The sequence below is a fragment of the Dendrobates tinctorius genome, unplaced genomic scaffold, assembly GCF_039654945.1.
Source record: "Dendrobates tinctorius isolate UK_male_01 unplaced genomic scaffold, ASM3965494v1 ptg000035l, whole genome shotgun sequence".
In the NCBI taxonomy this organism is placed as follows: domain Eukaryota; kingdom Metazoa; phylum Chordata; class Amphibia; order Anura; family Dendrobatidae; genus Dendrobates; species Dendrobates tinctorius.
Window position 1 is genome coordinate 69,059,595 of NW_027361703.1, and position 576,716 is coordinate 69,636,310.

Here is a 576,716-nt window from a genome sequence, read left to right on the forward strand (position 1 = left end):
ACCAGTTCACTGTTTGGGTCGTTCTCCGTTTTGGACAGTGCTGGTTATACAGCCTAACTACAGCAGGAAGGAAGGACTTTCGATAGCGCTCCCTCTCACATTTAGGATGAAGTAGCCGGTCACTGATAGTACTGCACATCTTTGTCACAGTCTCATGCATGGGATGGGAATCATTCTGCACCATGTAGCTCACCTTGGCCAGTATCCACCTGTCGCCTACTTCCTGAACTGGATCAAGGGGGCATCCCAGGACAGAGCAGGCCCTTCTAATCAGTTTGTCCAGCCTATTCCTGTCCCTGGTTGATATGCCACTACCCCAGCACGCCACACCAAAGAAGATGACTGATGCCACAACAGAGTTGAAGAAGGATGCAAGGAGTGCCCCCCTAACTCTGAAGGCTCTCAGCCTTCTGAGCAGATAAAGTCTACTGTGGCCCTTCCTGTACACTACATCCAAGTGATGGGCCCAGTCAAGCTTATTATTGAGGATCACACCAAGGTACTTATAGGTGTCGACTATCTCAATGTCATTTCCCTGAATGTTCACCACTACTGGTGGATTTTTTCCCTTGCGAAAGTCCACCACCAATTCCTTGGTTTTCCTGGAATTAATCCTAAGGTGGTTCCTCTGACACCACTCCACAAAAGCTTGGTTAGTATCTCTCTACTCTCTTTCATCTCCTCCTGTGATGAGGCCTACTATTGCAGAGTCATCAGAATACTTCTGCAAGTAGCAGCTAGATGAGTTGCACTTAAAATCCGCAGTGTACAGTGTGAAGAGAAAAGGGGCAAGAACTGTACCTTGAGGTGCCCCTGTATTGCAGATCACCATGTCTGACACACTGTCCCGAACCTATTACAAACTGAGGTCGGTTCGTGAGGTAGTTAAGGATCCAGGTGGAGAGTTGGAGGTCCACGCCAACAAGGCCCAGCTTGTCTCTCAGTAGACCTGGCTGTATGGTATTAAAAGCACTAGAGAAATCGAAGAACATTATTCTCACAGTGTTCCCAGGTTTCTCCAGGTGAGAGAGAGTCCTATCTAGAAGGTGGATAATAGCATCATCCAAACCAATGCCCGGCCTGTAGGCAAACTGGAGAGGGTCCATATCCAAGCTCACTAGAGGACGGAGACGTGTGAGAACCAATCTCTCTAGTACCTTCATCTGGTGTGATGTCCATGCTACAGGTCTATAGTCATTAAGGTCTTTCGGATAAGGTTTCTTCGGAACTGGTATGACACACAATTTCCACAGTTGTGGTACTATACCTATTCTCAGGCTCATATTGAACAGATATGTAATGATCTCACTCAGCTGGTGCCCGCAGGTTTTGATTAGCCTTGCACTGATGCCGTCAGGACCTGCAGCCTTCAAAACTTTGATCTTATCCAGTTCTTTTGCAACCTGGGTACTTGTGAAGAACAGACCCTGGCTCAGTTGACAAGTTACAGCAGGGGGTGAGGTTATTGTAGCAGAGAGGTGTGAATGGTATGCAGGGGCAGGAGCAGCCAGTGTGTGATTAAATCTGTTAAAGAATAGATTAAGTTCATTAAGCCCCTCTTTATCTACAACCATCCTGGAGACAGTCTGTCTATGCCCAGATATAGACGTTAGACCCTCCCAGACTTCATGAATCCTTTTCTGTGACAATTTCAGTTCAATCTGTCTCTTATAATTAGCCTTTCCCTGCCTGATTAGATTCTTCAGATCTTTCTGCACTCTCTCAGCCTACCCTTGTCACCTGATCTGAAGGCCAACTTCTTTTCTTTGAGAAGAGCCTTTATTCCGGGGCTGATCCATGGTTTATTGTTAGAGAAGCACCTCACTACTTTTGTGGGTACCGTGTTGTCTACACAGAAATTAATGTAGTCCGTTATACAGTGTGTGAGACCATCCATGTCATCACCATAGGAATCTTGCAGCACATCCCAAGCAGTCTCTCAGAGCATCATCACTCTCCTCAGTCCATATCCTCACTGTGCGAGTGACAGCAGGTTCTCTCTGTACAAGTGGCTTGTACATCCTGATTGGTAGCCAACAGGTCTAACTCTGGGAGACTCAGTGCAGGACATAACATCAGTGATCTGATGTTATACAGGGATGTCCCATCCTGGGACAATATAAAAAAAGTGTAATAATATATTTTTTTAACTTCTAAAGAAAGAAAAATAATTTTCCAATAAATACATTTTATTTATGTAAATAATAAAACATGAAAGCACACCTATTTGATATTGACGCGTCTGTAACGAGACGCTCTATAAATCTGTCCCACTAGTTAACCCCTTCAGTGAACATTGCAAAAAAGGCAAAAAAAAATGCTTTAGCATACTGCCTAACAAAAAGTGCAATAAAACGCAATCAAAAAGACTGATATAAATAAAAGTGGTACCTCTGAAAACACCATCTTGTCCCACAAACAACAAATAGTCATACTACTCCATCAACAGAAAAATAAGTTATAGCTCTCAGAATAAAGCAATGCAAAAATAATTTTTCCTATAAAAGTTTTTTTTTTTGTAAAAGCGCCAAACATAAATAAAGATATAAATGAGGTATCGCTGTAATCGTACTGACTCGAAGAATAACGCTGCCTTACCAATTTTACCACACACAGAACAGTATAAAAAAAAAAATCAGAATAGAAAGCGATACAAAAAAATGCCATGTGCCCGATAATGGTACCAATAAAAACATCAACTCATCCCGCAAAAAACAAGCCCTTAAATGACTGTCGGGCGAAATATGAAAAAATTATAGCTCTCAAATTATGGTGACACAAAAACTAGTTTTCGCAATAAAAAGCGCGTTTTAGTGTGTGACAGCAGACAATCATAATAACCCGATATAAATCTGGTATTGATATAAATCACACCGACCCAAAGAGTAAAGTAGTCTAATCACTTATACTGCACAAGGAATGGCGTAAAAAATAAAACCAATTCATCACATGCTGTTTGATTTTTTTTTTTTTTTCATTCTGGTTCCCAAAGATCACAGTAAGGCTGTGTGCCCACGTAGCGATTTTTAAGCGTTTTTGCCGCGATTTTCAGCGCGAAAACGTTTAAAAATCGTGTACAGAACGCCCCCCATGCATTCCTATGGCATTCCGCACATGCTGTGCTAATGCTGCGCTTTTTTCCGCGGCGGAATCGCATCGCGGAAAAAATCGCAGCATGCTCATTCTTTTGTGCGGAATCGCAAAGAATTGCCGAGATTCCGCACCCATAGGAATGCATGAGAATTGCTTACTTCCCGCATGTGGCTATGCCCACCATGCGGGAAGTTAAGCGTCTCATGTGCGGTTGGTACCCACGGTGTGGAGGAGAGGAGACTGTCCTCCAGGCCCTGGGTACCATACCCCTGTAAAAAAAAGAATAAAAAATAAAAAATCGGGGTATATTTACCGTTCGGCGCTGCATTCCCGGCCTAAGCGTTCACAGTAATGCCTTGCGGCACGGTCCAGTGATGACGCAGTCTCGCGTGACTCTAGCGGTCTCGCGAGATCGCGATAGCAACGCGAGACTACGTCATCACAGGTCTCGCAAGGCATTACTGGGAACGCTGTGGCCCGGGAATGCAGCACGGGACGTCGGAAGGTAAATATACCCCGATTTTTTTATTTTTTTAGCATTTTAACATTCTATCTTTTACTATTGAGGCCGCATAGGCGGCCTCAATAGTAAAAACCTGGTCACACTTGTCAAACACTATGTTTGACGAGTGTGACCAACCTGTCAATCACTTTCCAAGCAATGCTTCAAATCGCTTGGAAAGTGCTTGAATATCGCACACGAAAATCGTGGCAAAATCGCGATCATAATCGCGGTAAAATCGCGCTGAAAAAAACGCGATTTCTGGGAAGGAGTCCGGTTTTTGGTGTGTGTTTTAACACGCACCGTGGGCACATAGCCTAAGGCTTACACCGGGGTTTCCGTGTAAATCTCTGAAATACGTGATTCAAACAGGACCCCCAGCCAAAAGTTCCCTATAATGAGGCAGATGGAGGCACTGTGGACGCCGCCTGACCTGTGATCCGGCAGTGTCCATCTTTTAGGGTTGCATAAAAGTGCTGTCTGCCACAGTTTTGTGTGCTTCTGAAAAGGCCACCACTAAACAGAGTCCAGAGTAAATCTGCTACCTCATTATAGTGAATGGATCCATCGGGGGTTTCATCTGTTGCATCACTCACAGATTTAGTTGGAAACCCCCAAAGTAAGTGCTCAGCGTAGAGCATCAGATAAATGTGATCCCAAACATTATGTAAAATGTTCCCAATAAAAGCTTCAACTCAATCCACAAGAAAGCAAGTCCCCACTCAGGTCTGTCTTCCTTTAATGGAAATATAGGGGGCTTCCATGTTACTGGTAGCACAAAGGCTCTGGAAAAGCTAAATGGCTCTTTGCTTCCCAAAAGAAATTCAGGAAATTCTCCGCTCCCAAATCCATTTGATGCCCACATGTTTGGCATTTCTGTAGTGATGAGTGCCCGCCTAACTTATGGGTACATGTCTCCAGAAGCATGAGCTCAGCATAATGTACTGGTGACTGCAACGTACTGGTCACTACAACTGCAGTTCGCAATTTTTACTGCTGCCTGTTTCTGGAAATCACCCATGGAGTCAAAATCATCACTACATCTGTAGATAAATTCCCAAAGGGTTATAATTTCCAAAATGTGGTCACTTGAGGGGGGGATTCTGCTTTTCTAGCACTTAGGGGCTCTTTATATGGAAACCGCAAACGAGTCCAGGAAAATCTGCGCTCGAGGAGGCAAATAGCATTCCGTCCATCCCAAGTCACTCTGTATGGCTAAGCAGTATTGTACAGCCACATGAGGTATTTCTACATTCAGCAGAAATTGTGGAACAAATTTTGGTGCCATTTTTACCCAGTTCCCAGTAAGAAAATGTAAAACTTGGAACTAACACACAATCTCGGTGGTAATTATTTTTTCTTCACTGCCCAATGGTATAAAATTCTGTGACACACCTGTGGTGTCAATATAATCACTGCACCCCTAGATGAATTCCTAGAAAGGTTTAATTGGTAAAATGGGGTTACTTATGGGGGGTTCTGCTGTTCTGGCACCTCAGGGGCTCTACCAATGTAACATGGCACGCTCAAATAAGTGCAGCAAAATCTGCACTGCAATATGGCGCTACTTCCCTTCTGAGCTTTGCACTCTGCTTCAAAAGTAGTTTTCAACCACATATGGTGTATTGGTGAACTCAGAACAAATTGCACAACAAACTTTGGGGTCCACTTTCTGCTTTTGACCATTCCAAAAATTCCTGTGAAGCACCTAAAGGGTAATAAACTTCTTGAATGTGGTTTTAAGTACCTTGAGGGGTACAGTATTTAGAATGGTGTCACTTTTGGGTATTTTCTGTCATATAGGCCCCTCAAAGTCCCTTCACTTCAAATGTGAGGGAAGGAGCATGTGGTACCTAAACTCCTGACAACAGAATCATTACACATAGACCTTGAAATAAGGCATGAGGAAACTGCTGCTGGTGTCTGTTCTGATGGTCGATAGTAGATTCTGATCCCAGGCTACTTGTCTGCTCAAGTCCTTTCGATTGAGCCACCCTGCAGAGTGAAGTTATTACTTGGCCTGGTAAGCTGATTATTCTGCTTGGGGATCCCGGGGTTCCGTCCCAACAGGATAAGATGTTGGTTTGTAGACTCATTGTATGGCCTGAGCCCAGGCTACCGCCTGGATACACAATGTCATGGAACCTAGGACTGACATTGCGGATCTCAGGGATATATTCCTCAGATCTCACACACCTGTTATTTTGGATTGCATCTGGATCTGTTTTTCTTCCGGTAGCTGAGATATCTGGTACTGTGAATCCTACAGAATCCCGAAAAAGATCTTGGTGGGAGGGACTAGATTGGATTTCTGTTTCAGCCACCCTAGGGATGTTAGAAGCTGAAGGATTTCCTGTATGTGATCTTTGAAAATTTTGCTCTGACTGGCCTATCACTAGAAAGTTGTCAGGGTAAGGAACAATTCAGATGTTTTGTGGTTCCTGATAGATGCTACCACTTTCACCATGATGTTGGTGAAGACTTGGGGTGCCGGTGAAATTCCGAATGGAATGGCGTTGAACTGAGGCAGTACCTGATGTCCTTGGGCAACTGCAAACATTGGGTATTCTTGATGTGCTGGATGAATGAGGATATGATAAGCATCTCAGAGGTCGATGGTTACCATCACACAATCTTATCCTATTCGTGGAGTAGTGGACTTTATTAATTCCATCTTGAACCTTCTGTACTTTTTATGTACAGTCAAGGGTTTTAGGTCTATTATCCTGTGCATCCCACTTGGCTTGTTCCACAAAGAACACACGGGAATAATGTTCTCCGCAGTCTATTTCTGGTACTGGGGAGACCACCCCCGCAGCTAGTAGGTTTTGGAGCCCTGATGTTAAAGTGCTTTGTGATTTCCAAGATCACAGGTAAGTTATTCTCAAAATCTGTGGAGGTTCGGAGGAGAATTTGATAGTCATCCCATTTTGGACAAACTGTGGAACCCATTGATGTGGGGTGAAAATCTGCCACTAGGAGAGGAACCCAGAGATCCAACCCTCTACCATCACTGTCTTTCCCGACGTTGATACTGGGAGAGCAAGAGGTCTACCTCCTTTGGGATAGCTCCAGTGTCCTGTTTTCCCTTTTCCCCCTATACAAAGGGGGCTGACTCGGAAGAACGAAGTGACTGCTTTTAGGCCACCTTGGGTTCTGGCAGTGTTTTCTTTTTATCCAACGCTTTCTCTATTAACTCTCGTGCTGACCCACACATGTATTTCCCATTGAAGGAAATAGTTTAAAAAACTAAGCTCTGCTCTATGTCCCAGCTCCATAATTTTGGCCACTGTGCACGTCTAGTTGAGTTCAACAGGACCGAAGATCTGGTTGCTGCTCTTACTGATTCAGCAGAAGCTTCAGCGAAGAATCCTGTGGCCTTTTGTAGAAGAGGTATGAATCCCAATAGCGCTTCTCTTGATGTTCCCATGCTGAGATGTTCTTCCACCTGATTTAGCCACTGGAACATGGATCTTGTTATACTAATAAATGCAACATTTGCGTTAAACAGAGCGGAAGCTCCCAGGATTTCTTTAGAAGGCTGTCCAATTTGCAATCCACTGGGTGTCTTAGTTGTGAGGAGTCTTCAAAGGGCAATGTTGTGGGTTTTTTTTTTGCCACTTTAGCTACTTGAATATCTACTTTTGTTTTTTCCAACCAAAATTTAGATATTCTTTACTCTAGAGGGAACCGTTCTTTCAGTTCTGCTGGTATCCCCAATCATTTCTCTGGAAGCTCCCACTCTTCAAATATCACTTTGTATGTTCTCATGTACTGGGAATACCATTTTATTTTGTGTTCTGAAACCCCCCAAATATCTTGTCCTGAACAGTGTGGGTAGTTTCTTCCTCCACATTCATAGTAACATAACATAGTTTTGAAGGCTGAAGGAAGACCTTATGTCCATCTAGTTCAGCCTATTTTTAGTGCAGCTGTTCTGCATTGTTGATCCTGGGGAAGGCAAAAAACCCACAGAGTAGAAGCCAATTTTCTCCATAGGGAAAAAAATTCCTTCCCCTAAGCTGGGTCAGCCATCTACCTATAATATTCTGTTATTCATAACCTTCTATACTGTTACAAGAAAAGCATCCATTCCTTTCTTAAATTCATTCAGTGAGTTGGCCATCACCACTTCCTCAGGAAGAGAATTCCAGAGCCTCACTGCTCTTACCGTGAAGAACCCTCTTCTATGCTGGTGCAGAAATTGTCTTTCCTCTAAATGAAGAGAATGCCCCCTTGTTCTCATCACAGTCCTTGGTACAAACAGTTCATTGGAGAGATCTCTGTATTGCCCTCTGATATACTTGTACATATATATTAAGTCTCCCCTAAGTCTTCTCTTTTCTAGAGTAAATAGACCTAATTTTGATAACCTTTCTGGGTATTGTAGTGAACCAACTCCATTTATCATTTTAGTAGCCCGCCTTTGAACCCTTTCAAGTTCAGTAATGTCTTTCTTGAGCACCGGCGTCCAAAATTGCACACAATACTCCCAAGTGTGGTCTGACGAGTGATTTGTACAGAGGGAGAATTATGTTTTCATCTCGTGTCCCCAGACCTCTTCTAATGCATCCCATGACCCAATTTGCTTTGGTGGCAGCTGCCTGACACTGGGCACTCCAATTTAGCTTTTTATTGACTAAGATGCCTAAGTCTTTTTCCATGTCTGATTTTCCCCAGCAGTTTCCCATTTAGTAAGTAATTATAGCATCTGTTTCTCCTTCCCATGTGCATAACCTTACACTTATCTGTGTTAAACCTCATTTGCCATTTTTCAGCCCAATTCTCCAATTTACTCAAATCAGTCTGTAGTTGCAAACTGTCCTCCTTCGTGTTAACTACCTTACATAGTTTTGTATCATCTGCAAATACCGATATTTTACTGTGTAAGCCATCCACTAGATCATTAATAAATATATTAAAAAGTAGGGGGTCCAATACAGAACCCTGTGTTACCCCACTAGTAACCCTGGCCCAATCTGAGTGTGCACCATTAATAACCACTCTTTGTTTTCTATCACTAAGCCAGCTACCTACCCATCTACACACATTTTCCCCGAGCCCAAGCTTTCTCATCTTACTTACCAATCTTTTATGTGGGCAGTGTCAAATGCTTTAGAGAAGTTGAGATAAATGACATCCAATGATTCTCCTTGGTCCATTTGAGAGCTTACATCCTCATAGATCTGATCAGGTTAGTTTGACAGGAGCGATCCTTCATAAATCCATGTTGATATGGAGTTAAACATTTATTAACATTGAGATAATCCTTAATGGTATCCCTTAGAAACCCTTCAAAATTTTTACCCACAACAGATGTTAAGCTTACCGGCCTATAGTTTCCAGGTTCCCTTTTACACCCCTTTTTGAATATTGGTACCACATTTGCTTGCCGCCAATCAAAAGGAACAGACCCTGTTTCTATAGAGTCTTTAAATATAAGGAATAGAGGCCTGTCTATCACATTACTTAAAGGGAATCTGTCACCCCTTTTTTTGAGATATCATATAATGAGATCATTCAATTGTGTGTCACATAAGGATTCTCTTAGTACTTTTGCTTCCCCCTGACTCCGCACCTTTCATGCATAAATACCTTTTTTATATTGGTTCAGATGTATGTAAACTGCTGCTGTCCGGTCCGCTGGGCGGGGCTTATTCACCTGCTCCCCCATCCCTGTCTTGCTCTACGTATTTCTTCTTGTGCAGAGCAAGACAGGGAGGGGGGGAGCAGTTGAATAAGCCCCGCCCAGCAGACCGGACCGTGGCAGTTTACATACATCTGAACCGATATAAAAAAGGTATTTATACATGAAAGGTGCGGGGTCAGGGGGAAGCAAAAGTACTAAGAGAATCCTTATGTGGCACACAATTGAATGATATCATTATATGATATCTCAAAAAAAGAGGTGACAGATTCCTTTTAACTCCCTTAATACCCGAGGGTGAATGCCATCAGGGCCTGGTGATTTGTCAATTTTAATCTTACTAAGGCGGTTCTGCACTTCTTCCTGGGTTAGGCAGGTAATACTTAATGGGGCGTTTACATTATCACTCTGCATTTCCCCTGGCAAATCCTTTTCCTGTGTGAACACTGTTGAGAAAAAAGTATTTAAAACATTTGCTTTTCCCACATCGCTCTCTATGATTTCACCCTCATTGTTCTTTAAAGGGCCGACACCATCAATTTTAATCATTTTACTGTCTATATAATTAAAGAATAGTTTGGGGTTTGTTTTACTTTCCTTAGCAATGAGTCTCTCAGTTTCCACTTTTGCTAAATGTATTTGTTTTTTACACATTTTATTTTTTTCTCTATAACTTTTTAATGCTTCTTCATTGCCTTCTTGTTTTAGCTTCCTAAATGCTTTGTTCTTGTTATTTATTACCCTGTTTACATCCTTATTTAGCCACATTGGTGTTCTCCTGTTCCTAGCCCTTTTATTTCTGTACGGCAGGGGTGGGGAATCTGTTTTCTTCCAAGGGCCATTTAGATATTTATACCATCCTTCGGGGGCCGAGCAAACTCCGCCCACAAAGTACATCCTGGCTCTGGCACTGTTGTCAGGACATAATCTTTTATTGCATGCGCTTCAGTGTTCAGTAGTGAACACTGCGTGTGTGTGCTAACAGAGCAAGAAGAAATTAATGAGTTTGTGGCAATCAAAATACAACTCAATGCCCAAGCACTGCGGTCCCTGAGAATCTGCCCGGGGGCCTGATAAAATGTCATCGAGGGCCGTAAATGGCCCAGGGGCCTGAGGTTCCCCACCCCTGCTGTACGGTATGGCTAGCTCGCAGTGGGTGTGTAAAACTGATTTAAATATTTCCCATTTATTTTCTGTGTTCCTATTTTTGAGGACATTGTCCCAATCAATTCGGCGAAGGTCCTCTCTAAGCTGATCAAACTTTGCTTTCCTGAAATTCAGCATTTTCGTAACCCCCTTCCAGGGCACCTTACTGAAGGACAAGTGGAATTGTATTATATTGTGGTCACTGTTCCCTAGGTGCCCATCGACTCGCACTTGGTAGTTCTTACTGCCGTGAGAAGTTCCTCTATGTCCTCTGATGAGAAGTAGGTATTAATCAGACCCAGGGAAGTAATACTTAGGTAGACTCGCTTTCTTCCCACTACTAGCTAGCAAAGGATCTTTGACCTTCCAGCAAATCCGAATCAGATTGCTCCTCCATACATATTTTCCTCTTTTTGGCCTCTGATGGTGTTAGTGAAAAAGGACTGGAAAAATGAAGATAGGCATGATTGGACCTCCTGGTGGACCATTCTTCTATCCCTCCTTAATAGAATAGCTATGTCTTCTTTAATGATTTTATCTGTGCAACTTTGACACAGGCATTTATAGAAAGATGGCAGTTTTTTTTTAACAGATGGCACATTTACGGAACAACTTTTCTTTGCGTTTTGGAGCAGGATCCTTGTCTCCCTAAAAGAGAAGAGACTGATAAGAATAATTCCTTGAAAAAAAAAAATCCTTCTCCAAAGCTAAAGAGACCTACCAAAGTCAGGTACTTGCTAGGTTCTGCAGATGCAGAGCAGGAAGAACAACCACCCTCCATCATAGAAAGGTCCTACCTTGTGGTGTCTTCAGTCTAGGCTCCATTTATCTAGGTGCTGGGACTCTAGCGCATCATCCTACTGGATAATTCTCCCCCACTCTTGCCTCAGCAAGAGCAAGCAAGGTCCTGCAGACACGTCTTAGAAATTTACTCCTTTTTCTCCATAAAAAAACAAACAAACATGCCTTTACATCATGCATGTTTTAAGTCATACTCCAGCTCAGTTTTCTGTATTGAATACAAAAATACTGAAGAAAAACTTCAGTATTTTTGTATTCAGTAAAAAATAGGGTATGGCCCCCTTGATTCTGTTGATTCTCTGTACTGTTCACACTAGGAACATGAAATTAGTCCAAATATAAAAATTATGGCACTTCAGCATACATAAGCACAATAGATAGGGTACTGGTGTCATGAAACCACAGACCCAATGAGATCCAAAGAAAAATGCATATAATAAAATAGTAGATTTTATTTCTATCACATAAATATGCATTCAAAAAATATGGCACGGAATATAAGCACAGAAAATGCAACCAGAAGGGGGCACTCAAGCAACACTCAATAAATAATCCTGTATACTTCCAATATAAGAAGATATATATTGCAAAGATTCAAATGATCAGGCAAACCAGTTTATATCAAAATAAATGTCCAGAGGTAAAAAATTCCTACAATAGACCAAGTCCATTCTGGCACAACTAAACAGTAAATGATTCCTATAATCAAATAAGATAAGATGATGGCAAATAATGTGGCGTTAAAATTTCTCCAAGAGATTTGACTTGCCCCAAAATGCACATATAAAGAATAAAAATACCCATAATAATGTGACCGCTATCAGGGCTGCCATGTATATTACCTTAAACGGTTGCCGCAAGTACAAAGGGGTGAGCCATCCGTGCCCACTCGCCCCGACGCGCGTTTTGCCCGCAGCTAATTCCGGTGGCGTGTCCAACAGGGGTTTGGGAGGGTTTCTTATACCACACGGTGGCCAATAGAGACAGTGAATGTGATTAGGAGGACGAACTGTAGCAATGACTCACTCAGGACATTTGCGGCGCATGCGCCCGTCAGAATCCCTGCCAATTCACAATAGTACTTCCCAGAATAGCACCAACTGTATTGCAAGATAGCACACAAAGCGGGCCAGAAATAAGCGCTCCAGGAAGTACATGGAGGGATGACGGTATCCGTATGTGCACAGTCCAAAAGGAGGCAGAGAAGGAAAAAGTGAAACCAATTAAAAATGCAGTGAAAACCGGAGTGGAGTGTACCGGGCTATAAGAAAAAAGTGAGCAACCGTCAGCGCATAGAAATAAAGTGAATTTAATCTAAAAGCAACAAGTGTTGATTTTAATGCGCATTCCAAATAGTCATTAAAATCAAAAAAATAAATGTAATGGAGTGACCGTACAACTAATTATGGGGAAGAAAATTAAAGTGACACGAGTACAGCAGTGCCCCATACTTTGTACAAAATATAGCATCATATGTAACAATGATAAAAGGACTCATACAATAGACTCAAATATAAAGTGACATGTGCAATATTAATATTGGGGAAGCTCAAATAATACTATCATTGTTGATAATACATGAGCCAGTATAAAGTGACAAGTGCATGAAAATAAAATCACATACTTATTCATTAAATAGAAGTGAAAACAATGTAGGCATAATATAGAGCGCAAGACTCATTAACATGCAGTTCAACACATGAAGGACCATACATAATTGAAGACACATGCAATAGAACAAGAAGTATATACATAATGTTATAGAAATCAATATGCACAGATATATTTTTATTGCCATTATTATTCATATAAGTCCAATGGTTTCAACATAGAAGAAAGGAAAAGTCCTCCAAAAATCACAAGCAAGAAGGCCACCGTAGATCAGGAAAAAATCCCCAAACAGTATCTAATTAATAAAGGAAAAAAGAGAGGTAATTAAAATCAAATAAAATATAAAAACCGGGAACAACCCTAAAAAACCCCTAAAATAATGCCCCATTATGATAAAAACTAAAGAAAAAATGCAAACTCAAAGTTTTCATTTAGACCACCTGGATTGACAGTGCCAAGACGGTATATCCACAGACTTTCCAACTGAGCAACCGCCCTGGCTCTGTCGCCTCCCCGGGGTCCCAAATCGATCTGATCAATGGCTTTAACTACCAACAATTTTGAATTACATGCATGATGGTGTCACGGGGTCCTTCTCTGGTATCACACAATCAACAGAGCAAGCGAAGAGTGAACAATTCCAAGACCTTTATTCAGGCAAAAATATGAAAAGGTCCATATTCAGTCCACCACACAAAGGATAAGATAGTCCAGAATAAGAATGCAGTTCAGTAACAGTATAACATGTCCAGGGAGATGAGAGTCCAAAATCCAGCTGACAGTGATAACATGTTCCATATATTCTTCTTTCTCTCCAAAGTCCTGTCTTCACACCATGCTCTGCACACAGCAACTGACTTGCCCAGCCCCTGTCCTCCCCAGCCCCCTCATTATGTCCAGGGAGAGTCAAACCGGTTGGGGCGGTTTTCAGGCCTCCCAGACTTGACAAAAGGTGCCTGGGGGATTATGACACTACAGGGGTCATCAAGAGTCATAGATAAAAGTCAGGCTACAGACATACAAGGCATCAAGATTAACACTATGCAAATCAGTGAAATAGTAATATACACAAAATGATATCCATATATCATATCACACCATCACAGATGGGCCTTAAAATGTTTAGGGATAGGCTTTAGTGTGGAATCATCCTCACACGTCATAGCTTTATCAATATCCCTAATGTGCTCTCTTGTCCTTACCTTTAGTTGTCTCGTTGTCATGCCAATGTAGACTTTTCTGCATGGACACCGGGCATGATAGACCGCATCCTGTGAACTACACGTCAGATGCTTCCGTATAGTATATGAGCGGGATCCATCGTAGTTAACAAAAGTCCCTGATTTCGTATGATTAAGGCAGGCCTTACACAGACCACAGGGAAAAAACCTGGCGACCTGGGCTGTCTAATACGATTTGTGGACTCAAAATGGCTATGGACCAACTGGTCTCTCAAATTGGCAGATCTTTTCACTACAAAAGAAGGTTGGGATGGTAACACTTGTCGTAACAATAGGTCCACCTTCAACACCTCCCAATGTTTCCTAAATATAGATTTTAACTCATTCCACTGATTATTATATGTAGAAATGAAATGAAGCCTACCTCATTAGAGGAATCCTGTTTGGATGACGGAGATGGTCCGTAGAGAAGTTGGTTCCGTGAGTTTTTTTCTGCTCTTAGCCTCTCTTGATAGATCTTTTACTATATCCTCTTTCCATCAGTCTTCTTGTCAAGTGTGTGGCCTGCAATTGAGAAGATGTTTCATTAGAGCAAATTCGCTTCATTCGAAGGAATTGGCGTATAGGTATCCCACGAATTGTAGATCGTGGATGCGATGAATCAGCTGACAGGTAAGCATTAGTGGCAGTCGATTTTCTAAATACATCCGTATTTAGACAGCCATCTTCCCCAACTGTTAATTTTATGTCCAAAAAAATCAATGTCTCTACCCACTTTAAGCGTTAATCTAATATTGCGCTCATTAACATTCAGCTGCTGCATGAAAATCTCTAGGTCCGCAAGGGTGCCTTCCCAAAGGAAGATGTCATCGATGTACCTCATCCAGTTGTGGACATTGTCCACACCTTGGACGAGGTCACCTTGGAAGACATCCCTCTCCCATGCCCCCAAAATTAAATTGGCATAAGACGGGGCACAGGAGGCACCCACTGCGGTACCTTGTAGCTGTAAATACGTCTTACCGTTAAAAAACGCATTGTGGGTCAACAAACATTCTAGAAAAATTAAGATGAAATCGGACAGTCCAACATCAAGAGAACTAGAATTTAAAAAGAGTCATACAGCCTCCAGGCCATCCTTATGCCGGATGGAGGTATACAATGATTCAGTGTCAGCCGTGACAATAACCATACCTTCATTCAGACAAAGTTGATCCAGGCACTGAAGTCGTGTTTCTTATTTGTGATGTCTTATTTGTGATGGCAAGTCAAAAACAAGTGGTTTCAAGAAGTAAGGGGGGTCCAGACTGTTCTTATGAATTTTAGGGATCAGATAGAATGTGTGGAGCCTAGGGTGATCTTCACGAACCCGATCCAAAAGTTTCTTTGAAATAATCCCCTTAAAAAATGCTTTCTTCATAATGTCGACCAATAATGCCTGAAATGAAGATATGGGATTATAGGTGAGTTTACGGTAGCAAGTCGGATCATCCAACAACACATTGGCTTGATGTTCATATTGAACCTTCGGCCAAATAACAAGGTTGCCACCTTTGTCGACCGGCTTAAAGACCACATCATCCCATGTTTTTAATTCAGTGTTAGCCAAACGTTCCTTCCTATTGAGGTTGGAATGAAAATTCTGTTTTCTCTCTAATTCCTCTGTCTTGTGAAACAAGTTTGGTAAATACATCTACCGCTGCACAAAGACCCAATGATGGAAACTTCTTTGATTTTGAAAATAAATGTTGAGGAATCATACTCACCTGAGGGGAATTATTTTCCTCCTCCAAATAAATTAAAGCTTCTAAGGCCACCCTTTTTTCATTGGTAGTAAATAATCCAGGATCCAACTTCTGAGCGTGCAATTATTTCAAGACCAATTTCCTGGCAAATAGAGCAGTGTCCTTCACGGACGTGAAAGCATCTAGTTTACATGAGGGAGAAAAAGTTAACCCACATTGTAACACTTTAAACTGATCAGGAGTCAATTCATATGTTGATAAATTAATAACCTGATATTGATCTTTATTCCTTCTTCCCCTCCGAGCATTATTAAAGATTTCAGGAAATTTTTTTTCTCCGGTCTCCACTCCTAAGGTGAAAATCCCAAGAAGATTCGGACTCAGCGGATGTGGTGCTCTCCAATCCTGAAGTGCCCGAAGCCTCAGATGCAGATCTCGATCTGGACACAACTTGCCATCACATATAAGAGACACGACTTAAGCGCTTCAGCGCCTGGATCAACTTTGGATGAAGGTATGGTTATTGTCACGGCTGACATTTAATCATTGTATACCTCCATCTGGCATAAGGATGGCCTGGAGGCTGTACAACTCTTTTTAAATTCTAGTTCTCTTGATGATGCACTGTCCGATTTCATCTTAATTCTTCTAGAATTTTTGTTGACCCACAATGTGTTTATTTTTAACGGTGAGACATATTTACAGCTACAAGGTACCGCAATGGGTGCCTCCTGTGCCCCGTCTTATGCTAATTTATTTTTGGGGGCATGGGAGAGGGATGTCTTCCAAGGTGACCTCGTCCAGGGTGTGGACAGTGTCCACAACTGGATGAGGTACATCGATGACATCTTCCTTTGGTAAGGCACCCTTGCGGACCTAGAGATTTTCATGCAGCAGCTGAATGTTAATGAGCGCAATATAAGATTAATGTTTAAAGTGGGTAGAGACATTGATTTTTTTGGACATAAAATTAACAGTTGGGGAAGATGGCTATCTAAATACGGATGTATTTAGAAAATCGACTGCCACTAATGCTTACCTGTCAGCTGATTCATCGCATCCATAATCTACAATTCGTGGGATACCTATACGCCAATTCCTTCGAATGAAGCGAATTTGCTCTAATGAAAAATCTTTTGAAATGCAGGCCACACACTTGACAAGAAGACTGATGGAAGGAGGCTATAGTAAAAGATCTATCAAGAGAGGCTATCTAAGAGCGGAAAAAACCTAACGGAATCAACTTCTCTACGGACCATCTCGGTCATCCAAACAGGATTCCTCTAATGAGGTACACTTCATTTCTACATATAATCAGTGGGATGAGTTAAAATCTATCGTTAGGAAACATTGGGAGGTGTTGAAGGTGGACCCATTGTTACGACAAGTGTTACCATCCCAACCTTCTTTTGTAGTGAAAAGATCTCTCAGTTTGAGAGACCAGTTGGTCCATAGCCATTTTGAGTCCACAAATCGTATTAGACAGCCCAGGTCGCCAGGTTTATTTCCCTGTGGTCTGTGTAAGGCCTGCCTTAACCATATGAAATCAGGGACTTTTGTTAACTACGATGGATCTCGCTCATATACTATACGGAAACATCTGACGTGTAGTTCACAGGATGTGGTCTATCATGCCCAGTGTCCTTGCAGAAAAGTCTATATTGGCATGACAACGAGACAACTAAAGGTAAGGACAAGAGAGCACATTAGGGATATTGATAAAGCTATGACGTGTGAGGATGATTCCACAGTAAAGCCTATCCCTAAACATTTTAAGGCCCATCATGCATGTAATTCAAAATTGTTGGTAGTTAAAGCCATTGATGAGATCGGTTTGGGATCCTGGGGAGGGGACAGAGCCAGGGCGGTTGCTCAATTGGAAAGTCGGTGGATATACCGTCTTGGCACTGTCAATCCAGGTGGTCTAAATGAAAACTTTGGGTTTGCATCTTTTCTTTAGTTTTTATCATAATGAGGCATTATTTTAGGGTTTTTTTAGGGTTGTTTTGGGTTGTTCCTTGTTTTTATATTTTATTTGATTTTAATTACCTCTTTTTCCTTTATTAATTAGATACTGTTTGGGGATTTTTTCCTGATCTACGGTGGCCTTCCTGCTTGTGATTTTGGGAGGACTTTTCCTTTCTTCTATGTTAAAACCATTGGACTTATATTTTTATTGGCATTATTATTCATATATCTGTGCATATTGATTTCTATAACATTATGTATATACTTCTTGTTCTATTGCATGTGTCTTCAATTATGTATGGTCCTTCATGTGTTGAACTGCATGTTAATGAGTCTTGCGCTCTATATTATGCATACATTGTTTTCACTTCTATTTAATGAATAAGTATGTGATTTTATTTTCATGCACTTGTCACTTTATACTGGCTCATGTATTATCAACAATGATAGTATTATTTGAGCTTCCCCAATATTAATATTGCACATGTCACTTTATATTTGAGTCTATTGTATGAGTCCTTTTATCATTGTTACATATGATGCTATATTTTGTACAAAGTACGGTGCACTGCTGTACTCGTGTCACTTTAATTTTCTTCCCCATAATTAGTTGTACGGTCACTCCATTATATTTATATGTTTTGGATTTTTATGACTATTTGGAATGCGCATTAAAATCAACACTTGTTCCTTTTAGATTAAATTCACTTTATTTCTATGCACTGACGGTTGCTCACTTTTTTCTTATAGCCCGGTACACTCCACTCCGGTTTTCACTGCGTTTTTAATTGGTTTCACTTTTTCCTGCTCTGCCTCCTTTTGGACTGTGCGCATGCGGATACCGTCATCCCTCCATGTATTTCCTGGAGAGCTTATTTCTGGCTCGCTTTGTGTGCTATCTTGCGATACAGTTGGCGCTATTCTGGGAAGTACTATTGTGAATTTGCAGGGATTCTGACGGGCGCATGCGCCGCAAATGTCCTGAGTGAGTCATTGCTACAGTTCGTCCTCCTAATCACATTCACTGTCTCTATTGGCCACCGTGTGGTATAAGAAACCCTCCCAAACCCCTGTTGGACAGGCCCCTGGAAGAAGCTGCGGGCGAAATGCGCGTCGGGGCGAGGGGGCACGGACGGCTCACTCCTTTGTACTTGCGGCAACCGTTTAAGGTAATATACATGGCGGTCCTGATAGCGGTCACATTATTATGGGTATTTTGATTCTTTTTATGTGCATTTTGGGGCAAGTCAAATCTCTTGGAGAAATTTTAGTGCCACATTATTTGCCATCATCTTATCTTATTTGATTATTGGAATCATTTACTGTTTAGTTGTGCCAGAATGGACTTGGTCTATTGTAGGAATTTTTTACCTCTGGACATTTATTTTGATATAAACTGGTTCGCCTGATCATTTGAATCTTCGCAATATATATCTTCTTATATTGGAAGTACAGTCATGGCCAAAAGTATTGACACCCCTGCAATTCTGTCAGATAATATTCAGTTTCTTCCTGAAAATGATTGCAAACACAAATTCTTTGGTATTATTATCTTCATTTAATTTGTCTTAAATGAAAAAACACAAAAGAGAATGAAGCAAAAAGCAAAACATTGATCATTTCACACAAAACTCCAAAAATGGGCCGGACAAAAGTATTGGCACCCTCAGCCTAATACTTGGTTGCACAACCTTTAGCCAAAATAACTGCAACCAACTGCTTCTGGTAACCATCAATGAGTTTCTTACAATGCTCTGCTGGAATTTTAGACCATTCTTCTTTGGCAAACTGCTCCAGGTCCCTGATATTTGAAGGGTGCCTTCTCCAAACTGCCATTTATAGATCTCTCCACAGGTGTTCTATGGGATTCAGGTCTGGACTCATTGCTGGCCACCTTAGAAGTCTCCAGTGCTTTCTCTCAAACCATTTTATAGTGCTTTTTGAAGTGTATTTTGGGTTATTGTCCTGCTGGAAGACCTAAATTATGCTGCAAAATTTGTTGGTAGTCTTCTGACTTCATAACGCCATGCACACGGTCAAGCAGTCCAGTGCCAGAGGCAGCAAAGCAACCTCAAAACATCAGGGAACCTCCGCCATGTTTGACTGTAGGGACCGTGTACTTTTCTTTGAATGCCTCTTTTTTCTCCTGTAAACTCTATGTTGATGCTTTTGCCCTAAAAGCTCTACTTTTGTCTCATCTGACCAGAGAACATTCTTCCAAAATGTTTTAGGCTTTTTCAGGTAAGTTTTGGCAAACTCCAGCCTGGCTTTTTTATGTCTCGGGGTAAGAAGTGGAGTCTTCCTGGGTCTCCTACCATACAGTCCCTTTTCATTCAGATGCCGACGGATAGTACGGGTTGACACCGTTGTACCCTCGGACTGCAGGGCAGCTTGAACTTGTTTGGATGTTAGTGGAGGTTCTTTATCCAACATCCGCACAATCTTGCATTGAAATCTCTTGTCAATTTTTCTTTTCTGGCCACATCTAGAGAGGTTAGCCACAGTGCCATGGGCTTTAAACTTCTTGATGACACTGCGCACGGTAGACACAGGAACATTCAGGTCTTTGGAGATGGACTTGTAGCCTTGATATTGCTCATGCTTCCTCACAATTTGGTTTCTCAAGTCCTCAGACAGTTCTTTGGTCTTCTTTCTTTTCTCCGTGCTCAATGTGGTACACACAAGGACACAGGACAGAGGTTGAGTCAACTTTAATCCATGTCAACTGGCTGCAAGTGTGATTTAGTTATTGCCAACACCTGTTAGGTGCCACAAGTAAGTTATAGGTGCTGTTAATTACACAAATTAGAGAAGCATCACATGATTTTTCGAACAGTGCCAATACTTTTGTCCACCCTCTTTGTTATGTTTGATGTGGAATTATATCCAATTTGGCTTTAGGACAATTCTTTTTGTGTTTTTTCATTTAAGACAAATTAAATGAAGATAATAATACCAAAGAATTTGTGTTTGCAATCATTTTCAGGAAGAAACTGAGTATTATCTGACAGAATTGCAGGGGTGTCAATACTTTTGGCCATGACTGTATACAGGATTATTTATTGAGTGTTGCTTGAGTGCCCCCTTCTGGTTGCATTTTCTGTGCTTATATTCCGTGCCATATTTTTTGTATGCATATTTATGTGATAGAAATAAAATCTACTATTTTATTATATGCATTTTTCTTTGGCTCTATTCATTGGGTCTGTGGTTTCATGACACCAATACCCTATCTTGACTGTTCACACTAGGTAAGTTTTAACATTAGAGAGTGTAGTTACTGTCCCAATTGGGTATACCTTGTCGCAGTGGTACAGCTTTATGCTTTTTATAATCAAAAACAGTGTTTACTAAATACCCTGTGTTAATTATTTAATGCACTTGCTTTTTTGCTTATTTTCATTAAGGAACTGTATATGCACACATTGTCTTTTCTTTGGTTTTCCTTTTTCTCCATCAACACGCTGTAATGCAGCAGCGTGTTTCACTTTCGGTTTGCGCACACTGGAGCATAGTGGGAGGAGGGGAGCTCAGGGTGGCCCCGATTCATACAGCTTTGCTTTACCCAAAAGTACAGGAAGAGCGGTGAGGTCCTGTGTCCCCGGGAGATAGGAGCAGCTATTGGAGGGGAAGGCCGGAATGATTGTCCTCAGCTGCCGGCCTAGAGGTATGTGAAAAAGCAGTGTCTGTCGCCGGCCACAGAGCACTGCAGGAGAACCTCCTCGTGCCCCACAGGGACAGGAAAATACACTAGAGAGAGAGGAAGTGGGGTGGTTTATTTGACGTCTTTTGTGCTTTCTGTCCCTATTAGCATAGTTCCCAACCATTCTGTAATGATGTGGCTGGGCTGTGTGTTCTGTGCGCACAGGACCTGTGAGAGGGGAGGAGTCAGGGATCACATGATCAGGGGCCTCTGTCTGCACTCTGCAGGACTCTGCTGTGCTGGTTGTCATGGTGCTGGATGAGGTAAAGTTTCTGTGTGGGGTCAGGAGGGGTTTACAGTGTGGATGTAGCAGAGCCGCGCGTGTATGAGGTGTACGGAGCGGAGCCGCGTGTGTACTTGGTGTATGGAGCGGAGCCAAGTGTGTACGAGGCATACAAAACGGGCTTTTCCCACGGACACAGGAGTACACGGCGGAGCCCCGAGTAGCACTTTAAAACTCGCACATGACGGTCCACCGGAAGTGATGTGCTGGAAGTTGACCGGGAATTAAGTAATTTCATGAGGATTGTGACGGAACCAGGAATGCTTCAGATCCATTACCATGTCCTCCTCCAAGAGCGCAGACAGCAGGATCGCCTTGGAATCGGGGATGCTGGCCATGTGAGCGGATCATGATATGCCCTGCATCGGGAGGCTCAGGTGGGCATTACAATGGGAGCCAGGCTGCTATAGTATCTTTATAGAATCTTTATTTCTTTCTCTCTTTTCTTTCTCTCTCTGTTCTCTCTTTCTCTCTGTTCTCTCTCTCTCTGTTCTTTCTCTGTTTCTTTCTCTCTCTCTGTTCTTTCTTTTTTTCTTTCTCTTTTCCCTTTTTCTTTCTTTTACTTTCTCTCTCACTGTTCTTTCTCTGTCTCTCTGTTCTTTCTTTCCCCTCTCTTTCTTTCTTTCTTTCTCTGTTCTTTCTTTCTTTTTTCCCTTTTCTTTCTTTCTCTGTTTTTTCTTTCCCCTATTTCTTTCTCTCTATCTCTCTGTTCTTTCTTTCTCTCTCTGTTCTTTCTTTTTTTCCTTTTCTTTCTTTCTTTCTTTCTCTCTCTCTAATCTTTCTTTCTTTCGCCTTTCTTTCTCTGTTCTTTCTTTCGCTCTCCCTCTGTTCTTTTTTTCTGTCCCCTCTTTCTTTCTCTCTGTTCTTTTTCTCTGTTTCTTTCTTTTCCCTCTTTCTCTCTCTCTCTCTGTTCTTTCTCGCTCTAATCTTTTTTTCTCATTCTCTGTTCTTTCTTTGTTCTTTCTTTCTTTCCCCTCTTTCTTTCTCTCTGTTCTTTCCTCTTTCTCTCTGTCTTTTCTTCTCTCGCTGTTCTTCCTCTGTTCTTCCTCTCGCTCTCCTTTCTTTCTCTCTCTCTCCTTTCTTTCTCTCTCGCTCTCCTTTCTTTCTCTCTTGCTCTCCTTTCTTTCTCTCTGTTTTCTTTCTTTTCCTCAGTACCTGTCAGTGTGCTCATAATGCCAGCCACTGTGCCTCAGTACCAGTCAGTGTGATCAGCAGTGCTTAATGGGTGCAGTTGGGCGTGGACATGAGTGTGACTAGTTGTGAAATGGGTGTGGTCGGGTGTGGCCTGAAATTTGCAGCGGTGCGCTGTGCACGTCGCATCCTTTGTTCCTCTTTCCCTTCTTCAAAAGATGGGAGGTATGTATTAGGGCGGGAAGTTTACTCCTGTGGTGTTGTCGTGGAGGGTGACTAGACAAAAGCTTTATACTTGCACAAATTTATATGCTTTAGACTTATTTTATAATTGCTTCATGCGAACGTGAGCAAAGCCTAAATTGTGAATATGTATTCTAAAGTTAGCCAACTGGTAGGTTGCTTAAATTAGAGCATGGACCATTCTGATAAATCTAGTGCATTGCAAGACTGTCTAGTATATATCTGCAGTGTCAAGTTGGACTGCTTTAGCAAACCGGCCTCATTGTCTGCGATGTGGTGCCCAGGGGGGGTGAAATGGACTGTACATGTGAGAATTTAGACAAGTATATGCATTGCTTTATCTTTGCAGTCAGAGATGTTTACAACTTTGTTAAATCTAGCCATGTATTTTTTTTCCTTTCCTCTTGTGCCATCTAGTGCCCTTTCAATAAAATCACATTTTCTTCCTGCAAATTGATTTCTGGTGCCATCTAGTGACTGATCTTCATATTACTTACGTTGTTACATTAATTAATTTATTTTTCTCATTTATATAGCACCAATAATTCCACAGCGCATTACAGACATTATTGGGGCTCACAATCTAAATTCCCTATCAGTATGTCTTTGCAATGTGGGAGGAAACCGGAGTACCCAGAGGAAACCCACGCAAACACAGGGAGAACATACAAACTCCTTGCAGATGTTGTCCTTGGTGGGATTTGAACCCAGGACCCCCAGCACTGCAAGGCTGCAGTGCTAACCGCTGAGCCACCATGCCACAGTATATAGTGTACAGTATGGGTACATAGTATAGCAGTATATAGTGTACAGTATGGGTACATAGTATAGCAGTATATAGTGTACAGTATGGATACATATTGCAGTATATAATGTTCAGTATGGGTACATAGTATAGCAGTATATACTGTATAGTATGAGTACATACTGTAGTATAGCAGTATAGTGTACGGTATGAGTAAATACTGTAGTATAGCAGTATATAAGGTACAGAATGGGTACATAGTATAGCAGTATATAGTGTACATTATGGCTACATAGTATAGCAGTATATAGTGTACAATATGGGTACATACTGTAATATAGCAGTATGTAGTGTACGGTATGAGTACATACTGTAGCATAGCAGTATAGTGTACAGTATGGGTACATAGTATAGCAGTATAGTGTACAGTATGGATACATGCTGTAGTATAGCAGTATACAGTGTACAGTATGGGTATGTAGTATATTTATTTCATATAGCAGTATATAATGTAGCAGTATATAGTGTACACTATGGGTACATAGTATAGCAGTATAGTGTATTGTATGAAGCTTTTCTTGTATATGATAGGGTGTTGCTATATACTATTTTATTCAACATGATCACCTTTAAACTTTATACAGGTAATGTTTCATTCAATTTGTCTTCTAAACAACTAGAATTATTTTTTTGTTATCCTGTTCAGAAAATCATTACTTCACAGCATCAAATAATTTTCTCCTGTTCATTGTTTTATTCAAGATTCATAAAGAGATCATTTCTTCCTTTCTGTTAGTTGGTGCCCATTTTTCAAGCTTATCTAGATCCTTCTGAACCCTTTCTCTGTGTTACAAATAAACTGAAGCATATGCCAAGTAAAAATTCAAGGGTTTTTTATTTAACAGGTATTGACGCACAATTTTTTAAAAAGATTCATTGGATAAATACACACACATATTGACCTGAGAACACAGGAATTAATATACCCACGCCATAAACATATTCAGAAAATGGATAAATATCCAGAGCATATAAAGAAAAATTTATATTTATTTTTTAATAGGGTTCCTCAGAAAAGGCTACCTTATGTATGGAGCAAAGCTATCTTGAATGTTAATTAATATCATACAATTCAATATATTTCTCTTTGCAAACAGTGCTTTTGGACTTGTATGTCAGCCAAAAAAAGTTCTCATGCAGCTCTATTTAGATGCCCATATAGCTTATGGCTCTATATAAAAACCTTTTATGTCTCCTCACAACAAAATTGGTCACTACACCCCCATCAGAAGAAGCTAACGCGAAATGCACGTCGGGCGCACCCTGCTGACCAGGTCATGTATACCCCTTGTATTTAGTTGATTTGCTTCCTCCTTCATGTCTAGTTGACTATTGTAAACCTCTAGTAGCATGCTTGCACTTTAACCACTGCACCGTAACATAACTTTACGTCATCCCTATCTGATTACTGCAATACTTGGTAGCTTATTTTGCACCTTATTATATGGTTTTGTCTCTGCAAGTAATTGAAGTATATTTTTGCACAAGTTTTGAACATTATTTAGCACTATGCACTTGAATGTTATTTATTTATTGCCTTTGGATGCAGAGATAGCAAGCAATTTGAGAGAGAATATATATGTAGACAATTTTGCTGTGAGGAGCCATAAAGGTTTTTATATAGAGCCATAAGCTATATGGGCATCTAAATAGAGCTGCATGAGAACTTTTTTCCTTATTTATGTATCTATGCTTTATGAATGTTATATTGAATACCAAATTTGGCTGACATATAAGTCCAAAAGCACTGTTTGCAAAGAGAAATATATTGAATTGTATGATATTAACCTCTTCAAGACCGCAATACGTATATATACTGACCTGAGATATAAGAGAATATCATCCCCATAAAGGCGACAATCCAGCAGTTTTCGGCTGTCCACTATATCTGACAACTTGCCGTATCACAAATTATCGGTGTTGACACCGTCCATATCTGTTTAACCCCTTAGTTGCTGCTGTCAAAAGTGACTACATCAAATAAATGGTTAAAAGATTGTGGGGGCTTGCACTTTAATCTAATTGACACACCGAGATCATGATTGTGTGGTCCTGATGTTTGCCATAGCTGTTCATGGCCAAATAGCGGCCTTAGAGTCTCCCGGCTATAGCAGTCAGTTCAGAAGTTAGCGACATTTAGGTGGTAAACAAACACTTTTTCATTCCGGCTATACCACTTTGCATTAATTCCTGAAAATCACCTGAAGGGTTAATAAACTACCTTACAGCGGTTTTCAATATGTCAGGGGGTGCTGTTTTTAAAATGGTATCACGTTTGGGGTTTTCCAATATATAGCACCCCTAAAGTCACTTCAAACCTGGATAGGTCCCTCAAAAAAATAAATGTTGTAAATTTCCTTGAAAAAATGAGAAATTGCTGCTACATTTTTAAACCTCCTAAAAGGCTAACAAAATAAATTACAGTTTAAAAAATTGTGCTGATGTAAAGCCGACATGTGGGAAATGTGGTTTATTCATGTTTTTCTGTGGTATGACTATCTGGATTAAAGGGATAATCATTCAAAGTTTGAAAACTGCAATTTTTTTTACATTTTTGTCAAGTTTCCGATACTTTTATAAATAAACACAAAACATATCAATCTAAATTTACTATTATCATAAATTATAATGTGCCACGAAAAAACAGTATCAAAATCACTGGGATTTGATGAAGCATTCCAGAGTTATGACCACATAAAGTGATATTGGTCAGAATGTAAAAAATTGGCCCGGTCCGAGGAACCCTATTAAAAAATAGCTAATTTTTCTTTTTTCTTTATATGCACTGGATATTTATCCATTTTTTTTAATATGTTTATGGCGTGGGTATATTAATTCCTGTGTTCTCAGGTCCATATTATATGTGTGTATTTATCCAATGATTCTTCTTAAAAAATTGTGTCAATACCTGTTAAATAAAAAACCCTTGAATTTTTACTTGTCATATGCTTCAGTTTATTTGTAGGTAGTATGTTATTTTGGAAGCGCCTTTTGTAACTAGGTCATTTTTTTTTTTGGTTACTTTCTCTGTGTTAGCTATCCCTCCTGGCTTCGCATTGTCTGCAAATTTGATAAGTATACCTTCCGTTCCCTTATCTATATAATTTACAAAAGTGTTGAACAATACTGGGGCCAGGACAAAGCATTGTGATACGCCACTTGAAACACTCTTCCAATTGGATGTGCAACCATTTATTACCACTCTTTGAGTACGATCACTGAGTCAGTTATGAATCCACCAAACCGTAGCCTTGTCAATCCCATACTTGGTCATTTTTTTCAAGGCTAGTATGAGATATTTTATCGCATGCTATGCTCAAGTAGAGCTATACTATATCTACTGCATTTCCCTGATCCACCACAAATTATTTTTATCTTCTACAAATATTCAGGGTCAGGATATACAACAGCTAAAATAGGTATTAAACATGTCACCACGTCACGTTTTCTAAGCAAATCTATTTCTAAAGGGGCTATTGATGTGAAATTCTTACCAAATGTCTGTAACAACTCATCCAATCCACACAGGCAAACAAATCAAACATTCAGTATACATATAAGGCGCTGCGGGAGGTGCATTCCCACAAACTGCCGTACATGGCGTGAAGATCATGCAAGCTCTCTCCGAGCACTGGTGCAATCAAAAACTTGTATCGGCTCTAAATGAGAGCTGACACCCTACAGCAACGCCCCCGATCGGCGCTAGCTCTAATTTCTGTGATGCCGCTGTCAATAACTATATCGATCTGGTTGTATAGGAAGGGAGCGCCTTGTCTGCTTTTATCAGCACAATATGATTGCAATCTTGTGCCGATGGTCTCCATGTGGACTCTGTTCAAAAATATGAAAGCTGGGTCACCCAGGTATGGTGGCCTGTAAATTCCTGCTCCGAGCAGTAGCTGACACACCTAAAAGTGTCTTAGTGTGTGAAAGCAGCCAAAGACCCGAATAATAAAGTTGTCTAATCACTTATACCACATGAAGAACCACTTAAAATTGGTTATTTAATTTTTACAAGGGGATATCCATGACTTTTCAATAGTTTCTCTTCCTGTTGACAAAGCGGGACTAGTGGTGTCATGCTCATTGACAGCCGGCTCTCCGCTGCCTAATTGAGGGAAGCCGGCTGTCAATAAGCTTGACACCAGTAGCCCTGCCCTGCCAACAGTTAGAGAAACAGCTGCCCTCTTGACAGGAAGTAGCTGAATCTCTGTCAGGAGCGTTCAATGACATGCGCCAGGTACAACAGACAGGTAGTTTCCTCTGTTAGCAACTACATGACTTTATTTTTTAAGTTCTGGATATCCCTTTTTAACCTACTGCTTTTATTTTCTTTCTGCCTCACAAAGATCACAGCTCAGTTCTCATTTATCCTGCACTCTATGATGAGCGTTTATCCCGCAGCTTCCATTTAAATCTCTGAAATACGTGATTCAGACAACCCCCCGCAGAAGATTCCCTATAATGAAGCAAATGGAAACAGTGTCTGGCCTCTGATCTTGTGGTGTCTGATTTTTTTTTTTAAGTGTGCATAAAAGCATGGCTGACCACAATTTTGTGCACCTCTGAAAAGGACACTGCTGAACAGAGGCCAGACTGAGTTCAGAGTAACTGCTGCTTCATTGTAGCGAATTGATCACTCGCGGGTTTCATCTGAGTCACGTCATTTAGAGATTTAGATGGAACCTCCAACGTAAGTGCTCAGCGTAGAGCACAGGATGAATGTGATCCAAATTTTTTTGTAAAATGTTCCCAATTAAAGATTTATCTCCAACCACAAAAAAAAAAAACAGTCCCCACTCAGGTCCATCATCCGTCAATAGAAATGTAATAGGTTTACACATTACTAGTGGCACAAAGGTTTTGGAAATGCTCTATGGTTCCTTGCTTCCGAAAAGAAAACTAGTGAATTCTGTGCTCTCAAATGCCCCCCTCCCTTCTGAGCCCCAGTGTGTCTAAACCACATTTACCATCCAAATGTTTGGCATCGCTGTAGTGACAAGAACCCGCTTAATTTACAGGGTCCATGTCTCTAAAAGCAGAAGCTGGGCACAATGTATGGGCACTACAAAGGCAGATTTGCAATTTTCACTCAGCAAAATTTACTACTGCTTGTTTCGAGGCCAACACTAATGGAGTTAAAATTGTCATTACGTCTGTAGATTCATTCCCAGAGGAGTGTACCATATTTTGCGGACCATAAGACGCACCTTACACTTTGGGGAGGAAAATAGGAAAAACATTTTTAATGCATTAAATGGGGGTCTATCTTATAGTCTGAATTTACCTCACCAGTGGCAGCAGTAGAGCTGGGTCATAGGAGGCAGATTCGATGCTGCAGGAAGCCAGCGGTGGCAGGAGTGGGGCGATGCTGTGGGCCCTAGGCTGGGAAGAGATGATATCCACGTGGTGCGAAGCTGCGGGCCCAGTGCTTCAAGAAAATGATGACTCTGAGGCAGGAGCGGAGTCTCTGCTCTGCGCATTGATATCCCGGCAGTGGGCTTCAGGAAAATGGCCGCTGGAGTTGGTGCATGCGCAGAATGTGGCAAAAATGTAATTTATTTTTTCTTCGACTCTCAATGTTATAACATTCTTTGACACTTGTGGAGTCAATATGAGCACAGGTTGCCATGAGAGGTGGTGAGTTCTCCTTCAATAGAAGTCTTCAAACAGAGGCTGAACAGACATCTGTCTGGGATGATTTAGTGAATCCTGCTTTGAGCAGGGGGTTGGGCCAGATGGCCCAGGAGGTCCCTTCAAACTCTACCATTCTATGATTCTACTGCAGCTCTAGATGATTTTATTGAGAGGTGTATTTTGTGAAATGATGTCACTTAAGGGGGGCTTCTGCTGTCCTGGGCTCTACCAATGTGGCAGGGTACCCTAAAACCTTTCCAGCAAAATCCGCACTACAATATGGTGCTCCTTCCCTTCTGTAAAATGAGTATTGTTGCACTCAGGAGAAAATGAACAGTACAATTTGTTACGCAATTTCTCCTATTATCCCTTTTGAACATATAAAACTTGGAGCCAAAGCAACATTTTAGTGGTAAAAAGGTTAATTTTCCATTGACTCAGCCCAATGTAATACAATTTTTTGTGAATTGCCTGAGGGTTAAAAATGCTCTCTACACCGCTAGATTAATTCCTCAAGAGGTGTAGTTTCAATATCGGGTTACTTGTGAGGGTTTCTACTGTTTTGGCATGTCAGTTCTTCAAATTTGGCATAGCGTCCGGAATCTGTTTCGGCCAAAATATGTATTCGTACGTGATGAATTCTGTAAAAAACGATTTTGTAAATTTTGTTGTAAAATAAGAAATTTTCTGAGAAACTTTTAACTCTAACTTCCCATAAATTAAAAAAAAAAAATGATAAATGATGCTGATGTAAAGATGTAGACATACGGGAAATGTTTTATAATTACAGTAAGTAACATAGTAACATAGTTATTAAGGTTGAAGGAAGACTTTAAGTCCCTCTAGTTCAACCCATATCCTATCCTAACTTGCCCTAACGTGTTGATCCAGAGGAAGACAAAAAAACCCATGTGGCAAACAGTAAGCTTCACATTGGGGAAAAAAATTCCTTCCCGACTCCACACACGGCAATCAGACTAGCTCCCTGGATCAACGCAATATTAAGGAAACTAGTGTATATACCCTGTAACATTATACTTTTCAAGAAAGGCATCCAGTCCCTTCTTAAATTTTAGTAGGGAATCACTCATTACAACATCATATGGCAGAGAGTTCCATAGTCTCACTGCTCTTACAGTAAAGAATCCGCGTCTGTGAGTATGCTTAAACCTTCTTTCCTCCAGACGTAGAGGATGACCTCTTGTCCCCGTCACAGGTCTAAGAGTAAAAAGATCATTAGAAAGGTCTTTGTACTGTCCCCGCATATATTTATACATTGTAATAAGATCACCCCTAAGCATCCCTTTTATTCTGTACCATATAACTAGTTTAAGGATATCAAAAATTTAAAATTTTCACCAATTCTGGTATTTTGAGAAATGCAAAAAATGTTTCTACCTAAATTTACCACTAACAATAAAGTACAATGTGCCACAAAAAAATCTCAGAATCACTGAGATTTGTTGAAGCGTTCAAGAGATATTACCACATAAAGTGAGAATTTTAAAATTTGCCTTGGTCAGGAACGTGAAAATAGGTTTTGGAGTGAAGGAGGTTACTGAAATCCAGAATTTTACTGGGTAAACAAGACTTTTTTTTTTTTAGAAACCCTGTTCCCTGCAGTTTGTTTCTGTCTTTTTTTTTAATGTTTTATTCACCATCCCCGGATTGAATCTTGACCCAGTGTATTTTATTTTCTGCAGTGCTGATGTCGCATCAACAGCGTTGCAGCCAATACGTGAACTTAGCGGCTTGTGCTGTTAACTCGGGTAGGGCCATTAAGGTTATTTCTTGTCTGCAGTGCTGTTGAATTGACATGACACCACATATGGATTTAATTTAGCTTTTCTGCATTCACTTAGCATTTTGTTATATGATAAAAATAAATTAACACTTCTATTTTTGCATAGTAAGAATGCTTTCAATATTTTTCCACACCTGCCTAAATCTATTGCATTGTGCAATATATCTGTTTTAATTCACGTGCATACAGATCAGGTCTGTCACCAGGAATTTCGGGGCCTCCATACTTACAAAATTTTCAGGCCCCCTTGAGGCTCCGCCTCCACCCCTTGACACTTCTGCAGTCTCACTACCTACTCCACTTCTGCACCATGTCCTCACCAGTCACGCATTAACCCATTTCTGTCATGTGACGTACTATCCCGTCCATGTGCCCTGGGACTTAATTCCCAGGGATGGGATAGTACGTCACAGCGATCAGTGGCGCCCACGTGGTGAGCGCTGTTGATCGCGGCCGGGTGTCAGCTGATTATCACAGCTGACACCCGGCACAATGTGTCAGGGGCGGTCACGGACCGCCCCCGACACGTTAACCCCTTGCACACCCCGATCAAACACGATCGCGGTGTACCGGGGGGTTAAAGGGAAACATCGGCAGGGAGGGGGCTCCCTCCGTGCTTCCCTGAGCCCCCCACAGCAGCGCAATGTGAAGCGCTGCTGCGGGGGGCTCTTTCCCTGCAGGTCCCCGGATCCAAGATGGCGACGGGGACCTTCGGGGGCCTGCAGGGAGCTGGCTTCCTCAGTGCCTGCAAAGCGCAGGCAAGGAGGAAACCTGCACACTGCCTGTGACAGATTGCTGATCGGTCACAGTGATCTGTGATGTGACAGATCAGCGATCTGTCACAGGACAGTGATGTCTCACCTGGGACAGTGTAATAAAGTTAAAAAAGAAAAAAGTGTAAAAATTTTTTTTAAAAAAATCGCTAAATAAATTAAAAAAAAAAAAAATATTCCCTAATAAATTCATTTTTTGGAAATAAAAAAAAAACAATAAAAGTACACATATTTGGTATCGCCGCGTCCGTAACGACCCATCCTATAAAACTGACCCATTAGTTAACCACTTTAGCGAACCCCCTTAAAAAATAAAAAACGAAGCAAAAAATGATTTATTATCATACCGACGAACAAAAAGCGCAATAACGCGCGATCAAAAAGACGCATATAAATATCCATGGTACCGCTGAAAACGTCATCTTGTCCCGCAAAAAACGAGCCACCATACAGTGTCATCAGTGAAAAAATAAAAGTTATAGCTCGCAGAATAAAGTGATGCAAAAATAATTATTTTTTAAATAAAATTGTTTTCATTGCATAAAAGCGCCAAAATATAAAAAAAGACCAAAATGAGGTATCGCTGTAACCGTACTGACCCGAAGAATAAAAGGGCTTTATCAATTTTACCGTACGCGGAACGGTGTAAACTTACCCCCCAAGAGAAATTCATGAAACGCTGGTTTTTGTTAATTCTGCGTCCCAAAAATCGGAATAAAAAGCGATCAAAAGATGTCACGTGCCCGAACATGATACCAATAAAAGCGTCAACTCGTCCCGCAAAAAATAAGACCTCACATGACTCAGTGGGTCAAAATATGGAAAAATTATAGCTCTCAATATGTGGTGATGCAAAAAAGTATTTTTACAATAAAAAGCGTCTTTTAGCGTGCGATAGCTGCCAAAAATAAAAACCTGCCATAAATAGTAAATCAAACCCCCCGTTATCACCCCCTTAGTTAGGGAAAAATAATAAAATAACCAAATGTATTTATTTCCATTTTCCCATTAGGGTTAGGGCTAGGGCTGAGATTATGGTTAGGGGTGTGTTGGGGTTAGGGTTGGAGTTAGAATTGGGGGTTTCCACTGTTTGGGCACATCAGGTGCTCTCCAAATGCAACATGGCACCTGATCTCAATTCCAGCCAATTCTGTGTTGAAAAAGTCAAATGTTGCTCCTTCCCTTCCAAGCTCTGCCATGCGCCCAAACAGTGTTTTACCCCTACATATAGGGTATCAGCGTACTCAGGACAAATTGCAAAACAACTTTTGGGGTCCAATTTCTCCTGTTACCCTTAGGAAAATAAAAAATTGGGGGCAAAAATATCATTTTTGTGGAAAAAAATGTTTTTTTTTATATTTTCACGCCCGGGCGTTATAAACTTGTGTGAATCCCTTGGGGGTTCAAAGTGCTCACCACACATCTAGCTAAGTTCTTTGGGGGGTCTAGTTTCCAAAATGGGGTCACTTGTGGGGAGTTTCAATAGTATAGGTCCATCAGGGGCTCTCCAAACGCACGACACCCGCAGACCATTCCATCAAAGTCTGCATTCCAAAACGTCACTACTTCCCTTCCGAGCCACGACGTGTGCCCATACAGTAGTTTTCTCCCACATATCGGGTATCAGCGTACTCAAGACAAATTGGACAACAACTTTTGGGGTCCAATTTCTCCTGGTACCCTTGGGAAAATACAAAAAAATGGGGACTAAAAGATCATGTTTGTTGAAAAAATACGATTTTTTTATTTTCACGCCCGGGCGTTATAAACTTCTGTGAAGCACTGGGGGGTTCAAAGTGCTTACCACACATCTAGATAAGTTCCTTGGGGGGGCCTAGTTTCCAAAATGGTGTCATTTGTGGGGGGTTTCCACTGTTTTGGTACATCAGGGGTTTTCCAATCGCGACATGGTGTCTGATCTCAATTCCAGCCAAAAACGTCAAATGGCGCTGCTTCCATTATGATCTCTGCCATGCGCCCAAATAGTCGTTTACACCCACATATGGGGTATCAGCATACTCAGGACAAATTGCACAATAACTTTTAGGGTCCTGTTACCCTTGGGAAAATAAAAATTGAGGGTGAAAAGATCATTTTTGTGGAAAAAATATGATTTTTTATTTGTACCGCTGTACGTTATAAACTTCTGTGAAGCCCTTGTTGGTTCAAAGTTCTCACCACATATCTAGATAAGATCCTTGGGGGGGTCTAGTTTCCAAAATGGGGTCACTTGTGGGGGGTTTCCACTGTTTAGGTACATCAGGGGCTCTCCAAACGTGACATGGCGTCCGATCTGAGTTCTAGCCAATTTTGCATTGAAAAAGTCAAATGGCGCTCCTTCCCTTCTGAGCTCTGCCATGCGCCGAAACAGTGGTTCCCCCCACATATCAGGTATCAGCGTACTCAGGACAATAACTTTTGCACTCCAACTTCTCCTGTTACCCTTGATAAATTAAAAAAAATTGAGCTGAAGTTTTTTTGTGTGAAAAAAAGTTAAATGTTCATTTTTTTTTAAATATTCAAAAAATTCCTGTGAAGCACCTGAAGGGTTAATAAACTTCTTGAATGTGGTTTTGAGCACCTTAAGGGGTGCAGTTTTTAGAATGGTGTCACTTTTGGGTATTTTCTATCACTTAGACCCCTCAAAGTGGCTTCAAATGTGATGTGGTCCGTAAAAATAAAATGGTGTTGCAAAAATGAGAAATCGCTGGTCAACTTTTAACCCTTATTACTTCTTAAGTAGAAAAAATTTGGGTTCCAAAATTGTGCTGATGTAAAGTAAACATATGGGAAATGTTACTTATTAAGTTTTTTGTGTGCCGCATAAAAATTCAAAGTTGGAAAATTGCGAAATTTTTGCCAAATTTCCGTTTTTTTCACAATTAAACGCAAGTTATATGAATGAAATTTTACCACTAGCATGAAGTACAATATGTCACGAGAAAACAATGTCCGAATCACCAGGATCCATGGAAGCGTTCCAGAGTTATTATCTCATAAAGGGACAGTGGTCAGAATTGTAAAAATTGGCCCGGTCATGAACGTGCAAACCACTCTTGGGGGTTAAGGGGTTAAAGTTCTCATTGAACATCATATCACATACATAACCATCAGCTTTTGTTTTGGTAAAAAAGATTTTTTTTAAAACTGCCACTACAAAGAGATACTCTTTTGGCAGGGACCTACTCTAACCTATTAAAAATTTCTTAAAATAACCAATACGATTTTTAGGTATATCTTTTGTTTTCTTTAATAGAATGAATCACATACGTTTTTTGAAACTAGATTGTAACAATAAGATCCTTCATGGACAGTCAATTGAAGTCCTGGGAAACAGTCACAGCATTGTTGAGCACAAATTTAGTGTACACCTGTGACACCAGATCTATATTACAGTGGATGGACCAACTTGAGGATTATTTTAAAATGGGCACTCTGAGAGAAGATTTGTTGGCCTCCTTACCCCTTCTCCTGAGAGCACCAGGTTTCTTGCTGTATGCCTTGGTGGAATCAGAGTAGCAGCTGGATCTTCAGTGCTATTGAATACAAAACAAATTTTGTCTAAAGATGTGGCTTTAAATCAAAATTTTGCTTAATTGCCTGTCAGGGAGATTAAATGTAAGGTCCAACTTTTAGACAAATTACTTTCTCTCCCCTTTCTTTCTCTCTCTGTTCTTTCGTTTTGCGCGCCGCATCCTTTGTCCCTTTTTCCCTTCAAAAGTTGGGAGGTATGAAGATCTGCTGATTAGGAAGGAGCCTTCACCTGCCTTGATACTTGCTTGGTGCCTGGCAGAGATTGGCGGTGTCTGGCTGCCCTGCCTGGTTTGGGAGAAGTGTGGAACTCCCTGGGTCCTAGCACCCCTGGCTGTCAAGGTCTGAGGTCTCCTGTGGTCAAGTGGAAGGTAACAAGAGGGAAGGGGGAGATCAGTCAGCCTAGAGTCATCTGAGGCTGGAATCTAACCCTGAGTTATAAAGCAAATCTGATCCAGCAGGGAAATTGCTATTAGCTCCTTTCTCTGTCGCACACAGGATGAGATCTGCGCTGTCTGTGTGAATAATATCACTCCTGACAGCTCCCCCTCCCCTACCTGACTCAGATACAAACAACCTAGCTCATCTCCAGCTTCATTTACAGCCCCATCAAACTCCTAACTGCATCTTCTGTGTGTACATAGTCTGTGCTTCACATAAGCGTTGGCGCGACACCTGGTGGCAGAAGGACATAGCATCTTCCGCTTTGTATTTTTGACTATACCATCAGACATGACTTAGAGCAGGGGTCCCCAATCTGTAGCTCAGGAGCCACATGTGGCTCGCGTTCCCATGAATTGTGGCTCATAACTGTCTGCCAGCTTGGTGCATTAGCTCCAGGTCTAGCAAACAGGTATAAAGAGCACATCTCAAAATGGTGATTTTTGTGAGTAGCCCTGCACAGAAGTGCACATGTGGATGCACATTTACTGGTTTAGTGATATTTTAGGTATGGTACACTGGAGGATGATACTACCTATCAAAGCTGGATGCGACAGTGTGGTGGGAGTCCTTCATGGGAGAATACTGAATGGGGTATTGTGGGAACCCCTGGATCTCAGTGTACTTCTTTGGAGTGATTTCTGTGGAAAAGCTTTGGTTATCATTATACCTGTAATGGGACTTTGGTTGGCATTACTTTGGAGGGGGTGGGAGCAGGAAGTGGCTTGCGACCCTCTTTAAGCTAAATGGGGCTATCAAGGTCAGAAAGGTTGGGGACCACTGAAGGAGTGATAATAAGGTACGAGGTAACGTTTCAACCCTGTTCCGAGTCTTTATCAAACCTCACTGCAAAGGATACAGAAGCAAAAATTAGTGTACAAAGTATAAATACAGAATTTAACACACATAAAAGGTGTTTTTATACTTTGTACGCTACCTCATTAACCTTGTGTTAGGGTTGCAGATAGCACTAAATATAAAATAAGAGAAAGTGTGATCGCAATCCGGGGTCCACCGTGCAGAGATGGTAAACTGCTGCTCAGTAATGACGGTGTACTAACAAAACACCGGCGGGTTAACTGCTGACTCAGTGTGTGCGGAAGTGAACTCTGTTACTTCACAGAGCCGCTGTAACAAATGCCGGAGCCTGTTAACGTCACAGGACTCGGCGGAGTGAGCACTAGTGTACAGTCTCAGGACTCAGCCCCACAGACGCTGGGTTAGAGTCCTTCTATAGTGCATACAGTGCCGTACTGGCAGACGCCACTAACCAGCCCAGACTCAGGACTGGAAAGCTCACTCTAATAGTACGGAAGTGCGCACGGCGCTGCAGTAGATGTGGTACAGTGGTGTCGTATAGCTTGGCGCACACTGGCGCTAACATGTGAGAGGAGCTAGGAGCACTGTGGCGCTAGGCAGTGCCACGACTCGGTGCTGAATCTAAACCCTACTAACATGCGTGTCAAAGGGAAGGGGTTTCATAATGAATCAGCGGTTCACACACACCACTACAAATTACTGTCTATACTAGCGCATGGCCATGCGGCTATGCGACTCTTTTATAGCAGCCTCCCTCCGGGACCTTCCTAGTGGTCCAATGGGAGCAGCAATAGGACCTGAGCATGTGACCTCAGACCTCCAATGAGAGGACTTCACACGGACAAGCTCAGTGGGCCGAGAGGACTTTGTCCAAAGAGCTGCTCGCTGCTGGCTATTGCAGGTTACTATATCTGAACCCTGATTGGCAGCAGTAACTAAGCCAACAGTAGTAGACTGAGCAAGACGCCGGGAATGATGTCTTTGCTGAGCAGGCTCCTCTGCAGCCAGAGAAGAATGGGAGACTGCAGAAGGCAAGGGTCAGGATTCCTCCTGTGCAGAGGCAGGAACCCAACACCTAACACCTCCTACCTTATTATCACTCTATATGTATTACCCTGTGGTGAATTTTGAATAAACTCTAGTAATATCTGCAAGACGAAACGACTTATTTGAGTGCGGCTCTTTCGCCATCGTCACACATAATGTCTAAAAAAATTTGGTCCGTTTTTCACGGCCGAGAATCGCAGAAATGATCCCTGAACAGTGATCCGTATGTCATCCATGTGCAATGCGAGGATGCAATTTTCTCGCATCTAAGCATCCGTGTGACATCCATATGGCAGCCTTGCAAAATGGATATTTAACTGATCCATGGCCTCAAATATTCGTCAAAACATATATACAGTATGTGTGTGTATGTGTAATATATATATATATATATATATATATATATATAAATAATCATTGAGACACACACATATATATACCTTTATATTTCCTACAGGGCTAGATAGCAAAATAGCCGTTAATTAATTTGTCGGCTTCTGTAAAATCATTGCAGAAGCCGACAGGATATGACACATGGTTTACATACATTAAGCCATTGCATGTCAGTTAGATTTATATATGTCCCTCACTAATAATGTTAGTACTATGTGTGTGTTAAATTTTGGAGATGTAGGTGTTAATTTAACAAATTTATTTAGGGAAAAAAAAACTCTAAACCCTACGTGGGCTCCCACGCAATTTTCTTTGCCAGAGAGGGAAAGCCAGTGACTGAGGGCAGCTATTAATGGCCTAGAAAGGGACCATTGTTATTGCCCCCAGCTAATAAGACACCTATCCAATATTTAAGCCAATAGTATGATAGGGTTAAACAAAAACACACATTAAGAGCACAGTCTTTTATTGAAATAATTAAACACACAGGTTTGACATCTTTATTAAACTCCCAATCCAAGGGAAGCCCTTGTTCTCCTGTAAAACATTAAAAATAAAAAGGCAACAATATAACATACCTCTCTGCTGTACAGTCAAGTCCCATGCTGCAATCCATCTCAAGGGGTTAAATAGTTTACAACCGGGAGTGGTGCTAATGCTACCGCCCCCGGCTGTAATCCACTGTGTAATGAATGAAAAATTGCCTGCGCAGCCTCCCCATCTGACCGGACATGAACTCTGGTGTGGAAAAGTTTCTGAACATATGGCAACATGCCAGTTGCCGTGTCACCAACAATTTTATACAGCTGTTTTTATAAATTTACTCACGCCTTTCCCCTACTGTAATATTCCAAATTCCCTCTACATCAGAAGTAAAAAGGGTTGTCCACTTTTGGGGCCGTTTTTTTTTTTTTACTTGAATGCATGTATAAAAGCTCATTTTGTACAATTTGGTTTTTACAGGCTTTTTGTTTCCCTGTACAATCAAATGTCATGTGATTTGTGGTTATGAATTCGCAAAGATGAGCTCAGAAAAAGATGTAAAAAACAATTACAAACTTTTTGGTCATGATGGGCTGACTAATATACTGCTCAAAAAAAATAAAGGGAACACTTAAACAACACAATGTAACTCCAAATCAACCACAATTCCTGGGATATTAATTTTAATTTACAATAATCATTTTTATGTTTTATTGCTCTCAATGCATTACATGTGCAATGAATAAAGATTTGCAACTGGAATTTGTCATTCAGTGATATCTAGGATGTGTTCCCTTTATTTTTTTGAGCAGTATAGATTCTCAGTTAAAGGGAACCTGTCACCTATGAAAGGGGCTTGACCACCTGTGAAAACCCCTTAATACATTTCCTATAATAGTTTGCAAACCCTAGAAAACGTTGAAGACCCTTTAAGTCTCTGGGTTGCCAATTCACAATAGTCCGTACATTCCCAGGGTCCATACAAAACCCTTTGTCAGACAGAATGAACCCCAGAAAAGACAATTCTTTAACAAAAAATGTACACTTTTCAGGTTTTGCAAAAAGCGAATTCTCCCGTAACCTCTGGAGAACCTCCTGTAGATGATCCATGTGAACCTGTTTGCTAGATGAGAACACCATAATACACCACCATAAAGCGCCCAATAAAATCAGAAAATACATGGTCATTGATGAGACCAAAGGGCATAACCAAATTCTCAACAACCCTTCAGAAGTGAGAAATGCTGTTTTCCACTCATCCCCCTCCTGAATACGGATAAGATTATATGACCCCCTGCGGCCAATTTAGAAAACCATTTGGCCCCCGACAATTGGTTGTATAAATCAGGGATGAGCGGGAGGGGGTAGGTAATTCTCACTGTGATCTTATTCAATTATCGAAAATCGAGGCTTAGTCGCAAACCACCATCTTTCTTTTTTTACAAAAAAGAATCCAGCAGCCACAGGAAAGACAGAGGGACGGATGTGGACTTTACGTAGGCTTTCAGAAATATACTCTTTCATAACGGTTTGCTCTGGGCCAGAGAGATTGTACAGACGGGCCTTGGGCAATTTAGCACCAGGAATCAGATTGATAGTACAATCAAAAGAGTGGTGTGGTGGTAAGACCTCGGTCTCCTTTTCAGAAGAAATATCTTCAAAATCCTTCAGGTACACCGGAACACCTTCCAGATTAACGGATGACACAAGTACAGTAGTAAGGCAACTTCTACTACAATTAGTACCCCATTTAACAATGTCCCAAGATTCCCAGTTTTTCACAGGATTATGTAACTGTAATCAGGGGAACATAATAATAATCTTTATATAGCACCAACATATTCCGCAGCGCTTTACAGTTTAACAGTTTCAAAACACAAGTCATAAGTAACAACGTTAACCATACAATAATTAAAGCATAATTGGACGACCCTGCTTGTGAGAGCTTACAATCTACAATGAGGTGGGGGAGACACAAAGTACAGGTGTATATTTACAATGGTGTATTTACAATGATGGTCCAGCCATCTTGAGGGATGGATGGAGATAGTGAATGGGCTGCACACGCACACTTACACAGACTGTAGAATGACTTTGATTAGTGAACGTGATAGGCCGCTCACGAACATTAGTCCCACAGGCATATTGTCCAGAACAAAACATGAAATACATTCCTGGTGCAAGGAACCCACTTAAAGGAGAAACTCCTCTGAGACAAATTTGATGACATTCTTAGCCAGTGGTGTTTTGTCAATGGCAACAACATAAATAGAAGTCTCCAGCCTAACTGTCCGTAACTTACACTTGGTCACCAAGTTAGAGTCAATAAAATTCATGGACGACCCGCAGTCCACAAATGCAGAAGAGGGCGTGCAGCAACTCCCTCAACTAAGTTCCATTTCTAACAATACTTTTGAAAATTAGGAAAAAGGTACCCGAGAGTCTGGGTGACCTCCACGACAATCACCTAGACTCGGCCGCTTTTTAGTCAGTGGGCAGGAGGGGCTGTTCTTTTTCCAATGTCCGGAATCTCTGCAGTAAAAACACAGCTTTCCTTCAAGCCATCTCCTCTCCTCCTTCTTGAGGTTAGTGGCCCCCACCTCCATAGGTTCAGACGGTGGCAAAACAACAGGATTAGCAGGGAGTAATGGAACCTCTCGCTGTGTAACACCTTTCTCCCTTAGTCTCTCATCCATATGGATAGCCTGAGTCATAGCCTCCTCCAATGAGCTGGGTGGTGGATGGACAGCCTACGCGTCCTTCAGGTGATCCGACAGTCCTCTCCTAAACTGGAATCTCAGCGTAGAGTAATCTCAAGACACCTCAGTGGACCATCAGCAGAACTCGGAGCAATACCATTCAGCTGTGGTTTCCCGAGAGAGACTCATGATTGTGTCCTCTGCCACATAGAAACCGTCAGACTCGTCAAAAATAAGTCCCAAGACCTCAAGGAACATATCCACAGACATACGTTCTACTATGTGTAGACTATATACTGTATCTGTCTTGTTAGATGTTACTTGTTGTATCTGTTGTTATATATTATGTTGCCTCTTTGCCACAAAGAATTCCTTGTATATATGTAATATGTACTTGGCGATAATAAATTTGATTTGATTGATTTGATTGAGAAGCCGGTAAAGAGGACGATTGAGGTCCCTCTCCTCTCCAGAGGATCGGGGTCTAAGGCCGGGGTCACACTAATCAACGCAAAATACGGTCAATATTTTACATGCGTAATACAGATCAATGGCCCCTAAACAGTGCTCCGTATGTCATCCGTAATCAAGGTGTGGTCGCGTATTTTGCGCATGTAAGCATCCGTATGCAATCCGTGTGGCATCCGTATGGCGAGATTTTCTCGTCACCTTGCAAAATGGACATATAATGGAGTCCAATGACAGGTTTTATAACACAAACGAAAGAATAGATATATACTCATAGAATGTATATATATATGTATGTATTCTATGTGTATATATCTATTCTTTCGTTTCTTTAATAAAACTGTCAGTGTGAGTTTACTGTATAGCGCACTGAATTGCCGGCTTTGCTAAAAGACACCTGGTGCGTATTTCTCGCAAGTCACATGTGTGGTCCGTGTGTAATGCGTATTTTTTGCGCACCCATAGACTTGCATTGGCGTACTATGGCCGTAGTACGCTGACAATCGCAGCATGCTGCGAGTGGCACGAAGCGTAGGATACGGATGAGAAATATACGCCTGGTGCGAGTGACCCCATAGAAAATCATTTGTCCGTGTCTAATGCGTGCTTTTAGCGCCTCTCACTCTCCCGTATTCCTCGTCAGTGTGACCCCGGCCTAAGAGAAAAAAAACTTGCAATTCTCCTTAAACATACGAAACCTCTCCTTTTCCCCGGAAAAGGTATCTGGGAGCCTGACTGTAGTTTCAGGAGAATGCAATGAGACACCAGTGTTAGAGTACTTACGGACAGACTGGGAAGAAAATCCCTGAGAAGATTTTACCGAGTCAGAAAGTTCCCTTTGCAGGTGGTTATAAGACGAGGCAAAGGCCCTGTTCCACAGACAGATCCTGCATCATTTGTGTCAAACGATCAATTCGATCCACCAAGGTAAGGAGCAGATCCATAGAAAGCAGAGCAGAGAAAAAAAACTAGCTGTTTCTGGTTGGTTATAATGTCAGGGCTGCAGGGGAAACAGAGACACGGGTTCAGACAGCAAATGCAGGAGGACAAATCGGAGCAATCAGTCAGCTACAGCAGCTCTAGGCAAAACTATAACCGACAACCTGCAGGAAGCAGCAGCGATAAATAGCAAACCTGAAACCAGGACTCCAACCCCGTTCTGGATCATGACAACAACTTAGCCATACGTAGAGACTCGAGAGGAATAGAGTGCAGATTTTCCTAGAACAGTTTGTGGACTTCATACACAGAGCCCCTAATTGCTATAAAAGCAGAAATCCCACTCAAGTGACCCCATTTTGGAAATTGTACCCTTTGGGAATTTATCTACAGTTGTAGTGATGATTTTGAATATAGGCTATGTTCCAGAAACAAGCAGTAGTGAATGTTGCCGAGTGAAAATTACCATTGTAGTGACCAGTACTTTACAGTCAACAGTATGTTATGCCCAGCCCATGCTTCTGGAGACATGCACCCGTAAGTTAGGTGGGTTCTCATCGCTTCAGAAATGCCAAACATGAGGACGCTATATGTGGTTTAGGGACTCTTGTGGAACTCAGAAGGGAGGCATTTGGGAGCTAAGAATTTGCTGAATTTCTTTTGGCAGATGAGAAGCCATTTCACTTTTCCAGAGCCTTCGTGCTACCAGTAACTTGGAAGTCCCCTATCTTTCCGTTATCAGATGACAGACCTGAGAAGGGACTTACTTTTTTGTGCTGACTGAGTTGAAGCTTTTGTTCTGAACATTTTACATAACGATTGGGATCACATTTATCAGGTGCTCTACGCTGAGCACTTACTTTGGGGTTTCCATCTAAATTTCTGAGTGACAAGATTCAGATTAAACCCCCCCCGAGAGAGCCATTCAGTATAATCAGGCAGCGTAGTTACTTTGGACTCTGTCTGGCCTCTGTTCAGCGGTGTCCTTCTTTTCAGAAGTGCACTTTAAACTGTGACCGACAACACTTTTATGCAATCCTAAAAAGACGGACACCGCTGGATCATAGGTCAGATGGCGTCCACAGTGCCTCTATCTGCCTTACTAGAGGGAACCTTCCATCGAGGGTTCTGTCTGAATCACATATTTCAGAGATTTACAAGGAAACAACGGTGTAAGCGCTCAGTGCAGAATAAATGTGCGCCGAGCCTAATTGTGATCTTTGGGAGGCAAAATGAAAAAATCAGCAGCAGGTGAAGAATTGGTTTTATTTTTTTATGCTGTCCCTCATGCTGTCTAAGTGATTAGGCAATTTTATTCTTGGGTCGGTGCGATTACAGGGTTACCAGATTTATATTGGGTTTTTATGTTTAGCTGCTGTCACACACTAAAAGACGCTTTTTATTGCAAAAACTATTTTTTGCATTACCATGTTTGGAGAGCTATAATTTTTCCATATTTTGTACCACAGAGTTATGTGAGAGCTTGTGTTTTGCAGGGCGTGTTGACGTTTTTATTGGTACCATTTTCAGACACATGACATTTTTTCATCACTTTTTATTCCGATTATTTTTTTTTAAGCAGAATGAACAAAAAACAGCAATTTAGGAATTTTTTTTCGGAGGGGGAGTTTGTCATTCCGCGTGTGGTAAAATTGATAAGGTAGTCTTATTCTTCAGTCAGTACTATTACAGCGACATCTCATTTATATCTATTTTTATGTTTTGGCACTTTTAAACAATAACAAATATTTTATATAAAAAATAATTTTGTATCACTTTTTTCTGAGAGCTATAACTTTTTTATTTTTCCGCTCATGGAGCTGTATGGCGCTTGTTTTTTGCGGGACAAGATGACGTTTTCAACGGTACCATCTTTTATTCCATTTTTTGTTCCGTGGTATGATGATAAAGCATTGTTTCTTGCCTTCCTTTTTATTAAATTTTTTTATGGTGTTCACTAAAGGGGTTAACTAGTGGAAGTTTTATAGGTCGGGTTGTTCCGAACGCTGCATTACCAAATATGTGTACTTTTATTGTTTATATTTTTATTTTCATACAAATTTTTGTGGATACAATATCTTTTGATTTTTTTATTATTCTTAAAAAAAATATTTTTACAATTATTTTAAATTTTTTTTAAACTTTTTTACTTTGTCCCACTATGGAACTATCATCTTTTGCAGGCTGATCACTTGTATAGCATGGGGATGCAGCAGCATCCCTGTGCTATGCAAACTGTCAACTCTGCACTGTCAGAGAGAGTTGCTGATCATGCATTGCGCATGATCAAGCAACTTTTGTAGCTCTGGTGACCCGGATGTCATCATTACGACATCAGGCCATCATGGCAACGATTGGGACCCCGCGAAGATTCCTCGGGGTCTCCGATCCAAGGGCAGAGGGGCTGTCTTCCCTCTGCTTGCACGCGGAATGCTGCAATCGAGTTTGATCGCAGCATATAGTTGGTTAAATTTCTGGGAGCGGTGTGGGACCGCTCCTGGAACTTAGTACTGGGTGTCAGCTGTCAGAATCATATTATTACAGACCACGTCGGAAAGGAGTTAACAACATGTACTTAAAGGGGTTTTCCCACAAACAAAATTTTATTTTAATCAATAGATCTTGGAAAATAATAACTTGCTCAATTGGATCTGTTTAAATAAAATGTTCCTGTGCTGAGATAATCTTATAAATGTGCCCCTGCTGTGTACTGTGAAATGGCCGTGTCTGACCGTACAGAAACATGGTCTGATCATACCACAGCTCCTATGCAGGAAGTATACAGACATTGCAGCAGGGGATTACAGCTGATTCTTTCTTTGATTTAAAACAATGTTTAATATCAGGCATGGAAACCTCACATAAAGAATCAGCTGTGAACCCATGCTATAATGTCTGTACACTCTTTTGTTTCCTCCCCTGCCCAGAAGCTGTGGTATGATCAGACCATGTCCCTGAACGGTCAGACACAGCCATTAGAGTACATAGATGGGCATATGTATAAGATTATCTCAGCAGAGGAACATTTAATTTAAACACATCCAATTGTGTAAGTTATTATTCCAAGATCTATTGCTTAACCCCTTAATGACAGCCAATTTTGACCTTAATGACCAAGCCAAATATTACAATTCTGACCACTGTCACTTTGAGGTTTTTTTTTTTAAACCAACTTTTTATTGATTTTCTTACATAAAATATACAGATTATAGAATAAAAAGGATAAGTATTAGGATACAAAAATATATCAAACGCCGTAATAGTTATCAAGGAATCTCAATGCATTCACATAATCCTTCCAATTTGCCTTTTTCACCTCCTCCTTATATATTCTTCCTTCCTGTTTTCCTTCTCCCATACTTCAACAGTTTCTTATGTCTTAAATCCAAACTTACTTAACCCTATCCCTTCCCCCCTCCCCCGTTCCCTCCCACTCCCCATGCGACTCGGCCTTGGAATCTCCCCCTATAATTTCAGCTTACCTAGGGATCCTAACAGATCTTCCTTCATATACCATTCAGTAGATACAAATGTTAACATTATTTGCCTTATTTCTTCTCCTGAGCATATACCACTTATGAACTTTCTCCATTTACTGAAAAAAATTGCTGACGATCTTTCCTTGCTCCTCTCCACCACCACTTTCTCCAGCATGAGTGTTTTTTCATCTGGCTTATCACCTCTTCTCTCGAGGGAATTTCTCTCACCAACCATTTCTGGAGAATTGCCCTTTTACTTATCATGACTATATCGTGGAAGAGAGATGGTATTGCACCCCTCCTTTGTCCCCTCCCTCCTGATGATGATAATGAGGTTTTAACTCTGGAACACTTCAATGTATCCCACTGATTCTGAGACTCTTTTTTCATAACATATTGTAATTCATGATGGTGGTAAAATTTCTTCGATATGACTTGCGTTTATTTGTGAAAAAAAATTTGGTACAAAAATGTTAAAATTTTGCAATTTTCAGACTTTAATTTTTATGCTCTTAACTCAGAGTTATGTCACACAAAATAGTTAGTACATAACATTTTCCACACGTATGCTTTACATCACAGTTTTGGAAACAAATTTTTTTTTTTGTTAGGAAGTTATAAGGTTTAAAAGTTGACCAGCGATTTCTCATTTTTCCAACAAAATTTACAAAATCCTTTTTTTAGGGACCACATCACATTTGAAGTGAGTTTGAGGGGTCCCATATGACAGAAAGTACCCAAAACTGACACCATTCTAAAAAACTGCTCTCCTTAAGGTGCTCAAAACCACATTCAATAAGCTTATTCTAACCCTTCAATTGCTTCACAGGAACTGAAGCAATGTGGAAAGAAAAAATAAACATTTAATTTTTTTGTGATCGGGGATGGGAAAATCTGGCCCTGATCATGTTCTCCGAAGAGGGAATAAGTACCCTTAGCGGGCACCATTTTAATGCATATCAGCGGTTGTTAAGGGGTTAAAATGAACTTTTGTTCGTAAGAAAACCCCTTTAAAGCAAGTCTGTCAGCAGGATTTTGCTATGTAAATGACAGACACTGTCATTTTGGTGCTGTAATACTGATTAAAATATTTTGGTTTATGACATCCATCTTGTGGTTGTTGTTTAATCTGCATTTCCAGTTTTCTGTTAATGAGATTCTCGTCCTTCACGCACGTTCATTTCTGGGACACAGAAGCCGTCACCTTCCTGAGCAGTATTATGGCTGGACATTCCCGTCTTGTTTGTACTTGCATAGAGTTGTTTGTACAGATGAACGAAGCACCTTCAGGTATCCTGAAATTGTACCCAAGGTTGAGCCAGAATTGTGCAAGTCCACAATTCTCTTCCTGATATCTTGGCTGATTTCTTGAGACTTTCCCGTGATGCTACTCAAAGAAGCAGTGTGTTTCAGGTGTGCATTAAAATACAAAATACATCCACAGATGTGTCTCTAATTAACTCACATTAGAAGCCTTGAAACACATGATAACATCATATGGGCAGTCCAGAATTGTTTAAAGGCATAATAATCTTAGTTTAAGTAAACTTTTGACTTTGCAGTAAGTAATACAAATGCCTTAAAAACATTCTCTCCCAGTATTCTGGCATTTGGCAAATATTAATAATTATGGTAATCCTAATTGAACTAAAATGGAAAAGGTTTATTCTAATTTCATGTGAGATATTTAGAAAAACATGCATATGTGTCTTTTTATATAGTGTATGTAAACTTCTGGTTTCAACTGTATATGTAGTATGTAAGGCTAGCTTCACACTAGCGCTTTTGAGCGCAGCGACGGCTGCCGCTAAGCCCCGCCCCTGCCGCGCCTCCGCCGGTAGCAGTGATAAAGATAGGGGACGCAGGATGCATGCAGCGTCATGCGCCGGTAGGCGGAGCTACCGGCGGAGGCGCGGCAGGGGGTGGGGCTTAGCGGCGGCCGTGCGCAGGTCGTCGCTGCGCTCAAAAGCGCTAGTGTGAAACTAGCCTAAAACAGGAGGCAAGTCACTGAAATATCAGTGACCTGTCATAAGCCCATAAGGATAAATATTAAAACAGCACAAAATAAAGCCCCGCCCACAGGCCACGCCAAAGCACGAGAATCTCATTAACTGAAAATTGCAAATACAGATTAAGCAACAACCACAAGACGGATTTCATAAACCAAGGTATCATTTTAATCAGTATAACGGCGCCAAACTGACACTGTTTGTAGTTTACTTAAAGCGAACCTGTCAGCAGAATTTTGCTAAGTAATACCTAATGTTGCAGGTTTTTTTCTTTTACATAAATCAAAAGTGTAATTGAATGGGAACCCAAAAATGTGAAGGTTACATAATATATTTCTGTTTGATACATGTATCAGTACACTTTATACATATTTGATTTCAGTAACACAATGCTCTAAGCGACAATAGAAATGAGGAGTCATGGAGACAAAATTAATTTTATTTAAAAGAAAATTTCAGTGAAAGCAACCTTAATATTATTATCAAGATGGCATTTTTAGATATATACACTAATTCAGTAGACCTACCAAACATTGATTGGCACACTTTCTATGTATACATATTAATGCATTCCTCCACTTTATTTCTCAGACTCTAATATGTATTAGTCATTAAAAATGCAGTAACTTTATGCTTTAAAAAAAAAAGTAAGACTGCTGTGGTAAACATATATTAGAGACATCCGCACCCCTGTAAGGTTGGTTTATCCGTTACATTTTGTTAGGACCATAAATCGATCTAGACCATAGACGACTATTATTTTCTTTGTCAAATTTATCCCACACATGGTCAAACCATACATAATACAAGAAATATTCTAGTTTTTAGTTACAAAAATAGAAATCTTTTACTTGCGTAGCCTTTCTATAGGACTTACTATGAAAATGTATCTAATCAATTTTCATTTTTTATTGGCAAAAAAATTTTGATATAATTTGTAATTATTACAGAAATTACCATCATGTACAGTCTTTTCATGATAATAGCAAATTATATTGAATTATTTCCTGTAGCGAATAGTACTACCGTGCAAATGAGATTTTAGTACATGATGCATGCGAATTTAAGTTGCCGTGTACCCCTTGCTTAGATTTTCAGTTAAATTTCTCAGTCCTGCATATTATTATTTAAGATAGTTAACTCCTTCTTTACGTAATAAAACAAGAACAAAATCTGAATCCTAGAAAAATGTGCCAGTCATCAACTCCAAAGTGATATATAATATCCATTAAATGCAGTGGCAAGTAAAAGTTTGAGCACCCTTGGTCAAAATTACTGTTATTGTGAACAGTTAAGTAAGTTGAAGAAATGATCTCGAAAAGGCCTAAAGTTGAAGATGAAACATTTCCTTTGCATTTTAGGCAAAACATTTTTTTCATCCTTTACATTTTAAAAATTACAAAAAGGAAAATGGGCTGATGCAAAAGTTTGAGCACCTTGCTTGGTTTGTACCCAGCAGCATGCCTTTTTAAAAATATCACAGCTTGTAAACACTTTTTGTAGCCAGCAAGAGTATTTTAATTCTTGTTTGAGGGATTTTCATCCATTGTTCCTTGGAAAATTCTTCCAGTCCTGTGAGATTCCTGGGACGTCTTGCATGCACTGCTATTTTGAGACTTAGCCACAGATTTTCAATGATGTTCAGATCAGTGGACTGTGAGGGCAATTGTAAAACATTCAGCTTGCTCCTTTAGAGGTAGTCTGTTGTTGGTTTTAACTTGTGTTTACGATAATTATCTATTTGTAGAAGCCATCTTCTTTTCAACCTCAGCTTTTTTTTTTTTTTACATAGGGTGAGCATCAGGAATTGGTTGAAATGTCATTGAATCTATTCTTCCCTCTACCTGTGAAATGTTCCCCATGCCATTGGTTGCAACACAACTCCAAAGCATGATTGATCCACCCCCAGGCTTAATTGCTGGTGACATGTTCTTTTCCTGAAATTCTGTGCCCTTTTTCTCTACACATACTTTTGATCATTGTTACCAGAGAATTCTATTTTAACATCATCAGTTCACAGGACTTGTTTCCAAAATGCATCAGGCTTGTATAGATGTTCTTTTGCATACTAAACATAACACCATCTGTAAAAAAGCTGAAATTGAAAATAGAGTGGCTTCTACAAATGGATAATAATCCTAAACACAAGTCAAAATTTACAAATAGATTACATCAAAAAGTGCAAGCTGCAGATTTTACAATGGCCCTCACAGTCCCCTGATCTGAACATCATTGAAAATCTGTAGCTAGACCTCAACATAGCAGTGCATGCAAGACGACCCAGGAATCTCACATAACTGGAAGAATTTTCCTACAAAGAATGTATGAAAATCCCTCAAACAAGAACTGAAACATTAGTGGCTGGCTGCAAAAAGCGTTTACAAGCTGTGGTACTTTCAAAAGATGGTGCTACTATATACTAATCATGGAGGGTGCCCAAAATTTTGCATCAGCCCATTTTCCTTTTTGTAATTTTAAAATGTAAAATATGAAAAAAAATATATATTTATTTTTTGCCTAAAATACAAAGGAAATGTGTCATCTCTAATTTTATGCCTTTGAGAAATCATTTCATCTTCAACTTGCTTAACTGTTCATATTAACAGTAATTTTGATCAGGTGTGCCCAAACTTTTACATGTCACTGTATTGAGGGGATGGTAAAATACAAGTTATTTCATTAACCTCTGCTTGTAATAGCATCACTATTCAACGAGTATGACAATATAATTTACAGGCTATTGAAACAGTACAAACTTTACCTCTTTGTTAAAAACTATTTACATTACTACTTTGAGTATCTAAGAACACGGAACATCACCATATACAATCAAGTCTCCTTAAGTGAGAATTCAACAAATGTTAGAATTGGGATATTTAAAAGAGCCTTTTTTCTTAATGTCTGTAAAGTGTCTAAAAAGTATGGTTGCTATTATACAATATATCATTTCAGAAATGTTTATTTCAATGATAAAGCTACAAAAAGGAAGTATGTGTGTGTATATACAATACTGGGCAAAAGTTTTGGGCAGGTGTGAAAAAAATGCTGCAAAGTAAGAATGCTTCCAAAAATAGAATATATAAATATAAATATATATATAGAGTTTAAAGAAGGGAAATGAGAAAAAGTGGGACTATGTAGGCGGAGAGGAAACTCAAAGGTTAATAGGGGTAAGTGAATCCTAACAATGTACAAAATGCAAAGAGAAATTTGGTGTGACCACTGTTAGTGTTAAAGGGAATCTGTCACCCTTTTTCTGGCCTTTCACCTGCCGGCATAGACATCGGGGGCTTATCTACAGCATTCTGTAATGCTGTAGATAAGCCTCCGATGTAACCTGAAAGAGAAGAAAAACACGTTATATTATACTCACGGAGGTGGGCGGTCCGGTCCGATGGGTGTCGCCGTCCCGTTCGGCGCCTCCCTTCTTCATGCGATGACGTCCTCTTCTCCCGTCCTGTAATGGCTCCGGCGCAGGCACACTGCTCTGCCCTGTTGAGGGCAGAGCAGAGTCCTGCAGTGCGCAGGCGTCGGGAGAGGTCTGGCGCCTGCACACTGCAGAATTCTGCTCTGCCCTCAACAGGGCAGAGCAATGCGCCTGCGCCAGAGCCATTTCAGGACGGGAGAAGAGGACGTCATCGCATGAAGAAGGGAGGCGCCGGACCTCAACACCCATCGGACTGGACCGCCCACCTCGGTGAGTATAATATAAAGTGTTTTTCTTCTCTTTCAGGTTACATCGGAGGCTTATCTACAGCATTACAGAATGCTGTAGATAAGCCCCCGATGTCTATGCCGGCAGCTAATAGGGAAAAAAAATGGTTACAGATTCCCTTTAAGGATCATCAATTTTCCTAGGTACACTTTCAGGATTTCAAAGATTTATAATCAGGAGTAACAGTAACAAATTATACCAAACAAGGTGTAATGATCATCACTTTCATATGTAAGTTGAAATACAGTCAACTGGAATCAGTGAAAAAGACTTAAAACAGGGTGAGGAATATCCAAACTCATCTACAAAGGTGAGGCTATGTAAGTTAGCTTCATGTCACAGGTCACAGGTCATACAGCATTGTAAGACTAAGCATAGCAACAAGACACAAGGTAGCCATACTGCATTTGCAAGATCTCTCGCCGGAAAAGACTTCTAAATGTTATGTCACACTTAGCGATGTACCAGCGATCCCGACCAGCGATATGACGCGGTCAGGATCGCTGGTGCATCGCTAAGTGGTCGCTAGTGAGCTGCCACACAGGCAGATCTCACCAGCGACATCGCTGGGGACGGGGGTCGCTACTTACCTGTCACACCAGGCGATCATGCGTCCTCCCGCCCGGCTCCACGCGTCGCTCATCGTCACAGCAGGAAGCGCCGCAGGAAGCTGACGACGAGAAACGGTCCAGGACGTTCTCGCGCGATCAGCGATAACCAGCGGGGGTGCGGGTTGTAGGTAAGTATCAGACATAGCGATATCGCTAGCAATATCGCTATAACGTCACAAGTTATAGCGATATTGCTAGCGATATCGCTTAGTGTGACAGTACCTTAAGACTGAGGTTTCAAGATGAGCTGTTCAAGCTCTTTTGAATAAGCACTGGGAGATGGGCAACATAGTGAACTGCAGAACCCGTGTATGACCTAGTAAATTTAGTGCAGCAAATAAAAAACAAATTATGCTTACCGCTCCTCAAAGTTGGAAAATGTCAGCAGTGTCATCAGCTCAGCACTAGCAACAAGTGGGACCCATCTACACCCATTTACTATTCATAGAAGTCTGGCTCGAAGTGGTCTTCCTTGAAGAATTGTGTCCAAAGGTTATACCTTAGACATAAAAACTAGCCAAAGTGACTCAACTATGCACAACGACATGGGAAATGGGGTGCAGAGAAAAGGCAAAAGTGAGTAAAAATCTGAAATATTTGTATCAGAAGACAGTTTTTTGCTGAAGACCAGGAGAAGAATACAAGAGTGTGTGCAGGAAACAGTGAGACTTGGTGGAGGCTCCTTGCAAATTTGGGGCTGCATTTCAGTAAATAGAGTTGGGGGATTCTGTCAGGGTTAATGGTGTCCTTAATGCTGAGAAATATAAGCAGATACTTATCCATCATGCAATACCATTATAAAGGTGTCTTATTGGCTTCAAATTTATTCAGCAGCAGGGCAACGACCGTACACATACAGTCAATATCATTTAGTAGTATCTTCAGTGTAAATGAGAACAAGAAGTCCTGGAAGTGATGATATGGCCCCCACAGAGTCCTGATCTGAATGGAATTGACCACATGAAGAGAGAGAAGAATTTTTGCAAGGCTATATCCGTAGAGAATCAGTGATTGGTTCGCCAAGATGTTTGGAACAACCTCCCTGCCAACTTCCTATAAGAGTGTGTGCACGTGTACTTAGAAGAATTGATGCTGTTTTTGGGCAAACAGTGATCACACAAAATATTGATTTGACCTAGATTTCTCTTTTGTACGTTCAGTTCAATTTTGTGAATTGAAAATATAAACTATTAAGACTTCTATTTTAGAAAACATTTTATCTTTGCAACCTTTTTTCATCACCTGCCTAAAACTTTTGCACATAGTTATATATATATATATCCTGTATACATTATATATATATATATTATATACATACACACGCACGAGAATATATTGAACACAAACAAAAAACTGTTCAGAATTCGATGGTTAATACTTACATGTAACAATCGTAGAGACTGTGATTTAATATATGCTCCTATCGGTTAATCTTGGTAAATCCATGTCTTCACATTTAGACTAGAGTAACATTCAAATAACCTGACAACTAATGCTCTAACACATACCGTACTGCAAGGTGTTCATTGGTTAAGAACAAGGCAAGTTTCCTTATGAACAGAAACATTCAATCAATGGCCAATGACTAGGTAATAATTAAGGATGCAGGTTTCATAAGTGAAGAGCTACTCACTTGGTCAAATACATTTTATACAACTTTTCCACTTCTGTTGGATAAGCAAAGTGATTTTTGGCTCAAGTACTAAATTGCCTTATAGTCACATGGCTCAAACTTTCCGCTCAGATATTCATGAAGTTCATATGTGCGGAGGGGAACAGCATGTCCCGTGACATGACGCTTGCTGTATGGTATGCTAAATTATCTTTTAAGAACGTAGAACGTTTGGCGAGATATATTGTTCTATACAGTATTATTATTTGGCAGTAGAAAGTGTGTCCATAGTTCTCACATCAGTAATGAGGCTAACTGGTTACAGCTAATACAATCCTTTTAAAATGGTGGCTCAGAACTGATTTTTGGAGATGATGTGATATACTGAGTGCAAACATGTTTTAATTGGCACGTAATGTACTTTATCTAGTAAGTCCTAAAGCATCTGCCACCAAAGGCTTATGTCTCAGGACGTTCTTAAACAGTGTTCACCTGTATATAAAATCTGCACTTTTTACACGTAGTAAATGATACTTCCAGGCCATGATGTGCAATAGATTTTTTTTAGTAGCACATCTATAATCTGGGGTCTACAAATGTAGGCAAAGTTTTCTAGGACTTGCTACCTGGGTATGTTGCACACTGCCTACGCACTGTCATGGAGTCACAGTCACAGATCAGTACTTTTAGGAGAGATGAGAATGACAGACAGGGAAGAATATTCTTCAACTTCTATTTTGGAAAAGTAACTTCTGAAACGTCCTGAAATCTCTTCTTACATAATGATGGCATACGGAATCATTTTCACAGGTTTTCACTTGTGCTTGTCAGTGAACGTATTAACTCAGGAGACCTGCAGAAAGAAAGAAAAGAAAACATTAATAAATGGTGGATGGTATTAGCCATCAAGATAAAATATGTTACACATAGGTAATGTAGAAAGAAAGAATTCTTATTTTGTTTGTCATGGATTAGCCATCCATCTCATGATTCATATTTGATATCTAAAGGGAATCTGTCACTATGATCAACCCACCTAAGCTGTCTATATGGGCATGTAGGTCATAGAAAGCTGAATAAAATGACCTCTTAATATCTGTAATCCGATGTATTGCTCCAGAAAAATCCACCTTTCTCTTAATCTGTAAATGAGCTGATAAGATCTATGGGCCGGATATAGATCTCCCTGAGATTTTGCCTCCGGAGATTATTTTGAATGAAAGTGTGAGATATATAATGAGTGACAGTCTTCTTTCTTGCTCTACATATCTCACACTTCTAACTCCCCCTATGACTTACATGCCCATATAGACTGCTTAGAAGGGTTGATCCTACTCACAGATTCGTTTTCAAAGGAATCTGTCACCAGGTTTTTTTTTTTAAACCTTATTTAAGAACAGCATAATGTAGGGACAGAGACCCTGATTCAAGCGATGTGTAACTTACTGAGCTGCTTACTGTAGTTTTTTAAAAAATAATTGTTTTATCAGCAGAAGATTGTCACTAGGGGACTAGCAAATCTGCTGTCATGTAGTCCAACCCCGCCACCAAAACTTACTGTTCATAATTGCAGAATCCCGTGCCCCATTCCATAGTCAGTGCTATCTCAGTGGAAAACTCCATTGTGTTGTCAATAACCTGTGGTAATTAATGGATGTCCAAGGCACCAGATGTTCTCAAAAATTCCTTTATTGGTTACAGTATGCAAAAAATAGTCAATACGGCCTTTCTCCAGCCATATCAAGTGAAGAAAACAGAGTTGGGGGCCCATTCAAATGTGAACCACTAGCTATGCCTCTGTTGTATACAATTGACTTATATGGTCTCCTTCTCTCAGGGGAATTCACGGTCCATTATGGTTAAGTATGTCAGGCTTAAAAAATGTCTAGATGGCTTGTCTCATATATAGGTATCATACATTTATTATTCCAAATATGTTTTGAACAAGTTCATAAATTGCAGTGCAATTATACATCCATACTTGTCACTGATGCATATATCCCCATAGATAATAAATTACCACGTAAAAGTAGAATTAAAAACATGGTAGATTTAAACACATAATAATAATAAATTTTATTTCTATAGCGCCGACATATTCCGCAGCACTTTACATTTCAGAGGGGAATTGTACAGACGATAGACATTACAGCATAACCGCTGCCACGGAGTAACCTTTGACTCTGCCCTGTCCTTCAAACCGAACATCCAAGCTCTTTCTACCTCCTGTCGCCTCCAGCTCAAAAATATTTCCAGAATCCGTCCTTTCCTCAACCCTCAATCTACTAAAATGCTTGTGCATGCCCTCATCATCTCCCGCCTCGACTACTGCAACATCCTTTTCTGTGGTCTCCCTGCTAACACCCTCGCACCTCTCCAGTCCATCCTTAACTCTGCCGCCCGACTAATTCATCTCTCCTCGCTACTACTTCGCTTCTCCCCTCTGCAAATCTCTTCACTGGCTCCCATTCCCTCAGCGTATCCAGTTCAAATTACTAATACTGACCTACAAGGCCATCTATAACCTGTCTCCCCCATATGTCTCTGAACTAATCTCCCGATACCTTCCCTCACGTAATCTCTGGTCCTTCCAAGACCTCCTTCTCTCCTCCACACTTATTCGCTCCTCACCCAACCGCCTCCAAGACGTCTCCCGAATATCCCCCATCCTCTGGAATTCTTTGCCCCAACATGTCCGGCTATCAACCACATTCGAATCCTTCAGATGGAACCTGAAAACCCACCTCTTCAAGAAAGCTTACAGCCTGCAATGACCCCACTACCTCCTCACCACTACCGGAGGTATCGCCTCAACCAACACTGGAACTGCTGCAACCTACTGTCTCCTTCCCCACCATACTGTAGAATATAAGCCCGAAAGGGCAGGGTCCTCTCCCCTCTGTATCAGTCTGTCATTGTTAGTTTGTTTACTGTAAGTGATATCAGTAATTTGTATGTAACCCCTTCTCATGTACAGCACCATGGAATCAATGGTGCTATATAAATAATAATAAATAATATACTGCAGCTGGAACCTTCTCTAATAAGTAAGGGTCCCGTTTCATTTAACAACGCATCAGCGATCCCGAAAACGATGCGACCTGGTAGGGATCGCTGGTGTGTAGCTAAATGATCGCTAGTAAGCTGCCAAACAGGCAGATCTCTTCAGCGACACAGCAACGATCCAGCGATCAAACACAGCGATGCGCGCTGGCCAGCGGGACGCCGACGCCGAAGAAATGGCCCAGGACATTCCTGCATGATCAGCGATATTCAGCAGGGGGGCCGGTCGCTGCTGCATGTCACATGTAGCGAGATCACGGCGAGATCGCTATTGCGTCACAAAATCGGTGACGCATTAGCGATCTCGCTAGCGACCTCGCTATGTGAGACGGGGCCTTTAGCCATGACCATGGGTATCAGGCTAATATTTTTGTTGTTAATTAGAAGGTAAACATGTTTTCAGTCCTTAATCAAGTCATAATAATATGCAAATACACTAATCTATCTTGGTGTCATACTTGACTCTGAACTTTCATTGACCCCCCACATCCGATCACTGGCTCGCTCTTGTTATCTGCACCTCAAAAACATTTCTAGAATTCGACCTTTTCTTACTTTTGATTCCGCAAAAACGCTTACTGTTTCTCTTATTCATTCTCGTCTAGACTATTGTAAATCTCTTCTAATCGGTCTCCCTCTTACCAAACTCTCCCCCCTCCAATCTGTCTTGAATGCTGCAGCCATGATCATATTCCTCACCAATCGTTACACCGATGCCTCTACCTTGTGCCAGTCATTACTCTGGCTACCCATCCACGCCAGAATCCAGTGCAAACTTATTGCCCTCACCCACAAAGCACTCCATGGCTCAGCACCACCCTACATCTCCCTCATCTCAGTCTACCACCACCCTACCCGCGCCCTCTGTTCTGCTGATGACCTGAGGTTAGAATCCTCAATAATCAGAATCTCCCACTCCCGTCTCCAAGACTATACACGTGCTGCGCCAATTCTTTGGAATGCACTTCCCAGGTCAATACGATTTGTCCCCAATCCCTACAATGTTAAGCGTGCCCTGAAAACGCATTTATTCAGACTGACCTACAATCTCAAAAAATTGTAGGCCTCAGCACACATTAACCTAACTATCCCTGTGTGGTACAGTCAAAAGTTTTACCATAACCAGGTTCCCCGCATCATGTTCCCACATGCTTTATGCTTCTATTAGCTCTCTGAGTGTGTACTCTTACACACTTAGCTTTATGGCTGGTCCAAACAATCAGGGCAATTGTTACCACCCACCTTTCGAGTCTACTTTTTTTCCTCATAGATTGTAAGCTTGCGTGCAGGGCCCTCATTCCTCTTGGTATCTGTTATGATCTATGTGATTATTGTTATTATTATTTATTTATATAGCACCATTGATTCCATGGTGCTGTACATGAGAAGGGGTTACATACAAATTACAGATATCACTTACAGTAAACAAACTAACAATGACAGACTGATACAGAGGGGAGAGAGGACCCTGCCATTTCAGGATTACATGCTACAGGATGGTGGGGAAGGAGAGAGTAGGTTGGTGGGTTGCAGCAGTTCCGGTGTGGGTTGAGGTGATATCACCGGTAGTGGTGAGAGAGAAGGAGGTAGCGGGGTTATTGCAGGCTGTAGGCTTTCTTGAAGAGGTGGGTTTTCTTTGCTCCTACTGGCCAGTTTCCTACTTCACACTGATGAGGGGCAATACCCCAAAACAGCTGTCTGTGGATGGATATCATGTTTTGGCATGAGTGGTTTCCTTCATTGGAGAGTGCCCTTCCCGTGGAAAGACCTGGCTAGTCATTGCTTGCGTTGAGAAACGTGATGGTGTCTCTGCAGCTTGTGTTTTGCATGTTTTTACATATTTCCCCTAAGGGATGGGGGCACTGCTATAGAATCACTGCATTGAGAAACATGTGTTGGTGTCTCCGCAGTGTTGGATGTTGATCTCCATGAGTTCATTCATCCTCACTTTTCACAGTATTAGTAATTTGAACTGGATACGCTGAGGGAATGGGAGCCAGTGAAGAGATTTGCAGAGGGGAGAAGCGGAGGAGTAGTGAGGAAAGTGATGAATTATTCGGGCAGTAGAGTTAAGGATGGACTGGAGAGGTGCGAGGGTGTTAGCAGGGAGGCCACAGAAAAGGATGTTGCAGTAGTCGAGGCGGGAGATGAGGGCATGCACAAGCATTTTAGTAGATTGAGGGTGGAGGAAAGGACGGATTCTGGAAATATTTTTGAGCTGGAGGTGACAGGAGGTAGAAACAGCTTGGATGTGCGGTTTGAAGGACAGGGCAGAGTCGAAGGTTACTCCGAGGCAGCGGACTTCCGGTACGGGGGGAAAGCGTGATATCGTTAATTGTGATAGATACAGTAGGTCAGGTAAGGAAGATCTGTGAGATAGAGGAAAGATGATGAGTTCAGATTTGTCCACATTGAGCTTGAGGAAGCGAGAGAAGGAATATATGGCTGATAGACACTCCGGGATTCTGGACAGCAGAGAGGTGACATCTGGGCCAGAGAGGTAGATTTGAGTGTCATCAGCATAAAGGTGGTACTGGAATCCGTGGGACTTTATGAGTTGCCCCAGGCCACGTGGATAGATTGAGATGAGTAAGGGTCCTAGAACAGGGCCCTGGGGGACTCCAACAGAGAGAGGGTGGGATGAGAAGGTAGTGTAGGAGTGGGAGACGCTGAATGTGCGGTTGGAAAGGTATGAGGCCAATGGAGGAGAGGATCTGTAGTAGGAGGCAGTGGTTAACTGTGTTGAAAGCAGAGGACAGGTCTAGAAGCAGGAGTATAGAATATTGTCTGTTTGGTTTGGCTGTAAGTAGGTCGTTAGTAATTTTGATCAGGGCTGTCTCAGTGGAGTGATGGGGGGCGGAAACCAGATTGTAGATTGTCAAAGAGCAAGTAAGATGAGAGGTGGGAGGAAAGTTCAGCGTGGACGTGCAGCTCCAGGAGTTTGGAAGCGAATGGGAGCAGCGATATTGGGCGATAGCTGGACATAGTGGTTGGGTCGAGGGTTGGCTTTTTAAGGATAGGCGTGATTGTGGCAAGTTTGAAAGCAGAAGGGAAGGTACCGGGAGTTAGTGATAGGTTGAAGAGGTGGGTTAGGGATGGGATAAGTGTGGTGGTGAGGTTGGGGAGGAGGTGGGATGGGGTCGAGTGCACAGGTTATGAGGTGCGATTTGGTGAGGAGACAATTAAGCTCCCCTTCAGTGATGTTGGAGTGGGAGGTTATAGGGTTTGGGCATTGATCTGCTATGCAAAGGGGTTGTTGTGGTTGAACAATGAAGACTTGCCTTGTTTGGTCAATCTTATTTTTTTAGTGTGTGGCAAAGTCCTCAGCAGAGGTAGGAGGAGGCAGTGGTGGGCAGAGAGGGAGTTAAAAGTTTTGAATAACTGTTTGGGGTTGTAGGATAGGGAAGATACGAGGGTTGTGAAGTAGGCCTGTTTAGCAGAGGTGAGGGCAGATTTGAAAGCGAGTGTTGCCTGTTTGAATGCAGTGAAGTCATCTTGAGAATTTGTTTTCTTCCAACGCCGCTCTGCAATCCTGGACACTTGCCAGAGCTTTTTAGTGTTGTTACTGTGCCAGGGTTGGTACGTCACATTCTGCCATGAACGAGAGAGGTGACCGTGTCAATAGCTGATGCGAGAGTGGCATTGAAGAAAGCAGTGGCACTGTCTGTGTCGTGGAGTGAGGTTATGGATGTCAGTTGTAGAAAATAGTCAGAGAGCATGTGGGTGGCAAGGTGTGCAAGGTTTCTGCGGGGGTGCACATGTTGCTGGACATGGGTGACAGGAGAGGAGGACAGGGATGAGAAAGTGGTGGTTGGCTAGAGGGAGAGGGGAGGTGAAGAGCAGAGGTGGGTGAAGAGGTGTCCGTCTGTGTGGGTGGCTGAGGAGGACCACTGAGTAAGTGGACAGGAGTTTGGAGGCTGCTGACTGAAGGGTATCAGTGGGGATGTTAAAGTCACCCATGATGATATTGGGGATGTCAGTTATAATAATAATAATCTTTATATAGCACTAACATATTCCACAGCGCTTTACAGTTTGCACACATTATCATCACTGTCCCCGATGGGGCTCACAATCTAAATTTCCTATCAGTATGTCTTTGGAATGTGGGAGGAAACCCATGCAAACACGGGGAAGAACATACAAACTCCTTGCAGATATTGTCCTTAGTGGGATTCGAACCCAGGACTCCAGCGCTGCAGTGCTATCCACTGAGCCACCGTGCTGCCCAGCTGTCGGTTGAAAGAAAGTGAAGAAGCCAGATAGAGAATTGGTCAATGAAGGCAGTGGTCAGGCCTGGAGGAAACCCACGCAAACACTGGGAGAACATACAAACTCCTTGCAGATGTTGTCCTTAGTGGGATTTGAACCCAGGACTCCAGCGCTGCAAGGCTGCAGTGCTATCCACTGAGCCACCATGCTGCCCAGCTGTCAGTTGAAAGAAAGTGAAGAAGCCAGGTTGAGAATTGGTCAGTGAAGGCAGTGGTCGGGGCTGGAGGTCAGTAAATGACGGCCACTTGGAGATTGGAGGGAGAGTAGATGCGGACAGAGTGGACTTCAAAAGAGGGGAGGGAATGGGTGGAACTGGGTTAAAGGTGCAGTTGGAAGAAAGGAGAAGACCCATTCCTCCACCATGTCTGTTGCCGGGGCGAGGAGTGTGGGTGAAGTGGAGGCCGCCGTAACACAGCGCAGCAGAGGAGGCGGTGTCAGAGGGTGTCAGCCAGGTTTCTGTGAGGCCAAGGAAGGCAAGACTTAGACAGCAATATACACTTCGACTCTTTTACACATTTTATAATCTAATATGGTTATTCCTTTAGAGCAGAGCTACTATTTTTTGGAATTCTAAGTTCTTTAAATGTGCAAATTTGCTGTAAATAATGTGTTAGGACAGACAGAAAGTATATTGTAATATTAAGATATATTTAAAAAAAAAAAACAACACGTCATAAGGATGTTTTTTCTTCATGATATGGTAAATTTTGCCCAATACTCAACAATTCACTTTTCTCTATATTGCTATTAGGGAAATTGGATACCATAGTCTTTATTATACAAAGAGGAGAGGTGCTAACAAAGATTAGCTCATACTGTGGGGGATTTTCCCATAAAGGAATTTTTGAGGAGAACGTCTGGTGTCTTGGACATCCATTACCCTCCACCAATACTGATTGTCAGCATTCTTCTCGTGTACAGTGTATTATTATTCTTTATTTATTATAGTGCCATATATTCTATGGCGCTTTACATGTGAAAAGGGGTGTACATAATAAAAAACAAGAACAATAATCATGAATAATCTGCTAACGGCAGGTGTTCCACCCAATCTGACTGATGCTCAGTGACATAACAATGGAAATACTGCTCAAGAGCTTGGTTGGTGCGCTCCGTTTGACCATTGGTTTCAGGGTGATAGGCAGAGGAGAAGTACAATTCAATTCCAATCCGTTTACAGAATGCCCTCCAAAATTTCGAAACAAACTGGGTACCCCTGTCGGACACAATATTCACAGGAGCACCATGCAGTCGTACAACATGAGAAATGAACAGTTTGCTCAGGGTCTCGGAATTAGGCAATCCAAACAGAGGAACAAAGTGACACTGCTTGCTGAATCTATCCACCACCACCCAGATACACGTCTTCCCTTCTGAGAGCGGTAAGTCAGTAATAAAGTCCATGGAGATATGAGTCCAAGGACCCTCAGGGGTAGGCAAGGACTGGAGCCACCCGGCAGGGCGATTATGGGGACACTTAGCGCGAGCACAGGTTTCACAAGCCAGTACATAGTCCTTACAGTCCTTTACTATAGTTGGCCACCAAAAATTCCTGGTTACAAGTCTGATGGTGTTATTGATACCTGGATGCCCTGCAAGGACAGAATCATGTGATTTCTTCAGAACTTGAAGGCGGACTGAGGCCGGGACAAATAATTTTTGGGGAGGAGTAGTGTCAGGGGCTTGTTCTGGGGATCAATGGATTTCTTCCAGAAGATCCAAAGATACAGCCAAAATAACAATCCCCTTAGCTAATATTGGAGTCGGTTCAGAGTCCTCAACCTGTGAGGGGCTAAAACTTCCGAGAAAGGGCATCAGCCCTTACATTCTTAGTACCTGGTTGGAAAGTGATCACAAAATCAAATCTAGAGAAGAACAAGGCCCACCTTGCCTGTCTAGGATTCAGTCTTTTTGCTGACTCCAAGTAGGTCAGGTTCTTGTGGTCAGTAATTACGGAGATCTTATGTTTGGCACCTTCTAGGAAGTGGCGCCATTCCTCGAAGGCCCATTTGTTTGCCAGTAATTCCCGATTACCTATATCATAATTCCTCTCGGTGGAAGAGAATTTTCGGGAAAATAAGGCACACATGGACGAATTTGAGGGATGCAGTGCCTTGCGATAGCACTGCTCCTACTCCAACTTCAGAGGCATCTGCCTCTACAATAAAGGGGCGGTCCAGATCAGGCTGAACCAATATCGGGTTAGAGGAGAAACATTCCTTTAATACAGAAAATGCATGAAGTGCTTCAGGCTTCCAGTTAACCACATCCGCCCCTTTCTGAGTCAAATCAGTGAGTGGTTTGGCTATCTCAGAAAAACCTTTAATGAATTTACGATAGTAGTTGGTGAAACCTAGAAATCGCTGCAGCGCCTTTAGAGACTTGGGTTGTACCCATTCCTTAATGGGTTGGATCTTGCGAAACCCTTTAGCTGACACAATGTATCCCAGAAACTGTACCTCCTCAGCCATGAAAACACATTCCTCTAGTTTGGCGTATAAATAATGCTCTCTAAGTCTCTGGAGGACAGAACAGACATGTTGGACTTGCGTCATAAGGTCAGCAGAATAAATCAGGATGTCATCCAAATAAACAACTACATATAACCCACAGATGTCTCTGAAGATATCGTTCACAAATTCTGACACACTGCAGGTGCATTACTGAGCCAGAATGGCATTACGAGGTACACAAAGTGGCCGAGGGGTGTGTTAAATGCGGATTTCCACTCATCTCCCTTTCTTATACGAACAAGATTATATGCTCCTCGGAGGTCAAGCTCAGTAAACAAACTAGCTCCCAACAGCTGATTAAAAAGATCAGGTATGAGTGGAAGCGGATACTGGTTTTTCACAGTGATTGCATTTAACTCACGCTAATCAATGCAAGTACTGAGACCACCATCTTTCTTTTCCACAAAAAAGAACCCGGCCCCAACTGGTGAGGTGGATGGTCTAATAAACCCTTTTCGTAAACTGTCTGCTATGTAGTCTTTCATGGCCTGACGCTCTGGACCAGAGAGATTAAATATTCTCCCCTTGGGGAGGCGAGATTTCGATATCAAGTCTATGGTTCAATCGTATTCTCTTTGAGGGGGTAGTTTCTCTGATTCTAATATAGAAAAAACATCCTCATAATTCCTGAATACATAAGGTACAAAGGGAGGCTTGACTTTAACTTGGTTCACTGATAGCGATATACAGTTGTCCTGACACTCTGGGCTCCAGCGCACGATATCAACCAAGTGCCAGTCTATGACTGGATTATGTTTGCGTAACCATGGCATACCCAGAACAACTGCGGATGATAAATTATTGATAACAAAAATGACACATGTTCAGCATGTAATAATCCCACTGACATTGATACTTCCTCAGTGACAAACTCCACTCCACCCCGGATGATAGACGTGCCATTAATTGCAGTGGTTTTAATGGGGGCATTAAGCCTTAGCAGTGGTACGCCAAGATTCCTTGCTACCAGGAAATCTATGAAGTTCCCTTCTGAACCACTATCTACATAAGCCTCCAAACACACAGATTTCTTAAGGTAGGACAAAGAAATAGGTAAAAGGATTTTGGCCGTATTAGCGGGCAATACCTGGGCACCTGGGCAGGCATGACCAGATCTACCCAGGTGCTGTCGTCCCGGGAGTTAAGACTTCTGACGTCCAGCGTTTTCCCAGAGGTCTCTAGACTGTGGTTTGTGCAGCATGTTAGTGCAAGATGATAGGAGTGATCCTCCACAGGCTGAGCAATGAAGCAGGTAACAGGTTCTTTAGCCACAGAATCAGCTCAGAGAAAGAGAAGCAGGAGAAAAAAAAATTCAGGGAAAAGTAAGGTAATGCCTTTGTATATATCCTGGATATATACAAAAACGATTTTGGGCCAGAGATAATGTGACGTCCGTCAGTTGCGAGTCTGAGCTGCACGTAAGACAGCACCCTGAGACCCTTTACCCCCATACGGGGATCTGGAATTACAGCTGAGCCCAAGAGGTAGCTGCCTATGAGAGCAGTGGACCGGAGCCAGACGGTCGCCAGAAGGAGACTAAAAACCGGGACCGAAAGCGTAGTCAGGAATCAAAAGTCAGAAACCGGGCGAGCAGCAGAGGTACAAAAATCGGCAGGCAGTAGCAGAGTCAAAATCCAGGCAAAGGTCAGAGTCAAAAACCGGGCGAGCAGCAGAGGTACAAAATCGGCAGGCTGTAGCAGAGTAAAAATCCAGGCTAAGGTCAGAGTCAAAAAAACGGGAGAGCAGCAGAGGTACAAAATCGGCAGGCTGTAGCAGAGTCAGAAATCCAGGCAAAGGTCAGACTCAAAAGTAGCAATTAAAGGGAATCTGTTCACCTACCTTTGGCGGGCGATGAAAACGAGATCGGTCCGGTCCGATGGGCAGTGTTCCCGATGTGTGCCGCCTCCCCATCCTTGCCCGCCGTCCGCAGGTTATTGCTGAATTGGAGTAGGTGTACGCCATTTTTTGCACGTGCGCTAAGCATTCATAGCTAGCGCACGCGCAGTATGCTTTGCCCAACTGCAGGCAAAGCCGAAAAGCCGGACTGCGCATGCGCCGGTTAACTAAGCCCCAGATAACAGCAAAATACTTCCGGGGCTTAGTTAACCGGCGCATGCGCAGTCTGGCTTTGCCCGCAGTTGGGCAAAGCATACTGTGTGTGCGCTAGCTACGAATGCTTAGCGCACGCGCAAAAAATGGCGTACACCTACTCCAATTCAGCAATAACCTCCGGACGGCGGGCAAGGATGGGGAGGCGGCACACATCGGGAACACCGCCCATCGGACCGGACCGACCTCGTTTTCATCGCCCGCCAAAGGGTAGGTGACAGATTCCCTTAAACACTAGATCACTGGGGAAACCAAGACTATCTCTGGCGGCCTGCAGGACAGGCTCCAAAGTATTTGAAGGATACAGCTATCCCTCACAGGCTCACAGCTTGATGACCTAATCTGGACCGCCCCCAGAACCAGGCCAGATGGCGATGCACCAACCCCTTCACCTCTGACAGAAGAGCGAAGCTTGCGCCCACCAGACGCCTGCGCAGGGGCCCCTTCTCTGTCACCACCATCACCCACAGGAGAAACACGGTGATGCCCAACGACAGAGGCATGCGTTAAAGGAGCGGGACCACATGAGGACATAGCCCTCCTATCGCCGGCACCACCAGTCGAAGGAGTCCGGCGCCTCCCAGCGGCCAAGGAAGGAGCACCAGCCCCCGAGTCCGACGGCAACGTGACAGTCCGGCGCCTCCCTGTGGCCGAGGCAGGAACACCAGCCCTCGAGTCCGACGGCGACATGACAGCCCGGTGCCTCCCAGTGGCCGAGGCAGGAACACCAGCCCCGAGTCCGACGGCGACGTGACAGAACGCTTCAACAAATCCCAGTGATTTTGAGATTGTTTTTTTCGTGACACATTATACTTTATGATAATGGTAAATTTAGGTCGATATATTTTGTGTTTATTTATAAAACAAAATCAGAAATTTGAATTTTTTTTTTAAAAATAGTAATTTTCAAACTTTGAATGATTATCCCATTAATTCAGATAGTCATACCACAGCGAAACATTAATAAATTATATTTCCCACATGTCTGCCTTACATCTGCATCATTTGTAAAATGTTCTTTTATTTTGTTAGCATTTTAGGAGGTTTAAAAATGTAGCATTAATTTTTCGTATTTTCAAGGAAATTTACAAAATTTATTTTTTTATGGACCTATATAGGTTTGAAGTGACTTTGGGGATCCCATATATTGGGAAACCCCCAAAAGTTATACCATTTTAAAAACAGCACCCCCTGACATATTGAAAACTGCAGTCAGGTAGTTTATTAACCCTACAGGTAATTTTCAGAAATTAATGCAAAGTGACATGACAGAAATGAAAATGTGTATTTTTACCACCTAAATGCCGCTAACTTCTGAACAGGTTACAACAGCCATCAGACTCTAATGCCCCTATTTGGTTGTGCATTTCCATGACAAACATCAGGATAACACAATCATGATCTGAGGGCATCAATGGGGATAAAGAGGAAGTTCCTACACTCTGTTAACCATTTATATGAAGTAGTCACTATTGACAGCAGCATCTAAGGGGTTAAACAGATTTGGACGATGCAGACATTGATCGTGGCTGGTGCAGCAAGTTGTCAGCTATAGTGTACAGCCGACAGCTGCTGGACTTTCACCTGTATGAGGCAGCTATTCTCTTATCTCTCAGGTCAGTTAAAAGATGTATTGGCTGTCATTAAGGGGTTAAATTCAAATTGGCCTTCATATATCTTTCAAATTTATTGTAGCCTGCAATTTAAAAAAAAGAAAAATTACTTTAACTATGGGCAGTATGATTCAGTGCAGTTCTACTGATAATTATAGGGCCTTTTTGCTTTTATGGAGAGACCTCAGTATCAGAATGAGCAAAGTGAGGGAAGCTGAAAGGAGGATGACAAGAAGACATTTCTCCAAGAGCATAAAACACTGGGTGCAATGCTGTATTATAGACCCGACATATTACTACAGCATATATTAGGATCCCTGTGTTTGATGCAAGCTGAGTAACTGAGCATGTATCTTTCCCGGCAGATAATGGCTGTGTTACACCCCCATTATCTGCCTCTAACAGCAGCGTGTGGAGCTGAGCTCTTCCCACTGCTGTTAATCACTGTCAATCTCGGACATCCGCATCTAAAGCATGTTAACCAGGAGATGTGGTGTTACATTCACCCATCCCCCTCCCGACCCCCCCCCCCTCGTACGATGAGATTGCAGGGTGCCAATGGGTTGCTATGAAAGTAGGGGGTCTTCTGAAGACCACTGTGCCTGCCATGATGGTGTTCCTATGATGACCAGCCTGTGGCTGCTGTTCATAGGAGACTGTGTTTTTACTATATACTGCAAAACTGCGATAGAAGTATATAATACAAGCAATCAAACAATCATAAGTTCCCTAAGGGGATTACAAAACAAATAAAAAAAAAGTTTTGAAAATAGAAAAACTATAATCACCCCTACATCCCCTCATTAAATATAAGGAAATAAAATATAAAAAATAAACATATTTGGTTATCACTGGCTCTGTAAAAGTCTGGTATATTAAAATATAACATCAATAAATTTGATCGGTAAATGCCTTGACGAGAAACAAAATGAAAATGCCAAAACTGTGTTTTTTCAGTCTCCGCAACTCACAAAAAATGCAATAAGAAGCTATTGAAATATTGTATTTCCCCAAAGATGGTATCAATAAAATATTAGCCTCATGCATACCTAGTGATGGACAAATGAAGATGTTTTGTGCCTCAAAAAGTGGCAATACAACCAACATTTATTTTTTTTAATGAATTTCTGAATTTTTTGCCACCACCGAAAAAAGGAAAGAAAAACTATACAAGTTTGGTATAGCTGTAATCAAAATAACTGAAGAATCATGTTTACAAGTTATTATTACTATATAATTATTACCGCACACCCCCTGAATATCCACCCCACCCCCAAAAAAAAACAAAATAAAAAAAATAGCGGAATTGTGTGGGTTTTTTTGCAATTTCATTGCATTTGGATTTTTTTTTTCCGCTTTACAGTATATCAAACAACAAAATGAATGGTGCCATTAAAAGCTACAATTCGTCTGGCAAAAATAAAAAGTCTGGCTCTCGGAAGGAGGAGGAAATAATGAAGGCGCAAAAACAGAAAATCACCGGGGTAAATAAGACGCAGGAACAATCACTGTAACAAAACAGGCAGCTAACTTTCCCTACTTTAGGATTAGTTTGGGAATACATTTACTACTAAATATAAAGGATACCAAACCCTTTCTTAAAGTCCAAAATTCTACAATGGCTAGTGCTTACTAAAAACAAAACTTGCAGCCTGTTAAACATTAGACGGTAAATTTGCCCCTCTGTGTTTAGTTTTTACTCAATAAGAATAGAAGCGAATAGAGATGGGAGAATCATTTTGCAGGACTCCAGTCCATCAGCCAGGTAAGTAACCCGTGACTGCTGGACAGGAGGCCTGCAAATCTCCTTACCTCCCAACATTCCTGGCTCTTCTTTGGATTAGCCCAACTGGCCCAACGTCGAGTGCGTCATGTCATGATGATGACATCTCACCAGCCCAGCTAATCGAAAAAAAGAGTCAGTTCCCATCCGGCAGTCACAGATTACTGACCTGACTGATGGAACAGTCATGTGAGTCCATTCTCCCATCTCTAGAAGCAAATACTGTATACAGGAGATTTGGTGATGCTGGTCCGACTGTTGGGCATATGTATAGCATTAGGCTACTGTCAGACATAGCAACATTTTTCTGCAGAACATTTAACTGCAAATGTTTTGCATGTGTTTCATGAGGATTATGATATGGAATTTTGTAAATCAATGCACACAAAAGACATGGCACGAATTTTGTAAAACCCCACATGCTTTATGGACAAAAACAAGGAAATTGCGATATATTTGTCTAAATGTGACCATAAATTTTCTGCTCTGAATCCACAATTTGAATAAAAAAGCAAGCTTGTGTTTGACTCTGAGTCACGTAAATTTGGCATTTACTGCCTAATTGTTTACAGAATAGGGTACATCTCGTTCGCGATTTCCTGCTTTTGATTTCCAATGGTGTTCTCTTATTCAACAAATGTAAACATAAATGAATATCTATGATGAATACTGAGATGGTTAGACATCAAGGCATAATATATTAAAAAATCAATAGTTAATGCAATATAATGGAAAGAATGCACCGCTGTGATGTCTTGTATTATGGTAAGTATCCAAACAAAATTTAATATTTAACCCCTTTGCGCCGTACTAGTACTGCTCTGTGTTTGTGCCAGCTGCAGTACTAGCAAGGCGCACATTTTGCGCGGTCTCACGCTGACCGCTGTGGCGATCGCGTGTGGGTGTCAGCTGTATGTGACAGCTGACACACTGCAGCAATGCCTACGATTGGCGCTAGCACCGATCGTGGGCATTTAATCCCTCTAATGCCGCTGTCAGTAGTGACAGCGGCATAGTGAAGCATAATACAGGGAGGGGGCTCCCTGTGAGCTACCATCAGAACAACGCGATGCGACCGTGTTGTTCTGATGGTGCCTGTGGTCTCCATGCAGACTAAGATGGCTGCGGGGTCCTGCAGGGAAAGTGGCTTGTGAGCGCCTGCTGAGAGCATGCCTCCTTCCCTGCCTGTCAGATCAGCGATCTGTTGTCATATAGTAATGTCCCATACTGGGACAATGTAATAAAGTAAAAAAAAAATAAAGTGTAAAAATATATACATTTTTTTAAGTCCCCCCCCCCAAAAAATAAATATTTTTCCAATAAATACAATTATTTATGTAAATAAAAAACAAAACAATAAAAGTACACATATTTGGTATCTCTGTGACCGCAACGACCCGCTCTATAAAACTGTCCCACTAGTTAACCACTTCAGTGAACACCTTAAAAAATAAATAAAAAACGAGGCAAAAAACAATGCTTTATCATCATACCGCCAAACAAAAAGTGCAATAAAACACGATAAAAAAGACGGATGTAAATAAACTTAAAATGTCATCTTCTCACGCAAAAAACAAGCCTCCATAAAACTTCATCAGCAGAAAAATAAAAAAGTTATAGCTCTCAGAATAAAGAGATGCAAAAATAAATATTTTTACCATAAAATAGTTTTTATTGTGTAAAAGCACTAAAACATAAAAAAGATATAAATGAGGCATCGCTGTAATTGTACTGATCTGAAGAATAAAGCTGCCTTTCCAATTTTACCACACGTGGAATTGCTGGATTTTGTTCATTCTGTCTCCCAAAAATCGGAATAGGAAGCGATCAAAATATGTCATGTGCCCGAAAATGGTACCAATAGAAACGTCAGATCGTCCTGCAAAAAACAAGCCATCACGTGACTCTGTGGCTGAAATATGAAAAAAATTATAGCTCTCAAAACATGGTGATGCAAAAACTAGTTTTCACAATAAAAAGCATCCTTTTGTGTGTGACAGCAGCCAAACATAAAAACACAACATAAATCTGGTATCGCTGTAAATCGCACCGACCCAAAGAATAAAGTTGCCTCATCATTTATACCGCACGAGGTATGGCATAAAAATAAATAAACCAATTCTTCACATGCTGTTGATTTTTTCATTCTGCCTCCCAAAGATCACAGTAAGGCTCGGCGTACATTTATCCTGCGCTCTGTGCTGAATGCTTACACTGGGGTTTCCGTGTAAATCTCTGAAATACGATATTCAGACAGAACATCTGGCTGAAGATTCCCTACTATGAGGCAGATGGAGGCACTGTGGACGCCGTCTGACCTATGATTTGGCGGTGTACGTCTTTTTAGGATTGCATAAAAGTGCCGTTGGACACAGTTTTGTGCGCCTCTGAAAAGAAGGACACGGCGGAACAGAGGCCGGACGGAGTCCAGAGTAACTCTGCTGCGTCACTACAGTGAATAGATCCATTGGGTTTCATCTGAATCATGTCACTCAGATTTAAATGGAAACCCCAAAGTAAGTGCTCAGCGTAGAGCGACAGATAAATATGATCCCAAACGTTATGTAAAATGTTCCCAATAAAAGCTTCCACTCAATCCACAAAAAAACAAGTTCCCACTCAGGTCTGTCATCTCTTAAAGGAAATATAGGGAGCTTTCACGTTACTGGGAGCACAAAGGCTCTGGAAAAGTGAAATTGCTCCTCACCCGTCAAAACAAATTCACCAAATTCTCCGCTTCCAAATGCTTCCCTTCCTTCTGAGCCCCAGTGTGCCTAAACCACATATAGTGCCCACATGTTTGGCATTTCTGTAGTGATGAGAGCCCGCCTAATTTACAGGTGCGCGTCTCCAGAAGCATGAGCTGGGCATAACGTACTGGTGACTGCAACGTACCGGTCACTACAGCTTACTTGTCACTACAAAGGCAGATTGCAATTTTCACTTAGCAACATCCACTGCTGCCTGTTTCTGTAAAAAAAAAAACAATGGAGTCAAAATCTTCACTACATTTGTAGATAAATTCCCAAAGGGCTATAATTTCCAAAATGGAGTCACTTGAGGGGGGATTCTGCTTTTCTAGCACTTAGGGGTTCTTTATATGGAATACAGAAACTAGTCTTGGAAAATCTGCACTCCAGGAGGCAAATAGTGCTCTGTCCCTCCCAAGTCACTCCGTATGGCAAAGTAGTACTGTACAGCCACATATGAGGTATTTCTACATTCAGCAGAAATTGTGGGACAAATTCTGGTGACATTTTTACTCATTTCCCAGTGTGAAAATGTAAAACTTGAGGATAACACACAATCTTGGTGGAAAAAATGTAAGTTGTTTTTTCTTCACTCTCCAATGGTATAAAAGTTTGTGATACACCCCTGGTGTCAATATGATCACTGCGCCCCTAGATGAATTCATGAAGAGAGGTTTAAATTGGTAAAATAGGGTCACTTATGGGAGGGTTCGGTTGTTCTGGCACCTCAGGGGCTCTGTCAGGGTAACATGGCACCCTCATACTAGTGCAGCAAAATCTGCACTGTAGTACGGCGCTACTTCCTTTTTGAGCTTTGCACTGTGCCCCAAAAGTGCCGTAGTTTTCAACCACATATGGGGCATTGGTGAACTCCGGACGGAGAAATTGCACAACAAACTTTGGGGTACATTTTCTCCTTTTTCCCTTTCCCTTGTGAAAATACAACATTTTTAGCTAAATAAGATTCTTGTGGGAAAAATGTGATTTTTTTATTTTCACGGCTTAACGTTATAAACTTCTGTGAAGCGCCTGGGTTTTAAAGATGCTCAAAACACATCTAGATAAGTTCCATAAGGGGCCTAGGTTCCAAAATAGTGTATCTTGTGGGGGTTTCCACTGTTTAGGCACATCAGGGGCTCTCCAAATGCGATATGGCGTCCGTTAATTATTCCATCAAATATTGCATTCAAAGAGTCAAATGGCGCTCCTTCCCTTACAAGCCCTGCCGTGCGCCCAAACAGTAGTGTTCCCCCACAAATGGGGTATCGGCGTATTCAGGAGAAATTGCACAACAAATTGTATGGAGCAACATCTCCTGTTACCCTTATGAAAATGCATTTATTTGGGAAAAATTTTATTCTTTTTTTTTTAATTTCCACGGCTCTACGCTATAAACTTCTGTGAAGCACCTGTGGGTTCAATACACATCTATATAAGTGACATAAGGGGTTTAGTTTCCAAAATGGTGTCACTTGTGGGGGGTTTCCACTGTTTAGGCACATCAGGGGCTCTTCAAACGCGATTTTACAGTCAAAGAGTCAAATGGCGCTGCATCCCTTCTGAGCCCTGCCGTGTGCCCAAACTGTAGATTTCTCCCACATATAGGGTATCGGCATGCTCAGGAGAAATTGCATTAGAAAATATATAGTCCACTTTCTCCTCTTACCCTCACAAAAGTAAAAAAAAATAGTTGTAAAGAAAACATTTGTGAAAGAAAAGTAAATGTTTATTTTTTCCTTCCACATTTCAAAAATTCCTGTGAAGCACCTGAAGGGTTAATAAACTTCTTGAATGTGGTTTTGAGTACCTTGAGGGGTGCAGTTTTAAGAATGGTGTCATTTTTGGGTATTTTCTGTCATATAGGCCCCTCAATGTCACTTCAAGTGTGAGGTGGTCCCTAAAAAAATGGTTCTGCAAAATTTTGTTGTAAAAATGAGAAATCGCTGGTCATCTTTTAACCCTAAGGCTGTGTGCACACGATGCAGATTTGCAGCGGTTCCGCAGCGGATTTTACCGCGCAGAAACGTTGCATATCCGCATTGTGACGTACATACAGTACCATTAAAAGCAATTAAAAAAAAAAACGCTGTGCAGACGCTGCGGATTTTTCCACGCGGTTTTCCTGCGGTACAAAATCCGCAGCATGTTACTTCTTTTGTGCGGTTTTCTATCTCCCCTGTCACCAAATCCGCAGGGGGAAAACCGCAATGGAAAACCGCACAAAAACCGCGTGAAAAATGGAAGAAATCCGCAGGAAAAATGCAGGTCATTTGACCTGCGGTTTTCTTCCATTCTGCACGGAAAAATCCGCAGGGCTAAAAAGTACGTCTGCACTCAGTCTTATAACGTCCTAACAAAAAAAATAAGTTTCCAAAATTGTGTTGATGTAAAGTATACATGTGGGAAATGTTATTTCTTAACTATTTTGTGCGATATGACACTCTAATATAAGAGCATAAAAATTAAGTTTGAAAATTGCAAAATTTTTAAATTTTTTGCCTAATTTCCATTTTTTCACCAATAAACGCAAGTCATATCAAATAAATTTTACCACTAACATAAAGTACAATATATCACGAGAAACCCAATCTCAGAATCACCAGGGCCCGTTGAAGCGTTCCAGAGTTATAACCTCATAAAGTGACAGTAGTCAGACTTGTAAAAATTGGCCTGGTCATGAAGGTGAAAACAGGCTCTGACTCAAAGGGGCTAAAGGGGTTTTCACACAAACAAAAGTTCATTTTATTCCATAATCTTGGAATAATAATAATTTCCACAATTGGATGTTTTTAAATAAAATGTTCCTGTGCTGAGATAATCTTATAAATGTGTCTCTGCTGTGTACTGTGTAATGGCTGTGTCTGACCGTAAAGGAACATGGTTGGATCATATCACAGCTCCTGGTCCATGATCAGACCATGTTCCTGTACGGTCAGACACAGCCATTACACAGTACACAGCAGAGACACATTTATAAGATTATCTCAGCACAGGAACATTTTTAATAACATATCCATTTGTGGAAGTTATTATTATTCCAAGATCTATTGATTAAAATGAATTTTTGTTCATGGGAAAACCATTTTAAGAGACAAATAAATAGTGGTAAACTGACAGATGAACTATAGCATTAAACAACAGTCAGAACCATAGCGATTGAGACACTCCTACAGTATGACTTCTTGTGTACTGTGACTCAACTAGGGAAAAGTACGATTTTATTTGCAGAATAAGCCCTAGCATAGAGGAGAAACGTATCATTCTACTGTATGCAATTTTGTAAATTGTCAGAAATTTAGTCAGCGGATTCTTACAAAATCAGTACAGCCATGTCCTGACATTGCCCTGGTTGGCAGATGTCTGGGAAAAACAGGATCGAGCATGTAGGATTTTAACAAGACTAATCCTTTGTTCTCTAGGGAGATAAGCCGCCGCAGCTACCATCTATAATACATATTTATTTCCTGTTTATTAATCAGCATAAATGATCACGCAAAACAAAAATGGAAAAGACAATAGCTGTATAAAAGTCACTATATGACAATATAATAAGTTGAGCATGGTTTTTCACAAGACATTTACTAGCAGCTTTTGCCATAAAGTCATAAAAGGTTAATGCCATCATTAACTGTTATAGCATTTTTACAGCGCTGCTCATTGGGCTCTTTCCATAACTCATAAGCATCAACAATGATTTACATGTCCAATCATTATAACCTCTCCAGTGGCTGATCTATTCTGATGACTACCGTACTTTACATCCCCCTGGTATTCTATCAAGCAGCTGCTTCAATGAGTCACCTGGAATGGCTTTCAATGAACAGGTACACACATGGTCAAAATTGTTGGTATCCCTAGTTTACTGACAGAAAAACCCACAATGGTCACAGAAAAAACTTGAATCTGACAAAAGTAATAATAAATCAAAAATCTATGAAAATGAATAAATGAAAGTCAGACATTGCTTTTCAACCATAAATCCACAGAATTTAAAAAAAATAAAACTCATTATATAGGCCTGGACAGAAATTATGGTACTCTTAACTTAATATTTTGTTGCACAACCTTGTGAGGCAATTTTGACCACGTATCTATGCCAGTCAAGAGTTCATATGTGGAATCATCTGCCTTCAGAAAGTGTTTGCGGCCATCAGGTATGTTTTGCAGAGGCAGTGTTGGAACACAGATCCACAGAATGCTGAGCACTAGTCTACAACTGATCGAAGCCAAAATATGGCAAGAAACATCTAAGAGAAACAATCCAACATTATTTTAAAGGGAACTTGTCACATGAGCCCTGCTGTCAGGAGGAAATGAACTTTTTTTCTTTTTTAACCCATTTATTCTTTATTTTCAATTATGGGGGTGGCACCTACACAGTTACAGTCACCGATGAGTGTATAGAGTGGCGGCTGTAACCGGGCCCCCTTCATTGACTCACAGCTGGCCCCAATGATGAGCCAACTGTCATTCCGTTCTGGGGGGCGCAGTTACAGCCACCACTCTCTGTACACTGAGCTGCAGCATCCGATCTTCAGAGCTGTCTCTTCTTTCCCCCGTCAGACACATTTTCTGGCCTGTTCTCTCTAGGCTAGTACTTCCGGCCATGACATTAATTTTTAATTTTTGCTGATATTCTGCTATTTTACAAAACTCCCATGTAATATTTTCACCCCTACATTATGGTATTTCGGCCTAGAAGGTCACGGTTTGTCACACACTGTGATGACACAGACATTCAATTTGCAGTGACCTCTGAGGGCTGGTCACAGCCAAAAGTCCTGACCTAAGGTGAAATGATCGAAAAAGCAATAGCAGAAAGAAGAGGACCGGATGGCAGGCAGCGCTGTTTGATCTTCAGGCCTCTTCTTTTTGCCATCATAGCTGTGGCCTGTTAAATTTATGCCAGGACTTCCAGTCGAGATCAGGCCTCAGAGGTTACTGCGCATTGTACGTCCATGACATCACGACATGCAACCCGTAAGTACCACCGAGGACTGGTGAATGAGGAAATTCGGGCCTACAGTGAATAGGCCTAGAGATGTGGGTTACATTGGGGGTAAAGAAAAGGCATTTCTGAAGCCTGTATGGCAAGGGGCGGAGGGGCCGGACAAGTGAGATGAGTAAAAGTTTTCTTTTTTTTATGTCTAGATGTTTAGCATCTATTATGTTCTGGGGTCTCTCGAGACCTCAGAGCATAATATGGAATATTTAATTTGCAGAGAATAACTTCAAATTGAATTTGCTGGGAAATTTGATTTAGCAAATTCACATTTTATCAGATCTGTTCATCTCAATTTAACACATATTCAGACTTATTTGACACGTTTTTCTTTACTCCTTTCATATGTGTTCCTCTGTAGTTTTGCTGCCTTGAGTCTGAATCTACAATATGCAGATACCAATAAGAACAAGGAAAAACATTGCATGAACAGGTGTCTAAAATTTTAAATGGTACTGTACCTATCAATCACTTATGACTTATCCTGTGGATATGCAATGATTATAATGGGAATACCCTTTTAGGTTGTCCTTATACATTCAGACGTTCTCCCTCACTAATGTGCACATTAAGCTCAGCTAAGCATACATGTTATTTTAATGAGACACTAAAACAAAATTACAACTTCTCAATTAAAATTGTGTGCAATGAATAGATCTGCTGACTTTATTTAGTTGTGTGATTGGGTCCAACACTGTGTATCAGATAGGGTTGGCAGTTGCTAATCTCTACGTTCTTTTACCTATTAAAAGCCACAAAGGTCCTAAAACACATTATTATAGTTCAGGTGACTGCTATCTTTCATAACACAGGGATGTTCGGCTTGCAAGGTGCTCATGGGTTGCCATCGTTGCCACCTTGGTACTCCTTAGGAACCCAGTCACAGACTTGGCTTCATAGAATACAGTGACTTCTCCTACTGTATATACTGCAATAATGATTGCAGGTTGAAGTCCCTTACAAGGACTAAAAAATAAGGACTAAAGAGAAAAATGTTTAAAAAAAAAAAAACCTGTAAAAAATGGCACAATGTAATTTTTGAAGATGAAACCCAAAAAACAATGGCAGAATTGCTGTTTTCTTTCTTCACCATCTTATCTCACACTTGTTTTCACATTGTCCAGTGCATTTGATGACGTGAAAGGTGTCATTCAAATGTACAACTCATCCTGCAAAGCTGTCATATGACAATGTTGACGGAAAAAATTCAGATTCTTAGAAAAAAGGAGGGTAAAAATGAAAATTGGCTGCGTCCTAAAGCGGTTAGCTTCATCTGTCAGTGGTTTTATTATTTTCACTAATGAGTAATAATAATAGACATCATGTAACATTATTTTAAGAGTTGCTATGTAAATACCAAATACCGTATGTACAAGCGCTTCTCAGTAAATTAGAATATCATCAAAAAGTTCATTCATTTCAGTTCTTCAATACAAAAAGTGAAACTCATATATTATATAGAGTCATTACAAACAGAATGATCTATTTCAAGTGTCCTCCAGACTCTGGGACCTTGATTTCCAAACGAAATGCAAAATTTCTTTTCGTCTGAAAGCAACATGAGTGGCATGACACAAGGAATTCAACACTTGTAGCCCATCTCCTGATACGTCTGTGTGTGGTGGCTCTTGAAGCAATGACTCCAGCAGCAGTCCACTCCTTGTGAATCTCCCCCAAATTTTTGAATGGCCTTTTCTTAACAATCCTTTCAAGGCTGCAGCTATCCTGGTTGCTTGTGTACCTTTTTCTACCACGCTTTTTCCTTCCACTCAACTTTCCATTAATGTGCTTGGATACAGCACTCTGTGAACAGCCAGCTTCTTTAACAATGACCTTTTGTGGCTTACTCTCCTTATGGACATCTGTCAAATCAGCAGTCTTCCCCATGATTGTAGAGCCTACTGAACCAGACGAAGGGACCTTTTTAAACCCTTAGGAAGCCTTTGCAGGTGTTATTTTGCTAATTATTCTAATTTACTGAGATAATGACTTTTGGGTTTTCATTAGCTGTAAGCCATAATCATCAACATAAACAGAAATAAACACTTGAAATAGATCACTCTGTTTGGATTCATTTGTCTAACGCACGCACCACAAGTTACAGCAAAGCTCTGAGGCATTGAATCTGGAAAATGACCTATAATAACAGAATGCAATATCTCTGAGCCTAGCCGAGCACATTCTTGGAACCGGTATTTCTTCCCCCACAAGCTTGTGCCCGGCAGCCACCAGTAGCACTCTGCGTTATGGAGTTGTGAAGTGTACTTACCAGGGATTACTTACGGTAGGCATATTTGGTCTTCCTGCACAGATAAAATCCAGCGGAACCCAGTGGCGGTGCCGCCGACCCATTTGGAGCTACAGGCGGAAAGTTATGGGCCATCTACAGTTCTGCCTGAAAAATCATACTCTCAGAAAGGGGAGAGAGGCTACACCAGCCCAGGGGTGGGCGCAGAGTGTGGGAGGGAATAGACTAGGAGATAAGAGACAGCTCCTCATTTTTGAGCTTAGTTTTCTACTGGCAGGAGGATCCGTTATCTGACATGGCCAAGGGAACCACGTAACTAAGATTTGGACCTGTGATCCATGAGTGCCTCCCTGTGGTCACATGCTGCATAACACGGTAATTGCATCCTATCTATACCCTATCCTTGTACTACACTCTTGACTGTATACCTGTATATTGTTCTGTAAATATATGCCTGTATATTTCTAGTGCGCCTTTCGGTGATTAAATATAAAATCAATCTTGGGCTGCTCTTTTATCTCGATACAAGAATTCCCAAGTCCACACGCTCCGTTGGTTATTTTACGCTGCCCGGGTTGGTTTCTGACCTGATATAAGCCTGCTATCGGACAGGGCTTATTTCGAACGAGGAACTGGTGGCAGCATACGGTACTGTATCAGTGAGGAGCCCTGACAGTGATGGCCGGGAGGTTTATATATATTTATATATATATATATATATATATATATATATATATATATCCCCAGCCTGGACTGGTGATGTATATGTATATCCCCCCTCACTGGGAGAGTCTCGATAACTCGGATGTATAAGGGAAACCTTTCTGGCGACTATTTGCCCTCGGTGCAGTTCCCTGACTGACCTGGGGCAAGTGGTGGCGCCAGAGAGCCGATCCCTGCTGGGTCCTTCTCTCACCTCCACGAGGCAAGTGAAGTCAACACCCCCTTCGCCTGTGCGATTCGTCACAGCTTTATTGACACTGGTCAAAAAAATATAGGGAACACCAAAATACCACATCCTAGATATCACTTAATGAAATATTACAGTTGCAAATCTTTATTCATTACGTAGTGGAATGCGTTGAGAACAATTAAACATAAAAATCATCAATGTACCATATTTTACGCATTATGAGACGCACTTTTCCCCCCAAAATTTGGGAGGGAAATGGGGGTGCGTCTTATAATGCGTATATACCTTACCGGTACCGTTGTTGCAGGCTGGGAAGAGGGGGTGCACGGCGGTGCTGCTGGGGTGTCTGGCAGTGCTGCAGGGATGTCCGGCGCTGTTGCCAGGGTCTCCGTCGGTGCTGCTGGGGTCTCCGATGCTGCAGGGGGAACTCTGCTGACATTTCGTGAAAGGCCAGAGCCCCCCGTAGTTACGTGGTTTCCTGTGCGGTGGACTCCGGGAAAATGGCCGCCCACGCATGCACAGCTGGAGATCTCAGCATCAAATCTTGGGAGATGAGATTTCAGCGCTGAAATCTTATCTCCTGAGGTCTTGATGCCAAGATCTCCATCTGCGCATGCACCGCCCCCGGCAGCCATTTTCCCGGAGTCCACCGCACAGGATACCACGGAACTGTAGGGGGTAATATGGAAAAAAATTCCAGCATCCAGATCAGTAATTAGATTAAAAAAATTTTTTTTATTCCTTTATTCCAAAATTTAAAAAAATCATAAGATTCTCCATCATGATAAGAGACGCATCAGGACGTGTAGTTGGACGCGTTTCGGACAAAAAAACAGTCCTTATTCTAAGACAACACATAATACATCTGAACACATGCTTATAAAGGGAAACAAAGGAAGTCAAGGAACAATCAAGACTAAACATAGCCAGCTGATTAATAGAAGGTAGTAAGTCAAAATCACACTTACAAAACACTCAAAATCTCACTCCTAATATTCATACCCGTTGGAACTCTGCTTTGTAACAATAACATCCATTTTGCCTCTCGGCGTAATAATAAATCATTTAAATTTCCACCTACCCTTTTTGTCTGCACCTTCTCTATGGCATTAACCCTAAAGTTGCTGAGATCTCCTTTATGTATATGCAAAAAATGTCGAGAAGCAGCAGACAAACTGCGTGTGGTAGTGTGACCTACGTCATAAACGTGCTCGGAAATACGACGTCTCAAGGTGCGTGAAGTATTTCCCACATACTGAATATTACAATCCACGCATGTTATGACATAGATCACACCAGTAGAACCACAGTTCAAAAAAGATTTTATTTTAAATTCCTTTCCATTAACAGAAGATACTATTTTTTCTGTGTTCCACATAAACCTACATAGCCCACAGTTTTTCTGAGCACATTTAAAAGATCCACAAGTGGGTAACCAATTAGTTATACTTGCTGAACTGTCTGAAAAAAATTTATTAGCATGTCTATTGACACTAGTATGATCACTTGGAGATACCTTATTAGCAATAGTTTTATTCCTCCTTGAAACAAATCTAATCCCATCCTTCAGTATATTCTTTAATGTATCATCAACATACAAAATAGGGAGGAATTTTTTAATAATATGAACAATCCTGTAGTAGTCAGTACTAAAATTAGTTGAAAAAACAATAGGTGACCGACCCTCCACAGAATTTAATGTTTTTCTGCTTTCTTTCTGCAAATAATCCTCTCTACTTTTTTCATCCGTTCTATGCTTAGCTTTCTGAATGTCTACCTTAGTATAACCCCTCTTTATAAAACGTTTACCAATGATCTCACATTGTTTATCGTATAAATTAGGCGTGGTACATGTTCTTTTTGCTCTTACAAACTCCCCTGTAGGTATATTGGCTATAACATGACGTGGATGGCAGCTAGATGCGTGTAACAGTGAATTACCTGCCGTAGATTTTCTAAAAATATCACAATCAATCTTTTTTTCTTCCAAATTTGCCGACAAAAGAATATCCAAAAACGAAATTGTCTTGGCATCAAATTGATATGTGAAACGTATATTGCATGGATTATTATTAATATAGAACATGAAATTCTCAATATTAAATACATCACCATCCCACACAATTATAACATCATCAATAAATCTCAAAAAAAGAAAAATATCAGAAGAAAAAGGATTTTTTTCAGAAAAAATATACTCCTCCTCCCACCAGGCCATAAAAATATTAGCAAGAGACGGTGAAAACTTGGAACCCATGGAACAGCCTTGCACCTGTAAATAAAGATCATCCAAAAAAGAAAAAAAATTGTTTTTTAACAAAAAATAGGTCACTTCAATCAAATACATCTGTAAATCTTCTGAAAAATTACTGTATTTCTGTAAATAAGTAGTAAGAGCCAAAATAGCCAAATCGTGTGGGATGGAAGTGTACAAACTTTGTACATCACAAGTGAGCCAACAAAAGGAACTTCGCCATTCCACCTGAGAAAAAATACTAAGAACATGCTTGGAATCCTGCACATAGCTAGGTGAAATAGTGGCTAGAGGTTTTAATCTTGCATCCAACCATTCTGACAAATTTTCATTAAGAGATCCTATGCCCGATATGATAGGACGGAACAAAGGTGGAAAAACCTCCTTATGAACTTTTGGAAGTGCATGTAACAAAGGAACTCTGGGATATAAAGGACAGAAAAATTCACATTGTTTTTGATTAATAATTCCCAAACTAAAACCCCTATGTAACAATTCCTGTAATTCCATTCTGATGTTATCTGTAGGGTTATAATTAATTCCCTTGTATACCTCACTATTAAAAAGCATAGCCCTCACCTCTCTTTCATACAGCCCAGTATCTAATATGGTCACAGATCCCCCCTTGTCAGAATTTCTTACCACGATATTGACATTAGCAGATAACAAATCAAGTGCCTGTTTCTCAGTACGAGAAATGTTAGAACGACCATTCTGATTAGCATTATAGATTTTCATAAGTTCATCCTCAACAAGAAATTGAAAATCATCCATAACTTGCAATTTTGACTGCTCAGGATAATATCTAGGATTAGGGACTCTAGAGGAAAAATTAACATCAGTTAAATACATTAACTTAGAACCAGATTCAGACAAGTCCCTCAAATTCTTTAGGGTAACTTGCTCCTGGAAAGAAGTAGGCATAAATTCCTCAGGAACTTTATCAACATATTCATCATTGATATTGGAAGTTTTTTCACGTTCCACATCTTCTGCAAAAAAATGTCTCCTAAGAGTCAATCTTCTCATAAAGTGATTAACATCAAGCATAGTGTTGAATAAGTCCATTTTCGCTGTAGGCACAAAATTAAGACCCCTTTCAAGGATATTAATTTGATCATTCGATAAAATCGATGCAGAAAGGTTCAGGACTGTAAAATTATCAGTTGTATCTAAGCATGCTTGTTCCGCGCTGATCTCCTGAATTCTCTTATGTTGGGAGTGTTTCCTCCCTGATCTCCTCTGACGTTTCTTTTTCCTGAACAGTTTTTTGAAAAACTACTGCTTTGTGAAATCCGCTGCCCCACATCCCGTGCACACATGGAACTGTTAGATGGTAAATTCTCAGTATCGGAAGTGTCAGTATTAACATCCGTATTATCCATATCCGTTGAGGAAAAGCTTACCCTATTATCTCTGCGTTTGAGAATGGAAGGGTGAATGTTATTACGTTTTCTTCTATAATCATGCCAGTCATAAATATGATTATTCTGGTAATCAGTTTTATCTCTTCTGAATTTCTTTTCCTTTATCACTGTAATAGAGTCCTCCATTTTGCTCAGATTGTCATTAATTTTATCTCTAGCCATTATAAAAGAAGAAGAATCTTTATATTTCACCAAATCACTTTCAATCATTTTAATAGATTCCTCCAAAGTTAACATCTTGGCTTCCTCTCTCTTCACAATCAAATTCATCAGCTTAGTAGAACAGTCACTAAGAATATTGTCCCATTCTTTTACAAATTCAGGGTCATATTCCGTAGTAGGGCGCTTCTTAATGCGCAAACCTCTTGGAATCATATTGCTGCTTATATAAGCCTGTAAGGTTTTGTGGTCCCACCACACCCTGAGTCGTGATGACATAAGTTTTTCAAGTTCCCACATAAGTGGTTTCAAATCCTTTCCATCCTCAGGTGTAAAGGCATGGATAGTAGAAAAAATGTTGGCAGCCTTGTCTACGCTTTGCTGCAGAGGGATCCTGTTTCCACATTCCGTGCACCGATCGGACTTATAGCTGTCTTCTTTGGGGTGAGCTGAAAAAATTTTCTTTTTTTACCTTACTGTTTGGATTCCCTATTTTTCGTGCTCCCCTTAATTTGATTTTGACATATCCATTATTATTCATAAATATGAATTTTGAGATAGCTACCAATATTTCTGATGACATTATCAGTGATGATTTTTTCAATGTGAACAGTCGGCAACGACTAGACAAGGCTGCCAACATTTTTTCTACTATCCATGCCTTTACACCTGAGGATGGAAAGGATTTGAAACCACTTATGTGGGAACTTGAAAAACTTATGTCATCACGACTCAGGGTGTGGTGGGACCACAAAACCTTACAGGCTTATATAAGCAGCAATATGATTCCAAGAGGTTTGCGCATTAAGAAGCGCCCTACTACGGAATATGACCCTGAATTTGTAAAAGAATGGGACAATATTCTTAGTGACTGTTCTACTAAGCTGATGAATTTGATTGTGAAGAGAGAGGAAGCCAAGATGTTAACTTTGGAGGAATCTATTAAAATGATTGAAAGTGATTTGGTGAAATATAAAGATTCTTCTTCTTTTATAATGGCTAGAGATAAAATTAATGACAATCTGAGCAAAATGGAGGACTCTATTACAGTGATAAAGGAAAAGAAATTCAGAAGAGATAAAACTGATTACCAGAATAATCATATTTATGACTGGCATGATTATAGAAGAAAACGTAATAACATTCACCCTTCCATTCTCAAACGCAGAGATAATAGGGTAAGCTTTTCCTCAACGGATATGGATAATACGGATGTTAATACTGACACTTCCGATACTGAGAATTTACCATCTAACAGTTCCATGTGTGCACGGGATGTGGGGCAGCGGATTTCACAAAGCAGTAGTTTTTCAAAAAACTGTTCAGGAAAAAGAAACGTCAGAGGAGATCAGGGAGGAAACACTCCCAACATAAGAGAATTCAGGAGATCAGCGCGGAACAAGCATGCTTAGATACAACTGATAATTTTACAGTCCTGAACCTTTCTGCATCGATTTTATCGAATGATCAAATTAATATCCTTGAAAGGGGTCTTAATTTTGTGCCTACAGCGAAAATGGACTTATTCAACACTATGCTTGATGTTAATCACTTTATGAGAAGATTGACTCTTAGGAGACATTTTTTTGCAGAAGATGTGGAACGTGAAAAAACTTCCAATATCAATGATGAATATGTTGATAAAGTTCCTGAGGAATTTATGCCTACTTCTTTCCAGGAGCAAGTTACCCTAAAGAATTTGAGGGACTTGTCTGAATCTGGTTCTAAGTTAATGTATTTAACTGATGTTAATTTTTCCTCTAGAGTCCCTAATCCTAGATATTATCCTGAGCAGTCAAAATTGCAAGTTATGGATGATTTTCAATTTCTTGTTGAGGATGAACTTATGAAAATCTATAATGCTAATCAGAATGGTCGTTCTAACATTTCTCGTACTGAGAAACAGGCACTTGATTTGTTATCTGCTAATGTCAATATCGTGGTAAGAAATTCTGACAAGGGGGGATCTGTGACCATATTAGATACTGGGCTGTATGAAAGAGAGGTGAGGGCTATGCTTTTTAATAGTGAGGTATACAAGGGAATTAATTATAACCCTACAGATAACATCAGAATGGAATTACAGGAATTGTTACATAGGGGTTTTAGTTTGGGAATTATTAATCAAAAACAATGTGAATTTTTCTGTCCTTTATATCCCAGAGTTCCTTTGTTACATGCACTTCCAAAAGTTCATAAGGAGGTTTTTCCACCTTTGTTCCGTCCTATCATATCGGGCATAGGATCTCTTAATGAAAATTTGTCAGAATGGTTGGATGCAAGATTAAAACCTCTAGCCACTATTTCACCTAGCTATGTGCAGGATTCCAAGCATGTTCTTAGTATTTTTTCTCAGGTGGAATGGCGAAGTTCCTTTTGTTGGCTCACTTGTGATGTACAAAGTTTGTACACTTCCATCCCACACGATTTGGCTATTTTGGCTCTTACTACTTATTTACAGAAATACAGTAATTTTTCAGAAGATTTACAGATGTATTTGATTGAAGTGACCTATTTTTTGTTAAAAAACAATTTTTTTTCTTTTTTGGATGATCTTTATTTACAGGTGCAAGGCTGTTCCATGGGTTCCAAGTTTTCACCGTCTCTTGCTAATATTTTTATGGCCTGGTGGGAGGAGGAGTATATTTTTTCTGAAAAAAATCCTTTTTCTTCTGATATTTTTCTTTTTTTGAGATTTATTGATGATGTTATAATTGTGTGGGATGGTGATGTATTTAATATTGAGAATTTCATGTTCTATATTAATAATAATCCATGCAATATACGTTTCACATATCAATTTGATGCCAAGACAATTTCGTTTTTGGATATTCTTTTGTCGGCAAATTTGGAAGAAAAAAAGATTGATTGTGATATTTTTAGAAAATCTACGGCAGGTAATTCACTGTTACACGCATCTAGCTGCCATCCACGTCATGTTATAGCCAATATACCTACAGGGGAGTTTGTAAGAGCAAAAAGAACATGTACCACGCCTAATTTATACGATAAACAATGTGAGATCATTGGTAAACGTTTTATAAAGAGGGGTTATACTAAGGTAGACATTCAGAAAGCTAAGCATAGAACGGATGAAAAAAGTAGAGAGGATTATTTGCAGAAAGAAAGCAGAAAAACATTAAATTCTGTGGAGGGTCGGTCACCTATTGTTTTTTCAACTAATTTTAGTACTGACTACTACAGGATTGTTCATATTATTAAAAAATTCCTCCCTATTTTGTATGTTGATGATACATTAAAGAATATACTGAAGGATGGGATTAGATTTGTTTCAAGGAGGAATAAAACTATTGCTAATAAGGTATCTCCAAGTGATCATACTAGTGTCAATAGACATGCTAATAAATTTTTTTCAGACAGTTCAGCAAGTATAACTAATTGGTTACCCACTTGTGGATCTTTTAAATGTGCTCAGAAAAACTGTGGGCTATGTAGGTTTATGTGGAACACAGAAAAAATAGTATCTTCTGTTAATGGAAAGGAATTTAAAATAAAATCTTTTTTGAACTGTGGTTCTACTGGTGTGATCTATGTCATAACATGCGTGGATTGTAATATTCAGTATGTGGGAAATACTTCACGCACCTTGAGACGTCGTATTTCCGAGCACGTTTATGACGTAGGTCACACTACCACACGCAGTTTGTCTGCTGCTTCTCGACATTTTTTGCATATACATAAAGGAGATCTCAGCAACTTTAGGGTTAATGCCATAGAGAAGGTGCAGACAAAAAGGGTAGGTGGAAATTTAAATGATTTATTATTACGCCGAGAGGCAAAATGGATGTTATTGTTACAAAGCAGAGTTCCAACGGGTATGAATATTAGGAGTGAGATTTTGAGTGTTTTGTAAGTGTGATTTTGACTTACCACCTTCTATTAATCAGCTGGCTATGTTTAGTCTTGATTGTTCCTTGACTTCCTTTGTTTCCCTTTATAAGCATGTGTTCAGATGTATTATGTGTTGTCTTAGAATAAGGACTGTTTTTTTGTCCGAAACGCGTCCAACTACACGTCCTGATGCGTCTCTTATCATGATGGAGAATCTTATGATTTTTTTAAATTTTGGAATAAAGGAATAAAAAAATTTTTTTTAATCTAATTACTGATCTGGATGCTGGAATTTTTTTCCATATTACGCTTTGCTGCAGAGGGATCCTGTTTCCACATTCCGTGCACCGATCGGACTTATAGCTGTCTTCTTTGGGGTGAGCTGAAAAAATTTTCTTTTTTTACCTTACTGTTTGGATTCCCTATTTTTCGTGCTCCCCTTAATTTGATTTTGACATATCCATTATTATTCATAAATATGAATTTTGAGATAGCTACCAATATTTCTGATGACATTATCAGTGATGATTTTTTCAATGTGAACAGTCGGCAACGACTAGACAAGGCTGCCAACATTTTTTCTACTATCCATGCCTTTACACCTGAGGATGGAAAGGATTTGAAACCACTTATGTGGGAACTTGAAAAACTTATGTCATCACGACTCAGGGTGTGGTGGGACCACAAAACCTTACAGGCTTATATAAGCAGCAATATGATTCCAAGAGGTTTGCGCATTAAGAAGCGCCCTACTACGGAATATGACCCTGAATTTGTAAAAGAATGGGACAATATTCTTAGTGACTGTTCTACTAAGCTGATGAATTTGATTGTGAAGAGAGAGGAAGCCAAGATGTTAACTTTGGAGGAATCTATTAAAATGATTGAAAGTGATTTGGTGAAATATAAAGATTCTTCTTCTTTTATAATGGCTAGAGATAAAATTAATGACAATCTGAGCAAAATGGAGGACTCTATTACAGTGATAAAGGAAAAGAAATTCAGAAGAGATAAAACTGATTACCAGAATAATCATATTTATGACTGGCATGATTATAGAAGAAAACGTAATAACATTCACCCTTCCATTCTCAAACGCAGAGATAATAGGGTAAGCTTTTCCTCAACGGATATGGATAATACGGATGTTAATACTGACACTTCCGATACTGAGAATTTACCATCTAACAGTTCCATGTGTGCACGGGATGTGGGGCAGCGGATTTCACAAAGCAGTAGTTTTTCAAAAAACTGTTCAGGAAAAAGAAACGTCAGAGGAGATCAGGGAGGAAACACTCCCAACATAAGAGAATTCAGGAGATCAGCGCGGAACAAGCATGCTTAGATACAACTGATAATTTTACAGTCCTGAACCTTTCTGCATCGATTTTATCGAATGATCAAATTAATATCCTTGAAAGGGGTCTTAATTTTGTGCCTACAGCGAAAATGGACTTATTCAACACTATGCTTGATGTTAATCACTTTATGAGAAGATTGACTCTTAGGAGACATTTTTTTGCAGAAGATGTGGAACGTGAAAAAACTTCCAATATCAATGATGAATATGTTGATAAAGTTCCTGAGGAATTTATGCCTACTTCTTTCCAGGAGCAAGTTACCCTAAAGAATTTGAGGGACTTGTCTGAATCTGGTTCTAAGTTAATGTATTTAACTGATGTTAATTTTTCCTCTAGAGTCCCTAATCCTAGATATTATCCTGAGCAGTCAAAATTGCAAGTTATGGATGATTTTCAATTTCTTGTTGAGGATGAACTTATGAAAATCTATAATGCTAATCAGAATGGTCGTTCTAACATTTCTCGTACTGAGAAACAGGCACTTGATTTGTTATCTGCTAATGTCAATATCGTGGTAAGAAATTCTGACAAGGGGGGATCTGTGACCATATTAGATACTGGGCTGTATGAAAGAGAGGTGAGGGCTATGCTTTTTAATAGTGAGGTATACAAGGGAATTAATTATAACCCTACAGATAACATCAGAATGGAATTACAGGAATTGTTACATAGGGGTTTTAGTTTGGGAATTATTAATCAAAAACAATGTGAATTTTTCTGTCCTTTATATCCCAGAGTTCCTTTGTTACATGCACTTCCAAAAGTTCATAAGGAGGTTTTTCCACCTTTGTTCCGTCCTATCATATCGGGCATAGGATCTCTTAATGAAAATTTGTCAGAATGGTTGGATGCAAGATTAAAACCTCTAGCCACTATTTCACCTAGCTATGTGCAGGATTCCAAGCATGTTCTTAGTATTTTTTCTCAGGTGGAATGGCGAAGTTCCTTTTGTTGGCTCACTTGTGATGTACAAAGTTTGTACACTTCCATCCCACACGATTTGGCTATTTTGGCTCTTACTACTTATTTACAGAAATACAGTAATTTTTCAGAAGATTTACAGATGTATTTGATTGAAGTGACCTATTTTTTGTTAAAAAACAATTTTTTTTCTTTTTTGGATGATCTTTATTTACAGGTGCAAGGCTGTTCCATGGGTTCCAAGTTTTCACCGTCTCTTGCTAATATTTTTATGGCCTGGTGGGAGGAGGAGTATATTTTTTCTGAAAAAAATCCTTTTTCTTCTGATATTTTTCTTTTTTTGAGATTTATTGATGATGTTATAATTGTGTGGGATGGTGATGTATTTAATATTGAGAATTTCATGTTCTATATTAATAATAATCCATGCAATATACGTTTCACATATCAATTTGATGCCAAGACAATTTCGTTTTTGGATATTCTTTTGTCGGCAAATTTGGAAGAAAAAAAGATTGATTGTGATATTTTTAGAAAATCTACGGCAGGTAATTCACTGTTACACGCATCTAGCTGCCATCCACGTCATGTTATAGCCAATATACCTACAGGGGAGTTTGTAAGAGCAAAAAGAACATGTACCACGCCTAATTTATACGATAAACAATGTGAGATCATTGGTAAACGTTTTATAAAGAGGGGTTATACTAAGGTAGACATTCAGAAAGCTAAGCATAGAACGGATGAAAAAAGTAGAGAGGATTATTTGCAGAAAGAAAGCAGAAAAACATTAAATTCTGTGGAGGGTCGGTCACCTATTGTTTTTTCAACTAATTTTAGTACTGACTACTACAGGATTGTTCATATTATTAAAAAATTCCTCCCTATTTTGTATGTTGATGATACATTAAAGAATATACTGAAGGATGGGATTAGATTTGTTTCAAGGAGGAATAAAACTATTGCTAATAAGGTATCTCCAAGTGATCATACTAGTGTCAATAGACATGCTAATAAATTTTTTTCAGACAGTTCAGCAAGTATAACTAATTGGTTACCCACTTGTGGATCTTTTAAATGTGCTCAGAAAAACTGTGGGCTATGTAGGTTTATGTGGAACACAGAAAAAATAGTATCTTCTGTTAATGGAAAGGAATTTAAAATAAAATCTTTTTTGAACTGTGGTTCTACTGGTGTGATCTATGTCATAACATGCGTGGATTGTAATATTCAGTATGTGGGAAATACTTCACGCACCTTGAGACGTCGTATTTCCGAGCACGTTTATGACGTAGGTCACACTACCACACGCAGTTTGTCTGCTGCTTCTCGACATTTTTTGCATATACATAAAGGAGATCTCAGCAACTTTAGGGTTAATGCCATAGAGAAGGTGCAGACAAAAAGGGTAGGTGGAAATTTAAATGATTTATTATTACGCCGAGAGGCAAAATGGATGTTATTGTTACAAAGCAGAGTTCCAACGGGTATGAATATTAGGAGTGAGATTTTGAGTGTTTTGTAAGTGTGATTTTGACTTACTACCTTCTATTAATCAGCTGGCTATGTTTAGTCTTGATTGTTCCTTGACTTCCTTTGTTTCCCTTTATAAGCATGTGTTCAGATGTATTATGTGTTGTCTTAGAATAAGGACTGTTTTTTTGTCCGAAACGCGTCCAACTACACGTCCTGATGCGTCTCTTATCATGATGGAGAATCTTATGATTTTTTTAAATTTTGGAATAAAGGAATAAAAAAAATTTTTTTAATCTAATTACTGATCTGGATGCTGGAATTTTTTTCCATATTACGCTTTGCTGCAGAGGGATCCTGTTTCCACATTCCGTGCACCGATCGGACTTATAGCTGTCTTCTTTGGGGTGAGCTGAAAAAATTTTCTTTTTTTACCTTACTGTTTGGAACTGTAGGGGGCTCTGGCCTTTCACAAAATGTCGGCAGAGCCCCCCTGCAGCATCGGAGACCCCAGCAGCAGCGCCGGAGACCCGGGCAGCAGCGCCGGACACCCCAGCAGCACCACCGGGGACACCCGCAGCCCCGGACACCTTCAGCGGCGCATTGCACATCAGACACCCCCTCATCCCAACCTGCGGCCTGCCGCATCACCCCACTCTTACAATCCGGAGCGTCTTATAATCCGAAAAATAAGGTAAATCAAAATTAATATCCCATGGAGGTATGGATTTGGAAAAATACTAAAAATCAAAGTGGAAAATCAAATTACAGGTTGATCCAACTTCAGTGGATATGCCTCAAGACAAGGAACTGATGCTCAGTAGTGTGTGTGGCCTCCACGTGACTTTATGATCTCCCTATAATGCCTGGGTATGCTCCTGATGAGGTGTCACATGTTATCCTGAGGGATCTCCTCCCAGACCTGAATTAAAGCATCCGACAACTCCTGGACAGTCTGTGTTGGAACATGGCAAAGGTGGATGTCTTTCCGAGACATGATGTCCCAGCTGTACTCGATTGGATTCAGGTATGGGGAACGGGCAGGCCAGTCCACAGCATCAATGCCTTCATCATGCAGAAACTGCTGACACACTTCAGCCACATGAGGCCTAGAAATTGTCATGCATCAGAAGGAACCCAGGGCCCACTGCACCTGCATATCATCTCACAATGGGTCTGAGGATCTTCTCCTGTACCTAATGGAAGTCAGAGCACCTCTGCCTAGCACCTGGAGGGCTGTGCAGCCCTCCAAAGAAATGCCTCCCAGTCATGCTGAAGGGTGTTGTAGGCAGCAGAACGTTCTCCACAGACTCTGTCATGTCTGTCACAAGTGCACAGTGTGTCACGTGCTCCGCAGGCCGGTAACTGATACAACAGGACGCGGCACGTGTAATTGTCCTATGTGACGTTGCCTGCAGGCCGGTAACTAACACAATAAGACAAAGGGAAATGGAAAACCTGGGTAACAATAACAATGGTGGCCCTGCGATAGGGAATAGGGACGTGGAGACCTCCTGCACTCCCCTGAGTCAGTGTCTCTACACTCCTAACGTTCCCTAGGCCGGTTCCGCACCGGGCGCCGATCAGGAACCTCAAAACCCTAACTCGCCCTGCACCTAAACCCTCACTAGGGAATTGGTCAGTGCCGAAACTAATCCCACCACTGGACTAAACACACATAAGGAAAAGTGACAAAACAGGGGAACACCACTTAGCTTTGCTCTGTTGCTTACGCTCCCAGCAACAAAGCCAACCACCTGCGTGCATCTTTTCCTCCACCGTGTCCGACATCTGGGTGCGCTGTCCAGAAACGGACCTTCTCAGCATCATAGTGCAGCCTTGGAGCAAACAGAGTCCACACCTGCGTGCAGCTGTCCAGAAACAGAGTCCCACAAATGAGTCCAGCTTTTCTGCCAAAAAGTCCAGCATGCTTGAGTCCAGCTCTCAGCAACCAAGTCCAGCATTTTGAGTGCAGCTCTACACCATAGCTGCCACTCCACCAATCCATGCACGAACTCCTTGCTGACACCATAACTGCCACTCCACCACGCCATGCCAGCACTCCATGCAGACACCAAAGCTGACACTCCAGGAATCTCACTGAGCCGCCCGTGACTCTCCTTTAGCTCCATCCTTCACTCAAGCTTGCTTGCAAATGAATACTTTATCACCAACAGTGATCAACACACCTGATACTCTCTTATAGAGCTATCACACCTGTTACATGATTACGTGCACAAACTAAGGTAACAAAAGTCCAATGACCCTAATGGCCACCGGGGGAAAACTACAACTGAAATCACCACAGTGCAATGACCCCAATGGCCACGGGGGCAAAACCACCTTTGGCACACAGCCAAGGGAAAAAAAAGGTTACTCTGTGCATTTACTCTGTCAAATCCAACCTGGATCATGACACAGTGTGAACCTGCTCTAAACCATGAAAAGCACAGGGCGCCAATGTCAAATCTGCCAATCTTGGTGTTCTCTGGCAAATGTCAATCTCCCGGCAGGGTGTTGAGCTGTTAGCACAACACCCATTTGTGGACATCGGGCCGTCATACTACCCTCATGGAGTGTGTTTCTGTTAATTTGAGCAGACACATGGATGTTGGAGGTCATTTTGCAGGGTTCTGGCACTGCTCCTCCTTGCACAAAGGAGGTAGCAGTCCTGCTGCTGGGTTTTTGCCCTCCTATGGCCTCATCCACGTCTCCTGGTATACTGGCCTGTCTCCTGGTATCTGCTCCATGCTCTGGACACCATACTAACAGACTCAGCCACCCTTCTTGCCACAGCTCGCATTGATGTGCCATTCTGGATAAGCTGCATTACCTGAGCAAATTCTGTGGGTTGTAGACAACGCCTCATGCTACTGCACTGTACCTCTAGGGGTGAGAGCGATGACCTGATGCAAAAGTGACCAAAACAACAGCCAAAAAGAATGATAACAGAGAAATGGTCTGTGGTCACCACCTGCAGAACCGCTTCTTTATAGGGGATGTCTTGCTAATTCCTTATCATTTCTACCTGTTGTCTGTTCCAAGTGCTCAACAGCAGGAGAAATTGATTCACAATCAGTGTTGCTATAAAACTGGACAGGTTGATTTCACAGAAGTGTGATTGACTTGGAGTTACATTGTGTTGTTTAAGTGTTCCCTTTATTTTTCGAGCAGTGTAATTTTGCCAGTGCAATATATTTTTTTATTTTAACAAAATATAAAGGGGTATTCATATCTTCAAGATCATTTTTCAATACTTATAATAATAATAATAATAAATGTTATTTCTATAGCGCCGACATATTCAGCAGCACTTCACATTTCAGAGGGGATTTGTACAGACAATAGACATTACAGCATAACAATAATCACATAGATTATAACAAATACCAAGAGGAATGAGGGCCCTGCTCGCAAGCTTACAGTCTATGAGGAAAGAGGTACACACGAAAGGTGGGTGGTAACAATTGCCCTGATTGTTTTGACCAGCCATAATGTTAAGTCTGTAACAGTACAGACACAGAGGGCTAATGGATGCATAAAGCATGTGGGAACATGATGCGGGGAACCTGGTTATGGTAAAACTTTTGACTGTGCCACCCAGGGATAGATTAGGTTAATGTGTTGAGGCGGTAGGCCAGTCTGAATAAATGCGTTTTCGGGGCACGCTTAAAATTGTGGGGATTGGGGACTAATCATATTGACCTGGGAAGTGCATTCCAAGGAATTGGCGCAGCACGTGTAAAGTCTTGGAGACGGGAGTGGGAGGTTCTGATTATTGAGGATGCTAACCTCAGGTCATCAGCAGAACGGAGGGCACAGGTAGGGTGGTATACTGAAACAAGGGAGGAGATGTAGGGTGGTGCTGAGCCATGGAGGGTTGAGGGTAATATGTTTATACTGAATTCTGGAGTGGATGGGTAGCCAGTGTAATGACTGGCACAAGGTAGAGGCATCGGTGTAATGATTGGTGAGGAATATGATCCTGGCTGCAGCATTCAAGACAGATTGGAGAGGGGAGAGTTTGGTAAGAGGGAGACCGATTAGAAGAGAGTTACAATAGTCGACAAGAGAATGAATATGAGAAACAGTAAGAGTTTTTGCGGAGTCAAAAGTAAGAAAAGGTCGAATTCTAGAAATGTTTTTGAGGTGCAGATGACAAGAGCGAGCCAGTGATCGAATATGGGGGCAAAGGAAAGCTCGGAGTCAAGTATGACCCCAAGACAGCGGGCATGTAGCTGGGGAGTAATAGTGGAACCACACACAGAAATGGCAATGTCGGGTATAGGTACATTAGTAGAGGGAGGAAACACAAGGAGTTCAGTCTCTGACAGGTTCAGTTTCAGATATAGTGAGGACATGATGTTAGACACAGCGTTTAGACAATCGCTGGTGTTTTCTAGAAAGGCTGACGTGATGTCAGGAGAAGTGTATAATTGGGTGTCATCAGCATAGAGATGGTACTGGAAACCAAATCTACTGATAGTTTGACCAATAGGGGCAGTTTACAAGGAGAAGAGGAGGGGGCCTAGAAACGATCCTTGAGAAACCCCAACAGTAAGGGGAAGGTGAGAGGAGGAGGAACCGGCAAAAGATACAGTAAAGGAGCGGTCAGAGAGATAGGAGGAGAACCAGGAGAGAACGGTGTCCTTGAGGCCAATGGAACGGAGCATAGTGAGGAGGAGCTGATGATCCACAGTGTCGAATGCTGCAGAGAGATCCAAGAGAATTAGCATGGAGTAATGACCATTTGATTTAGCTGTTAGTAGATCATTAGAGACTTTAGTGAGGGCAGTATCAGTAGAGTGTAAAGAGCGGAAACCGGATTGGAGAGGATCGAGAAGTGAGTTATCAAACAGATAGCGGATAAGACGGGAGTGGACCAGGCGTTCCAGGAGTTTAGAGATGAAGGGAAGATACTTAATACACTATGTTGTGAAAAGCACATGGAAACTAATGTTGAGCAAAAAGATTAACAGGACCATTGTGACGCTGTCAAGTCAGTAGTCTGTTACTGCAGGAAAGGGGACCACCTTCTATTAACCTCCTCATTCCTGACCATCATTTATAACAGTTTGTTGGATATCACATTCCAAAAACCATAACTGTAACATGGAGATGGGACCCCATATGAGACTATAATAACTTCTACTTTTCTTGCAACTTGTTTTAATGTGTCTGTGTGAATTGGTGCCAATTCAGTTACAAGCATTTATGATGTCAAACATTGATGTTAAACGACCCCACAGTTTTAAGCAGCCAATCTGGTGCAGAAGAAATATAGTAATACTGAGCATGGTATGTAATAAATATGCTCCTCAACATTGTAATTGCAACACCAAGAAAGAAAAGCCTAAGCGTATGTTTCCACGTTCAGGTAACGGCAGCGCTTTACACGCAGCTCCGCCCAAAGCACTGCCCCCTTTTGAACGTGTGGTGATTCCGCATGTGTTCATTGAACATAGACATGAGCGTATACACAAGTCTGCCACCTGCGTCTTTGAACGCATAGTGGAGATGGGATTTCATAAAATTCCCTCCACTATGCTGTAACATCTGACTGTGGAAACATACCCTTTAAAAGTATGTAAATCAAGGGATTAATAGACATGTTAATGGTATCCACATAATTAAAACATTTTTTCAAAACATCTCAATTTATTCATTAATGCCACAAGCAGAAATACATGCACTCACACGCCTTGGCATGCTATCAATGAGATTATTAATGGTTTTCTGAGGAATGTTTTGTGAAGCTGAATGCACTTGGGAACACAAATCATCAAGATCCTCTGCCTGCAGCTCTCTTTGCAATCGTCGACCAGTGATATCCCAGATGTGTTAGATGTGACAAGTTTGCAAGACAGCAGGATACTCACAGTAACATCAACAATATGCGGCCTCTTTATGGCATTAGTCCATGACTCATTGCTGATGATGACAGCCCTCCATTCCAGCCTTTATTGCTGTTTTGCTCAGAACTATGATAGTCTTTTAAAGGTATGGTGTGAAGTCAAAGGAACACCTATAGCTGGATGTCTGTCTCAAGGTGTTGTGCAAATGCCTTCTGATGGTTTTTGTACACATTGCTTGACACTTTAAGCTTGGTATGTGTCATCTAATTTCACTTTCAGTACAGAATGGATCACCTTGTGTCATTCTTTGAATTTGATTGGACCATTTGGGTAATTCAATGAAGAGACCTTCACAAGAGAACTTAACATTGCTCCATCTGCCTGAATTACTGTGAGGACGGGCCTACTGCATGATAGCTGGTCTCCTATAGTCTTCATTCCAGCTCCACTAATAGCTTGAGATAAGAAGAAAACCAGCTCACCCTGCACCAGTTCCAGTGGATCTGGGAGCTCACGATCAGCACTGATGCAGGCGCTCGATGCAATGCATGGAAAAAATTGATCCAGCTAAAACAAAAAATCCTTTATCCCAGTCAATTAAAATCAGGCAAGTACCCAGACGGTATACATGTAAGGTTCATATAAGGTGCAGTGGGAACATGGGGAGGAACGTATGATCACCAGACATGTTTCCAACAGAGCATGTTCTCAATCTTTGTGTGAATGGCATGACATTACAGTGGTGCAGTCATTTCTTTAAAGCGTACCAGGAGCCATTTTTCAACACAAACACCAGGCTGTGTGTTGCTCATGCTACTGTCAACAGCCTGCGTGGCCTAATCCTTGCTGGCATGGCCATCAGCATCTCTGAACTTGTCTCCCATAGAGCATATCTGGGTTCTTATTGGTCAGCGATTGCAAAATGAACTGCTAGCAGATCTTGATGATTTGTGTGCTCAAGTTCATTGAGCTTGGCAAAACAATCCATAGGCCGGTTTCACATTAGCGCTTTTCAAGCGCACGCACGGCCGGGGGTAGCTCCACCCCCGAGCCGGCTCTCTGCCCGGCGTGCCCGCCCCTTGCTTGTAGCGCCGCCTCCTAGCGCACAGCGGCGCCTGCGATCGGCGCACCCTATCTTTAGCATAGGGTGCGCAGGCCGTGCGCTAGTTGCGCTTTGACCTGCGCTGCGCACTTTTGACGGTGCGCCGTGCGTGCCAAAATCCGAAAAGTTTGATTTTGGCGCGCACAGCGCACCGTCAAAAGTGCGCAGGTCAAAGCGCAACTAGCGCACGGCCTGCGCACGATCTGCACACCCTATGCTAAAGATAGGGTGCGCCGATCGCAGGCGCCGCTGTGCGCTAGGAGGCGGGGCTACAAGCAAGGGGCGGGCACGCCGGGCAGAGAGCCGGCTCGGGGGCGGAGCTACCCCCGGCCGTGCGTGCGCTTAAAAAGCGCTAATGTGAAACCGGCCTATGAACTTCACTAATAAATAGCATCTCAAGGCTTGTAAGTGCCTGTATTTCTCTATGTGGTGCTTGTATTCTATACTGAATATATCGAAATGTTTTGAAAATTCGGTTTCCATTTTTTCATCAATTGTGTATCACTAACATCTTTTTCGATTCTGTGATATTCATTATTGCACAAATTTTGTGTCTTGGTATTGCAGTTTCAATGTTGAGGAGTGTAGTTAAATGAGCATCCTAGCTCTTTCCGAGAGCTTTCTACTGTGGCTGGGCCATTCCCTGGAGGAAGATCTGGCTAGTCCCGTGTTTAAATGAGGCTCCACGGACTTTATTTGCATATACTGTGGCTTATTGGAAGGGGACGGGAGTGCCAAGCCTTCAACTCCATCTCTTCAAAGGGCATATTGAAAGGGGTTGATCAGATAACTTTAAAGTGATTTCCTTTATAATGAATACTATCCACTAGGGTCAGGAGTTTATAAAAGCTGTGACACGTAAAATGCACAAATTGGCCAACACTGTCAAACCACGGGATATCAACAATAAGCCATGCAAATATAAAAGCAGAAGCACATATAAACATTTCACAGCATGTGCCATGCTTGGACATGAAATATCCGTATGTTGTACATACCTCAGATATTTTAGGCATTTCCATCATCTGTGAAGAAGGGAAAATATGCTTGTTAGGGAGTAACTGTTAGAAAAATAAAATGATTGGAAACTATTTGTGTAAGTAGAGATTTTATAGGTGTAGTTACAGTGCAATGATGTATTTGATTCCAAAGAAAGTGCATAAGTCACAAAAATATCTAGATACAAAAATGGGAATGTATTTATTAAATAATGAACCAATATTTTAAGATTCTCTTGAGAATTTCCCAAGTGAATTCACAACTAAAATTATTTTTCAACAGCTCCATTGTACTGCTGGAAGCTTAGATAAAGCAGAATGTCAGCCCTGCACATAGATAAGGCCGTGCATGCATCTCCCCTGTCACTTCCTAGGATCTGGTGGAGGCGGCTGTACTCTATTTTGCAATCTATTCCTGGAGACTGAAATAATCTATTACATTTCTCTATCATATGACTTCTATTCATTTCACCTGCCATAAAAGTATGCATGTACAGTATGTCGAATGTGGCAGCCCCCCAGAAAAGATTTCATAAATGAAAAATAAATAGTTACAGCATAAGCGAAAAAAAATAACACATTATTTCTATTCTACAGCTTTACTTCTAGTTATTAAAACCAAAAATCAAATACATGAAACATTCCGTTTCAATTGCTATTGCAGGTGCAAACAGAACAAATGCTACTTATTTCTCCAGCACTGTTTATTTCACTTTACAGTGGGGGAAAAAAATATTTAGTCAGCCACTAATTGTGCAAGTTCTCCCACTTAAAAAGATGAGAGAGGCCTGTAACTGACATAGCTTGACCACAACTATGAGAGTTAAAATTAGAAAACAAATCCAGAAAATCACCTTGTCTGATTTGGCAAGATTTATTTTTCAAATTATGATGGAAAATAAGTATTTGGTCACCTAAAACATACAAGATTTCTCGCTCTCACAGACCTGTAACTTCTTCTTTAAGAGGCTCCTCTGTCCTCCACTCATTGCACGTAGTAATGGCACCTCTTTGAACTTGTTATCAGTAAAAAAGACACCTGTCCACAACCTCAAACAGTCACACTCCAAACTCCACTATGGTCACCAGAAACAAAATTGTAGCCCTGCACCAGGCTGGGAAGACTGAATCTGCAATAAGCAAGCAGGTTGGTGTAATGAAATCAACTGTGGGAGCAATAATAAGAAAATGGAAGACATACAAGACCACTGATAATCTCCCTCGATCTGGGGCTCCACGCAAGATCTCACCCCATGGGGTCAAAATGATCACACGAACTGTGAGCAAAAATCCCAGGACAAAACGGGGGGACCTAGTGAATGACCTTCATAGAGCTGGTACCACCATAACAAAGGCTACCATCAGAAACACACTACGCCCCCAGGGACTCAGATCTTGCAGTGCCAGATGTGTCCCCCTGCATAAGCCAGTACATGTCCGGGCCCATCTGAAGTTTGCTAGAGAGCATTTGGATGATCCAGAAGAGTATTGGGAGAATGTCATATGATCTGATGAAACCAAAGTAGTTTGGTAGAAACAAAACTCGCTGTGTTTGGAGGAGACAGAATGCTGAGTTGCATCTAAAGAACACCATACCTACTGTGAAGCATGGGGGTGGCCACATAATAATTTGGGGCTGTTGCTCTGCAAAGAGACCAGGACAACTGATCTGTGTACATGAAAGAATGAATGTGGCCATGTATTGTGAGATCTTGAGTACAAACCTTCTTCCATGAGCAAGGGCATTGAAAATGAAACATGGATGGGTCTTTCAGCATGATAATGATCCCAAGCACACTGCCAGGGCAACGAAGGAGTGGCTTCGTAAGAAGTATATGAAGGTCCTGGAGTGGCCTAGCCAGTTTTCAGATCTCAACCCCATAGAAAACCTTTGGAGGGATTTTAAAGTCTGTGTTGCCCAGCGACAGGCCCAAAACATCACTTCTCTAGAGCAGATCTGCATGGAGGAATGGGCCAACATACCACAAACAGTGTGTGCCAACCTTGTGAAGTCTCACAGAAAACGTTTGAAATCTGTCATTACCAACAAAGGATATATAACAAAATATTGATATGAACTTTTGTTAATGAGAAAATACTTATTTTGCACCATAATTTGCATAATAAATCTTGCTAAGGCAGACAAGGTGATTTTCTGGATTTGTTTTCTCATTTTGACTCATAGTTGTGGTCTACCTATGATGCCAATTATATATAGGCCTCTCTCATCTTTTTATATTTGAGAACTTGCACAATTGATAGCTGACTAAATACTTTTTTTCCCCTCTGTATATAGCGCAACATACTCCATAGCAGTTAATAATTCAAAGGATTCAAGTACAGGCAAAAGCACAAGAGATGTTTTTTGATATTATTATGCTTTGCTTATATCCATTCATATTCTGCAGTGCTTTACATACATTATCATTGCTGACCCCACTGGAGCTCACAATCTAAATTCTCTATCAGTATGTCTTTCGCATGTGGCAGGAAACTTGACTACTGGAGGAAACTCACACAAACACGGGGAGAACACACAAACTCCTTGCAGATGTTGTCCTTCATAGGATCTGAACCCAAAGCAACAGTGATAACCACTGAGCTACCATGCTGTCCATATATACTAAACACAGATAAAAGCATAAAGGATGTGGGTAACGTGAGATATATTGCTGGACTAAAGGAAAACATCTGAAGAATAATATATAAATTGGTCATAAAAGAACGGTTGGGGGGCGTAGCGTGGCTATGGAGGAGTAGAGTCACACATCTATCTTATCCCATCCTGAACATGCTCCAAATCCTGTATGACTCATCAAAACTGGTTAAAACATCGCCAATGCCAGCAAAAAGAAAGAAAGAGTCATCGCATACAAATTTCTGCCCCTTTACAGCGAGTATTACCAGCTTTTTCAGGAGTTCAGCTTCTTCTCTTCCTATGCCATAGAGATCCAAAATGGCGTTGGCTCTTCCTATCAAGCACTCGCTCACCCTGACGACCAACAATGGGAGCATTGTGGAAGATCACTTCTTTCCCTCATCTCTGCAGGTCAGGTACTGACTCTGCTGGCGGAGAACAAACACCTAGATGTTGGGGCTCCAGATATCCCAGGTACCTCACTGGCTGCGCAGGAGTCTTCCTCTTCCTAAGATGGTGGACGGAAGACACTTCATCCCCAAAACTTAGATGCGTCTCCTGTGATAAGGATGGGTCCCAGTCCTCTGTTCCTCCGGCTCAGATATCACTCACCATTCCATGTCCCTGCATAGGCTGGGGTTTGTGCCACCTGCAGACACCCTCAGCTCCCCAGAAAGGGATCTTTCTCTGTAGCACTGTGCCCTTCTTGTCCTGGGCACTCAGAGGGGAGTTTACAAAAAGAGCTCTTACAGTGTAAGAAAGTCTAGGTGGATCTCAGAGCCAGCATACAAGCTATCCCAACCAGGGAAGACATGTCTCCAGACTGGAATCCTCATAAAAGGCTAAATCTGCCTCAATAAAAATGGAGATGCAACAATTAACAGAGAGGGTAACTTCTACTGAAACTCACACAGCTGAAAGTGCACATCAATTGAATGCTCATATTTGTTCATGACGTAATAAGCCGTTTTCACAGATACAAACAGAAAATAGGTATTAGACCTACCGGTAATGATGTTTCCAGGAGTCCATCCTGACAGCACCATGGAGGACGTCCTCCTCCTCCTTACAGGGACAGGAAGCACACGAGAGGTTAAAGGTCACGTCCCACCTCCTCTCCCTCAGTGATTTAACAAGTACCGCAAGGTGGATGATGCTAGTAACAGTTTAATGAAACAATCATATTACAGCATATGACATATCAAAATACAACATAGCATAACATAACAGGGAGGGAAGTACCCGTGCTGTCAGGATGGACTCCTGGAAACATCATTACCGGTAGGTCTAATACCTATTTTCCAGGACGTCCACCTGACAGCACCATGGAGAGTACCAAAGCACCTCCTCAGGGTGGGATTACCGCCTGGAGAACTTTTCTTCCGAATGCGGTCTGCTGACCAGCCAACACGTCAAGCTTGTAGTGCTTGCAGAATGTATTCAGATTGGCCCAGGTTGCTGCTCTACAGATTTGGTCAACCGAGGCCCCCGCCCGTTCGGCCCATGAGGCTGATACCGCCCTCGTAGAGTGGGCTTTTATGGACCCTGGCGGGCTAACGCCTTCGGCTTGGTAGGCGTCAGAGATTACTGAGGTAATCCAGCGCGCGATAGACGCCTTAGAGGCCTTCTTCCCCTTATTTTTACCCCCAAAAAGGATGAACAAGTTTGGGTCAATGCGCCAGCTATTGGTGGCTTCTAGATAGTCTAGCACCGCGCGCCTCACATCCAGCGAGTGAAGACGCTGTTCTTTTTTATTACGGGGATTGTCGCAGAACGATGGTAACACTACCTCCTGGTTTAGATTCTTTGAGGAGACTACCTTCGGGGTAAAGGCCGGGTCTAACCTTAGGATTATACTATCCCCTCTTATCTGTAGATATGGGTCCTTAGTGGACAGGGCCTGGATCTCCCCTATCCTTTTGGCCGTGGTAATGGCTACTAGGAAGGCCGTTCTACGGGTGAGGGCAGAGATGGTTATTTTCTCCCCTAGAGCATAGTGGTCTGTACAGAGGGACCTGAGTACCAGACCCAGATCCCACGGCGGGGTGAGCTGCCTAATCGTGGGACGCAGGCGCTGCGTGGCCTTTATAAATCTTATTACCCAGGGATGAGCAGCTAGCTGGTAATCGAAGAAGGCGCTTAAGGCTGAAACCTGGACTTTTAGCGTGCTAGGCTTAAGGCCTTTATTAAAACCTGCCTGCAAAAAACTTAGTATGCTAGGGAGGTCAGGGGTGCCTGCCACGAGATCGGACCTGCCACCCTCCAGACAGAATCTTTTCCATATCTTCCTATAGATTGCGGATGTCACCGGTTTCCTACTGGCCAGTAGGGTGGATATGACCTGGTCCGACAATCCCTTTGTCTTCAGGATGTCCCTCTCAGGATCCAGGCCGATAGATGAAGTCTTGCTGGGTTTGGATGGTAGATCGGGCCCTGGTGGATGATGTCCTTCCACAGGGGTAGCTCGACCGGATTTCCGACTGCCATGGCTCCTAGAAGGGGAAACTAGCTTCTCTTCGGCCAGTATGGAGCGATCAACATCACTCGTGCGTGGTCCTCGCGTATTTTCCTGAGCACTGCCGGTATAAGGGTCAGTGGCGGGAATGCGTAGGAGAGGGATTCTCCCCAGGTCTGACTCAGGGCATCCACGCCTTCTGGGTGGTCCGTCGGATTCAGGGAATAGAATCTGGGGACCTTCGAATTCTTTCGGCTTGCAAAGAGATCTATACTGGGGGTCCCCCAACGCTGACAAAGATGGTTGAAGATCTCTTCGTTCAGTTCCCATTCTGTCGGGCGAATCCGTTGTCTGCTCAAGTAGTCTGCTACTTCGTTCTGGGAACCCTCTAGGTGTACTGCGGTCACTGATCGGACTGTTCTTTCTGCCCAAGCGAATATTTTTCCTGCTAGGTCCTGTAGTGGTTGATGTCTGGGCCCTCCCTGGTGCTTCAGGAATGCCACTGTCGTCATATTGTCGGATAGTATACGGACATGACGATTCTCTAGTATCGACTGGTTCCGCCGTAGCGCTTCCCAGACCGCGTAGAGTTCTCTGAAATTGGAGGATCTGGTCTTGATGTCTACTGGCCATCTCCCCTGGAAGATTTTCCCTTCTATGTGGGCTCCCCAACCCCACACACTGGCGTCCGTGGTGACTACCACGTATGGAGAGGCTGTCCAAAATACGCCCACCTGAAGGTTTCTGGACCGTGTCCACCACCGAAGGGACTCTCTTACTCGTTCTGGCAGCCTTAGGGGTCTGTCTAGCGACTTCTGTCCCACCTTGCAAGGATCTCTTTCTGCAGTGATCTTGAGTAGAATTGGGCCCATCGGACGCACTGGATGCAGGCCGTCATGAGGCCCAGGACCTCCATTGCCTCTCTTATGGAGCACTGACGTCTCAACAGGTCTCTGGTTTTGGTCTGAATAGTCCTCTGCTTCTGTTCGGACAGCCAGGATATTCTGTCGGTTGAGTCTAGGAGGACCCCGAGAAATATTTTCCTGGTTTCTGGCCTGATGTTCGACTTCTCCCAATTGATCACCCATCCAAGGAACTCCATTACCGTAGTTGCTCGGTTTCTGTCGCGAACGAGCGCTTCCCTGGATCTTGCCACCAGTAGGAAGTCGTCTAAATAGGGTATGATCACGATACCCTGATCTCTCAGGTAGGCCACTACTTCTCCCACCAGCTTTGTAAAGATTCTGGGAGCTGAGGCCAACCCGAATGGAAGACACTGGAACTGGAAGTGGCAGGTCCGGGTTGGTAAACTGACCGCAAACCTTAGCAGTCTCTGGGATGAGGGATGGATAGGGACCTGGTAGTAGGCCTTCTTTAGGTCTAGGGTGCACATGACGGCGTCCCGATCTATCAGGAGGGTTGCGGATCGGACCGATTCCATCCGGAATCTCTTGTACTTGACCCAGGCATTTAGTGGTTTCAGGTTTATGATGGTACGGGCCTCGCCAGATGGTTTTGTGATCGAGAACAGGGACGAATAGTACCCTTTCCCTCTTTCTGACGGGGGAACTGGTACTATGACCTTTGATTTTACCATGTCCTGTAGATCCGTCCACATTGCGGAGTCCTCCAGGATGACAGTGGGGGTAATATATCTTTCGGGGGGAGGTGAATAAAGCTCTATATTGTAGCCCTCCGCGATGGTTCTGAGGACCCACTGATTGTGGGTGACTCGGGACCAGTTTGCTGCGAAGTGGCGAAGTCTCCCCCCAATACCTATGGCGTCATTGCCTCCTCGATCTAGAGGTTGATGTGAATGGAGGACCTCTGTCCCTCCCGGTCTGGCTGAAGGAGCCCTTATAGGAGCCTCTACTGGACCTTGCCCGACCCCTGAACTCGGTCTGCCTCCTAGAAAAGGAGCCTCTCCGAAAGGACTGGGGTTGTCTGGGTTTTTCCTCCGGGAATCCCTTCTTTTTATAGGACACCAGCTCTAGAATGTTATCTAGGGCTGGCCCGAATACCCTCAGGCCCGAGAAGGGGATGGCGCATAGCTTAGTTTTTGAAGCGTTGTCCCCCGACCAGGATTTGAGCCAGACTGCTCTTCGGGCCGCGTTGGAGAGGGAGCTGTTTCTGGCTGCAAATCTTACCGATTCGGCCGACGTATCTGATAGGAACGCCGTAGCCGATTTCATGAGCGGAAGGGATGCTAGGATGTCTGATCTAGGGGTCTTGTTGGTTAGGTGTTCTTCCAACTGCCCCATCCACAAAAACATAGACCTGGCCACCGAGGTGGCTGCTATGTTGGCCCTAATAAGAGCCGCCGACGTCTCCCATCCTCTTTTTAATAAGACGTCTAACTTTCTATCCAACGGGTCTCGAAGACCTGATGAGTCCTCGAATGGGATAGCCGTCTTTTTGGTAACTTTAGCGACTGGGACATCTATTTTAGGAATTTCTTCCCATGCCCGGGTTTCCTCAGGATCAAAAGGCAGTCTGCTTCTAAAGTCTCGGGAGAGTGTCAGTCGACGCTCTGCCTCCTTCCACTCCTCCTGGACCATCGTTTTGATGTGTTCACTTACAGGGAACACTACCTGTCTCCGGGCCACCAGTCCTCCGAACATTAAGTCCTGCCTGGACTGTGGTTTAGGGACCTCCTCTATCTGCATAGTATTTCTGACTGCTTGGACCAACTCGTCCGTGTCCTCCAGTCTGAATAGGTATTTCCTGCTCTGATCTTGTCTATCCCCCCGGATCTCGCCTTCTTCTTCCTGATCCGAATCCCGGAATTCGGACTCCTCACTAGGGCTTTCTTCCGACTCTGGGTCCGCTTCCCACCTTGGACGTTTGCGACTCGGCCCTGGGCTGGGGGACTGACGCCGTGCGAGGCTGGATGTAGAGGCCCGAACTTCCTCCCTTATCAGCGATCTCATTTCGGCTAGGAGGGATGGCTGTTCCTCGCCTACGACCCTTGAGGTACAGGGTCCGCATAGGGTCTTGTCAGCTTTACCCTGCATACTGGGCATCTGACCGATTTGGAGGTGGCCTTTGCCGGGTCCTTCGCCCCCGAGGGGGATTCTGTCGGGGCTCCCTTCTCCTAATAATACAGAAGGGGCACCTACTCAGATCTGGGTTGGGGTAATGGGTGGGAGAGGGTGGTCTGCGCTATGCGCACTTACCCCTCCGCCTGCTGGAGCGACCCCTTCCATCCTGGCGCGGTCCGCAGGGCGCTATGGACCTCCGAAACGTGCTCCCTGGATCTCCAGAAGCGCGCTCTGTGCCTTAGGAGCGCGCGCTGTGGACCCCGGAGGCGAGCGCTGTGTGGCTTCAGTGGCGAGCGCTGTGGCTTCCGTAGCGAGCGCTGTCTGGCCTCAGCAGCGAGCGCTATGTGGCTTCAGAAGCGCGCGCTGGGATTCAAAGGCCGGTGTCTGACGTCACCGGATGTGACGCGCGGCCTCTCGCGCTAGGCCGCCTCCTCCACTTCCTGCTCTGCGCGTGACTATGGCGGCCTCCTCCGGCCAGCCGCCGTGGGGAGCCAACCCCCATCCATATGCGGCGGACTGCCACTCCGGCCTCTTCGCCTGCTATGGCGGACTGCGGAGGCCTCATTCCTGCCTCCCAGCGCCGGCTGCGCCAGTCGTCCGTCGGTGCCCGCCCGGCCAGCCGCCTGCGGGGAGCCGACCATCACCTGCCATGGCGGTGAGTTTTTGGAGCCGAGAGCCTCTCATAGGGAGGAACGGCTCCCTCCAGGAGCGTCGTCCTGCTCCTGGCCTTTGGGGCAGAGGGACTCCCCACTGGAGAGTTTCGGCCCCGGGACCTCTTGACAGGGGAAGGCTTGGACTAGCCGTACGATCCCCTGAGCCCCTCCGGTAAGCTTCTCGTGTGTCCCTCCGTGCAGGGATAGGAAAAACACTGAGGGAGAGGAGGTGGGACGTGACCTTTAACCTCTCGTGTGCTTCCTGTCCCTGTAAGGAGGAGGAGGACGTCCTCCATGGTGCTGTCAGGTGGACGTCCTGGAAAGAAAGCATTCTTATTAAGGCTTGTAAGATGGACACTATACTCTACCAGTATTCTCCTGTCCAGCTTATGCCAGCCCTATCGCGTTACACGCTACAAAAATGCAGTACATATACCAATGCAGTACATATACGTCATGGTGCTGTGTGTGGGCGATCGCCGTCGCGTGTCAGCCTATTCTGACAGTTGACACCCAGCTCTCAGTGCCACCAGGTTGGAAGATACGGTGGTATGCACCTAGACTTTCAGTGAAGAAACCAAGATCAAAGTCCTTGCCAAATGCACCCTCATTACAATTGTCCATTTGTCAAATACCTCAGCTATAGTCATAAGTGCAGTGTTTTAGAATGGAAAAGGCATGGAGTCATGGCTGTTATGGCCTTTGATATCAGTGAGAGTTGCACCAAAATCTTGTACATGATCTGTTCTTCCCTTTCCACTAATATACTCCAGCTGTGCACAGTGAATCAAGATGCAAATAGCGGAAGGAGAAAAAAAGGAGCATTCATAGGATTTTAACACTGATATCAATAGTTCAGAGCATGTATCAATGGTTCAGAGCATGTCAATTAAAGTAGATTAAAAAATCCATGTCATGACTCCAGAAATGCTATTTACATGATGCATGTATCAATATATTTTTCTATCAACTGAATGTAAGGACGGTGGGTCATGGCCCGGGCTTACCCTGCAGGGGCGTGATTGACTGCCTGGTTTTCACTAGAGTCTCTGATGGTGAGGATAAGCATGGGGCGCAGGTCGTTACTAGATTTTACACCAGGGCAGTCCCCGGACCTGCAGCAGCTGACCCACGAGTCAAAGCAGGAATGCAGAGCACAAGAGGGCATAGACAAAAGAGTAGTCAGATGGCCTGAAGTCAGGTCAGGCAGCACGCAACAAAGCTGGGGTCAGGAGTGGAGAGGTCAGACAGAACGGGTAAACAAGCCGGATGGTAAGAGGTGTGACAAGACTGATTGCTGGAAACAGACAGGAACCTAGGTTGAGGCATGGAATGGGGGAGGGGGGAATAGGTTAGGGACACCAAACCCTGCAGGACACAGCAGGGTTAAAATCTGGCAGGATCTTGCTGCGCCTCCATGTAGCCAGGAGGAGACAGCAGGAAGATGCAGCAGGGCATTGTATCCCAAGGAACCTTCACAGATGATAAATTATGAACAGAAAGTAATGTAATAGAGCTAGTAATGGAACTAACAAAGTATAATTGGGGGTGGGTATGACTGATAGGCTTTGAGCAAAAGCAACATTTTTCTGTGGTCAATTTGAGTTTCACTATAAAAAACAAACAAAACTTCATTTATTTTCATCAAATACTGTATCTCCCCCATTCCTGGCCTTTTTGGTCCAGTGAAGTGACTTTTTTCTCATAACTGAGAGTACAAAGTATTCACACCTGATACACACTGTGTTTTAAAAAAAAATTGGTTAAACTAAATTTTTACCCATCTAGATTGACTTATAAACTGCACACCGTACCAAATGTCATCCATAGGTCCCATGCAGAAAAAAAGTAAATCAATGAGTAAGGCACAGCAAGTTATGCTTTTTTACATAAAGTAAAATAAATTACCGTATTAAGCAGACAGACAGTATACATAGCTAAAGGTCCTTTATTTGTGTCATATCTTACAAGAGTATATGGACATATTCAAAAGGAGTTTCCTTTGGTACACACACTGTGTACAAATGTAGTGTGATATGCACTTTTCATGCAGGTAGCTTGATAAGGTATGCATATATAACACAAAAACCCATAGGTGAAAAAATGGCACAACTCACTATAGTGATAAACTACAAGAGTAAACATAGTGCACTTTGTCAATCACAGACATAACCAAAAACTAATTAGCATTACCTTAGTATTGGCTGTCAGTACATAATAGGTACTATTGTATTGTCTAAGGATGGCTACTGTGGTGACAAAACTAAGTCTGGGCGCTTACATATAAATGGTGGTCTGCTAATGCGGTCCTCCACAGGCGCCTCAACGCGCGTTTCGCCTCCTGATGAAGGGACGAAATGCACGTACTAAGGGAATGCTAATTAGTTTTGGTTAACTTTACTGGCATGGTATACTTGTTCATGTTCTCTTGTGATAAGGTATGCAGCCTAATAAAGCAATGGGGCCCATTACTCATTTGCCCGATCCTGGCACAGTAGAGGAGAGGGAGTTTAAAAGTTCTGAGAAAGTAGTAGCTAGAGTGGTGACACATATAGGGCTAAGAGCCTCCTGTACGATTTTTGACCTGTCTAGAGACATTCCCTCTTTGTCCCGGCCGACTCTCTGCTTGTAATCTTATAACCGCCAGAGTAACACAAGCAATGCCATTACCATTCAACATTCTAGCACCATGCTCTCACATCCTTGTAGATCGGTGCGTGTTTCTGGTATTTTTGAGAGATATGATCCTAAAAGCATTTTGAAAGAATGTTATGATTCTTTATCTTTCTTGTATTGGTTAATTTATTCAATGTTGTGTTGCTCCCTTTGCAGCAATATCTCCTATTGAGTGATGGTATGATGAAACAAGGTCATCAAGAGCTTGCTATATTACCCAGTTCAACTTAGAGATGCCTGCGTGTTAGTCGGCTTCTAGCTTTCTATTTCCCTACTGGATTGAATGTGGAACATGTAGCTCTGCTCTTGGACTCTGACCGAATGCCTTACCCCTTAAGATTGGTGTAACTAATATCTTAGGGATTCTACAAATACAACCAAAAACGAATCTAACAAAATTTGCATTTCAAAAGCCAAATGTCGCTCATTCCCTTCTGTGCACCCAGTTGACCACAAATACAGTATTATTCTACTTGTCAGAAATTGGGTAACAAATTGTGGGCCGTTTCTTGTGAAATGACAAATTTGGGACTAAAACTACATATTAATGGAAAACATGAAGTTTTTAATTTTTTTATTTTATTTTTCGTGTTGGGTTAGTTTTCGTCAAGCATCAGAGGGGCTAACAATCTAAGGTATGTACTTTTATTTAAAAAAAAAGACCCAATTCATTGAATCTTTTTTTTTCTGGGGGGGGAGGAGTTTGGCATAAAGTGCTTTGAAAAGTTGTAAAAAGTTGCGACTTTTGGCATTTTTACACCAGCTTCTCCCAGCTCTGACAAAATGGGTAGAGTTGGGGTGGCATGGGGGCCGTGGCAGGGGACTTACACCACTGCTCGTCTAAATGATGACGAGTTGTCGCATTCCTTACTCCAGAAATCTTACTCCGGTCATGAACTGGAGTAGGATTTGTAGCAAGGCGTCAGACATTCCTGATTTGGTAAGTGGCATGTGCCTCTTAATGAATCAGGAGCGTCTGATTCCACTACGCCCCCTCATTAAGTCCAGCATGAAAATCAGCGATCTTGATGAATCGGGGTAAAAAATGTAAAAAAAAAATCCCCTAGCAGAGTAAGGATTGACAGTCACAATCCATTTTTATAGACAGATATTGCATGGGTGGAGACGCCCGTGACTGAACAGAAAATGAAGCACACCCCTATGACTAAGCGAGCAGGTACCACATAACTGTATAAAGTGCTTTTTGGACATCATTACGGTGCTGTTTTTAATGAATAAATGTGTTAGTGATGCACACTGCATCACTAACAACACATTGGGTATAGTTTGGATGCTTGAAATGAAGTGACAGGTTCCCTTTAAAGTATTGACATCTAAATATTATATCACTACTTTGAAAAAGTAGAGAAGATTAAATGACAGAATGAGTTCCTGTTTAAGACAGATAGATTGTGTTTATCTAAACAAACACAATAAAACATTTGTAATCCATCACTTGTTATCTGTTTTGGAGAATTCTCCTATTTGGCTAGATAAAAATATTTAGATAGGTGGATAGACTCTTGGCAAACTTGGATTCATGTGGAAAAAGGTTGAGAAAGACGTTGCATAACCTTTGTGTCCCCTTGAGTGCTGTTGGGGCTACTGGATCCTAATATGGAGGGATATTCACGGGTCTACCAGTTTCGGTTTTGAGATGAATCTTCAGCCCTGAAGTGCAGATACATAAGGTTAGGTGAATCCAAGAAGTAATTTATTGAACCAACACGTGAAGAACAGATATGTATTCCAACGTTTTGGCCATATAGCCTTAGTCAAGAATATCTGTGGAGTGTCTGTAGGCATTCGCATTTGTAAGACTTACATGTGACGCTGTGCTGTGAAACGCATTTTGGTCCTGTAGAGGAGTTGGTTGGCGCACCCTCTCATGAATGCCAACCAATGAATCAATTGTTGGTTGATCAATGTTGGTTTAATAAATCACCTCTTGGATTCACCTAACCCTATGCATCTGCACACATATATTTACATTATTAGCTTCGGTTTAAACTTTCTCCCAGTACTTCTTACAGATTATATGACACTGTTGCCCAAACGCACCATGTGGATGACTTATCCATAGGATAGCTCATTAATAAGAGATTGGTGTGGATCTGTTGCCCCCACAAAGTCAAAAATAGAAGAAGTTTTGGAATACCCGTCAGCAGCCCTTAAACATTGAATATCCGGAGCTTTATTCAACGTACTGTATATACATCTGGTGTACACAGGAATACACAGGTGCTTCTCACAAAATTAGAATATCAAACAAAAAGTTAATTTATTTCAGTCCTTCAGTACAAAAAGTGAAACTCATATATTATATAGTCATTAGAAACAGAGTGATCTATTTCAAGAGTTTATTTCTGTTAACGTTGATGATTTTGGCTTACAGCCAATGAAAACCCAAAAGTCACTATATCAGTAAATTAGAATACTTTATAACACCAGCTTGAAAAATTATTTTAAAATCTGAAATATTGGCCTACTGAAATGTATGTACACTAAATGCACTCAATACTTGGTTGGGGCACATTTTGCATCAATTACTGCATCAATGTGGCGTGGCATGGAGGCAATCAGCCAATGACACTGCTGAGGTGTTATGGAAGCACAGGTTGCTTTGATAGCAATCTCCAAAAAGCTTGTCGGCAGAGTGAAGTATGAAGTGCTCTAAAATTTCCTGGTAGATGGCTGCGCTGACTTTGGTCTTGATAAAACACAGTGGACCTACGCCAGCAGATGACATGGCTCCCCAAACCATCAGTGATTGTGGAAACTTCACACTAGACCTCTAGCAGCTTGGATTGTGTGCCTCTCCACTCTTCCTCCAGACTTTGGGACCTTGATTTCCAAATGAAATGCAAAATTTACTTTCATCTGAAAACAACACCTTGGACCACTGATCAACAGTCCAGTTCTTTTTCTCTTTGGCTCAGGTAACACGTTTCCGGCGTTATCTAATGGTCATGGTCTTTTGGAAGTGCATTGAGCAGCAGGGTGGTGTGCTGATAAAAGGGAGAAAAAAAAATCTTTTAAATCTTCTACCTGAGCGAGTGTGAATGAGCTGAGTGTGACCTGAGCGTAAGTGCGAACTGTGGTAAGTGTATGACTTGTGATTCAGTGACTTTTGATTCAGGGAGTTTCCAAGGGAGATATTACTGAATTGCTGTTATATTTTATTAATACTTTTTATTTATTTTTGCTTATCTTTTTGTCTGGTGCAATCCCCATTAATAATAATCTTTATTTTTATATAGCGCTAACATATTCCGCAGCGCTTTACAGTTTGCACACATTATCATCACTGTCCCCGATAGGATGTGCTCCACTATTGCCAATGCCATCCAGTGCAAGTCTTGCCGCATGTATGAAATCCTTGAACAGCCGGTCGAGGGTGCATACTGCTGTGCGAGATGTGAGCACGTTGTGCATTTGGAAGCCCAGATACTGGATCTAAATGTGCAGCTGGCAACACTGAGATCCATAGACAATATGGAAAGGAGTCTTCTGCTCACTGAACAGGCTCTCAATGGGATAGATGAGGGGGGGGATGCTAGGTTGGAGCTGCAGGACAATGAAGCAGCTAGCTGGGTGACAGTTAGAAGGTGGGGTAGAGGGAAGAGCACCAGGGAGGCTAGTCCTGATCTGGCACACCCCAATAAGTTTGCTAAGTTGGCAGATGAGGGGAGTGTTAGTGCAGGAGTAGCACTGCTGCAGCAAGGCATGTCCTCTGAAAGCAGGAGGAGTGTCTGCTCTAGTAAGGGGGGAAATAGGAGAGCAGGGCAGGCCAGACAGGTTCTGGTAGTGGGAGACTTAATTATTAGGGGAACAGATAGGGCAATCTGTCACAAAGACAGGGATCGTCGAACGGTGTGCTGCCTACTTGGCGCTCGAGTCCGACACATCGCTGATCGGGTTGACAGATTACTGGGAGGGGCTGGTGAGGATCCAGCGGTCATGGTGCACATTGGCACAAATGACAAAGTTAGAGGTAGGTGGAAGGTCCTTAAAGATGATTTCAGGGAATTAGGCTGTAAGCTTAAAGCAAGGACCTCCAAGGTGGTATTTTCGGAAATACTTCCTGTACCACGTGCCACGCCAGAGAGGCAACGGGAGATTAGGGAGGTTAATAAGTGGCTCAGGAATTGGTGTAGGAAGGAGGGGTTTGGGTTCCTGCAGAACTGGGCCGACTTCTCAGTTGGCTACAGGTTCTACGCTAGGGACGGGCTGCACCTCAATGGGGAGGGTGCAGCTGTGCTGGGGGAGAAAATGGCTAGGTTGGAGGAGTGTTTAAACTAGGGACGGTGGGGGGGGGGGAGGGTATTCCTTTTATAGGAGGGGAAGACAGTGCAGATAGAGACCTGAGCACAAATAATGAAATTGGGGGTGGGGTGGCATGGGGGGTGGGGTTAGAACAGTTAATAATTTAAGAAAGAATAGAGGTACAGAGAGATACATAAAGTGCATGTATACTAATGCCAGAAGCCTCGCCAACAAGATGGAGGAATTGGAGTTAATGTTGTTGGAACATAATTATGACATGGTGGGGATATCTGAGACATGGCTGGACGAGAGCCATGACTGGGCAGTTAATTTACAGGGCTATAGTCTGTTCAGAAATGACCGAACAAATAAGCGAGGGGGAGGCGTGTGTTTATATGTAAAATCATCCTTAAAACCCATCCTTCGTGATAATATATATGAATCTAATGAAAATGTAGAGTACCTGTGGGTAGAGATAAGGGTAGGGGGGAAAAATGATAAATTACTGATAGGGGTTTGTTATAAGTCTCCTAAAATAATGGAAGCAACAGAGAATATCCTCATAAAGCAAATAGATGAAGCTGCGACTCAAGGAGAAGTCATTATTATGGGGGACTTCAACTACCCTGAAATACATTGGGGAACCGAAAGCTGCATTTCCAGCAAAGGTAATAGGTTTTTGACAACTATGAGAGACAATTACCTTTCACAACTGGTTCAGGACCCAACAAGAGGCAAATTTACAACGGATGAGAGATGATCTTGGTGCAGTTAACTGGGATGATATCCTGAGACATAAAAATACACAAAGAAAATGGGAGACGCTTATTAGCATCCTGAATAGGACCTGTGCACAATATATGCCATATGGGAATAAACATGCAGTGAGGTCGTAGCCATGTGATCACCTGTGGGTGTGGTTATGGACCATATAAGGTACCTGAGGTCTGGTCACATGGGGGAGAGAGCGCATGGATCTGATTGGGCCATGTGGAAGGTCCCGGCAGGCCTAGGTAGAGGAAGGTGGGCTACCTTCCTGAAGACCACGTGCTGAGGCTGCTGACCCGGTGAGGCCTATGCATGCTGGCTGTATGTGAGGGAGGGATAAGCCTCCTGTGTTTTGCTGAGGCTCCAGGACTGAGCCTGAAGTAATGGACATTTTTATGTTCTTTTTTGCCTAAGCTAGAGGCTATTTTTGTGATATGCTGATTTATGGTTTATGACACAAATAAACCGCATGAACTTTAAAGGAACCTGCCTCTAGATTGATTCCTGTGGCTCCTGAGCGAGTGAAATCCCTACAGTAGTGATGAGGCATTAAATAAATACAGAAAATTAAATAAATTCTGTAAAAAGCAAATCAAGAGAGCAAAGATTGAGACACAGAGACTCATTGCCAGTAAAAATAATCCCAAAATATTCTTTAACTACATAAATAGTAAGAAGCTAAAAAATGATAGTGTTGGCCCCCTTAAAAATAGTCTGGGTGAAATGGTGGATGAGGATGAGGAAAAAGCCAATATGCTAAATGACTTTTTTTCAACAGTAAAAAAAGAATACCTGCGCTGGCTAGTTAAATCCAATGGTGATAATATGCAAAAATCCCCTGAGTGAACAAGGTGGTGGGGAACCAGGAAAAACCTAAACTGGGGTGGGAATGCTCAAACCACGTGATGACCTGAATAGGTAGATGGGATGGAAAACAACAATGAAAATGAAGGTTGATAAGTATACCACTTAGTTCATGTTGGTTGCGGGGCAGGAAACAGATCCATCAATTGCCGCGTGAGGAGGTGGCTGTGTCGCGGTGATGATGGCAGAGACGCAGCACCAAGGAGGCGTCCCTCCTATGATATTGGTGCGGAGGCGTCTCTGATGCTAACAGCCGCTGGGTGGATGATCAGTGGCGGCGCACTCCGGCCGAGAGGCGCCGCCGGTGTACAGCGGCTGAAGTGGGGAAGGGAAACCGGGTGACGTCACCGGGACGGAAGGGACGGGAGCGCGTGCAGGCCAAACTAGAAGCCAACACGTTTCTAAGGTCTGCAGACCTTCTTCATCAGGACTGTCAGACCCTGCTGCGCCCATCCCTAAATAGGGCACGGACACACCTCCCGCCACCTGTCAGCATACAAAACATACCACACCGCGGTGAGTGCTCCTCATGTCACCAACTGAAGTGTGGGGCCAAATGCACAAAGAGCATGTATATGTCACGCGGGGCTTAGTTCAACTAAGGCTGAAATACCCGGGGCCCCTGTGATGTCCCTTTAACTAGGGGAAACCCTGTCTGACCCTCAACCCAGGGTTTTTGCTGATGGTGCAAATGCCTGAGCCTCCAACCTTTCCTTATCTCCTGCTCAGCCCTGCACTTAACCCTCCACCCTCCACCCAGTGAGGAGACACACCACTAAAGCCCCCACACAAATTATGACAGACAGGGAGAACTTAAACTGCACTGCGCCGCACGCACACAGGAATATACAGTAATGTGAACAGGGCACAACTAAACACAAATATGGGAAGGAGAAAGGATAACAACGGATCATACGCCACCAGATACGAATCTCTCTCTCTCTCTCTCCAACACCTCCACTCCAGACCGGAACCACTTGGTATGAAACACAAGCTATAATCGGCGACGCCCATAGGCCAGCATGACTATTTAAAGACCGTGGGCGTGACTAAACATCCAACCTGGTCTCCAGCAAGATTAGCCCCCGAGAGCCTGAAGATCAAGCCGGCGCCACTGAGGCTATAGTGGATGGAGGTGGAACTACCTCTGCCTGCCGGACGCTGTGGTGTGAACAGCGTCCGACATGACATTACCCTGTTTTCTACGAGGGACCCCCGGACCCTCAAGACTCATAGGACCCGGCTTGTCCGGATGATGATGGTGAAAGGAACTGACCAGCCGATTCGCATGTATGTCTGAGGCTGGAACCCAAGACCTCTCCTCCGGACCATACCCCCGCCAGTGCACCAAATACTGAAGAGTATGGCATACTACTCGAGAGTCCACTACCTTGGCGACCTCAAACTCTAAATCGCCATCCATCATGACTGGAGGTGACATCGGCGTCGTGTCCACCAAGCCTACCACCTTTTTCAATAAAGCCCTGTGAAACACGTTGTGTATCTTGTACACCGCAGGAAGTTCCAACCGATAAGCCACTGGGTTAATGATGGCAGAAATCCTAAAAGGCCCAATAAACCTTGGACCCAGTTTTAAAGATGGAATTTTGAGTTTTATGTTCTTCGTAGCTAACCACACCCATTCACCCACACACAGGTCCGGACCTGGCACGCGTCTACTGTCAGCCACCCGTTTGTACCTAGCACTCATGCTCAACAAACGCTGTTTCACCCTCCTCCAGACCGATGACAATTGGGCTCCTAGCTGATCCTCCTCCGGGACACCCCCCCCGAGTCACCCTGACGTAAGGTACAAAACTAAGGATGTTGACTGTACACACAAAAGAATGGAGACTCTCCCGATGACTCTCGGCGGTGATTATTTAACGCGAATTCAGCTAGAGGAAGGAAAGTAGACCACTCCTCCTGGTTATCGGACACAAAGCATCGTAAATACTGTTCTAGATTTTGGTTCATGCGCTCAGTTTGTCCATTAGACTGTGGATGAAACGCCGATGAATGTGACAACTTGATCCCCAAACGTGAGCAAAAAGCTTTCCAAAACCTCGCCACAAATTGCGTACCCCTATCAGATACTATGTCCGACGGAACTCCGTGGAGTCTGACCACCTCCTTCACAAATACCTGAGCCAACGTCTTTGCATTGGGCAATGCTACAAAATGCGCCATCTTTGAAAAACGGTCAACCACCACCAGGATGACCGTGTTCCCCGCCGAGGCTGGCAAGTCAGCGATGAAATCCATGGAGATTTCTGTCCATGGCCTATTGGGTACCCCCAGAGGCTGTAGCGTGCCAGCAGGACGGGTTCGGGGTGACTTAGCCCTAGCGCACGTGATGCAAGCTGCCACGTATGAGACCACGTCCTGACGGATTTTGGGCCACCAGAAACGACGCGATACCAGCTCTAAGGTGCCCTTCACCCCTGGATGACCAGCCAGTACCAAGTCGTGGTGTTCCTTCAACACCTTAAGCCGAAGATGCAGGGGTACAAATGATTTGTTGGCGGGAAGTCCTGGCAGTACCTCCTCTTGGGCCTCGGCAATCTCCGCCTCTACCTCCGTCGTGAGAGCCGAGACCACTACCCCTTCCTGGAGGATGGGTACCGGCTCTTCCCGAGGTTCTCCCCCCGGAAAACACCTAGACAAAGCATCCGCCTTGGTGTTTTTAGCCCCGGGACGGTAAGTCACAAGAAAATTGAAACGAGTAAAAAACAATGCCCAGCGGGCCTGCCTAGGAGACAGACGCTTGGCCGACTCCAGATAGAGCAGATTCTTATGGTCGGTGATGACTGTGACCTGGTGAGCCGCCCCCTCCAAGAAGTGTCGCCATTCCTCAAAAGCCAATTTAATGGCCAACAACTCCCTGTTGCCGATATCATAATTCCGTTCGGCCGGCGACAGCTTCTTGGAGAAGTAGGCGCATGGATGCATCTCGCTCAAGGACGAGCCTTGAGACAGTACTGCCCCCACTCCCACCTCCAACGCATCAACCTCCACCACAAAAGGTTTAGACACGTCTGGTTGCACCAGAATGGGGGCTGAAGCAAAACTATTCTTCAGACGCTCAAATGCACGTATAGCCACCTCAGGCCAGCTCGCCAGATCGGCACCTTTTTTTGTCATGTCCGTGAGCGGTTTGGCGATAGTCGAAAAGTGTTTTATAAATTTCCTATAATAATTCGCAAACCCAAGGAACCGCTGGAGTGCTTTCAGACTCTCCGGCCTCTCACATTGCAGCACCGCTTGCACCTTAGCGGTGTCCATTTTAAACCCGGCTGCGGACACAATATATCCCAAAAAGGGCAACTCCTGGACAAAAAATAAACATTTTTCCAGCTTAGCATAGAGCTGGTTCTCCCGGAGCAACTGTAACACCTAATAGAAGAAATCTCCAAACCATAATTTAATTGGTGATAAATGGCAAAATAACCACATTACTAAGAGAAATGATGCATAGCAACAACGACTCGTTAATAGATCATGATAAACCGGAGAGACTAGAGTCTAGGCTAGTTTACAAAAAATTATCAAATTTTTATTAATCATAAAAAATGACATAAAATGTCAGTATTTGCAAAAAGACACTGAACACAATACATGAGTGAGCAGACAGTATGGAAAGGGGTACTTATCTAGTTAGAAGTGACCTCAAAACCCTAGAGAGTGGCATAAATATCCTACGATCACGCTAAGTACATGTGGGATAAAGCAGATATGTATGTGCTGCCACTAGTCACAGTAGTCTTAGTGGACAAAATAGTCCCAAATATAAAGGGCATAATGCTAAACCCCAGGTACCGAGGTTCCCCCTATTATAATCAATGTCATAAATAGACAAATCCAAAAGCACTAAATAATATGGAGGGGCACCGGACACTGCGGCATGTAAAGGGACTAAAGATCCATAGCTAGTAAAGGGTGTATAAGGCAGAACAATTGGGATAAATAAATCAACCGAAATACATCGCTTATATGTAGTTACCCGTCATGCTTCCAAGCGTGAAGGCAGGAGAACAAACCCCGACGCACGTTTCGATGTGTGGATCTTCCTCAGGGGGCGTGGCTTTAATATGCCTAGGTTCCCATTTAAATACCCTACTTGTTTGCAAAGTTACCAATAGGAGTGTAATGAAGCGAGTGGGTGTCAATGTATCCACCCATGAACGTCACACTTAATCCCAGTTAAATTGTGCCAGCCTATCCCCAGAGGCGGAAAGAGCACCTCCACCAATGATATGCTCAGACATCAACGCTGACAAGCAGGAAGTGAGGGCGGTAACCCTAACTCCTGCCAGTAAAGTACACACACGTCATTTCCGCCCTCAATACGGAGCGGTGAGTGGCAGCATGGGGGGCGGGCATTAACCCCGTGCCGCTGGTGAACCCGCATGTCACTACCACTCTGCTGCTGTGTCACGTGGGACGGCCGGCGCCTAGCCGTCACCAGGCGACGCAGTCGTGCAAGAGGTGGAAAGGACGCACTGAGAACATCCGGCAGTGAGATGTTAGGAGCGTCAGATAATGAGGGAGACATATAGGCATGGCAACCATGAATAGATTGCTTACAGGGAAAGTGATGATATAGGGGATATATCATGGAATTTGACCTAAGGACAATTCCATCCAAGCATGTGCAGATATACTTTAAGTGAATATAGTGAGGCAAAGTGATGACAATATTGCCTTGAAATGAAAGCAAAAAATAAAGTAGTGCAATATGTAATAATATATCTGCATCGTTAATAAAATACATGAAAACACGTATATACAAGTATACAGATAAGATATATTAATATATGCACATGCATATGAGACACCAGTAAATTATAAGGATAGAAGCAACTTATCAGACACTTGATGTTCAAAAAGGCCAAGCAATAATATCTATACAGACATAATACTAAATGTTGAAACTTCGCTAAATTACGAATAGTCCATGTAATAGTCAGGCCAAATCAACTTTACATGATATGATGCAAGTCTATCCTTAGTAACGTGTTGTCCGTATGCCTCAAATTAACATCATGTCCACGGCTCTTAGTGACACTGCTATTGCAAAGGCTGTAGGGACATCAATGGGATCACCTGAACAAGGCTAAAGATGTTGGTCACTGAAAAGAACAAAATACAAACAATAAACAACAAACAATGAATATAAAAACCAACAGAAAAAAATATATATAAAAAAGCCAAACTAAAATCGTGGTGGAGGTAGAACTGCAAACCTCATTTAACAAAGAAAAGGATAAAGACCACAACTGTAAACAACAAACAAGAAGGGTTAGTCCAAAGCATTCATAGGAAAGAGGCGAAGCCCTGTGATTCGTTTAAGCCATGAGGGGACATTGTTCCTAAAATGGTAATCCACCTGCACTCTTTTTGTGCTAGTAGGCGTTGTATGTCACCACCTCATATTCCAATATGAATGTGTTGGATGCCCCTAACCATGAATGATTTGGGGTTACATTGGTGGAATTGTTTGTAGTGCTTAAGTATGGTCTTTAGAGTCGAGAGGTCTGTGACGGCAGCTGCTGCCATAATGTCACGAACGTGTTCCCTTGTACGGGTTCGAAGTTGGCGAGAAGTAAGGCCTACATAAATTTTCTGACAGCCACAGGTGGCATAATATATCACCTGTGTTGTAGTACAGGTGATATATTGTTTTATTGAAAATTGCTGAGAACCATCGGCAGATATAAAGGTATTGGTGCTCATAATGTTCTTACAAGCCACGCAATTCCCACACGGGAAGCATCCTTGTGGTGGACCCTTTGAGTTAAAAGGATTTTTTGTCCGTGGGGCATAGTAGTTATGCACAAGGGCATCCGACAGATTATAGCCCCTTCTAGCTGTCATGAGTGGCCTTTCAGGTAGGAGGGGTGCTAAAGATGAGTCAGTTTTTAAAATATTCCAATGCTGTTGTAGGCACTGTCGCATAGTCAACCATTCTCCATTGAATTTGGAAATAAACCTGACTTGATCCTCAGATTGTTTGTTTATCCTATTAGTGGAGTGCAAGAGGGACGTCCGTTGACTCTTCTTTGCCCTCATGTATCCATATTTTACACTTCTATTGCTATAGCCACGCATCTTAAATCTATTTTTAAGATCTCTTGCTTGATTTTCAAATCTTAAGTCAGAGGAGCATACTCTTCTTAATCTTAAAAATTGTCCTGTGGGAATTGCCCTAACAGTGGCCCCTGGATGACAAGAGCTGGCATGCAATAGTGCATTCACCGAGGTGGGCTTTCGATATATGTCAGTTTGCAACTGTAGATGTTCATCTACCAAAATCTTAATATCTAAAAAGTCCACCTCAGTCTTGCTATAAGTGTACGTCAATTTGATGTTATAAGGATTTTGATTTAGCCTTTCCATGAACCCATATAGTTGTTGTTCCGTGCCCTGCCAGATCATGAACACGTCATCTATATATCTTAACCAGCACTGCACATGGTCAGCAGCCTGGGCGCCCTCCCCCCCAAAAACCTCCCTCTCCCAAATACCTAAGAAGAGGTTGGCGAAGGAAGGCGCACAGGCCGCACCCATTGCAGTGCCGCACTGCTGCAGATAAAAGCGTTCTCTGAACACAAAAAAATTGTGAGTCAATATATAGTCTAGAAGTTCTAAGACAAGATTACAAAGTGATCCCTCACAGTTGCTGTTCTGCAGATAAAAACGACAGGCATTGAGGCCGTCCTGATGTCGGATACATGTGTACAGAGATTCTATATCTGCAGTCACCAAGTACATGTCATGGTCAAGGGTCATACCATCAATTCTAGCCAGGACGTCCATTGTGTCCCGAGCATAGGAGGGCAGGGCTTCGACCAATGGTTTTAAGTAATGGTCAATAAATTTACATATCGGTTCACATAACCCCCCTATGCCCGACACAATGGGACGTCCCGGTGGCTCCACAGCATTCTTGTGGATTTTGGGTACAAAATATATCGTGGGTATCTTTGGAAATCTAGTGAATAATCCATCTAGAATTTTCTTGGGGATTATACCATTTTCAAAGGCTTCATTCAAGATCATTTCCAATTCTGCTGAGAAGGCTCTCAATGGGCTGTATTCAAGTCTGAGGTAAATCTTCTTATCCCTCAGCTGTCTATATGCCTCTTTTTCGTACATATCCTGCGGCCAAATTACTATGTTTCCCCCCTTGTCCGCTGGTTTTATGACTACATCTTCAAGGGATTGTAATTCTCTTAGGGCCATGCGTTGTAAAGCTGTTAAATTGTCCCTTCTTCGTTTGTGGGAGATTTGCTAAAAAATCCTCCACAACCATTCTAGTGAAGATGTCAACCACAGGACATAAAGACAAGGGGGGAAACTTAGTGGAACGTGGGTAGAGTGCCACCACGATTTTAGTTTGGCTTTTTTATATATATTTTTTTCTGTTGGTTTTTATATTCATTGTTTGTTGTTTATTGTTTGTATTTTGTTCTTTTCAGTGACCAACATCTTTAGCCTTGTTCAGGTGATCCCATTGATGTCCCTACAGCCTTTCCAATAGCAGTGTCACTAAGAGCCGTGGACATGATGTTAATTTGAGGCATACGGACAACACGTTACTAAGGATAGACTTGCATCATGTAAAGTTGATTTGGCCTGACTATTACATGGACTATTCGTAATTTAGCGAAGTTTCAACATTTAGTATTATGTCTGTATAGATATTATTGCTTGGCCTTTTTGAACATCAAGTGTCTGATAAGTTGCTTCTATCCTTATAATTTACTGGTTTCTCATATGCATGTGCATATATTAATATATCTTATCTGTATACTTGTATATACGTGTTTTCATGTATTTTATTAACGATGCAGATATATTATTACATATTGCACTACTTTATTTTTTGCTTTCATTTCAAGGCAATATTGTCATCACTTTGCCTCACTATATTCACTTAAAGTATATCTGCACATGCTTGGATGGAATTGTCCTTAGGTCAAATTCCATGATATATCCCCTATATCATCACTTTCCCTGTAAGCAATCTATTCATGGTTGCCATGCCTATATGTCTCCCTCATTATCTGACGCTCCTAACATCTCACTGCCGGATGTTCTCAGTGCGTCCTTTCCACCTCTTGCACGACTGCGTCGCCTGGTGACGGCTAGGCGCCGGCCGTCCCACGTGACGCAGCAGCAGAGTGGTAGTGACGTTCGGGTTCACCAGCGGCACGGGGTTAATGCCCGCCCCCCCATGCTGCCACTCACCGCTCCGTATTGAGGGCGGAAATGACGTGTGTGTACTTTACTGGCAGGAGTTAGGGTTACCGCCCTCACTTCCTGCTTGTCAGCGTTGATGTCTGAGCATATCATTGGTGGAAGTGCTCTTTCCGCCTCTGGGGATAGGCTGGCACAATTTAACTGGGATTAAGTGTGACGTTCATGGGTGGATACATTGACACCCACTCGCTTCATTACACTCCTATTGGTAACTTTGCAAACAAGTAGGGTATTTAAATGGGAACCTAGGCATATTAAAGCCACGCCCCCTGAGGAAGATCCACACATCGAAACGTGCGTCGGGGTTTGTTCTCCTGCCTTCACGCTTGGAAGCATGACGGGTAACTACATATAAGCGATGTATTTCGGTTGATTTATTTATCCCAATTGTTCTGCCTAAGGCTACTTTCACACATCAGGTTTTCGGCGTCAGGCGCGATCCGGCGTCGTGCCGGAACGCCGGATCCGGCAAATGTTTCGTAAAACCTGATGTGACGGATCCGGTTTTCTGCCGGATCCGTCTTTTTCTTGACAGACAAAACCGGATCCGTCTCATCCGGTTCATCCATTTTTCTATCCGTTTTTCGACGGATTACGCCGGATCCGGTTTTTAAAATTGACCCTTGTGGCCTTCCGAACGGGATTGGCTACTGGAAAACTATATATAGCATGTTCCTACAGCCCTTCTTTGACAGGTTGTAGAGGAGAAAGTGCAGGTTGGAGAGAAGAGCAAGTTTACTGGCGAAGATGGATGTTGTCATTGGAAATATTTTGAAGAATTTGGCGGATTTTATAGCGGAGGCGAATCGTTTGAGGGTGATTGTTCTGGAGAAGGAGAGAGCGAGACAGCAGCGCATCAGGCATCGTAGACGACGTTTGTGGATCCACCCCATCACAGCCAAGAGAATGACGCGTGGGGTCTATTCTACACTCTGCATGGACCTTCGACGAAACCCGGATACATTTTTTGGATATGTTAGGATGAAAATGGAGAATTTTGATTACTTGGTGGAGCGCATTGCACACCTCATAAGAAAAGCGGACACCTATTGCCGCTTCTCTGTTTCACCCGCAGAGCGTCTGATGGTGACTTTAAGGTAAGCCACATTTATTGGATATGCTCGCATCAGAGCACACTTTCACTGCAATCTTGTTGGTGGTAGTTTGTATCTCCAAGTGTTATAGGTCAGTTTTGGTATGTAATGCTGTGATTTAAAACTAATTTATTGTTTTTTAATTCCCCACAGATTTCTTGCAACTGGAGAATCCCTTTCGTTACTGCATTTCCAGTACAGACTCGGGATTTCCACCATATCTGGAATTGTGAAGTACACATGCCGTGCACTGTGGGACTCCTTAGCTGAAGAGTTTTTACCAGAGCCCACAACAGAGAGGTGGATTGAAATTGCTGACAAGTTTCAACAGATATGTCAGTTTCCAAACTGCTTGGGCGCTGTGGACGGGAAACATATCCGCATTGTAAAGCCAGCTGGATCGGGATCGGAATATTTCAATTACAAGAAATATTTTTCAATTGTCCTCATGGCCATCGCTGACGCGGAATACAAATTTATTGCGGTTGATATTGGGGCCTATGGCCGCTCCAATGACTCTCAAGTTTTCAAACTGTCTGCCATGGGGCGTAAACTGTATGGAAACACCTTCCAGTTCCCACCACCTAGACCGCTGCCGCAAACATCTGGTCCACCTATGCCATTTGTCTGTGTAGGGGATGAAGCCTTCCAGCTGTCAGAACACCTTTTGAAACCGTACTCTAGCAGAGGATTGACAAGACCAAAACGCATTTTTAATTACCGCCTCACAAGAGCAAGAAGAATGGTTGAATGTACCTTTGGTATTCTGACAGCCAAATGGCGGGTCCTATTGACTGCGATCAACCTCAAGACAGAAACTGTGGACGAGGTGATCAAAGCGTGCGTGGTACTCCACAATTTTGTTATCTGCAAGGAACCCATTTCCATTGAGGACACCTCTGAAGAAACCACCTTGCAAGATTACCATGACATTACCAGTAGAAGTTCTGTGACGGTTTCAGTAATGAGGGACAATTTTGCACTATACTTTATGTCACCTCAAGGCAGAGTACACTGGCAGGATGACAGAGTGTGAAAGATTTGTGCCCTAACCAAACTTGTGTACCTTCTGTACCAACAGTATATACCTTTGCCAACCAAAGTTGGCTATCTTGTCATGGTCTCTATTTTTAGCTTTAGGCCACAGGTGTGTACCTGGTTGTGTTTTATGCAAAGTATTTCACCTTTTAACAAAAGTTGTGTACATTGTTAGGAAATCACCAACAATAAACACAACTTTTTAGGTGAAATACTTTGCTTCAAACACAACCAGGAACACAACTGTGGCAAAAAGCTAAAATTTACCCACAGTTATATACCTAGTTTTGAATACCATTTCACCTTTTAAATACCCTGTATTTAACCTTTTTCGCCGCAGAAAGAAATGACAGACAACCAGTGTAAAATAATTTAACTTTTATTGAAAAATGTTTTTTTTAGTAAACTTTTTTAAAATTTTAATAAACTTGTTTAATAAAGCTTTGAAACCATAAAACTGGTCATTTTTATTTAAATACACACATTATAAATCTGTGTAGTGTGTGGTGGAAATACTGCTGGAGGGGCTGCGGGACACTTCGACACTGGGAGTGTGGAGAGAGGACTGGGATCGTGGTGGGGAAGGAACAGTTAGAGGTGAAGGTGTGGAAAAAACTACAGAATGGGTGGACATGTGGGAAGCAGAAGAGGTGGTGGGTGGTGGAGTGGAGGGTTGGGCAGGGACTGTAGGAGCAGATGATGTTGATGGCAAGTTGTATGGGGAAGGAGTTTGGTACGGGGCAGGTTGCTGGAAGTGGGGAGATGTCTGGTACGGGGCAGGTTGCTGGAAGTGGGGAGATGTCTGGTACGGGGCAGGTTGCTGGAAGTGGGGAGATGTCTGGTACGGGGCAGGTTGCTGGAAGTGGGGAGATGTCTGGTACTGGGGAGGTTGCTGGTACTGGGGAGTTTGCAGGTACTGGGGAGGTTGCTGGTACTGGGGAGGTTGCTGGTACTGGGGAGGTTGCTGGTGCTGGGGAGGTTGCTGGTGCTGGGGAGGTGGATGGTGCTGGGGAGGTGGATGGTGCTGGGGAGGTGGATGGTATGTAATAGGAGGGGGAGGATGGAAAGTGGCTGGAGGGGGTGTAGATGTAATAGGAGGGGGAGGATGGAAAGTGGCTGGAGGGGGTGTAGATGTAATAGGAGGGGGAGGATGGAAAGTGGCTGGAGGGGGTGCAGGTGGAGGAACTACTGTGGTGGGAGGAGGAGGTTGGGAGGTAACTTGCTGGAGAGCAGCGTGGCATGAATGCATTACATGCATCTGCTGGGCAGGAGAGAGCGTTTCCATGCGCTCCACAACAGACCTGAAAAAGGTGTGGTTTGGCGAAGATCTTGCTTCTGAATGCATGGTTTGCAGAAGTGTCTTCACCTCCAGAATGCTGGAGTTGATCTGCTGATAGCCTGCAGGGAGATTTGCTCTGACAAGACTTTTAGACAGTTCTGGAAAGATGCATTCAGATGCAAGAACTCTGGCGCATAAGTCTTTTCCTGACCCCTCTGCCGCTGTCGCCCAGTACCCGCAGGTGTACTAGAGGTGGCAGGGGCAGAAGGGTGGGGTAAAGGGAAAGCGATCTCCTCACCAGCAGCTTCATGTAATGTAGGCGGCCACGATGCTCCTGTGCTGGTGGATGGGACAGATGGGTCGAATGTGTGGGAAGGCTGGGAAGGTGCAGATGTACCGGGGCGGTCGAAGTGTCCCTCGGTGCCGGTCTCCTCAGGGATCGCCTCAGAAGGGTCCAATCGTGCAGGCTCCCGAGTGCTGCTCACCGTGCTGTGGAATAAAGAGAAAAAAAAACAATTAAAATACTGACATGGTATGGCCCTGGCTGAAAAAATTTTTTACATCTAACATTTGTTTTCACATGTGGTGTGTAATATTTACCTTCTGGTGACCATTGTTTCCCGGAGGAACGACAGGGCTTCTGCGTACTTGTACTTGCTCCTGCGTCCTCCAGATCCACTCGGGGCCCGCATCTCTTTATTGAACTCCTTCTTGAAACGATCCCTCACAGACCGCCACCGATTCACAATTCTGTTCCCTGAAACGAGAAAGGAGTGGTTAGTATACAACATCAGTGTTTCCCAAACTCCAGTCCTCATGGTCCCCAGGGGTCATGTTTTCAGGATTTCCATAGTAAATAGAAATCCTGAACACATGATCCGTGGGGACCACGAGGACTGGAGTTCGGGAAACACTGGTTTACATCAAGCAACAGGTACTGTATATACTTACGCTCTGTAATCTGGGCCCGAACATCGAGGTCCTCCCAGCGGCCCACAAGGAGCGAACAGATTTCCTCCCAGAGTCGTCGGGTAACGATAAGGTCAGCGTGGCGGCGGTCAGCCATATTCCAGAGCGGCTCCCTTTAACGGAAGAGATTGATGAGGTGGTCCACATCGAGTCCTCCATCCTCACCGTCAGAGTCGGGAGCACGCTGTGAAGGCTGTTAAAGAAAAAGACAAAAATAACGCCTCCACATAAGAAATGTAATAAAAAGTGCAAAAAAACAAAGCAAAAATATTTATACTTACACGCTGGTGACCGCCGCGTTGCTGTCGCCGACGACCCTGGGAGGCACTACGAGGACCTCTTGGCCGAGCACCAGATTGGGAAGACTAGAGAAGAAAACAAAAAATGTTATGTCTTTGGATGTAGGCATTTGTTTGCTGTGTGTGGTCTGCAGAACATTGTTTTCTATGTGTTGTGTGTAGTGTGATGTTGTGTTTCTGCGTTTGATGCAAAAAACTTACCAATTGTGAGCCCACTCCAGGTGTCTGTCCACCCCTTCCTTCTTCTTCTGGGAGCTCCTCTTCATCTTGTGAATCCTGTTTTGAAATAAAAGGCAATGAATAGACATATATTACAGAGAAGATGGATTTTGGAAATAAAAACTTACCGTCAAACGCTGACGATGCGAGGGAGGGCTCCCAGAAGATGATGTGCTGTCTTCCTGGTGGCCACACTCCATGCCTGTGGGTGGTGTTCCAGCTGCTGCCATTGCTGCTGCTGCTGCATCTATTGGGCGGCTGTTGAATAAAGAGAAACAAAGGGCCAATGAATATCTTGATATTCAATAGCCCTAGTTTGGAGGAATGGGGGATTTGATAATTACCGTCTCTCATCTGCTGCTGGCCTCCCCTCCTCAGCATGTTCCATTTGCTGCTCCATTTGGGGTGGTGGTGGTGCTGATGGTGCTGCAGTGGTCTCCTGCCTTCTCCTGCTGCGCTTGGTTGCTTTCTTGGGTGGCATGTTGGGTGTGGCTGTGGGTCCCACTGTCTTGCTTTTATATATGTCTTGTGGGCAGAGCTACTGAGCATGCTCAGACCAAAAAACCGGATCCTGCCGCCGGATCCGGCTTTCGCCGGATCCGGCGCATTGCGGCGCTCATAGGCTTTCATTGTGTGAAAAAGCCGGACGCGCCGGATCCGGCGTGTCCGGCTTTTTCGCCGGAGACAAAAAACGTTACAGTAGCCGTTTTTTCCAGACGCCGGATCGCAACACATTGCCGGATCCGGCGAAAACCGGATGAAACTCATGGCCATCCGGCGCGATCCGGCGCAAATGCAAGTCAATGGGGGGGAAACCGGATCCGGCATTGCATTTCGCCGGATCCGGTTTCTGTCAAAAGCGCCGGATCGCGCCTGACGGCGAAAACCTGATGTGTGAAAGAGGCCTTATACACCCTTTACTAGCTATGGATCTTTAGTCCCTTTACATGCCGCAGTGTCCGGTGCCCCTCCATATTATTTAGTGCTTTTGGATTTGTCTATTTATGACATTGATTATAATAGGGGGAACCTCGGTACCTGGGGTTTAGCATTATGCCTGTTATATTTGTGACTATTTTGTCCACTAAGACTACTGTGACTAGTGGCAGCACATACATATCTGCTTTATCCCACATGTACTTAGCGTGATCGTAGGATATTTATGACACTCTCTAGGGTTTTGAGGTCACTTCTAACTAGATAAGTACCCCTTTCCATACTGTCTGCTCACTCATGTATTGTGTTCAGTGTCTTTTTGCAAATACTGACATTTTATGTCATTTTTTATGATTAATAAAAATTTGATAATTTTTTGTAAACTAGCCTAGACTCTAGTCTCAACTGTAACACCTGCCTGACATGCTCCAAATGAGTGTCCCGATCGCTAGAATAAATGAGGATATCATCCAGGTATACAATCACAAATCTCCCCAGGACATGAGCAAATACATCATTAATAAAATGTTGGAAAACGGCAGGCGCGGTGGTCAACCCAAACGGCATAACCAGACTCTCAAAATGACCCTCAGGAGTGTTAAACGCCGTCTTCCACTCATCCCCCTGACGGACCCTTATGAGGTTATACGCCCCCCTGAGGTCCAGCTTGGAAAACCATTTCGCCCCCGCTACCTGGTTGAACAAATCCGGGATCAACGGCATTGGGTAGGGATCACGGATAGTAATCTGGTTTAACTCTCGGAAATCCAGACACGGGCTTAACCCCCCATCTTTCTTCTTAATGAAGAAAAACCCCGCGGCTACAGGCGAGGACAAAGGCCGGATGTGTCCTTTGCTCAGACTCTCCGCGATGTAGTCTTTCAGAGCTTGTCTCTCAGGACCAGAAATATTAAACATCCTGGCCTTAGGTAATTTGGCCCCAGGTTTTAACCTAATCGCACAGTCATAGGCTCTATGTGGAGGCAGTTCTGAGCAACCCTTCTCAGAGAAAACATCCGCGAAATCCTGCAAAGCCTCAGGCAGGCTGGGCGTCACGGCGGACACACATGTGGCCAAGCAATTGTCTTGGCAGAAACCACTCCATTGTACTATGTCCTGAGTTTTCCAATCAATTACCGGGTTGTGCCTGGACAACCATGGAAAACCCAGGACCATTTGTGCTGGGAGATTACGGAGGACCCTACATGTAACCGACTCAGAATGTAGGACCCCAATGTGGAGTTTCACCTCTGCAACAAACTCCGTAATCTCCCCTTGAGGGAGGGGAAGAGCATTAATGGTAACCACCTGTATGGGGTGAGGAAGTCTTTCGATCTTAAACCCGGCGGTGTGTGCAAACTCCTCATCTATGAGATTGGTGGCGGAACCGCTATCCACAAACACTGATATTGGTAGCTCTCTGCCCGCGATAATAACCTTGGCAGGGAGCATACATTGAGATACCATCATGGAGGATATGCATACGCTCAGGTGGGTCTCCTCCATACCCTCTGAGCTTAAGTTTTCCGCCGGTGTGACCCTCTTAGGTAGTACCGGGCAAACGTTAACATAATGACCTCTTTTACCACAGTAGAAACATGCTCCGGGCTTCCGTAATCCCGGAGCGCGACGCTTAACCTGTGCCACGCCAGCAATCTGCATAGGTTCAGGGGACTCATCTACTTCAACCACACTTGCACCTCTGCTTTCCCCCAGAGGTAGCGTCTCCTGTGTCCCCTGACGAAAACGGCGATCAATACGTATCACCAAACTCATGGCAGACTCCAACGATGCCGGAGTCTCATACATCAGGAGGGCTTGTTTAACCTTCCCTGATACCCCATGAATAAACTGGCTCCGCAGTGCTGGGTCATTCCACTGTGTGTCTACGGCCCAACGGTGAAATTCCGAACAATAGTCCTCTGCCAAGCGCTCCCCCTGGCGGAGGGCGCGGATTTTAGATTCCGCTAGAGCCAGTCGGTCAGGATCATCGTAAATGAGCCCGAGGGCAGAAAAAACATTATCGACAGAATGAAATGTAGCAGAGTCAGCTGGTAAGGAAAATGCCCATGCTTGGTGGTCACCACTCAGTAATGACAACACCAGCCCTACCCGCTGGGCCTCATTACCTGAGGAGGTAGGGCGCATGCGGAAGTATAACTTGCAGGCCTCCCGAAATACGACAAATTTGCTGCGATCCCCTGAAAATCGTTCTGGCAGCGGAAACTTCGGCTCTGCACCGATACCTGCAGATGCCGTTTGCACCTTCGCTACTACCAGGCCTTGCTGCTGAACTGCCCCTTTCAACTCGGAGACCTGTAAGGACAGCGCCGCCAACTGGCGGGTTATGGAATCTAATGGATCCATGGACTCCTGAAAAATGTGGGCTGATTATAATGTCACGCGGGGCTTAGTTCAACTAAGGCTGAAATACCCGGGGCCCCTGTGATGTCGCTTTAACTAGGGGAAACCCTGTCTGACCCTCAACCCAGGGTTTTTGCTGATGGTGCAAATGCCTGAGCCTCCAACCTTTCCTTATCTCCTGCTCAGCCCTGCACTTAACCCTCCACCCTCCACCCAGTGAGGAGACACACCACCAAAGCCCCAACACAAATTATGACAGACAGGGAGAACTTAAACTGCACTGCGCCGCACGCACACAGGAATATACAGTAATGTGAACAGGGCACAACTAAACACAAATATGGGAAGGAGAAAGGATAACAACGGATCATACGCCACCAGATACGAATCTCTCTCTCTCTCCAACACCTCCACTCCAGACCGGAACCACTTGGTATGAAACACAAGCTATAATCGGCGACGCCCATAGGCCAGCATGACTATTTAAAGACCGTGGACGTGACTAAACATCCAACCTGGTCTCCAGCAAGATTAACCCCCGAGAGCCTGAAGATCAAGCCGGCGCCACTGAGGCTATAGTGGATGGAGGTGGAACTACCTCTGCCTGCCGGACGCTGTGGTGTGAACAGCGTCCGACATGACAGTATATGCGAGATGGAAAAAATATGTGAAAGTTAAAAATGTATTAAGAACAGCCTTTAATTATATTAGGTTAAAAGCATATAAAAATAAAAAAGATATATAGAATATATATGTAAACATAGTATAAAGTACAACTAGCCCTTAAAAAAAAATAAATATATATATATATGTTAAAAGGTCATTTCGTGTATACGATACTTGACTATTGGAATAAAATGAAATAAAATAAAATAACGGTAACTGCATCAATAACTGTATGAAGTATGGATTTACATTTAAACCTGATGGTTATAACCTATCATGAGAAAGCATACAATTCAACCTCATGATTGAGGCCCTTAGGGGCCAAACAATCTAAAGTAAAAATCCACTGTGAACTGTGACTCAACCCGAGACATGTGTCCCAAGTAGTCACCGCCTCTTATATTTTTGCGTACTACTTGGATACCACAAAAAGATGTTCCCTTAGTAGATTTTTTATGGTAATCTTTAAAATGTCTAGAAAGGGGGTGACCATTGTAGCCTTTCTCAATGTTATTAAAATGTTCTTTCACCCGATCCATGAGTCTTCGTTTCGTACGACCGACATAAATTTTGTTGCAGGGACACCCGATTAAGTAAATGACACCAGTAGTAAAACAGGTAATAGTGTCCTTAATCTTAAACACTAATTTATTGTGAGAATCGGTAAATGTGGTTTGTGTTATTCTCTTAAAATTAGTACGACTACAACAAGAGCACGAACCACAGGGTGTAAAACCCTTGGTGTGCTCCCCTGATGAATTGTGTACAGACGATTTGATAGTGGGAGCTACTAAATTTCCCACAGTTTGAGCCTTACTGAACACAAATCTCGGATGTTCTGGTAAAAAATCACCAATTACCTTATCACCCCGAAGGATGAACCAATATTTACGGATGATGTTCATAAATTCTTTATCTCCGGAATGATATTGGGTGATAATGGGTAACTTATTGATTTGGTCAGTTATGGTGGGTGGATTGGTATCATTAGAATCAATTTTGTGGATTAGAGCATGCCTAGATAACAGTTCAATTTCTTTTCTGGCTGCATCGAGTCGGTCTTCAGGATAACCCTTGGCGAGGAATTGCTTGGTTAAATTCATGGCTTTGACAGTATATTCCGTTACTTTAGAGCAATTCCATCTAAGTCTCATAAACTGCCCTTTTGGAATATTTAGGAGCCACGTTGGCAAATGACAACTATTTATGTCAATAAACCTATTAGCATCGACTTCTTTGTGGTAACACTTAGTGTATAAATCGTTCTCCTCCACATAAATTTCAAGATCAAGAAAATGAATATTCGCAATGCTAATGGTAGCGGTGAACTCCAATCCAAATACATTATGATTTAGGCCTGAGATAAAGGCCTCTAGGTCCCTAGAAGACCCCTTCCAAATAAACAGAACGTCATCAATGAAGCGACGCCAAATTACTAAATCAGATCGAAGTTGTCCAGATTGAAAAATATAAGTCTCCTCCCATTTGGCTACATACAAATTTGCATAGCTGGGTGCAAAACGAGGACCCATAGCGGTACCCCACATTTGTAAATAAAATTGATCCTCGTACAGGAAATAGTTATGCGTGAGGATAAAAAGAATGCTTTCCACCAGGAAATCTATCTGAATATCAGTGTAGTAATCCAATTTCTCCAAAAAATACCTAGCCGCTTCACATCCTTTTTGGTGATCAATCACCGTATGAAGAGATTTGATATCAAGAGTCCCAAGAATGAATCCATTTTGCCATTGAATGTTTTCAAGTATTTGTAATGTATGGCTAGTATCTTTAAGATAAGCAGGCACCAAGGGCATACATTTCTGGAGGTGCTTATCAACATTACGAGAAAGGTTAGAAGTCAGACAGTTAATCCCAGAGATTATAGGTCTTCCTGGGGGGCGAAGTTTGTCCTTATGGAGTTTCGGAATATGATAAAATATGGATATACTAGGAGATCTATTCGTTATATACTGAAATTCCTTCTTGTTTAATAAACCATGGGTCCTACCCCATTCCGCCAATACACTTAATTTCTTGGTAAATCGGGCAGTGGGGTCCCCATTTAGTTTCTTATAAGTAACCGTGTCCCCCAATAATCTTAGGGATTCTTGATGATACATGTTGTAATCAAATATTACAATGCCCCCCCCCCCCTTTATCAGCAGGCCGTATAATAATGTTCTTTTTTTTTGGGAGATCTATAACAGATTTAGGTTCCTGTGCGTTCAAATTTTGAGATAAAAACCTATAATTCTTTTTCTTAATGCGTCTGATATCTGCTGTAACCATAGTTTCGAAAGTGCAAAATGCACTGGAGTATTCCTGGGTTGGATTAAATTTAGAGGGATTAGCTAAATTTGTATATACATACTGGGATGTACCCAGTTGGTGTACATGGGTAACTGCTGGCCCTTTCTTCAAAAAATATTTTTTAATAGCCAGATTGCGTAAGAATTTCTTGAGGCTGATGTACAAATTAAAGGGCTTAGCTGTAGCCGTGGGGGCAAATTTTAAACCTTTTCTCAGTAGGGATTCTTCGTGGGCCGTTGAGTATGGGAACTCAAATTGAATATCGTTTGGGAATCTGGAGGTGTAGATGTTATTTTCTTTTTGGCGAGTTTCCCACTCCTCTTACCCCTTTTGGTCCTGTTGTTTTTACCCGGAAAAAATCCCGGTTCACTGGGTAGGTGGGACCTTTACCATTTTTAGACGGTTGAATGGGTGGTCCCTTTCTAAGAATGTTACTGGTCGTTTGATTTTTATTTATCCGTGCATATTTGGGTATGGTGGCTTGTATTGGTCTCTTAAATGTATTTTTGTTTGAATTAATTTTTGGTTGTTTGGTTCCTTCTCTAAAATTAGAGGTAGGGACTTCTTCTGTACATATATTTTTAGAGGGTACCCCATCAACCCACTTACCAGAAGTTTCCCCATCAACTTCCATATTCAGTAGGGGGTGAAATCTGTTAGAAATTGGGAGAGGGGTCCCCTCATGAGCATGCCTTATATGCGAAGGACCTGGTTCAGTGTTTGGGGTTATATTGGCCTCAAGTGACACTTCAGGTGAAATAAAGTTCGGTAATGAGGTTGAATTTTGGTTTGCCGAACAATCCCGTTTATTTTGATACATGGAGACCGGAGTATACTGTGTTGAATTGGTATTGTCGTACACTGAAAATACAGTTGAATTATTTGGGGTGGTGCATGGTGGAGTGATATTGTATTCATCAAGCACCAAAAATTGCCCAGATAGAGGTTGAGTACCTGTGTGGGGTAATGAAGTGGTGGGAGGAGAAAAAAATGGAGAATCAGAATAGCTTTCACTAGGTACATTATCTCTTTGAAATTTTTTTATTTTTTAGAGATAATCTCTCTTTCTCTATTCTTTAATCTAGAGAGGATATTTGTGACCAGATTTTGAAGATCAGTTAAGTGGTTATATTTTTCTAGCTGATCTAATAGTTTTTCCACCTGGCAACTTGTTTCATCCAAATTAGATGTCCTTTTGTTAATCAGAAATTCAAGGGTTTTGAGAGAAAAATTAAAAAACATTGTATCCCATTCTTGTTGGATATGTGAATCCCCAAAGTCACCAGCTAGGGACTTATGGACAATCAACACTTTAGGAATGATTTTGGCTTGTACATATTTTTCTAATGTGACTACTTCCCATAGGTCTCTCATTTCAATAAATAAGAGTTTCTCTAGGGATTTAAGTAGCATTCGTGCTTGGTGATCCATGGCTGTGGTATCATGGTTCAGTGGCGGCGCACTCCGGCCAAAAGCCTGTTTTTAATACATTTTTTACTTTCACATATTTTTTCCATCTCGCATATATATGCTCTTTGCGCATTTGGCCCCATACTTCAGTTGGTGACATGAGGAGCACTCACCGTGGTGTGGTATGTTTTGTATGCTGACAGGTGGGGGGAGGTGTGTCTGTGCCCTATTTAGGGATGGGTGCAGCAGGGTCTGACAGCCCTGATGAAGAAGGTCTGCAGACCTTAGAGATGCGTTGGCTTCTAGTTTGGCCTGCACGCGCTCCCGTCCCTTCCCTCCCGGTGACGTCACCCGGTTTCCCCTTCCCCACTTCAGCCGCTGTACACCGGCAGCGCCTCTCGGCCGGAGTGCGCTGCCACTGATCATCCACCCAGCGGCTGTCAGCATCAGAGACACCTCCGCACCAATATCATAGGAGGGACGCCTCCTTGGTGCTGCGTCTCTGCCACCATCACCGCGACACAGCCACCTCCTCATGCGGCAATTGATGGATCTGTTTCCTGCCCCGCAACCAACATGAACTAAGTGGTATACTTATCCACCTTCACTTTCATTATTGTTTTCCATCCCATCTACCTATTCAGATCATCACGTGGTTTGAGCATTCCCACCCCAGTTTAGGTTTTTCCTGGTTCCCCACCACCTTGATCACTCAGGGGATTTTTGCATATCATCACCATTGGATTTAGCTAGCCAGTGCAGGTATTCTTTTTTTCTGATATTTTTTCCTTTCCTGGGTGTGCACAGGCCCTGCACGTATACCAGCAGCGGCTACCTTGCTAATATCCTTTCCTTTCTCTATTTAGAAGCGCCAGTGTGTTTTTGTTATTGTACATCAGTTTCTTTTTCTGTGCTATCACACTTAGGCAGCTCTAATGGCCATTAATGCATTAAAACTAAATAGGAATTATCGTTTTTCTCATGTCAAACAACAATTCACGGTGAATCATGATACCACAGCCATGAAGCACGAATTCTACTTAAATCCCTAGAGAAACTCTTATTTATTGAAATGAGAGACCTATGGGAAGAAGTCACATTAGAAAAATATATACAAGCCAAAATCCATTCCTAAAGGGTTGATAATACATAAGTCCCTAGCTGGTGACTTTGGGGATTCACATATCCAACAAGAATGGGATACAATGTTTTTTAATTTTTCTCTCAAAACCCTTGAATTTGTGATTAACAAAAGGACATCTAATTTGTATAAAACAAGTTGCCAGGTGGAAAAACTATTAGATCAGCTAGAAAAATATAACCACTTAACTGATCTTCAAAATCTGGTCACAAATATCCTCTCTAGATTAAAGAATAGAGAAAGAGAGATTATCTCTAAAAAAATAAAAAAATTTCAAAGAGATAATGTACCTAGTGAAAGCTATTCTGATTCTCCATTTTTTTCTCCTCCCACCACTTCATTACCCCACACAGGTACTCAACCTCTATCTGGGCAATTTTTGGTGCTTGATGAATACAATATCACTCCACCATGCACCACCCCAGATAATTCAACTGTATTTTCAGTGTACGACAATACCAATTCTACACAGTATACTCCGGTCTCCATGTATCAAAATAAACGGGATTGTTCGGCAAACCAAAATTCAACCTCATTACCGAACTTTATTTCACCTGAAGTGTCACTTGAGGCCAATATAACCCCAAACACTGAACCAGGTCCTTCGCATATAAGGCATGCTCATGAGGGGACCCCTCTCCCAATTTCTAACAGATTTCACCCCCTACTGAATATGGAAGTTGATGGGGAAACTTCAGGTAAGTGGGTTGATGGGGTACCCTCTAGCATTCATAAAAATATATGTACAGAAGAAGTCCCTACCTCTAATTTTAGAGAAGGAACCAAACAACCAAAAACGAATTCAAACAAAAATACATTTAAGCGACCAATACAAGCCACCATACCCAAATATGCACGGTTAAATAAAAATCAAACAACCAGTAACATTCTTAGAAAGGGACCACCCATTCAACCGTCTAAAAATGGTAAAGGTCCCACCTACCCAGTGAACAGGGATTTTTTCCGGGTAAAAACTACAGGACCAAAAGGGGTAAGAGGAGTGGGAAACTCGCCAAAAAGAAAATAATATCTACACCTCCAGATTCCCAAGCGATATTCAATTTGAGTTCCCATACTCTAACGGCCCACGAAGAATCCCTACTGAGAAAAGGTTTAAAATTTGCCCCCACGGCTACAGTTAAGGCTACAGTTAAGCCCTTTAATTTGTACATCAGCCTCAAGAAATTGTTACGCAAACTGGCTATTAAAAAATATTTTTTGAAGAAAGGGCCAGCAGTTACCCATGTACACCAACTGGGTACATGCCAGTATGTACATACAAATTTAGCTAATCCCTCTAAATTTAATCCAGCCCAGGAATACTCCAGTGCATTTTGCACTTTCGAAACTATGGTTACAGCAGATATCAGACGCATTAAGAAAAAGAATTATAGGTTTTTATCTCAAAATTTGAACGCACAGGAACGTAAATCTATTATAGATCTCCAAAAGAATAAGAACATTATTATACGGCCTGCTGAGAAAGGGGGGGGCATTGTAATATTTGACTACAACATGTATCATCAAGAATCCCTAAGATTATTGGGGGACACGGTTACTTATAAGAAACTAAATGGGGACCCCATGCCCGATTTACCAAGAAATTAAGTATATTGGCGGAATGGGGTAAGACCCATGGTTTATTAAACAAGAAGGAATTTCAGTAAATAACGAATAGATCTCCTAGTATATCCATATTTTATCATATTCCGAAACTCCATAAGGACAAACTTCGCCTAACCAGGAAGACCTAGAATCTCTGGGATTAACTGTCTGACTTCTAACCTTTCTCGTTATGTTGATATGCACCTCCAGAAATGTATGCCCTTGGTGCCTGCTTATCTTAAAGATACTAGCAATACATTACAAATACTTGAAAACATTCAATGGCAAAATGGATTCATTCTTGGAACTCTTGATATCAAATCTCTGTAATACGGTGATTGATCACCAAAAAGGATGTGAAGCGGCTAGGTATTTTTTTGAGAAATTGGATTACTACACTGATATTCAGATAGATTTCCTGGTGGAAAGCATTCTTTTTATCCTCACGCATAACTATTTCCTGTACGAGGATCAATTTTATTTACAAATGTGGGGTACCGCTATGGGTACTCGTTTTGCACCCAGCTATGCAAATTTGTATGTAGCCAAATGGGAGGAGACTTATATTTTTCAATCTGGACAACTGCGATCTGATTTAGTAATGTGGCGTCGCTTCATTGATGTCGTTCTGTTTATTTGGAATGGGTCTTCTAGGGACCTAGAGGCCTTTATCTCAGGCCTAAATCATAATGTATTTGGATTGGAGTTCACGACTACCATTAGCATTACGAATATTCATTTTCTTGATCTTGAAATTTATGTGGAGGAGAACGATTTATACACTAAGTGTTACCACAAAGAGGTCGATGCTAACAGTTTTATTGACATAAATAGTTGTCATATGCCAACGTGGCTCCTAAATATTCCAAAAGGGCAGTTTATGAGACTTAAGACGGAATTGCTCTAAAGTAACGGAATATACTGTCGAGGCCATGAATTTAACCAAGCAATTCCTCGCCAAGGGTTATCCTGAAGACCGACTCGATGCAGCCAGAAAAGAAATTGAACTGTTATCTAGGCATGCTCTAATCCACAAAATTGATTCTAATGATGCCAATCCACCCACCATAACTGACCAAATCAATAAGTTACCCATTATCACCCAATATCATTCCGGACATAAAGAATTTAAGAACATCATCCGTAAATATTGGTTCATCCTTCGGGGTGATAAGGTAATTGGTGATTTTTTTACCGGAACATCCGAGATTTGTGTTCAGTAAGGCTCAAACTTTGGGAAATTTAGTAGCTCCCACTATCAAATCGTCTGTACACAATTCACCAGGGAAGCACACCAAAGGTTTTACACCCTGTGGTTCATGCTCTTGTTGTAGTCGTACTAATTTTAAGAGAATAACACAAACCACATTTACTGATTCTCACAATAAATTAGTGTTTAAGATTAAGGACACTATTACCTGTTTTACTACTGGTGTCATTTACTTAATCAGGTGTCCCTGTGACAAAATTTATGTCGGTCGTACTAAACGAAGACTCATGGATCGGGTGACAGAACATTTTAATAACATTGAGAAAGGCTACAATGGTCACCCCCTTTCTAGACATTTTAAAGATTACCATAAAAAATCTACTAAGGGAACATCTTTTTGTGGTATCCAAGTAGTACGCAAAAATATAAGAGGCGGTGACTACTTGGGACAAATGTCTCGGGTTGAGTCACAGTGGATTTTTACTTTAGATTGTTTGACCCCTAAGGGCCTCAATCATGAGGTTGAATTGTATGCTTTCTCATGATAGGTTATAACCATCAGGTTTAAATGTAAATCCATACTTCATCATACAGTTATTGATGCAGTTACCGTTATTTTATTTTATTTCATTTTATTCCAATAGTCAAGTATTGTATTCACGAAATGACCTTTTAACATATATATATATTTATTTTTAAGGGCTAGTTGTACTTTATACTATGTTTACATATATTCTATATATCTTTTTTATTTTTATTTGCTTTTAACCTAATATAATTAAAGGCTGTTTTTAATACATTTTTTACTTTCACATATTTTTTCCATCTCGCATATACATGCTCTTTGCGCATTTGGCCCCACACTTCAGTTGGTGACATGAGGAGCACTCACCGTGGTGTGGTATGTTTTGTATGCTGACAGGTGGCGGGAGGTGTGTCCGTGCCCTATTTAGGGATGGGCGCAGCAGGGTGACAGCCCTGATGAAGGTCTGCAGACCTTAGAAACGCGTTGGCTTCTAGTTTGTCCTGCACGCACTCCTGTCCCTTCCCTCCCGGTGACGTCACCCGGTTTCCCCTTCCCCACTTCAGCCGCTGTACAAAGGCAGCGCCTCTCGGCCGGAGTGCGCCGTCACTGATCATCCACCCAGCAGCTGTCAGCATCAGAGACGCCTCCACACCAATATCATAGGAGGGACGCCTCCTTGGTGCTGCGTCTCTGCCACCATCACCGCGAAACAGCCACCTCCTCACGCGGCAATTGATGGATTTGTTTCCTGCCCCGCAACCAACATGAAGTAAGTGGTATACTTATCCACCTTCACTTTCATTATTGTTTTCCATCCCATCTACCTATTCAGGTCATCACGTGGTTTGAGCATTCCCACCCCAGTTTAGGTTTTTCCTGGTTCCCCACCACCTTGTTCACTCAGGGGATTTTTGCATATTATCACCATTGGATTTAGCTAGCCAGCGCAGGTATTATTTTTTTCTGTTATTTTTTTCCTTTCCTGGGTGTGCACAGGCCCATCACGTATACCAGCAGCGGCTACCTTGCTAATATCCTTTCCTTTCTCTATTTAGAAGCGCCAGTGTGTTTTTGTTATTGTACATCAGTTTTTTTCAACAGTATTTACACAAGAAAATCCCATGACAGATAACATGATCAGGGATAAAAATTCTCCATTAAATGTCACCTGCTTAACCCAGCAGGAAGTATGGCGGCGTCTAAAAATCACTAAAACTGACAAATCCCCGGGCCCGGATGGGATACACCCCCGAGTACTGCAGGAATTAAGCACAGTCATAGATAGACCATTATTTTGAATCTTTAAAGATTCCATAATAACTGGGTCTGTACCACAGGAGTGGCGTATAGCAAATGTGGTGCCAATATTCAAAAAGGGGACAAAAACTGAACTTGAAAATTATAGGCCAGTACGTTTAACCTCAACTGTAGGTAAAATCCTGGAGGGTTTTCTAAGAGATACTATACTGGAGTATCTGGAGAAGAATAACCTCATGACCCAATATCAACATGGGTTTACAAGGGACCGTTCCTGTCAGACTAATCTGATAAGCTTTTATGAAGAGGTAAGTTCAGGACTGGACCAAGGGAATGCAGTTGACGTGGTGTACATGGAATTTTCAAAAGCTTTTGATATGGTGCCACACAAAAGGTTGATACATAAAATGAGAACAGTGGGGATAGGGGAAAATATGTGTAGGTGGGTTAAGAGCTGGCTCAGGGATAGGAAACAAAGGGTGGTTATTAATGGAGCACACTCGGACTGGGTCACGGTTAGCAGTGGGGTACCACAGGGGTCAGTTTTGGGCCCGCTTCTTTTTAACATATTTATTAATGACCTTGTAGGGGGCATAGCGAGTAGAATTTCAATATTTGCAGATGACACTAAACTCTGCAGGGTAATCAATACAGAGGAGGACAATTTTATATTACAGGAGGATTTATGTAAACTAAAAGCTTGGGCTGATAAATGGCAAATGAGCTTTAATGGGGATAAATGTAAGGTCATGCACTTGGGTAGAGCAAATAAGATGTATAATTATGTGCTTAATTGTAAAACACTGGGCAAAACTGTCACTGAAAAAGACCTGGGAGTATGGGTGGACGACAAACTCACATTTAGTGGCCAGTGTCAGGCAGCTGCTGCAAAGGCAAATAAAATAATGGGATGCATTAAAAGAGGCATAGATGCTCATTAGGAGAACATAATTTTACCTCTATATAAGTCACTAGTGCGAACACACTTAGAATACTGTGTACAGTTCTGGTCTCCGGTGTATAAGAAAGACATAGCTGAACTGGAGCGGGTGCAGAGAAGAGCGACCAAGGTTATTAGGGAACTAGGGGGTCTGTAATACCAAGACAGGTTATTACACTTGGGGTTATTTAGTTTGGAAAATCGAAGGCTTAGTGGTGATCTTATTACAATGTATAAATATATGCGGGGACAATACAGAGACCTTTCTAATGATCTTTTTACTCTTAGACCTGTGATGGGGACAAGAGGGCATCCTCTACGTCTGGAGGAAAGAAGGTTTAAGCATACTCACAGACGCGGATTCTTTACTGTAAGAGCAGTGAGACTACGGAAATCTCTGCCATATGATGTTGTACTGAGTGATTCCCTACTAAAATTTAAGAAGGGTCTGGATTCCTTTCTTGAAAAGTATAATATTACAGGGTATATACACTAGTTTCCTTAATATTCCGTTGATCCAGGGAGCTAGTCTGATTGCCGTGTGTGGAGTTGGGAAGGAATTTTTTTCCCCAATGTGAAGCTTACTGTTTGCCACATGGGTTTTTTTTGCCTTCCTCTGGATCAACATGTTAGGGCAAGTTAGGACAGGATATGGGTTGAACTAGATGGACTTAAAGTCTTCCTTCAACCTTAATAACTATGTTACTATGAGTGGTTTGACACAAGGAATGCGACACTTGTAGCCCATGTCCTGGCTATGTCTGTGTGTGGTGACTCTTGAAGAAATGACTACAGCAGCAGTCCACTCGTTGTGAATCTCCCCCAAATTTTTGAATGGCTTTTCTTAACAATTCTTTCAAGGCTGCGGTTATCCCGGTTGTTTGTGCACCTTTTTCTACCACACTTTTTCCTTCCACTCAACCTTCCATTAATATTTCTCAATACAGCCAGCTTCTTTAGCAATGACCTTTTGTGTCTTACCCTCCTTGTGGAGTGTGTCAATGACTGACTTCTGGACATCAAGTCAGCAGTCTTCTCCATGAATGTGAAGCCTACTGAAACAGACTAAGGGACCTTTTTAAATGCTTAGGAAGACTTTGCAGGCATTTTTGTTAATTATTCTAATTTACTGAGATAATGACTTTTCGGTTTTTATTGGTTGTAAACCATAATCATCAAAAACTCTGTTTGTAAGGCCTCCCGAAGAAGCAGAGCAAAATGCACGTCGGGGCAGAGGGACGCCAGTGGATTTCGACATGCCCAATATCAGGTATAATATGCCTGTTGCAACCGGTCCCCATCCTGGCTCTGCGCCCTGGTCTGCTGCTGCTTCCCGATCAGGCCACTCACCTCGTGCCTCGCACGCTGTCCCTGTGCAACAGCAGGCTCCCTGTGTGTCCCATGCTGCTTCTCAGCGTTCTGGTCCCCCCCCTTCCCCTTCAGCTCCTGGGGTCCGGCCAGCAGGTCTCTAAGCAAAGCTATTAGAGCGCGCGCGCGAGTTCCCCTGGCTTCTTAAAGGGACAGTGTGCATTTTTCAAAATCTGGTAATTATCCAATGGCAGCACACTGGCTGCTATTTCTGGCCTCTCCTCCATAGGGAGAGCGCCGGAGCAACAAGTATCAACCATTGCTACATCCAGTTCTGTTGCTAACCTGTCTGCAATGCGTTTGCAGTTTCTGTGCATTCTCTCATGCTATCTGTCTCCACAGATTATCTGTATCCTGATAACCCTGGCTCTCTCTGCAATCATCTGTGCAAAAGCCATTCCGTTCCGCCATCTGAGTCTGCGTACTGTGGAAAGGTTACTGGAGCCTGCTATCTACCAACTACCCGGATCCAGGACCCACCTCATTACAGTCTCTGCTATTATTTCTGTTATCCCTTTTCGTCCCGCAGGGACAGCTACCACGTGTCCGGGGTCTAACTGGAGGTAGCACCTGTGTCCTCCAGGTATTCCATTCTGGTCCTGTCAGAGGGACTTTACTATGGTTACCCGGGGCTCACTAGTTACGCCCCCTTCGGAGCCCCCCGGACCGTGGTCCCGAGGTTCCACTTTAAAAATAAAAAACGAATGTGAACTTCACCATCTCTGCCTCCGCTTCCATTCGTTACAATGCCCTTTCTTCATTAGCTATTTTCCATCTTAAAGTCTATCTGGTGCAGTTCTCATTTCATATACAATGACAGTAGACTTATCAAGTGACATGACACCCAGTCCACTGCTATGACATGCATTTCACTGCAGTCTATATTTTGTGTGCTTTTAAGGACTATTCACTGCATTTTTTACTGCCATTGCGCTACTCATCTCTTTTGATGTTTATTAACCTATGAACTGATGTGTATATATTTTACACCTTGCATTAATTTATATAATGTGTTGCATTTATTATTGGTCAATACCTTATTTGTGGCTTTTATATTGTGTCCCTCTTTTTTATGTCTACAACCCTTTCTTTATTAAAATGTTTTTAATTGTCTTATCAATAAAGTAATATTTTTATCTAAAAGTACCATTTTTGTTGGACCAGTTAAAACTATCTATTTCACTACTCTCAAAAAATATTTTTGTCACTGTTAAAGGAATTTAAAAATCAAACTTTTTTGTAAAAAAAAAAAAATCGGGATCTATTGAATATAACACATTTTTGAGAATAGTGGTTTTAGCTCCTTTAAAATTATTCTAAATATTTTTGGCTTGATCATTTATATCCAATTTGTTTTCATTTATATAAGTGCAGCAATTCTGCATATAATAACAAAAAAAAATGACTTTACACCATGTTCTTTGGCTGGGTCATTAAGGTCAAAATTAGCTCAGTCAATAAACGGTTAAGCAGGCCACAGGTTTCAAGCAATATGGTAAAGAAAAAGGATCTCTTGTCTTTACTGCCGTAAAGCGTCAACTAGAGCAATTCCTTGGACAATGTATGAAAACATAAGGGTATGTGCACACGCTGCGGATTCACCTGCGGGTTTTTTCCCGCGGAAACGCAGGTAAAACCGCAGGTAAAGTGACCTGCGGTTTTGCTGCGGTTTGGCCTGCGGTTTTGCCCTGCGGTTTCACACCTCTACTATGTTAAAGGTGTGAAACCGCAGCAGAATCCGCAGAAACAATTGACATGCTGTGGAAAAAAACCCGCAGCTTTTCCGCAGGTAAAAAACCGCAGCGTGAGCACTGCGGTTTTGAAAACCCATAGGCTAACATGGTGAAGTACCTTGTCTGCGGAACTGCTGCAGTTCTGCAGGGCCAAAACTGCAGCAGAACCGCAGCAAAACCGCAGCGTGTGCACATGGCCTTAGATATTTAATGACAATTGAAGCGTAATCATCATACTGTGAAGAGATTTGTGGCTGACACAGCGCATAGAAGGATTTGTGCAGATAAAGGCATAATGAAGAAGGTTTCTGCCAGACAAATTAAACATATTATAGAGCAGCTGCTAAAAATACCATTGCAAAGCAGCAAACAGGTATTTGAAGCTGCTGGGTTTCTGCGAACCTCAAGGTGTAGGATCCTCCAGAGGCTAACAAGTTCACTGTGTGCAAAAATTGTGAAGGTGATATCAAAAAGGGGTCCTATATTACCATGTAACTTCGCCTGTTAAGATTTTTTTTTTAAAAGCTTTTTATTTCAGCAAATGTTACCTCCTAATGCTGCAAATTACACAAATAACGATTTTCAGTTTGTTACAACTTACATGTTTGGAAACACTGTTGTGCATACTGATTTGGAACAGTCTATTTAGGGTTTTTTTTTGTTTTTAAAAAAATAGTTATCATTGGGAGGTTTGTCTAATAAAATGTCTTTATACTGTAACAGTTGATTTGAACATTATACTGACGTACTTGCTTCAACGATTTAGGAAAATCAGAGAAAAATTGCATTTGCATGAAAATTTAGTGTTAATTGCAAGCGCTCTCTACTCAAGTTTGCATGGGGTGCTTGGGTATGCACCGAATATTGCGGTTGCTTGAGTGACATACTTGAGTCCCTGCCATGCATATTTTGAGGTAGTTAGATACTGAAAAAAAAACATGCGGGGATTGCCCGTGTATGGCAGGCAGTATGTTTTTGGCAGTCACAAAACTTGCGGGGTGGAGACTTGAGCATGTCACTCGAGCACCCATGATACTCGGTACATACCCGAGCACCCCGATGTAAGCTTGAACAGGATGCACTTGCACGCAACACTAGTCGTCATATCATCATCATTTTTTTTTTTACTTTTGAAAAAACCCTAACTCCAACCCTAGGCCAAACCCCCAACCCTAACCCCAATCCCAACCCTGACCCTAAAACCAACCATAACCCAATAAGCCCAACCATAACCTTATAACCCCAACTCTAACCCTAATGGCAAAGAATGAAAGAAATACAAAATATAAAATAAAAAAAATAATCTTGCTAAGGGGCTGCCTGGGGGGGTTTACATACTAATTATTGGCTTTTGATCTATGTGATAAGATCTATCACAGTCATCAAAAGGAACCAAGAGGAAAAGTCCCTGCTGTTTCCGGCCAGTAGATCTCGGAAGGCACACTGCATATGCGTCCACAATTTGTTTTCAGGAAGAGAAGGTGGAGGGAAGGAACAGGAGGGACCGAGGGATGGCGGAGGTACCGGGGGGGGGGACGACATCATTTCTCTCCGCTGGCATGTATATCATGTCAGAAGCGGGAGAAAGGATTTTAATAGCTTGCACACTTATTTTTTACATGATCGCTGTTATTCATAGAATAATGGCGATTACGCAATTCGGTACTGAAAAAAACAGGTCTGATTGTGTTACCCAGGGTCTCAGCTATCCCCGGTAGCTGAAACACTGGGTATTTTTGGACTCTGGGGGGCGCTACACCCTCGTTCTCGATTTAAGTTTTAACATGACGATGAGGGTGGTCGTTAAGGGGTTAATAATGTGAAATGATCTTCAGTTTTCCTTTAATTGGGCTCAACTGGTAAACTAATTATCAGAAGTGTTTGAGATTGATTTCAGTCATTCAAAGACTCTGACACACAATACCATCCATGAGTTTATTTGAAAAACCAAAAATTACATCTTTACGACACTTGAATCCAATTTGCATACCAATTTGGAATGCAGTGTGGCTGTGCACCATGGCTGCATATGCATTGGCAGCTATGAAGCAGACACAAAGATTGGCAACACGCAAAAGATCACAAGTCAAATAACCTTTAAACTGCTATATTTTCACTGTATAACAAAAACCGTTCCACCAGAATGTATACTATTACCATGAGGTCGAGCAGTTTTAGACTTATGGAAGAATCATTGACATTTATGTAAATAAATAGCTGTATAACACACACATACATGTATGAAATAGTCAGTAGACTGGAAAGTGCAAACTAGTTTTGCTTATTAATTGCAATTGTAATCTTCCTAGTAAATCAAAATATTTTTGCACACAAATGAACAATGGTTAAAAGGTCAGAAAAAAATTAAATCTAAACATATTAACAGTGAAGATGTAGAAGCTATCACTAAGGACATTTTCGGATTAATATCACATATTTTGCCTGATCCTCACATCAAATTGTCGTTACAACATTCTCATAAAAGACATAAATTTTGTATTATTCAGTATTACGAAAGGGTAACACGATTGCATTTCTTCTCATCCAAGAATGTCATGCCGATTATGATAAAACCATATTAATCGAACTCTGCTCAGAGTTTGAACATCGCGTGATCCGATTTTCTCAGATGCAGAGATGGAAAAAAAAAAAAAATCTCCATCTTCTAAATTCTGTCAGTCCGTGAAAATCAGACAGCATTCAGATTTCATCAAAGTGCGGTCCGATTTTTTTGTATGGCTGTGTGTGATCCGATTTACGGATGCAGATCGTGCATGCTGCAATTTGTTCCTCATAAAGACTCGGTCCGAGGAAAAAAACGGACAAGTGCGCAGCCTCAAGGAATAAAATTGGTCCAACTGCAATCGATGTTTTGTCAGATCACACTCGAACTGAAAATACGGTCATCTGTATGAGCTCTAAAGATGAGTGTAGTGTAGTGGGAACTTTTTGTCATTTAAAAAGAGATAATAAGTAAAGTGGATATAGAAGGAGCGCATTGGTTATCTAGTATCCCCTATACTTTAGAGCTAAGGTTTTGTTTGTTCATAAAAAAATGGGTAGAGTTTTCACAGCTTATGGAAATTTCACAAGTTATGGAACATGTGGGTAAAGGGTCAAATTACCCTTGATGAAGGAAGATGCATTTTGCTTTTTCTCCCATTTTGGGACCTACAATTAGGGAATGTGCACATGTAAAGTATTTGCAGCAGAAATTTCTGCACCAAGCTGAACTTTACAGTAGCAGCAAAATGAATGAGATTTCTGAAATCTCACGTACACGCTGCTTATTTTTTCCTTGCAGATTGTAGCAGCTTCAAATTTGCATCATGTAAATTCTTTCGGGGTTTTTGCAGCGATTTTCACTCATTCAAATGAAGAAGGAGAAAAACTAATAAAAATTGCATGCACAAAAAAAGTCAAAAATTGAGCTTGGTTTAAGTTGGTATACATGCAGCACGTAAACTGCATGTTCACTTTGGCCTTAAAGCATACAAAACCTACAAGAAGCAAAATAAGCTGTAACTAAATAAGTAAAGAGCAAAAGCAAAAGTGCATTTAAATAAAAGAGTTCTTAGTAATACTATTTTTGATCGAAAATAGTATAAAAGCCATCCCACGGTCGACAAGGTGACCCTGATCGGGACGGTCCTATGCTGTCTAATATTAAAAATTTTACAATGTGTCAGAGTTTACCTCAGTGTGGGAATAAGGGCAGACAAAAGGACTGGGTCCCAAACAGTGGACACCAGTCAGGAGAAGCCTTTAAATGTAATTTCCAGCTCAAGGGAGGTAGGTCACACCCCGGCTTTCACAGAATGCAAAAATACATTTACACACTGAGGTCAACTCTGACACATGGTAAGGTTTTTAATATTAAACAGCGTAGGTCCGTCCAGATCAGGGTCGCCTTGTCGACGGTGGGATGGCTTTTATGCTATTTTTGATCAAAAACAGTATTACTAAGAACCCTGTGTTATTTAAATGCACTCTTGCGTTTTACTTATTTAGTTACAGCAGGGTTTATGCTTATTTTGCTTCTTGTTGGTTTTGTATCCCCAAAAAAGTGTCAAATAAGTGCGTATTTTACATAGCATTTTTCCTGCCAACAGATCTGTTTCTGATACAGAAATTTTTGCTGCTAATACTTAAAGTACCATATAGCCATCATTTTTCATGTTTATTTAATAAATCAATAGTACTTGTGAAAATAAATGTTTTAAATAACAACTTAACAACTGCCATCTATCTCTTTTCTCAGTAATTTAAAAATCTATATTCACTGAAGACAGATTTTACCTGGCAATTGAGAATTTTGAGAATAAATGATTAGTTCAGGAGGAGAACTGTCACGACACAGCTGTCGGGTGATCCGGGACCAAGGGCTCCTCCCCTGTCCCTACCACTAGGGGGCGCCCTATTTCGCCCTACTCCCCAGTATACTTCTGAAGGTGAAGATGCCGGGGCCTCCACCCTTGCCTTATCTCCTGAGGTAGCCCTCCGTCTGGTCTCTTTCCCCATCCAGGAAAGAGTGGCGCTACTGTGCACCAACCCGACAAACAAGGGTTAACAGAAAACTCCAGGAATACCAAAATTTTCACTCACATATAACAGAGGAATGCAGTGGGACGTGGAGGTAGGGGAATAAACCAAAATAGAGAAGGATAGGAAATTACCACACATACAAACCAGACAACAGTCACAGATAACTCCTCCAACTCTCCTTCTCATATGATCTCCTCTCCCTCCGTTAGCCATGCATCAAATGCTTGCTCTGACGAGTGGCTAACTGAGTTCAGCTGTGAGCACAGGGATTTTCAACATGGCCGATAAACCCCTGTTCTGCCAGAAGAAATAAACACATTTAAAATGAAGGAGAAGTGCAATCAGATGCTGCAGTCTTTTGGCTCCACACTGCCGCGGAAACCCCGTGACAAGAATGAAGCAGAGTTCTCTGATAAGATAAAGTACAAAATTGCTTATTTTCACATGCACTACTGATTTATGAAATAATAATTAAAACAACAGTTATACTATAAAATGCACATACCCATGAGCAGGATTTGGGAGTTCAATAGTTAAACAATTTTCTTTCTTTGAGATGTTATTCATCACAATGTAGCAACACACTTGCACTTGATATAATCTTAAAAACAATACCTAAAGTACCTATAGGGAGCAGCTCTAAATTTGGGTAGTGCCAATGCGCATATAATTTGGGTAGTGCCAATGCAGCTATTACCCTTCTTAGTAATAATGAATTATGACTAAGAACCCAGGAGCTAGGGATGGAAACCGACTCCAAAAGGTTTTTGATTTTTTTAATTTTGGATTTTAATACTATGGATATTTTTATTTTAAATCTGTCATAGAGTTTCAGAGATATAGGCCTTTTTATTTAGTGCTAATTTATATGGACTTTTCCAAGGGGGGCATTACTCACAGGATAATAATAAAGAGCAGCCTAATAACACAACCAAAAAGAATCTCATCAGCAGCACCCCAATTTTACTAAACAAAAAGGGCCGCATCTCTGGAACTCTGTGGCGGATTTAAAAACAAACAAAAACTACTACACTCAGGGGAGCTGTGGAAATAACTAGGAGCTACAGCTGGCCACTTTTCACCAGGTGACATGTCCTCTTTGATAGCTTAGATTTTGTCCAAGCAAATAAACCCATCTATAATACGTAGAGCAGTCACAGAAAATCTTTCTTGCACTTTTACAATATACTCTGTTCCATTATTGATTCCAAAAATACATCACTTATGCAATTTAGTTCAGCTGAGCTGTACTTAGTGAAATAACTGTAAGGCTATCATAGAATTTCATTCACATTGAAAAAAAATCTATTCTGGTGTGGAAAATAACAGACTGCACTGTGTTGCATTGTCTCGTTACGTGTTGGATATTCCTATTTTGTATAATGAAATGACACTTACCTTTTGTTTCAAGTTTGAGCTGTTCAGCCATTAAGGTGTCCAATCTGTTACCTAGCACAAAGGCCAGAAAAGATAAGATGAGAGCGTCCAAAATTCCAATGATAGCCAAAATGTATGCCCAGCGCACTGAACATGCACCAAGGGAATACTTATCGGTCTTTTCACCACACATACGCCTGACTTCATCTGCATCCCAACCATCAGGAAATATCATACAACCAAGTACAAGGCAAGCAGCTGGGAACAAAAGAAATAATCACATTATTAAGGCATTGCAACAAGTGAAAAAATAATCATGCTCTTAAAATACTACAATTTTGACATTTAGGCCTGGATCACACATGCGAGAAACTCGGATGAGTGTCGCATCTTAATACCCGGCACTGCCGCCAGCACTCGGGAGCGCAGCGTGCGGCTGCATAGAAATAAATGCAGCCACACACTCCGCTCCCGAGTACCGGTGGCAGTGCCGGGTATTGACATGCGAGACTCATCCAAGTTTCTCACAAGTCTGATCCCGGCCTTAAAGGGGTTTTCCCTTGTTCATACTATTGGATCGTATTTGAAAAACAAGCCCTTTTGTAATTTACTGTTTTTTTTCAAAATGTTATCAATTCTCCAAATAATAACACTTTTCTTTCCAGCACATTGTCTAGGACACCGACGGGGACTGAACATGCAAAGTGCTTACAAGCTCTTTTATATTGAACCTGTAAGCACTGTTTTGAAGCTGGTCGAAATCACTGAAGCTCTAAAACTTGGCCATCTTCTAGCTCCTTGGCAACGAGCTTTCAACAAACGAAAAGTGTTAATGAAAATTTTATTAAATGGAACCTGACAGCTGATACATACTGCACGATTAACAGACAGCATGTTTAACAGACACTGGCTGCATGATTTCAGCTATTGATGTTTGACTCTGAAACACTGCTCTGCAGTGCATCAGTCAGAGCTAGCTGTCAGTCATACTGCTGGGGCATGCTTACAGCAGCCGCTTTCAGTGTTGTGAGTGGTGATTGTAGCAACGCTGGCACACCTGTATGGTTGAAAGCTGGAAGCACCAAATTAAGTTAGTTTTTTCCTGAGAGCTGCGCTTTCAGTTTATCGACTATAGTTGATAAACTATATAAACTATAATCTATATCGACTAGGCACTTTTCTAATTAACTTGCAGATTAAAATTATATATATAGGTTCCCTTTAAAAGACATCAAAATAATCTACATAATTAGATGTTGGTAGCAAATTTCTAAATAGGAAACAGTTTAAAAGGTTATTTTTTTTAATCATCTGCTAACAGGAAAAAAAAGTTCATCCTAGGTGCCAAGATATTAAAAAAAAGAAAAAAATGGCTTATAATAAAAGAACATGGTATATTAATTGCACTTTATACATTTTTATCAATAAATGTTTTTTGCTAAGAGTTTCACTTTAAGGGCTCACATCAGTGTAAATAAAATTGGTCTGATGTTGATCCTGAAAAGTAAGAAGAGTATCATGTGAGTATAATGCTATTTTTCTCACCTGGCATCCGTATGGTAATGCATTTTTAACCTCAACTTTTACATATAGTAATTCTCTATGTCATTTCAAGCAGTGCGTGTGTAGCTTACTGTACACATATTTAGCTAATAAAATAAAAAATGGCAAGGGGCCCCCTAATTTTTCTTAACCAGCTGAGGGAAAGCCGAGAGCTGGGGGCTGATGTTTATAGTCTGGGAAGAAGGTAATAAACATGGAACTTCATAGGCTATTAATATCAGCTCACAGCTGTCAACTTAGCCTTTACTGGTTATTAACAGGACGTGAACCCCTCCCAAAAATGACGTATATTATGTATACTGCTCAAGAAAATAAAAGGAACACTAAACAATACATTGCATTCTTTAGTGTTCCCTTTATTTTTTTGAGCAGTATATATTAAACTACATGTGCACTGCATTAATTATGTATGTCACTGACATCTTTCTATCTATTCTATGCATATATCTATTCTATTCTATATTTTAATTTACTGTACTTGGCTGATGAAATGGTGGGTTTCCTATGAGATGGGTGTGTAAAAATCGGATGGCACAAACATGGTCTGTGTACTGTGTGATTTTTTTCCCGCACCCATTGACATGCATTGGCTAGTCTCGTCTGATATATGCTGCCACTCGCAGAATGCTGCAAATTTTTTTCAGTATGAGCCGAGTGGAGAAAAAAACTGCAGATGAACACAGAATCATTGACTAACAATAGTCGAAGTGCAATACGATTTTTTTATTGGATTACACTCGTCCTTTTTAAACGCAGATGAGTATGAGCCCTCAGGCCTCATTCAGACGGTTGTGAATTACGAATGCATTCTCCTCATGTTTTTCACTGTATGTGTGACAGTTATTCTCTATGTGCTGTTCACATCAGGGCTGTGGAGTCGGTAAGCCAATCCCCGACTCCTCAATTTCCCTGACTTCCGACTCCATAGAACTGCCTCACTACTGAGCATGTACATAAAGTGCAGCACAGATTCATCTCAACTAAAACCCGAGATCCTTAGATCAGGAACAGAACAGACATTTATAGGACATTTCATAACTTTCCAAAATTCTTATGAAACAATTTACACAACATACTGCATTGTGCTACAGTACCAATTTATTATTTATTTTAGGAGTCCATTTTATACCGACTTCACCAAAATGGATACCGACTCCGACTCCACAGCCCTGGTTCACATGTCAGTTTTCTTTGTGAGCTGGGAGGTGCACAAAAAAACAAAGAAGACGTGACCATTTTTGATCTGAGACATGGATAAAAAATACCCATTCAAGTATACGGGTCCATGAAAAATTACAGAAAGCACATGTTGCCACCCATGTGCTGTCTGTTTAAAACATTGTAATTGATAGGAGAACCATTGCAATTGATTTATTTTTTCATACTAGAAAATCGCTGAAGGTACAAAATGAAAAACTGACCAAACAGTGATTAAAATTGGATCAAAAATACTAATGAAAATCAGAACATTTTTTGCACTGCGGAAAGTCTCTGAAGTCTTAATGAGGTTTAACCCCTTTCTGCCATGAGACGTACTATCCCGTCCATGTGCCCTGGGACTTAATTCCCAAGGACGGGATAGTACGTCATAGCGATCAGCGGCGCCCACGTGGTGAGCGCCGCTGATCGCGGCCGGGTGTCAGCTGATTATCACAGCTGACACCTGGCACAATGTGTCAGGGCTTTGACGGACCGCCCCCGACACGTTAACCCCTTGAACACCGCGATCAAACACGATCGAGGTGTACCGGGGGTTAAAGGGAAGCATCGGCTGGGAGGGGGATCCCTCCGTGCTTCCCTGAGCCCCCCACGGCAGCGCAATGTGCAGCGCTGCTGCTGGGTGCTCCTTCACTGCAGGCTCCCGAATCCAAGATGGCGACGGGGACCTTCAGGGAGCCGGCTTCCTCAGTGTCTGCAAAGCGCAGGCACGAGGAAGCCTGCTGCATTGCCTGTGACAGATTGCTGATCTGTCACAGTGATCTGTGATGTGACAGATCAGCGATCTGTCACAGGATAGTGATGTCCCACCTGGGACAATGTAATAAAGTAAAAAAAAAAGTGTTAAAATAATTTTAAAAAAAAATCGCCAAATAAATTAGAAAAAAAAAATATTCCCCCAATAAATTCATTTTTTGGAAATAAAAAAAAACCCAAAACAATAAAAGTACACATATTTGGTATCGCCGCGTCCGTAACGACCTGCCCTATAAAACTATCCCATTAGTTAACCCCTTTAGCGAACCCCTTAAAAAATAAAAACGAAGCAAAAAATAATAATTTATTATCATACCGCCGAACAAAAAGTGCAATAACGCGCGACCAAAAAGACGCATATAAATATCCATGGTACCGCTGAAAACGTCATCTTGTCCCGCAAAAAAGGAGCCGCCATACAGCATCATCAGCGAAAAAATAAAAAAGTTATAGCTCGCAGAATAATGCGATGCAAAAATAATTATTCTTTATATATAATAGTTTTCATTGCATAAAACCGACAAAACATAAAAAAACTACCTATGTAACCATACTGACCCGAAGAATAAAGCCGCTTTATCAAATATATCGCACAAGGAACAGTGTAAACGCACCCCCAAAAAGAAATTCATGAAACACTGGTTTTTGTTCATTCTGCGTCCCAAAAATCTGAATAAAAAGCGATCAAAAAATGTCACGTGCCCAAAAATGGTACCAATAAAAACGTCAACTCGTCTCGCAAAAAATAAGACCTCATATGACTCGGTGGGTCAAAATACGGAAAAATTATAGCTCTCAATATGTGGTGATGCAAAAACTATTTTTACAATAAAAAGCGTCTTTTAGCGTTTGACAGCTGCCAAATATAAAAACCGCCAATAAATAGTAAATTAAACCCCCCGTTATCACCCCCTTAGTTAGGGAAAAATAATAAAATTAAAAGAAAATGTATTTATTTCCATTTTCCCATTAGGTTTAGGGTTAGGGCTGAGATTAGGGTTAGGGGTGTGTTGGGGTTAGGGTTGGAGTTAGAATTGGGGGTTTCCACTGTTTGGGCACATCAGGTGCTCTCCAAATGCAACATGGCGTCTGATCTCAATTCCAGCCAATTCTGAGTTGAAAAAGTCAAATGGTGGTCCTTCCCTTCCAAGCTCTGCCATGCGCCCAAACAGTGTTTTACCCCCACATATGGGGTATCAGCATTCTCAGGACAAATTGCAAAACAACTTTTGGGGTCCAATTTATCCTGTTACGCTTAGAAAAATAAAAAATTGGGGGCAAAAATATCATTTTTGTGGAAAAAAATGATCTTTTTATTTTCACGCCCGGGCGTTATAAACTTCTGTGAAGCACTTGGGGGTTCAAAGTTCTCACCACACATCTAGATAAGTTCATTAGGGGGTCTAGTTTCCAAAATGGGGTCACTTGTGGGGAGTTTCAATAGTTTAGGTACATCAGGGGCTCTCCAAACGCACATGACATCCGCAGACCATTCCATCAAAGTCTGCATTCCAAAACGTCACTACTTCCCTTCCGAGACCCGACGTGTGCTTATACAGTAGTTTTCTCCCACATATGGGGTATCAGCGTACTCAGGACAAATTGGACAACAACTTTTGGGGTCCAATTTCTCCTGTTAACCTTGGGAAAATAAAAAAATTGGGGACTAATTGATCATGTTTGTGGAAAAAATACGATTTTTTTATTTTCACGCCCGGGCGTTATAAACTTCTGTGAAGCACTGGAGGGGTAAAAGTGCTCACCACACATCTAGATAAGTTCCTTGGTGGGGTCTAGTTTCCAAAATTGTGTCATTTGCGGGGGATTTCCACTGTTTTGGTACATCAGGGGCTCTCCAAACGCGACATGGTGTCCGATCTCAATTCCAGCCAAAAACCTCAAATGGCGCTGCTTCCCTTCCGAGCTCTGCCATGCGCCCAAATAGTGGTCTACCCCCACATATGGGGTATCAGCGTACTAAGGACAAATTGCACAATAACTTTTAGGGTCCTGTTACCCATGGAAAAATAAGAATTGAGGGTGAAAAGATCATTTTTGTGGAAAAAATGATTTTTTAATTGCACGGCTGTATGTTATAAACTTCTGTGAAGCCCTTGGGGGTTCAAAGTTCTCACCACATATCTAGATAAGTTCCTTGGGGGGTCTAGTTTCCAAAATGGTGTGATTTGTGGGGGGTTTCCACTATTTTGGTACATCAGGGGTTTTCCAGTCGCAACATGGTGTCCGATCTCAATTCCAGCCAAAAACGTCAAAAGGCGCTGCTTCCCTTCCGAGCTCTGCCATGCGCCCAAATAGTGGTTTACCCACACATGTGGGGTATCAGCATACTCAGGACAAATTGCACAATAACTTTTAGGGTCCTGTTACCCTTGGGAAAATAAAAATTGGGGGTGAAAAGATCATTTTTGTGGAAAAAATATGATTTTTTAATTGTACCGCTGTACGTTATAAACTTCTGTGAAGCCCTTGTGGGTTCAAAGTTCTCACCACATATCTAGATAAGTTCCTTGGGGGGTCTAGTTTCCAAAATGGGGTCACTTGTGGGGGGTTTCCACTGTTTAGGTACATCAGGGGCTCCTCTCCAAACGTGACATGGCGTCCGATCAGAATTGCAGCCAATTTTGCATTGAAAAAGTCAAATGGCGCTCCTTCCCTTCTGAGCTCAGCCATGCGTCGAAACAGTCGTTCCCCCCCCACATATCAGGTATCAGCGTACTCAAGACAAATTGCACAATAAATTTTTCTCCTGTTACCCTTGGTAAAATAAAAAAAATTGAACCTGAAGTATTTTTTTTTGTGAAAAAGTTAAATGTTCATTTTTTTAAATATTCAAAAAATACCCGTGACGCACCTAAAGGGTTAATAAACTTTTTGAATGTGGTTTTGAGCACCTTAAGGGGTGCAGTTTTTAGAATGGTGTCACTTTTGGGTATTTTCTATCATATAGACCCCTCAAAGTGGCTTCAAATGTGATGTGGTCCGTCAAAATAAAATGGTGTTGCAAAAATGAGAAATCGCTGGTCAAGTTTTAACCCTTATAACTTCCTAACAAAAAAATTTTGGTTCCAAAATTGTGCTGATGTAAAGTCAACATGTGGGACATGTTACTTATCAAGTTTTTTGTGTGCCGTATCTCTGTGATTTAAGGGCATAAAAATTCAAAGTTGGAAAATTGCAAAATTTTCAAAATTTTCACCAAATTTCTGTCTTTTTCACAAATAAACGCAAGTTATTTGAATTAAATTTTACCACTAACATGAAGTACAATATGTCACGAGAAAACAATGTCAGAATCACCGGGATACATGGAAGCGTTTCAGAGTTATTACCTCATAAAGGGACAGTGGTCAGAATTGTAAAAAATGGCCCGGTCATTAACGTGCAAACCACCCTTGGGGCTTAAGGGGTTAATTATGTGATTTTCGACTGTTTACTTTACAATTTAAGTTAGGTTCACACTGGAAGAAAAAACAAACACTGCATGCTGTTTAAGTGAAGGGCACATTAATGGGAATGATACTGACCCCATTATAGTCAATGGAGACCATTTAGGGCCACTTATTTCCGTCATGGAACATATATGTTTTCTTTCATGTGTTGCTTCTATGTTAAAATAGAAGTCCAAACCACAGTGTAAACGCAGCCCTACTTGTTTGCTAAGAGTCAGCCTCTTCTGGATTGAAAAATTAGATGTAGGATGAAGTAATATGATCTGGATACAGTTAAAATTTATTGGACTATTTTTCAACAATCCTCATCTAACAAAGTCCTTGCTCTCAAATTATCATTCATGGCTTGAATTTGATTGCATTTTAAACCAACAGCTTAACTTTAAAAAGGTAATTGGATTCATTCTGCAAGCCAGTGAAAGATTGAGATTTACCGCCTCATGGAATGTGTGTATTATCAGCATTTTACAGCAAACTCGATTGGAATGATAAACAGAAGAAATGAGGACCTAGCAAATGCAACAAATGTGCTGTTTGTGAAAATGCCTCAAAGAATAAGCTCATGAGTGCTGATTAAACCTCCCGTAATACTGCATTAATGTACAAATATAAAACATTTATAAATTCTTTCATCAGCTGAAAGACACAGAGAACAAACAGCATACCGGTAAAGTCTTTTTCCAGGGATATACAGTGCCTTGCGAAAGTATTCGTCCCTCTGGAACTTTTCAACCTTTTCCCACATATCATGCTTCAAACATAAAGATACCAAACGTAAATTTTTGGTGAAAAATCAACAACAAGTGAGACACAATTGTGAAGTTGAACGAAATTTATTGGTCATTTTAAAATTTTGTGGAAATTCAAAAACTGAAAAGTGGGGCGTGTAATATTATTCGGCCCCTTTAACTTAATACTTTGTTGCGCCACCTTTTGCTGCGATTACAGCTGCAAGTCGATTGGGGTATGTCTCTGTCTCTGTTTTGTACATCGAGAGACTGAAATTCTTGCTCATTCTTCCTTGGCAAACAGCTCAAGCTCAGTGAGGTTGGACAGAGATCGCTTGTGAACAGCAATTTTCAGCTCTTTCCACAGATTCTCGATTGGATTCAGGTCTGGACTTTGACTTGGCCATTCTAACACATGGATACGTTTATTTGTGAACCATTCCACTGTAGATTTTGCTTTATGTTTGGGATCATTGTCTTGTTGTAAGACAAATCTCCGTCCCAGTCTCAGGTCTTTTGCAGACTCCAACAGGTTTTCTTCAAGAATGGTCCTGTATTTGGCTCCATCCATCTTCCCATCAATTTTAACCATCTTCCCTGTCCCTGCTGAAGAAAAGCAGGTCCAAACCATGATGTTGCCACCACCATGTTTGACAGTGAGGATGGTGTGTTCAGGGTGATGAGCTGTGTTGCCTTTACGCCAAACATATCGTTTGGCTTTGTTGCCAAAAAGTTCAATTTTGGTTTCATCTGACCAGAGCACCTTCTTCCACATGTTTGGTGTGTCTCCCAGGTGGCTTGTTGAAAACTTTAAACGACACTTTTTATGGATATCTTTTGAGAAATGGCTTTCTTCTTGCCACTCTTCCATAAAGGCCAGATTTGTGCACTGTACGACTGATTGTTGTCCTATGGACAGACTGTCCCACCTCAGCTGTAGATCTATGCAGTTCATCCAGAGTGATCATGGGCCTCTTGGCTGCATCTCTGATCAGTCTTCTCGTTTGAGATGAAAGTTTAAAGGGACGGCGGGATCTTGTTAGATTTGCAGTGACATGATACTCCTTCCATTTCAATATGATCGCTTGCACAGTGCTCCTTGGGATATTTAAAGTTTTGGAAATAATTTTGTATCCAAATCCAGCTTTAAACTTCTCCACAACAGTATCACGGACCTGCCTGATGTGTTCCTTGGTCTTCATGATGCTCTCTGTGCTTCAAGCAGAACACTGAGACTATCACAGAGCAGGTGCATTTATACGGATAGTTGACTACACACAGGTGGATGATATTTATCATGATTAGTCATTTAGGACAACATTGGATCATTCAGAGATCCACAATGAACTTCTGGAGTGAGTTTGCTGCACTGAAAGTAAAGGGGCCGAATAATATTGCACGCCCCACTTTTCAGTTTTTGAATTTTCATAAAAATTTAAAATAACCAATAAATTTCGTTCAACTTCACAATTGTGTCCCACTTGTTGTTGATTCTTCACCAAAAATTTACATTTGGTATCTTTATGTTTGAAGTATGATATGTGGGAAAAGGTTGAAAAGTTCCAGGGGGCCGAATACTTTCGCAAGGCACTGTAAAAGAAAAAAATATGTTTAAATAAATCTGTTCAAGTTACATGTTGTCTCATGATGTATGATAAAACACATACATTTGAAGATCCTTTTTTCCTCTAGATATGTCCCAGCTAAACAGCTAAATTAATTTTATTTGGACCCAAGTATATTTCTACACAAATATATCAAATGTCTTGTCTCTACTGTCTGTCCAATGTTCTCCTGACAGCAAAGGAAGGACAGATTACATTTTTACCTTCTCAAAAACTTGTAAAGGCCCCTTCACACATAGCGAGATCGCTAGCGATGTTGCTAAAGCGTCACCGATTTTGTGACGCAACAGCAATATCGCTAGCGATCTCGCTACATGTGACACTTACCTCCAACCCGGCTCCCCGCTGGATATCACTGATCGCACGAGATCGTCCTGGTCCATTTCTCGTTGTCGGCTTCCTGCTGGCGCCGACGAGCGACTCCATGGACGCGGGAGGAAGTCGTCATCAGAGCTGCCGTCTGATAGGTAAGTAACGACCGCCGACCGCTGCTACGTTGCTGGTGAGATCTGCCTGCTTGGCAGCTCACTGGCGACCATTTAGAGATGCACCAGCGATCCTGACCGGGTCATATCGTTGTCGGGATCGCTGGTGCATCGCTAAATGTAACGGTACCTTAACTCTTACCAATCTGCATCCGCTTACCCCATGTCTCTGTGGCACAAATAAGCATTAGATAGAAAAATAAACAAGGCTGACAATGGTAAAATATAGCTACTTCCTGTCCGATAAACAGAAAGCAGGACAAGCCTTCAACAGCAACAGGCAAATTACCGTATATACTCGTGTATAAGCCGAGTTTTTCAGCACATTTTTTTGTGCTGAAAATGCCCCCCTCGGCTTATAGACGATTCATTGTCCCAGAAAGCCGGCGGGGAAGTGGTGGAGCAGTGTGTCACAGAGGAAGAAGCCGGCAGCTGTAGCTAAAGCCTGTGCCGCTGCTAAAGAAAAATTAATATTCATTTCTCTTATAGTGCGCACAGTGACAGCCACAGCTGCCGGCTTCCAGAAGACATCCTACTCACCCTCCTCCAGAATGCCCTCGCAGCATCTCATTGGTGCAGGCTTCCAGCAATCATTGGTGCAGGCTTCCAGCAACTCTTCCTTTGCAGAGCAATCACGTGGCCCCGCTCATTAAGGTAATGAATATGCTCACGTCTTCACTCCCATAGGCGTGGAGGGAATATTCATTACCTTAGTAAGTGGGGCCATGTGATCGCTCTGCACAGGAAACCGGCATCAATGAGATGCTGCGAGGGCACGCTGAAGGGTGAGTAGGATGTTTTTGTTTTTTTTTGTAATATGAAGCATGCATACCAGGACGGGAGGTGGGAAGCCATGCATACCAGGACAGAGACAGGGGGAGCCACGCATACCAGGACAGCGACAGGCGGAGCCACGCATACCAGGACAGGACGGGGGAGCCATGCATACCAACACAGCTACGGGGGGAGCCACGCATACCAGGACGGCTACAGGGGGAGCCACACATACCAGGACAGGAGGGGGAAAGCCATGCATACCAGGACAGCTACAGGGGGAGCCATGCATACCAGGACAGGACGGGGGAGCCATGCATACCAGGGCAGCTACGGGGGGAGCCACGCATACCATGATAGCGACAGGGGGAGCCACGCATACCACGACAGCGGGAGCCACGAATACCAGGACAGGACGTGGGAGCCACGCATACCAGGATGGGAGGGGGGGAAGCCACGCATACCAGGACAGTGACAGGGGGAGCCTCGCATACCAGCACAGGACGGGGAGCCACGCATACCAGAACAGGATGGGGGAGCCATGCATACAAGGACAGGGACTAAGGAGCCATGCACACCAGGACAGGGATGAGGGGACAATACCTACCCGACTTATACTCGAGTCAGTAAGCTTACCTAGTTTTCCATGGCAAAATTAGGTGCCTCGGCTTATACTCCAGTCGACTTATACTCAAGTATATACGGTAATAAGAGAAAGTCTATTTACAATTATTAACCCCTTGATGACCCAGGTCTCATAGTATGACACAGAGAGGAGTCAGAGGACCCGTGCCATACTGTTGTGGGGTTCTGATTGCCTCTTCACTGCAAATAAGCCCACACTCCGCAGGAAATGCACAGCTGGGTTCCTGCTCCAATCCATCCAATTCAACCTCTCAGATGTGATCACTAAGATGGTTGTCAGAGGAAGGGGCTTCCTGTTAGACCAACGGGGACCCACAACACATGTGGGGAGCTTATGAGTTGGCTTTGGAAAAGCCCCTAGACCTGCAATCAGCGGGTCTGTTAGGACAATCTTCACCTCCCTTAGGAGGACAATAAAAGGCAGACTATGTTAAATATGATGTTATTAAGGAAATTTTTTGGGATCAGAATATTGACAACCTATCAACATTCACACCATGTTTTTGGTTACAAAGAATGCCAAAAATGTGGTTTAAGCCTAGTCTAATTATTAAACTGGCTTTGTTGCACATGGCAACCAGTCAGAACTCATTTTTCATTTCTTATACTTCACCATTTTATGTTTGCTTCCTGTGTACTTTTACCCCATTCTTTATGATAAATAAGAACAGGGGGAAAAGGTTATAGATTCCAAGCCTGTGGAGTCGAAGTCATGAAGTCGGAGTCCATTTTTATAAAGTCAGAGTTGGTATAAAATGGACTGACTCCTAAAATATATAATAAACTGGGTACAGTAGTACAATGCAGGATGTGCTGTACATTTTTTTGTAAGAATTTGGAAAAGTTATAAAATGCCCTATAAAGGTCTGTTCTGTTCCTGATCTAAGGATCTCGGCTTTTAATTGAGATGAATCGGTGCTGCACTATATGTACATGCTCAGTAGTGAGGCTGGGCTGTGGGGTCAGGGAAATTGAGGAATTGGAGGCTTGGCTTACCCACTTCAAAAGCCCTGATGGATTCATGGACAGACAAACAGGGTTTTGTTTAGTATATGCTACCATATATACATTAGTCTGTCATGAACGTGGTTTGTGGAACCACTGTGCCACGGACCGTGGAAAGCCTGGAGGAGTACTTAGAGTACTGCAAGCAGGATTTGTACTTAGAGTACAGCAGGCAGAATTCGTATTTAGAGTACCGCAGGCAGAATTCGTACTTAAGAGTACCGCAGGCAGAACCTACACTGGTAAGCGACCTTACACAATATAGACAGAATCAGGAAGGTTGCTCAGGCACCTCCCCAGTGGAGTGGAAGCAATATACACATAATGCCTCAAAACCATTGCCTGGGGAGGAAATAACAAGTGAAAGCGCTTGGCCTTTAAGAGGGCGGGAGCGCACGCGCCCTTAGAACATGTCCAGAGGCCCAGCTGGAAGTGCTGCTGGGAGCATGTGGAGCATGAGGGAGAGAGGAGCCAACTGCAGCGCGGGTGAGTCAACTGACATGCCGGGAAGCCGGCGTGGTGGTAACATTGGGAGTGGCATGGGGGAGAGGTTAACAGAGACGTTGCGGGATTAGAGCTATGACTGGGCTGTTAATTTACAGGGCTATAGTCTGTAATTCATCCCTATAAAACACCATACCTGATGATACTGTATAAGTGAGGCACATGAAAATGTAGAGTCCTTGTGGGTGGAGATAATGGGAAGAAGAAATAATAATAAAATACTGATAGGGGTTTGTTATAAATCTCCAAATATAATGGAAGTAACAGAAAATACCCTCATAAAGCAAATATATGAGGCAGCAAAAAAGGGAGAAGCCATTATTATAGGTGACTACAACTAATCTGATATATATTGAGGAGCAGAAATCTGCAGGTCCAGCAGCGAAAACTGGTTTTTGACAACAATAAAAGACAATTACCTTGCACAACTAGTTCAGGATGCAATAAGAGGGCACTTCTAGACCTAATATTGACCAAAGCAGGGACATGTCAGCTTTTTTGAACAGCTGACATGTGCCCACAATAGGCGCATATGGAATTGTGATCCACCCGCACCTATTAACTAGTTAAACGCCGCTGTCAAACGCTGACAGCGGCATTAAACCAGCGCTTCTGGCCGCGCGGCCGGAAGTACGTGCATCGCCGACCCCCGCCATGTGATCGGGGGTCAGTGATGCGTTGCTATCACAACCAGAGGTGTGACCTGGTGGTCGGCGCTCATAGCAATGCTGTAATTCTGCTACATATAGGTAATCTGCTCATCGCCTATATGTAGCAGAGCCGATGAAGTTGTGGATGCTTCTAGCCTCCCATGGAGGCTATTGAAGCATGCCAAAAATTTTTTTTTATAGTTTTAAAAATATGAAAAAAAGAAAAAAAATATAAAAGTTTAAATCACCCCCCTTTCGCCCCATTCAAAATAAAACAATAAAAAAAAAAAAATCACACATACACATATTAGGTTTGGCCGCATTTAGAATCGCCCGATCTATCAATACAAAAAAAGGATTAACCCGATCGCTAAACGGCATAGCGGGAAAAAATAATCAAAACGCCAGAATTACTTTTTTTGGTTGCCGCAACATTGCATTAAAATGCAATAACGGGCGATCAAAAGATTGTATCTGCACATAAATGGTATCCTTAAAAACGCCAGCTTAGCGCGCAAAAATAAGCCCTCACCCAACCCCAGATCACGAAAAATGGAGACACTATGAGATGCAAGCCCCGAGTGGATCGGGAGGACGCAGGAGCACCCTGTATAAACATTACAGAGCCCTGTCGTTCCTCCGGTCAATGATGGTGAGCAGAAGGTAAATATTACACGCACCATTTCTGGAGTACAAATGTTTACATGTTTAACCAATTTTCTTTTTCATCAATGTTAAATGAAATATAAATATATTAATATATTTTTTTTTTCTCTTTTTTTTAGCACCGTCTGCAGCACTCTGGAGCCTGCTTCTCAGTTGCCTCCCTCTGGAGTGATCCCTTCGGAGACCGCCACCGGTGACCACATCGAGGTATCCGACCCCTCTCTACCTTCCCTCTTGTCTCGTCCCTCTATCCCCTCCACCAGCACTGCAGCAGCAGGGCAGACTTCATCACATGAAGCTGCTGGTGACAACTCACAGTACCCTTTACCCCACCTCTCTGACACTGCCGCAACATCTCTACCAACTTTTGGTTCTGGTCGGCAGCGTCTGAGATGTCAGGAAAGGATGACCTTGTCTGACTGTTTGACTCTGAACTCATCCGTCCAGAATGGTTTCCACACTATGGACAACAGTTAGCTTCTGGGTTGAACATGGTCAATCAAAGTATCATGGAACTCAGAAGCTACATGGAACGGATGAATGCAGAGTCAAACCAGACGCCGAGACATATTTTTTTTCAGTCAGTTGTCCGGCAAATGGAAGGTTTAAGTACTCACCAGCAGATGCATGTGATGCAAGCCTGTCACAATGTTCTAGTGGCTGTACTCTTCGAGTCATCCCAATCTACCCATGCACCTATTCCATCGCATCCTCCCTCTGTCCATCCTCCCTCTGTCCATCCTTCCCCCGTCCATCCTTCCACCACCATCCATCATCCTACCACCATCCATCCTCCTACCACTCCCTCTCCTTTCTCTAGTTCCCCATTCCATTCTTCTCAGTACCTTCCTTCCCCATTGCATTATACCCCAATGCCCTCACCATACCCACCCCCACACACACCTTCAATGTTTCCACAAACCTCCTCTGTACATCAACTCCCGTCCCAACCTCATGTTTTCAACCCCCCTTTCACTTCTGATCCTCACCAACTCCCTTCCCAGTCCCCCCCCCCCCCGATGTGGTCAACCCTGCTAACCCCTCCGATGATATCTCCACCCAACAATATCAGCCTATGTAATGTTATATGTAATTTTATAATAGGGAAAAAAAAAAGAAGTTTTCTAAAAAAAAAATAACATTTTATCAAAATTAATAAAAAGTCTATATTTTTCAAAAAAAAAAATTGCAATATAAACATTTTTCTGTTTCAAAAGATTTTTATTGTGTGGTGTACAGAAACAAATACACAACACATGGTAACATTTCAAAGTACACCGGTGGTGTACAGAAACAAATACACAACACATGGTAACATTTCAAAGTACACCGGTGGTGTACAGAAACAAATACACAACACTTGGTAAATTACACTGGTGGTGTACAGGTAATAAAACACAACACTGTTATTACCCACAAATTGTGTAAAGGTATCAAAACTAAAAAAGGAAAAATTACTAAAGTTTTTCTTATCCAAAAAAGGAACCTTGGTAACAAAAAAAAAAAAATTATACCTTGTCATCTTGCCACTCCACTCTTCCTTTTGGTGACAGAAAATAATCCGCAAATGTGTCCCTCATTCTTGACACTGACCCAGTACTCCGAACAGTTGACTGCTGATAATCCCACAAGGTGGTTTCACAAAGATTTTCTTCCATGGAAACAGGTTCCCTTGAAAGTACAAAATTGTGCAGGATCACACACACCTTCACCACCTCATCCACATTCTCAGTTTTCATTTTTATGGCCGTTAAAAGCACTCTCCATTTTGCAGTTAAAATCCCAAAAGCACACTCCACCACTCTGCGCGCTCTGGTCAATCGATAGTTAAATATTTTTTTGCTGTGTGTCAATCCACGACTACCATATGGCTTGAGTAGGTGTTTGGACAGCTGAAATGCGTCGTCACCAATGGCATTGGTGGGCCTGTTGTTCCAGGGAGTGGTCTTGGAGGTGGGAAATCAAAATTGTCTCCATACAAACGACGGCCCATTGCGAACGTCTTGAAGACCTGAGAATCATTTGAACGCCCATACGCATCAATGTCCACGGCAATAAATTTGCATTTTGCATCTGCAATGGCCATAGGTACAATTGAAAAGAATTTCTTGTAGTTGTAAAATTCTGATCCAGATCCAATGGGTTTCACAATCCTGATATGCTTCCCATCTACAGCACCAACGCAATTTGGAAACTGGCAGATTTGTTCAAAGTTGTCCGCAATCTCCAGCCACCTCTCCTGTGTTGGCTCTGGGATGTATTCCTCCTGTAGACAATCCCACAATGCCCGGCAGGTCTGTTGTACAATTCCAGATATTGTTGAAATCCCAAGCAGGAACTGGTAATGGAGGGAGGTGAAAGATTCTCCAGTTGCCAGGAATCTGGGGAAAAAAGTAAAATTAATACAAATTACAAGCCATAAAATAACAATAAAAGTCTGCAGAATCTGAAACCTTTTAAAAAATAGATAACTTACCGAAGGGTCACCACCAAACGCTTCGCCGGTGATACAGAAAACCGCATGTAGGTGTGCATTTTACAGATTTGCGCTCCAACACGCTCCACCAATATCTCGAACAAGTCCTGCCTCATGCGCACATAGTTGAAGAACTTGTCCGGGTTATCCTTCAACTCCAGATACAGTGTAGAAAACACGCGAAGGGTAAACCGCTGTGCATTTATCGGATGAATCCACTGCCGTTGTCTCTTCCTCTGACGCAGGATTCGCAGTCTTATTTTCCCCCTCTGGAGAGCAATAATTGCCAACCGATTGCAGTGAAGATCAAATTCCACACAGAAGCTGTTAATACTCGCAATGACTCCTTCCATCTCTGCCACCACTCAAAAACCTTTCAAAGATTTTGTATTACAACACCCTAGATATAGTTTTCCCTAGTTTCCAGGATCCAATCACATTTGGGAGCATTTTCCAAGAGCCAATCATATTTGGGAGCATCCCATTTTGGAGGTGTGGAAAAACGGATCCGTCAGAAAATGGAACAAACAGACTGCAAAAACGGATGCCAGCGGATGGAACGGATCCGGTTTTTTACGGATCCGTACAAAAATCCATATAATGGATCTGTCAAAAAACGGATCCGTACCATCAGCTGGCATCCGTTTTTACACATTTTTAGCGGATCCGCCATTTTCACTTTTTGGCGGATTTTGACTGATTTTGAAAAAACTGAAGTGTGAAACAGGCCTTAGCAAAAAGTAAGACAAATAGTGATAGGTACTTTTGAGCTTATCTATGTTAGCAAAACAACATTTTTGGGTGAAGTAATTTACAAATTTGATATTTACTGGCTTGGCTTTTATAGAGATATACGTTTACTGAAACAACAGTGACAATTTAACATCATGATCACACCTGAAAAAATAATGGGACAAAACAGTTACAGTAAATAGGCGGTGCTATTTTGTCCTGTAAAATGGTAGACACCCTGATGGAAACCCAAAGGACCTTATTAAAGTCAGTGTGTTCTGTTCATCACAAGTTGAAAGAGAAATTCTATTATACCGTGAGTAACTACGGTAAATTTCAGCCTGGGGAAGCAGGCTGTCACTGTAGTCAAGTGTAACCCATCTCTAGCAGCACAGGCGCCTATATAGATGACAAATCAATATGACAAAAAAGACACGTCACTCCGAGAATTCAGATCTGGGGTGCGCAGAAAAGGATACCAGTCACAATTCAATACAGAAAAAGAAATCCAGCACTCCCAAATGCAGAAAAAATAGTTTCATTTTATTCACAGCTTAATAATCCACACGGTGTACATTCTATTTGTTACGTTTCGGTCACTATCATGGGCCTTCTTCAGACAATGGCAAAACCTGTTAATATTCCAAAAACATGACACTGTGGGTTCAGAATAGCGTGTAGCAACGTAGGCAAGCTGCTCATGTGGAGCTGGGAGGAGAGCAGGAATAAAGCGCTGACAGAGATGTGCTGTATCGCTATGGTACAGTACATATCTCTGTCAGCGCTTTGTTCCTCCTCCTGCTCTCCTCACAGCTCCACATGAGCAGCTTGCCTACATTGCTATAAAGATTACAGGGAGCGGGGACAGGACTGTGTCTTTCTGCTCCTGCTCTCCTGTCTACTATCAAACTGTGACACCATTAGCAATGGCAGAATGAGATAAGTTTCAGAGCATGACAATTTAAGCAGTCCTGGACATATTAGATGGGTATGTGCTCTAAAATCAGTTTTAAATTGTGGTGGATGAGAAGGGATACTATCAGTTTTTAGCAGGACCTTTTTCCGAAAGTGCCAATTATTTAAGGAGCCTCTAAGACACTGATAGCCCATTATTGTTTTGTCAGCACGTTGACTTAAAAACACAGTTGGAATTTTTACAATTGGTTACTGGGATTTTGTCTTGTTTTGTAGACATTTATATACATTATATATTTATAAAAAAAAAATTTTTGTAGAATAATACTTTTCGTATTACTTCAGTCACAAACCTCTTGTGTAAATTTAAAGCACAGCCCACTAATAAAGGCTGGCATCCATGAAACTGGGAAAAACATTCCGAATGATGACAATCTGTTCACAAAGATGAAGGCCAAGAGAAAGCATAAAACTATTAAAAATGAATAGATCTCAAATGTTCATGCTTGTAAAGTAGGCTGCTAGTTCCCTTGTAACAGATGTCTTGCTTTTTTAACATGCTTATCAATTCGAGAATAATTAACTTAAAGGTTAAACCCTCCCAATCAAATAAATAATTTAGCGGGTAGCAAGACACAATAAGTAAAACATGTATTACTTTAAACATTCAATATCTCCCTATGTTCATTACTATCCCCATTTCAAGACAGAATGAAACACAAGCAAATGCTACTACATCATTATCCCTAAATTAACACCATTACCCCCAAGCCTGTCTTCACCTTCACGATCAGACCAAATTTTAAAATTCTGACTAGTGTCACTTTATGAGCTTGTACCCATCACTATGAAAAAAAACATTTAAACATTATGATTTCGGTCCAGAAAAGTAGGACTAGGGTCATGCAAGTGTCATACGATTTTCATGTGAGTACAATCCGATTTTTGACACCTAGCATCCGACTGACATCCGGAATGCCATGCAATTGCTATCCGATTGCAATACGACTTTAAAATGAGCTATTACATAGAGTAATACTCTATGTAATTTACATATATTTTTACAAGGAAATATTCAGCAATAAAAACATATATCTATATCTGTCATGGATCTGTTGTCTGGTGTCCGGGGACTCTTTCCCAGTCCCTAACGCTAGGGGCGCTCTAACTCACCCTGTTCCCTGGATTACTTCTGATGGTGAAGATGCCGGGGCCACATACCTTGCCTCAGCTCCTGAATCCACTGTCAGTCTGTACCTCTTCCCCACCCAGGGAAGAGCGGAGTAGTAGTGTACCATAATACACCAGCCAGACTAACACGGTAAAACAAATAGGGATAAAGGAAAATACCACTCATACAAATATACTCACACAAACAACAGAGGTAAACACCGGGGACTGGAGGATGGGGTAAAACCAAAGTAGGAGAAGGAGGAGAATTTAGAAAACAACTGAAACAACAACAAAAAATCACCATCTCCTAACCTCGCAGCAAGAAGTTAGCTCTGGCAATGAGTGTTTGCCAGGGTTCAGAATATATAGAAGGGAGTGGCCAACATTGAACAGTTGATAGCCATAATGCAGGAAAACTTCCAGGAGCTTTCAACGTAACCTCTGCACTGCTAAAAGAAACCTGCACCGTTTAATATGAAGGTCAAGTGCTTCTAATCAGTGGAAGAGTAGGATAAATCAGATGCTGTGGTCTTCTGGATTCTCTCTGTTGCGGAAAACCTGTGACAGAATAGATACCATATTTTTTGGATTGTAAGACGCACCCCAAATTTTGAGGAGGCACACACCTGTCTGTATAAGACCTCACAGCTCACAGTGCTTGTCAGACGAAATGAGAATCTTGAGGCAAAGGAACTGGCCAAGGAACTCAGAGACAGAATTGTGGCAAGGCACAAATCTGGCCAAGGTTACAAAATAATTTCTCCAGTACTCAAGGTTTCTAAGGGCACAGTGGCCTCTATAATCCTTAAATGGAAGAAGTTTGGGACCACCAGAAGTCTTCCTAGACCTGGCCGTCAAGCCAAACTGGGCAATCAAAGGAGAAGAGCCTTGGTGAGAGAGATAAACAAGAACCCCATGATCACTGTCGGTGAGCTCCACAGATGCAGTAGGGAAATGGGAGGAAGTTCCACAAAGTCAACTATCATTGCTGCCCTCCACCAGTTGGGTCTTTATGGCAGAGTGGCCCAACAGAAGCCTCTCCTCAGTGCCAGACTTATGAAAGCCCGCATAGCGTTTGCTAAAAAAAACATGAAGGACTCCCAGACTATGAGAAATAAGATTCTCTGGTCTGATGAGATGAAGATAGAACTTTTTGGTGACAATTCTAAATGATATATGTGGAGAAAACCAGGCACTGCTCCTCACCTGCCCAATACAAACTCAACAGTGAAACATAGTGGTGGCACCGTCATGCTATGGGGGTATTTTTCAGCTGCAGAAACAGGACGTCTTGTTGCAATTGAAGGAAACATGAATGCGGCCAAGCACAGAGATATCTTGGATGAAAACCTCTTCCAGAGTGCTCTGGATCTCAGACTTGGCTGAAGGTTCATCTTCCGACAAGACAATGACCCTAAGCACACTGCTAAAATAACAAAGGAACTCAGGACAACTCTGTTACCATTCTTGCTTGGCCCAGCCAGAGCCCTGACTTAAACCCAATTGAGCATCTCTGGAGAGACCTCAAAATGGCTGCCCACCAACGTTCACCATCCAACCTGACGGAACTGGAGAGGATCTGCAAGGAAGTATGGCAGAGGATCCCCAAATCCAGGTGTGAAAAACTTGTTGCATCTTTCCCAAGAAGACTCATGACTGTACTAGCTCAAAAGGGTGCTTCTACTCAATACTGAGCAAAGGGTCTTAGTACTTATGACCATGTGATATTTCAGTTTTTCTTTTTTAATAAATTTTCAAAAAAATATAGAGTTGTTTTTTTCAGTCAAGATGGGGTGCAGAGTGTACATTAATGAGAAAAAAAATGACCTTTTTTGAATTTACCAAACGGGTGCAATGAAACAAAGAGTGAAAAATTTAAAGGGGTCTGAATACTTTCCATACTCACTTCATAATTAGTACAGTGTGTATGCAGCTTACTGTACATGTATTTAATAAATGATTATTTTTATGAAAAAAAATGAAGTGGGCTTCTGCGTAATTTTCATAATCAGCAGAGGGAAAGTTGACGGCTTGGGGCTGATGTTTATAGTCTGGGATGGGGATAATACCCATGGAGGTTACTAGGCTATTAATATCAGTTCTCAGCTGTATATTTAGCGTTTATTGGTTATTAAAATGGGGGACCCTAAAAAAAAAAAAATGACATGGTGTTCCCCCTATAATTCATAAACAGCAAAGGCTAGGCAGACAGCTGCAGGCTGATATTAATAGGCTAGGAAGGGGCCATGGATATTGGCCCTATCCCAGACAAAAAACATCAGCTCTCGGTTGCCACAGATAAGAAGCATCCATAAGTTTCACCAAATCTGGCACTTAGCTTCGCTCTTCCCGCTTGCCCTGGTGCGGTGTCAAGTGGGGTGATAGTCGGGGGGGTTGATGTCACCTTTAAATTGTCAGGTGACAACAAGCCCAGAAGTTAGTAATGGAGAGTCGTCTATAAGACGCCCCCATTATTAATTACAGAGATAGTGTATAAAAATCACACACCCAGAATAAAGTCCTTTAATTGAAAGAAAGATACAGACTCTTTTAATGAATCTAAATTAAACGATCACGTCATTGCCCAGTCCACTGAAGCCAATGTCCCCTGTAACAGAATTAAAATAATAAACAATGTTCCTCACCAAGAAGATAATAATCCATTTGTCCCATCATAATGGGTCTACCTCTACTACATCTAGATGGCAGGCTGCATTGTTGCATGATGCGACTATACAGCCTGTCAACCAGCAGAGACATTGAGCTGTGCGTGCTTGCTCAGCGCAGTGTCTCGCGGTGAACTCCTACAACCTGACTGACTTCACCACGAGCGTGAGAAAGTGGGAAGAGCGACGCCATATGCCAGATTTGGAGCATTCTATGGCTTTTTAAAGGATATCAGTGTGTAAAAATCAGAGTGCCGAGAGATTTTTTCTCTCGCACCCACTGACTTGCATTGGCAAGTCTCATCCGAGATACGAGTACAATTACAGCATGCTGCAATTTTTTTCTCAGTCCGATTTCAGCTGAGAAAAAAAATCGCAGATAGCTTGACATTGGTCAGAGTGCAATCTGAGTTTTTATTGGATTGAACTCGTCTATTGGTCCTATCTGCCCATCATTACTGAAGAGTACGTACCACATGACCGCTAAGGCTAGTTTCACACTAGCGTATGGCAGAGCTGCGGAGGGCTACGGACTTCCTCCGTGAAGCTCCGCCCACTGCCGCACCTCCTTCGTACCCTATCTTTAGCATTGGATATGCAGGCCATGCCAATGTATGCGGATGCTTCCATTGCACCGTGAAAACGACGCATGTGAAGGCATCCGTATGGCCTGCGTACCCAATGCTAAATATAGGGTACGCAGGCCGCATGCCGATGTAGGCAGAGCTGAACGGATGAGGCGTGGCAGTGAGCAGAGCTTCACGGAGGAAGTCCACAGCCCTCCGCAGATCCTCCATATGCTAGTGTGAAACTAGCCTAAATGTCACATGACTGAAGACGTCACGTCACGCAGGTTCTGTATGTAGGCATACACACGCTTACAGAAGCATCGTCGGACGTCGAATCCAAGCACTTCTCACCTTCCGGGTTAGCGCTCTGTTAACCTTCATACTAGCATTCATCTACAAATCACCAGCGACTACTTCACGTGATTTATTCAACTTGGATCAATTATCCAGGACTTCTAAGTCATGCACTAAGGCACCTTAATCAGCGAGACTTCGTATCAGGATTACAAGGTAAAAGTCCCCTCTATACAGCATTTTCCTGTTATGCTCTCATATGTGCAAATCAGCAGTATCATATTGTAAAAAGGCTATCACTTCATAAAAGTACGGAGAGCACGCAGTTATACCTGAAACCAGCGCAAATTTCTCATACATATATGCTTCACAGGAATGTTTGGAATGCGGAAGGAAAAAATGAACATTTACTTAACAAAAATTTCACTTTAGAACCAATTATTTTTATTTTCATAAGGGTCACAGAAAAAATGGACCCCAAATTATTGTGCGATTTCTCCTGGGTATACAAATAACCCCATATGTGGAGGAAAACCACAGGGCAGGGCTTGGGAAGGCGCGCCTTTTGACTTTTGAATGCAAAATTTGCGGGATTAATAAGTGGATGCCATGTCACGTTTACAGAGCCCCTGATGTGCCTAAACAGAGGAAACCCCCCACAAGTGACCCCATTTTGGAAACTATAACCCTCAGGGAACTTATCTAGATGTGTGGTGAGCACTTTTAACCCTCAGGGACTTCACAGAAGTTTAGAACATTGAGCAGTGAAAATAAAAAAAAAATCCCACTTTTCCCACAAAAATGTTTAATCCCAAGTTTTTATTTTTTTATTTTTTGCGCTTTCATGTGGTTGCCGCATACGTCAAATTGCCGCATGCGGACGCATCCGCATACAACGCATACGTACCCAATGCTAAAGATAGGTACGCAGGGAAACGAAGGACGCATACAGAAGTAGGTGGAGAATAGGTGGAGCTTCAGGCTGAACCTAGCCTGAGTCCACTGTGGTGAAGTCGGAATAAAATGGACAGACTCTGAAAATCTACTATATAATCGTCTTATTCTGTCTGTAACCGAAATCTCGCGTTGCTGGTTGGTCGCGGCCGCAGCTGTTGGTAATGATAAGCCAGGTGGCCGCGACCTATCAGCGACAGGCGCAGTGCTCAATGTGCGGATGGAACCCAGGGTCCGGAGGAGAGGAGACTCTCCTCCAGGCCCTGGCAGGATAAACCTGTAAAAAGTAGAATTAAAATAAAAAATGGTGATACACTCACCTTCCGACGGCCCCCGGACTCTTTCCCTCCTCTCACCACGCGCCCAGCACCTTCCGGTCCCAGTAATGCTTTGCGCGAAACACCGCTGATGACGTCGCGCTCTCATGAGAGCGTGACGTCATCAGCTGTGTTTTGCGCAAAGCATTACTGGGACCGGAAGATGCCAGGCACGCGGAGTGGAGATTGGGGGCCGTCGGAAGGTGAGAATATATAAAAAATAGTATTAAAATAAAAAATAGTTATATACTCACCTTTCGACGGCCCCTGATCTCCACTCCACGCTCCCGGCACCTTCCGGTCCCAGTAATGCTTTGTGCAAAGGGTCGGAGATGCTGTCACGCTCGCGAGAGCGCGACGTCATCAGCGGTGTTTCGCACAAAGCATTACTGGGACCGGAAGATGCCGGGCGCATGGAGCGTGGAGTGGAGATCGGGGGCCGTCAGAAGATGAGTATATAACTATTTTTTATTTTAACAGAGACTCCAGAATACCTGATGTGATAGAATCAGGCCACCATCTACAGTTAGGTCCATATACAGTATATTTGGACAGAGCCAACATTTTTCTAATCTTGGTTCTAGACATTACCACTATGAATTTTAAACCAAACAATTCAGATGCAGTTGAAGTTCTGACTTTCAGCTTTCATTTGAGTGTATCCACATTAAAATTGGATGAAGGGTTTAGGAGTTTCAGCTCCTTAACATGTGCCACCCTGTTTTTAAAGGGACCAAAAGTAATTGGACAATTGACTCCAAGGCTATCTCATGGACAGATGTGGGCAATCCCTTCGTTGTGTCATTCTCAATTAAGCAGATAAAAGGCCTGGAGTTGATTTGAGCTGTGGTGCTTGCATTTGGAAGGTTTTGCTGTGAAGGAAACATGCAGTCAAAGGAGCTCTCCATGCATGTGAAACAAGCCATCATTAAGCTGCAAAAACAGAAAAAACCCATCCGAGAAATTGCTACAACATTAGGAGTGGAAAAATCTACAGTTTGGTACATCCTGAGAAAGAAAGCACTGGTGAACTCATCAATGCAAAAAGACCTGGGCGCCCACGGAAGACAACAGTGGTGGATGATTGCAGAATAATCTCCATGGTGAAGAGAAACCCCTTCACAACAGCCAACCAAGTGAACAACACTCTCCAGGAGGTAGGCGTATCAATATCTAAATCTACCATAAAGAGAAGACTGCATGAAAGTAAATACAGAGGGTTCACTGCATGGTGCAAGCCACTCATAAGCATCAAGAATCAAAAGGCTAGACTGGACTTTGCTAAAAAACATCTAAAAAAGCCAGCACAGTTCTGGAAGAACATTCTTTGGACAGATGAAACCAAGATCAACCTCTACCAGAATGATAGAAAGAGAAAAGTATGGCGAAGGCGTGGTACAGCTCATGATCCAAAGCATACCACATCATCTGTAAAACACGGCGGAGGCAGTGTGATGGCTTGGGCATGCATGGCTGCCAGTGGCACTGGGTTACTAGTGTTTATTGATGATGTGACACAGGACAGAAGCAGCCGAATGAATTCTGAGGTATTCAGAGCCATACTGTGTGCTCAGATCCATACTGTGTGCTCAGATCCAGCCAAATGCAGCCAAACTGATTGGTCGTCGTTTCATACTACAGATGGACAACAAAGACATACTGATAGGGAATTTAGTTTGTGAGCCCCATCGGCGACAGTGATGAAAATGTGTGCAAACTGTAAAGCGCTGCGGAATATGTTAGCGCTATATAAAAATAAAGATTATTATTATTATGACCCAAAACATAAAGCCAAAGCAACCCAGGAGTATATTAAAGCAAAGAAGTGGAATATTCTTGAATGGCCAAGTCAGTCACCTGATCTCAACCCAATTGAGCATGCATTTCACTTGTTAAAGACTAAACTTCAGACAGAAAGGCCCACAAACAAACAGCAACTGAAAACCACTGCAGTGAAGGCCTGGCAGAGCATCAAAAAGGAGAAAACAGCGTCTGGTGATGTCCATGAGTTCAAGACTTCAGGCAGTCATTGCCAGCAAAGGGTTTTCAACCAAGTACTAGAAATGAACATTTTAATTACAATTATTTAAGCTGTCCAATTACTTTTGGTCCCTTTAAAAACAGGGTGGCACATGTTAAGAAGCTGAAACTCCTAAACCCTTCATCCAGTTTTAATGTGGATACCCTCAAATGAAAGCTGAAAGTCTGAACTTCAACTGCATCTGACTTGTTTTGTTTAAAATTCATTGTGGCAACGTCTAGAACCAAAATTAGAAAAATGTTTTCTCTGTCCATATATGGACCTAACTGTAGTATATAATAAATTGGGTAGAGTAGTACAATGCAGAATGTGCCATAAAGTTATGAAGTGTCCTATAAATGTCTGTTCTGTTCCTGATCTAAGGATCTCGGCTGTTAGTTGAGGTGAATCTGTGCTGCACTTTATGTACATGCTCACTAGTGACCAGTGCTGTGGGGTCGAGAGTCTGGGAAATTGAGGAGTCGGAGGTTTGGCTTTCAGATTCCACAGCCCTGGGTCAAGATCAAAGGGTTGTGGCCACCTTATTTCTGCTTTGCTGGGGATGGAGAACTCCTGAAGATTGACAATTCGGACTAGTGCATGGCCACACCGCTGTTCCAAACTGCCCTCTCTTAAGCTGCGAGCAGACAGCTTGGCCCCTGCAGCAGAAGTGCAGGGCTGAGGCTAGATCTAATGATCCGCTAGCTTCAGAGTGGAGTGAACAGGCCCTAACAGAGGAGTCTGTCTGCCCCACACACTCCATACCTGCAGGGTGGCAGGTTACCTAGGTAACAGCTAGGCCTCACACACTCCATACCTGCAGGGTGGCAGGTAACCTAGGTAACAGCTTGGCCCCACACACTCAGACTGCATGGTGGCTGGTAACCTAGGTAACAGCTTGGCCTCACACACTCCATACCTGCAGGGTGGCAGGTAACCTAGGTAACAGCTTGGCCCCACACACTCAGACTGCATGGTGGCTGGTAACCTAGGTAACAGCTTGGCCTCACACACTCCATACCTGCAGGGTGGCAGGTAACATAGGTAACAGCTTGGCCCCACACACTCAGACTGCAGGGTGGCTGGTAACCTAGGTAACAGCTTGGCCCCACACACTCAGACTGCAGGGTGGCCGGTAACCTAGGTAACAGCTTGGCCCCACACACTCAGACTGCAGGGTGGCCGGTAACCTAGGTAACAGCTTGGCCCCACACACTCAGACTGCAGGGTGGCCGGTAACCTAGGTAACAGCTTGGCCCCACACACTCAGACTGCAGGGTGGCCGGTAACCTAGGTAACAGCTTGGCCCCACACACTCAGACTGCAGGGTGGCCGGTAACCTAGGTAACGAGCTGTACACTATCAAATGAAAAATCTCTTGTTTCTTCTAAACAAGAGATTTCTAGTATGGTGTAAATGACAAGGTTGCTTGTTTCTGCAAGCACTTTTCAATGGTTACCCATTCATGAACTTGAGCCTACACCTGTAAATAGTCTGCTGAGGTCTACAAACAGTACAGTGCCAGTCTGCACATAGGGGGACAGGCAGAGCCCTCCATGTCTGCACTCACCTGATGACAGCTGCATCCAGGCGCAGATCTTGTACACTGTGGCTGTGTTACAGAAGAAGAACAGCACGAAGGACACGATGCAGCCGATGATGAGCGTCATGGACAGGCCGATGAAGAAGGAGGCGGCTTTAAAGGCTCCGGAGGGAATGGAGGAGAAATCTGTGAAGCTGCCAGTGCATGTGAGCTCTTTGGAGAAGCCGCTGCCGATACAATAGTGGAAGAGTCCGAAGTAGCCGGCCTGGGGGGTGTCCACCCCGTCCCCTATCCAGTAGGGCTGGATGAAGCACACGATGTTGACGATGGCGAAGCAGATGGTGAAGATCGCCCACAGCACCCCGATGGCCCGCGAGTTGCGGATGTAATTGGCGTGGTAGATCTTGGCCGCATCCTGCGGGGACAGCATCGCTAAGCTCGGGTCTGGCATCCTGGACACCCGGAGGAGGGAACGCCGCGGAGGGGGACGCTGCTGACCGAGGAGACGAATCACAGCAGCGGCGGCATGGAGGGAGACTGCTGCTCCGAGACACAGCGCGGCATGGAGAGTCCTGTCCTGCACACACCTAAGCCCTGTCTGCAGCCCGAGCACGGTCACTGCGACCTGCTGCAGAGCTGCATCCCAATGTGTCAGGAGCAGACGGTACCACAGGAGCGGGGAGGGGAGCGGCCAGCGCAGTACGTATGCTGGATGTCTCAGCAGAGATGACAGGAGGGTACCAATCACGGGGTGCACATGACATCTCTTCTCATCCCCCCTCATCGGTGCCGCGCGTGAGCGAGTCCAAGGCACGTGCTGGTGACGAGGGGGCGCGGGAAGTGTGAGGTGAGGAGAGGGACTGCCTCTAAATATAGCCGTGTGCCAGCCACATTGTCTGTGGCGAAACATGCAGCCAGTCGTGATGGCACCGTCACAGACCTGCCCGGCCACTCACTCATACAGTCGCTGTCGGGTAGTTGCTCAGGAGGTCACTGTGTGCGCTCAGGAGGTCACTGTGTGCTCAGGAGGTCACTGTGTGCTCAGGAGGTCACTGTGTGCTCAGGAGGTCACTGTGTGCGCTCAGGAGGTCACTGTGTGCTCAGGAGGTCACTGTGTGCTCAGGAGGTCACTGTGCTCAGGAGGTCACTGTGTGCTCAGGAGGTCACTGTGCTCAGGAGGTCACTGTGTGCTCAGGAGGTCACTGTGCTCAGGAGGTCACTGTGCGCGCTCAGGAGGTCACAATGTGCTCAGGAGGTCACTGTGCGCTCAGGAGGTCACAATGTGCTCAGGAGGTCACTGTGCGCTCAGGAGGTCACAATGTGCTCAGGAGGTCACTGCGCTCAGGAGGTCACTGTGTGCGCTCAGGAGGTCACTGTGCTCAGGAGGTCACAATGTGCTCAGGAGGTTACTGTGTGCTCAGGAGGTTACTGTGTGCTCAGGAGGTCACTGTGTGCTCAGGAGGTCACTGTGCTCAGGAGGTCACTGTGCTCAGGAGGTCACAATGTGCTCAGGAGGTCACTGTGTGCGCTCAGGAGTTCACTGTGTGCTCAGGAGTTCACTGTGTGCTCAGGAGGTCACTGTGCTCAGGAGGTCACTGTGTGCTCAGGAGGTCACTGTGCTCAGGAGGTCACTGTGTGCTCAGGAGGTCACTGTGCTCAGGAGGTCACTGTGCGCGCTCAGGAGGTCACTGTGCTCAGGAGGTCACAATGTGCTCAGGAGGTCACTGTGCGCTCAGGAGGTCACAATGTGCTCAGGAGGTCACTGTGCGCTCAGGAGGTCACTGTGTGCGCTCAGGAGGTCACTGTGCTCAGGAGGTCACAATGTGCTCAGGAGGTTACTGTGTGCTCAGGAGGTTACTGTGCTCAGGAGGTCACTGTGCGCTTAGGAGGTCACTGTGTGCTCAGGAGGTCACTGTGCTCAGGAGGTCATTGTGCTCAGGAGGTCACTGCGCTCAGGAGATCACTGTGCGCTCAGGAGGTCACTGTGTGCGCTCAGGAGGTCACTGTGCGCTCAGGAGGTCACTGTGTGCGCTCAGGAGGTTACTGTGTGCTCAGGAGGTCACTGCGCTCAGGAGGTCACTGAGCTCAGGAGGTCACTGCGCTCAGGACGTCACTGTGCGCTCAGGAGGTCACTGTGTGCGCTCAGGAGGTCACTGTGTGCGCTCAGGAGGTTACTGTGTACGCTCAGGAGGTTACTGTGTGCGCTCAGGAGGTCACTGTGCTCAGGAGGTCACTGTGCGCTCAGGAGGTCACTGTGTGCGCTCAGGAGGTCACTGTGCGCTCAGGAGGTTACTGTGTGCTCAGGAGGTCACTGCGCTCAGGAGGTCACTGAGCTCAGGAGGTCACTGCGCTCAGGACGTCACTGTGTGCGCTCAGGAGGTCACTGTGTGCGCTCAGGAGGTTACTGTGTGCGCTCAGGAGGTTACTGTGTGCGCTCAGGAGGTTACTGTGTGCACTCAGGATGTCACTGCTCAGGAGGTTACTGTGCACGCTCAGGAGGTTACTGTGCGCGCTCAGGAGGTTACTGTTTGTGCTCAGGAGGTCACTGTGCGCTCAGGAGGTCACTGTGCGTGCTCAGGAGGTCACAATGTGCTCAGGAGGTCACTGTGTGCTCAGGAGGTCACTGTGTGCGCTCAGGAGGTCACTGTGTGCGCTCAGGAGGTCACTGCGCGCTCAGGAGGTCACAATGTGCTCAGGATGTCACAATGTGCTCAGGAGGTCACTGTGTGCGCTCAGGAGGTCACAATGTGCTCAGGAGGTCACTGTGTGCGCTCAGGAGGTCACTGTGCTCAGGAGGTCACTGTGTGCGCTCAGGAGGTCACTGTGCGCGCTCAGGAGGTCACTGTGCGCTCAGGAGGTCACTGTGTGCGCTCAGGAGGTCACAATGTGCTCAGGAGGTCACAATGTGCTCAGGAGGTCACTGTGTGTGCTCAGGAGGTCACAATGTGCTCAGGAGGTCACTGTGTGCGCTCAGGAGGTCACAATGTGCTCAGGAGGTCACTGCGCTCAGGAGGTCACAATGTGCTCAGGAGGTCACAATGTGCTCAGGAGGTCACTGTGTGCGCTCAGGAGGTCACTGTGTGCGCTCAGGAGGTCACTGTGTGCGCTCAGGAGGTCACTGTGTGCGCTCAGGAGGTCACTGTGTGCGCTCAGGAGGTCACTGTGTGCTCAGGAGGTTACTGTGTGCTCAGGAGGTCACTGTGCTCAGGAGGTCACTGCGCTCAGGAGGTCACTGTGCGCTTAGGAGGTCACTGTGTGCTCAGGAGGTCACTGTGCTCAGGAGGTCACTGTGCTCAGGAGGTCACTGCGCTCAGGAGATCACTGCGCTCAGGAGGTCACTGTGTGCGCTCAGGAGGTCACTGTGTGCGCTCAGGAGGTCACTGTGCTCAGGAGGTCACTGCGCTCAGGAGGTCACTGAGCTCAGGACGTCACTGTGTGCGCTCAGGAGGTCACTGTGTGCGCTCAGGAGGTCACTGTGTGCGCTCAGGAGGTTACTGTGTGCGCTCAGGAGGTCACTGTGCTCAGGAGGTCACTGTGCTCAGGAGGTTACTGTGTGCACTCAGGATGTCACTGTGCTCAGGAGGTTACTGTGCGCGCTCAGGAGGTTACTGTGCGCGCTCAGGAGGTTACTGTGCGCGCTCAGGAGGTTACTGTTTGCGCTCAGGAGGTCACTGCGCTCAGGAGGTTACTGTGTGCGCTCAGGAGGTCACTGTGTGCTCTCACTAGGTCACTGTGTGTGCTCAGGAGGTCACTGTATGTGCTCAGGAGGTCACTGTGCTCAGCAGGGCCGGACTGGGACAAAAATGCAGCCCTGCCTCACAAAATCCACCAGCCCACATAATATAGCACTTCATCAGCCCTAATCAGTGAATTTTTGCTATACTTTGTCATCCCCTCATCACTCTATTAAAGGAGTTATTTGAAGAGCCACATGTTAATGGCTTCACAGTGCGTATGATTGGACCACAGCTCCATTTACATAGTGCTCGTCAAAGCTATGTTACCTAGGATCATGGGGGTCCCAGCGGTCAGATCAACAACAAACAGAAAGTCATCCCCTATCCAAAAGATAGGGGAGAACTTCCAAATTTGGATAAGACTCCATACATTATTATGGGCACCACATAGTCCTCCATACAGTGTTAAGGGCACTACATAGTCCTTCATACAGTATTACGGGCACCACATAGTCCTCTATACAGTATTATGGGCACCACATTGTCCTCCATACAGTATTATGGGCACCACATAGTCCTCCATACAGTATTATGGGCACCACATAGTCCTCCATACAGTATTATGGGCACCACATAGTCCTCCATGCATTGTTATTGGTACCACATAGTCCTCTTTACAGTATTATGGGCACCATATAGTCCTCTTTACAGTATTATGGGCACCATATAGTCCTCTATACAGTATTATGGGCCCCACATAGTCCTCCATATAGTATTATAGGCACCTCATAGTCCTCCATAGAGTATTATGGGCACCACATAGTCCTCCATAGAGTATTATGGGCATCACATAGTCCTCCATACAGTATTATGGGCACAACATAGTCCTTCATACAGTATTATGGGCACAACATAGTCCTACATACAGTATTATGGGCATCACATAGTCCTCCACACAGTATTAGGGGCACCACATAGCCCTCCATACAGTATTATGGGCACCACGTAGTCCTCCATACAGTATTATGGGCAACACATAATGCTCCATACAGTATAATGGCCCCATATATTGCTCCATACAGTACAATGGACCCCACATATTCCTCCATACGGTACAATGAGCCCACATAATGCTCCATACACTATTATGGGCCTCATACTGTCACGTCCTCCACCGGTACTTACCTGCGCGACCCCGTGCGCACCTCCCGGCGTGCACCCGCTCCACGGCGCGCTCCCGCTCCTGACATCCGGCCTCAGCGACGTCGGTCCCGCGCTCCTGTGCCCGACGCTCTGTCTAGTTCCTGTGACGCGGTGGCTCCGCCACCAACATGGCGGCGCCCACCGTCTATTTCTTCCCGGCGTCTCCCCAGGTAAGACGCCTGTGTATCTTTGTGGTGTCGCTGTCCGTATGGTCAGCATTCACTACGCTCCCAGGCCCCTGTCTCTTTCTTGTCTGCCCTGCTTGTGCTTTCGTTGATAGCTGTTGTGAGCAGCTCCTCGCCATCTCCTGTCCCTGTCTCGCCTCTGGCTCCTTCCCTTCTGTCTCTGGTGTCCTACTGTGTACCGGCTGTCCATTGTTCTCCTAGTCCGTTTTTATTTCATGTCCTAATCTCTATTGTTACCTCTCTCTCTCTCACAGTCCCCTGCTTCCTCCAGTCCTGAGTGCTCCACGTCCGTGTCCCTCTGCAGCTCCGTGTTCACTGTCACCCCGCTCTGCTGCTCCTCTGACTCTCCACCCGTAGTCTCCCTGGTGCTCACCCAGTCGCCCCTTTGGCTCCGGCTGTCACGGTTCCATCCCTTGTGGGCCTGCCCCTAACACTCCCTGTATAGGGGGTGGCTCCACCTGGTTCAGCTCGCCCGCAGGGGCTCTGGAGCCATGGCCCAGAGGGTCCACTCCGGGTTGCTGTAACTCTTTCTGCCATCCTAGCACAATCCATAACAGATGCACAGGCCATGGACCCCGCTGGAGTCACGGCTACTCAGAAGGAGTTAATTTTCTTACGAGAGAATCAAACGCTTTATAATGTCCTTCATGAAATCTATGGACGCGCGCCTCTCCGCCCTTCAAACCTCTGATCCTGGTAATGCGGCTCAGCTGGCCGGCTTACAGCAAGAACTAGCGCAGCAGCGTGACGGACAGACTCATATTCTCAGCTACATGGCCTCGGTTGATGGTCGCTTGCTCTCGCTCCAGGCAGCCGCTGCTGCTTCTTCCCCAGTCGCTACTCCTCACCCTCAACCGCGGTTGGCCAAACCACCCCGCTATAACGGTGACACAAAATTATGCCGAGGTTTCCTGAACCAATGTCGCCTCCATTTCGAATTATTGCCGCAGCAATAACCCACAGACCGGTCCAAAGTAGCCTTCATAATCTCCCATCTTGAGGGGGACGCCTTGGCATGGGTGAACCCCCTCTGGGAGTGCGATGACCCCCTGGTTGCCCACTTAACAGATTTTTTGGATACTTTTCGTCGAGTATTCGACGAACCTGGCCGCCTCGCATCCACTACGGAGTCTCTGCTCAGTCTTAGCCAAGGTTCTCTAACTGTGGGCCAATATGCCATTCAATTTCGGACCCTGGCTTCCGATTTGGGTTGGAACAATGAGGCACTGGTTGGGGCCTTTTGGCGGGGTCTTTCGGGTCGTATAAAGGACGAGCTGGCGGGTCGCGACACTCCTACAGAGAGAAGACTCGCGCGCCCGATGCTATCCACTCGCAGACCACCCAGTCCTCGTTCCAGGGCTCTTCCTTCTGCGTCTGTGCCCGAGCCGATGCAAGTGGATCGCCTAAAGCTCTCCGAAGAGCGTCGCAAGGAGAGAAGTTCCCACGGTCTATGTTTTTATTGCGGCAGTGGTTCTCATTTGCTCCGAACCTGTCCGGAACGTCCGGAAAACTTCTCCGCCTAGGTCAGGTAAGAGAGGCCTCCCTAGGTGTGCATGATTCCTCTCAACCCCTTTCTCTGTCTGTCCTCTTGCATGTAGGTGACAAGCGGGTTTCTTTGGCAGCCTACGTGGATTCGGTTGCCGCTGGGAATTTTGTTAGGCTCGATGTAGTCTCCAAATTTTCTGTCCCGGTTAAGACCCTTGAGAGCCCACAGATTCTTGCTTCTGTAGACGGTAATCCTTTGCAAGAGACTGTTAAGCTAGTTACGCATGAGATCGAGCTCCAGATTGGAGCCCTGCACAAGGAGAGAATTACATTTTATGTTTTAGCCGGTATCTCTCATCCTGTTCTCCTTGGTCTTCCCTGGTTGTGACTTCATGAGCCTACTTTGGATTGGCGTAACGGCAATGTTCTGCGCTGGGGGGAGTCCTATCCGTCTCGGTGTCTGCGGCCGGTGCGTCCCGTAGGTGTTCCCCGTCCTCTCCCTGATCCCTCTGGATTACCGCCTGCATATAGAGCCTACTCGGATGTCTTCGAGAAGAGGGAGGCTGAGTTTCTTCCGCCACACCGACCCTATGACTGCCCTATCGAGCTCATTCCTGGTACCACTCCTCCCCGCGGGAGAATCTACCCTCTCTCTTTAGCTGAGACGCAGGCCATGTCTGAGTACATTCAAGAAAATTTAGCCAGAGGCTTTATTCGGAAATCGTCCTCGCCTGCGGGAGCAGGTTTCTTTTTTGTGAAGAAGAAGGACAGGTCTCTTCGTCCGTGTATTGATTATCGGGGCCTCATCCGCATCACGGTGAAGAACAAGTACCCGCTTCCACTAATCCAGGAACTCTTTGACCGCTTGAGAGGAGCACGAATCTTCACCAAGCTAGATCTGCGAGGAGCCTACAACCTTGTTCGCATACGGTCCGGGGATGAATGGAAAACCGCGTTCAACACACGGGACGGTCATTACGAGTATTTAGTCATGCCATTCGGACTCTGCAACGCTCCCGCAGTATTCCAGGAATTTGTCAGTGACATCTTTCGTGATCTCCTCTATGTCTGTGTTGTGGTCTATTTAGACGACATCTTGATCTTCTCCGACTTGTCTACTCACCGCCGAGACGTCCGTCAAGTACTCCACCGTCTCAGGGAGAATCACCTATTTGCCAAATTGGAGAAATGCCTCTTTGAGCAAGCTTCACTACCGTTCCTTGGTTACATCGTTTCAAGTTCCGGCTTGGAGATGGATCCTGAAAAGGTCTCTGCAGTTCTCAAGTGGCCGCGTCCCCAAGGTGTGAAAGCAATTCAGCGTTTTTTGGGCTTCGCCAATTATTACAGGCAATTTATTCCTCATTTTTCTTCATTGACCAAGCCTATCTCGGCTCTCGTTCGCAAAGGGGCCAACCCCAACACGTGGCCTTCGGACGCTGAGGCGGCTTTTGAGGTTTTAAAGCAAGAATTCGCCAAGTCCCCTGTGCTCCACCGTCCAGATGCCAATAGGCCGTTCCTCCTGGAGGTTGATGCATCGTCCATGGGAGCTGGATCTGTCCTTCTGCAAAAGACCTCCTCTGGTCGCGTGGTCACCTGTGGATTCTTCTCTAAAGCTTTTACCGCTCCGGAACGAAACTACTCCATCGGAGACAGAGAACTAACCAGGGGAAGAGTCTTGAGGAGATCATTTGCATATTCCCAGTGCCTTCTAGGATAAGTGAAGAGTCTCCGCGAGCTCAACGATCACTGGGTTTTGGCCGTTGCAGCTGAAAAGAGGAAATCGGAAAACCAGGGGAAGAGTCTTGAGGAGATCATTTGCATATTCCCAGCGCCTTCTGGGATAAGTGAAGAGTCTCCGTGAGCTCAACGATATGGAAGAGGCCAGGAGCCATTTGGTGAGCTGCATTTCTTGCTACATGTTCACAGACTTACCAGTGGAAAAGCCAAACTTCACATGCCACAAATGCAAGCTTGTGTCCCTGTTGGAGGAAAAGTTGCAAAATCTCGAAGAGAGGTTAGCTACGTTGAAGATCATTAAGGAAGGTGAAGAGTTCTTAGACAGAGCAGAATTATCTCTTCATGTTACAGAAAGAGATGAGAAACTGGGTCTGGGCAGAAAAAGTAAATTAATGTGCATGCAAAATGTAATTGCATATGAACACATGACCTTTACACAGAGAAAACCAAAAGCAAAACACAAAACAAATATCCTGGAATAAAAAAGTAAAAAAATATATTGCAAAAATTGCATGAAGGTAGTAATAATAGTAATAATAAGGGTATTTAGTTAACATAATTTTGATCAAAATAATGTAGAAGCCATCCCGCCACGTCACGGCAACCCTTGTGGGACAGTCCTAACTCTTGTATTTAAAACCTTTCCACTTGTCAAGTGACGTAAATGTGAACAAGGACAGAGGGACTGAACCACCAGTAATAGTATAGTATACTACCTTCATGCAATTTTTGCAATATATTTTTTTACTTTTTCATTCAAGGATATTTGTTTTGTGTTTTGCTTTTGGTTTTCTCTGTGTAAAGGTCATGTGCTCATATGCAATTACATTTTGCATGCACATTAATTTACTTTTTCTGCTCAGACCCAGTTTCTCATTTGTTTCATTGTGCATTCTGTGCATATAAGGGTGTGACCGCCCTGTTTCTGAGTTGGAAAATCCATCCTGTCTGGCCTATACTATTACTGGTGGTTCAGTCCCTCTGTCCTTGTTCACATTTACGTCACTTGACAAGTGGAAAGGTTTTAAATACAAGAGTTAGGACTGTCCCACAAGGGTTGCCGTGACGTGGCGGGATGGCTTCTACATTATTTTGATCAAAATTATGTTAACTAAATACCCTTATTATTACTATTATTACTACCTTCATGCAATTTTTGCAATATATTTTTTTACTTTTTTATTCCAGGATATTTGTTTTGTGTTTTGCTTTTGGTTTTCTCTGTGTAAAGGTCATGTGTTCATATGCAATTACATTTTGCATGCACATTAATTTACTTTTTCTGCTCAGACCCAGTTTCTCATATGTTTCATTGTGCATTCTGTGCATATAAGGGTGTGACCACCCTGTTTCTGAGTTGGAAAATCCATCCTGTCTGGCCTATACTATTACTGGTGGTTCAGTCCCTCTGTCCTTGTTCACATTTACGTCACTTGACAAGTGGAAAGGTTTTAAATACAAGAGTTAGGACTGTCCCACAAGGGTTGCCGTGACGTGGCGGGATGGCTTCTACATTATTTTGATCAAAATTATGTTAACTAAATACCCTTATTATTACTATTATTACTACCTTCATGCAATTTTTGCAATATATTTTTTTACTTTTTTATTCCAGGATATTTGTTTTGTGTTTTGCTTTTGGTTTTCTCTATGTTACAGAAAGAGAAGAAATTCAAAGTGCACCTGAAGAAACAGAGGAATGGAGACATGTGACCCAAAGAAGCAGGAGGATCAGGAGGCAGTCAGCACCCATACTTCTCAGGAACCAGTACCAGGTTCTCACGCAGGAAAACAATGAAGAAATACATCAGGATAAGACTTTGCCCACAAACAGCAACCTTGTACGCCTTCAGAGTCCTCCTGGATGGAGAAAGAAAAATGTTGTGAAGAAGAAACGGAGAGTGGTGGTCATGGGGGATTCCCTGTTGAGAGGAACAGAGGCCGCTATCTGCAGACCGGATATAACTTCAAGAGAAATGTGCTGTCTTCCAGGTGCAAAAATTAAAGATGTGTCTGACAGAATATCACAACTATTCAGACCTACAGATGACTACCCATTCCTGCTACTACATGTGGGGACAAATGACACCGCAAGAAACGACCTGGAAACCATCTGCAGAGACTTTGAAGACTTAGGTAAGAAAGTGAAAGAACTGGGAGAGCAGGTGGTCTTCTCTTCCATCCTCCCAGTGGATGGCCATGGAACAAGGAGGTGGAATAAGATTCTGCAGGTGAACAACTGGCTACGTCGATGGTGCCGTCAGCAACAATTTGTATTTCTGGATCACGGAGTGAATTACCTATACGATGGACTACTTGCTAGAGATGGGGTGCACCTTACGAAGACTGGAAAACATGTATTTGGAAGTCGCCTTGCTACACTTGTAAGGAGAGCTTTAAACTAGAACAACATGGGAAGGGAAGCAAAAGACCAGAAAAAGCCATACACCTGACAAATGCTATTGAGAACTCTGCTATTATAAGTGGAAAGGAAGAACAAAGACAAAAGAATCTAATTAATAAAAATATTGGAGAAAGAGAAACCAATCACAAACTAAAATGTTTCTATACTAATGCACAAAGCATGGGCAACAAACAAGGAGAATTGGAACTACTAACGCAAGAAAAGAAATATGATGTCATTAGAATCACTGAAACTTGGTGGGACAATACACATGATTGGAATACAAGACTAGAAGGATACAACTTATTTGCAAGAAACAGACTTGATAAACGAGGAGGAGGTGTCGCATTGTATGTTAGAAATGCGTATATCTGCACAGAGATTGAAGCTTCAGAGACTGGGAGTTCTGTGGAAACTGTTTGGGTAAGAATACAAGGGCAGAACAATGGAAAGGACACCATTGTAGGCATTTACTACAGGCCACCTGTGCAAGCTGAAGTTATGGATGAACTCTTTATGCATCAAATGGCCAAGTTCTCCAAAAAATATGTCATAGTTGTCATGGGAGATTTCAACTATCCAGACATTTGTTGGGAATCTCTCTCAGGCAAAACTAACAGGTCAAGGAAATTCTTATCCTCTCTTGCTGACAACTTTATTTCCAAAAGATAGGGGAGAAAACAAGGGGAACTGCTACCTTGGATCTAATCCTTATAAACAGGGAGGAAATGGTTGAGGAGGTAAAAGTGGCTGGGACCCTAGGAGGTAGCGACCATGCTATTTTAGAATTTTGGATAACTAGAGGAGGAAGACCTGTGAAGACTCAGACGTCAAGGTTAGATTTCAGAAAGGCAGATTTTAAGGGATTCAGAAAGAGAATTGGAGGGATCCAATGGCTGGATATCCTTAAAGACAAAAATGTCCAGGAAGGATGGGAAATCTTGAAAAATGAAATTCTCAAAGCACAAATGTTAACAATTCCGAAAAGAGGGAAGAATAGGAAGCATTTAAGGAAACCTGGATGGATGAACACAGAACTTAAGCACATGCTAAAAAGGAAGAAAAAAATGTTTATAAAATGGAAAGAGGGAGGCATATCTAAAGAAGAATATAATGCTGTCTGCAGAACCTGCAGGGCACAAATCAAATTATCTAAAGCTGACAATGAATTGAGGCTTGCAAGAGATGTCAAAAGCAATAATAAAGGATTTTGGGGATATGTCAAAAGTAAAAGAAAAGTCAAAGATGCTATAGGATTTTTACAGGATGAAAATGATGAAATGGTAAGACAGGATGTTGAGAAGGCCGAACTTTTAAATTCCCATTTTGCATCTGTTTCCTCTCAGAAAGGAAATGTAACATCAACTGTTCTTCACTGTCCTATTAAGGGAATAAAAGAATCCAGGATATCTATAAACAGAAAGATAGTGAGGAAACACTTAGCTAAGCTAAATGAATTCAAGTCTCCAGGTCCAGATGAATTACACCCCAGAGTACTGAAGGAGATAGCAGAAGAAATTTTTGAACCCCTCTCCATAATCTTTGAAAATTCTTGGAGAACAGGAGAAGTCCCAGAAGACTGGAGAAGAGCAAATGTTGTTCCTATCTTCAAAAAGGGGAAGAAGGTGGACCCAGGCAACTATAGGCCGGTGAGTCTGACTTCAATACCAGGAAAGATCTTTGAACAAATTATTAAACAACATGTATGTCAGTACCTGGATAAGAATGAAGTGATTAAACAGAGTCAGCATGGGTTTGCAACTAATAAGTCATGTCAGACTAACTTAATTTCCTTCTATGATGGAATCACTGATTGGGTGGATCAAGGAATGCTGTAGATATAGTATATCTTGACTTGAGCAAAGCATTTGACAAAGTATCTCATACAATCCTTATTGAAAAAATGACTAAGTATGGAATGGACAAGGCAACTGTTAGGTGGATTCATAACTGGCTTAGTGATCGGACCCAAAGAGTGGTCGTAAATGGCTGCACATCCAGTTGGAAGAATGTCTCAAGTGGAGTACCACAGGGCTCTGTCCTAGGCCCTGTATTGTTCAACATCTTTATCAATGATTTAGATGAAGGAATTGAGGGTAAACTGATTAAATTTGCTGATGACACAAAGCTAGGAGGGATAGCTAATACTAGAGAAGAGAGAGAGAGGATTCAAAAAGATATAAATAAACTCGAGAAGTGGGCAGCAACTAACAGAATGGTTTTTAACAGGGAAAAATGCAAAGTACTACATCTGGGCAATAAAAATGAAAAAAGCATATACAGAATGGGAGGAATAGGGCTAAGCAACAGCACATGTGAAAAAGACTTGGGTATACTAATAGATCACAGACTGAATATGAGTCAACAGTGTGATGCAGCAGCAAAAAAGGCAAATGCAATTCTAGGATGTATTAACAGAAGCATACAGTCTAGATCACATGAAGTCATTATTTCCCTCTACTCCTCTTTGGTCAGACCTCATCTGGAATATTGTGTCCAGTTTTGGGCAGCACATTTTAAAAAAGACATCAACAAACTGGAGCAAGTTCAGAAAAGAGGGACCAGAATGGTGACCGGTCTGCAAACCCTGTCTTATGAGGAAAGGTTGCAGGATTTGGGAATGTTTAGTTTGCAAAAGAGAAGGCTGAGAGGAGACTTAATAGCTGTCTACAAATATCTAAAGGGCTGTCACATTGTAGAAGGATCAACTTTATTCTCATTTGCACAAGGAAAGACTAGAAGCAATGGGATGAAACTGAATGGGAGGAGACACAGATTAGATATTAGAAAAAACTTTTTGACAGTTAGAGTGATCAATGAGTGGAACAAGCTGCCACGAGAAGTGGTGAGTTCTCCTTTAATAGAAGTCTTCAAACAGAGGCTGGGCAGACATCTGACTGGGATGATTTAGTGAATCCTGCTTTGAGCAGGGGGTTGGACCAGATGGCCCAGGAGGTCCCTTCCAACTCTACGATTCTATGATTCTAACTACTGGCCATTAAACTTTCCCTTGAAGAGTGGCGCCATCTTCTTGAGGGAGCCGTTCACCCGTTCATCATATTCTCGGATCATAAGAATTTGGCCTATGTTCAGTCCGCCCAAAGACTCAACCCACGTCAAGCCAGATGGTCTTTGTTTTTTGGGCGCTTTGATTTTGAACTCCATTTTCGGCCAGGGAACAAGAACGTCAAGGCGGATGCCCTATCTCGTTAATTTTCGCCTGTGGACAATGAGGATGGTCCTACGCATATCATCAATCCGGCCAAAATCCTTACCGTGGCTCCGCTCAGCGTTCTTTCACCACCACCGGGTAAAACCTTTGTTCAAAGTGGGGACAGGCCAAAGGTCTTATGTTGGGGGCACTCGTCTAAATTTTCTGGACATGCTGGAGTTAAGAAGACTCTCTCTCTCTCGTCTCCCGCCACTATTGGTGGACATCGCTTCGCCAAGACGTCTTGGACTTCATCGCTTCTTGTCCTTCGTGTGCCATGAACAAGGTTCCTCGACACTGCCCTCCTGGGCTCCTGCATCCGTTACCCATACCTACGACTCCATGGATCCACATTGCTATTGACTTTGTCACCGATCTACCGCCGTCCTCGGGATGTACTGTTATCTTGGTGGTCGTCGATCGGTTTTCCAAGATGGCTCACTTTGTCCCATTGTCTGGTCTGCCTTCTGCCCCTGAGTTGGTGAAGATTTTCTTGCTCCATGTTTTCCGACTCCATGGCTTTCCTCAGCATATCGTCTCAGACAGAGGAGTCCAGTTTACCTCCCGATTTTGGCGAGCTCTCTGCGGACTGATGAAGATAACTCTGGATTTCTCTTCAGCCTATCATCCCCAGTCTAACGGGCAGGTGGAGTGAGTCAATCAAGTTCTAACTTCCTACCTCCGGCATTTTTCCATCGCTCACCAGGGTGACTGGGTTTCTCTCCTCCCGTGGGTTGAATTCGCGTACAATAATCATACCAGGGAAGCTTCTTCCAAGTCTCCCTTTTTTGTGGTTTTCGGACAACATCCTGGTATTCCCCTTCCCGTTTCCCCCACCTCGGCTGTACCGGCGGCGGACTCCTTGTCTGTAGATTTCTCCCAGATTTGGAGGGACACCAGGGAGGCCCTAGAGAGAGCCAGTCACAGAATGAAGTGTTATGCGGATAAAAAACGTTTAGACGCGCCTCCGTATAACCCCGGGGAGAAGGTCTGGCTATCTTCTCGGTATATCAGGCTAAAAGTCCGTTCCTATAAGTTGGGTCCACGTTTCATCGGTCCCTTTGAAATCTTGAGACGTGTCAATGACGTAACCTACAAATTAAAATTGCCCGCTTCGCTAAGAATCCCAATGCTTTTCATGTATCCCTCCTCAAACCTGCGGTATTTAACCACTTCCACTCAACATCTTCCCGAAATTTCCAACCCAGCAGTTCTGATAATACCTTTTGAGGTTAAAACAGGGTTCCCAATCCTACTTATTACCCAGTGCAGTCACGTAGCACAGTGATGGAGGAATTTCAAATAGTGGTGGAAAGTGAACTTACTAAATTGGCATTGGAAAATAAAAATCAGAACAATAAAAAAAATTTAACAAAAAAACAAAAAAATGCATTGGAGGAATTGAAGAAAAATTCTAACATTGTTATAAAAAATTCAGATAAAGGTGGATCTACTACTATACTGGACACTGGTCTTTATGAACAAGAAGTGCATAAGTTGCTTCAAGACAGTGTTGTGTACAAGCCGTTATTGAAGGATCCTACAGAGGAGATAAGAGTTCTTTTAATGAAAATTTTGGAAGAAGGACATTTGATGGGTTTTCTTACTAGTCAGCAATTGGAATTTATGAATCCACCTTTCCCCAAAATTCCTCTTTTTCATGCCTTGCCCAAGGTTCATAAGGGGGTATTTCCCCCACCTATGCGGCCTATTGTATCTGGAATAGGGTCATTATTGGAGAATTTGGGGGATTGGTTGGATGCACGACTTCAACCTCTAGTATTGAGATCACCTACCGTGTTTCCCCGAAAGTAGGACCCCCCCGAAAGTAAGACAGGGTGGGGGTTACGGGGGGGTCCTTCAATGTAAGGCCTCCCCCGAATGTAAGGCAGGGTTGGGGGCCGCTGTGAAATGTAAGGCCCTTACCTTTGGGCCGCCGCTGTCCCCCATTGGGTCCCCAGGCTCCAGAGGTGTCCTCAGGTGCAGCTGGGCGGGTCCAGCGCTCATGGGGTTAACTCGCCGTGTTAACCCCGCAATCCGCCCAGCTCAACAGCTCATTGGCCGCCCCTGTTCCCCACGTCACCGCCGGCCCCCGGCTCGAGCACTGATTGGTCCAGCAGCTCGGGCTGTAATTGGCCGCCCCAGCCCCACGTCACCGCTGTTTCCCTGCTGATTGGCACAGCGTTCCCTGCAGCACAGGCCTTCCGCACCGCAGAGGAAAACGTCCAGCATTTAAAAACCAAGTAGGGAAACATGTACTGTATAGGGTATGGGGCTGTGTGCAGTGGGATACGGCACTGTTATGGGGTGTGGGGCTGTGTGCAGTGGGATACGGCACTGTTATGGGGTGTGGGGCTGTGTGCAGTGGGATACGGCACTGTTATGGGGTGTGGGGCTGTGTGCAGTGGGATACGGCACTGTTATGGGGTGTGGGGCTGTGTGCAGTGGGATACGGCACTGTTATGGGGTATAACAGCATGTTAATAAATGTTAATTTATTGGTTAAAAAGAAATTGTCATTTTTTTTCGGTAAGACCTCGCCCGAAAGTAAGACAGGGTGGGACTTTTTGGGGTAAAATTAATGTAAGACAGGGTCTTACTTTCGGGGAAACACGGTAGCTATATCAAGGACAGCAAACATGTGTTACGTGTAATGAAGAACATTAAGTGGAATATTAATTATACATGGGTTACTGCAGATATTGCTACACTGTATTCATCTATACCTCATCATCTAGCTATTCGTGCACTTCAGGATCAGTTGCTTAAATATACTAAATACAGTGTGGAATTGCAGCAATTTATTTTATCTGTAAATGAATTTTTGTTAAAAAACAACTACTTTATGTTTAAAAGGAAAAGCAATTTGTTCCTTCAATTACAAGGATGTGCGATGGGGGCGAAATTTTCCCCATCGCTTGCAAATATATTTGTTACTTGGTGGGAGGAAGAAAAAATTTATGGTCAGGAAAATATTTTTATGGATCATATAGAATTTTTTGGAAGATTCATTGATGATCTGATAATAATATGGAAGGGTGATCCAGATAATATAAAAGAATTCATAAAATTCCTTAATACTAATAATCATAATCTAAAATTTACATATCATATGAATAAAGAACGAATTGCTTTTCTTGACATGATGTTGATTGGAAATGAAGCAGATTTTAGGGTTGAAGTATGTTTATATAGAAAACCGCAATCAGGTAATTCTTTGCTGCATGCTAGCAGCAACCATCCCAAACATGTCATTAATAATCTCCCAGTAGGTGAATTTGTGCGTGCCAAGAGGTGCTGCACAACTGATTCATTTTACAGACAGGAATGTGAAGTAATTGATGAACGATTAAAGACTAGAGGTTATCGCAAGCATCAAATTAATAGGGGTAAAATTGTAGCAGAAAGAAAAACAAGAGATGATTATTTGGAAATAAAATCAAAATTTAGTAATTTTGAGGAGAAACCAGTTTTTATTACTAAATATAGTGATCAATTTAATCAAATAACGGAAATTATTAAATCAAATCTACCTATTTTACGGGTGGATCCAACTTTGAGAACTATAATGGATAAAGGCTGCAATTTTATTCCTAAAAAAGGAACTACAATTGCGAATATTTTGTCCCCCAGTGATCACACTTTGCGTTTTTCATCAGAAAATAATTCAAGCTGGTTATCTGTCTCTGGTAGCTATCGTTGTGGAATAAGATCATGCGGTTTATGTAAATACATGTATAATACGTCTACATTTAAATCCACAGTTACAAAAAATGAATATGTCATAAATATGTTTGCCAACTGTAGTTCCACATATGTTATTTATTTAACCCCTTCATGACCCAGCCTATTTTGACCTTAATGACCTGGCCATTTTTTGCAATTCTGACCAATGTCTCTTTATGAGGTAATAACTCAGGAACGCTTCAACGCATCCTAGCGATTCCGAGATTGTTTTTTCGTGACATATTGGGCTTCATGATAGTGGTATATTTAGGTCAATAATTTTTGCGTTTATTTGTGAAAAAAATGGAAATTTGGCAAAAATTTTGAAAATTTTGCAATTTTCAAATTTTGAATTTTTATTCTGTTAAACCAGAGAGTTATGTGACACAAAATAGTTAATACATAACATTTCCCACATGTCTACTTTACATCAGCACAATTTTGGAAACAACATTTTTTTTCGTTAGGAAGTTATAAGGGTTAAAAGTTGACCAGCAATTTCTCATTTTTACAACAAAATTTACGAAACCATTTTTTTTAGGGACCACCTCACATTTGAAGTCACTTTGAGGGGTCTATATGGCAGAAAATACCCAAAAGTGTCACCATTCTAAAAACTGCACCCCTCAAGCTACTCAAAACTATATTCAAGAAGATTATTAACCCTTCAGGTGCTTCACAGGAACTAAAGCAACATGGAATGAAAAAATGGACATTTTAATTTTTCCAACCAAAATTTTATTTTAGCATCAGTTTTTTCATTTTCACATGGGTAACAGGATAAAATGTATCCTAAAATTTGTTGGGCAATTTCTCCTGAGTACACTGATACCTCATATGTGGTCATAAACCACTGTTTGGGCGCACGGCAGGGCTCAGAAGGCAAGGAGCGCCATTTTACTTTTTGAATGTAAAATATGCTTGAATGTTTAGCGGTTGCCATGTCTTGTTTTAAGAGTACCTGTGTGCCTAAACATTGGAGCTCCCCCACAAGTGAGCCCATTTTGGAAACTAGACCCTCCAAAGAACTTATCTAGATGCATAGTATGCACTTTGAACCCCCAGGTGCTTCACAAATTGATCTGAAAAAAAAAAAGTACTTTTTTTTTCACAAAAATTTTATTTGGCCTCAGTTTTTTCATTTTCACATGGGCAACAGGATAAAATGGATCCTAAAATTTGTTGGGCAATTTCTCCTGAGTACATCAATATCTCATATGTGGTCATAAACCACTGTTTGGGCGCACCGCAAGGCCCGGAAGGGAAGGAGCGCCATGTGACTTTTTGATTGGAAAATTAGCTCCAATCGTTAGCGGACACCATGTCGCATTTGGAGAGCCCCTGTGTGCCTAAACATTGGAGCTCCCCCACAAGTGACCCCATTTTGGAAACTAGACCCCCGAAGGAACTTATCTAGATGTGTAGTGAGCACTTTGAACCCCCAAGTGCTTCACAGAAGTTTATAACGCAGAGCAGTGAAAATAAAAAAATATTTTTTTTTCCTCAAAAATGATTTTTTAGCCCGCTATTTTTTATTTTCCCAAGGGTAACAGGATAAATTGGACCCCAAAAGTTGTTGTCCAGTTTGTCCTGAGTACACTGGTACCCCATATGTGGGGGAAAACCACTGTTTGAGCGCACGGCATGACTCAGAAGGGAAGGAGCGTCATTTGACTTTTTGAATGGAAAATTAGCTCCAATCGTTAGCTGACACCATGTTGTGTTTGCAGAGCCCCTGTGTGCGTAAACTTTGGAGCTCCCCCACAAATGACCCCATTTTGGAAACTAGACCCCCTAAGGAACTTATCTAGATGCATAGTGAGCACTTTGAACCCCCAGGTGCTACACAGAAGTTTATAACGCAGAGCCGTTAAAATAAAAATATTTTTTTTCCCTCAAAAAATAAATTTTTAGCCTGTTATTTTTTATTTTCACAAAGGTAACAGGATAAATTGGACCCCAAAAGTTGTTGGCCAGCTTGTCCTGAGTACGCTGGTACCACATATGTGGGGGGGACCACTGTTTGGGCACACGTTGGGGCTCAGAAGGGAAGTAGTGACGTTTTGAAATGCCGACTTGATGGAATGGTCTGTGGGCGTCATGTTATGTTTGCAGAGCCCCTGATGTACCTAAACAGTGGAAACCCCCCACAAATGACCCCATTTTGGAAACTAGATCACCCAAGAAACTAATATAGATGTGTGGTGAGCACGTTGAACCCCCAAGTGCTTCACAGAAGTTTATAACGCAGAGCTGTGAAAATAAAAAAATATTTTTTTTTCCTCAAAAAATTATTTTTAGTCCACTATTTTTTATTTTCACAAGGGTAACAGGATAAATTGGACCCCAAAAGTTGTTGTCCAGTGTGTCCTGAGTACGCTGGTACCCCATAAGTGGGGGGGACCACTGTTTGGGCACACGTTGGGGCTCGGAAGGGAAGTAGTGACGCTTTGAAATGAAGACTTGATGGAATGGTCTGTGGGCGTCATGCTACATTTGCAGAGCCCCTGATGTACCTAAACAGTGGAAACCCCCCACAAGTGACCCCATTTTGGAAACTATATCACCTAAGGAACTAATCTAGATGTGAGGTCAGCACTTTGAACCCCCAAGTGCTTCACAGAAGTTTATAACGCAGAGCTGTGAAAATAAAAAAATATTTTTTTTTCCTCAAAAAGTGATTTTTAGCCCACTATTTTTTATTTTCACAAGGGAAACAGGATAAATTGGACCCCAAAAGTTGTTGTCCAGGTTGTCCTGAGTACGCTGGTACCCCATATATGGGGGGGACCACTGTTTGGGCACACGTTGGGGCTCGGAAGGGAAGTAGTGACGCTTTGAAATGCCGACTTGATGGAATGGTCTGTGGGCGTCATGTTACGTTTGCAGAGCCCCTGATGTACCTAAACAGTGGAAACCCCCCACAAGTGACCCCATTTTGGAAACTATATCACCTAAGGAACTAATCTAGATGTGAGGTCAGCACTTTGAACCCCCAAGTGCTTCACAGAAGTTTATAACGCAGAGCTGTGAAAATAAAAAAATATTTTTTTTTCCTCAAAAAGTGATTTTTAGCCCACTATTTTTTATTTTCACAAGGGTAACAGGATAAATTGGACCCCAAAAGTTGTTGTCCAGGTTGTCCTGAGTACGCTGGTACCCCATATATGGGGGGGACCACTGTTTGGGCACACGGGGCTCGGAAGGGAAGTAGTGACGCTTTGAAATGCCGACTTGATGGAATGGTCTGTGGGCGTCATGTTACGTTTGCAGAGCCCCTGATGTACCTAAACAGTGGAAACCCCCCACAAGTGACCCCATTTTGGAAACTAGACCCCCCAAGGAACTTATCTAGATGTGTGGTGAGCACGTTGAACCCCCAAGTGCTTCACAGAAGTTTATAACGCAGAGCTGTGAAAATAAAAAAATATTTTTTTTTCCTCAAAAAGTGATTTTTAGCCCACTATTTTTTATTTTCACAAGGGTAACAGGATAAATTGGACCCCAAAAGTTGTTGTCCAGTTTGTCCTGAGTACGCTGGTACCCCATATATGGGGGGACCACTGTTCGGGGACACGTTGGGGCTCGGAATGGAAGTAGTGACGTTTTGAAATGCCGACTTGATGGAATGGTCTGTGGGCGTCATGTTACGTTTGCAGAGCCCCTGATGTACCTAAACAGTGGAAACCCCCCACAAGTGACCCCATTTTGGAAACTAGACCCCCCAAGGAACTTATCTAGATGTGTGGTGAGCACGTTGAACCCCCAAGTGCTTCACAGAAGTTTATAACGCAGAACCGTGAAAATAAAAAATCTTTTTTTTCCACAAAAATAATTATTTTAGCCCCCATTTTTTTATTTTCCCAAGGGTAACAGGAGAAATTAGACCCCTAAAGTTGTTGTGCAATTTTTCCTGAGTACCCTGATACCCCATAAGTGGGGGTACACCACTGTTTGGGCACACGTCGGGGCTCGAAATGGAGGGAGCACCGTTTGACTTTTTGAACGCAAAATTGGCTGGAATAAATGGTGGCTCCATGTCGCGTTTGGAGAGCCCCTGATGTGCCTAAACAGTGGAAACCCCTCAATTCTATCTCCAACCCTAACGCCAACACACCCCTAACCCTAATCCCAACCCTAATCATAACCCTAACCACAACCCTAATCCCAACACACCCCTAACGAAATCCCAACTCTAACCCTAACCACAAGCCTAACCGTAATCCCAACCCTAATCCCAATTCCAACCCTAACCCTAAATTCAACCCTTACCCTAAATTCAACCCTAACCCTAAATTCAACCCTAACCCTTAGTCCAACCCTAACCCTTAGTCCAACCCTAACCCTTAGTCCAACCCTAACCCCTAGTCCAACCCTAACCCCTAGTCCAACCCTAACCCCTAGTCCAACCCTAACCCCTAGTCCAACCCTAACCCTAGCCCTAACCCTAGCCCTAACCCTAGCCCTGGACCTAACCCTAATGGAAAAAAAAAAAAAAAAAAAAATTTATTATTTGTCCCTACCTATGGGGGTGATAAAGGGGGCGGTGATTTACTTTTTATTTATTTTGATCACTATGAAAGTTTATCATAGTGATCAAAATAAATGAATGAATCTGCAGCGTTGCAGATTCGATTCGGCGCACTGCGCATGCGCCCGCCATCTTGCAAGATGGCGGCGCCCATGACGCTGGACGGCAGGACACCGGGACGGATAGCGGGAGATCGCAGGCACAAAGGAGGGTGAGGGGGTGACCGGAGGGTGAGAGGGGATGATCGGAGGGCTGGGGGGGCGGAGAGAAGGCGGGGGGGCAGATCATGACGGCGGCTGCCGATCGGTGCCGTCAGAAGGTGGCGGCAGCCGATCGGTGCCGTCAGTCGGTGTGGGGGGGGTCGGGTCTCGGTGTCCAGCCATGTCCGATGCTATTTCAGCATCGGCCATGGCTGGATTGTAATATTTCACCAATTTTCATTGGTGAAATATTACAATCGCTCTGATTGGCAGTTTCACTTTTAACAGCCAATCAGAGCGATCGTAGGCACGTGGGGGCTAAGCCACACCCCCAGGTGTTAACTCTGAAGGGTCCTTTGTGTGCGGGTCGGGTGACCTTTCAGTGACCCCGGTCACCCGACCCGCAGGGGGGCTATTTATAGCATGACGCCTACGTAGGCGTCATAGGTCGTTTGGGCACTGCTTTTCATGACGCCTACGTAGGCGTCATAGGTCGTGAAGGGGTTAATAACATGTGAAACATGCTGCATTCAATATGTGGGCAACACCACACGTCCTCTTCGCAAAAGGATTTCTGAACATCTTTATGATTCATGTAATAAAACTACAAGGAGTCCCTCGGGAGCCTCTCAGCATTTTATTTCTGTACATGGAGGAGATGTCAGTACTTGTAGGGTTAATATAATAGAAACTGTCCCAAACCCCAAGAGGGGAGGTGATAGAAAAAAGGAATTGCAGCGCAAAGAAGCAATGTGGATTTTTAAGTTAAAAACACGATATCCCGCAGGCATGAATTTAAAATCTGATCTTTTATATATATATATATGATTAAGATGATGTGGTGATTTCCTCCATGTTCAGATACTATGCCTTTTTTTTTTTTGTGGAGAAAATCCTCCCTTCCTGCTATTGTGGACCTCCGCCCATTTTGTTTCCCTCCCACTTTACTTCAGCCAGCAAGTGTATATAGGTATATGCTTATTTGTAAGATGTTAAGCTATGAGTAAGGACCCTCTAGTCCGAAACGCGTAAGCGTCTGTCACATTGGTGAACCATATGTTTTTTATGCATCTATTCTGTTTTTAATCATTTTTTTGGAATAAAGTCTTTTGATTTTAACCATCCTTTGGTCGAAGTTGCTGGAACATCTCCCAAGTATTGTGCCTACAAGATTTTCCGGAATCCAAGTTCCCTGCACCGCCCAGGATTGATTGCATTCCTCCAGACTTCGCATTTGCTACGGTTTGGTGAGCTGACAAAAAACTTTTTCCTTTGAGGTTAAAGGTATACTCGCTATGAAGACTGTTAGGGGTCGAACTTTGTTTTTGGTTGATTGGAGAGGTTTCGGTCCTGAGAAGAGGTCCTGGGAACCCCGAGAAAACATTGATGCTCCTCTAATCATGAAACGATTTTTTGACAACCTTAGGAGGGGAGGGAGTAGAAGGGGGGGTACTGTCACGTCCTCCACCAGTACTTACCTGCGCGACCCCGTGCGCACCTCCTGGCGTGCACCCGCTCCACGGCGCGCTCCTGACATCCGGCCTCAGCGACGTCGGTCCCGTGCTCCTGTGCCCGACGCTCTGTCTAGTTCTTGTGACGCGGTGGCTCCGCCCACAATATGGCGGCACCCACCGTCTATTTCTTCCCGGCGTCTCCCCAGGTAAGACGCCTGTGTATCTTTGTGGTGTCGCTGTCCGTATGGTCAGCATTCACTACGCTCCCAGGCCCCTGTCTCTTTCTTGTCTGCCCTGCTTGTGCTTTCTTTGTTAGCTGTTGTGCGCAGCTCCTCGCCATCTCCTGTCCCTGTCTCGCCTCTGGCTCCTTCCCTTCTGTCTCTGGTGTCCTACTATGTACCGGCTGTCCATTGTTCTCCTAGTCCGTTTTTATTTCATGTCCTAATCTCTATCGTTACCTCTCTCTCTCTCACAGTCCCCTGCTTCCTCCAGTCCTGAGTTCTCCACGTCCGTGTCCCTCTGCAACTCCGTGTTCGCTGTCACCCCGCTCTGCTGCTCCTCTGACTCTCCACCGTAGTCTCCCTGGTGTTCACCCAGTCTCCCCTTTGGCTCCGGCTGTCACGGTTCCATCCCTTGTGGGCCTGCCCCTAACACTCCCTGTATAGGGGGTGGCTCCACCTGGTTCAGCTCGCCCGCAGGGGCTCTGGAGCCATGGCCCAGAGAGTCCACTCCGGGTTGCTGTAACTCTTTCTGCCATCCTAGCACAATCCGTAACACATACATTACTGCATACAATTTTATGGGCCCCATATAATTGTCCATACAGTATAATGGGCCCTCATACTGTATATTACTTCAAACAGTATAATGGGCCCCATATATTACTTTATACAGTATAATGGGCCCCATATATTACTTCATACAGTATACTATATTATGTTACATACTGCTGAATATATATCACATTGAGACTACTGTGTATACATATGTATATACGTGTGCTGGGGCTGATGTATGTACGGGTTCTGGGGCTGATGTATATACGGGTGCTGAGGCTGGTGTATATATGGTCTGGGGGGCTGGTGTATATATGGGTGCTAGGGCTGATGTATATACAGGTGCTGGGGCTGATGTATATATGGTGCGGGGGGCTGATGTATACTGGTGCTGGGGCTGATGTATATACGGGTGCTGGGGCTGATGTATATACAGGTACTGGGGCTGATGTATATATAGGTGCTGACTAGAGGCTGATCAGTGATGTACAGTATATACAAACAGCCCGTATATACATCAGCCTCACGTCAGCACCAGTACATACATCAGCCCCAGCACCTGTGTATTATGCAGGTGCTGGTGTATATACTGGTGCTGAGGCTTACGTATATACTGTTTCTGAGGCTTATGTATAGATAGGTGCTGACTCGAGGTTGATGTATATACAGTGTATATACATCATCCTTGAGTCAGCACCTATCTATACGTAAGCCCCAGCACCTGTATATACATGAGCTCCAGCACCTGTGTATTATACAGGTGCTGGGGCTGGTGTATGTACAGGTGCTGCCGGGGCTGATGTATTTTAATTTAATCGTGTTTGGGCTGGGATTACACTCACCCAGACCCAGATTGAATACAGGCAGAAGATTACAGGTGCAGGTAGGAGCTCTGCAATTCCTGTGCTGTGTCCCAGTACTTGATACTTCAGGCTGCAGCCAGGGGCAGGAGAGCAGAGCGCGCTCTCTCCGCTCACATAGAACATCCTGATGTCAAAGTCAGCACGTTCTTAACCCTTGCAGCAGGGGTCCTGCTACATGCGCTGCAAGCAATGACTGCTGCTTGTGCAAGCGCACCTGTATAACCGGGCATACATCCCATCTTTTAAAGAAGGGAAAGAGGGAAAAAGGGTGCGGCGCGGCAAATTTTAAGCCACGACCTGACCACACCCATTTCAGAATTAGTCACACCCATGCACACGCCCCAACCACACCCATTTAGCACTGCTGATCACACTGACTGGTACTGAGGGCACAGTGGCTGGTACTATGGGCACAGTGGCTGGCATTTTGGGTACAGTGGCTGGTACTGAGGAGAAGAAAGAAAGAACAGAGAGAAAACATAAAACAGAGAGAGAGAAAGAACAAACAGAAAGAAAGAAAGAACAGAGAGAGAAAGAAAGAGGGGACAGAAAAAAAGAACAGAGAGAGAAAAAAGAAAGCGGGGAAAGAAAGAAAGAAAAAGGGGAAGAAAGAAAGAACAGAGAGAGAAAGAAAGATGGGAATGAAAGAACAGAGAGAGAAAGAAAGAACAGAGAGAGGGAAAGAAAGAGAACAGAGAGAAAGAAAGGAATAATAGAGAGAGAAAGAAAGAACAAAGAAAGAAAGATTAGAGAAAGAAGGATTAGAGAGAGAAAGAAAGAATAGAGCGAAAGAAAGAACAGAGAAAGAGGGGAAAGAAAGAAAGAACAGAGAGAGAGAAAGAGGGGAAAGAAAGAAAAGAGAGAGAAAGAGGGGAAAGAAAGAATAGAGAAAGAAAGGGAAAGAAAGAACAAAGAGAGAAAGAAATATTCTTTAAAGATACTATAGCAACCTGGCTCCCATTGTAGTGCCCACCTGAGCCTCCCGGTGCAGGGCATATCATGATCCGCTCCCATGGCCGGCATTCCCGATTCCAAGGCAATCCCGCTGTCCGCGCTGTCGGAGGAGGACACGGTGATGGCTCTGAAGCATTCACTGAAGTTTCTCCATTGTTCCGTCACAATCACCTCCTGAAATTACCTCATTTCCAGTAGAACCTTACGTGCGAGTTTTAAAGTGCTCCTCGGGCTCCGCCGTGTACTCCTGTGTCTGCGGGAAAAGTAAGCTCCCGGCTGGGGCAGTCTCTCTCAAAATCGGGACTGTCCCGCTGGATCCGGGACGGTTGGGATGTATGAATGCTCCCCACTATACACCTCGTACACGCATGGCTCCGCACGCCTCATACACACACGGTTCCGCATTGTATGCCTCATAGACACGGCTCCGCTGAGTACACACATGGCTCTGCTCTGTAAAACTCGTACACATGCAACTCTGCTCCGTACACCTTGTACACACGCAACAACGCTCTGTACACCTTGTACACACAGCACTCCATTTCATACACCTCGTACACACACGGCTCCGCTCCGTACACCTCATACACACATGGCTCCGCTCCGTACACCTCGTACACACGCGGCTCCGCTCCGTACACCTCGTACACATGCGGCTCCGCTCCGTACACCTCGTACACACGCGGCTCCGCTCCGTACACCTCGCGCACATGCGGCTCTGCTCCGTACACCTCATACACACGGCTCCACTCCGTACACCTTGTACTCACATGGCTCCACCCAGTACACCTCGTACGCACACGGCTCTGGTCCGTACACCTCGTACACACACAGCTCCGCTCCGTACACCTCGTACACACACGGCTCCGCTCCATACACCTCGTGCACACACAGCTCTGCTACATCCACTGTAAACCCCTCCTGACCCCACAACTTGGCTCATCCAGCACCATGACAACCGGCACAGCAGACTCCTGCAGACACCAAGAGGCAGGGCTGTGCGCACAGGACCTGTGATGAGGTCACAGAAGGGAGGAGTCAGGGGGTCACATAATCAGGGGTCTGGACAGAGGCCCCTCATCATGTGACCCACCTGACTCCTCCCCTCCTGTGACCTCATCACAGGTCCTGTGCACAGAGAAGAGAGCAGCCAAGCGACGCTGTGAGGGGCTGCAGGGGGGGCTCTCTGCGAGGGTGAGGATGGGGTGCGTAGGGGGGCGTGGCGGCTTATCTCCCTGCTATAACCGCCGTGCCTGCAGAGGCCCGGCGGCAGGAAGAACAGCCAGGCCAGTGGACACATCAGCTGGCAAGGGGCCAGATGAGCGGCGCTGCCAGCCTGCGGCCCACATGACAGCGGCCCAGCGGGAAAATGCCCAGTTGGGCACATTATCAATCCGGGCCTGGTGCTCAGGAGGTTACTGTGTGCGCTCAGGTGGTCACTGCTCAAGAGGCCACTATGTGTGCTCAGGAGATCACTGTGTGCACTCAGGAGGTCACTGCGCTCTGAAGGTCACTGTGTGCGCTCAGGAGGTCACTGCGCTCAGGAGGTCACTATGTGCGCTCAGGTGGTCACTGTGTGGGCTCAGGAGGTCACTGAGTGCGCTCAGGAGGTTACTGTGCAAGCCCAGGAGGTCACTGCGATCAGTGGGTCACTATGTGCTCTCAGTAGGTCACTGTGTGCGCTCAGGAGGTCACTGTGTGCGCTCAGGAGGTCACTGTGCATTTAGTAGGTCACTGTGTGCGCTCAGAAGGTCACTGTCTGCTCAGAAGGTCACTGTGCGCTCAGGAGGTCACTGTGCGCTCAGGGGGTCACTGTGAGCTCAGGAGATCACTGCACTCAGTGATATATATTTGGTGAGGTCATTGAAGAGCATAGCTCGCTACTCTGTAGCACTCATAATGTATGTGAACAAAAGTGCCCCACAAACACTAAGATACCCTTACGGTGAATTTCTCCACACGCACAGTATCATGACCCTACTGTACCCAACCCCACAACTTCCACGGAAAAGTAAGGTTACCCCAACTCAGTGTGAACCCCCAACTGTGACCCCTACACAGCCCTCCATGCAGCATAATGGGCCTACATACAGTATAATGTATGGATACTACAATAGCAAATTTTCACTCGGCAACATCCACTGCTGTTTGTTTCTGGAAAACACCTATTGAGTCAAAATCGTCACTACACCTGTAGATAAATTCCCAAAGGGGTATCATTTCCAAAATGGAGTCATTTGAGGGGGGATTCTGCTCTTCTAGCAATTAGGGGCTCTGTATGTAGGGTCCGCAAACTATTCTAGGAAAATCTGCGCTCCAGGAGGAAAACAGCACTCTGTTCCTCCCGAGTCTCTCCATGTGGCTAAGCAGTACAGTACAGCCACATATGGGGTATTTCTACATTTAGCATAAATTGTGAGACAAATTTTGGTGCCATTTTCACCCATTTCACAGTATGAAAATGTATATAGGGGACAGTGATGATAATGTGTGCAAATTGTAAAGCTCTGAGGAATATGTTAGTGCTATATAAAAATAAACATTATTATAAATAAAGATTATTATAACACAATCTTGGTGGTAAAAATTTACCCATACAGTATAATGCAAAATATGACCTCCAATATGGCACTTCTGAGCTGTGCACTGTGTCTCAAAAGTAGTTTTTGACCACATATAGGGTACCGGTGTACTTAGGAGAAATTGCACAACAAATTTTGGGGTCCATTTTATCCTGTTACCCTTCCAAAAATGCAAAATTTGGGACTAAAAATATTTTTTGTAGGAAAATGTTTTTATTTTTATTTTAAAGGCTCAATATTATAAACATCTATGAAGCACCTGGGGGTTCAACGTGCTCACCTTACATATAGATAAGTTCCCTGAGGGGTCTAGTTTCTAAAATGTTGTCAGTTGTTGGGGGTTTCCACTGTTTAGGCACATTAGTGGCTCACCAAATGCGACGTGGCATCCACTAATTATTCCAGCAAATTTTACATTAAAAAAGTCAAATGGCACTCCTTCCCTTCATGATCACTGCCGTGCACTCAAACGCTAGTTTTCCTCCACATATTGAGTATCGGCATAATCAGGAGAAATTGCACAGCGAATTGCATGGTGAAATTTTCCCTGATACCCTTGTGAAAGTAAAAAAAATTGAGTCTAAAGAAAAATGTTTGTGGAAAAAAATTAAATGTTTATTTTTTTCTTATTCATTTCATTAATTCCTGTGAAGCAACTGAAGGGTTAATATACTTCTTGAATGTGGTTTTCAGCACGTTGAGGGGTGCAGTTTTAGAATGGTGTCACTTTTGGGTATTTTCAGTCATTTAGGCCCTTTAAAGTCGCTTCAAATGTGATGTGGTTCCTAAAAAAATGGTGTTGTAAAAATGAGAAATTGCTGGTCATCTCTTAACCCTTTTAACTTCCTAACATAAAAAAATGTTTAAAACATTGTGCTGATGTTAAGTAGACATGTGGGAAATGTTATTTATTAACTATTTTGTGTGACATGATTTTCTTATTTAAGGACATAAAAATTAAAAGTTTGAAAATTGTAAAATCTTCAAGCTTTTCTCAAAATTTCCAGTTTTTTCACAAATAAACGTTAGTAATATCAAATACATTTTACCACTACCATGAAGTACAATATGTTATGAAAAAAACATTCTCAGAATCAGTGGGATCCATTGAGTTATTACCTCATAAATTGGCAGTGGTCAGGATTTTGAAAATAGGCTGCGGGGGTGAAGTGGTTAAGGGAAAAAGAAATCCAAACCTACAGGGCCCTGTGTGAAAAAGTGATTGTCCCCCCTCCCTTAAAACATAAATTAACTGTGCTTTATCACCTCTTTGGGAAGCTGAGTTCAAGTTCCCTAGCCACAGTTAGGCCTCATTATTGCCACGCCTGTTCTCAATCAATAAGTCACTTAAATAGAATCTGCCTGGCAAAGGGAAGTAGATCAAAAGATTCCTTACAATCATGCCATGATGCAAAGACATTTTGGAACAAATGAGAAACAAAGTAATTGAGATCTATCAGTCTGGAAAAGGTTATAAAGCCATTTCTAAAGTTTTGGGACACTAGCGAACCACAGTGAAAGCCATTTTCCAAAAATGGTAAAAACATGGAACAGTGTGAACCTTCCCAAGAGTGGCTGGTTGACCAAAATTACCCCAAGACTTCAGCGACGACTCATCCAAGATGACTAAAATAAAAACCACAACAACATCCAAAGAATTGCAGGTCTCACTTGCCTCAGTCAAGGTCAGTGTTCATGACTCCACCATAAGAAAGAGACTGGGAAAAAATGGCCTGCATACCAGTGTTCCCAAACAAAAACCACTGCTGAGCAATAAAAACATAAGTTTTACCAGAAAACATCTTGATAATCCCCAAAACTTTTGAGAGAATACTCTGTGGACTGACAAGACAAAAGTTGAACTTTTTGGCAGGTGTATGTCCCATTACATCTGGCGTAGAAGTAACACAGCATTTCAAAAAAGGAGCATCATTCCAACAGTTAAATGTGGTGGTAGCGTGACGGTCTGGGGCTGTTTTTCTGCTTCAGGACCTGGAAGACTTGCTGTGGTAAATGGAACCTTGAATTCTGCTGTCTACAAAAAATCCTGAAGGAGAATGTCCAACCATAAGTTAGTGATTTCAAGCTGAAGTGCACTTAGGTTATGCAGCAGGACACTAATCCAAAACACACCAACAAGTCCACCTCTAAGTGGCTTAATAAAAACAAAATTAAAACTTTGGAGTGGCCTAGTCAAAGTCCTGACTTTATTCCGATTGCGATGCTGTGTCATGACCTTAAAAAGGTGGTTCATGCTCGGAAACCCTCCAGTATGGCTGAATTACAACAATTTGGCAAAGATGAGTGGGCCAAAATTCCTCCAGAGCGTTGTAAAAGACTCATTGCCAGAGATCGCAAATGCTTGATTGCAGTTGTTGCTGCTAAAGGTGGCTCAACCGGTTATTAGGTTTAGAGGGCAATCACTTTTTCACACAGGGCCCTGTAGGTTTGGATTTATTTTTCGCTTAATAATAAAGACCTTAATTTAATAACTATGTTGTGTTTACTTGTATTATCTTTGCTAATATTTAAATTTGATTGGTGATCTGAAATATATAAGTGTGACAAACGTGCAAAAGAATAGGAGATCAGGAAGATACTTTTTCACACAACTGTACTTGGATCACTATGTACAGTGAAGGACAGCATCTTATTCATTTAACAATCTACGCAGGGCATTGTTATGTCAATTTGTGACTGAGGATAATGGAATATTTGCATGTAGGTGGAAAGTGGGGACCTTGAGTTGGTTACTGGTGGGCCCATGGCACACCAGTTCAACACTGGACTGCATATCTCATGTAAGTGACGTCATCACGATCACTGTACTGAGACTTCAGACGCTGAGGAAGAATGATGTAGTAGTGAGCATTGCTTTCAACTGTATCGGCATCCATTAGTATGAGCAAATACGCAGCTGTAAGTAAATAACTAGCAATAGTGCATGAATATAACATAGGGTACTTAGTTAATGTTTTGATCAAAAAAACGTAAAAGCCATCCTACCTCGTCAAGGTAACTCTACTTAGGATGATCCTAGTCTCTAGTATTAAAACCTTGCCATGTATCAAATTTCGTAAAGGTGAATAAGGGCCGAGAAGGATTGGGGCCCTGGATATTGGACAAGCAGCCATGGGGAGCTATATAAATGTATTGTCCAGCTCAAAGAAAATGGAGGCCACACCATTATTTGCACTGAGTGCAAAAACCTAAAGCAAAGCTGAAAGGAATGAACTGGAATATAAGTTGGTATACATGCAATGTGTAGGCACATGTTCACTAGACAGACAAAGCCTAACATGAAATCAAAATGAGCAAATACCCTGCAGTAAGTAAATAAATAGCAATAGCGCATGAAAATAAGATTGGGTACTTAGTTAACATTTTTTTTTATCAAAAAAGTAAAAGCCATCCCACCATGTCAAGGTGACCCTACTCAGGCAGTCCTAAAGGTTTTTCAGTTTTGCTTTAAGTTTTTGTTTTAAGTGCAAATAAGGGCGTGGCCTCCCTTTTCTTTGAGCTGGACATTGAGTTCATACAGGTTCTGATGGATGGATGGTTTTCCATTTTTCTTCTGCTTTTCCTCACCTTCTTCCAAGAGCCATAACTTTTATTTATTTTTCCATCAATATAGCCATATTAGAGTTTGTTTTTTTTGCTGGTGAAATTGCAGTTTTGTGCAGTAAAATTGATTAAAAAAAGTGCAATTCCACAATAGTTTTTTGGTATTTTTATTTTCCATGTTCCCTCTATGGTAAAACTAGCCAGGCTATATGATTCTTCAGGTCAGCACGAGTGTGCAGATACCAATCATGTGTAGTATTTTTTTACTTGAAGTGTTGAAAAAAAATTTGTAAGAAAAAATATAACCTTTTGGCACCATTTTCCAAGACCCATAAGATTTTGATTTTTCAGGATTTCGGGCTGTGTGAGGGCTTATTTTTTGCTCCCTGAGCTGACATTTTTACTGACATGATATTGAGGTAGATATGATGTTTTGATTGCCTCTTAATTGCATTTTACTGAAAACGTAATTCTGTAATTTTTGTTTTTTTTCTCGTTATGCCGTTGACTGATAGGAATAATTTGCTTTATATTTTGATAGAAAAGACTTATATGAATGCAGCAATACCAAATATGTGTATTTTTTGTTTGTTTTATTTTTAATGGGGCAAAAAGAGGGGATTTGAACTTGTGGGTTTTTTTTAGATTTTTTAAAACTTTTTTTTCACTTTTTACTGTATTTAATAGTGCCCTTAGGGTACTTGAAGCTACAATTGTCAATTTGCTTGTGCTATACATAGCAACGCATAAGCACTTCCATGTATAGAGAAAATCATAATATATGAACGCCAGCCACGGGCTGCTTTTCACAGGAGGATCATAATGGCAGGTACAGGGGTCATCAGGAGACCGCCGACTGTCATGACAACCTATCGGCACCCTACATTCACGTCATGGACGTATGGAACGTCGGTCCCCTTGCTGACGTGTGTTAAATTCTTCTGTCAGAGATTGACAGTGGGATTTAAGAGGTTAATAGTCACAGGCGAAGCTCCATTGTTAAAGGCACATCATTATTGATTAAATTGGCAATCATGAAGGAATTAATAAAGGATTTTACATTATTATTACATATGTTTTGAATGTGCACAGCTTTTATTATGTGTGTATTGTTAATGGCTTTCAAGATATTGGAAATGCAGTGTCTGCAGATTTGTTTAGCTTTTGCCACAATAACAGACATGTCACGAAGATCTTGGCAAATCCTGTTCACAATAAGAAGTTGGCTCTGGGAAATCATGGATAAAGGTAGATGAGGCTCCTGACTAAGACCTTTTTCTGAAGCTTCTGACTTCTGACACAGAGTTATGATCATATTCGGTCTAAGTAAATCCAGACAATTATGATGAGTATTAGTAAATATGCAAAGTTGTTTTTAAATGGATTGATTAATGTTTTCGGTTTGATCGATACTTTAAGATTGGAAGCTAGAAGAGAAATTCAAACAGCGAAAGAAGTTTGACAGTTCATTTGTCTTTTGGATGACGAGAAAGGAGTGAAGAGTGTACCCAAGATGAGACTTTTCGGTAGAGGTTCTTGAAGACAAATGATCAGTCATTGGGAAAAACATTAAGAAATGTAGAGATAGCTGACAGAAAAAAATATGTTCAAGTTCAATGTTTTAAAAAGGCATCTAACAGATCAAAGGATCCGTAGAGTGCGTCTGCCATGCAATTCTAATCATGTCCTCACTATATCTGAAACTAAACCTGTCAAAGACTGAACTTGTGTTTCCTCCCTCAACTAATGCACCTATACCCGACACTGCCATTTCCGTGTGTGGTTCCACTATTACTCCCCAGCAACATGCCCGCTGTCTTGGGGTCATACTTGACTCCGAGCTTTCATTCACCCCCCCACATCCAATCACTGGCTCTCTCGTTATCTGCATCTCATAAACATTTATAGAATTCGACCTTTTCTTACTGTTTCTCTTATTCATTCTCGTCTGGACTACTGTAACTCTTCTAATCGGTCTCCCTCTTACCAAACTTTCCCCCCTCCAATCTGTCTTGAATGCTGCAGCCAGGATCATATTCCTCGCCAATCGTTACACCGATGCCTCTACCTTGTGCCAGTCCTTACACTGGCTACCCATCCACTCCAGAATCCAGTACAAACTTATTGCCCTCACCCACAAAGCACTCCATGGCTCAGCACCACCCTACATCTCCCTTGTTTCAGTATACCACCCTACCCGTGCCCTCCGTTCTGCTGATGACCTGAGGTTAGCATCCTCGATAATCAGAACCTCCTACTCCCGTCTCCAAGACTATACACGTGCCGCGCCAGTTCTTTGGAATGCACTTCCCAGGTCAATACGAGTAGTCCCCAATCCCTACAATTTTAAGTGTGCCCTGAAAACTAATTTATTCAGACTGGCCTACCGCCTCAACACATTAACCTAACTATCCCTGTGTGGCACAGTCAAAAGTTTTACCATAACCAGGTTCCCCGTATCATGTTCCCACATGCTTTATGCATCTATTAGCCCTCTGTGTCCGTACTGTTACACACTTAACATTATGGCTGGTCCAAACAATCAGGGCAATTGTTACCACCCACCTTTCGTGTCTCCCCTTTTTCCCTCATAGATTGTAAGCTTGCGAGCAGGGCCCTCATTCCTCTTGTTATCTGTTATGATCTATGTGATTATTGTTATACTGTAATGTCTATCGTCTGTACAAGTCCCCTCTGAAATGTAAAGTGCTGCGGAATATGTCGGCGCTATAGAAATAAAATGTATTATCTAATATATAAAGCTCAAGTGTGTGTATGTATGTGTGTGTATGGCCGGGATAGGCATCCGCATCGTCGCAGCTACAGCCACAGAATTTGGCACAGTCACATGTCTGGACCCCGAGAGCGTCCTAAGCTATGTTGTGAGGCGAAATTTTAACCCCGCGCGGTCCAATTCACCAAACAATTTTGCCCCTGTCTACATACTGGGGAAAAAGTGTGTGCGCGTCAAGCCCCGCCCCTCATTATGATGTCATAATGCACCTCTCTACATACTGGGGAAAAAGTGTGTGCGCATCAAGCCCCGCCCCTCATTATGATGTCATAATGGTTGACCATTGGATGGAGGATGTGTGATGGGTATATGGGCACGGGACTATGGAATGGAGGATATGTTTGACGGGTATATGGGCACTGGACTATGGGATGGAGGATATGTATGACGGGTATATGGGCACGGGACTATGGGATGGCGGATATGTATGATGGGTATATGGGCACAGGACTATGGGATGGAGGATATGTATGATGGGTATATGGGCATGGGACTATGAGATGAAGGATGTGTGATGGGTATATGGGCACTCGACTATGGGATGGCGAATATGTATGATGGGTATATGGGCATGGGACTATGGGATGAAGAATATGTATGATGGGTATATGGGCATGAGACTATGGGATGGTGAATATGTATGATGGGTATATGGGCACGGGACTATGGGATGGAGGATATGTATGATGGGTATATGGGCACGGGCCTATGGGATGGTGGATATGTATGATGGGTATATGGGCACGGGACTATGGGATGGAGGATATGTATGATGGGTATATGGGCATGGGACTATGAGATGAAGGATGTGTGATGGGTATATGGGCACTCGACTATGGGATGGCGAATATGTATGATGGGTATATGGGCATGGGACTATGGGATGAAGAATATGTATGATGGGTATATGGGCATGAGACTATGGGATGGTGAATATGTATGATGGGTATATGGGCACGGGACTATGGGATGGAGGATATGTATGATGGGTATATGGGCACGGGCCTATGGGATGGTGGATATGTATGATGGGTATATGGGCACGGGACTATGGGATGGAGGATATGTATGATGGATGATATATGGGCATGGGACTATGGGATGGCGGATATGTATGATGGGTATATGGGCACGGGACTATGGGATGGAGGATATGTATGATGGTATATGGGCATGGGACTATGAGATGAAGGATGTGTGATGGGTATATGGGCACTCAACTATAGGATGGCGAATATGTATGATGGGTGTTATGATTGAGTCACCGTAGGAGGCAAAAATAGAAATGCTAGCTAAGTCCAGAAAACCAGAGAAGTTGGCAGCTATCGGATTGCAGACCCCTGAACCTATCAACACAACTAGCAGTAGCCGTGGGGGGCTCCTACGATGCCCTAGGCCCCTCGATCACAGCCGGAGGACTACATAGCCTAAAGACAGAAAGGGAAATGTAAACTGCCCCAGAGCAGACCCCAAAGCAAAGGCAGCCCCCCACATATAATGACGGTGAAGCAAGAAGAAAGAACAAAACACAGACAGAAAGATAGACTGAGCAAAGATGGGGCCCACGCTAGCTTAGATAGGAAAGGACAGGAAGGCTGCTGTCTGCAATCAGTGAAAAACCCTATGAAAATAAGAGCCAACAAACTGACAGTAAAAAAGGCCCTGAAGACGCTAGGCTTCAAAAAAGCTATGTCAGTACTCAGGAATATTCTGAAGACAGAGCAACAGGCAAAAGGAGATTCAGCTCACCCCAGCAGGGAATGGCAGAATCCAGAAAAGCAAGGAAAACAAAACAATGCAAAAAGGCAAAGCAGAAATCTTAGCTTTAGATGAGCAGGAATCAGACTGGTTTCCCAGAAGTCCACAGAGAAATCACCCGCAGGCCAGAAGGGCGTCGGCAGCCTTATATCCAGTCATTAACTCCACTCAACCAGTCATCATCATCAGCCCCAGGTGTTTGACAATCAGGCTCACTACCTTTCTTCACCAGAAGAGGGAGTTCATCGGGCCTCAGTAGTGAAGGGGAAAATGAACTCACAACAGATGGGTATGTGGGCATGGGACTATGCGATGAAGAATATGTATGATGGGTATATGGGGCATGGGACTATGGGATGAAGAATATGTATGATGGGTATATGGGCACGGGACTATGGGATGGAGGATATGTATGATGGGTATATGGGCACGGGCCTATGGGATGGTGGATATGTATGATGGGTATATGGGCACGGGACTATGGGATGAGGATAATTATAATTTGTTGTAACTAACCACAGTTAGTTACTATGCCCGGGCAGCGCCGTGCTCTTCAGCTAGTTATTATTATTATTGGTCAGTAGGTGAGTTCAAAGTTAACCTGAGAGAAGTAAAGTGACCATGGTGGCTGAGTGTGATTCAATCTGCCGGTTAAGTTGCAGGTATTCTAGATTTTTAAGGTCTATTAAGATTGTCACTTGATATTTAGCTCCTTACACAAGATGAGACCATTTTTAACCCCTTCATGCCCAGAACTGTTTTCGGTTTTTGCTCCCCTTCTTTCCAGAGCCATAACTTTTCTATTTTTCCGTCAATATGGCCATATGAGGGCTTATTGTTTGCGGGACGAGCTGTGCTTTTGAAAGACATCATTGTCATTGATTTTAGCATGTTGTGTACTCGAACACAGGAAAAAAATCAAAGTGCGGTGAAATTGCAAAAAAAAGTGCAATCCCACACTTGTTTTTTGTTTGGCTTTTTTTGCAAGGTTCACTAAATACTAAAACTGACCTGCCATTATGATTATCCAGGTTATTACGAGTTCATAGACACCAAATATGTCTAAGTTCTGTTTTATCTAAGTGGTGAAAAAAATTAAAGTTTACTAAAAAAAAAAAAATTGTGCAATTTTCAGAGACCCATAGCATCTCCATTTTTCGTGATCTCTGGTTGGGTAGCATCCAGAAGCTGCCACAACTTGATCGGCTCTCCTACATAGAAACGATGCTCAGATCGCCTCTATGTAGCAGAATTACTGCATTGCTATGAGCGCCAACCACAAGGTGGCGCTCATAGCAATCCGGCATCAACAACTATAGAGGTCTCAAGGAGACCTCTGGTTGTTATTCTGACAAACGGATGACCCCCGATCACGTGTCGGGGGTCAGCGCTGTGCATATTTCCGGCCCGATGGCCGGAATCACGCGGTAAATGCCACTGTCAGAGTTTGACAGTGGCATTTAACTAGTTAAATGGCGCGGGTGGATTGCGATTCCACCTGCGCCTATTGCGGGCACATGTCAGCCGTTCAAAACAGCTGACATGTCCTGACTTTGATGCGGGCTCACTGCCGGAGCCCCCATCAAAGCGGGGGTACTGCCATCGGGGAAGTACTATACCATCCGATGGCAGTAAGGGGTTAATGGTTATTTTAATTGCTTAAAATTCCAGATCTCCAAAAGAAACCACAATGATGGCTTGTGGATCAAAAGAGAAGACTGATAGAATGGCTCCTACTACAATGAAAGTTGTATCAACTTTCAAAGAAAAGCATGTTAATGTCAGGATGATGTAGTATAGGAGACGAAGAAAAGTGGGTTTTGAGAAAACTGAAAGATTCAGTTCCAGAATCCAGCCAGTTCCAAGAATTTGTGCTTTTCCGCTTTGGGAAGGGGAGAAACAAATTGATAACAGTTTTTGATAAATATTTCATTCCCATGGGTTGTGGCCTATCAAGAATTACCAGGATGTAAAGAAATATCATGTCTTGACATTCAAACCGATATTTTCCAAGTTTGGCGTTCTAATTGTTTTGAACTGAGTAAAAATGCTGATGGTGAGTATCCAGATCTTGTGAGAAGATTACACTATCATTTAGATGTAATAGAGCATATCAATTCAGGATGTCATGAAAGATCTCATTGATGAAATGTTGGAGCATGGCAAGAGCTTTGCAAAGCCCAATGAATTATTTGTAATGACGACTATGTGTACTGAATTAACTTTTCCACTCATCGCCTTCCTTGAAGTGGATTATATTGTAGGCTGTGTAGAAATCCAGCTTAGAAAAAAGAGTTTAGAAAAAATATGGGTTCCCTAGATCCAGAAATGAGAACCAAAGAATAATTATCTTTTACTGTGATCTTGTTCCAACTAAGACCCATTCTTCAGGTGGAGTTGAATTTTCAAATGAAATCTTTGTAGTTTTCAGTTAATATAGGTGGACATGGCTTCAGTCTCCAGTAATTAGATAGTGGATACACTCTGCCTCTAGGTTGTTCAGTCCATGAAAGTGCTGTCTTAACCACAACCGAACCAAAATTATAGGCGTGTCCATAAGAGGAAGAACCAAAAAAGAAATGTCTTTAAAATGAAAAATTCCCCTTTGGAATCTCATCATCACGATTTGAAAATGAAGACGGCCGTATGGACTATGGGAGCCATTTGCAGAAATGAGTTTCAAAGAAGATTGCAGGAAAAGCAAAGGAATATTCAGCTACCTAGCAAATGACAAATATACATTTTCTGCAGCTCAACAGTCCACAGTTGTTTGAGTAGAAATTTTAGAAGACTTGAAGAAATGAGAAACTTCAATCAGACATTTTTATTCAGTTGAGGATGGCGCAATCACCAATGTCATTTTTCATATACAACAGTATGGATTCGTGAAAAGACACTGACAGCACACATTATCATCTTTGTGCAATTTCTGTTATGTCAGTTTTTAACATTGCAATGGGTAGGAGAAGCTTTGCAATTGTTGATATTTTTTTTTGTATGAGAAAATCACTGATGAAACACTCATGTTAAAAACATAAAAATTGACTAAACACTGATGAAAATCAGATTCAAAATGCTGATGGAAAAATCAGTGACATGTAAATGAGGCCTGATACTGATAAAATGGTGAGTAGAATATTAAACATATTTTGTAAATCTTGACGTTCAGTAATGTTGAATGTTGGGAGACCAAGTTTCAGTGTACAGACCAATTGACTCTGCTCTTGGTCGATAATAAGCTGATTGCTTCTGTGGAGATCCAGGTACTACAGTACAAGTTTTATATACTGTATATTATCCCTATGTTATTTTAAAAAATGATTACAAAAAATGAAAACCCCATTAATTCCTCTATACTTGGTGTAGAAAAATGGCTGAATGCCACCCTTCACTTAGAAAGAATAAAATAATTTCCTATAACAGGCTTTTGCTTGTTAACCTATTATAAAAGAGTTATTTTGGTTCAAGCAAATACATCTTATTTTTCTATAATGTTATACAAACTATATAGAATAGCATTAATTCTTAATAAACTTACCCATAGTTTTTAAGGGAGCTTAACAAAAAAAAATAATAAAATAAATGTTTTATATAGTGTTAGTTGCTCTGTAGCAATAGTGATTGTTAGAGATTAGCATAGCATAGCACTAATTTTTAGATTATAGTTTTCTATATAGAACCTGAAATATATCCCTTTCTCACCACCTATAACCTGCTAAGTACTAAGTACGTTTTAAAAATAAAGAAACCTAAAAGTTGCTTGATATATAGCAATCCTTATATTTACACTATAGCATCATGGAGTATTATCAGAACTAGTGAGGATTAGCCTGAATTTTATGTGGAATTTATATATAAAACTGTTCTTTCTAATATCTACATTCCTCAACATTGAAATTGCAATACAAAGACGAAAAAGTTGTGGAATTATGGCAATAACAAAATCGATAGACGTGTTAATAATATGCAAATGCCAAATTAGAAACACCATTTTAAAAACATCTTGATTTATTTGTGATCAAGTATGACCACCACGCACAGAAATACACACACTTCACCACCATGGCATGCATTCAATGAGGTTATACAGTGCCTTGCGAAAGTATTCGGCCTCCTGGAACTTTTCAACCTTTTCCCACATATCATACTTCAAACATAAAGATACCAAATGTAAATTTTTGGTGAAAAATCAACAAGTGGAACACAATTGTGAAGTTGAACGAAATTTATTAGTTATTTTAAATTTTTGTGGAAATGCAAAAACTGAAAAGTGGGGCGTGCAATAATATTCGGCCCCATTACTTTCAGTGCAGCAAACTCACTCCAGAAGTTCATTGTGGATCTCTGAATGATCCAATGTTGTCCTAAATGACTAATGATGATAAATATAATCCACCTGTGTGTAATCAAGACTCCGTATAAATGCACCTGCTCTGTGATAGACTCAGGGTTCTGTTTGAAGCACAGAGAGCATCATGAAGACCAAGGAACACAACAGGCAGGTCTGTGATACTGTTGTGGAGAAGTTTAAAGCTGGATTTGGATACAAAAAGGTCTCCAAAACTTTAAACATCCCAAGGAGCACTATGCAAGCGATCATATTGAAATGGAAGGAGTATCATACCACTGCAAATCTACCAAGACCCGGCCATCCCTCTAAACTTTCATCTCAAACAAGGAGAAGACTGATCAGAGATGCAGCCAAGAGGCCCATGAGCACTCTGGATGAACTGCAGAAATCTACAGCTGAGGTGGGACAGTCTGTCCATAGGACAACAATCAGTCATACACTGCACAAATCTGGCCTTTATGGAAGAGTGGCAAGAAGAAAGCCATTTATCAAAGATATCCATAAAAAGTGTTGTTTAAAGTTTGCAACAAGCCACCTGGGAGACACCAAACATGTGTAAGAAGGTGCTCTGGTCAGATGAAACCAAAATCGAACTTTTTGGCAACAATGCCAAATGATATGTTTGGCGTAAAGGCAACACAGCTCATCACCCTGAACACACCATCCCCACTGTCAAACATGGTGGTGGCAGCATCATGGTTTGGGCCTGCTTTTCTTCAGCAGGGATAGGGAAGATGGTTAAAATTGATGGGAAGATGGATGGAGCAAAATACAGGACCATTCTTGAAGAAAATCTGTTGGAGTCTGCAAAAGACCTGAGACTGGAACGGAGTTTTCTCTTTCAACCATTCAATGATACCAAACATAAAGCAAAATCTACAATTGAATGATTCACAAATAAACATATCCAGGTGTTAGAATGGCCAAGTCAAAGTCCAGACCTGAATCCAATTGAGAATCTGTGGAAAGAGCTGAAAACTGCTGTTCACAAACGATCTCCATCAAACCTCACTGAGCTCGAGCTGTTTGCCAAGAAAGAATGGGCAAGAATTTCAGTCTCTCGATGTACAAAACTGATAGAGACATACCCTAAGCGACTTGCAGCTGTAATCGCAGCAAAAGGTGGCGCAGCAAAGTATTAAGTTAAAGGGGCTGAATAATATTGCACGCCCCACTTTTCAGATTTTGAATTTCCACAAAAATTTCAAATAACCAATAAATTTCATTCAACTTCACAGTTGTGTCCCACTTGTTGTTGATTCTTCACCAAAAATTTACATTTGGTATCTTTATGTTTGAAGCATGATATGTGGGAAAAGGTTGAAAAGTTCCAGGGGGCCGAATACTTTCGCAAGGCACTGTAAATGGTTGTCTAAGTAATATTCTGAAACACTAAAGGGGGTTTTACACTAAGCGATATCGCTAGCAATATCGCTAAAACGTCACTGGTTTTGTGACGTTATAGCGATATTGCTAGCGATATCGCTATGTGTGATACTTACCAGCGACCGGCTCCCCCGCTGTCCATCGCTGATCGCGCGAGAATGTCCGGCTCCATTTCTCGTCGGGCGCTTCCTGCTGAGACTTCCTGCTGTGACGACGAGCGACGCTGGAGGCGGGCGGGAGGACGCAGGATCGCTGTGTGAATGGTAAGTATCGTGCGCTGCGTCGCTGCTGCATCGCTGTGAGATCTTTCTGTATGAAAGCTCACTAGCGATCATTTAGCGATGCACCAGCGATCCTGACCGGGTCGGATCGCTGGTTGGATCGCTGGTGCATCGCTAAATGTAAAAGGGCCTTATATGTACTTGGTCACAAATCATAAAGATCTGCTGCTGACAGTTCCTTTGGAATTGCAAATTGATGACAGATTTTCTTGATGGGAGATAAGAAACGCTGCAGGCTATGGTATTACATTTAAGCCACACAGACTACTCATAGTAGCACGAGCAACATGCTGCCTTGCATTGTTTTGTTGAAAAAACTCCTAGGACACTTTGAAGAAATGGTTGGACAACTGGTTTCATAACCAATTCACCAAGCTGATAGTTTACTTAGGCCGGTTTCACATTAGCGCTTTTTAAGCGCACGCACGGCCGGGGTAGCTCCGCCCCCGAGCCGACTCTCTGCCCGGCGTGCCCGCCCCTTGCTTGTAGCGCCGCCTACTAGCGGACAGCGGCGCCTGCGATCGGCGCACCCTATCTTTAGCATAGGGTGTACTGCCAAGTTCTGCAACATCTCCTGACTTCTCTCATTGACCACATCTGGCAGGTCATTCACAAGTGCAAATAAGCTGCCAGCAGCAGATCTTCATGATTTGCATAACCAAGTGCATTCAGTGTGACAGCGCATTCCTCAGACAACCAGTAATTGCCTCATTCATAACATGCCAAGTCATGTAAATGCATTTTTTTGTACTTGGTACTTATAGTTGATACTGAATTAATTGTGATGTTTTGAAAATTTTATTTCCATTTTTAATAATTTGCATATCATTACCATGTGTTTTGATCCATAATTTCACAACTTTTCCTTCGTGTTGCAATTTCATTGTTTAAAAATGTGTGTATATTTCTCATCCTCTGTATACTGGGTATGGTTCCCAGTATTGTCTCTTATATTGTATGTATGGACATTGTACAGTACCATTTTTCCTATTCTGTATACCGGGAATAATTTTCTGTGCCTGCTCTTCTAGATGCCTTAGCATTCATGGTAATGTATAGTATCTAAACGTTCTTCAAGAGCAAATTCTTCCAACGATGCAGGAGCAATTTGGTGATGAACATTGCTTTTTTTTCTTCATGATAGAGAATCATGTCACAAGACAAAAGTGATAACTAAGTGGCTTGTTGAACAAAACGTTGAAATTTTGGATCCATTGCCAAGAAAGTCTCTAGATCTCTATCTCATTGAGACCCTGTGGTCAATTCTCAAAAAGCGGGTGGACAAACCAAATCACAGAAATTGTGATAAAATTGCGAAATTTTTAAAATTTTTAAAAAAATTTCCATTTTTTCACAGATTAACGTAAGTCATATCAAAGAAATTTTGCCACTATCATGAAGTACAATATGTCACGAAAAAAACAATGTCAGAATCACCGGGATCCATCGAAGTGTTCCAGAGTTATTACCTCATAAAGGGACAGTGGTCGGAATTGTAAAAATTGGCCCGTCAATAACGTGCAAACCACGCTCGTGGGTAAAGGGGCTAAAATGTAAAAAATGACAATTTTTTTTGCCTAAAATACAAAGGAAATGTGTCATCCTTAAATTTAGGCCTTTTTGAGATCATTTCATCTACAACTGTTCACCATAACAGTAAGTTTGACAAGGGTTGCCCAAACTTTTACATGCCACTGTACTTGCTTAGAGACATGCTGTATACACAGAGCATATACAGAGACATGCATATACTTTGAATTTTCATGCCCTTAAATCACAGAGATATGTCACATAAAATGCTTAATAATTAATTAACATTTCCCACATGTCTACTTTACATCAGCACAATTTTGGAACCAAATTTTTCTTTTTAGTTAGGAAGTTATAAGGGTTAAAAGTTAAACAGAGGTTTATCATTTTTACAACATCATTTTTTTAGGGACCACATCACATTTGAAGTCACTTTGAGGGGTCTATATGATAGAATATACCCAAAAGTGACACCATTCTAAAAACTGCACCACTCAACATGCTCAAAACCACATTCAAGACATTTATTAACCCTTCAGATGCTTCGCAGAAATTTTTAGAATGTTTAAAAAAATGAACATTTAATTTTTTTCCACAAAAAAATTAATTCAGATCCAATTTTTTTTTTATTTTACTTAGGGTAACAGGAGAAATTGGACCCCAAAACTTGTTGTGCAATTTGTCCTGAGTACGCTGATACCCCATATGTGCAGATAAACCACTGTTTGGGCGCATGGCAGAGCTGTGAAGGTAAGGAGCGCCATTTGACTTTTCAATGCAAAATTGGCTGGAATTGAGATCGGACGCGAGCTCCTGATATGCCTAAACAGTGGAAACCCCCACAAGTGACACTATTTGGAAACTAAACCCCCAATGAACTTATCTAGATGTGTGATGAGCACTTTCAACCCCCAAGTGCTTCACAGAAGTTTATAACGTAGCCGTAAAATAATAAATCATATTTTCTCCACAGAAATGATCTTTTCACCCCAATTTTTTTATTTTCCCAATGGTAGCAGAAGAAATTGGACCCCAAAAGTTATTGTGCAATGTGTCCTGAGTACGCTTATACCCCATATGTGGGGGTAAACCACTGTTTGGGCAGATAGCGGAGCTCAAAAGGGAAGGAGCGCTAGATTTTACTGTTATGGTTTGCCGGTGCCATGATCCACTGGGAGAGCCCATGAGGTGCCAAAACAGCAATGAATTCATCGAGGGGTGTAGTGATCATATTGACACCTTGGGTGTGTCACAGAATTTTATACTACTGGGCAGCAAGGACAAAATGACTACATTTTTACCACCAAAATTTTGTTTTAGTCAAAGATGTTACATTTTCATATAAGAAATGGGTAAAAATGGCAACAAAATTTGTCCCACAATTTCTACTAAACATGGCAATACCCCATATGTGGCTGTACAGTGCTATTTAGCCATGCGGAGAGACTCGGGAGGAAAGGAGCACTATTTGACTATTCAAGTGAATGGGTGTTTCCACATGTCAGTATGTTTCAACAGACCATGTGTCCGTGGGCAAAACATGGTGACATGTCCATTTTTTAATGTCAGCACGGGTCATAAAACATCCAGCACACGTGCATACGCATAGCACACATGGATGTCATCCATGTGACACGTATCAGCGCCAGGGAAGTTACAATAAGCACTGTATGCCGGCGCTGGGTGCTGAAAACGGCTCTCATTCTCACCTGCTCTGCCCGTGATCAGCACAAGAAGGGGAGAATGATTCTCCCCTGCTTGTGCCGATCGCTGGCAGAGCAGGGGAGAATGATGAGAGCCGTGTTCAGCACCCGGCGCCGAGAACAGCGCTTACTGTAACGCTTCTTCCCTGGCGCCCGTCCGTGTGGTACTGATGCGCCACACGCATGCCACACGTGTGCCGCAAGTATTACACACACGGACACTGACATCTCCAGTACCACCGGAAATATCAGGATGTGTGAAAGAGGTGTTATAGCGGGTTTTTATGTTTGGCTGCTGTCACACACTAAAAGACACTTTTTATTGAAAAAAAAAAATAGTTTTTGCATCACCATATTTTGAGAGCTATAATTTTTCCATATTTTGGCCCACAGGGTCATGTGAGGTCTTGTTTTTTGCGGGACGATTTGACGTTTTTATTGATACCATTTTCGGCACATGATGTTTTTTGATCGCTTTTTATTCCGATTTTTGGGAGGCAGAATGAAGAAAAACTAGCAATTCAAGAATTTCTTTTGGGGGGGCGTTTATACAGTTCCACGTGTGGTAAAATTAATAAAGCAGTTTTATTCTTCGGGTTAGTGCGATTACAGCAATACCTCATTTATATAATTTTTTTATGTTTTGGCGCTTCTATACAATAAAAACTATTTTATATAAAAAATAATTATTTTTGCATCGCTTTATTCTGAGAGCTATAACTTTTTTATTTTTCTGGTGATGGAGCTGTATGGGGGCTTGTTTTTTGCGGGACAAGATGTTTTCAGCCGTACAATGTTTATTTATATCCGTCTTTTTGATTGTGTGTTATTCCACTTTTTGTTCAGCGGTATGATGATAAAGCATTGTTTTTTGCCCTTTTTTATGGTGTTCACTAAAGGGGTTAACTAGTGGGACAGTTTTATAGGTCAGGTCATTACGGATACAGCAATACTAAATATGTGTACTTTTATTGTTTAGATTTTTTTTTCATTTAAATATTTATTTAGTGATAGAATAAAGTATATTGATTTCTTTATTATTTTTACAATTATTTTAATTTTGTTTTTTACTTTATTCTATCTTTTAAAATCAGTCGGGGAGGCTGCGCAGAGATTAATTCATTCATTTGGCAGTGGTTTACAGCAGTGCCGGTAGCATTAGCACCTGTCCCCGTTGTAAACTAGTTAACCCCTTGTGATGGATTGCAACAGGGGACCTGACTGAACGGTGAAGAGGTATGTATATTGTTGGTTTTTTATTTATTTATTTTTTTCAGGAGAACAAGGGATTCTGTTGGAATAGCAGAATAATAAATTTGGTCAAAAACTTTGTGTGATTATTTCATTAAAAGAATTTTTAATTAATGTGTGTGTCTTTTTTAACCCTTTATTACTATAGGAGTAATGGATAGGTGTCTTATTGACACCTCTCCATTATTAACCCGACTTAATATCACCTTTCAATAGCAAGGTGACATTAACCCATTATTAACCCATGAGCCACCCCTAAAGGCAATGGGAATAGAAAGGCTGTGCCAGAAAAGGCACATCTTATGGATTCGCCTTTTCTGGGATGGCTGGGGGCAGAATTTTTTAGCCGGGGGGGGCAAAAACAATGGTCCCTCTGTAGGCTATTAATATCTGCCCTCGCTCACTGTCTTTTCCTCTCTGGTGGAGAAATTACCGCGGGAGCCCACGCAATTTTTTTCAGCGAATTTACCTTTTAATTTAACACCTACATGTCCAAAATTTTACACACATACCCTAATCTAATTATTAGTCAAAGACATAAAAAACTAAATGAAATGAAATGGTTTACTGTATGTAAACCATGTGTCATTTCATGTCAGGTTTTGTAATGATTTTACAGAAGCCAGGAAATTGATTTAGCAGCTATTATGCTATGTAGAACTCTATGAACTATAAATATATATACATGTGTCTCAATGATATATATATTCTATGTGTCTATATCTATTCTTTCTATTCTTTACTAAATATGTCAGTGTTATTTTACTGTATCGCAAAATGAATTGCCACCTTTTGTTAAAGGACACCGGTGCTAATTTCTCGCAAGTCACACTCGTGGTCCGTGTATAATCCGATTTTTTTCTCGCACCCATAGACTTACATTGGAGAGTCTCGGCCAAGAATTGCTGACAATTGCAGCATGCTGCGATTTTCTCAGCCCATTTGAACGGGCGAGAAAAAAATTGGATGATGGGAGCTGCCCCATAGATTAACATTGGGACGAGTGCAATGCAATTTTTCATCGCATAGCACTCGTCCGTTTTTCTTGCTAGTGTGCCTCCGGCCTAACAAGGTTCCTCTTATCATGTTCTCATACACTTTATTCATTTAATAGTTCATAAATAACATTTCCCACATGTCTACTTTAAATCAGCATAATTTTGGTTCCTTTTTTGTTATGACGTTATAATGGTTAAAAGTTTTCCATCTTGAAGAGACGCGCTGTAAAAGGGGTAATTGTGGTTCAAGCTACTCAGTGGGGCAGCTCCTATTTAATGATTGAGCGATTGCTCGAGCTGAAACCCTTTCTTGTAGATATGGCCAACCCTCAGGTAGCACTACATGAAGGTCAATGGACACAGGTGGCTGAATTGAAGAAATTGCTTCATCACCCATTTACAGTGACTAAAAAGTTACAAGCTGAGGATTTAACTCCTGGCATTTTTATAAAGGAGTGGAAGAACTTGTTCTTTTGCCTGTCTCAAAGAGGAGGTTTAATTGTAGTTGGCATTGCTGCTTCAATGAAACAGAGAGGGACACTGCTATTAGAAAATAAAATTCTTCTGGCAGCTGTTTATGTGGTCCCGAGTCATCATATATTGCTGGATGATCAACAGCTTACTAAAGGAAAAGAAGCTCTGACTGAGGTAGCAGTTAGGATGAGTGGTCTACAGGATGGCCAGGACTTGGGTCCTGCCAGTGCTGCTGCTGCTGCCGTTTCTCCATCCTCATCAGATGAGGAGTTTGATTTCAAAAAGTATTTGGACAACATGGAGCAGCAAAGCGTTGTTGCAGGGAAAAAGATTCCACTCCCATAGGAAACTGACCATATTTCAGCAAAATTTTTCACTTGCTCTCAAAGAAGTAGAAGAGTTCAATCGTTCAAAACTGACTGTGCACGAGGCAATTCCTTTAAACCCTGAAATTGTTAGAGATGTTGCCCATGTGGATACTTGCTTTGCCACCAACCCAAGTTAGTGTAGAGAGGTTGTTCTCTAGTCTTAAAATAATTAGGTCAGATTTGAGGTAATCTATGAAGGAGGATCTAATGGAGGCGATACTATTTCTCAGAACAATTTCATAGACTGCACAAATGTTATTCAGTACGTTTTTGTTGAAAAATGTTTTTTTTTTCACTTACTGCATAGTGTATCATAAATTGTAAATATGCAAAAGTTTTTTATTCTAAAGTTGTATTCCAATAAATATATTTTAAGTTCTATCTAAATGGCTTGATTATTGTATCATTATAATGATTAAAAGCCCAAAGTTACCATTTTACTACAGTAAATTTATCACTTAAACTTAAACATGAGCCATGTATGAGGGAGTCGGAGTCGTGGAGTCAGAGTTGGAGTCTGAGTCAGTGTCAGGGAAGTTGAGGAGTCGTAGTCGGAGGTTTGGCTTACCGACTTCACAGCCTTGCTGAAAAGACGCCTAAAATAATACTGCCGGAACACAGACCAGTCCAAAATGGCTCAATCTGCCTCGTAAGTGAGTTTCCACCTGGGGTCTTGTATGAATCGCAGTTTTGGGGAATTTACACGGAAACGCCGTCGCAAGCACTCAGCGGAGAGCGCAGGATAAATGTGAGCCGAGTCTTATTCCAATTTAGGGAGGCAGAATGAACAAATAGCAATACAAGAATAGTTCTTATTTTTATTGTTTATGCATTTTGAGTGGCGAAACGGATTTTAGTAATTTGTGTATGCTTTTTTTTGCTTTTTTTACCTTTTAACATATTTTATTTTACTTTTTTCATAAAAATGATGAGGCGGATTTATTCTTTGGGTCTTTGCAATTATAGCAACTCCAAATTTATATATATATATATATATATATATATATACACACAGTACAGACCAAAAGTTTGGACACACCTTCTCATTCAAAGAGTTTTCTTTATTTTCATGACTATGAAAATTGTAGATTCACTCTGAAGGCATCAAAACTATGAATTAACACATTTGGAATTATATAATTAACAAAAGAGTGTGTAACAACTGAAAATATGTCTTATATTCTAGGTTCTTCAAAGTAGCCACCTTTTGCATTGATTGCTGCTTTGCACACTCTTGGCATTCTCTTGATGAGCTTGAGGAGGGGTCGCTGAACCCTCATCCACGCCACCAGGCCGATCAGGATGGGCCCGGTGAAAAGCACGAACCAATCTCTCGGCATGAATATCAAGCAGAGACCCAAGAATTATCCTCCTGGCCATAACCCTTCGATTTGACCAAGTACTGGAGTCTCTGTCTAGCCAATCGAGAATCCAATATTTTCTCTACCTCATATTCCACATTGCCTTTAACCAATACAGGGTCAGGAGGCGGCCGCCATAGGAACTAATGGCTCCACAAACCTCTTCAACAGAGATTTATGAAACACATTATGGATCTTAAACGTAACTGGAAGAGCCAATCGAAAAGAAACAGGATTAAGAATCTCCAATATCTTATAAGGTCCAATGAATCTTGGCTTGAACTTTGGAGACGCAACCTTCATAGGAATATTCTTTGATGACAACCAAACCATATAACCCACTTTAAACCGGGGACCAATGGTCCTATGCCAGTTGGAAAACCGTTGGGCTTTTTCCTGAGAGAGGGACAACTTATCCACCACATGGTGCCAAATCTGCTGCATTCTCTCTACCACAGTGTCTACACTTGGGCAGGTTGAAGATTCCACTTGCCCTGAAAAAAATCGATGATGAAACCCAAAATTACAGAAAAAGGGCGACATCAAAGTGGCCGAACTAGCTCTATTGTTTAGTGCGAATTCGGCCAAGGGCAAAAATGAGACCCAGTCATCCTGATCAGCAGACATAAAACATCTCAAATAGGACTCCAAAGTCTAGTTTGTTCTCTCTGTCTGCCCATTGGTCTGAGGATGAAATGCAGAGGAGAAAGATAACTGAATTCCCAGTTTGGAACATAAAGCTCTCCAAAATCTGGAAACAAACTGGACTCCTCTGTCCGACACAATGTTCTCAGGAATCCTGTGCAATCGAACCACCTGTTGTAAAAACAAGGGCTTTCTTAGTGCACGGAAGAAAAGAGACCACAAAATTAAAATGCGTGAAAAACAAGGCCCACCTAGCCTGTCTAGGATTCAAGCATTTGGCTGATTCAAGATAAATAAAATTCTTGTGGTCGGTGAGGACCACAACTTGATGTCTAGCTCCCTCCAACCAATGTCTCCACCCTTCAAATGCCTATTTCATGGCCAACAATTCCCGATTCCCCACGTCATAGTTACATTCAGATGGGGAGAATTTTCGAGAAAAGAAGGCACAGGGATTCATTTTAGAAGTCACTGGATCTTTTTGGGACAAAACGGCTCCTGCACCAATCTCAGAAGCATCTACCTCCACCTGAAATGGGAGTGAGACATCAGGTTGCCGTAGAACCGGAGCAGAAGTGAATCTCCGCTTAAGCTCCTGAAATGCCGAGACTGCCTCTGGAGACCAATTCACCACATCAGCGCCCTTTTTGGTCAGATCAGTCAGTGGTTTGACAATACCAGAAAAATTACTTATAAATTTACGATAGAAGTTAGCAAAACCCAAAAACTTCTGGAGAGCCTTCAAAGAAGTGGGCTGAACCCAATCATAAATGGCCTGTACCTTGGCCGGGTACATTTCAATAGCCGACGGGGACAAAATGAATCCCAAAAATGAAATCCTCTGTACACCAAAGAGGCACTTCGATCCCTTAACATACAGGGAAATTTCCCTCAGAATCCGGAACACAGTCATGTTCCACATGAAAATCCCAATCACTGGAAAAGATCAAAATATCCAGATAAATGATCAAAAACGTATCCACAAAGTCCCGGGAAATATTGTTCATAAAAGATTGGAAGACAGAAGGGGCATTAGTGAGCCCAAAAGGCATCACCAGGTACTCAAAATGTCCCTCCGGAGTATTAAACGCCGTCTTCCATTCATCCCTGTGCTTGATGCGAATAAGATTATATGCCCCCTTGTGTCAAGCTTGGTAAACCAGCAGGCACTTTTAACTCTGGAAAATATATCAGAAATCAGGGGTAATGGGTACTGATATTTAACAGTGATTTTGTTAAGGGAACGATTGTCAATACAAGGCCTTAATGAACCATCTTTCTTGGCCACAAAAAAACCCCAGTACCTAAAGTTGAAGAGGATGGTCTAATATGACCCTTCTCCAACGACTCCTTGATATAAGATCGCATAGCATCATGTTCGGGTACCGATAAGTTGAAAAGCCGACCCTTGGGAAATGTACACCCGGGCATTAACTCAATTGCACAGTCATAACTCCTATGAGGAGGCAAAGATGCAGACTTACTCTCACTAAATACATCAGAAAAATCAGCCAAATAATCAGGAATATTATGAGACTGGGGAGAGGTGGAGAAAACAGGAGTGTCACTAAGAACACACTGACAACCCCAACTCACCACAGACACAGATTTCCAATCCAAAACAGGATTATGAGTTTGCAACCAGGGAAAATCCAGAACAATAGTATCATGCAAATTGTGCAACACCAAAAATTTACAATTTTCTTGGTGGTCCAGGGCGACCCCCATTATCACCTGAGTCCAAAACTGCGGTTTATTCTCCGCCAAAGGAGTAGCATTAATACCCCTCAAAGGGATAGGAGTCCACAGGGGTATCATGGGAAAACCACAACATTTAGCAAAGTCTAAAGCCATCAGATTCAAAGCTGCTCCTGAATTTACAAAAGCCTTAGCGGAAAATGTAGACAAGGAGCAGATCAGGGTAATTGCTAAAAGGAATTTAGGCTGTAAACTGCCCACGGCAAATGTGTGCGAAAAGCGTTTTTCTCGTTTAGGGCAGACAGAAATAGTATGAAAGGCGTCGCCACAGAAAAAACACAGCTTATTACGCCTTCTAAACTCCTGACGTTGCGCCCTAGACAAAACCCTATCACATTGCATGGGTTCAGACGTTCGTTCAAAGGGCGGCAACGCCTCTCGTGTAGTTTTACATTCACGTAAACGCTAAATGGCTAATGACATAGAATCGTCAAGACCAGAGGGAACAGGAAATCCCACCATAACATCTTTTACGGTTTCTGCCAAACTCTTCAAAAGAGAGCTGATAGGGCATCGTCACTCCATTTAGTAAGGTCCGCCCACTTTCAGAATTTTTGACAGTATAACTCTGCAGAATCCTGACCCTGGTTCAATGCCAATAAGGTTTTCTTAGCTTGATCAATAGCATTAGGTTTATCATACAACAACCCCAAGGCTTGAAAAAATGCATCCACATTAGTCAGAATAGGATCTCCAGGTGTCAGAGGAAAAGCCCAATCCTAGGGATCACCGCGCAGCAAGGAGATGACAATTTTAACCTACTGCACAGAGCTCCCCGATGAGTTAGGCTTCAAGGCAAGAAATAGTTTACAATTATTCTTAAAATTCAAAAATTTAGACCGATCCCCAGAAAACACATCAGGAGTAGGGATTTTTGGTTCAACAGCAGATGATTGAGCGAGATAGGTGGAAATTCCCCGCACTTCAGCAGCGAGCTGCTCAACACGATCAGACAATTGCTTAATCTCCATTAAAGAAAATAAAATCCTCCTACGGCCCCAGAGAAAAAAAGGAAAAAATATATATTAAAAAATAAAAATTCTGACACTTTTTTTTTTAACAATTCTTTCCTGCTTTTGAGTACCCTAGAATTTGCGGTTTAGGCTGGTGATTCTGTTATGATTGGGTCACCGAGGAGGAGAGCAAAACCAAGCTAAGCCACAGAAAACCAGAGAGGTTGGTAACTAAGCGGATTGCAGACCCCTGATCCTATCCACACAACTAGCAGTAGCAGTGGAGCGTACCTACAATGATCCTAGACACCTCGACACAGCTGGAGAGCTAAATAAGCCTAAAGCAAGAAAGGGGTAATCTAAACTTCCCCAGAGCAGACCCCAAAGGAATAGATAGCCCCAAAACATATATTGTCGGTGAGACAAGATGAAAACACAAACGCAGGTAGGAAAATAGACTGAGCAAACGATGGGGCCCACACTAACTAGACAGGACAGGAAATTATAGACACTGTCTGCAATCACGCAAAAAACCCTGCAAAAAATATCCAACGCGTCTGATAGAAAAATACTGAAGTCGCACGACTTCGCCCACTATATCAGCACTCTGGTATATTCTGAAAGCATAGCAAAAAGAGGCCAATCTAATAAGGAACAAAAACAAACTGGCACAAGCAGTAACATATGGATGGAGATTCAGCACAGCCCCAGCCGGAGCTGACCACACAAAACTGAAATAGACAAAACCAGATCAAATGTGAACAATAGTAAAAGAACACTTAGCTGAGCATGCAGGGACTGAGCTGGAAACTAAGACCTCAGGAGGCAGGAAAAATCACCAACAGGGATAGAGGGAGTCGGCTGTCTTAAATCCAGTCAGAAACTCCAGATCTCCAATCGTCCTCCTCATTATCAGGTGGCAAGCCTCTATTAATCAGATCAGCTCCATTACCTCCAATAACCACCAGAGGGAGCCCAGAAAGAGAACTCGCGACCCCTCTGTCAATATAACTAGCTCCACTACCTTCACTAGTAACCAGAGGTAGGCCAGAAAGCGAATTCACAACAGACATCACTGCTTATCACTGAGCCTGTGCGCGCTGTTTCCACTGATTCCCCAATAGTTTACAGTCAGAGCGGATGTATTAGCAGCTCTCCGGTTGTAAACTGATTAACCGTCCGAGATGGATTTACGCCATGGGACGTGACTGAGCGTCGAACAGATATGGATATTGTTGGTTTATTATTTTGTAATTTTTTACAGGAGAACAATGGCGTCGATATGGAATTAGGAGTATAATAAAGATTTAAACACTGTGTGAAGAGCGTCAGCTTACGCTGAGTCGTTTTTCTTTAGAGAGTGGACCCTCTGGGCCGTGGCACCCACCCACCTAGGGCGAGCTGACCTTGTGAGAAACCACCCCCTATACAGGGAGTGTCAGGGGCAAGATCAAGGGGGTGAGCCACCACGACAGCTGGGACCAGATGGCTGGCTCACGGAAGCAAGACAAGGCGAGACAAGACGTAAGTTCAAGATAACTTCATTACGGAACAGTTCAGGGTAACAACAGGTGCAAAAACGTAAGCACACAGGGAACACATAGGAAGGTGCGTGCAGGGCACTCCAAGGTCCAAGACGTGGTACTTGCAAGATGGTAGGCAAAGGCACGCTGGCTTCGGACTCCGGACATCTGGCAACGATCGACATGATCAGTGCATCAGGCTGCGGACATCAGCTCCGGACATCAGGCCGCAGTCATTAGGCTTATGATCTCTGGCAGTGATCGGCAGGTTCCGGGCATCCGGCAGGCAAACCAGGGTTCAGGCAAGGAGGCACGACAGATCTCCAGGCATGGTGCGTGTTAGGGAACAGGCCGAGGTCCAAGGCAGGATTCCAGGCAGGATGCGTGCTATGGGCACACCAGGGTCCAGGGCAAGGTGCAAGGCAGGGTGCGCGTGTAGGGGACACGCCAGGGTTCAAAGCAAGGTGCAAGGCAAGGTGCGTGTGTAGGGGACACGCCAGGGTTCAAAATTCAACAAACAATACAGGGTGTGTGTGTAGAGACACGCCAAGGTACAAGGCAGAGTCCTGCGCGTGCAGAGAGATATGCCAGGGACAGGGTTCAAGGCAGAGTCCTGCGTGTGCAGAGAGACACACCAGGGTCAGGTTCAAGGCAGAGTCCTGCGCGTGCAGAGGGCACGCCAGGGTCAAAGTTCAAGACAGATACGTTTAGTAGAAAACACCGTGTGCACTACTGTAGTGGTGCCAAGTTAGGTTCCCAAACCATATATGATAAAATGAAAACCTGGCACTCAACTTAATGCTTGGTGAGGCAGTTTATTGTAGTACCAGAAAACGTTTCGGTCGATATAGACCTTCATCAGTTACGTGCTAGTATGTTTGAAAGTAGCTTGAAGGAGGGCGCTTTTTATGTTATTCACTGCTAACGCCAGTAATCAAATGGTCAGAAAGCTGCTGTAATGCAGGATAATCTTAATAGCTGAAAATATCAGCGCAGCCTGTTCCTCCTGGACGTGGTAAACACTCAACCATTAAGTTGAGTGCCAGGTTTTCATTTTATCATATAAGGTTCAAGACAGAGTCCTGCGCGTGTAGAGAGACACGCCAGGGTCAGGGTTAAAAGCGGAGTCCTGCGCGTGCAGAGGGCACGCCAGGGACAGAGTACAGGCAAGGACCTGTATGTGCAAGCGGGCACGACAGGGTACATGGCAAGACCTGCACGTACTTTTACAGAAGCACGGGGACGTATGCCATGGGGGCAGGCGAGGGCCTGCGCGTGCTAAGAGAAGCACGGAGAGCACAGTGCAGAGACAGCGTGAGTGCAAGGAAGCAGAGAGCACGGCTGGGGCACTGGCTAGCTGGACGGGCTGCAGCACAAACAGGCGGGTAAGACTCCAGCGAACCCGACTGGGGCATAGCAGGCGACACAGCTGTCAGTGACTGACGAGCATGGCTGAGGCACAAGCAGGTGGGCTGAGGTGCAAACAGGAGGCTAGGAAGGGCAGGCGCATGCAAAGGGCACACGAAGCAACAAAGCAAGGCAAGACAAGAAACCAGGCAGAGCTTAGGCAGAGTACAGAACCAGGAACGGAAGCATAGGCAGAAACACGGAGCAGATCAGAGCGAGAACAGAGCTAGCAGCGGAGTGTAGGCCGAAGCCCAGAGCCGGGCCAAGGCAGAGCCTTGGGACTAGCCTAGAAATGTGCAAAAGAGCACAATAGGAAAGAGTCTAGCAGCGGAGCGTATGCCGAAGCCCAGAGCCGGGCCAGGGCAGAGCCTTGGAACTAGACATGGAAAAGAGCACCAAAAGTAAGAGAGGAGAAATGGTGCGTGTGCCAGAGAGCACTACAGAGCACCATAGGGAGGAACAAGGCAGCGCAAAGGCAAGGTAGGGAACAAGGAACTGAAGCTAGACTGAAGCACAGAACGGAATCAGAGCAAGGAAGGACTACAAGGCAGAGCAGAGACAAAACATGGCATGAAGGACAAACACTAGACAAGGCACGGGACAAGAGACGGAGTACAAGCACAGAGCATGTGCAGAGACGCACGACAGAGCAAAGTGCAGGGGCACAGAATAGAGGGAGCGACCCAGCAGACCAAGCAGCCATGAAGGGAAGCAACACAATACTCAGGCCCTGACCATAGGGAGAGGCGGTCTGATATAGGGCATTAGCACCTCCACTTCCGGGTCAGGACCAGGGGAGAACTTCCAGTTCAGATCCTCCAGGATCACAGAGAGCAGTCACATGACATGCAGAGATGATTGCAGAACCAGGCAGTGCTGGAACCTAGCAAAGGTCACATTATAAGGGGTTCCAGACATGCAGAGATGATTGCAGAACCAGACAGTGCTGCAACCTAGGAAGGACACATGATCAGGGGTTCTTGGAACACAGAGATGATCACAGAAGGCAGAGCAGAAATGCAGGCATCTTGCAGCCAAACAGTCATGAGGTGAGTGTGCACACTGCTCTAGGGAACATGCAGGATAGCAAACATGAGATGAACGTGCACACCGCTCCAGGGGTCATGAGGCAAAACAGACATGGCGGACATGACAGACATGGCGAGCATGACAGTGTGGTGTATTCTTTCATTAAAATACTTTGTTCTTATTGTTTGTGTGTTTATTTAACCCCTGAATAACTCTAGGATTAGTAATGGATAGGTGTCTTATTGACACCTCTCCATTACTAACCCGGGCTTAATGTCACCTTACAATAGCAAGGTGACATTTACCCCTTATTAACCCCACTTGCCACCGCTACAGGGCAAGTGGGAAGAACCTGACAAAGCTCCAGAATAGGCGGATCTAATAGGTGCACCTTTTCTGAGCACCTGGGGGCTGCTGTTTTTAGGCTGGGGGGGCAAGATCAATGGCCCCTTACCAGTCTGAGAATAGCAGCCCCCAGCTGTGAGTTTTTCCGGGTTGGTTCACAAACAGAGGGGGACCTCGAGTCGGGTTTTCATTCATTCATTCTTTCTCTCCTGCTCACTATTGCCACAAAAGCAGGAGAGAAGAATGACAGCCGCATTCAGCATCAGCCGCAGGGGAACAGCGCTTACAGTAATGCTTCTTCCCCGGCGACTGTCCGTGAACATGGAGGACAGTGTGAACTGTTCTCCGTGTGCACGTGTTCAGCACGTTTTGCAGACCGTGCACTCCCACGAACACTGACATGTCTCCGTGTTTTGCACACGGACACACGGTCCGTGAAAACACGCTGACATCTGCATAGACCAATTCATTTTAATGGGTCTACGTGTGTCAGTGTCTCCGGTACGTGAAAAAAATGTCACCACATATACCGGAGCCACTCACGTGTGAAACCGGCCTTATAAAGTTTAGAGAATCACCTGTGGGTTAGAAATACAACACCACTAGATGAATTCCTTCAGAGGTCTGTTTTCCAAAATGGGATTTCTGCTGTTTTGGCATGTCAGTGGCTCTGAAAATGTGGTATGGCATTCACAATCTATAGGGGTATATTCACACTGGGTGTTTTTGCTGCTTTTTTTGCTGCGTTTTCAGCTGCTTTTTACAGTACCAGCAAAGCCTATGAGATTTCAGAAATCTCACGCACACACATTGGTTTTTCTGTCATCAGGATTTATTGCTTTTCTGCTTTTTTCGACACACAGTAGAGCATGTCACCTTTCAGCGTTTTTGCAGCAGTTTTTCACTGATTGGCTTGAATGGGTGTTGAAAAAATGCTGCAAAAACGCAGTTAAAACGCGGGTATCATTATTTGCAGCATTATTTCTGCAGAAATGTTATGGACATTAGCATGGACATAGAGACACAAAAAAAAGCACCAAAAATGCACTGAAATAAATCACTAAGTCCTCACCAAAAACGCACATACTATAAACCTGCATTTTTGCCGCAGCTTCCTTCCTGCCAAGAAATCAGGTTTTCCTGCAGAAAAAAGCATCAAAAACGTCCAGTGTGAACTTACGTTTACAGAAAAATTTACACTGCAAAAATGAAATAGCTCTGTTTCTTTTCCGAGCCCTGCAATATGACGACATATGGGGTATCTTCGCGTTCGGGAGAAATTGCGTAACAAAGTATGAGGTCTGTTTTCTCCTATTGTCCACTATGAAAAATTTGCTTTTGGGGCTAAAGCAACATTTGACTGGGAAAAGACAAATTTTTTTTACATCTAAATTTTAAATAGGTCTGTGAAGCATGGGTTCATTTTGGTACCTCAGGGGCTCTGCAAAAGAGACATGATGTCTGCAATCTATTCCAGCCAAATTTAAATTCCAAATACCAAACCATGTCGTGTGTCAATATGACAACCTAATATCAAATTCTGTGTAATACCTGTGAGTTCAAAATATTCTCTATCCCACTGGATAAAATCCATGAGGGGTGTAGTTTCCAAAATGGTGGCATCACTTGTGGGGGTTTCTACTGCTTACCTACCTTAACCCCTTCAATACCAAGGGTGGTTTGCATGTTAACTCCCGGGCCAATTTTTACAATTCTGACCACTGTCCCTTTATGAGGTCATAACTCTGAAACGCTTCCATGGATCCCGGTGATTCTGACATTGTTTTCTCGTGACATATTGTACTTCATGTTAGTGGTAAAATTTCATTCAAATAACTTGCGTTTATTTGTGAAAAAAACGGAAATTTGGTGAAAATTTTGAAAATTTCGCAATTTTCCAACTTTGAATTTTTATGCCCTTAAATCACAGAGATACGGCACACAAAAAACTTAATAAATAACATTTCCCACATGTTTACCTTACATCAGCACAATTTTGGAACCAAAATTTTTTTTTGTTAGGAAGTTATAAGGGTTAAAAATTGACCAGCGATTTCTCATTTTTGCAACACCATTTTATTTTTAGGGACCACATCACATTTGAAGCCACTTTGAGGGGTCTATATGATAGAAAATACCCAAAAGTGACACCATTCTAAAAACTGCACCCCTTAAGGTGCTCAAAACCACATTCAAGAAGTTTATTAACCCTTTAGGTGCGTCACAGGAATTTTTTGAATATTTAAAAAAAAAATGAACATTTAACTTTTTTTTCACAAAAAAAATACTTCAGGTTCAATTTTTTTTATTTTACCAAGGGTAACAGGAGAAATTGGACTGCAAAAGTTAATATGCAATTTGTCCTGAGTACGCTGGGGGGGAACCACTGTTTCGGCGCATGGCAGACCTCAGTAGGGAAGGAGCGCCGTTTGACTTTTTCAATGCAAAATTGGCTGGAATTCAGATCGGACGCCATGTCGCGTTTGGAGAGCCCCTGATGTACCTAAACAGTGGAAACCCCCCAAAGTGACCCCATTTTGGAAACTAGACCCCCCAAGGAACTTATCTAGATAAGTGGCGAGAACTTTGAACCCACAAGGGCTTCACAGAAGTTTATAACGTACAGCGGTACAATTAAAAAATATTTTTCCACAAAAATGATCTTTTCACCCCCAATTTTTATTTTTCCAAGGGTAACAGGACCCTAAAAGTTGTTGTGCAATTTGTCCTGAGTACGCTGATACCCCATATGTGGGTGTAAATGACTATTTGGGCGCATAGCAGAGCTCGGAAGGGAAGCAGCGCCATTTGACGTTTTTGGCTAGAATTGAGATCGGACACCATGTCGCGATTGGAAAACCCCTGATGTACCAAAACAGTGGAAACCCCCCACAAATGACACCATTTTGGAATCTAGACCCCCCAAGGAACTTATCTAGATGTGTGGTGAGAACTTTGAACCCCCAAGGGCTTCACAGAAGTTTATAACATACAGCCGTACAATTAAAAAATCATATTTTTTCCACAAAAATGATCTTTTCACCCTCAATTCTTATTTTTCCAAGAGTAACAGGACCCTAAAAGATATTGTGCAATTTAGCCTGAGTGCGCTGATACCCCATATGTGGGGGTAAACCACTATTTGGGCGCATGGCAGAGCTCGGAAGGGAAGCAGCACCATTTGACGTTTTTGGCTGGAATTGAGATCGGACACCATGTCGCGTTTGGAAAGCCCCTGATGTACTAAAACAGTAGAAACCCCCACAAATGACACCATTTTGGAAACTAGACCCCCCAAGGAACTTATCTAGATGTGTGGTGAGCACTTTGAACCCCCCAGTGCTTCACAGAAGTTTATAACGCCCGGGCGTGAAAATAAAAAAATCGTATTTTTTCCACAAACATCATCTTTTAGTCCCCATTTTTTTTATTTTCCCAAGGGTAACAGGAGAAATTGGACCCCAAAAGTTGTTGTCCAATTTGTCCTGAGTACGCTGACACCCCATATGTGGGAGAAAACTACTGTATGAGCACACGTCGGGGCTCGAAAGGGAAGTAGTGACGTTTTGGAATGCAGACTTTGATGGAATGGTCTGCGGGTGTCATGTTGCCTTTGGAGAGCCCCTAATGTACCTTAACAGTGGAAACCCCCCACAAATGACCCCATTTTGGAAACTAGACCCCCTAAGGAATGTAGCTAGATGTGTGGTGAGCACTTTGAACCCCCAAGGGCTTCACAGAAGTTTATAATGCCCAGGCATGAAAATAAATTTTTTTAATTTTTTTCCACAAACGATCAATTAGTCTCCAATTTTTTTATTTTCCCAAGGGTAACAGGAGAAATTGGACCCCAAAAGTAGTTGTCCAATTTGTCCTGAGTACGCTGATACCTCATATGTGGGAGAAAACTACTGTATGGGCACACGTCGGGGCTCGAAAGGGAAGTAGTGACGTTTTGGAATGCAGACTTTGATGGATTGGTCTGCGGGTGTCATGTGCGTTTGGAGAGCCCCTGATGTACCTAAACTATTGAAACTCCCCACAAGTGACCCCATTTTGGAAACTAGACCCCCCACGGAACTTATCTAGATGTGTGGTGAGCACTTTGAACCCCCAAGTGCTTCACAGAAGTTTATAACGCCTGGGCGTGAAAATAAAAATATCAATTTTTTATTTTCCTAAGGGTAACAGGAGAAATTGGACCCCAAAAGTTGTTTTGTAATTTGTCCTGAGTAGGCTGATACCCCATATGTGGGGGTAAAACACTGTTTGGGCACATGGCAGAGCTTGGAAGGGAAGGAGCACCATTTGACTTTTTCAACGCAGAATTGGCTGGAATTGAGATCAGACGCCATGTTGCATTTGGAGAGCACCTGATGTGCCCAAACAGTGGAAACCCCCCAATTATAACTCCAACCCTAACCCCAACACACCCCTAACCCTAATCTGAGCCCTAGCCCTAACCCTAGCCCTAACCCTAATGGGAAAATGGAAATAAATACATTTTCTTTTAGTTTTATTATTTTTCCCTAACTAAGGGGGTGATAATGGGGGGTTTGGGGGTTTGATTTACTATTTATGGCGGTTTTTATGTTTGGCGGCTGTCACACGCTAAAAGACGCTTTTCATTGTAAAAATAGTTTTTGCATCACCACATATTGAGAGCTATAATTTTTCCGTATTTTGACCCACTGAGTCATGTGAGGTCTTATTTTTTGCGGGACGAGTTGACATTTTCATTGGTACCATTTTTGGGCACGTGACATTTTTTGATCGCTTTTTATTCCGATTTTTGGGACGCAGAATGAACAAAAACCAGCGTTTCAAGAATTTCTTTTGGGGGGTGCGTTTACACCGTTCCGCCTGTGGTAAAATTGATAAAGCGCTTTTATTCTTCGGGTCAGTACGGTTAAAGCGATACCTCATTTAGGTCGTTTTTTTATGTTTTTTAGTTTTTTTGCAATGAAAACAATTTTATATAAAAAATAATTATTTTTGTATCGCTTTATTCTGCGAGCTATAACTTTTTTATTTTTTTGCAGATGATGCTGTATGGCGGCTTATTTTTTGCGGGACAAGATGACGTTTTCAGCGATACCATGGATATTTATATGCGTCTTTTTGATCGCACGTTATTGCACTTTTTGTTTGGTGGTGTGATAATAAATCATTTTTTGCTTCGTTTTTTATTTTTATTTTTTAAGGGGTTCGCTAAAGGGGTTAACTAATGGGACAGTTTTATAGGGTGGGTCGCTACGGACGTGGCGATACCAAATATGTGTACTTTTATTGTTTTTTTCTTTATTTTGAAAAAATGGATTTATTGGGGAATATTTTTTTTTTTTTTACTAATTTATTTAGTGATTTTTTTAAAATTATTTTTAACACTTTTTTTTTTTTTTTTACTTTATTACCTTGTCCCAGGTGGGACATCACTGCCCTGTGACAGATTGCTGATCTGTCACATCACAGATCACTGTGACAGATCAGCAATCTGTCACAGGCAGTTCTGCAGACTTCCTCATGTCTGCGCTTTGCAGGCAGTGAGGAAGTCAGCTCCCTACAGGCCCCCGAAGGACCCCGTCGCCATCTTGGATCCGGGGGCCTGTAGGGAAAGAGACCCCTGCAGCAGCGCTGCACATTGCGCTGCTGTGGGGGGCTCAGGGAAGCACGGAGGGAGCCCCCTCCCTGCCGATGCTTCCCTTTAACCCCCGGTACACAGCGATCGCGTTTGATCGCGGTGTACAAGGGGTTAACGTGTCGGGGCAGTCCGTGACCGCCCCTGACACATTGTGTCGGGTGTCAGCTGTGATAATCAACTGACACCCGGCCGCGATTAGCGGCACTCACCACGTGGGCGCCGCTGATCGCTGTGACGTAATATTCCGTCCATGGTAATTAGGTCCAGGGTCACATGGACGGAATATTACATCCATTGTAGGTAAGGGGTTAAGGTCAATTTTGTCTTATTCCTTGTAAAAGTGAAAAAATTGGGTGTAAAGCAACGTTTTAGAGGATAAATTAAAATGTTTGTTCATTCGACTTTGCATTAATTCTTGTGTAGAACCTAAAGGGTTAAAACATTTCTTGACAACAATTTTGAAATATTTGAGTGGTACGGTTTTTAAGATGGTATCATTTTTTGGAAGTTTCCAATATAAAGGCACCTTAACCCCTTAATGACCGGAGCTTTTTTTCCATTTTTCGTTTTTCACTCCCCTTCTTTCCAGAGCCATAACTTTTTTATTTTTCCGTCAATATGGAAATGTGAGGGCTTATTTTTTGCAGGACGAGTTGTACTTTTGAATGAAACCATTGGTTTTACCATGTCGTGTACTCGAAAAGGGGAAAACAATTCCAAGTGCAATCCCACACTTGTTTTTTGTTTGGCTTTTTTGCTAGGTTCACTAAATGCTAAAACTGACCTGCCATTATGATTATCCAGGTCATTACGAGTTCATAGAAACCAAGCATGTCTATCTTCTCTTTTACCTAAGTGAGGAAAGAAAATTCCAAAGTTTGCTAAGAAAAAATAAATAATGCACAATTTTCCAAGACTCGTAGCGTCTCCATTTTTTGTGATCTGGGGTCGGGTGAGGGCTTATTTTTTGCATGCCAGACTGACGTTTCTAATGATACCACTTTTGTGCAAATATGTTCTTTTGATCGCCCGTTATTGCATTTTAATGCAATGTTGCAGTGACCAAAAAAAGTAATTTTGGCATTTTGAATTTTTTTCTCTCTACGTCGTTTAGCGATCGGGTTAATCCTTTATTTTTATTGATAGATCGGGCGATTCTGAACGTGGCGATACCAAATATGTGTATGTGTGATTTTTTTTTATTGTTTTATAAAAGAGGGGTGATTTAAACTTCTCGTTTTTTTATTTTAATTTTTAAACACTTTTTTTTACTTTTGGCATGCTTCAGTTGTCTCCATGGGAGGCTAGAAGCTCCCAACTTAATCGGCTCTGCTACATATAGGCGATGCGCAGATCGCCTATATGTAGCAGATTTACTGCATTGCTATGAGCGCCGACCACAGGGTGGCGCTCAAAGCAATGTGCCGGCAACAACTTTAAAAGTCTCTGTGAGACCTCTGGTTGTCAAGGCAACTCGTTGCTGACCCCTGATCATGTGACGGGGGTCAGCGATGCCCTCTTTTCCGGCCCCGCGGCCGAAAGTGCTAGTTAAATGCCCGCTGTCAGCGTTTGACAGCAGGATTTCAATAGTTAATCTAAATCTTTTCTGTTAGACACCAACGAGTTTATTAAACTTATAAGACCACTAGGCCCAATTTCTCCATCCTTGTTGGTCACCTGGGACGTACAAAGTCTATACATCTATCACTCATGACAAAGGGATGCGAGCAACTGATAGACTTGTACAACAAGCAGGTATAGATAGTGGCATTAGACAGTTTTGTGCAGATTTATTAGAATTAGTCCTCAAGGACAACTACTTTATGTTTGAGGATACGTTCTACATCCAACAACAGGCGCCCCCCTTTGCCATTGCTTGTATGGCAATCTTTGAGGATGATTTCATCTATGACTACCCCCTCTTCCTTCAACATGCAATCACTTGGCGAAGATATATAGATGATATCTTTTGCATTTGGAATGGGCCCATGGAGTCTTTACTACAGTTCTATGAGCACATCAATAATATTTGGCTTGAGCTAAATTTCACCCTACAGCACAGTTCCGTTCAAATCAATTTCCTAGACACTTTGATCTGCAAGGACCAACATGGCTCCCTCACCATTGACTTATTTACCAAGCCCAAGAATGTCAGAAATGGAGAATAAATTCTATAATAGAGGCTACCCTAAAGGGGTTATAACTGAAGCCAAACGCAATATCATATCAACCAGGACCAATGATACTAGCAAACGTATTCCCTTTGTTAGTACTTGTCATCCTTTTTCACGACTGGCACAATCCTCTATTAGGCGACATTGGAGTCTCGTTTCTAAGAGCTAAACGGGCATTCCAGAATTTCAGGTTCCCTACCTCCCTTGTTTTCGCTGAGCTAAAAATATAAAGGACAAATTAGTCAAAGCCAACGTGGGATCTAGGACCATACTACCAAAACAGACCTTTTTGCAAACACCGAGGCAGGGCACTTTTCCCTGCCTCTGATACCTTCATTGTAATAATGTACAAAAAGGCCCCAAAACACTCCACCCACACATGGGTCAGGGGTTTGCTATTAAGGGTTTTTACATGTGCGAATCCTCATGTGATATACAGTATGTAATCAAATGCCCTTGAGGCTTGGCATTCGTTGGGGAGACCTCCCAGTCCATTAGAGATAGAATCTCACAACATAAATTCAACATTCTGTGTAAGAAACCTCCACCCCCTACCATACCATTTTCAGAATAAAAATCACAATGTTTCGCAACTTAGGTTCCAGGTCCTAGAACAGGTCGATATTAACAGGAGAGGCCAAAATAGGGTTAAAATTCTGAAAAAGAGGGAAGCATATTGGATATTTACCCTGCAGACACTGGAACTTAGGGGGCTCAAAAGGGAATATGTTGAGGCTGCTTTTTTGTGAAATTTATATTTTTGCATTATATCTTGACAGTAAGTTACTGTTCAGGATAATCTCTAACTCTTCTTCTCCTTGTTCCGTAGAACCATTAATACTACCTCTTCTCTATGCACTGGGCATGTCCGGCTTCCTTGATGGTACAGTATGCAGCAATCACCCTGCCCTTATCCATTCTTATCCTTAAAGTTCACACCTAGTAAATCTGGTCTTCCTCATTGCACACCCCTCAGCATAATGATTTATTGCTTCAGATTCTAATTTCCTCTATTTTACTAGCTATGGTTCAACCATATATAAGTGTCACCTCTGCCTATTAGTATATACAACACCCATTCAGGCTAGCATATCTACATTCCACACAAGCAGCCAGCCTCTTTGACTGATTTCATTCAATATACATTGGCCACGTTTGCACTGGCTTAACCTGCACATGCGCGCCTCTTTTTCACTTTAGTACACAGTGCCGATCTGCTCCTTTTCATCTATCAGAACTAAAGGGTTTCAACTACATCAGTGCAGGCGCTCTGCTTCCGCCTCACTACGGTCACGTGCCTGCGATGACGCAGCAGTGACGCAACCCTCTCCTCCATACTGACACTAACTAACTCCACTGCGCATGTGCCCCTTTGCATTCCACTCCGGTCACATGACCGCAGTGATGCGGCGGTGATTGGATCATCCTCCTTTTATAAACTCACAAGCAGACCCCGGGCTGACAGCGTCTCCTCATACGGCTGTACATTCTTCCCTGGACCCAGGCACAGAGGTAAATTACAGGAGACGAGGCAGCATTGCCGTACTCCTACTGACTTTAACAGTTTTTACACAGTATTTCTCTTTCTACAGCGCCATCCCACTGTAATTATTTTGCCCTCTACGCAAGCACTGCTTCTCTGATTGTTGCCCCACGGGGTCCAACCAGCTCCATTTCACATATTTCTCATTATTCAGGTAATTCATTACAACTTAATATATTTCTGTGCCACCATCATTTGTTTCACTCCAACTTTATAAGGAGTATTATTAAAATTACTACACAGTGCCTGACTACCGGTATGGGCCACCTCCAGCCAGATACTTTGCTAGCCAGACACCAAACTTTTACGCATCCAGGTACAATGTGGTTGTTCCATTCGCATCTAGTTTCCTTGTACTCAATTTTTCCATATTTCCCCATTAAGAATCGATAATATGTTGTGTACTGATATAAGATTTATACGTACCCATTTCTTTCAGCACTATAGATATCCAGCCCACCAACAAATGTGCTCATACTTACAGCTTCTTCTCTTAGGTACTCACTTTTCCATAGGACTGTCACTAGTCTCCGTTCGATGCCTGGATATCTTTGAATTTTCTTCACAAAATTGTTTTTTACTATAGCCTTTGCTACCTTTTAATGTGGACACATTATGACTCCTGCAGTCCTAAAGATGTATTTCATTGTGTACACATTATCTTTTCTCCTTCCTTAACCACCATCACTGCACGGACTTCATCTTTTGCCCATGGGATTCTCTGATTCTCACTGATCACACTTGGACCGAATTTCCATATCCTCTAATTTATACGTGATATCCTATCGACTTCTTCGATATCATGTATCCTATGTAACACGATTATGCATCTTGTGGCATTTTATTTTATAGAGATTTCTTGTTTTTGTAACTTTGAAATTTTTTTTTGCTTTATATGTTTTCTAGTTATCATCTAAGGAAATGATGTTCTGATGAAGGTCCAGTGTAGGACCGAAAACGTTCAAGTAATTATTTGTCTGGATGCACAAAATAAAAGGAACTGTTAAAATTCTTCATGAACTGAGTGCCAAGTTGATTTAATTTACTTAATGTTAGGTTGGATACCTGACTTGGGCACCTACTTCTCATTTTTCCTGAGTGTTTATTCCAAACTATAGCAAAATGTAAAGTAGACATATGAGTAATGTTATTTATTAATTTTATACGGCATGTCTAACTGGTCTAAAGGGAACCTGTCACCTGAAAAAGTGCTACTAACCTGCAGATATACGGGTTCATTCATTGTTCTGTGTATAGAGAGCGGCAATTGTAGCCGCGTACCCAGCACTGACTGACGGAGGCTCATCATTAGGACCGGTTGTCAGTCAGTGCTGTGGCATGGTTACAGCTACCGCTGTCTATACACAGAGTGATGACTGAACCCAGGCCAGCCGTGACTCTGTGACTGAAACCTAAACGTTATTTGGAGGAATAAAGATAATTTCCTCCTAAAAGCAGGGGTCTAAGTGCAGGTGCCAGGCACGTTCAGAATGTTAATAATCTGCAGATTAACATCATGTCTGCAGGTTAATAGCATTTTTTTCAGTAACAGATTCCCTTTAAAGATACAAAAAGTTTGAAAATTGTGAATTTTTCATCAAAATTCTAGTATTTTCAAAAATAAACACAAAACATATCAATATAAATTTACCTCTGACATAAAGTACAATGTGTCTCGTTAAAACAATCTCAAAATAACTGGGATCCGTTGAAGCGTTGCAGAATTTTTACCACACTAAGTGACACTGGTCAGATTTAAAACATTTGTTCTGGTCATTTTGGTCAAAATTGGCTTTATCACTAAAGGGTTAATTCACCATACCTTTCTAGAAAAAAAGGGTCTTTTTATTTAGTGCTAATTTTTATCCTTTTTACCAAAGGGATATAACTCTGTGATACTACAGAAAAGCCAAAAGACATGTTTAGTAGGGATTCGACTCGCTCAGGTGCAGCGGGAGACAATCATGAGACAGTTTCTTCCAAAAGTTCATGAGGTTTATTTTCATCATAAACCCACAAAGCAGCGTATAACAAAAATAGCCTTTAGCTTAGGCCTGTTTCACACATCAGTTTTTTTCGTCAGTTAAAATCCGCTAAAATGGCGGACAACGGATCTGTTCCTGTACTGACCACAACGTTTGGCACCGGACCGTTGTATTAACGGATCCGACGAAGGAAGAATTTTAAAGGAACCGCTGCCCGGGGAGGAGTGTGAGAGTGTGAGAAAATTCTTTTCCTGACGCCAGAACTGAGTTTAGGGTTAAATTTCCAACACAGGCATTTCTCCCAGGCATGCACAATAGAAAATGCGGATCCGGCCGGGGAAAAAAAACGTTTCATTGTCCGTCCTGTCCGCTCAGCGGACAGCAAAATCTTGGCGGATCCGTAAAAAAACGGATCGAACGGATGACCATCCGTCAAGATCCGCCGTTAATACAAGTCAATGGGGAAAAAAACGGATCAACCAAGAATAATGGCGGATCTGTTTTTTTTGCAAAACGGCAGATTTTGACTGATGGGGAAAAATGGATGTGTGAAACAGGCCTTAGGCAAAAAGAACACAAACGTCCGTGGCTTCAGACTCAGACCGGGTGTCTCCGCACACATGGGGCTTAGTCCTCCCCACCTACAGCTACCTGGTTCAGGAGCAGGTCACATTATAAGGGTGTAGCCACAACCACGAACCCAGCAGCTGACTGGTCACGTGACTGTGACCTTACCACAGGTCCTTGCAAAGCAATAATAATACAGCAATATCTGTTATGCCTTACATTATGGAGACAAGCCATCTCTGAGACACATATCTCCCATCGATTATACAACCCTTAGCCACGCCACAATATATATATATGAGAAACTAGGTCTGAGCTGAAAAGGAAATTAATGTGTATTCAAAATGTAAATGCATATAAACACATGACCTTTACACAGAGAAAAACAAAAAACAAACATCCTAAAATAAAACAGTGAAAAATAAATTGCAAAAATTGCATGAAGGTAGTAATAATAAGGGTATTTAGTAAGCATAATTTTGTTCAAAAGAATGTACAAGCCATCCCGCCACGCCAAGGCAACCCTTGTGGAACAGTCCTAACTCTTGTATTTAAAACCTTTCCACTTGTCAAGTGACGTAAGTGTGAACAAGGACTGAGGGACTGAACTACTAGTAAAGCTTTGGCCAGACAGGATGGATTTTCCAACTCAGAAGCACGGCGATCAAACCCTTATATACACAGTATGCACATTGAACCAGCAGGCCACAAATGTGCATGTGTTTGCACAAACGGTTAGAAACCGACTCCATGAGGATGGTCTGAGTGCCCGACGTTCACAGATGGGGGTTGTGTTCACAGCCCAACACCGTGCAGGACGCTTGGCATTTGCCACAGAACACCAGGATTGGCAAATTCGCCACTGGCGCTCTGTGCTCTTCACAGATGAAAGCATGCATACATACACACACATATATACTATATACCATGTAATCTAGAATCAAGTGGCAAATAAATAATGGTATGTAATAAAGGACTAAATATAGGGAAACCAAAGAACAAACAGCAAAGCAAAAATGTAACCAATAAACTTTATTGGTTAAATCAGTTCGAGTTCAAGAAATGAATACAGGAATACAAAAGGCATCACTCACATGAAAATTGTAATTTTTAGACAATTTCACTCTCTCACCACTCGATTCAACTCATTTCCATAAAACTACACATTTCCTCATATATTGCTTTTTTCTGTCCTGTATTAAACCTGCAATTGTAGATCTCACGCACTATTTTTTCCTTCACATTATACGTTGAATACAATTCTTTACCACTTTTACTTATCCTTCACTTCCCTACCCTCTTCTCTGCCTTCTCAATTTTCTCCCTTATCCAACTGAAATGTTTCTAACTATCTCGTGGCTCCAGGTTTTTGTGGGCTCCGGGCAAAAGAGTCTCAGTGGGCCCCTTTAACACATACCACGATTCCTGATGCATAGATACCATAGAGAAATATAGGTATACTGTATATAATACCAAAGATTTCACTTAACTGTTACATTATATTACATTCTACAATAGCTCAGAAACCGGACAGTATAGTGCTTCATACAGTATTATGGGCACCACATATTGCTCCATACAGAATAATAGACCCCATATTATGATCCATACAGTATAATGAGCCATATATATTGCTCCCTACAGTATAATGAGCCCCATATATTGCTCCATACAGTATATGGGCCCCATATAATGCTCCATAAAAAATGAGCCCCATATATTGCTCCATGCAGTATAATGAGCCCCATATAATGCTCCATACAGTGTATGATGGGCCTCATATAATATTCCAGTATATGATGGGTATGTATTACTCCATATATAATGGGCCCCATACAGTATAATGAGCCCCATATATTGCTCCATACAGTATAATGAGCCCCATATAATGCTCCATACAATACAGTATATGATGGGCCCCTTATATTGCTCCATACAGAATTAGCCCCATATAATGTTCCATACAGAATAGGCCTCATATAATGCTTCATACAGTATATGATGGGCACCATATAATGCTCCAGTATATGATGGACCAAATATATTGCTCCAAACAGAATGGGCTCCATATAATGTTCCATATAGAAATGGACGCATATGATGCTCTATATATAATGGGCCCCATATGATCCCCATATTTAATAGGACCCATATTATTCTTCAGTATATGATGGGCCCATGTAATGCTCCATTTATAATGGGCCCCATATGATGCTCCATTTATAATGGGCCCCATATGATGCTCCAGTACATGATGATCTCCATATATTGCTCCAAATGTAAAAAAACAATTAAATACCCATCTCTCCATGCTGGCTGATGCTCTCCTCCAGACTCCTCAGCATCTTCGGGCTCTCTGCACTGTGACTGTTCAGGCAGAGGGCACACACTATATCGCACCCTCTGACCTGAAACGTCACAGTCAGAAGACGCCGCAGCGATGGACCAGGGAGAGGTAAGCATGGCAAGTACCTGTGCCTTGAGCAAGTGGGGGGAGTCCCACTCACGGGTGCTGTCACTGGCACCGGGTCCCCACAGCACGCCGGTGTCTCCGACGGCAAGTTGGAACCCCGCCAGCTCAGGGCATTTGATCAGGTGTGCTGTTGCCGGCCTTGTGTGGCTCTACCAGATTATTCCTGTGGTTTTTTTTCTGTTCTTAATTTCTACAACAGTGTTCTTCCCCACTGCAAAGTTTTTTTTTTTCTTTTCTTTTCTCTTCTGATTTCACCACCACTCAATCACCATTTTAAATTTATTTTTTCTATATTCGCCTTTTTGACTATATCTCTCACCACACCTATACTTATTATTCATGACTTTTTCCCCTCCCTTTGACCTTGCTTCCTCTCCCACATTTTCAAATCCTCTGTGGGTGCTTCTTCAGTTTATTTTGGCAGCCATTTCATGTTATTTAACCCCTCTTGCTCCTATGTGCACTATACTGTTGGATTTTACACTTGAGATAGACGCCAGTCCACTGTGGAAACACTTTGTGGAATAAAAACCGCTTCTTTAAATCATTGGGTCAAAGCTCTTTATTTCAATTAGTGCAGCCCAAACCATGAATTGTCTTTATCTTCAAGCATCCTGGTGGAGTTCATCCTCCAGCCATGGGGAAGCAGAAACTGTTATTGAGCTTTCACAGGAGTTGTGCCTACACAACTCGTTCAAATGAGCAGATTACCTGGATCTATTTTATCTTTTTATAAAGGTATCACCTATGGTCTGGTGCACTCTGTTTCCCTACAGTGTTTATCTACTCACAGCAGGACAGGATACTACAATATAATGAAACATACATTGTCTGATGGTGAAACATAAGGGGCAGTGCGTAAGTAATACAAGGTGTAAATTGCATCAACACTTAAGGCCCTTTTACATTTAGCGATGCACCAGCGATCCAACCAGCGATCCGACCCGGTCAGGATCGCTGGTGCATCGCTAAATGATCGCTAGTGAGCTTTCATACAGAAAGATCTCACAGCGATGCAGCAGCGACGCAGCGCACGATACTTACCATTCACACACAGTGATCCTGCGTCCTCCCGCCCGCCTCCACGCGTCGCTGGACGTCACAGCAGGAAGTCTCAGCAGGAAGCGCCCGACGAGAAATGGAGCCGGACATTCTCGCGCGATCAGCGATGGACAGCGGGGGAGCCGGTCGCTGGTAAGTATCACACATAGCGATATCGCTAGCAATATCGCTATAACGTCACAAAACCAGTGACATTTTAGCGATATTGCTAGCGATATCGCTTAGTGTAAAACCCCCTTTATGGCGAGTAGAAGCTCATATCTACCCATGAATGTTCTCTTCTGCTGGAATGTACACCAGCCTTGACATCTATTTCTCTGCAATGCCTTCGTCTGGGGGTGGCATCATCCCAGCAGGGAGCTGTACAAAATAAAACCCCTCCAGCCAGATTGCATTACACTAAGTCATGTGATTAGGTTAGTATCTGCTGTTATTTACTCAATCCCACCCCACAGGGTGCATCACCATGCATTCATTACAGTGACAAAGGGACCGGAACAGGCCACGTGATCCAGTGAAGCATGTTCTATATAGATGCAAGCAGGGAGAGGAAAACTGCAGAAGAGCGCATGAGTACATGAACATATAGGATGGAACTGGATGATGTACAGCAGATAATACTGTTAAAGGGAATCTGTCACCCCCCGGGACATATATGATTTATTAATATGGTGTTATGGTAAAATATTCATACTTTGCTTTGATTATTATTTAGACAATTGAGTATACTTGCATATCTCTGATAATTTGTATTTTAGTATTAGCTTTATATGTGTTATTGATAAAAGCAATAACACAGGGAGTTGTCTCTGTTATAGAGGTGTCTGCGTGTTAAATATTTCTTTGTCTCTGAAAGTATAGTAAGCTGGGTAGAACTGGCTAGAAAGGAATTTTGACAGAATTCATAATTTGCAATTTTGTTTTTCCCAACTTAAATATCTTCTGTCTTAGGTAAAGTAAGAAGTCATTCCTGCTTTTCTTATCTTTGTGCTTTTAATAAAAACTTGTGACTGGGCTTCTGAAATCAGACAAGCCAGTACACCAAGAGACCTCTGCTTGTGTGCTCTTGTCTCCGATCGATTGACTCCCTGATTTGATCAAAACTGGTAAATATGTGAAACCTTTTGAGTTTCTCCTAAAACTTTCCACACAGGTTTCCACTACAATGGGCATACAGGTAATAAAACTGGAAGGTTGTGAGTGGCTGTCTATTTAGTATTTTGCACCTGTGTTTTGCAACATCTTTACTATATGAGTTGGCTGCATCCTGTAGTGCATTTGTTCAGAGACCTGGGCAAGTAAGTGGTGCTGCCCTTTTTCAGCTGTATTTTCAAGTGGGAACCCTGCCAGCTCTGGTACTTGACCAGGTGCGCTGTGTGCTGACGTCGGCCCTGTGTGGCTCTACCAGATTATTCCTGTGTGGTTTTTTTTTTCAGATCTTTTCCTTAGTTTCTATAACAGTGTTCTTCCCCACTAAAATGTTTTTTTTTCTTTTCTGATTTCACCACTCATTTACCATTTTAAATCATTTAATTTTTCTATATTCGCCTTTTTGACTATATGACCGGGGTCAGACTTGCGAGAAACTCGCACGAGTCTTGCATGTCAATGCCCGGCACTGCCGCCGGCACCCGGGACCGGAGCGTTCAGCTGCATTGAAATACATGCAGCCGCACACTCTGGTCCTGAGTGCCGGCGGCAGTGCCGGGTATTGAGACGCGAGACTCGTGCGAGTTTCTCGCATGTGTGACCCCGGCCTATCTCTCACCACACCTATCCTTATTATTCATGAATTTTCCCCTCCCTTTGACCTTCCTTCATCTCCCACATTTTCAAATCCTCTGTGGATGTTTCTTCAGTTTATTTTGGCAGCGATTCCAGATTATTTAACCCCTATAGGCACTATATTGCTGGTTTTTACACTTGAGACACCAGTCCACTGTGAAAGGTAATGTTTTAGGTAATGTAAGAAGCCATTCCCAATTTTCTTATCTCTGTGCTTGTAGTAAAACCTTGTGACTGGGCTTCTGAGATCAGACAAGCCAGTACACCAAGAGACCTCTGCTTGTGTTCGCTTGTCTCCGATCGATTGACTCCCTGATTTGATTAAAAATGGCAATTGTGTGAAACCTTTTGAGTTTCTCTTAAAACTTTCCATATAGGTTTCCACTACACTGGGCATACAGGTAATAGAAATGTTAAGTTAGTCCTATCTGTATGCCTCATATTAGTGGTCTTGTTGCTGAAAAATAATTTATTCTGTCTTTATGTTAATGATGTCTTCCAGGCTTCGGGGCTTGCGGTGCCCGGAAAAGCCAATGCCTCCTGTCTTAATTGTAATACTTACCCCCTCCCATCAGCATCAGTTATGGCCCTGGAATCCTGCACCCTGCACTCCCCCAGAAATGCATACCTCCTCCTCCCTTCTGTGGGCACTGCATTCAAGGTTGTAAAATGATGGCAGCTACAAGTAAAATATGCAAATTTATTTAAGTAAAGAAACATACTAAAATGGCTGAACCAAAATGAAAAAAAAAAATATTGGGTAGACATATTAAGACTTTTTGTAAGCCAACTGACACAATAGTTTATTAGAGTATATTTTGCAAATTTTTATTAAGCCTTTAAGGACCAATTGATTTTTCATTTTTGCTCTTTAATATTTTACTTTCCATGTTTCAAGAGCCATGTTTTTTTTTCTTTTTTCTGTTGACAGAGCCATAAGTTGGGCTTTTTGTTTTACGGGACAAGTTGAAGTTTTGAATAACACTATTGATTTTACCATGCAATGTACTGAAAACTGGAAAACAATTCCAAATGCAGTGATATTGTGAAAAATACACAATGGTTTTTGAATTTTACTTTTTTACAGCATTTACTGTAGAGTAAAAATGACCTAGAAGTATCATTTTCCAGGTCACTATTACAGTGATTCGAATTGTTGTATTTTTTTATATATTTTGAAGCTTTTTTTATTCATTTCTTACTTTAGTTTTTGGTCTTTTTAACCCCTTTCTGACATGAGACGTACTATACCGTCCATGTGCCTTGGGCCCGTATGACCATGGATGGTATAGTGCGTCTCAGCGTTCGGCCGCCACACGGGTGGTGTGCGGCAGATCGCGGCTGGGTGTCACCTGATTCTCACAGCTGACACTCAGCACTTTAACCCCCAGAATAATGCAATCAAACACGATCGCAGCATTCCAGGAGCAGGCAGAGGGCTGACAGCCCCTCTGTCTTTGGATCAGAGACTCCGCGGTGTGACTCGGGGGCCCGATCGCTGCCATGGTAACCCGATATCGTGCATGTCAGGAAGTCTCTCCGGTCAGTGTGCACTGAGTGCAGAGCTGACAGCTTCTGTACCATGCAGATGCTGCTTCATCTGCAAGCTGTAGAAGTGATCAGCCTGCAAAAAATGAGTGTCCCATAGTGGGCCAAAGTGTAAAAATTAGAATGAAGGAAAAAAATGTTTTAAGAAAAATTGTAAAGCTATATAAAAATAATAATAATAAAAAATCAATATTCTATCACTAAATAAATATTTGAATGAAAAAAAATAAAAACAATAAAAGTGCACATATTTGGTATTGCCGCGTTCATAATGACCCGACCTATAAAACTGTCCCACTAAGTTAACCCCTTTAGTGAACACCATAAAAAACAAGGCAAAAAAAATGCTTTATCATCATATCGCCGAACGAAAGTGGAATATCTAAAAGACGGATATAAATAATCATGGTACCGCTGAAAAGGTCATCATCTTGTCCCACGAAAAACGAGCCGCTGTACAGCGTCATCAGCAAAAAAATAAAAAAGTTATAGCTGTCAGAATAAAGTGATGAAGAAACAATTATTTTTTTCTATAAAATAATTTTTATTATATAAAAGCGGCAAAACATTAAAAAAAATTATATAAATGAGATGTCGCTGTAACCGTACTGACTTGAAGAATAAAACTGCCTTATCAATTTTACCACACGCGGAACATTGTAAACGCCCCCCCCCTCCCCAAAAGAAATTCATGAATTGCTGGTTTTTGCTCATTTTGTCTCCCAAAAATCAGAATAGAAAGTGATAAAAAAAAGTCATGTGCCCGAAAATGGTACCAATAAAAGCGTTAACTCGTCCTGCAAACAACAAGACCTCACATGACTCTGTGGCCAAAATATGGAAAAATTATAGCTGTCAAAATGGGGTAATGCAAAAACTATTTTTTGCAATAAAAAGAGTCTTTTAGCGTGTGACAGCTGCGAAACATAAAACTTGCTATAACGCCTCTTTCACAAGTTCTGATGTTTCCCGTACCGGAGATGTCAGTGTCCGTGTGTGTAATACTTGTGGCACACATGTGGCATGTGTGTGCCACATGAGTACCACACTGACGGGCACCAGGGAAGAAGCGTTACAGTAAGCACTGTTCTCCGGCGCCAGGTGCTGAACACGGCTCTCATCATTCTCCCCTGTTCTGCCGGCGATCGACGCAAGCAGGAGAGAATAATTAGAGTTACATTTAATCCCTTAATGACCGCAGTTAAGGGTACTTAAACCACAGCACCGCTTTTTAATGGCGCTGAGGTTTAAGGTTATAGCGCCCCCCAGTGTCGGAATTTCTCTCGGCTGCCGGGGGTAGCCGAAATCCCAGAAAACATGATTCTTGTGATTTTTTAGTGACCCCGAAGTTGCGATCGCAATTATTAACGGTATAATGGCGACCGTAAAAAAAGAGTCAGTTTTTCCATTTAATCTCTCTCTCCCCTCTCCTCTCTCCTGATTGCACATCAGAGGAGAGAAAGATAGGGTCCCCCGATCACCCCCGGTACCTCCGTTGTCACTGCAGGCCCCTCTGAAGTCTCCCGGGCCGCCGGCTTCTGGGAGAAAATGGCGGGCGCATGAGCAGTGCACCCGCCGAGATCTGCCAGCCGGGACCCTGCAACAATATGAGATTTTTTCCTATTGGTTCATTTTAAAATAAAAAATAGTAAATCAAACCCCACTTTATTAGGGAAAAATAATAAAATAAAGTATTTATTTCCATTTTCCCGTTAGGGTTGGGGCTAAAGTTAGGGTTATGGTTGGAGCTAAAGTTAGGGTTAGGCTTAGGGCTGGGGCTAAAGTTAGGGTTAGGGCTATGATTTGGATTATGGTTACGATTAGGGTTAGGGTTGTGATTAGGGTTTTGGTTTGGATTAGGGTTAGGGGTGTGTTAGGGTTAGGATTGTGGTTAAGGTTATGGTTAGGGTTGGGATTAGGGTTAGGGGTGTGTTGGGGTAAGGTTTTGAGTTAGAATTGGGGGGTTTCCACTGTTTAGGCACATCAGGGGCTCTCCAAACGCAACATGGCATCTGATCTTAATTCCAGCCAGTTTTGTGTTGACAAAGGAAAACAACGCTCCTTCTCTTCCGAGCTCTGCCTTGCGCCCAAACAGTGGTTTACCCCCACATATGGAGTATCGGCAAACTCAGGACAAATTGCACAGCAACATTTGGGGTCCAATTTCACCTGTTACGCTTGGGAAAATAAAAAAATGGGGGAGAAAAGATCATTTTTGTGAAAAAAATGATTTTTTTATTTTTACGGCTCTATGTTATAGACTTCTGTGAAGCACTGGGGGGTTCAAAGTGCTCACCGCACATCTATATACAGTGCTGTGCAAATTAATTGGGACAAAGCATTTTTTTAAGTAAAATTGTAAGTTGGTTACCAGTCAGTGATTCAAACCAGTTTTAACTGCTTTGAACAGGTGTGAGTGCCTGTTCAAAGCAGTTAAAACTGGCTTGAATCACTGGCTGGTAACCAACTTATGATTTTATTTAAAAAAATGCCTTGTCCCAATTAATTTGCACATAACTGTAAGTTCCTTAGGGGGTCTACTTTCCAAAATGGTGTCACTTGTGGGGGGTTTCCACTGTTTATGCACATCAGGGGCTCTCCAAACGCGACATGGCATCTGATTTCAATTCCAGCCAAATTTGCATTGAAAAGTCAAACGGTGCTACTTACCTTCTGAGCTCTGCCATGCACCCAAACTGTGGTTTACCTGCATATATGGGGTATCAGCGTACTCAGGACAAATTGTACAACATCTTTTTCGGTCCAATTTTTCCTGTTACCCTTGGTAAAATTAAAAAAACTGGATCTGAATTAAAAAAGTTTTGTGAAAAAAAGTTTAAATTCTAATTTTTTTTAAACATTCAAAAAATTCCTGTGAAGCACCTGAAGGGTTAATAAACTTCTTGAATGTGGTTTTGAGCACCTTTAGGGGTTCAGTTTTTAGAATGGTGTCACATTTGGTTATTTTCTATCATATAGACCAGACCTGGGCAAAGAGCGGCTTGCGGGTCACATCTGGCCCTCTGGCTGTCTCAGTCCGGCCCACAGACCGAGACAGCTGAGGGGCTGGAAACCTGAGGTTTGCAGGCCGCACCGTGCCTGCCTGCTCGCTTGCTGTCTCCCGCAGTCAGCATTGGTGGAGGAGGGGCCTCCAGGCACTTCCTCCATCAATCAGCGTGTGAAACAGCTGACGCAATGACTTCATTTCATCCCGTCAGCTGTGTTGTGCTACGGTGCGGAGAGTCAGCGCCGGAGAAAGGGAGAGAAGCAGAGCGCCAGGGAATGGGACCAAGGTGAGTATGTGGTGTTCATTTTTTTCATGTGTATGGGATGTTTGGATGGGCATGGGGATGCTCTGAGGGTGTTGATCTTTACATGGGGATGCTATGGGAGTATTGATCGTTACAAGGGGAGGCTATGGGGGTGTTGATCTTTACATGGGGATGCTATGGGGGTGTTAAGCTTTACAAGGGGAGGCTATGGGGGTGTTGAGCTTTACAAGGGGAGGCTATGCGGGTGTTGAGCTTTACAAGGGGAGGCTATGGGAGTGTTGAGCTTTACAAGGGGAGGCTATGGGAGTGTTGAGCTTTACAAGGGGAGGCTATGGGGGTGTTGAGCTTTACAAGGGGAGGCTATGGGGGTGTCGTGCTGCTCAAGGGGAGGCTACGGAAGCCTCGTGCGGCACATTGGGAGGCTGTGTGGGGCTTGTGCAGTATATGGGGAGGCTGTGGGGCTCATGCAGTATATATAGGAAGGCTGTGGGGCTCATGCAGTGTATATAGGGAGGCTGTGTGAGGCTCGTGCAGTATATATAGGGAGACTGTGTGGGGCTAATGCTGTGTATAGGGAGGCTGTGTGGGGGGCTCTTACAGTATATAAGGGGGGCTCATACATTATACAGAAGGGGCTGTACTTGGGTTCAAATGATATTTAGGAGGATGTCAGCATTCTTAATTCTGCTCAATATTAAGTGATACAATTAATAATATAATTATCAATAATATAATTATAATATATTAATATTGAGTAGAATTAATTTCGGCATATTGGTTCGGCCCTCCACATCAGTCACGGACTCTCTTGTGGCCCCTCAGGAAAATTAATTGCCCGTCCCTGATATAGACCCTCAAAGTGACTTCAAATGTGATGTGGTCCCTAAAAAAAAAATGGTGTTGTAAAAATGAGAAATCGCTTTTTAACTTTTAATCCTTATAACTTCCTAACGAAAAAAAAAAATTGGTTCCAAAATTGTGCTGATGTAAACTAAACATGTGAGAAATGTTACTTATTAAGTATTTTATTTGACATATCTCTGTAATTTAAGGGCATGAAAATTCAGATTTGGAAAATTGCAAAATTTATGCCAAATTTCCATTTTTTTCACAAATAAACGCAAGTCATAGCAAAGTACAATATGTCATGAGAAAACAATGTCAAAATCACTGGGATCCATGGAAGCGTTCCAGAGTTATTACCTCATAAAGTGAGAGTGGTCAGAATTGTAAAAATTGGCCTGGTCGTTAACATGCAAACTACCCTTGGGAGTAAAGGGGTTAAGGCTCATCATCCTGTGATTGCCTAATCACTTATAATACATACTGCAATGCAACAATTTTTCAGTATGTAGTAAGCATTGCAATCTCCTATGAAGCTCAGTCTGTGGCAGTGCTTCACAGGAGTACCAAGTTGACAAGGATTGGGCTTTCGATAGAATCTTTGTTGCCAATGGGAGCCCGTGCAGACAAGCACGGCCAACTGCGCCACCGTCAGTGATTGATAGCAGCATTCAAATGGTTAACAGCAGCCATCAGAGCACAGTCCCATCTGCTGTTGTATACACATGCTGAATTTATAATACAGCTAGCTTCAGTCACTTATGGAGAGAGCTCAGCTCCTGAGTCCTCTCCACACTCAGGCACCCTCACAATCATGTATCTGTATGTGATGTCAATTAAGGGATTATAAGGCATCGCTACGAGTACCTCTTAATTCATTTGGCTCATTTAAGATTGTTTTTAGCTAAAAATTGAAGTCTATGCCTAAGAGCTAGCATGTATTTGAGCCAAAATTTGTGCTGCACTCTGACTTTAAAATTGTGAAATATTTCATCAATTTGAATGCTACACACTCTCACAGCAAAGTCCACACATTATTAAAAGCACTTTTAAAAACTGATAAAAGTCAAATATTATAGCACAAATTTACAACTTTTCTATTCAAAGAAAGCCCACAAAGCTACTGGTACATTCCCCCCCGTATTGAAAACCTTCAATGTACAACTGTAATTCCCACTATTGTGTCCACATTCCGAAAAACATAAAAAGGTTTTAACTTCTTTCTTTTCACATATTTGACTATTTTAATGGATGTGCCCCACTGAAATTGTAGGCAATTATGCTCTCCTGACATTGCTTGATTAAAGCAGTCTGAAGGAGACTCATCACTATGTATTTTATGTGCAGACACATGTATTTGAAAGTATGATGAAGTCATTAAATTACAAATCAACTAACTTGCTAAATGAAGAAATACCTTACCAAAAATATTTTATTAACACAGATATATGTGAAACTGTTTTTTAGAAGAAGCACTATTTTTATTTCATAGGAAACAAAGACAAATGGGATTATTATGTGACAGCCATCTATAATATAACGCTGTAAGCGTCACTCTGTCCGAAGCCTTTATAGACTGCGCAAGCGCGACGCGCCTGCGCAGTCTGGCTCCAGACAGAATGAGGCAGTCAGCGGTGAGGAGTGTGTATGGCGCCAGAGATGGCGGTACCGTACACACTGCATACCGCCATCTCCGACGCCATACTTACATACTTACGTGACCGGGAGGAGCGTTGCCGCGGCGCTTCTCTTCGGCCGGAGACCGGGGCGGGAGTGCGGCCGGAATCGCGCATGTGCATAGCGCGATCCGGCGCCATTTTACTGAAGACACACTTGCAGTGTGTCTTCAGCAATATGGCGCCGGACAGCGCTATGGGCAAGCGCGTACTCCGGCGCCAGACTCCCCCCAGCCTCCAGCAGAACGTGGTGACAGCGCTGGAGCACAGGAAAGAAGGGTGAGTATAAATGTTTTTTTTTGTATGTGTGTAGTTTTAATAGGAGTGAGGGGACCATGCATACCAGGATAGGGGAGGTGAGAGGACCATGCATACCAGGATAGGGGAGGTGAAAGGAAGGACCATGCTTACCAGGATTGGGGGATGAGGGGTACCATGCATACCAGGATAGGGGGGGTGAGAGGACCATGCATACTAGGATTGGGGGATGAGGGAGTACCATGCATACCAGGATCGGGGGATGAAGGGTACCATGCATACCAGGATAGGGGGTGAGGGGTACCATGCATACCAGGATTGGGGGATGAGGGGTACCATGCATACCAGGATTGGGGGATGAGAGGTACCATGCTTACCAGAATAGGGGGTGAGGGGACCATACATACCAGGATTGGGGGATGAGGGGGACCATACATACCAGGATTGGGGGATGAGGGGTACCATGCATACCAGGATTGGGGGATGAGGGGTACCATGCATACCAGGATAGGGGGGGTGAGAGGACCATGCATACTAGGATTGGGGGATGAGGAAGTACCATGCATACCAGGATTGGGGGGTGAGAGGACCATGTAAACCTGGATAGGGGGTGAGGGGACCATGCATACCAGGATAGGGGAGTGAGAGGACCATGCATGCCAGGATAGGGAGGGGTGAAAGGACCATGCATACCAGGATGGGGGGGGTGAGAGGACAGAGGACCATGCATACCAGGATAGGGGGGTGAGAGGACCATGCATACCAGGATAGGGGATGAGGGGATTATGCATACCACGAAAGGGGGGTGAGGGGACCATGCATACAACAAAAAGGGGGGTGAGGGGACCATGCATACGAGGATGAAGAATGGGGTGCCATGCATACCAGGATTGGGGGTGAGGTGACCATGCATATCAGGATGAAGAATGGGGTGCTATGCATACCAGGATTGGGAGGGTGAGAGGACCATGCATACCAGGATTGGGGGATGAGGGGTACTATGCATAGCAGGATAGGGGGTGAGGGGACCATGTATACCAGGATAGGGATGAGGGAGTACCATGCATACCAGGATTGGGGGGTGAGAGGACCATGCATACCAGGACTGGGGGATGGGGGGTACCATGCATACCAGGATTGGGGGATGAGAGGACTATGCATACCAGGATAGGGGGTGAGGGGACCATACATACCAGGATAGGGGGTGAGGGGTCCATGCATACCAGGATAGGGGGTGAGGGGACCATGCATACTAGGAAAGGGGGGTGAGAGGACCATGCATACCAGGAGTGGGGGGGTGAGAGGACCATGCATACCAGGAAAGGGGGGTGAGAGGACCATGCATACCAGGCAAGGGGGGTGAGGGGACCATGCATACCAGGATAGGGGGTGAGGGGACCATGTATACCAGGATAGGGGGTGAGGGGTACCATGCATACCAGGATTGGGGGATGAGGGGTACCATGCATACCAGGATAGGGGGTGAGGGGACCATGGATACCAGGATAGGGATGAAGGAGTACCATGCATACCAGGATTGAGGGGTGAGGGGACCATGCATACCAGGATGAAGAATGGGGTGCCTTGCAGACCAGGATGGGGGGTGAAATGTACCATTCATACCAGGATAGGAATGAGGGGTGCCATGCCTACCAGGATAGGAGGGTGGCAGCACATACCAGGATGGGAGACCATATACCAATTAAAATGCTTGCCACCCGGGCGTAGAACGGGTTCATAGCTAGTAATACTATGTCATAGAGAAAAATTAAAATCCATAAGCTATCTCCAGAAAGGAGAAGTAGGACTACACATTGAACATGTGTAACTAATTATAGCTAAGGAGAGAAAAACTAATTAAAGCAGGGGAAATGGTGAGAGATATTACGAATGTGCCAAAGTGGCTACCAAGTGGCCAAAGTGGCTACCGAGGTGCTAAATGTGCCAAAGTGGCTACCAAGTGGCCGAAGTGGCTACCAAGGTGCCGAATGTGCCAAAGTGGCTACCAAGTGGCCAAAGTGGCTACCGAGGTGCTAAATGTGCCAAAGTGGCTACCAAGTGGCCGAAGTGGCTACCAAGGTGCCGAATGTGCCAAAGTGGCTACCAAGTGGCCAAAGTGGCTACCGAGGTGCTAAATGTGCCAAAGTGGCTACCAAGTGGCCAAAGTGGCTACTGAGGTGCCGAATGTGCCAAAGTGGCTATACACAACATTCATATTCTAACTTTACTTTCTTACAGTCGACACCTGATACACTGCTGTAAAGCTGGCAGCGCTGTTCAAGCACCATGTATTTCCTTCAGGAAATGCCCATCTAGTCTTATATACAGTGCCTTGCGAAAGTATTCGGCCTCCTGGAACTTTTCAACCTTTTCCCACATAACATGCTTCAAACATAAAGATACCAAATGTAAATTTTTGGTGAAGAATCAACAACAAGTAGAACACAATTGTGAAGTGGAACAAAATTTATTGGTTATTTTAAATTTTTGTGTAAATTCAAAAACTGAAAAGTGGGACGTGCAATATTATTCGGCCCCTTTAACTTAATACTTTGTTGCGCCACCTTTTGCTGCGATTACAGCTGCAAGTCGCTTAGGGTATGTCTCTATCAGTTTTGTACATCGAGAGACTGAAATTCTTGCCCATTCTTCCTTGGAAAACAGCTCGAGCTCAGTGAGGTTTGATGGAGATCGTTTGTGAACAGCAGTTTTCAGCTCTTTCCACAGATTCTCGATTGGATTCAGGTCTGGACTTGTGATCCATTCCATTGTAGATTTTGCTTTATGTTTGTCTTGTTGGAAGACTAATCTCCTTCCCAGTCTCAGGTCTTTTGAGGACTCCAACAGGTATTCTTCAAGAATGGTCCTGTATTTGGCTCCATCCATCTTCCCATCAATTTTAACCATCTTCCCTGTCCCTGTTGAAGAAAAGCAGCCCCAAACCATGATGCTGCCACCACCATGTTTGACAGTGGGAATGGTGTGTTCAGGGTGGTGACCTGTGTTGCCTTTACGCCAAACATATCGTTTGTCATTGTTGCCAAAAAGTTCAATTTTGGTTTCATCTGTCCAGAGCAACTTCTTCCACATGTTTAGTGTGTCTCCTAGGTGGCTCGTTGCAAACTTTAAACAACACTTTTTATTGATATCTTTGAGACTGTCCCACCTCAGCTGTAGATCTCTGAAGTTAATTCAGTGTGATCATGGGCCTCTTGGCTGCATCTCTGATCAGTCTTCTCCTTGTTTGAGATGAAAGTTTAGAGGGACGGCCGGGTCTTGGTAGATTTGCAGAGGTATGATACTCCTTCCATTTCAATTTGATCACTTGCACAGTGCTCCTTGGGATGTTTAAAGTTTTGGAATTCATTTTATATCCAAATCCAGCTTTAAACTTCTCCACAACAGTATCACGGACCAGCCTATTGTGTTCCTTGGTCTTCACGATGCTCTCTGTGCTTCAAACAGAACCCTGAGACTATCACAGAGCAGGTGCATTTATACGCAGACTTGACTACACACAGGCGGATTATATTTATCATCATTAGTCATTTAGGACAACATTGGATCTTTCAGAGATCCACAATGAACTTCTTGAGTGAGTTTGCTGCACTGAAAGTAAAGAGGCTGAATAATATTGCACGCCCCACTTTTCAGTTTTTGAATTTCCACAAAAATTTAAAATAACCAACAAATTTCGTTCAACTTCACAATTGTGTTCCACTTGTTGATTCTTCATCAAAAATTTACATTTGGTATCTTTATGTTTGAAGCATGATATGTGGGAAAATGTTGAAAAGTTCCAGGGGGCCAAATACTTTCGCAATGTACTGTACATATACATATATATATATATATGTATTTGATATTGCAGAGAGAGATATATAGAAAAATAGCCGGTAATTCATTTGCTGGCTTCTGTAAAATCACTGCAGGAGCCGACAAGATAGGAGAGATGGATTACATACAGCAAATCCATATAGAATAGGTAGATATATACATGTCAGTGACAAATACAATTAGTATAGTGTGTGTGCAAAATACTGGACATGTATTTAATTAATAAAAGATTATTTCACGGAAAAAGATGCCGTGTGGTTCCCCTATAATTAATAGCCAGCAACGGCTATGCAGACAGCTAAGGGCTGATGTTAATAGCCTAAGAAGGGGCCATGGATCCTAGCCCCCCTGGGTAAAAACATCAGTTCTCAGCTCTCTAAGATGCGACAATTCTGGTACATAGCCTTGCTCTTCCCACTGCCCTGTAGCGGTGGCATATGGGGTAATAGTTGGGGGGTTGATAACGCCTTTCAGGTGACATCAAGCCCTGAGGTTAGTAATGGAGAGGCGTCAATAAGACGCCCCTATTAGTAACCCCATAATCAAATTGTAAAGAAAATACAGACACTCGTTAAAAAATCCTTTAATTGAAATAAAGACACAGACTCCTTTATTATTCTTAATTAAACCATACTTACAATTACACCTAATCCATGCGAAGCCCTCATTCTCCTGTAATAAAAATAAAATAAAAAAGCAACAATATATACCATACCTGTCCGTCGTTGTGTCCCACGCCTTAATCCATGTCTGGGGGATGTACATTTTTCAACCTGGACAATGCTAAGATGCGACCGTCCCGACTGAAAAACATTGGTGAATGAGGAGATGCTTTCAGCACAGACTCAGTGACTAGCAGTGACGTCACTGAGTCTGCGCTCCCTCACAGCCTGAACTGCAATGACCTCTGTACCATGGGAAAATGCCAGTGAAGAGGTCACTATGAGAAATTGGAAACGGTCTAAGGAGCGCAGGGAAGAGACTCAGACAAGAGATGGGGTTAAACCCCATCTCTTGTCTGAGTCTCTTCCCTGCACTCCTAAGACCGTTTCCAATTTCTCATTGCTCCTATCCTCTATTGGAGGTTTTCGTCTGGAGCTGCGGTCGGTGGAGACCTGACATCCTTGTCTGCCCCTGGGTTGCTTCCTAAGCGCTCCTGTATGACCGCTTATCACTGACTCTTAGTGAAGAGGTCACGGCAGTTCATGCTCAGTGTATTCACAGCTGATCACCGTGAGAATTTCTCATGGTAATCTGCTTTGAAGACACTGAGCTTGAACTACCATGACCTCATCACTGGCAGTTTCCCACGGTCCTGAGTCCACAGCAATTCAGCCTGACTTCTTGAACAGCTTCAGTGACATCACCGCTAGATCTGATCATCGCCTGTATTTAGCAGAGCCGATTGGGTTATGGCAACTTCTAGTCTCCCATAGAGACTATTGAAGCAAAAAGTTAAAAAAAAGTTTTAAAAAATATTAAAAAAATAAAAAAATATAAAAGTTCAAATCACCCCCCTTTTGCCCTATTCAAAATAAAGCAATGAAAAAAATCAAACATACATATATTTGGTGTTCAGAATTGCCCGATCTATCAACATAAAAAGAACCCGATTGCTAAACGGCGTAATGAGAAAAAATTTCAAAACACCACAATTACTTTTTTTGGTCGCTGCAACATTGCATTAAAATGCAATAATGGGCAATTAAAAGATCATATCTGCACTTAAATAGTATCATTAAAAACGTCAGCATGGCACCCAAAAAAGAAGCCCTCACTAGTGTTGAGCATTCCGATACCGCAAGTATCGGGTAACGGCCGATATTAGCTGTATCGGAATTCCGATACTTAGTTCCGATACTTTTTTCATATCGAATACCGGAATCGGAAGTTCCCATAATGCTAGGAGCCTGCTCGATTTGATTCAGCCAATGGGGATCCTCAGAAGTGTGGGCACATCCTGTTAGGCATGTAGGCATGTTAACTACTGGCATGGCTGTGATTGGCTGCTGAAATGATGTCATGATGCACTATAAAAACCGCTGCAGCCGCCATTTCTGGTCACTCTGCTGTGAATTCAGTTAGGGACAGGCTGCTGTTGAAGACTGTGAGGGACAGTTAGAAATAGCGATCATCAAAAATATCTATTGCTCTACCCAGGCTACATAATCCACCACTGTAGCATTTTTGTAGCCCAGCAGCGCTGTTTTAATAGCTGTCTGCAAGGGCTGTGTGAGTGCAGACCCATGCTGTGTAGTGTGTCCTGCAGGCACGTCTGCTTGTAGGCCGCCCAGCGTGTGTCTCTGCCTTATACACATTTTTCTTTTATTGCTGCTTTTTTTTTCTCCTGTATAGTGTGCTTCCATACGTATCCATATACGTTGGTTGCAAACACTAAAGGAGTGGACAGCGGAGCCTTTCAGCAGCCTTTCAGTGCTATAGCCCATTTCTCTGCACTGTTTTTGGCTGTCTGATAGGTCTCTCTGTGTGTGAGTGAAGCTCACGTTGCAGTGTGTTCTACAGCTACTGCTGGTTGTAGTCCGCTCAGCGTGCGTCACTGCCTCATACACAGTCCTTTTTTTTTATTTATAGCAGCAAATTTGTCCAGATTTTTGCTCCTATATTAGTGTGCTTCCATCCGCATCCATTGTCATTGGTTGGTTGCAAACACTATGTAGGATTAGATAGAGGAGCCTTTTTGCTGGCTTGTGCCCTTCAGGGCCAGCCAGACTAGTATCACCCTATTTTTTGGAGCCTCATCGATTGCATTGTAGGTTAGCTTCCTGCATTTTAATCGCTCCAAAAAGTTTGTGATACTATAGCTTTCAAACTTTGGTCACATCCTTTTTATTTTTCCCCAAAAAAAAAAAAAGGAAGTAAAGTTCACTCAACACTCCACTTTAGAGCTGTGTAGGCCACATTAGATCATATTAAAGTGTAGTACACACACTCTTGTCAAAATTAGTGTTTATTATACTGGTTAGCAAGTGTTCAGGAAAAAGAACACTAAACCCCCCCTTTTTTACTTTTCTGCCTATCTTTATCAGTCTACCAAGATGAAGAAGGCAGGGAGTAAGGCTCGTGGTCGTGGAGTTTCAGCAGGGAGAGGACGTGGGGATTCAGCAGGGAGAGGACGTGGGGATTCGGTGCCTGCTGCGGCCACCAGTGACCCGGCATCCCCCACTTTTACCAGGCAACAGTCCTTCATGCGCAGCTTTGTAGGACCTCACCGTACCCCACTGCTGCGTGATGAACAAATTGAAGCCGTTGTTGGATGGATGGCAGCTAATGCATCCACTTCAATGACTTCCGCATCCTCTCAGGGCCAGAGCACTGAAGAGCAACCATCTGTCTCTTCACCACCTGCCAAATTGCCCAGGCAGTCTGAGAGCCTTGGACAGGAGCCATCTCAATCTTTACTTCTGTTCTCAGAATCTTGGCTTGGAAAGAGGTGGCCAGCCAAGCAGCATTCTAGAGCATGAAGAAGAGGGAGTATGCAGTGATGCGCAACTGCTTTGTCCCTCTGAATCTGAAGAGGCGGGTGGGCCAGTGCCTATTGTCAGCACACCTCAGTACTCATCTGATGACGATGAGACTCAGTTGCCAATTTCTGGTGCGTACGGTGCTGGCGAGACAACCCAGGACCAGCCGGTGCTTGAAGAGGGGAGTGTAGATGATGAGGTCCTTGACCCATCATGGCGTCAGCCACAGGAAGGTGGTGGGAGCAGCTCTGAGGAAGAGATTCCCCGAACAGCCAAAACAGGAAGGAGAGGGCGGGGGCAGACTTGGTTGCCTTTAGCCTCCACTTTGGCACCCGTGAGGAGCAATCCTCTTCCAAAACACAAAACGGGCGCTCCCAGGACTTGCAGTGCGTCGTCTTTTTTTGACACAGTTGCAGATGACATTTGCTTTGTCAAATGCAAGCTGTGTCATCAGAAAGTTAAGCGAGGGAAAAATGTGAGCAACCTCAATACCACAAATATGTGGAAACATGTGCGTACCAAGCACGAGGTGGAGTTACACAGACACACTGAAGATGTAGGCCAACCTTCAGCAGCACCTACCACCTCTTCAGCTCGTGTTGGGGCCTCTTCCTCCAGCTCACACACAGCTGGTTCGGCTTCCTCACTGGAACGCCATGGAAGAACCTCTGCCACTGTTGTCCAGAGACCCAGTGAAATTCCACCCACTGAACCACGTTCTCAGTCATCATCACACTCCCAGGCCACTCACCAGCAATCGGTAGCACAGGCATGGGAGAAAAAGCGGCCGTACTCGGCAAGCCATCCCCGAGCACTGGCTCTGAATGCCGGCATTGCCAAACTACTGGCCCTTGAGATGCTGTCATTCAGGCTGGTGGAGACTGACACCTTCCGGAACTTGATGTCATTGGCAGTTCCACAATACAATGTGCCTAGCCGCTTTTATTTCAGCAGGCAAGCCGTCCCTGCCCTGCAAAAGCATGTGGAGGGAAAAATTAAAAATGCGCTACTAAACGCCGTCAGTAGCAAGGTCCACCTGACCACCGATGCGTGGACCAGTAGCCATGGACAGGGACGATACCTTTCCCTCCCTGCCCATTGTGTCAATGTTGTGGAGCCGGGTACAGATCTGGAGAGTGGCTCTGTACATATTCTGCCAACTTCAAGGATTGTGGGAATGCAGTCTGTATATATTGAGTCCTCCTCCTACTCTAGTTCCTCGGAATCAGCACTGCATGAGCCTGTTAGGACAGATATGAGCACAGGTGTGGCCAAACGTCAACAGGCCGTACTTAAATTAATTTCTTTGGGGAATCGGAGCCACACAGCACACCAGCTCTGGAATGCCATCAAGCAGGAGAGCGAAGTGTGGTTTGTGCCTGCGAATCTCCAGCCAGGTTTGGTAGTGAGTGACAATGACCGAAATCTAGTGGCAACTCTGGGCCTAGGCAACCTCACTCACATACCATGTCTGGCACACGTGCTCAATTTGGTCGTGCAGAGCTTTCTGAGGGACTATCCGGATCTTGATGCACTGCTGCACAAGGTTCGCCTAGAGTGTGCTCACTTGCGGCGTTCCAGCATGGCAAGATTGCTCATTGCATCTCTGCAATGCCGATTCCGCCTGCCAGAACATCGCATCATATGTGACCTCCCCACCAGGTGGAATTCAACGTTACATATGTTGAGCGTTTGTGTGAGCAGCAGGCAGCAGTAATGGAGTACCAGCTGCATCAGGCGCAAACAAGTCGCACTGTGCGCCGGTCACACTTCACCACCACTGAGTGGGCCACTATGAGGGACATCTGCCAAGTTTTGCGTGCCTTCGATGACTCCACGCGGATGGCCAGTGCAGATGATGCACTAGTCAGCATGACTGTCCCCCTTATCTGTCTGCTTCAAAAATCCTTACAAGCACTAAGTGAGGAGGTTTTTGAAGAGGTAGAGGATGAGGAGTCAGAAATGCCATCTGCTTCTGGCAAGTCTGCGCAACGTGGTTCCACACAAAGGCCTAGGCAGGGGACACTTAGTGAGGAGGATGACGATGAGTCAATGGAGGAGGAGGAACACATCTCTCCAGTGGAGAGAGGTACACAAGGCTCTAGTAGTCAGTGTGTACAGCGAGGGTGGGATGATGCTGAGCAGGCTGAGATGCTGCCTCAAGCTGGGGACAGCGTTTCCGGTCCAGTTGGCAGTCTGCAGCACATGGTTGATTTCATGCTGCAGTACTTGTTAAATGACCGCCGCATCGCCAACATTCTCCACACGGCTGATTATTGGGTGTACACCCTCCTAGATCCTCGCTACAACTTACAAAGCCTCATACCACAGTTGAACCGGGAGCGTAAAATGCGGGAGTACCAAGAAACACTTGTGCAGGCCATCATGTTCTCCATTCCCCCCCGCGAGTGTTGCTGGTAGTGCTTTTCAAAGCAGCCATGTGGGTAGAGGCAGTGGAGGAAGCTCTGTACAAAGAGGTAGCAGAGGCAGTGCCGCAGGACAAGGCAAGTCCAGTATGGCCCAAATGTGGAAAAGTTTTGTGGGACCGCCACAAATGGCTACACCATCACAGACGGCTCCAGTCAGCAGGAGGCAACGTTTCCGTCAGATGGTGACAGACTTCTTGTCTTGCCCTGTTAGTGTACTCCCAGACGGCGCTTCCCCTTTCAAGTTTTGGGTCTCTAAGCTGAATACATGGCCAGAGCTTAGCCAGTATGCATTGGAGGTGCTGGCTTGCCCTGCTGCCAGTGTATTATCGGAACGTGTCTTTAGTGCTGCAGGTGGTGTGGTAACAGACCGTCGCACGCGACTATCCGCTGATAATGTTGACCAGCTTACTTTTGTGAAAATGAACAAGGCCTGGATCTCACCTGAATTTGCCAGTCCTCTTCCAGAATAAATAATTGGCTGGCAACAGGATCCAGGTCTCCTGTTGTGTTCATGTTTCTATGACCTGAACTGTAATTCCTGGGCTACAACAACGCCCGTTGTTGCTCAGAAGTGCTGTCCACAGAGACAAAACACTCGCTCATGTGTAAGTGGGGTTTGGTAACTTCAGCTGATCCCCTGCTGTGTGTATGGCAAAGTGTACTGCTCCCTCCACAGTCAAACAACCTCAGATTTACACCTGGCTCCAAGTAGGCCTCAACCTACTACCTGATTTTTCCTGGGCTCCGACAACGCCAGTTGGTGCTCAGAAGTGCTGTACGCACAGAAAAAACACTCGCTCATGTGTAAGTGGGGTTCGGTAACGTCAGCTGATCCCCTGCTGTGTGTACGTCAAACTCTCCTGCTGCCTACAACTTCTGACTACCTCTGATTTAATATGTTCTCTGATTTGCCCTCTGTCTCCACTCTGTTTTGAGTATTTCCTCAGGCCTCCAACACCGCCTGTTTCTGCTCTCAAGTGCCATCTGCACAATCAACACTTGTTCCTGTTTTACCATGGTCCTGTAACATCAGCTGATCTCCAGAGGTGAGTCTGGCAATGTCTCCTGCTTTGTCTACATTCCCACTACTTGTAGTGGAAAAGTGGACAGAGCAGGAGACATTGCCGGACTCACCTCTAGGGATAAGCTGCTGTTACAGAACCCCAGTAACACAGGAACAAGTGTTGGTTGTGCAGACGGCATTTCAGAGCAGCAACTGTCGTGTTTGGAAGCCAGAGGAAATACTCGAAACAGAGTGAAGACAGAGGCCTAATTGGAGTACGTTGACAGTTAGTAGTAGTCTAGAAACAATCTAAAACTGCCACCAAGTAGGCCTCAGCCTACTACCTGATTTTTCCTGGGCTCCGACAACGCCAGTTGGTGCTCAGAAGTGCTGTACGCACAGAAAAAACACTCGCTCATGTGTAAGTGGGGTTCGGTAACGTCAGCTGAACCCCTGCTGTGTGGACGGCAAACTGCTGCTGCCTCCAAATTCTAACTACTTCTGATTTAAACATTCTCTGATTTGGCCTCTGTCTCCACTCTGTCTCGAGTATTTCCCCTGACCTCCTACACCGCCAGTTCCTGCTCACAGTTGCCGTCCACACATTCCACACTTGTTCATGTGTTCCTGGTGTTCTGTTACGTGAGCTGATCCCCCAATGTGTGTCCGGCACTGTCTCCTGCTCACAGTTGCTGTCCACACATTCCACACTTGTTCCTGGTGTTCTATTACGTGAGCTGATCCCCCAATGTGTGTCCGGCACTGTCTCCTGCGCTGTCCACCTTCCCACTACAAGTGGTGGGAAGGTGGACAGAGCAGGAGACATTGCCAGACACACATCAGGGGATCTGCTGACATTACAGAACCCCAGTAACACAGGAACACGTGTGGATTGGGCTGACGGCTACTGTGCGCATAAACTGGCGGTGTTGGTGGTCAGGTTAAATCCTGGAAACAGAGTGGAGACAGATGCCTAATTGGAGTACGTTGACAGTCAGCTGTAGTCCGGAACCGATATAAAACTACCACCAAGTAGGCCTCGGCCTACACCATGATTGTCCCTGGGCTCCAACAACGCCAGTAGGTGCTCGGCAGTGTCTTTGGCACGGGTACTCCCTGTTGCCCAGCCTGGTTCCAGCACGCCAGCTGTTTCCAGGTAGTGTCAATTTCACTTTGCCACCAATCCTTTGTCCTGTCGTCTTGCGGCCGGGTTAGCCAACTCTACGGTGCCTGCAGTTTAGGTGACTCCTATGTGGGCTGCGGGAACTGGCACTGAAGGCTGGATCCGTAGTGCCAATCGGACATGGACCCCCTGTAAGACTGTGGGCTTCGGTAACTGCAGCCGGCTTGCGGCCTGGCTACTTTGCTTTGGTTGGGTACCTTCTGCTACCCACCCGGGTTCCAGCACTGTCAGCTGGTTCTCGCCAGAGCCTTTGGCCTAGGTGCTTCCATCTCGGTATCCGAAGGTCCAGCACAGTCAGCTGGTCCTTGGTAGTGCTTTCTAGCACAGGTACCTCCTGCCTAGTAACCGTGGTCCAGCACCGTCAGCTGTTCCTCGGTAGTGCCATTGGCTCTTGTAGCTTTTGCTACCCATCTGGGTTCCAGCACCGTCAGCTGTTTGGCATGAGTACTCCCTGTTGCCCAGCCTGTTTTCAGCATGCCTGCTGTTTCCGGGTAGTGTCAAGGTCACTATGCCACCAATCCGTTGTCCTGTCGTCTTGCGGCCGGGTTAGCCGACTCTACGGTGCCTGCAGTTTAGGTGACTCCTATGTGGGCTGCGGGAACTGGCACTGAAGGCTGGATCCATAGTGCCAATCGGACATGGATCCCATGTAGGACTGTGGGTTTTGGTAACTGCGGCCGGCTTGCGGCCTGGCTACTTTGCTTTGGATGGGTACCTTCTGCTACCCACCCGGGTTCCAGCACTGTCAGCTGGTTCTCGCCAGAGCCTTTGGCCTATGTGCCTCCATCTCGGTATCCAAGGTCCAGCAACGTCAGCTGGTCCTTGGTAGTGCTTTTTAGCACAGGTACCTTCTGCTTAGTAACCGTGGTCCAGCACCGTCAGTTGGTCCTCGGTAGTGCCATTGGCTCTTGTTCCTTCTGCTACCCATCCGGGTTCCAGCACTGTCAGCTGGTTCTCGCCAGAGCCTTTGGCCTAGGTGCCTCCATCTCGGTATCCAAGGTCCAGCAACGTCAGCTGGTCCTTGGTAGTGCTTTTTAGCAGAGGTACCTTCTGCTTAGTAACCGTGGTCCAGCACCGTCAGTTGGTCCTCGGTAGTGCCATTGGCTCTTGTTCCTTCTGCTGCCACTACGGGTTCCAATACTGTCAGCTGGTTCTCGCCAGTTTCTCAGCCTTCTTGTACCTTCTGCTACATTTCCAAGATCAAGCTTTTTGAAATTGTCTTTGGTAATCCTTATTGATCTCCATGACGACGACCCTGATGATGACGACCCTGAAGACCACACCAAAGAAGACCAGAAATATGACCCAAAATAATATGACGAACAGGACAAAGAACATGAAGACAACCACCAAGATACAGAACAAAAGACAGAATAACAAGAAGCAGAAGAAGCAAAAGCAGAAGAACAGAAAGCAGAAGAACATTAAGCATAAGACAAAAAATCAGCATAGAAGATATCAAGAATTATAAGCAGAAGAAGACTAAGCAGTAAATGGGGGTGAGTCCGTTCCTTCTCGTGGTGCCCCTGGATAATGCCTGCTGCTGCAGGCCAAACTGAATGCGGACAAATCCTGTTGTAAATCTTTTGTGACAGGCAGAACATAAGGTGTAATCTTATAACTTTTATAAATAAGTACTACAGGAATGCCTGTCACCATAAGAAAATGAAGAAGAAGAAGAATAGGAAGAAGATGAAGAAATAGCATATGAAAATTAATAATAGCTGAATAAGAAGAATATGAAGAATGGAAAAAAAAAATAATGGGAAGAAGGTGAAGAAGAAGAAGATGAATAAGGTGAAGAAAAAGTTGATGAAAAAAATGCTACTGCTGCGGATCATGAAGGAGAAAGTGTGGGAGAAGTACAAAAGAAGGTGAAGAGCATAGAAGTTGTGAAACATACATATCTGACAAAATATAAAAAAGGTTAACATAGTCAATATCTTTTTAACTCCGAACGTCTTGAAAAAAAAAATTGGAATTAATGCTATGCCATGTGATTTGAATAAACCTCTATGCCTTTAATGTCTCCTCCACCTCCCACAATACATTCTACATGATTCTTATTTGTTTTCAATTATGTAGAATTAGCCAACAAGGAAATAAAGGGCTTTTTTTAATTCCGATACCGGAAGTCCCATTGACTTGAATGGGACTTCCGGTATCGGAATCGGCGATACCCGATATTTTTTTCGTATTGGGCGATACCATCCGATACGATATTTTTGGGTATCGAATGGTATCGCTCAACACTAGCCCTCACCCAACTTGAGATCATGAAAAATGAAGACGCTACTGGTATCTGAAATGGCACAATTTTTTTTAACAAACTTTTTTTTTTTTCACAACTGAAATCAAAAAGAACCTAGACATTTTTGGTGTCTATGAACTCGTAATGACCTGGAGAATCATAAAGTCTGGCTCGTTTTAGCATTTAGTGAACATGGTGAAAAAAAAACCAAAACACAACTGTGGGATTGCACATTTTTTTGCAATTTCACAGCACTTGGAACTTTTTCCCGTTTTTGAGTACACGACATGGTGGCTAAGGCAGTGGTGTAAGACTTCTTATCTGGGAGCCCTTATGCAACACTTTTTTCCTAGCCACAATCAGATGGCACAAACTTCAGTTTCATACAGTACTATTGGTACAAAAATGTAAGGAAAGTGACACAGGTAGTTGACTGAAAGTGAGTGTAGGCTTGCCTGTCTGGAAGCCCTACATACACAGGTAACCCACCAGATGGAGAAAGAACTTTGAGTCTCCACATTTCAAAAAATAATTGTCACACACTGCTAAAGTGGCATCAACTTCCACAGAGTAGAAACAGTATAGTAGTTCTCTGACACACATTCCACTAGAGGCAACCCATCAGGTGTAGACCTAATTTAGAGGCTCCACATTTTAAAAAAATAATTATCACACATCACTAAAGTGGCATCAATTAACAGTAGAAACAGTATAATAGACCTCTGACACCTTCTACTACAGGCATCCCACCAGATGGAGACCCAATTTTGAGTCTCCACATTTCTAAAAATAACTGTCACACTCTACTAAAGTAGCATCAATTTGCAAAGAGTTGAAACAGTATAATAGGCCTCTGACACACCTTCCGCCACAGGCAACCCACAAGATGGATGAAAAAACCGTAAGCACAACCGTTAGATGGTGCAAAAGTAGGTTCCCATACTGTGCTTAATCAGTAAAGTAAACTTTACACACGCCAGAATGCTGAAGTGAAATATTTAAAAGATCTACATACAGTAGTTGGATACAAACAAACGTTTCGGTCACTTAAACCTTCCTCAGTGAACTACAATATGAAATAACAAAAAAAAAAAAAAAAGAACAAAATAAAGTATATACCCAACAAATCAGAATGAGGTACAGTGCTGGGAAGTGTGTAATGGTACAAATGGAAAAAGGAGGGGGGAGACCTACCTGACTGCTGAATAAAGTAAAGAAAAGAGAAGTTGATCATGGTAATAGCTGTCCTGTGGGCAGGTACGGACTGGGGCTGAAGTTCAGCCCTGGCATTTGAAATCACACCGTCCCCAAGTACCAGATGGGATATATTACCCTGGATTGAGGAAAGCAAGATTTACTACAACACTAATATTTCTAATTATAGGCGTGGCATGCTGGGTAAGTGACTTTGTGCTCCGTCACAACTCTTAACAGTATGGTGTCTTAAGATTACCGATTCTGTTAACAACATAGCAGAAAAGGCAGCCCTCGACCAGACAGACGCTTCTGGCATTTGCCAGAATTGCCAGATGGCCAGTCTGGCCCTGCCTGTGGGAGTAAGAATATAAGTGGAATTCTTGAGTAGCAAAAATTCCTTAGCAGTAAAGTTGTGTAATGATAGAATTAACATACCCTGGAGGATAAAGCAGCATCTATATATATAAAAATGAGTGTATGTTTGTATGTATGTGTGTGTGTATCAAGCCATGCCCACTCCACATAGCCCCACCCACTCCGCATAGCAACACTCACTCCACACACAAAACCCCTTATAATAAATATATATATATATTAAATAGCATATATATATATGAAGTAGGGGCCCGGATTGGGGGGTGGTCCACTGCTTACCACGACCAGATGATGCAAAGACGAGACGGAGGCAGATTCCAATTGTAACAGGTCCGAGTTTATTGGCCGTAGCCATACACCGCGGCACGTTTACAGCTCTCCGTTTCCAGGCCCGTGTACCTTCACCTCTCCTTCAGTCGTGGCGATGTCCCTCGCGGATCTTTCGCTGGGGCTGTCCTAGACCAATCTACCGCCAGCGCTTCACCTGCCTGAGGTCGTCGTTCAATCGGTACCCCCGGGGCCTCGTCTGTCCTGTGGTCCGTTGTGTCAGGGCAACCCCCTGACTGTCTCTTCCTGTCAGTCCCCTGGTCGAGCTCTTCCACCGTTCTCAGTCTTCTGTCCTGAGTCTTCTCCTGAGCTCCTCCCGGGACTAGCCTAGCCTGGAACCCTAACCTGTCCTATTTATCCCCTCTCTCACTGGGAATTTCCCTCCTGGGTCCCTATCTCCCCGCCCCCATGACTAAGCAGTTTCTATAGCCGTAAGCTGATGTCAAGTCCTGAACTACACTCCCCCTGCCATCTTGTGGTCGAATCCCGGTACTGCACTCCCTTTTCTGTCTTTCCCTGCTGTTACCTTTCTGTCATTGCCAATCTCTGTCTGTAGTGCACAAATCGTCCCCTCCTACTTCCAGCCAAGTCTGTCCATCAAGTCACCTTCCCCACACTCCCCCTTCCTTTGTCTATTGTCGTCCCGACAATCGTATTCCCTACCTATGTTGTCCTAAAGCTTGTCCACAGTCTGTTGTCGGACCAGTCATTGGGCCAAACCAGCTGCCCACGGGGGCCGAACCAAACTGGGAGCACCATGCTCCGAGCAGCCTACTGCTACTCGCCAGCGCGCACGCTACGTGACAAATTCTTTCAGGTTGGCGAGGTCCACCCGGACTACTCTACGGCGTGTACCTCCCACTACTCTCCCCTACTACTACCTTCTACTGTCCGGAACGCCACGATGAGGCCTTTCGCCTACCAGGTCACCGTTGGCGCCCGCCCTTCCTATTGGGGTGTTTGTGGTGTCGGGGACCTGACTGACGGACCACTGTCTGGTTCGATATCTCTAGTTGTCTCCTTGTCCTTCACTTAAAAAGAGTCATGGTCGGCGTGCGTTTTTGTCACATCTACCTCGTACCCGAGACCTGTTACACACACATTTTTTTTTTACACACACTACTCATTAAATCAACTTTTTAGCATACCATTACCTCTACTTTAATAACAATAGGAGTTACTCAACCGGAGTAACCCCTTTTCCTTTGTTTGTTTTTTTTTTCTTTTTCTTTCAACATAACATTTTAAAACAGAACATAAATACTCCCCCTCCCTTTAACATGAGTACTTCCTCTCCCATATCCCCGCTATGTCAGGAGCAAACAACCAACAATAAAACGTCACCTATCTTGGACTTCGAACTGTCCTCTTGGGACCTGCACAACGGTACAGCGAAATCCTGGAAGTCCGGGCCGTCTCCTGACAGCCGATGTCTCATCAGTAGTAAGGGGGCTCCACAGCTGTGGAGGTCCCGGGATGCAGAGAGTGTCTCTAGGGTTTCTTTTTACGGGGGCTCGTGACCTTCGGGTTCAGCGATTACGGCTACCGCGTAGTAGCCGCGGGGACAGTACTCCTTGTAGTACGACACCAAGTCTCCCTCCCGCAAAGCCCGGCCGTGACGGATGGAAGTCACATTGATGTATACCTTTTGGCCGGTTGCGAGGTCCCGAATGAACCCGTATCCTTTCTCCAGATTGGTACGCACAAGCCGCCCCGTGGATCAGGAAGCCGCCATGCCAGCCTCCCCTCTCTCGTGGAGCAGGTTCCAGACCTCCCGCTCCCTGGCCTTTTTCTTCTGTATGACCTCCGCGACCCAGACGGAGGGTCCGGTGTAGGCCTCGGAGTCCGGTGGGTGGAACGCGGCCAGGGTTGAGAGCGGGGCAGAGGCGGCCGCAGATTTCGGCGGCCCAGCAGCCGCTGGGGACGGGCAGGGGCAGCAGTGGTTCCTGGCGGGTAGGCCGCAGAGCCCGACAAGCAGGCCGCAGCCGACTCCGGGGTGACGCAGATGTGGCCGCGGGGCAGGCAGCGACCGGAGTCGCAGCTGGGACCGAAGTGGTGTCAGGCTGCGGTGGATAGGCTGCCACCGTCAGAAGGAACGTAGCAGGGACGGCCACAGGTGGGTTCCGCCCCGACGACACCGGACGTGGCGCCGCCGGGTGGGGTGGTTCAGGGACGTGTGCAGAGGCATCGCTCAGCCCGGCGGAGGTCGCAGAGCCCTCCACAGCCGGGCCCACAGGAACGCAAGAGGCCGCGCGGGGAGGCCGGGTGATGGGGGCGGGTCGCGGAGCTGCCGGTCGAGCCGGGGGACCTCTCACCTTTCCCGCTGCTGCGGCCTCCGACTGGCCACCCTGCGGCTCCTCACGCAGCCTCTGATCTTCACCCCGCCATCCGGCAGGGCTAGCCTCCTGGCTCGTGGGTCCTGCGGGGAGGCTCCCAGGCGATGTCTTTGGCGGCTGCTTCTGCAGGGCCCGCAGTCGCTCCTCCTGTCCGCCCGATGTCTGGTGGGCTGTCAGTGGCTCCAGAAGGCAGGTCTCCCAGCGAGATTCGACCTCTTGACGCCACCGCCATTCCAGGCGTCCGAGGCCATGGCAGCTGCAGCGTCGCATCCCATCCGGTGTACAGCACTCGAATAGCGCCAAACACCCGCAGCCGGTCTTCCCCCCCTGGGCCACTCCTGCCCTCGGGTGGGGCGACGGTTAGCTTCTCCACCCATCTTCCCGGGTCCAGTATAAGGGGGCGGCGGTCTCCAGTTATACACCGATCCCCCAGGGGTGAATTTGAGACAGCCCCAGTCCATCCAGAGCAGCGGATGTTATACTGATAACAAGTTTAAACAGGTGCCATTACTACAGGTAATGAGTGGAGGAAAGAGGAGACTCTTAGAGAAGAAGTTACAGGTCTGTGAGAGCCAGAAATCTTGATTGCTTGTTTCTGACCAAATACTTATTTTCCACCATAATATGCAAATATAATGAAAAAAAAACAGACAATGTGATTTTCTGGATTTTTTTTTCTCAGTTTGTCTCCCATAGTTGAGGTCTACCTATGATGTAAATTACAGACGCCTCTCATCTTTTTAAGTGGTGGAACTTGCACTATTGCTGACTGACTAAATACTTTTTTTCCCCACTGTATCTGTTAAAAGAAGCCCAGTGTATAGCGTGAAGCACATAGGGAGAGGGGCCTGGGTTACTGACCTTATCCAGATGGGGTGTGTGATGCGGTATCCACCGCTTGTTGTGTACGTGGTTGCATTCCCCAGGGGGGCCGTTTATATATAGCCTGTCAGCGTGCGGCCGGTGAAGTGGAGTTGTGATTGCACTGAGCTTGTGTCATTGGGCATTAAGCCTAGGGGGTGCTGCCAGACTAACGGAGGCCGCAGACTGGCTAGAAGGTTGCGCACACCGTTACCTGAAGTGTGAGCGGGGACCAGAAAGCAGGCTGAGTGCGCAGTGACTGGAGAGCCTATGGAAGCAGAGCTAACGACCTTCCATGAGGCCAGAAGTCGGCCTATACTGCAAAGTGTAGGGGAAGAGGTCGGGATGTAGTCAGAGACAAGCCGGGGGGTCGGGAGCCAGACAGGAGCACAGGATCCGGAGGACAAGACAGGAATTTAGTCAGAGATAAGCCGAGGGTCAGGAACAAACCAGGTTATACACAGCAAAACTCAGTCACACAGAGGCACAGCAATTACAATTGAGTAACCTGGGTCAGCTCCTCTAGCCGAGTAAACGGAAGTATCACTGACACCGGATCCAGGAAATACCAGCATTAAATAGCCTCCCCAGAACCACAGAAGCTAATCAACTTAACCCTGGTTCCTTCTCTGTCCTGAATCATGACAGGAGCCTCCCAGAAGTGCCTACGTCACAGGATGTGACGTATGTTTGCGTTCCGATGCCAATAGGTGGGAAGACTATGAGTTCCACCGACAGGAAGAACCCGCCCACATGGTTAGATCATGTCACAAAGTGGGGAGGGCTATGCTGTGTGTGTCATGAGTTTATAGAATACGTCACAGTGCTATTAAAGATGTACCATTACTGCATGAATGATAACAGGTCATACTCTCTGTTCAGACCCTTAGGATTTAATGTCTGCAGTTCATGGATCCAAAAAGCTTCTCTACGCTTGAGGGTACAAATTCTATCACCTCCTCGTCTCAAGGGGGAAATGTGCTCTATAATTTGGAAAGGAAGTTGTGATATCCTATGTCCATTAGTGATAATAAAATGATGAGATACAGGTAACAGGAGATTATTGCATCTTATACTGGACTTATGCTTAGAAATCCTGTCTTTAATTGGTTGAGTGGTCTCACCGATGTAAAGGAGTCCACACGGACATTTGTTTAGATAGACCACATACGATGTGTCATATGTGACGAATTTTTTGATAGTGTACTTTTTCCCAGTGTGTGGCTGATAGAAGACATTTCCTTTAAAAACATTACTGCATTGATTGCAGTTCAAGCAAGGGTAGGTGCCTGTTCTGGGATTCTGTAAGAATCTGTGTTTTCGATGGAAGGTACCGATATCCGCTTTGACAAGTGTATCTCGAAGATTGGGTGCTCTTATGAAACAAGGAAGAAATGGTTCCTGAAATTCTTTGACAATAGGGTGAGCAGTCAGGTCACTGGTGTAAATCAGACTTTCCTCAAAGTCTGCCATATAGCAGTTTCTCTTAGTTCTGGACCATGATGTTGGTTGTTTTTTTTTGCTTTTTTTTGCTCGTATGTGCAACTTGATTCTAATTAATTGACCTTTCCTATACTGTGTATATAGTTTATTTTGTTCTTATTTTTCTTTTTTCTTTTTTTTGTGTTATTTCATATTGTAGTTCACTGAGGAAGGTCTAAGTGACCGAAACGTTTGTTTATATCCAACTACTGTACGTGGATCTTATTAAATACTAGCTGAAGAACCCGGCGTCGCCCAGGCATAGTAACTAACTGTGGTTAGTGATAGCAAATTATGATTATCCTCCATCCCATAGTCCAGTGCCCATATACCCATCACACATCCTACATCCCATAGTCCAGTGCCCATATACCCATCACACATCCTCCATCCCATAGTCCCATACCCATCATTCACATGCTCCGTCCCATGCCCATATACCCAACACACATCCTCCATCCCATAGTCCCATGCCCATATACCCATCACACATTCTCCATCCCATAGTTGTATGTATGTACAGTACAGACCAAAAGTTTGGACACACCTTCTCATTCAAAGAGTTTTCTTTATTTTCATGACTATGAAAATTGTAGATTCACTCTGAAGGCATCAAAACTATGAATTAACACATGTGGAATTATATAATTAACAAAAAAGTGTGAAACAACTGAAAATATGTCTTATATTTTAGGTTCTTTAAAGTAGCCACCTTTTGCTTTGATTACTGCTTTGCTCACTCTTGGCATTCTCTTGATGAGCTTCAAGAGGTCGTCACCGGAAATGGTCTTCCAACAGTCTTGAAGGAGTTCCCAGAGATGCTTAGCACTTGTTGGCCCTTTTGCCTTCACTCTGCGGTCCAGCTCACCCCAAACCATCTCGATTGGGTTCAGGTCTGGTGACTGTGGGTGCCAGGTCATCTGGCGTAGCACCCCATCACTCTCCTTGGTCAAATAGCCCTTACACAGCCTGGAGGTGTGTTTGGGGTCATTGTCCTGTTGAAAAATAAATGATGGTCCAACTAAATGCAAACCGGATGGAATAAGAAAACTCTTTGAATGAGAAGGTGTGTCCAAACTTTTGGTCTGTACTGTATGTGTGTGTGTCAAGCCACACCCACTCCACATAACCCCGTCCACTCCGCATAGCGGGGACATCATCAGTTGATTGTGACATCATCAGTTGATTATGACATCATCAAATGATCATGCCCTCATTGAATAATTATGACATCAAATGATTATGACATCATCAGTTGATTATGACATCATCAAATGATTATGACATCATTGAATAATTGTGACATCATTAGTTGATTATGACATCATTGATTGATTGTGATATTAAATGATTATGACATCATCAGTGGGCTATGTAGAGTGGGCGTGTGGTTAGTTATAACAAATTATGATTATCCTCCATCCCATAGTCCAGTGCCCATATGCCAATCATACATATCCTCCATCCCATAGTCCCGTGCCCATATACTCATCATACATATCCACCATCCCATAGGCCCGTGCCCATATACCCATCATACATATCCTCCATCCAATAGTCCCATGCCCATATACCCATCATACATAGCTGCCATCCCATAATCCATATACCCATCACACATCCTCCATCCCATAGTCCCATGCCCATATACCCATCACACATCCTCCATCCCATAGTCACGTGCCGTGGTTACTATGATGTCATAATAGGTTGCAACCATTCTGACATCGTCGTCGCCATGGAAACCTATTATGACATCATCGTCACCATGGAAACCTATTATTACATCATCGTCGCCATGGCACCCTATTGTTGGCATCATAGTCACCACTGTCACCATGGCAACCTATTACGACATTATCGTCGCCATGGTAACCACTATGACATCATCGTCGATACACACACACATACACTCAGCTTTATATATATATAGATTTCATTTCAGCATTCTGGTGTGTGTAAAGTTTACTTTACTGACCCACCAGATGGAGACCCAACTTGGAGTCTCCACATTTCAAAAAATTGTTTGTCATCAGCAGCATTAGCAACAGCAGGCACAAAATATACCACAAAGATGGCACAGACTGCAATATTGCAAGATCAATACATGAAACTAAAAACAACACCATCGCCTAGTCTGCCCAATCTGTGACTGGGGTGCAAAAGTAATTGGAAATCCATGTTGTTCATTTTGACGAAAGTTAGGCGGTCTAGACTTTCAGGGGATAGCCGGATGCGCTAATCCATCAGGATACCATCAGCAGTGCTGAAGACATGTTCTGAGAGAATGCTGGCTGTTGGGCATGACAAAATCTCCAAGATGTGACAGGCGAGCTCAGGTCACTCTTCCATTTTTGAAGACCAAAAGGCAATAGGGTCCAAAATCCCCCTGATGGCATTGATATTGAGTTCCAGATACTCCTGCATCATCCTCTCCAGTTGTTCACAACGTATCAGACGTGTACTAATCTATAGTGCATGGGTTGGTCTAAAATCTATGTTAAACGACTCACAGAAATTGTTAATGCCACTTACACTGCTGTTGCTGCTGTTTTTGTGATGAAGTGTTGACGTTCCCGGGGTTGGACGTCTAGAACTGGGATTCACACTGTGTTCCTCCCTGCTGTCTTGGGGAAAACCACTCTTCAGATTATCCCTTCCGCATCCTCCTCTGCTTCCACCTCTTCCTCTGGGACCATCACCTCCTCACGCAGACTATTCAAAGTGTGCTCCAGCAAGTAGATGACCGTAATAGTGATGCTGATGATGGCATTGTCAGCACTAACCATCTTAGTAACCATTTCAAAACTGTGCAGAAGGGTGCAGAGGTCCTTCACCTGTGGCCACTCCACAAACATGATTTGCACAATGTCCGGACTGTGTTGGCCTATGGTATGCAAAAGGACATACTGCACAAGAGCTTGTTGCTGTGGCCACAGCCGCTGCAATATGTGCAGAGTGGAATTTCACCATGTTGGAACATCGTTATTCAAACGGTTAACCGGTATGCTGAAAGACCTCTGTAGAGATGCAAGTCGATAACTGGGTGCGATCGTCGGAAGTGAGCACACAGCGACCGTGCTTTCTGCAGCAGCGCATCCAGGCCGGGATAATGGTGGAGAAATTGCTGTACCATCAGGTTGAGAAAGTGAGCCATGCAAAGCACGTATGTGAGGTTGCCACAGTGTATTGCCGCCACCTGGTTTGCACCATTGTCTGTCCACAACTCTTGAGCTGTGTGACTGTGATCTCCAAGACATGTTAATTTAAACACTGCCCGATTGCAGTGAGCCATGGCTGCGCAGTACGGAGGTTGAGGAGATTCTGTCTGCACTGTTGGAACACGTGTCTGATTAAGGGAGAGTTTGAGGGCACAGGTGGAGGCCCTAGAGTAGGTGAAGGAGACAGAAGCAGTAAAGGAACTGATAGACACAGAGGATTCTAAGACTTGTACAGCAGCCAATTGACTGCCTTCCCCCACAGCCACCAGAGTCACACAGTGCCAAGTCAATGAGATGTAACTCCCCTGCCCATGTTTGCTTGTCCAGGTGTCAGTGGTCAAATGCACCCTGGCAGACATAAAGTTTTTCAGGGAATTGGTGATGTTGTTGGAGACATGCTGGTGTAGCGAACTCACGGCTTTCTTAGAGAAGAAATAGTAACTGGGCAACTGATACTAGGGGACTGCGATGACCATCAACTTTCTGAAACTGTCTGTATCCACCAGGTGGAAAGGCAGCATTTCCATGGCCAACAGATTGGAGATGGTGGAGTTCAAGCTCTTAGCTTTGGCATGTGTAGGAGGAAACATTCTCTTACGTGACGACAACTGCGGGACAGAGGGCTGGCTGCTGTGCTAAAAGAGGGCAGAGAACAGGACAAACTGCTGGACTGTGAATGAGGTGCAGGTGTAGTGTATGTGTAATATATTAATCAATACAATGGAGGTTTTTATATGAACTGATTATTCCATTGTATTGATTAATATATTTTTTGTGGTACAATGTGGATATAATCCTGTACTTTTTGAAACATTCTTTTACATCGATGTTGAGTTTTTTTATATGACTGATTATTCCATTTTATTAATATATATATATATATATACTGTATATATTTTATACAATAAGACAAACACAATCTTATTGATATAATTTTAATAGACATACAGTTTTTACAATAAATCTAAATAAATAAATTTTAAGAATAAATAAATTTATTAGGTGAAATTTAATGGTTAAACTAATTCAGATGAACTATAAATCCACCCCATAGGCATGTAGGATTATTCTTAGGTAATTTATTTGACTGAAACCGTGGCTTGTACAGCTAGAGGATGGAATGAGGCGTGGAGTCCCATCTTACTCTGGGTTCCTTTCTCGTTTTTTCCTGCATATATTTCTTTTCTGCTTATAATTTTTGTATTCTGTTATTTTCTGAAAAAAAAAGAAATATATATTAAGTGGAGAAGTCTTAATCTGTATATTGGTTGGTCTATGTATATTTGTAAGGAAAACTTTTATATCATGTATTAGTCATGTGTAAATACGTCATGAGCTCTGACATCATATGTCAGGTGGCTACGTATTTTGAATTTTGAAACAATTTAAACAATGTAACAGTACTACCTTTGTATGTTGATGTGGTTCACCTGAAGAAGGAGTCATATAGCCTCTGAAACACGTAGAATAAGCCACTATTAATTCTTTAACGACGTCTGACTTTGAATTGGTTGGCAGCGCAGACATAATCAACAAGTTTTCTTTTTGCAGATTTGACAGATAATGTGTGTTGGGTCATCCTTTGCAGTCTCAAAAAACACCCAGGCTAGGCAATACTTGCCGCCTTGGTGAACTGCACACTCGCGACCGGTGCTGGCTACAGTCAAAATTGGGGCTAAGGACGCAGTGCTTGTCATTGATGCATCACTTCGTGTCTGTGTGCGAAGCGGCAATGTAACCTCCTCATCTTCCTCCTCCACCTCCTCTGCTGAGCTACTCAGCTGCGTACCTCTGGGTTTACACCAAGTGGGATTTCTAACCTCATTGTCATAATCTCTGTTCTCACACTCCTAACCCTGAGAGTCACCTCTTCTTCCTACCCTGACACCACAGTACAGTCCGCGTGCGACTCTGGTTTCTGAATCTCATCAGGATCACCTCCCCCTTAATGATAATAATAATAGTCTTTATTTCTATATCGCCAACATAATCAGCAGCGTTTTACAATTCAACAGTTATAAGTCATAAGTAACAATGTTAACGATAATACAATAATTAACGCAAAAATAATGGCGACCCTGCCCGTAATAGCTTACAATCTGCAATGGGGTTGGGTGACACAAAGTACAGGGGCTTATTTACAATGATGGTCTAGCCATCTTTAGAGAATGGGGATAGATAAAGGCTGCATAAGGATGTCAACAGCCATTATGTGTGGTGCTTTTGGGTGCGGTGTAGTTTGATGGAGAGTTATGTTCAGAGAAAGTGAGTGGGCAATATATATATATTGTCGCATGGCGACTGGTCATGTAATGGATGGGCGGTATGTATCGCAGAGGTGGGTGGCCCTGTGATGGAAACCTGGGTGTGTTTTGCTCAGCAGATCTACTGCTGAGGGTTTTTGCTATACATTGGGAGGCTTCCAGGTGACTTGGAGAGATGAATGGGTCCAGTCACCTACATACCCACCCAAGGGGTGTGTGTCTGAATACCCAAGATGAAGCCTGTATACGGTTGTGTATGTTTAAGGACCTGTGGTGATGTCATGATCACCTGACCAGTGCATGTGATGTTACCTCACCTGCGTGCTGGACATGACACAGCCTGTGTGCCTACAAAATTAGGGTCCCCCTGCATGTTATATTGCTGCCAAACAAGTACACCCCAAACCCGCTAGTGATCGCTACGACACAATATATATGTGTATATATATATATATATACACACACTGCTCAAAAAAATAAAGGGAACACTAAGATACCAAATTAACAAAGGTGTTGTAGTCGAAGTAAGAGGCATATTAAACAGCATAATGCATCCAATCAAAGTTATATAGCCACCCACTCGGTAACGGACCCATTGGTGGGTTCAATTTAAGTTAAACAGATCCGAAAAAAACAAATGAACCCAAATTCACAAAAATATGAAACAATCTTTATTAAATATGAAAAACATACAAGGTTAAAAGTGAGAAACCCCAAATTTAGGGCACCACAACCCACATTTTCCACAGTAAGAGGCCGCACATATCCTACAACCCCACTAATCGCTCCTCAATCATCAAATAATCCTGAAGAGGATGTCTTCCGGCCGGAAGAAGGCTAAATGCCGAAACGTGCGTTGGGGCTGGCATCATCACCCACAGGAGGGTAAGTTTACTTCCGCACTACATGTACTAATTGCATAGCACCGGTGTCTGCTTTTCATATGGGATCTTTTTGTCTTACTGACATCCTCTTCAGGATTATTTGATGATTGAGGAGTGATTAGTGGGGTTGTAGGATATGTGCGGCCTCTTACTGTGGAAAATGTGGGTTGTGGTGCCCTAAATTTTGGGTTTCTCACTTTTTAACCTTATATGTCTTTGATATTTAATAAAGATTGTTTCATATTTTTGTGAATTTGGGTTTATTTGTTTTTTCGGATCTGTTTAAGATACCACATTGTAGATATTACTGAATGAAATATCACAGCTGCAAATCTTTATTCATTACATAGTGGCATACGTTGAGAACAAGAAAACATAAAAATGATCAATTTAAATCAAAATTAATATCCCATGGAGGTCTAGATTTGGAAGGATACTCAAAATCAAAGTGGGAAATCAAATTACAGGCTGATCCAACTTCAGTGGAAATGCCTCAAGACAAGGAAATGATGCTCAGTAGTGTGTGTGGCCTGCACGTGCCTGTTTGTCCTCCCTACGACACCTGGGCATGCTCCTGATGAGTCAGCAATTGTTGTCATGAGGGATCTCTTCCCAAACCTGGACTAAAGAATTCGCCAACTCCTGGACAGTCTGTGGTGCAACGTGATGTTGGTGGATTGAGCGAGACATGATGTCCCAGATGTGTTCAATCGGATTCAGGTCTGGGGAACGGGCAGGCCAGTCCATAGCCATAGCTTCAATGTCTTGATCTTGCAGGAACTGCTGACACACTCCAGCTACATGAGCTCTGGTATTGTCCTGCATTAGGAGGAACCCAGGGCCAACCACACCAGCATATGGTCTCACAAGGGGGCTGAGGATCTCATCTCGGTACCTAATGGCAGTCAGGGTACCTCTGGCGAGCACATGGAGGGCTGTGCGGCCCTCCAAAGAAATGCCACCCCACACCATTACTGACCCACTGCCAAACTGGTCATGCTGAAGGATGTTGCAGGCAGCAGATCGCTCTCCATGGTGTCTCCAGACTCTGTCACGTCTGTCACATATGCTCAGTGTGAACCTGCTTTCATCTGTGAAGAACACAGGGCGACAGTGGTGAATTTGCCAATCCTGGTGTTCTGTAGCCAATGCCAAGCATCCTGCACGGTGTTGGACTATGAGCACAAGTTCCATCTGTGGATGTAGGGCACTCAGACGATCCCCATGGAGTCTGTTTCTAACTGTTTGTGCAGACACATGCACATTTGTGGCCTGCTGGAGGTCATTTTGCAGGGCTCTGGCAGTACTCCCATTCCTCCTTGCACAAAGGCAGAGGTAGCGGTCCTGCTGCTGGGTTGTTGCCCTCCTACAGCCCCCTCCACATCTCTTGGTGTACTGGCCTGTCTCCTGGTAGTGCCTCAAGCCTCTGGACACTATGCTGACAGACACAGCTAACCTTCTTGCCACTGCTTGCATTGATGTGCCATCCTGGATGAGCTGCACTACCTGAGCCACTTGTGTGGGTTGGAAAGTCAGTCTCATGCTACCACGAGTGTGAAAGCACAACCAACATTCAAAAGTGACCAAAACATCAGCCATAAAGCATTGGTACTGAGATGTGGGCTGTGGTCCCCACCTGCAGAACCACTCCTTTATTGAGTGTGTCTTGATAATTGCCAATAATTTCCATCTGATATCTATTTCATTTGCACAACAGCATGTGAAATTGATTGTCAATCAGTGTTGCTTCCTAAGTGGACAGTTTGATTTCACAGAAGTTTGATTTACTTAGAGTTATACTCTGTTGTTTAAGTGTTCCCTTTATGTTTTTGAGCAGTGTATATATAAGGACTTTGATTAGGGCACATGATAGACCGCTCTAAACTGATGTGTTTTTAGGGAGCGCCTAAAACTGTATAAGTTGTGGTTAGCCTGATTTCTTGGGGTAGAGCATTCTAGATGATTGTTGCAACTCGTGAGAAGTCTTGGAGCCAGGAGTGGGAAGTGGGGATTAGTGCGGAAGTTAGTTGAAAGTCGCTTACGTAGCGTAACTAGCGGTTAGGTTGATAAACACAAAAGAGGGAGGAAATGTAGGGGGATGCCAAACTACGGAGAGCTTTGTGGGTGAGAACAAGCAGTTTAAATTGTATCCTATAATTTATGGACAGCCAGTGCAATGACTGGCAATGAGCAGATGAGTCCAAGTACTGATTAGCCAAATAGATAACCCTGGCTGCTGCATTAAGGATGAACTGGAGAGGGGAAAGTCCAATGAGAGGGAGACCAATTAATAGAGCATTACAGTAGTCAAGATGGGAGTGAATCAGGGCAACAGGGAGGTTTTTTGTTTCCTTGGTGAGAAAGGGGCGGATTTTAGAGATGTTCCTTTGGTGTAAGCGGCAAGAGCGGGTAAGATATTGTATATGGGAGGTGAAGGAAAGATTGGTGTCAAACATAATGCCTAGACAGCGAGCCTGCTGCTGGGGCATTATTGTGGTACCACCCATGTAGGTAGACGCGGGTGCAGAAGAAGCACCCTTGGTGGTTAACGTCAGGTGACGAGAGTCTTGATTTTGCTAGGACCCTACTTCGTGTGGCCCCGAATCCAACATGAAAAAGCTTTGGGCATCGGTGCAGATGCTGTGCTTCGCTGGATTCTGTGCTTCTTCGGAGCAGACCTCTGATGCCCATGGAATAGAATATGTGAACAGCTCTGCAGAATGGTCCATCTGAAGTTCCTCACAGTCAGTTGGGCATTTGGAAACAGGGATGATTGTGGTGCCACCTCTGAGGATTGTACTGTGTTTGAGGTTAAGGTGGAGAAAGAGGAGGAGAGACCACTTGATGCAGTTCTTGTCATCCACTGTAGCACATACTCTTTCTGAGCCTCATCTATAAAGCATACTGCTGTGCAGCTGCCAAACAGAGGGAGTTAAGTAGCTTGGCCAGTAGCAAAACATTTTCAGTGGTCTTTGGATAGGACGAGACGGTGTTTGTTCAGTTGAGCTTTCATTCACATTAATACCTAACCCACATACCCTTTGAACACCAAGCCTATTTACCCTTTTACCATGACCTTGCTTTTTCCCACTCATGTTGTAAGTGGCCTGTTGTTTCACAACACTAGGCCAAAAGCTGTCAGTCACCTGTCACTAAATGAACAATCTCTATTGATCTTCTTATATAGTATGCCTGAACAATACTGTTATACCTAACGATTTTTAAATGGAAATCTAGCCTTCTGATTTGCCACTGAAACAGTCTTATCACAAACAATTTATAGTAGCCAACTGAGGCTCATGGCTGCACCACAATATTAGGTCTAACGATTTTTAAGTGGAAATCTGGCCTTCTGATTTGCCACTGAAACAGTTTTATAACAAACGATTTGGGGTAGCTAATTATATCTTATGGCTGCACCCCAATATTAGGCCTAACGATATTTAAGTGGAAATCTGGCCTTCTGATTTGCTACTAAAACACAGTTTTAGCACAAATGATTTGGAGTAACAAAGTGGGCCTCTGGAGACTGCGCCCGCACAATTTTTGAACAATCAATTTCGATGCTAGAAGATCGATTTCACACAGGACAGTATCCTATTTAACTGACAAGTTCACTTTCAGCATCAGCACTAGCTGAGACAATGGTGCCAGCAAAACAAGATGTCCGCGTTTTATAAAGCCATGGCAAGTGACATCGGCAGCAAATCACAGAAGACCTTGTGTCATAACACTGTGAATGGTTTCTGTGCCCTGACTGGTTCCCGGAGTAAACACACATAAAGGTAAGGGAAAAAAAGAATGCACCTGATCCTGTAACCTCTCCACATGCTTTTCTAATCTCTCTACATCCATTCCCCTTATCAAACACATCCCCCGCTGATCATATAGCACCACTATTCTAGGCAAAGTAATAAAAGCATTAGTGGAAACGCGATGATTTACTGAACTGTGACTGAATTTTGATGACTTTGAGTAAAAATGCTTGTGAAAGGGAACACAAATTCAAATGTGCTATGTTCGTTCTGAATTTGAGATTGGGCAAAGTTTTCCGAACACATTAGTTTATCTTTAGCTGTGACATAGCTCCCAACCGTCCCGAATCTCACGGGACAGTCTCATTTTCGACATCCCCCACCCATTTCCCACCCAGGAAGCTATTTTTCCCGCATTGCACCGAGCCCAGGCCCGGATTGGCAATATAACCAACCGGGCATTTTCCCGCTGGGCCGCTGTCACTTGGGCCGCCCGATCATCTGGCCGCTTGCCAGCTGCTGCGGCCACTGTTGCTCCTGCCGCCGGCCCTCTGCCGGCACGGCGGTGATAGTTTCAAGTTCCTCCCGCATTGCAGGGAGATAAGCCGCCACGCCCCCCCACGCACCCCATCCTCGCCTTAGCATGAGACCCCCTCCCCCCCGCAGCCACTCAGAGTGTCGCACCCGCTTGCCTGCTCTCTCTGTTCGCAGGACCTGTGATGAGGTCACAGGAGGGAAGGAGTCAGGGGTCAAATGATCAGGATCCTTTGTCCATACCCCTGACATGTCACCCCTGACTCCGCCCCTCCTGTGACCTCATCACAGGTCCTGTGCGCTCAGCCTTGCCTCTTGGTGTCTGCAAGACTCTGCTTTGCTGTTGTCATGGTGCTGGTTGAGGTAAGTATGTGTGGGGTCAGGATTTACAGTGTGGATGTAGCAGAGCCGTGTGTGTATGAGGTGTACGGAGCGGAGCTGTGTGTGTATGAAGTGTACGGAGCGGAGCTGTGTGTATGAGGTGAACGGAGCGGAGCCGTGTGTACAAGGTGAATGGAGCGGAGCCGTGTGTACGAGGTGTACGGAGCGGAGCCGTGTGTACGAGGTGTATGGAGCGGAGCCGTGTGTACGAGGTGTACGGAGCGGAGCCGCACGTGTACGAGGTGTACGGAGCGGAGCCCTGTGTGTACGAGGTGTACGGAGAGGAGCTGCGCGTGTACGAGGTGTACGGAGCGGAGCCGCGCGTGTACGAGGTGTACGGAGCGGAGCCGCGCGTGTACGAGGTTTACGGAGAGGAGCCGCACGTGTACGAGGTGTATGGAGAGGAGCCGCGTGTGTACAAGGTGTGTGGAGCGGAGCCGTGTGTACGAGGTGTACGGAGCGGAGCCGTGTGTATGAGGTGTACGGAGAGGAGCCACGCATGTACGGAGAGGAGCCGTGTGTACGAGGTGTACGGAGAGGAGCCACACGTGTACGGAGAGGAGCCGTGTGTACGAGGTGTATGGAGAGAAGCCACACGTGTACGGAGAGGAGCCACGCGTGTACGAGGTGTACGGAGAGGAGCCGCGCGTGTACGAGGTGTACGGAGAGGAGCCGCGCGTGTACGAGGTGTACGGAGAGGAGCCGCACGTGTACGAGGTGTACGGAGAGGAGCCGCGCGTGTATGAGGTGGACGGAGTGGAGCCATATGTGTACGGGATGTACGGAGCGGAGCCATGTGTGTACGGAATGTACGGAGCGGAGCCGTGTGTGTACGGAATGTACGGAGCGGAGCCATATGTGTACGGGATGTACGGAGCGGAGCCAAGTGTGTACAAAGCATACAAAGCGGGCTTTTGCCACGGACACAGGAGTACACGGCGGAGCCTCGAGGAGCATTTTAAAACACACACATGACGTTCCACCTGAAGTGATGTACTGGAAGCTGACCGGAAATGAGATAATTTCTTGAGGAGATTGTGACGGAACCAGGAATGCTTCAGATCCATCACCGTGTCCTCCGACAGCGCAGATAGCAGGATGACCTTGGAATCGGGGATGCCGACCATGTGAGCGGATCATGATAGGTCCTGCACCGGGAGGCTCAGGTGGGCACTACAATGTGAGCCGGGCTGCTATAGTATCTTTATAGAATCTTTCTTTATTTCTTTCTTTCTCTGTTCTTTCTTTCTCATTCTCTGTTCTGTCTTTCCCTCGTTTTCTTTCTCTCTCTGTTCTTTCTTTCTCTCTCTAATCTTTCTTTTTTCTTTCTCTGTTCTTTGTTTCCCCTCTTTCTTTCATTTTCTCTCCTCTCTGTCTCTCTGTTCTTTCTTTCTTTTCTTTACTTCTTTCTTTCTCTCTCTGTTCTTTCTTTCTTTCCCCTCTTTCTTTCTCTCTCTGTTCTTTCTCTGTCTCTCACTGTTCTTTCTCTGTCTCTCACTGTTCTTTCTTTCTTTCCTCTCTCTCTGTTTTCTCTCTTCCTTAGTGCCAGTCAGTTTGCCCATAATGCCAGCCACTGTGCCCTCAGTACCAGTCAGTGTGATCAGCAGTGCTAAATGGGTGCGATTAGGTGTGGACATGGGTGTGACTAGTTGCGAAAATGGGTGTGGCCGGGTGTGGCCAAAATTTGCAGCGGCGCGCGCCGCAGTCTTTGTCCATCTTTCCCTTCTTCAAAAGTTGGGAGGTATGATAGGGGCAGCTATGACCAGGGGGGTCTGGTTGCCCAATGGATAGCAGTTCTGCCAGGAATTCTGTAATTGTGCATACAAAAGGGGACAGAGATTTGGGAGGAGTACTGTACCTAAAAGCAATAAATAGGACTGAGCTGAAATACTGGGCACAGCTGTGACTACATGTTATATAGTCGTGTTAATCTCCTCTCACTTCTTGTAAACTACAAGTGTACAAAGATATTATGTAGTCACCATGTGACTAGTGGGCCTGTGTAACTTCAAATGCCAGGGCTGAATTTTAGTCCCAGTCCGGCCCTGACTGAGCCGCCACGCCCCCCCTTGCACCGACATCATCCTCGCCCTCCCAGATAGAACCACCGCAGCCTGTAATGATGTGGCTGTGCTGTGTGTTCTGTGCGCACAGGACCTGTGAGAGGGGAGGAGTCAGGGGTCACATGATCAGGGGCCTCCGTGTCTGTCTGCACTCTGCAGGACTCTGCTGTGCTGGTTGTCATGGTGCTGGATGAGGTAAAGTTTCTGTGTGGGGTCAGGAGGGGTTTGCAGTGTGGATATAGCAGAGCTGTGTGTGTACAAGGTGTGCGGAGCAGTGCTCTGTGTGTACGAGATGTACGGAGCAGAGCCATGTGTGTACGAGGTGTAAGGAGCAGAGCCACATTTAACGAGGTGTACGGAGAGGAGCCGTGTGTGTATGAGGTGTACGGAGCAGGGCCGCACGTGTACGAGGTGTGTGGAGCGGAGCCGCGTGTGTACGAGGTGTATGGAGTGGAGACGTGTGTATGAGTTGTGCAGAGCATAGCCGCGCATGTACGAGGCCACGTGTGTATGAGGTGTACGGAGCAGAGCCACGTGTGTACGAGGTGTACGGAGCCACGTGTGTATGAGGTGTACAGAGCGAAGCCACGTGTGTATGGAGCGGAGCCGTGTGTGTACGAGGTGTACGGTGCGGAGCCGCGTGTGTTTGAGGTGTACAGAGCCATGTGTGTATGAGGTGTACAGAGCGAAGCCACGTGTGTATGGGTCAAACTGAGTGGAGTGTATGGGGCGTACGGAGCGGAGTCGCATGTGTATGGAGCAGAGCCGCGTGTGCTCGAGGTGTACGTAGCGGAGCCGCGCATGTACGAGGTGTACGGAGCAGAGCCGCATGTGTATGAAGTGTACGGAGCGGAGCAGCGTGTGTACGAGGTGTACGGAGCGGAGCCGCGTGTCTACGAGGTGTACGTAGCCACGTGTGTGTGAGGTGTATAGAGCAAAGCCATGTGTGTATGGAGCGGAGCTGCGTGTGTGCGAGGTGTACAGAGCGGAGCCGCGTGTCTACGAGGTGTACGGAGCCACGTGTGTATGAGGTGTACAGAGCGAAGCCATGTGTGTATGGAGCGGAGCCGTGTGTGTATGTGGTGCGGAGCGGAACCGTTTGTGTACGAGGTGTACGGAGTGGAGCCGCATGTGTACGAGGTGTACGGAGCTATGTGTGTATGAGGTGTACAGAGCGAAGCCACGTGTGTATGGGGCCTACGGAGCGGAGTCTTTCTTTCTTTTGCTCTCCCTCTGTTCTTTTTTTCTGTCCCCTCTTTCTTTCTCTCTCTGTTCTTTATTTCCCCTCTTTCTTTCTCTCTCTGTTCTTTCTTTCTATCTGTTCTCTCTGTTCTTTCTTTCCCCTCTTTCATTCTTTCTTTTCCCTCTTTCTTTCTCTGTTCTTTTTTCTGTCCCCTCTTTCTCTCTCTGCTCTTTCTTTATTTCTCTTTATTTCTTTTTCTCTGTTCTTTCTTTCCCCTCTTTCTCTCTGTTCTTTATTTCCCTCTCTTTCTTTATTTTTCTCTCTCTGTTCTTTCTTTCTCTCTGTTCTTTCTTTCCCATCTTTTTTTCTTTCTATTTATTTCCCCTTTCTTTCTATTTCTTTCCCCTCTTTCTTTCTCTTTCTTTCTTTCTTTCTTTCTTTCTTTCTCTCTCTTCTTTCTTTCCCCTCTTTCTTTCTCTGTTTGTTCTTTCTTTCCCCTCTTTCTTTCGTTCTCCCTGTTTTTTTCTGTCCCATCTTTCTTTCTCTCTGTTCTTTTTCTTTCTTTCTTTCTTTTTTCTTTCTTTCTTTTTTTCTTTCTTTCTCTGTTCTTTCTTTCTCCTTTCTTTCTCTCTCTGTTCTTTCTTTCACTCTCTGTTCTTTCTTTTTATCTGTTCTCTCTCTGTTCTTTCTTTCCCCTCTTTCTTTCTTTCACCTCTTTCTTTCTCTCTCTCTCTGTTCTTTTCTTCTGTCCCCTCTTTCTTTCTCTCTGTGTTCTTTCTTTCTCTCTGTTCTTTCTTTAACCTTTCTTTCTCTCTCTCTGTTCTTTCTTTTGCTCTCTGTTCTTTCTTTCTTTCTTTCCCCTCTTTCTTTCTCTCTCTGCATTCTTTCTTTCACTCTCTGTTCATTCTTTCTTTCCCCTCTTTCTTTCTCTCTCTGTTCTTTCTTCTTTCTCTCTCTGTCCTTTCTTCTCTCGCTGTTCTTCCTCTCTCTCTCACTCTGCTTTCTTTCTCTCTGTTTTCTTTTTTCTCTCTCTCTGTTTTCTTTCTTTTCCTCAGTACCTGTCAGTGAGCCCACAGTACTAGCCACTGTGCCCATAATGCCAGCCACTGTGCCCTCAGTATCTGTCAGTGAGCCCACAGTACCAGTCACTGTGCCTATAATGCCAGCCACTGTGCCCTCAGTACCAGTCAGTGTGATCACCAGTGCTAAATGGGTGCGGTTAGGTGTGGACATGAGTGTGACTAGTTGTGAAATGGGTGTGGTTTGGGGTGTGGCCTAAAATTTGCCGCATCCTTTGTCCCTCTTTCCCTTCTTCAAAAGTTGGGAGGTATGGCTGTGACCTGGCAGTGACCACCCTGCACTTCCTCATTCTAGCTGCAAATTTGTACAGGGCAGTCACTGTGTCGCTCTATGCGCCATGCTGGGCCTTCTGGTGCCACAGAGGCCAGTGCCATCACTGTGATTGCTGGTGCAGCTGCTCCTCCTGCTGATCCTGAGTTCTTGATCTCTCTCTCTGATCCTTAACTGATCTTTCCTAATCCACCCTAATACCTCTCTCCACCTTCCCCTTTTTCCCCATCAACCCCTCTTCACCCCTCCCCCTACCCCCTTCTGTTGCTCCCCTCCTCCCCTTCTCAGTACTTTATCGCTTGTTTTTTGGCAGTTTTTTCTTTTTCATGCATCCTGTAACCGCCAAGCACTGATCTGTGACTTTTTTGTCCCTGTCAATTTTCTTCCCTCTTTTGTACCATCTCCGTGCGTTCACCTAGCAGCCGTCGAGCGTTGATCAGTGACGCAAATCAATGGTCCTCACTCGTGCTTGCTGCTTTCCACAACTTTTTTTCACTAACTATCCCCCCCACATTTTGCACAACTCTGTCTGTGCCCTACAGTCGCTGATCAGACGTACAGCATTGATTAGCACCTGTGCTCATCTTTGGAAAGGACTTTTTTATTCCTATTTTCTTATCTCCTTTTTGAACTACATCCATGCATGCATTCTACAGCAGTCGAGCGCTGGTCAGTGACGAACTTCACTGACTGACCCCCGGTTGTTGCTTTTTTTCGGCTAAAAAAATCAAGTAAAAAAATCATTTAGATTAGTTGATAGGATTAGATTAGTTAGGGACAGTAAAAATATGCCCTAGTAATCATCGTTCACTACAGTCCCCTGCGTGATGTGCCGCTAGCTGGGGGCCCCTGGGGGAGCGGGGGCCCTAGGCAGCTGCTTGGTCTGCCTGCCCGTAACGCTGGCCCTGCTTCCACTTCCCCACTGCAGTCAGCTGAGTGTCTAGGAGCTAACTTAGCTCCACTTGAGCCCCGAGGAACTCCGGATGTTTAGCAGTCGGCTGCTCCATATCTGAACCTTGGATGCTGGGGGAGTCCTCTACTGCCACCCCACACTCCGGGTCACCACCGCTCACCATCTTTCTGGTTCATTCCCCCTTGCTCCTCCGTGGGGGGGTTTGTTTTTCTTCTTGTTCCCACCATACCAGATCAGGAGGCAGACCTCCCTGGCTGATGCACATGTCCTAGTAGTATAGTAGTATTAGCAGTGGGCGGGCATGATTTCCCTGCCCTCCCAAGTCCCGCCCATGACGACACGATTTTCTCTTCCCCCGCGCCATAGGTCACAATAATGGCGGTAATTCACAATTTAATAAAGTCTCTGGCACACAGGACCCGGCAACCCCGGGCGCCACAATCCTCTTCGTGATGCCAAAATAGAGCGCACGCCAGGGATGTGGGCATACTCAGTACTGGGCCAGTTCTTAAGGGGATATGTCATGGCAGCTGTGAACCAGTTCATGGCCCTGGGGGACCAATGAAAATGATTTTAATTAAAGGGGAATAAAGTTTATATATTAGAATTCTTGATGCCACCTGTGCTACTCGGCAAGTAAGGTGTTAGCTGATGCTGCAGATTCAGTCCAATGGAGTAGTTGTTGATGCAGCAGAGTTGGTACAGCTCTCCACAGGCAGAGCTATTTCCCCAGGGCAGTTATGGTGTGATACATGGTAATGATGGTGGTTGTAGTGGAGGGCAAGTGACACAGTAATAAATTGGAGGACTCAGCAGTGTGCAGTCTTCACAGGTTTTACTCACAGTTCAGATGTTACAATCCCCAGCCGGGGTGCTGTGTCCTTAGGTTCCGTGGTCCAGACAGCTCTCAGGTAAATTGGAGTACACCATGTCAGAACCCCCTTTAGATGTTCCTTTCCTGGCCGTATCACTGCGCTGGCTACCACCTCTCCTTCCCTGCGTCTTCACACACAGTGTTCCAAGCCAACAGACTCGGATCTTGTCGGATGACGTTGGTCAGGCCCCTGGATTATATATGTTTGCCTCTTCGGTGAACATTTATGGATGTGGCTGTAGCACTTGCAATGTCCACCACCTCTAGTTTCATAGCTGAGTCCTTAGTTTCTGCACTAGTTTTGGGGCCGGTCCCCTAACTGCGACCTGGTCCCTCCACCGACCACGGTGGTGGATGCGGGCCCCATGGATGGATCTCTCACTATCCGTGCCCCTAAGATCTCTTCTTCCTTTCCACCTCTGGACCCTGTCTCTCTCTTTCATCCTTCTTCACATCTGTAGTCTGGGGCCAAGCTGCTCTCAGCTTCAGCCCCCATAGACTGTCCCTCTGGTCTCACGGACCACTGCATACCACTCTCTGACTCCTCTCCTTCTCTACTTTCACCACCCACACCCTCTACTTAACTACCCCCTGACCAGATGGGGACTAGTGTTAGGTGCTGATGTGTGAGTCCTGGCAATGCCCCTTCCTTACCTGAGAGCAGAGTACCACACCTGTGGATGAAGTGCAGTATCCTGTGGTGACTAAGACCGCAGGGGCGCCACATGTGTGTGTTGTGTGTACAGCATATACAGTTTGTGAGTGTGTATGTGGTGCGTATGACATATACAGTGTGCATGTGTCGTGCATACGGCGTATACAGTGTGTGTGTGGTGTGTACAGCGTATACAGTGTGTGTGTGGTACGTACAGCATATACAGTGTGTGGTGTGTACGGCTTATACAGTGTGTGGTGCATACGGCGTATACAGTGTGTGTGTGGTGCATACGGCGTATACTGTGTATGTGGTGCGTATGGCGTATACAGAATCATCGAAGGATGCTCTGGCTCTTCATTCACCACCCAGAACCTTGGAGGAGGCTATGACTCAAGCCATCCGGATGGATCAGAGATGATGGGAGAGAGATTTCATGCAACAAGAGGCTCCTTTACTTCCGGTTAATCCCGACATGACGCCAAGTTCTGAGCCCATAGAGGTGGGGGCCACCACCTTCAAGGAAAGGGAGCGGAGATGACGATGGGAAGAAAAATGTTGCTTCTACTGTGGGAGATCGGGACATTTTAAGAAGGACTGTCCCTCCTGTCCTCCGATTGCCAAGATGTCGGGAAGCGCCTAAGTCTGGGTAACTACAGAGGAGGTTACCCAGATTCTCAGGTACCTTTTTCCTCATTTGTTAAATTACTGTTGGAAGAGGAACTTGGTGTTGAGAACTGCTTTACTCTCACTTCTTCATTCGTGGACTGTGGTCATCCTTGAACTTGATTGACTCTAATTTGGTGCCAAATGTAGATTAGGGACAGTTAGGTTGGAAACTCCCATTAATATTCTTGCCATTGATGAAACACCGCTCACTAAGAATGCTGTTAAATTCATCTCCGAGGAATTTATCCTCAAGGTGGGGTCCTTACATCAGGAACGCATTTCATGTTTTGTCCTGGACAATCTTCCTGCAGGACTGGTGTTGGGGTTTCCCTGGTTACAATTACACAACACGATCATTGACTGGGAGTCTTGGGAAATTGTGAAATGGGATGCCAATTGTTCTGAAGGTTGCCGTGTTACTGAATCTGTGTCATCCGTCTGTCTGGAGGGTATTCCGGAGTACTTGAAGGATTTTGGGGATGTATTCTCTGAAAAGGAGGCTGAGGTTCTACCAACACACCGCCCATTTGATTGTACTGTTAACCTTGTCCCGGAGGCCAAATTGCCCAAAGCCCATTTGCACAACCTCTCTGGCTCAGAGTCGGCCGCTATGAAGGAGTATATCTCTGAAAGCCTTCGTAAAGGTCACACTTGTCCTTCTGTTTCTCCTGTGGTTGCTGGGTTCTTTTTTCGTAAAGAAAAAAGATGGTGGTTTATGCCCATGCCTCGATTTTTGAGAATTAAATAAAATTACCGTGAGGAACACTTACCCCCTTCCACTTATTCCTGATTTATACAGTCAATTGTCTGGGGCCAGGTGGTTTTCTAAGTTGGAGTATATAATCTGATCCGTATGCGGGAATTGAATGAGTGGAAAACTGCATTTCTCACCTCTGAGGGGTTGTTTGAGAATTTGGTTATGCCCTTTGGTCTTACTAATGCACCTGCAGTTTTCCAGAATTTTATTAACCATGTTTTTTCTGATTTCATTGGGCATTTGCAGTAATAGGGAAAAACAACAAGGAAATAGGGTTTCCAGGAGCAACACATGTGGAGGGGTAGAAACAAATTCTTAAAGGATAAACTTATCCGGTTAGTAGACTTCCAGGTGGTGATTCAACTGTGTTGAGTGGTGACTGTGAAAGCCATCAGCGAAGGCTTGTCCCGGTGGAGTGCTGATGGAAATGAGGAATCAGTGGAGTCTGTATGGCGACAGTTTGTCTGTGGTACCCTACACAGGGTTCTGACTCCAGGCTTGTGGTTGCGTGTAAAGTGTGGGCTGCAACGCAGTTCAGACCCACTGTGGCTCGGCAGATATGGACCGGGGAGTCAGGACACAGTTCACCGTCACGTACCCATCCTTCCTCTGGAGCAGTATGAGCATGGCACAAGCAGGACCACAGTGTTTGGCGCCCTGGTAAGAGAAAGCCCGCGGAGGCACTCAAAGTCTCTGTCCACAGTCCCTGCGGGTGGTCGAGGGTATTCCCAAGCAAGGGCCTGCGCTGCTCTCGTGCTGCGGGGACAGATCACTTACGTACCCCTGGTGTGTGCTGTCCCTTCCCACCAAGTCTGCCCGCTTCTGTGCACGCTCCACTCTCCCCGAGCTAACCATGCTCCCTGCTGCTGGGTGCAAATGTCAGTCCGGTTGTTTTAGCTTTCCCCCGGACAACAGAGGAGACAGTTCCGGACCCGGCACCAGAAAGGTACCCCCAGTCCGATCCTGCTTACAGCTGCAACATGTGCAGAGTGGAATTCCACCATGTCAGCATATCGCATATCAACCTGTTAACTGGCATGGACAAAGACCTCTGATACAAGTCTATGACCTGAGGGGTGCAAACGGTGGAAGTAAGCACACAGCATCCCTGCTTTCTGCAACAGCTCACCCAGGCCAGGATAATGGTGGAGAAAAAGGCTGTACCACCAGGTTGAGGACATGAGCCATGCCCACCAGGTTCGCACTGTTATCAGACACGGCCTTCCCTGGATGCAGGTTCAGCGGAGACATCCATTTCTCAAACTCGGCCTGGAGAGCTGTCCACAACTCTTCAGCTACATGATTGCGATCTCCAAGGCATATCAATCTTAACACTGCCTGATTACGGTGAGCCCTGGCTGCGCAGTATGGAGGTGGTGGGGATTCACTGTGCATTGTTGGAATGTGTATCTCATTAAGGCGGTTTAGGGCACAGGTGGAGGACGTAGAGGAGGTGGAGGAGGCAGAAGCAGTGGAGGAAATGTCAAATATAGAGGTTTGTCCTGGAAGCCTTGGGGATTACAAGACTTGTGGAGCAGCGCCTGCCACTAGAGTCACCCTTTGTCAGCTTTGTCATGTGTAGGAGGAAACAATCTTTTACGTGACCACAACTGCGGGACCAAGCTAAAAAATTTTGGGCATCAGTGCAGATTTCCTTCGGTTCCACTGCCCTATGATTTTTGGAGGTGCTGTCCTCTCTCTTTTTTTCAGCATATTGCATGATTTGTCCTTTTTGTTCTTTGGATGTGTATTCCTCCCATTTGGCACAGGTGATTTTAATTAGCAGGAGACTGCAAAGTAAGGGGTCTAGTCCATTTTTGCTCTCACTGAAGAGCTTGATGGAGGTGAGTTTAAGTGCTCCTTACATTTGGTGTTGATGCTGTGTGACGACCATTGTTGCTGTGGTTTTGTGCTGGTGGGGCAATGTGGTCTGGAGTCATGGGGACTCTGTTTTGCAGCATGGGTGCTGTGATAGACCAGGCCATCTGCCCTACTGCTGCATTGCCGCTGTGGCGGTGGTCGGCGTGCAGCTCAGCTCCGTGGGAGCGATGGGGACTCCTTTGATTTGGTGTTGGTGCTGTGAGGCAGTCATTGTTGCTGTGGTTTTGTGCTGGTGGAGCTGTGCAGTCTGGAGACTCCGGGCCGTCTGCCCTGCCGGTGCATTGCCACTGTGGCTGTGGTCGGTGCACGGCTCCACTCTGATAGGGCAGCAGGAGCCACTATGAGGTTTGCCGTGACGTGGCAGTGGGTTTCATACAGTCTGATTAGAATGTTAAACTATGAATCTCATGTTCAGTTTTATATATTTCTGTCTAGCGGCATTAGATAATTGTATGATTTTTGGAGATGTTGTCCTCTCTCTTTTTTCAGCATATTACAGAAGAAAGAATTGTTTGAGTGTAGATGAGGCCTGTATAACAAAGAAGATATGCTCCAAACAATTTTAAAATTAGTTCTCCCCTACTGTATGACGTTAGTAACACAATAAATATTTTTGGACCTGTGGATGAGGCCTGTATAACATAGACTAGATACTACAAACAATTACAAATTGACATCTCCCCTAGTGTAGAACGTTAGTAACAGAAGAAATGTTTTTTAAGACTTTGTAAGATAGACTAGATGCTACAAACAATTTGAAAGTGAGATGTCTCCTACTGTATGACGTTAGTAACAGGAGAATTTTTTTGGCCTGTAGATGAGGCCTGTATTACATAGACTAGATGCTACAAACAATTTGAAAGTGAGATGTCCCCTTATCACGTGTACCTGTCCTGTGTGACACGACCCATAGGTCGGTAACTGAAACAACAAGACAAAAGGGGAACACCAGGGAAACAGTTACAACGGTGGGCCCTGCAATAGGGAACGGGGACGTGGAGACCTCCTGAACTCCCCTGAGGCAATGTTCCTGAACACTCCTAACGTTCCCTATACAGGCTCTTCACCTGTCACCGACCAGGATACCTGAATCCCTCACTAGCCTATGCTCCTATCCCTTACTAGGGAACTAGATCGTGCGGACACTGGTCCCACCGCTGCACTAATACACACGAAGGAAAATACACCGAACGGGGGAAAATAACAAAACACTTATCTTTCTCTGCTGCAGTCACCGGGCAGCAGATTTCATCACTGGATTAGCTTTCAGCAGTGGCTCGACACCTCAGAGCCAGCTGCTACCTTCACCATCTTTCTCTGCTGCAAACACCGGGCAGCAGAGTTCAGCACCAGATCAGCTTTCAGCAGTGGCTATACACCTCAGAGCCAGCTGCTAACTTCACCGTGGTTGGAATCCACCAAGGACCTGCTATAACCAACCCCAGCTGATACACCAGGTGACCTTATATAGCAAAGGAGGAGTGGACACCATCAGCCGAGAAACCAAAGACATGTAATAACCGCAGTGACCACCGGGGGCAAAAAGTAAAGCAAAGAAAACTATCAGACATGTAATAACACCTGCAATGCAAATGGAGATTCAGTGGCACTTGTGTATGAGTGTAATTCCAGCAGCAAACACTAAGACACCTGTCACAAGGGTGTCAAAGAAATAAGGTAAAATAACTAATAATATTAGTGTGTGCTTGGAACACTCAAAGAAGAGGGAAATCTAAATTGGGTGGTTATAGAAAAAAAAAAAAAAAAACCTCTTATAAGTGCTCTTTATGTAGCTGGATAATAGCGAGAAAATAGCAATTAGTAATAGTCAATTGTAAGACCTCAGAAGAAGTGCTTAAGGGAAAAAGAATATATATAGATGCTGGTGGCAATCTTAGTTCCAACCTGAACAATCACAAACTAAAAAGGCATGAGTGAGGGTAAAAACCTGGACTCACTGAACAGGTTATATACTGCAGGGTAATTCTCCCTTGATAGCAGCTTAAAAAAAAAAAAAAAAAAAAAGTCAAAGTCAAATTGCAGCCTGTGAACGGCTGTGCAGAGTAGCCGCAATAGTAAATGCACAAGTCAGAGAGCGGTACCTGTAAAGATAATGCGATGCGAAGTCCTCACTCCAGTAAGCGGTGCAAGTTAAAATAGTGCTTTTTGCTCCAGCGCTTGGAAAAGGAGGGGGGTTTGTACACTGGGGTATAGACGAGTTACAGGGGCTGCCCCGGCCGGTGGCAGCCTCCTGTCAGTGTACCTCCAGCTGTGGAGAAGACGTGAGCGGCCTCTCGTGCTCCCGGCGTCTGTGAGCTGCTCCAGGTATACAGGACCTTCGTGATGTGAGTCAGCACATGACCACGTCAGTTTCACTTGCTGGTGGTTGCGACGGGGACCAATGGACTTTCCAACATGTTTCAAAGACTAACTGTCTTCTTCCTCAGGGATGGTCCCCCCACCACAGGAGGATTATTTAAGCAGTCCCGCCGCTTAGGCAAGTTTAACCCAATTAACTTAATAGGTTAAGTTTGAAACATGTTGGAAAGTCCATTGGTCCCCGTCGCAACCACCAGCAAGTGAAACTGACGTGGTCATGTGCTGACTCACATCACGAAGGTCCTGTATACCTGGAGCAGCTCACAGACGCCGGGAGCACGAGAGGCCGCTCACGTCTTCTCCACAGCTGGAGGTACACTGACAGGAGGCTGCCACCAGCCGGGGCAGCCCCTGTAACTCGTCTATACCCCAGTGTGCAAACCCCCTCCTTTTCCAAGCGCTGGAGCAAAAAGCGCTATTTTAACTTGCACCGCTTACTGGAGTGAGGACTTCGCATCGCATTATCTTTACAGGTACCGCTCTCTGACTTGTGCATTTACTATTGCGGCTACTCTGCACAGCCGTTCACAGGCTGCAATTTGACTTTGACTTTTTTTTTTTTTTTTTTTTTAAACTGCTATCAGGGAGAATTACCCTGCAGTATATAACCTGTTCAGTGAGTCCAGGTTTTTACCCTCACTCATGCCTTTTTAGTTTGTGATTGTTCAGGTTGGAACTAAGATTGGCACCAGCATCTATATATATTCTTTTTCCCTTAAGCACTTCTTCTGAGGTCTTACAATTGACTATTACTAATTGCTATTTTCTCGCTATTATCCAGCTACATAAAGAGCACTTATAAGAGGTTTTTTGTTTTTTTTTCTCTATAACCACCCAATTTAGATTTCCCTCTTCTTTGAGTGTTCCAAGCGCACACTAATATTATTAGTTATGTAATAACACCTGTGGCCACCGGGGCGCAAAAACCCATATTAAAGCCCCAAAGGCCTGAAAGGAAAAAAAAGGTTTATATGAGGGAATCCAGAATCTGACACAGATCCAAGAATTGGACTGTGACACCCCTACTGTATAACGTTAGTAATTTAAGAAATTTTTTTGGGCCTGTGGATGAGGCCTCTTTAACATAGACTAGATGCTACAAACAGTTTGAAAGTGAGATGTCCCCTACTGTATGATGTTAGTAACAGAATAATTGTTTTTGGCCTGTAGAGGAGGCCTGTATTACATTGACTAGATGCCACAAACAATTTAAAAGTGAAATGTCCCCTACTGTTTGTCGTTAGTAACACAAGAAATATTTTTGGGCCTGTGGATGAGGCTTGTATAATATAGACTATATACTACAAACAATTTGAAAGTGAGATGTACCCTACTGTATGACGCTAGTAACAGAAGAAATATTTTTGGGCCTGTGGTTGAAGCCTGTATAACGTAGACTAGATAAAACAAACAATTTTAAAGTGCGATGTTTCCGACTGTACAATGTTAGTAATTGATCACATATTTTTTAGCGTTGGTGATGCCGGTATAACCTAGAAGATATGCTGCAAATAGTTTCAAAATCCAATTTAGTCTGCTGTATCACATTTGTAAAATCCCCAATTTTTTTTTTTGTGTGTGCAACATCTCTGCACACACAACAATTTCACCCCCATACAATTACAATGTGGGATATGGTGGGCTGTATCAAGTTTAGCAACAATTTTTTTTTTTAAATGTGCGTGAGGTTTGAAGATAGCTTAATTTCAACCCCAAAAAATAAGAATTGCTTCATGGGATACGGCGGGCTGTATCATGTTTAGCAACAGAAAAAATATTTCTTTTTAATGTGCATGAGGTCTGAAGTCAGCTTCATATCACCGCCAGAAAATTACAGCGTGGGATACGGTGGGCTGTATCATGTTTACCAACAGAAAAAAATATTATTTTTTTTAGTGTGCATGAGCTATGCAGACTGTGGAATTTCTCTGCAACTAAATAACAAGGTGAAATATGGCATGGTGACTCAGTAGCAACTGCCCCCCCATTTTTTTTTCATGAACAACAGCTCAATTCACAGAACAATGACACAACACCACTAAATGACAAAGTGGTATGTAGCATGCTGTTTCACATTTACCTAGTGAAAAAATAAGATTTAGAATGGTATACTCGTGCATGGAGCACAATAGAAGCAGTGCACAATACACGTATAAAATGAGCCCTGCTGTCTTTGTCTGTGGACAAAAGTAATGTCAGAAAAAAAGATTCACTAGTAGGATTTTTTATGGATTAAAACGTGCGCTGCCAGACCATCACTCCTCACAAATTGTGTGCTTAATATATTTATTTCCCAACGCGTTTCGAGGTCATAAAACCTCTTCCTCAGGGGATGACATGTACAGGCAGGTAAAGACATTGCCGGTTTTATACATACACAATTCAAATATTGGCGCCAAGAGTCACATGTTGGGAAGGGGATAAAGGTCAGAGGTCATCAGTATAAATGTTAAAAGCTTAGTACATCCGACAAAATTAATTCATTTGGTGTGTTTCCAGGTAAATGATTGAAAAGAAAAAGAGAGAGTGAAGAAAAAATAAAGGAGAAATAAAAAATGAAGAAAGCGCTAAACGAACCCGCAGAAAAGGAACAAAAAGAAGTGATGGCCGCTGTATAATCCGCTACTCCAAGTGAGCAGAGGATATGTTGCCGAGAGAAAAAGAAAAAGAATAAATGAAAGTCTTTATGTGAAAATATATGATATTAATAAGAATAAAAAATGATGTGAATATTATTAGAAATGGATATGTTAAAATCTTTATTAGTATATAAAATACAGTAAAAATTGGATAATAAAAAATATATGAATAAAAAATATATGGATAAAAAATATATATACATATATGAATAAAAACGAGTCTGACCCAATGCAAAAATAAGAAGCTAATAAAAACAGAGTTTCTTAATATTAAAGAAAGAGATGGTGTATGCATGTCTGATAAACCTATTAGAATCGCTAGAGAAAGGACGTTTCTATAGACAGTCCCGAGGTCAGAGGCACACAAAAGAGGGAGTCGATTCAAAGAGGGAAATATGCCCAGAGGATCAGAAGGAGAAAGATCGCGTCCAGAGGAAGAAGGGAGAAAAGAAGGAACAGGAGAGTCCCACACCTTGGAAGCGTGAAACAAGGGCAATAAAATTATACATGCAGTAACTTATACACAATAAAACTACAGATGATAAGACCAGAAATAGTAAAAGACGCATGACAAGTTCAGAGAGCGGTAGCCAGAGTTGAACATGAAAACGCAATCTTAAAAATATGTTGCACATAAAAATAAATAAGAATAAACTTTATTAAACTGAATATCTATTTAAAAAAATTATTCAGACCAGGAGATGAGCCGTCAATTTATCTTTACAGGAAAACTTCAGTGATTTCGTTAAGACCATTAGGTCTTAAAGTATTCAGCCTATAAATCCAAAAAACTTCCTTTCTGTTAAGTGACCCCATTCTGTCAGTAATATTATTCGGAATAAGCCACACAGGACACTAGCTAGCTAAAGTACCTGACTTAGGCCGGGGTCAGACATGCAAGAAACTCGCACGAGTCTCGCATGTCAATACCCGGCACTGCCGCCGGGACTCGAGAGCGGCGGAGCGTGCAGCTGCATAGAAATACATGCAGCCGCACGCTCCTCTCCCGAGTTCCGGCAGCAGTGCTGGGTATTGATGTGCATGACTCGTCCGAGTTTCTCACAAGTCTAACCCCGGCCTAAGAGACGACCGCCTAGCTAGCTACCTAAAATCTAGCTGCTAACACTGCCAGCATCAGGAGCAGATTCTCTGTGCTGTTACTGTGTCTAAAGGGCGCTAAAACAAGATGTCCGCTCTTTATATGGAGAGGGACATATGATTTCAACAGCCAATGACACAAGCTGTTGTGTCAGGACATTGTGGATGTTTCCTGCGCCCTGATTGGCTAGCCGCAATGTGCACCACACAAAGTTAGAAAAAAAATAAATTACAGTTCACAAGCACGCTGCTCCTCTGAGCTCTGCAAAACCCCTCCCACGCTCATGATACACCACCATTATCATAGCCAAATTGCTGAAAATACTTTAGTGGCAACGTAAATATTTTCTCGCACTTTTTACCGAATGTTACTGATTTTTTTCTGATTTGATAAAATTTTGCTCGTGTTTCTGATCACGAATCCGAATGTGCCATATTCGTGCTGAATTTATGTTTGGCGATCGTTTTCCGACCAAATTCGCTCATTACTAGTTACAAATGCTGATGGAAAATACTGACAAAATACTGAGGTAAAAGATTCACCAAATACTCAATGTGTGCAAGTGGCCTCATATGTGGAGAATACAAAAGGTATGGCCTTTGTAAGAAGGGAAGGGAAAAATGAAATCCTAACAATGAAAAATCGCTTGGTCTTTAAGGAGCTAATACACTTCAACAATGCTATAATTATTGAATGTTAATAGGATTACAGCATATTTTTGTATATGCTATGCTAGTTATGATGCTGTAAATATTTTTTTTAACTGTTACTGTGATATTTTTTTGATAGCTACAAATATGTTTCCACTAGATGGCAGTGTTGGTTAAATCTTGCTAATTCAATCTGAACTGTACCTTGCAATAGAAAGATAATATATTATTACTCGGTTACATCCACTCACACCAATTTATCATCAATCGGGGGGGGGGGGGGTTATGTATTCGTATTTTGCACCTGTGCTACCTTGATCATATACCACTGTCTACAGAACTCAAGCTTTAATCCCTTTGGGACCATCCAACATTTTGTTTTTGTGTTTTTTCCCCCCTCCCCTTCTTTCAAGAGCCGTAGCTTTTTCTTTTTCTAACAATACAGCCATATGAGAGCTTTTTTTTTTTTTTTTTTTTGGATGAGTCGTACTTTTCAATGCCACCATTCATTTTGTTATCTACTGAAAAACAGGAAACATTTTCCAAGTGGAATGAAATTGTGAAACAACTGCAATACCACTGTTGTTTTTCGTATTGTATTTTTACGGCTTTCATTTTGTAGTAAAAAGCACTTGGCAGCATAATTCTCTTTTCTTGTTCAGTACGATTATAGTGATACCAAATGTGTATAATGTTTTTTATATTTTTTAATGGTGAAAAAAATCCAAAATTTGTAAAAAATAAATTGTGTCTCCATTTTCTGTGATGGGTAACTTTTTTATTTTTCTGTCGATGGAGCTATGTGTGGGCTTAATTTTGTTGTGCGCAGAACTGACATTTTTGTTGATACCATTTTAGGGTACATACAGTACCTTGAAAAATTATTCTTACCTTGTGATCTTTTATACATTTTTCAAGTTACACCCACAAACTTAAATGTTTTTTATTAGTATTTTATGTGATATAATAACACCAAGTATAAAGTATTTGTGAATAGAGATAGGCAGACCCTGGGATGTTCAGGTCCAGCGGGATAGGCTGAACAGTTAAACAAAGTTTGAGTTTGGGTACCAGAACAGTACCTGGACTCAAGCTTGAACCCAGACCCCATTCACTTGAATGGGTACCCAACCATCCAGTGTTTGCCACGCTGTGATGTGCATGACAGCGCGGCAAACACAGCTTCTGATTGGTGGTAAAATCATTACCGTCGGTCAGACAACCGCGGTTCCCACGCTGCAGCAGCTCATTCACCAGTGGTTCTCAGACTGGACGGTTGCATCTTGGCACTATCCAGGTTGAAAACTATTAAACCCCAGACATGGATTACAGCGTGGCACAGAAAGTTGGACAGCTGAGTGATATTGTTTTTTTAATTACAAATGTAATTTATTTATTTTTCCATATGTGAAAATCAGTGATGCAACACTGATAGTAAAAACAGATGCACTGACCAAACACTAATGAAACTCAAATCCAGAAAACAGATTGTACTTTTTTGCGTATGTGAATAACCAAGAACATCTGAATTAGCCCTTATCAAGGAAAGGCTGGATCTACAAATTTAGTGTGTGAAGCGGTTCCAGTAAAAAACATAAATAAACAGATATATAAAACTGTATGCTTTTTCCTTATTAGAGTATGTGCACATGACGTTATTTAGACACCGTCACAGCCAATAAGTTTTATCATACCATAGAAGAAAAGCAGGACAAGGGCACAGCTGTATGACCTCAGGTTAATGAAGCTGCACACACATCAAGGAATACGGGTGCCACTTCCAAGGAAAAAAAAAGACGAAAAAAAAAAACCTGTGTATCCATAAAGAAGAAAGCGGATAGGCACAATCTGTCCCGTGCAAAAAATCCTTTACTGTGGCATGATGTTACCAACAGCAGGCAGATAAAACAATGGAGCAAATACAGACGACAATCGTTTAGCGCTTACATTGCGCTTCAACAAAGAATGTGCATATGTGGCGCCCCTGAGGGTTCAGTCGCCACAGAGGTACTGCACCTCATCCAGAGGTGTGGTATTCTGCTCTCAGGTAAGGAGGGGCCACCACACAGAACTCACACACTTGCATCCAACACCAGACCTTTCAAAGCTCGGGAGGATCTAGGTAGAGGGTGTGGGTGGAGAAAGCAGCAGGGGGAGCTGAAGAAAGTGATAGATGGAAGGAAAGTGTAGATGGTGCTGAGGACTTGAGCAGTGAGGAGCTCAGCCCTGGACCAGCAGACAGTGGAAAGAGACAAAGGAAAGACAGAAGAACAGAAAAATAAGCTTCAGTGGAAGAGAGAAAGAAGGGGTCCTAGGGGCACGGGTAGTGAGGAATCCACCCGTGGGGCCCGCATCCATGCCGACCGTAGTAGGGTGGAGGGACCAGGTTGCAGTAGGGGACTGGCCCCAGACTATTGGAGAAACTAAGGACTCAGCTAGCTAACTGGAGGTTGCAGTATCTGCATGGGCTGCAGTCACATCCAACACATTCACTGAAAAGGCAGCCAGATAGGATCCAGGGGACCTAGAGCACGTCGCCCGACAAGATCCGAGGCTGCTGGGGGTTCTCACACGGTGTACCCCAAAATTACCTGGGAGATGGCTGGACCACCGACCCTGTGGACACAGCACCCTAGCTGGAGATTGTAACATCAGAACTGTGAGTAAAACCTGTGAAGAATGCACACTGCTGTGTCCTCCAATTTATTTACTGCATCAGTTGCCCTGCACTACAACCACCATCACCATCATTTTACACTATTACTGTCCTGGGGCTTAGCTCTACCTGTGGAGAGCTGTAACAACTCTGCTGCATCACCATCAGCCCCAGCGGTCTCCTCAAACAGAGTCGGCTAACATCTCCTATTTGCCGAGTACCACAGGTGGCGTCACGAATCATCTCTTATAAATGCTATTTCCCCTTAAATCATCATTTTTCATTGGACGCCCAGGGCCACGGACCGGGTCACTGCTGTCGTGACACATCCCCTTAAGAACCGGCCTGGTACCGAGTATCCCCAAGGCCCTGGCGGGTGCTCCACATGTCACTTCTTTTAAGTACTTCAAGGTAAAAGAAATATGAGAAAGAACATGTAATGTCGTTTTGACATTACTGTTGATTATGTTCATTTTATTGGTCGGTTTTGCGGATTATTTCAGGAACCTGCCTTGTGCATATACCCTTAGAAATATTGTGCTCAGTGATTAGTATTTTTGTGAACCTGAATCATCACACATTTACTCTACATATATCTTTTTTTTCATGTAACGGAGATATGGAAGAGTCCCCCAACGCAGTAGACTCAACTCATATGTGTAACTTACCATAAAAGTTCTGAGCGTGCCATTCACACAAGTATATTTTTGGTTGGTATGCTGTCCACATGTCAGACAAACAATCCACGACAGCACACAAACCAGTGCAAGTGAAAGGGCTAGGTCACATCAATGAATTGTCAGCATGTATAAAAACTCAACATGTGCTATTCTGATTTGTTTAACTCAATGTGTGCGAAAAGGAATGGACGCCATATGGACTTTATTTGTATGGCATCTGTTTTTAATGGATCCATTTACATGATTACATAGGAAGCTGTATAAAACGGAGGTCATTCAGATGTAATTTAGGTGTGAAAACGGGCATAGGCAACACCATACGGATAAAAAAAATAATTCCTTTATCCCTGCATGAAAAACTGACAATTGCTTTCATGTGACCTTCTGAACCTGACCTAACTCACAGTTGTATGTGGCTCATAAAAGGATGGAGACCTTTGCCCTTAGGAAACATATTGTCATTGCACCTTTACTAGGTCAGCATATTTGCACATCACATAGATAACTTGACCAAAACTCTGCTGTTTATACTCTAGATTTACTATCGGTACTTTGCATTGAGATAAACATTTTTCCTTCCCTTACCTTCAAGTTTAACAAATAAATTGCATTCTTAATGGACTAGATACAACAGCACCACTAAGCTTTTATTTATGTAAAGTAATTAACTGGGGAAGTTGTAACTGAGGTTTTGTGAAAGAAAATAAGCAATGGCATTGTAAGCATGCAGCGCTAATTGGAACCATCACACTGAGTTTACTTAAGTAAATAATTATGCAATGGAATTAAAATTCATATCTACTGTGTACTTTGTTGCAGACGTGCCTTCTTTTACAAAAATAAAACTAGCTCTTTGCCTCAATAATCCTTGCCAACATGACACTTATGCCTGGTTTCCATTAATAATAGAGATACATATGACTATGAATCTATTTAATTAAGTTCTACAAAATATACTGTAGCGACAGAGCCCATACGATCAGGTAAACCCTTGTTACAAATCACTGATAAAGATTTGCTCCACAAGGCTGTGCAGTGCAGGAACAATGAATTCTTAAAGAGAGATTATTTAAAAAAAAATCAGGTTCAGTAATAAAAGAGAATGTAACCTGGATTCTGGCAAGCACCCCTGCTTCTTGTTGCTTTTATCTGAAGACTAAGTAATTTCCCCTGACCTAAATAATTTTTGGCAAATTTGTTACATTAGGTGGACTAAAGGCCAGCCATGCACCTATATCCAGTAATTGTAGATCTAAGGTTGTTTCCTCAATTAGTTTTTGGTTAGTTTTTGATGCTGCGTATTTTCACGGATCAAAATCTGCATATTATTGCAAATACTATATTTATAGAAATCTTGTGCCCACTGGGCTTTTCTAGCACTGTGTAAGCTGTCGTGCAGTGCATTTTTCTAAATCTGCAACATGTTATTTTCTCTGGTGGGTACACTGAGTTTTATCTATGGATTTTCCCAGTAGAATTGCATTAGATGAGGAAAATCTGCAGGTAAATGATAATGAATTTTAGGTGTATCACCACTGCAGAAATGCACTAAAAATGCATGTATCCATACATGACTGTATCAGTAAAGTTTTATCAAAGCCAAATACCAGGAAATACCAAAAACCAAGGACCTTTATTTAAAAAATTACATACCAAAAAGAGAAAAAGTGCAGAGTCAAAAACGCGATAAAAATGCATGTAAAAAAAAGCTCTAAAAAATGCAATGATAAATGATGAAATGCCAATAACCTTATAAATGTAATAGCTGCAGAAATGCTGCAGAAAATCGTCACCATCAAAAATCGGCACCATCACCAAATACTCATCGTGGGAACTTATCCTTAGATAAGAGTCATACGACTGTATAACTCGAACGAGGATCGCAATGCAATGCTTGGCATGAGTCGGCTCTCCTGATCCGAGCGTTACAGCACGTATTTCTATACAGCTGTCACGCTCGGGTCGGGAGAGCTGCTGACCATTCCGAGTTTTACGGCAGCCTCACTCTTCCCTCAGACAGTGGACTCATAGCATTTAGTCTGTAAATGACTGGCTGTTGAGATGAATAGTACTCTACACAGAGAGGCCTGCCATTTCCTATAGCTGCTTCCACTATTAAAGAGAAGCTATAATCAGAAAATGACCTATTGTTTAAATCTGGGTTTTTTTTGCTTGTACGGTAATGTATTTTTGAAAATGTTTGGATTTTTTTTTTTCAAATCATGAAAAACAAAATTAGTAATCTTGCAATTTCCATAGTGGCCACTAGCTTTTTTTTAGAATAATAATTCGTGTCCTTTCATGAGAAGACTCCATGTAATCAAGGAAAGGATTAGGAGAGCTAACACCTCAATGCACAGCTGATAAGGCTTCTTTCTCGTGTCAGTGTTTAAATGTGTATCTGAAACATTGGTACCATATGTCATCAGTGTTTTGCATCAGTGTATTATCCATTTTTACCATCAGTGTGTCATCAGAATTTTCATGGATGGATAAAGAAATAAATAAATTAAAATGTTAAATATGTGCAGCACACTGATACTGTATATGTTTATCATAGACCCATAGACTTGTATTGACCCTTTGCATCCATAGATTATAATGAGTACGTGTTGTATCCGTGAAAAAAACGACAATGTCATGGCTGACCCTGCTCCCGCACCCTTAGCGGTGACCTTTGCAGCATCCTCATTTTATGCTTCTATTTAATTATTATACAAAGTGAGGGCCATTATACAGTGTGTGGACCATCATGCTGTGTCGAGGGATGTATGGGAGCCATCACATTTTGTTGAGGGTTGTGTGGGGGCCATCATACTGTGTGGAGGGCTATGTATGGAAGGCCACTATACTGTACTGAGGGCCATCATACTGTATGGAGGGCTGTGTGTGACCATTATATTGTGTCAAGGGATGTGGTGGCATCACAATAGAAGGGAGGACTATGCTGCCTCATCATACTGTGTGTGGGGAACAAGGGGCTATCATACCGTGTTGGGGTCACTGTTAGAGAGTCATACTGTGCAGATATATCACATTTTGCAGGGAGGGTACTGTAGGTCATCATTCTGTGCATGTGAAGGGTACTAAAAACTCTTATGCCGAAAACACATGGTAATAATAATCATGAAAAAAGACTTATGTCAGAAATGTCAGCCATGTGTGTATGTAGAAGACTAACATGGACCTATTATCATGAAACATGAGCAAACAAAGAGAAAAAGACGATAGACTGGTCCAGAATTATTGAGCAAAATACATTTTATTATTAAAAAAGATAAAAACTGGTGTGGGGGAAGGGGATATATATTATTTGGCACAAAAGAGTGTGCTGTAAAAACATGGAGCGCGCACAACACGGGCACGGCTGCACATAAAAGAGTATAACACATAATACTCCTGATAGTTATTCTGATAAATACCCATCTCAGAATCTCAAACAAAAATTCCACAGCAGTGGATAACTAAACAGTAAAATCCCTGCATAGGAAAAAGGTGCTAAATAGCATTGCTATGAAAGTGTGTCCATCAAATGCTGGTAGCCATGTGCTAGCCAAATGGAGGCAAAGAACATTACCTATGCAATGTGCATCCAAGATCCCAGAGGGGTGTGCGTCTGCCCCAACACGCGTTTCGGTCCTGCCTCCGTCAGGGAGAATAATAATGTCCTCCAAATTGGGCCCATTTAGTTCTAATTTCCCCCATCCTTTGCTCCTTTCTAGTATCATGCACCCATCCCTTTCCTGGGTGTCTTCCTGGTATAATGTCCCCCATCCTAGCCCCTTTCCAGGTATAATGTCCTATTTCTTGCTCTTTTTCTTGTATAATGTCCACCATCATGTGCTCCTTATAATAACAATGTACCCTATGTTAGGCCTCTTCCAGTAATAATGTCCCCCATCCTGGTATAATGTACTCCATCCTGGATCCCTTCCAGGTATAATGTCTCCCATTCCTGGTATAATGTCCTCCATCCTGGGCCCCTTCTTAGTATAATGTCTCTCTTTCCTGGTATAATGTCCCCCATCCTGGTATAAGGTCCACCATCTTGGTATTATGTCCTCTATTCTGGGCTCCTGTCAGTAATAAAGTCCCTGTACTGCAACTTTTCTCCAACAAATGTAAAATAAAAGATACTTCTGTTCCCAGGACATGCAGTGTCATCTTATATAGCCAGCACAAAAGTTAGCAAATGAATTCAGCATGCAAGTGCTGGGCAGTGCATCATATCACTGCCTGTGACAAGCAGGCCAATGAGCCACAGGGTGGGGATCCCTAGGCTTAAGGAAAGGTGTGAATTTAATGGAAACCTGTCACGGGAATCTGCTAAAATATCCCACGCTTACGCAGTGTTGAGCAGCTGCCCGCCCTTGTGCAGTAACGAGCGAGGTCACAGAGCCCGTGACTTGCAGTCAACAAAGCTGTGTACGCACACCCAGATTCAGAACGTATGAGCGGTGAGCAGCTTGCTGCTGCGCAAACGTGGGGAGCTGCTTGTCACTGCGCATGCTCAGGATTTTCAAGCAGATTCCTATGACATCAGCGCACCCCGGAACATTAATATTAATAATAATTTTATTTCTATCGTGCCAACATATTCCACAGCACTTTACATTATAGGGGGGACTTCTACAGACATTACAGCATACCAATAAACACATACATCAAAACAGATACCAAGAGGAATGAGGGCCCTGCTCGCAAGCTTACAATCTATAAGTAAAAAGGGGAGACACGAAAGGTGGATGGTAACAATTGCTTTTATTGTTCAGACCAGCCATAGTGTAAGAATCGGGTGTTCCTGTGATGCTGCATGAACCAGTTAAGTCTAAATATGTAACAGTACAGACATAGAGGGATAGTAAATGCATAATGCATGTGAGACCATGATGCGAGGAACCTGGTTATGGTAAAAAATTTTGAATGAGCCACACAGGGATATTTAGGTTACTGCGTTGAGGCGATAGGCCAGTCTGAACAAATGCATTTTTATGGCACGCTTAAAACAGAGGGGATTGGGGATTAATCGTATTAACCTGGGTAGTGCATTCCAAAGAATTGGCGCAGCCACGTGAAAAGTCTTGGAGACGGGAGTGGGAGGTTCTGATTATTGAGGATGTTAACCTCTGGTCATTAGCAGAAAGGAGGGCACGGGTGGGGTGGTAGGCTGAGGAGTTGTAGGGTGGTGCTTGAGCCATGGAGTGCTTTGGGGGTGAGGGTAATAAGTTTATACTGAATTCTGGAGTGGATGGGTAACCAGTGTAAGTTCTGGCACAAGATAGAGGCATCAGTATAATGACTGGTGAGGAATCTGATCCTAGATGCAGCATTCAGGACAGATTGGAGAGGGGAGAGTTTGGTAAGAGGGAGATCGATTAGTAGAGAGTTACAATAGTCCAAACGAGAATGAATAAGAGAAACAGTAAGTGTTTTTGTACAGTCAAAAGTAAGAAAGGGTTGAATTCTAGCAATGTTTTTGAGGTGCAGATAACAAGAGTGAGCCAGTGACCGGATGTGGGGGGTGAATGAAAGCTTATCTTCAAGTATGGCCCCAAGACATCGGGCATGTTGCTGGGGAGTAATAGTGGAACCACACACGGAAATGGCAATGTCGGGCATAGGTTGGTTAATAGAGGGAGTAAATCACTGAGGTTTTCCAAAAAGGCAGGCGTGAGATCAGGAGAAGTTTATAATTGGGTGTCATCAGCATAGAGATGGTACTGGAACCCAAATCTACTGATTGCTTGACCAATAGGGGCAGTATAGAAAGAGAAGAGGAGGGGGCCTAGAACCGATCCTTGAGGAACCCAAACAGTAAGGGGAAGATGAGAGGAGGAGGAGCCAGCAAAAGATATAGTAAAGGAGCTATCAGAGAGATAGGAGGAGAACCAGGAGAGAACGGTGTCCTTGAGGCCAATGCAGCAGAACATAGTGAGGAGGAGCTGATGATCCACACTGTCGAATGTTGCGGAGAGATCTAAGAGAATTAGCATGGAGTAGTGACCATTAGATTTAGCTGTTAGAAAATCATTAGAGACTTTAGTGAGGGCAGTTTCAGTAGAGTGTAGAGAGCGGAAACTGGCTTGTAGAGGGTCGAGAAGAGAGTTATCTGAGAGATAGCGGATAAGTCGGGCGTGAACCAGGCATTCCAGGAGTTTAGAGATGAAGGGAAGATTATAGACAGGTCTATAATTAGCGGCATAGTTTTGGTCGAGGGATGGTTTTTTAAGTAATGGCTGTATGATGGCATGCTTAAATGAGGAAGTAAAGATAACGGAAGGGAGAGAGAGGTTGAATATTTTTGTTAGGTGAGTTGTGACAGCAGGGGAAAGGGACTGGAGGAGATGTGATGGAATGGGGTCACTGGTGCAAGTAGTAGGGCGAGAAGATGGAAGGAGCCTGATTACTTCTGTTACTGGTTCAAAATCAGAGAGTGAGCTAGATGCAGTGGGGGAGGGAGGACTGTGCATGTTATGAGGTGATTGGGAGATAATTTCCTGTCGGATATGGTCAATTTTTTCTTTGAAATAATTTACCAGATCATCAGCGTGGAGATCCGTGGTTGGGGCCTGCACTCTTGGGTTGAGTAGGGAATGAAAAGTGTCAAAGAGATGTTTCGGGTTATTGGATAGTGAGGTGATGAGGGTGTTGAAATAGGTTTGTTTTGAGAGGTGAAGGGCAGTTTTGTATGTCTTAAGCATAAACTTATAACTTATAATAAATGAAATCTTCGGGTAGATTAGATTTTCTTCACAGACATTCATCGCACCTGGAGCATCGCTGTAGGAAGCGTGTTTGCAGTGTGTGCCAGGGTTGTCGCCATCTGTGCCTAGTTGCTCTATGTATAGGAGGTGCAGTTTCATCCAGTGCACTTTGAAGTGTTTCATTGTAATTCTTCAGTGCAGAATCAGGACATGAGAGGGAGGACATAGGGGCCAATGATAACTGCAAGTTCTTCATAAATTTCTGGGTGTTAATGACCTGTATGTTTCTAAAAGTGTGGAAAGTGAGGGTGACCTGGGCGGGATGGCAATTCTTGATAGAGAATGATAGAAGGTTGTGGTCAGAGAGCGGGAGAGGGGAGTTTGTGAAATCATCCTCTGAGCAAAGTTGGGAGAAGACCAAGTCGAGGGAGTCTCCGTCTTCATGCGTGGGGGAGTTAGTATGCTGTGAGAGGCCGAAAGAGGAGGTTAGAGATAAAAGGTGGGAAGCAGATTGTGAGAGGGGAAGAGCGATGGGAATGTTGAAGTCTCCCATGATGAGAGTGGAGATGTCACAGGAGAGATAGTGTGGAAGTCAGGTGGCAAAGTGATCCAGAAACTGATGGGAGGGGCCCGGAGGATGATACACCACCACCACTCGCATAGAGAAGGGGATGTAGAGTCTGACAGCATGGACCTCGAAAGAAGGGAAGACAAGTGAGGGTACTTGAGGGATAACCTGAAAGGTACATTTAGGTGGTAGGAGCAGACCACCGCCTCCACCTGCTCTGTTGTCCGATCTTGGGGTATGAGAGAAGTGTAGTCCACCATATGAAAGAACAGCAGCAGCGGTGGTGTCTGACTGCTGGATCCAGGTTTCAGTAAGAGCCAGGTTAAGAGAATCAGAAAGGAAGAAGTCATGGACGAAGGCGAGTTTATTACACACTGAGCAAGAATTCCAAAGGGCACAATTAAAAGAGACAGAAGGCATGCAGGGAATATTAATAAGATTAGAGGGGTTTCTCAGTGCAGCGGTTGAGGGGTTTGACTTAATATGACATGGGGGGCCGGGGGTTTGGAGAGATGTCTCCTGTGACTAGGAGAAGGAGGATAGAAAGAGTGAGCAGATCGTTAAGTGATTTGTGAGAGCGTCTCATGTGTTGGATGGTGCGAATGCATGGATCTGTGCTGTTTAGCAATGTGAAAAGAGCGTGAGTGCTATACTTTGGAGAGGAAAGGACAGAGGGGCCGATATGGATAATAATAACAATAATAAATTTTATTTCTATAGCGCCGACATATTCCGCAGCACTTTACATTTCGGAGGGGATTTGTACAGACAATAGACATTACAGCATAACAATAATCACATAGATTATAACAAATACCAAGAGGAATGAGGGCCCTGCTCGCAAGCTTACAGTCTATGGATGGAGTGTAAAGAGTTAATGCAAGGGCAGTGGATGTGAGTGAATGCAGCAGCCAGGATATAAATTATACAAATGCATATGGAATATATTTGTGGTAATCCAAATGTACAGGGAATAGATTTATTTATTTGTCTTACCTGTCTCCTGCCCTGTCTAACTGCCATGTTATAACTGCCAGTACTTTGATCAAATGTACATAAATGCACCCATGCATAAATGCTTCCCCAGACTATGTCTGAATATTTAGGAGGCAAGTTCTAAGATCTCCTACTTTTTTTTTCTCTCGTTAGCAATCAATCAAACTAAGTTGAGACAGCAGGACACAATAAATGTAGTGAACAGATAAACAAGTGTCCAGGCCTACATGGATCATAAACCACTTTGAAAAGTTACTTGACCTCATAGCATAAGGGGACAAGCAGAGTAAGTTGAATTAACTATATACCATTATATATACTGCTAAGATGAATAACATAGGTAGGATACATGCAGGATTCAGTGTGTGGGCGTCGACAATATGACGAACCTGTGACTGAAGGAAAATTAAGACCACCTATTTGACTGAATGAGAAGGTACTATGTAAAGATACAAAGTTATTTTTGGAGATGATTATGGCGCCAAAGTCATGCCTCTCTATCTCCAGCTATTAAAATTAGGTACATTTCCATAACTTCCATCTATACTAGAAAAGTTGTAAGGTTCAAAGAGATCTGTTCTACCAGTTTTGAAAATACAAGAAGTTTGAACATTTGTGAAATGACATTTTTGGTCTGATCTTGAAGGTGGAATTCTTGAAATTGCACTGCTAAGCCTGGAAATGCAGCAGATCCCAAAGGAAGCACAAGTGCTGGGTGCATAAAATCAAAATACAACCCATAGCTTAGTTCTAACATGCTGGAAAATCAGATGCCTGTCCACAGCTAGCTGAGGTGCAGCTCTAAATAAACACTGTACATATCCTCAATATGAGTTTGGGTGTACAGTATTTTTCCAAGTAGTGTTATAAAAAAGATGGGAACCGTGGACCAGAAGTGCTTCTCTGGTTGTGGTTTTCTTGCCTGTAAATTGGTCCTGAATAAAAAATATATATATATAACAGCCTATATAAGTGGCATCAAGAAAAGAAAAATGTCCATCAGGAATTTCATGAAATGAGTTTTCATGGCTAAGTGGGTGTATAAGAGACTCACATCACTATGTCCAATGCCAGTTTTAGCCTGGAGTGGTATACTACCAATTGACTTTGGAGCACTGGAAACATATTCTCTTTAAAAACAGGAAAAACCTGAAATGTTGCATGTCATGAAAGTTTGCTTAATCCACCTCCAGCCATGATCCAACCGTGTGGCATACAACAGACTATTGGATTGCACCACATTCTGGTAAGTTCAATGTTGGTTCCCCTTGTATGATATGAGCTCCATCATACCCAGCAGATAATGGCTGTATTAGAGATCCAGCATCTGACTCTAACAGCAGTGAGTGGAGCAGCTTTTAACCCCTTGAACACCATTTTTAAACTTATTAATTTTTAATATTAAGCAATAGAATTAAAAAAAAGATAAATAATATATTATTATTCAGTAAGATCCTTTTCATGGCAGAGGTCAGAATTTTTTTATCATTTAACTCTATAGCTATTCATAGAAATTGAGGCTTTGTATTAGAAAATAGATAGACAGCTGCATTTAAGGTGTTCAGCCCAGGAACAGGAGATAGGATAGGGTTCAACACCCATCGGCCTCCTGCAACATGAATGAGGCTGAAGAATTATTTCTAGATCTGAAGTCTCTGTCACTCCAACTCTATTCACCGCCCAGCACCACCTCCTGCTTGACTGTCAGCCTTTGTTCTGTGTGACTTTAGGGAAAGGAGTCATCAGTCAAGTAGGAAGATCCGGCGCTGGGTGAGGAAACGAGCTGGAGTTACAGAGACCTCAGATCTACAATACTACAATAGATCTTCATCCTAATTTGCATATCAATTCAAATGTTGATTTTTCATTAATGGAGGAACAAAATGACCATGTAAAGTTAATGCTGGACTTGTCTTTGAAAGAGCTACATGCACATATAAACAGTTTGGGGTGTAAAATCCTGTGGACCGATTCCCTTTAACAGTTTAAGTGTCCTTTTAACCCCTTACGTACATATGACATACAGTTATTCTGGCTCTCTGACTTTGAAGCATGCTCAGGAACAGAGCCCACATCTTTCCCTGCAGATAGTGGCTGTGAAATTCAGCCATCGTCTGCCTCTAACACCTCCTAACCTGTTAAATGATGCTGTCAATCTATGACAGTGGCATTTACAGTGCACCAGGTGGGAGAGTGTTCCTGTTGGCACCTCAGTGATACAATTGCGGGATGCAGATTGCTTGCCATGATGCCTTGGGGTCTGCTGAAGATCCCTGTACCTGTCATGCTTCTGATTAATGTTCATAGGAGACCATGATTGTTACTATATACAGCAGTACTGTGGTATTGCTGTACATGCACAGGAGATTGGATGAGCGCAGGTTCAAGTCCCCTATGGCGACTAAAAACAACAGTGAAAAGTGAAAAAAAAATGTTTTACATGTCTAAAAAAAAATAAAAATTCAAATCACCCTCTTTTACACCTTTAAGAATAAAGAAATACAAAAAATAAAAATACACATATTGTTATATCCATAAAAGTCCAATCTATCAAAATATAAAATTAATTAACACTATCTGTAAACGACATAATGAGACAAATGAGAATTATGTTTTTTGGCCGCCACAACGCTGAAATAAAATGCAATAACAGGCGCTCAAAATATGATAACTACCCCAATAAGTTATCAATAAAAATATCAGTCAAACATTGAAAACATCGCAGGTCTTGTAAAATGTCTACACAATACAACACTGTTTTAAAAAAATTTAGAATTTTTATTACCATTATAAGAAATTATGTATGTTTGGCATCTGTGTAAATATACTGACCTGGAGAATCATATTTTCAGGTCATTTTTACTGTCTATCGAACATGGTTAAAAAAAAAAACAAAAAACAATTTTGGAATTGCACTTTTTTTTGCAATTTTGCCACAATTGGAACCTATTTTCTGCTTTACAGTACATCCTATGATATAAATTATGGGCATCATTCAAAAGTACAACTCACTTTGCTAAAAAAAGAAGCCCTCATATGGCTAAGTCAAATAAAAATTAAAACAGTTATTGCTCTTAGAAGAAGAAGCGGAGAACTAAAAAATGGAAAATAGGCACATGGTTAAAGCCACAGTTATATTTGCTAATTAAACCATAGAGTTAAAAAATAGAAATAATATGTAATAAAATCCTAGTCCTAGTGGCGGAAAAGGCCAGACAGAATTTCAACCTTTAATTCCATATCTGTCATGATTCATTATGGGATTCTTGACAGCTCTGGTTCTCTTATAATTTAAATCTTGTTTTTTCCTTTTGTTCCAGCAATGGTTAATATCAGTATCATTGCTGGCTGCTGCTTTTAGGCTGGTAAGCTAATGTTGATTGGTAACCACTCGCACAATCCTTTAAATGGTCATATGACCCATCAGCTGACTGTCGGTAATAGTTATTCTATGAACATCAGCCTGGAGTGAGGAGCTTGCTTGTATCGGTGGTGTTTCTGCTGCTGTTGGAGTTGTGAATCCTGGTGTCATTCTTTGCTGCTGTAGTGCCTGAAGCTGAGTATTTTGTTCTTTTACCTTTGTATATCCCGTGTTTGTCACTTCCATCTTAAGTGGTGAGGCTAGCATTCTTGGCTTTCAGTGTACTAGCCACGGTATATTGAGATGACAATCAGGGACTAGGCATGTGATGGCGACGGGGGGAAGAACCCGCATAGGGCATTAGGAGAGCTTAGGGATGGGCACAGGTTGGTGTCAGGAGGTGTCCCATCCCTCGCTCCCTACTGTTAGGGCCTCCAAACCTGTTGTTGTTTTATGCTGTGGCGTCCGCCGAACTTACCTGACAATATCTATGCATATGATTTGGGGCTTTGTACTAGAAAAATGAGGACAGTAAAAAGAGGACAGTATTTGTACTTACTTTGTTTCCACTGCTCCCCTGAGTATGCAATTTTTTTAAAATTCCGCCATTTACTTTTTATGGTCTTTCTGATGGGCGTGGCATACAGGATTCTCTGGAGGTGGGTCTGTGAACTGCTTTGCATTATTGCCTTGTGAGCCACACCACACCTTGGTAAAGACCACAACCCCCCACCCCCCCACCCCCCCAAAGAAAAAACTAGAAAGCACCCTAAAGTACCCAGAAGAACAACTAGTATAAGATAGGAGCATTGACTTTGACCTGGTAACAAGTCCTCTTAAAAAGGTGGACATTCCATTTCAGCAATATATGTGGTGATATCTGTTTTTCATCTTCTGGTTGTATGTGAACTCCGATTTTTCACTTGCCATACTCAATATATTGTGTACACTGAAGATGTTATACTTATTATTTAACATGATTGATAATCAATGCCAAAAGAGAACAGTTTGAAAAAATAATAACACAATAAGTAATCGAAAAACGATACAAGATAGTAAAGCCATGGCTTCTTGTTCATCATGTATCACAAAATAATAAAAATGTATATCCAGTGTTATTCATAAAGCAACCAGAGCCCTACAAATAGTAAATGTTGTAGAATATTTTCTAAAGCTAGATATATGTATGGAATTCATTCTTGTAAAATGCATGATCTTCCTGGCTAGTTACAATTTCAAATGTATTTCTGGAAGGCTTTATTATCTTTTAATATATATTCCAGGCAAGCACAATCTTTGGGGATGGTAGCTCATTATTCCATGGTGCTGGTGTCCTCTAGCCATTGCAATTTGTCAAAGCGATGTTAGGTCAAATGGCAGCAGATATACATCTACGTAGAAGCCCATGGTTCTTCTTCACCATTGTTTATAAAAGCAAATCCTGGAACTTCAGCTGACAGTGTCGAGATTGGAGAGGCTTAAAGCAAAAAAATGTATCTTTTTTGTGTGGGAAATTGCTATCTCGGTCTTTTTTCCTGCTTCACACTGTGAGCACAGATATGCAAGAGAGATATTTCTTAATTATGCATGTACCTGTGGACCATGAATTAGTAATATGAGCTTTCATTATGTGCACAATTTTCTGCACTGAAATATAATGGTTGTTACAGAGCTTGACTTTGCTGAGGTTACATCTCTTATCTTTCCCTGTGTTTAGGACTTTGATGATCAGTTGATCTTTAAAAGACACTTATAGTTGGACTTATGTCCTGTGTATTTTCCAACTCTGTTCTATTGTCCCTGCTATGTAGAAATTATGGAAATTCTCTCTTGAGTTTTCATTAACTTTTTAATATAAGTGTAAGATTAACATCAATATATAATGGCATTCATTTATTGAGCTATTGGTCAAACTGATGTTTTATGTTAAAAGCAATATCGGGATTTTTATTGCTCTTCATTTCTCAAGTGAAACACAAGTGCGTCTTTATATTAACCTATAATTTCACATGCACATTGTGGTCTAGAGGGGGATTATGTATGATGCAAAATCAAGACGTTAGATTAAAAAGCTTCTTCACAAAGCTCACAATTTGCGGACTTGCTAAACAAGCAATAGGGTTCAGGTACAGAATGGAGAAAATATGTCTTTGGTTTGAGATTAATTCTTTCTATTTGAATAAACTCATCACATGGAAAAGCTGAACAACCAGTGAGTTAGGCTATGTGCCCACAATCCAGAAGTGTCAGCGCTTTAGACGCAGTGAATGTTGACTGCGTCTAAAGCGGTGCTGTCTATTGAACGCAGGTGAATCCGCATGTATTCACTGAACCGTGTGGATTCACCGTGTCCAATACATTGTATGGGTGACACTGACATACTGCGATCTGGAGAGATGCGCCACATGTCCGCCTCCGCAGGTGAGCATCGGGCGTCTCTGGACGACTAGTGGACATGCAATTTCTTAAAATCCCATCCACCATGCTGTAACAGCCTGGCCCTGTGGGTTGGACGCTGCACAAATACACAGTGTTGTTGGGATCCCTTAGATACTTCTTTCATCCAAAGGACCGATGTACTTGGGTGTAGGACACCATATGTCTCTAATTGATTGCCCCGTCGAGAAGAATTACACAGACACAAGCTGTATGATACAACTCGGGATGCCTGCTGAGCGCCTCTCTCTCCTCAGTCAAGCTTTCCCCTTTTATGGTAAAGAATTTGGATATTTACAGACATGCGCAATAAAGAAAAGAAAAATAGTTACACAATTTGTTCTTCTACAACAACTTATCACGTAGGCAGGAAGTATTTGACCTTGGTTAACAAGGGAAAATGGCTGAGTCATATCCTTGAAGAAAAATAATGTCCAGCAGAATTTATTTAACTCATTCAGTTCTTATCATTCCCCCCTTTGACATCTTCATTTTCCACAATCTGGAACACTGGATCCTGCAACAACAGCGGATAGTGGCTCGTTCACCAGGTACTATCCCAGGCCGACGGGTTGCCTGAGGGAGATAGGTCTTCTACCTTCTCCATCCCCCAGATACTGAAGCCACGTCCATCATTGCAAGAGTACGCTCCTTCATGCCAGAAATGAGATGTCAACCTAGGACTTAAAGGAATAATAGTTAAATTCTTGTATGTTGTTTACAGTCAAACTTCCTTATCTATTTCTGCATTTTTTCTTGCATACAGAGATACACCAAAAAACAAGTTTCAATAGCACATATATTACAAGGAGACAAACAGCAATACGTAATAAACTTAGTATAATCCCAGCTATCCAGCCTCCAATACCCTTAAACCAATTAGCTGGATTAAGAAAGGAGAAAGTGTCTGACCACCAACTATCCTTAGTACGATCATTGTCTTTATCGTACTGATCTCTAAGTTTTTGAACATCCTCTATTTTTAATTTTAACTTTATAGTACTGTTGGGATCTATATAATGACAGCAAGCGGGTCCGATGACCTGACACATACCACCTTGCGCTGCCGTTAAATAATCTAGTACTATAGTATGTTGATTAGTGACTATAATAAGCTGATTTTGGACAGCAACAGTGGTGTTCAGTATATCCAGTATATCCCAGATTTGATCATCCAAATAATCTGTAGCCCTGACCAATTTATCCCACATTTGGGTGATCATGGGATAAATAAAAATAGAACTGACAATTTTATTAGCCACACTCATCTGCACTATATGTGGTCTCCCAGAGAGGCGAGGTGTATTGTCAGCAGCTCTCTTGTATAACGTGTGTTTAGGTATACTCTGAGTATTCAACTGGTCGTTTGGAATAACAAAGGTAGCTGGAGTCAAACGACCCAGAGTACAAGCACCTCTTACCCCTACTGGCAGCCATTTATATGCATTGTCTCCACATACCCAGAACATGTCACTAGGTAAGTCCCATAGGGCTGAATGTTGTAGTACCAGTCTATGAACTAAATCTATGAACGCAGATGCATTCTGGAGCATGCACCAAGGTGGAGATTGTCCTAGAGGACTACAATAACCTGCATCAGGATTTCCACAAGGGGAGGTTCCTTTCTTATATTCCGAGGACTCATTACAAGGCATATTACCGGGAACATTAATACAAGTTTCGTTGGTGCCCTGGGGAAATAAATTGGAGTACTCCCATGACATATTATGTAACCTTCTTTCTAGCAACATTGGTTTAAAAGCGTCAGTAGAATGAGAAGTTACATTAAAGCTAACTTGTAGACCATACGTTGGAACTTGCCCCAGGTAGGTTAACCGAGTTCTATTCCTGGGTACCCAAGCCCCTCCTTTATATGCCAAATATTGAAGGTGTGTACTACTTCCTGAAAGGTTACCCTGCCACCAAGGGTATCCTACCCATCCCACAATGGGTATACCAACAGTCATATTCCATAACTTCACATTATTTGTGGCATTATTAGCAAGTGTATCAGAGCAATTGGTCCAGGCAAATAACTCTTCGGGTGGCACAGGAATAACAAGAAACGGAATACTTGTGGCTGATACTGGTGAATACGTGCAGATCCAGCAATCTGCCGGGGACTGGGTATCATTTGACCAATCATTCAGTAATTTTTCATGATGTTGTATAAACTTATTATTCAAGGACATTGGAGAATTTAAACTGTCCCACGCAGCTACTATCATTGGTATAGACAATGTAAAAAACCAAAGCATTATGCTCTTTTATGTATTACTAACTCCTGTGGCTAGTTTGCAATGTGATGCGTGGATCCAGGTTGGTCGTCCTTCCAACTTAACAGAAGTGGGCGTTGTTAGGAGTACTTGGTAAGGTCCTTGGTATCGGGGTTCAAGCGTCTTTCTGGAGTGTTTCTTGACATATACGTAATCACCAGGTTGTAGGCAGTGAGTTCCTTCCACACTGTCTGGATCTGGAATGGAAGAGAAAACTAGAGAATGCATTTGAGTTAAATGCTTTTGCAACTGGATTACATAACTCGTCAAATTATCCACATTAAGTGTTAAGACCTGTGGGTAGTACAACCCTGTGTTTGGTGGTCTTCCAAACAATATCTCGAAGGGTGACAGTTTAGTTTTCCCCGTGGGTGTGTACCTTACTGAGAATAATGCTAATGGGAGACACTCCGGCCATGGTCTATGGGTCTGTTCCATGGTTTTCTGTATTTTCAATTTTAGTGTCCCGTTCATTCTTTCTACCTTCCCTGAACTCTGTGGGTGGTAGGGTGTATGAAATGCTTGTTCTACACCTATCATTTGCATTACATTTTGCATTACCTCAGCAGTAAAGTGTGTGCCTCTGTCTGATTCAATTGTTTCAGGTACACCGAATCGTGGTACTAGTTCCATCACTAGTTTCTTTGCAGTGGCTTGAGCTGTGGCCGTTTTCACCGGGTAGGCCTCCGGCCATCCAGAGAACATGTCAACACACACCAGAACATACTCATATGGTCCACTTCTGGGGAGTTGAATGTAGTCGATTTGCAGTCTCTGGAAAGGATATAACGGCCTAGGACTGTGTTTCCGTGGAGTCTTCACTACTTGTCCGGGATTGTGTGCTAGGCATATGGGACAGGTGGTACAGTGTAGCTGCGCCACCTTCCCAAACCCGGGAGCAATCCAAACGTTCGTGACTAGGCGTGTCATTCCATTGGCGGACATGTGAGTTGGAAGATGAACTACTTCTGCCATCCTTGGGTACAAAACCCTAGGCAAGCAGTACTTCTGATCTTTCTTCCATATTCCGTTCGTTTTTTCGGCACCCATCTTCTCCCAAGTTTCCTTGTCCGTCTGGGCGGAATCTTCTTGGAACTTTTGTAAGTCTGTAAACAATCCTGATGCATCTTGGTGCACTATGTTTACCTTTTCTGGAGTCCCCAAGGCAGCTTGCTTCGCCGCCTGGTCTGCTTTGTCGTTGCCTTTCGCTTCCATGTTGTCTTTTCTGGTGTGTGCTGGCACCCTCATAATGGCCACCCCCTGTGTCTGGGCCACATTCTCGAGGATTTCTCTGATCAGTGTGGCATGTTTTATGGGTGTTCCTGCTGCTGTCATGAAACCCCTTGTGCGCCACAAAACCCCAAAATCATGTGCTATCCCAAAGGCATATCTTGAGTCAGTGTAGATATTTGCTGTTTTTCCTTTGGAAAGTTTTAATGCCTCATTTAGAGCTGTTAGTTCAGCTTCTTGTGCAGACATATGGGGTGGAAGTGCCTTTGCTACAATAATCTCATGTGGTGTCACCACAGCATATCCTGTGTGGAATTTTCCACTTTCATCGGCATATCTGCTGCCATCCACAAAAAGTACAAAGTCCGGATTTAACAATGGTGTGTCAGTGACATTGGGCAAACCAATAACTTCTTGCTGCATCAGCTCTATGCAGTCATGTTCAATCTCGTGTGGAGGCTCAAAAGAAAGTGACAATGTGTTCTCATCTATATCCCCCCCTTCAGAATCTGAAATTGGCAACAGTGTAGCCAGATTCAAATTATGAGTTTTGGTAAACGTAACATTAGGAGGCATAAGCAAAGCACATTGCAATCTGAGTTGTCTGGCCATAGAAATATGTTTAGAAGAAACTTGATTCAGGATACCGTATATATCATGTGTGGTACAGACAGTTAGTGGATTGTCCAATACAATGTCAGAAACTTTGTCAAGTAGTAATGCAATTGCAGAAACTGCTCTAACACAGGATGGTGTTCCTTGTGCTACAGAGTCTAGTTTGGCAGAATAGTATGCAAGGGGTCTATTCTTCTTGTCATGTTTCTGTGTCAAAATGCCAGTAGCATGCCCTCTGATTTCAGCGGCCATTAGTTGAAAGGGTATATCATAGTTGGGTATACCTAATGCTGGGGCTGATACTATGGCCTTCTTTAGGTACTGAAATGAGGTGCGTGCGATATCAGTCAATTGGAAGGGTATTGTGTTGATGCAATCATACAGTGGCTGCATGTGTTCACTAGCATGTATGATCCATTGGCGACAGGAAGAAACTAAGCCCAAAAATGCTCTCAACTGCTTGTGAGTTGTCGGTTCCTTCATCTGTTGAACAATTGTGATTCTGTCACTAGTTAGGTGTCGGGTACCATGAGATAGACAATGCCCTAAAAATACGACTTTTGGTTGACAGAACTGTAATTTCTCTCTGTTGACCTTACATCCGTTATCTGATAGAAACATCAATAGTGATAGTGTATGGATTTTACAATTAGTCTCATCAGGTGCACAAAGCAATAAGTCATCCACGTATTGTAAGAGCACAATATCAGGTGGGTGTGGCCAGCCGGCCAACACAGACTGCAATGCTTGCGTGTACAATGTGGGTGAATGCTGCATGCCCTGTGGTAGTCTGGTCCAGGCATATTGTTTGCCTTTAAACGTAAAAGCGAACAAATGCCAACAGCTTCTGTGGAGGGGCACTGAGAAAAACGCGTTCGACAGATCAATCACTGAAAAACATTTCGATTGACTAGGGATTTTTGCCAATAGCGTGTGTGGGTTAGGCAATACTGGTGTCAAAGGAACAAGGACTTTATTTATTTCTCTCAGATCATGTACCATGCGATATTTCGGGGCATCACCTGGTCCTCCTTTCTTTTTGACAGGAAACAATGGTGTATTAGCTTGTGATTTAATTGACACCAGTGCTTCATTGTTTACAAGATCAGTGACTTGTGCCTCAATGGCAGCCTCTTGTTGGGCACTAATGGGATACTGCCGCAGCTGAGGCAACCTTGTGTCCACGGGCACCTCCACCACAACTGGGGATACGGGAAGTAGGCCAATATCCGCATTCCCTTTTGCCCATAAGGTATCAGGTAATTTGTCTAGGGCTGGGTCCCATGGTTGTGATGTGGTGTCATCAGGACCTTGTGACTCGAGAGCTTGAATTATCATGCAAGCCTCAAGAGTGTCCTCGTCTCCATCTGGGATAGTAAGATGTACTGTACCATCTTCAGCAAATTTGATATCTGCATGTAGTTTCTTTAGTACATCTACTCCCAATAAGCAAATTGATGCTCTTTTGACAAATAAAAACTTATTCAGGAACATTTTAGGTCCTATCTTGACTGGCAAGGGTTTGCTAAAAGGGATTAGGCTAGATTGTCCACTGAATCCTGAAACAAAGGTTGAGTATTCTGAAAGGAGATCTGGAGTTATTACCTTGTCATTGACTACCGAAGAGGTTGCTCCGGTATCTACTAGAAAGGGTACCTTTTTCCCATTGACTTGAATTTTAACTACTGGTTCCTTAGAGTCAAGTTGCATTCTAATTGCACCTAGTCAGTCAGTAGTTTCCTCCCTTCTAGACTGAGATTCCCTATCCGCTTTTCTCTTGCGGCAATCTCTCTGGAAATGACCGGGTTTCTTACAGTAATGGCAAGTAAAAGTCCTTCTCCTTGTTCTCCCTACCGGGTCTTCTAAATCTAGTGTGAGAAACACTTTCCCTTTTTCTTTCTTGCTTTCTCGTAAGTCCATTTCAATTCCCATTGCTCTCTGCCTCAGACCATGGGCGTCATCTACTGATCTCCAATCAGGAGTACAACTTTTCAACTTCAATTTTATCTCTGATGTTAACCCATCTACAAAGGATTTAGCAAGCAGTCTCTGTACCCCTGGACTTGTTAGATCCAGTCCTTCATCGCTAAATCCCATTTCCAGTGTCTGATAAAAATCAGGTACTGTTTGTCCAGGTTGTTGTGAAACAGCCGTCTGCGAACCTCGCTGTCTCTGTTTACCTCCCATAAAAATATCAAGAACCTCTAAAAATATCTCTACTGATGCTTGTGTACGGGGGTTGTTATCCGCATTTTCTGTTGGTTTTCTAGGTATCAGAGCCTGCCAAAGCTCGTGTTGGAGTGACAAAGGTAGCTTCAATCTAAGCATATCCTCTCCATCATTCCAAGTACCCCTGTGTACCACCAATACCTGTCTCAAATAAGCAGCAAATCGGGCTGGATTGATAATCGGGTCGGGGGCGTTGGACAACAAAGCCATACATTCAGTTGCAGTCCAAGGCTGATAATGGGTAGTGTGTATATACCTTGTTACAAATTCCCCATTTGGTCCAGCCTCTCTAAAAGGTCTGGTGGAGGTTCTAACCGGGGCTAATAGATTGGGTGCATGGTGTCGGGGTGCACCACAGGAAAAGCAAACATCCCTCCAATTAGGGTTTTGTTGACCACAATTACTGCAGACCCATCCGGGTTCATTACTGCCACTAGGTGGCATAGCAGTTACCTGCATCTCTGGGTACAGCTTAGCCGGTGGTGGAGGAGCCATAGGTACTGGTGGTGGCACTGACAAAGGGACTGGATAGGGTGGAGGCTCATGCATTTTCTCCCCTAGGTCCCCTATTATGGACTTCTTTGGACATACCCATTTCCCTGTCTTCTCGTTGTATGCCCACTTTTCCTTCTGAGCAACTTGTGAACACTTTAAACATGCTTCTACCTGTTCCCCCCATCCTGCATTTGCGATTTTTCCTGATTTTGTATCTTTTATCTCTTTCCATTTGTCTTCGTTCAAAGCCTCTCTCCCTTCCACTTTGAATTTCTTTAATACTTTTTCCAGGTTCTTTGCTGCACTACTTCCATATCTATCCTCAATTATATCACATAACCGGTCTCCTTCTTCGGGTGTCTTTCCCTGTCTGTTCCCCATCTTTTTATCCTGTTTCTCTTGTTTCTTCCTGTTAGTCCTCTCTGCCTTAGGTGGTGTATTGGGTAAGCTCAAGACTAAGCTCTACTATACCTCGTTACCTTCTTCCTAAGGTGCTAACAGGTTAAATGGGGTGTCTGTTCCTTTTTGTACTACGTATTTCGTGTACCTATATGCTATATAACATCCGAACAGAAACACTCTCACAACACACAGGATTGTAAACAAAGTATCCATCTATCGGGGTTCGTCAGTCATATCCTGTCACAGGCTCATTTCGTGGTCCTGTGCTCATTCGGTCACACTCTTATCTGTCACAAGGTTTATTCGTAAAGGGTGTTGATTTAAGCTTAGGCGGTGACCTCCCCGAAAGGACGCTGTCACATAACCCAGTTAGGCAATGTCACCACTCTTTGAACGAATACCTACTGTGCAGCTTATTTTCTACTTTCCACAATCTTTCAGATCAAAGCAGCCACTCAACAACCTCCTTGATTCCTAACACGGAATCGTCTATTGTGAAAAACTTGTCCGTCCGGGCTGCGCAGTATGAACTGTTCACCCAGCCTTAGATTCCGTAACGTTTGACCTCTCAACGTATTATTCAATGGGATATGTGTATTTAATGCTAATAATATCCACCATTCATCTCCCTTACGTATGTGGTGAAATTTTTGTATATTCAACCCTGGGACTGTTCCCGCAAACGTCCATTCACCATACCCGTTCCGATTTGCATCAGTTCTTCTCCTAAAGATGGCAGTACACAGACAGAACCTACAACAACCTCTCATTCGAGCAGAAGTTACATATGTATGTCACACCCAATTTCCTCAGAGTTCTTATATGGACCTGATTTTATGGCCCCCTCCTCTACTAGATTCCCCTTGATACGGACCTTAGTTAAAATGATATATTATGAAGAGCAGAGAAGAGAAGAATGATCTCTTACCTGGCCAGGTGTTTAGGTCTGCTGTTCACAATTTCATCAGTAACTGGAGTGGTCCGTAGGTCGGGTGGTCTTGGAGAGGTGCCTATTTCAGGTCCCTGTTCGGGCACCAGGAAACTGTCGGGATCCCTTAGATACTTCTTTCATCCAAAGGACCGATGTACTTGGGTGTAGGACACCATATGTCTCTAATTGATTGCCCCGTCGAGAAGAATTACACAGACACAAGCTGTATGATACAACTCGGGATGCCTGCTGTGCGCCTCTCTCTCCTCAGTCAAGCTTTCCCCTTTTATGGTAAAGAATTTGGATATTTACAGACATGCGCAATAAAGAAAAGAAAAATAGTTACACAATTTGTTCTTCTACAACAACTTATCACGTAGGCAGGAAGTATTTGACCTTGGTTAACAAGGGAAAATGGCTGAGTCATATCCTTGAAGAAAAATAATGTCCAGCAGAATTTATTTAACTCATTCAGTTCTTATCAGTGTCCAACCCGCAGAGTTTACTGATCCCTCAGGATACGTGCCCATGATCAGGAAATAGCAGCGCTTTGGAATAAGCATATTTTTGCTATGTCCAAAATGCTTCATTCAGTCACGCAGTTAAATCCACATGTGTTTATTCAACAATGCGGCTTTACCGCATCCAATGCATTTCTATTGTGGAAATTTCTGTTGTGCAGACTAACGTCTCTGCAACAGAAACTGACATGCTATGACTCGTAAACCCGCACCGCAGGTGAGTTTACACAGCATCAAATAGAAGTACAGTGGGCATGGGATTTCTTTATGCTTGTATCATAGAATGCAGCATTTTGGACGCAGCGCAGGTGAGCTGTGTCCAAAATGCTGCTATTCCGGATCATGGGCACATACCCTTAGAGTTGCATCGTTTTAATTAGAGGGCTCTATTCACATCTGCTCCATGGCTTCCATTTATAAAGTAAACCATAGCAAAGTACCATAACAATCATGTGGTGAATCTGATAGGTGTCAATGGACACCACTGATTTACAATGGGGTCCATCAGAGTTTCTCTCAGATTTCCATTCTTTGCTGCTGTAGTTTTGCCATCAAAAAATGGAATCAGAAATCAGTAGGATGAAATGCAAATATGTAGAAAGCCTAAGTCAGTGCAGTGTTTTTCTCCATTAAGGGGAACAGACTAGAAAGACCTGTATTGTTAGATTAGTCAGGCTGACTAGCAAGTATATCACACAGAGCATTGACAGACTCCCTCTCCTCAGCATCACAAGGCCAAGCTGCATTATGTAAAAATCAGGGAAAGTGGAGATTGCCAGTGCTTTGTGTGGTACACTTAAAATGTGCTTGACAGCCTGCCTAATCCAATCATGTGGGGGTCACTAATGGGTTGTAAGCATAACTGTGTGACTGGCCTATAGAAACCTTATCTGTGTGCAGGCATAATGTGGCATAATACTAAGCAGTTGTTTCCCTTTGTCAATTTAGAGTGAATGGCTTTTCATTAGTATTTTACACCTCTGCGACCTGTTGTCATGCTGTGACTGTCTTTAGTAAGGTAGAGGGGTCTCAAACTGTTCTTGGAACTGGGACTCTAACTATCCCTGTCCCGGGGGTACTCTTAAAGGTTAGAGTGGCCCGAGTCTGCGACCTTACTATGCTCCTGTTAAACTCTGATCTGTACCCTTCCCCACCACCATGAGGCATGGGATAGAAATGTGACAAAGACAAAACTGGGATAAGAGAAAATCACTATCATAGAAAAGCACTCACCAACAATAGGGAGGATAGGGACAGAGAGGAATAAACCAAACAGGAATAGAGACCAGCAGATAAACTCTCACATCCAAAAGCAAGCAGCAGTTCGCTACTACTATTATAACTCTACTCCAACTACTCAGCTTTAGCACTGGCAAAGGAAGACAAATCTTTCTCTGGCAAAGACTAAATGCCCAGAGCCAGTATATATAGTTGTTAGAGGGGGCAAAATGCAGCCCATTTTTCTTCAAGTGCCTCCTTATTGTGCATCTTGAAACAGCAACACCGCTAGTTTTCAGAGAGTCCAGTATTTCAGCTGATGTTATTTGTGGGTTTTTCTTTGCATCCCAAACAATTTTCCTGCCTTTTGTCACAAGTCACAGGTGAGGATGTTACCTTTAGTAGCCATTCAAACTCATTTGTGTCAACTTCTGTGCATATTATCAGGCCAAAAAAATCACCAGGGTTTGTAAACTTTTGATTGGGGTCATTATGATTTAAAAAGCGAAAACACAGTAGTTTGACAATAATTGGCTTCACTCAACCACTAACCATGAGTGGGAAAAAAGTTTTGGTGTTATCATTCATAATCTCTGAAAAAGGCCAAGAAAGCAAAAATTCTGCCGGGGTATGTAAACTTTTGAGCACAAGTGTATAGAGGGAGTACATGATAAGCAGTGAGAAAAATTCTCACGGTGATCTGCTGTGAAGACACTGACCTTGAACTGCAGTGACCTCATCACTGACTTTTTCCCACAGTCCTGAGGTCACCACAGTTCAGGCTGGCTGGGAACCTCGATGATGTCACTGTTAGTTAATGATGCTGCGCTCGCAGCAGCTCATTCACCAGTGGTTCTCAGCTGGGACGGTCACAACTTGGCACCATCCAGGTTGAAAACTATTTAGCCCCCCGACATGGATTATGGCATGGGACAGAATGACCAACAGGTATTGTATATCATTTTTTTTATTTTATTTTTATTACAGGAGATTGAGGGTTTTGGTGAAATTAGTCGAGGCCGTAAGTATGGTTTAATTGAGAATATTGTCATTTTTTTCAATTAAAGGACTTTATTCTGGCTGTGTCTTTATTTACCATATAACTATACGATTAGTAATGAATAGGTGTCTTATAGACACCTCTCCATTACTAAGCCATGGGCTTGATGTTACCTGACAATACAAAGGTGACATCAACCCCACAAATATTACCCCACTTGCCTCCACTACAGGGTAAGTGGGAAGAGTCGAGCAAAGCGCCAGAATTTATGTATCTAACAGATGCGCCTTTTCTGGGCAGCTGTGGGCTGCTGTTTTTAGGCTGGGGGGGGCAATATCCATTGCCCCTTACAAGCCTGAGAATTCAAGCCCCCAGATGTGAGCTTTAGTAAGGCTGGTGATCAAAAATGGGGGGACCCCATGCCGTTTTATTTTTTTAATTAAATAATTAAAAAAACAGCGTGGGGACCCCTCTATTCTTGATAACCAACCTTGCTGAAGCTGACAGCCGAGGGTTGCAGCCCCAGCTGTGAATTTTGCCTGATTGGTTAAAGAAAATCTGGGGGAACCCACGCCGGGTTTTTCATTCATTTATTTAGTTATATCACAGGTGGCGGGGGAGGAATACCCTGATCACCCGCTCCTGCTGTCACTGTTATTAGCGTCAGCAGGTGTTGGATGATGGGAGTAATAGCCCCAAAAGCCCCCACCTGCTGTCATCATTCTGTCTTTGCTATAACTCTCATCATTCTGTTCTGCTCGCGCCGATCACCAGCAGAGCAGGGGAGAATGATGAAAGTCATCTTCAGCACCTGGCATTGGGGAACAGCGCTTACTGTAGCGCTTCTTCCCCAGTGCCGATGTGTGTCACACGGAATGACATCAATGTGTGTTCTTCATGTTCACGTGTGCGGGACGTTTTGCAGCCCGTGCTGACGGTAAAAAACGGACATGTCTATGTGTGGTGCACACTGACATGTGCACAGACCCATTCATTTGAATGGGTCTACGTGTGTCAGTATCTTCGGTACATGTGAAAAATGTCACCACACGTACTGGAGACATGGATGTGTTAAAGAGGCCTTATAGAGTGAATTTTTACAGTAGATCCCAGAGCATACTTATGTGAGATTTTATTGGCCTGAATTTATTCTATGTGAAAGTTTGGCCTTTTTTGTAATAACATTATATTTAACAAATCCAGCAGATGTCAGTGTGTATTTGTTGCATCACAACACATCGGGGCTTACTTGCATTATTTTGCTTGCATTCTTTTCAATCTAAAATTGGAATATAAGCAGTTTGTATGTTCTCCCCGTGTTTGCGTGGGTCTCCTCCGAGTTCTCCGATTTCCTTCCGCATTCCATAGACATACTGATAGGGAATCTAGATTGTTAGCCCCAATGAGGACAATGCTGATAATGTCTGTAAAACGCTATATAAGTGATTAAAAATAATAAATAAAAAAACTGTGCTTTTCTTTCAAAAATAAGGAAATTTCTAAGTTACCCTAAACTTTTGAGTGTAGATGTATTTATTATTTATTCTAAATAGGTAAAACATTCTGTGGTCAATTTCAAGATAACCCTTTCAGCCACAAAAGTCCAACTTTTGTGTGCAGACACCAATAGATTTATACAGCTGCTATTTGTTCTGCTTAATGGAGGCAATAGGAAGACAAAAAATCTTCATAGTTTGTATAAATAAATAGGTTGTAACTTTATCTATTTATATTTATCTATTTATTTTACTCACTTTTATAGCACCATTAATTCCACAGCGCTTTACGGACAGTATAATCACTCAACTGGGGATCACAATCTACATTCCCTATCAGTATGTCTTTGGAGAGTGGCAGGAAACCATAGAGCCCAGAGGAAACCCATGGAAACCCATGCAAACACGGGTGTGAACATATATATATGTTCTTGGTTGAATTTGATCCCAGGACCCAAGCTCTGCAAGACTGCAGTGCTAAACAAAGCAAATTCGAACCCTAAATATAAAGGATCGCATTGGAGAACTGATCCATATTAAGAGTAATGTTTATTAAAAAAGCAGAAATGTCAAAAACATGGGACGCAAATGAGGTAGTAACCAATCAACATGAGTAAAAGGAAGAAATTAAACTATGTCAAATCAATACCATATTCATGTTCCTTGTAATATAGCAGATGGCTTACAAAGGGCACAAAGCACTATGTAAAGGTGAAACCCAAATATACGTACTAATCCGTCAATGCTATGATAGAAATTCCCCAGTAAGCCTGGGATGCAGCGTAGGGGTTAAATAAAGTAATATGCCATACTGCAATGTGCAGGTAAATGAGGTAAGGTAGAGCCAATGCACTGCTCGCAGTCCAATATGTAATTCGATATACACATATCTAGACAGAGCGGAAAAATGACATGAAGTAGTGCCAAATAGAGAGGCGCCTGGTACTCTTATTACCTGAAAATCAAGTGACCGTGCAGATTTTGCTAAAAATGGTAGTCTCGGCATCCCCTCACCCCGACGCGCGTTTCGGCACCAGATTCTTCCGGGGGCGTTTTATATTAAGGCTGTGTGCACACATTGCAGATTTTATGCATTTTTGCTGCTTTTTTTGCCGTGAAAACGCATGCAAAAAGCAACCCATTGCATTCAATGGCATTCCGCACATGCTGTGCTAATGCTGCGTATTTTTCAGCGGCGGAATCATAATGTGGAAAAATATGCAGCATACTCATTCTTTGTGCGAAATTGCGGGGATTCCACACACATAGGAATGCATTGATCCGCTTACTTTCCGCATGTGGCTAAGCCAACCATTCGCAAAGTAAACGGAAAATGTTCAGATGGTACCCAGGGTCTGGAGGAGAGGAGACTCTCCTCTAGGCCCTGGGTACCATATTCCTGTTAAAAAAAGAATTAAAATAAAAAATCGTGATATTCTCACCTTCCGGTATCCCCCGCAGCCTTCCCAGGCCTCAATGATGCTCCCGGCAAGTCCTGTTCCCAGTGATGCCTTGCGACACGATTTTTTATTTTTTAATTATTTTTAAGATTATATATTTTACTACTGATACTGCATACGCAGCCTCAATAGTAAAAAGTTGCTCACACTTGTCAAACACTATGTTTGACAAGTGTGACCAACCTGTCAATCAGTTTTCCAAGCAATGCTATAGATCGTTTGTAAAACGCTAGCATTCTGCAAGCTAATTACATTTGCAAAATGCTAGTTTTTTGTGGGAATTCCGTATGCGGATTTCCCGCGAATTTCCCGCAGCAGGGAAGTTTATGAAGTTTATGAAGCGCCTATAATAGTATCTCGGGAGGTTATTATATAATAAGGCTGCAGTGCTAACCACTGAGCCACTGTGCTGCCCTCACTTTGTGTTTTAGGGCCATCAAATATAATAGACATGATATAACATTATATTACAAATTACAAAATAAAATTTGTGAGCATTTCAAGCGTAATCATGTAAGCATTTTAAATACTTGGTACAATTTGCGCCGTTTGGTTGTGGACATTTCCCTTTTGTTTTTTAATCCTTGTCTTCCTAAAGATATACCGGTACCGGAAAAAATTTCACTGTCACATAGCCATACAATGACTTGTATATTGTGAGATAATTTGTAATTCTGGTTACTACTTATTCATTTCCCAAGGTTCATCCTAGGTGCTGAGGTAGAAATTTAAATAGCCCCCGCAGTGCAATATAAACCTGCAGTGAATAAACACAATTCCATCATTGTTTTTGGCCTTTTCTTTTAAGGTATTCATTGTATGGCAAAAGTGACCTTGGTCCTAACCTCTAGTATTAAAACCTTACTTGCTGTGTGTTCATGTTCGGAACCTGATCCTACTCAGCCCTTTTTGTTATGATTGAGTCACCATAGGAGGCAAAAACAGAAATACAAGCTAAGTCCAGAAAACCAGAGAAGTTGGCAACTATCAGATTGCAGACCCCTGAACCTATCAACACAACTAGCAGTAGCCGTGGGGGGTTCCTACGATGCCCTAGACCCCTCGATCACAGCCGGAGAATTAAATAGGCCTAAAGAAAGAAAGGGGAAATCTAAACTGCCCCAGAGCAGACCCCAAAGCAATAGGCAGCCCCCAACATATAATGACGGTGAAGCAAGATGAAAACACTAACACAGACAGAAAGATAGACTGAGCAAAGCCGGGGCCCAAAACTACCTAGATAGGAAAGGACAGGAAGGCTGCTGTCTGCAATCTGCCAAAACCCTATCAAAGACATAAGCCAACAAGCTGATATGAAAAAGACCCTGAAGCAGCTAGGCTTCAAAAACTAAATCAGCACTCAGGTATTTTCAGAAGACAGAGCTAAAGGAATTCAGCACACCCCAGCAGGGAATGGCAGAAATCCAGAAAAACAAAGCAAAACAAAGTACAAATGCAAAAAGCTGAGAAGCAAACTTAGCTTTAGAGGAGCAGGAATTCAGACTGGTCTCCAAGGATCCCACAGAGAAATCACCCGCAGGGCAGAAGGGTGTCGGCAGCCTTATATCCAGTCAGTAACTCCACTCAGCCAGTCATCATCATCAGCCTCAGGTGTTTGATAATCAGGCTCACTACCTTTCCTTACCAGAAGAGGGAGTTCCTCGGGCCTCAGTAGTGAAGGGGAAAATGAACTCACAACACCTTTTACACACTGATGTAACTATGACACATGGTAAGATTTTAATACTAGAGGTTAGGACCATCCTGAATTTGGGTACCCCTTGACATTGGTAGGATGACTTTTATGTTTGTTTTGAACAAAATGGTTTTTTCTACATACTCTATTTATTTACATGCACTTTTGCTTTTATTTATTTACTTACAACATGGTATATGTTCATTTTGTGTCTGTCTTAGGTTTTATTTATTTAATGGCCAAAGTGAACATGCTTCTATTTTGCATGCATACCAACTTATAGTACAGTTCATTTTTTTCAGTTTAATAACAGTCTTCTGTATCTTTGATTACTATCTAGCGAAAGGGATTCCCGCTATAGCCAGTGCCGACACCACTGGAGTGACACTGGTAGCGGAGGTGAGTATAGGTATTATTATTTAACAAAGGTTAAATATAGGGATTGAGAATAGACAGAGGAACAACCCCTTTAGACTTGATGGACTTCTTTCTATGTTTTCTTTCAATCTTGAAACTATGAAAAAACTCAAAGAAAATTATGAGATTTTGAGGGGGAGAATTTTCTTGCAAAATGAATTTGCCAAGTTAATAATTTAGAATTTAGAGCAGTATTATAGTTTTATTTACAGACAGACTTACTAAGAGGCATTTTTTAATTTAGCTATAGCAGCAATGTTTGCAAAATTCAACTAAAAGTACAGACATATTGGTTGTCACTTTTAAATTTGCTTCACAGAACCTGCTGGTAAAAAAAATTTCACTTTGTCACACGCAGTACATGCTAACAGAATAAAAGTAGGTCATGACTTTCTAAGAAGCTAATTAAATGACAGCCAATATGGTTCTTCTTCACATGGTAGTGTTTTTTTTCTATCACTATCATTTATGATGTAATAATAATAAATGGCAGTTTTTACATTGTTGATGAAAATAGTTTTTAACTAAATCGATAGTGCATGTGCTGTCATGATTAACGTAATTTAAGTGTTTTGAGATATAACCTGGACTTAAATTACTACTTTATTGTGAATATAAAATATTTTTCAAAATTACATGCCCAGCTTTAACACTAATCTTAAAGTATATCTTTTATGAGATTTCACAATAAACTTTACATAAATCATGTCAGAATAGCTTTACAATTCTTAAATAAACTTTAAGGCTATGTTCACAAGTTGCTTTTTGCTGCTTTTTTACTGCAGCCAAAACGTAATCTCCTGGCAGTAAGAAAGCTGCAGACAAAAAGCAAGGTCTGCTGGCCTTTTTAGCTGCATTTTCCCAAAGTTCAACTTTGCTTCCAACATACAAGCATGAACTAAGCGAGATGGAAGGCCACCAACGCAAGATGCATGTGAAAACAAAGAATTTTTGGAAAAAAGGGCAATTTGATCTAATTATTTAGTAGAAAAAGATTTTTATGTCTCAAAAAATAGTGACTACTCTGAACAAAAAATTTCATATGAATTCATGAAAAAATGCACAATTGCAAATGTTATTGCTTACCTAAGACATTGGCAGGGCATTAAGATGGCAGGCACTTTCACACATTATAACGAACAAATACAGTTGCACTCTGTAGTGCTATAGCATGCAAACATGAAATATATGAAATTTGAATTGCATTACTGCTTTGGAAACTTGGAAAACATGAGAATACTTAGCGTATTACTTTCACAGAATGGCAGTGCATTGAGATGGTAGAACAATAAGTCAGAAATTCCAGCTCACCAGTGAAGGCATCTTGAACATCGGAGCACGGAGCCGCCGTGTCAGGGCGCTTGAACTGCAGAAATGAAGGAATTGTCCAGCTCCACGATGTGGAAAAAATAAACTATTCTTTTATTCACTTCAATTCATATAGTGCAGGCGAGGTAAAATGCCAGCATAGTACAATGATAGCTTGCGTTATCTTGTACTATGCTGGCATTTTACCTCGTCTGCACTATATGAATTGAAGTGAATAAAAGAATAGTTTATTTTCACCACATCGTGGAGCTGGACAATTCCTTCATTTCTGCATTGAGATGGTAGACATGACTTTTGGATATGGGACGGACCCCCACTCCATCTTAAAACCACCATAACTGCAGTAATCCTAGGCACTAGAATAAATAAACAAAACACACTATTTTGATTGCCAAACTGGCCACAGCTTTATTTAAATCACAAGATTAAAACAACCACAGTAGGAGTCAGGTGAAGTGCTTGTACATTGGGATTTACAAGTACTGTGATACCCCCACCAGGACAGACAGCCATAAAAGGGGGCGGCATGCCCTGGCTTTCCATTCAAGCATAGCCAGTAAACGTTCAGGGCACCAATGACCCTATTATCCTCACTCCTGTGCTTAACCACTGCGCCCGCCCCGATTGACTTTACCATTACAACATCCTTGAGGCTGGTCACCAAAGCCAAGACTGTTCACCACCATGAGTTTTTTACCTCCTCTATTAGTTAAACCACCTTAACTTGTCCCCAACTTCCACCTGACTTCTATACCGCTACCAAGAGGCCATTTGACACCTTAAATGGACTTGACCGCCATCAACCATGTCTAATAAAGCCATCAACCATTTCCACATGCTATGGAAAGACTGTGCCTACAAGTAACACAATTCCAGAGCTCCAACAGAATAATTTTATCAATGCAACTCTACCAAATTATGATCGATAGTACTGTAACTAAAGCAAAATAACTGTCTGTAAACATCCTGCAATGATGATCCCATCATGTGGAATGTGAAAAGTAAACCATAATAAAGGTGGTAGCCACAGTCTGAATCTATAGTATAATGTTAGGAGCGTCACTGTGTCCGAAGCCTTTATAGACTGTGCAAGCGCGACGTGCCTGCGCAGTCTGGACCCCAAAGAGTTACTCATCCGGGGATGAGGAGTGTGGCCCAGGAGATCGTGGTATGCGTAAGCACTGAACGCATACCGCAATCTCTAGCACAACAACTTACCGATCCAGTATTGCCGCGGGGTCTCGCTGTGATGTCAGTAGAGGGCGGGTTGTGGCACCGGAATCGGCGCCTGTGCAGTCTGTGCTTTCCGGCGCCATTTTGTTGAAGACACACTGCAGTGTGTCTTCAAGAAAATAGCACCGGAAAGCACGGACTGTGCAGGCGCTGATTTCGGCGGCACAATCCCGCCTTCTCCTGACATCTTGGCATTTCCGCCGACCAACAAAATGGTGCCAGACAGCGTGGTCTGCGCAGGTGCTGATTCCGGCGCCACAGTGTCCCCCTGCCCCCTCTGCTGATATCACTGATTTATTTAAATATGTAACGGATGCCCACACTTTGACACCATTTTAAAAACACAAGATTTCTGCACCACACAGTGCCTCCGGTCTCTGTCTTAAAAAAACATTTTGTACTATATATAGACATATATAGTACACATATATCTATAATCAATACCAAGAGAAAAAAGAAGCCAATGGTGTCTTGAGAAAAGTATCAAAATTTATTTTTAAATAATTCATAATATTTTAATATCAATACAAAAAGCCAATTGGAGTGCAAAGAAGGAGACTAACCCTGAATGCCGCAGTGCCTCTCAAATATGAAGAAAACCTAGCACATAGTTGCTATCAATAAGGTAAACCAAAATCAGTCAGAGCAGACAGTGTTACATGCAGAGAGATCACAATGAAAGTAGCGCTGAACGCACCCAGCGTTCAATGTAATCAAGCGTTCAATGGACCATTGAGAAAAACTGTCAGGCATATCGGAGAGAAACACCTCTCAAGTGTGAAGAAACCTAACACATGATTGCTAGAGTTGAGTGAAACGGGTCGAAAAATTTCAAAAGTCGCCGACTTTTGGCAAAGTCGGGTTTCATGAAACAAAACCCGACCCTAGGATGAAGTCGGCCACGAGGTCGGCGACTTAAGCGCCAAAGTCGCGTTTCAAAAGTTTGTTTTGCGCTCTTTTTCAGCCAATCAGGATCCACGGACACTGTGGGCAACGTGATGACATAGGCAGGGGTCACCACCATCTTTCAGAAGGGCATGCAAGTGACTGGCTTGCTTTGGTGGGCGTCACAGGGGGTATAAAAGGGCGTGCACGCCGACCGCCATGTTACTCATGCTGATCTCAGAATAGGGAGAGCTGCTGCTGCTGATGATTCTGTAGGGAGAGCGTTAGGCAGGGAAGAAGACACCAAAAACTGCTTCTGTTGCTAGCGATTTAGCCTGTACAACACACCAGTCACTGTGTGTGCAGTGCAAGTGGAGGCTATATTTTGCTGGATCAGCGGTGTTGGTTGTTAGGCTGCCTTCTAAGGCTTCCTGACGGCTGCATTGCTGTTTACCCACTGCTCTGCAAACTGCTTTTTTAAAAGCAATCCCAATTTTTTTTTTGGCCTGGTGAGGTACTGAGCGTGCATTTTTTCATACCATACAGTGGTGCACACTCCTCACACAGTAACGTGTAATGGCTGTTATCACAGCCACAGTGAAGCTATCTGTGTGTCACTCTGTAAGAATAAGTCGAGGACATGTTCCATCCTTACAGACCTGCACCTTCTAGTTTTGTCTAGTTTTCAAACAGTTAAATATATTTGCTGTTTGATCACATTCAAAACTACAGAGAGACAGCGTGTGTCAGTCCGTATACTTAAAAAACACGGAGCTTGACAATTTTACGTAAACCGGACAGCCGTGTACGTGCACGCTCCTCTCTCAGTACCGTGTAACGGCTGTTATCACGGCCACAGTGAAGCTATCTGTGTGTCACTCTGTAAGAATAAGTCGAGGACATGTTCCGTTCTTACAGACCTACACTCTAGGGAGATTCCTATTCTGCCCAATTCTATATACACCTTGTAGTTTGTCATACACTAGCCAATTTCTGCCTGTGACATAGCGCTGTGATATTCAGTGGGCCTCACACAATCCAAAAGTGTCCAGTGTCCACAAGTGTGTGCAGAAATTCAAAATCTCCGTTATCCTCTAGTGACATTTTTCACACCTGCGACATCGAGCCTGTCACATAGCGCAGTGATATTCAGTGGGCCTCACACAATCCAAAAGTGTCCAGTGTCCACAAGTTTGTGCAGAAATTCAAAATCTCCGTTATCCTCTAGTGACATTTTTCACACCTGCGACATCGAGCCTGTCACATAGCGCAGTGATATTCAGTGGGCCACACACAATCCAAAAGTGTCCAGTGTCCACAAGTGTGTTTAGAAATTCAAAATCTCCGTTATCCTCTAGTGACATTTATCACACCTGCGACATCGAGCCTGTCACATAGCGCAGTGATATTCAGTGGGCCTCACACAATCCAAAAGTATCCAGTGTGCACAAGTGTGTGCAGAAATTCAAAATCTCCGTTATCCTCTAGTGACATTTTTCACACCTGCGACATCGAGCCTGTCACATAGCGCTGTGATATTCAGTGGGCCTCACACAATCCAAAAGTGTCCAGTGTCCACAAGTGTGTGCAGAAATTCAAAATCTCTGTTATCCTCTAGTGACATTTTTCACACCTGCGACATCGAGCCTGTCACATAGCGCAGTGATATTCTGTGGGCCTCACACAATCCAAAAGTGTCCAGTGTCCACAAGTTTGTGCAGAAATTCAAAATCTCCGTTATCCTCTAGTGACATTTTTCACACCTGCGACATCGAGCCTGTCACATAGCGCAGTGATATTCAGTGGGCCTCACACAATCCAAAAGTGTCCAGTGTCCACAAGTGTGTGCAGAAATTCAAAATCTCCGTTATCCTCTAGTGACATTTTTCACACCTGCGACATCGAGCCTGTCACATAGCGCAGTGATATTCAGTGGGCCTCACACAATCCAAAAGTGTCCAGTGTCCACAAGTGTGTGCAGAAATTCAAAATCTCCGTTATCCTCTAGTGACATTTTTCACACCTGCGACATCGAGCCTGTCACATAGCGCTGTGATATTCAGTGGGCCTCACACAATCCAAAAGTGTCCAGTGTCCACAAGTGTGTGCAGAAATTCAAAATCTCTGTTATCCTCTAGTGACATTTTTCACACCTGCGACATCGAGCCTGTCACATAGCGCAGTGATATTCAGTGGGCCTCACACAATCCAAAAGTGTCCAGTGTCCACAAGTGTGTGCAGAAATTCAAAATCTCCCCTGTCCTATAGACACCTTGTACCTTGTTTTACATTACTATATAGTTTGTTGGATTTTGTCTACATTTCTGCCAAAAATGAGGAAGGCTGGTGGAAGAGGCCGTGGAATTGGGCAGGGGTTGGCAGCTGGTAATGATGGTGTTGGTGGTGGATCTGATGGTAGTGGCAAAAGTAAAATAGGACCAAATGCAGGAGGTGTTGAGCCTGCGTCATCGTCTGGCTCCACAAGGCCTCGAAGGCTTAGTTTTCTAGGAGTTGGCAAACCGCTTTTAAAGCCAGAGCTTCAGGAAAAAGTTTTGTCTTACATTGCTGACTCAGCCTCCAGCTCTATCGCCTCCTCTTCTGAAGTTGAAAAAATAAAAGCACTGAGTCGTCATTGGAGGCTCATGTTCATGAACCACACCTTTCCTTGTGTCCTTCACCCCAACCAAGATTGAAGGATGACGCAGGCCATACTACTGATTACTCCATGGAGCTGTTTTCACATACCATGCCTGGATTATCAAGTGAAATGGTGATTTACCCAGGCCAAGATGAATCTGACATGGAGTGCACTGATGCACAGCCACTGATAGATGATTCTGCTGGTACATTCACTCAGAGCACTACATTGTCCTCGCAATGTACAGAGCCAGATTCTGACCCTGATGAGACTCAGGTGCCCCTTCCCGCACACTATACCACCATACACGGTGACACAGCGGAAGGTGCACATGACATTGAAGAGGAGGTGATGGATGACCCAGTTGTTGACCCAGATTGGTATCCATTGGGGGAAGAGGGTGCTGCTTCCAATAGCTCAGATGAGGAGGAGGAGCATCCACAGCAGACATCGACATCGCAACAGCTGTTATCTGGCAGGCCCAGAGCACTCCAAAGACAGGTTCCAAAAATCAAAAGAGTTGCTGGACAGCTTGTCCAGAGGGTCAAAATATCACAGCGTGCTAGGCCGCAAAATGTCTGCCAAAGTAGGAAGAGTGCAGTGTGGCACTTTTTTGAACAAAATCCTCATGATCAGGCCAAAGGTTATCTGTAAGAAGTGCGCAAAGACCTTTAGCCGAGGGAAAAATCTGAAAAATGTGAATACCAGTTGCATGCTTAGACATTTAACCAGCATGCACTTGCAAGCGTGGACACAACACCAAACCTCAAGTACCACATGTGCAACTGATCACAAAGAAGGTAGTCAGCAACGCTACATTGTTTCCCCCACTGTAAGCCCACCGGTTAGCACAGCAGCAAATGTTGAGGTGTCGTTGCAAGGCCACAGCAGTCAGGGAATCCCACTGTTATATCAACGAAAGACTGAATCTAGGCCATCAGAAAGAACACCAACTCCATCACCATCATCAACCCTCTCTCAGTCCGCCCTGTCCACCACTACTTCCACCATATGCAGCTCTCAAGTTCAGCTCACCCTCCCAGACACTATGAGTAGGTCAAGAAAGTACTCAGTCTCTCATCCGCGTACACTGGGTTTGAACGCCCACATTGCCAAACTAATCTCGTTAGAGATGATGCCCTATCGGTTGGTGGAAAGCGCAGCTTTCCGTGAACTCATGGCCTATGCAGTACCACGCTATGACCTACCCAGTCGCCACTTCTTCTCTCGCAAAGCCATCCCAGCCCTCCACCATCATGTGAAAGACCGCACTGTCCATGCACTCAAGCAGTCAGTGAGTGGAAAGGTGCACCTCACAACTGATGCATGGTCCAGTCGGCATGGCCAGGGCCGTTACGTGTCCATCACTGCGCACTGGGTTAATGTGGTGGATGCAGGGTCCACAGTTACAGCAGTGGTGGGACAGTGCTGCCTAGCCCACGGTATTGGAAACAGTTGGCTGTAGGCGTTCAACCCTCCTCCTCCTCCTCCAGAAGCGAAAGCTCGGCCACAGAGCGCAGTTGTACGAGCACTCCATCTGCAGCTGCCACTGTTGCACACGAGGTGTCCCCCTATCGAGCAGCTAGTGGAAAGCGTCAGCAGGCTGTGTTGCAGATGATGTGTTTGGGCGACAGACACACCGCCGAGGTGCTGGCCGAGTACTTTCAGCGACAAACTGAGTCATGGCTGGGCAGCGTACATCTTGAGGCAGGCAAGGTAGTTAGTGATAACGGCCGTAATTTTTTGGCAGCCATAGCCCTTTCAAAATTCAGCCACATACCTTGCTTGGCTCACACCTTGAACCTGGTGGTGCAGTGCATCCTCAATAATTATTCGGAGTTAACAGCCCTGCTCCAGAAGGTGCGAAGACTGTGCACGCACATCCGCCGGTCGCCTGTACACTCCATTCGTATGCAGAAGCTGCAGCGATTGCTCCACCTTCCCAACCACCGCCTCATTATCGACATTGCAACAAGGTGGAACTCCACCCTGCACATGGTTGAGCGGCTGTGCGAGCAGAGGCAGGCCATAATGCATTTGTGGGAGGATACACGGCCAGGCACTTTGAGAGCAGACATGGAGTTGACAGGTGTGCAGTGGTCGAAGATGTAAGACCTCTGTAAAGTCCTTCAGTGTTTTGAGGAATGCACACGGCTGGTAAGCGCAGACGACGTCATCCTAAGCATGAGCATCCCACTTATGCGTCTGCTCATGCAAACTTTGACGCACCTTAAGGAGCAGGCGTCTGCAGCCAATGTTGATGAGGAGGAAGAGGTGGAGGGAATCCTTGATGACATTCAGCCATTGTCTGCTCAGGGACCTCTCCTGGACGAGGTGGAGGAAGAAGAGGAGGAGGATGATGATGGGGATGATTACTTAGGGGAGGAGGATGCATCTCGTGGGGCAAGTGAAAATGTTGGCGGGCCAAGGTCTGGTACAGGGTTTGCGCGTGACTGGAGGGATGTGGATTTGCCAGAAAGTGATCCTCCACCCAGCACTCGCAGTGCATCATTGACACCGGGACCATTGGCCTACATGTCAGATTATGCCTTGCAGATCCTAAAAAGGGACCCACGCATTGCCAAAATGATGAACGATGATGACTACTGATTGGCCAGCATCCTGGATCCACGCTATAAAGGCAAATTGCAAAACATCATGCCACAGGAGAACCTTGACCTAATATTGGCTACTAAACAAGCAACTCTGGTTAACTGGTTGGTTGAGGTATTCCCAGCACACAGCAGCGGTGATGGTTCTCACACGAGCCGTACGGGCCGGGGGCAGCTTGGCAGAGGTGTTCGTGGTGCACACAGCAGAAGTGGCGTTGGAGACGGGTTTCATGAAAATGTTGTGGACTGATTTTTCACGGACCGCTCACACAACTGTTAATACAGAATCGATGGAAAGTGACAGGAGACAGCAGTTGTCAACTATGGTTAACAACTACTTTTCCTCCCATATCGATGTTCTCCTGCACAGGTCATTCCCCTTTGACTATTGGGCCACTAAACTGGACACCTGGCCTGAATTGGCACAATATGCCTTACAGGAGCTTGCTTGCCCAGCTGCAAGTGTGCTATCGGAAAGAGTCTTCAGTGCAGCTGGATCAATCCTGACAGAAAAAAGGACCCGTCTGTCAACCCAAAATGTGGATGATCTAACCTTCATTAAAATGAACCATGCATGGGTTTCTAAGGATTTTGTCCCACCTTCCCTTGATGACACATAGGTTGCCAGAAAAATGGCTTGCTTTGGTCCTCCTCCTATTCTGCGAACTTGACCTATTTCGCCTTTTGCAGCAGCTGAATGACCCACATCTACATATGCCACTTTGTAAACCTCCCTAAGTGGGCGCCCCCCCCCATGGCCGGGGTCACCACCTAGCGCACAAAACCGTGCAAGTGCCGTTGCCCTGGACAGGTGGGTAGGCCGACTCTTGGGTACGGGCACTGGCATAGGGTCCTTCATAGTGTAATCAAGTGTCTCTGACAGTGGTGGTGCACACCCACCGTCAGACACACCGCCGTACTATGAGGGGCCCAGTGCCAGTACCGACGCCCACGAGTGGGCCCCCCTTGCTTGGGCAGGGCCCCATCATTTGCAATGTTTACCTCTCCCTGCTCCTCCGCTGTGTAGTCTGTGCTGTCAAATCCTTCACTGGGACTGCCACTACAAATTGATTGAACTAAAAGATGATGGTTAAGATGTAGCTATGCCCTGTCCTGCTGGCCGGGCTCTAGCTCCAGATGATCAGTGGCTTCCATTTCTTTTGGACGTCGACTCACAATTACATGCAGTGGTGGTTTATCATCAGCTTTCACAGTTTTCCTACTCACAAACGTGTGACATTCCAGCGCACATTTCAAAATGTGCCCTCTCATGCCAATCAAATAGAATCGCCTACGGCCTGTGGCTTCTATCTTTTGCACTCCAAAGTTACGTGACAGATCATGATAGCCAGTGAGCACCATGTTTACATCGCTCCCTGTGATAAAAATTGGATTGAGATGAGTAACAGTGATGGAATCAACGGAAGTGCGATACAGCAAGACTTTATTCACAAAAAACTGTTTTCACTGTCTCAACACACAAATTAATTGAGGGTCAGCATCGCCTATGAGAATTGTGACGGAAGTTTTTCCCGTGAATAATAATTCCTAGATTTCTGCAATCAATAGCCTTTATGTCACTAATTGTATGCATCTCATTTCGTATTGCGGACAGGCTGGACTGTATTACTGAGACAGAAATATATATGAAGATTTAAAAATAACACCAAAAGTATATAGTTGTGTACGCCTCAAATGCATTTCCTTTTTTCCACTTTTTAGATTACTGTGTAATCCATACTGAGAACACGGAGATTTTACATGTTTAAACTATGCTATATATACCTGCTATCCAGTGATAAAGTACCCTTTCTGAACTTTGTACAATCTGGTCAAATCCATACTGGGCCTGAGAACATCTGAGTCTGCCTCCTGATCTATAGACATATATTTTTAATGTGTAAACTAGGCTACATATATACGTGTTATCCGGTGAAACTGTACCCTTTATCAACTTTCTACAATGTTGAATCCATACTGGGCCTGAGAACGGCTGCCGAGCTGTTAAGCAAGCTACAGCACCTGTGGTTTGGACCCGTAATTTTTTCAGGAATGACGGTTAGGTCTAACTCCGGAATTGCGGTTGACCTGAACTTACTGGGAAATCATCGTTCGCGGGGAATAATCTGAATCCCAGATCCCCATCACTAACGGAGTTCAGCAGGTTATCTGCACCTGTAAGCGACAAAAGCTGGTCCTTTCAGTGTAGCGTGCATGCAGCCCCGGACATGTACTGGAATGCTAGACCTGTTATTGCTCGATCTCACGTGCCACAGCCTCGCGTATCCCTCTAGTAAGCTTGTCGCGTACCGCGGGGCCATGCTGGAGTCTCGGTCGTTAACGGAATAAAGCTGAGAAATCTCTAGCACAACTACAAACGGACATACCACACCACACACAGAATCGACAAAGCTTGCAATCTGTCCATCTTTTCTGTAGCTTGTATGGTAGTGGTTTCCCTGGTGCAGTCCAATTAAGCCACAGGCTCCACTCCTGGTGGTGCCCTTTTGGACATTCCTTTAAGGTTCAGCTTTGCAATCATACTGCCCCCGGAAACCAAAAACTTTGCCTTCAGGGACGCTGTTTGGAGGTTCGTGGGAATAACGCCGCCCGATCAGCAGTCGGCATATGGGTCGCCCTCCCAGGGCTGTGGGGTACTCGATACCGGGCCGGTGTCAGTGGGATGTGTCACAGCAGCGGTGACCCGGATGGTGGCCCTGGGCGCCCATGTAAATGGCGTGGTATAATGGTAAAGAGTTTATATAGATAGTTTGAGGCCACCTGTGGTGTTCGGCAACATAGATGTTAGGCCGACGCTGCATGCAGATCCTCTCGGACTGATGGTGTTGTGCAGCAAAGATGGTGAAGCTCCCCACAGGTGGAGCTGGAGTCCCAGGGAAGTATAGATGTAGTGATGGGGGAAAGGCACAGGCGGTGTAGGTGCTGGTACCCAGATGTAGCGGTGCTGGAATAACTGTAGGACACCAGAGCGTGCAGTTCCAAAGCTTTACTCACAGTCTGCAGGTTACACAGATGCCTGCCTCCGTGCTGTGTCCTCCGGGTCAGGACCTCTGCCAACCTCCGGGACCAGAATGGAAAGCTCCCTTCCAACACTCCACCAACATGTACCTTCCTGAACGTCTCCTTTCTAGCGCTTGTGGGGGAAGCACTCACAGGACCATGGTTCACTGAAACGCCTCCTGTCTAACAGATGTTCCTCAGACTTTACTTGTATGGCAGACAGCTGTAGCCTTTTCCTTCTGCCTCGCACACGTCAATGCTGGGGCCTCCGAGCCTTAGTTGGGTACAGAGCATTTATAGCTGCTACTTCCCCCGGTTTCTGCTGCAGGAACGTCAGTGTCCCTACAAACTCGGAGACCGGAATCCGGACCATGCGCTCCAGCTAGGAGTGAGCCTTAACTCTGCTCATCCTCCAGCTCCCCTTCTCACGTTCACACACTTCCCCTTCCCTGCACAGAGTGCCCAAACTTACCTCCTCCCGACCACAGAGAGCAGCTCCTCAGCAGTCAGGTTCAGAGGTCTCCCTGCTGGCCTGGAGTGGGAAATGTGTTGTGTGTTGGTTTCACTGCTAGAGAGATCTTTCGTTGCTCCCAAGCTTGACAACACACTCCCTAGTAGGAAGGCAATGCCACAGTGGCGACCGTACTCTTGGGGACGCCACAAGTGCACTGAGGCCCAGCCACTGCTGGATCATGTTGCTGGTACATTGACCCAGACCACTACATTCCCCTCGCACTCTATACAGCCAGAATCTGACCCAGAGGAAACTCAGGTTCCCCTTCCCCCATACTATACCACCTTACACGGTGACAAAGAGGAAGGTGCAGATGAAAGTGCAGGTTCCTTGAGCAGGTGGGGGGCATACTCATGGGCGATGGCACTGGCACAGGGCACCGCATAGTATGCAAAAGTGTCTCTGCCGGTGGGAGGGCCTAACCAGCCAAGTGCAGTGAGATGGAAGATGGGGACGACAAGGAGTTCAGAGCAGTGCAGGGATTCCCTAGCAAGGAGACTTATGTAATTGTTTTCAATGTTGGGACAGCAATTTTTGGGGAGCACTATACTCTGGTGAATGATATATGGGGCCCACCATACACTGGAGCATTCCAAAGGTGGACATCAGACACTGGAGCAGCATTTACAGGGCCCATTATACACTAGAGCAGTAGAAATGGGGGCCATTATGTATGGAGCATTATTTGGGCCCATAAGACAGTGGAGCTTCATCCATTGGGACCAACATATACTGTAGCATTATGTGGAGCTCATCATATACTGTTTGAAACATTATATGGGAATAATGATTCCGTATGGAGAAATATATGGGCCTCATTACTCTGTATAGCGCACTAAGCGCTGGCCATAATACTGTATGGAGTTATATACTGTCCGTTTTTGGAGGTATTGGAGAATTTAAAATGGATATCATTCATGAGATGTAAGAAGTGAAGTATTTTTCATTGTACTATACTGCTATTTCTCTGCCGTATCGGAGCATCATGAGTTGTGGTATGTGTTAAAGGGGCGCTCTTTGGCCCTGGGCCCACGAAAACCTGGAGCCAGCCCTCCCCCCCACAACTGTAGCCAAATAACCCCCATTTTTCAGTGCGTAACTAGTATTATGAAGTTAATTAAGGTTGACAAGCTTCAGTAACAAGAATTTATGCTTTTGGCATTCAAATGGGCACAGTAGGTGTGTTTCCTGTCCTCTCACTGCCGACTTTAATTCTCCTTTGACTTACATTGGGTTTCGTGTTTCGGGACGACCCCGACTTTTCCCTATAGTAGGCCGATTTTGCTCAACCCGACTTTTGGAAAAGTCGGGTTTCATGAAACGAAACTCGACCCTAAAAAACCAAAAGTCGCTCAACACTAATGATTGCTATCAGTGAGATAAGGTAAAGTATGCCGAACCAGACAGTCTCTGCATCTGCATATAACACTGTCTGTTCTGACTGATTCTGGCTTTTCTTATTGATAGCAACTATGTGCTAGGTTTTCTTCATATTTGAGAGGCACTGCAGCATTCGGGGTTAGTCTTCTTTGCACTCCAATTGGCTTTTTGTATTGATATTAAAATATTATGAATTATTTAAAAATAAATTTTGATACTTTTCTCAAGACACCATTGGCTTCTTTTTTTCTCTTGGTATTGATCATTCTTAAGCTGGTGCTTTTTCTTCCCTTGGATTCTTGCTGAGATCCGGCTGTCCGAGTGATGTATTGGGAATTTTGTGTTTTAACATACCGTATATACTCGAATATAAGCCGAGATTTTCAGCCCGTTTTTTTGGGCTGAAAGTCCCCCTCTCGGCTTATATTCGAGTCATATACACCGGGGGGTCGGATGGGGAGAGGGGGCGGGGGTGTCAGGTCATACTTACCCGTCCTGACGCTGTCTCTTGATCCCCCAGCTTCTCCGCGCTCTCTGTTCCTGCCTTCAGCGGTCACGTGGTACCGCTCATTAAAACTCATGAATATGTGCATATTCATGAGTTTTAATGAGCGGTATCACATGACCGCTGAATGCAGGAAGAGAGAGCGCGGAGAAGCTGGGGGCTCAAGCAAGAGCGTCAGGACGGGTAAGTATAGCGATACTCACCTGTCCTGCGTCCATGGCTGCTTGCTGCTGTCTGTCATCGGTCAGTGACTTGAGACAGCAGAGGGCGCGGTGACGTGATTAGTGCGCACCGCGCCCCCTGCAGTCTGAACGTCACTGACTGATGACGTGGCAGATAGCGGTGAGCAGCCATGGACGCAGGACAGGTGAGAATCTGACACCCAGCGACGGAGAGGTGAGTATGTAATTTTTTTTATTTTTACATGCAGCAGCAGCAGCGGCAACACATGGGGGAATAATCTTTAGGAGCTTCTAATGGGGGCAGTATATGGGGGAACAATCTATGGAGCTTCTTATGGGGGCAGTATATGGGGGAATATTCTATGGAGCTGCTTATGGGGGCAGTATATGGGGGAACAATCTATGGAGCTGCTTATGGGGGCAGCATATGGGGGAATAATCTATGGAGCTTCTTATGGGGGCAGCATATGGGGGAATAATCTATGGAGCTTCTAATGGGGGCAGTATATTTGGGAACAATCTATGGAGCTGCTTATGGGGGCAGTATATGGGGGAACAATATGGAGCTTCTAATGGGGCAGCATATGGGGGAATAATCTATAGAGCTTCTAATGGGGGCAGCATATGGGGGAACAATCTAAGGAGCTTCTTATGGGGGCAGTATATGGGGGAACAATCTATAGAGCTTCTTCTGGGGACACCATATGAGGGAATAATCTATGGAGCATTTCCCACCCTAGGCTTATACTCGAGTCAATAAGTTTTCCCAGTTTTTTTGTGGCAAAATTAGGGGGTCGGCTTATACTCGGGTCGGCTTATACTCGAGTATATACGTATATCTATAAGTATATAGCTATAGAGGATACTATATATAGATAAGTCAGCAGAGTGGTCCAGTACAGTTTTAACCTATATAGAACCTCAGCAGAGCACAGAATGGGGGCAAAGGATGGGTGCAGCACATGACAGAATGGGGGTGCAGATTGGGTGCAGCAAATTACATAATCGGGGCGCAGAATGGGAGCAGCACATGACAGAATGGGGGCTATTATGATTGGGACATCAAGGAGGAGAGCAAGTCCAAGCTAAGCCACAGGAAACCAGAGAAGTTGGTAACTAAACGGATTGCAGGCCCCTGATCCTATCCACACAACTAGCAGTAGCCGTGGAGCGTGCCTACGATGATCCTAGATGCCCCGGCACAACCGGAGAGCTAACTAAGCCTAAAGCAAGAAAGGGGAAATCTAAACTGCCCCAAAGCAGACCCCAAAGGAATAGATAGCCCCCAAACATATATTGTCGGTGAGACAAGATGAAAACACAAACGCAGATAGGAAAATAGACTGAGCAAATGATGGGGCCCACACTGACTAGACAAGACAGGAAAGGAAAGACACTGTCTGCAATCACACAAAAAACCCTGCAAAAAAGGTCCAACACGTCTGATGCAAAAATTCTGAAGTTGCACGACTTCGCCCACCATATCAGCACTCTGGTATATTCTGAAAGCAGAGCAAAAAGAGGCCAATCTAATAAGGGACAAAAACAAACTGGCACAAGCAATAACATATGGATGGTGATTCAGCACAGACCCAGCTGGAGCTGGCTGACCCACACAACACTGAAAAAGACAAAACCAGATCAAATGTGAACAGAATAGCTAAAGAACACTTAGCTGAACATGCAGGGACTGAGCTGGAAATTAAGACCTCAGGAGGCAGGAAAAAATCACCAGCAGGGATTGAGGGAGTCAGCTGTGTTAAATCCAGTCTGAAACCCCAGATCTCCAATCGTCGTCCTCATTATCAGGTGGCAAGCTCTGTTAATCAGATCAGCTCCATTACCTCCAGTAACCACCAGAGGGAGCGCAGAATGAGAACTCGCAACCCCTCTGTCTATTTGACCAGCTCCACTACCTTCAGTAGTAACCAGAGGTAGGCCAGAAAGCGATTTCACAACAGTACCCCCCTTGAGGAGGGGTCACCGAACCCTCCTCTACGCCACCAGGCCGATCAGGATGGGCCCGGTGAAAAGCACAAACCAATCTATTGGCATGAATGTCAGAAGCAGAGACCCAAGAATTATCCTCCTGGCCATAATCCTTCCATTTGACCAAGTACTGGAGTCTCCGTCTAGCCAAACGAGAATCCAATATTTTCTCTACCTCATATTCCACATTGCCTTTAACCAATACAGGGTCAGGAGGCACCACCATAGGAACTACTGGCTGCACAAACCTCTTCAACAGAGATTTATGAAACACGTTATAGATCTTAAACGTAACTGGAAGAGCCAATCAAAAAGAAACAGGATTAAGAATCTCCAAAATCTTATAAGGTACAATGAATCTTGGCTTCAACTTTGGAGACGCAACCTTCATAGGAATATTCTTTGACGACAACCAAACCATATCACCCACTTGGTCCTAGGCCAGTTGGAAAACCATTGGGCTTTTTCCTGAGAGAGAGACAACTTATCCACCACTTGCTCCCAAATCTGCTGCATTCTCTCTACCACAGTGTCCACACTTGGGCAGGTCGAAGATTCCACTTGCCCTGAAGAAAATTGAGGATGAAACCCAAAGTTACAGAAAATGGGCGACATCAAAGTGGCAGAACTAGCTTTATTGTTTAGCGCGAATTCGGCCAAGGGCAGAAATGAGACCCAGTCATCCTGATCAGCAGATATAAAATATCTCAAATAAGACTCCAAAGTCTTGTGTGTTCTCTCAGTCTGCCCATTAGTCTGAGGATGAAATGTAGAGGAGAAAGATAACTGAATTCCCAGTTTGGAACAAAATGCTCTCCAAAATCTGGAAACAAACTGGACTCCTCTGTCCGACACAATGTTCTCAGGAATCCCGTGCAACCGAACCACCTGTTGTAAAAACAAGGGCACCAACTCAGAAGAAGATGGCAACATTGGGAGTGGCACAAGATGGATCATCTTAGAAAATCTATCACAAATCACCCAGATAACAGTCATTCTCTGAGAGACAGGAAGATCGTAAATAAAATCCATTGAGATATGGGTCCATGGCCTCTTGGGCACTGGCAGGAGCATCAACAACCCACTAGAATGAGAAAAGGGTTTGGACCGAGAACAAGTCCCACAGGACTGAACAAAATTCTTGACATCACAAGATAAGGCAGTCCACCAAAAAGACCGACTCACCAAATCTCTGGTACCAAAAATACCTGGATGACCAGCCAACGCGGAGCAATGAATTTCAGACATTACTCTCTTCCTCCACTGGTCAGGGACATACAATTTTCCCATAGAGCAACGTTCAGGTTTGTCCTCCTGAAATTCCTCCAGGGCACGTCTCAAATCGGGTGAGATGGCGGAAAGAATTACACACTCATTTAAAATGGTAGTAGGCTCGATCAAAATAAGAGAATCCGCAAAGAAACTCCTAGAAAGGGCATACGCCTTAACATTCTTAGTGCCCGGAAGAAAAGAGACCGCAAAATTAAAACGTGTGAAAAACAAGGCCCACCTAGCCTGTCTAGGATTCAAGCGTTTGGCTGATTCAAGATAAATCAAATTCTTGTGGTCAGTGAGGACCACAACTTGATGTCTAGCTCCCTCCAACCAATGTTTCCACTCTTCAAATGCCCATTTCATGGCCAACAATTCCCGATTCCCCATGTGATAGTTACATTCAGATGGGGAGAATTTTCAAGAAAAGAAGGCACAGGGATTCATTTTAGAAGTCACCGGATCTTTTTGGGACAAAACGGCTCCTGCACCAATTTCAGAAGCATCTACCTCCACCTGAAAAGGGAGTGAGACATCAGGTTGCCATAGAACCAGAGCAGAAGTGAATCTCAGCTTAAGCTCCTGAAATGCCGAGACGGCCTCTGGAGACCATTTCACCATATCAGCGCCCTTTTTGGTCAGATCAGTCAGTGGTTTGACAATACCAGAAAAATTACTTATAAATTTACGGTAGAAATTAGCAAAACCCAAAAAATTCTGGAGGGCCTTGAAAGAAGTGGGCTGAACCCAACCATAAATGGCCTGTGCCTTGGCCGGGTCCATTTCAATAGCCGACGGGGACAAATTGAATCCCAAAAAGGAAATCCTCTGTACACCAAAGAGACACTTCGATCCCTTAACATAAAGGGAATTTTCCCTCAAAATCCGGAACACAGTCCGGACATTTTCCACATGAGAATCCCAATCATTGGAAAAGATCAAAATATCATCCAGATAAATGATAAAAAACTCATTCACAAAGTCCCGGAAAATATCGTTCATAAAAGATTGGAAGACAGAAGGGGCATTAGTGAGCCCAAAAGGCATCACCAGGTACTCAAAATGTCCCTCCGGAGTATTAAACGCCGTCTTCCATTCATCTCCGTGCTTGATGCGAATAAGATTATACGCCCCTCTGAGGTCAAGCTTGGTAAACCAATAGGCACTTTTAACTCTGGAAAATAAATCAGAAATCAGGGGTAACGGGTACTGATATCTAACAGTGATTTTGTTAAGGGAACGATAGTCAATACAAGGCCTTTATGAACCATCTTTCTTTGCCACAAAAAAACCCAGCACCTAAAGGTGAAGAGGATGGTCTAATATGACCCTTCTCCAACGACTCCTTGATATAAGATCGCATAGCATCATGTTCGGGTACCGATAAGTTGAAAAGTCGACCCTTGGGAAATTTACACCCGGGCATTAACTCAATTGCACAGTCATAACTCCTATGAGGAGGCAAAAATGCAGACTTACTCTCACTAAATACATCAGAAAAATCAGCCAAATAATCAGGAATATCATGAGACTGGGGAGAGGTGGAGAAAACAGGAGTGTCACTAAGAACACACTGACATCCCCAACTCACCACAGACACAGATTTCCAATCCAAAACAGGATTATGAGTTTGCAACCAGGGAAAACACAGAACAATAATATCATGCAAATTGTGCAACACCAAAAATTTACAATTTTCTTGGTGGTCCGGGGTGACCCGCATTATCACCTGGGTCCAAAACTGGGGTTTATTCTCCGCCAAAGGAGTAGCATCAATACCCCTCAAAGGGATAGGAGTATGCAGGGGTATCATGGGAAAACCACAATGTTTAGCAAAGTCTAAATCCATCAGATTCAAAGCTGCTCCTGAATCTACAAAAGCCTTAGCGGAAAATGTAGACAAGGAGCAGATCAGAGTAATTGCCAAAAGGAACTTAGGCTGTACACTGCCCACGGCAAATGTGTGAGCAAAACGTTTTTCTCATTTAGGGCAGACAGAAAAAGTATGAGAGGCGTCTCCACAGAAAAAACACAGCTTATTACGCCTTCTAAACTCCTGACGTTGCGCCCTAGACAAAATCCTATCGCATTGCATGGGTTCAGATGTTCGTTCAAAAGGCGGCAACGCCTCTCGTGTAGTTTTACGCTCACGTAAACGCCGATCAACTTGAATGGCCAATGACATAGAATCATAAAGACCAGAGAGATCAGGAAATCCCACCATAGCATCTTTTATGGTTTCTGCCAAACCCTTCCGAAAGAGAGCTGCTAGGGCGTCATCATTCCATTTAGTAAGGACCGCCCACTTTCGGAATTTTTAACAATATAACTCTGCAGAATCCTGACCCTGGTTCAATGCCAATAAGGTTTTCTCAGCTTGATCAATAGCATTAGGTTCATCATACAACAACCCCAAGGTTTGAAAAAATGCGTCCACATTAGTCTGAATAGGATCTCTAGGTGTCAGAGAAAAAGTCCAATCCTGGGGATCGCCGCGCAGCAAGGAGATGACAAATTTAACATGCTGCACAGAGCTCCCCGATGAGTTAGGCTTCAAGGCAAGAAATAGTTTTAAATTATTCTTAATATTCAAAAATTTAGACCGATCCCCAGAAAACACATCAGGAGTAGGGATTTTTGGTTCAACAGCAGATGATTGAGCAAAATAGGCAGAAATTCCCTGCTCTTCAGCAGCTGCTCAACACAATCAGACAATTGCTTAATCTCCATTAAAGAAAAAATCCTCCTACGCCCCAGAGAAAAAGAAAAAAAATAAATAAAAAAATTCTAACTCTTTTTTTTTACAATTCTTTCCTTCTTTTGAGTACCCTAGAGTCTGCGGTTAGGCTGGTGATTCTGTTATGATTGGGACACCGAGGAGGAGAGCAAACCCAAGCTAAGCCACAGAAAACCAGAGAAGTTGGTAACTAAGTGGATTGTAGACCCCTGATCCTATCCACACAACTAGCAGTAGCCGTGGAGCGTGCCTACGATGATCCTAGATGCCTCGGCACAGCCGGACAGCTAACTAAGCCTAAAGCAAGAAAGGGGAAATCTAAACTGCCCCAAATCAGACCCCAAAGGAATAGATAGCCCCCAAACATATATTGTCGGTGAGACAAGATGAAAACACAAACGCAGATAGGAAAATAGACTGAGCAAACGATGGGGCCCACAATGACTAGACAGAACAGGAAAGGAAAGACACTGTCTGCAATCACGCAAAAAACCCTGCAAAAAAGGTCCAACACATCTGATGCAAAAATAATACTGAAGTCGCACAACTTCGCCCACTGTATCAGCACTCTGGTATATTCTGAAAGCAGAGCAAAAAGAGGCCAATCTAATAAGGGACAAAAACAAACTGGCACAAGCAGTAACATATGGATGGTGATTCAGCACAGCCCCAGCCGGAGCTGGCTGACCCACATAACACTGAAATAGACAAAACCAGATCAAATGTGACAGAATAGCAAAAGAACACTTAGCTGAACATGCAGGGACTGAGCTGGAAATTAAGACCTCAGGAGGCAGGAAAAAATCACCAGCAGGGATAGAGGGAGTCGGCTGTCTTAAATCCAGTCTGAAACCCCAGATCTCCAATCCTCGTCCTCATTATCAGGTGGCAAGCCTCTGTTAATCAGATCAGCTCCATTACCTCTAGTAACCACCAGAGGGAGCCCAGAAAGAGAACTCGCAACCCCTCTGTCAATTTGACCAGCTCCACTACCTTCAGTAGTAACCAGAGGTAGGCCAGAAAGCGAATTCACAACAGGGGGCGCAGGATGGGAGCAGCACATGACAGAATGGGGTGCAGGATGGGAGCAGCACATTACAGGATGGGGTGCAGGATGGGAGCAGCACATTACAGAATGTGAGCACGACATGACAGGATGGGGACACAGGATGTGAGCACCACATGACAGGATGGGAACACAGGATGAGAGCACCACATGACAGGATGGGGACGCAGGATCAGAGCACCACATGACGGGATGGGGACGTAGGATGAGAACACCACATGACAGGATGGGGGCGCAGAATTGGAGTAGCAAATACCAGGATGGGGGCAGCACATACCAGAATGGGGGTGCAGGATGGCAGCAGCACATGACAGAATGGGGGTGCAGGATGGGAGCACCACATGACAGGATTGGGGCACAGGATGGGAGCACATGACAGGATTGGGGAGCAGGATGGGAGCACATGACAGGAAGAGGGCACAGGAAGAGAGTAGCACATGACAAGATGGAGGCGCACAAAACAGGATGAGGGCACAGGATGGCGGCTGCACATGACAGGAAAGGGACGCAGGATGGGAGCAGCATATGACAGGATGGGGGTGCAAGATGGTAGCAGCACATGACAAGATTATGGCGCAGGATGGAAGCAGCACATACCAGGATGGAGACCATCTATATATATAAGAGGCATCGTGATTACTCGCCCCCTGCACAGAAGCTCCGCCCCCACCACATCACCACACATAATCCCGCCCCCATCGCATTACCACACACAATCCCGCCCCCACCACATTACCACACATAGTCCCGTCCCCCGACCACATCATCACACATTATCCCGCCCCCCACCACATCACCACACATAATCCCGGCCTCCCACCACATCACCACACATAATCCCGCCCCCACCACATCACCACTCATAATCCTGCCCCCCACCTCATCACCACACATAATCCCGGCTTCCCACCACATCACCACACATAATCCCGACCCCCACCACATCACCACACATAATCCTGCCTCCCACCACATCACCACACATAATCCTGCCCCCCACCACATCACCACACATAATCTTGCCCCCCACCACATCACCACACATAATCCCACCCCCCCACATCACCACACATAATCCCACCCCCCACCACATTCCCACACATAATCCCGCCCCCCACCACATCACCACACATAATCCCGCCACCCACCACATCACCACACATAATCCCGCCCCCCACCACATTATCACATAGTCCCGCCCCTCCACCACATCACCACACATAATCCCACCCCCCGCCACATCACCACACATATTCCCGCCCCCCACATCACCACACATAATCCCGCCCCCCACCACATCACCACACATAATCCCACCCTCCCACCACATCACCACACATAATCCCGCCCTCCCACCACATCACCACACATAATCCCACCCCCACCACATCACCACACATAATCCCACCCCCACCACATCACCACACATAATCCCGCCCCCCACCACATCACCACACATAATCCCACCCCCCACCACATTACCACATAGTCCCGCCCCTCCACCACATCACCACACATAATCCCGCCCCCCCACATCACCACACATAATCCCGCCCCCCACATCACCACACATAATCCCGCCCCCCACCACATTACCACATAGTCCCACCCCCCCACATCACCACACATAATCCCGGCCCCCCACCACATCACCACACATAATCCCGCCCCCCACCACATCACCACACATAATCCCGCCCCCCACCACATTCGATAAGATTGGCGTTCTGCTACCTGATCCTGTATTCACACACAGTCAATTATACACGGCATTCTCTAGAGTAACAAGCTGTAAAGGTCTTTCAGTTCAAATTGTACCTGGTAGAAGTCAAGGAAAGATCTTTGAAAATGACTATACATTTAATTGTGTTTACAGAGAAATTTTAACTTAATTTATGTTTTGTTATGAAATTTGTTTAGATGCTGGAATGAATAAAAACGCACATCTTACTGAATCCAGTTTGTTTTTGATTTTACACTGTGAATAAAATGTATCATTAGTATTATTCAGATTTTTAATGATTATTATTGTTATTAACGTCATTTTAATTTAATTTACCACCTGCATAAGCGCTATTGAATGTTGTCATTATTTACTTTAGTTTAACCCCTTAGGGTGGTTTGCACGTTCATGACCGGGCCAATTTTTACCATTCTGACCACTGTCCCTTTATGAGGTTATAACTCTGAAACGCTTCCATGGATCCCGGTGAGTCTGACAGTGTTTTCTCATGACATATTGTACTTCATGGTAGTGGTAAAATTTCACTCATATAACTTGCGTTTATTTGTGAAAAAAATGGAAATTTGGCGTAAATTTTGAAAATTTCGCAATTTTCCAAATTTGAATTTTTATGCCCTTAAATCACAGAAATACGGCACACAAAAAACTTAATAAATAACATTTCCCACATGTTTACTTTACATCAGCACAATTTTGGAACCAAAATTTATTTTTGTTAGGAAGTTATAAGGATTAAAAATTGACCAGCGATTTCTCATTTTTGCAACACCATTTTATTTTTACGGACCACATCACATTTGAAGCCACTTTGAGGGGTCTATATGATAGAAAATACCCAAAAGTGACACCATTCTAAAAACTGCACCCATTAAGGTGCTCAAAACCACATTCAAGAAGTTTATTAACCCTTTAGGTGCGTCACAGGAATTTCTTGAATATTTTTAAAAAAAATGAACATTTATCTTTTTTTCACAAAAAAAATACTTCAGTTTCAATTTTTTTTATTTTACCAAGGGTAACAGGAGAAATTGGACTGCAAAAGTTATTGTGCAATTGTCCTGAGTACGCTGATACCTGATATGTGGGGGGGAACCACTGTTTCGGCTCATGGCAGACCTCAGAAGGGAAGGAGCGCTGTTTGACTTTTTCAATGCAAAATTGGCTGGAATTCAGATCGGACGCCATGGCGCGTTTGGAGAGCCCCTGATGTACCTAAACAGTGGAAACCCCCCACAAGTGACCCCATTTTGGAAAACAGACCCCCTAAGGAACTTATCTAGATATGTGGTGAGAACTTTGAACCCACAAGGGCTTCACAGAAGTTTATAATGTACAGCGGTACAATTAAAAAATCATATTTTTTCCATAAAAATGATCTTTTCACCCCCAATTTTTATTTTTCCAAGGGTAACAGGACCCTAAAAGTTATTGTGTAATTTTTCCTGAGTACGCTGATACCCCATATGTGGGTGTAAATGACTATTTGGGCGCATGGCTGAGCTCGGAAGAGAAGCAGCGCCATTTGACGTTTTTGGCTGGAATTGAGATCGGACACCATGTCGCGTTTGGAAAGCCCCTGATGTACCAAAACAGTGGAAACCCCCCACAAATGACACCATTTTGGAAACTAGACCCCCCTAAGGAACTTATCTAGATGTGTGGTGAGAACTTTGAACCCCCAAGGGCTTCACAGAAGTTTATAACATACAGCCGTACAATTAAAAAATCATATTTTTTCCACAAAAATGATCTTTTCACTCCCCAATTTTTATTTTTCCAAGGGTAACAGGACCCTAAAAGATATTGTGCAATTTGTCCTGAGTGTGCTGATACCTCACATGTGGGGGTAAACCACTATTTGGGCGCATGGCAGAGCTCGGAAGGGAAGCAGCGCCATTTGACGTTTTTGGCTGGAATTGAGATCGGACACCATGTCTCGTTTGGAAAGCCCCTGATGTACCAAAACAGTAGAAACCACCCACAAATGACACCATTTTGGAAACTAGACCCCTCAAGGAACTTATCTAGATGTGTGGTGAGCACTTTGAACCCCCCAGTGCTTCACAGAAGTTTATAACGCCCAGGCGTGAAAATAAAAAAAATCGTATTTTTTCCACAAACATGATCTTTTAGTCACCAATTTTTTTATTTTCCAAAGGGTACAAGGAGAAATTGGACCCCAAAAGTTGTTGTCCAATTTGTCCTGAGTACGCTGATACCTCATATGTGGGAGAAAACTACTGTATGGGCACACGTCGGGGCTCAGAAGGGAAGTAGTGACGTTTTGGAATGCAGACTTTGATGGGATGATCTGCGGGTGTCATGTTGCTTTTGGAGAGCCCCTGATGTACCTAAACAGTGGAAACTCCACACAAGTGACCCCATTTTGGAAACTAGACCCCCTAAGGAACTTATCTAGATGTGTGGTGAGCACTTTGAACCCCCAGTGCTTCACAGAAGTTTATAACGACCGGGCGTGAAAATAAAATATCGTATTTTTTCAACAAACATCATTTTTTAGTCCCCTTTTTTTATTTTCCCAAGGGTAACAGGAGAAATTGGACCCCAAAAGTTGTTGTCCAATTTGTCCTGAGTACGCTGACACCCCATATGTGGGAGAAAACTACTGTATGGGCACACGTCGGGGCTCGGAAGGGAAGTAGTGACGTTTTGAAATGCAGACTTTGATGGAATGATCTGCAGGTGTCATGTTGCCTTTGGAGAGCCCCTAATGTACCAAAACAGTGGAAACCCCCCACAAATGACCCCATTTTGGAAACTAGACCTCCCACGGAACTTATCTAGATGTGTGGTGAGCACTTTGAACCCCCAAGGGCTTCACAGAAGTTTATAATGCCCAGGCATGAAAATAATAAAATCGTATTTTTAACACGAACATGATCAATTAGTCTCCATTTTTTTTATTTTCCCAAGGGTAACAGGAGAAATTGGACCCCAAAAGTTGTTGTCCAATTTGTCCTGAGTACCCTGATACCTCATATGTGGGAGAAAACTACTGTATGGGCACTCATCGGGGCTCGGAAGGGAAGTAGTGACGTTTTGGAATGCAGACTTTGATGGATTGGTCTGCGGGTGTCATGTGCGTTTGGAGAGCCCTTGATGTACCTAAACTATTGAAACTCCCCACAAGTGACCCAATTTTGGAAACTAGACCCCCCACGAAACTTATCTAGATGTTTGGTGAGCACTTTGAACCCTCAAGTGCTTCACAGAAGTTTATAACGCCTAGGCGTGAAAATAAAAAAATAATTTTTTCCACAAAATGATATTTTTGCCCCGATTTTTTTTATTTTCCTAAGGGTAACAGGAGAAATTGGACCCCAAAAGTTGTTTTGCAATTTGTCCTGAGTATGCCGATACCCTATATGTGGGGGTAAAACACTGTTTGGGCGCATGGCAGAGCTTGGAAGGGAAGGAGCACCATTTGACTTTTGCAATGCAGAATAGGCTGGAATTGAGATCAGACGCCATGTTGCATTTGGAGAGCCCCTGATGTGCCCAAACAGTGGAAACCCCCCAATTATAACTCCAACCCTAACCCCAACACACCCCTAACCCTAATCTCAGCCCTAACCCTAGCCCTAACCCTAGCCCTAACCCCAACAATAACCCTAGCCCTAACCCTAGCCCTAACCCTAACCCTAATGGAAAAATGGAAATAAATACATTTTTTTGTTTTATTATTTTTCCCTAACTAAGGGGGTGATAACGGGGGGGGTTTGATTTACTATTTATGGCGGTTTTTATGTTTGGCAGCTGTCACACGCTAAAAGACGCTTTTTATTGTAAAAATAGTTTTTGCATCACCACATATTGAGAGCTATAATTTTTCCGTATTTTGACCCACCGAGTGATTTGAGGACTTATTCTTTGCGGGACGAATTGACGTTTTTATTGGTACCATTTTCGGGCACGTGACATTTTGTGATTGCCTTTTATTCCGATTTTTGTGACGCAGAAAGAACAAAAACCAGCGTTTCATGAATTTCTTTTGGGGGGGTGCGTTTACACCGTTCCGCGTGCGGTAAAATTGATAAAGCGGTTTTATTCTTCAGGTCAGTACGGTTACAGTGATACCTCATTTAGGTCTTTTTTTATGTTTTGGCGGATTTATGCAATGAAAACTATTTTATATAAAAAAATAATTATTTTTGCATAGCTTTATTCTGCGAGCTATAACTTTTTTATTTTTTTGTGGATGGTGCTGTATGGCAGCTCGTTTTTTGCGGGACAAGCTGATTTTTTCAGCGGTACCATGGATATTTATATGCGTCTTTTTGATCACGCGTTATTGCACTTTTTGTTCGGTGGTATGATAAAAAATCATTATTTTTTGCTTCGTTTTTTATTTTTATTCTTTAAGGGGTTTGCTAAAGGGGTTAACTAATGGGACAGTTTTATAGGGCGGGTTGTTATGGACGTGGCGATACCAAATATGTGTACTTTTATTGTTTTGTTTTTTTCTTTTCAAAAAAATGAATTTATTGGGGAATATTTTTTGTTTTTACTAATTTATTTAGCGATTTTTCTAAAATTATTTTTAACACTTTTTTTTTTTTTTTAACTTTATTACATTGTCCCAGGTGGGACATCACTGTTCTGTGACAGATCGCTGATCTGTCACATCACAGGCAGTAGAAACTACCCAAAAGGAAAAAGCAGTCAAAATTCCATAAAATACAAATTTTATTAGAAGATATTAAAAAAAATTATTATATACGGACATACAGTGCATGGTTGGGGAAAGACAGAAAATATAACGTCATCATGGTCAAAAAAGGAATAACCACACTGCACGCATCACACCAGGAAATAGAGTAGTATAAGATGTACATAGATTCCCAGTAATTGGCCAGGGAAGAAGTGGCAAGGAGTGTACAAAGACATCACCATATGGCCAGTTAGGAAAATGTCCTTTTAAATAAAAGACTTCCCTGTCCTAAAAGAACACACTACATACAAACCTGATGCTATGTGAGGCATCAGGAATAAAAGCTAATAGCTATATTGTAATACCTGGAAGCAGTGGTGGCAGTGGGGTCAATCCGGTCCCCGACACGCATTTCGGAGCCAAAGGACTCCTTCCTCAGGGGGCGTTAAGTGGAGTGTGACCACCAGGGTTTAAATAGCGCGCAGCCCGCCAGAGGCTGTCTGTGCGCATGAGAAGCCCGCCCCGCGCCGACCGGATCCATGCCATGACGTCACCGGAAACACGCGGGCCCACGTGATCCAGCACGTCAGGCAGGGAACCCAGGCGGCCGCGCGACGGACGCCACGCATGCGCACAGACAGCGTCGGGCAGGAGCCGCCACATATGTTAAGGGCAACAGTATGGGCAAAGGAAAAATACAAGGGGAAGATGAATATTAGTTGTGTATGTATACATATGGCATGCCGCATATGCACTGTAAGATGTCAGTGCAGAGAGAATGATAAAACAGCAAAAAGCATGACGCAGCATGCGAAAGTCAACACATGGGTATCATGGCAACATCAATCACATGCACAGTATAAATAGATATCGTGGAAATTGAGGTACACCAGCATGGCACACATTAGAATACGCAATGCATATCCATAACAGTGTGTGTATAAATGCCAAACGAATAGCATAAACAACACACACAATCATTGTATATTAAAATGCCATCAATGGGTACCCCATAAAATACATATACATATGTGCATACATACACTCACTGGCCACTTTATTAGGTACACCTGTCCAACTGTGTGTTAAGACTTAATTTCTAATCAGCCAATCACATGGCGGCAACTCAGTGCATTTAGGCATGTAGACATGGTCAAGACAATCTCCTGCAGTTCAAACCGAGCATCAGTATGGGGAAGAAAGGTGATTTGAGTGCCTTTGAACGTGGCAAGATTGTTGGTGCCAGAAGGGCTGGTCTGAGTATTTCAGAAACTGCTGATCTACTGGGATTTTCACGCACAACCATCTCTAGGGTTTACAGAGAATGGTCCGAAAAAGAAAAAAAATCCAGTGAGCGGCAGTTCTGTGGCCGGAAATGCCTTGTTGATGCCAGAGGTCAGAGGAGAATGGACATACTGGTTCGAGCTGATAGAAAGGCAACAGTGACTCAAATTGCCACCCGTTACAACCAAGGTAGGCAGAAGAGCATCTCTGAACGCACAGTGCGTCGAACTTTGAGGCAGATGGGCTACAGCAGCAGAAGACCACACTGGGTACCACTCCTCTCAGCTAAGAACAGGCATCTGATGGCTACTTTCAGCAGGATAATGCGCCATGTCATAAAGCTCGAATCATCTCAGATTGGTTTCTTGAACATGACAATGAGTTCACTGTACCCAAATGGCCTCCTCAGTCACCAGATCTCAATCCAATAGAGCATCTTTGGGATGTGGTGGAACGGGAGATTCGCATCAGGGATGTGCAGCCGACAAATCTGCGCCAACTGTGTGATGCCATCATGTCAATATGGTCCAAAATCTCTGAGGAATGCTTCCAGCACCTTGTTGAATCTCTGCCACGAAGAATTGAGGCAGTTCTGAAGGCAAAAGGGGGTCCAACCCGTTACTAGCATGGTGTACCTAATAAAGTGGCCAGTGAGTGTATATATATATATGTGTATATATACACATATATACGGGGAAATGTACAGTGAAAAATTGTAAAAAGAGACACACAATTACAAATAATACAAAATATCATACAAAAAATGCAAAAAATAATACAAAAATTGGTACAAAAAGTGATACAAAAATGACATAGAAGGATACATATATACCAACTAATATTCATCTTCCCCTTGTATTTTTCCTTTGCCCATACTGTTGCCCTTAACATATGTGGCGGCTCCTGCCCGACGCTGTGTGTGCGCATGCGTGGCGTCCGTCGCGCAGCCGCCTGGGTTCCCTGCCTGACGTGCTGGATCACGTGGGCCCGCGTGTTTCCGGTGACGTCACGGCATGGATCCGGTCGGCGCGGGGCGGGCTTCTCGTGCGCACAGACAGCCTCTGGCGGGCTGCACGCTATTTAAACCCTGGTGGTCACACTCCACTTAACGCCCCCTGAGGAGGGAGTCCTTTGGCTCCGAAACGCGCGTCGGGGACCGGATTGACCCCACTGCCACCACTGCTTCCAGGTATTACAATATAGCTATTAGCTTTTATTCCTGATGCCTCACATAGCATCAGGTTTGTATGTAGTGTGTTCTTTTAGGACAGGGAAGTCTTTTATTTAAAAGGACATTTTCCTAACTGGCCATATGGTGATGTCTTTGTATACTCCTTGCCAGTTCTTCCCTGGCCAATTACTGGGAATCTATGTACATCTTATACTACTCTATTTCCTGGTGTGATGCGTGCAGTGTGGTTATTCCTTTTTTGACCATGATGACATTATATTTTCTGTCTTTCCCCAACCATGCACTGTATGTCCGTATATAATAATTTTTTTTAATATCTTCTAATAAAATTTGTATTTTATGGAATTTTGACTGCTTTTTCCTTTTGGGTAGTTTCTATTAAATGTGCAGTTTTCCCTATACTGGTTAGTCCTAATATGTGGATCATGATATACAATATATATTAGTGATCATTTTCTATGGCCGTGTAATCATTGATTATCCGGCCTCCACATTATTATGTCTTCTACCTATTTATTCTATTACATTTTCACTGTGTTATGCACAGGTATTCTGGTTGTGGACGGGATGGACTATCGAGCAAGAGACAAAGTCTGACTCGATCAAGTGGACCAGGTGTTTGGTTCTGGGGGGAGCAGTGCTCCACAGATGGTTGATTCAAGTTGGGATGCTAAATTGCAACATATGAAAACATTACTCCTTAAACGCTCTAGACTGTGGTGGAACAGATTATTCCTGGAGAAATATATAGCAAACCAAATGATCCCTAGAGGTTTGAGAGTTAAAGTCATCCCCACTTTTCCTATTGAGGATGACATATTTATCACAAAGTGGGAGGAAGCATCTAATTTGTGTTCTCTAACCTTTTTGCAACTTTTGGTCAATTTTTACTCTGGTAACATAGAGATGCTCGATAAATCTATTGATTCCTGTCAAGAGGAGGTTCGCAAGGGCTGTTCTTCTGACAAAATCCAATCGTTTGAAACTGATCTAGAGAAATCTATGGACATGGTAGTCAAAAAGATTCAGCATAACCAACTAACCAAATTCAACAGGGACGTCAAAGATTATCAGATGAAAAAAGTCTACCTATGGAGAAATAGCAATAATTCCAAATTGCATCGGTCAGTCTCTAGTACTTCAGTTACCTCCGTAGGTGGGCAATCTGATGGATCTCAAATTTCGGCCTCATCCTATGATATTGGTGGGCCCCGCAAGTTACGGGACCACTTGTTCCATCCTTATAAAAGACATTTTAAGAATCAATCTGAACCATATCATAAGGATAATAAGGTGATTAATCTTAGTCAACACGCTCTCACAAGGATTGATTTGTCTTTACTGGAAAGAGGCTTTACTTTTTCACCCACCTCTGGTTTTGATACCTTTACAGCTGTAAAGGATCTCAACCTGTTTGCTAGATCGTTGCTCTTTAAAAGGTATTTCTTCAATGATGATCTCCAGTGTCTTTTTCCCACAGAAGAGGAGCAGGAGGCCATAAAAACCTTGGAGGTGCTGGCGGCTGAACATGATGGCGAGGGAGGTAAGATTCCCCCGTCCATTCGTCCAAGATCAGTGAAATTCCCCCCATTTACATCATGCCCTAGCATAGACCTTTTTGTGCGCGTGGTGACTGATGAGTTTAGGAAGATCCCCAAATATAGTCGGGGTGACAATTTGACTAGGGAAGAAAGGGTGCGGCTAAGATATCTCAAAAATCTTCCAGATGTAGTGCTGAAGCCAGCTGACAAAGGTGGCAATGTGGTAATTTGGCCCATGGCAATGTATGAGAGAGAGGCATTCCGTCAATTAAATCATAGAATCATAGAATCATAGAATCATAGAATCGTAGAGTTGGAAGGGACCTCTTGGGCCATCTGGTCCAACCCCCTGCTCAAAGCAGGATTCGCTAAATCATCCCAGTCAGATGTCTGTCCAGCCTCTGTTTGAAGGCTTCCATTGAAGGAGAACTCACCACTTCTCGTGGCAGCCTGTTCCACTCATTGATCACTCTAACTGTCAAAAAGTTTTTTCTAATATCTAATCTGTGTCTCCTCCCCTTCAGTTTCATCCCATTGCTTCTAGTCTTTCCTTGTGCAAATGAGAATAAAGTTGATCCTTCTACAATGTGACAGCCCTTTAGATATTTGTAGACAGCTATTAAGTCTCCTCTCAGTCTTCTCTTTTGCAAACTAAACATTCCCAAATCCTGCAACCTTTCCTCATAAGACAGGGTTTGCAGACCGGTCACCATTCTGGTCGCTCTTTTCTGAACTTGCTCCAGTTTGTTGATGTCTTTTTTAAAATGTGGTGCCCAAAACTGGACACAATATTCCAGATGAGGTCTGACCAAAGAGGAGTAGAGGGAAATAATGACTTCACGTGATCTAGACTGTATGCTTCTTTTAATACATCCTAGAATTGCATTTGCCTTTTTTGCTGCTGCATCACACTGTTGACTCATATTCAGTCTGTGATCTATTAGTATACCCAAGTCTTTTTCACATGTGCTGTCACTTAACCCTATTCCTCCCATTCTGTATATGCTTTTTTCATTTTTATTGCCCAGATGTAGTACTTTGCATTTCTCCCTGTTAAAAACCATTCTGTTAGTTGCTGACCACTTCTCCAGTTTATTTAAATCTTTTTGAATCCACTCTCTCTTCTCTAGTATTAGCTATCCCTCCTAGCTTTGTGTCATCAGCAAATTTAATCAGTTTACCCTCAATTCCTTCATCTAAATCGTTGATAAAGATGTTGAACAATACAGGGCCCAGGACAGAGCCCTGTGGTACCCCACTTGAGACATTCTTCCAACTGGATGTGCAGCCATTTACGACCACTCTTTGGGTCCGATCACTAAGCCAGTTATGAATCCACCTAACAGTTGCCTTGTCCATTCCATACTTAGTCATTTTTTCAATAAGGATTTTATGAGAGACTTTGTCAAATGCTTTGCTGAAGTCAAGATATACTATATCTACAGCATTTAATTGATCCACCCAATCAGTGATACCGTCATAGAAGAAATTAAGTTAGTCTGACATGACTTATTAGTTACAAACCCATGCTGACTCTGTTTAATCACTTCATTCTTATCCAGGTATTGACATACATGTTGTTTAATAATTTGTTCAAAGATCTTTCCTGGTATAGAAGTCAGACTCACCGGCCTATAGTTGCCTGGGTCCACCTTCTTCCCCTTTTTGAAGATAGGAACAACATTTGCTCTTCTCCAGTCTTCTGGCACTTCTCCTGTTCTCCAAGAATTTTCAAAGATTATGGAGAGGGGTTCAAAAATTTCTTCTGCTATCTCCTTCAGTACTCTGGGGTGTAATTCATCTGGTCCTGGAGACTTGAATTCATTTAGGTTAGCTAAGTGTTTCCTTACTATCTTTCTGTTTATAGATATCTTGGATTCTTCTATTCCCTTAATAGGACAGTGAATAACAGTTGATGTTACATTTCCTTTCTCAGAGAAAACAGATGCAAAATAGGAATTTAAAAGTTCAGCCTTCTCAACATCCTGTCTTACCATTTCATCATTTTCATCCTGTAAAAATCCTATAGCATCTTTGACTTTTCTTTTACTTTTGACATATCCCCAAAATCCTTTATTATTGCTTTTGACATCTCTTGCAAGCCTCAATTCATCTTCAGCTTTAGATAATCTGATTTGTGCCCTGCAAGTTCTGCAAACAGCATTATATTCTTCTTTAGATATGCCTCCCTCTTTCCATTTTATAAACATTTTTTTCTTCCTTTTTAGCATGTGCTTAAGTTCTGTGTTCATCCATCCTGGTTTCCTTAAATGCTTCCTATTCTTCCCTCTTTTCGGAATTGTTAACAACTGTGCTTTGAGAATTTCATTTTTCAAGATTTCCCATCCTTCCTGGACATTTTTGTCTTTAAGGATATCCAGCCATTGGATCCCTCCAATTCTCTTTCTGAATCCCTTAAAATCTGCCTTTCTGAAATCTAACCTTGACGTCTGAGTCTTCACAGGTCTTCCGCCTCTAGTTATCCAAAATTCTAAAATAGCATGGTCGCTACCTCCTAGGGTCCCAGCCACTTTTACCTCCTCAACCATTTCCTCCCTGTTTATAAGGATTAGATCCAAGGTAGCAGTTCCCCTTGTTTTCTCCCCTACCTTTTGGAAGATAAAGTTGTCAGCAAGAGAGGATAAGAATTTCCTTGACCTGTTAGTTTTGCCTGAGAGAGATTTCCAACAAATGTCTGGATAGTTGAAATCTCCCATGACAACTATGTCATATTTTTTGGAGAACTTGGCCATTTGATGCATAAAGAGTTCATCCATATCTTCAGCTTGCACAGGCGGCCTGTAGTAAATGCCTACAATGGTGTCCTTTCCATTGTTCTGTCCTTGTATTCTTACCCAAACAGTTTCCACAGAACTTCCAGTCTCTGAAGCTTCAATCTCTGTGCAGATATACGCGTTTCTAACATACAATGCGACACCTCCTCCTCGTTTATCAAGTCTGTTTCTTGCAAATAAGTTGTATCCTTCTAGTCTTGTATTCCAATCATGTGTATTGTCCCACCAAGTTTCAGTGATTCCAATGACATCATATTTCTTTTCCTGTGTTAGTAGTTCCAATTCTCCTTGTTTGTTGCCCATGCTTTGTGCATTAGTATAGAAACATTTTAGATTGTGATTGGTTTCTCTTTCTCCAAAATTTGTATTAATTAGATTCTTTTGTCTTTGTTCTTCCCTTCCACTTCTAATAGCAGAGTTCTCAATAGCATTTGTCAGGTGTATGGCTTTTTCTGGTCTTTTGCTTCCCTTCCCATGTTGTTCTAGTTTAAAGCTCTCCTTACAACTGTAGCAAGGCGACTTCCAAATACATGCTTTCCAGTCTTCGTAAGGTGCACCCCATCTCTAGCAAGTAGTCCATCGTATAAGTAATTCACTCCGTGATCCAGAAATCCAAATCATTGCTGACGGCACCATCGACGTAGCCAGTTGTTCACCTGCAGAATCTTATTCCACCTCCTTGTTCCATGGCCATCCACTGGGAGGATGGAAGAGAAGACCACCTGCTCTCCCAGTTCTTTCACTTTCTTGCCTAAGTCTTCAAAGTCTCTGCAGATGGTTTCCAGGTCATTTCTTGCGGTGTCGTTTGTCCCCAGGGCCGCCATCAGGGCATGACAGGCATTACACCTGTATGGGGCCCCGGTGATCAGGGGGGCCCGCCCGGGCCCAGCGGCCGCGGCAGTAACTGAGCAAGCTGGGCATTGCAGCCTGGTCCGCGCTCGCCGCTCGGGTCCCGGCCGGGCCCCCCTTACAATTATTTCAGCGGTTCGGCCCCCCCATTCTCCCCCCTCAGCCTGCTCTGCCTGTGTTACATTCACAGTTCACTCAGTCTGTGACAGACGGCCAGCGCTTGGCTCCTCCTCCCCTCCCCAGTGCACCATGGTTGGATGGTCACTCCAGCACCGCCCCCGGCTCACCATGTAATGTGACGTCACACGCTGCCTCTTCACTTCCTCATTCCTGAGAAAGCTGAAGAGCGGTGTGCACGTGGGAGCGGCTGCAGGCCTGCAGCAGAGCAGAAGATGTCAGGTCCCTGGGACGGGTCACGGTCTGACGGTGCTGTGGACAGCCAGCGAGCAGGTAAGTGAATTCTTTTTATGTCTGTATGTCTGGCTGCAGCTTGCTGATCATGGGGATGGGGACATTGGGAGCCGAGGACCTGTTGTCTCAGTCCAAACATGGGGGGGGGGTCTCTGGGGGCCCCGGATGGTGGGGGACCCAGGGGCCTGCCTGGCTGTCCGTGGGGGGTCACCCAGGGGCCCACCCTGCTGTTTGTGAGGGGGGCCTGGGGGACCCAGGGGTCCAACTAATGATGGGGGGGACCCAGGGGCACAGCTGTCCGTGGGTGGTCACCCAGGGGCTCACCCGGCTGTCTGTGGGTGGTCACCCAGGGGCCCACCTGGCTGTCCGTGGGGGGGGCCTGGGGGACCCAGGGGCCCAGCTGATGGTGGGGACCCAGGGGCTCACCTGGCTGTCCGTTGGGGGGTCACCCAGGGGCCCGCCCGGCTGTCTGTGGGGGGTCACCCATGGGCCCACCTGGGTGTCCGTGGGGGGGGCCTGGGGGACCCAGTGGCCCAGCTGATGGTGGGGACCCAGGGGCCCAGCTGATGGGGGGGACCCAGGGGCCCGCCCGGCTGTCCGTGGAGGGGTCTGGGGCACCCAGAGGCCCAGCTGATGGGGGGGGTCACCCAGGGGCCCGGCTGTCCGTGGGGGGGTCTGGGGGACCAAGGGGCCCAGCTGATGATGGGGGGGCCTGGCTGTTCATGGGGGGTCTGAGGGGGCTGATGATGGGGAGACCCAGGAGGCCCGGCTGATGGGGTGAGCCAGGGCCCAGGGGGACAGATCTCCAGTGCCAAGATTAGTAGGCACATTGTCTCCACCTGCAGCTCAGCCCGTAGTCCTTTCCTTTTAGTTATCACAGACTGTGCAGACCAGTACGAGCACGTTGACTGTCTCCACCTGCAGCTCAGCCTGTAGTCCTATCCTTTCTGTCAGCACAGACTGTGCTGCACATGCACAGACAGTACCAGCATGTTGACTGTCTCCACCTGCAGCTCAGCCCGTAGTCCTATCCTTTCCATCAGCACAGACTCTGCTGCACATGCACAGTACCAACATGTTGACTGTCTCCACCTGCAGCTCAGCCCGTAGTCCTATCCTTTTAGTTATCACAGACTGTGCTGACCAGTACCAGCATGTTGACTGTCTCCACCTGCAGCTCAGCTTGTAGTCCTACATGGGGTATCAGCCTACTCAGGACAAATTGCACAACTACTGTTAGGGTCCAATTTCTCATGTTACACTTGGGGAAAACCAAACATTGGGGGTGAAAAGATAATTTTTGCGAAAATAAAATTAGATTTTAGATTGGCACCTAATAAAAACCAAATACAAGCGGTTAGTATGTTAATCAAAAGCCCAAGACAATAGAAAAGGCCGCTTTGTAAATAGGGTTAAAGTTAGAGTAGAAAAAAAGGGGTTACTAGAAATACTAGGGTCAATGATAATACCCTTTTCTTATGAAAAGTGACTTCTTCCACTCCTGATGAAGTCACGTTAGTGACGAAATGTGTCGGGTAACAAGAGTGGCATCCCGTTCCTGGGACCAGGGCATTCATTATGGTTTGTCATGTTCAGTGAGCATGTCTTTGTTCTGCTAGTAGCAAGGGTGGCTTATCATAAGAAAAGGGTATTGCAAAGTGGCCTTTTCTATTGTCTTGGGCTTTTGATTAACATACTATCCGCTTGTATTTGGTTTTTCTTAGATGCCAATCCTATTGCTAACATGGCTGTTTGTTATTTATAAGGTTGCTTGTTGTAATATCATCAATATTTCTTGTTTAAGCATAAGACTTTTTTGATTGCAGAGTTATTTGAAATTCGGAGGATTTCATTGGCCACAACAAATACACTGAATATATGTGTTTATGATATACTTGTTGCCCTGGCATGCTACATAGAATACTGAACTTTTATTGAATATTGTTGTACATTTATATATTGCCCAGGACCGTCTAGCCGCTCCCTTATATACAGGTCACGTTTGGTGACACCTGCATATATTTTAAATGTTTTTATCATTTGTGGTGTTTTTCTGCACATCTATATGTACTAAAAATTAACTTTATAAGGGTGATCCCTGCATGTGTGTATGTCTACTTTGCTTTCTTTATTTTCTATTTGGATCTACTTTTTGACATACAGCGGTTGGATCCCTGATATATTTGGTTTGTTTTTCCTGATGGTGCCCTCCCTGTTCTGGTATTATACAACGTTTACTGACCGTGGGAACATAGCCTAAAGAGTTTTTGAATTCTGACTGTATAATGCTATGTGCACACGGTGCGGATTCTGCTGCGGATTTTTCTGCACAGATTTTACTAAATCCGCAGGTCAAATGACCAGCATTTTTCCTGCTGATTTAGTGCATATTTTGTGCGGATTTACTGCAGTTTTTGTGCGTTTTTTCCCTGCGGATTTCAAGAATGGAGCAGGTGGAAAACTGCAGCAAAACCGCCCAAAAGAAGTGACATGCTGCTTCTTTTAATTCCGCACAAAATCCGCGCAGAAAAATCCGCAGCATGTGCACAGCGGATTTTGTTTTACATAGCCAATAATGGTATTGTACAGGGCCGCCATCAGGGCATGACAGGCATTACACCTGTATGGGGCCCCGGTGATCAGGGATTTTGGAAGGCTCGCATGGTGAAGGAGGAGCTAGGGTGGAGGTGAAACTGGGGGTGGAGCCTGGGCAGAGTCTCAAGGGGGGGCCCCATAAATTTTGCCAGTATGGGGCCCCGAAATTCCTAGTGGCAGCCCTGTTTGTCCCCACATGTAGTAGCAGGAATGGGTAGTCATCTGTAGGTCTGAAGAGTCCTGATATCCTGTCAGACACATCTTTAATTTTTGCACCTGGAAGACAGCACATTGCTCTTGAAGTTATATCCGGTCTGCAGATAGCGGCCTCTGTTCCTCTCAACAGGGAATCCCCCATAACCACCACTCTCCGTTTCTTCTTCACAACATTTTTCTTTCTCCATCCAGGAGGACTCTGAGGGCGTACAAGGTTGCTGTTTGTTGGCAAAGTCTTATCCTGATGTATTTCTTCATCATTTTCCTGCATGAGAGCCTGGTACTGGTTTCTGAGCAGTATGGGTGCTGACTGCCTCCTGATCCTCCTGCTTCTCTGGGTCACATGTCTCCATTCCTCTGTTTCTTCAGGTGCACTTCGAATTTCTTCTCTTTCTGTAACATGAAGAGATAATTCTGCTCTGTCCAAGAACTCTTCACCTTCCTTAATGATCTTCAACGTAGCTAACCTCTCTTCGAGATTTTGCAACTTTTCCGTCAACAGGGACACAAGCTTGCATTTGTGGCATGTGAAGTTTGGCTTTTTCACTGGTAAGTCTGTGAACATGTAGCAAGAAATGCAGCTCACCAAATGGCTCCTGGCCTCTTCCATCTTGATATTTCTTAAAAACGATGAAAAATGAGCCAAAATTCCGATTTCCTCTTTTCAGCTGCAACGGCCAAAACCCAGTGATCGTTGAGCTCGCGGAGACTCTTCACCTATCCCAGAAGGCACTGGGAATATGCAAATGATCTCCTCAAGACTCTTCCCCTGGTTTTCCGATTTCCTCTTTTCAGCTGCAACGGCCAAAACCCAGTGATCGTTGAGCTCGCGGAGACTTTTCACCTATCCCAGAAGGCACTGGGAATATGCAAATGATCTCCTCAAGACTCTTCCCCTGGTTTTCCGATTTCCTCTTTTCAGCTGCAACGGCCAAAACCCAGTGATCGTTGAGCTCGCGGAGACTCTTCACCTATCCCAGAAGGCACTGGGAATATGCAAATGATCTCCTCAAGACTCTTCCTCTGAAATAATTCAGTATGCTATAAAAAACTTACGTATAATCCTCTCTCAGCTTTTTCTGCCAAATTGGATTTGATCATTAACAGGGCCGTTATTGACGGCATTGTCACCAAAGAGCTGGCTTCGGCACTTACCGTAAAAGAACCTACTATAGCCACACTGTACCTCTTGCCCAAAATACATAAGGACATCAGATCACCACCGGGCAGACCTATTATATCCGGTCGTGGGAATTTCCTTGAGAATATCAACAAATGGATTGACCATCATCTTCAGCCGCTAGTATCCAGTCTACCCTCCTTCCTTAAAGACACTGGAGATCTGTTGCGGAAGGTCGATGGACTCTGTTTAGAGAGTGATTCTCTTCTTGCTTCGGTTGATGTTGAGTCCCTATATACTAACATCAAGCATATCGACGGCTTACGTGCCGTACGATTCTATTTATCTACCTCTACCATCTCTATGGGACTTAGGGACCTCATCCTGGAGCTTTTAGAGTTCACTCACACACAATTTGTTTGTGTTTAAGAGGTCCTTCTACCTACAGCTCCAGGGGACTGCCATGGGTGCGGCCTTTGCGCCATCCTATGCCAACCTCTTCCTGGGGCTGTGGGAGAGGGATCTCTTTCTGTCTGATAAACAGGGGTTGATTGAGCGCGTCCCGTTTTGGGCGTGTTACATCGACGATATCTTCTTTATCTTTCAGGGCAGCTCAATCGACCTTCTGCAATTTATATTCATTTTGAATGGCAACGATCTTAATATCAAGCTGACATTGACTTGGGATCCTGAAAAAATCAATTTTCTAGATGTCTCTATTAAAAAGGATACAAAAGGAATCATTCAAACTGATATTTATCGTAAGGAGACATCTACCAATTCCTTGCTCCATGCCTCATCTTGTCATCCGCATCATCTTATTAAAGCTATCCCTGTGGGACAGTTCCTACGACTCCGCCGTATCTGTTCCACTAATACGGACTTTGAGAATCGCGCTAATGAATTAAGATCTCGATTCTTAGCACGTGGTTACAGTAAGCGGAGTATAAAAAAGGCTTATCAACGCGCCAAATTCTCAACTCGTAATGAGCTGCTCTACAGGGATCGTAATATATCTAAGGGTAATGATGTTGTGAGATTCATTACCTCTTTCCATCCCCAACATGGAATGATGCGGGATGCATTGAGTAAGGCTTGGCCTATCCTTATGGTGGATCCCATTTTGAACAAACTTCTCCCGGAGTATCCGTCCATCTCATATAGAAGGGCTAGAAACCTACGTGACCAATTGGTGGCCAGTCATTATGTTGACCATCCAGTACATACCTTTTTGGATGATCATCCGATTAGACATGGTTGCTTCCCCTGTGGCAGATGTATAGCCTGCCCTAAAATTGAACGTAGCACTTCATTTTCTAATTCGGATGGCACCAGGATGTTTTCCATTAAGCAACGTATATCATGTACCACTCGGTACGTGATATATTATGCTACCTGTCCATGTGGGCTCATTTATGTGGGCATGACCACACGACAATTGAAGGTACGTACTAGGGAACATGTCCTAGGTATATTGGCAGCTGCCACCTGTACCGATGATTCAAGCCTGAAGACGTTACCTAGGCATTTTAAGGAATTGCATCAGTGCAATGCCACACTTTTAAGAATAAGGGGCATTGATGCTCTTAACATCAATATAAGGGGTGGTAAATTGTCTAACAGGATGGCTAGGTCAGAAACTAGTTGGATTTGGACGTTAGGTACTATCCATCCACGTGGATTAAATGAAAATATTTCATATGCCCCATACTTGTAATTCAGCTAACGTATCTTAATATGCACTTTGTGGTCTTGTGTTTTTACTCATATGTACTCTTTTGTATATATTTTTTAGTGAATTGAATATGACGTATTGCCTTTGTTATCATGAAGGGTTCGAGGTTCTTTTGGAATCATACAAACCGTCTGATGGATGGATCCACGATGACGTCTCTGGCACTTTTTGTATGGCTACATCTATTTTGTGGGACTATCTATCTTTGATAGATTTATTAGCTGGATATTACCTATTTTGGTATATATGTATCCTTCTATGTCATTTTTGTATCACTTTTTGTACCAATTTTTGTATTATTTTTTGCATTTTTTGTATGATATTTTGTATTATTTGTAATTGTGTGTCTCTTTTTACAATTTTTCACTGTACATTTCCCCGTATATATGTGTATATATACACATATATATATATGTATGCACATATGTATATGTATTTTATGGGGTACCCATTGATGGCATTTTAATATACAATGATTGTGTGTGTTGTTTATGCTATTCGTTTGGCATTTATACACACACTGTTATGGATATGCATTGCGTATTCTAATGTGTGCCATGCTGGTGTACCTCAATTTCCACGATATCTATTTATACTGTGCATGTGATTGATGTTGCCATGATACCCATGTGTTGACTTTCGCATGCTGCGTCATGCTTTTTGCTGTTTTATCATTCTCTCTGCACTGACATCTTACAGTGCATATGCGGCATGCCATATGTATACATACACAACTAATATTCATCTTCCCCTTGTATTTTTCCTTTGCCCATACTGTTGCCCTTAACATATGTGGCGGCTCCTGCCCGACGCTGTCTGTGCGCATGCGTGGCGTCCGTCGCGCGGCCGCCTGGGTTCCCTGCCTGACGTGCTGGATCACGTGGGCCCGCGTGTTTCCGGTGACGTCACGGCATGTATCCGGTCGGCGCGGGGCGGGCTTCTCGTGCGCACAGACAGCCTCTGGCGGGCTGTGCGCTATTTAAACCCTGGTGGTCACACTCCACTTAACGCCCCCTGAGGAAGGAGTCCTTTGGCTCCGAAACGCGCGTCGGGGACCGGATTGACCCCACTGCCACCACTGCTTCCAGGTATTACAATATAGCTATTAGCTTTTATTCCTGATGCCTCACATAGCATCAGGTTTGTATGTAGTGTGTTCTTTTAGGACAGGGAAGTCTTTTATTTAAAAGGACATTTTCCTAACTGGCCATATGGTGATGTCTTTGTACACTCCTTGCCACTTCTTCCCTGGCCAATTACTGGGAATCTATGTACATCTTATACTACTCTATTTCCTGGTGTGATGCGTGCAGTGTGGTTATTCCTTTTTTGACCATGATGACGTTATATTTTCTGTCTTTCCCCAACCATGCACTGTATGTCCGTATATAATAATTTTTTTTTAATATCTTCTAATAAAATTTGTATTTTATGGAATTTTGACTGCTTTTTCCTTTTGGGTAGTTTCTATTAAATGTGCAGTTTTCCCTATACTGGTTAGTCCTAATATGTGGATCATGATATACAATATATATTAGTGATCATTTTCTATGGCCGTGTAACCATTGATTATCCGGCCTCCACATTATTATGTCTTCTACCTATTTATTCTGTTACATCACAGGCAGTGCAGCAGACTTCCTCATGCCTGCACTTTGCAGGCAGTGAGGAAGTCAGCTCCCTACAGGCCCCCGAAGGTCCCCGTCGCCATCTTGGATCCGAGGGCCTGTAGGGAAAGAGCCCCTCGCAGCAGCGCTGCACATTGCGCTGCTGTGGGGGGCTCAGGGAAGCATGGAGGGAGCCCCCTCCCTGCCGATGCTTCCCTTTAACCCCCGGTACACCGCGATCGTGTTTGATCGCGATGTACAAGGGGTTAACGTGTCGGGTATGGTCCGTGACCGCCCCTGACACATTGTGCCGGGTGTCAGCTGTGATAATCAGCTGACACCCGGCCGCGATCAGCGGCGCTCACCACGTGGGCGCCGCTGATCACTATGACGTACTATGCCGTCCCTGGGAATCAAGTCCCAGGGCACATGGACGGGATAGTGTGAAGGGTTAATACTAAAATCAGAGCTTAAGTTTCACTTCTCCATTTCTCTGTAGGTTTCGTTTCTTAATTTTTGTTGCTGTGAGATAAATTTTTGTAATTGGCATGGGCTGTCATGAAACCAGATTGTTTTCATCAGGAGCAAAGATAAGGGAGGCGGGAGTGTAAAACTCTGAAGAATATGCCATTATACTACTTTCTATTTGGATACGGACATATATGTAGTTTCCGGTTTTCTTGCAATATTATTGGCTTATAAAGTGAAATGATGCTATTGGTACTTGAGAACCTTGCATAATTAAGCAAAAGATTATAAAAGATGTGACTAAAATAAAGGGGCTTAGTGATCTGCCTCGATCCTCCCGGACAGAGACCCCCTTCTCCGTGTGGTCATTTGAGTTGCTAGCAACACTGGAATAATTTGGAAATCACTGGATCAACCGTGAAGGGTTAATTTAGCCCTCCCAAAATAGCTACCTCGACAGTGGCGTGCAACGTGGGGCCCCCGGACAGGGACGCCTCTGCCCCCGGAGGACAACAAGACAAAGGACCCTCGGAGCGGACACAGGTGTTGGAAAATTGGGACTGATCATCCCCCACGGCAACCACGGTAAGTTGGCAGTTAAACTGTTCAGACTGACCGTTTGGTGTGCTTTTCCTGTGCTTGTTGCTGCAAAGAGGATCTGAGGTTTGTCCCCTGGTGGGGTGATTCATGGGTGGAATCATATAGAGGTGTAGTCCCGTTGGGAGCCCAGTACTCGAACCGTACCTCATAAGGGACAGACACCCCGGATTGACCAGTGATTGTGGCTCTCTTTATAGTCAAAATATCCTGAAATTCCCGATCATTATTAGTAATTCGGCGTGGTGAGTGATCGAAGACTGGGTAGGATACGTAACGCAGGTATATATAGATAGATATATATAACCAGAGGTGTCCGGAGGGATAGTCTGAGACGCCCTCCTCCTTTCACTGAGTACCACAAATTTTGGGCTTCCCAAAGGGGGATTATTGACCCGGTGGAACAGAGACTGAAATGGCCACCAGATCTGTGCACAATTTGTCAGGATATTTAGCTCTAAAGGAGAGAATTATGTTTCTGTGGAAGAAAAAGAAAAGTTTGGAATTGTGTGAAGGATCAGATACTGTTAGTCTTATGATTCAAAGACGAGGAAAGAAATCTGTCAAGAATGCAGGAAAAATATTTTAGATTCTGGGATTTCCTAAGGGCGGGAGGTTGTAGCCTACGCTATGGGATGAAGGAGTTAAAAAAAATAAATAAAAAATAAAGGAAGATTGACTGTTGATGGATTACTTAAAGGTGCTGAGGAATTCCGTGGCTTGGCACATGAATTTTATAATGAAGGTTATGTGGAAGTTGAACAGCAAGTGAATTCTGATTGTTTTTATTGCTATGTGGAAAAAGGAAAATTGTCTAACACTGTGAAAAAGACGGAAAGTGTTGTGGTACAAGAAAGAATTGAGATTGTGATTAATGAAGACACTGAGATTGAGGTTAATGTGTCGGGCAGGAAATTAGTTAAGAATGATTTGAAAGAAGAGGTCTCCCTGCTAGTGTCATGTCGGACGCTATTCACACCACAGCATCCGGCAGGCAGAGGTAGTTCCACCTCCAGCCACTATAGCCTCAGTGGCGCCGGCCTGATCTTCAGGCTCTCGGGGGTTAATCCTGCTGGAGACCAGGTTGGATGGTTAGTCACGCCCACGGTCTTTAAATAGTCATGCTGGCCTATGGGCGTCGCCGATTATAGCTTGTGTTTCATACCAAGTGGTTCCGGTCTGGAGTGGAGGTGTTCAAGAGAGAGAGATTCATATCTGGTGTCGTATGATCCGTCGTTATCCTTTCTCCTTCCCATATTTGTGTTTAGTTGTGCCCTGTTCACATTACTGTTTATTCCTCTGTGTGTGCGGCGTAGTGCAGTTTAAGTTCTCCCTGTCTGTCATTATTTGTGTGGGAGCTTTGGTGGTGACTTCTCACTGGGTGGAGGGTGGAGGGTTAAGTGCAGGGCTGAGCAGGAGATAAGGAAAGGTCGGAGGCTCAGGCATTTGCACCTTCAGCAAAAACCCTGGGTTGAGGGTCAGACAGGGTTTCCCCTAGTAAAGGGACACCACAGGGGCCCCGGGTATTTCAGCCTTAGTTGAACTAAGCCCCCGAGACATTATAATCGGCCCACATTTTTTCAGGAGTCCATGGATCCATTAGATTCCATAACCCGCCAGTTGGCGGCGCTGTCCATACAGGTCTCCGAGTTGAAAGGGGCAGTTCAGCAGCAGGGCCTGGTAGTAGCAAAGGTCCAAACGGCATCTGCAGGTATCGGTGCAGAGCCGAAGTTTCCGCTGCCAGAACGATTTTCAGGCAATCGCAGCAAATTTGTCGTATTTCGGGAGGCCTGCAAATTATACTTCCGCATGCGGCCAATATCCTCAGGTAATGAGGCCCAGCGAGTAGGGCTGGTGTTGTCATTACTGAGTGGTGACCCCCAAGCATGGGCATTTTCCTTACCACCTGACTCTGCTACATTTCATTCGGTCGATAATGTTTTTTCTGCCCTCGGGCTCATTTACGATGACCCTGACCGACTGGCTCTAGCGGAATCTAAAATCCGCGCCCTCCGCCAGGGGGAGCGCTTGGCAGAAGACTATTGTTCGGAATTTCGCCGCTGGGCTGTAGACACACAGTGGAATGACCCAGCACTGCGGAGCCAGTTTATTCATGGGGTATCAGGGAGGGTGAAACAAGCCCTCCTGATGTATGAGACTCCGGCATCATTGGAGTCTGCCATGAGTTTGGTGATACGTATTGATCGCCGTTTTCGTCAGGGGGCACAGGAGACGCTACCTCTGGGGGAAAACAGAGGTGCAGGTGTGGTTGAAGTAGATGAGTCCCCTGAACCTATGCAGATTGCTGGCGTGGCACAGGTTCAGCCTCGCGCTCCGGGAGTCCGGAAGTCCGGAGCATGTTTCTACTGTGGTAAAGGTGGTCATTATGTTAACGTTTGCCCGGTACTACCTAAGAGGGTCACACCGGCGGAAAACTGTTAAGCTCAGAGGGTATGGAGGAGACCCAACTGAGCGTATGCATATCCTCCATGATGGTATCTCAATGTATGCTCCCTGCCAAGGTTATTGTCGCCGGCAGAGAGCTACCTATATCAGTGTTCGTGGATAGCGGTTCCGCCACCAATCTCATAGATGAGGAGTTTGCACACACCGCCGGGTTTAAGATTGAAAAACTTCCTCACCCCATACAGGTGGTGACCATTAATGCTGTTCCCCTCCCTCAAGGGGAGATTACTGAGTTTGTGGCAGAGGTGAAACTCCACATTGGGGTCCTACATTCTGAGTCGGTTACATGTAGGGTCCTCCGTAATCTCCCAGCTCAAATGGTCCTGGGTTTTCCATGGCTGTCCAGGCACAACCCGGTAATTGATTGGAAAACTCAGGACATAGTACAATGGAGTGGTTTCTGCCAAGACAATTGCTTGGCCACATGTGTGTCCGCCGTGACTCCCAGCCTGCCGGAGGCTTTGCAGGATTTCGCGGATGTTTTCTCTGAGAAGGGTTGCTCAGAACTGCCTCCACATAGAGCCTATGACTGTGCTATTAGGTTAAAACCCGGGGCCAAATTACCTAAGGCCAGGATGTTTAATATTTCTGGTCCTGAGAGACAAGCTCTGAAAGACTACATCGCGGAGAGTCTGAGTAAAGGTCACATCCGGCCTTCGTCCTCGCCTGTAGCCGCGGGGTTTTTCTTCATTAAGAAGAAAGATGGGGGGTTACGCCCGTGTCTGGATTTCCGAGAGTTAAACCAGATTACTATCCGTGATCCCTACCCAATGCCGTTGATCCCGGATTTGTTCAACCAGGTAGCGGGGGCAAAATGGTTTTCCAAGCTGGACCTCAGGGGGGCGTATAACCTCATAAGGGTCCGTCAGGGGGATGAGTGGAAGACGGCGTTTAACACTCCTGAGGGTCATTTTGAGAGTCTGGTTATGCCGTTTGGGTTGACCACCGCGCCTGCCGTTTTCCAACATTTTATTAATGATGTCTTTGCTCATGTCCTGGGGAGATTTGTGATTGTATACCTGGATGATATCCTCATTTATTCTAGCGATCGGGACACTCATTTGCAGCATGTTAGGCAGGTGTTACAGTTGCTCCGGGAGAACCAGCTCTATGCTAAGCTGGAAAAATGTTTATTTTTTGTCCAGGAGTTGCCCTTTTTGGGATATATTGTGTCCGCAGCTGGTTTTAAAATGGACACCGCTAAGGTGCAAGCGGTGTTGCAATGGGAGAGGCCGGAGAGTCTGAAAGCACTCCAGCGGTTCCTTGGGTTTGCGAATTATTATAGGAAATTTATAAAACACTTTTCGACTGTCGCCAAACCGCTCACGGACATGACAAAAAAGGGTGCCGATCTGGCGAACTGGCCTGAGGTGGCTATACGTGCATTTGAGCGTCTGAAGAATAGTTTTGCTTCAGCCCCCATTCTGGTGCAACCAGACGTGTCTAAACCTTTTGTGGTAGAGGTTGATGCGTCGGAGGTGGGAGTGGGGGCAGTACTGTCTCAAGGCTCGTCCTTGAGCGAGATGCATCCATGCGCCTACTTCTCCAAGAAGTTGTCGCCGGCCGAACGGAATTATGATATCGGCAACAGGGAGTTGTTGGCCATCAAACTGGCTTTTGAGGAATGGCGACACTTCTTGGAGGGGGCGGCTCACCAGGTCACAGTTATCACCGACCATAAGAATCTGCTCTACCTGGAGTCGGCCAAGCGTCTGTCTCCTAGGCAGGCTCGCTGGGCATTGTTTTTTACTCGTTTCAATTTTCTTGTGACGTACCGTCCCGGGGCTAAAAACACCAAGGCGGATGCTTTGTCTAGGTGTTTTCCGGGGGGAGAACCTCGGGAAGAACCGGTACCCATCCTCCAGAAAGGGGTAGTGGTCTCGGCTCTCACGACTGAGGTAGAGGCGGAGATTGCCGAGGCCCAAGAGGAGGTACCACCAGGACTTCCCGCCAACAAATCATTTGTACCCCTGCATCTTCGGCCTAAGGTGTTGAAGGAACACCACGATTCGGTACTGGCTGGTCACCCAGGGGTGAAGGGCACCTTAGAGCTGGTATCGCGTCGTTTCTGGTGGCCCAAAATCCGGCAGGACGTGGTCTCGTACGTGGCAGCTTGCATCACGTGCGCTAGGGCTAAGTCACCCCGAACCCGTCCTGCTGGCACGCTACAGCCTCTGGGGGTACCCAATAGGCCATGGACAGAAATCTCCATGGATTTTATCACTGACTTGCCAGCCTCGGCAGGGAACACGGTCATCCTGGTGGTGGTTGACCGTTTTTCAAAGATGGTGCATTTTGTGGCGTTGTCCTCTTTGCCCAATGCTAAGACGTTGGCTCAGGTATTTGTGAAGGAGGTGGTCAGACTCCACGGAGTACCATCTGACATAGTATCTGATAGGGGTACGCAATTTGTGGCGAGGTTTTGGAAAGCTTTCTGCTCAAGGTTGGGGATCAAGTTGTCACATTCATCGGCGTTTCATCCACAGTCTAATGGACAAACTGAGCGCATGAACCAAAATCTAGAACAGTATTTACGATGCTTTGTGTCCGACAACCAGGAGGAGTGGTCTACTTTCCTTCCTCTGGCCGAATTCGCATTAAATAATCACCGCCAAGAGTCATCAGGAGAGTCTCCATTCTTTTGTGTGTACGGTCAACATCCTCAGTTTTGTACCTTACGTCAGGGTGACTCCGGGGGTGTCCCGGAGGAGGATCAGCTAGGAGCCCAATTGTCATCAGTCTGGAGGCGGGTGAAACAGCGTTTGTTGAGCATGAGTGCCAGGTACAAACGGGTGGCTGACAGTAGACGCGTGCCAGGTCCGGACCTGTGTGTGGGTGAATGGGTGTGGTTAGCTACGAAGAACATAAAACTCAAAATCCCTTCTTTAAAACTGGGTCCAAGGTTTATTGGGCCTTTTAGGATTTCTGCCATTATTAACCCAGTGGCTTATCGGTTGGAACTTCCCGCAGTGTACAAGATACACAACGTGTTTCACAGGGCTTTATTGAAAAAGGTGGTAGGCTCTGTGGACACAACGCCGATGCCACCTCCAGTCATGGTGGATGGCGAGTTAGAGTTCGAGGTCGCCAAGGTAGTGGACTCTCGAGTAGTACGCCGTACTCTTCAGTATTTGGTGCACTGGCGGGGGTATGGTCCAGAGGAGAGGTCTTGGGTTCCAGCCTCAGACATACATGCGGATCGGCTGGTCAGTTCTTTTCACCGTCGTCATCCGGACAAGCCGGGTCCTATGAGTCTTGAGGGCCCTGGGGTCCCTCGTAGAAGACGGGGTACTGTCATGTCGGACGCTATTCACACCACAGCATCCGGCAGGCAGAGGTAGTTCCACCTCCAGCCACTATAGCCTCAGTGGCGCCGGCCTGATCTTCAGGCTCTCGGGGGTTAATCCTGCTGGAGACCAGGTTGGATGGTTAGTCACGCCCACGGTCTTTAAATAGTCATGCTGGCCTATGGGCGTCGCCGATTATAGCTTGTGTTTCATACCAAGTGGTTCCGGTCTGGAGTGGAGGTGTTCAAGAGAGAGAGATTCATATCTGGTGTCGTATGATCCGTCGTTATCCTTTCTCCTTCCCATATTTGTGTTTAGTTGTGCCCTGTTCACATTACTGTTTATTCCTCTGTGTGTGCGGCGTAGTGCAGTTTAAGTTCTCCCTGTCTGTCATTATTTGTGTGGGAGCTTTGGTGGTGACTTCTCACTGGGTGGAGGGTGGAGGGTTAAGTGCAGGGCTGAGCAGGAGATAAGGAAAGGTCGGAGGCTCAGGCATTTGCACCTTCAGCAAAAACCCTGGGTTGAGGGTCAGACAGGGTTTCCCCTAGTAAAGGGACACCACAGGGGCCCCGGGTATTTCAGCCTTAGTTGAACTAAGCCCCCGTGACAGCTAGATGACAATTGTACAAGGAGACCGAGAGTCGCAGCCCCCCACCTTTGCTGACGGCACCTATTATCATCCGCAGCCAGCCTCAATCCCCATTCACCCGATCCAGAGGGAAAAAAAAAAGTTTTCAGAAGACTTTAACCCGCTCTGTTCAGGAGAGAGAGAGAAAAAAAAAGAGCAAACAGCAGCCTCTAGCCCCCACCGCAGCTGCGAGCACACAGTGTGCCCTTCAGCCCACACAGCAAACTCTCGCCCCCCCTCAGACTTCAGCTAGTGGGAACCCTGCTCCTCAGTCCCTCCCTGCTAATTCTCGTTACTGCTCAGTTTGTAATCTCTCCCACATGTCCTGTAAATTTACTGGGGGTAGATTTATTATCACAGTTCCCCTCCAGAACACAATTCCAAGATAATGGTCAGATGGTTCTTATGGTATATAATCCCTATGTAGATGAAGACAGTGAGGAAATCTGTATTTTGCATGCCCTTCTCACGGTTATGATGGCCCTGATAGGCTCAGATCCACCCCCAATATTGCCTGAGGATCAATGACTCACCCCATACCTCTCAGAGATACCATCTAAACTCTGGTCAAAAGGGCCAAATGATATAGGGAAAATGCCTGTAGAACCAGTAAAAGTGTTTCTCAAACCTGGTGCCTAATCCTCATACTCTTTTGTCCCAAATACCCCAGGATGCTGCTTGGTTTACAGTTATTGATCTTGCCAATGCCTTCTTTAGCATTCCGTTACACCCAGACTGCCAGTTTCTATTTGCATTCACTTATCAGGGACGACAGTTAATATGGACAGTTATGCCACAAGGGGCCCAAAACAGTCCCAACCAGTTTTCAAAAAAAATATGAGCAGGTGTCTTTTGCCATTTCTGCCACTGTTAGCCTCCTTAAAGCATCTGGCAGCACTGAACTGTCGGGTTTCGCCCTCGGGACTTCAGTTCTGCCTTGGTCATGTGATATTCTTGGGTCACTGTCTCCTTCAGGGTGCCAGACACCTCGCAGAAGAAAGAAAAATAGCTGTCAGCTCCCTTTCTTTCCCAAAAGATGAAACTGAACTCCAGCGTTTTCTTGGACTGTGCACTTATTGTCGTCAGTGGATACCGGATGCATCCCGCATAATGCAACCCCTTTACAACGCCTTGAAAGACGGCATAATGAGCTACAAGGAAAGATCACCGGTTTGCATGGAAAGCCTTCATCATGCCTTCTCTGAGTTGAAGCGGCTTATTGCTTCCACCCCTGCCTTGGGCATCCCGGACTATACTCGACCGTTCCATTTGTATGTGTCTGAGAATGAAGGACACGCAGCAGGGTTACTTACACAATCACATGGCAACAGGCAACGACCAGTGGGCTATTATTCGGCCCGCCTCGACCCAGTGGCCCGAGCATCACCATGTTGCATGAGGGCAGTTCACACCACTCACTCGTTGCTTGACAAGACTGCAGACATAATTCTTGGACATGAAACGCACATTTTTGCTCCGCATGATATTTCATCAATACTTAGCCTTCAGCAACCAAGACATTTGACTGTGCAACGACACTTACGGCTGCAGTGTTCACTCCTTTTGCCTGATTATGTCAAGTTGCATCGCTGTACTACAATCAACCCTGCTACTTTACTGCCGGTCCCCAAGAAAGATGGCAGTGATGAGGATTTTCTCCAACATGATTGTTCCCAACTTCTGACAGAAGAAACAGTTACTCCACCAAATGTCAGTGAGAATCCACTCCCAAATTCTGATCTGGTGTTATACACGGATGGCTCAAGATATGCTGACGAGTTTGGTAGATTCCACACGGGATACGCTGTTACCACAGAGGACACTGTAGTGCACGCAGCTGCGCTCCCGCCTTCACAGTCAGCACAAGAAGCAGAACTCCAGGCTCTGTCTACTGCATGTACTTTGGCCAAGAACAGACGGGCTAATATATACACGGACTCACGGTATGCATTTCGTATTGCTCACGATTTTGGGGCTCTATGGGCCAATCGAGGGTTTATTTCTACTGCCGGAACCCCAGTGAAAAATGCTGAAGCTGATAAAACCCTCATGGACTCGATCAAATTACCTACTCAGGTGGCCATTATCAAAGTTATGGCGCACGGTCCTAGGAACAGTCCACAGACTGTTGGCAACATATTTGCGGATATGCAAGCAAAAGCCTCCGCTCTCTTACCCGTTGAACCAACCATATCAACTATGGTGACCACACGCTCTCAGCGTAAACAGTTACAAGAAGCACTGACCCTACAAGAACCTGAGGATCTACAACAGACTGAAGTTTTCTGTCAGACCCCGCGAGACCGCTTAATGACGATGCAGAGAATGTCTCCAAAGGAAGAGGTGAAGCAATGGAAGACTGATGGGGCACGAATGGATAATGGTCTCTGGAAAAGGACCGACTTGTGTGTCTCCCTAAGCGGATGTACCCTGCTATTGCCATATGGGCACATGGACCTATATATCAAGGAAAGAATCAGGCCCTCGCACTGGTGCAAAAATTCTACTGGGCCCCGGTTCTCCAGTTGGCCGGAAGCATTCCCTGTTACCAACATGACTGCAAAGACCACAGCGAAGAAACTGGTGATGGAAGTTATATGCAGATATGGGGCTCCAGAAGTTGTTGAAAGTGATCAAGGCCCGGCCTTTTCTTCTCATGTGTACCAAGAAGTTCTGACAATGCTTGGATCCACTGTAGCCCTACATACTCCGTACCACCCACAATCCAGTGGGAAAGTTGAGAGGTTGAATGGCACACTGAAAGGACAATTGACCAAAATGATGCAGGAGACTACTGCTCCATGGCCAGAGCTCCTACCCATTGTACTATACCATATTCGTACTACCCCTATTGCAAAGCATGGCCTGTCCCCATATGAGATATTTTTGGTGCTAGGCCCCCAGTTGCAAATTTCCAGCCCCAGCAGTTATCAGAAGAAACTGACCGTGCTGTTCAATGTGTTATTCAGCTTAGTAAAAATCTTGCTAACACCTATGTTCTAGTTTTCTTTTCTTTTCCAGATTCAACAGAAACCGATACCTGTCATAACCTGAAGCCTGGTGATTTGGTAGTCGTGAAGAAGCATGTCAGGAAGCATGGACTAGAACCCTTGTATGACGGTCCCTATCAAGTTCTCCTCATCACCCAACAAGCCAATAGCAAATGAAGGGGCATAATGTTTTGGTTTTTCGAATTTTCTATATTATGATTGGTAGAAGTTAAAAGTTAAAGTTAGAAGATATTCAAAGACTCAGAGATCAATACGATAAAGACAATGATTGTCATAAGGACAGTTGGTGGTCAGACACCTTCTCCTTTCTCAATCCAGCCGGTTTAAGGGAATTGGGGGCTGGGTAGCTGGGATCTTACAAAGCTTGTTACACATTGCTGCCTGTATCCTTGTTGTATATGTGATACTAAAACTTGTTCTTTGGTGTATTTCTGTATGTATTAGGAAATTCTGCACTAAGCCAGCTAATGATGATACCAAAGGCGTCGTTGCCCCTGCTCTTCTCTGCACCGAACTTAAAAGGCTACTTGATGAAGATGTTGAAGCCAAGCGCATGGCTACCTATAAAAGATCCCCACCACCGTCATCAAAAATTGTTATTCATGAACTGCAGTATACAGGGGGGACGGGTGCGCCGCGACAGCCATGATTGATAACACGGCATCAGTCATGTAAAGACCAGTACCCCTCAAGCTGTTAGCTTGGGATAGCACCTCTGATGCTGCATATGTGTTAAAAAATTTATCTAGGGGGGAATGTGAAGGGTTAATACTAAAATCAGAGCTTAAGTTTCACTTCTCCATTTCTCTGTAGGTTTCGTTTCTTAATTTTTGTTGCTGTGAGATAAATTTTTGTAATTGGCATGGGCTGTCATGAAACCAGATTGTTTTCATCAGGTGCAAAGATAAGGGAGGCGGGAGTGTAAAACTCTGAAGAATATGCCATTATACTACTTTCTATTTGGATACGGACATATATGTAGTTTCTGGTTTTCTTGCAATATTATTGGCTTATAAAGTGAAATGATGCTATTGGTACTTTAGAACCTTGCATAATTAAGCAAAAGATTATAAAAGATGTGACTAAAATAAAGGGGCTTAGTGATCTGCCTTGATTCCCGTAGAGACCCCCCGTCTCCGTGTGGTCATTTGAGTTGCTAGCAACACTGGAATAATTTGGAAATCACTGGATCAACCGTGAAGGGTTAATTTAGCCCTCCCAAAATAGCTACCTTGACAATAGTACGTCTGATGGCACAAAGGGGTTAATCACCAGCAGCGTTAATTAGATAGCAATGAGCCTGCCGAGCATTAGCTGGGGGAAACAGCTAGTATACCAATATAAATGCTCACCACCCGGGCATAGAACGGGTTCAGTAGCTAGTACCTGTATAATGACATCTGTCATTCATGCCTCAAAAACTATTATGCTGCATGTATCGTAGCCAGCTCTAATAATTTACCAATTCACAGTTTTTGGTTCTAGAAACCACCATTATATACAATGGCTGTGCTGTGCAGTAATCATTTCTTAAACCCACTTACTACTACTACTGGAAAAGTGATGAGAATATATAAAGAGAAAGATACCATAAATAAAGAGTAATTAAAAGCTATACCCAATATAACATCACCATTAAAACCAACCCTTAAATAACTTTCATAATATTTGGACTTACAGTTGTGGCCAAAAGTATTGACACCCCTGCAATTTTGTCAGATAATACTCAGTTTCTTCCTGAAAATGATTGCAATCACAAATTCTTTGGTATTATTATCTTCATTTAATTTGTCTTAAATGAAAAAACACAAAAGAGAATGAAGCAAAAAGCAAAACATTGATCATTTCACACAAAACTCCAAAAATGGGCCAGACAAAAGTATTGGCACCCTCAGCCTAATACTAGGTTGCACAACCTTTAGCCAAAATAACTGCGACCAACCGCTTCCGGTAACCATCAATGAGTTTCTTCTTACAATGCTCTGCTGGAATTTTAGACCATTCTTCTTTGGCAAACTGCTCCAGGTCCCTGATATTAGAAGGGTGCCTTCTCCAAACTGCCATTTTTAGATCTCTCCACAGGTGTTCTATGGGATTCAGATCTGGACTCATTGCTGGCCACCTTAGAAGTCTCCAGTGCTTTCTCTCAAACCATTTTCTAGTGCTTTTTGAAATGTGTTTTGGGTCATTGTCCTGCTGGAAGACCCATGACCTCTGAGGGAGACCCAGCTTTCTCACACTGGGCCCTACATTATGCTGCAAAATTTGTTGGTAGTCTTCAGACTTCATAATGCCATGCACACGGTCAAGCAGTCCAGTGCCAGAGGCAGCAAAGCAACCCCAAAACATCAGGGAACCTCCGCCATGTTTGACGGTAGGGACCGTGTTCTTTTCTTTGAATGCCTCTTTTTTTCTCCTGTAAACTCTATGTTGATGCCTTTGCCCAAAAAGCTCTACTTTTGTCTCATCTGACCAGAGAACATTCTTCCACAATGTTTTAGGCTTTTTCAGGTAAGTTTTGGCAAACTCCAGCCTGGCTTTTTTATGTCTCGGGGTAAGAAGTGGGGTCTTCCTGGGTCTCCTACCATACAGTCCCTTTTCATTCACACGCCGACAGATAGTACGGGTTGACACTGTTGTACCCTCGGACTGCACAGCAGCTTGAACTTGTTTGGATGTTAGTCGAGGTTCTTTATCCAACATCCTCACAATCTTGCGTTGAAATCTCTTGTCAATTTTTCTTTTCCCTCCACATCTAGGGAGGTTAGCCACAGTGCCATGGGCTTTAAACTTCTTGATGGCACGGCGCACGGTAGACACAGGAACATTCAGGTCTTTGGAGAGACTTGTAGCCTTGAAATTGCTCATGCTTCCTCACAATTTGGTTTCTCAAGTCCTCAGACAGTTCTTTGGTCTTCTTTCTTTGCTCCATGCTCAATGTGGTACACACAAGGACACAGGACAGAGGTTGAGTCAACTTTAATCCATGTCAACTGGCTGCAAGTGGGATTTAGTTATTGCCAACACCTGTTAGGTGCCACAGGTAAGTTACAGGTGCTGTTAATTACACAAATTAGAGAAGCATCACATGATTTTTCGAACAGTGCCAATACTTTCGTCCACACTCTTTTTTATGTTTGGTGTGGAATTATATCCAATTTGGCTTTTAGACAATTATTTTTGTGTTTTTTCATTTAAGACAAATTAAATGAAGTTAATAATAACAAAGAATTTGTGCTTGCAATAATGTTCAGGAAGAAACTGAGTATTATCTGACAAAATTGCAGGGGTGTCAATACTTTTGGCCACAACTGTAGTAATTGAAATAAACCTATAGAAAAAAAATGTACAAATGCATTATGAATAACCCTGCCACGCCATTGTTGATTGTTTTAATGCACTTGATGACATTCTCTATTAACTGCTCTAACTGGGTCAAAATCATCAGGGAAAGCATCCATCTTGCCCTTCATGTTAATGCACTTAATTACTTTACCCTTAGCTGCTCCCCCTGACTCAAGGGCATTGTGAATAGGCATATTGCTCTATTGCCCTTCGTGTTATTGCACTTGAGTGCTTCACCCTTAGTCACTCCCCAGTGACTCAAGGGGACACAGATTAGGTATACTGTTCTTCAGTTTAGTGCACTGCTTTGTCCAGAAGACAACCTTAAAAAAATCAAGAGTTGGTCAATATAGTCAAAATCCGTGTCTCAGAATTCTCAAGTCACATGAACAAAAGGTATAATATTGACAAATAAGGAAGTGGGCCTATGGAAGCCGTGCACCAGCTTTTTTTTGCGCCAACAGCCGCACCTTAAGCCCTCAACCGCACCACACCGGTTCGAGGACCTGCCTGCTTATGCCCTCAACCGCACCACACCAGTTCAAGGACCCTACTGAATGGCGCTACCAATTAAATTGTCCCGCTGAGACCTCAGCCCAGTAGCAACCCCTTTTACTTAAATTATACTCTGACCATCAAATGAAGCAAAAAGAGGAGAGGGGTAGGTAACCGCCCCACCAAACAGGCCCCCTACTTCCCCCTTCTGCTATCATCACCTGGCTCTCCACAGACCCGTTCCCCACCCAAGATGGTTACCCCCCCCACAGAACAACATTAAACAACATTAGCAGCCCTGTTTATTAACATATTTATATTACAAAATGAACATATCGATATGACATTGACAAATAAGGAAGCCGGTCTATGGAAGCCATGCACCAGCTTTTTTTTGCTCCAACAGCTGCACCTTAGGTCCTCAACCGCACCACACCGGTTTGAGGACCTGCCTGCTTATGCTCTCAACCACACCACACCAGTTCGAGGACCCTACTGAATGGCGTTACCAATTAAAGTGTCCTCCTGAGACCTCAGCCCAGTAGGGACCCCTTTTATTTAAATTATACTCTGACCAACAAATGAAGCAAAATGAGGGGAGGGGTAGATAACCACCCCACCAAGCAGGCCCCCTAATCCCCCCTTCTGCTATCATCACCTGGCTTTCCACAGACCCGTTCCCCACCCAAGATGGTTGCCCTTCCACAGAACATTAAACAACATCAACTTAACTCTGAAAAAGGAAGAGGAGAATTGAAGGTTCAACTATCTTGAAAAACTGCAACAAAGAGCTCCACCATGCCACCCACAGTTGCACCGCAACTGGCCTAGGGGGACCCAGCAGACTGTTACCCATACCAAAAATTGTCACGTTGAGACCTCTCTCAGTATGGACCCATTTTCAAATTTAACCCCTTCACGACCTTTGACGCCATGTAGGCGTCATGAAAAGTCGTGACAATACGACCCATGACGCCTATGTGGCGTCATGAATTGATTGCCCCCCTGCGGGTCGGGTGACCGGGGTCACTGAATGGTCACCCAACCAGCACACAAAGGACCCTTCAGAGTTAACACCTGGGGGCATGGCTTAGCCCCCACGTGCCTACAATCGCTCTGATTGGCTGTTAAAAGTGAAACTGCCAATCAGAACGATTGTAATATTTCACCAATGAAAATTGGTGAAATATTACAATCCAGCCATGGCCGATGCTGAAATAGCATCGGACATGGCTGGAGACCGAGACTCAACCCCCCCACACTGACTGATGGCACCGATCGGCTGCCGCCACCGTCTGACGGCACCGATCGGCAGCCGCCGTCATAATCTGCCCCTCGCCTTCCCTCCGCCCCCCGCCCTCCGATCACCCCCTCTCACCCTCCTTTGTGCCTCCGACCTCCCGCTATCCGTCCCGGTGTCCCGCCGTCCAGCGTCATGGGTGCCGCCATCTTGGAAGATGGCGGGCGCATGCGCAGCGTGCCAAATTGAATCTGCAACGCTGCAGATTCATTCATTTATTTTGATCACTATGATAAACTTTCATAGTGATCAAAATAAAAAAAAAGTAAATCACCGCCCCCCTTATCACCCCCATAGGTAGGTACAAATAATAAAATAAAAAAAAATATATATTTTTTTATTTTTCCATTAGGGCTAGGGTTAGGGCTAGGGCTAGGATTAGGGCTAGGGTTGGAATTAGGGTTAGGGTTAGAAATAGGGTTAGGGTTTGGAATAAGGGTTAGGGTTGGACTAAGGGTTAGGGTTGGAATTAGGGTTAGGGTTGGAATTAGGGATGGGATTAGGGTTAGGGTTGTAATTGGGATTAGGGTTAGGGTTGGGGTTGGGATTACGGTTAGGCTTGTGGTTAGGGTTAGAGTTGGGATTTCGTTAGGGGTGTGGTGGGATTAGGGTTGTGGTTAGGGTTATGATTAGGGTTGGGATTAGGTTTAGGGGTGTGTTGGGGTTAGGGTTGGAGATAGAATTGAGGGGTTTCCACTGTTTAGGCACATCATGGGGTCTCCAAACGCGACATGGAGCCACCATTTATTCCAGCCAATTTTGCGTTCAAAAAGTCAAACGGTGCTCCCTCCATTTCGAGCCCCGACGTGTGCCCAAACAGTGGTGTACCCCCTCTTTTGTTGTATCAGCGTACGCAGGAAAAATTGCACAACAACTTTGGGGGTCTAATTTCTCCTGTTACCCTTGGGAAAATAAAAAATGGGGGCTAAAATAATTATTTTTGTGGAAAAAAAATGATTTTTTATTTTCACGGTTCTGCGTTATAAACTTCTGTGAAGCACTTGGGGGTTCAACGTGCTCACCACATATCTAGAAAAGTTCCTTGGGGGGTCTAGTTTCCAAAATGGGGTCACTTGAGGGGGATTTCCACTGTGTAGGTACATCAGGGGCTCTGCAAACCTAACATGACGCCCACAGACCATTCCATCAAGTCGGCATTTCAAAACGTCACTACTTCCATTCCGAGCCTCAACGTGTCCCCGAACAGTGGTCCCCCCACATATGGGGTACCAGCGTACTCAGGACAAACTGGACAACAACTTTTGGGGTCCAATTTATCCTGTTACCCTTGTGAAAATAAAAAATAGTGGGCTAAAAATAATTTTGTTAGGAAAAAAAATTTTTTTTATTTTCACGGCTCTGCGTTATAAACTTCTGTGAAGCACTTGGGGGTTCAAAGTGCTCACCTCACATCTAGATTAGTTCCTTGGGTGATCTAGTTTCCAAAATGGGGTCATTTGTGGGGGGTTTGCACTGTTTAGGTACATCAGGGGCTCTGTAAACGTAACATGACGCTCACAGACCATTCCATCAAGTTGGCATTTCAAAGCATCACTACTTCCCTTCCGAGCCCCAACGTGTGCCCAAACAGTGGTCCCCCCCACATATGGGGTACCAGCGTACTCAGGACAAGCTGGACAACAACTTTTGGGGTCCAACTTATCCTGTTACCCTTGTGAAAATAAAAAATAGCAGGCTAAAAAATTATTTTTTGAGGAAAAAAAAATATTTTTATTTTAAAGGCTCTGCATTACAAACTTCTGTGAAGCACCTGGGGGTTCAAAGTGCTCACTATGCATCTAGATAAGTTCCTTAGGGGGTCTAGTTTCCAAAATGGGGCTATTTGTGGGGGAGCTCCAAAGTTTACGCACACAGGGGCTCTGCAAACACGACATGGTGTCCGCTAACGATTGGAGCTAATTTTCCATTCAAAAAGTCAAATGACGCTCCTTCCCTTCTGAGCCATTCCGTGCGCTCAAACAGTGGTTTCCCCCCACATATGGGGTACCAGCATACTCAGGACAAACTGAACAACAACTTTTGGGGTCCAATTTATCCTGTTACCCTTGGGAAAATAAAAAATGGGCTAAAAAATCATTTTTGAGGAAAAAAAGTATTATTTTATTTTCATGGCTCTGCGTTTATAAACTTCTGTGAAGCACTTGGGGGTTCAGAGTGCTCACTACACATCTAGATAAGCTCCTTGGGGGTTCTAGTTTCCAAAATGGGGTCACTTGTGGGGGTTTCTACTGTTTAGGCACACAGGGGCTCTGCAAACGCAACATGACGCCCGCAGAACATTCCATCAAAGTCTGCATTCCAAAATGGCGCTCCTTCTCTTCTGAGCTCTCCCGTGCTCCCAAACAGTGGTTCCCCCCACATATGGGGTATCGGTGTACTCAGGACAAATTGCACAACAACTTTTGTGGTTCAATTTCTCCTGTTAGCCTTGTGAAAATAAAAAATAGCGGGCTAAAAAATCATTTTTGAGCAAAAAAAATGATTTTTTATTTTCACTGCTCTGCATTATAAACTTCTGTGAAGCACTTGGGGGTTCAAAGTGCTCACCACACATCTAGATAAGTTCCTTAGGGGGTCTAGTTTCCAAAATGGGGTCACTTGTGGGGGAGCTCCAATGTTTAGGCACACAGGGGCTCTCCAAATGCGACATGGTGTCCGCTAACGATTGGAGCTAATTTTCCAATCAAAAAGTCACATGGCGCTCCTTCCCTTCCAGGCCCTGCCGTGCGCCCAAACAGTGGTTTATGACCACATATGAGGTATCGATGTACTCAGGAGAAATTGCCCAACAAATTTTAGGATCCATTTTATCCTGTTGCCCATGTGAAAATGAAAAAACTGAGGCTAAATAAAATTTTTGTGAAAAAAAAAGTACTTTTTTTTTTTACGGATCAATTTGTGAAGCACCTGGGGGTTCAAAGTGACCACTATGCATCTAGATAAGTTCCTTGGAGGGTCTAGTTTCCAAAATGGGGTCACTTGTGGGGGAGCTCCAATGTTTAGGCACACAGGGGCTCTCCAAACGCAAAATGGCAACCACTAAATATTCAAGCATATTTTCCATTCAAAAAATCAAACGGCGCTCCTTGCCTTCTGAGCCCTGCCGTGCGCTCAAACAGTGGTTTATGACCACATATGAGGTATCAGTGAGAAATCACTCAGGAGAAATTGCCCAACAAACTTTAGGATACATTTTATCCTGTTACCCATGTGAAAATGAAAAAACTGATGCTAAAAGAAAATATTGGTTGGAAAAATTAAAATGTCCATTTTTTCATTCCATGTTGCTTTAGTTCCTGTGAAGCACCTGAAGGGTTAATAATCTTCTTGAATGTAGTTTTGAGTAGCTTGAGGTGTGCAGTTTTTAGAATTGTGTCACTTTTGGGTATTTTCTGCCATATAGACCCCTTAAAGTGACTTCAAATGTGAGGCGGTCCCTAAAAAAAATGGTTTTGTAAATTTTGTTGTAAAAATGAGAAATCGCTGGTCAACTTTTAACCCTTATAACTTCCTAACGAAAAAAAATGTTGTTTCCAAAATTGTGCTGATGTAAAGTAGACATGTGGGAAATGTTATTTATTAACTATTTTGTGTCACATAACTCTCTGGTTTAACAGAATAAAAATTCAAAATTTGAAAATTGCAAAATTTTCAAACTTTTCGCCAAATTTCCATTTTTTTCCACAAATAAATGCAAAAATTATCGACCTAAATTTACCACTAACATGAAGCCCAATATGTCACGAAAAAACAATCTCGGAATTGCTAGGTTGCATTGAAGCGTTCCTGAGTTATTACCTCATAAAGGGACATTGGTCAGAATTGCAAAAAATGGCCAGGTCATTAAGGTCAAAATAGGCTGGGTCATGAAGGAGTTAAGAGTAGACAGCTCCACCATGCCACCCCCAGTTGCCAAAAACAAATAATTGCTTTAGTTCAGTCCCTGAAATGTATATAAGTGAGGATGAAACTCCATGTATGCACATATAAGTTATATTTTACAACCAAGGTATTCAACAGGTTGATACTGGAAAATCTCCCATCATAAGGTCAGATATAGTCAATGATGGGCAATGTTATATTATATGCTGCAACAATAAATGAGAAGCCGCCTGCTCCTCTACAACAGTTATCGACAGACACGGCTCTCAAATCACCAGCTGCACATAAATAGTAAGAAATATAATATGTAGCTCTAGTATAAGCTGTCTGCAGCCATAGGAGTATGTACAGCAGACTGCAAGTTCTGTATCCCAATTAGTCACGCAGCGTACATACAGTACAATAGACGAGAGACAGGGCTGAAAACTGGGCCCATGATATGTCCTCCAGAGCAAGGTGCAGCATCACACTAAGAGTGCCCAATGAATGCCCTGCCATGTGCGGAGTTATTAGTGCCCACTCACCGCCCCGCCATGTGCTGAGTTTAAGTGCCCACTCACCGCCTCGCCATGTGCTGAGTTATTAGTGCCCACTCACTGCCCGCCATGTGCTGTGTTATTAGTGCCCCACTTACCATACTGCCCTGTGCGGAGTTACTCCCCAAATATTTATTTTATATATGATGAAAAATATATATTAAAGCTCCAGGTAATCCACTCAGGCATGTGCTATCCACCATCTTGGGTAATCTAAAATAAAAACTGGGTCGGTATACACTGATCCTGTAAAATATGAGGGGGACAATATACAGAAACAGGATAGATATATAAGAGTACTAAAAGCTGCCATAACTACAGAAAGAAAGAACAAAGCTAGAAGTCAGGTCCAGATTATATGTGTAAGGGGGTGAGATTTGCTGTCTTTCTTGCTTCTCTTCCCTCTGATTGTCTTCGGTTGTTAATGTTTGCAAATATGTCTATGATGAATGCCTGCACTATTGCTATATATCAATTATGTATTATCGTTCATCTGAAATGGTATTGCTACATGTACGTGTTACCATTTTGTAGAAAGCTGTAATATATTGTCCTGTCTTTCTGTATTATACTATTGCATAATATAGTGTGTCTGTTGTACATGTACAGTTAGGGAAAGTTAGTGCATCCTTTTGGGGACATTAGAGGAGGGGACTTTAGTATATAGTTTACATAGTCATGGGTAAGTATAGTTCTGTTATGGGCCACTAGATAGGGGCATACTAGTGGACTCTATAGGTAAAGCTGATAGCACGTTCATAGAGGGTTAAGTGTAGGAGTGACTGCCTGGTAGTAAGAGGATGGTTGGTTAGGAAGTTAGGTCAGAAGGGGCCAGGGTGCCCTAGTGTCCACATGGGCTATAGGCCCGGACAACTTGGCAGTCCTGTAATGTTTAATTGTTGTGGCCCACATTACCCAGAGCCAGTGTGTGTCATAGCAGTGGGCCAGTACAGAAACGGAAAGATGTAGCAACTTGTCCCCTGGGCCGATGCTTTTAGGGCAGGAGTCGGCAGACAGCTGAAGTGAAGGAAGCTGGAGCTTCGACTAGTTCGGTACAGATGGGCCGGATGCTTTACCAGAGACAACCAAACCTTGTGGCTGATAATTTGGAGTCTAGGGCGAAACAGTCAGAAGGAATTATCATCATGGCAACTTTAGGCCAGGAAGAAACTGGAGAGCAGTCTAGGATGTTTCGGTCCGTGCGTGTACAGCACAAAAGTGACAGCCAGAAAGGGAAAGATGAAGAAACAAGCAAATGTCACAATGTACCAACTATGGATGTAACGTGTGAAGTACTCAGTAAAGAAAGTGTTAAAGTTAATCTGGACTGTGTCTCCATTGATGGGGGTCACCTGAGAGAGACCGTCGTTGCCTGGGAAGTACCCAGAGGAAGCTGAATCTCGAGATGCAGGTATGCCAGAAAGAAGAGTACAGTTTTCTATAGGGGAAGGCAGGACCTCAATATTGCGGTTATCTGGGTCACGACTTCAGTCCTGTCCCTCCCTTACATACAGTATGTACAGCCAGGAAAAACCTGTATACACAGTATCTTTATACACAGCATGATTCGTATATAGCAGAGTGAGAAGTGATAACATGTACCTCAGGTATGTATCCATGATAAGTATACAGCACATTTGGACGGAGCCTTTACACAGATACCACATATATAGTGAAAGCAACCTGGTTGCACTGAATCTGTACACACAAGAAGATCAGCATAGAGCAAAGATGAGGTCACATACAGATCACAAGACTCCATAAATGGGAAGGGGAGAGGAGAGGAAATAATCAGCACAGCAAGGCCAATACACAGCACTGCCATGAAATGTAGCCACCCTTCATCAAACACACACCATCCCCCAACTCTTCCCCTCTCACCCTTATCTCCAGCTCATGTGCCCACAGAACTAATGACAGACAATGTATGTGTCCCTGCTCTGTCCTCTCATACATATGTGGGGAAGGTGACTTGACGGACAGACTTGACTGGAAGTAGGAAGGGACGGTTTGTGCACTATAGACGGAGATTGGCAATGACAGAAGGGTAACAGCTGGGAAAGATAGAAAAGGGAGTGCAGTACCTAGAATTGACCACAAGATGGCAGGGGGGAGTGTAGTTCAGGACTTGACATCAGCTTAGGGCTTAGAAAACCGCTTAGTCATGGTGGGCAGGGAGATAGGAACCCAGGAGGGAAATTCCCAGTGAGAGAGGGGATAAATAGGACAGGTTAGGGTTCCAGTAGAGGCTAGTCCCGGGAGGAGCTCAGGAGGAGAAGACTCAGGACAGAAGACTGAGAAAGGTGGAAGAGCTCGACCAGGGGACTGACAGGAAGAGACAGTCAGGGGGGTGGCCCTGACACAACGGACCGCAGGACAGACGTGGCCCTGGGGGTACCGATTGGACGCGACCTCGGGCAGGTGAAGCGCTGGCGGTAGATTGGTCTAGGACAGCCCCAGCAAAAGATCCGCGAGGGACGTCACTTCAATAGAAGGAAAGGTGAAGGTACCCGGGCCTGGAAACGGAGAACTGTAAAGGAACTGCAGTGCATGGTTATGGTCGTCAGGATGACGGCCAATAAACCCGGATCTGTTACAACTGAAATCTGCCTCCGTCTCGTCTTTGCATGGTCTAGTGTCTGTGTCATCTGGACGTGGTAAGCAGTGGACCACCCCCCAATCTGGCCCCTACCACACATATACCATCTCCCAACTGGTCTCCTCTCACCAGTGTCCATTAAACCCAGCTCCACCTTGTTAATGACAGACCCTGTGAACCTGTAGCAGTCACACGAGTGAACATGGTTTCCACATGAATTTCTGAGGTAATATTAATCCCTTATATGATGTAGGAGCTGATACTACACTAATACATGATGTCTGAGAAGAATGTGCTCCTATCATCTGTAATGTGAAGTGATAACCCCAGTATTACTCTCCCTAACACTGCCGAGATGAAGGAACATGGCAGATACATGAATTCTGAGGTAATATTGATCCCATACATGATGTAGGAGCTGAAACTACCCAATGTCTGAGGTGAATGTACTCCTATCATCTGTAATGTGAAGTGATGACCCCAGTATTACTCTCCTTGACAACTGCAGCCATGAGGGAACTTGGTGGCTACATGAATTTTCTGAGGTAATATTAATCCCATACATGATGTAGGAGCCAGCTATAATGTGAAGTGATAAACCCCCAGTATTATACTTCTCTGAAACTGCAGTGATGTCTTCTCCATTTCATCTGGTGAAAGAAAGAGGTAGAAAGACAAATTTACCTCCTCTATACAAACCCCCACCCCCCCTCACAGAGAGAGACCAACCTCCACCATCCTCACAAAAAGAGACAGTTACCTCACCTAAGTAAGTCCCACCCTCCTCACAGTGGAGCACCAGGCACAAACATATCCTTTAGTCTTAAAGCAACATCACTCTTTCTTAAAATCTACACAGCTATACACACAAAACTGCAGGAGTTAAAAGATCCGCCCATCCCAAAGTCATGCACTCCTCCACCTATTGCTCAGGTGGTTTCTTTACAGGTGTTTCTCACAAAATTAGAATATCATCAAAAAGTTAATTTATTTCATTTCTTCAATACAAAAAGTGAATTTCATATATTATACAGTCATTACAAACAGAGTGATCTATTTCAAGTGTTTATTTATGTTAATGTTGATGATTATGGCTTACAGCCAATGAAAACCCAAAAGTAATTATCTCAGTAAATTTGAATAATTAACAAAAAACACCTGCAAAGGCTTCCTAAGCATTTAAGAAGGTCCCTTAGTCTGTTTCAGTAGGCTCCACAATCATGGGAATGACTGCTGACTTGACAGATGTGCAGTGTGTCAATGACTGCCTTCTGGGCAAGGAGGGTAAGTCACAAAAGGTCATTGCTAAAGAAGCTGGCTGTTCACAGCGTGCTGTATCCAAGCATATTAATAGAAGGTTGAGTGGAAGGAAAAAGAGTGGTAGAAAAAGGTGCACAAACAACCGGAATAACCTCAGCCTTAAAAGGATTGTTAAGAAAAGGCCATTCAAAAATTTGAGGGAGATTCACAAGGAGTGGACTGCTGATGGAGTCATTGCTTCAAGAGCCACCACACACAGACGTATCCAGGACATGCCCTACAAGTGTTGAATTCCTTGTGTCAAGCCACTCATGACCAATAGACAATGGCAAAAGCGTCTTTCTGATGCAAGTCACTGTAGTCAATATTAGTCCCAGAAGTGGAGAGAAAGACTACAAAAACAGATAGTAATAATATATACTACTTACTGGATAAGTAAAGGGAGATGAAACAATCCGAGCTCAGGTCCAGGAAATGGCGCAGTACAACTAGGGGTAATCAGAGACGAAATCCAGTTCATGAGCAGAGGTCAGGAAAACCAAAAAGACAAGACAGTTTACAGGGAGCAGACACAAGAGTAGTCAGGTCACAGGCAAAGAGTCTAAGTCTGGGAAGGGAATAAAGTCAGGCTGGGTCAGGCATAGAGCACAGAGGGATCAGTCTTACACAGGCAGCAGCAAGTGAACGATTGACACTAGATGGAGGAGCTAGCATGCTTAAGTAGAGGACTAATCAAGGGAAGTGAGCATAGATGATTGCAGCACTGACCCAGCACAACCAAAACAGACTGACAGCCTCCACACAACAGTAACATAGCAGAAAAGAACATTGTAGAGACTGTGACAGTTTTGCCTGGGTCAAGGAGAAAAAGAACTGGATTGTTGCTCAGTGGTCTAATGTCTTGTTTTCAGATTAAAGTAAATTTTGCATTTCATTTGGAAGTCAAGGTCCCAGAGTCTGGAGGAAGAGTGCAGAGTAGAGATGGGTAGACCCCTGGATAATCAGGTCCAGTGAGTTCGGCCCAACAGTTACAAAAAGTTCTGATTCGAGTACCAGAACATTACCTGGACCTGAACCCAAACCCGAACCCCAGTCACTTGAATGGGGGGTCCGAACATCCAGTGTTTGCCATGCTGTCATGTGCATGACAATGCGGCAAATATTGCTTCTGACCGGCAGAGAAATCATCCCCACCGATCAAAAAGTGGTGGTTCCCTCACTGTCAAAAGACAGCATGAGCGCTCAGCTGTGATCGGAGGTATAAAGTTTACCTCCGGTCACTGTTGTCCGCTGATGGTACAACTGATCCCATCATACGATACCTACTGCCGCTAAATACTGTGAGAACAGGAGTGGCAGATGGGAGTATTCATCAGCCACTCCTGCACTGTAAATAAATAATTAAAAAAAAAAAAAGGCATGGGTTCCCCTGTATTTTTCCTAACCAGCCAGGCAAAACTCACAGCTGGGGGCTGCAACCCTCAGCTGTCATCTTCAGAAAGGCTTGTTATCAAGAATAGAGGGGTCCCCACACAGTTTTTTTTAATTATTTAAATAAATAATTAAAAAAACGGCATAGGGCCCCCCATTTTTGACAACCAGCCTTGCTAAAGATCACAGCTAGGGGCTGGTATTTTAAGGCTGGTAAGGGGCCATGGATATTGGCCCCTCCAGCCTAAAAATAGCAGCCGCCCAAAAAAGGCACATCTATTAGATGCGCCAATTCTGGCACTTTGCCCAGCTGTTCCCACTTGCTCTGTAGCGGTGGCAAGTGGGTTCATATTTGTGGGGTTGATGTCACCTTTGTATTGTCAAGTGACTTCAAGCCCAAAGGTTAGCAATGCAGAGGCATCAATAAGACATCTATCCATTACTAATCTGATAGTCACATTGTAAGAAAACACAGCCAGCCAGAAAAAAAGTCCTTTAATTGAAAAAAGGACACAGACTTCTTTAATAATCTTAATTAAACCATACTTATGATCTCAACTAATTCCACAGAAGCCCTCGATCTCCTGTAATAAAACTAAACTAAAAAACAACAATATATCATACCTGTCCATCGTTCTGTCCTACGTCTGAAGGATTAATAGTTTTCAACCTTGACAGTGCCAAAATGCGACCATCCAGGCTGAGAACCACTGGTGACTGAGTGGCTGCGAGCGCGGCCTCAGTGACTAGCGCTGATGTCATCGAGGTTACATCTGGACACTGAGGCTCCGTTTCCAGCCGGGCGGTGAGATCCCCGCTAGCACAGTGATAAAAACTCAGCTTTTATGCACACATACTGATTACAAGCAAACAAGTCATAGGTAGGGATGTTACCTTTAGTACCACTGAAACCCATTTGTGTCAACTTCTGTGCATGTTATCAAGCCAAAATCACCAGGGTATGTGAACTTTTGACCAGGGTCATTTGGATGTTTTGGGTTGTCATTATGACATTATGTCATTATGTCATTTATGTACATTTAATCAAAGTACATTTGATCAAAGTACTGGCAGTTATAACATGGCTGAATCTAACACGCATCTCTGTTCTCTTCATACAGGTATTTAACTAATTCAAGCACCTGCCCTGAATCCTGTATGTGTCCTACCAATGTTATTCATCTTAGCAGCATATATAATGGTTTTAAACTAATTCAAGCAACTGCACTGAGTCCTGCATGTGTCCTACCAATGCTATTCATCTTAGCAGCATATGTAGGTACCGTATATACTTGTGTATAAGCCGACCCGTGTATAAGCCGACCCCCCTAATTTTGCCACAAAAAACTGGGAAAACTTATTGACTCGCGTATAAGCCTAGGGTGGAAAATGCAGCAGCTACTGGTAAATTTCAAAAATAAAAATAGATACCAATAAAAGTAAAATTAATTGAGACATCAGTAGGTTAAATGTTTTTGAATATTAATTACACCGCGCTATACTGGGAAAGACAAGGGTTAATATTAGACTACTCACTTGATAATGTATAGAAAAAACAAGATGTCCTGGAGGCTGGATGTCCTGCCTCCAGGACATCTTGTTTTTTCTATACATTATCAAGTGAGTAGTCTAATATTAACCCTTGTCTTTCCCAGTATAGCGCGGTGTAATTACTATTTTAAGCTTGTCTCTTTTTAGCAGGTATTAGCACAGAACCTGTCAATCACCAGCAGCATCTGGGAACACCCAATTTTTTCTTCTGGGCCAAGTGGACTAGCGCCAGTGTGTCACTCTATTGTTTTTGAATATCCATATTGAATCAGGAGCCCAATATAATGCTCCATACAGTTCATGATGGGCCCCATAAGATGCTCCATACAAAATACACCCCATATAATGCTGCACAAAGGTTAATAATGTCCCCATAAGATGCTCCATAGAATAATATGCCCCATATAATGCTCCATAAAGGTTATGGCCCCATAAGATGCTCCATAGATTATGCCCCAATAAAATGCTCCATAGATTATGCCCCCGTAAGATGCTCCAAAGATTATGCCCAAATAAGATGCTCCATAGGTTATGCCCCTATAAAATGCTCCATAGATTATGCCCTTATATTCTGCTCCGTAGAATATGCCCCCATATGCTGCTCCAAAGATTATGCCCCCATATGCTGCCCCATAGAATATGCCCCCATGTGTTGCCCCATAGAATATGCCCCATATGCTGCTCCATAGACTCTGCCTCCATATGCTGCCCCATAGACTATGCCCCCATATGCTGCCCCATAGGATATGCCCCATATGCTGCCCCATAGGATATGCCCTCATATGCTGCTCCATAGACTATGCCCCCATATGCTGCTCCATAGAATATGCCCCCTTATGCTGCCCCCATATGCTGCTCCATAGAATATTCCCCCATATGCTGCTCCATAGGATATGCCCCCATATGCTGCCCCATAGGATATGCCCCCATATGCTGCCCAATAGGATATGCCCCCATATGCTGCTCCATACAAGATGCCCCCATATGCTGCCCCATAGAATATGCCCCATATGCAGCTCCATTGAATATGCCACCATATGCTGCCCCCATAAGATGCTCCACATATTATGCCCCCATATGCTGCTGCTGCAAAAGAAAAATGCCATACTCACCTCTCCTGCTCAGGACACAGCACCTGAGATATTCACCTGTTCGGGGTCCATCGCTGCTCACCGCTGTCTGCTGCTTCCTGTGTCAGTGACTGTTCAGCCAGCAGAGGGTGCAGCGTGCACTAACCATGCCATCGCACCCTCTGCTACCTAAACATCACAGACAGAGGACGCAGCAAACAGCGGTGAGCAGCGATGGACCCGGGACAGGTGAATATCACTATACTTACCCCATCTTTGGGCGGTCTCTGCAGTCTCACTTCTCCACGGTCTCCCTTCCTGCCTTCAGGGGTCACGTGGTACCGCTCATTACACTCATGAATATGCACATATGCTGAAGGCAGGAAGGGAGACCGTAAAGAAGTGGGGGGACTGCAGAGACCACGCCAGGGGGGTAAGTATGATCTCTGACACCCCCGCTCCCCCACCCCCAGGTATATGACTCATGTATAAGCCGAGGGGGGCTTTCAGCCCAAAAAAATGGGCTGAAAATCTCGGCTTATGCACAAGTATATACGGTATATAGTTATTTCAGCTTACTCTGCTTGTCCCCTTATGCTATGAGGTCAAGTAACTTTTAAAAGTGGTTTTTGATCCATGCAGGCCTGGACACTTGTTTATCTGTTCTCTACATTTATTGTGTCCTGCTGTCTCAACTTAGTTTGATTGCTAACGAGAGAAAAAAAGTAAGAGATCTTAGAACTTGCTTCCTATAAATTCAGACATAGTCTGGGGAAGCATTTATGCAGGGGTGCATTTATGTACATTTAATCAAAGTACATTTGATCAAAGCTCTGGCAGTTATAACATGGCAATTGGGCAGGAGACAGGTAAGACCAATAAATCTATTCCCTGTTGTGAGGTAGCGCTGTCATTCACAAAGGGGATTCTCAATTCGCCGCCACAAAACTAGATCCGGCACGGCTTTTCCTTAAAACCATATCAGTCCCTGAAGTTTATTATGCAGCATAAACCAAAGCAAGCAACATAAAGTTCATATCAGCAAAGCGTCCTTGACAGAGCTTCACACAGTGATCACACAGGTTGGCATACACAGGTTCTTCAGCCTCATCATTATTTCACCCACGTCAGGGTTTCCTCATGGCTGTTTCTCCACGCTGCAGACATCCACTCTCTCCTCTGGGACTCTCAGATGCTGGCAGCCATGACACACAGCCACTCCACAGGCTGTTAGCCAGGAGATACTTCTCCCAGCGGTACCTTCCACACTAGACCAACCAGGTCCCTGCATTCACCTCATGTGACCTACCCTGGCCACCATATATGGTCCGTAGCCACGCCCACCAGGTCACATGGCTATGACCTCATCACACGTCTTTCACACCCTCACAGTCTTTTACTATAGTGTAATAAGCACACCCCCTGGGTGGGTTTGTAGATAACTAGGACCGCCCGTCTCCCTAGTTACCTGTAGACTTCTCCCTGACACATTGACACAGCACCTCGCAGTATCACTGCTGCTCAAAACACGCATCAGTCTCCATCTCAAGGCCACCCACCTTGAGATACATGACGGTCCTTCCATATTCTGCCACTCATCCTCTCTCTTGGGACATCCACACAGCGCCCCCTAGCGGACACAGTGGTCATTACACCACACTGTACATTTGTATTACCACAAATATATACCATATGCATTTGTATAATTTATATCCTGCCTGCTGCATTCACTCACATCCACTGCCCTTGCATTAACTCTTTACACTCCATCCATATCGGCCCCTCTGTCCTTTTTTCTCCAATGTATAGCACTCAAGCTCTTTTCACATTGCTAAACAGCACAGATCCATACATTTGCACCATCCAGCACACGAGCCGCTCTAACAAATCACTTAACCATCTGCTCACTTTTTCTATCCTCCTTCTATCTGTTTTTGTAGTCTTTCTCTCCTTGTCGCAGGAGACATCTCTCCCAACACAAGCACCCCATGTCATAGTAAGCTGAACCCCTCAACTGCTACACTCAGAAGCCCCTCTAATCTTAATAATATTCCCTGCATGACTTCTGTCTCTTTTAATTGTGCCCTTTGGAATTCTCACTCAGTGTGTAATAAACTCGCCTTCATCCATGACTTCTTCCTTTCTGATTCTCTTAACCTTCTGGCTCTTACTGAAACCTGGATCCAGCAGTCAGACACCACCGCTGCTGCTGCTCTTTCATATGGTGGACTACACTTCTCACATACCCCAAGATCGGGCAACAGAGCAGGTGGAGGCCTTGGTCTGCTCCTATACCCTAAATGTACCTTTTAGGCTATCCCTCAAGTACCCTCACTTGTCTTCCTTTCTTTCGAGGTCCATACTGTCAGACTCTACAGCCCCTTCTCCATGCGAGTGGCGGTGGTGTATCGTCCTCTGGGCCCCTCCCATCATTTCCTGGATCACTTTGCCACCTGGCTTCCACACTATCTCTCCTGTGACATCCCCACCCTCATCATGGGAGACTTCAACATCTCCATTGCTCTTCCCCTCTCACAATCTGCTTCTCACCTTTTATCTCTAACCTCCTCTTTTGGAGTCTTGCAGCATACTAACTCCCCCACGCATGAAGGTGGAAACTCCCTCGACTTGGTCTTCTCCCGCCTTTGCTCAGTGGATGATTTCACAAATTCCCCTCTCCCGTTCTCTGACCACAACCTTCTGTCATTCTCTATCAAGAACTGCCAACCCGCCCAGATTACCCACACTTTGCACACTTTTAGAAACATACAGGCCATTAACACCCAGAAACTTCTGAAGAACTTGCAGTCATTATTGGCCCCTATCTCCTCCCTCTCATGCCCTGATTCTGCACTGAAGCAATACAATGAAACACTGCAAAGTGCCTTGGATCAATCTGCACCTCCTATACAAAGAACAACTAGATACAGATGGCGACAGCCCTGGCACACACTGAAAACACGCTTCCTACAGTGGTGCTCCAGGTGCGCTGAACGTCTGTGGAGAAAATTCAATCTACCCGAAGATTTCATCTATTATAAGTTTATGCTTAAAACATACAACACTGCCCTTCACCTCTCAAAGCAAACCTATTTTAACACCCTCATCACCACACCATCCAATAACCCGAAACGTCTTTTTGACACTTTTCATTCCTTACTCCACCCAAGAGTGCAGGCCTCAAACATGGATCTCCATGCTGAAAATCTGGCCAATTATTTCTAAGAAAAAATTTACCATATCCGACAGGAAATTATCTCCCAATCACCTCATAACATGCACTGTCCTCCCTCCCCCACTGCATCTAGCTCACTCTTTGATTTTGAACCAGTAACAGAAGAAGTAATCAGGCTCCTTGCATCTTCTCACTCTACTACTTGCACCAGTGTCCCCATTCCATCACATCTCCTCCAGTCCCTTTCCCCTGCTGTCACCACTCACCTAACAAAAATATTCAACCTCTCTCTCTTCAAGTATCTTTCCTTCCTCATTTAAGCATGCCATCATACAACCATTACATAAAAAAGCATCCCTCGACCAAAGCTGTGCCACTAACTATAGACCTGTCTCTAATTATTCCTTCATCTCTAAACTCCTGGAAAGGCTTGTCCATGCCCAACTTATCCGCTATCTCTCAGATAACTCTCTCTGCAAAAACTCTTACTGTTTCTCTTATTCATTCTTGTTTGGACTATTGTCTAAATTCTCCCCTCTCCAATCTGTCCTGAATGCTGCAGTAATCATATTCCTCACCAATCATTATACCGATGCCTCTACATTGTGCCAGTCCTTACACTGGTTACCCATTCACTCCAGAATTCAGTATAAACCTATTACCCTCACCCACAAAGCACTCCATGGCTCAGCACCACGCTGCATCTCCTCCCTTGTCTCAGCCTACCACCCTGCCTGTGCCCTCTGTTCTGTAAATGACCTGAGGTTAACGTCCTCAATAATCAGAACCTCCCGCTCCCATCTCCAATACTTTTCATGTGCTGCGCCCTTTTTCCTTATAGATTGTAAGCTTTTGAGGCCTTCATTCCTCTTGGTATCTGTTTTGATTTATGTGTTTATTGGTATGCAGTAATGTCTATTATCTGTACAAGTCCCCTCTATAATGTAAACTGCTGCGGAATATGTTGGCGCTATAGAATTAAATTTATTATTATTATTATTATGATTTAAAAAGAGAAAACAGTAGTTTGACAATAAATGGCTTCACCGAATCACAATCCATGAGAGGAGAAAAAGTTTTGGTGTTATCATTCATATTCTGTGAAAAAAGCCATAAAAGCAAAAATTCTGCTGGGGTATGTAAACTTTTGAGCACAGTTGTATATAGCCACACACAATAAATAGTCTCCTTTATTATATACTGCTGTCCGTAATTGCAAAGTGCCCCTATTAAGAAAAATAACAAGAATACAATATGTAAGGGACAACACTGTACATACCAGCAGAGGAAGCTATAATAATAAAGAAGGGCACCATACATAACTAGAGAGGATGGTACGTAATAAGGGACGGTGTTATATATAATAAAAGAGGAAACTATGAAACTAAGGATGGCACTATACATAATAAGTGAGTACACTATTTAGTAAGGTACTGTGCTATACATAAGTGAGTACACTATATACTAAGGGACTGTGCTATACATAATTAGTGAGTGTGATGAATTGCAGGGGTGATATATTTAGTTATCCCACCGCTGCAACCAAATGTGAAGAATTGCAGGGGGGATATATTTGGTTATCCCACCGCTGCCACCAAATGTGATGAATTGTGGGGGGAAAAATATTTGGTTATCCCTCCGCTGCCACCAAATGTGATGAACTGCAGGAGTGCTTGGTTGCCCCCAGTTCTTCAGCAGGTATTTTTGTATATCCCACTTTCCAATTCCCGTTTGGAACTTGTGGCTCTTCAGTGCCTCCCTTACCCTCAGGTCAGTCAGGGAACTGCACCCAGGATAAGTAGTCGCCAGATGGGCCGCCTCACTGTGTACGGGCTAGTGGGAAGGCTGCAGTGAGGGAAATGACTGATCTCGGTCCTAGGAGGGATGTACACTTATCGAACTCCGTCCGTCACTGCCAGGGTCTCCCCCAAAAGACCAGAACACACAACAATGCCACCAGCACCTCCCCTTTTGGACTGCGCTAGAGGCAGGACCTGTCGGTACTCCTCCATGCGCACCTCGGCAGGTTCGCCCCAGTGGGACAACCCGTCAGCATTGCCATGGTTGCTGCCCTTTCTGTGTTTCACAGCAAAGTCGTACTGTTGGAGGGCAAGGCTCTAGTGTAGCAACCTTCCGTTAGTACCAGATACGGATTGCAGCCAGCTCAGGGGGTTGTGGTCGGTTACCACAGTCAAGGTGCGACAGTACAGATAGGGCTGTAAACGTTGCAGGGCCCAAACCTTGGCCAGGCACTCCTCTATGGTGGAATAGGTCACTTCCCTCGTTAGAAGCTTCTAGCTCAGTTACAACGCAGGGAGCTCTTGGTTCCCTGAGTCGACCTGGCTAAGCACAGCACCGAGGCCAAACTCGCTGATGTCGGTCTGTACCAGGAACTGTTGACTGCTTTTAACATGGGAGAGCTGCTCAGGACTGTTTTCAAAGCCCGGAAGGCCACTTCACAGTCGTCTGTCCAGTCAACTGTTTGGGATAGCATCTTACTGGTGAGGTCCGTCAAGGGCTTTGTAAGGCTGCTATAGTTCTGAGCAAAGTGCCTATAGTACCCTGCAGTGCCCAGGACGGACATCACCTGTTTCTTGGTCCTGGGGGTGGGCCAGGACATGATAGCTTCCACATTCCCAGGCTCTGGCCTCATAGAACACCCGCCTACCCGGTGCCCCAGGTAGTGGACTTCGCTCATGCCCATCTGGCACTTTCCCAGCTTGATGGTCAGGCCTGCTTGGTGAATACGCTTGAGCACCTCCTGGAGATGCTGAAGGTGTTCTTCCCAGGTGGAACTGAAGAAGGCAATGACATCCAGGTACACCACTGCGTTCTTCTCCAGTCCCTGAAGCAGGTGGTTGACCATCCCCTGGAAAGTGGCATGGGCATTCTTCATGCCCAAGGGCATGACCGTGGACTCGTACAGTCCGAATTGGGTGATAAAGGCGGATTTCTACTGCGCCTCGGGGCTCAGGGGAATCTGCCAGTATCCTCGACTCAAATCCATGATGGATAGGTATTTTGCATTGGTAACCGCTCAAGCTGCTCCTCGATGCGTGGCATTGGGTGCGTATCAGAGGTAGTGATGGCGTTGAGCCCCATGTAGTCCACGCAGAATAGGCTGGTCCCATCCTTCTTTGGTACCAGGACTACAGGTGAGGCCCACACGCTCTTGGACCGTTGAATCAACCCCAGCTGCAGCATGTCATCGATCTCTTGACGCATAACATGCTGCACCTCGTCAGAGATCTGATAGAGTGTCCGGCAAAGTGGGGCATGATTCCTGGTGTCCACTTCGTGGACCGCTATCTCCGTCCTTCCGGGTCGGTTGGTAAACACGGCCGGGAAGTGTCCCAGCATGGTTCGCATCAGCGACCGCTGGGACTCGGAAAGCAAGGCACTTACCTCCATGACTTCGATGGACCCACTGGCCTTGGTTTGGGCCAGCATGTCCAGGAGGGGGTCTTCCTTCCCATCCTCGGGCAGGTTGCAGACCGGTAGGACACAGGCTTCATGTTCTTGATGAGCCTTCATCATATTGACGTGAAAGGCCTTACGCCTACCCTGAGCGTGGTCAAGAGTGAACACGTAGGTGACTGGGTTGATCTGTTGGTGTATAATGTACGGGCCTTCCCAGGCAGTCTGAAGCTTATCCTTTGGAACAGGGACCAGCACCCACACCTTCTGACCCACCTGGTAGGTCCGCTCCCGGGCGTTCTTGTCATACCAGTGCTTCTGGTCAGCCTGAGCCTGCATCATGTTGTCATGCATTAACTGCGTCAAGGTCTGCATTTGGTCATGGGGCAAAGAATTCCAGAGAATGGGGGCTATTCGGGAGAAGTCTTGGAGGCAGTTGGGTGAGGAGCAAATAAGTGTGGAGGAGAGAAGGAGGTCATGGGATGACCGTAGATTATGTGAGGGAAGGTATCGGAGATTAGTTCATTAGTTAAATAATTAAGTTACAAAATGCCTCAAAAATGATAAAGGAACACCTTTAGCTAGGGACATCTTTAAACACACCAAAAACAACAATAGAACAATATGCTTGTTCATAGGTTTAAGATAAAGCTCTATTGAATATGCTGAGAAGGCGCTATTCAGACCAGACTAAAAGATGCTAATGATTGTCACCTCTCATATAATAGCCTCAGCTAAATTACTTTCCATCCAGATTAGTACATGTAAACAAAGCGCCCCAATAATAAAGTGCATGAAATTATAGCAGCATAAAAAAACTTACAAGGTGTGTGATGTCCGAGCAGTGTTCCTCCACCCTGACACTCATTTTGTCCACACTTCTTCAAGGGGGGCATCCTCATGAAAATATTTGGAGAACACCCGAGCATGCTTGGGAAAACCTGAGCAACAAGTATACTCGCTCATCACTACCCTCTCCATATAAATAGTGGACATCTTGTTTTAGCGCCATTTTGACACTGTAACAGGGCAGATAGGCTGCTCCTGATGCTGGCACTGTTAGCAGCAAGATGATAGCTAGTTAGGTAGGCGGTTGTATATCAGTCAGATAGTGTAGCTAGCTAGTGTCCAGTGTGGCTGTTAAATTTACCTTCCAGAACTCTTTTGGGGGGGCCATTAGACAAAAAGCCAGCAGGGCACATGTCCTACAAGTGTATTGTGCACTGCTTCTATTGTGCTCCATGCACAAGTATAGCATTCTAATTAATATTTTTTCAGTAGTTAAATGTGAAAAAACCTGCTGTATCCTAGATTCTAGCTAGTTAGCTAGGTGGTTGTATATCAGTCAGATAGTGTAGCTAGCTAGTGTCCAGTGTGACTGTTAAATTTACCTTCTAGCACTTATTTTTGGGCCATTTCTGAGGTCCAGAGACAAAGCCAGCAGGGCACATGTCCTACAAGTGTGTTGTGCACTATTTCTATTGTGCTCCTTGCACAAGTATAGCATTCTAAATAATATTTTTTCACTAACTAAATGTAAAACAGACTGCTGTATCCCACCTTTTTATTTAGTGCTGTGGTGATATGAAACTGTCTACAGACCTAAGGCACATAAAAAAAATTATAATTTTTCACTTGCGAAAAGTTAGACAACCCGCCGTATCACACTTTGTCATATTGTTGGGTTGAATTTAAGCTCTAGAGGCTTGCTCTAGAGGCTTGATCCAGAGGCCACAAAAAATTCTTCTGTTCCTAGTGTCATACAGTAGGATACCTGACTTTCAAATAGTTTGCAGCAACTAGTGTGTTATAGAGGCCTGATACAGAGGCCACCAAAAAATCTTTCTGTTCCTAGCGTCATACAATAGGGGACATTACTTTAAAATAGTATGTAGCATCTAGTGTGTTATAGAGGCCTGATCCATAGGCCACAAAACATTCTTCTGTTCCTAGTGTCATACAGTGGGGACCTAACTTTAAAATAGTTTGTAGCATCTAGTGTGTTATAGAGGCCTGATCCATAGGCCACGAAAAAATTGTTCTGTTCCTAGTGTCATACAGTAGGGGACCTGACTTTTAAATTGTTTGTAGCATCACTTCTTTGTCATACAGGCCTCACCCACACTCAAACAATTGTTTTTCCTATAACTAACACGATACAGCACACCATGTTTCAACTTGGATTTACTGTCGCTGAAATTCAGCTGGCGCAGAGTTTAAAATCTATTTTTTGTTGCTAATACTGTGCTCCTACCACACTATCTGAGCAACATGACTGGGAAAAAGTGAGGCTGTGGTGGATGGGGAATTAGGCTTGGTGTTCAAGGTGAACATGGGGTAAGTGGTAATGTTTGTGAAAGCACTAGTGAAGCAATGTCACATCCTATGCAAAGACAACTGTCAATTTCTGTTACTGGACAGGCTATACCATTACCTTTCTTTGGCAGATGCACAGCAATATGCCTTGTCGATAATGCCCAGAAAGATCAAGTACTCGGGTGGATGGCAAGTGCAGCTTTAATTAGCCTCTCCTCCTCTTCCTCCACCTCAACATCAGACCCAGTACAGTCCACAGAGGTGGCAACCAAATTCCCCTTGCTTCCTCCCGTGTCCCAACTCTTCAATCTTACAACTGACTGTACAGAACCACAGATGGGTGAGTCTGAAGAGCTGTTCACACATTCTATGCCATGGTCATCAGAAGTGTACTCAAAAGCTTTGCAGAGTCAAGAGAAGGAAATCTGCACCGATGCTTAAAATTCTTTTAGCTTGGATCCGGGGTAGGATGAAGTAGGGTCCGAACAGCATCCTGACCCTCGTCAGCAGATGATAACCCCAGAGGCGGGGTGATCCTGATGAGACTCAGATGTCTGATTCTCACGCAGGCTGTACTGTGCTGTCAGGGCAAGAGGAGGAGAGTGATTCCAAGGGCGAGGAATTTGATAACACAAAGGATGATGAGGTGTTAGATCCCAGGTGGCGTGAACATAGAGGCACACAGCTGTGCAGGTCATCTGAGGAGAAAGACGATGAGGTTACGTTGCGGCGTACGTTGCAGACCCGTAGTGATGCAGCCATGATGAGCAATGCATCCTCAGCCATAACTGTGCCTGTGACCATCAGCATCCGTGGGTCTGCAGCTCACACGGCTGGCAAGGGTTGCCTAGCCTGGGCCTTTTTTGACACTACACAGGATGAGCCAACTCACGTAATCTGCAAACTTTGAAAAAAAACTGAGTTGAGGTAAAAAGTGCAATAATTTGACTACTCTATGTATGAACCTTCACATGCGCAATCAACATGCTTTACTGTGGGAATCTCACTGTGCAAGAATGCGGACCGGCAGACCTCAACAACCATCAGCTGCTCCATCAATCACATCTGCTGCTTCTTCCTCCTCCTCTGTTACCGTGCTAACTATTGAGACGCAGCTGAAGAGTTGTGGACAGCTCTCCAGGCCAAGTTTGATCAATGGCTGTCTCCGCTGAACCTGCATCCAGGGAAGGCCATGTCCGATAACGGTGCGCACCTGGTGGCGGCCCTATGGCGAGGCAAGCTCACACACGTGCCTTGCATGGCTCACGTCCTCAATCTAGTGGTACAGGGTTTTCTCTGCCACTATCCTGGCCTGGGTGAGCTGCCTCAGAAAGTACGTTAGCTTTGTGCTCATTTCCGCTGCTCGCACCCCTCTGGTCATCAACTTGCTTTGATACAGAGGTCTTTGTCCATGCCAGTTAACAGGTTGTTATTTGATGTGCCGACACGTTGGAATTCCACTCTGCACATGTTGCAGTGACTGTGGCAAAAGCAGGGAGCTCTGACGCAGTATGTCATGTCGTATAGCCTGAGCCAATGCAGTCCGGACATGGCGCATATCACGTTTCGAATGGCTACTAAGATGGTTAGCGCTGACGACACCATCATCAGCATCACTATTCTGGTCATCTATATGCTGGAGTAGACTTTGAATAGCCTGCGGGAAGAGATGGTGGTCACAGAAGAAGAGGAGGAAGCAGAGAAGGATGTGGAAGGGATAATATTGTCTCTAAGTTCAAGACTGTCGTCACACAGGCGGGTGTCAAGGGAGGGTGGATTACTGTGATCGAGGGGGGCTGGTGATAACAGACAAACTGTTATCAAATGTGCAAGGTCCGAGGAACAAATGGAGGAGGAAGAGGTGATGGGCGAGCAACTGTCAGAAGAAGAGGATAATCCTCCCCTCTCTGTTGTTCATGGTTGTCGGAAGGGGACGGAGGAAATGAGCTTTATTATTACGCAGCCACCAACACATCATGGGCTTGGACCTCATGGTAGAGCCCGACATATGACTGCCTTCTTGCTGCACTATATGCAACATGATCCCCGTATAGTTATGATTAGGAATACTGCTGACTACTGGGTTTCCACTCTGTTAGATCCACGTTATAAAACCAAAGTTTGCCAGATGATTCCCTTCCTGGAAAGAGACCCATGAATGCCGGAGTATCGAAACATGCTTTTACACAACCTTAAGAAAGCTTTTCACCAAGACAACAGTGAAGCACACAGTTCGCATCACAGCTCTAGACTTCCAACCTCCGGCATATCAATTCGTCAATGCCAAATCATTAGCAGCAGCAGTGGGGGAAGTGGAAGAAGCAATTTCTGTGAGTCCTTTGACACTTTTTTTTAGAGCAACTTGTGCACCAGCACAACAGAGTCCAAGTCTTACACGTGGTGAACGAATGGAGAGGATGGTGCAGGAGTATCTAGAACTGAATATCAATACCATCAGGGAGGGTTTGGTCTCTTTCTCATTTTGGTCTTCCAAAATGGATGAGTGGCCTGAGCTCGCCTCACAAAACTTGGAGGTTTTATCTTGCATGGCAGCCAGTGTTCTCTCAGAACCTGTCTTCAGCGCTGTTGGTGGTATCCTGACGGATAAGCACTGCCGGCTGTCCCCTGAAAGTCATGGATCTCCAAGGACTTTTGCACCTGAATTGAAGACTGCACAGACTAGGTGATATTGCATTTTTTTAGTGTGATGCATTAATGTCATGTAGCTGCACTCTGTGATATCTTTAGTGTGACTTCTGTGCCTGCTGTGGCTGCTGCTGCTGATGTTAACACAAATTTGTGGAAATGTGAACAGTAGAGTTGAGCGATACCGTCCGATACTTCAAAGTATCGGATCGGAATGGATCGGCCGATCTTAAAAAAAAGTATCGGTATCGCCGATTCCGATACCGGAAGTCCCATTCAAGTCTATGGGACTTCCGGTATCGGAATAAGAAAAATCCTGTTTTTCCCTTGTACAGCCTCTCTGGGGTCTGTACGGGCCTTTCGGGGGGCTGTGCCGTCCTGCCAGGGGGTCTGTGCAGGCTCCGGTGGTCTGTGCCGGCCTGCCGGGGGGCTGTGCAGGCTCCGGTGGTCTATGCCGGCCTGCCGGGGGGCTGTGCCGGCCTGCCGGGGGGCTGTGCAGGCTCCGGGGGGCTGTGCCGGCCTGCCGGGGGGCTGTGCAGGCTTCGGGGGGCTGTGCAGGCATCGTCCGATGGGACTACAAGTCCCATCGGGCGATGCCTGCTACCATGACAGTGATTGACACATTAGCCAATGATGGGACAGTAGTAGTCCCATCATCCGGCTAATGTGTTGAATGTAAAAAAAAAAAAAAAATTACATGCTACATACATGCTACATACATACAACATGCATACTACATACATGCTACATTCATACTACATACTACATACATGCTACATTCATACTACATATATACTACATGCAACATACATACTACATGTATACTACATGCATGCAACATGCATACTACATATATACTACATGCAACATACATACTACATATATACTACATGCATGCAACATGCATACTACATATATACTACATGCTACATACATACTACATATATACTACATACATACTGCATGCTACATACATACTACATGCTACATACATACCACATACATACTACATACATACTACATGCTACATATATACTACATATATACTACATGCTACATACATACTACATATATGCTACATACATACTACATATATACTACATGCATGCTACATACATACTACATGCTACATACATACTACATATATACTACATACATACTACATACATACTACATGCATGCTACATACATACTACATACATACTACATACATACTACATGCTACATACATACTACATATATACTACATGCATGCTACATACATACTGCATGCTACATGCATGCTACATACATACTACATACAGTGGGGAAAAAAAGTATTTAGTCAGTCAGCAATAGTGCAAGTTCCACCACTTAAAAAGATGAGAGGCGTCTGTAATTTACATCATAGGTAGACCTCAACTATGGGAGACAAACTGAGAAAAAAAAATCCAGAAAATCACATTGTCTGTTTTTTTTTCATTTTATTTGCATATTATGGTGGAAAATAAGTATTTGGTCAGAAACAAGCAATCAAGATTTCTGAGTCTCACAGACCTGTAACTTCTTCTTTAAGAGTCTCCTCTTTCCTCCACTCATTACCTGTAGTAATGGCACCTGTTTAAACTTGTTATCAGTATAAAAAGACACCTGTGCACACCCTCAAACAGTCTGACTCCAAACTCCACTATGGTGAAGACCAAAGAGCTGTCAAAGGACACCAGAAACAAAATTGTAGCCCTGCACCAGGCTGGGAAGACTGAATCTGCAATAGCCAACCAGCTTGAAGTGAAGAAATCAACTGTGGGAGCAATAATTAGAAAATGGAAGACATACAAGACCACTGATAATCTCCCTCGATCTGGTGCTCCACGCAAAATCCCACCCCGTGGGGTCAGAATGATCACAAGAACGGTGAGCAAAAATCCCAGAACCACGCGGGGGGACCTAGTGAATGAACTGCAGAGAGCTGGGACCAATGTAACAAGGCCTACCATAAGTAACACACTACGCCACCATGGACTCAGATCCTGCAGTGCCTGACGTGTCCCACTGCTTAAGCCTGTACATGTCCGGGCCCGTCTGAAGTTTGCTAGAGAGCATTTGGATGATCCAGAGGAGTTTTGGGAGAATGTCCTATGGTCTGATGAAACCAAACTGGAACTGTTTGGTAGAAACACAACTTGTCGTGTTTGGAGGAAAAGGAATACTGAGTTGCATCCATCAAACACCATACCTACTGTAAAGCATGGTGGTGGAAACATCATGCTTTGGGGCTGTTTCTCTGCAAAGGGGCCAGGACGACTGATCCGGGTACATGAAAGAATGAATGGGGCCATGTATCGTGAGATTTTGAGTGCAAACCTCCTTCCATCAGCAAGGGCATTGAAGATGAAACGTGGCTGGGTCTTTCAACATGACAATGATCCAAAGCACACCGCCAGGGCAACGAAGGAGTGGCTTCGTAAGAAGCATTTCAAGGTCCTGGAGTGGCCTAGCCAGTCTCCAGATCTCAACCCTATAGAAAACCTTTGGAGGGAGTTGAAAGTCCGTGTTGCCAAGCGAAAAGCCAAAAACATCACTGCTCTAGAGGAGATCTGCATGGAGGAATGGGCCAACATACCAACAACAGTGTGTGGCAACCTTGTGAAGACTTACAGAAAACGTTTGACCTCTGTCTTTGCCAACAAAGGATATATCACAAAGTATTGAGATGAAATTTTGTTTCTGACCAAATACTTATTTTCCACCATAATATGCAAATAAAATGAAAAAAAAAACAGACAATGTGATTTTCTGGATTTTTTTTTCTCAGTTTGTCTCCCATAGTTGAGGTCTACCTATGATGTAAATTACAGACGCCTCTCATCTTTTTAAGTGGTGGAACTTGCACTATTGCTGACTGACTAAATACTTTTTTTCCCCACTGTACATACTACATGCTACATACATACCACATATATACTACATACATACTACATACAATACATTCATACAATACATACATAGACATACAGTACATATAACATAGAGTAACATACTTACCAATACTTGTCACATTGTTCCCCGAAGCCATTGTCTTTTACGGAATAAATATTAACATAACAAACCACAAAAATACTCACCCACGATCCGAAGCAGTCCACGAGTGTGTCCCACGACGATCTTGGGTAGAGAACTGCAGCATCAGCTGTTGCTGCCGTTCTCTACGGGCTGCAGGAATCCAATGACGGAAGGTAGGTATCCTTCCGCACTGTATTCCTCCGCCACTTAAAAAAAAAAAAGTCCCTAGTCTCACTTTATGCCATTGCTGCGTGGGAAATTCCCACACAGCAATGGAATAAAGTGAGACTAGGGACTTTTTTTTAAGTGGTGGAGGAATACAGTGCGGAAGGATACCTACCTTCCGTCATTGGATTCCTGCAGCCCGTAGAGAACGGCAGCAACAGCTGATGCTGCAGTTCTCTACCCAAGATCGTCGTGGGACACACTCGTGGACTGCTTCGGATCGTGGGTGAGTATTTTTGTGGTTTGTTATGTTAATATTTATTCCGTAAAAGACAATGGCTTCGGGGAACAATGTGACAAGTATTGGTAAGTATGTTACTCTATGTTATATGTACTGTATGTCTATGTATGCATTGTATGAATGTATTGTATGTAGTATGTATGTAGTATATATGTGGTATGTATGTAGCATGTAGTATGTATGTAGTATGTATGTAGCATGCATGTAGCATGCAGTATGTATGCAGCATGCATGTAGTATATATGTAGTATGTATGTAGCATGTAGTATGTATGTAGTATGTATGTGGTATGTATGTAGCATGTAGTATGTATGTAGCATGCATGTAGTATGTATGTAGTATGTATGTAGTATATATGTAGTATGTATGTAGCATGTAGTATGTATGTAGCATGCATGTAGTATATATGTAGTATGTATGTAGCATGTAGTATGTATGTAGCATGCATGTAGTATATATGTAGTATGTATGTAGCATGTAGTATGTATGTAGCATGCATGTAGTATATATGTAGTATGTATGTAGCATGTAGTATGTATGTAGCATGCATGTAGTATGTATGTAGTATGTATGTGGTATGTATGTAGCATGTAGTATGTATGTAGCATGCATGTAGTATGTATGTAGTATGCATGTAGTATATATGTAGTATGTATGTAGCATGTAGTATGTATGTAGCATGCATGTAGTATATATGTAGTATGTAGTATGTATGTAGTATATATGTAGCATGTAGTATGTATGTAGCATGCATGTAGTATATATGTGTTATGTATGTAGTATGTATGTAGTATGTATGTAGTATGTATGTGGTATATATGTGGTATGTATGTGGTATGTATGTAGTATGTATGTAGTATGTATGTAGTATGTATGTGGTATGTATGTAGTATGTATGTAGCATGTAGTATGTATGTAGCATGTAGTATGTATGTAGCATGCATGTAGTATGTATGTAGTATTTTTTTTTTTTTTTACATTTAACACATTAGCCGGATGATGGGACTACTACTGTCCCATCATTGGCTAATGTGTCAATCACTGTCATGGTAGCAGGCATCGCCAGATGGGACTTGTAGTCCCATCGGACGATGCTTGCACAGACCCCCGGACATCAGCACAGCCCCCCGGCAGGCCGGCACAGCCCCCCGGCAGGCGGTACAGACCCCCACAGGGTGCACAGACCACCGGCAGGCCGGCACAGCCCCCCGGCAGGCCGGTACAGACCCCGGGCAGTCCACACAGCCCCCCGGCAGGCCGGCAGAGACCCCCGGAAGGCCCGAAATGACGGCGCATCATGATGCGCACACACCGCGCATCATGATGACGTCAGGCTGTCAATCAACTTTGAACTTCCGATTCTGATGCCGACTTCCGATATTGAAAAAATATCGGAAGTCGGTATCGGAATTCCGATACAGCAAGTATCGGCCGATACCCGATACTTGCGGTATCGGAATGCTCAACACTAGTGAACAGTCATGGTTGGCCTACATCTGATGGGCTAATTGTCTCGGTCCCAATTATACTATTTCTATTCCCGTGACAATTATTCCACTTTGGTGGTGTCAGGCCCTCATTTTTTAAAATGTGAACACTCTTGGTTGGGTGTCCATCTGTTGGATTGAGTATAGTGGAAGATCTATCAGTCCCTATTATACTATTTCTACTGTGGTGAAATTAATGCCACATTGATGGTGTCTGCCAATAATTTTTGGAAATGCGAACACCCCTGATTGGGTTTCCTTCATGTGTGTTACCTGTAGCAGTAGGTCTCCGAGACCTTCAGGCTTCCACTTACTTGGACTCAATTACCCTTTCTACTATCCTTAAATTTTTCAGACAATGGTAGTCTACAAAAGTGATATTTGTGCCACCTGAGTGTGGTTCAGCATGAAAGCAGGTAGAGGTGTTGCATGTGGTATCAGGGCTCCCAGCAAAGAAGGCCTTCAAGGATCCCTCACCCACCTCATCTTACTGTGACATTCGATTGAAAGCTATAAATGCTATCCCAGACCCCGATACCTCATGCTTGGCTGATTGCTGCAGTGCCATGCTGCAATTTGTACTGTGGGTGAATTGAGGCCACTTTCCTGGTGTCTGTCCCTCATTTGATGTGTTTTGGTAGCATTTGGGACCGTTATAAGGTGTTGGGAATGTGTTTGTTTTTGTCTTCCATTGAGATGAGTGGCTTTTGGTTAGGTTCGGCAAATATTCAACGAATTAATCAGCGAATATTGCAAATTTGGCGATAAACTGTGATTATACCAAGAGAGCACTAAGACCCAGTGGTGTTTGCCTGCTGCAGCTAAGAGCAGGTGCTGCGAGTGCCTGGGAAACTGTGTGTGCTGGGGTGGGGCCTGGTGTCGGCTGTCTAGAGCTGTAAGGATAGCTTCAGAAAAGAGGAGAGTCTGTCCTGAGAAACACTGTGTGTGCAGCAGCTTGTAAGAAGAAAAGAGATTGGACCTTGTTAGAGACTGTTCACTGCCAGCGTGTGTGGAGAGTGCTAACCCCTTCATCTTGGGAGCCTGAGGCATTGCTGTGGAACAGAGACAGAACATTCCTGAGAGCTGTGTGACTGTGGAGCTTTGTGAAATCCCTGTTGTGGTGAGCTGAGAAGCAATATTAGACAGATATTTTATACAGAATCAGGCGGATTGCTTCTAGGCAAATTTGAGGACTACAGGAGGAGACGGCATCTTGAGGCTACATAACTATAAGTCCCCAGTGTTTGGGCTCGGCATCCACCGACTGGACGAGGAACCTTGTGTTGCTGCAACTGATTGGCGCCGAAGATTTGGGACTCTATATGCCTGAGAGGAGACTCAACTCAGGTTAACTGTACCATAGACATAGATACCCGGGTTTTCCTAGATAAAGAGCTTCAGAACCTTGTATTATATTATTATGTATTATTATTGTAGGATTGTGTAGGTTATACTCAGTGTGTCATTCCAGGGGATCGCTTGGTATCACTTTATACGATTACACCTGTTCTCTGAGTACCTGAATTGACCTTTTTGACAGGTAAATTTATTTTAAATCCCAGCGTAATACACTTTTTCAAGGAACCTTGGATTGGCATAGTGATTTCAGCTCCGGCTGAGTGAGTGTACTATATTAGGGTATTTCAATCTGTTTCCTCCACAAAATAAGCTCTACTTTATCTGCTATTTGACTAAAGACAATTCTGGGATTTCTGCCTCAGTCTCGGTTTGTAACCCACTGGATCTTATTCAGACTTCTGGTCATTACATTTTTGGTGTAGTTGGCAGGATCCAATGTTTGTCATGGACGGAGGCGAGGAAAGAAATGACCTAGCTGCACCAGCATCCCCCTCGGGGGTTGAGGGTCCCCTGGCAGCCGCGGCAACTCCGGGAGGGTATATGCCTGTAGGAGCTTTACTTCAGCACATGCCGAAGTATGATGGGCGCAACATAGCGTTGCAGGATTTGACCGAGAGGGTCCGGAGTATTCTGCCTATGTGTAATCTGGCCCCCCTGTGTTACTCACAGAGCAGGCATTAAATGCACTAGAGGGCAATACTAGGTGGATGGTAATGGTGTAAAGGGGTGCTATATGTGCTTTGTGCCTTCCCCTTTATTTGCTGTGTATATATATAACATGCTTTATTGTAATGCTAAAGTAAGGTAGGGACAGCATAGATATGTAGTTAGGACACTAGGGGGTACTGTAGAGTTAGGGAGATTAGATGCTAGATAGGATAGCAATAGTTAGCTGGTTTTAGCCAGAATAGAAACAGTTAAGTAGCTGTACCAATGGGATTGTTGGTGGGAGGAGTTACCAAGAGGAGACAGAATTGTTCTAGAAAAGTTAGTCAGAGTGTGTGAGCAGCGAACAGCAGTGCAGGCTGGAGTTACAGTCGCAGTGGAGTGTGAGAACAGGCAAGACATGGTACAGTGGTCTGAAGAAAGTTTGAAGTTTGGCTTCTGGGGAGCACTCTCTGCGAGAGGCCAGGAAGAGAATCTTGGGTTGGAGTCTGGGGACACCCTCTGGAACTGTCAGGGACCTAAGGTCCAGTTGAGGCTGCGAACGGCAGTCTGGTTCTTTTGCCAAAGATGGGCAATGTAGACGGGGAACGTCCAGTGACTGCTAACAGGAGGATTCTGCAGGCCTTTGTCTCAGAGAACGTGCAGGACAAGAAGTGGCAGGGCCAGACCAGGGACTGTACAGAAGGTGTCATATTTACGTTTTACTGGAATGGAAGGACTGTAACTGTGCTGCTAGAACATGTTTCAAATAAAACCTTAAAGAACAAGGATTCTGCGGACACTTGTTTGTGCTCGGATCCCCATGGGACACTATATCCTGATCAGGCTCCGGTCCCGCAGGTGGGTGAAGAATTGCACACATACCGCACCAACACCAAGACACACTCCAAAGTGGTAGTTTCGGGGCGCCCGGGTGCTGAAGAGTTAAAGCCTCTCATCACAGCTGGCACCTGGGCCCCCGTTACAATGGTGCGCCGTGAATCAGATAGGGATTTGTTAGAGAAGATTTTGGAACTGTTAGAGGGGAGTTTGGGAGGCCGAGCTTGTGTGGCCCTGCTTCGGTCCCTATTCTTTAATCGCCCCCAAAAGGAATGTGAGTCTTTGATGCAGTTCTCTAATATCTTGCAAGAGACGTTGAATGAGGTGCAGCGACTAGACCCAGGGGCTATGGGGGCATTTCGAGAGGTAGACCGCTTGCTCTGGGATCAATTCATTACCGGGTTAGCCAGTAGACTTCTCCGAGACAAACTGATGGAGATGGCCCTGACTGCACCCGAATTCTCTTTCTGGCAGATTTATCAAGCTGTGGTGGAAAGGGAGGAGGTGTCTGTCTTCGTGCCCGAGGGGTAAGTGAACAATGCCCAGCAGGAGGGAAACCGGTTTCAGGAGGGTAAGGGCTGGTAAGCGTGGTACAAGCTCTGCGTGCAGAGTTGAAGGAGCTGAAACTAGAAGTGTCTAAACTTAGAGCTGAGCGGGCCTCTACCCCCGCAGGGGGACCATCTGCCACACCCCTGAAATGGTGGCCCCACAGGCAGCCAGGTCGCCCTCCCCAATGAGTCCAGTCCTCATCCACGAGGAGCAGGCACCTGCTGGAAGTATGGACGCTGGGGACACATCTCTTGCTATTGCTGGATGCCTCCAGCCCCAGAGGCCCCATCGCCAGCTTTATACTCCTGGCCGCTGCCATGAGAGGGCAAGCAGCAGCGGCTCCACCCTCACAAAGCCCTCGAAGGAATGAACAAGATTTGTTTGCATGCAGTCCAGTGATGGAAGCAGAGTTTGAAGGGCGGAAGATGAGGTGCTTAGTTGACAGGGGATCCGAATGTACTATAATGCCTTTAGAAGTGTATGAGAGATACTTCAGTCAACTAGTGGTTCCAGAAGATGGGCAAGTGATATGACTTACCGCCACCAATAATGGCCATAATGGCCAACTGTCAGTTAAGGGGATCGTGTGGATGCAGCTGAAAATGTTTGGTCAAGAGCTGGGACAGAAAGGGATAGTGCTAGTGAATCCCCCCAGAAGAGGAATGGAGGTGACACTCGGAATGAATGTGCTGCGAGATTTGAAACACCAGATGTACGCCAGTGAGGGACCCCGATACTGGACCAGTGCTACGAGCCACTGACCCACACAGAGAATGTTACACCATCTAGTGCTGAGCTGAGACTTGCTGAAAAGAGCAATTCCAGGGGGGCGGGCAGGCCTGGTCTGAGTGCCATCGCGGACCCCGATCCTGTTGGCACCCAGACAAGAGGAACTCTTAATGCTGCTGGTGGGAGCTGCACAGAGATTGAATGGGCTTGAAGTGCTGCTCAAGCCAGCCCAAGAGAAGTCCTCACTTGCCAAGGTACACGTGACCCGATCTCTGGCAATTGTCAAGAATAGACAGGTGCCGGTCTGATGCATCAATGTTTTAGATGAGGCTGTTACAATTCCCGCTGGGACTATTCTGGCTGAACTGTTTGTGCCGGCAAAGAAGGTGCCTGCCAAGGTAGGATTCGAACTGTGCCAAGATCAACAGTCATCCTGGACATTGGCGGTCGAGGTAGGCCAGACTGGACCCCCTACCAAAGAATGGAGTGGTCGTGTGATCATGGAACAAATGGGAGTGGATCGGGAGAAACTGGCCTCTGTGCACTTGGAGCAGTTGGAGAGAGTTTTGTGGGAGTATCAGGAGACCTTTTCATGACATGGGGAGGACTTCGGATATGTCCGGACGATTGAGCAGGAGATCCCCACAGGGGATACTCCTCCCATTAGGGAAAGATATCGTCAAATCCCTCCAGCGCTGTATCAAGAGGTGAAGAGCATGGTGACCAGTATGCTGAACAATCAAGTGATCTGAGAGAGCCGAAGTCCCTGGGCGACTCCTGTAGTTTCGGTCCAGAAGAAGGATGGGACCCTTCGATTTTGTGTGGACTATCGAAAATTGAATGCTCACACAGTACGGGATGCATATCCTTTATCCCGTATTGAAGAAATCCTGTCGGCACTGGGTCGGGCCAAGTATTTCTCGACACTGGATTTGGCAAGTGATTACTAGCAGGTCCCTATGGCCAAAAAAGATCGGGCCAAGACGTTGTTTGTCTTGCCAATGGCGCTCTATGAGTTCAACCGGATGCCCTTCGGCCTCGCTACCACCCCGGGGACCTTCCAATGTCTGATGGAACATTGCTTAGGCGATCTGAATTTTGAATCAGTCCTGATATAGCTAGATGACATTGTGGTGTTCGGAACCTCATTTGAAGATCCTCTTGAGAAGCTGCGACAAGTTCTCCGGTGGCTCATTAGCTACGGCCTGAAAATAAAAAGTCAACTGTTCCGGAGCCAGATTGAGTATTTAGGCCACCTGGTGACCCGGGATGGGGTGCTACCTATGGCCAGTAAGGTTAAGGCGGTAAAGGAGTGGCCGCCTCCTCACAATCTGCGAGAAGTGCGGGCCTTCCTGGGCTTAGCGGGATACTTTCGGCGATTTGTGCCCAAATCCTCACAAGTTGTGTGTCCCCTGAACAAACTTTAAAGAGGGACACCACTGGGTCCTCGAAACCGCCCCATTCAGTGAGGGCCCCATCAGGAAAAGGTGTTTGATGAAGTGAAAACCTCCCTAACGAGTGCCCCGTTGTTGGCGTATGCCCGGTTTGACACCCCTTTTCTGTTGTACACAGACGGTAGCCTTCATGGATTGGGGGTGGTACTAGCACAGGTGCAGGATGGCCGAGAGCGAGTGATTACCTATGGCAGCAGGTCTTTAAGAGACTCCAAGCGAAATCCGGATAACTACAGCTCATTTTGGCTGGAATTGCTTGCTCTGGTGTGGGCGATGACAGAACACTTTGCCAAGTACCTAACGAGCTGAGGTGCTAGTCATGACAGATAACAACCCACTGGCTCACTTAATGAATGCAAAACTGGGAGCGTTGGAGCAGCGGTGGGTCGCCCGTCTTATCAAGTTCAATTATCGCATTAAATTCCACTCTGGCTGAGAAAATGGAAATGCAGATGCATTGTCAAGGGTATCCCTTGGGTCTTCGGGGGAAGATGTTGATGATCAACTTGAGGACACTGAAACTCCGGCCTTGGGGTAGGTACCTATCTTCCGAAGTGTGGTAAACTGACGTGGGGTGTCCATTGGAATGCCCTGTGTCCTGGGTAAAAGCGGTCTCAGATTGGGCAAAAGTCCAGGATGAGTGCCTGGACATTGCAATTGTGCGCCTTTGGGTACAAAACGAGGTCTGGCCCAGTGCAGAGGACAAGGCTCAACTGTCCACAGAAGGAGTGAAACTACTGCGACAGTGGGATAAGCTTTGTGTGGAACAGGGCCTTTTGTAATGCAAGGTGTACCTACCATCTGAGCTGCAGCACCGGTACCAACTGATAATCCCTGTGTGGATGGATCTGATGGTTGCTCACAAGGCACATGAGAAGGGGGCTCACTTTGGAAGTGAAAAGACACTTCAGTGGTTGCAGCAAGTCCTCTATTGCCCTGAGTTGGGAGGGAAGGTGGCAGATGCGTGTCGGCAGTGTCGGGTCTGTGGGCTCAGCAAAAGCCCTGAGCAGCAGTCTCCCACACAGTCTATTAAGACTTCCGCTCCATTAGAGCTATTCATGATTGACTATGTTTTGATAGGGTACTCTATGTCTGGGTACTCCTATTTCCTGGTAATGACAGATCACTTTACCAAGTATGCTGTAGCGGTGCCAACAAGAAATCAATCGGCAAAGTCAGCGGCTGAGGCCGTGTGTTGCCATTTTCTCCAAGTGTTCAGATGTCCACAAAGAATACACTCGGATCAGGGGGCATGCTTCCAGGGAACGCTGATGAAGGAGCTGCACCAGCTGTATGGTATCGAACAGTCGAGAACAACTCCTTATCACCCTCAAGGTAACGGGGCATATGAACACTTTAATCGGACCATGTTGCAGATGTTGAGGACATTAGAGAGTCAACAGCAGGTACGCTGCCCTGAGTATCTCCCCGAATTGATGTGAGCCTACAATAATAGAGTGCACAGCACTACTGGCTATTCACCACATATGTTGATGTTTGGGAGGCCCGGCAGGGACATTGAGGATTTGAGCATGCCGGATCCCTCCTCCAATCCCCCTCGGACTGCTTTTGAATAGGTACAAGAACACCGGCGGCGGTTGAGGGTGGTGCATCAGGTGGTGGGTGATCGCCTTCGTCATGTGGCCTATAGGGACACGCGACCCATTCAAACAGAGCTGTTTTTTCCTGGGGATAGAGTGTTGGTGAGAGCCAAAAGACAGTCAGGGAAGTTGAGTGACCAGTGGGAGGAGACCTGTACTTGATAAATAAGCAGGTGAACCCTGAGATTCCAGTCTACGAGGTTGAGCTGATGTGGACAGTGGGGCCAACCCATAATCTGCACCATAACATTCTACAACGGTGCTGGTTTGAAGATTCAGTTTCCATTCCCACAGACCCAGAGGCCGTGTCACAAGGGATGGGTACTTGATGATCTTGAATTTGATGGTGTGCCTTCTCCCGCGTCTGCCTACTTGCCCCCTGTGACCAATTTGTCCCCGTGTGACAATAGTGTTGAGAATATGGTGAATACTGCTGAGGAGAGGGCATCAAGCAAGCTGCTTGGTCCTAACGCTGTGCCACAGGGCACCGTGCTGCAGGAGGAGGCCACCTAATTCGCTCCCCCTCGGAATACCACAGAAGAGGCTTCCGCTACCTCTGGGGCTGCGCCTGTTGGAGCAGGCCTCAGGAGAACTACCCGATCTACGACAGGAATACCGCCTCAGTGATATGCTCAGGATGACTTTGAGTGGGGAGGTATGTCGGGGATGCCAATCTTTAGTGGGGTGGCATTTAAGAAGGTGAACTGTGATTATACCAGGAGAGCACTAGGACCCTGTGGTGTTTGCCTGCTGCAGCTAAGAGCAGGTGCTGCGAGTGCCAGGGAAACTGTGTGCTAGGGGTTGGTACCTAGTGTCTGCTGTCTAGGGCTCTAAGGAAAGCTTCAGAAAAGAGGAGAGACTGTCCTGAGAAACACTGTGTGTGTAGCAGCTTGTGAGAAGAAAAGAGATTGGACCCTGTTAGAGACTGTTCACTGCCAGCATGTGTGGAGAGTGTTAACCCCTTCATCTTGGGAGCCTGACGCCTTGCTGTGGAACAGAGACAGCGCATTCCTGAGAGCTGTGTGACTGTGGAGCTCTGTGGAGTCCCTGTTGTGGTGAGCTGAGAAGCAATATTGGACAGATATTTTATACAGAATCAGGCGGATTGCTTCAAGGAGAATTTGTGAGGATTACAAGAGGAGAGCATCTTGATGCTACATAACTATTAGTCCCTGGCGTTTAGGCCCAGCATCCGCTGACAAGACTAGGAACCCTGTGTTGCTGCAACTGATTGGCGCTGAAGATTTGGGACTGGCTGCAGCCAATGCAATCTATATGCCTGAGAGGAGACTCACCTCAGGTTAACGGTACCATAGTCATAGATACCCGGGTATTCCTAGTTAAAGCACATAAGAACCTTGTATTATATTATTATGTATTATTGTAGGATTGTGCAGGTTATACTCAGTGTGCCATTCCAGGGGGTCCCTTGGTATCACTTCGTTCGATTACACCTGTTCTCTGAGTACCTGAATTGACAGGTAAATTTATTTTAAATCCCAGTGTAATACACTTTTTCGGGGAAACTTGGATTGGCATAGTGATTTCATCTCCGGCTGAGTGAGTGTGTACTGTATTAGGGTGTTTTAATCTGTTTCCTCCACATAATAAGTTCTACTTTACCTACCATTTGAGTAAAGACAATTCTGGGATTTCTGCCTCAGTCTCGGTTTGTGACCCACTGGATCTTATTCGAATCTCTGGTCATTACACGTTTGTTTTTGTCTTCCATTGAGATGAATGGCTTTCGGTTATGTTCGGCGAATATTCAACTAATTAATCGGCAAATATTGTAAATTCGGCGATTGTAATACGAACCAAACATTGAAATATACGTTCATCTCTAGTTATGTGGCTCTTGTCACTGATGGCATTGCGCAGTGCACACCTTATTTGGTCTGCAACATGTATGTGAGGGGCAGGGATGGTCCGCTTGGAAAAGAAGGGACAACTGGAACAACGTACTGCGGGACAACCTCTGCCATCAATTTTTTAAAACTGTCCATCTCTACCAGCTGGAATAGAAATATTTCAAAGGCCAGAAATTTAGAAATGCTCTCATTAAGGACCAATTCTCATGGGAGGGTATGGGAGGTATTTCCTCTTTCTCTTGAGGGTTGGGGGATGGAGAGTTGAACACTTCTATGGGACGGTGTGGAGATGCTCGGTGACACTGGAGAGAGAAACATCCAGCAATCTTTGATGTTGGTAGGACATGAGCTGGAACAACACCTTCCGCCTTTGTCCCAGCAGCCACTTCATTTACCCAGTGGCCAGTTAGGTAGATGTAATGTCCTGGCTGTGCTTACTCGTCCATGTATCGGTGGTTATGTGGACCTTGCCACTGATGACGTTAGACTGTGCACACCTGATTTGGTCCTTAACATGTGTGTACAGGGCAAGGATGGCCAGTTCGGAAAAATAGTGATGGCTAGGAACAACATACTGCGGGACAGCCATCAGTTTTTTAAAACTGTCCATCTCCAACGGCCAGAATGGCAACATTTGAAAGGCCAGGAATTTTGGAAATGCTGTCACTCAGGACCATGTCTCGTGTGTGGGTAGGTGGTAGAAAATGCAAAGGAACTGAAGCCACTCTTAGGGTACATACCCATATGCGAGAAAAAAATGGTCCGATTTCCGGACTGAAAAAATGGACGAGTGTCATGCAATTTCTGTGTGATTTTTAAACAGAACATCCGTATGACATGCACATGCATTCCATATGCAATGCGATTTTAACATGAGCTTCTACATACAGCAGTTCTCTGTCCTTTACACATCGTTTTAAAATGAAATTTTCTTACACACACACACATATATATACAGTCATATGTAAAAGTTTGGGCACCCCTATTAATGTTAACCTTTTTTCTTTATAGCAATTTTGGTTTTTGCAACAGCTATTTCAGTTTCATATATCTAATAACTGATGGACTCAGTTATATTTCTGGATTCAAATGAGGTTTATTTTACTAACAGAAAATGTGCAATCTGCATTTAAACAAAATTTGACCGGTGCAAAAGTATGGGCACCCTTATCATTTTCTTGATTTGAACACTACCAACTATTTTTTACTGACTTCCTGAAGCACTAAATTGGTTTTGTAACCTCATTGAGCTTTGAACTTCATAGCCAGGTGTATCAAATCATGAGAAAAGGTATTTCAAGTGGCCACTTGCAAGTAGTTCTCCTATTTGATTCTCCTATGAAGAGTGGCATCATGGGCTCCTCAAAACAACTCTCAAATGATCTGAAAACAAAGATTATTCAACATAGCTTTTCAGGGGAAGGATACAAAAAGTTGTCTCAGAGATTTAACCTGTCAGTTTCCACTGTGAGGAACATAGTAAGGAAATGGAAGAACACAGGTACAGTTCTTGTTAAGCCCAGAAGTGGCAGGCCAAGAAAAATATCAGAAAGGCAGAGAAGAAGAATGGTGAGAACAGTCAAGGACAATCCACAGACCATCTCCAAAGACCTGCAGCATCATCTTGCTGCAGATGGTGTCACTGTGCATCGGTCAACAATACAGCGCATGCATAACGCCTTTTTGTATGACCAAACAACTCAATCTTTGTTTCATCAGTCCACAGGACCTTCTTCCAAAATGTAACTGGCTTGTCCAAATGTGCTTTTGCATACCTCAGGTGACTCTGTTTGTGGCGTGCTTGCAGAAACGGCTTCTTTCGCATCACTCTCCCATACAGCTTCTCCTTGTGCAAAGTGCGCTGTATTGTTGACCGATGCACAGTGACACCATCTGCAGCAAGATGATGCTGCAGGTCTTTGGAGGTGGTCTGTGGATTGTCCTTGACTGTTCCCACCATTCTTCTTCTCTGTCTTTCTGATATTTTTCTTGGCCTGCCACTTCTGGGCTTAACAAGAACTGTACCTGTGTTCTTCCATTTCCTTACTATGTTCCTCACAGTGGAAACTGACAGGTTAAATCTCTGAGACAACTTTTTGTATCCTTCCCCTGAAAAGCTATGTTGTTTTCAGATCATTTGAGAGTTGTTTTGAGGAGCCCATGATGCCACTCTTCATAGGAGAATCAAATAGGAGAACTACTTGCAAGTGGCCACTTGAAATACCTTTTCTCATGATTTGATACACCTGGCTATGAAGTTCAAAGCTCAATGAGGTTACAAAACCAATTTAGTGCTTCAGGAAGTCAGTAAAAAGTAGTTAGGAGTGTTCAAATCAAGAAAATGATAAGGGTGCCCATACTTTTGCACCGGTCAAATTTTGTTTAAATGCAGATTGCACATTTTCTGTTAGTACAATAAACCTCATTTGAATCCAGAAATATAACTGAGTCCATCAGTTATTAGATATATGAAACTGAAATAGTTGTTGCAAAAACCAAAATTGTTATAAAGAAAAAAGGTTAACATTAATAGGGGTGCCCAAACTTTTACATATGACTGTATATATTGTGATGCAGTGACCGCTGTGACAGCTAGGGGGCGCTGACTGGGTCATGCACACAGGCATCTCCAGTATTGTAATAGGGAAAATGGTGATCGGCAGGGTTGATATGTATCATAGGGGTGGGTGCCCTGTGATGGAAGCCGAATCATGTTGTGATTAGCAGATCTACTGCTAATGGTTTTTTTTTGTTTTATATGGGGTGGCTTTCAGGTGACTTGGTGAGATGGGTGGGACCAGTCACCTACAAACCCACCCAGGGGTGTGGGTCTGAACGCCCAGGATAAAGCCTGCGTGTATCTGTGGGAAAAAGGACCTGTTATGAGGTCATAGTCATGTGATCCACCGGTCAGCGTGGCTCTGGACCATATAAGGTGACCAGGGTAGGTCACATGGGAGAATGCCTGGACCTGATTGGTCCGTATGGAAGGTCTCGGCAGGCCGACTGCTGGAAGATGTGGCTGCCATCCTGAAGAGCACGTTTGGAGGCTGTGTATAATGGCTGCATGTGTTTGACAGTTCCCAGGAGAGCGAATGAATGTCTGAAGTGTGAAGCAGCTAAATGGTAACCCGGCCTCGGGGAGAGTAACTGAGAGACTGTATAGCCTGATGCCTGGATAAAGCACAGCCTGTGTGACCACAGGGCTAAGGGGAGCAGAGCTCCACTATGAAGATTCCTTGTTGTCTGCTGTAAGACTGTTGCATGCTGCTATGGTTTATGCTGTACAATAAACCGTATGGACTATGTTTATGTTGAAAAGCCTGTGCCGGACCTGGTTTTTCTGCAGCCAAGCGAGTATCCCCAACCTGAGTAACAAGCGCTACCTTACATATGGTGGAGAATGCTAAGGGCACTGCTGTAGTATTGTTGCTAGGGGCAACGGATGAGGACTACAAAATCAGTTGCTAGGGGCAACGATTTCAAGAAGCACATGTTGCAGTGCTGGCGACGCTGAGCCAGGTAACAGACAGGAGTCTGTGGTATACTGACCGGGGTCAGAGAAAAGACTGTTTGAGAAGTCGCTATAGGGTGCCTCTGTGCATATGAGGTACCCAGGAACCTGTGTGGCCGACACCAGCAGGTAATGGACAGGAGTCTGTGTTGTACTGACTGGGGTCAGTGAGAAAGACGGTGTACCTGAATGGTTAACGGTGCCAGGTCCTGGAGGGTCAGTGTTGGGAAATTCTGAGAGAAGAATCTGATCCCTGGAGCACGTGCTGAGACTTTGGACCTGGTGAGGTCGGTGTGTTGGGAGTCCCTGGGAGTAGGGACGGATCCCTGAATAGCACCTGGTGAGGCATGAGTGTTGGACGGTCTCAGGTGGAGACGGACGTCCTAAATAGCATCTGCTGAGGCCCTGGACCTGGTGATCGGTGTGTTGGGAGACCCTGGGAGGAGGGTTGGATCCCTGAATAGCACCCGGTGAGGCCTGTGTGTTGGACGGTTCCACGTGGGGACGAACGTCCTGAATAGCACACGGACAGGCCACGTGTATTTTTGTGTTGTGTTTTTTTTTCTCCCTCTCAAGTCAGCTTGCCGTGGCTCAGTGGGGTCACGAAGGTGACAAGCGGCTTGCTGTAACTCGGCGGGGTTACGATGGTGACAAGCGGCTGGCTGCTGTAACTCGGCGGGGTTACGAAGATTGCTGTGGATCAGTGGGTCCACGAATACAGTGCAGCAGGAGCTGCAGTGACGCCAGCAGCTGTTTGTGAGCGGCAGCCGGAGGCACCGGTGATTTGCGGCTACAGCAGGAGCTGTGGCAGTGCCAGCAGAAGCTGGTGGGGTATCGTAAGAGGACATCAGAGTATTCATCTTCTTAAAGGGCCAGTATTAAGCCCAAAAGACATAAACGGTACCGTGTGAACTCTGGCCCAAGAAGGCCTGTAGAGGGGTCATGGGGAAATCCCAAAAGGGGTCCGTGGCCCAAATCAAGGTGGTGACCCAAAAGGGGGTGAAGCCCCAAAGGGAAGCGGTGGCCCAAATCGGGGTGGTGACCCAAAAAGGGGTGGAGTCCCAGAGGGAGGCGGAGTCCCAAAAGGGGATAGTGGCCCAAAAGGGGAGGAGCATCCCAATGGAAAAGGGGTGGTGCAGACGAACTGTTGCCAGCGGCAAATGCACTATTGGTGTCCAGTATGCCTGGTGAACTACCCACCCGGCAAGAGGCTATGGGGGTGTGCCCTGCAGGTGAATGAGGAGGAAATGTACGGACTGGTCAATTCTGGGACCCCGGTGACTCTAGTGAGGGTGGCGCCCCAGGGATTTGTAATACCCAATAGGAAGGTCGGGGTCACTTGCATTCATGGGAGCACTAGGGACTATCCAGTGGTCAGGGTGATCCTTGAGACGATCTGGGACAGTACCGGACAGGATGTCGCTATAGTCCGAATTTATGTTGTCCGATAGTCATAGGGCAGGACTCTGGGCTGTTCTCTAACTTGTGGGAGAGGGGAGCGGCTCTACAGCAGGAGGATGGAGGGCTCTTTGCTGCGGGGACTGCATACATAAAGGCAATAACATCTTCCAACTGTGACAGGTCAGACGTTGGGGTGACCAGAGAGAAGGATACCTTTGCCCCACTTACGGACATGATGACACCTGACGGGTACCACAGTGTGAATGATTGTGACAGCGCTCAACAAGGTGAAGACAGGTTGACGCTGGTAGGCAAACCAGAATGTGTGAACGTTGATGGCGGGGAAGCTCCGGGAGTGGGGTCCAACATCAGTAGAAATGGGGACTGCTACATACTGGATGATCGATCAGGTGGTAGTGGCTCCCATTACGACGGTGACGACAGTGACAAGGAGTGCAGTAAGACTGACTCCGGGCTAAGTGTCCAGATGTCCTCCCATCACCGGAGGGGTAAAAGCCGGAAAGGGGCTGAACTAACAGCATCCTTGGAGAAGTTGGAGCAGGAGGAGAAGATCTCTAATTTGACCGCCATCACCCAATGACTAGAGGGTCAAGTTAACAAACTGACCCAGGAGATGGACACTTGGGAAGAGCGAGTTGACAGTTTTTGCCGGGTAGAGGCGCACCTATGAGACTTGGAGCAAGGGCGCAAAGAGATGTGTCAACAGCTGGCAAAGGAATGTCTAAAGATGGCGAGTATGGAAGTTGCCAACTCCGTGCAGTTGAAGCGGCTGCGCCACCTAGAGTCCGAGCTCTCGGCAGTCAAGGCCCTGAGACAAATGGCCAAGCACAGAGTGGAGGAGCTGGAGAAGGAAGTCTCTGAGCTCAGAGGTCACCTGACAACGTGGCAAGGTGTGAATAAGACCCTAAGGGAAGAGGTGGAAGTGCTCAGAGGGGCAGTAAGAGATCTCCTGCAGGAGGAGAAGTTGGTGGTCAAAGACGTACAGCAGCCGTGCCCAAGTGATATCAAGGTGGAGCTGCAAATGCCCATCTTGGCAAGGGGTACGGAAGAGGGTAAATCTCAGGAAGAGTGTGAGATAAGAGCTGAAAAAGACAGTCACCCGGTCGTGGCAGATGTTTTGAGGGAAGTGTCCGAGGTAAACCAGGAGCCCTCGGCCCATGAAGAGAGTGAACCCTCGATCTTCAAATGCGTGATTAACGTACCCGAAGATGTGCAAGAAGTCTGTACCGGTGAGGGTGTGCATAAGGCTTTTAAAAAGGCGGTCAAAGCGTGTGGGGTGCACTGGGCATTTGAGACTCGGAAGTTGGTGGTACTGTAAACCAGAGAAGACACAGTAAAGCGGGTGGCTGATCTGGCGGATATGCATCTGCAATGTCTCCATGCTAAACAGATGATCAGGCAGAGTAATGTGAAAGCTGCTCGACGTCTAGAGCTTGCAAGGGAAGCTAAGAATCGTCTGTTCTTGGTGGAAGATGTAATTCCGGTACCCAAACATTTGGTGGGGAGAGTCATTGGAAGGCTCGGTAAAGTGATGCAGGCCCTTGTGGATATCTCCGGTGTGGTGAGGGTGAGGATCCCTCCTGATGGTGAAGTCCAGGTATCGGGTGAAGATGGCATGATTGCCATCATTGTGGTTGGCTCCATGGAAAGCCTTAGAAACTTCTGGAATACCGAGTAATGTACCTGCAGGAAATAGAGTAGTTGAGACTGGACAGACTGCAGATTAATAAAGAGATGCGGAACATCAGATGGTGGCAGCCTTCATCCTGGGGTATAAGGGCCAGAAGGTACACTCCAATTAATGAGATGGCGGTAGCCAAAGACCTTCAGCGAAACGTGAACGTCGCAAATCTGCAAGTGGCAGTTCTTCTCACAGTGTGAGACTGAGAGACCTGGACAGTAGCTCCTTCGTTGTACTAGATGGGTCAGACTCAGACCAGACAGTGGGCTCGACTCTAAGAAGGACTCATGACCGCACCAACCAGGAGAGCCGGTCGTGGAGAGAAAAGTCGGGTGACAGAGCAGACGGGGAAAGTATGGAGACTAAAAAGGGTCTGGTGACACAGACGGACTTTGACTGGAAGGCCAAACACCAAGGCCGATATACTGACCGCTGGGGGCGAGGGAGGCCTAACATAAATAGGATGCCGTATGATGCCCAAAACGGACTGAGACGGTCCTCTCGACTTGTAGGGCAAGGTGACAGTGGGTACCCGGTCTCGAGGCACCTAGTATGTGACAAGTGTTCAACCCTACAAGTTTGAACAGGGGGGGGTATGTGATGCAGTGACCACTGTGACAGCTAGGGGGAGCTGTCTGGGTCATGCACACAGACATCTCCAGTATTGTAATAGGGAAAATAGTGACCGGCAGGGTTGATATGTATCACAGGGGTGAGTGCCCTGTGATGGAAGCCGAATCATGTTGTGATTAGCAGATCTACTGCTAACGGTTTTTTTTTGTTTTATATGGGGCAGCTTTCAGGTGACTTGGTGAGATGGGTGGGACCAGTCACCTACAAACCCATCCAGGGGTGTGGGTCTGAACGCCCAGGATAAAGCCTGCGTGTGTCTGTGGGAAATAGGACCTGCTATGAGGTCATAGTCATGTGATCCACCGGTCGGCGTGGCTCCGGACCATATAAGGTGACCAGGGTAGGTCACATGGGAGAATGCCTGGACCTGATTGGTCCATATGGAAGGTCTCGGCAGGCTGACTGCTGGAAGATGTGGCTGCCTTCCGGAAGAGCACGTTTGGAGGCTGTGTATAATGGCTGCATGTGTCTGACAGTTCCAAGGAGAGGGAATGTACGTCAGTAGTGTGAAGCAGCTAAATAGTAACCCGGCCTCGGGGAGAGTAACAGAGAGACTATATAGCCTGATGGCTGGATAAAGCACAGCCTGTGTGACCACAGGGCTAAGGGGAGCAGAGCTCCACTATGAAGATTCCTTGTTGTCTGCTGTAAGACTGTTGCATGCTGCTATGGTTTATGCTGTACAATAAACCGTATGGACTATGTTTATGTTGAAAAGCCTGTGCCGGACCTGTTTTTTCTGCAGCCAAGCGAGTATCCCCAACCTGAGTAAAAAGCGCTACCTTACAATACACAGTATATATATACACTGCTCAAAAAAATAAAGGGAAAACTCAAATAACATCCTAGATCTGAATGAATGAAATATTCTCATTTAATACTTTGTTCTGTACAAAGTTGAATGTGCTGACAATAAAATCACACAAAAAACATCATTGGAAATCAAATTTATTAACCAATGGAGGCCTGGATTTGGAGTCACACACAAAATTAAAGTGGAATATAATGTCCTTAAAGCAAGTTAAAATGATACTCAGTATTGTGTGTGGCCTCCACCTGCCTGTGTGGCATCCACGTGCCTGCATGACCTCCCTACAACGCCTGGGCATGCTCCTGATGAGGCGGCAGATGGTCTCCTGAGGGATCTCCTCCCAGACCTGGACTAAAGCATCCGCCAACTCCTGGACAGTCTGTGGTGCAAGGTGACGTCGGTGGATGGTGCAAGACATGATGTCCCAGATGTGTTCAATCGGATTCAGGTCTGGGGAACGGGTGGGCCAGTCCATAGCTTCAATGCCTTCATCTTGCAGGAACTGCTGACACACTCCAGCCACATGAGGTCTGGCATTTTCCTGCATTAGGAGGAAGCCAGGGCCAACTGCACCAGCATATGGTCTCACAAGGGGTCTGAGGATCTCATCTCGGTACCTAATGGCAGTCAGGCTACCTCTGGCGAGCAAATGTAGGGCTGTGAGGTCCTCCAAAGAAATGCCACGCCACACCATTACTGACCCACTGCCAAACCGATCATACTGAAGGATGTTGCAGGCAGCAGATCGCTCTCCACAGCATCTCCAGACTCTGTCACGTCTGTCACATGTGTTCAATGTGAACCTGCTTTCATCTGTGAAGAGCACAAGGCGCCAGTGGTGCATTTGCCAATCCTGGTGTTCTGTGGCAAATGCCAAGGGTCCTGCATGGTGTTGGGCAGTGAGCACAACCCCAATCTGTGGACGTCGGGCACTCAGACCATCCTCATGGAATCTGTTTCTAACCGTTTGTGCAGACACATGCACATTTGTGGCCTGCTGGAGGTCATTTTGCAGGGCTCTGGCAGTGCTCCTCCTGTTCCTCCTTGCACAAAGGCTGAGGTAGCAGTCCTGCTGCTGGGTTGTTGCCCTCCTATGGCCCCCTACACATCTCCTGGTGTACTGGCTTGTCTCCTGGTAGCGCCTCCAGCCTTTGGACACTACGCTGACAGACACAGCAAACCTTCTTGCCATAGCTTGCATTGATGGGCCATCCTGGATGAGTTGCACTACCTGAGCCACTTGTATGGGTTGTATAGTCCGTCTCATGCCACCACGAGTGTGAAAGCACAACCGACATTCAAAAGTGACCAAAACATCAGCCAGAAAGCATTGGTACCAAGATGTGGTCTGTGGTCCCCTCCTGCAGAACCACTCCTTTACTGACTGTGTCTTGATAATTGCCAGTAATTTCCATCTGTTGCCTATTCCATTTGCACAACAGCATGTGAAATTGATTCTCAAGCAGTGTTGCTTCCTAAGTTGACAGTTTTATTTCACAGAAGTTTGATTTACTTGGAGTTACATTCTGTTGTTTAAGAGTTCCCTATATTTTTTTGAGCAGTGTATATATATATATATATATATATATAGTATATATATATATATATATATATATATTAAAAGCCGGCAAATGATCTGCTGCTTACAGTATAATCAAAGAGTGACAGGTTAGAATAGAATAGATAGAATAGATATATACACATAGAATAGATGTGACGAAGGGACGAAACGCACGTTGGGGCACTTGTGGAGGAAAGCATTAGCAGACCACATTTATATGTACCGTATATACTCGAGTATAAGCCGACCCGAGTATAAGCCGACCCCCTAATTTTGCCACAAAAAACTGGGAAAACTTATTGACTCGAGTATAAGCCTAGGGTGGGAAATGCTCCATAGATTATTCCCCCTTATGGTGTCCCCAGAAGAAGCTCCATAGATTGTTCCCCCATATACTGCCCCCATTAGAAGCTCCATAGATTGTTCCCCCATGTGCTGCCGCTGCTGCTGCATGTAAAAATAAAAAAAATGACATACTCACCTCTCCATCGCTGGGTGTCAGATACTCACCTGTCCTGCGTCCATGGCTGCTCACCGCTATCTGCCACGTCATCAGTCAGTGACGTTCAGACTGCAGGGGGCGAGGCGCGCACTAATCGCGTCACCGCGCCCTCTGCTGTCTCAAGTCACTGACCGATGACAGACAGCAGCAAGCAGCCATGGACGCAGGACAGGTATCGCTATCCTTACCCGTCCTGACACTGTCGCTTGAGCCCCCATCTTCTCTGCGCTCTCTCTTCCTGCGTTCAGCGGTCATGTGATACCGCTCATTAAAACTCATGAATATGCGCATATTCATGAGTTTTAATGAGCGGTACCACGTGACCGCTGAAGGCAGGAACAGAGAGCGTGGAAAAGCTGGGGGCTCAAGAGACAGCGTCAGGACGGGTAAGTATGACCTGACACCCCCGCCCCCTCTCCCCCTCCGACCCCCCGGTGTATATGACTCGAATATAAGCCGAGAGGGGGACTTTCAGCCCAAAAAAAGGGCTGAAAATCTCGGCTTATATTCGAGTATATACGGTAAGTGCTTTGAAAATATTTTTCTGATCACAGCAACCGGCTTTAGTCTACATAACAGCAGTCTTTGTACTGCTAACCATTACATTGTTAACAAAGATGGCGGTAGTGTCTGTGAATCTTTGTGTGCACTGATTTGCATATCCAGTAGGTCAGGCTTCTGGCGTTGGTTTCTCCTATGACACATTGTGTAGTAGCCTTGAAATTGTGTTTTTGCATGTTATCTTGTAACATTGATTGATTTTGAATAAAGTTATATATCTATTTTGTTGGCATGGTATACTGATTTTTTGTTCTTTTGTGGTTCATTATCTAAGTGAGTTGTGCCATTTTATTTTATGGGTTTTTGTGCTATACATATATATAAATAATATTAGAAGAACAGCACAGTCAGAGGCAGGGTGCAAAGCCTCACAGTCACATACCAGTCCTTATAAATACAATAAAAAAAGATTGAGGCAGCACACCATATTTCAGTTACAAAAAAAGTGCTCTTTAATGGCCCATATGGTGACGCTTCGGTCCTATGTGGACCTTTCTCAAGCTTGAGAAAGGTCCACACCTAGGACCAAAACATCGCCATATGGGCCATTAAAGAGCATTTTTTTGTAACTGAAATATGGTGTGCTGCCTCAATCTTTTTTGATTATATATATATACTCTGTGTATATATACGTGTATTTATATTGCAAAGAGAGATAGATAGAATAGCCATATATATGTGTGTAACTGACATATATATATACATATACACACACTATATATACTCGTGTATAAGCCAACCCGAGTATAATCCAATGCCCTATTTTTGCCACAAAAAGCTGGGAAAACTTATTGACTCGCGTATAAGCCTAGGGTGGAAAATGCAGCAGCTACTGGTAAATTTCAAAAATAAAAATAGATACCAATAAAAGTAAAATTAATTGAGACATCAGTAGGTTAAATGTTTTTGAATATCCATATTGAATCAGGAGCCCCATATAATGCTTCATAAAGTTCATGACGGGCCCCATAAGATGCTCCATACAAAATACATCCCATATAATGCTGCACAAAGGTTAATAATGGCCCCATAAGATGCTCCATAGAATATGCCCCATAAGATGCTCCATAGATTATGCCCCATAAGATGCTCCATAGAATATGCCCCATAAGATACTCCATAGAATAGGCTCCCATATGCTTCCTCATAAGATACTCCATAGATTATGCTCCATAGAGTATGCCCCATAGGATGCTCCATACATTATTCCCTATAAGATTCTCCATAGACTATGCCACATAAGATGCTCCATAGAATAGGCCCCATAAGATGCTCCATAGCATAGGCCCCATAAGATGCTACATAGAATATGCCCCATAAGATGCTCCATAGATTATGCCCCATAAGATTCTCCATAGAATATGCCCCATAAGATGCTCCATAGAATAGCCCCCATAAGATGCTCCATAGAATAGGCACCATAAAATGCTCCATAGTATAGGCCCCATAAGGTGCTGCATAGAATATGCCCCATAAGATGCTCCATAGAATGTGCCCCATAAGATGCTCCATAGATTATGCCCCATAAGATGCTCCATAGAATATGCCCCATAAGATGCTCCATAGATTATGCCACATAAGATGCTCCATAGAATAGGCTCCATAAGATGCTCCATAGAATATGCCCCATAAGATGCTCCATAGAATAGGCCCCATAAGATGCTCCATAGAATAGGCCCCATAAGATGCTCCATAGAATATGCCCCATAAGATGCTCTATAGACTATGCCCCATAAGATGCTCCATAGATTATGCCCCATAAGATGCTCCATAGATTATGCCCCATAAGATATTCCATAGAATATGCCCCATAAGATGCTCCATAGATTATGCTCCATAAGGTGCTCCATAGAGTATGCCCGATAATATACCTCATATGCTGCCCCATAAAACGCTCCATAGAATGTGCCCCATAAGATGCTCCATAGATTATGCCCCCATATGCTGCTGCCGCTGCTGCTGCAAATAAAAAAATGGCATACTCACCTCTCGTTGCTGAGGGCCAGGTGCCAGTGTGCTGAGCAGGCGGGACACCGGAGTTCTAGGGGGACAGGTGCAGGTGTCACCGCTGGCTCAGGACCCAGCACCTGAGATATTCATCTGTCCCCGGTCCAACGCTGCTCGCTGCTGTCTGCCGGGTCCCTCTGTCAGTGACTGTTCACACAGAGAGCGTACACTAACTATGTCATTGCACCCTCTGCTGCCTGAACGTCACTGACAGAGGTGAGCAGCATTGAAACGGGGACAGGTGAATACTGCATATACTTACCCCCTCCTGGCGTAGTCTCTGCATGCAGCCCCGCTTCTCCCACGGTCTCCTTTCCTTGCTTCAGCAGTCATGTGGTACCGCTCATTAAAGTCATGAATATGCGCATATTCATGACTTTAATGAGCGATACCACATGACTGCTGAAGGAAGGGAGACCGTGGGAAAAGCGGGGGGGCTGCAGAGACGTGCCAGGGGGGTAAATCTGATCTGACACCCCCTCCCCTGCCGACCCCCGGTATATGACTCACATATAAGCTGAGAGGGGGACTTTCAGCCCCAAAAAACCAGGCTGAAAATCTGAGCTTATACGCGAGTATATACGGTATGTATTCTATGTGTATATATCTATTTTTTCTAACCTGTCAATGTGATTTTATTGTAGCTGCACATGAATTGCCGGCTTTTCAAAGGACACCGGTGCATAAAATCGGACAGCTCTCGCATGGTGTGAGTGCTGTGTGATTTTTTACATTTTTTTCTCGCCCCATTGCCTTGCATTGGCGAGTCTCGTCCGAGATACACAGCAAATCGCTGCGATTTTTTTCTCAGTCCGATTTCAGCTGAGAAAAAAATCGCAGATGAGATGTAATCCATTGAATAACATTGGTCCTGGTGCAATCCGATTTTTTTTAATCGGATTGCACTCGTCCGTTTAACTTGCAAATGAGTATGAGCCTTTAGCCATCCACTCTAACACTGCCTCAACATGTTCTGGCCTCACCATGTGTGTATTGATACTCGGCCCTACAAAATGATGCAGGATGTCTTGTCACCTGCCTGCACAAGAGAAAGGTGTTTCATTTTGGCACGTAACAAGCACAGAATGGTCACATCCTTTCCGGGCAGCAGCTATACTAACGCAAGCAGCAGTACCACATCCCCTATTTGAAGCTCTCTACATTTTGTGAAGTAGTTTTTATGCACACTACTCCCATGCGAGCTGAGTAGAACAAATTTATTTTTGCACACAGTACTCTCACAGACACAGGTGCAGTGTAGAAAAAATTGGTTAGGTACACTACTCCCACACACGTGTTCAGAGAATAAAAAATTGTTTTTACAAACACTACTCCCACAGACACATGGGCAGAGTGAAAAAATTGGTTAGGCACACTGCTCCCACAGACATGTGCAGAGTAGAAAAAATTGGTTAGGCACACTAGTCCCACAGACACGCATGCAAAGTAGAACAATTTGTTTTTGCGCACACTGCTCCCACAGACACACATGCAGAGTAAAAAAAATTGGTTAGGCACCCTACTCCCACACACATGTATGCAGAGTAGAACAGTTTGTTTTTACGGACACTACTCCCACAGACACAGGAGCATAGTCGAAAAAATTGGTTAGGCATATTATTCCCACACACATGCGTGTGTGGCGCCCCTGAGGGTCCAGTCACCACAGAGGTACTGCACCTCATCCAGAGGTGTGGTACTCCACCCTCAGATAAGGGGGGACCACCACCCAAGACTCCTATCACTTGCACACAACACACGCTAGTTAGTCAGGGCATCTGGGTGTACCCTTTGGGAGGATGGCCTCATCCCAGGCTGGCTAGGAAAGGGTGTTGGAAGGCGAGTGGGAAAGGTAGGTAGAGAGGGAGGAGCTTAGGCAGTGGAGTGATTGAGGACATCCAATCAGGGAGAGAAAGGTGCCAGTTAGTGGGAGGAGCTAGTCCTGAGGTAAATAGATCCTTCCAGAAACTAGTCAGTCAGTGACAGGACCAGTGAGCTGGAGGCTGTAGTGACTGTAGTACGACAGCTAAATCCACAAGCAATCCCCAGAAGGCAGCCGCTGAGATAAAGGACCCCGGGGCCTGACCCATGTCACTCGGCAAGGTCCGAGGCTGCTGGATGAGGGACACTGCTGGTGAAGGCATAGAGCGAGAGAGAGATGGCAAAGAAAGAGGAACATAAAGAGGAGTACTGAAACAGTGTTCCTGATCTACCTGAGAGTTGGCTGGACCCCTCACCCGGAGGACACGGTACCAAGTGGGCACCTGTGCACATAAGACAACAGTGAGTAAAAACTCTGAAACTGCACCCAACTGTGTCCTTTGTGTTATTAACATCTCGCCTGCTTTACACCGCATTCACCATCACCATCACCGGCTCAACTGCCCTGGGACACAACTCTGCCTGTGGAGAGCTTCACCATCTCTGCTGCCCTAACGCCATCCCAGTGGAACTGCATTGCAGCGTCGGCTACCATTGCCGAATACCACAGGTGGCGTCATGATTTCCCTTTTCCCATTTAATTATCCCACCATCTTCCCCCTCATTGAACTTCCATCTTCCTTATTGGACACCCAGGGCCACGGACTGGGTCACCATCACCACCGTGACACTTTCCCCCTTAAAAGAGCCTGAAAGGCCCGGTACCGAGTTCCCCCGGCCCTGCTGGGCGTTCCATTTTGGCGTCACGACGAACAGGATCATCGAGCTCAGCAAAGCTGGGTACTTGGAGCGTGGCAAAGCTGGGTACCTAGAGCCTGGCAAAGCTGGGTACTGTGTTCCAGAGACTGCAACATAGTGAGTGCCAGAAGCTTTAATGTATAGTGTGCAAGAAATTTACTATACTGTGCAAAAGAGATTTTGTAGTATTGCTAAAAGGATTATCTGTATTGAGTAAAGGGCATGTCACACTAAGAGATATCGCTAGCAATATCGCTATAACTAGTGACGTTATAGCGATATTGCTAGCGATATCGCTGTGTCTGATACTTACCTACGACCGGCTCCCCCGGTGGTTATCGCTGTTCGCGCGAGAACGTCCAGGACTGTTTCTCGTCGTCAGCTTCCTGCGGCGCTTACTGCTGTGAGGACGAGCGACGCGTGGAGCCGGGTGGGAGGACGCAGGATCGCCTGGTGTGACAGGTAAGTAGCGACCCCCGTCCCCAGCGATGTCGCTGGTGAGATCTGCCTATGTGGCAGCTCACTAGCGACCACTTAGCAATGTACCAGCGATCCTGACCGCATCATATCGCTGGTCGGGATCGCTGGTACATCGCTAAGTGTGACAGTACCTTAACAGTGAATCTGTAAGGCTGTTAAATCATCGCCTCACTGTGCCATTGTTTACTGCGTCACTGTTACTGAGTGCTCGTTAAATAGCTGCGTCACAGGCTGTGTGGGCTTGTCTAATTACAGCCAACAGGAGCTCGCTGAGAGGAATGAGCTGCGGTGGGCAGGGTCAGAGAGTGAGTGCAGAAATGATGCCCGCCCACCACCAGCATCATCATGTGATGCAAAGGTGTCTGTAAGGAGGAAAGACCCACCTCCTGTATTGCTTTGATAGGCATAAAGAGCTGAGGAAAGCCAGCCCCCTGGAAGATGTCAGGGGTGAGCAGGAAGAACACAGGAGACAGAGCAATAAACATGGCGGCAGCATGGTATGCAGAAGGAGGCAATAGCCTGAGTGCAGAGAATAAAACCATCTATGCAGAGGAGCTGAGTAGCCAGCTCCAGGATCTGTCTCTGACCATGGTAGGAGGATGGGAGTCAGAGCAGGTCAAACCACCAAATACTGCAGCTGTGGCTAACCCAGTCATTGGGTCTGAGGATACCCTGATAGGTCCCCTTCCTGTCCCCGCAGCTCCTACACCTGGATGGGCACATTATAATATAGTGTGTGATAGGGCTACCCAAACCTCAGTGGTACACCCAGAACAGCTAGTGATCACTGGTGTAGTTCTCCATACAGAACTGTCCCAGCCAGGGAGTAGTGAATGTCAGGGGCTACCCTGGAAGAAGTCAGAGTAAAAATGTGAAATAAATGCTTAAAGTTTACCTGGTTAGGTCTGTTTTATAGTTTTTAATAAAGACTGTGAGGTTATGAACGGTGAATAATCCACAACTTTTAATTGTGCATAGTTAGCACTTCTTAAGGTGCTTCATCTTGGTTTTACGTCAAACCCTAGGAAAGTGTTTTTACACGACCACAGAACTAAACCCGTTTGGCGTGGCCGAAAAACTTGGTACAAAGTACAGATCAACTATGCCTTGTAGCCTGCCCAAAGCCTGCATTGGGGGTTTACAGACGGGTCCCCGCATCGCACCAAAGGAAAATACCCCGGTCAGGGATGGACTGAACTTTGAGAGAAAAATGTTTTATTCAAATGAATCACATAAATGTTTATTTTAATGTTGAATCTCTGACGTTTGATACGAGTATTTAAATTGAAAAGATGGTATTTTATTAATTCAAGTCTATAAGGTATATATTTAAGAGAGAATAGTCATTTGCAACGTTTAAGAAAAAGCGCCTCCCATAAAGGGAAGAAAGTTACTTACTGACTGTTAAACCTGTTGAAATGCAGTTCAGAAAAATGTTGTAAGTTTCTCTTTAACACCTGTTTTGCTCTTTTTCAGCCCACGGACGTGCTGTATTTAACGGGGGGAATGTGGCACCCCTGAGGGTCCAGTCGCCACAGAGGTACTGCACCTCATCCAGAGGTGTGGTACCCCACCCTCAGGTAAGGGGTAGCACATCCCAGGACTCCTATCACTCGCACACAACACACACTAGTTAGTCAGGGCATCTGGGTGTACTCTTTGGGAGGATGGCCTCATCCCAGGCTGGCTAGGAAAGGGGTTGGAAGGCAAGTGGGAAAGGTAGGTAGAGGGGGAGGAGCTTAGGCAGTGGAGTGATTGAGGACATCCAATCAGGGAGAGAAAGGTGCCAGTTGGTATGAGGAGCTAGTCCTGAGGTAAATAGATCCTTCCAGAAACTAGTCAGTCAGTGACAGGACCAGGGAGAGATCAGGACTGACGTGAGGAGAGTTAGAGAAATGGAGACACCGCTAATAAGAAGAAGCTCCAAGGAGAATAGAACGGGTCCTAGGGGCACGGGTAGTGCGACTGGCCACCCGTGGGGCCTGCATCCTGAAAAGAAAGGACCAGGCCGCAGTAAGGGAGCCAGCCCCTAAGTCTAGTGGAGAATACTCATCAAGGCTCAACTAGTAAGCTGGAGGGTGTAGTGACTGTAGTATGACAGCTAAATCCACAAGCAATCCCCCAGAAGGCAGCCACTGAGATAAAGGACCCCGGGGCCTGACCCACGTCGCTCGGCAAGGTCCGAGGCTGCTGGATGAGGGACACTGCTGATGAGGGCATAGAGTGAGAGAGAGACGGCCAAGAAAGAGGAACATAAAGAGGAGTACTGAAACGGTGTTCCTGATCTACCTGGGAGTTGGCTGGACCCCTCACCCGGAGGACACGGTACCAAGTGGGCACCTGTGCACATAAGACAACAGTGAGTAAAAACTCTGAAACTGCACCCAACTGTGTCCTTCGTGTTATTAACATCTCGCCTGCTTTACACCGCATTCACCGTCACCGGCTCAACTGCCCTGGGACACAGCTCTGCCTGTGGAGAGCTTCACCATCTCTGCTGCCGTAACACCATCCCAATGGAACGGCATTGCAGCGTCGGCTACCCTTGCCAAATACCACAGGTGGCGTCACGATTCCCCTTTTCCCTATAATTATCCTACCATCTTTCCCCCTGCTCATTGAACTTCCATCTTCCCTGGACGCCCAGGGCCACGGACCGGGTCACTATCACCACCGTGACACACTTCCCCTTTAAAAGAGCCTAGCGGGCCCGGTACCGAGTAACCCCCGGCCCTGCTGGGTGCGCCACGTGCAAACTAGAAAAAATTGTTTAGACATACTTCTTCCATATACATGCCTGCAGAGTAGAACAATTTGTTTTTATGCACACTACTCCCAGAGACACATGTGCAGAGTAGAAAACATTGGTTTAACACAATACTATCAGTAACACATGCAGGGTAGAACAATTTGTTTTTACGCACACTACTCCCATAGACAAAGGTGCAGAGTAGAAAAAATTGGTCAGGCACACTACTCTCACACACAGGTGTGCAGAGGATACACTGAGAGCCTATTTTGAAACTGGGCACAAGCAAAACCTAATACTGTCCCTCACTCCAGCTGTGTCCTGTCCCTACACTAAGCAGAGTAGAATGGCTGTGTTACCAATGATCTGGCATTTATACAGTCTTGGTAATGTGGTGCGCCAGCCAATCACAACCATGCCAATACTTGACATGGCTATGATGGCTCTGGAAGTGCCCACATCTCTGTGTTTAGGGTTCATTATTAGGTGTCCAGTACGAACCCCGAGCTTTACAGTTCAGGCTCACTCATCCCTAGTAATGAGGACTACATCTTGATTAATGTTTACAGTAGAGGAAAACACTATTTACAGATTGCTGAGTATTTTAGTTCAAGGACAAAATATTCAATATTTCCAAAAATGTTTTCAAAAGTCCTCTTTTCTTTTCATGTCAAACTTTTAAACTGCTTTCTTATATTAAGTTAGTGTATATCATACAGATGATAACAATATATCCTTACATACATAAGTATGCTGTGAAATATTACTATTAACTTTTTTATTTTCTCAATGGCAAATTTGTTGAAAACTTTTTTTTTGACCTTTTTGCCTTAAAAAAAGAGGTGCGGCTCATGTGTTATACAGCAGGCATACAGTAAGGTAATATAAATAAGGACGTAGTCAGATGGCCTTATAAGGCCTGTTTCACACATCAGTTTTTTAAAATCAGTCAAAATCCGCCAAAAAGTGAAAATGACGGATCCGCTAAAATGTGTAAAAACGGATGCAAGCGGATGGTACGGATCCGGTTTTTTTACGGATCTGCTAGACTGATTTTTGTACGGTCAAAAACCGGATCCGTTCCATTTGCTGGCATCCGTTTTTCCCATCCGTTGGTTCCGTTTTCTGACGGATCTGTTTTTCCACACCTCCAAAATGGTATGCTCCCAAATATGATTGGCTCTTGGAAAATGCTCCCAAATGTGATTGTATACTGGAAACTAGGGAAAACTATATCTATGGTGTTGTAAAACAATATCTTTGAAAGGTTGTAGAGCTAGTGGCAGCGATGGAAGGAGTTATTGCGAGTATTAACAGCTTCTGTGTGGAATTTGATTTTCACTGCAATCGGTTGCTCTCCAGAGGGAGAAAAGAAGACTGCAAATCCTGCGTTGGAGAAGGAAGAGATGACGGCAGTGGATTCATCGGTAAATGCACAGAGGTTTACCCTTGGCGTGTTTTCTACACTGTATCTTGAATTGAGGGATAATCCGGACAAGTTCTTCAACTATGTGCGCATGAGACAGGACCTGTTCGAGATATTGGTGGAGCGTGTTGGAGCGCAAATCCAGAGACGGGATACCTACATGCGCTTTTCTATTTCTCCGGCGGAGCGTTTGATGGTGACCCTTCGGTAAGTAATCTATTTTTTAAAATGTTTCAGATTCTGCAGACTTTTATTGTTATGTTATGGCTTGTAGTTTGCATAAATTTTACTTTTTTCCCTTTTTTTTTACCACATTCCTGGCAACTGGAGAATCCTTCACCTCCCTCCATTACCAGTTCCGGCTTGGGATTTCAACAATATCTGGAATTGTCCAACAGACCTGCCGGGCGTTGTGGGATTGTCTACACGAGGAATACATCCCACAGCCAACACAGGAGAGGTGGCTGGAGATTGCGGACAACTTTGTACAAATCTGCCAGTTTCCAAGTTGCGTTGGTGCTGTGGATGGGAAGCATATTAGGATTGTGAAACCCATTGGATCTGGATCAGAATTTTTCAACTTCAAGAAATTGTTTTCAATTGTACTTATGGCCATTGCAGACGCCAAATGCAAATTTATTGCCGTGGACATGGATGCGTATGGTCGTTCAAATGATTCTCAGGTCTTCAAGATGTCCGCAATGGGCCGTCGTTTGTATGGAGACAATTTTGATTTCCCACCTCCAAGACCACTCCCTGGAACAACAGGCCCACCAATGCCATTTGTGTGTGTTGGTGATGACGCATTTCAGCTGTCCAAACATCTTCTCAAGCCATATGGTAGTCGTGGATTGACACACAGCAAAAAAATATTTAACTATCGACTGACCAGAGCGTGAAGAGTGGTGGAGTGCGCTTTTGGGATTTTAACTGCAAAATGGAGAGTGCTGTTGACGGCCATAAAAATTAAAACTGACACTGTGGATGAGGTTGTGAAGGCATGTGTCATCCTGCACAACTTTGTACTTTCAAAGGAACCTGTTTCCATGGAAGAAAATGTTTGTGAAACCACCTTGTGGGATTATCAGCAGACAACTGTTCGGAGTACTGGGTCAGTGTCAAGAATGAATGACACATTTGCGGATTATTTTCTGTCACCAGAAGGAAGATTGGAGTGGCAAGATGACAAGGTATGTATATATTTTTTTTTTTACCAAGGTTCCTTTTTTGGATAAGAAAAACCTTAGTAATTTTTCCTTTTTTAGTTTTGATACCTTTACACAAATTTTTTTCCTTTTGATACCTTTACACAAACTTTTTCCTTTTTTAGTTTTGATACCTTTACAAAAAATTTAGGTAATAACAGTGTTGTGTTTTATTACCTGTACACCACCAGTGTTATTTACCAAGTGTTGTGTATTTGTATCTGTACACCACCGGTGTACTTTGAAATGTTACCATGTGTTGTGTATTTGTATCTGTACACCACCGGTGTACTTTGAAATGTTACCATGTGTTGTGTATTTGTACCTGTACACCACCGGTGTACTTTGAAATGTTACGATGTGTTGTGTATTTGTATCTGTCCACCACCGGTGTACTTTGAAATTTTACCATGTGTTGTGTATTTGTATCTGTACACCACCGGTGTACTTTGAAATGTTACAATGTGTTGTGTATTTGTATTTGTACCGTCATGGCCAAAAGTTTTGAGAATGACACAAATATTAATTTTTACAAAGTCTACTGCTTCAATTTTTCTAATGGCAATTTGCATATACTCCAGAATGTTATAAAGAGTGATCAGCTTAACAGCAATTACTTGCAAAGTCAATATTTGCCTAGAAAATGAACTTTATCCCCCAAAACACATTTCAACATCATTGCAGCCCTGCCTTAAAAGGACCAGCTAACATCGTTTCAGTGATTGCTCCATTAACACAGGTGTGGGTGTTGATGAGGACAGGGCTGGAGATCAATCTGTCATGATTAAGTAAGAATGACACCACTGGACACTTTAAAAGGAGGCTGGTGCTTGGCATCATTGTTTCTCTTCTGTTAACCATGGTTATCTCTAAAGAAACACGTGCAGTCATCATTGCACTGCACAAAAATGGCCTAACAGGGAAGAGTATCGCAGCTAGAAAGATTGCACCTCAGTCAACAATCTATCGCATCATCAAGAACTTCAAGGAGAGAGGTTCCCTTGTTGCCAAAAAGGATCCAGGGGGCCCAAGAAAGACCAGCAAGCGCCAGGACCGCCTCTTAAAAGTGTTTCAGCTGCAGGATCGGGTACCAGCAGTGCAGAGCTTGCTCAGGAATGGCAGCAGGCAGGTGTGAGTGCATCTGCACGCACTGTGAGGCGGAGACTCTTGGAGCAAGGCCTGGTCTCAAGGAGGGCAGCAAAGAAGCCACTTCTCGACAGGAAAAACATCATGGACAGACTGATATTCTGCAAGAGGTACAGGGAGTGGACTGCTGAGGACTGGGGTAAAGTCATTTTCTCTGATGAATCCCCTTTTCGATTGTTTGGGACATCTGGAAAATGACTTATTCGGAGAAGACCAGGTGAGCGCTACCACCAGTCTTGTCTCATGCCAACTGTCAAGCATCCTGAAACCATTCATGTGTGGGGTTGCTTCTCAGCCAAGGGAATGGGCTCTCTCTCAGTCTTGCCTAAAAACACAGCCATGAATAAAGAATGGTACCAGAATGTCCTCCAAGAGCAACTTCTCCCAACCGTCCAAGAGCAGTTTGGCGATCAACAATGCCTTTTTCAACATGATGGAGCACCTTGCCATAAAGCAAAGGTGATAACTAAATGGCTCAGGGAACAAAACATAGAGATTTTGGGACCATGGCCTGGAAACTTCCCAGATCTTAATCCCATTGAGAACTTGTGGTCAATCATCAAGAGACGGGTGGACAAACAAAAACCTTCAAATTCAGACAAAATAAAAGCATTGATTTTGCAAGAATGGACTGCTATCAGTCAGGATTTGATCCAGAAGTTGATTGAGAGCATGCCAGGGAGAATTGCAGAGGTCCTGAAGAAGAAGGGTCAACACTGCAAATATTGACTTGCTGCATTAACTCATTCTAACTGTCAATATAACCTTTTGCTACTCATAATATGATTGCAATTATATTTCTGTATGTGATAAAAACATCTGACAAACACACATAAAAACCAGAGGCCAGCAGATCATGTGAAAATATAATATTTGTGTCATTCTCAAAACTTTTGGCCATGACTGTACACCACCGGTGTACTTTCAACCTTTTTCCAAGAACTTAAGAAAAAAAGGAAAATACACAATAAAATTCTTTTGAAACAGAAAAATGTTTATTGTGCAATTTTTTTTCAAAATTATAAACTGTTTTATTATTTTTGAGAAACCTGTTTTTTTTTCAGAAAACTGTTTATTTTTTTAAATAAAATTAAATATATAACAGATTACAGATGCCGATATTGTTGGGTGGAGATATCAGCGGAGGGGTTAACAGGGTTGACCACATCGAGGGGCAGTGTGGAGGACTGGGAAGGGAGTTGCTGAGGATCAGAAGTGGAAGGGGGGTTGAAAACATGAGGTTGGGATGGGAGTTGATGGACAGAGGAGGTTTGTGGGAACATTGAAGGTGTGTGTGGGGGTGGGTATGGTGAGGGCATTGGGGTACAATGCAATGGGGAAGGAAGGTACTGGGAAGAATGGAATGGGGAACTAGAGAAAGGAGAGGGAGTGGTAGGAGGATGGATGGTGGTAGGATGATGGATGGTGGTGGAAGGATGGACGGGGGAAGGATGGACAGAGGGAGGATGGACAGAGGGAGGATGTGATGGAATAGGTGCATGGGTAGAATGGGATGCTTCGGAGAGTACAGCCACTAGAGCATTGTGACAGGCTTGCATCACATGCATCTGCTGGTGAGTACTTAAACCTTCCATTTGCCGGACAACTGACTGAAAAAAAATATGTCTCGGTGTCTGGTTTGACTCTGCATTCATCCGTTCCATGTAGCTTCTGAGTTCCATGATACTTTGATTTATCATGTTCAACTCAGAAGCTAACTGTTGTCCATAAGTGTGGAAACCATTCTGGACGGATGAGTTCAGACTCAAACAGTCAGACAAGGTCATCCTTTCCTGACCTCTCAGACGCTGCCGGCCAGAACCAAAAGTTGGTAGAGATGTTGCAGCAGTGTCAGAGGGGTGGGGTAAAGGGTACTGTAAGTTGTCACCAGCAGCTTCATGTGATGAAGTCTGCCCTGCTGCTGCAGTGCTGGTGGAGGTGATAGAGGGACGAGACAAGAGGGAAGGTAGAGAGGGGTCGGATACCTCGATGTGGTCACCGGTGGCGGTCTCCGAAGGGATCCCTCCAGAGGGAGGCAACTCAGAAGCGGGCTCCCGAGTGCTGCAGACGGTGCTAAAAAAAGAGAAAAAAATATATATTAATATATTTATATTTCATTTAACATTGCTGAAAAAAAAAATAGGTTAAACATGTAAACATTTGTACTACAGAAATGGTGTGTGGAATATTTACCTTTTGCTCACCATCGTTGACCGGAGGAACGACAGGGCTCTGTAATGTTTATACGGGGTGCTCCTGTGTCCTCCCCATCCACTCGGGGCCTGCATCTCCTTGTTGAAGTCCCTCTTGAAGCGATCCCTGAGCGACCACCACCGTATGATAATCCTGTCACCTGTCAAGGAAAAAAAGAAAAGTGGTTAGTATTCAACACTTCACATGCTGGAATATAAGTTACTGAAATTGGAATACTTACACACAAAATCCCTGGCCCTTGCATCGAGCTCCTCCCAGTTCTCTACAACCTCCGAACACACCTCATCCCATAGCCGTCGGGTGGTTGGTTGGTTGGCATGTAAGCGGTTTGCCATGTTCCACAGCGGCTCCCGTGGTTGAACAACCTCAATGAGGAGGTCGACATTAATAACAAGAGCCTCTTCCACATGTCGTTGGGGAGCACGCTGTGAAACCTGTGAAGAAAGAAAAATAAACAAAAAAAAATGATTACATTCAAACACATGAGGTTCATTAATCAATCACCCAAATAAAGTGTTACTTACCGCTCGCCGACCACCAGATGCAGCACCTCGACGACGCTGGGATGTCCTGGGAGTCGCTCTAGTGTGGCCACCGGATTCTGAAGACTGTAAAAAAAAAAAAGTTAGGGTTGTATGGATGCGTAGTTATTGTGTGTGCTGTGATGAATGTTTGTGTTGGGTGTAGCATTATGTATGCATGTGTTTTTTAATCTCCTAAACTTACACTCTGCACACCCCCTCCTTGCATTTCTCCACCCTGCATGTCTCCTCCTGGAAGCTCCTCAGATTCAGCTTCCTGTGAAAAAATAATACATGCATGTAGGGTTAAAAAAAAAAATGAAAGAGTAAAAAAAAATACAATTTCTACCTCAGTTCACCGATGCTGTGAGGGGGAGCTCCCAGAAGAAGACATATTAAACTGCTCCGGTTTTGCTGGCGGGTCTGTTGCGGAATTGCTGGCGGTTCTGCTGCAACCTTGCTGGCGGGTCTGCTGCGGAATTGCTAGCGGTTCTGCTGCAACCTTGCTGGCTGGATCTGTAAGTATAAAGACACTTGTTTAGCTACTATACAAAGGATTAAATAAGCTTTCAGGCCTTTATACTTACTTGGAAAACTGAAGTGTTTTCCTAGGATGCGCTGCTGCAACCTTGTTGGCAGTTCTGCTGCAACCTTGCTGGCTGGATCTGTAAGCATAAAGACACTTGTTTTAGCTACTATACAGTCATGGCCAAAAGTTTTGAGAATGACACAAATATTATATTTTCACATGATCTGCTGGCCTCTGGTTTTTATGTGTGTTTGTCAGATGTTTTTATCACATACAGAAATATAATTGCAATCATATTATGAGTAGCAAAAGGTTTTATTGACAGTTAGAATGAGTTAATGCAGCAAGTCAATATTTGCAGTGTTGACCCTTCTTCTTCAGGACCTCTGCAATTCTCCCTGGCATGCTCTCAATCAACTTCTGGATCAAATCCTGACTGATAGCAGTCCATTCTTGCAAAATCAATGCTTTTATTTTGTCTGAATTTGAAGGTTTTTGTTTGTCCACCCGTCTCTTGATGATTGACCACAAGTTCTCAATGGGATTAAGATCTGGGGAGTTTCCAGGCCATGGTCCCAAAATCTCTATGTTTTGTTCCCTGAGCCATTTAGTTATCACCTTTGCTTTATGGCAAGGTGCTCCATCATGTTGAAAAAGGCATTGTTGATCGCCAAACTGCTCTTGGACTGTTGGGAGAAGTTGCTCTTGGAGGACATTCTGGTACCATTCTTTATTCATGGCTGTGTTTTTAGGCAAGACTGAGAGAGAGCCCATTCCCTTGGCTGAGAAGCAACCACACACATGAATGGTTTCAGGATGCTTGACAGTTGGCATGAGACAAGACTGGTGGTAGCGCTCACCTGGTCTTCTCCGAATAAGCCGTTTTCCAGATGTCCCAAACAATCGAAAAGGGGATTCATCAGAGAAAATGACTTTACCCCAGTCCTCAGCAGTCCGCTCCCTGTACCTCTTGCAGAATATCAGTCTGTCCATGATGTTTTTCCTGGAGAGAAGTGGCTTCTTTGCTGCCCTCCTTGAGACCAGGCCTTGCTTCAAGAGTCTCCGCCTCACAGTGCGTGCAGATGCACTCACACCTGCCTGCTGCCATTCCTGAGCAAGCTCTGCACTGCTGGTAGCCCGATCCCGCAGCTGAAACACTTTTAAGAGACTGTCCTGGCGCTTGCTTGTCTTTCTTGGGCCCCCTGGATCCTTTTTGGCAACAAGGGAACCTCTCTCCTTGAAGTTCTTGATGATGCGATAGATTGTTGACTGAGGTGCAATCTTTCTAGCTGCGATACTCTTCCCTGTTAGGCCATTTTTGTGCAGTGCAATGATGACTGCACGTGTTTCTTTAGAGATAACCATGGTTAACAGAAGAGAAACAATGATGCCAAGCACCAGCCTCCTTTTAAAGTGTCCAGTGGTGTCATTCTTACTTAATCATGACAGATTGATCTCCAGCCCTGTCCTCATCAACACCCACACCTGTGTTAATGGAGCAATCACTGAAAAGATGTTAACTGATCCTTTTAAGGCAGGGCTGCAATGATGTTGAAATGTGTTTTGGGGGATAAAGTTCATTTTCTAGGCAAATATTGACTTTGCAAGTAATTGCTGTTAAGCTGATCACTCTTTATAACATTCTGGAGTATATGCAAATTGCCATTAGAAAAAATGAAGCAGTAGACTTTGTAAAAATTAATATTTGTGTCATTCTCAAAACTTTTGGCCATGACTGTACAAAGGATTAAATAAGCTTTCAGGCCTTTATACTTGGAAAACTGAAGTGTTTTCCTAGGATGCTCTGCTGCAACCTTGCTGGCGGGTCTGCTACAACCTTGCTGGTGGTTCTGCTGCAACCTTGCTGGCTGGATCTGTAAGTATAAAGACACTTGTTTAGCTACTATGCAAAGGATTAAATAAGCTTTCAGGCCTTTATACTTACTTGGAAAACTGAAGTGTTTTCCTAGGATGCTCTGCTGCAACCTTGCTGGCGGGTCTGCTGCGGAATTGCTAGCGGTTCTGCTGCAACCTTGCTGGCTGGATCTGTAAGTATAAAGACACTTGTTTAGCTACTATACAAACGATTAAATAAGCTTTCAGGCCTTTATACTTACTTGGAAAACTGAAGTGTTTTCCTAGGATGCTCTACTGCAATCTTGCTGTCGGGTCTGCTGCAACCTTGCTGGCTGGATCTGCAAGTATAAAGAGATTTTTAGTAACATAACAAAAACAATTCTTCATTGGTATTAATATGTGTAATTCCCTGAAACTCTCATTGAGAGTATACCCAAGTGTTTGCCCTGAAACTCTCACTGAGAGTGTACCCAAGTGTTTGCATGTGTGTAATTCACTGAAACTCTCTCTGAGAGTATACCCAAATGTGTTTGCATGTGTGTAATTCCCTGAAACTCTCACTGAGAGTATACCCAAGTGTTTGCATGTGTGTAATTCCCTGAAACTCTCACTGAGAGTATACCCAAGTGTTTGCCCTGAAACTCTCAGAGAGTATACCCAAGTGTTTGCATGTATGTAATTCACTGAAACTCTCACTGAGAGTATACCCAAATGTGTTTGCATGTGTGTAATTCCCTGAAACTCTCACTGAGAGTATACCCAAGTGTTTGCATATGTGTAATTCCCTGAAACTCTCACTGAGAGTATACCCAAGTGTTTGCATGTGTGTAATTCCCTGAAACTCTCACTGAGAGTATACCCAAGTGTTTGCATGTGTGTAATTCCGTGAAACTCTCACCGAGAGTATACCCAAGTGTTTGCCCTGAAACTCTCACTGAGAGTATACCCAAGTGTTTGCATGTGTAAATTCCCTTACAATCTCTCACTTGAGAGTATAATCACACTTGTATACCAAAGACCAACACTTAATGTAACCTTTTTTACACGTATACCCATACTTAGTTTTACCTGGTTTTAAAATAATACAACGGACAGTTTTTGAAAACAGTTTTTATTAAATTTTTTTATATTTTTTTCACAAGTAGGAGCTACTCTGCTCTTTATTTTAAATACCACAATAAATGAAAAATAAAAAAACAGTAATATACAACAGAAACACCACATACAACACCACAGTTACACCACATACAATACACAGCACAATTGCAAATATGGAAATAAAATTACAGTACTATAAAAATAAAATTCAGTACACATGCAACAGAAAAACAATTAAAGTATGAAAAAAAGGCATAATAAAAAAACACACACACAGACATGCAACACTGGGAGGCCACGAACATACATGCAGGAAGGCAGACCACACACACACAGGCCACACAACACAATCACAGCACAATTGCAAATATGGAAATAAAATTACAGTACTATGAAAATAAAATTCAGTACACATGCAACAGAAAAACAAATAAAGTTTGAGAAAAAGACATAATAAAAATACACACACAGACATGAAACACTGGGAGGCCACGAACATACATGCAGGAAAGCAGACCACACACACAAACACACAGGCAACACACACACAAAGACAGACCACACACACACAGGCAGACAAGCCACAGACACACAGACATGCCCCACACAAATAGTTTAATACTCACACAATTGCAGGCTTTGGTAGCAGGCCTCTCCGTCCTGGCTTGGTGCTTGGTGCTGGGCAGCTGCTGTCAGGCCTCTTGCTCCAGGAGTCTTGCAGCTGGGGGTCTTGCTGCTGGGCAGGTTTTATAGCTCAGCTGGGGGTCTTGCTGCTGGGCAGGTGCTGTCTGTCTGGCTCTGTCTCTTCAGTGTGGCTGGTGCCGGATGTCTGGGCCCAATGATTAATTAGCCCACCTTATATAGTTTTTGGACTGTCTGGAAAAGTATCTTTTTTCTGAGCATGCTCAGTGCGATTTAGCGGATTCCACCTGTGGATTCCGCAAAATAGCAGATCCCGGCGGATCCGCCACCCATAGGCATCCATTCTACCGCATGGCGCCATTTTGACGGCGCCAAAAAACATTGCAAAGTCCGTTCACCTCAGACAGAATCCGCCAGGAATCTGGCGGATCCGCCGAATAGCGGACGTAACGGACGACCATCCGCCAAAATCTGCCACTAATGTATCTCTATGGGAAAAAATGGTGGATCCACGACAAGAAAAGCGGATCCGCCATTTTCAAATTTTGGCGGATTTTGACTGATTTGAAAAAACTGATGTGTGAAACAGGCCTAAATCGGAGAGAGTTAGGAACACAGTGCATGAAGCACTCGGGTTGGTAAAGCGACTGGCTATTCTGTGCACTGTGTTCTGATCTCAGTCTGATATATACGACCGTCTGACTGTGCCTGAAAAGTAAACTATTTACTAGCAAGTTGCACCAAATTTATCCTGCTTGCATCCCTTTGATAAGTTTGGTTCTGTTTGTGCTTTCCCATAAAATGATGCAGTTTATGACATTATGGATATTTCTACCTCTCTGTTTACCATGAAAACTTGGCATGAAAACAACCAGTGATGGACAAGGGAGGTGGTCAGGTCACCATAATCCACAGCCAGGACTGGTAGAGTTTTTATTTTATATTATTGTTAATATTTACAGATTTAATTTTATTAAAATAAAAGTAATGTTCTCATTCTACAGTCAGTTTGAACTTAAATCACGATAATGTCTAATACCCGATTCGTCACTGCTTAATATCCATTAAATGCCATCACATAGAAAAAAAGGAGTACAATTTAAAACGTTTTAAAACATATTAAACGTTTTTCTAGGAGCAAGTGTTCAAGAGAAAGAAGACCTTTAATTTTTCTAGACACCGATTCATGATACTTTTACAGCTGGAAACCTAGATGTCACCGGTAGCAAATGAGCTGTCAGACTTAATAACACTAGGTGGTACAAGAATGCCTATTGTTTTACTAGCGAGAAATCAAGAGATTATACAATGCAGCTGCTTTATCTGAAAGATAAGAAAAAATTAATTAGAAACATTCACGGCATATCCTAGCTGGATATATAACATTTACTACTTCCCAGCAATTCCCAGCTAATTATGAATTGCAGAAATGTGAATGATTATTATACATGGCATTATTTTCCCATTGCACTCAAGACATTTTTAGTGTAGCTATATACAGTATCTGAGTTTTACATATTCATGCAAAACATAATATCCCAAAAATATGAGTAATCTGTTTTAAATTTAAAGAGACAAAACCCAAGAAGAAAACAAAATAAGCAAATACCATACCTTTTAGTTAGTAAATAATTAAATAGTAATAGTAAATGTAAATAATATAGGGTACTTAGTTAACACTAGTTTGATAAAAAAAGTGTAAAAGTTATCCCCCAGAGACCAGGTGTATCCAATAGGGACGTATTACAGGTTATATGCTCATTTTTTTTTATCTTGGGTTTTGTCTGTGAAATGGCCAAAGTGGGAATGTGCTCTTATACTTTGCATGCTTACCAATTTAAGATCCAGCTCATTTATTTGGTTTTGCTGTAGTTTCTTGTACCTTGTATAAACAGAGGTGTGGCCACACTTTTTTAGTTAGCATTTCATCTCTACAGCTTCCTTTGGACAAGTGTTTTAACATTTGGGCCTGTGTCCTGCTCTGTCCTTATCTATATTAAGGTTGGCTGCCAAAATGGGAGGTTTTAATACCAGAGCAAGGATATGACCATCCTGATTGGGTATCTTCTTGAGGTGGGATGGCTTTTGCACTTTTTCCATCAAAATAGTGTTAACTAAGTACTGTAGGGATTCACGTTCTCAGGTAGGCAATATGTAGCGTTTGCAATGAATTGGTTCAAACAGGTCTAGTTTTATTTCTTTCATAAAACCTCAAGGAATTAAAATCCAAAAACAGCTTCTTCTGTGCACAAAGGTATCACAGCAAATAAACAGTTCTTTTAGCAGATCAAATATGTTAATACGGGCTCACCCGAACAGGTTACAGTCCTTTCTCCAAAAGCAAATTTTATACACAGAAGTGGCACAATTCTACCATGTCTCAGGATTCTCTTCAGCTTGAGCTCCAGTAGCTTCCAGTGCTTCCGGGCATAGTTCACACTGAAAAGGCTGCAGCTTCCACGCATTTGGTCCAACACACTAAATTGCTCAGTTATCCTTGTTGACCTGTGTAGTCTTCATTCAGGGAGAAAACCCGACATGTCCCTCTTTTAGCTGAAGCTCATATTTTGGCTGGTCACTCACCAGCAGCACACTCGATTCTACTTCATCCAGCAGACTGACACACCTCGTGAACACAGACCCTGGTTCTAATAAAAAGCTATGCAAGTGCATATAATCAAATTGGGCAGAACTAGGACTTAACCCTGTCCTAACTAGCTCTGCTACAGTTCCCACATGTATTATTACTATTTACTTATTTACTTACTACAGGATATATGCTCAGTTTGCTTTTTTTCTCTTTGGTTTTATCTGTAAAATGGCCACAGTTTGAATGTGCTGTTACACATTATGCATACACCAACTTATGCTCTGGCCCATTTCTTTGGTTTTGCTGTAGTTTCTTGTACTTTGTATAAACAGCGGCATGGCCTCCCTTTTTGATATAGGCATGTCATCTATATAGCTTCCTATGGACAGGTGTCTGAACAGTCAAGTCGATGTCCTGCTCTGTCCTTATCTATATTGAGGTCGGATGACACAAGGTGAGGTTTTAATACTAGAGACAAGGTAGGACCTGAATGGGTATACCTTGTCATGGTAGAATGGCTTTTACACTTTTTTATATCAAAATAGTGTTAACTAAGTACCCTTTGTTTTTTTTATGGACTATTACAATTTACTTATTTACTTACTACAAGGTATATGCTCATTTTGTTTTTCTTGGATTTTGTCTGTGAAATAGCCAGTGTCAATGTGCTCTGACACGTTGCATGTATATGGACTTATGCTCTAGTTCATTTATTTGGTTTTGCTGTTTTTAATTTCATAAGTTAAATAGAACCTGTCTGGTCCCGATGCCACCAGAACCACCAGAAGTTAAATCTGCATATATAAATTTACTGCCTAAAAGTTCCTGTGCTACATTATATACCTAAACAGATCTTTAGAAAAAGTATTTCGAAAATCTGTTTATGATATGTAAATGAGGGCTTTGACTAGTCGAGCAGGCGTTAGTGTCCCCAGACTAGTTGACCCACTTTGCATGATGTCACGCCCCTGTGGGCGTGATAGCATAACGTATAAGCGTCGGCATCAACGCAAGTGCTATACTTACCTAGCGACTGCATGCAACTTCTTCCCCTCATCATTGATCCTCGTAAGTCGGTTGTACGCGTGCCGGCTTCAGAGAGGCGCATTGTGCATGATTGGAAGTCTCTGTAAACACAAATGCTGGTGGTTCTAGGGGCACAGGGGACCTAACAGGTTCTCTTTAAAGTGCACCTGTCGTACGTGAAAAGTAGTCAGTTTTTACTCATATTTTGTTCATGCTGCTCCGCTGCGTATCCTTTTTCAATTTTGTTTTATTAATTCTCCATCTGATTCCAGAGATATGGGTCTTTTTATTTAGTGCTCTCAATATCCTAATTTTTTGTCTTTATTATGCTAATTTTACTTGTTAATTCTACAATATTAAGCTAATATTTATTATCTTTATGAACATATTCAATATTTGCAAATTGTGCATGCAAAATAAAAAGGCCTATATCTCTGGAACCATATGGTGACTTAATATTCAAGGAAGCAGCGTATTAAAACAAAAACTGTCAATTTTTCACTTGGTGACAGGTCCTCTTTGTGACAGGTCATCATGGAGTGGGTTGAGGGGTTTGTGGAGCACATGCCAGTTGAAGCATAAATTACTGTGGTTTTGCAGTATACACAATTAAAACAGTTAAAAAAAAATATAAAAACAGATCATAATTTAAAAAAATAAAAAATACATGTTTGGTATCGTTTTCAAAAAAGTTTGCTCTATTAAAGTATAAAATTAATGAAATCATACTGTAAACCCCGTAAAGAGAAGAAAAATTGAGACTCGAGAATTGCAATTTCTTTTCAGTGCCACACTTCACTAAAATACATTGCAATAAGAAGAGATAAAATGTGGTATCTACTCCAAAATAATATCAATAAAATTAGCTTGCCAATCAAAAAATAAGCCCACACACAGCTCCATCTACAGAAACGTAAAAATAATATAGGTCTTGAAAATGACAACAAAAAGCATTATTTTTTTATTGCAAACTTTGGATTTTTGTTTCACCCCTTCACGACAGTTGACATATATACTGTATACGTCATGGTCAGATAGGGGTTCCTGACCGATGACGTGAAGGCATGTCATGACAATCATTCATGGCACCGCAGTCAACGGGTCTGCCAGTAATGCTGGTCTGCTTAACATGCCAGGATCATGGTTTTAAGAGGATTCTGTCAGTGTAGCACTGACAGGTATAATGCATTGCAACGCTGGTGCATTGCAATCCACGATACCAGAGATCAGAGTAGTAAAACTTAAAGTCAGTCTCATAGAGGGACTAAGTAAAGAAAATATATAAAAATATAAAAATAAATAAATCACAAAGTACAAAAAAATGGAAAACAATAATTTATACCCATAAATACGTATCTTTATGTAAAAACAAAAATGAACAAATAAAGTGCACTAATTTGGTATTGCCGTGTCTGAAACGACCTGATCCATAAAGCTGTCACAATTAGGGATGAACTTTCCGATACTGAAATATCGGAAATCGGCCCGATATTTGCGATATCGGAATTTCGATTTCCAATTCCGATATTTTTTTCACATCGGAAATCGGAAATAGGAAATCCCATAATCCTTCAGCCTCTGAGCCTCTTACCCTAACCCTAACCCTACCCCTAACTATCCCTAACCCCTAACCCTTACCACTAACCCTAACCCTAGCTAACCCTAACCACTAACCCTAACCCTACTATCCATAAGCATAACCCTAAGCCCTAACCCTACTAACCCTAACCCTACTAACTATAAGCATAACCCTAACCGTAAACCCTGACTCTACTAACCCTAACCCCTAACCCTTACCCTAACCCTACTGTTGTGAGTTCATTTTCCCCTTCACCGTCGATGTCTGATGAACTCCCTCTTCTGGTGAAGGAAGGTAGTGAGGCTGATTACCAAACACCTGATCTGGTAGATGATGACTGGGTAACAGGAAATTCTGACTGGATATAAGGCAGCCGACGCCCTTCTGAGTCGCTGGTGATTTCTCTGCTGGATTCTTGGAGACCAGTCTGATTCCTGTTTCCCAAAGATAAGTTTTTGCTCTGCTAGTGAACTTATTAGTTTTGTTTACCTTGTTTTTTGGAGTTCAGCCATCCCCGGTCGGGGGTGTGCTGAGTTCCATTTTTGTCTCTGATCAGTTTGTCTCTTTGCTCTGTCTTCAGAATTTACCTGAGTGCTGATATAGTCTTTTTGAAGTCCTAGCGACTTCAGGGCCTGTTTTTCCTATCAGACGGTTGGGACATTGTTTGGTAGGGTTTTTTACGGATTGCAGACAGCAGCTTTTCTATCCTGTCCTTTTTAGTTAGCTTGGGCCCCATCGTTTGCTCAACCTATCTTTCTATCTGTGTTAGTGTTTTCATCTTGCTTCACCGTCATTATATGTTGGGGGCTGCCTATTGCTTTGGGGTCTGCTCTGGGGCAGTTTAGATTTCCCCTTTCTTTCTTTAGGCCTATTTAGTTCTCCGGCTGTGATCGAGGGGTCTAGGGCATCGTAGGAACCCCCCATGGCTACTGTTAGTTGTTGTGGATAGGATCAGGGGTCTGCAATCCGATAGCTACCAACCTCTCCGGTTTTCTGGATTTAGCTTGTATTTTTGTTTTTTCCTCCTTTGGTGACTCATTCATAACACCCTACTAACCCTAATCCTAAACCCTAACCCCTAACCCTACTAACCCTAACACCTAACCCAACTAACCATAACCATAACCCCTAACCTCTAACCCTAACCCTATTGACCATAAGCATAACCCTAAACCCTAACCCTACTAACCCTAACCCCTAACCCTACTAACTATAAGCATAACCCTAACTGTAAACTCTGACTCTACTAACCCTAACTAACCCTAACCATAACCCTAACTAACCCTAACCCCTAACCCTAACCCTACTAACCCTAACCCCTAACCCTTACCCTAACCCTTACCCTACTAACCATAAATCCTAACCCTACCCCAACTAATCCTTACCCAAAGAAAAAACACCGCTGTTAAGAAGATGGCGACCAATTTTCCTGCTACAGCTTTCGCTCTGTGCATTTTTCTAGCGATTTTTTTTGCTCCTCTGCCTCTGCAAGCCCCTTCCCCATTATCCTGAGGTGTTTCCCCTCCATTTTATCCATTATATAGCACTGTAGTGGTCATTTTGTAATTCCGATTTTTTTCTCCCATTGACTTGCATTGATATCGGAAATCGGAAATTCCGATATCCGATGTATTCCAATATCGGAAATCGGAATTCCGATACAATATTGGGCAATATCGCTCATCCCTAGTCACAATATTTAACCCCTTCAGTGAACAACATAAAAAAATGTAAAAAACAATGCTTTTTCATCATAGCACCAAAAAAAGTATAATAAAACGCGATCAAAAAGTCAAATATAGACTAACATGGTATCTCTAAAAATGTCATCTTGTACCACAAAAGACAAGCTAAAATACAGCTCTGTTAACAGAGAAATAAAAAGTCTATGGTTCTCAGAATACAGCAAGTCAAAAACATTGAATAAAACTGTATTATCACTATTACCAAATGTTGAATAGCATAAAAAAATCATGAATTGCTGTTTTTTGTGAATTTTGACGCTCATAAATCAGAATAAAAAGCAATCAAAAAAGGTTATGTGCCTGAAAATTGTACCACTTTAACGTCAGCTTTCATATGACTGTTGGCAGAAAGGTTGAAAAATTATAGCTCTCAAAATATGGCGATGTAAAAAAAAAAAGCATCTTTTAGTGTGACAGCAGCCAAACATAAAAAATGAATCTATATAAATCTGTTTTTTCTGTAATCGCACCGACACGAAGAAAAAAGTTTTCTAATCATTTATAGTGCATGAGCAATGATGTAAAAAATAAACAGAACAAATTCTTCACCTTCTGTTGATTTGTTCATTCTTCCTTCCAAAGATGGCAGTAAGGCTCACTTTACACCTATCCTGCACTCTAAGGTGATCGCTTACAATGGAATTTCCATGTAAATCTCTGAAATACATGATTCAGATGGAGCCCCTGATGTAGGATTCCCCATAATGAGGTAGATGGAAACCCTATGGATGCCGTCTGGCCAATGATCTGAGCTATCCATCTATTTAAGCTTGCATAAAAGTGCGATCGGGTCACAGATTTGTGCACTTCTAAAAAGAAGAATAGAGGCCAGACCAAATACAGAGTAACTCTGATGCTTTAAAATAGTGTTTCATCTGAATCACATCATTTGAAAATGTAGATGGAAATCCTTATGTAAGTGCTCAACGTAGCGCACAGGATAAAGGTGATCCAAAATAATATGTAAAATGTTCCCAATAAAGGCGTCAACTCAATCCACAAATAATGCAAGTCCCTACCCAGGTTTGTCAGCTGTTAATAGATATACAGGGGTTTCCATGTTACTGGTACCACAAAAGGCTCTGGCAATGTGCTATGGCTCTTCATCCCCCAAAAGAAAATCTGCAAGTTTTGTGCTCACAAATCAAAGTGCCACCTTCGTTGTGAGTCCTAGTGTGCCTGAACCACATTTAGAGTAAACATGTTTGTCATTTCTGTAGTGATGAGAGCCCAGTTAATTTACGGATGCATGTCTTCAGAAGCACTAGCTGGGCATAACTTTCTGGGCACTGCAAAGTTTGCACACTGCAATGTACAGGCACTACAATGGCAGATTTGCAATTTTCACTTAGCAACATTCATTGCAGCTTGTTTCTGAAAAACATCTATGGAGTCAAAAATCATCACTACACCTGCAGATAAATTCCCAGAGGGGAATAGCTTCCAAAATGGGTTCACTTGAGTGGGGATTCCACTCTTCTGGCACTTAAGGGCTCTGTATATGGAGTCCACAGGAAAATATATGCTACAAGAGTCAAAAAGCGCTTCTTCTCTCCCGAGTCTCGCAATGTGGCTAAATAGTACTATACAGTCACATATGGTTTACTGCCACATTCAATAGAAATTGTCTGTCAAATTTTGGTGCCATTTCTATCCATTTCCCTATTTAAAAATGTACAGTCTGGGGCTAAAATAACATTTTTGTGGTAATTTTTTGTTCTTCACTTTTCAGTGGTGCAAAATTCTGTGACACACCCGAAATATCAATATGATCACTGCACCATTAGATCAATTCATTGAGAGATGTAGTTTGTAAAATGGGGTCACTTATGGGGGGTGTGTTCTGTTCTAGCACCTCAGGGGCTCTTCAGTGGGTCATGACTACTTCAAAACCAAAACAGCAAAATATACACTATTATTTGGTGCTCCTTCCCTTCTGAGCTTTGTATTGTGCCTTAAAACTATTTCCCGATTACATATAAGGTATTAAAAATTTCAAAAACTGACCGTCACATCCAAGCATAAGCATAGTGTGAACAGGTGCTTAACCTAGAGTCACCAACTCATATACATTCAAGCAAAAAAGGAAGCACACTGTAGCGTCAAACCACGCAAACATGAAAAATGAATAATGCATTGCATTACTGCATTAGAAGTATGAAAAATTGAGAAAGTTTAGCGCATAAAATGGCCAAGTTATGTGTACCTGGAAGCCACGTTAAGGCATTTTTTTGTTTTCCATGTCCCTCTTCTATGCCAATCCTCACTAAGACTGTAGTCTCCATCTGAATGGGAACCTATGAAAAATCCTCTGTTAGGACTGAAGTCTATATCTCTGTGGAGGGGAAATGGCCCTGGTTTGATTAAAACCGCCTGCAGCTAACAGGTGGAGTGCTCAGTCAGAAGGCCATTTCCCCTCCACAGAAATATAGACTTCAGTCCTAACAGAGGATTTTTCATAGGTTCCCATTCAGATGGAGACTACAGTCTTAGTGAGGATTGACATAGAATTGGGACCTGGAAAACGAGAAATGCTTTAACGTGGCTTCCAGGTACACATAACTTGGCCATTTTATGCACTAAACTTTCTCAATTTTTCATACTTCTATTGCAGTAATGCAATTCATTATTCATTTTTCATGTTTACATGGTTTGGCGCAACAGTGTGCTTCCTTTTTTGCTTGAATGTATATGAGTTGGTGACTCTAAGTTAAGCACCTGTTCACACTATGCTTATGCTTGGATGTGACGGTCAGTTTTTGAAATTTGTATTCATTTGCCTTCTGACTGAGCACTCCACCTGTTAGCTGCAGGCATTTTTAATCAAATCAGGGCCATTTCCGAAATGAAAGTTAAGTTACGTCTCATGAGCATGCCCAGTATGAGCACAGAGGAACTTACTCTCTTGAGCGGTCTGCTGCAAAGTAATCTTCTCTGCAGTAGATAGACAGCAGGAGACCGCAGAATGTGAGGCTCTGAATTCCTGCAGAGCAGACGCAGAAACCTGACGCCTAACAACACCTTCCAGCACCTAGGCCTGCCGGGACCTTCCACATGGCCCAATCAGGTCCATATACTCTCTCATGTGACCTACCCTGGTCACCTTATATGGTCCGTAGCCACACCCACCGGTGAGGTACGGATCACATGGCTATGACCTCATGGCAGGTCCTTTCCAGACACATAGCCATACACCCACATATACAGCTTTCCTATGGGCGTTCAAACACACGCCCCTGGGTGGCATGGTAGGTGGCTGGTGCCACCTATCTCACCAAGCCATCTAGAAGCTCTCCCTAATATAGAGTAACAAACCCTCAGCAGAATATCTGCTGATTAATACCGGTTCTAGCTTCCATCACAAGGCCACCAACCTTGTGATACATATCGGTCATTTACCATCCTGCCGTTCATCCTTTCTCCATCACAACAATGGACATGACTGTATGCATGTCCTGGGACACCCACACAGCGCCCCCTAGTGGCCACAGCGGTCATTGCACCACATACTTTCCCACTCTGTTCAAACTTGTGGGGTTGATCACATGACATCATCCAGGAGTCTCGAGACTGGGCACCCATGTCACCTTGCCCTACCAGTTGTCTGTGAGCATCAGCTCCCTAGACGTAATCTCTCTTTGTGAGCAATACATTATTGGACCTGGTCCTTTCCTGTTTCAGGGTTAAACTAGTAGGCCTCCCCCACCTCCAGCGGTTCTTATGTCGGCATTGAGTTTTTTGGCCTTAAGTCACCGTCCAACTGTGTCACTAGACCCTGCTTTGCCTCCACATTTCTGCAGTGTGCTCCGTCATCTGACCATATTTTTTGTATTCACATTTAAAATTATATGTTCTTACATTTGGGAATTCTTTTCTGTATAAGTTTTGTTCTATGATGAAAGGAACACCATTCCTACTGTAAAGCACGGAGGTGGATCGCTGATGTTTTGGGGATGTGAGAGCTACAATGGCACAGGAAACTTGATCAAAGTTGAAGGAAAGATGAATGCAGCACTTTAGCAGCAAATACTGAAGGCAAATTTGCAATCATCAACCCGGAAGCTGTGCATGGGACGTACTTGGACGTTCCAACATGACAATGACCCAAAAGGCAAGGCCAAATCGACCTGTCATTGGCTACAGCAGAAAAAACTGAAGACTTTGGAGTGGCCATCTCAGTCTCCTGACCTCAATATCATTGAGCCACTCTGGGGCGATCTCAAGCGCGCAATTCAGCCCAGGAATTTACAGGAACTGGAGGCTTTTTGCCAAAAAGAGTGACCAGCTTTACATCTGAGAAAATAAAGAACCTCATCCACAACTATCACAAAAGACTTCAAGCTGTCATTGATGTTAGAGGGGGCAATACATGGTGTTAAGAAATGAGGTAAGTGAACTTTTGATCAGGGTCATTTGGATGTTTTGGGTTGTCATTATGATTTAAAAAGAGAAAACAGTAGTTTGATATTAAATGGCTTCACCCAACCACTAACCATGAGTGGAGGAAAAGGTTCGTGTTATCATTCATATGCTCTGAAAAAAGGCCAAGAAAGCAAAAATTCTGCTGGGGTATGTAAACTTTTGAGCAAAACTGTATATCAAATTGTTCAGAGAAAGCTGATGAACCTGAATATTTGGGTGGCATGTACACATGTTAACCTCCTAGAAGAAGAATGGCAGCAGATTAGATTTGGAGCCAGCGGAGCTCCTTGCATTGTGTCTGTCTTGTTAACCAGCACTTTGCCCTTAAATTTGGAGTACTTTGACAAAAACCCCACATGAGGATACAAATGGTTAATGACACAGTATTTAAGGTGAAGCTTTGTACCACATCATTTCCACCATTTGTGAACATGGTTAAAAAAATTCTCAGTTATTTAAAATAGGCAATTAACACCATTATTCAATCTGTCTTAATTGTTGTTACTTCCAGTGTTTTACATTTATAAATATTCTAGTATAATATCTTTGTACTAGCTATATGAATTAAGGTTTTTTTTTGGATAGTATATACAAATCTTTGCAGATAGAGAAAACTATGTAGTACTTGAATTTTTTTTTAATCCTGTTTTCTAATACCTTCATTTTTTCTAATATTTTTATTCTCAATTACATAGTTTTAAAAATTTAGTTAAGATGTGTTATAAATTAAATAAGATTCCGTCATTGAATATTTAATTACCATAATGATATAATATACCTATTCGCTTGAGAAGTGCTATTATACACAATGGATTCAAACTATTATTATAGCATTAGATTTTCTGCTATCTTTTATTGTAAACTTGTTATTCTATTGAAAATGGATATCCGAAATGTAACAAAAGAAATATTCTGTAAATGAAGATTTCACAATGGCAAATTGCATGAGTGGAAACAATGGACTGTGAATCTTATAGTAAATGTTTTATTCTCCTGCTCTCAAAGTATTCATTTATAAAAGCAAAGCATACGTTCTCTTGTGTAGGAGTTTTTGAAATTTTCAGATTTAGAAACATGTATATGTCACAATAAATGAAGAATAAAAACAGCAAATTTGAATAAATGGAATTCTTGTGTGCGAAAAATAGAACAGGTGGCCATGTACATTTATGTTTATGAAACATACACCATGTACCTACAGACTTCAACTATATATTGCAACTTTTAGGGTAAAATAATTTAACCCCTTTACCCCCAAGGGTGGTTTGCACGTTAATGACCAGGCCAATTTTTACAATTCTGACAACTGTCCCTTTATGAGGTAATAACTCTGGAATGCTTCATTGGATCCCAAGGATTCTGACATTGTTTTCTCGTGACATATTGTACTTCATGATAGTGATAAAATTTGTGAAAAAAACGGAAATTTGGTGAAAATTTCGCAATTTTCCAACTTTGAATTTTTATGCCTTTAAATCACAGAGATATGTCACACAAAATACTTAATAAGTAACATTTTCCACATGTCTACTTTACATCAGCACAATTTTGGAACCAAATTTTTTTTTTATTAGCAAGTTATAAGGGTTAAAATTTGACCAGCAATTTCTCATTTTTACAACACCATTTTTTTTTAGGGACCACATCACATCTGAAGTCACTTTGAGGGGTCTATATGATAGAAAATACCCAAAAGTGGCACCATTCTAAAAACTGCACCCCTCAAGGTACTCACAGCCACATTCAAGTTTATTAACCCTTCAGGTGCTTCACAGGAATTTTTGGAATGTTTTAAAAAAATGAACATATAACTTTAGTTCACAAAAAATTTACTTCAGATACAATTTGTTTTATTTTACCAAGGGTAACAGGAGAAATTGGACCCCAAAAGTTGTTGTGCAATTTGTCCTGAGTACGCTGATACCCCATATGTGCAGGTAAACCATTGTTTGAGCGCATGGCAGAGCTCTGAAGAGAAGGAGTGCTGTTTGACTTTTCAGTGCAAAATTGTGTGGAATTGAGATCGGACGCCATGTTGCATTTGGAGAGCCCCTGGTATGCCTAAACAGTGGAAACCCCTCACAAGTGACAACATTTTGTAAAGTAAACTCCCTAAGGAACTTATCTAGATGTGTGATGAGCACTTTGAAACCCTAAGTGCTTCACAGAAGTTTATAATGTAGAGCCGTAAAACTAAAAAATCATATTTTTTTCACAAAAATGATCTTTTCGCCCCAATTTTTTTTCCCAAGGATAACATGAAAAATTAAACCCCAAAAGTTGTTGTGCAATTTGTCCTGAGTAGGTTGATACCCCAGATGAGGCAGTGACCCAAGCAAGTTCAAAACAAAACGTGTTTTAATGTCCAACAAACTCACAGAGTGCGCAGCACGCTGTATCCTCCAGATAGCAGCCGGGAAGCAAAAAGAAAAGACAGTCCGTGCTAGTTGTCATGAGCGACCGCACTGCCGTGTATGCAGGGGGTGCTAGACCCTTTGGCCCCGCTTGGCCCTGTGTTACATCACACAGGGAGTGCTTTGGAGACCACCTGCTCTGTCTGCTCCCAGGAAGCAAGACTGACACACCCAAAACTCTTCCTACAGGGTTTTTTTTCCTTCCTCCAATCTGTGGCCATGGGCCACTTATAAGATCTGTGAAATATAATGTGGCACTACTGTGAGGTGCACATACAGGTTACCCAAACCATTGTGAAGTATAAAGAACTTGGCACTCAACTTGTGGGTATCTTTTCAGAAGAATTTTATTTTAGCAGTCTAACATAGACCTTCATCATGAAATCCTCATGGAAAACCACAAAAGACCGTACAAATAGATAGAAAAATTACAAATTTACTGTGTGGAATCTAATAATGGGACTATAAAGGGAAACAATCGCTATTAGGACATAGTAAAAACACAAAAACAACCATCAAAGAAGTCCCAAAACCGTATTAAAACAAAATCGAAACTCATTTTATTAATTACACAACGGGTACAGGAAGTGAGAAGGGAAGGAGACACACTAAAACACATGTACACACGAAAAAAGAGGGCGCACGTGCTACTAAAAGGAAGGGACTTATATAGTGACCATTTTAAAGGTATCAAAAACCCAATGTAGTCCCATGATATTGCACATTCCCAAAATGGCCTAAGACACACAGCCAGTGCTGAAATACAGGCATGAACAAATTAAAGTGGTATTCACCATAATTATACCTGGTAGATGGCCGGGAATAATACGTAGCAGTGAGCCCTCTCCAACACGTGTTTCGGCCCACAGAAGCCTTTGTCAAGGGGTAGGGAAAAGACGAAGAGGAAGGGTATAAGAAAGCGCCCGCCACCAGTGAAAGCACAGCATCTGACGTCACCGTTGACAAGGTAACGTGGACGCTATGGATATTATCTTGCCGCGTCCACTATGTATGACACATGTGCCGTCACAGTACCCAGGATTCCCGATGGCATCGCCATCATGTGATGGGCAACGTCATGGTCACATGACCCGACATTTACGGCAACGAGGAAGAGATGCCGAGAGCCGAAGGACATACAGGGTCCGCAGCGCGCATGCGTGCCAGTGAAAGCACGCAAGTAATACAGACTCTGTGTAGGAGCTTTAAATAAATATGGCACAATCAAGAATGAGCACCATTAATAGAGGTGAGACACAACACAGGACATACAAAGCCATAAATTATCAAATACATCACAAACAAAATATAATATTACACACAGAAAAAAACAGAATAAAGCAAAAAGAAGGGTCAATATGAAAACACATAAAAAAGTCCTGCTATATATGTCCCATAAAATACAACATGACAGCCAAAAAGTAGATATGGTCATAGATATATAGCATGATAAGAAATCAAAACATAGAAAACTTGTATCAATCAATGGAGAAAATATTCTAATAAGAGTGCCAAAAGGAGAAAGCATCTTCAAATTCTTCATCATGGATCATGTCTTGATGGAAGGATAGCAGACAAAGCATGTATCCCACAAAAAATGGCGGACTATATAAAAAAAACAAAAAACAGTAAATAAAAGCAAAGATAAAAAATAAATGTACATGTGAAATCAGCAATTTATATAAAAGGGACAAAACTGATGTCCTCGTTCAGACCCTTGGGATGAACAGTATCAAGTAACCAAATCCATCGGGTTTCGCGTTGGGCCAACCTCTGACTGGTTTTTCCCCAGTGAATAACCGAATTTAACATATCAGTTCCCCTGACCATCAACAAGGAACCATCACAGTTATGATATGTTTTGAAATGTTGAGATAGAGTCCTAAGTGTGGAAATGTCCTCATGCCCGGCCGCAGCCTGAATACCCAAAATGTGCTCCCGAACACTTGCCTTGAGTTAGCCCAACATATATCAGGTTACATGGACATACTGCAAAGTAAATGACACATTTAGGCTACTTTCACACATCAGTTTTTGTGCATCAGGCGCGATGCGGCGAAAAGTGTAAAAACCGGATCCGGTGGCAACAGGTTTTTTTCCCCATAGAGTTTCATTATTGCCGCATTGCGCCGGATGCCTATGCGGCGTATCCGGTTTTTGCTGGATCCGGCAAAAACAGCCGGTCCGGCGTCTGGAAAAAACGTTACATGTAACGTTTTTTGTCTGCGGTAAAAAAACGGATGACGCCGGCTCCGGCGACATGCGTTTTTTTTTATAATGGTAGTCTATGGCCGCCGGATCTGTTTTTTTGCCGGATTCCGGCGCCGGATCCGGTTTTTGCACTGAGCATGCTCCAAAAAGTATCAAATTTGGGGACAAACACCTGCCAATCTCCACCCACCCTATAGGAAAGGTAGAGAGAGGGCATTCATCACCCTGAATGCAGAGGAGAAAGAGCTACTGGAGACACACACAGCCACTGGATTCTGCCACATATACACCAGCCAGCCACACATCCAGCAACCAACTGGATTTTTGACAGCCATCCACTATTGGACCTCCAGCGAGCAGGAGTTTGAGTGTGAGTATAAAAATTTTCTTGCAAGCATAGGTTTTCGTTTTGTCTGTGTGACTGCCGATGCCTGCGCACCCATCCCCGTCACAGCCAGTGACTGTGTCTTGCCACCTTTCCAGCTAAACTTGTCACCACCATGACCCCCACAACCGCCACTGGAACCCTCTGCCGCAGAATCCCCATCACTGCTGTCACTGCTAGCCACCACGCTGGAGTCCCATGCTGTACCTGCTGCTGCCTGCCCAGCATGTATATGTATATATACACACACACACATGTATGTTGTTCATACATTGTACTATTGTTTTTAAAAAGTTTCAGGTGTGGTCATCAGTGTGGGGAGGGATTTTAATTATGAAGGACAGTGTGAAGTAGTTTGCGTGGGTGGGTGTGTGTATTTATGTGTAAATACTGTAGGGGGAGGTACTGTATATACTCGTGTATACGCCAAGATGTTACGCCCATTTTTGGGGCTAAAAGTCCCCCTCTTGGCTTATACACAGGTCATCTCCCTGTGGGTCAGAGGGGGAGCAGGGGTATCACAGATCATCCTGTCATATCTGTAGCCTTGCTTGCTTCTCCACTGTCTCCCTTCCTGTCTTCAGTGGTAACGTTACCATTCCTGAATCTGTGCGTTGCAAGCATAGTGATATCCACCTTTCCTGGGTCCATTGCTGCTCACTGCGGTCTCTGCTGCATCCTCAGTGGGTGCGTTGATGTGATAAGTGCGTGTCCCCCTCTGCTGGATGAACAGTCACTGACACAAGAAGTGGCAGACAGGGGCGATGGACCCACAATAGGTTTTTTTTTTTTGGCATCATATGGGGGCATATTCTATGGAACAGCATATGGGGCCATAGTGTATGGATTACACACTGGGCTTATGTGTTCCCAATTTTTGGGCCGGTGCGGCTTATACACGAGTATATACATAGTAATTTTGCGATGGTTTGTTGTCCAAGCTACATTTTATAGGGTGGTGAGAGTGGAATTCAAAACATCTTATTTTTTACTATTTTTGTTGTTTTGTTTGATTGTAAAAATAAATGTTGCACACAACACAAATCTAAACTACATCGTGCTTTTTTCATGCAGGAACTTGCCCAGGACACTACTGCAAAATCCTAATTTGCAACCCATATTGTAAGTATACAGGCCTGAAAGCTTTGAATATGGTTAGTGTTGTAGGTAACAATTGTTTTCATTACAGAATTTCAGCCAGACATGTCTTCTTCTGGGAGCCCTCCCTCACATCGCCAGCGAAATGAGGTATTTTTTTTTTTTTGCCAGAACATTCTTGGTACACATAACCCTATATATGCATTCTTGTTTAATAGGAAGCTGAACCAGAGGGTCTCTCAGAAGGAGACGGATGTAGCAGAGAAATGCCTGGAGTGGGCTCCCCGCATGTAAGTATCTTTGCATTAATTGCACTAAAACATGTTCTTACACATCACTGGACCTAAAAACAAGATCAACATAACAGCATTTAATTTTCCTTTTCTTCTTTTTTTTTCATTATAGGCTTCTGAATCTGTGGCTCATCCGAGAGTTCCTCAAAGTGCCTCCCAGAGTCGTCGGCAACCACGCCGGGGCGGTCGCCATAGAGTAAGGATTTTTTTTTACAACTTTTATAAGGTTCGTACTTAATGCTGTGATTGTTACGTTTACCTTTTTTGTCTTTAAACAGACTTCACAGCGTGCTCACGATTCCGACAGTGAGGATGTGGCTATTGATGTGGACCTCTTAATTGATATGGTGAGAGATCGTGAGCCGCTCTGGAATATGGTGGACCGCTTCCATGCAGATGCTAGTGTTACTAGACGACTCTGGGAGGAAGTGTGCCATGCTGTGGTATCTAACTGGGAGGAACTCCATTCTCGGGCACAGAAAGAACAGCGTAAGTATTCACATTTCAGTAATGTTTCCGGATGTATTGTGCGTGATCCTAATCATTTTGTGTTTTCAATTTTCAGGGGAAAGAGTTCAGTTGCGGTGGCGGTCAATGCGGGATCGCTTCAAGAAGGAGTTCAACAAAGAGATGCAGGCTCCCAGCGGATCAAGAGGACGCAGGAGCCGCTATAAGTATTCTGAGGCCCTGTCGTTCCTGAGATCAACTATGGTGACAAGAAGGTAAACATTCCTACCAGAAGTGACTAAATAAAAAATGGTCAAATGTGTAATCTTTTTTTTTGCAGCCAGGGCTAATGAATATCATGATATTAATGTCTATTTTTTTCAACAGCACCTTCAGCAGCACGCGGGAGCCTGCATTGAACCCTTCTGGAGCGATCCCCCAGGAGGCCGTCACTATGGACCACAACATACCCAACCCCTCTGCATCCTCCCTGCCTTCCCTTGTGTGTGATCCCTCAGCCCCATCCACCTCTGCTGGAGCATCTGTGCAGGCTTCATTACATGAAGCTGCTGTTGACGAGGTAGGCTTTCCTTTACCTCACCCCTCTGACACAGCTGCCCTCCATAGAACACGCTGGGCGGCTGCGTCAGCGGGGTCAGGAAAGGCAGTTTGCTGCAGAGTTTTTGAATCTACATGCATCCTTTCAAAACGCTATGAAAGTCATGACCCAGCAAATGTCTGCTGGGTTCAATCTTGTTACTAGAGAGGTGCTTGATTTAGGCACGCGTGTTGAAAGGATGCATCTAGATGCAAATAAAGCGCCGCATCATTCTTTTTTCAAAGCTGTGATTGAGCGGCTAGACAACCTAACTCCTGAACAGCAGCTGCATGTAATGCAAGCCTGCCAGGTGGCCTTAGCACAGGTGTGTGGCGGTGGGGGGAGGCCTGCTGGTGCGCAGTACTGTGGAAGGTCCTTGGATACCGCTTTATAGCCCCTATATTATTTTCTACACACCACACTACATGATTTAGTAGAAAGTTTTTTACTAAAAATGATAATTTTTGTTCAATTTTAAAAGAGCTTTGTCAGGAATTTAAAAAATGGGAATATTTTGGTACAAAAAATAGGTAGTAAAACAATATAGAATACTGATACAAAGGTACTAATACTTTACGAAAATTGAAGCTAACAAGGTACAGTAACTTAAATCACAGAAATGGTTTGGTACAACAAGGTAAAAAATTGGTTTTAACATCTCAAATCATGTCATCTTGCCATTCAACTCTACCTTCAGGTGACATAAAGTACTCGGCAAATGTGTTCCTCATTCTGGACACTGCTAGAGTACTTCGCACATTAACACTGCGATAATCAGGCAATGTGGTTTCAACATCATTGTCTTCGATGGCTATCTGTTCCCTAGTAATAACCAAATTGTGTAGCACAACACATGCTTTTACCACCTCATCCACATTTTCTGTTTTCAAGTTAATTGCGGTCAACAGTACTCTCCATTTAGCGGTAAGAATTCCAAACGAACACTCCACCATCCGCCGTGCTCGTGTCAGGCGATAGTTGAACACTCTTTTTGTTGGTGTCAAGTCTCTGCTTGCGTACGGCTTGAGCAGGTGTTCTGACAGTTGAAATGCTTCATCACCTACGGAGACAAATGGCAGTGGTGGCCCAGAAGTTTGAGGAAGCGGTCTTGGAGGTGGGAATTGGAATGTGTTTCAGTACAAATTACGTCCCATTGCTGAAATTTTAAAAACTTGTGAGTCATTGGAGCGTCCATAGGCCCCAATATCCATCGCAATGAATTTGTACTTGGCGTCTGCAATCGCCATCAGGACTATTGAGAAATATTGTTTATAATTAAAAAACTCAGATCCCGATCCTGCTGGTTTAGTGATCCTGATGTGCTTGCCATCAACTGCACCCAGGCAATTCGGAAACTGACAGATGCTGCTATTTCGAGCCACCTCTCTGTTGTGGGCTGTGGGATAAACTCTTCATGTAGACTGTCCCACAATGCGTGGCATGTGTACTTGATGATACCTGATAATGTTGAAATCCCAATCCTATACTGGTACTGTAGCGACGAAAGAGATTCGCCTGTTGCAAGGAATCTGTGTAAAAAGTTAAAAAAATAATTAATGCAAAATAACTTCAACAACAGGAGGAGACACATTTCCAGTATACTGAAATCTGCTTTGAAGGATAAAGAATAACAATTGCTTACCGGAGAGTGACCATCAAACGCTCCAGTGGTGAGATGGAGAAGTGGCAGTAGGTGTCACGTCTCCGGATCAGTTCTCCAACCCTGTCCAGCAAAAAATCAAAAGTTTCCACTTTCATCCTCTTATAATGAAAAAACTTCTCTGGATTTCCTCGAAACGACAGATATAACGTTGCAAACACTCCCAGTGTCAGCCTCTGTGCAGTTATAGGGTGAATCCAGAAACGACGTTGGCGCAGACGCATGATACGCTGCCTTTGTCGCTCCTTCGCCATGACAATTGCTGCCAAAGAATTGGTCTCAAATGTGAAATTAATGTAAGCCTGAGCGATGTTCCCAATAATGGCTTCCATCTTGCTCCAAAACAACAACCTCTCAACAGGGTGTATACCAAGGTATATATAGGATTTTCTGTAAATGCCAGTAGCCAATGGTGGCTTTTGGGCGTTTTTTAAAAACCGGATCCGGCAAAAAAACGGACAAAACGGATGGAAAAACTGATGCACCGGTTCCGGTTTTTTGCCGGATCCGGCATAATCCGTTGGCCGGATCCGGCAAAAAAACGGAACAGGTGCATCAGTTTTTTCACATGTTATGCCAGATCCGGCAATGCGGCACGGCGCCGCATCGCGCCTGATGCACAAAAACTGATGTGTGAAAGTAGCCTTAGAAGTACATGTAATATGTCTCCTAATATCATATGTCCGACTACCTGATGAATTAAAGAATGTTTTAACCCGATCTATGTTCGGACACGCAATGCACCGGCCGCAAGGGACACAACCACACTCAGGACCAATGCCATCAATAAATCTCAATCTAGGTTCGCATTCATAATAGCACCTAACAAGGAGATCACGCAAATTTTTTGAGGGTCTAATAGTGATGCTAGGTGTCAGGATCCTGTCAGTACCGGCGTGCAGCCTCCGCTGAGCAGGGACTCACCCGCACTGTAGGGGGGCCCAAGGTCAGGCACAGTCGGAAAGTACAGATACACAGGACCTGTGGACGCTGAAGTTTAGCAAGCAGTCACAGGACCTACGGTCATGTGACTGCAAGGGGGTGGGACTTAGCGTCCTGCTTTCAGAGATGGCAGGACATTATGCAGAAATACTCAGAGTCAGGCAAAACGGAGGTCATACACAGAGATATCAGTAAAGTACCAGGGATGAGACAGAACGGATAGTCAGGGCCAAGCAGAAGTCAAAACCAAACAGACATAGAAGGTACCAAGCAGAATCCAAAGCAATATCCAGAGAACAGACCGAGTCGTACACAGAGAATCAAGCAACCAGAACACAGCACAAACACACTCAGGGGTCACCACCCAATGCCAAGGGCGAAAGTGTAACTGACAGGGGATGTGAGCTTCCTGAGGCTATAAGAAGCTTTCCCAGAACCAATGAGAGGCCACCATAATAGGTCCCAGGTGTGCAGGTAAGAGTCTGCACTGAGATCAAAACATTAACCCCAGAAGTGCCGGTCAACCCAGCACTGGTATCATGACACTAGGTTTTTGAGGAAGGAATTGATTGATAATCGGATCAGTTTGAAGTATGGGCCAAGCTCTCTGGAGACACTGTTTCATTCTCGCAAATTGAGTATGATAGTTTGTAATGAATCTGACCTAATTGCCAGATCTTGAATTATCCTGTTTATACAATAAGGACTGACGTGTAGAATACTTGGCTCTATGATAGGCCCTCTTGATGACGCGTCTACTATATCCCCTTTCGCGGAGCCTGCTCCATAAATCACGTGCCTGCGTCTGAAAATCATGATCGCTGGAACATATTCTACGCAAGCGGAGAACCTGGCCAGTAGGTATAGCGTTAATCATTGGACTAGGGTGGGCAGAGGAGGCATGTAGTAGCATGTTTGTTGATGTCTCTTTTCTGAATATGGTAGTCTGCAGATAGCCGTCAGCATCTCTCAGAACTGAGACATCCAAAAAAATCAATTTTATCCATATTGAAGTTATAAGTAATATGGATATTCTTATCATTCATGTTGAGACTAGTCATAAACTCATGCAGCATCACGGCTAAACCCTGCAAGATCATGAAGATGACATAAATGTACCGCGCCCAAAGGAGGACGCAGTCCACTGACGACTTCTGACCAGCAGGCAGAGGTTCCTCTCCCACAGCCTCAGGAACAGGTTGACATAAGCAGGGGCAAGGGAAGCCCCATAGCTGTGCCCTGGAGCTGTAGGTAGAAGGACCCCTTAATAGTAAAGAAATTGTGCGTCAAAGAGATCTCAAGGAGCTCGAGATTAAGGTGGACGATCCTCTTGAGTAAGTTGGACATGCCAAGAAAGTAATTAGCAGCTCCCAGACCATCAGTGTGTCTAATGTTGGTATACAATGTTTCGACATCTCCTGTGACTAGCAGCATGTCCTGGCCCACATGAAGACCATCCACCCTCTTCAAGAACTCACCAGTATCCAACAGAAAAGAAGAAAGACTCTCAACTAATGGCTGTAATTTGGAATCAATCCAACGATTAATGTTTTCCAAGAAGATCCCTGACCCTGAGATGATTGGGCGCGCCGGAGGAGTCTCAAGATTTTTTTGTACCTTGGGCAACAAATACATGGTAGAAATTGATGGTTCCTGAACCTGAAGTGCCAAAGCCAGCTCTTTGGAAGGTAGTCGGGTAGGTATCCTATTCCTCTTACCCCTGCCTCCCCTCCTCTCTATTTTTGATCACAGTATTGGTATATAATAAGTTGTGTCACCATTGAGTGTATATTAGTGTTTTTGTTTGGTACAAGTTCGAGTCTGAATTTATATGGATTATTTATGCATTGGATTATATGAGGACTTACCATGTATTTAATTTGTCCCATATTTTGTCACATTTTACAGACTGCGAAAATGAAATTCTTCTGAAAAGATACCCATAAGTTGAGTGCCAAGTTCTTTATTACTTATAAGATCTGGAGGAAATGGACCAGACCACACTATCTTCTTGCGGTCCGTTTTAAAAATAAAGGCCTATACCAGGTTTTTCTGAAGAAGCTTCTTGGTCAAAATAACTTGACCAGGTTCAAACTTACTTTTATTCTGCCTTGTAAGTCACAGCCATGCTGCTGTGACCACAAGGCACTCCAGCGGATCTAATATACTTCTGAACGCATCCTGGGGGACACATAGCGACCCTCACATATGACACCGGTCACTGCCCCACAGGGGGTAAACCACTGTTTGGGCACATGGCAGAGCTCGGAAGGGAAGGAGCACTGTTTGACTTTTTCAACGCAGAATTGGCTGGAATTGAGATCAGACATCATGTCACGTTTGGAGAGCCTGTGATGTGCCTAAACAGTGGAAACCCCCCAATTCTAACTCCAACCCTAACCCCAACAAACCCCTAAACCTAATCCCAACTCTAACAGTAATCCTAACCACAAACCTAACCCTAACACACCTCTAACCCTGATCCCAACCCTAATCCTAATTCCATTCCTGACCCTAATTCCAACCCTAATCCCAACCCTAACCCTAATCCCAACCCAAACACTAAGTTTAGCCCCAACCCTAACCTTAACTTTAGCCCTAACCCCAGCCCCAACCATAACCCTAAGCCTAACTCCAACCTCAGCCCCAACCCTAAGCCTAATTGGAAAATGGAAATAAATATTTTTTTATTTTATTATTTTTCCCTAAGGGGTGATAAAGGGGGTTTGATTTACTTTTTATAGCCGGTTTTTATGCTTGGCAGCTGTCAAAAGACAGCTTTTAATTACCAAAAATTGTATCACGCCGCCTTTCCCACCGCCCCCCGAGCCCTGGAATACTCACCCGTCCACGGGATCCTGGCACATTCCCGGAGCGGGTGCACATCGCCTGGCATCCACTCCTCTGGCTCCCGTCTCCCGTTGGTTGTGCGTTTCTCGAGCTGGGATCAGCGGCGCACGCGCACATCACTCTGCCCCTGCCCTCGGCGCTCCTTCCGTCCTCTCTATGCCCCTGCCCCTGCATATCAGGCAGCCTTTTCCCCCAGGCTGTGCCTGACTATCATTTGTGTCTCACTCTTGATTTGGGCCCCACGCTTTCCTGCAGTTCCCTGTGCTCTAGTTACCTGGCCTGTCTTGTGCTGTTGCCACCTTTCCCTCAGTCCTCACCCAGACCTCTCTTTGTGTTCTCTCCTAGTGTCCACCTGCCAGTGTCTCAGTCCTGCCCGTCTCCCTGTGTCTCAGCCGTGTCCACCTGCCTGTGCCTCAGTGCTGCCCACGTCCCTGTGTCTCAGCCGTGTTCTCCTGCCAGTGTCTCGGTCCTGCCCGTGTCCCTGTGTCTCAGCCGTGCCCGCCTGTCAGTGTCTCAGCTGTGCTTCCCTGCCAATGTCTCTTCCATGCCCGCCTGCATGTGACTCAGCCGTGCCAGCCTCTGTTATTCCATCTTGTCTCCTGCTAGAGTCACCTACAGTCCTTCCCTGGGTACCAGCTGTCACGGCGATAGTCTCCCCTGGGGCTGCCCCTAACACTCCCTGTATAGGGGTGGTCCACCAGGCCAGCTCGCCCGAGTGAGGTTCGTTGTCGTGGCCCAGCGGGTCCACTCTTGGAGTTCAATAGTTCTCATAAATAGTTTTTGCATTACCACATTTTGAAAGCTATAATTTTTCCATATTTTGTCCCACAGAGTCATGTAAGGTCTTGTTTCTTGCAGGACGAGTTGACGTTTTTATTGGTACTATTTTGGGGCATATGACATTTTTTGATTGCTTTTTATTCTGATTTTTGGGAGGCAGAATGAACAAAAACCAGCAATTCATAAATTTCTTTTGGGGGGGCGTTTACACCATTCCGCATATGGTAAAATTGATAAAGCCGTTTTATTATTTGGGTCAGTATGATTACAGCGACACCTCATTTATATCATTTTTTATGTTTTGGCGCTTTTATACGATAAAAACTATTTTATATAAAAAATAATTATTTTTGCATCGCTTTATTCTGAGAGCTATAACTTTTTTATTTTTCCGGTGATGGAGGAGCTGTATGTGGGCTTGTTTTTTGCGGGACAAGATAACTTTTCCCCTCTAGCCACACTGGTACCACATTTCAAAGGTACATAAGTCTCTGATTTCTCCCCCAGGTTGGCCCATTGTATCTGGGATGGGGTCTCGCACGGAGCCCTGTCCCAGTACATGGACTGGCTTTTGCGTCCCATGTTGAAAGATATTCCATCCTATATTAAGGACACTAACGATTTTTTGGGATCATACAAAATTTCACATGGCAAACAGGCTTCTCGTTAGTTTCCATTGACGTAGAGAGTCTCTACACGAGAATCCTCGAAGATTTAGGGGTAAGGGCGGTGAGAGAGATATTGAATACCATTGATAAAGAGCAGGATTTTATTAATCTTGTTTGTGAGGGTGTAAATTTCATACTTACACATAATGCTTTTATGTTCTTGGATATGTGGTATTTACAAAGTGTTGGCACCGCGATGGGGACTCCAGTGGCATGTACCTTTTCCAATTTATTTTTGGGATTATTTGAAGGGGTGGCTCATGTAAATTACAGATTCTTGCGATGTGCCCTGCCTTTTTGCAGCGGCGACAGATGGGCTATCCGTCCTTGTCGTAACAATCGCTGTCTCTCTCTCTGGTCGGTGGAATTCTCCTCTGCTGTCGCCACGGGACGTCATCTGGACTGGAGGCCAGCTGGATCTTCTTCTTTGAAGCCACTTGCAGGGAGTTCACAGTTTTAGTGAGTGCAGCCACACTTTTGGTCAGTTCCTGGACCTGGAGACGTAGGTTGTGCAGAAGAGTCATTGTCTTGGGTCGGCCTGTCGGCCTCAATAGGGGTCTGGGGAAAGGATGCTGCCTCCTGCTGGTATGTAATTGCTGGATGCCTAGAGGGCACTGTGCCACTAGAATTTAGTTCACGCAGCACCCAGATGGCTTTATCCTTAAAGTACGCAAAGTCCAAGTCAGGGTTTTGTGGGGCCAGTATGCGCATCTGTGTCCTTTGGGTGTTAGACAGGAGTTTCTCAATAAACTGCTCTGTTAACAACTTATCCTCATCTTGCATGCTATCGGGAGCAACCTGCTTCATGGTCTGTAGTGCCTCCTGAAGGTTACGGGCATAGTCCCGTATACTTTCCTACACCTTTTGTTTGCACCTAAAGAATCTCATTTTTATTTCTGCTGTAGTATGGGTGTCAAAGATGTCCTTCAGCCTGACCAAGATTTGCTTGACAGTTCCTTTATCAGTGTCTGGCCAGGATTTTACTTCCCTCTGGGCCGCACCAGTTAACTGGCCAGTGAGGATGCTGACTTTCTGACTCTCAGACAGGGGGTACACTTCAAACAAACTGCATAGTCTCTCCTTGAAGTTGTTCAGGGTATGCGACTCCCCTGAGTACTGCGGTAACCAGGCCGCTCCCGGTATGTATATTATTGATAGGGGCATTACGGGCGCTGCGGCTGCGGCCGCCGCTGGAACCGGCGGCACTACTGGGGATGCGGCTGCAGCTGCCACTGGAACTCCACCCAGGTTTGATATTTTCTTCCCCCCTTGTGAACCTCAGCCAGGCTCTGTTTATCGCTATCGTGGTCAGCGGCTGCTCTGCAGGCGGGATGGAACCTGCTTTTTTCTCCCGTTCACCACAGAGCACGGCTCCAGATTCACTTTGTGCTTTTTCTTCTGGTTCCGCCCATGACGACATGCCCCTCTCTTCCTGTGCGCCGTGTGACTCAGTAATGGCGGCGAAGTTATAATTCAACAAAGTCTCTGGTACACAGTACCTGGCAATGCCGGACCACTAAATCCTGTTTGTGACGCCAAAATGGCATGCCCCACAGGGCCATGGGGTATTCTGTACTGGGCCGGTCGTTCGGGGAATGATGCGGTGTCAGTGACCCAGTCCGTGGCCCTGGGTGTCCATTAAAATAAATGAGGAGAAAAGTTTATAGGGCTTAATTTGTGACACCACCTGTGATGTTCGGCAATAAGGGGATGGCCGACACTGTCTAAGGAGACCGCTGGGGCCATTGGTGGTGCAGCAGAGTTGTTACAGCTCTCCACAGGTAGAGCTAGGCCCCAGGGCAGTTACAGTTCTTATAAAGGATAATGACGTTGGGGTGCAGGACTGAGGGAATAATGAATAACTGCAGACACATGAATTGTGGTTTCCTTTACCTATACTTGATGGCTAGGAATGCATTCCGGAACACTCGTAACAGATGAAAGTGGAGATCCGGACAGTATGGAAGCAATCTAGGATCCCCTAAGCCAGATGGAGTTGGAGGCCTCCTTGCTGCGCTGTCCACTGAGGTCCTTGCTGCTTAAAGCTATGCTCGAGCCTCTGTTCCTTATTGTCTTAGTACTTGCACGTATTTATATGATATGAATACACTGGGTGCAGAATTATTAGGCAAATGAGTATTTTGATCATATCATCCTTTTTATACATGTTGTCCTACTCCAAGCTGTATAGATTTGAAAACCAACTGCCAATTATGTAAATCAGGTGATTTGCATCTCTGTAATGAGGAGGGGTGTGGTCTAATGACATCAAGACCCTATATAAGGTGTGCTTAATTATTAGGCAACTTCCTTTCCTTTGGCAAAATGGGTCAGAAGAGAGATTTGACGGACTCCGAAAAGTCAAAAATTGTGAGATGTCTTGCTGTCACGTCGCAGCCAGACTCAGGGCCTGCTGTTCCGGCGTCGGCCACTAGGAGGCACCGGACGTCACTGCCAGACTCAGGGCCTGCAGTTCCGGTCTCGGCCACTCGGGGGCGCCGGACCGTCACGTCGCCGTCGGACTCAGGGACGGCTATTCCTGCCTCAGCCACTGGGAGGCGCCGTGGTTCGCTCCAGGGTGAGGGTGGTGGCAGAGAGGGGGCTCCTGCGCAGGCATCTGGTGGGCGCAGGCTCCGCCCCTCTGTCAGTCATGTAGGGCTTACTGCATGTCCATCTGGCCTGGTCCGGGGGCGGTCCTGGTTACATCATCGGGCCGGGAACCTGTGAGGGAGGACCTGATCCCTCAAATACCTGGGGACTGGTCTTGCAAGCCGCCGGATATATTCTTGGTTCCCCTGCGTGTTACTGTGTGAATTGCTATAGTGTATACTCTGACCTCAGCCTGGATTCTTGACCATTCTATTGCCTGCCGTTTTTGTACCTCCGCCTCTCTTCCGACTTTTTGACGCTGACCTTTGCTTGGATTCCTGACTCTCCTTCTGCCTGCTGATTCTGTACCTCGCTGCCCTCCTGGTTTTACTGACCCTGGCCTGGACTTTTGACTCTCCTTCTGTCTGCTGATTACGTGCCTCTGCGGCGCCCTGGTCTCAGACTCCTGCATTCTGACCTTGCTTACGGGTTTTAGTTTTGACCCCTTGGTGGCCGTCCTGCTCTGGTCCACTGCTAATCTAGACAGCTACCTCCTGGGCCTTGCTACAATTCCAGATCCCTGTATAGGGGTTAAGGGTCTCGGGGTTACTCGGGGTGCTGTCCCCACTGCAGCCCAGATTCGCAGACGGCCGTCACATTATATCCGGCCCGAAAAAGAACTGCTTTTTGTGTATATTTCCATCATATATAAAAGCAGTCTCCTGATTTTTTTTTTCCCTGAGCTGATTACCTGGCCTACACCTGCTCCAGTGCACAGTCTGAAGGAATACTCCCATCTTCCTATACCATCATGCTGCAGCCTGGAGGCTTCAAGGGAAATGCTGAGCGTCAGAAATCCACATTCCTGGGACGTCTGCCTCTGGGCAGCTCTGGTCGTGCTGTCCCAGAGGCTCAGGTATTGCCCGCAAATGCGGCTAAACTTTCTCTCTTATTTTCAAAGAAATCTTTGTGTGTGAAGGCCTATGTGGATTGTGGTTCCGCAGGCAACTTCATAGATTTTTTGCTTGCAAGGAAACTTGGTGTACCTCTTTTAAGGCTTAATGCCCCTATTCAAACCACGGCGATTAATGGTACATCCATTATCCAGGGTGGAGTGGAATTTGTTACTACAGAGATTGTTATGTCAGTGGGGGCATTACACACAGAACATATGTCATTTTTTGTTATTTCCAATTTATCACATGGAGTTGTGTTAGGTATGCCATGGTTGCGCCAGCATAATCCTATTATTGACTGGCACCAAGGGGATATCGTGCGCTGGAGTCCACAGTGTCAGAATCACTGTATGTTGTTGTCAGTGAACCAAATTAAAATTAAAACACCCTTTATACCATACGCATTCAGGGACTATGAGGATGTCTTTTCCATAGTGGAGTCTGAGAAATTACCGCCTCATAGAGAGTATGACTGTCCTATAGACTTGGTTCCAAGTGCTCGTCTCCCTAAGGGGAGAATATTTAACCTCTCTGGTCCTGAGCGTGTAGCCATGAAGGACTACATAGCGGACAGCTTGCAAAAAGGTTTTATTAGACCCTCCACTTCACCTGTAGGGGCTGGGTTTTTCTTTGTAGAAAAAAAAGATGGTGGACTCAGACCGTGTATTGATTATCGTGAGCTGAACGCGATTACTGTGAAAAATCAGTATCCGCTTCCACTCATCCCTGATCTGTTTAATCAGCTACTAGGAGCCCGTTGGTTCACTAAGCTTGATCTCCGGGGGGCTTACAATCTGGTTCGCATAAGAAATGGGGATGAGTGGAAAACAGCCTTTAACACACCTCTTGGTCATTTTGAGTACCTTGTGATGCCGTTTGGGTTGAGTAACGCGCCCGCCGTGTTCCAACACTTTGTGAATGATATATTCAGGGATATTTGTGGGGTATATGTAGTGGTTTATTTGGATGACATCCTGATTTACTCCGCTGATGTTCTTACACACGTGCAACATGTCCGTTCTGTACTCCAGAGACTTAGAGAACATTCTCTATACGCCAAGTTGGAGAAATGTGTTTTTATGGCTGAGGAGGTACAATTTTTGGGGTACATGATTTCTGCTAAGGGGTTTCGCATGGATCCTGCCAAGATCCGACCCATTAGAGAATGGGTACAACCTAAAACTCTAAAAGCGCTGCAGCGATTCTTGGGATTTACTAATTACTACCGTAAATTCATCAAAGGCTTCTCTGAGATCGCCAAACCGCTCACGGATCTGACCCGGAAGGGGGCTGACGTGGTTAATTGGAAGCCAGAGGCACTTCAGGCATTTTCTGTTTTAAAGGAGTGTTTTTCTGCCAACCCAATATTAATTCAGCCTGATCTAGATCGCCCCTTTGTGGTAGAGGTTGATGCCTCTGAGGTTGGGGTAGGTGCAGTGCTTTCCCAAGGCACTGCCTCTCTCACTCAACTCCGTCCATGTGCCTTCTTTTCCCGAAAATTCTCCCCTACTGAGAAAAATTATGATATAGGGAATCGGGAATTGTTGGCCATAAAGTGGGCCTTCGAAGAATGGCGCCACTTTCTCGAAGGTGCTAAACACAAGGTTACCGTGATCACAGATCACAAGAACCTGACCTACTTGGAGTCAGCTAAAAGACTGAATCCTAGGCAGGCCAGGTGGGCCTTATTTTTCTCAAGGTTTAACTTTGTGATCACGTTTCGTCCAGGGACGAAAAATGTAAGGGCTGATGCCCTCTCTCGAAGTTTCTGCCCCTCACAGGCTGAGGACTCGGAACCAGTCCCAATACTGGCCAATGGGATCGTCGTGTCGGCCGTGTCTCTGGACCTTCTGGAGGAGATCCGTAGATCCTCAGAACAAGTCCCGGACACGACGCCCCCCCAGAAATTGTTCGTTCCGGCCCCGTTGCGTCTACAAGTTATGAAAGAGTCGCATGACTCTGTCCTGGCAGGCCATCCTGGTGTTAATAATACAGCCAGACTAGTGACCAGGAATTTTTGGTGGCCGACGGTGGTTAAGGACTGCAAGGATTACGTACTGGCTTGCGAAACTTGTGCTCGTGCTAAGTCCCCCCATAATCGGCCTGCCGGCTGGCTCCAGTCCTTGCCTGCCCCAGAGAGTCCATGGACCCACATCTCCATGGACTTCATTACTGACCTGCCACCCTCAGAAGGGAAGACATGTATCTGGGTGGTGGTAGACAGGTTCAGTAAGCAGTGCCATTTTGTTCCCCTGTCTGGACTACCTAATGCAGAAACGCTGAGTAAATTGTTTGTTATTCATGTAATACGACTGCATGGCGCCCCGGTGAATATCGTGTCCGACCGAGGAACCCAGTTCGTTTCTAAATTCTGGAGGGCGTTCTGCAAACGGATTGGCGTTGAATTATCCTTCTCCTCCGCTTACCACCCTGAGACCAATGGTCAAACTGAGCGCACTAACCAGGGCCTAGAGCAGTATCTCCGCTGTTATGTTTCGGAACATCAATCTGATTGGGTGGAACATCTCCCGTTAGCCGAATTCGCCCTAAATAACCAATACCAAGAATCCATCAAAACCACCCCGTTCTTCTGTAATCTTGGTTTACACCCACGTTTTGGTTCTTTTTCGGCTAAGATGTCGGACCTCCCGGGGGTAGAGAAATCCATACATCACTTAAGGACCATCTGGTCAGAGGTGAACTCAAACTTGAAAGGCTCCCAAGTCAGACAGGCTTCGGCGGCAAATAAACGGCGGTCCAAGGGGCCGCACCTGGGAGTTGGGGACAAAGTTTGGCTGTCTACCAAGAACATTAAACTTAAGGTACCGTCTGCCAAACTGGGCCCCAGATTTATTGGTCCCTATGAGATTTTGGAGGTAATTAACCCGGTAGCCTTTCGCTTAAAGCTCCCTCAGTCCTTCAAAATACCCAACGTTTTCCACAAATCCCTCCTAAAAACGTACCGCTCCCCAATTCAACCTGTCCAGTCCCCTCCTCCTCCAGTTTTGGTCAAGGGTACTTTGGAGTACGAAGTCCAAGGTATCCTTGATTCCCATTTAGTGAGAGGGTCCGTGCAATACTTAGTGCATTGGAAGGGCTACGGCCCAGAGGAGAGGTCCTGGGTCCCCGCTGGTGACATCCATGCCAAGGGGTTAATTAGAAGATTTCACCTCCTTCACCCTGACAAACCGGGTTTTGAGGGTCCGGAGGCCCCTCTTAGAAGGGGAGGTACTGTCACGTCGCAGCCAGACTCAGGGCCTGCTGTTCCGGCGTCGGCCACTAGGAGGCACCGGACGTCACTGCCAGACTCAGGGCCTGCAGTTCCGGTCTCGGCCACTCGGGGGCGCCGGACCATCACGTCGCCGTCGGACTCAGGGACGGCTATTCCTGCCTCAGCCACTGGGAGGCGCCGTGGTTCGCTCCAGGGTGAGGGTGGTGGCAGAGAGGGGGCTCCTGCGCAGGCATCTGGTGGGCGCAGGCTCCGCCCCTCTGTCAGTCATGTAGGGCTTACTGCATGTCCATCTGGCCTGGTCCGGGGGCGGTCCTGGTTACATCATCGGGCCGGGAACCTGTGAGGGAGGACCTGATCCCTCAAATACCTGGGGACTGGTCTTGCAAGCCGCCGGATATATTCTTGGTTCCCCTGCGTGTTACTGTGTGAATTGCTATAGTGTATACTCTGACCTCAGCCTGGATTCTTGACCATTCTATTGCCTGCCGTTTTTGTACCTCCGCCTCTCTTCCGACTTTTTGACGCTGACCTTTGCTTGGATTCCTGACTCTCCTTCTGCCTGCTGATTCTGTACCTCGCTGCCCTCCTGGTTTTACTGACCCTGGCCTGGACTTTTGACTCTCCTTCTGTCTGCTGATTACGTGCCTCTGCGGCGCCCTGGTCTCAGACTCCTGCATTCTGACCTTGCTTACGGGTTTTAGTTTTGACCCCTTGGTGGCCGTCCTGCTCTGGTCCACTGCTAATCTAGACAGCTACCTCCTGGGCCTTGCTACAATTCCAGATCCCTGTATAGGGGTTAAGGGTCTCGGGGTTACTCGGGGTGCTGTCCCCACTGCAGCCCAGATTCGCAGACGGCCATCACACTTGCAGAGGGATGCAGCAGTCTTGAAATTGCGAAACTTTTGAAGCGTGATCGCCGAACAATCAAGCGTTTCATGGCAAATAGCCAACAGGGTCGCAAGAAGCATGTTGATAAAAAAAAGATGCAAAATAACTGCTCATGAATTGAGGAAAATCAAGCATGAAGCTGCCAAGATGCCATTTGCCACCAGTTTTGCCATATTTCAGAGCTGCAACGTTACTGGAGTATCAAAAAGCTCAAGGTGTGCCATACTCAGGGACATGGCCAAGGTAAGGAAGGCTGAAAAATGACCACCTTTCAACAAGAAACATAAGATAAAACGTCAAGACTGGGCCAAGAAATATCTTAAGACTGATTTTTCTAAGGTTTTATGGACTGATGAAATGAGAGCGACTCTTGACTGGCCAGATGGATGGGCCCGAGGCTGGATCAGTAAAGGGCAGAGAGCTCCACTCCGACTCAGACGCCAGCAAGGTGGAGGTGGGGTACTGGTATGGGCTGGTATCATCAAAGATGAACTTGTGGGACCTTTTCGGGTTGAGGATGGCATGAAGCTCAACTCCCAGACCTACTGGCAGTTTCTGGAAGACACCTTCTTCAAGCAGTGGTAAAGGAAGAAGTCAATATCATTCAAGAAAACATGATTTTCATGCAGGACAATGCTCCATCACATGCATCCAAATACTCCACAGCATGGCTGCCCAGTAAAGGTCTAAAAGAAGAAAAAATAATTACATGGCCCCCTTGTTCACCTGATCTGAACCCCATAGGCAACCTGTGGTCCCTCATAAAATGTGAGATCTACAGGGAGGGAAAACAGTACACCTCTCCAAACAGTGTCTGGGAGGCTGTGGTGGCTGCTACATGCAATGTTGATCGTAAACAGATCAAGCAACTGACAGAATCCATGGATGGAAGGCTTTTGAGTGTCATCGTAAAGAAAGGTGGCTATATTGGTCACTGATTTTTTTTGCTTTGTTTTTGAATGTCAGAAATGTTTATTTTTAAATTTTGTGTTGCTCTATTGGTTTACCTGGTGAAAATAAACAAGTGAGATGGGTATATATTTGGTTTTTACTAAGTTGCCAAATAAATCTGCACAGTAATCGTTACCTGCACAAACAGATATCCTCCTAAGATAGCCAAATCTAAAAAAAAACCCACTCCAACTTCCAAAAATGTTAAGCTTTGATATCTATGAGTCTTTGGGGTTGATTGAGAACATAGTTGTTATTCAATAATAAAAAGAATCCTCTCAAATACAACTTGCCTAATAATTCTGCACACAGTGTAAATTTTGAAAATTTTGCATATTTATATGCTCCTGTGGTTCTCCTATTTTCTTTGTATGTACGGCAGGCAACTTGAGCCTATTGCAAGTATCGCTCCTTTGTGGTGGCTCTGGGCTCTGATATGCTGCTGTACCCTGAGTGTTTGATGGGCCAGGGTACCTGCAGTTCCCTACCCTCTGGATTTAGCTGCTGGGACTGTTGTACCCCTGCAGCCATGGACTCCGGCGTCCGGTTTTTAGCGCTCTATTCTGGGGTGAGCTTGGTCACAGCTTCACTCCCTAGCTTTTCCTAGACTTCTCTCTTCCCGTATAACTCTGACTCAGACTGCATCTCCAGTCTGGGGACGAGCTCCTCACTCTTCCAGTCCCCCATCACTGACTGCCTAACCCCACCTCCAGGCCCGAACTAATAGGGAAGCTCCCCTAAAACCGGGTTTTGAGCTCTCCCTTCTGGTCTGGAGTCAGGAAAAGTGTTGAATGCTGATGTTACCTGACCAGGGAACTCCTCATTGCTTCCAGGCATGACATCACCCCTTGTGAGGGAGGCAATGGCACTGTGGCAGCCGGGCTCCTGGGGTGCCACATATTTAAAATGGTATTTACCTGCTGCTTACAACTATGGATGCAAGTGATTACTGTTTTTTTTTCGCAGACCCGTTCCATTAAAGCCCATTTTCAAGAAAATACAGGAATGTGATTCTTGGGTAGAAAATCTCTGAGGCATAATGTAATTTCTTCCAATGTGGATGTCTGACAGTGACTATGCCAAGATTCATACGCCCTTTGGTTTATCTGGCTAGGCAGAGAAGAATTTTGGCTCCATTGGACTTGTTCAAACAGATGCTGTCTCAGCATGGACTCTGTTGACAGAATTCTGATTGGGATAAGTAATTCTAGCCAGAACACTATTTTCCAGCGGCCCTGGCATATTTGGAATCAATGTGTCAATTATAAACAGTGGGATCTGAATACAATCTGTTCTACTTCCAATGATTTTATCTTAGTTCTAATTTTACTTACATCTCATCTACATGTGGCTCTATTTTACTCTTTCAGTTATTCCATGTGCTTTGAGCATGGCAGCATTGCTTGTTTGCATTTTTAGTCCTCTCTGCAGGGACGCATGCAGATGTCTGCCAAAGCAGCTTTTCCTAAGGCTGGCCTTTTAAGAGATTGATACAGAAAATTATAATAACCTAAGTGCATATTTAAATTCAAGCTGGTGCCTGCATATTACAAAATAAAATGTTTAAAGAAATATTAAATATTTTGCATTGTTATGTAAACATGCCTAAGTATAAACTTCAATCAAATATGCACGAACTTTGGATTATGTTTCATAAAAGCACTTGAAAATGAGCAAAATACTTATATGTTATTACATCCACAAAAGCTAGCCTATATAAAGATGTAGACAAAATGTCAATAAAATAATGTTTAATAAAACACTGGGTTTTGTACAAAACAATCTAATGATCAGATGCAAAAAAACCCTATCATGTCACCAGAAAAGTCATGATGTAACAGCGTCATAGATATAAGCAAGAGGGATGGAAAAAAAATTTGCCATGTTCTTGCAAAAAAAAAAGACTTTTTCTGTTCTGTTCATGATTTCTATATGCTTTATTGTTTGGGTAACCATTGACCTTGTTGTAGTTAAAATACCACCTGGTTACTTAAAGGGAACGTGTCTCATCCAGAAACGTTTTTTACCTGCAAATATGGGTGTAATAATCTTCAGATAGCATTTAAATCCTGTCTGGCCAGTTCAGTGGAAGAGAGGCTGCAAGAAAAATCTGAAGTTAAATTCTTTCTGCAGCTGTGCTCTACCAGACAGCGAGGCAGTGCAGGGGGCTGTTAGGGCTCGCTCACACTTACGAATTAATCGGATGAATGCAATCCAATAAAAAAAATTGTATTGCATTCAGATCAATGTTATTTTATGATTGTGTCCTCATCTGCATTTTTTTCCAGTTCCGATCGGATCGAGATCGGATTGAAAAGAAACCCACAGCATGCTGTGATTGCATGTGAAATTTGAATTGCACGCACCCATATAAGTCTAAAGGTGCATGTGAAACAGCGAACTGCCCTCAAATGTCACCTGGGTGCAGTGCGATTTCAGCAGACGTCGGCAATGGAGGATATGGAGAAATTACTTTTTTTGTCTCCTCTGCCCCTGTGCTCCGATTCTCGCATGTGAAAGGATCGGAGCACAGAGAACTGACGTTCAGCTCACGCTCTCAGAAGAGCTGGAGCTGAATGTCATTAGCATATCCCATCTGATACATACGCTAAAGAGACTCTGGCCTTACAGTCAATGCCCTCGACACGGTGAAGGTGCTGTTTTTGTGAGTATGTTGCGGAATGCAGTGATGGACAGGAAACAAAGTAAGGGTTAATGTATTTTACTTTAACAGATATGTACTCCGCGCAGGGAGATACAGTTAAACAGGGATAATGCAGGTAGTAGATAATAAAGGATATGCAATTTGGAAAAATGCGGGGAAAAATGACGGTAGCAGTTCTTAAGGTATAACTTATGCCATCCCAGGATTTTCAGACTTCAGAGTACATGGGACAAGCGTTGGCGCCAACAATGGTCAGCTCAGGGTTAATCTGGTGTAGTCCTGAAGACAATGACGAGCTGCATCCTCCCGGCGGCAGTGAGTCTCTGATGTCTCCTATGGGATCCCCAGTCCTGCGGGTGCTGTGGATGGATGGCACAGGCCACAGCAATGTCGGAGCCCAACGTGGCCTGACAAATATGCAACGGGGGGTCAGGATTCAGTTCACAATCACGCACCCGGTAACTTCCCTCAAGCGGTACTCATGAGCCCGGAGCATTTGGCACCTTGCTTTGTGGGGGCCAACAGGCACATGATACATCTCCATTCACAGTCTCTGTGGGTGGCAGTGGGGATGCTGGGGCACAGGCCTCTGCTGCTATGGTGCCTGAGGGATGGAGCACTTACCTTCCCATGCTGCATTTACTTTTTAACCTCAGACATGCCCCCTGCTGCCAAGTGCAAAGGATGGTCCAGTCCTTTAACCCCTTTACCCCCAAGGGTGGTTTGCATGTTCATGACCGGGCCAATTTTTACAATTCTGACCACTGTCCCTTTATGAGGTAATAACTCTGGAACGCTTGCATGGATCCCGGTGATTCTGACTTTGTTTTCCCGTGACATATTGTACTTCATGGAAGTGGTAAGATTTCATTGATATAACTTGCATTTATTTGTGAAAAAAATGGAAATTTGGTGAAAATTTTGAAACTTTTGCAATTTTCCAACTTTGAATTTTTATGCACTTAAATCACAGAGATATGGCACACAAAAACTTAATAAATAACATTTCCCACATGTTTACTTTACATCAGCACAATTTGGGAACCAAAATTTTTTTTGTTAGGAAGTTATAAGGGTTAAAAGTTGACCAGTGATTTCTCATTTTTACAACAATATTTTATTTTTAGGGACCACATCACATTTGAAGTCACTTTGAGGGGTCTATATGATAGAAAATACCCAAAAGCCACACCATTCTAAAAACTGCACCCCTCAAGGTGCTCAAAAACACATTCAAGAAGTTTATTAACCCTTCAGGTGCTTCACAGGAATTTTGTGAATGTTTAAAAAAAATGAACATTTTTTCACAAAAAAATTACTTCAGGTCCAATTTTTTTTATTTTACCAAGGGAAACAGGAGAAATTGGACTGCAAAAGTTATTGTGCAATTTGTCCTGAGTACGCTGATACCTGACATGTTGGGGGAACCACTGTTTCGGCGCATGGCATAGCTCAGAAGGGAAGGAGCGCCGTTTGACTTTTTCAACGCAAAATTGGCTTGAATTCAGATCGGACGCCATGTCACATTTGGAGAGCCCCTGATGTGCCAAAACAGTGGAAACCCCCCACAAGTGACCCTATTTTGGAAGCTAGACCCCCCAGGGAACTTATCTAGATATGTGGTGTGAATTTTGAACCCCCAAGGGCTTCACAGAACGTACAGCCGTACAATTAAAAAATCATATTTTTTCCACAAAAATAATCTTTTCACCCCCAAATTTTATTTTCGCAAAGGTAACAGGACCCCAAAAGTTATTGTGCAATTTGTCCTGAGTACGCTGATACCCCAAATGTGGCGGTAAATGACTAGTTGGGCGCATGGCAGAGCTCGGAAGGGAAGCGGCGCCATTTGACTTTTTTGGCTGGAACTGAGATCGGACGCCATGTCACGTTTGGAAAGCCCCTGATGTGCCTAAACAGTGGAAACCCCCACAAATGACACCATTTTGGAAACTAGAACCCCAAAAGAACTTATCTAGATGTGTGGTGAGCACTTTGAAACCCCAAGGGCTTCACAGAAGTTTATAACGCCCGGGTGTGAAAATAAAAAAATCATATTTTTTCCACAAACATGATCTTTTAGTCCCCAATTTTTTTTATTTTCCCAAGGGTAACAGGAGAAATTAGACCCCAAAAGTTATTTTCCAATTTGTCCTTAGTATGCTGATACCCCATATGTGGGAGAAAACTACTGTATGGGCACACGTCGGGGTTTGGAAGGGAAGTAGTGACGTTTTGGAATGCAGACTTTGATGGAATGGTCTGCGGGAGCCATTACACGTTTGGAGAGCCTCTGATTTGCCTAAACTGTTGAAACCCCCCACAAGTGACCCATTTTGGAAACTAGACCCCCACGGAACTTATCTAGATGTGTGGTGAGCACACCCCCAAGTGCTTCACAGAAGTTTATAGCGTAGAGCCATAAAAATAAAAAAATCATATTTTTTTCACAAAAATGATATTTTTCCCAAGGGTAACAGGAGTAATTGGATCCCAAAAAAGTTGTGGTGCAATTTGTCCTGAGTAGGCTGATGCCCCATATGTGGAGGTAAACCACTGTTTGGGTGCATGGAAGATCTTGGAAGGGAAGGAGCACTGTTTGACTTTTTCAACGCAGAATTGGCTGGAATTGAGATCAGACGCCATGTTGCGTTTGGAGAGCACCTTATGTGCCTAAACAGTGGAAACCCCCAATTTCTAACTCCAACCCTAACCCCAACACACCCCTAACCCTAATCTCAGCCCTAACCCTAGCCCTAACCCTAATGGGAAAATGGAAATAAATAATTTTTTATTTTATTATTTTTCCCTATCTAAGGGGGTGATAGAGGGGGGTTTGATTTACTATTTTTAGCGGGTTTTTATGTTTGGTAGCTATCATATGCTAAAATACGCTTTTTATTGTAAAAATAGTTTTTGCATCACCACATTTTAAGAGCTATAATTTTTCCATATTTTGATCCACCAAGTCATGTGAGGTCTTAATTTTTCCGGGACGAGTTGACGTTTTTATTGGTACCATTTTTGGGCACGTGACATTTTTGATAGATTTTTATTCCGATTTTTGGGTTGCAGAATGACCAAAAACCAGCATTTCATGAAATTCTTTTGGGGGATGCGTTTACACTGTTCCGCATGTGGTAAAATTGATAAAGCGGTTTTATTCTTCTGTTCAGTACGATTACAGTGATACTTCATTTATGTCTTTTTTTATGTTTTGGCGCTTTTATGCAATGAGAATAATTTTATATAAAAAATGATTATTTTTGCATCGCTTTATTCTGCGAGTTATAACTTTTTTATTTTTTCGCTGATGACGTGTTGCAGCTCATTTTTTGTGGGACAAGATGACGTTTTAAGCGGTACCATGGTTATTTATCTCCGTCTTTTTGATCACGCGTTATTGCACTTTTTGTTCAGAAGTATCATGATAAAGCATTGTTTTTTGCTTTTGTTTTTTATTTTTATTTTTTAAGGGGTTCACTAAAGGGGTTAACTAGTGGGACAGTTTCATAGGGTGGGTCGTTACGGACGTGGCGATACTAAATATGTGTACTTTTATTGTATTTTTTTTTTCAAAAAAATGAATTTATGAGGAAATATATACCTTATATACTCGTGTATAAACCGACCCGTGTATAAGCCGACCCCTAATTTTGCCACAAAAACTGAGAAAACGTATTGACTTGTGTATAAGCTGAGGGTGGAATCCGTAGACTATGCCCCTATATGCTGCTCCATAGTTTATGCCCCCATATGCTGCTCCATAGTTTATGACCCCATATGCTGCTCCATAGAATATGCCCCCATATGCTGCTCCATAGAATATGCCCCCATATGCTGCTCCATAGATTATGCCCCATATGCTTCTCTCATAGTTTATGCCCCCATATTCTGCTCCATAGAATATGCCCCATATGCTTCTCTCATAGTTTATGCCCCCATATTCTGCTCCATAGAATTTGCCCCATATGCTGCTCCATAGATTATGCCCCCATATGCTGCCCCATAGACTATGCCCCCATATGCTGGTCCAGACTATGCCCCCATATGCTGCCCCATAGAATATGCCCCCCATATGTTGCTCCATAGACTATGCCCCCATATGCTGCCCCATAGAATATGCCCCATATGCTGCTCCATAGACTATGCCCCCATATGCTGCTCCCTCCATAGAATATGCCCCCATATGCTGCAAAAAAAAATAAAAGCCATACTCACCTCTCCTGGGTCCATCGCCGCTGTCTGCCGCTTCTTGTGTCAGTGACTGTTCAGCCAGCAGAGGGGCGGCGTACACTATCCACGTCAACGCGCTCCCTGCTCCCTAAACGTCACTGACACAGGATGCAGCAGAGACAGCGGTGAGTAGCGATGGACCGGGGGACAGGTGAATATCGCTATACTCACCCATCCTGGTGCAGTCTCTGCATTCCACTGTCTCCCTTCCTGTCTTCAGCGGTCACGTGGTACCACTCATTACACTCATGAATAGAACCTCACAAGCACCAACAGTTATTTCCCCCTGCCCGGGGTTACCTCTTAGGAGCTCCTGCTCCGCACCCTTACTCTCTTTCTCAGGGAAGCTGCCGACCTGGGATCACCGTCCCGGACAATGCCTTGTTCACCAGCCCACCTGACAGTCCAGATCCACAGATGGACAGTAGCTCCCCCAATGCAGTGCCATCACTGACTCTGCAAACACACGTGGCCTGTCTGTGTGCTATTCAGGACGTCTGTCCCCACTTTGGAACCGTCCAACACACAGGTCTCACCAGGTCCAAGATCACAGCACATGCTCCAGGGATCCGATTCTTCTCCCTCTCTTCACGGTAGTGGGAAGAGAGGGGCTAAGTGCCAGAATTGGTGTATCTTAGATATGCGCCATTTCTGGGCTGGCTGCGGGCTGGTATTTGTAGCCAGGGGGGGCCAATATTCATGGCCCCTTCTTAGGCTATGAATATCAGCCCGCAGCTGTCTGCGTAGCCTTTCTGGCTATAAAATATAGGGGGACCCCACGTCATTTTTTTGGGGTACCCCTATGTTAATAGCCAGTAAAGGCTATGCAGACAGCTGGGGGCTGATATTCATAGCGTGGGAAGGGGCCATGGGTATTACCCCCTTCCCAGGCTACAAATATTGTCCCCCGGCCGTCGACTTTCCCCCTCTGGCATAGAAAATTGCACAAGAGCCCACGCCATTTTTTTCCGTTTTTTTTAAAAATAAAACATATTGTTCATTAATAAACATTGGCCTTGCTATTATTTATCTATCTATATCTATCCATAGATATATCAAAGGATAGATATATCTATGGATATATTTATGGAAATATCTATGGAGATATCTATAGATATATCTATGGAAATATCTATGGATATATATGTAGATATAGATAGATATATCTATAGATATATCTATGGAAATATCTATGGATATATCTATGGATATATCTATGGATTCTGTCTATCTATTTAGGTATCCCATATCTATCTATCTATCTATCTATCTGTGGGCGTTTTTAAAAACTAATCTGTCGAAAAATGGAAGAAACGGATGAAAAAACTGATGCGACGGATCCATTTTTTCGATGGATCCATCGAGCCGACAGATTGTGACTGATGGAAAAAAACGGATGTATGAAAGGGGCCATAGAAAAAAGTGTTACTGGAGGTAACAGGTTCTAATTTAGTTACCTTATTGTTATGCAAATGCAATTCTGTTGACATATATGAAACTATGTGCTGTGCCATGTGATTTTGCGCTATGCTGTATGTGGTACATAGCGCCATCCAGTTTTATTGCCGGTTAGTGTTATGCCCTTTCATTTAGATATCAAGGCATTTATGGTTTATGATTAAGGCAACTAACTGAAACACTTTTGAAGATTTCATTTAGTGCTCTGTATGTATTTTAACCCGTTTTTGACATGTGATGTCAAATGTCAGGCATAGGTTTATGCAGCAAGCAGAAGAGGTGTTACATATAGTCTGCAGTTAATTTTGATCACTTCTATTTAACCAATTATTAGTTAAGCCACTTAAGTGATGGTAACCTGGTGAGGTCGATTTAAACACCCATCACCACTACCACCATGCATCAAAATTGTTTGGGTCCACTGAGATACTTTTGCAGTTAAGGGCCTAGTGAAGACCCCCATTACCACAGTTTTAGTATGAGGACCATTAATGTCACCGTATACAGCAATACTTATATATTGCAGTACATGGTGCTGGCCATCAAATTATCGTAGGTTGAATTTTTAAAAACAAAAACCTATAAAGTTTAAAATACAAAAAATAAGAAAGTCATATTTGGTATCTGACATATCAAAATATAGAACTATTTAACCAATTTTGTATAATCTATAAAGGAACAAAAATATGAAGTGTCAGAATTGCATACGATTGTTATTGCCATTAATCATGCAGAATTGAATGCTGTAAAAAGGAACCTAAAAATCAGCACATTGTTTTTTTTTACCTCTTTAATTTTTTTCTTTTATTTTTTCAGTAGATTTAGCAATGTGAATTTTGTATTCAAAATTACACAAGCACCCTCTTATGTCTATGTAGATAGAAAAACAAGTTATGGCACCTATGCTCAGGAAGCTGAGGAAGGAACGGGCTACAGGTGAGGTGAGCTAGGCAATCTGATTGTATTATATGGTGCATGAGAAATGCAAGTAGTGATTATGAAGCGCCCCGCGGGGCCTGGGGGTACGCGGTACCGGGCTCGTCGACTTCCAATGGGGACGGTGTCACGGTGGCAACCCGGTCTGTGGCCCAGAGGCATCCAGTAATAAAATAGGGGAAAGTTGTGTGGTATTTATGTGGTAAAAATAAAGATAATGTTTATAGATGGTGAAATACGTGACGCCACCGGTGGTATTCTAGTCAGAGGTGACCAGCACTGCGGTGTTGCTTCTCTGGGATGGATGTTGGGCGCAGCTATGATGTTGTAGCCCTCCACAGGTAGGGCTGTAGTCCCAGGGCAAAGATGTTAAATAAATAGTAAAAGTGGCTGTAACCTTTGGGGTGCAGATAAATGAGAGAATGACACAGAGAGGTGCAGTTTCTTTACCTTTTACTGGTAATAGGTTGCAGTCCGGAGTACCACATACGGGTGATGGAATGAGTCTGGCTCGCCTGGAGGCATTCAGGGGATCCACCTTGCCAGGTGGGGATTTAGGACCTTCCTTTCTGCGCTTTGTGTGTGGGTCTCCGCTGTATATAACTATGCTGCGACCCTCTATTCGTGATAGTTTCACTAACCTGTACGGCTGTCAGCGTGAGCCTATTCCACTGGTACCGTTCTCTTCACCGTCGGCCCCGGGCTCCTTATCCGCTGCCGTGCCCTCAGGTGATCAATGTGCACAGGAATTTACAATCCCCTGTACTTTCAGATTCGGCTATCAGGACTTACAGTTCTTGTCAGCCTAGGACTCTGATGTCCCTTTTCTCTTTATTAGCGCTTCACTCAGGGGTCTGCTATATGCAGCATTTTAGCTTCCCTAGAGTCTCTCTGTCTCTACTCATGTCCTTTCCCTCTTCACAGATCAGCTCCCTGTCTTCATCTGACAGGATCGTCCAGAAAGGTCTCTTTACCTCACGTCCTCATGTTTAACTGTCATTATCATTTCTCCTCACAGCTCACAGCTGTTTCGTTTCCATGACAACCCCCTCAGCTGACTTCTAGCTGACTCACTAACCCCCTCTGCTGGCCAGAATTTATAAGGCATCTCCCTTTTCTGACTTGCAGCAGGAAATTGTGATTAAATCTATTGCCTGGCATGGGGGCCCCTTTTCTGCCTCCAAGCATGACTTCACTTCTTAGAGGGAGGCAATGTCACTGTGACAACCGAACTCTGGGGTATCACATTTACATACTGTAACTATTGATTATGTGGGAAACATGGTGCATCTGTGTGGGGATGGATCGACAGGTCTAGATGCTCCAAAAAGATACTGCTGTCTTTTTTTTTGGCACAGGATGAGGCAGGGAATCGGCAATGGCTTTCTGTCGCGCCACTGATAATCCATGTTGTTACGTGATACTGCTGAAGATAGCAGTATTTCAGAAAGCTTCCAACCTCCCTTCTCAATTCTTTCTGTATGACACAGGTGTTGCAATGATGTGGCAGGTACAGTATATAAAGCAGTTTGAGCAAAACCTTGGTTTTGCTCCACTGAAATGTATTTCTTTCCCCCATCCTGTACTTAGCTACTACCTAAGCTCCACATACATTGTCACAGGGATGGAAATACCGCCAGTACAGCAAGTGCAGCTGCATTGGGGCCTAGAGGTGAAAGGGGTCCTTACAGGGCGACTAATACTGAGGGTATGCTGGTCTGTTTCTCAGAGCCCTAGGCCATGGCCAGATTGCCCTTATCATATGTGGCGAGCAGTGAGCAATCCCTGCAGCTCTGCTGCCTACATGAGAAAATGGCAGCGGAGCTGCAGGGATCTGTCCTCTGCTTCCTGCCTGGTGCTTTCTCTCTGACACAGGCATGCACAGCTTGATGACATCAGCAAGCAGCAGCGCGCACCTGTGTCAGAGATAAAGTTGCCGGCGACAAGGATGCTCCGGGAGAACAGTCAGAGAGGTGAGTGGTGTGCTTTTTTTTAAACCAATACACAGGGGAGAGGACACTGAGGGGTGGTGTGGAAAACAATGATTCAGGGTGGTGGATGTCACGAATTACAGGGGGGATATATTTAGTTAACCCACCACTGCCATCAATATGTCTCAAATTGCAGGGGGGATATATTTGGCTATCCCACCACTGCCACCAATATGTCATGAACCGGAGTTGTTTGGTTGCCCCCTGGTTCTTCTCAGCATGGATTTATGTATATCCCACTTTCCAGTTCCAGTTTGGAACTTGCAGCTCTCTAGAGCCCCCTTAACGTCAGGTCAGTCAGGGAACTGCATCTAAGATTAGTAGTTGCCAGACAGGCCGCCTCACCTTGTACGGGCTAATGGGAAGGCTGCAGTGAGGGAGATGACTAACCCCGGTCCTATGCGGGATGTACACTTATCAAACTCTGTCCGTCACTGCCAGTGTCTCCCCCAAAAGCCCAGAAAACACTCTACGCCACCACCAGCTCCTATTCCTATGATTAGTAACGGGTCAGTAGCCAACTCAATCAGTAGCGAATTTAGTCTCAGAGGACGTGAAGATACGTTATAGAGCAAGGAGAAACAAAGCTAGTAATTTTATATTTTACTCCAAAAAGTAGGCAGTATTTACAAAAGGTATAAAAAGATATTGCAACATGAGACAATTGAAATATGTACAAGCAATTACAAAATAATAGGGATTAAAAGGAGAAAAACACAGTTGCTTAAGTCATTTCATAGCAGACCATGCGGTGTGGGGGGTGATACATTACAGTGCATCACAGAGCCTCTCTGTATCAGGGTTCCAGGGCAAAGATGCTTGCAAAATGAGCTCCCACTATCTTATACCCCCTGGTCGTGACATTACTGAAGGGGCTGAGTTATGGAAGCACTCCTCTTTTCTCAGAGGGACTAATACGTACTGAAAACTCAAAAGTACCATATCTCCGGGAGGGAACCTCGTATAGCGGCGGACAAGGTATCATCTTACTCAGTATGATGTTGGCATTCATTTAAGTCCAAACCCGAAGTGCCTGTATGAACTGGTTAAATACGAATCCATTTTTTGGATTCTGCTGAAGCTGGAGTTTAGAAAATTACAGGGTGGGTGGCTCTATTGGAGCACATTTCAGATATGTAACTTTCATACTTATAACACCAACTGGGGTCAAGATATACCCTCTCACATATGCCTAAAGCACAGGGCAGGCCTTGCAGTCCATGCATAAGAAAACAGAATGGACGTACAAAATTAATAATGTGAAGTGAATTTTCCTGTGCCCATCCAGTACCTGGGTTCAAAGGCTTTTTGGGGTGCATATGACTTGGCCGCAGGGAAGGCCTTGCAGTCAATGCATAAGAAAACAGAATGGGAGTACAAAATTAATAATGTGAAGTGGATTTTCCTGTGCCCATCCAGTACCTGGGTTCAAAGGCTTATTGGGGTGCATATAATTTGGCACCAGGGCAGTCCTTGCTGTCAATGCATATGAAAAGAGTATGGGAGTATGAAATGAATAATATGAAGTGTATTTTCCTGTGGCCATCCAGTACGTGGCTTGAAAAGCTTATTGGGGTGCATGTCAGTTTGGGGTAGGCCAGGCCTTGCATTCAATGTAACATTTTTTCAGGAAGTCCTCCTGTACCTCTCGTGAAAGGAGAGTCCCTCCTTCATAAATTAAACAAGATGCGTCTGCTTATGTGTCACATGCCACATGGCCAGCTAGGGTTGTTAAATGTTACAATGACATTTCCCAGTGAATGCATTTGTATTGGTTGAAATCAATGCTAAAGTTGCAAAACACCTCAAAAATGCTGTATGTGAACATAGCCCAAGTGGTGGAGGAACATTTTGCTTTGGGTAATTATTGTGGCTTAGATAAAAATCATTAACCTGGAAAGGATGTACCTTAACCTTAACATATTTCCCAGCAAAATCCATTTTGGTTTTGTTTTTGTACGTTTTTTTGGTGAGCCTGTAAAAAGGGCGTGAAATTCTGACAACATTGTTTAGAGCTGAGACCTAGGAGTCAGAAATGCTTCAAAGGCATTTGCCATGATGTTCCCTTGCCATTTGAGCAGTGTTTCCATCATTTTCAGACATTTTTAGACCTTAAAAGGACCCCCAGGGGGATCGTGGTAAAAATACTCGGTTCTCCCATAGACTTACATTGGGCTTGTTGTTCTGTCCGAGTACCTGAGTATTCCAGTTTGCTCAACCCGAGCAACGAGCACCAAGCATTTTAGTGCACGCTCATCACTACTAAAGAGTGCTATTTTATTTTGTTAGTTACACGATAAATAAAGTCATTGTGACCTTAGTAACAGGGGGCTACATGAGTTGCATTGTTTGTAAATGGTATGTAAAGAAATATTGGAGGGCCTAATCTTTTAATTTTGCCTCACTGGTGAGCCAGCATATCTGACTTTGGGTCAGAACAAAAACAGCAACAACAAGCTCACCTGGCAAACTAATTAACACTGGAGTTTGAGGCTATGTGCCCACGGTAGCGTTTTTAAACGCTCAGGAAAAGGATCCCCTTTCCCAGAAAACGCTCGTCTTTTTCCGCGCGTTTTTTGCGTGATTTTTGACGCGTTTTTGACACGTTTTTTGACACGCGATTTCTGGGATCATTGGGGATGGCTAAAAATGCTGAGCAATTTGGGAATTAATGAGCATGCTGCGTTTTTAGCCGCTAAGCGATTCCTGATCGGTTAAAAACGCATGCATTGGCACAAAAAGCCAAAAACGCATGCTATTTAATTAGAAGCATCTTGTAAGCATTTCTGCAGCGTCTGAGCTGGCACAAACGCTGCGGAAACGCTTACAAAAACGCAGCGTGGGCACACAGCCTAAGACTGATTTCAGTGATCCAAAGAGCACCGATGCACAAACCATACAAGAGTTTATTTGAAAAACTAAAAAATTACATCTTTATGATACTTAAATACAATTTGCATAATAATTTGGAACGCAGTGTAGACGCTATGCATATCTCCTATCTCAGTAAAAAATCCCCTTTAAAAGTAAGAAATACTGTATGCTATTATTATTCTATACAAATATCAGGACTGGTTCAAGTTTCAAATAGGTAACACACATGCTGGTATACTTCAATTGGAATGTACAGGTTTACGTAGATTGTCATTTACAGCTAAATACACACAGCTAAATATGCTGTCTTATGCAAATTAAAAATATAAATATAATTATTCAATAGTTAATTTGTTGATGCAAATGAAATAAAGAAAACAAACAGACGTTTGGTTAATTTAAAAAAGAAATACATTTCATCCATCTGTTTCTGACAGTTCCACAAACACTAAAGTTATTCTCAACAAAATGCATTAGTCCAAACTAGAAAAAGGCTCTCAACAGCTTGTTTGTATTGTATTAGAATTTTAGGTTTGACAAGTGCTGAGAGGTAAAGATTTTTGACCATTATTTGCTTTACCCCCAGTTGATTTCCTACAGGGAATTGCAAACTTTATAATGAACTCAGATTGTGCACTGTTTTAATTCATAGCTTTATTGCTGTTTCCTTTTTATATGCAATTCTCTTTAACCCGTTCTCAACAACTGACACACATGTACATTAATTAAAAGGGTACTCTAGAGAGATAAAAAATGCTTGTACTGTCCCTGCCCTCAAACTATAAAGATGAGCTGCTTAGTGCACTTAAATTATGGTTATAACCCTTGTATTTCCGCGTGACAGGAGCAGCTCTTCACTGTTTGCCCCTCCTATATGGGACCTTATGTCACACAGCAGTGTTCAGCTCCCCCGCTGTGAGTAACAGCCAGCCTGAGAAAAGAGGGCAGGCACAGACTGGGGCTGAAATTCAGCCCTGGCATTTGAAATCACACAGGCTCATGCTGTCCCCATCCCCAAGCACCAGAGGGGATATATTACTAATATTACCCTGCATGGAGGAAAGCAAGAATTACTACAAAACCAATATTTCTAATGATACCCATGGCCTAATAGGGTAAGTGAGAGTCAGTGACTTTGTGAACCATCACATCTCTTAACAGTGTGGGTATCTTGAGAACACCGATTTTGTTAACAATGTAGCAGCCAAGGCAACCCATGGCCAGACAGGCCCTTCTGGCACTTGCCAGAATTGCCAGGTGGCTAGTCCTGCCCTGAAAGGGGGCGTGGGCCTCTCCCTGCTAGTAGCTCTGCAGTGAAAGGGACGTTATCAGAGGGCTGGCTGCTGCTAATAAAAGCCGGGAAAATGCCATGCCCCCTCACTGCAGACAGGGAGACATTAAAGAGAGGGGGGAGGCTGGTGTGACAACAGCTGCTTTTTGCTGTAATGCTCATCCCTCCATCTGGGACATTGCAGCACTGTGCAGCTACATGCTGTAATCAGCCAGTCTAAGGCTATGTGCACACACTGCGGATTGGTCTGCGGATTTTTATCTGCAGAATCGCAGGTAAAATACCTGCGGTTTTACCTGCAGTTTGGCCTGCGGTTTGCCACCTAAACAATGGAATAGGTGGCAAACCGCAGCAGAATCCACAGAAATAATTGACATGTCAATTGTTTCTGTGGATTCAAAACCGCAGCTTTTCCGCAGTTAAAAATCCGCAGCGTGTGCACAGCAGAATGTAAATCACATAGGATAACATGCTACTGTACACTGCAGAACTGCTGCAGTTCAGCTGCGGCCGAAACCGCAGCGGAACCGCAGCAAAAACCGCAGCATGTGAACATAGCCTAATAGCTGATTCTATGCAGCGAACAGAGGGCGTGGCCATGCCCCCTCTTCTTAGCCTGGTTGTTCATCACAGCGGAGAGCTGAACACTGCTGTTTAATGTAATGTCCCAAACAGGAGTGGGAAGCAGTATGGAGCAGTTCCTTTCACACAGAATTATTATGATTATAAACATAATTAAAGTGCATCAAGTATCTCATCTTTATAGTTGATGAGGGCATGGACAGCACAAAATGTTTTTTTTAATTTCCCTGCAGTACCCCTTTAATGAGGACGAAAACCTATGGATGTGAAAACTAATGTAGTGATAATGTGACTCATATATGCTTTCCTTTACTAATAGCTAAGATTCAGAGATGAGCGAACCCGAACTGAAAAGTTCGGGGTTCGTACCGGACACTTAGTGTCCAGAGCTGAATTCCGAACAAGGACTTCTCCTAGGATGCTGCTTTAGGAGAGAGAGAGAAAACGAGAGAGAAAGAGAGCGAGAAAGATGGAGATTCCTTCATGGCATCTGGCAATCACAATGTCAGAGCAATGATTCAACTGAGCTCCCTGTCCCTTAAGTAAGGTTGGGCTGTATTGAACCCAAACTAATTAGCAAAGCCACTAAGAAGACTCAAAGTCTCCAAAAATTCAATTTAAACAGCAGACAAAAAGGCAGCACCGCTAACCTGCCCAGATCTTGGAACAAATGCACTACAGTGTGCCGCCAGCCCATTAAGCAAGATGTTGGCAACACAGGTGCAAAATACCAGATCTTATTTTTGAAGTAGGTGGCAAAGTCCTCGGCAGAGATGAGGGGAGTTGGAGGTGACAGTGGCGGATGGAGGGGTGAGTTAAATGTCCTGAACAGTTGTTTTGGGTTGTGGGATAATAACGATACAAGGTTTGTGAAATAGGTCTGTTTAGCAGAGGTGAGGGCTAATTTGATAGCAGTGAAGTCGTCTGGTAGACCTGTTTTCTTCCAACACCGCTCCGTGACCCTGGATGCTTGTCAAAGTTTTTTGGTGAGGTTGTTGTGCCAGGGTTGCCTATTGATTCATCACACTCTGCCATGCGTGAGAGGGGCGACTGAGACAATGGCTGATGTGAAGGTGGCGTTGTATAAAGTGGTGTTGTGGAGTGACGATATGGAGGACAGAGGTTGATGAGAGTTTTAGAGTCTGTGAGTGACTAGATGTGCAAGGTTTCTGTGAGGATGTGCTAGTGGCTGGACATAGGGGACAGGTGAGAAGGAAAAGGATAAGAAGGTGAGTATATGGTGGTCAGAGAGGGGGAAGGGAGAGGTTGTGAGATTAGGTAGGGAACAGAGGCAGGTGAAGATGAGATCTGATGTATGTCCATCTGTGTCGGTAGCTGTAGAGGACCACTGAGTAAGTCCAAAGGATGAGGTAAGTGACAGGAGTTTGGAGGCTGCTGGCTGGTGGGTGTCAATGGGGATGTTGAAGTCCCCCATGATGATGGTGGGGATGTCAGCAGAGAGAAAGTGGAGGAGTCAGGTGGAGAATTGGTCAATGAAGGCAGTGGCTGAGCTCAGTGGTTGGTATATGACAGCCATTTGGAGATTAGAGGGAGAGTAGATATGGACAGAGTGAACCTCGAAAGAAGGGAGGATAAGGGAGGGTGCGGGTTGGATGGGGTTAAAGGAGCAGTTTTTAGAAAGGAGGAAACCCACTCCTCCGCCATGTCTGTTGCTAGAACGAGGAGTGTGGACAAAGTGAAGGCCACCGTAACTCAGTGCAGCAGGGGAGGCCATGTCAGGGGGTGTCAGCCAGGTCTCAGTGAGGGCAAGGAAGGAAAGGTTGCGGGAGGGAAAGAGATCGTGGATCACGTGGAGCTTATTGCAGATGGAGCCGGCATTCCAAAGTGCTCCAGAGAGAGGGAGCAGGGGGGTGGGGGTCACTGGCACAGATTTTGTGTGAGGGATTGTGGTAGTTTCTCTCAGTGTGAGATAGACAGGGGTGAGGATTAGTGGGATATATGAGGCGGGGGGCCAGGATTGGGGGATATGTTGCCAGCAGTGAGAAGAAGCAGAGAAAGGGAAAGCAGGTGGGTGAAGGAGAGTGACCGACTTGTATTATATTTTATTTGGAGAGGTCTGAGGTTAAGGAGCAGGTCTGCAGATGAGATGAGGTAGGGGGGTAAGAGAGAGGGGGAGATAGTTATTTGGTTCGAGAGTGCAGGGGTTTGGGGATAGCGAAGGAGAGTGAGAATTAGTGGAGCAAAAACGGTGAAGGCAAATGTGAGCATGGTTAAAAAGCAGGGTAAGCAAAGAAAGGCAAGTAAAATTAGAAGACAGTGATTATTCATGCCATTTTGGTGGTGTCTGCCACTAATTATTGGAAATGTGGAGAGTCCTGATTGGTTCTCTCCATGTGCTGGGTTTTCTGTATGGGAGAGATGTCACTCCCCAGTATACGTTTTCTACTCTGGTGAAATTTATACCACTTTAGTGGTGTCTGCCCCTAATTATTTTAAATTTGAACACTCCTGATTGGGTCTCCAGCTGCTGGGTTGACTGTAGTAGAAGACGAGTCAGTCTCTATTATACTATTTCTACTCTCATGACATTGATGCCACTTCGGTGGTGGCAGACCCTATAGTTTTAAATTTGAAGACTCCTGATTGCGTCACCATTTGTTGGGTTGGCTGTAGTGGAAGAGAAGTCCTTCCCCATTGTACTATTTTTACTCTGGTGAAATTGATGTCAAAAGAAGCTTAGCTCCAGCTGCTTAAAAATTATTCTTTATTATAAATCGTTAAAATGACATATAATGAAACTCTCCTTATAACCAACCAGAGGAAGATGTTACAGAGGCCTCTCTTGTACTATTTCTACTCTCTTGACATTGATGCCACTTCAATGGTGGCAGGCCCTACTTTTTACATTTTGGAGACTCCTGATGATAGGGTCTACATCTGTTGGATTTGGCTGTAGTGGAAGAGATGTTCCTCCCCATTATACTATTTCTACTCTGGTGGAATTGATGCCACTTTGGTGGTGTCTTCCCCTATTTATTTTAAATCTGAAGACTCCTGATTGGTTATCCATCTGCTGGGTTGGCTGTAGTGGAAGACGTGTTGGTCTCTATTATACTATTTTTACTATGGTGAAATTGATGCGACTTTGGTGGTGTCTGCCACTAATTTTTGGGAATGTGGAGAGTCCTGTTAGGGTCTGTCCATCTGCTGGGTTGGCTCTAGTGAAAGAGATGTCACTCCCCATTATATTATTTTTACTCATGCGAAAATGATATCACTTTGGTGGTGTCTGTCCCTAATTGTTTTAAATTTGAAGACTCCTTATTGGGTCTCCAGCTGCTGGGTTGACTGTAGTGGAAGACTTGTCAGTTTCTATTATACTATGTTCCTCCCCATTATACTATTTCTACTCTCGTGAAATTGAGTAGAAATTGCCACCAATTTTTGGAAATGTGGAGAGTCCGGATTGGGTCTCTCCATCTGTTGGGTTGGCTGTAGTGGAAGAAATGTCGCTCTCTATTATACTATTTCTACTCTGGTGAAATTGATGCTACTTTGGTGGTGTCTGCCCCTAATTATTTTTAATTTGAAGACTCCTGAGTCCTGATTGGTTATCCATCTGCTTGGTTGGCTGTGGTGGAAGACATGTCGGTCTCTATTATACTATTTATACTGTCATGAAATTGATGCCACTTTGGTGTCTGCCCCTAATTATTTTAAATTTGAAGACTCCTGATTGCGTCACCATTTGTTGGATTGGCTGTAGTGGAAGACGTGTCAGTCCCTATCATACTATTTCTACTTTTATGAAATAGATGTCACTTTGTTGGTGTCTGTCACTAATTTTTGGAACTGTGTACACTCCTGGTTGGGTCTCCATCTGCTGGGTTTCCTGTAGTTGAAGAGGTATCGTTCCCCATTATACTAACTTTACTCTATTGAAATTGATGCCACTTTGATGGTGTCTGACACTAATTTTTGGAAATGTGTAGACTTCTGGTTAGGTGTCCTTCATGTGTTTTGCCTATAGAGGTAGGCCTCCGACAACGGCAGGCCTCCACCACCTTTGAGTCAACTACCCGTGTTACTATCCTTACATTTTTATGACAATAGTAGTTTACGAAACTGATATTTGTGCCACTTGAGTGCGGCAGAGCATCACAGCAGGTTGAGCTGCTGCATGTGGTATCAGGGCTCCCAGCACAGCAGGCCTACACCTTCCCTCACCCACCTCATCTTAATTTGAAGTTCAATTCAAAGCTGTAAATGCTAGCCCAGAACCTGATACCTCATGCATGGCTGATTGCTACCATGCCATTCTAAAATATGTACTGTGGTTAAATTGGGGCCTCTTTCTTGGTGTATGTCCCTCATTTGATGTGTTTTGGCAGTTTTTTGGGCCCTTTTGAAGGTGTTGTCTATGCGTTTGTTTTTTCCTCTCATTGACTCCAATGATGTTTGGCTTTGTTCGGTGAATATTCGACGAATAAATCGGCGAATATTGCAAAATTGGTGATTGTAATCCGAAACGAACATTGAAATATTTGCTCAAATCTAGTGAAAACCAAGCAGGAAAACACTGGACAGGAATGAAGAATAGGACAAGGCCAGAAAAATTAAGACTAAAATTCCTTTATTAGTCAGGGTAAAATTTAGCACAGAAAATAAGAGCAAGGTGCACACACAGATGAAAAGTAGCACAAAATATAGATGATTAATATAAATAAAGATACAATGTTAAAAACTAATCAGTAAAAATACTATGGTACCAAGAAAAAAAATGGATGGAAAAAACTTGTGAGAAAAGTGAATTTGTGCACTTACATAGCAAAATAAATAATAAATAATTGTGATACAATACTGTGCAAACAATAATATAAACAGTGATGTGTCAGCAATATTCCACAATATTATATTAATCATCTATATTTTGTGCTACTTTTCCTCTGTATGCGCACCTTGTTCTTATTTGCAGTGTTACATTTTACCCTCACTAAGGGTGGTTTCACATTAGCGTTTCAGGGCGCAGCGATGGCCTGCGCACGGCCGCCACTAAGCCGCGCCCCCTGCTGCGCCTCCTCCGGTAGTTCCGCCTACGGGCGCATGACGCTGCATGCGTCCTGCGTCCCCTATCTTAATCACTGGGGACGCAGGCCGTGCGCAGTATGCGTTTGTCGGCGCATGCGTCCTTTTGACGGTGTGCCGACCAGCGCCAAACGCAACCTTTTTGATACAGCAGATGTGTATTACTTTCTGACTATAATTACTGTAATTTTAATACACATCTATTGCTGTGTCGACAACGTGTTCTTCATATCTAGTGAACAAGGTTTACTTAAAAATAGCTACAGTATATAATTGACATTGAACAAACAGTAACAGATTGGTACAGAGAGTGAAAGGAGCTTGGCCTAACAGGCTTACAATCTACATGTTGATAAGTAGAATGGTGAGGTTTCAACATACTTTTCATCAAATAGTGAATATTGGTAAAGAATATTTTAGAGTAAGGCCACTCAGTTACTATGTCCCAGAAAAATGCATACATGTAATTGCCTGAGACCTCCACATATTTGCACTGTCCTAAAAATGAAATACATCTTTCAGAACAAGACATTTTTTATTTGGCCCATAAATAAAAAATGGAATAATATTTCCACTGAGAAAGAAAACTTGATTTAAATTACCATAGTTTTACAAAGTGTTTTGCTTCAAATACTCTCTGTTCGTATTGTTGGCTCTCAGGTTTCCAATTGTGCTTTGAGGATTTTAGCATTGATTTATACAATAAGGGCTGTGTGCTGTGAATTTGTTCTGATGAAAGCTATTTTATATAAAAGAAGCAAAATCAGAAATATGCTTCATAAGTTACCCTAGTCAAATATCCACAGTTTTTACAGTAAACCATTTTTCCTGTTGTAAATGCTTTAAGAAAATTGATATTGAACTACCTGTGTTCTCTATATGTATCAAAGGCATTTAAAAATGTTAGTTTTTGATATACTGTATTATAGCTATACTCTACCTCGTGGTGGGAGAGTTTAACAGTAGTGGATATCAAAGTAAATATATAATATTACATTTATGATGTGCCTTTAAAATATAATGGGAGCCATTTATTATTATTGCATTTATGCTACTTTCAAGAGTAAAGCGTTGCTAATTATGGGGCATGCTATGTTTACTCCATAATATTGAACTTTGACTGCCAGCAGCTGGTGCAAACCCAAATCTACTCTCATAAAAACTTTATTTATTTTAATTATTTATTAGGCCTTAAATGGGTTGTGCGAAGTTTCGAAATGATAACCTATCCATAGTATTGAGGCTAATTTCCCACTCTCTTTTGATTCAACCACTGCGATGCCCCCCGATATGGAGAGAAGGCTGAGCATGTATGCCTTACAGTCCATACATAATAGAATGCTTAAAGAAAGCCTAGCGCTGTTCTTGGCTGATCACCAGCACTCCGAATAAGAATGAATGGAGTGTTGTTGCGCACATTCAACCTGCACTCCATTTCCAACTTTCCAACATGACAATGATCTAAAATACACAATTAAGGCCACAGTTGCATTTCTAAAGAACAGGGTGAAAGTGATTCAGTGGCCAAGTTTGTCTCCTGATTTGAACCCTATCAAACACCTATGAGAAATTCTGAATCATCACTCTCCATTCAGCATCCAGGCTCTAAAAGAGGTCCATTTTGAATAATGGAAAGCGATAGATGTTGCAATATGTCAGCAACTTTTTCATTCCATGCCTAAAAGACTTGGTGCTGTCCTTAGAAATTGAGCTCATACAACATACTAGATGTACTAGTTTTTGATGTGTGGTGTATTCATTTTTGCATAAACTGGTTTGAACTGAAGATTTTGTAATGAAAGTTATATTATTAACCTTACTTTCATGTTCTGGCTTAAAAATATGTTCTATGAAAGTCAAATTTGTCAACATTTTGGAAACATGTTCTTATATTCAATGAGATATTGATAAAAATCGTACTTTTTAAGGGGGCATACTCATTCATGCTGAGCAGTACTGTACATTGCTGCTATTGTCCATTTCCCTGCTGGAGGATACCCGACTGCGTTTACTTCTTTGTTATACTTGTGATTAACCATTGCCAAGTTGGAAGATACCAGACTGGTTTCCTGTGATTAACTGCATTCCTGCTGGAAAATATCAGTTTCTTATACAGCTACTGTCCCCCCCTTTTGATTCACACACCAGGTACTGCTTCATTTGTGTTATCTGCTAAACTTGCCTGCTGTCCAGGTCCATATGTGGGGGAATACTACTTTTGTGGCACAGTGCAAAGCTCAGAAGGGAAGAGGCACAATATTGGAGTTCAGATTTTGCTGGAATAGTTTGAGGATGACATGTCAGACTGGCACAGCCACTGAGGTGCCATAACAATCGAAACCCCCTATATGTGAACTCATTTTACAAACTACACTCCCCAATGAATTCATCTAGTGGTGCAGTAATCATATTGACATCACATGTGCCTCACAAAATTTTATACCACTGAATGGTGAAGAAAGAATAAATTACATTTTTACGACTAAAATGTTGTTTTAACCCCACATTTTTAATTTTTCTAAACGCTAGTAGGAAATTATTTTACAACAAACTGTGGTACATTTTTTCCTGAGTGCACAATTACCCTACATGTAATCGGGAGAAATTTTTCAGGCACAGTGCAAAGCACAGAAGGCAAGGAGCACCAGAGTCCATGAGGTTCCAGAACAACAGAACCCCCCATAAGTGACCCCATCTTACAAACTATACCTCTCAATGAATTTATCTAGTGGTGCAGTGATCATATTGACACCACGGGTATGTCACAGAATTTTATACCATTGGGCAGTAAAGAAAAAATAACTACATTTTTAACACCCAAATTTTGTTTTAGCCCCAGATTTTACATTTTCACACAAGAAGTTGGTAAAAATGGCATTGAAATTTGTCCCACAATTTCTACTGAATGTGGCAATACCTCATATGTGTCAGTACAGTGCTACTTATCCATATGTGGCACCCTGCATCTTTGTCGCCACAAAAGGGTTAAATATGTGCTGTTTTGTATGTGTTTTGTGAGCAATGGGAGTTATGCTTTCTCTGCTAGAGACCACAACACACATACACAATTTACCTCACTCCCTTACTTCTCTCAAGCTTAGAGCTTTGCAGACATTAGAGCTTTGCAGGGGGAGGAGTCCAGATTTGTTGTTTTCAGTGGTGAAAAAGAAGGAGGAGAAGAACACTCCTGGAAGCCATGATGACATGTGCTCCATCTAGGAGAAAAGCTAAGAAGCATCAGGGAATCAGCCCCTAGGACATCCATGCTTTCAGAGCAGGGTGGTAAGCTGAGAGACTGTGTGAATTTATACAACCAACAGCGCCGTGTTTTCCTCAGGAATACTGCAGCAAACTAGGATCAGTGAAGGATTGTGCAAGAAGGGACTGGAGCTTCACACAGGAACCAAGCTGCAAGTTGCCAGAGGAGAAAACACAGTGAGTAGAGGCTATACTAGAAGTTCCAAACTCTGGGAAGCCTTGGCTCCTGAAGGTTTTAGAATAGCAGGAAGCTTACACTGAGTCCCAGCAGAGTGAAGGATAACTCCCATTCTGCAGAGCAGACTGTAACCTGGTGAGAGTTGTAATATCTCCTCTGAACTGCACCTGAACTACAATAAATGATAAAGTGACTTTTCTTGGTTCCTGCCTTATTACTCTGTGCCAACTACTTCCATCACAATCTCTGGGGGTCAGCCCTGGTTGGAGAGGGTTAAACATCTGCACTGCCATTACCATCTACTCCCCCAGGGATCATCTGCAGTACCGGCTAAACTACAGTCGAACACTCCAACTGGCATCACGAATCATTACATAAACTTTATCCCTAATCAATACTCCCCTTTTACATGATCGCCTGGGGCCACAGACCGGGTCACTGCCACTGTGACATATCCCTTTAAGACGACCGGCCCGGTACCGAGTATCCCACAGCCTCTGGGGCGCATCACATACAGAGAGACTTAGGAGGAACGGAGTGCTATTTGCCCCCTGGAGCACAGATTTTCCTAGAACAGTTTGTGGACTCCATATACAGAGCCCCTAATTGCTAGAAGAGCAGAATCCCACCTCAAGTGACCCCATTTTGGAAATTATATCTCTTGGGGAATTTATCTACAGTGTAGTGACGATTTTGACTCCATGGGTATTTTCCAGAAGCAAGCAGAAATGAATGCTGCTGAATGAAAATTGCAAACTGCTGTTGTAGTGACCAGTACGTTGCAGTCACCAGTGTGTTGCAGTCATCAGATCGTTATGCCCAGCTCGTGCTTCTGGAGTCATGCACCCATAAGTTAGGCAGGCTCTCATTGTTTCAGAAATGCCAAACGTGGGTGCAATATGTGGTTTAAGTACACTGTGGGGCTCAGAAGGGGGGTCAATTAGATTTGGTAGTGGAGAATTTGCTGAATTTCTTTTGGTGAGGAGCCACTTAGCTTTTCCAGAACCTGTGTGCTACCAGTAACGTGGAAGCTCCCTATATTTCCGTTAACAGATGACGGACCTGAGTGGGGACTTGCTTTTTTTGTGAATTGAGTTGAAGCTTTTGTTGCGATCATTTTACATAACATTTGGGATCACATAATCCGGTGCCAGGCCCGGATTGCTAATTTGCCCAGTGGGTCCTGGTGTGCCACCGCTTGGGGGGCCACCAGCCTGTTTTTTGGCGGCCGACCCCTTTAATTTTTCAGGTACCTGGTGGTGCAGCATCACATGTGGCTGGAGCAATGGCCAGCTTCAGCAATGTGCATACACTGGTGAGAGGGGGCACCTCCGCTGCCTTACACACAACTAAAAGAAGAGGAGGGTGTGTTACTAAGGCCGGGTTCCCACTGCGCTATGGCAGTCCGTTTAACGGACGGCATTACACCGCAGTATAACGCAGTCCGTTAATGCTGCCATAGCCTCCCATTAACTAACGCATCGCGACGTATGCCGTAAAGTGGCACACGTTTGCGATGTGCCGTTCAGCACTGACGGAGCCTCGGACACGGCATGCAGCATCTGAGGCTCCATCACAGCTAGTGCTGATGATTCATCAGCGCTAGCGGTCATAGCATGTCACCGCTAGCGCTGATGAATCATCAGCGCTAGCGGTATAGCATAACGCAAATCACTATGCGTTGATAGGGCTGGTTAACGCTATGTGAACCTGGCCTTAGTGATCGCACACAGCATCCTCCTCTTCTCTGTGTGCAGATCAGTTTCCGATGTTCGATCAGCCAGGACCAGGAGGGGGAGGAGCATCAGCGTGCAGAGCAGCAACACAGGACAACTGGAAATGGTGGTGAGATAAGTGCCCTGTGTGCCTACTGCCCAGCACACTCCAGGTAACCTCTCCAGCTGCCCATCTCAGCTTTTGCTGTGCTGAAATAAGTAGCAGGGGGAGGGAGCATTTGACAAATGATAAATTAAACATGGCAGGTTAGAGTATGTGTGTTTTCCTATGTGTGAGCATGCATATGTGTGTTTCCTATATGTGTGAGCATGCATGTGTGTTTTCCCAAGTGTGTGAGCATACATGTGTGTTTTCCCTAATGTGTGAGCGTGCATGTTTTTTCCTATGTGTATCAGCGTGCATGTGTGTTTTCCCAAGTGTGTGTGCATGCATGTGTGTGAGCGTGCATGTGTGTTTTCCCCAGTGCATGAACGTGCATGTGTGTGAGCGTGCATGTGTGTTTTCCTATGTGTGTGAGCGTGCATGTGTGTTTTCCCAAGTGTATGAGCGTGCATGCATGTTTTCCCATGTGTGTGAACGTGCATTTATGTGTATCTTACAATGTGTGCATGTGTTTTGCAATGTGAGTGTGCATATGTGTCTTTTGCAATGTGTGTGAGCATGCATGTGTGTGTCTCTTTTCCAATGTGTGTGTTTTGCTGTGTGTGAGTGTGCATGTGTGTTTGCATGTGTGTTTTCGTGTGTGTGAACGTGCATATTTTCCAGTTTGTGTGAGTGACCACGTGTGTGTCTTTTGCAATGTGTTTTTCAGTGTGGGTGAGTGTGCATGTGTGTGTCTTCTGCAATGTGTGAGAACGTGCATGTGTGTGTCTTCTCCAATGTGTGAGCGTGCATGTGTGTTTTCATATATATTTATATTTATGTGTGTGTGTCTATGTGGGAAGCCCATAATTTCACTTTCAAATATCACATATGTAATGTATATACAGTATATCAGTCCCAGCATATCCGTGTGGTGGACACACGTTGGACCCGACGTGTCCCGTGTGGAAGACACTCTTTGGCCTTGGCGTGTCCCATGTGGTGGACACTCATTGGCCCTGGCGTGTCCCGTGTGGTGGACACTCGTTGGCCCCGGTGTGTCCCTTGTGGTGGACACTCGTTGGCCCCGGCGTGTCCCGTGTTGGACACTCGTCGGCCCTGGCGTTTCCCGTGTGTTGGACACTCGTCGGCCTCGGCGTGTCCCTTGTGGTGGACTCTCATCGGACCCGGCCTGTCCCATGTGGTAGACACTTGTCGGCCCCAGTGTGTCCCATGAGGTGGATACGCGTCTGCTCCGGAGTGTCCCGTGCCCTGAATACACGTCGGCTCCAGCAAGTTCCATTTGGTGGATACACATCAGCCCCGGCATGTTCTGTGTAGTGGATACACTTCAGCCCCGGAGTGTCCCGTGTGACGTAAACGGCATAATTAAAGGGAACCTGTCAGCAGGATTGTGGTCAGTAACTACAGAGAGTGTCAGGTTGGCGCAGTTATAGTAATTGCAATTATACCTGGTTGATGAAATCCGACTTGTGGTAGCTGTTTAATCTTTATTCTTGGAGTTAATGATATGCTCGTGCTCTGGGGTGGCCTATGGGGGGTCTTCATGTAGTGCTCTGATTAGGTATTCATAGTGATGGCTTCTGACAGGTCACTAATCCCTCAGTGACTCTGCCCCTAGTTGTCATGTCCGCCATGTCTGTTATGCCGCAAGTTGCCTGGAGCAGTGTGCACGCGCGCCTTACGTCATGGCTGCACGCTGTTGCTAAGTAACCATCCGTCTCTGTCTGACTCTGCAATCCGCTGTACTCCTGAAACCCCTGATCATGTGACCCTTCCTTTGTTCTAGCCCTGCTCTGATTCTGCAATCCGCTGTATTCCTGGAAACCCCTGATCATGTGACCTCCTCTATGGTTCTACCCAGGCTGTTCTAACGATGCTCTCTATGATCCTGGAGGATCTGAACCCAAAGTCCCTCCCTGGTCCTGACCCGGAAGTACTATGGTGCTATATCAGACCGCCCCTCCCTATGTTCAGGGCCAGAGTATTGTGTTGCTTCCCTGCATGGCTGCTTGGTCTGCTGGGTCGCTCCCTGTATTCTGTGCCCCTGTACTCTGCCCTGTCGTGCATCTCTGCACACGCTCTGTGCTTGTACTCTGTCTCTTGTCCCGTGCCTTGTCTTATGTTTGTCCGTTGTGCCATGTTTCATCCTTGTCCTGCTTGGACTTGTTGTCCTTCCATTGTTCTCTGTCTTACCGGTTTCTGCCATGTCTTGCCTTCGCTATGCTCTGCCTTTTGTTCCTTTCTATGTTCTCGGCCTTTGCTTGTTCTGCCTCGCTCTCTTCCTATGGTGCTCTGTAGTGCCTCCTGGCGCACACACACCATTCCTCCTCTTACCTTTTGTGCTCTCTTGCACATTTCTTTGTCTAGTCCCAAGGCTCTGCCTTCGCCCGGCTCTGGGCTTCGGCCTACGCTCCACTGCTAGCTCTGTTCTCGCTCTGATCTGACTCTGTGTTCCTGCCTAAGTTTCCGCTCCGTGTTCCGTACTTGCCTAGCTCTGCCTTGTTTCTTGTCTTGCTTTGCTTTGTTGCTTTGTGTGCCTTTTGCATGTGCCTGGCCTTCCTAGCCTCCTGTTTGTGCCTCAGCCATGCCCGGCCTAGCCGTGCCCGCCTGCTTGTGCCTCAGCCGTGCTCGTCGGTCAGTGACAGCTGTGTCGCCTGCTATGCCTCAGCCGGGTTCGCTGGAGTCTTGCCCGCCTGTTAGTGCTGCAAACCGATCAGCTAGCCAGTGCCCCAGCCGTGCTCTCTGTGCTTCCTTGCACTTCACCCTGCTTCTGCACTGTGCTCTACGTGCTCTCTATAGCACGCGCAGGTCCTCGCCTGCCCTTGGCATACCTCCCCAGGCTTCTATAAAAGTATGCGCAGGTTTTGCCATGTACCCTGTCGTGCCCTCTAGCACGCACAGGTCCTAGTCTGTACCTTGTCTTGAACCCTGACCCTGGTGTGCCTCTCTGCACGCGCAGGACTCTGCTTTTAAACTCTGTCCCTGGCATGCCCCTCGGCATGCACAGGTGGATTGCCCCGTGCCATGGCAGGGCCGAGGGGTACTTGGAGCCGGGCCCGTTGATTTCAATGGGAGATGTCACGGTAGCTGTGACCCGGTCCGTGGCCCTGGGCGTCCATTGTAAAAGGGGAATAGATTGGATGGTGATGTTAAACGTTTATAAGTGAATGATTCGTGACGCCACCTGTGGTGTTCGGCAATGAAGATGTTAAGCCGATGCTGCAGACAGATCCTCTGGGACAGATGGTGTGGTGCAGCAATTATGGTGTAGCCCTCCACAGGCAGGGCTGTAGTCCCAGGGCAGTGTAGATGGAGAGCTAGTGAGGAGAGCGTAATGGTACAATGTTAAGCACAGAGATGTAGCAGTGCTGAGTGGCGCAGGAATAAGCAGAGGACACCAGGGCATGTAGTTCCAAAGCTTTACTCAGTCTGTTGTGCATACAGGGGCCCGCCTCGGTGCTGTGTCCTCCGGGTCAGGAGCCCAGTCAACCTCCAGGCAAGATGAAGCACTCCGTTCCAACACTCCGCGAACATATGTACCGTTTCTGAACGTCTCCCTTCTAGCGCCTATTTGAAGTACTCACAATACTGAGTTACACTGGAGTTCCTCCTTTCAGATGTTCTTAGAACTCTACTTGTACGGCAGACAGCTGTAACCTGCTTCGGGGACTCCTTGCTACTAAGTCCCGGCTCACTCTCGTTGCTGTTGTGCCCCCAAGTTTTGTGTGGGAATAAAGTGGTGACAACTTCTATTCCTCCGGTGTCTGTTGCAGGACCATAAGTATCCATACAACCACGGGGACCGGACCCCGGCCAAATGCTGAGAACTTGAGGAAGGGCTATGCTCTAACCCTAATCCTTAGTTCTCCTCTTCTCCTTACTGTTAGGAGTGGCGGAAGGGGCTAAATAAAAATATAAATAAAGCGCCTTCGCCACTCGGGGTCCACCGTGCAGAGGATGTAATAACTGCTGCTAGGTGACGGCAGAGCAATCTGGCGGTAGTGTGCACATGGTTAACTGCACCCCAAAGTGCACAGCACAGACTCTGTTGAACTCACAGAGTACACAAAATAATAAACACAAAAACGCTGAGTCTGTTTGGGACACAGAACTACAGCGCTGCACCCACGGTATGTGGTCACAGGAGTTACACTAGATGGCGGTACTTACTCCGTCTAGACCTACCGACAAAGATCGGGTGCCGAGCGTCGCAACCGCAAACGCACGCAGAGCTGCTACTGCAGCGCGGCTAAAACAGAGTCGCTGCAAAGACGCTGCTAACACGCAGGCGCAATGCTGACGCTAGGCTGCTGAAGCGATGGAGCAATAGCGTGCTGGTGCTGGCGCTGATACTGGCAGTAACTCAATCACTCTCACAGACGTAGCATCAGAGGGTAGGGGTTTCCAATGAGTCATTCACCAGTCCGTGCATCCATCAACAAACATACAGCAGCAGTATGGCTATATTAGCGCCTGGCGGAACAGCCTTGCGTGCTTTTCATAGCGAACAGGATCTTCCGGAAATCTCCAGGTCTCCAAGAGGAGCCAATTGGATCCGACACAGGACCTGAACACCTGACTCCCGAATCCAATGGGAGTTCGTCCCATGAGCATGCTCAGATGCAGGAGAAGAGGACTTAGCCTCTGGAGAGAGTTGCCGCAAAGCACTCTCCTCTGCAGTCTCCTCTACAGCAGATGAAGAGCAGGAGACTGCAGAATGTGAGGATCTAGATTTCAGCAAAGGAGAGGCAGAAATCTGACTAACACTTACGTTCCATACAAAACTATCTTTCTTATGGAGAATTAGGCTTTCTTAATATCTCTTTCCTGTGCCAGCAGACCCAGGTCACTGAGGTCTGCTGCAGCACTTCCTTCAATCCATCCCACCCAGGGGATCTTCTCTCACCGACTGACCTCGTCCTAATAATCTCCCACTCTCATGTGCAGACTAAGCTCCACCCACCTCCCAGCACTCTTCGTGTTCCAAGTAGGGAGCCACCAAAGGTGCTTTGCTACACTACTATGTTGTGTGGGATGCAGGTGTTGGAGTGTGGCCAGGTTTCTCCACCTTACCTGAATGGTGGGGTACCACACCTCAGGAGGAGGTGCAGTACCTCTGTGGCGACTGAACCCCCAGGGGCGCCACATACCCCCCCATTAAACACAGCACAACCGCGGGCTGCAAGTGAAACAAAGTTAGACAAAACAAGGAACATACAAAAATTTTTTGAATGCTTAAGAAACAATACTTACAGTGGGGCAAAAAAGTATTTAGTCAGTCAGCAATAGTGCAAGTTCCACCACTTAAAAAGATGAGAGGCGTCTGTAATTTACATCATAGGTAGACCTCAACTATGGGAGACAAACTGAGAAAAAAAAACCCAGAAAATCACATTGTCTGTTTTTTTTTTTCATTTTATTTGCATATTATGGTGGAAAATAAGTATTTGGTCAGAAACAAGCAATCAAGATTTCTGGCTCTCACAGACCTGTAACTTCTTCTTTAAGAGTCTCCTCTTTCCTCCACTCATTACCTGTAGTAATGGCACCTGTTTAAACTTGTTACCAGTATAAAAAGACACCTGTGCACACCCTCAAACAGTCTGACTCCAAACTCCACTATGGTGAAGACCAAAGAGCTGTCAAAGGACACCAGAAACAAAATTGTAGCCCTGCACCAGGCTGGGAAGACTGAATCTGCAATAGCCAACCAGCTTGGAGTGAAGAAATCAACTGTGGGAGCAATAATTAGAAAATGGAAGACATACAAGACCACTGATAATCTCCCTCGATCTGGTGCTCCACGCAAAATCCCACCCCGTGGGGTCAGAATGATCACAAGAACGGTGAGCAAAAATCCCAGAACCACGCGGGGGGACCTAGTGAATGAACTGCAGAGAGCTGGGACCAATGTAACAAGGCCTACCATAAGTAACACACTACGCCACCATGGACTCAGATCCTGCAGTGCCAGACGTGTCCCACTGCTTAAGCCTGTACATGTCCGGGCCAGTCTAAAGTTTGCTAGAGAGCATTTGGATGATCCAGAGGAGTTTTGGGAGAATGTCCTATGGTCTGATGAAACCAAACTGGAACTGTTTGGTAGAAACACAACTTGTCGTGTTTGGAGGAAAAAGAATACTGAGTTGCATCCATCAAACACCATACATACTGTAAAGCATGGTGGTGGAAACATCATGCTTTGGGGCTGTTTCTCTGCAAAGGGGCCAGGACGACTGATCCGGGTACATGAAAGAATGAATGGGGCCATGTATCGTGAGATTTTGAGTGCAAACCTCCTTCCATCAGCAAGGGCATTGAAGATGAAACGTGGCTGGGTCTTTCAACATGACAATGATCCAAAGCACACCGCCAGGGCAACGAAGGAGTGGCTTCGTAAGAAGCATTTCAAGGTCCTGGAGTGGCCTAGCCAGTCTCCAGATCTCAACCCTATAGAAAACCTTTGGAGGGAGTTGAAAGTCCGTGTTGCCAAGCGAAAAGCCAAAAACATCACTGCTCTAGAGGACATCTGCATGGAGGAATGGGCCAACATACCAACAACAGTGTGTGGCAACCTTGTGAAGACTTACAGAAAACGTTTGACCCTCTGTCATTGCCAACAAAGGATATATCACAAAGTATTGAGATGAAATTTTGTTTCTGACCAAATACTTATTTTCCACCATAATATGCAAATAAAATGAAAAAAAAAAACAGACAATGTGATTTTCTGGATTTTTTTTTCTCAGTTTGTCTCCCATAGTTGAGGTCTACCTATGATGTAAATTACAGACGCCTCTCATCTTTTTAAGTGGTGGAACTTGCACTATTGCTGACTGACTAAATACTTTTTTGCCCCACTGTATCTAAACTTCCCAATGTGGGAGGCACTCACTCTTGAACGTTGCAAACAATTTAACTAACTATGTCAAAATATAGTACCTAATTAAAGTGCTATGGGCAGTAAACTCACTACCAGTTCAAGTATTATCATTAACACATTTATTTCACCTTTTTACTATTACTTCTAGACTTCTAGACCCTAGGTGACAACCGCCGATGCCTGGTTCGTCACCTGCATTTTCAAATCTTCATTCAAATTTTCATCTTTATTCATACATTAACATGAGTCTAAACTCTGTAGAACATTCACTGTTCCTATATAAAATCTGTTCTATTTCTTTATTAAACACTACCACTATTTACTTTTTCTATCAAAATGCCAAACATTATTATTAAGTGAAATTACGTAAAGTAGACATTGATCCAGCCAAGATGTCTTGAAATGTCCCTATTAAAGCAGGTCTATGTAAAACCAAGAGAAGGCACCTTAAGAGGTGCAACTATTTACAGGACAGTTCTGGATCATTCATTGTCCATGATCTCCACAGTTCAAGTATAAAAGGCTGCCAAGGAAACTGGGCAAACTGGAATAACATGATGAACAAAACCAAAAATGAAAAATAAAAAGGCATAACAGTGCCTATACCCTCTTGGGTAACAGTTAGTTACTGATGCTTAATGATGGTCCCCTCCTGGGGTGGTGGAAGCTGGTTTCTTTCTCTGCTTCCAGGGGAGAACTTCTGGCTTTCCTCTTCCTGCTGGTGGATTTACATAGGAGGAGGTGGTGTCAAGGTGAAAATATATTTTCTTATATAACTTTTATATTTTTATACTGTGAAACAATAAGTTTTTCCTAATTGCTTGCTAATGCAAATGTAACTGTATTAAAGATGGCTGCCAGTGTTCACTTTCACTTAAATTCAGTGTCTAAAGAGTTAAGTTAAGTTTCATTTCTCCTAAAAAAGATAACTCAGGAATGTGAAGAAGAAGTAACCATCGGGAGACGTTTTGACGAATCAGAGAGAGACTGGACACTAGATGTATACTGCATAAACCCCGCCTAATGCACGCCTTCCCCTAACACTCAATATAGTATTGTGTATTTGTAAATAAAAGCCAGTTGTTGTACTGCTCCTGACAGGTGTGGATGCAGGACATTAGCTAAGACTGAATCAGCTGCGTGTCTGAGTCATTCTTAATCGGTACCAGATGTTTTGCGCTCGCACAATGATTTGGAATGACTGGTGAATGAGGATTCATTGTCGTTTACGACCCCGACACTCGCCGGAAAGTGTTACCAGCGGACATAGTGGCTGGGGAGGAATTCCGGGTGCACCAAGATGGCTGCCGGTGGAGGCGTGGCATGCCCCACTTCCGTCCATGGTCTGGGCGGAACCCCAAGGACGGCCCGCCCCACACACACGGCAGGTTTCCACCCAGGTTGGATTCTGCACGCCACAAACAGGACACACGCACGTTTCTGGAGAGCTCGTCTTGTCGCCATTATAGGGCGGTGGTTGGGACTGCATTTTCATCATCAGTGGCACGGCGGCCATTTTACAATCTATAAGATCACAGTTCAAAGGCATTTTATAACCAAACACAGGTTCCGCATTGTCTGATCCTCCTTCCCCATCAATCTCTTTCCATCCTTCATTCTTCAAGCCTCGCGCAACTCGCAGATGAGCTTGTGCTTGTTCTAACAATCCTTTATCTTTCAACATGCCTCGTTTGTTCTCTATGAGATTATGCCACATAGCCGGCTGTAATCTCCCTGACGAGGGCAATCCTACATGCTTATACAATCTCTCAACATTCTTGACTGCCTTCTTGCCTTCCCGTGACGCTACTATTGCCTTGACCTCCACAGCATCCTCATCTAACTTGTGGGGCACAGACTTCTTCTGCTTTAAGATACGCAGCATGACTCTTACAGAATACTATGGTTCTCTGCAGAAAAACCACTGGTAGCGATATCAACACTGATGTTCCACAGTACGGAGCCTCACGTTCGACGTACTAGGAAAAGAGCCTCGCGCTCAATATTTCCTTTCCCTAACCTTGAACAGCAGTGATTAACAGATTATCCTGCCACGATATTCCAACAGTCGGGAGGCGGTCTCCTAGTGAGAGCCCTCCACAGAAATACAGGTGGTCCCTTCTCGGGACGTCTTAATTACCTAGCTGGTACAATATCACAGAGGCTGCGTCTCCTATCCCTTCCTCTAGGTTGCCCCACAATCTGCAACTAGCTCAATTTATCACTCCACTTCACTACTAGACAATAGTCACGGGTAGGGTGGTTGAATGGAGTACAATGACCGGTGGAGGAGGTGTGGTGTACACGAGGACGCGCAGAATGCGACGTCTCTCAGTTGCTGGTTCAGAGCGTGGCACAGGATCGCACTCAGTCTCACCACTCGACCGGTCACCCCTCAGACCCAAGGAGACCACAGACAAACCAATAACGGCTGAGACACTAGCAAGTGTGACACATACAGTGTATATGATCTCACTTACCGTGTTTTGGAGGGTGATCAGTCCTCGAGGTCAGCCACTACAGGTATCATCCACAGACATCCAGGCATGGGTCCAGAGGAGCCTCGGATCACTGTCCACGCCCCCCGTTGGGCTCCAAATTGCATCAATATATACTAGTGGATCTTCTTCATAACTCATATGGAGCTGATCGAGGCTTCTCCTTTTCCTGGTAGGTTCATCAGGTATCTTTGGATCCCAGGGTAGAATCTTGAACTGCATAGCTAGTTTAACAAGGGTGCATTGGCCTGTCCAGGCATTTGGCAACCTAGGACGGAGCTTACCATCTCCACATAACCAATAAATGTCATACATATATTGTGTATGTTTGATTAACAAGTCAGTATCTAGAGAACTATTCTCTTTACAGAAACCTGTCTCGAAGATCCCTACTGGTGTACCTGTGGTGTCGTGGGAATTATAGCAGGTGTAATTGTCAGCTAATACAGGTGTAATTGTCAGCTAATACAGTTACTTCTCCTGGGACCTTTAGTTTGGGTTCCTTATGAATTAGTGGGACGTAATCTGGGCAATCAGTGGGCTTCAAACCTTTCAACAAATTCATGACACAGGCAGTGGTGTTTAGGTATGCTCTGAGTATTCAACTGGTCATTCGGAATAACAAAGGTAGCTGGAGTCAAACGACCCAGAGTACAAGCACCTTTTACCCCTACTGGCAACCATTTATATGCATTGTCTCCACATACCCAGAACATGTCACTAGGTAGGTCCCATAGGGCTGAATGTTGTAATACCAGTCTATGAACTAAATCTATGAACGCAGATACATTCTGAAGCATACACCAATTTGGAAGTTGTCCTAAAGGGCTACAATACCCTACATCGGGATTTCTACAGGTGGGAGTTCCTTTCTCATATCCAGATGACTCGTTGCAAGGTATATTACCTGAAATATTAAAACAAGTTTCATTATTGCCCTGGGGAAATAAATTGGAATACTCCCAGGACGTGTTATGCAACCTTCTTTCTAGCAGTATTGGTTTGAAGGCATCAGTAGAGTGGGAAGTTACATTAAAACTAACTTGTAGGCCATACATTGGAATTTGCCCCAGGTAGGTTAACCGAGTTCTATTCCTGGGTACCCAAGCCCTCCCTTTATATGCCAGATATTGAAGGTATGTGTTACTTCCTGAAAGATTACCCTGCCACCAAGGGTATCCTACCCATCCCACAATAGGTATTCCAACAGTTGTGTTCCATAACTTCACATTATTTGTGGCATTATTAGCGAGTGTATCAGAACAACTGGTCCAGGCAAATAATTCCTCGGGTGGCACAGGAATAACAAGGAACGGAATACTAGTGGCCGATATTGGTGAATATGTGCAGATCCAGCAATCTGCTGGAGACTGAGTGTCTTTTGACCAATCATTTAGTATTTTTTCATGATGTTGTATAAACTTATTATTCAAGGACATTGGAGAATTTAGATTGTCCCACGCAGCTACCATTATTACAGATAATGCAACAAAACCAAACCAAAACATTATGCACTCTTATGCTTTGTTAATTCCTGTGGCTAGTTTGCAATGCGATGCGTGGATCCAGGTTGGTCGTCCTTCCAACTTAACAGAAGTAGGCGTTGTCAGGAGTACTTGGTAAGGTCCTTGATATCGGGGTTCAAGGGTCTTTCTGGAGTGTTTCTTGACATATACGTAATCACCAGGTTGTAGACAGTGAGTTCCTTCCACACTATCTGGATCTGGAATGGAAGAGAAAACTAGAGAATGCATTTGAGTTAAATGCTTTTGCAACTGGATTACATAACTTGTCAAATTATCCACATTGAGTGTTAAGACCTGTGGGTAGTACAACCCTGTGTTCGGTGGTCTTCCAAACAGTATCTCGAAGGGTGACAGTTTAGTTTTCCCCGTGGGTGTGTACCTTACTGAGAATAATGCTAATGGGAGACACTCTGGCCATGGTTTATGGGTTTGTTCCATGGTTTTCTGTATTTTCAATTTTAGTGTCCCGTTCATTCTCTCTACCTTCCCTGAACTCTGTGGGTGGTAGGGTGTATGAAATGCTTGTTCTACACCTATCATTTGCATTACATTTTGCATTACCTCAGCAGTAAAGTGTGTACCTCTGTCTGATTCAATTGTTTCAGGGACACCGAATCGTGGTACTAGTTCCATCACCAGTTTCTTTGCAGTAGCTCGAGCTGTAGCCGTTTTCACTGGGTAGGCCTCTGGCCATCCAGAGAAGAGATCTACACATACTAGGATATTTGCATACACTCCTACCTTGGTAGCTGTATGTCGTCAATCTGCCGTCTCTGAAACGGGTAGAGAGGCCTAGGTGTCGCTTTCTTAGGGACTTTTACTGTTTTACCTGGGTTGTGCTGTGCACAGATGAGGCATGATTGTACAAGTTTCGCGGCTGCGTAACTGAAACCAGGAGCGATCCAGAAGGCATCTACCATGGCACACATGTGACTTTTTGAGGTGTGATTGGGGCCATGTGCTGCTTGCGCCATGATTGGGAACAGGGACTTTGGTGGGCACATTTTATCCTTATTCTCCCATACTCCATTTGAGTTCAGCTCAGCTCCCAGTCTCCCTCGGTGTACCTTCTCTGTTTGGGCAGCCTTTTGCTGGAGGGATTTCAGGACATCTAGACCCAATGTGGCTGGAATACGCTGACTCCCCGCCACCGTCCACTGCTCTCTCTAGGCCGCCTTGTGCTATTTTAGCAGCCTCGTTCGCCCTTCTATTGCCCTCTACCTCCACGGAGTCACCTTTGTGTGTGCTTTTACCTTGACAACTGTATGTGTCACACTTGCTAGTGTCTCAGCCGTTATTGGTTTGTCTGTGGTCTCCTTGGGTCTGAGGGGTGACCGGTCGAGTGGTGAGACTGAGTGCGATCCTGTGCCACGCTCTGAACCAGCAACTGAGAGACGTCGCATTCTGCGCGTCCTCGTGTACACCACACCTCCTCCACCGGTCATTGTACTCCATTCAACCACCCTACCCGTGACTATTGTCTAGTAGTGAAGTGGAGTGATAAATTGAGCTAGTTGCAGATTGTGGGGCAACCTAGAGGAAGGGATAGGAGACGCAGCCTCTGTGATATTGTACCAGCTAGGTAATTAAGACGTCCCGAGAAGGGACCACCTGTATTTCTGTGGAGGGCTCTCACTAGGAGACCGCCTCCCGACTGTTGGAATATCGTGGCAGGATAATCTGTTAATCACTGCTGTTCAAGGTTAGGGAAAGGAAATATTGAGCGCGAGGCTCTTTTCCTAGTACGTCGAACGTGAGGCTCCGTACTGTGGAACATCAGTGTTGATATCGCTACCAGTGGTTTTTCTGCAGAGAACCATAGTATTCTGTAAGAGTCATGCTGCGTATCTTAAAGCAGAAGAAGTCTGTGCCCCACAAGTTAGATGAGGATGCTGTGGAGGTCAAGGCAATAGTAGCGTCACGGGAAGGCAAGAAGGCAGTCAAGAATGTTGAGAGATTGTATAAGCATGTAGGATTGCCCTCGTCAGGGAGATTACAGCCGGCTATGTGGCATAATCTCATAGAGAACAAACGAGGCATGTTGAAAGATAAAGGATTGTTAGAACAAGCACAAGCTCATCTGCGAGTTGCGCGAGGCTTGAAGAATGAAGGATGGAAAGAGATTGATGGGGAAGGAGGATCAGACAATGCGGAACCTGTGTTTGGTTATAAAATGCCTTTGAACTGTGATCTTATAGATTGTAAAATGGCCGCCGTGCCACTGATGATGAAAATGCAGTCCCAACCACCGCCCTATAATGGCGACAAGACGAGCTCTCCAGAAACGTGGGTGTGTCCTGTTTGTGGCGTGCAGAATCCAACCTGGGTGGAAACCTGCCGTGTGTGTGGGGCGGGCCGTCCTTGGGGTTCCGCCCAGACCATGGACGGAAGTGGGGCATGCCACGCCTCCACCGGCAGCCATCTTGGTGCACCCGGAATTCCTCCCCAGCCACTATGTCCGCTGGTAACACTTTCCGGCTAGTACTATCAGGGACCACCACTTCCTGAGAAACCTCCGGCACCGACCGATGCTGTTCCCACCTCTAATGTTCCTGTTTCTGTTCCGGCTTCTGGGCCTAGTCTCCCGGTGCAACCCACTGTGATATTTGTAAATACACCTGGTCAAGGTCCCTTCACTCTTGATGCCCTGACCGGCAGTACGGCTTTCCGGTCCGTAATGCGTATGAGGCGCCAAGCTATCGGAGATGATGAGGGATCAGAAGATTCTGACAATCAGGTTGCTACAATTCCCCCTGCCCCGCCACTGCTATTAGGTCCGTTCGAATCCCCCCGGCCCGGAAGGAGCCCACTACCTACCCCTCTCAACAAATCCTCTAGGTTGCCCCATGACCCTGAAATCTGGTTCCCCTGTCATTCACGCTATTACATCACACCTCAGGGCTCCCAGGTTCTTTTCTCAGTGGGGTATGGGGACATAGTTACCCACCAGGTAGGAGCCATAGTGAACCCAGCTAACTCTACCCTGTCGCATAGAGGTGGTTTGGCCCAACAGATAGCTAAAAAGGGAGGCCCAGCCATAACCCAAGAGTGTCAGGCCTACCTTGCCAATTATGGCCCCTTGCATCCAGGAGACGCTATGTCCACCCAGGGAGGGAATTTGCCCTGTGATATAGTGTTACACACTGCAGGCCCTATATATGATTACAGGACACCCGAGCATTGCCGTATCCCGGACAGATGCGTTATAGATATTTCAAATCTACATCTGAGACTGAATGAATTGAGTAATGATATAGTTCGTGTTATATGTGGCATTACATTGTAAAGTTTCCTGAATGCATTTGGCCAGAAAAAGGGCAAGGCATGGTTAATCTCATTATACAGTTATCTGCTCTTACAGTGAAATCCCGTGATTTTGAGTTTCTTTGTAGAAATTGATTTTGATAAGTCTAAAGAACTACAGAATTCTGTGAAGGACGACGCTGCATTCTGACGGGAGGGGTGAAGGATGGCGCTGCGTAGTTTTTCTTCTCCCTTCGCTCTTATCTCTGCTGAGTGTGAGCTGTGCTCAAAATTCTCTGTAATTCTATCCGTAAGGTACACGCTGAAAGATTTGTGCATTTTAAAGCAACAGTACTTAGTTGAAGAATTGGGCCCTAACACTAGAATGACACTCCAAAATCGACTAGCCCTTGATATGATATTAGCTGAGAAAGGAGGAGTTTGTGGGATGGTGGGAGAGGAGTGTTGTACCTATATCCCTCAGAACTCTGGAGTGAATGGAAAAACCATGATAGCCCTTAAAAAGATAACTGGGTTAGCAGCAGAATTGAAAACTAATGCTGGAGTAGACACATCTTTCTTTTCCGGCTGGTTGGGTGGACTCAAGGGATTCCTTCAACAAGCTTGTATAGTACTGATTGCCCTCCTTGTAATTGGATCAATAACTCTTTGTTGTGTTATTCCCTTGTATAAAAAGGTTATTGCCAAAGCAACTCCGACTGGCACCTTCCTCAATCAAGAAGTAGACCCACCAGAGTACGATGGTACTGACCTAGGGGAGATCCCTAAGTATATTCCCCTCAAGAGAGTAGACAAAACCCCCCATTCTCAGATGATGTTAAGAGACTTAGTTTAGGGACAGCGGGAGAACTCCATGTGAGGTTAGTGAAGGGTTCAGCTGCCTGGAGGCCTCTCGCTAGGGGAGAGCTTCTGAGGTGTCTGGATGAAGAAATCCACCTCCCCTTTTCCCATCACATGGACAGTCTCGAAGGATCTTTCATTAAGGGAAAAACTTAGTGTTTAGGGGGGATTGTCAAGGTGAAAATATATTTTCTTATATAACTTTTATATTTTTATACTGTGAAACAATAAGTTTTTCCTAATTGCTTGCTAATGCAAATGTAACTGTATTAAAGATGGCTGCCAGTGTTCACTTTCACTTAAATTCAGTGTCTAAAGAGTTAAGTTAAGTTTCATTTCTCCTAAAAAAGATAACTCAGGAATGTGAAGAAGAAGTAACCATCGGGAGACGTTTTGACGAATCAGAGAGAGACTGGACACTAGATGTATACTGCATAAACCCCGCCTAATGCACGCCTTCCCCTAACACTCAATATAGTATTGTGTATTTGTAAATAAAAGCCAGTTGTTGTACTGCTCCTGACAGGTGTGGATGCAGGACATTAGCTAAGACTGAATCAGCTGCGTGTCTGAGTCATTCTTAATCGGTACCAGATGTTTTGCGCTCGCACAATGATTTGGAATGACTGGTGAATGAGGATTCATTGTCGTTTACGACCCCGACAGTGGTAGTTGGTAGAATGGTGGCCTGAGGTACAGCAGGTTTAGCAACTTGAACCATAGGGTGTGGGACTGGGGTAGATGTTGTCTGCCTGGCTTTGGCAGATGTAATCACTACCGTGGGAGGTATTCCTGTCGGGGGAACGTAGTCATGTTCCTTTTTGTAGGCCGCGATAAAATCTTCTGGTATGCGGCGCACATTCATGGCGTACCAGCCACGTAGCCCCTCATGCCGGGTGAAAGTAACATACTCTCCCGGTTGCAGGTTTCGAGCAAGATGTCCCCTCCGGAGGTGAGATTCAACATCCCTCCTGCTAAAGAAGAGGTCAGAGATCCTCTGGGGGTCTGAGATGAAACCAAACCCCCGCTCCTGGTTGACATTCAGGACCTGACCCCATCCTGCTGAGTCCCGGGGGCTGTAGTGACCGACACGGACCTTCTCCTTCAGGTCCATATCAGGGCTTAGCACTGCCAGTCTCCGCTGTTCCCGTTCTCTCTGCTCGGCTGCCAGCTGGCGGGTGGTGTGTTGGCATCTGGCCTCTGTCTCCTCCTCCTCCCGGGACCAGCCTCTACCCACACTGGACAGGGGCGCTACCGCTAGGGGTTCATGTGTTTCCCCCCAGGGACTCGAATCCCGGTACCAGACCAGGTCCAGTACTACCTGCCCGGACGCTGCAGCAGCTGTGCACCCTGAGGCCTTCCCAGCTGCAGGGGCGGCGGTCATACCTGGAGCTTCCCGGTGGTGTTGTGTCGGCTCTGGTTCGAGCTTCGGGTGGCAGCCGGTGGCAGCGGTGGTGACTTGAGCTGCCTGGTCAGAGGCAGGAGATGGTGGTGGAGCGGATGGTGTCTCCGGGTCCGCAAGGGCCTCCGGTGGGACCTGCGCAGCCGTGCTAGGTCCAGGCAGGAGTCCAGCTTCTTCCTGCTCAGCTCCCGGGCCCTCCGGTAACTCATCCGGGCAGGCGGCGCTCAGCGGTGGTTGCCGCGGGGAGATGGCGACAGGCATTGCTGATGGCATCGCAGCGGCTGCAGGTTCCACAGATTCTGCCGAGGGAGAACCAGGGCATCAATGGTGGGTACCGGTGGTGAAGGTACCGCGGGCGTAGGCCCTTCCTGGGTGCGCTGCCAGTTCAGAGTCCAGAAAGCCTCCTGTCTCAGCCACAGGCGGTGTGTCAGCTGGGCAATCTCGTCCTCCAGCTGCCGGCGGTTCATGGTGGAAGCAGGGTCGAAGCCTTCAGCCATTGCGCCGGGGAAGTGCAGCTCAACCTCCTCCGCTCTTCGGGCCTCCTTCCTTCTTCCAATATGGCGTCCTGGCATTCTCTCTCCTTCCCGTGCTCCTTTCCCGCCACAGGGCTTCGCTCCTCCTTCTGGGGGCGGCGTCTTCTTCCTACTCCTCCATACCAGGCCAGTATACGAACCCCTCGGGGGGTGGGCCATGTTGCAGTTGCATAGAAGTTCAGGCAGGGGAGGCCCAGGACTGTTCGCGGTCTTTTCTTAGGACCACCCATGTTGTCACACCCTTCTTCACCACGCCGGCGGCCATTTTGAGAGTCCATTTTACAGTCTATTAACGTGGTTATTCTGCACATTCTCAGCAATGTTCAAGTCCAATAAACTCAGGCACACAGAACTAAGTGGCACCGGGCTTCGTCATCCTGTTCGTGACGCCAAGTAATGCATCGCCCCGTGCCGTGTCAGGGCCGAGGGGTACTCGGAGCCAGGCCCATTGATTTCAATGGGAGATGTCACGGTAGCTGTGACCCGGTCCGTGGCCCTGGATGTCCATTGTAAAAGGGGAATAGAGTGGATGGTGATGTTTAAAGTTTATAAGTGAATGATTCGTGACGCCACCTGTGGTGTTCGGCAATGAAGATGTTAAGCCGACGCTGCTGACAGATCCTCTGGGTCAGATGGTGTGGTGCAGCAATGATGGTGTAGCCCTCCACAGGCAGGGCTGTAGTCTTAGGGCAGTGTAGATGGAGAGCTAGTGAGGAAAGCGTAATGGTACAGTGTTAAGCACAGAGATGTAGCAGTGCTGAGTGAGTTGGCGCAGGAATAAGCGGAGGACACCAGGGCATGTAGTTCCAAAGCTTTACTCAGTCTGTTGTGCATACAGGTGCCCGCCTCGGTGCTGTGTCCTCCAGGTCAGGAGCCCAGTCAACCTCCAAGAAAGATGAAGTACTCCGTTCCAACACTCCGCCAACATATGTACCTTTTCAGAACGTCTCCTTTCTAGTGCCTATTTGAAGTACTCACAGTACTGAGTTACACTGGAGTTCCTCCTTTCAGATGTTCTTAGAACTCTACTTGTATGGCAGACAGCTGTAGCCTGCTTCGGGGCCTCCTTGCTACTAAGTCCTAGCTCACTCTCGTTGCTGTTGTGCCCCCAAGTCTTGTGTGGGAATAAAGTGGTGACAACTTCTATTCCTTCGGTGTCTGTCACAGGACCATTAGTATCCATACAACCTCGGGGACTGGACCCCGGCCATGCGCTGAGAACTTGAGGAAGGGCTCTGCTCTAACCCTAATCCTTAGTTCTCCTCCTCTCCTTACATTCCGTACAAAACTATCTTTCTTATGGAGAATTAGGCTTTCTTAATATCTCTATCCTGTGCCAGCAGACCCAGGTCACTGAGGTCTGCTGCAGCACTTCCTTCAATCCATCCCACCCAGGGGATCTTCTCTCACTGACTGACCTAGTCCTAATAATCTCCTGCTCTCATGTGCAGACTAAGCACCACCCACCTCCCAGCACTCTTCGTGTTCCAAGCAGGGAGCCACCAAAGGTGCTTTGCTACACTACTATGTTCTTTGGGATGCAGGTGTTGGAGTGTGGTCAGGTGTCTCCACCTTACCTGAATGGTGGGGTACCACACCTCAGGAGGAGGTGCAGTACCTCTGTGGTGACTGAACCCTCAGGGGTGCCACACAGGCCTCCGTCCTTGAACCTGACCCTGGCATGTTCCTTTGCACGCGCAGGACTCTGCTCTGAACCTGTCCCTGGCATGCCCCTCGGCATGCGCAGGCCTCCGTCCTTGAACCTGACCCTGGCGTGTTCCTTTGCACGCACAGGACTCTGCTCTGTACCTTTCCCTGGCGTGTCCCTCTACACGCGCAGGCCTCCGTCCTTGAACCTGTCCCTGGCGTGCTCTCTACACGCGCAGGCCTCCGTCTTTGAACCTGTCCCTGGCATGCCCTTTGCACGCACAGGCCTCCATCCTTGAATGAACCCTGGCGTGTCTTCAAGCATGCACCCTGCCTTAAACCCTGGCGTGGCTCCAAGCACGCACCCTGCCTTGAACCCTGGCTTGCCTGCCGGATTCCCGAAACCTGCCGACCGCTGCCAGAGGTTCGGAACCAGATGACTGCGGCCTGATGTCCGGAGCTGATTTCTGCAGCCTGATGCCTGGATCCTGTCGGTCGTTGCCAGTAGTCCGGGGTCCAATGCCATCGCACCCTGTCTTGGATCCTGGCGTGTCTCCTTGCACGCACCCTGCCTTGGACTCTGGGCATGTCCTAGCACACATCCCTCCTAGGAACTCTTGTGTGATCCCTAACATGTACCCTGCCCTGGACTCCAGTATGTTTTCTGCTCGTGTTATGTTTGGAACATTTGGCGTTCCCTTGCACGCACCTTGCTGTGTTTCACCGTTGGTGCCCTGCATCTGATGCTCTGTTTTTGCCTCACCGTTTGTGCCCTGCATCTGATTCTCTGTTTTGCCTTGTATCTGATTAAAGTGTGTAACCACGTTCGCTGAAGAAACTCTGTGACCTCGCTTATGTTTCATATCCTGTCGTCCTGTTGCCAGACACTCAATAGTGTCTCCCTGAGCCGGCCGTCTGGTCCAGCTGCCGTGGTGGCTCACCCACTTGGTCTTGCCCCTGACACTCCCTGTACAGGGGGTGGGTTCTCACTAGGTCAGCTCGCCCTAGGTGGGTGCCACGGCCCAGAGGGTCCACTCTAAGAAGAAAAACGACTCAGCGTACGCTGACGCTCGTCACACTAGTTTTCATAATGAATATTATATACAGCTCTGGAAAAAATTAAGAGACCACCACATCAAAACCCTGTCATGGAATGTAATCAAGAGGATGATGGATAGACACAAGCCATCAAACAAAGAAGAACTGCTTAAATTTTTGAGCCAGAAACAGTGTGAAAGACTGGTGGAAAGCATGCCATGACGCATGAAAGCTGTTTTTAAAAATCATGTTTATTCCACAAAATATTGATTTCAGAACTCTTCCTGAGATAAAACATTAGTATTGTTGTTTCTAAATGATTATGAACTTGTTTTCTTTGCATTATTTGAGGTGTGAAAGCACTGGGTTTTGTTTTTTTTTTAATTTTGACCATTTTTCTTTGTCAGAAAAAAAATATTAAATTTATTGCTTGGAAATTCGGAGACATGTTGTCAGAAGTTTATAGACTAAAAGAAAAATTTACATTTTACTCAAAAATACACCTATAAAGAGAAAAATCAGACAAACTGAACATTTGAAAGTGGTATCTAATTTTTTGCCAGGGCTGTATATATCTTGGGGAAAAAAAAAGTCCCCTTGCTGCTGCTTAAAAAAAAATCTGTGTGAAAATGGCGCAATAGCAGCTATAGGTGATTACATATGTGATCATGGTGCAGCGCAGGCGCCACAGCTGGCACCTGCCTGCAGAAAGGTTTTATTTTCTCCAAGATATATATATATATATATATATATATATACCGTATATACTCGTGTATAAGCCAAGATTTTCAGCCCATTTTTTGGGGCTGAAAGTCCCCCTCTCGGCTTATACACGAGTCATATACCGGGGGTCGGCCGGCGAAGGGGGAGCGGGGGTGTCAGATCATACTCACCCTTCTCTGCAGCTCCCCTGCTTGTTCCATGTTTGTCGGTGCTGCTCTCTTCCTGCTTCAGCTGTCAAATGGCACCCGCTCATTAAATATGCACATATTTAATGAGCGGGTACCACGTGACCGCTGAACCAGGAAGAGAGCAGCGCCGACATACATGGAACAAGCAGAGGAGCTGCAGAGACAAGCACCAGGACCCGGTGAGTATGAAGGGGGGGGGGGTTGGGAGGCATATTCACCTGTCCCTGCGCTCTGCTGTCTTGCGTCCTCTGCAATGACATTCAGGTCAGAGAGCGCTATCGCTCTCTGCCTGCACAGTCACTGCAGAGCGCAACGCTGATGAGCAGGGGGCAGCAACGGAGGTGAGTATGCAGTTTTTTTGTTTTTTTTTGTAAGGGAGTCAGGGGCAGCAGCAGCATAACAGGGGCCACTCACTGTGCAGCATAACAGGGGCCCCTCACTGTGCAGCATAACAGGGGCCACTCACTGTGCAGCATAACAGGGGCCACTCACTGTGCAGCATAACAGGGGCCACTCACTGTGCAGCATAACAGGGGCCACTCACTGTGCAGCATAACAGGGGCCACTCACTGTGCAGCATAACAGGGGCCACTCACTGTGCAGCATAACAGGGGCCACTCACTGTGCAGCATAACAGGGGCCACTCACTGTGCAGCATAACTGGGGCCACTCACTGTGCAGCATAACTGGAGCCACTCACTGTGCAGCATAACTGGGGCCACTCACTGTGCAGCATAACTGGGGTCACATACTGTGTAGATAACTGAGGCCACTCACTGTGCACCCTCGGCTTATACACGAGTCAATAAGTTTTCCCAGGTTTTTGTGGCAAAATTAGGGGGGTCGGCTTATACTCGGGTCAGCTTATACTCGAGTATATACGGTATATATATATATATATATATATATATATATATATATATATATATAGCTTTGGCAAAAATTAAGAGACCACTGCACAGTTTTATAAAAATCAGCTTCTCTACATGCCTGACTGCCATTCCATTTCAGTGTCAGTTGAATTCCAACCAGAGTACATCTCATTCTACTTAATGTGCTTCTGATTAGGTGATCACCTGAGCCAAATCTTATTTAATGAAGGAAAGTATAAAAAACCCTGCTGTGGTGTTCACAATCCTCTTGCAATAGGACAAGCTGAATGGCAAAACAAGTGCTAGTAATATCCCAAAAGTTATAGGAATGAAAAAATAACTTTTAACCATGCCAAAGGAGTTGAAAAGAAAAGTCTTGAATGAGGAAAAGAAGGGCTCAGTTCTGGCTTTACTAGTAGAGGGATACAATCAGAGGTGTACTTAGGCTTTCTGGCACCCGGGGCAAGAATTTGGTTTGGCGCCCCCCCCTCCTCCAAGCACACATGCGATTTGCACACTTAGCCACATGCACACATTCAGTATTTGGTGAATTTTTTAGCCCAGTTATTGTAATACCAAATACTAAATGTGTGCATGTGGCCTTAATCATGTACCGACTAGCTGCTCTTCCTAATGCTCTCAATGTTCAGTGAAAAACTAGAGAAGCAGGAAGAGAAACTCGTTGTCAAAGGACCATAAGTGTAAAAATCGGATATGAGTGAAGTGTCCATGTGATGACTACTGGAACCTGCAGAGCTGAATCCTGACATTGCAGGCTTCTGAATTCTAACAGCGAATGCACTGCACAGTTTTAGGATTCTCCCTTACCGGTGACAAGAGTACACAGTCATGTCAGCACAAGCATGTGATTACGTACTTCTGGCCACATTTCGACTAGACGTGCCCGGCCTCACTCCTTTCATTTTCATTGAGTGAGGCCACACATATCTAGTCAGACTCAGCATGTGACTGTATGTATGTAAATTACCTGCACAAGAGAATCCTAACATCTTTAAGTAAATTGCCTTCAAGCATTCTAGAAATTAGTTTGTTTTCCTAAATTAATTAATTTGAAGAATATATGAACAGTTTTGTTGCTAGTTTTTATTGTCTCTGTAGTAGCATTATTGAATAATGATGTTATATTGATATTTTGTTGGATCAAATAAATGTTTTCCACATACATGTGATGTCAGTAAACTCATTAGTTCAGTTTTAAAGGGGTATTAAAAAAGTCCATTTAATGCTACTTATACAAGCAAACATTAACCATTACCAAGTTGAAAGATACCAGACTGGTTTCCTGTGATTAACTGCATTCCTGCTGGAAAATATCAGTTTCTTATACAGGTACTGTCCCCCCCTTTTGATTCACACACCAGGTCCTGCTTCGTTTGTGTTACCTGCTCCACTTGCCTGCTGTCCAGGTCCATATGTGGGGGAATGCTACTTTTGAGGCATGGTGCAAAGCTCAGAAGGGAAAAAGGGCCATATTGGAGTTCAGATTTTGCTGGAATGGTTTGGGGGTGCTATGTCATATTGGCAGAGCCCCTGAGGTACCAGAGTAACCCCTCATAAGTTATGTAATTTTGCAAACTACAACGCTCAATGAATTCATCTAAGGGTGCAGTGAGCATGTTGATGTAGGTATGGTGAGGGAGCATTCCTACAGGAATGGGGGGTGACCCACTTCTTGCCGCTGGCAGACACGAGACTGAGACAGGGGTTATATTCAACAGGTCCGTTTTTATTGGCCGCCTCTCTGACGACCACCGCCATGCATCACATGAATTTCACAGTCCTTTTGTTCACAGACCTGGGTACCTTCACTTCTTATTTTTACCGTCATGGCATCCTTTGTGGCTCTTCTCACTGTGGCTGCCCTAAGCCAATCCACCACAGCGCTTCACCATTCTAAGTACAACGTCCGTTTGGCACCCCCAGACCGTCTCTGTCTGCGGCTACTGTCCTCTGGGCCACCCCCTGTGACCGACTCAACTGTCAGTTCCTCTCTGGAGGCTTTCTGCCATCTTCCTCTCTACAGCAGAACCTCCTTACTAGTGAACTCCCCTGGCTGACTGGACTTTACAGAACCTTCCCTGACCTCTTATACTCCCAGTCCTGGTAGCTCCGCCCACTATCACCTGACAGTTAATTCGATCAATGGCAGTTACACAGTCACACTCCTACACTCCTCACTGTCCTCTATTGGTCAAACTACAACAGATCTTACTACAGGCAGATCTATCCATCAGTTCAACCTCCCTACACTCTCCCTTCCTTTGTCCATTGTCGTTCTCAACAATCTTGTACTACTTCTTCTGTGGGTATGTTGTACTGGGGGTTTGACTCAAGGACCACTGTCTGTCTACCTTCTTCCTGTCTCGTCGTCCTGTCAACTTGAATATGTCATGGTCGGCATACTCTAAGTACCAGGGACACACATTTTTTTTATAACATTCCAACATATCAAATTTACTACACACTTTACCATGTTTACTACAATATGTTTTTATAAAAACATTTTTGCTTTTTAAAAAACAATTCACTCTTAAAAAGAAAATATTAACCAGATGAGGACAGGGATGCTCCTCCTTCCTTTGAGAAAAACACTCCCTTTAGGCATTCCCACTACACCAGGAGGAGGATCTTCTTTCCCATAAGGACGCGGAACAGTCCCCTTATTGTGCAACAGTGCACTGCAGTCCCAGCAGTCCATTGTAATAGGTGCTCCGGGCCACCTCCTGGCCGCCGATGCTTCGCCAAACAGGAGACTCCACAGCTGTGGGGTCTCTGGAATGCTTGTAGTTTCTCCGGGCCTCGAGTGTCTCTAATGCTCGAGACCCAGGAGTCCTCGTTTCTTTATGGGGGCTTGTACCCCTCAGGGTAGGCGATGACGGCCACCGCATAGTAGCCGCGAGGGCAATATTCTTTGTAATAGGAGACTAAGTCTCCCTCCCGTGGAACCCAGCCGTGTTTGATGGAGGCCACGTTTAAATAAATTTTATAGCTGGTGGTGAGATCTCTAATAAAACCGTAGCCTTTGCCGGTGTCCATATACACCAGCCGCCCGTATGTCCGAGAAACAGACATGGCGGCCTCCCCCTTTTCATGGAGTAACGCCCACACCTCCTTTTCCTTGGCCTTCTTCTTTTCAATAATTTCTGCAACCCAAGCAGAGGGTCCGGTATAGGCCGCAGAGTCCGGTGAGCGGGCTGCAGCCGAGAGTGGAGCAGAGGCGGCAGCAGACATTGGGGAGCAGGCCGCAACCGGAGTAGCAGGCGGGGCAGAAATGGCCACAGGTGTCATCGGGCAGGCTGTGTAGTCGGCCGCAGCCGGAATCAAGGCGGCCGTGGGCTCCAATGAGTAGGCCGCAGCTGAGGCCGGGGATGGGACAGCGGCGGCCGCGGGTGTTGGTAAGTAGGCCGCGGTGACCTGCGGTGGGCCCGAAGTGACAGCAGGCTCCGGTGAATAGGCTGTGGCCGGAAGACAGATTACAGCAGGGGCAGCCGCAGATTGGCTCCGCACCAGCGCCGCCAGGCGGGGCAGATCGGGATGATTACCAGGAGTCATGAAATAATCCAGGGCCGTCGCTGAAGAGCGGGAGGTCGGCCGGGGAGGTCGGAGGCTGGCGTCAGGGTCCGGGGGCATGTTTTGTGCACTGGACATGGGGGCGGGATCTGCTTGCGATGCCGCCGACTGGGACGAGGGAACGCTCACCTTCCCCGGCGTCGCAGCTCCCATCAGGCTTCCCTGCAGCTCCTCCAATAGCCATAGATCTTCACCCTGCCATCCAGCAGGGTCGGCCTCCAGGCCCGAGGCCTCTGCGATAGGTCCTTGTGCAGCTTCCTCCAACGGCTGCTGCAACAGGGCACGGGGTAACGAGAATGGCTCCCAAGGGCAGGTCTCCCGGCGGGTTTCAACCTCCTGACGCCATTTCCACTCTAGATGGCCGAGGCCACGGCAACTGCAGCGTCGCATATCGCCCAAGTTCCCAAGGCTCAATGGCACCAAGCAGCTACACCCTGTCTCTTCACTAGGGCCACTCCCGCTCGGGGGTGGGGCATTGGTCGGCCTCTCCACCCATCTTCCAAGGTCCAGCATGGGAGGACAGCTGTCTCCTGATGTGAGCCGCTCCCCCCAGGGGCGGATGCGACAGTCTCAGATTGTCCATTACGGCTGCAAACTCCTGTGTCTCTTCCTGATGCTGAAATGCCACAGCCATTTTAACAGTACACTTTTCTGCTCTGGTTTTACTTATTGGCAGCCAGCAATCCGAATGACAGTCCCAAATTGTATTCCACAGAGAAAGGAAAAAAAAATAAAATTCTTCACCCCGTACAGCTTGGGGGCATTTGGTACTTAGTGGCAGGCTTGGCGCTGAAGATGTAGTATTTGCGGCAATTATCCTGCCGACTACGCCAAATGTAGGTAGGGTGAGGGAGCGATCCTACAGGAATGGGGGGTGACCCACTTCTTGCCGCCGGCAGACACGAGACTGAGACGGGTTATATTCAACAGGTCTGTTTTTATTGGCCGCCTCTCTGACGACCACTGCGATGCATCACATGAATTTCACAGTCCTTTTGTTCACAGACCTGGGTACCTTCACTTCTTATTTTTACCGTCGTGGCGTCCTTTGTGGCTCTTCTCACTGTGGCTGCCCTAGGCCAATCCACCAGATTGCTTCACCATTTCAAGTACACCGTCCATTTGGCACCCCCAGACCGTCTCCATCTGCGGCTACTGTCCTCTGGGCCACCCCCTGTGACCGTCTCAACTGTCAGTTCCTCTCTGGAGGCTTTCTGCCATCTTCCTCTCTACAGCAGAACCTCCTTACTAGTGAGCTCCCCTGGCTGACTGGACTTTCCAGAACCTTCCCTGACCTCTTATACTCCCAGTCCTGGTAGCTCCGCCCACTGTCACCTGACAGTTAATTCGATCAATGGCAGTTACACAGTCACACTCCTACACTCCTCACTGCCCTCTAATGGTCAAACTACAAAACGGCACCTCTTTCTCTTAATCTCAGCGCTTTTGTACCTTCACTTCGCTACCCTTCTGCCTCTTACTACAGGCAGATCTATCCGTCAGTTCAACCTCCCTACACTGACACATGTGCTTCCAGAAATTTATACCATTGGGCCTTGAAGAAAGAATTATTACAATTTTACAGCTAAAATGTTTTTTGCCCCAAATTTTTAATTTTTATAAGGGCTAATAGGAAAAAATGGACCTCTCAGTTTGTTGTGCAATTTCTCCTGAGTACGCCTATACAATGTAATCCGGAACTATTTTTGAGGCATAGTGCAAAACTCAGGAGGAAAGGATTGCCATAACATAAGTGCAGGTTTTACTGTTATGTATAGTCAGTTGTATGTGACTTTTTTCTTCTCACCTGAAAAGTTTGGAGTTGCTTTATTAAAATGCAAATACACAGTATATATGTATAAATAGTTTAGAATTACTCAGTTGTAAACATTTGGAACATATACGCCTAGAAGACTACTCCATCATCATAGATATTTATCTGTTTACAATTTTTACCATGCAATGATAGATAGCTTTAAAACAAAAATATACTGCTTTTTCCAAAAACTGCTTTTTGTGGTTATTTTATGTCATGCTGTTCTTGCTTTATGTATGAAATAATAACTTTTAGAATATATGCTAATGTCATAAATTACTTGTGCTTTGCATGCAATATTCACATAACCATTCTCGATTTGTGTCAAGCAACATTTTCCAACTGCATATGTGCTCAGCTCAAAAACTTAATGCGTAGTTCACACATTTATATATTCACTAGCTGAAGAGCCCAGCTTTGCCTGGACTTAGTAACTAACTGTGGTTAGTTATAACAAATTATAATGACTATCCTCCATCCCATAGTCCAGTGACCATATACCCATCAAACATCCTCCATCCCATAGACCAGTGCCCATATACCCATCATACATATCCTTCATCCCATAGTCCCGTGCCCATATACCCATCACACATCCTCCATCCCATAGTCCTGTGTCCATATACTCATCATACATATCTTCCATCCCATAGTCCCAACATACATATCCTCCATTCCACAGTCCCATGCCCATATACCCATCATACACATCCTCTATCCCATAGTCTCATGCCCATATACCCATCACACATATCCTCCATCCCATGGCCCAGTGCCCATATACTCATCAAACATATCCTCCATCCCATAGTCCCATGCCCATATACCCATCACACATCCTCCATCCCATAGTTCCGTGCCCATATACTCATCAGACATATCCTCCATCCCATAGTCCAGTGCCAATATAAAAATCATATATTTCCTCCATCCCATAGTCCCGTGCCCATATACCCATCATACATATCCTCCATCCCATGGTCTCGTGCCCATATATCCATCACACATACTCCATCCAATTGTCTCGAGCTGGGTGGCACTGAACAGGGAGTTCTGGAGATGTGCTGTTATGTAACCTGGCAGTGCGGCTCTGTGTGCGGCTGCTGATGATGTGATTTTCTAGACTGATAACAATAGAGCGTGGCAGTAATAGAGGAGGGGGGATTCATTTTTGTCATGTGTTCTCTGAACCATTTTGGGGGGCAGATAATGGCTGGGAGCTTATGTTCCTGGGGATGCTAGATGTCTCCCACCCAGTAAGTGTCTGCTGAGGTGTTGTGGAGCGGGAAAACTGTTGCTCATAGCAACCAATCACAGCTCAGCTTCTTTTAAACAGCTCTGGTGAAATTAAAGATGCTTAGTGATTGGGTGGGGCTATGTGGAGTGGGCTTCACTGATACACACACATACATACACGCACACATACATACACAGTTTTATATATATAGATAATTTGTTCATGTAATAAAAAATTATATAAGAGTACAGAGTTGGTGATTACTAATTACACTTGCTCACAACTGGTAATGTGCAAATACAGATAAATTTACTAAAACAGGGCAGAGGTTGCCGTCGCAATTTGTCTTACTAGTTGAGGGAGCTATGGAACTGGAAATTCCTTTATGATATAACAATGTAGCAATACTATAAATGACAGATGATGATTGCAGCCCAAAATTAGACTTTACATTGGGGTCCAGGAGCTTCAGATAACCAACTGTTGTAATTTGTATTACACAATCTACGCCTTGAAAACAATTCCCAAAAAATCAATGTCCGCAATTTGACCACACTGTGATTTTTTTCCCCATTTTCCAGCACACAAAGTGGAAAAAGAATGGTGTGACACAAAACATTCTACATATGTTTATGTGTACAGGAAGATAAAAAAAAATTATGACTCTTGCAAGAAGGGTAGGAAAAATCAATAATTAAAACTCTTATGAAAATGCAAAATATGGGGCTAAAATAACATTTTTATGAGGAAAATGTGATTTTATTATTTTCATGGCTCAACTTCATAAACTTCTTTGAAGCACCTGGGGGGTTCAAGGTGCTCACAGTCTCCACACATCTAAATACATTCCTTGAGGGATCTAGTTTCCAAAATGGGGTCACTTGTGGGGGGTTTCCACTGTTTAGGAACATCAGGGGCTTTCCAAATGGGACATGACGCCTGCTAATGATTCCAGGAAATTTTACATTAAAAAAGCCAAATGATGCTCCTCCCGAGCCCTACCGTGCGCTCAAACATTAGTTTTCTCCCTCATATTGGGTATCTGCGTACTCAGGAGAAATAGCACAACAAATTGTATGGTGCAATTTCTCCTGTTACTCTTATGAAAATGCAATATTTTGTGCTAATAACATATTTGTGGGGAAATTTGATTTTTTTTATTTTTACAGCTCAATGTTATAAACTTCTGTGAACCACCTGAGGGGTCAATTTAAAATTTAAATGCACTCTCTATCTCTAGCAGTTATAATAATTACAAAATGTATTGTGAGGTCCTCATCACGGTCTCTTTCAGCGTGTATGAAACAGACCTCTTGGGTAATTTTTGGAAACCTTTGTACATTGTGAAATGGTCAAATTTCTACACTCAATTTGTATATATTCTATTTTTTTTATTGTGTTGCCCGTCTCACGGTCTCTTTAAGCATGTATCTGGGAGCCTGATGCTGATTTTTGAGTCTGCACTTGAACATTGTGGCACATCAATGCATTATTATTCTCCACACACTTCTTCAGTTTTCAACATTACACAGAATAATATGAGTAATGAAACATGCTACTGTATATATTCTGCTAGTTCGAAAGTTTTACCCACACATCCCTTTATAAAGGGAAATCCAACATAATACCTCTGTTAGCATACGCCATATACTGCTGACATACGCATCACCCCAGTAGGTGGGCGGAATGCTTCGGTACAAAATCTGTGTCTCAGGGTGAAACCACTGGCCCTTCCCCTGTGTTACGTCCTTCTCAATCTGCTGTCCAGGAAGCAGACACTGATGCCTCTTGCCCACAACCTGAAGTTGCACAAACACAAAAGTCAGCAACCATGTCCAGTTCATTGTCTAAGTGCAGTGTTCAGTTGTCCCTTGTCAGCATATATGTCTGTTCCCAAATTGTCAGGTTTCAGGCCTGACAGACTGACCACAATACAGGCCCTCGCTTGCATACACTGTATTCAGAATTTAATACAAATGGTTTTGGTGTCTGGTAGAATCTAATTTACTGACATTGATCATAAAACTCTCCAAACTCCTGTATTATATTCACTTTACAGCTGCTTCGCCAGCTATGACCGTGGCTCCATTGGGATCCGATGACCAAAATGAACTGTGGAGCTCACAAAACTCAGGTTTCACGGCACCTGCTGGCCCTCTGAAAATATCAAGCGAGGGCCACATAATGACATGGCGGTGGACGTTGTGGTGGTGGAGGACGAAGCCCAAAATTCAAATGGCCATGTTTTAGCTGGCATTGTAAAATGATGGGGAAAATGTATTCTACTATCTAGCTAACAATTTTGAATGAGGGAGGGGATCTCCCAAATGTAGGAGTGAGAGCTCTCCCAAATGTAAAAGGAAAAACTAAAGTCAAAATGCTCCGTGTCAACATATGCTAAAGGTATAGTTTTTAAAAAAAATTTTTATTTTTATTATGTGTTATATACATGTAATTATGAAGAAAAAAAATTGTTTCTTAGCATTTTTCCCTTTAAAAAAAAGAGGTCTGGTTTGGTTGGTCTTCTTATAAATCCGTAAAATAGTCTGACAACATTATTCCCAGACACCATATGTGAGTCAGAATGGAGTTCAGGCATCTTCGCCATGCTGTTCCCATGTAGTTTTAGCTCTTTCCCATCCATTTCAGCTTTTTTTTCAGGCCCCAGACCTGTTTGTTGGGTCCAGCATAAAAATATTTGGCTTTCCCATGGACTTGCACTGGATTCTTTATTCGGTATGAATACACGGATACTAGAAATTATTTGTGCCGATGTTCCCGAATCTGAATATTTCACTATTCGATCATCACTTATAATGACTAGAGTTGAGCGACTTTTGTTTTTTTAGGGTCGAGTTTCGTTTCGTGAAACCCGACTTTTCCAAAAGTTGGGTCGAGCAAGATCGGCCGATTATAGGGAAAAGTCGGGGTCGTCCCGAAACGCGAAACCCAATGTAAGTCAATGGGGAATAAAAGTCGGCAGTGAGAGGAGGACAGGAAACACACCTACAGTGCCCATTTGAATGCCAAAAGCATCAAATCTTCTTACTTAAGCTTGTCAACCTTAATTAACTTCATAATACAAGTTACGCACTGAAAAATGGGGGTTATTTGGCTAAAGTTGTGGGGGGGTAGGGCTGGCGCCAGGTTTTCATGTGCTCTGGGAGAAAGAGCGCCCCTTTAACACATACCACAACTCATCATGCTCCGATACGGCAGAGAAATAGCGGTATAGTACAATGAAAAATAGTTCACTTTTTACATCTCATGACGAGGCACATCTATTTCTCCATACAGAATCATTGGTCCCATATAATGTTTGAAACAGTATATGATGAGCTCCACATAATGCTACAGTATATGTTGGTCCCCATGGATGAAGCTCCACTGTCTTATGGGCCCAAATAATGCTCCAAACATAATGGGCCCCATTTCTAATGCTCTAGTGTATAATGGGCCCTGTAAATGCTGCTCCAGTGTCTGATGTCCACCTTTGGAATGTTCCAGTGTATGGTGGGCCCCATCTATCATTCTCCAGAGTATAGTGCTCCCCAAAAATTGCTGTCCCAACATTGAAAACAATCAAATAAGTCTCCTCTCTAGGGAATCCCTGTACTAGTCTGGACTCCTCATCGTCCCCATCTTCCATCTCACTGCACAGTATTTCAACCTTGCAAGTGCTGTGATCCTGAGCAAGCAGGGGGGGGCCCACTCGTTGGCGACGGCACTGGCACAGGGCCCCTGATAGTACGGTGGTGTGTCTGATGGCGGGTGGGCCGAACCTGCACTTTCATCTGCAGCTTCCTCTTTGTCACCGTGTAAGATGGAACTGTATATGGGAAGGGTAACCTGAGTTTCATCAGGGTCAGATTCAGGCCGTGTAGCGTGCGAGGGGAATGTAGTGGTCTGGGTCAATGTACCAGCAGATTCATCGAGCAGTGGCTGGGCATCAGTGCACTTGTGTCGCCCCCAGGAGTACGGTCGCCACAGTGGCATTACCTTCCTCCTAGGGAGTGTGATGTCATGCTTGGGAGCAACGAAGGATCTCTCTAGCAGGTTAACTGATTGGGCGGCGTTATTCCCACGAGTCATGACCCTCCAAACAGCGTTCATGAAGGCAAAGTGTTTGTTTTACGTGGGCAGTATGGTTGCAAAGCTGAACCTTAAAGGAATGTCCAGAAGGGCACCACCAGGAGTGGAGCCTACGGTTAAATTCGACTCCACCTGGGAAACCTCAACCATGCCAGCTACAGAAAAGATGCACACATTGCAAGCTTAATTCCGTTAACAAACGAGACTCCGTCATGCCCCGCGGTCCGAGTCCGGCTTACTAGAGGGACACGTGAGGCTCTGGCACATGAGATTGGCCAATAACTGGTGTGTCATGCCCTTACATGTCCATGGCTGCATGTGCGCTACACTGAAAAGGCCAGCGTTTGTTGCTTACAGGTGCAGATAACCCGCTGAACAACGTTAGTGATGGGGATCACTGATTACAATTATTACCCGAGAACGATGATTTCCCAGTAAGTGCAGGTCAACTGCAGTTCCGGAATTAAGCCTAACCGTCATTCCTGAAAAAATGAAAAACTTACGTGTGCAAACCACAGGTGCTGTAGCTTGCTTAACAGCTTGCCAGCCGTTCTCACGCCCAGTATGGATTACACGTGATTGCACAAAGGTGAGAAAGGGTACCGTATCCCCGGATAACATGTATGGATAGCGTACACATTCAAAATATATGTCAATACATCAGGAGGCAGGCTCAGACGGTGTTAGGCCCAGTATGGCTTGCACGTGATTGCACAAAGGTGAGAAAGGGTACCGTATCCCCGGATAACATGTATGGATAGCGTACACATTCAAAATATATGTCTATACATCAGGAGGCAGGCTCAGACGGTGTTAGGCCCAGTATGGATTGCACGTGATTGCACAAAGGTGAGAAAGGGTACCGTATCCCCAGATAACATGTATGGATAGCGTACACATTCAAAATATATGTCTATACATCAGGAGGCAGGCTCAGACGGTGTCAGGCACAGTATGGATTTGACGGCCCAGACTACACAGCGGAGGAGCAGGGAGAGGTAAAGATTGCAAATGCTGGGGCCCTGCCCAAGCAAGGGGGGCCCACTCGTGGGCGTCGGTACTGGCAATGGGCCCCTCATAGTACGGCGGTGTGTCTGACGGCGGGTGTGCACCACCACCGTCAGAGACACTTGATTGCACTATGAGGGACCCTGTGCCAGTGCCCGCGCCCAAGAGTCGGCCTACCCACCTGTCCAGGGCAACGGCACTCGCACGGTGTCGTGTGCTAGGTGGTGACTCCGGCCATGGGGGGGGGAGGCAGCACAGTTAGGGAGTTTTAGAAAGTGGCATATGTTGATGTTGGACATTCAGCTGATGCAAAAGGCGAAATAGGTCAAGTCCCAGGAAGAGGTGGACCAAAGCAAGCCATTTTTCTGTCACCCTATGTGTCATCAGGGGAAGGTGGGACAAAATCCTTGGAAACCCATGCATGGTTCATTTTAATGAAGGTTAGATCATCCACATTTTGGGTTGACAGACGGGTCCTTTTTTCTGTCAGGATTGATCCAGCTGCACTGAAGACTCTTTCCGATAGCACACTTGCAACTGGGCAAGCGAGCTCCTGTAAGGCATATTGTGCCAATTCAGGCCAGGTGTCCAGTTTAGCGGCCCAATAGTCAAAGGGGAATGACCTGTGTGGGAAAACATCGATATGGGAGGAAAAGTAGTTTGTAACCATAGTTGACAACTGCTGTCTCCTGTCACTTTCCATCGATGCAGTATTACCAGTTGTGTGAGCGGTACTTGAAAAATCAGTCCACAACATTGTCATGAAACCCCTGTCTCCAACGCCACTTCTGCTGTGTGCACCATGAACACCTCTGCCAAGCTGCCCCCGGCCCGTACGGCTCGTGTGAGAACCATCACTGCTGCTGTGTGCTGGGAATGCCTCAAGCAACCGATTTACCAGAGTTGCTTGTTTATTAGCCAATATTAGGTCAAGGTTCTCCTGTGGCATGATGTTTTGTAACTTGCCTTTATAGCGTGGATCCAGGATGCTGGCCAACCAGTAGTCGTCATCGTTCATCATTTTGGCAATGCGGGGGTCCCTTTTTAGGATCTGCAAGGCATAATCTGACATGTGGGCCAATGTTCCCGGTGTCAATGATGCACTGCGAGTGCTGGTTGGAGGAGCACTTTCTGGCAAATCCACATCCCTCCAGTCATGCACAAACCCTGTACCAGACCTTGCCACGCCAACATTTTCACTTGCCCCACGAGATGCATCCTCCTCCCCTAAGTAATCATCCCCATCATCATCCTCCTCCTCCTCTTCTTTCTCCACCTCGTCCAGGAGAGGTCCCTGAGCAGACAATGGCTGAATGTCATCAAGGATTCCCTCCTCCTCTTCCTCCTCATCAACATTGGCTGCACACTCCTGCTCCTTAAGGTGCGTCAAAGTTTGCATGAGCAGACGCATAAGTGGGATGCTCATGCTTAGGATGGCGTCGTCTGCGCTTACCAGCCGTGTGCATTCCTCAAAACACTGAAGGACTTTACAGAGGTCTTTCAGCTTCGACCACTGCACACCTGTCAACTCCATGTCTGCTCTCAAAGTGCCTGGCCGTTTATCCTCCCACAAATGCATTATGGCCTGCCTCTGCTCGCACAGCCGCTCCACCATGTGCAGGGTGGAGTTCCACCTTGTTGCAATGTCGATAATGAGGCGGTGGTTGGGAAGGTGGAGCAATCGCTGCAGCTTCGGCATACGAACGGAGTGTACAGGCGACCGGCAGATGTGCGCGCACAGTCTTCGCACCTTCTGGAGCAGGGCTGTTAACTCCGGATAATTTTTGAGGAAGCACTGCACCACCAGGTTCAAGGTGTGAGCCAAGCAAGGTATGTGGCTGAGTTTTGAAAGGGCTATGGCTGCCACAAAATTACGGCCGTTATCACTAACTACCTTGCCTGCCTCAAGATGTACACTGCCCAGCCATGACTCAGTTTGTCGCTTCAAGTACTCGGCCAGCACCTCGGCGGTGTGTCTGTCGCCCAAAAACATCATCTGCAACACAGCCTGCTGACGCTTTCCACTAGCTGCTCGATAGGGGGACACCTCGTGTGCAACAGTGGCAGCTGCAGATGGAGTGCTCGTACGACTGCGCTCTGTGGACGAGCTTTCGCTTCTGGAGGAGGAGGAGGAGGAGGAGGGTCGAATGCCTACAACCAACTGTTTCCTATACCGTGGGCTAGGCAGCACTGTCCCACCACCGCTGTCCCCTGTGGACCCTGCATCCACCACATTAACCCAGTGCGCAATGATGGACACGTAACGGCCCTGGCCATGCCGACTGGACCATGCATCAGTTGTGAGGTGCACCTTTCCACTCACTGACTGCTTGAGTGCATGGACAATGCGGTCTTTTACATGATGGTGGAGGGCTGGGATGGCTTTGCGAGAGAAGAAGTGGCGACTGGGTAGGTCATAGCGTGGTACTGCATAGGCCATGAGTTCGCGGAAAGCTGCGCTTTCCACCAACCGATAGGGCATCATCTCAAACGAGATTAGTTTGGCAATGTGGGCGTTCAAACCCAGTGTACGCGGATGAGAGACTGAGTACTTTCTTGACCTACTCATAGTGTCTGGGAGGGTGAGCTGGACTTGAGAGCTGCATATGGTGGAAGTAGCGGTGGACAGGGCGGACTGAGAGAGGGTTGATGATGGTGATGGAGTTGGTGTTCTTTCTGATGGCCTAGATTCAGTATTTCGTTGATATAACAGTGGGATTCCCTGACTGCTGTGGCCTTGCAACGACACCTCAACATTTGCTGCTGTGCTAACCGGTGGGCTTACAGTGGGGGAAACAATGTAGCGTTGCTGACTACCTTCTTTGTGATCAGTTGCACATGTGGCACTTGAGGTTTGGTGTTGTGTGCACGCTTGCAAGTGCATGGTGGTTAAATGTCTAAGCATGCAACTGGTATTCAAATTTTTCAGATTTTTCCCTCGGCTAAAGGTCTTTGCGCACTTCTTACAGATAATCTTGGCCTGATCATGAGGATTTTGTTCAAAAAAGTGCCACACTGCACTCTTCCTACTTTGGCAGACATTTTGCGGCCTAGCACGCTGTGATCTTTTGACCCTCTGGACAAGCTGTCCAGCAACTCTTTTGATTTTTGGAACCTGTCTTTGGAGTGCTCCAGGCCTGCCAGATAACAGCTGTTGCGATGTCGATGTCTGCTGTGGATGCTCCTCATCTGAGCTATTGGAAGCAGCACCCTTTTCCCCCAATGGATGCCAATCTGGGTCAACAATTGGGTCATCCATCACCTCCTCTTCAATGTCATGTGCACCTTTCTCTGTGTCACCGTGTATGGTGGTATACTGTGCGGGAAGGGGCACCTGAGTCTCATCAGGGTCAGAATCTGGCTCTGTACACTGCGAGGACAATGTAGTGCTCTGAGTGAATGTACCAGCAGAATCATCTATCAGCGGCTGTGCATCAGTGCACTCCATGTCAGATTCATTTTGGCCTGGGTAATTCACCATTTCACTTGATAATCCAGGCATGGTATGTGAAAACAGCTCCATGGAGTAATCAGTAGTATGGCCTGCGTCATCCTTCAATCTTGGTTGGGGTGAAGGACACAAGGAAAGGTGTGGTTCATGAACATGAGCCTCCAATGATGACTCAGTGCTTTTACTTTTTACAACTTCAGAAGAGGAGGTGATAAAGCTGGAGGCTGAGTCAGCAATGTAAGACAAAACTTTTTCCTGATGCTCTGGCTTTAAAAGCGGTTTGCCAACTCCTAGAAAACTAAGCCTTCGAAGCCTTATGGAGCCAGACGATGACGCAGGCTCAACACCTCCTGCATTCGGTCCTATTTTGCTTTTGCCACTACCATTAGATCCACCACCAACACCATCATTACCAGCTGCCAACCCCTGCCCAATTCCACGGCCTCTTCCACCAGCCTTCCTCATTTTTTGTAGAAATGTAGACAAAATCCAACAAACTATATAGTAATGTAAAACAAGGTACAAGGTGTCTATAGGACAGGGGAGATTTTGAATTTCTGCACACACTTGTGGACACTGGACCCTTATGGATTGTGTGAGGCCCACTGAATATCACAGCGCTATGTCACAGGCTCGATGGTACAGGTGTGAAAAAAGTGACTACAGGATAAGGGAGATTTTGAATTTCTGCACACACTAGTGGACACTGGACACTTTTGGATTGTGTGAGGCCCACTGAATATCAGAGCGCTATGTCACAGGCTCGATGGCACAGGTGTGAAAAAAGTGACTACAGGATAAGGGAGATTTTGAATTTCTGCACACACTAGTGGACACTGGACACTTTTGGATTGTGTGAGGCCCACTGAATATCAGAGCGCTATGTCACAGACTCGATGGCACAGGTGTGAAAAAAGTGACTACAGGATAAGGGAGATTTTGAATTTCTGCACACACTAGTGGACACTGGACACTTTTGGATTTTGTGAGGCCCACTGAATATCAGAGCGCTATGTCACAGGCTCGATGGCACAGGTGTGAAAAAAGTGACTACAGGATCACAGAGATTTTGAATTTCTGCACACACTTGTGGACACTGGACACTTATGGATTGTGTGAGGCCCACTGAATATCAGAGCGCTATGTCACAGGCTCGATGGCACAGGTGTGAAAAAAGTGACTACAAGATAAGGGAGATTTTGAATTTCTGCACACACTAGTGGACACTGGACACTTTTGGATTGTGTGAGGCCCACTGAATATCAGAGCGCTATGTCACAGGCTCGATGGCACAGGTGTGAAAAAAGTGACTACAGGATCACAGAGATTTTGAATTTCTGCACACACTAGTGGACACTGGACACTTTTGGATTGTGTGAGGCCCACTGAATATCAGAGCGCTATGTCACAGGCTCGATGGCACAGGTGTGAAAAAAGTGACTACAGGATAAGGCAGATTTTGAATTTCTGGACACACTAGTGGACACTGGACACTTTTGGATTGTGTGAGGCCCACTGAATATCAGAACGCTATGTCACAGGCTCGATGGCACAGGTGTGAAAAAAGTTACTACAGGATCACAGAGATTTTGAATTTCTGCACACACTAGTGGACACTGGACACTTTTGGATTGTGTGAGGCCCACTGAATATCAGAGCGCTATGTCACAGGCAGAAATTGGCTAGTGTATCACAAACTACAAGGTGTATGTAGAATTGGGCAGATTAGGAATCTCCCTAGAGTGTAGGTCTGTAAGAACGGAACAAGTCCTCCACTTATCCTTCCACAGTGACACACAGCTTCACTGTGGCCGTGATAACAGCCGTTACACGGTACTGAGAGGAGCGTGCACGTACACGGCTGTCCGGTGTACGTAAAATTGTCAAGCTCCGTGTTTTTTAAGTATACGGACTGACACACGCTGTCTCTCTATAGTTTTGAATGTGATCAAACAGCAAATATATTTAACTGTTTGAAAGCTAGACAAAACTAGTAGGTGCAGGTCTGTAAGAACGGAACATGTCCTCAACTTATTCTCACAGAGTGACACACAGATAGCTTCACTGTGGCCGTGATAACAGCCGTTACACGGTACTGAGAGGAGCGTGCACGTACACGGCTGTCCGGTGTACGTAAAATTGTCAATCTGTTTTTTTTATGTATACGAACTGACACACGCTGTCTCTCTATAGTTTTGAATGTGATCAAACAGCAAATATATTTAACTGTTTGAAAGCTAGACAAAACTAGTAGGTGCAGGTCTGTAAGAACGGAACATGTCCTCGACTTATTCTCACAGAGTGACACACAGATAGCTTCACTGTGGCTGTGATAACAGCCGTTACACGGTACTGTGTGAGGAGCGTACACCGCTGTATGGTGTGAAAAAATGCACGCTCAGTACCTCAGCAGGACAAAAAAAAAAATTGGGATTGCTTTTAAAAAAGCAGTTTGCAGAGCAGTGGGTAAACAGCAATGCAGCTGTCAGGAAGCCTTAGAAGGCAGCCTAACAACCAACACCGCTGATCCACCACAATATAGCCTCCTCTTGCACTGCACACACAGTGACTGGTGTGTTGTATAGGCAAAATCGCTAGCAGCAGAAGCAGTTTTTTTTTCTTCTTCCCTGCCTAACGCTCTCCCTACAGAATCAGCAGCAGCAACCTCTCCCTATGCTAAGATCGGCAGAAGTAAGATGGCGGTCGGCGTGCACGCCCTTTTATAACCCCTGTGACGCCCACCAAAGCAAGCCAATCACTTGCATGCCCTTCTGAAAGATGGTGGTGACCCTGCCTATGTCATCACATTGCCCACAGTGTCCGTGGATCCTGATTGGCTGAAAAAGAGCGCAAAACAAACTTTTGAAACGCGACTTTGGCGCGTAAGTCGCTGACCTCGTGGCCGACCTCATCCTAGGGTCGGGTTTCGTTTCATGAAACCTGACTTTGCCAAAAGTCGGCGACTTTTGAAATTTTTCGACCCGTTTCGCTCAACTCTAATAATGACGTTAGGATGTGAAGGGCTAATATCCTAATAAGCATATTGCTATTTGACAAACTGAAAGCATATTTCTCATGCTGCTAATTTACTTACATATTTTTAATGATAACATGTAACTTTTATTAAATTATGATATAAGCAAAAACATTTAAAACCATCCAACAGCATGAGAATTGCGCCATTTACATTGTAAATGTAAGTATGATTATATACAGCTACTCTAGTACTCAGCTGATTGAATTATTAATAGTGCCTCACAGTATATAGTGTGCATGTCTGCAGGTTGCCATACATTGAAGATGACTGATATGCTAATGGAAGTAGACTAGTCATGTTATTAAATAGCATTCAGATCTAAATGCTGTCAAGAACTATTAATAATTCAATCAGGTGACTACCAGAGTGGCAACTGTATAGAATATATGTAAGTAAATGGCACAAGTCTCACGTCACTTATGGTTTTAAATGTCTTGGCTTATATCATAACTTAAAGGTAAGTATTATAGTTAATAGATAATAAATAGAGTGCACAAATTATCGATCTGTGAAATTGAGTTTCAATTCACCAAATGGCAAAATAGTTAATATGTCTATTGGATTTTTGGCTAGAATAGAGTGCAGATGCCATGTCGCATTTGCACAACCCCAGAGGTAAGAAAAAGAAAATTCCCAGCAGTGACCCCATTTTGTCAATTAAACCCTTCAAGAAAATAATCTAATTTGTGATGAACATCATGAGCATGCAGATGCTTTAAAACTGTCATACTATTGAGCTGTGAAAACAAAATTACATTTTTTTCCAGTAAAATGTTTTAGTTCTGATTTTTTCATTTCCCTTAGGGAGATAGGTAAAAGTGGCCTCAAAAATGTATTACGCAATTTCTACTGGACATGGCAATACTCTATATGTGGTTGTACCCTACTGTTTGAGCACATCAAAGAGCTTGGGAAGGAACTGATAACTATTAGAATTTAAGCGAGCAGATTTTACTGGAATAATTTATGAATGACATTTGCAGAACCCTCAAATTTGCAAAAACATTAAAAAAAAATACAAAAAATTGATGCTAATTTGGAAATCAGGACCCTCAGGAATAGCAAATATTTTTACTACACAGGTGTTTACCAAGAAGTAAAAACCCAATGGATGTTGCACAGAGAAAATTTCAAATCTGCTATCCAATGCATTGTACACAGCTGGTGTTTCTTCAGACATGCACCCCGTGATATATTGTATAGGTTTTTAGCTACACACGGACGTTAACTACAATTTGGGTATACCTGGCTTTTTTTTCTTTCTTTTGCTACTTTTGCACACTAAAATATTTTTTGTTAGAAAAAAAAAAATCATTTTTGCAGTAACCCTTTTTTCCCCAAGTCTGTTTTGACCTTCCTGACTAGGCCATTTTTTTTCAATTCCGACCAGGGTCACTTTATAACTCTGGAATGCTTCACTATATTCCAGTGCTTCTGAGATTTTTTTTTTTTAACACTTTGTACTTCATATTAGGTACATTTTGGTCAATATGATTTGTGTTCATTTATGAAAATATCATAAATTTGTCAATATAATAGTAAATGCCCCAGGCAGGGCCGGCATAAGGGCTTAACTGCCCTCACTGGTGTATGGTGCCCGGTGAGCAGAGGGAGACTGCGGGCCCCCTCTCTTCTGCTTACCAGGCCCCGGCGGAAGCATTTTGCCGATGCAGTAACTGAACCTGCGGCCGAGGTTTAGTTAAAATCTATAGTTAAAAGTCTCCAGCCAATTGGAGGCTGGCAGCTGACATCAGCTTGCACTTCACCGGCATATGACGTCATTGTTATTCACTGGCGAGTCTGTGCTTGAAATGGATGGAGAGGATGTCGCCGCAGGATCGTGGCCAGGTAAAGAGAAAGTGTTTTTTTTAATTTTTATTGAAAGCGACAAGCTACAATATGTTTGGACAGCAGGATGGAGACACATGGACCATGTGTCTCCAACTTGCCCCATCAGTGCAGAGGAGCCAGCCCTGAGGGCTGAGAAGAGATGATCTGAGCAGCGTCAGTGCTGCGCTGCCGCTGTGGGGGAGGAGAGGAGGAGACAGACTTTCACTCACACTGCCTGCCCTGTGGCACCAGCCAGACGTTGGCTGCAGTCCAGCCGCAGGTCAGTGTGTGATGTCACATGTCTGTCTCTGAGTCTGTGTGAGACGAGTCACTATTGTGTGTGCCCCTGCCCATAGCAGCAGCAGCTCAGGAGGAATGTGCGGACACTGTGACTGGACTGGACTCTGGAGAGTAGAGTGGACAGTGTGGATCCTCTTGGTCTGGACTCTGGCCTGCCCTGCATGCCCCAGGTAAGAGTACCAGAGCTGAACAAGACTGAGGGACTGGGACCAAGGAGGCAGGCATGATTTTGGGGGGCTCCTGGGGTCGGGGAGAACTGAAGCATGGCAGGCATGATTTTGGGGGGAGAACTGAAGCATGATGGCCTGGCTGCTCATGAAGGGGGGGCCCCTGGCCTGGGGAGAAGCATGGCCTGGCTGCTCATGAATGGGGGGCCCTGGGGAGAAGCATGGCTGCTCAAGAATGGGGGGGCCCCGGGGGAGATGCTCGACTGCTCATGAATGGGAGGCCCCTGGGGGAGATTCTTGGCTGCTCATGAATGGGGGGTCCCTGGCCTGGGGAGAAGCATGGCCTTGGCTGCTCATGAATGGGGGGCCCCTGGGGAGAAGCATGGCTGCTCATGAATGGGGGGGTCCTGGGGGAGATGCTTGACTGCTCATGAATGGGGCGACTCATGGGGGGAGAAGAAACATGAATCGGGTGGCCCACATAGGGGGAGAAGCAGCATAAACTGGGGGGGCCACATGGGGAGAAGCAGCATAAACTGGGGGGCCACAAAGGGCGAGAAGCACTATGCCAAAAGTAGACCGCATTTGGGGGAGAGCATTATGAAACAAAGGCAAACGGGGGTGGCTATATATATTACCTGGAGGCTGTCTTGGGCTATATATATTATTTAGAGGCTATGCTGGGCTGTATATATTACCTGGAGGCTGTTTTGGGCTGTATATATTACCTGAAGGCTATGCTGGACTGTATCTATTACCTTAATGCGATGCTGAAATGTATATATTAACTAGAATGGAGGCTATGCTGGGCTGTATATATCACCTGGAGGCTGTGTTGGGCTGTATATATTACCTGAAGGCTATGCTGGACTGTATTACCTTAAAGCTATGCTGAACTATATATTAACTGGAGGCTGTGCTTGGCTGTATTATATATTACC

General features: G+C 44.1%; 1 protein-coding gene and 1 long non-coding RNA gene across 3 annotated transcripts; one reads left to right on the top strand and one right to left on the bottom strand.

Moving 5' to 3' along the window:
• Nucleotides 1-52,156: 52,156 nt before the first annotated feature.
• On the bottom strand, nucleotides 52,157-182,434 carry LHFPL3 (LHFPL tetraspan subfamily member 3). Of its 2 annotated transcripts, XM_073573627.1 has the most exons (4): nucleotides 181,678-182,434; nucleotides 153,924-154,160; nucleotides 99,988-100,014; nucleotides 52,157-55,172 (listed from the first exon to the last, which is right to left on the bottom strand). In XM_073573627.1, the coding sequence occupies exons 1-3, from the start codon at nucleotides 182,432-182,434 to the stop codon at nucleotides 99,998-100,000; spliced, it is 1,011 nt and encodes a 336-aa protein (XP_073429728.1). In that variant the 3' UTR covers nucleotides 52,157-55,172; nucleotides 99,988-99,997. The 2 variants fall into 2 exon arrangements, with proteins under 2 accessions (XP_073429728.1, XP_073429729.1); XM_073573628.1 differs by lacking the exon at nucleotides 99,988-100,014.
• Nucleotides 182,435-182,451: 17 nt separating this feature from the next.
• Nucleotides 182,452-312,239, top strand: LOC141087784 (uncharacterized). The gene is made up of 3 exons (XR_012231721.1): nucleotides 182,452-182,497; nucleotides 226,942-227,052; nucleotides 311,970-312,239. It is a non-coding gene; the product is annotated as an uncharacterized lncRNA (long non-coding RNA).
• Nucleotides 312,240-576,716: the final 264,477 nt, after the last annotated feature.

Excerpts from the sequence above, each read along its gene's own strand:
- LHFPL3 (XM_073573627.1), bottom strand. The coding sequence starts at position 182,434 with ATGAGGGGGGATGAGAAGAGATGTCATGTGCACCCCGTGATTGGTACC. Across the intron at positions 154,161-181,677 it reads CTGGATGCAGCTGTCATCAG|CTGCTTGCCTTGTACTTGGT; the intron begins GTGAGTGCAGAC and ends TTTTGTTCCCAG.